The sequence below is a fragment of the Cupressus sempervirens genome, chromosome 10 (assembly GCF_028749045.1).
Source record: "Cupressus sempervirens isolate cs-2001-9-10 chromosome 10, ASM2874904v1, whole genome shotgun sequence".
NCBI lineage: Eukaryota > Viridiplantae > Streptophyta > Pinopsida > Cupressales > Cupressaceae > Cupressus > Cupressus sempervirens.
This window is the reverse complement of record NC_143127.1, coordinates 857,533,907-858,110,622: the sequence shown is the minus strand read 5'-3', so window position 1 is coordinate 858,110,622 and position 576,716 is coordinate 857,533,907. Positions and strand designations below refer to the sequence as shown.

The 576,716-nt window shown below is 34.7% G+C and overlaps 3 protein-coding genes across 3 annotated transcripts; all 3 read left to right on the top strand.

Moving 5' to 3' along the window:
* Positions 1–344,270: 344,270 nt before the first annotated feature.
* Positions 344,271–346,368, top strand: LOC149536714 (uncharacterized). Its single transcript, XM_089805805.1, has 3 exons — positions 344,271–345,172; positions 345,385–345,485; positions 345,619–346,368. The coding sequence occupies exons 1-3, from the start codon at positions 345,049–345,051 to the stop codon at positions 346,351–346,353; spliced, it is 960 nt and encodes a 319-aa protein (XP_089661931.1). The 5' UTR covers positions 344,271–345,048; the 3' UTR covers positions 346,354–346,368.
* LOC149536713 (uncharacterized) lies at positions 346,355–347,380 on the top strand. Its single transcript, XM_089806331.1, has 3 exons — positions 346,355–346,362; positions 346,398–346,617; positions 346,756–347,380. Exons 1-3 carry the CDS (start codon positions 346,355–346,357, stop codon positions 347,035–347,037), a joined length of 510 nt encoding a protein of 169 aa, XP_089662457.1. The 3' UTR covers positions 347,038–347,380.
* Positions 347,381–455,092: 107,712 nt separating this feature from the next.
* Positions 455,093–458,582, top strand: LOC149536712 (uncharacterized). The gene is made up of 4 exons (XM_089806176.1): positions 455,093–456,374; positions 456,587–457,510; positions 457,598–457,819; positions 457,958–458,582. The coding sequence occupies exons 2-4, from the start codon at positions 456,989–456,991 to the stop codon at positions 458,237–458,239; spliced, it is 1,026 nt and encodes a 341-aa protein (XP_089662302.1). The 5' UTR covers positions 455,093–456,374; positions 456,587–456,988; the 3' UTR covers positions 458,240–458,582.
* Positions 458,583–576,716: the final 118,134 nt, after the last annotated feature.

Here is a 576,716-nt window from a genome sequence, read left to right as displayed (position 1 = left end):
CATTATAAGATATTTAACCTGTGAAGGTAGGTTTTCAAACTTTGTTGCTTATCATTTTAAATTTCTTAGTTGCATAAGGCATAACATGCAAGTTAATGTCCCCAACTTTATCTATAATATGTTGTATATAAGTGTTGAGGAAACTCAAAAAGGAAAGTCAAATTTTGTTTCCCATCATGCCCTCATTAAGCTTCTAGTTGAAAGATCTCTTATGGATTCCTCCCCTATTTCATGTGTAGAATTTGTTGAACCCAAGACCTTATAGCCACAAGCCAACCCCATTCCTCAAAACTTAGGAAATGAAGAAGAAACCACAGAGCCAATTCAAAATCTAGCTGAGATGGGAAAAGAACCCTCTCCTAATAAGTCTACTAAGCCTAATTTAGAGGATTATATGTTGAGATCTTCTAGGGGTAAAGGTAAGCATAAGGTTAGCCCAAACCTTGAAAAGAAATTTCAAAATCCCTCTGTTAAGGTAATAAAAAGAAAGAGGTTTATTTCTACAACAACTAATCCTACAACATCTACTCCAATCATGCTTAAACCAAAATAGACCTACAAAGTGGTTGAAGTTGAAGAGGTTCCTATGCATAGAAGCCCTTGTATGTAAGGTCGAGTATCTCTATCTTCTATTGAAAAACCAAATGCCCCAATTTCAAAGTTTCATACAGAGTTAGTAGTTGAAAATGTCTCAGATGATTCTCTTATGCAAATTGAGCCCCAAAACGTAGAAACGCATGAAAATGAGCCTATCAAGGAGACATCACAAGAGAATCAAGAAATGTACAAATCAAATCCTACTTCTGTTCCAAAAAAAACACCTAGGAATGATCAACTTTCCATGCCATCAGTCCCTAAATATTCCAATGTTTCTCTTATACCTTATAAATCTTCTTGGTACACCCAGCATTTCCAAAAAATTTCCAGAGAGAAAAAGGTGAAATTTGAAACTCAATAATTTTTGTCATCAACAATTCAATCAATATTTTTTGGTCTATATAATCATTTAATTTTTTAGAAAGTCTTGTGAAAGCAAGAGAGAGACCAGATGCAAAAGGAAATATTTGATAGAGATGAGGAAATTGAATCATTAAAGGTGCAACTAGAAAAATACAAGCAATAAATGAATAAAGCTTTGAAGCTAGTTGATTAGGATATGGCTTGTAGACCACCCCAAAGGGTGTATGCTAAGTGTTTGAAAGAACAATTTCTCTTATTCTAGTTGATGATGACAATGAGAAATATTGATTATGAATTAAAGAATGCTCAAGATTTTTATAATGTGTATCAAACCTTGCTTTCATGGAAAAATAACTTGTTCTATGAGCTCTATTTGCATAATTTCATAACTCCACAAGAAACAGAGTGGAATCCCTTGCTTAACATAGGGGATGTTCACTTAAGAGCTCTAATGTCATGGATGCATAATGAAACAAATTATCATAGATAGTTGAATACCTATAGAGACATTTAAAAGCTTGAACCACTATCACTCCAGGCTAAATCCCATAAGCCTTATGATCTCTTGAGATATTGGTTTAGATTAACTTGTGGAAGACCAAAACCAAAAATCAGAGAGAAAGTGTTTGAAGAAAGGGAAAAAATTTATAGAGAGTATCAAACACTTCCTAATTTCACACAACAAAGAGCAATTACAGGGCTTAGAAATAGATGGAGTCGACTGCATGAATCTATCAAGAAGGTTGAACCACACAACCCTATTAATTTTGAGGTAGTAGTGAATAGAGTGGCTAAATATATGCAATTGGGAAGGCAAATTAGGAAAGAGTTATGGATGCCACTAACTTTCTAACCTCCTACCCTTATTTGGCCCCTATATGAAAGAAATTCTACTAGGTTAGACCTATTAGTTGAAGAACACTTGGGTGAGCATTGGAGATGAACCAGAGGATATTTCTATACCTTCAGAAGTGGGAAATAGGGAAGACAACAATGGGATATTTTAGAGCAATGGCAAATATGTACAATGCTTAAGGAAAAGAATTTGCATAGGCAGTTGATGAGGCATATTAATGTCACAAATTTGATATAGTTTTTATATAGTCTAAACTTACTCTTTGAGCCTTGTGGAAAACATTTCCAATAAATATATTTTAAATGTCTTGTGAACTTATGTTGAATGCAGCTAAAACATATTAAACATAAGGATAGTAGATATGACATACCTTGCTTAATATTACATATCAAGTGTAGTATTTCATATAAATATTTTGAGCTATCTTCTAATATTTGAATGAGAGTAGAAATGTTGTTGTGCATATGTGTTCAAATGTTTCTAATTTTTAGGAAATGGGGAAGTGGCACAAAGAATGGTGAGCACCATATTAAAGGAGTAATAAGATCGGTCACAGCATGAGAACCGTAGGTCAGTTTTGGGTGATAAGCCATGCCTGTGAGAGGAGCTATCCCAAGAGACTTGACTTGTTACATTATCTGCAGACCATTATTTTGTTGCTCAATCAATGTTCTAAAGTCATGGTTGACATCCTGACTTTTTCTTCTAACAATGTTTGCTCACAGTTTTTATGTTATGTTTGTAATAAGTTCCAATCCTCTATATATATGGAAGGAAAGGGAAAATTTAGAGTTAGTTGGAAGGATTCTGAAGTTGTTTTTCTATTCTCTATGAATTATTTAGTCATGTAACAAAAGAAGAATTCTAATGAGAGAGTGATTTCAGACTACCTATTGTGTTCTTAGTTATTTGAAGCCATCCAAGTGGGACAACTTCGGCAATGGAATAGATTTAGGTAGAGTAGATTCATTTCTTGTAGTTCCTTGCTTAAGATATATTTATTTTATTATTCATGTAGCATAGTTATTATGAAAGTTCCTGCAGGACTTGTGGAAAATGATCATAGTGGATGTTTCAATTGTTAACTAGTTTAGAATTCCTTTTTTCTGTAGTTTTTGCAATTCTCTATTGATAGTCCAAGTGTGTTTACTATCCTATGTCAGTAGCATAGATTCCTTTCATGCATTTTAATTTCTTGTATAATAGGTGTTAAGACTTTTAAAGGAACTTAGTGCACATACTGTGCTGACCCATTTCAAGTCCTACGTCCTTGGGTTGACAATTCAAATATATTTTCATAATGGAATAGATAGTTCTTAAAAAGGATATAGTATCCTTTATAGAGGAATAGTGGTGTGATTATCTTGACCTATTATGGAACCCTACAACTAGAGTTGGGATGATACCCAAAAACTTTATCACTGCAACATAAAGTTGCCCTGTTAAGGCTTACATTGTTCATTTCTGATGATCTGCCCTATTAGGATAAATAAGGACTACTAGGTCCACCTTGTTAAAGGATTTTCAAACATACAATGAAGTATGCACTTGATACAGATATTTGCATAAGACTGTTAGGTCTACCTTGTTAAAGGATTTGACTAATCCACCTATTAGGATGAAGTAGTAGCTGATCTCTAATTTGCAACTCGGTTTGCTGAATGAGATTCCTTTGAGTGTATAAATCACCTTGTTGTGATAGATATATCTTTGTTGCTCCTTATATTTCTATAGCCTTTTTTAACTCACTCTAATACTTTGCATCCACTATCAATGCTCGGCATCATCATGCACTTGATAGACATAGAAGCTTGGTCCATGCTGATCACTTCCATGTAGTCTTGAACTTGGTTTGCATTGGTGACTCAATGAATACTATTAAACTCAACATATAAACTGAATCACTTGATTCACAATATGTAACTCAATCAATGCTTCCACTATGAGCTTAGTATAAATTGAATCACTTGGTTAACACTGAGTAGCTTGGTTAATACTAGACTTGCATCACATCAACTATGAACTCGGTAAGCACTGCATAGCTCAATTTGTACTAGTAAACTTAGCATACATTGAGATGCTCCATTTATACTGTTGATCTTCACAATAGCTATAACTACTTGGAACACACTAAAATTTATCCAAAGGACTTGATAACAACTATAGAACTCGGTAACAACTGAAATGCTTGGTTAACATTGTTAACTATACAATAATCTTAGTAGATACTTCCAATCTAAATAAGTGTATGTCACCAATAACAAACTTGAATGATATGTCAACAATCTACCCCTTTGGCATTAGTGACAAAAACACTTATTAGCCAAAATTGAATTCAAAAAGTTTCCTGAATATCTTTATTCATCATTTTGTGATTCTAGCTTTGTAGAGTATATTGTTTTGAGATTTTTTAAAATTGGTTTTGTAAGATATATATATGTACAATATAGTATACATCTCCTTACTATGTACAATATACACTTACTATACATGTTGTACATTCTTCTTTCACATCTTTCTCCCCCATTTTTTTTACAACTTTTTTACATTTTTCAACAATACATTTTCTCCCCCATAAATTTTTACATCTTTCTTCATCTATCTCCCCTTTACACAACTATACATCTTTCTCCCCCTTTTTGACATTAATGCCAAAGATGTATTCTATATATTTACATAGCAATTCCAAAACGAGTTAGGAAGTCTGAATGTACCTTTGATATGAGTGCCAAAATTTTGTCCTAATTGTCCTACAAGACCTTACATTTGTGTAGTTCAATTTTCACTTCTAGTAACAACTCAATAATGTGGTCTACAATGGAGAAATTATTTTCATGGACTAGGGTTTTTGCATGTGCAATATGCTTTTGTAGTGCATCCATGTTAGAAAGAATCATATTCTGGATATCTACCAATGTAGATCTGAATCTTGCTTCTTCTCTAAGTAATTTTTCTTACATATTTGTCAAAAATATAATTTGAATGGAATGAGAAAAACTTGAACTTGGGTCAAACTGTGATTGCTGAGCGCTTGCTTTGAGATTTTCATCAATCTTGGACAATTTGTCCTCTATTTCCTTGGTAAAATTTGAAACATCACATAACTTACCAAAAAGTGATGATACATTAGTACGAAGTTTCTAGAGAGCCCAAAATGGTAGAGAGTTCTACTTGGTAGATGGCAATCTATTGAGAAATGTGCTCTAACACTTTATTTTCAAACTTCTCTATTTTCTGCAATAACTTATATTTTCCATCCAAGTCTTCACTGAATTTTTTGACTATCTCTACTAATTGATACAAAACTAGTTGAGAAGAATCAACCTCTATACCTATAGCCTCTACCAAAATATTCTTGGCATCCTCAATGATTTTACATTCTTTGTCTCTTTCCTCTCTTAACCTCTGCTGCTTGGCTTTCTTTTGGAGAAGTTCACCAAATTTCTACATTTGATCTAGATTAAGTTTGGATATATCCCAATTTGGGATCACTATTTCCTCATCAAGATCTATTTCCTCCTCATATTTTTCTTTCCCAAAAATTTTATGCTTCATATAGGCTTGGTCTCAAGTATCCTTACACTTATTTCTTTCTTACTAGGAATGGAAACAATAGTAGACATCATAGGACTTGCTGCAAAAATGGATACTACACTTACTATAGAAATAAAGTAGAAATACCTATAGTAGCAAAAATTGATGTATCCAAAATTGATGTGTCCAAAAATGATTTCTCAATCATAGTTGAAGAGGGAAGAGTTTGCAGCTCAGTAGATGAAGTACTTGTTACTTTAGTCAATGATGTGCTAAGCTGAATTTGTGCAAAGATTGATTGGATGTTTATGTTGTCAGTGGTAGTCACAATCAATCTTGTTGAGGTTATCTTCATGCTTGATTTTGTCACTATTTTTCTTGGAGAGTGAGGAAGTGAGGCAATAACTATTGTAGCAATCTTAACTAGGCTAGTTTCCTCATAATCCTATGTTCCTTTCTTGGTGGCCTCTTTCTCTTGTTCCTCTTCATAATCAATAGTATCAAAAAAATTTGTCTCTTCATCATTTCCTTCATCATCCTTTTATTGATCATCTTCATCATCCCTGTCACTTATGCTAACTGGGAAATCACTCAATTTATGAAGAATATATACATTCTTCCATGTATTTGTTGCATTCTTTACAACATGCTCAATGTCTTTCATCAGTACTAGACAAGTGTTAAATTTTAGGGTTAATTTCTCCTCATTTTTCTTTAGATATTCCTTAACCTCCTTCTCTATTAGACTCAGTATAAGATGCCTCGGGGTTTGCACATAGATGTCTTTTACAATTTGCATGGAAAATTCCCATCCTAGCTTAATCTTATCCATCAAAATATTAGGAATCTGAGAAGTAAGCTAGTTAGGTGAGTATTTCCACTTATCCATTTTGTCCATCAACAAATCTTCAAACTGCTTTTGTTATTCATCATTTCTAATTTGATACTTTAATGCTTTAAAAAATTATATTGGCCCTTGCCTCCAGTTCTTTCAATCGATCTTGGAAGGTGGGTGGAGGTTTTTTGAATATTATATCTCCTCCTTCCTTTTTAGCTTTCTTCCTTGAGGAACACCTAGTAAATACTATAGTGGATGGCTTAGTTAGCTTGGAGATGATTACCTTGCCCTTTTTCTATAGTGGTTCCTCTTCCTCTAATTCTTCTTCATCCTCTTCTTCTTCATCTTCACCTTTTCCCTCGGTGAACAAAAGAGTAGAACTTGATTTCAACTTGGCAATCCTTTTCTTGCCTTTGTTTACCGCCTGAGGGAGTTTGATTTCCAATTCTATCCCTATTTTATCTTCATCATAAGTACCAAAATATGCAGCCTTGGTTTCAACTAGCTCATTCATCTGTGCCTCAATTATATCCTTAGTTTCATCAATATTGACCTCATATCCTAGATGTTTCGCCCATGCAATTCTAGGCCTGACTACCTGAATGTATACCTTATCACTATCTACCATGAAACACACATTATACTTGTAATCTTCAACTAATTTCCTTGGAATCCTAAACCTATTATTCATTTTCTCCTTAAATGCATCAAACTAATTGTCCATGATACTATTATAATTTTCTCCCATCTCAGCAATGTACTCATTAATTTGGTAGAGTACTGGCACATCTTTTCTCTATACAACTAAACCTTTTGAAGGAAAGAATTTCTAAACATAAAAAAATAAACATGTCAATAGCGAGCTAAACTTACATGGGTTATTCTTTTATGTTCTAATTCTTTCCATGTTCTTGTTGAAATTATTCAATAGTAGCTCGACAAGGTCAAGAGAAAGGTTGTTCTTGAGTACCTTGTATTCTAGGTCTACAGCTTCACAAGACATACTATTGAACCTGCTTGAACTGTAGATCTTGTGGGAAATGATATGAATGCCAAATTTCAATTCCATGTTAGTGACACTTCTTATCTTCATGCCTCTACCATCCCATTCTGCTAGGGTTTTCTTCTCTAGTTCAACCTGACCTAGGGTTTTGGTTGTTTTGGCTTTGGCCAACATTGGGAGATCTGTTATTCTATGACTTATCTTTTTCATGATCAAAATTAGTTGTTCCAACCATAATTATCCATTTATTTCTTGATTGAGAATAAACCTAATCCATTTCACTTGGAATTCATGGGGCATGTGAGGAATATGGGTTAATCCTTTAGTCTCAAGGTGTTGATGCTCGATTTTCAAGATGTCATTCACACACAAATTTTTTAGGGCTTTGTCCATTTCCAAAGAACCAATATCTTGAATCATGCATTTAAAATGAGAATGAATGTCATTAATCAATAGTACCTTTTTGAGGGATTTGCAACTATGCTCCACTCAGATCTAGGGTTTCAACAATTGCAGGAGTGAGCTTGAAGTCTGGTGCTTTCCATTCTACACCATGAACCAACATGTCTGATCCTTGTTTTTCCTTTCTACTACTAGATGCATTCTTAGGTTGGTAGGGTTTGAGAGAATTCTAAAAATTTGATAACGATTCACTCAAACCACTTGGATGCTCTTGAAGATCGCAATAGCTCTTGAAATTTCACAATGAAAATGACTTCAAATTCATTCCTTTTATGAAATTTTTCCATTAATGCCTAGTATGAATAGTAGATAAAATTGACTGACTATCATCCACTTTTCTTTCATTGATTACTCAGTAGAGTCTTCCATCACTCAGTAACAACATAAAGTTTTATTTATTCTTGACCTCACTCGGTAAGGAAAGTAACTTGGTAGAGTTTGTGACCTGACCTCACTCGGTAAGGAAAGTAACTTGGTAGTAACTGATACCCTTTTACTCAGTGATCCCTTTGTATCTTGAATATAGATATGGATCTCTTATCCTTTCAATTGGAATTTATTTGGATGTCTTCTTTGGTAGCATATTTCTAGTTCTCCTTTGAGAAATTAAGTAGAAATGGTGGAACCACCTAATTCTTGAGTGACTTGTTCATCATTGTTTGGAGTTTCATTCTTGGTAGACTTTGGAATCCATTGTTGTCTCTTTTGTTTTCTAATTTTATCAGCCTTTTCCTTCTTTTTATCTTCAATTCTTCTAGTATTCATATAGTTCTTGTAAAGATGACCAAGTTCTATACAAATGAAACATCTCTTAGTAGTATCTCTTTTTCTTATATGATGTTTTACACAATTCATTCCAATGTGTCCAAATTCTCCATAGTAATGACATCTACACCAAGTGTTATAGTCCCAACCAAATATAGCTTTCACAATTTGTTTTGTTGGATCCAATATCTTAGTTTTTCATTCTAATGACTTGTGTCCATGTTTCTTGCATTTGTGACATTCTCCTTCAAATCTTGGTTTCTCTTTACATTCATTAGCCTTATGACCATGTTGGTTTCAATTGTAGCACTTTATATTTTATTTTCCTTTTCCATTGCTCAATATTTATTTGATATATGACCTATCTTACCATACTGATTGCAAGTAGGTCATTGATTCTTTCAAGCTCCTCGTTTGGAAGATTCACCTTATTTTTTGTATCCAATTCTTGCTTTTCCCTTTTTTTCTATAGAGATTTTTCTCATTCAAATGATTCAAGCCTACTTGAGATTTCATCATTATTTCATTGATTTTCCTTTCAGAGTTTAGGTCATTCTACAATCTTTCATTCTTACACCTCAGGTTCATGATTTCTTCATTTGCATCGGTGAGTTGATTAATGAGGTTAGTCTTCTAAAGGGATAGATGTTGAATCTCATTATCTTTTCCTTCCATTTCTTTTTTTATCTTGTTTTTCTCTTCCATGACTTCACATAGCCTTACTGATTGAATATCTTGTTCTCTTCTTAGTATTCTCACTTCTTGTAGTGAACCATTTTTTTCCAAGAGTTCTTTGATTGCTTCATTTGCTTCATTTGAGTGGATTAATGGATGAAGGTATTCAATTCTTTCTTCAATGCAGAGATGATCATTCATTTAAATTGCAAGATCTTTTCTTCTTTTCAAGGATTGAGAGAGTTTCTCTTTTTTTTTCTTGAGTTGTGCAATAGCCATTTCCAAATCCATCTTTTCATTGTCAATAGCCTTGTCAAGTTTGAATATCTTCATGGTCTTTGATCTTTGCTCAAGCTATTAAACTTTCTCTAAGAGCCACAAAGATCTGATACCAATTTTTGGAGATATTATGAAAGGCTAAGTTACTAAGAGGGGAGGGGTGAATTAGTAACTTTAAAACTTTTATCTTTAATTACCCAATTAAACCTTGCATATATTCTAATCTAATTGCATGCATAATAAATTGAAAACCTAAAAGCGTACATAACACTTTGACACATAGATTTGGTGACCTAGAAACCTTCTAAATAGAAAGTAAAACTAGGGTGGGGATGATACCCACAAACTATAGTACTACAGCATAAAGTTGGCCTATTAAGGCTTACATTGATCACTTCTAATGATCTACCCTATTAGGAGCAATAAGGACTACTAGGTCCACCTTGTTAAAGAATTTTTAAACATACAATGAAGTATGCACTTAGTAAAGAGATTTTCATAAGACTATTAAGTCTACCTTGTTCAAGGATTTGACTGATCCACCTATTAGGATGAAGCATTAGTTGATCTCTAATCTGCAACTTGGTTTGTTGAATGAGATTCCTTTGAGTGTATAAATCACCCTGCTATGATAGATATATCTTTGCTGCTCCTTATACTCCTATATCCTTTTGTAATTCACTCTTTCTTCTCTTCTTTGATTACATTCAATTACATTGCATTGATTTCACACATTTGGATATGATACAATTCATTACATATATACCAATCCAATTATACAATTACAAAGTTAGACACAATACAAGTTTACACAAATATTATAAAATCAGCTCAAATGTAGACACTCGAGTTCTGAAGAGTGACTCAATGAGGTTTTGATATTGGACATCCACTATCAATGATCAACATCATCATGCACTTGGTAGATGTAGAAGCTTGGTCCATATTGATCACTTCCAAGTAGTCTTGAACTCGGTCTACACTTGTGACTCACTGAATACTGTGAAACTCAACGTATAAACTGAATCACTTGATTATTCACACTATGTAACTCGGTCAATGCTTCCACTATGAGCTCAATATAAATAGAATCAATTGGTTAACACTGAGTAGCTCAGTTAACACTAGATTTGTATCACATCAACTACAAACATGGTAAGCACTACACAACTTAGTTTGCACTAGTAAACTCAACATACACTGAGATGCTCAGTTTACATTGCCAATCTTCAAAATAGCTGTAACTTCTTAGTACATGCTAAAATTTGTCTGAAGGACTCGATAGCAATTTTAGAACTTGATAAAAACTGAAATGCTTGGTTAACACTGTTAACTTTACAATAAGCTTGGTAGATACTTATAATCTAAATAAGTGCATGTCAATAATAAAAAACTGAACTGATAAGTCAACAATTGTAAATCCTTTTATAGGGTTCTTACTTCATTGTAAGTTAAATTCCTTTTACTAGGCACACTTTTAGTAGGGTGTTTAAATCATTTAACAAGGTAAAGGCTAACAATCTTGTAAGCCTTTAATAGGGAATACCTTGCACATGGTAGATCATGTTTCATGGTCAAACATTATAACCTTCATTGGGTAAACTTTACTACTGCAATAGTGAATATTTGCAGGTATCATCCCCACCCCAATTTTACCTTCTCCTTGGAGAGTTTCTGGGTAACCAAATATCTTGTGTCATACATGTGTTGAATATTTTACTTTCATGCTATGGATGTATATGCTTAATTTGGTATTTTAGTCTATATGCATAGGTTGTGAGATCGATGTGTGATGAATACTTTTAGAGGTTGAAAGTTTTAAGTGTTGATTCACCGCCCACCCCTCTTAGAGTTTACTTCCCTATTGTATTTCCAACAACAACTTTTTTAGTGTTAGAGTTTAAACACTTATAATATTTTCTCTTAGTGGAATAACCTAGGAATATGCCTTCATCACTTTTAGCATCAAGTTTTCCCTTTCTATTATCCTTAAGTATATAGAATTTTCTTCCAAAATATTTAAAATACTTCACATTAGGTGCATAACCATACCATAATTCAAAATATGTAACATTTCTACCTTTCTTGACTTGCACTCTATTCAAAGTATAAAAAATTGTACTTATAGCTTCTCTCCAATATTTTTGAAACACATTCTTCTCCATGATTAGTGTTCTAGCACAATCTATGATTGATATATTTATTCAATCAACTATTCCATTTTGAGAAGGTGTCCTAGGTGTTGACATCTATCTTTTGATCCCTCTATCATTACAGAATATATTAAAGTCATTGAAGATGAATTCTCCACCTCTATTAGATCTCAAGTATTTTAGACTCTTTATAATCTCTTTTTCAACTTTGTCCAAATACCACTTGAATAATTGGAAAACATCAATTTTTTTCTTTAAGAAACATCACATCCATCATTCTAGAGTAGTCATAAACAAATAGAATGAAATATTTGTCTCCATAATAGCTTTGAACACCAATAGGTTTAAAAAGGTTAGTATGAACATATTCAAAAATATCATTAGATGAATATGTCTTGCTTTTGAAACTAGAGTTTTTCATTTTTTCTAATTGACATTGTTTACACATAGCATTGTTAGTTTTCTTCACTTTTGGAAAACCTCTTACTCTTTCCATTTTACTAATGCTAACCAACTTGTCAAAATTTATATAACATAACCTCTTGTGTCATAACCAAATATCTTCATATTGTGCAAACAAACTTGTTTCATCAAAGATATCTAGATAGAACAAGTTACCTCTTCTTTGATCACCACTTCCAATAAGTTCACCATCAACATCAAATATCTTGGCCTTTCTATTATGGAATTCAACTTTGTAACCTAATTTGTTCAACTATGAAACACTCAAAAAATTATAGTTAAGATCTTCAGCCCAATAAAATATTTCACATTTGATCTTTTTAGTTAATTTTATTTATCCTTTATCTTTCACTAGACATGGTAGATCATTACCAAATTTAAAATAGCTACCCTTGTATGGTCCAATGTTCTCAAATTTACTTCTATCACCAGTCATGTGATTTGAGGAACTAATATCAATTATCCATCTATCACTTTTTTTCACATAAAAGATTAATGTAGTTTTTTCATATTTATTAGAATCGTCTTTCATAGCAACATAGAAAACTTCTTCATTATTACTTTCATATTCATTATTAGTTTCTTCTTTAGCAATGTAACAAGATTTCTTACCTTTTTCTTTGTAGTCCTTGTTTCTCCCGTTGTCTCAATCATCTCTTCTTCCTTTCATCTTTGTCTTCTCTATTAGTACATCTTGCAGCAATATGACTAACTTTTTAAAATTAAGAATAGATTATAGGAAGTTTACCTTTGTATTTTATTTCCTCTTGGAAGTATTTTAGTCATTAGTGCTTCAAACTCATCAAGTTCTTTATCAAAAGTATCAGTGTCACTTTTCACATATTTTCCATTTTCTCTCTTGCTAAGTTCTAGCTGTGATCTAAGAGAATATTCAACAATGGTAGAAGTGAAATTATCAAAGTTTTACATGTCAAAAGTAGTAAGTCTACTAATCAAACTTTCTAGAGTTAGGTCATTACATGGAGTACATCCCATTTCTTGTATTGCAGAAACCTTAATAGGATAAATAGGAAGTAGAGTTCTCAATACCTTGTTGATCACAATTTCCTCATCAATTTTTCTATCTACTTCTCATATATTCTTAAGCTCTTTGAATCTTATACAATACTAGACTATATTTTCACCTTCTACCATTCTCATTTCATCAAACTTACCTCTCAAGCTTTTTTATTTTTCTCTTAGCACATTCTTGTCTCCTTCATAGGTGTTCTTTGGTGTGTCCCACATTTCTTTAGCAGTCTTATGATTTTTAATTTCATTAAACTCAACATAGCTTAGGGTTGATGAAATATCCAACATAGCTTGGTTGTGTTCTTGTTTCTATTTTAGTTTTTGGGCTATCAGAGGGACTATTGTTATCTCCACATATGCACTATCCACAAAATGTATTGCACCATTGTTAATTCTTGCTATATGTAGCATCATAAAAAAATTCCATGCAAGGAAGTTCTCTTTGCTCAACCTTGGCACCTCCATTTTTTACATCATGATCTTTAACTTCAAGTAGCTTCAAACTTTTCTCTATAAGAACCAATGCTCTAATACCAATTTTTAGAATATTTAGAATAATTGAGAGGGGGGTGAATCAGTTAACCAAGCTCTAGACGTACTAATTGTAAAAATAAACACTTAAAGTACTTCAAATCTTCACATTCATTAGCTCAATCTCTAAGTATACTTTTAGTAACATCAACTAGCAATCCACTATCCTAAATATAAGAGACTTGTAGAATGTAAACATTAACAATAAATCATCACATATAACATCTATACATGTTTGACATGAGGATTTAATGTGGAAACCCAATTTGGAAAAACCATAGGTAAGATGTTACAAATCATTTCACTCTACTGAAGTGAGCTTTGTTAGGAACCAACCCTATTATAGGTTATAAAACACATTGTTAGATGTGACATTGTTAAAATATTTAATCACCATGTTAGGAGTGACCTTTTTAGAAGACCTTAAAACATTCCATTAGAATCCACCTTGGTTAAAGGATTTATATATGACTATTAGGTCAACTTTGATTAAAGGATTTTAATACTGATACAATGGTACAAAAGTAAAAACAATTTTTGATTTAGAAAATACAACTCACTTTTTAATTATAGATCTTAGTTCAGCCCATGATTCACTGATTGGCTTTCATTTTCATCTCAGTCTCTGATTCACTTGGAAACCCTTTAAGAAATCACTCTTCACCTCTTCTCAACTTTTCTTATCTTTCTACTTAAGTTTGCCAATCAATGGCATCAATAATTGCTCCAACCTTCAACAACTTTGAAAGTTAGACCTTGTACCTCATTAAGTAGGTAATTTTAATATTTTTCCACTCAAACATCACTATAGATCTTAGATTTAGGTTAGATCCATCAAATCTTTCCAACATTTCATCTCCTCCTTTCTATTCTAGAAACTTATCCAAACTTCTCCTTGAATCATTGCATAGAAACATGAAAACATAGTTTCCCTTGATTTAAATGTTCTAGGTCATCCATCCTTATATTCAACATGCTTTGCATATCTTAATAAATCAAATCTGTCAACTAGAATTTATGATTTCTCATAAACTATTAAAATGTTGTCCCTCAATCAACACTGTGTTTTTACATTCGGTCATTGCTGGGTTACTTGGTTGCTACTAAATTTCTTGGTTAGCACATATACTATCACTTGGTCAATATTGATGCTCAGTCAACACTATTTGTGCTCAAGACACTTTGTGGCTTGGTTGACACTAGCATCACTCAACATGTTGCAAGTTCCTTAATTTTCTACTGTTTTGTTCTGTCAAGCTTGTGCAATTGGTTTATCTTTGATCACTTTCTCAGGACTTCATTACAAATTTCTTCTCCTCTTCTAGTATGATTAAACAATAACTTTATTGTGTCAAAGTTTGACTACTCAACTGTCCATTTTTACTATCTACTTTATAACTCAATCTTTTCTCTAGGTTCTTTTGTTATGATCAACATTTGAAATCCTCTTCATCAATCAAATAAATATGACACTCAAATCAGATAACAAACTAGCTCACCAATAAGGTTTGACATCAATGAAAAAATAACAATTGTTTCAACTATAGTTTCCAACACATATATGTGTATATTTATATGTGCATATATGTGCGTGTATGCATATATGTGTATATACATGTGTACATACATACATGCATGCATACACACACACACACACACATGCGCACACGTGCACGCATGTATGTATATTGTGGATATACATACTCTCTAATTTTTATTATTTGCATGTACATTTATTTTTATGTATACATGTGCTACATGCATATTTAATTTATATGTATGTATACATGTGCGTTTGTAATAATATTAATTTTGTAAAAAAAAATTAAATGCTTGACCTAAAATACACATTGGGTAATTTAAAAATTGAATGTATATGTACACAATTTTAAAAAAATTTACTTGACCTAAATTACACAACTTAAACTAAAAACATTGAATGATAACTCTAAATTAACAAGGTGAACACAAAATTATAACCCTAAAAATATAAATAACTTGCACATAGTTTAATTCACCCCTAAAAAACATTGTATTGAACCATAATGAATTACATGACCCTAGGTCCCTAGGACCCCTTTAAATGCATGCATATATATAAAATAGAGATCATGACACTTGTAGTTTATAAATTCATGTGATGGATTCATGATAGATTTAATATTATCCCCTTAAGCCATCATTTTAAGATCACTCGAATCAATATTTTCATATAGAAGTTTCAATGTTTGACATAATAGATTCTTGTCTAGGTTAATGAACATCCTAAACTAGGACCCCTTTACACACATGTATGAAGTATCTAGACATTACCTCTAAGTTTAGAAAATTAAGATGGATTAAGTTTTAATTTTAGGTTATCTCATTTTAAGACATCTATTAGGACCCTTGAAATTATTATGATCAAGCTCAACACATGTTCAATTTTAGATTATCTCTTTTTAAGTCATCCTATTAAGACCCCTTCAAATATCCTATTATGACCTCTTCAAATATATATTCTATTATATTCTTTCTATTTAAGTCATCTTATTAAGATCTAATTGCTTATGACCTATTGATGTATCCTAATCCACCCTTGTGATACTACTTAATCAATAATTATGACCCCATAGACCTCCCTAGGTCCCTAGCACCCCTCAAATGTACTCATGCATGTGTATATGAACTACAAACCATGACATTTTTTGTTTAGAAATTCATGTGATTCAGATTGATGTTCAATTTTGCAATTTTGCACACGTGTCATCCTAATTAGGACCAAAAATTATTGCAAGTGGATCCTTATTTGTAAACATATAAATGAAGTTACCACATGATATAAATTGACTTAAAGATAATCCTCTTAAGATATCCTACATTTCATATGTTTACTTTTATATTCTACTTGAGTAAGTGATCATTTTATATTATCCCTTTAAGAAATCCTAATATGTATATATATGTATGTATATATATATATATATATATATATATATATATATATATATATATATGTATGTATGTATGTATGTATGTATGTATGTATGTATGTATGTATGCATATACATACATATATATATATATATATATACATATACACACATACATACATATATATACATATATACATATATATATGTATCTATATATATATATACATATATATATGTATCTATATATATATATACATATATATACATATATATATATACATATATATATATACATATATATATATGTATATATCTATATGTATATATATGTATATATGTATATATATGTATGTATGTATATGTATCTATAGATATATATGTATCTATATATATATACATACATACATACATACATACACTTATCTGTGCGCGCTCATTTCACATGTGTACTACATATGACTTACATGCACAGATATGCATCATTTCATGTTTACAATTTCTAGTTTCTTAAAATGTCATCTTAATAAACTTTAGGTTTACACATACATGTATACTACAGAGCTTGAAACATGGTGGATCAATAGCCTCATATCTCCCCGAGTACCATGCTATCCCCCTGAGTAGCAGCCTATCCCCAACCCCCTAGTAGTATCTTATTGCCCCTAGTAGTGACCTACAACCCTCCAACACCCACCCCCCCCCCCCCCCCCCCTAGTAGTAGCCTATTCCATCTAATGAGCTATATGATCACACTAATAAGGCAATTCAAAGATTTCAAGAATCCTTGACTAGTGTTGCATGCTCTAACATGTATAGTAGTACATGCTAGAGTATTTTATGCAATCTTGCCTATATTCGAGATGATATTCAGGGTGCTACTTCATATGATGATGGTATTCCTTTGGGAGAGTATCCTAAGAAATGGAAAACATGTGGAAGTCTTGACATGTTGTATTCATGACTATGTTTATCATTGATGTCGATATAGTAATAATTATGTGAATACTAGAAGAGTAGTTGAAAAAGATCATTGTTGTACATATAGAAGGTTGAAAATTAGGTAGCATGAAGTTAAGGAAATATTTCACATGGTGTCCTGATGATGAGGTTAAGTGTGCATAACATAAGTCAAAGAGATACAGAAGATATATGTGATTTATAGAGAGAAGTACATAAACAAAGTGTCTGAGAAGTAGTTCCTAATGATTGTATTTTATCTCTTAACAAATATACAATCAGGATACATGAAGTTATATAGTGGTAGGGGACAATTCAATGATGATGTCAGTGAGTGCATAAGTTCTGAAGTCATATGTGTGAGAATTTGTATAGACTGTGAGTCGAGAGTACTATTGTGATTGCAAAATAATTAATTATCTTATTGTGGTCCTATTATAATTAATTGGGAAATCCTCAAGGCTGACTCAAAGAATTTTTTTGAGGACTTCGTATAAAGGAAAGTATCATCCTTGTTTCTAAAGAGTATGTGGTATGTGAACTGTTCAAGGAAGTGCAAACAAGAGTAGAGTGTTCGGTAAGTGTGAGTAAGTGATCCAAGGGGTTATTGGATGTGAAGTTTTTGATCTAGTATAGAGATCAGAAGGAGTAGAAGTTTGGTTGACAAGATAGAGGAAGAGGAAGGAGAAGTATGGTTCAATTCTATTATTCTACAAGGAATAAAATAAAGATCATTTGGATAGTGGGTTCATTTTGAAGTTGTTTTGATAGTTGGTCCATCTTCCTTCTACAACTCCTAACAAGATTGGCACAACTCCTAACAGGGTTGGAATCTCCTAATAGGGATTGATATGTATTGAATGATTTCATAGACTCCTAATAGGGTCCATCCTCTAACAAGGAATATTTATATTAGTACATCATCTTGTGGGTACCATCTCCACTAGGGTTTTCTGTTTGATCAAGGGTTTCCCTAGTTAACATATCTAGTGTTATTGTGTATGAGTATCTTATTGTGGTTTCTTATTATATTGCTCACATGGTTAAGATTTAATAAGGTTTATAATTTTGATAATAGTTGGATATGATTCACCCCCCTCTTAGTTATATTGGTGGACTATATGTTCTAACAATTGGTATCAGAGCTTCAATTCCTTGAAGGGAAAGTTGAATAACTTTGGGAGATCAATGCCAAGTCATTTAAAAAAGGATAGTCCTAAGTTTGATGGAGTCAATTATGATAGCTAGAAAGGGAAGATGAAGACTCATCTACTATTTTTGGGTCAAATATATTGGATTTTGATGAAAGACAATAAAATTATTGTGGAGGAAGAAAAGCTTGAGGAATGTAGTGAAGCAGAAAGAGATCTGTTCATTTGCAATATGAGATCTAAAGAAGCCTTACTGATAGCCCTTCCTAAGAATGAATACATTTAGGTATATTCACTTAAAAAATCTCATGAGATTTTTAAAATGTTAGAATCTACTTTTTAAGGAGATACACATACAAAAAGGATAAGATTGCAAAGTTGGATATGCTTATTTGAATATGCTAAAATGATGGAAGGTGAATCTAGAAGAAGCTATGTTGGTAGGATATTTGAGATTGATGTAGGAATCAAATCATATGATGGAACCAAGGAAGAAGATGAGGTTGTATGGAATACCTTGAAAACTTTGACACCATCATTCAAGGAAGTAGCATAAATGATTGAGCTTTTGATACCCTATCCTAATAAGTTCACCAAGGAAAATTTTCTTTAAATATTGGAAGCATCAAAAGCTAGTTTGAGATAGACTAGAGAATTGACAAGAGTGGAGATAACTTTTAGTGCCTTAAGTTTTTGTCCATGTCTGGCTTGAAGTATAAGCACTCATGGAGATTTTGCTAGTAGTAGTAGGACCAGATCTGATGAAGATAGGAAGATTAAAGAAGGTATAGACCTTCTTAAAAGAAGAGAACCAGATGGTAATAATATCTTTAAATGTTGGACTTGTAATAAATTTGATCATTATGCATCTAAATATCCTAAAAGAGAGAAAATGTTTAAGGGAAAGTTTAAGCCTAGAAGATCTAGAATTGTTTTGTATGCAAATGAAGATGAGGAATCTAATGAAAGGTTTTAGAGTGAAAGTGATGATGATCTAGGATTTACATCCATTAAAGAAGATGACCTTGACATAGAAATTAGAGAGGAGAAAGTTCTAGTTTCTCAAGTTAAAAATAAATTTGATTGGATAATAGATAGTGTATGTTCGCATCACATGACTGGTAATATGAACAAGTTTTTTAAATTTAAGAATCATGACAGAGGTATTATTAGAGTTGGTAAAAATGTATCTTGTTACATTACATGGATATGATCTATTACTCTTGATAGAAATACTAACATTGATGATGTTTACTTTGTTGATGGTTTAAAGTATAACTTGTTGAGTGATGGATAGTTGGTGGATAAAGGTTATTAATTGAAATTCATAGAAAATACCCACATTATCAAAGATAAAGAGGTTAATTTGATTTGAATAGGTACAAGGCCTAGAGGTAATGTAATTTAGTTGAATTCCACTAAGATGACATGTTTGGTTACAAAAGTGGATAATAGTTGGTTATGGCATATGAGATTTTGTCATATAAATTTTGATAACATTGTGAAGGTTAGCATCATATTTGTAGTTAGAGATTTTCCTAAGATAATGAAGCCTACTAATATTGTTTGCAAATAGTATATCATGGCTAAACAAAAGAAGGTATCATTTCCTAGTAAGAAATTCACTACTACATATAAGTTGGAGATTGTTTATATAGATTTGAGTGGCCCTACTAGGACAAGAGGATTCTATGTAGAAAGGTATTTGATGATTTTGGTTGATGATTTGACTAGAATGATGTGGGTAGCATTTCTTAAAGATAAATATGAAGCATTTGAGAAGTTTAATATATTTAAGAATAGAGTTGATAATGAATCTAGTATTAAGATAACATGTTTAAGATTAGATAGAGGAGGAGAATTTACCTCTAGAGAATTTAGCAATTTTTTCTAAAGAGAATGACATTAAGAGACAATTATATTCACCTAAGGCTCCTAAATAGAATGAAATAGAAAAAAGGAGAAACATATCAATATTAGAGGCCATGAGAGAAATGATACTTGAGAATGATATATCCAAGAAATTTTGGAGAGAAGCAGTCAATATAGCAATGTACACCATGAACAAAGTATAGATCAGAAAAGATATGAATAAGACCCCTTATGAATTATGGTCTAGTCATACACCATAGGTAAAGTATTTTACAATCTTTGGAAGCAAGTGTTACATAAAGAGAGATGATGATGTTGGTAAGTTTGATCCAAGAAGTGATGAAGGTATGTTTCTTGGTTATTCATTGAAAAGAAAAGCTTACAAATGTACTAATCATAGAACTGATACAATAGTTGAATTTGCAAATGTAAAATTTGATGAAAAGTAATGAATTAAGGAAAAGATGATGGACTACAATTCTGATGAAGAAGAAAAAAAATATTGGAATTGTTAGACAAAATGTAGAATTTTTCTTTGAGAATAATAATGATCTATAAAATGATGTGCAAATTGTTGAGAAAAGAGGAGAGCAACTAGAGATCTAAACCAAGATAACAAGTAAGAGTTGAGCTAGAAAATCCAACCTCTAACAAGAACTTGACAAAGAATCACCCACCAGAGAAGATAATTGGAAGTAAGGGAAAATGAGTGATGACACAAAACAAAGTTAATGAGGAATTATGTTTGATTTCTCAAGTTAAACCTAAGAGTGCATATGAGGCATGCAAAGATGATCATTTGACACAAGAAATGAAGGAAGAATTAGATTGGATTGTGAAGAATGACACATGGTAATTATATCTTAGGCCTAAAGACAAGAATGTTATAGGAACTACATTGGTATTTAGAAACAAGATGAATGAACAAGGTGAAGTTGTAAGTAACAAAGCTAGAATGGTATGTAAAGTCTACTCACATCAAGAAGGAATAGATTATGAGGAGAGATATTGTTGGAATTCTTTAGAATAGTAGAGGGGGTGTGAATCAATTATCCAAGGTCCACATGTACAAATAAAAATTTCAATGCTAATTAGATCCATACCCATAAAACCTCAACATGCATGCATCCATTAGATCATACAATACTTTAACTTTGTAGGTCATATCCTAGGTCAAACCAACTTTGTAGAAATGTAAACATGACATACTATAAGAATATTCACACAATTTGACACAATAATTTTATATAGAAACTCAATTTAGGAAAAACCACTAGTAACATGCTACTAATTTTCACTTTTCTGAAGTTATGCCTTGTGAAAGGCCAACTAGTTAAAGGTTACAATACACACTGTTAAATATGACCTGGTTAAAGGATTTCAATCACCCTATTAGGAGTAAGCCTTGTTAAAGGATTTTAGACCATTCCATTATAATTTCACCCATTTAAAATGATTTACAAATGACTCTTAGGTCAACCTTAATCTAAAGGATTTTATCCACACTAGTACAGTTATTTGAAAGTAATAATAGGACTTGATCTGATAAAAACTTACAACTCACTTGAAAATTACATATCTTTGTTTTAGGCCTCCATTATGCTTGGCACTCATATGCTTCATCTCTTATAGTGTGTTCACCCTTCAAGCATTCATCCTCTTAATCCTTCTTGCTTTGTATGCCAATCACAATCTCCTCTATTTAGCCACTAGATAAAGCAATACCCTAGACTCCTTGTCTTCCTTAGGTTCTCACACATGACAACCTTTTCTTCTACCCAGTTATCTATATAAATAGAGAGTTTAGATCTTTTTCCACTTAACCACAATCATCCATTTTAGGGCTAGGTAGGATTCAATTAATCTACCCACTTTTCCATTTGGTTCCTCTAGAAATTTCCTCTATAATTTTCCTTGAATTCACCTCAAAATGATTTACCTTGAATTTTGTACCACCATTTCATCATAGTTATCTTCCACACACTTCACATAAATGAAGAAATCAAATTAGCTGGCTAAGATTTGTCAAATCTTTGATTTAACATTGTTTGTTGTCACTCAACATCTATATTGTTTTGTCACTCAGCCAACACTAGTTGACTCAAAAAACACTAAATTTTACAGATGCTTGGCACCAAATAAAATTTTCTTGGCATATACTAATAGTCACTCAACTTGCATTTTTTGTCTTCTTTTCTCAGCACCTATTGATTTTTGTTGGTGTAAATAAATTTTTACTATTTACACTTTACTTAAGTTTACTTAGGTTAATGCATTATTTAATTATTTATTAGTTAGTCACCTAGGAGTACGCATATTCTTGTGAGTTGTCATGTTGACAACACAAGAGTTAGCACTCTAATTATGCACATGGTGTCTACAACATAGGAGTTGGCACTTTATTTGAGCACATAGTGTCTACAACATATCTACACATGAGACACCTTGTCATACTTATCCTCACATTGATGCATGTATATTCATGCACAATGGAGGATGTGTACTTAGTTGTCATGCTTATCTCCTAGTTCTTTCTAGAACCATTCTAGATGCATCTTAGAGGCCCTTATATACAGGCACTCCTATTGTGTATGTACATGTTTTGAGATATTGATTCTCATATTGATCATACTCTTTTGGTCTGTTGTTGTGATTATGCTTGAGTTCCTTGATCTTGGGTGATTTTTTTGTAAGGAAAATTCTTACATGGTATCAGAGCTATACCAAATTCTTACAATTTTCATTCGGCTTCCACTGATTTTTGTTCAGCTTCCACTAACTACTCAGCAAGGCTTGGTAGACACTTTTCTTACTTGATCTTCTTTCAGTCTTAACCTGAGTAATCTTTCAATTCAAAATTTAAGTAGATAAATAATACACTATAGTATCAATATCTTACCTGGTCTTAGTGCTCCTTTTGTACACCAAATAACTCAACCTTTCTCTAGGTTCTCTTGTTATCTCCTCTTTTCAAATCCTCTTCATCAATCAAGGATATGATAAAATTTGAACCAAAAAGAAATTCTCTCACCAACTTAGGTAGGAGGTTTGACAACATTGAAAACATAATGATTGTTCCATTATGGATTATTTACTTCAAAACAATCTCTTTTCAACAATTTTCCTTTTTGGCATTGATGGCAAACCAATACCAACAATAATACCTAAAAGAAAATAATGTCTTTGAATCTTCTCCACCTATCAGTATATGTCCTTCCTCTTTATGGGTTAATGTGAGCTTTGTCAATCTCATTCAATGTATCTCACTTATATCTCCCTCTATAGGTTATTTTTCTCTTTCTCTATCTCCCTTACTTTCTTATCTTTCTCGATCTCTATCTCCCTCATTTTCTGATATCTCCCTCTTTGATGACAGTGCCAAAGATTTGTCATTTATATATGTAGATATGATCAATTTAGGTTCTCCATTCATCACCTTTCATGTAACTAAAAATCTTCTAATTCAACTCCTTCATCACTTCAAGTAACTCCTAAAGTAAGATCCACTACATCAAGTTGTAAGATACAACATTCGGCTTAGTTGATGCAGGGTACTACTTATGATTCTTAAGTAGCTTGGGATAGGGTTATCACCCCTAGTTTACCTCTAAGATATTCATGTGCATCCTTAGGTAAAAATTTTGTGAATATATCAGCTATCTATTCTTTTTCTTCGCATATTCCATCCTTACTTCTTTGTCTTGAACCAACTCTCTCTAGTAATGATACTTGATTGCAATGGTCTTTTTCTTGGTGTTTATCATAGGGTTCTTTGATATGTTTATAGCACTTTTATTATCACAATAAAGTACCACAAGTTCAATAATTTTCTCCTTCATACCTTTGAGTAGCTATTTGATCCATACCACATTTATACAATTTATTGCAAAAACCACATATTTAGCTTTAGCAATACATTGAGATATACAATTTTGTTTCTTACTGGTTTAGGCGATCAATATTTTTCCTAAGAAAAATTCTCCACTATTTATGCTCTTTTTGTCATGAATTTTTCCATCCGGATCAACATCTATATAGGATCTTAACTCAAAATTTTCATTTTTCTTGTAGTATAGACCATAGTCTTTTGTTCATTTTAGATATCTCATAATTCTCTTAACAACCATCAAATGATTCTCCTTAGGATTTGCAAAAAATCTTGCAACAATCCCAATAGCTAATGCAATGTCAAGTCTTCTTTGTACTACATATTGTAACTTGCCAATCATAGACCTATACAATATTTGATTCACATTAGCATAATCATAATTCTTTGAAAGTTTGTGTCCTATTACCATAGGAGTGCTAACTAATTTTCAATCCTCTAAACGAAAAAAATTCAATAGTTCCTTTACATATTTAGAATGAGTGATGTATATACCATACTTCATCTGGTATACTTGTAAACCAACAAAGAACTTGATCTCTCCAAACATAGAAATCTCAAATTATTTCTTCATTTCATTTGCAAATGACTTACATAATGCATTTTGACCTCCAAATATGATATCATCAATAAAAAATTCAGCTAGTAAAATACCTTTACCTCCTTTTGTCTTCAAGTACAGATTGTTGTTATCATCATTCTTCTCAAAACAAATCTTCAAAGATAATTGTGAAGCCTTTCATACCATATTGTTGGGGCTTGCTTTAAACCATATAAAGCTTTGTGTAGTCTACATACCATGTTCTTTTTTATGAATCAACAAAACCTTTAGGTTGTTGTATGTAAACCTCTTCTTCTAATATACCATTCAGAAATGTAGACTTCACATCCATCTGATAAACTTTGAAACCTTTGTATGCAGAGTTCTTACTATTGAAATCTGATTGAAAAGATCATTGTTGAGAAAGGGAGATTATTGAAGAAGAATGTTTTCAATCATTGTTTTGTCAATGATGTCAAACCTACTATTTGCTGGAAAAAACAATTCTTATAAGATTCATGTACTATCACTTAGTTAACTGATGAAGAGGATTTAAATCAATAAGATGTAACAATAGCACCTAAGGGAAAGGTTGAGTTATGATTATGTAATGAAGTACAAGGATCAGTTAAGATAATGGTGAAATAATGTATTAATAATATACTCCAAGATACAAAGGTTGGCTACACCTATAAGCTTTAGAAGAACAAGTTAAACTAAGACTATCTACAAAGCTTGACAAAGATTAATAATGGGTGCCGAGTAAAGTTAGTTCAAGTTGAGCAAAATATCAGTTGGTGCCAAGAAAACATAAATTCTAGTGTGTGCTGAGTGAATTAATAGGTGTCGAGAAAAATTTAATAGGTGCTGAGAAAAATTCAATAGGTGTCAAGCATTAGTAAAACTTAGTTAATGTTGAGTGAATTCACAGTTGGTGAAAAGCAACACAATATGTGTTGAGCATCAGAAGGTTAATAGTGTCGAGCTGCTGCATTATTTGAAAAGTCAAAGATTTGCCAAATCTAAACTGATAAGTTTATTATCATGAATTTTGTAAACCAGGTGGAAGATAAGGATGGTGAGCTAGTGGTATAGAATTTGAGGTTAACCATTTTTAGGAAATTTCAAGTGGATTCTACATGAAGTTTATAGAAGAAACAAGATAAGGGGTAGATACATTATATCTTACCTAATCCATCCAAACCCTAATTTGGATGATGGAAAATAGAGTAGGAAAAGTATTCTAAATTCCTATTTAAGGAATGTCTAGTCAAGAAGCAAAGAGTTGGAGTGTGGTGTCAAGGAGAAGACATTGAGAAGGAAGAATAGAGTACATAGACTCTACTTTGTCAAGTGAACATACGAATGACCACATTGGCACAATAAGCAAGAAGGTTTAAGGAGATAGAAGCTTGAAGAGTGAATAAGCTATTAGAATTATAGAGACTAAAAGCCAAGAAAAATTATGAATCGAATTAAGATTTGAAATTTGCAAGATATGTTGTAAGTTGTATAAGATCAAAAGCCCTTATTGTTACTCTCTAGCAATTGTATCAGTTAGGAAAAAATCCTTTGGACTAAGGTTGACTTAATAGTCATTATAAAATCCTTTAACAAGGTGGCATTCCAAGTGAATGACCTAAAGTCCTATAACTAGGCTCGCTTCTAATAGGGTGATTGAAATCCCTTATCCAGGTCACACTTAACAATGTGTGTTGTAACCTTTAATAGGGTTGGCCTTTCCTAGGGCATCACTTCAGAAGAGTGATAAAGGAGTAACATGTTACTAGTGGTTTTTCTTGAATTGGGTTTCCACTTTAAATCAATGTGTTATGTGTGTTGATATTTCATGTTGATTTATTAGTAACTTGCAAATTTGAGTGATTAGCTTGGATGCATGAATGTTTAACGAGTTCAATAAGCTAAAGTAAAAGTTTTATTGGGACATCTGGACCTTGAATAATTGATTCACCCCCCCCTAGTTATTCTAAAGGATTTCCAACAATTGGTATCAGAGCCATCTGCTGATTGAACTAGTTTGAAGGTACCAAAAGCATAAAGATCAAAGATATCCAAGAGAGAAGTCCCCAAGCTCAACAGAGACAACTTCCCTACATGTAAAAGTCTAATGAAGCTACACCTTGGAGGAATAGGTGACCATGCACAATCTTCAATTACAGTGGAACATGTTGATCTAGTTGGAGTGCCTACTACTAAAGATATGAAGAAAAATAAGGAGCACAATCAAGCAATGTTGGAGATTGCCTCTGCCCTCAACTACATAGAATTTGATGACATCAAGGGATGTGACACTGCATTCAAGATGTGGGATGCCCTGTCAACTATTTATGGAGGAGATAAAAATGTCCAAAGAGCCAAGGCGGAAAGCCTCAAAGGTAAATTTGATGACATGAGAATGGAAGAAGGTGAGAATGTTACTCAATATGTTTCTAGAATAAAAGATGTTGTTAGTGCAATAAGGAGTGTTGTTAGTCATTTAGACGATGATACTATCTTAAGCAAGGTTGTAAGAACTTTACTACCTATCTATGCTATCAGAGTCTCAGCTATCCAAGAGTTGAGGTGTATTCCAAGAAACAAACTAATTCTTGAAGGTCTAGTAGGAAGACTCAATACATTTGAGTTATCCAACTTTAACAACTACAATCTAGAAGGACTTGAATTTGCTTTTAAGGCCAACTTGCTAGTGAAAGATTCTGATGAGAAGAAGCAAAGAAAGAAGAGAAGGATAAAACATGTGTCTAGTAATAGTGACACTAATGAAGAAGATGTCAATCAACTAGAAGCACTGCTAGTGAGAAGATTCCATAGAGGAAAAGGAAAATTTTAAGTTAAGTTGCCTATCATTTGTTTCAATTGCAATGAAGTTGGACATATTGCTGCTAGGTGTCCAAAAAAGAGAAATTACAAAGGAAATGACAAGTACAAAGGCAAAAGAAATGAAGACAACAGAGAGTACAAAGACAAAGGAAAAAAGTGCTAAATTCTAGAAGAAGATGATTTAGATGAGAATGATGAAGATGAGGCAACTACACTTGTAACCTATGTGAACAAGAATGAAAAATGGATCATTGAAAATGGATGCTCACATCACATGATAGGACACAAAAGTAAGTTTGTCAATTTAACTTAGTATGATGGAAATAGTGTTAGATTTGGAAATGATGCTCCATGTCTAATAAAAGGCAAAGGTCCCATTAAGCTTACAGAAAATATTTCATGTGATAATGCATATTATGTTGAAGGATTGAACTACAACCTGTTGAGTGTGTCACAACTAAGCAATGTAGGTTGCAAAGTAGAGTTTGGAAACAAAACTACTAAGATATATGACACAAATGGAAATTTGGTAGGAAAAGGAGACCAAACTAGAAGCAATCTATTTTGATGATGTGTGGTTATGGCATAAAATGCCATGTCATGTCAACTTTGATAACTTTATTATTATCAGCAATGTGAATAAAGTTAGAGGTTTTCCTAAACTAGAAAAGCTTGACAAATTAATGCACAAACAATGTCAACTAGGCAAAATGACTAAGTCAAGTTTCAAAAGTAAAACCTATACCTCTAAATAAGTGCTAGAGATTGTTCATACTAATTTGTGTAGAATCATAGAAGTAAAAAGTTACAAAGGTGAAATATATATAATGTTGTTTATAGATGACTACTCTAGGATGATGACAATCATGTTTTTAAAGAAAAATTATGATGCCTTTCAAATGTTTATGTAGTTTTTGGCAAGGGTTGAGAATGAAACAAGAAAGAGTTTGAAATGTTTAAGATCAGACAGAGGAGGAGAGTTCACATCAAGAGAATTTGAGATGTTTTGCAATGATAGAGGAATTAAAAGACAAACTTCTGCACCAAGAACCCCTCCATAGAATGGAATTGTTAAAAGAAGAAATAGATCAATAATATATTGCACCAAAACACTCATGATGGAGAAGAATGTTGCTCCAAAGTACTAGAGAAAAGCTGTAAGTATAGTTGTCTATACCCTGAATTGAGTGGAAATCAAGAATGGTACAAATGCAACACCTTTTGAATTGTGGTATGGTCATGCACCCAATCTCAAACATTTCAAAGTATTTGGTAGCAAGTGCTATATTCTTAGGGATACTAGAAATGGAAAATTTGATGCAAGAAGTGATGAAGGTATATTCCTTAGTTACTCCAAAAGAAGTAAAGCATATAAGTGTTTAAATACTAACACTAACCAAATTGTGGAAAGTGAAAATGTAAACTTCAATGAATATACAAAAGTTCATGATGATGGACCCATCAAAGTACCAAAAGAATATAAATCATTTGTATACTTCTATGAGGGAATGCCTACTGAAGAAGAACCTACCAATCAAGTGGAGATCCAACACCAAGTTTTAGTTGCTTTCGAGTCATAACCAGTGAATACCAAGTTGCATTCAGATGCCAAGTTACTAACTGAAAAAAATATATGATCTGATTCTAAAGATAGTACACATGACAGAGATGCTGAGTTACCTAAAGGAAATACACATAGTGACCTTAAAGTTGAAAGACCAAATATAGAAACAAGGACTAAACCGAGACTATCCAAGTATGTCAAAAGACACCACCCTTCTGAACAAATCATTAGAAATAAGAATGCTAGACCAATGACAAGGAATAGACTAAGGAATGAATCATGCTTGCTAAGTCAAATAGAACCCAAAATAGTGAAAGATGCAATAGAAGATGATGATTGATGCAAAGCTATGGAAGAAGAAATTGAGCAAATAGAAAAGAACAAAATTTGGAGCTTAGTCTCAAGACCAGCAGATAAAAATGTGATTGATACCAAATGGGTGTTTAGAAACTAGCTAGATGAAAATGGTGAAATCACAAGAAACAAAGCCAGATTATTTTATAAAGGATATGTCCAAGAAGAAGGAATAGATTATGGGAAAACATTTGCCCCTGTTGCAAAGATGGAAGGAGTGAGAACACTACTTGCATATGCTGCTTACAAAGGATACAAAGTCTACTAGATGGATGTCAAGTCTGTATTTCTAAATGGTATATTGGAAGAAGAAGTCTACATAGAGAAACCAAAAGGATTTATGGATGACATCAACAAGGATATGGTATGTAAATTGCACAAAGCTCTGTATGGTCTAAAAAAAGCACCAAGAGCATGGTATGAAAGGCTTCACAAGTATCTTGTGAAGATTGGATTTGAGAGAGCTGATGATAACAACAATTTTTACATCAAAATAAAAAAAGGTAAAGACATAATATTATCTAAAATCTTTGTTGATGACATAAAATTTGGAGGAAAAGATGCTCTATGCAAGGATTTTGCTAATAAGAGGAAACATGAGTTTGAGATGACAATGTTTAGTGAAATCAAATTCTTTTTTGGCCTACAAGTTTATCAACTGAGGTATGACATTTTTGTTACCCAGTCAAAATACATCAAAGAGATACTAAAAACATTTGGGCTGGAAGATTCAAAACCAGTAAGTATACCCATGTTAACTAGATATAAGTTATCAAAGAATGATGAATTAGCTAAAGTGAATCATAAATTATGCAAGTCAATGATTAGTAAGTTATAGTATGTTGTACATAGGAGACCTGATATTGCATTGTTTATTGGAATAGTTGCAAGATATTCTACAAACCCAGGAGAAAATCATCTTATGGCAGTAAAAGGAATATTGAGGTAGTTAAAAGGAACACGAGACTTTGGCTTATACTATAAGAGGAATGAAAATTTTGAATTAAGATCCTACATTGATGTTGATTGGGGAGGAAATATAGATGACAGAAAAAGCACCAATGGAGAAGCACTCTTTCTAGGCAGAAGACTAGTTACTTTGACTAGCAAAAAGAAAAGTTATAGCCCACAATCCACAGCTGAAGTTGAATATGTTGTTGTTGCCATAAACTACACTAATATTGTATGTATTAAGCATATAATAAAAGGTATGAAGGAAGAGATAAATGAAACTATGATACTTTATTGTGACAATACCAGTGCCATCAACATATCAAAGAATCTAGTGATGCATGCCAAGACAAAGCACATAGCAATCAAGTATCATTACATAAGGGAGCTAGTTGAAGACAAGGAGGTGAAGATGGAATATGTCAATTCAAAGTAACTAATTGCTGAAATCTTCACAAAACCATTACCTAAAGATGCATATGAATATCTTAGAGGTAAGTTAGGGGTAATACCCCTATCCAAGGCTATTTAAGTAACAACAGGACTACCTTGCATTAAATAGGTTGATTACTAAATGATATAAATTGATGCAGAGGTTCTTTCTTTATATTTTGCTTAAAGTAATAAAAAACTTGAAACTCCAAATTAGTCACAAGTAAGGTGACAGAGGGAGAATTTGGGGCTACTGCAAATTCTATATCTGCATGTTAAGGTACTAAAAATGTTATGTCATTGGCATTGTTGTCAAAGAGGGAGAAATCATAGAAACTATTCAAACCTCTAATCATAGTCAAGAAGGATCAAAAGAAAAAGAGGAAATATAGTAGCAAAGAGGGAGAAATAGTAGAAAAGAGAAAGAGGGAAGAAGATACAAAGGGAGAAACACCACAAGATCAAAGAGGGAGAAAAGTGATAATGTATCAACAAAGGAGATGATTACCCTAATACTTTGAAAGAGGGAGCTATATTCAAAGGGAGTCATAAGAAGTTGAAAGATGCTAATGAAATACAAGATTTCTTTTTGGCATTTATTTTTTTAACCTAGTCAGCTTTGATTACATAAAATGCTTTAGGTGACTAAGTTGATTAGTTTGGTTTCCCATTAATGCCAAAGAGGGAGATTGTTGAAATCTAATTGAAAAGATCATTGTTTAGAAAGGGAGATTGTTGAAGAAGAATGTTTTCAATCATTTTTTTGTCACTGATGTCAAACCTTCTATTTGCTAGAAAGTTAATAAGGTTCAAGTACTATCACTTAGCTGATTGATGAAGAGGATTTAAATCAATAAGATGTAACAACAATGCTTAAGGGAAAAGTTGAGTTATGATTATGTAATGAAGTACAAGGATTAGTTAAGACAATGGTGAAATAATGTATTGATAATACACTTCAAGAGACAATGATTGACTAAACCTAGAAACTTTAGAAGAATAGGTTAAACTAAGAGTGTTGGCAAAGCTTGACCAAGATTAATAATGGGTGTTGAGTAAAGTTAGTTCAAGCCAAGCAGAATATCAGTTGGTGTCAAGAAAACATAAATTCTAGTGCATGTTGAGTGAAGTAATAGGTGCCAAGCAAAATTCAATAGGTGTCGAGCAAAATTCAATAGGTGTCGAGCATTAGTAAAACTTAGTTGATGCTAAGTGAATTCATAGTTGGTGGCAAGAAACATAGTATGTGTCGAGCATCAGAAGGTTAATAGTGTCAAGCTACTACATTATTTGAAAATTCAAAGATTCACCAAATCTGAACTGATAAGTTTGTTATCTTGAATTTTGTGAACTAGCTGGAAGCTAAGGATGGTGAACTAGTGGTATAGAATTTGAGGTTAACCATTTTTAGGCAATTTCAAATGGATTCTACATGAAGTTTCTAGAAGAGACAAGATAAGGGGTAGATACATTGTATCTTACCTAATCCATCCAAACCCTAATTTGGATGATAGAAAATAGAGCAAGAAATGTATTCTAAATTCCTATTTAAGGAATGTCTAGTCAAAAAGAAAAGATTTCAAGTATGGAGTCAAGGAGAAGACATTGATCTAAGTAAGAACAAAGTACAGAGACTTTGCTTCATCAAGTGACCATAGGAATGATTGCATTGGCACAACAAGCAAGAAGGATTAAGGAGATAGAAGCTTGAAGAGTGAACAAGCTGTCAGAACTACAAAGACTGAAAGCCAAGTAGAATTGTGAACTAAATTGAGATCTGAAATCTACAAGATATGTTGTAAGTTGTATTAGATCAAAATCCCTTATTATTACTCTCTATTAATTTTATTAGTTAGGAAAAAATCCTTTGGACTAAGGTTGAATTAATAGTAATTATAAAATCCTTTAATAGAGTGGCATTCCAAGTGAATGACCTAAAGTCCTCTAACCAAGCTCACTTCTAACAAGGTGATTGAAATCCATTAATCAGGTCACACTTAACAGTGTGTGTTGTAACATTTTGCATGGTTGGCCTTTCATAGGACATCACTTCAGAAGAGTGAAAAAGGAGTAGCATGTTATTGGTGTTTTTTCCCAAATTGGGTTTCCACATTAAATCATTGTGTGATGTGTGGTGATATTTCATATTTTATTGTTGTATGTTGATTTATTAGTAACTTTCAAGTTTGAGTGATTAGCTTGGATGTATGAATGTTTAATGAGTTTTATAAGCTGAAGTAAAAGTTTTATTGGGACATCTGGACCTTGAATAATTGATTCCCCCCCTCCCCCCCCAGTTATTCTAAGGGATTTTTAACACATACTCCTTCCAAAATTACCCCTGGGGAAAATATTTCTCCATAGTTAATTCCTTCTTATTATGCATACTCCTTGCAAACTAATCTTGCCTTATTCCTTGTGACTTCACCATTCTCATCTAACTTGTTTCTGTACACCCATTTGGTTTCAATCACATTCTTTTTCTTTGGTTTAGACACTAGAGTCCATTTCTTGTTATTTTTAATTTGATCAATCTCTTCTTTCATGGCTTTACTCTAGTCTTTATTCTTTAAGGCATCTTTCTCTATTTTAGGCTCATGCATGCTCAACAAACATGTATCACTTCTCAATCTATTCCTTGTCATTTTTCTAGCTTCTTTATCTCTAATAATTTGTTAATAGGGTGATGTCTTCTAACATACTTTGACAATATTGGTTCTACTCTTTTTCCTTCAATGGGTCTATCGACTTCGTAATCATTGTGTACTTCTCTATTAGGTAGGTTGTCATTCTTTTCATGTACACTTATCTTAGAATCAGAATGTAACTTAGCTTTTGTCTACAACTTAGCTCTTGAGGGCAACTCATTTTTTTAATGCAACTTGGCATTCATTGTATGTGACTAGATAGTCATAGATACTTGCTATTTATTTACAACTTCATTAGCAGGCATTCCTTCATAGAATTATATAAAGGATTTATAGTCTTTAGTTTCCTTCATAGGTTTGGTTTCATGTACCATTGTATATTCATCAAACTTTACATTTTCACTTTCCACAACTTGGTTAGTGTTAGTATTCAAACACTTATAAGCTTTACTTCTTGTTCAATAGCCAAGGAATATACCTTCTTCACTTTTAGCATCTAATTTACCATTCCTGAAATCCTTAAGAATATAACACTTGCTTCCAAATACATTAAGATATTTTACATTGGGTAAGTATCCATACCATAGTTCAAAAGGTGTTGAATGAGTACCTTTCTTGACTTGTACTAAGTTTAGGGTATAGAATGTTGTACTTACAACTTCTCTCAAGTATTTTAATGTAACATTCTTCTCCATCATGAGTGTTCTAGTATAGTCCATTATAGATCTGTTCCTCCTTTTAGCAATTTCATTTTGTGGAGTTGACCTAGGTGAAGAAGTATGTCTCTTGATTCCTTTATCATTACAAAATATCTCAAATTCATTTGATGTAAATTCTCCACCTCTATAAGATCTTAGACATTTCAAGCTTTTTCTAGTCTCCTTTTCAACTTTGGCCAAGTACCAATTAAAATTTTAGAAAGCATCAAATTTTTGTTTTAGAAATCGAACTATCATCATTCAAGAATAATCATCAACAAGTAAGATAATTTAATTTTCACCTATCTATCTTTTCACATCAATTTTTCTACACAAATTAGTATGAAATAATTCTAGAATTTCTTTAGAAGAGTGAGTCTTACTTTTAAAGATCGTTTTTGTCATCTTTCTTAACTGACATTGTTTGCAAACCATATTGTCAGGTTTCTTCAATCTAGGAAAATCTCTGACTCTTTTCATGTTACTGATACTAACTAAGTTATCAAAGTTAACATGACATAATCTCTTGTGCCATAGATAGACATCATCAAATTCTACAACACAAGTAGCATCATTCATGTCAAGATAAAACAAATTACATCTAGTTTGATCACCTTTTCCAATTAGTTTCTCATTAGTGTTATAGATATTTTCTCTCTTGTTCTCAAACTGAACTTTGCAACCTAACCTATTCAATTGTGACACACTCAACAAGTTATAGTTAAGTCCTTCTACATAATAAGCATTGTCACACATGATCTTTTCTTTCAGTTTGATTGATGCTTTACCTTTTATCAGACAAGGTGCCTGTTTACCAAACCTTACACTATTTCCAATGTAATAATCAATTGGTAATGGACTTAATTTTATCTCTATTCATGTGATGTGAACACTCACTATAAATTATCCATTTGTCACTCTTGTTGACATATGATACTAGTGTAGTTTCCTCATTAGAATTAGAATCATCCTTCATTGCAAAATACACCACTTCATCATCATGGTCATTAGATTCATTTTTGGTTTCCTCCTTAGCAATGTAGCAATCCTTATTTCCTTTATCTTTGTAATCTTTTTTGTCCTCATTTCTTTTACTTTTGTATTTGTCTCCACTTCAATTATTCTTCTTCTCTAGACATCTAGCAAGACTATGACCAACCTCATTACAATTAAAGCATATGATAGGTAGCTTACCTTTAAAGTTCCCTTTGCCTCTATGAAATCTCCTTGCTTGCAATGCTTCAAGAGTTTTTACATCCTCCTCATCTGTATCACTATCACTAGAAACATATTTAACCTTTTCCTTTTTCTCTATAGGTTCCTTTAATGATAGTTTAGCTTGGAAAGTAGATTCAACATTTTTAGTTTTGAAATTATCAAAATTAGAGAGTTGAAAGGTAGTGAGTCTACCCATCAAACCTTCAAGGGACATATTGCTACAAGGTATACACCTTAGTTCTTATATGGAAAAAAATCTAATAACATAGATAGGTGGCAGTGTTCTTAGTACTTTTCTAATAATAGTCTCATCATCAATAATGCCATGAGCTCCTCTAATAGCATTCACAACATCTTTAATTCTTATGCAATATTGGACAATGTTCTCACTTTCTTGCATTCTCATGTCATCAAGCTTCCCTCTTAGACTTTCAAATTTGGCTTTCAAAACATTTGTATCTCCTCCATAAATTGTTTGTATTGCATCCCACATCTTCTTTGTAGTGTCACAATCTTTGATGTCATCAAACTCTAAGTAACTTAGGGTAGAGGCAATCTCCAAAATTGCATGATTATGTTATTTATTCTTTTTTAGATCATTAGTAGTTAGGGCTCCAAAAATATCAACATGCTCAGTGGTGATGGTAGATTATGCATAGTCTCCAAGACCTCCTAGTTGTAGCATCATCAAACTTTTCCATGTAGGAAATTTTTCCTTGTTCAGTTTGGGCACGTCCTTTTTATACATCTTGATCTTTAGTTCTTAGTATCTTCAAACTATTTCCTCTCAAGCATTGTGGCTCTGATATCAATTGTTAAAATTCTTTAGAATAACTGAGAGGGGGTGAATCATTTATCTAAGGTCTAGATGTAAAATTAAAACTTTTCAATGATAATTAGATCCATACCCATAAAACCTCAACATGTATGCATCCATTATATCATACAATACTTTAACTTTGTAGGTTACTATCCTAGGTCAAAACAACTTTGTAGAAATATAAACATGAAATACCATAAGAACATTCATACAATTTGACACAAGGATTTTATGTGAAAACCCAATTTGGGAAAAACCACCAGTAACATGCTACTAATTCTCACTCTTCTGAAGTGATGCCCTGTAAAAGGCCAACCCTGTTAAAGGTTACAATACACACTATTGAATTTGACGTAGTTAAAGGATTTCAATCACACTATTAGGCATGAGCCTTCTTAGAGAGCTTTAGATTAATCCATTATAATGTCACTTGGTTAAAGGATTTACAAATGGTTCTTAGATCAACCTTAATCCAAAGGATTTTATACACACTAGAATAGTTATTTGAAATTAACATTAGGACTTGATCTAATAAAAAGTTACAACTCAATTTCAAATTATAGATCTCAATTTTAGTCCTCCATTCTACTTGTAATTCATACACTTCAACTTTGATAGCTTGTTCACCCTTCAAGCATTCATCACCTTAAGCCTTCTTGCTTTGTATACTAATTGCAGTCTCTTCTATTTAGCTACTAGATGAAGAAATACCCTAGACTCCTTGTCTTCCTTAGGTTCTCACACATGAAAAATTTTGCTTCTGACTAGCTATCTCTATAAATAGATAATTTAGATCTTTTTTTTTCTTAACCACAATTGTCCATTTTATGGTTAGGTAGGATTCAATGAATCTACACAATTTTTCCATTTGGTTCCTCTAGAAAATTCCTCCATAATCTTCCTTGAATTCACCTCAAAATGGTTTACCTTGAATTATGTGCCACCAACTCATCATATATATCTTTCACATGCTTCACATAATTCAAGAAATCAAATTAGTTGGATCAAATTCATCAAATCTTCAATTTGACATTGTTTGTTATCAGTTGACCAAGACTAGTTCACTCAGAAAATACTAAAGTTTATTGATGCTCAGGACCAACTAAAATTTACTCGGCATATACTAAAATTCACTCAAATTGCACTATTTTTTTTCTTTTCTCAACACCTATTGATTTTCACTTGGCTTCCACTAATTTCTACTTAGCTTGCACTAACTACTCGGCAAGGCTTGGTAGACACTTTTCTTACTTGATATTCTTTCATTCTTAAGTTGAGTAATCTTTCAGTTTATAATTGAAGTAGATAAACAATACACTATAGTATCAATGTATTACTTGGTCTTAGTTCTCCTTTTATACACTAAAAACTCAACCTTTCTCTAGGTTCTCTTGTTATCTCCTCTTTTTAAAATCCTCTTCATGAATCAACCATATAATAGCATTTAGACCAAAAAGAAATTGTCTCACTAGCAGGTAGCAGGTTTGACATCATTGAAAAAATACTAATTGTTCCATCATAGGATCTTTACTTCAAAACAATCTCTTTTCAACACATATGCCCCTTTAGCCAGAATGGAAGTACTGAGAATGTTCTTGACTTATGTAGAAAACAAGAAGTTCAAAGTGTATTAGATGGATGTTAAATCAGCCTTCTTGAATGGAGAACTTGAAGAAGAGGTATACATTGAGTAGCCTAAAGGATTCCCTCTTATCAAAGAAAAAGATGTGGTATGCAGATTGAGGAAAGCTCTATATGGTCTAAAGAAAGCACCTAGAACCTAGTATGCAAGGTTGGACAAGTATTTGGCAAATATTGGATTTGCTAAAGGTATGAAAAATAGAAACTTGCTCTTGAAAGAAATTGAGAATGGTTTTTTGATAATAGTAATATTTTTTGATGATATAATTTTTGGAGACAATGATGAAGCAAGTGATAAGTTTGCTAAAGAAAAGAAGAATAAGTTTGAAATGAGTATGATAGGAGAAATGAAGTTCTTTCAAGGTTTGCAGATTGTGTAAAATAGTGATGGCATTTCCATTTCACAATCAAATTATTTGAAAGACTTGTTGAAAAAAAATTTCTTGAAAAGTTGTAAGCATGTTGGTACACCAATGGTAATTGGTCACAAGTTATCTGGGAAGGATGAGGCACCTACATTTGAGAAGAAGTACATATCCATGATTAGAAGTTTTTAATATCTAACTCACACTTGACTAGGTATAGAAAATGTAGTTGGGATTGTAGCTAGATTTCAAGTTGATCCTAAGGAGTATCATTATGAAATAGTAAAGAGGATATTCATATATTTTAAGGGAACATCTGATAAATAGATATGGTATGAAAGATTAAGTGATTTCTCTCTATGTGCTTATACTGATGTGAATTGGGAAGGTAATATGGATGAAAAAAAAAACAATACCGGTGGAGCATTCTTTCTTGGAGGAAGATTGGTTTCTTGGCTAAGAAAGAAACAAGATTATATTTTGTAGAGTATAATTGAGGTAGAATATTTAGCAGAAACAAATAATTGTAACCAAGTCATGTTGATGAAATAGATGCTGAAGGATATTGTGATAGAATTTTTAGAACTTGTTATCATATATGATCATGTATTACATTCTAAGACTAAGCATATATCTATTAAGTATCAAGTTTTGAGAGAGAAGGTTGTGAAGAAAGGGATCATATTGGAGTATGTTAGTACTAAAGATTAGATTGCAGATATCTTTACAAAGGCCTTACCTAAAGATACTTTTGAGTACTTGAGGTGTGTTTGGGGTTATGCCCCTACGTACTTTAGAGTAGATGATGCAGAAGCTATATTAGTCCAATTTTATAGAGCACTATTATTTAACTCGACTGAATCTTCATTCTTCCTATATGGGGGAGTATCTATGATGAGCAGAGTCATTAACGACTCTTGGTAATTGGTCTTGAATAATGTCTTTGGACACTTAAGCTAGTTGAAGACTTGAAGCAATTGATTGACATAATGAGGTCTTTTTCATTGATGTTAATGAGGGAGATATGTACATGAAAAACATCCTCTAGGTGAATGGGATAGAGATATTTGAATGGGGAGAGATGAGCACATCCTCATTCCTTATTAGGGATATTTAGAAATATTCATGTAATTAAGAAGAAGGAATATCTCTATGGGGGAGATATACAACATGAAGAGCTACGATGATGGGGGAGAAGCTAAGAGTTATTTAGCATGTGAACAACTAATGCCAATCCTAAGAAGATGGAGAACAAAGCAATGCTCCTGAGGATTTTAGATTTGATTGATGATGAGGATCTGAAACAATGACACCAATAGAGTATTGTTTGGTATTCTTTGAACCTAAATGTTTCATCTATGTTGCCATCAATGCCAAAGGGGGAGATTATTAGCATGAATGTTGATGGTATTCCTTTGGGGGAGTATCCTATGAATTGGAAAGCATGTGGCAATATTGACATGTTGCATTCATGACAATGTTTTTCATTGATGTCAACATAATAGTAATTCTATGAAGTTTGGTAGAGTAGTAGAAAAAGGTCATCATTGTAGAGATATAAGTTTGAAAATCAGCTAATGCAAAGTTAAGGACATGTTTCACACTCTATCTTAATGATGAGGTTAAGTGCAGCTAATATAAGTCTAAGAGATATAGAAGATATAAATGATTTATAGAGAGAAGTACAAAAATAAAGTTCCTAAGAAGTAGTTTTTGATGATTGTATTTTATCTCTTAACAGAGATATAATCAAGATACATGAAGTTATATAATGGTAAAGGATAGTTTGATGATGACATCAACAATTGTGCAAGTCTTGAAGTCATACGTGTGAGAAGTTATATAGACTATGAGTCCACAGTGCTATTGTGATTGTGAAAAGATTAATTATCTTAATATGTTGCTATTATAATTAATTGGTAAATCCTCAAGGAAGACTCAAGGAATTTTTTTGAGGACTTGGTATAAAGGAAAGTATTTTCCTTGTTTGTAAAGAGTATGTGTTATGCAAAGTGTTCAAGGAAGTATGAACAAGAGCAAAGTGTTTGGTAAATGTGTATCGAGATTAGAAGGAGAAGAAGTTTGGTTGACAGGAAAAAGGAAGAGGAAGGAGAAGTATAGTTCAATTCTATTATTCTACAAGGAATAATACAAAGATCATTTGAATAGTAGGTTCATTGGTATTTCCCGTAGAGCTATTTGGATAGTGGGTCCATTTACCTTCTACAACTCCTAATAGGGTTGGGATCTCCTAATAGGGGATGATATGTACTAAATGATTTCATAGAATCCTAATAGGGTCCATCCTCTAACAAGGAATATTTATATTAGTACATCATCTTGTGGGTACCATCCCTACTTGGGTTTTCCCTCTGATCAAGGGTTTCCCTAGTTAACATATTTGGTGTTATTGTGCATGAAAATCTTGTTGTGGTTTATAATTATATTGCTCATGTGGTTAAGATTTTATAAGGTCAATGATTATGATAATAGTTGGATAACTGATTTACCCCTGACTCTTAGTTATATTGGTAGACTATATATTAAAATAACTACACATTCCATATAGGTAGTCCTTGAGAGTAAGAGATGAGAGGTCTCTTTGGGTCTTTCTTTATAGAAAGGACAAAGCTTAGTTCCTAAAGAGACCCTAAAGAGAGAGTGTTTCCCTCATTATCCTCCACAAAAGTTTGTATGGTGTATTCTCCATTTAAGTGTATAGATCCATAGATGGTTTCATTGATATAATCATGCTTCCATGTTGCACATGGTTATTATCCAAATAACTTCTAGATTATACACTATTTTGCACAATAAATTTATGTTGAGTTTTTCTTGTGTAGGTAGGTTAATTACATTGATTTACTAGGGAATTTAGGAGATGGGCATGGTACACTAGCTAATAGTTAGTTGGGTCATTAGCCACAAGCATACAGGGAGATTATTAGAGAGAGGGCACATTATTTCCCCTATATTAGGTCCCTCAATTGATGAGGCTATGTGTAGCACCCAATTGTATGGGGTGATTTAAGGAGTTGGAGACATTTTGTGACTTCCCAATCCACATCAAGTGACAAGGTTGTCTAGTATTTGATGTTGCATCAACATTCTAGATCATTGTTTGATGCTTCATCTTCAGTAGACTTGTACAATGCAAAAAGAATTTCTTTACTAGCAATCTTGGAGGGTCTCATTGGAGTGGTGGAACAAGATATTATGACCGGTCTAGCTAAGGATCTATTAGATTCATAGAAACACATTGTGGCATATCCATATTAGATGTCTAAGCTCATGTGGGTAGTTTTAGGAAACATCCCCGGCCACATTCCTCTCATTTCTCAGGTGGTGGTCATGGTGGTAGTGTGCATCATGATCCACCTATTGACCACTCTTTTTCTACAGAGGGACATACACATACTTCAAACCCTTTAGCTAGCATAGGGCATGCTTAGAATTTAGATGTGGGCCTTGATAATGTTAACTTCATCTTGTTGACATGCAATGATTCTACTTATATGTCATCTCATGTCACTCCACTTTTCTCATCATTATTAGGAAATCTATCGATCATCAGTCCTGCCAGCATAGATGCAAAGGTGGGCCTAAATGAGGTCCAACAAAATATCGATATATTAGAGGACACGATTGATGCTAGGTAGTCTGAGTATTATTAGATGCCAACATCTACAAAGGTAGAACTTATTTTTTTAGTTCCTTAAAATTTCAATGGTATTTAATAATTTATGTCTATACATACCACATGTGTGTAATTTGAATTGATAAAACATATAGATGTATACATTAAACTATACTAACCTGTGAGAAACATAATTTCATCACTTATTTTAGTCTTTCTTAGCTTCTCTTTCCATGGCGCAACACAATAAATAATAGCTAACACATTCTATGTTTCCAAGTTTTGCCATGACTGCAAACATATAGCATCCTCAAAGTATATTTATAGATTCTATGTACATGAGTATAAATTATAAACTAACTAAAATTATGAAAAAAAAAATTGAATATAGATACATAACAACTCTAATCAATCATGAAATATTGTTATAATCACTAGGAATTAATAGAATATCATCATAGTTTTTATCCTTAGATACATTTGTATTAATAACATCTAGTGACACCAACGTCCATTCACCCACATATCCACGTTCTTGATTAATGGAACTGCCATTTTTTTTTATCAATGCAATAAAAAAAAAAACATGAGCATTCTCTAGTGTACAATGACCAAACATTACTCTGTATACTCATAACTAAATGCAAAGATTGTATCCTCTTTACCTTCTTGCATGCATGCATTGATCTTCTACTGCCACCTAAATGTAAGGTCCACACATAAATATCAAAAATGAGTTAAACATGTACTAGTTATCACTTAACATGCTAAATAAAAATTTAATTTAATTTAAATATTCAAATTAAATTTTAACTTATGTGTTACATAAAATCTATGGTATGACTCAATCTGCTTGTGATGATGTTTTATCTGTATTTAGTGGAACCATAAAATGTGTTTTGCACCAATCAACCACATCATGAGAATTATTAATGTGATATCCTTTATAGTCCATTTGATACTTTCTTAAAGCACATTTGATACAATCTCATGCACCATCATGCTCACCCTTTCCATGTCTCCTCTAAAAAAAACTCCAAATGTATGGTATATTTTGGTATCAATGATATCTACATAATGCATAAAATGGTCCAAATGATTTAAATTACAATGCAAATATGTTTGACCATATAGAATATTTTTCTACTTTTATGTCTTGTTTTAAAAATATTCAAAAAATATCTTAAAACAATATTCCACAAAATATATGTTGTGTTAATTGTCATCACTAGTATGAAAGCGATATTGTTTTTTAATGACTTGTGCTTGTTCTATACTATCCAAACCATCCAGATCAATGTTTGTGTGTACCATGACCATAATAGTGACCTACTCAATAAAGTAGTGCTCTTCTTGAAGCTGTTTTTGAGAAATGAAAGAGTAATTCTCTGCAAAGTCAACAATAGATAAAATTGTTCCAAGTGGAAAATTTTTTGTTAGTGTTTGAGACTGTTCTACTTGCCACTTAGAAAAAAATACATGATTTATATATGGTTGAATCAAATTTTTAAAAAATTGACATAAATTCTCCAAAAGGTCTCTCATCCTCTACATATTCCAACCTTGTTGATTATTTTCCAACTTTCGATTCCGAATTTATGTAGACTTTTATCTCTTACATTTTTCCATCCTTACCATATTAGTATCTTCATCTCTCAAAAGAAATCTATTCAAGTTACCACATATTTTATAGGTTCCCCTTATGCAATCTATTTTACCTATCGCACGATCATCTTATTTATCACATAAGATTGATGTTATGAATTGGCTTGATTGTTTAGGAAAATAATTTTGAGAACCACCACTTTCTTCTATTATCTTTTAGAACCCTTGATAGTACATATCAGATTCAACATGATATCAAAAACCACAAATTTCAAAATATTTATTTATCTTCACAAAATAGGGCTTCAATCTGTCAAACATTGTTTATCTAATCTTTGTGTTAGGATTTAAATTACAAAATGAGATAAACAACTCATGTTGTGTGACATCCAACCAATGTTTTGTGTGTTGTAAATATTCCTTAGGAACAATCCTCTACTTGGTGATATCTCTTGTACTTGGTGAAGGAAGAGTATTATCAATCCAAAATTGAATAACCAAGTTCTTTACAAATATTCTAACCCTATTAGATCAAGGAGCTATACACATTAGTAGCTAATTGTCTTCTAACATAGTATCACCCAAATTGTTTCAACTTTAAAAATAATGTGATACTATCTTTTGATTGTACCTAAAATGAGATGAAAGTGAAGAGATTTGTCTATTTTGGGATATTTTCTTATTTAAAATAGATGTTAGTATCACTCTTTGTGCAACAAATTTATCTACAAATCTAGTTTTTTCCTAATGGAATGTAATCCTACCATAACATTTTCAATGGTATATTTTTTTAGTTTAGAAGTCCTCTTTTTCATACTTGTATCTATACCCAATAGTTTCAATGGCTCTTTTAATTCATCTTTAAGAAGTGAAATTGATAATAATTGAGTTTTCTCCATTGTATTTTGATTCCCAAATTGTGCAATTATTTTCTTAGACTTTTTATTCAATTTTCTCTTCTTCGAATGTGTAGGTTGACTAGCATATTCTCTCAATTTTTGTGCATCCATTTCAATTAAATGATCTATGTTTCTATGATTAATTTTTCTCTTTAATCTTCTAGCTAGATTGACATTCTCATTTGTTGTTTGATCATGTTCTACAAGCAAAATAAATAAATAAAGTCTTAAGATACAGTCTTCTTAGGGGACATATACATGTATACATACATAGCTTAAAATATTATATAATTTTATATGAATCCCAACATTTACAGGTTTCAAATAATTTTAACTAAAGAGCTCGATGAACATAGTTTCTTTGACCTTGTGATGATCCTTCTTCAATATCCATTTCTTCAACTTTAATTTCCTCTCATGCAACATTTCCATCATCAACTACTACACACATGATAAAAAATAAAATTAACCATTTGTAAGGGGAGAGGTATCTAAAATCAAAAATTAATGTTGTAAAGCTTGCATGTCCTATAAATCTAGAGAGAGATTGTACTTGCAAGAGATGTACATGTATCTATTTGAGATAGGGATGAACCTTCTCCAACTTCTGAAAGTTGCCTTTGTTGATTACGTTCTACATATGTACATGTTTGAATTTGTAAGTATTTAAGGACCACTAAACCATTTTGAATCTTAACTTCAGTCATATACTAAATTGAACCTAGAAACCTAACACTTTTAACCAAATTATGTATACCATAACATAAATTAAATGGTCCCCCATCCATAAATATAGAAAAAAGTTCATTTAAATCACATGAAATTAAACATATATATTTAAAATAATAAACCCTTTCTCCAAACATGGTGACACCTAAGTTACTAGTACCCTAATTTAATACTTACCATATTTCTAAGTTAATAAACCCTAATCCTAACTATATATAATTTACTCTAGAATAAGATTACATATGTGCTATAAATTAAAAGTGTACAAGATAAAAGATTGTACATGTGTACTTTGCCTCCTATTATAGTATCCCGCTAAACATTTTTTGATGATTTTCATCTTCTTGTTCCTTTGTTCTTTTTTGTGCAAACTTACTTGCTATTTGAATTGTATCCCCCATCACAAATTTGAAGAAAAGACCAGCTAAATATATTTCCTTCCAATTGAAGTCGAAATTATCAAGGATTATTTTGATTACAAATTGAAATAAATTAATGTTTATTTATATGACAAGAAAAAAAATTAAAAAATAAATCAAATAGGCCAATTAAAATTTGAATCGAAACTACCTAGGTTTCATTTAACTCAGGCTTAACCAAACTGGACAGTTTCAGTTGGAACTATCTAAAACTTGTTTTGCTCAAAACAGTGGAATCACTTTTGATAGAAAGTGTGTTTCTATTGTAAATAGAAAAATAGAAGTCCTTCACAAATGCTATAAGATTTCCAATTGTTTTCATGGCTTCCAAACTTAATTACTATGTTCAAATGGAAAACTAAAGACATGTTGTTTTGTATGACACGAGTACTCAAAATGAGCTTTCTATTGACTATGGATTTGATATATTTTGAATTTAAACTATACAATTTTTGACGTGAATTGAATAGAGGTTTGTTATAAAAACTAAGCCTCTATATTGGACACTCATGGAAAAAAATACTATCTAAGAGATTTTTTTTTTTGAAAAATAACTATAATCTCCATATTTGAGTCCTCTTTCAATCAAAAAAAGAAATTTTTAAATTAGGAAAATATATAATAATTTATATGCATCAAAATCCATGTATGTCCAAATTAGAGTTAGTTCAACTTTGAACACCAATAAAAATAATGTCACTCTTTTAAAATCAGTTTTTTCTAACATACCAATTTTTGTGAGAGAAAAAATAATTCAATCAAATCAATTCATATATATATATATATATATACACACACACACACACACACACACATACATATATGTATATAGATATATACATATATACATATACACACACACACACACACACACACATATATGTATATACATATCTATATATATATATATATATGTACATATATATGTATATACATATGTATGTACATATGTATATACATATGTATGTACATATATATATATAGATATGTATATATATATATCTATATATATGTACATACATATGTATATACATATGTACATACATATATGTATATGTATATATATGTATATGCATATGTATATATGTACATATATATGTATACATATGCATATACATATATATACATATACATATATGTATGTACATATGTATATACATATGTATGTACATATATGTATATATATGTATACATAATACATATATATATATACATATATATATATATATACATATATATATATGTATATATATGTATATGTATACATATATAGGTATATATATGTATATATATATATATATACATATATATATATACATGTATACATATATACATATATATATGTATACATATACATATATATACCTATATATGTATACATATACATATATATACATATATATGTATACATGTATATATATATATCTATATATATATGTATATATATATATATATACATGTATACATATATATGTATATATATGTATATGTATACATATATATGTATATATATGTATATGTATACATATATATGTATATATATGTATATGTATACATATATATATGTATATATATGTATATGTATACATATATATATGTATATATGTATACATGTATATATATATATATATATATGTATACATATATCTATATATATATATATGTATACATATATATATGTATATATGAGTGAGTGAGTGTGTGTGTGTGTGTGTGTGTGTGAGAGAGACAGAGAGAGAGAGAAAGAGAGAATCCTAAAAGACTCTAATTTACTTCACCTTGAAATTCCTAATCATTAAATGATAACATAAAATATAATCATCTCTATTTAATCTATTTTGTCCACTCTCTTAAAATATGATGCTACACCATCAAAAATAACTCTTGAACTGTCATTTTGCATATGCTAAATGATAGAGATCCTTTTGAATATCTCTCTTGAAAATTTGATCAATGACCAACTGCAAGGTTCTGGATGTCTATTTTTCAACCTGTTGGGTAACTCAATTGAAGATAAATGTGTATGTTTAGACAAATGTGTATGTTCGCAAGGAGGCCTTTCCTAGTACCAAGCAATTTGCATGCCTATAGTTGAAATGTAACCATGGAAGAGACATATTTTTGTATTTTTGGTCTTATGATGAAGGAAATTTATCAATGCAACTATATGAATTTTTATTTTAACAAAGTTTTTGAAAAGAAAAAAACAAAGATAGAATAACAAGAGATTTTAAGCGAATAACTAAAAGGGAAATTCTTGAGGAACATAAGCCAAAGTAATAACTCATCTGGGTATTAAATTATCAAAAGGATCTGGTAGGAAACTAATGAAATTAAGAGCAACACTTCTTCAACTCCACTGATGCAATTGTCAATGGGGAACTTCAATAATAACCCAAATATGTTTCATGTTTAACCAAATTGTGAGGTCAGAGAAAGTGTGCTCACACAAGATAAACTGCTATGCAAGAGAAAAGATGATCCTTTCTCCAATTCATCACAATAACAAAATTTGTTAACACAAGGCAAACACCAAAACTAAAAGATCACACAATCATAACAACATAATAAAACCATTGACTCCATTATTATTCATGAACATACATTCACAAAAATAACACACTCTGACAAGAATAACTACACTCAAAATGAGAGCACCAATAGCATATATTATTGCATCAAAATAATGGCCTGGAATACATATTATATCTATGTATTTAAAAGAAATCCTCTCCTCTTTTTGTGTTAGAAGTGAGAGATATTCTAATGCAAACATTATGCTAAAAACTAATAAAATAAAGCTAATTACATACAAACTGACTCTATAAATGGTGCTAAGTAGGTCTCTACCCTTGTTTATATCAATTAATGGGTGCATGAGCTTTTTGATCATGAGTTTAAACAATAAAAAAAGAGAAGATATGAAGATAGAAGCCATGAGATGATTTGGGAGTCTCTAGGAGCTCTAAAAATGGAAGCTTGACCTTCTTTAGGTGTCTCTAGGAGTTGACCTACAATCAAAATGCATTTTTATGCATGGTATGCTTTAAAATAGAAACTAGAAGTTAATTGTTGGTGTAATACTTCTTCTTCAAAACCATTGGTGCACCTCTAAGAAAAGTGCACCTTAAAAAAGTGCACATTCAAAAAGAGCACCTATGGGCATGTACACCTGTGCACCTTGGTGATAGGATCAAAAAATCCCAAAATTCTTCTAAGTGTCAAAACTTGACTTCTTGCATCTAGGTTTTCATCTCCTTTATACCAAAATGATGTGTGGATGTTTCCCTTTGAAATTTGGATTACATAGGTGATTTATTGAGGAAATAATAAGTCTAAAGCTTCATATTTTACCCTCACTTCCTTGTGGAAATCATGACGTGTGACTTCTTGGGCATTCCCTAGAACTTGAAACTCATGGGTTTGAGTGTGATCTTAGTTGTTGTAGAAGACAAGGAGGCCATGGTAATGTTTGGGGTCTCAAGGGGCTCTAGATGTTTTCAATATGCACACATGTGTACCTTTAGAGAAAACTCATTCACCAAATCTTTAAATTGTGCACCTTTACACCTATACACCTTTAGGGAAGTGCGTAAGGTGCTCAATTCACCAAAAAAAATCAAAGTTCTTTGTTTTGAATATGGTCTCAGATTTTTTCTCAAATGGGGTTTTAGATCACTCTTGTGTACTTATTTTAATCTTTTTAATGATTTAGGCCCATTTGTGCACCTAGTACACCTATACACTTTTCTTTTCAAAACTTTGTAAAACTGTGCACTTTCGTACCTTACCATCTTTGGGGCTTTGAGCATCTTCAAGACTTTTTAGAATAACACACCTCTACACATTCATACATTCACACATGTGCACCTACGAACCTTCTAGAGACAATTCCTTCACCTAATCATTGAATTGCACTCTTGCGGACCTTCTAGAGTCCTCCAACTTATGCATATTCAAAATTGTAATGATCACCTTGTGCGCCATCAAAAAGCGCACCTTGAGAAAAGTGCACCTTCAAAAAGAACACCTTTACAAAAGTGCACCTGATACCTTTACACCTGCGTACCTTTAGGAAAGTGCACAAGGTGATCAATTCACCAAAAAATCAAAGTTCTCAATTTTGAAAATGGTTTCTAGGTTTTTCTCAAATGGGGTCTAAGAAAACTCTAGTGTACTTATTCTTGATATTTGTAATGATTTATGCCCTCTTTATAGCCCAACATTGTCATATACTTTAACTCCTACTTCTTCTATTTGAAACCCCAAGGCCCCTATTTTGAAAATGCACATGCAATACCATGGTAATTGTTTTTTCTATAGACAATGAGGATGCCATGATGACCTACACAAAGATAAATATCAGTATACTTGTGTTAGGGGTTTAAAAAATGATGCTAATTGAGCATGCTCCTAAACCCAAACTATAAAATTTCCACTCCCTAAGGCGACTTGGAAGATACCCTATTCTAAGGACCGAGCTTTTGTGAGCAAAAAAAAGGGGGCTTCCTATTTCCAAAGTAAAAAATAGGGTGTGTGTTGTGGAACCACAACAATAACCAAAATTTTATTTATTTATATATATATATATATATATATATATATATATATATAATCATTTTAAAAAACAAGTCACTATAAAGTAGAAGATAATTGTATACTCATTCAACTTAACTTATAATTTAATAAAATATGTTCATTGACTCTATCTATATTATTTCTAGGTTTATTAATGTCCCTCTTTTATGGGCATTATCTTACAAGACACACATAAATATGTGTGTGAAAATTCATTTCAATTTAGTATTGTTATGATTATGGACATAACTAGAGATCTATTACAAAATGGAACATAAAATTTATATAATTATGTATGTAGATGCTAGAGGAAGTCATTACACTCATGAATGTATTTGAGTTGATGAAATAATTAATTAAGCCGATAGGTTTATTGTGGGAGCTTTGCTCCCAAAATTTAATATTTCGATGGTCCAAAAGTTGTAAGACATTCTCAGTTTTTTATTTTCTGACTAATTTTCTGATGAGATTTTAAAAAAATCCTATTTAAGAGAATTTCTAATTATTTATGAATGTTAATATGAAATAGATTATAAATATTATTATAAGATGGGAAATGGTCATTTGATTATTAGAATATTCTATTCCTTTCCACAGTATAGTAGACAAATGTGTTATCATTAATTAAGTAGAAATAATTATTAATAAAATATTTCTATATTTTTAAATTATTTTATGTTTCTAAAATTCATCTAATTATGTGAAAGATTTTTTTATTTATAAAATTAATAAATTATTAATTTTAAATATATATGTTTTTCTTTTCATTCAATTCTCAATTCATGATACTAAAAATAAATTAAGATTAATTTCAAGATTATTTATATTTATTTATATGAGTATTGCAAGAAAATAATCATTTCAAAATATTTTTAAAATTATTATATAATCCGATTTTTTAATCAATACCCTTAGAACATGATGTGCATAAAAGAAGAATAAATAATAAATGTGATGAAGGATTTTAAAATCTTTAAATTAAAATAAAAAATAGACATTTAATCTTAAATGGTATATCAAATTTTAGATTTATATAAATTCACATTTCTATTATGAGTAGTTAAACTTTCATTGTTGGATTGAATTTTTATTTGTTGATGTTATTTTGTATTAGAGCAATTAAGTATTTTAAGAAATTACAAAAAAAAAAAAAAATCAAATTTAGATCTTATCTTTCTTTAAGTTTATATCATATTTTGCTAATATTGTAATAAATGCATAGATTTTAAATTAATTATTTTTAAAGATTTGACTTGATATATATTGTTTTCACATTATTCTATTAGCTTATAAAAAATATATAAGCTAAATCATACTAAAGATTTGTTTAACACCAATTCAAACATATGAGTCAAAAGTGTAATTCAACAATAACAATAATAATAAATAATAATAACAAGAATCATTATCATAATGCTAAGTTTCTGGATTAGATTGTGTAGAGATTTTTCATCAATGTTTCGAATCACACTACGTGATCCATCATCAGGATGAGAGAGCAAGAGGTGTCAAACAATGTCTCACACCTCTTGCTCTCTCATCCTGATGATGGATCATGTAGTGTGATTCGAAACATTGATGAAAAATCTCTACACAATCTAATCTAGAAAATTAGCATTATAAATCATGGATTGTGGAAATCTAATTACATTAATTATTGTTATTGCAATAAATTAAAGTGTGTATGAAACAAAAACAATGTCTATAGATCAACAATTATTGCTAAAGGCATATGAATTAGTTTCCATAAAAAAATAAAAAATAAAAGATGGTTGAAAATGATAGGACAATATGTTACTCAATATTTTAATGTCAAGATGACAAATTTTAAATTTAGTTAAATTATTATATATATACACACACATATGCATAAATATCTAAATATACGTGTGTATGTGTACACACACAGTAAAAAATATAAAATTCTTATTTAGAGTTTTTTAACATAAAATTTAACTTTAAATTTATTTTTATTAGATGTACTTGTCTTCTTTATAAATTAATAGTCTTAATTTCTAGATATTGTCTAGGTCACTTTTTTATCTAGATTTAAATTTAGGACATTAATTAAAATATAAAATAATAAATAAAAAATAATAAAAATAATGATAAATTCAAAATTTTAAGTTCTAAAAAATTAAAACTATTAGCATTAAAGTTTGATATTAATAATTATTAAAAAAAAATTAAAAATTATATTGAATTATATTGAATTCTTATTATATTAAGATAAATTTTTAAAATATATATTTATTAAAAAATTAAAAAGATATGAAATTAATAATAATCTTAAAATGGTACCTAATATAATATTAAATTATAAAGTTGGATATTAAGACTTTAAATATTATATAATTATTAATCAAATACTTATAACTTGTATAAAAATATCATACAAATTAATATCCTATATTAGTGAAATATAATGTTATAAAATTTGATGCTTTAATTATAATGGTCTAAAATTTTAATTAAAACCAAATTAAATATTATATTATTTAAATACATAATACATATACAATATACTTATTAAATATAAAAATATTATTTTAATTTTTTTTTTAAAACATATATTCAAAATCATATTATCATAATCAATTAATAGGAAGTTTAGAGATAGATTGCTAAACTTAGGCATACTTTTCTTTGTCAAAATATATTAATAACTAAATTTACTTTTAGTGAAACTCTCAATTATAACTTATATGACAAATCATAATATATATATTTTATATTAATTGAATTATATATTATATTAGCACATATGATATTTCTATATAATTTTTTTAAAAAAATGTCATACAATATGGCAATGTATTTAATTTTAAATATATGTCAATTAAATAATCTTAAAATGGCGATAATAGTGTATTAAATGGAACATAATTAGTGAGTCAAAAAATTGAACTATAAAGTTAAAAAATGAATAAAATATTATTTTCTTCAATTAATAATCTAATAAAATATTAAATTATATATAAATCTATTCATTTTAGATTATAGATAAATGTAAGTTTATGTTTATTATGATATATTATAGTTATAATTTCTATTTTCTATATATATATATATATATATCATTACATTATTAATTGAAGAAAATAATATTTTATTCATTTTTTCACTTTATGATTAATTTTTTTGACTCACTAATTATATTCAATACGCTATATGTATATATATATATATATTTGTATGTATATATATATATATATATATATATATATATATATATATATATATATATATATATATATATATATATATATATACACATATACATACATATATACAACAGATATACATATAGATACATATAGATACATATATACATCTATATACATGTATATATATATATATGTATCTATATGTATATATGTATATACATGTATGTATATATATATATATATATATATATATATATATATATATACATACATATATATGTATGTATGTATATGTATACATATTATACATACATATATATACATATACATACATACATATATACATATATATACATACATATATATATACATACATACATACATACATACATATACATACATACATGCATACATATATATATACATACATATATATATACATATATATATACATACATATATATATATATATATATATATATATATATATATATATATATACATACATACATACATACATACATATATATATATATATATACAGATATATATATATATATATATATATATATATATATGTATGTGTGTGTGTGTGTGTGTGTGTGTGTGTTACTATTGACTAATCATTACACTTCTCCTTGGTACTAATTATTAATTATTTAAGTTAAGATTAATTTTGAACCAGGAAGATGCTCTCACTTGTGAGAGGCGTTGAACATACCCAAACAAAAATGAGGAGAGCATTACTTTACAAAAAGAAGTTGGGGCACCCACCTTTTGGGTAAATGGTAGATTGCTTTCATGTGATAAAGATCACTTATCAACCAAGGGAAGAAGGAAGTTGAGTTATGCTTTGCCTTTGAATAAATGTGGACACCCCTTTTCTTCTTCCTTAAGGGTTCATTTGGTAGTGGGCATAGGAATTGGGAATAGGCATCTATTATTCCAGATTCACTATTCATGCATTTGTTATTCTAGATTCACTATTCTTGATCCATTTGGTTCACCCAAAATTCTATAAGGAATATATCTATCCTATATTTGGTTGTGCAAAATTGGAATTGGAATAGGATTATTTATTAAGTTATTATTTATTTATTTTGGTTCAATTGATCAATCGTATACACTTCAATGGAGCTCATTAATGGGTAATAATATGGCAATTTAAGAGATCTTTGGTTGTACTTTAGCAGAGGGCAAACAATGGACAACATTGTCAATGTGTATATTTTTTCCCCAACGACTTTGCAAGTGAGTGTTTTGATAGTGATCGAGAGATAGTGGGTGGACGAAGAGTAAAGATAGGAGTGAGATGGATTGTGATTAGGAGTGTGAGTTTGGCCTACCTCCCAACTGAAAAATCCAACTTGGTTGTTGGCCCCTTGACATTACTCAAGAAAATAGATATGGTCCTTACCAAATGAAAGCTTCGCTTGATGACAATGGCAAAAACACAAAGAAATTCCTTCACTCGATGAAAATACCCAAATAAAATGAGCACCAATATTTTGTTGAATGAAAATTTGAGCGCCATACTTTTTCACGAAACCAAAATAATATGTTTACTAGAAAAGTAAAAAATGGAATAATGGAATAGGAATGGACATTTCCTATTCCACCTATTTGGGTGGAATAGAAAATGCCCATTTTTAGGACAAAAGTAGCATACATATTCCAATTCTGAAGTCCCATTGGATGCACCCAAATAAGGAATTGAAAATTTTAAGAATTTACCAATGCCTATTCCACTCTAATTCTGACTACCAAACATGCCCTTATAGAGTATAAACGAGACAACATCCATTGTTCAAGATGAATTTGAAAGTTGTATAATGAAAGTACCACTATAAATGGATATTGTTAAAAGGGGGAATGCTGGAGAAAATTTAAACAAGGAGCCACATTACAATGTCCACCAAAGTGCTTTAATACGAGCCTAAGAAAATAATCATATTCCAACTTTTAGAGGACAACAATTTGTTCGGACACATAAACTAATTATTTTAAACAATTATAGTGAACCATTCAAATGCACACATTTACCTCATCTGATGGAAGCACATTCCTCCTTTTTCTTCATTAGTAGTGTTTTTTCTCTATTAGTGTTCATAAATCACAAATATGGCCTACTATGTGGATGATTGGAAGATGATTCTTGCCACATTTGCGCTACTCATATCCATCATTTAGGACATTGTAGTGGGAATTCTTAGAGATAATACTAGAAAGGTCCCTTCATGGATCTGAATTAATATTTTTACTCTGAATGCCCTTTTAGTTGTCATTCTTGGAAACGTGGATATTGAGAAACAAGGCACCCTTCGCCCATTTGATGAAAACTACCTACAAACTTGTTGGTTAATACCCAACTAAGAACGGATGTTGCCAAACTCACAATTTATGTTTTCATGTGATGTATTCTATCTATGTTAGCCATGGCCAGTACTGAAGGGGGGTGGAGTAGTCTAGTCACCTTATTTCTGAGTTTTTCTTTCCATGTAGCTATGAAAATCTATGCATTGCAGAATAACTCCAATGTGAGAAGAGAGGTTGGGGCCCTAGTTTATTTCATCTGGCTTGCTTATCTCTCTTTTTTCCTTTTCTCTCCTCCTTTTGTCATGGAGATTCATGTTGGCCTCTAAGGTATTGTGTTGTTTTGACTATTATGGTTTACCTCAAGTACTCAAGAGAGAGAGAGGAGGAAAATAAAGGCAATAGGTGGGAGACATTAATAATAAAGATGATGAAGATGTGGGTTGGAGTGCATCAAAAATATATCCTTTTGGTTTGAACTCATACAATCAATTTTATTATGTCCCTAGAGGTCCTAGGACCCCTAAGGATATATATTTTTATGAAATGGGTCGAAAGAGGTCTCTTATTGCCCCCTTTGAACCATACAATCAATTATTAAGTAAAAAAAATGTTGTCCTAAAATGACTCAAAAGGGGTCATAGGTACCCCCTTCGACCCATATGATGAATTATAATATGTCCCTAGGGATTCTACAACCCCTAGGGACCTATGCTATCATGAAATATGTTGAAATCAATCATAGTCAACCTATGACCCCCTTCAACCCATACAATCAATTATAATATGTCCCTAAGGTCCTAGGACTCCTAGGGACATGTCTTGAAATAGGTTGGAAGGGGTCATAGATCAACCTATAACCCCATTCAACCCATACGATCAATTATAATATCTCTAAGACGCCTAGAGACATGTGTTGTCATGAAAAGGGTTGAAAGGGGTCATAGGTCAACCTATGACCCCCTTCAACCCATACGATCAATTCTACTATGTTCCAAGGGGTCCTAAGACCCCTAGGGACATATGTTATCATGAAATGGGTCAAAAGGGATCTATGACCCCCTTCAACCCATACAATCAATTATAATATGTCCCTAGGGGTCTTAGGAACCCTAGGGACATATGTTGTCATAAAATGGGTTGAAAACCTTTGATCAATTGTAATATGTCCCTAGGGATATATTATAATTGATCTTATGGGTCAAAGGGGGTTAAAGTTTAACCTATAACCTACTTTGACCTATGACACCCTTCAACCCACATGATCAATTATAATATATCCCTAGGCATCCTACGACCCCTAGGGACATATGTTGTCATGAAATATGTTGAAAGGGGTCACAGGTTTGACCCATGCGATCAATTAGATGCCTAGGGACATATGTTGTCATGAAGTGGGTCAAAAGGGATCATAGGTTAACTTATGATCCCCATAAACACATTTCATGACAACATATGTCCTTAAGGATAACCTATGACCCCCTTTGACTTATTTCATGGCAATATATGTCTTTAAGGGTAGATAAAAGCACAAACCTGTGTCACTCTTTTATAAAGGAAAATGCTGATAAAAGTATAATAATTTAACTTTAATGACATAAAAGTGGTATTATTATTTAGAATTTAAAAATGAAGTAAACTAATGAAATGCACATATAAATAGATGCAGATTAGGATTATTATTTATAATGATTATTTGGAATAAGAATTGATATATTTTCCTATTTTTTAAAGATAATTTTTTAGTTTCTAAGAAATGCTAAAAATTAGGGGGTCTAGTTCCCACAACAAAACAATATAGAAATGACCCTTTTTCCCTTTGATCTCATATTATGTTATAGACAACATATATAGCTAGGTCAAGAAAAAATAAAAATTAGTTTTCGACCTATTTTTCTCTTTTATAATAGTTCAAAAGGTCAACTCAATAGAAATTGATAGTTTTCATTTCCCACCACATGCATCATAACAAATATGTCCTTAATGAAAGAAAAATTATGCATCCAAGAAGAGGACTCTCTCCTCTAGAACATCATATTCTTGTCAATTTTTTATATATGAATGAACATGTTTTTTTAAAATCAAAATCAACATTTCCTCAAGTGTTTAAATATGTCATTGTAGCATTTTTTAATTACAATATACTATGTCTAAGTAAAGCACCATAAACTCTACATGAGAATATGATTGACTTTGAGCTCTACAAAATGGTGTTTATATGTTATTAAAAAATATCAATAAAAAAAGTAAGAGTTATTGAAATGTATCTTTTCTAAAATAATTTATTTCTTTAGTAATTAGACACAAATTGGTATAAAACATGGATTTAATAGGCATTTCCAATTGGAAGAGTGTGAGAACTTATATAATTTTGTTAGAATGAATTTATATATAGATCATATGTTAGAAAAAAAATATTTTTCAGATAGAAATACTAAAATTCAGTCATTCTAATAGTAGCGTAAAAGGTGACACAACTTTGCAATTTTACCTAGGTTCTAGGACTCCTAAGGATGTATGTTATCAATAATTGTGCCAAAGGGAGTCATAGGTTGACCTATGACACCCTTTGACCCATACAATCAATTATAGGGGCCATAGGTTAACCTATGAACCCCTTCGACCCATACAATCAATTATAATGTCCCTAGGGGTTCTACAACTCCTAATGATATATGTTATCTTGAAATGGGTTGAAAGGGGTCATAGATTAACCTGTGATACCCTTAAACCCATAGGATCAATTCTAATATGTCCTAAGGGGTCTTGTGACCCATGTGGACATATGTTGTCATGAAATGTGTCAAAAGGGGTCATAAATTAACCTATGAGCTCCTTCAGCCCATATGATTAATTTTAATATGTCCATAGGGGTTTGACTTTTTGTTGCCATGAAATGGGTTGAAAGGGGTCATAGGTTGACATATGACTCCCTTTTACCCATTTCATGACAATATGTGTCCCTAGAATACCCTTAGGGACATATGTTATCATGAAATGAGTCAAAGGGGTTCATAGGTCAACATATGCCCCTAGGGGTTGGTCACCTATGACCCCATTCGACCCATTTCATGACAAAATATGTTTGTAGGGGACTCCTAGGGACATACATTGCCATGAAATGGGTTGAAGGGGGTCATAAGTTAAACATATAACCCCCTTCAACCCATACAATCAATAAAAAAATGTCCCTAGGGTACCTAGGATCCTTAGAGAAATATGTCATTATGAAATGTGTCAAAGGGGTCATATGTTGTCCTATGACCCCCTTTGACCCATGCAATCAATTAGAATATGCCCCTTATTTTGTCATGAAATGAGTTGAAATGGGTCATAGGTGCGATCAATTAGAATATGTCCTAGGACCCCTAGGGACATATGATGTCATGAAATGTGTTGACAGTGGTCATAGGTTAACCTATGACCCCCTTCGACTCATAAAATTAATTATAATATGTCCTTAATGGGCCCCTAGGGACATATGTTGTTGTGAAATGTGTCTAAAGGGGTCATAGGCTTTGACTCATACAATCAATTATAATATGTCCTTCCTAGGGGTCCTAAGACCCCTAGGGACATATGTTGTCATGAAATGGGTCAAAGGGGTCATAAGTCAACCTATTACCCCCTTCACCCCATACGATCAATTATAATGTCCCTAGAATTATTTTTACTATTTAAATTATAGAATTATGAGAACATGTTTTAACATTCTTATTACAAAAGCATGATTTAGAAAATGAACAAGTGCCATGCAGTGGCACATACTTGCCTTATAGCTTAATTGTATTTGTAATAAGTTTATAAAATATAATTGTTTTTTTTATATTTTAAAAAAAATTAATTTAGTCTAATTCAAATCATGACATATTATAGTTGGACAAATTATGTGAAAAGTGAAAATAATTCATAATTAATAAATTTTTGTGTATAGTTATATAATAGAATTGTTGAAAAAATGACAACAAATTACATTAATTTTAATGTAGGCAACTCTTTTTAGCATGAATCTACAATGTAATCAATATTAAAATTAATATATGTTCTTAATGTGGTATCTGTTTCTTATATTTTATTTACAGTTAATCTTTTTAAAATATATTATATACTCTTCAATTAATTTCATGTTTTTATATTAAATTAAATTTTATTTTTTTAATGAACTTCCACTTACTTCTTTCTGAAAAAGTCTAAGATAACACAATTTTCCTAATTAGTAAAAATATTCTGATATTTTTTCTATCACAATAATCCACATATACCTAGAAACCTAAGTAAATTCATTTTATTGCATTTTACTATATAAATATAAGGGTTGTTTAATTTTATCACTTTTGTTATATATATTTTTTTCAATTAAGGTTTTCTTTTATATTTTATTTATATGTCTTTTTATATACATAGTAATGTATTTATTTTTCTCTTACAAAATTTCATTATTAATGATATATCATATAAGTGCTTTGTAACTATGGGAATTTTGCCCAAAAGATTGCAATATGGAGAACCTTTGAAAAAAGGATTCCTATAACACAAAATCAATTTAGCCAATCATATAATTTGTATAAAATATAAAAATTATAAATGAATAAAAAAACTTTATAAGTATTTGAATTATTCAAAATAAATACTTGTGATTGGATGATAGATGATAAACTAATATAATACTTGCACAAACTAAATGCAATAGTACTAGCCTACGACAAGTACAACAAGACTAGTTAGTAAGCATATATGAATTTGATGTTTATTTATTTTGATTAAAATAATTAAAATAATCAGCACAACGATGAAAAATAGAATCCAATTGAAAATACATGTATAATACCTGGTCAAGTTAGAATGCACACTCAAATCGATATGAATGTTAAATGACAAAATCGATGCTTAAAATTACTTTTCTGCTAAAAATAAATAAATTCTCAATGGGAAGGTGTGACTCAAGCATGTCACCTCCAATGCACAAGATCTTGGTAGCAATACTTCTATGATTATTAAATGTATTATCCTTTGTTAAAGAGATCATTGGAAATTGTCAATTCAATTTTATTCCTAAATCATCCTCCAAAATAGTTGTGATAAACAATAATCTTCTTGTCTTTATCATTTTAAAATATATGGAGCAAATGGACTTTGGAACAATTAAAAAATATTATATTTTATACACATATTAAATAGAATAAAACTATAATTAAATTAACATATTGATGCAGTTAAAATTCCTCAAATAACTAACATAAACATAATATAGAAAGAGTATAAAATAAATTTGTGAATTCCAAATTCTTCTTTATTATTCTTTCAAATCCTCCTCCTCCACAATGAGAGAAATTACAATTTTAAATAAAAATTTGAAATTATTATTTTTGACAAATATTTTCATAAAACTATTTTTTGCCATTTTTGGTAATTTTAAAAACAACTTGAAAAAAGTTAATTTTTTTTGTGAAGCTTGCTAAAACTGAGATAAGATGAACTACCAACTAACATTTGAAATTGGAAGTAATATTTTGAGGTTATCAATAAAAACCAACATTCTAAAAACTAAGGAAAAAGCTTTAAAAAAACTACTAAAAGCTCCTACATCATTCTCCTCTGATTGAAGGAATGCAACTCCTACAAGTTGTTTTTTGAATGCGTATAGTTTCTTTTTTAGAACTTTTCCTTCCATTGTATCAAGCACTGATATAATTGACTCAAAGGAATGCAAGTTTATTCCTTCTTCTTGGTCTGACAATTTTTCAACATTTTATTATTCATCTTTGCAACTGTCAATAGATCCCTCTTCCTCTTATTTTTCTTAACCCATAATCTACTCAACATCTTCTCATCCTTTAAAATAAAAAATACCACTGCTTTTGTATAAACTTTTGTACCATAATCATGTATGTCTTCAACATATAATATATCAACATATTGATCATTTCCACAATTCACATAATAACCTTCCAACCTTGCATCTACTGCATTAAAAAATAAATTTGAAAAATATTCATTAGAAACCTTTTTGTCATCATGCATTTCCACTTGCTTAGGAAAAACATCATATTCGGGTAATTGAAAATGACAACATGACTCTTTTGGAATTGTGTATACCTTGTCTTCTTCAATTATTGATGTCAAAATAGTTGTATGTATACTCACCATTTCATTTTCTACCTCTTCCTTTATTTTGTGTGTCTCTTCTTTCATTTTCTTCTTCTGAATAATTTTCTGAACAAGCCATGTGATCTTTTTCTTGACTGGTAGGTACCATGTTTGCATTTCTAATTCCATTAGCTTTCTTAATTGTTGCCAACTTTCTTGTAATTTTCTTATCATTTCTTTCAACTCTAATTTGCCCATCTCTTCATCCCTCCTCTTCCTCTCTTTCTCTTTTATTTTCTTTTCTTCTTTCCTCTTATGCAAATACTTCATAAACAAATCTAGCTCTTCAAACGAGTTCATCATTTGTCACAAATGGATCTTTTCTTTCCTACCTTGATTTTTGGAAACTAGTTCCTCTTCTCAACCTGCATAAACATAAACTCACAACTACACAAATACAAAAATCTCATTTTCCCAAACCTTCTATGCTATGATACCAGATGATGCAACCATAATTCCTCAAATAATTAACATAAACATAATATATAAAGAGTATAAAATAAATTTGTGAATTCCAAATTCTTCTTTATTATTCTTCCAAATTCTCCTCCTCCATAATGAGAGAAATTACAATTTTAAATAAAAATCCAAAATTACCATTTTTGATAGTTTTTTCATAAAACTATTTTTTTTCCATTTTTGGTAATTTTTAAAACAACTCAAAAGAAGCTAGTTTTTTTTGTGAAGCTTGCTAAAACTGAGATAAGATGAATTGCCAACTAACATTCAAAATTGTAAGTAATATTTCAAGGTTATTAATAAAACCAACATTCTAAAAACTAAGGAAAAAGCTTTTAAAAAACTCCTAAAAGCTCTTGCATCATTCTCCTCTAGTTGAAGTAATGCCACTCATGCAAGTTGTTTTTTGAATGGGTATAGTTTCTTTTTTAGAACTTTTCCTTCCATTGTATCAAACATTGATATAATTGACTCAAAGGAATGTAAGTTTATTCCTTCTTCTTGGTCTTCCAATTTTTCAACATTTTGTCATTCATCTTTGCAACTGTCACTAAATCCCTCTTCCTCTTATTTTTCTTAACCCATAATCTACTCAACATCTTCTCATCCTTTAAAATAAAAAATTCCACTAGTTCTAGATAAACCTTTGTACCATAATCATGTATGTCTTCAACATATAATATATCAACATATTGATCATTTTCACAATTCACATAATAAGCTTCCAACCTTGCATCTACTGCATTAAAAAATAAATTTGAAAAATATTCATTAGAAACTTTTTTTCCATCATGCATTTCCACTTGCTTAGTAAAAACATCATATTCAAGTAATTGAAAATGACAACATGACTCTTCTGGAATTATGTATACCTTTTCTTCTTCAATTATTGATGTCAAAATAGTTGTATGTATAGTCACCATTTCATTTTCTACCTCTTCCTTTATTTTATGTGTCTCTTCTTTCATTTTCTTCTTCTGAATAATCTTTTGAACAAGCCATGTGATCTTGTTCTTGACTGGTAGGTAGCATTTTTGCATTTCTAATTCCATTAGCTTTCTTAATTGTTGCCAACTTTTTTGTAATTTTCTTACCATTTCTTTAAACTCTAATTTCCTCATCTCTTTCTCCCCCCTCTTCCTCTCTTTCTCTTTTATTTTATTTTCTTCTTTCCTCTTATGCAAATACTTCCTCAACAAATATAGCTCTTCAAATGAGTTCATCCTTTGTCACAACTGGATCTTTTCTTTTCTACCTTGATTTTTGGAAACTAGTTCCTCTTCTCAACCTACATAAACATAAACTCAAAACTACACAAATACAAAAATCTCCTTTTCCCAGACCTTCTGTGCTCTGATACCAAATGATGCAGCTAAAATTCCTTAAATAATTAACATAAACATAATATAGAAAGAGTATAAAAATAAATTTGTGAATTCCAAATTCTTCTTTATTATTCTTCAAAACCCTCCTCCTCCACAATGAGAGAAATTAACATTTTAAATACAAATCCAAAATTATCATTTTTGATAGTTTTTTTCATAAAACTAATTTTTGCCATTTTTAGTAATTTTCAAAACAACTCAAAAGAAGCTAATTCTTTTCGTGAAGCTTGCTAAAATTGAGAAAAGATGAACTACCAACTAACATTTGAAATTGGAAGTAATATTTTGAGGTTATTAATAAAAACCAACATTCTTGTTGGTGTAAATAAGTATTTACTTATTACACTTACTTAAGTTTACTTAGGTTTATGCATTAGTTTATTATTTTGCATTATTTTATTATTTTTATTTGTGAGACACTTAGGATTTTGTGCACCTTTATGAGTTTTAATGTTGACAACACAGGAGTACGCAACTCTATTTAAGCACATGGTGTCTACAACACTGTTTTGCGTGTCACACCCTTGTAGGCTTATCCTCACATCACCGCACTTACTTCCATGCTTAATGGAGGATAACCCATATCTAGTGGAGATGTGCTTGGTTGTATGACACATTATGGTGCTGATTACAAGGCATTCTAGATGTATCTCAAAGGCTTTTATATTCAGACACTCCTAGTGTACTTTCATGAACCAGTTATTGAATACATTGTTATTTTGATCATACTCTATCTACTTTTGTCTATTGTGTGCTTGTGTTTGAGTTCTTAGTTCCTGGGTGAATTTTTCCCTTAGGAAAATTCTTACATGGTATCAGAGCAACTTGGAGATTTTCTCATCACAAGCCATTCGAGACCTCTTGCTTGCTTCATCACCTCAGCCCAAATCCAGAGTGTTACAGAAATTGGGAGCGTCTAGAGCTAGATCTAACCTTGCCATTGTGTTCGAAATGTTGAACTAGTGAAAATTGACTATAAACTCAGCTACCTTGGCTCAAAATCGACTATGAGGCAAAAAAAATTTGCAAATCAAAACCCAAAGGACCCAATTTGCGGTATGGGTATGATCTTTTTTATATCTGTAATTTAATTTTTTTTGGATCTGTATTTTTAAATTCTCTGTTCTTTGCATTTTTTTGACTATTGCAGAGAAAATTTTAGTAGGTACCGAGGTGTCAGCTCCTGGCCCTGCATGTGGAATATTCCCTTGTTGCAAGGTATATTTTATTTATTTGGTGGGCATCTTAATCAAATCTCAGGCTAAACTGCTAAATTGCAATGAATCCAGTCGACCACAGTCACCGATGGGAGGACAACATCTGGCAATCGAACACGTGAGAGGCAGCTCGCATTTTGTTTTACATTGCGTAACATTTTATTTTTAAAGAGCGCATTGCTCACTGCCCACTGCATGTGGGATTAAATTTCAACATTTCGACCGCTATTTTTTAAAAACATGGCATCGATTTTCAATATACTAGCCCGCAGTGTTGCAGACTTCCAGCATGCAAAGGTTTTTGGCATCGAGCTTCTCATCTTGGCCCACGTAGTGTCCTATCCTGGCCCCCATTTTCACCTAGTGGTCGTAGATTTATTTCTCCAACTTGCGTTTGGCATTATCTAGCATCGAACAGTCAGTTTCGACCATAGTAAAGATTTTTTTTGGCCCGCAGAGAAGGTTCTCGGCCTACAAATCTAACGATTTCTCAGCGAGGTACTCAGACTTTTGATGTTGACTAACGTCAAAGCATTTCTCGGTAGCATCGAGCCTATTTCTCTATGTTTCTGGCAATGTGAACTCCAATCCTAGTGTGATCTTTATTTCAGAAAGGGTTTCATCTTTCCAATGACAACAGTATTAGATTCCGATGGCAAAAGGATTCTCCCAGTCTATGGCACAAATATTTAGCACCTAACAAAAACCCATTACGAACTTCCAACAAGTTTTGGCGCCTGTTTTCCACCCACAATCTGCCATGGTGGACAGCCCCGTCACTACCCAGCTGTAATTGACACGCAACTCTAATCGGACTGCCATGTCACCCATGGAATTGGAGAGCAGTGCCACATCAGCAGCATATGAAAATCTATCACATGTACTTTCTATACAGTACAAAAGGTACAGTCAGCTTGCTACGTCAGCTAGGGCACAAAAATTTTGCTGATGTCATCATTTTGCTGTCTTAAAATTGACATTCGTTTGAACGTCATTTTTGGGAATTTTATTACTATGTTGATGGTTGTTTGACCGTCAAATTTAGACTCCCAATTTCTCCTCTAGACCCCTCTCCAGATTGCTTTTCAGTTTGGTAACCTGACTTTGCGAGCCCATATCTCAGACATTTGGACTCTAATTCAGGTGCAATTTTTTTTGAAATCAGGTAGAATTTCCTAAATTTTCTAGTCGCGGTGTTGTTTTCTAGCTTTGGTGCACAGATTTTGTAGAAATTGCATTTTTTGGTGACTATACCTACATAATCCTACGTTTTGCAACTTCAGAAGCTTTGTACGAGCACATCTGGTCACTTTTTCAGGTTCCATTTTTTTTTGAAAGTGCATTTTTTTGTCTACTTTCTAGATCTAAAGTCAGATTCTAGCATTGTGTGGAAAATTTCTCACTTTCAGAATTAAGCCTTCTTTGGTATTGTAATGCTTTGATTCTTTTTAGAGTAGTTGTAAAACTAAGCTACAGTGCTTAATTGACAGATTTCAGCCTTATAAGGTAGTTGTAAAAGCAAAATTAGAAAGTCCACTTTGTTCATTTTGACAAGTGGCCCATTGCAAACGCACTACTTATAAAGTGCCAAAGCATCTTTTTTGGGGGGGTCTTTTGATTGAGTGAAAAGGGTGGGTGTGTACAGTGTTTTTTGTGTCTCTATCTTGTGCTTTTTCATTTTTGCATCATGGGTTTTAATTGTCCTCCTCTAACTTCACGCAACTATTCTACATGTAAAGACATTGCATGGAGTAGATTAATGGAAAATGATATAGTTTATATGTTGATGGTACAATTACCAAACCTACTGATTCTAAAGAACTTATTGATTGGCAAAGACAAGATCGACAAGCTTTAGGTGTAATTAGGAGTTGTGTACATGGGGATCTTCTCCTTCACATTAAAAATTGTTCAGAATCTAAAAAAGCTTGGGATAAACTTGAACAGTTGTTTGGTAAAGTGGATGAAGAAAAGGGATTTCAGATTCAGGATGATCTACTTCTCTTGGATCCTAAGAATTATGACACAATTCAGGATTATATCATCAAAGTCAATGAGTATAGGGCACTTCTGAAAGATTGTGAAAATCCCATGAAGGATGACAGGTTGATTCATCACATCCTGAAGAGACTACCTTCTGAGTACACGAACTTTTTTTTGAGTTTTAATACTCATAGGTTGACCATGGGATCTGCTTACTAGAAGCCTTTCTTTGATGGATTTGAAGACATGTTGATTTTTGAACAATCTCACTTGGTGGATTTTGGACTTCTCAAGTTATCTAAGACCAAAGCCTTGGTGGCTAGTGATGGTCAGAAATCTGGTCAAGGGAGAAAAAGAAACAACAAGAAGAAGCAGTGGAAGCAGAAAACACAATCTGAGACACAAAATGACTTCTCTCAACAAGGCGATGCTTCTTCAAACAAGAAGGGAAGTAATGAAAAGAAGGACAAACTCTTTTGTGCATACTGCAAAAAGCCAAATCATGACGAGCATCATTGCAAAACAAAAAGAATTGATGAGTTAGAAAATCTACTCAAGAAGAACAAGATTCAAGTGCTAGGTACTTCCAAGTATTCAAATCCAACCTCTTCAAAAGATAAAGGTCAAGCACTTATGAAAAACATAAATTCTTCTTCAAAATGGATGCTTGACTCAGGTGCCTCTTACCACATGGATTCTTCAAGGGAAGACTTTTCTCCATTGAAGCAGTCAAAGGTACCACACATCTTCGTGGGAGATGATACTAAGATGGAAGTTGAAGGGAAAGGACATGTAGAAATGGAAGATGGGGAATTCAAAGATTTTCTCTATGTTCCAAATCTAAGCTCCAATCTCCTATCAGTTTACCAAATCACTCACCTTGGAGATGGTCATAAGTTTGAGTTCCTTCCCGATTTAGTGATGGTGCAAAGTCTTAAAGATGATTCATTGGTAGCAGTTGGGAAAGTCAATGATGACAAGAGGCTTTACTCCTTCTCCCACTTTGTGCCTAAGAGTTCTTCCCAAGCCTTTTTAACTCACTCTACTTCACAAATCAACTTATGGCATGAGCAGTTTGGTCACCTTGACTTCCGCTCTCTTCAGCAACTTTTCTCTAAACATATGGTCAAAGGTCTACCTAATATCAACTTTTCTAAGGGGGAGTGTTCATCTTGTTCAATGGATATGAATCTCAAGGAGAAGTATGATAAAGGGAAGGGTAAAAGCATAGATCTTTGCCACCATTTGTGATACAAAAACCTATTTTGGTCAAATCTCATTTCTCTATCAAAACTCATTTTTTTTCAAAAATTGAAAATACCCTTTTATAGTTCTCAGATTCAATATCATCATTATATAAATTTTTGAGTGTTTTGATTAGTTATAATATGTTATAATCTCAAAATATTATAAGTCAATATTTCAACATTTCAGAAGATGCTCTCTCAAAAAATGAAAAAAAATAGTAAATCATATCAACAAAAAAAAAATTATATTTATCACTAGAGGAGAGAATCCTCTTGACGAATATGTTATTTTTTTTCAAGAAGGTATAGATTTGATGGAGAAGTTTTGAAGGGAGGAAAAAATTGTTGGATTCTGACAAGGTCGAACTTGAGTACTTATAACTAAGAAAATATACATTAAAAATAATTATTTCTTTTTTTGTTCACTAGCTATACATGTCATCTATAAAATATATTCAAATCAGAACAAAAAAAGATGATTGCACATACTTGTTTGACGGGAACTACATCCTATATTTTTTAGAGTTAAAAAAGGGACTTCAAAATAAAATAAAATGAATAAATTCTTAGTCAAAAAAATTATAAAAATTATAGGCATAAAATTCATACAATTCTACACATTTCATCAATTTACATCATCTTCATTTTTTAACACAAATACCATTTTTTTTGTCATTAATGTTGAACTATCACATTTTGATATCACATTTCTTTATAAAAGGTGACACATGTTTGTTATCCGAAAGTCTTCTCAAGCTCCAATTGTTCTACAACTAGTTCACATGGTATTAGCAGGACCCTTTGTAGTGACTTTAGTCAGCCAAGGCTGCTGCATACTCACATTTGTTGATAACTTTTCTAGATTCACTTGGGTCTTCTTCCTTCATCATAAGAATGAATTGGTTCATAAGCTTCAAGATTTCAAGGCTAATGTTGAACGCAAGTCAAGGAAAGCCATCAAAGTACTAAGGGTGGACAATGAGAATAGATATGTTGATAGAAGACTTAAGAAATTTTGTAGAATTGAGGGGATTGATGTTCAGAACTCACAAACATTTAGTCCACACAAGACTAATGTTGCAACTATGAGGATTAGGACTCTCAAGTCCATGGCAAGTTGCATGATAAAGGCCAAGTCTCTCGATCCTACACTTGAAGTTGAAGCCATTAGCAGTGCTACTCACATACTTAACAAGTCTCCTCATCCAGCCTTAGATGACAAGACTCCTTTTGAGGCATGGTGCGATAGAAAACCAGTTGTGAGTCACCTCAAAGTCTTCAGTTGTCTAGCATGGGCAAACCTTTCTTCTAGGAGTTGCAAGGCACTGACACCTAGGCCTTGTACTTTCATCGGTTATGAAGACAATGTGAAAGCTTATAGAGTTATGGATCCAGAGACTCATGAGATTTTTGTGGAGAAGGATGTTCACTTTGAGGAAAGTTCTCCTAGCTTGTCCTCTACTCCTCTCCGCACATCATACATAGTGGAAACTGATAGTGACACCAGTGATAGTGCTTCAACAGGTTCAGACACATGGGGTTCTATCGATAGTTGCAGTGAGAGGTCACATCAGTCCAGTCCACATGCTTATATTGCCACAGTGAAAGGTCCATCACAACATGGTATATCTCATCTTCCACTTACAACTTCAGTTGACTTGGGAGACACACTTGAGGACTTACATCTTCTCTTTGATGATGATTCTTCTATAGTTGTTGCAAGGGCTCACTTTGACCCTCATGTCCATTCTCTACATGATCAATCTTCTCAGGTTGACATGATTGTGGATCCTTCTGAATAGCAATTAGTGGAGGTCTCTTTGTTAGTTGAGGAGACAGATGGTTCAGTGGAATAGGTTCAACAGGCATCCTTGCCAGATCTGCATTCATTCTTTTCAGCATAGTTGGAAGGGGTGAACTTCAGCATCAATATAGGGATACTTGAGCAAATTTTAGGACCAGCAAACATCTTCAAGAGTGTACCTTTGGCATTGTTTCTTCCTAAGGGGAGGAACACCATTCTACATTCTTGGACCAACTTCTTTATCGGAGCGGGTTTCACTTGTCGGCATTCTTCTTTTTGGGGGGGAGCCTATTCTGTCTCTCTTCCTTCTCTCATTCTCTTATGTATATACTAGATGTATGTCGTAATGGGGGGGTCTTGATTACTCCATCCATCGATGCATCCTTACTTATCTCTCTTTTTGGGGGAGGGTTTTTCCCATGAGTTTTTCCCTCTTTCCCCACTTATGGGAGATTGCATTTTCATTATGTACATGGCTACCTTATATGGCCTCGTAACTGGGACCCATTATGCATCTTCATCGTAGTTCGTAAGCTTAAGGGCATTCCCCTAAGTTGCACTTAAGGGGGGGTGTTGGTGTAAATAAGTATTTATTTATTACACTTACTTAAGTTTACTTAGGTTTATGCATTAGTTTATTATTTTGCATTATTTTATTATTTTTATTTGTGAGACACTTAGGAGTTTGCACACCTTTATGAGTTGTCATGTAGACAAAATAGAAGTATGCAACTCTATTTAAGCACATGGTGTCTACAACACTATTTTGTGTGTCACACCCTTGTAGGCTTATCCTCACATCACCAGACTTACTTCCATGCTTAATGGAGGATAACCCATATCTGGTGGAGATGTGCTTGTTGTAAAACACATCATGGTGCTGATTACGAGTCATTCTAGATGTATCTCAGAGGCCTTTATATTCAGACACTCCTAATGTACTTTTATGAACTAGTTATTGAATACATTGTTATTCTGGTCATACTCTGTCTACTTTTGTCTATTGTGTGCTTGTGTTTGAGTTCTTAGTTTCTGGGTGAATTTTTCCCTTAGGAAAATTCTTACAATTCTAAAAACTAAGGAAAAAACTTTTAAAAAACCACTAAAAGCTCCTGCATCATTCTCCTTTGGTTGAAGGAACGCAACTCCTGCAAGTTGTTTTTTAAATGTGTATAGTTTCTTTTTTAAAAATTTTCTTTCCATTGTATCAAACATTGATATAATTGACTCAAAGGAATGCAAGTTTATTCCTTCTTCCTGGAATTCCAATTTTTTGACATTTTATTATTCATCTGTGCAACTGTCACTGGATCCCTCTTCCTCTTATTTTTCTTAACCCATAATCTACTCAACATCTTCTCGTCCTTTAAAATAAAAAATTCCACTGCTTCTGTATAAACCTTTGTACCATAATCATGTATGTGTTGAACATATAATATATCAACACATCGATCATTTCCACAATTTACATAATAACCTTCCAACCTTGCATCTACTACATTAAAAAATAAATTTGAAAAATATTCATTAGAAACCTTTTTGTCATCATGCATTTCCACTTGCTTAGTAAAAACCTCATATTTAGGTAATTGAAAATGACAACATAAATCTTCTGGAATTGTGTATACCTTGTCTTATTCAATTATTGATGTCAAAATAGTTGTATGTATACTCACCATTTCATTTTCTATTGCTTCCTTTATTTTATGTGTCTCTTCTTTCATTTTCTTCTTCTAAATAATCTTTTGAACAAGCCATGTGATCTTGTTCTTGACTGGTAGGTACCATTTTTTCATTTCTAATTCCATTAGCTTTCTTAATTGTTGCTAACTTTCTTGTAATTTTCTTACCATTTCTTTCAACTCTAATTTCCTCATCTCTTCCTCCCTCCTCTTCCTTGTTTTCTCTTTTATTTTATTTTCTTCTTTCCTCTTATGCAAATACTTCATCAACAAATATAGCTCTTCAAACGAGTTCATCCTTTGTCACAAATGGATCTTTTCTTTTCTACATTTATTTTTGGAAACTAGTTCCTCTTCTCAACCTGCATAAACATAAACTCACAACTATACAAATACAAAAATCTCCTTTTCCCAGACCTTCTGTGCTCTGATACCAAATGATGTAGCCAAAATTCCTCAAATAATTAGCTTACATATAATATAGAAAGAGTATAAAATAAATTTTTGAATTCCAAATTCTTCTTTATTAATCTTCCAAATCCTCCTCCTCCACAATGAGAGAAATTACAATTTTAAATACAAATCCAAAATTACCATTTTTGACAGTTTTTTCCATAAAACTATTTTTGCCATTTTTTGTAATTTTTAAAACAACTCAAAAGAAGCTAAATTATTTTGTGCAGCTTTCTAAAACTAAGAGAAGATGAATTTCCAACTAACATTTGAAATTGGAAGTAATATTTTGAGGTTATTAATAAAAACCAACATTCTAAAAACTAAGGAAAAAGCTTTAAAAAAACTACTAAAAGCTCTAGCTTAGAAAGCCACTAAAAGCTCCTACATCACATATAAAATTAGAATTAGAATTTATGAAAAGGTAAGTACTAAGCCACACACAATGATCTTGGTCCTCTAGTTTACTTTTCATGTTATATTGCTGAATTATTTTAGGTCAATTTTTATGGTTATGTATTATGATTTAGTGGTATGTGGTTGCCTAATTTGATTGATGTTATTTCATACTTAGTTTATATATATTTGACAAGCTACTTGATACTCGATTATTTCATGTGTTCATGTTTATTCATTCAATGATGATGTTTTGTATGTTTATATAGTGATTTCAGTTGTTTCATGATGATAGTTAGATGGGTGATTTATATGTGGTTTTATGGTTACTTACCCCATACTTACATGTGTATGGTGTACATGCATATTTGACATTTCTGATTTGGTTGAGGGAGGGATTCATAGTCACCTACTCGTAGGGATCTGCATGATGTACCAATCCCTACCATTTCCTATTTAGTTTAAATATATATGCATATGTACATGTTAGGATTTTATGCAGATTGTAGGTATTGGGCATCAATTTCCTTGAATTGCTAGGATGAGCATGCCCTATCACAATATCTCAATGGTAAAGAGGGGAGATAGTTCTCGAGTACAAATGCTAAACCTATGCCAATTTTCCTTAAATATAGGACAAGTATTTTTTGTTATTTTCCTGTCTAAATTTGTCAAGTGACATGAATTTGAAATTTTGACCGTTAAGTTTGAATTCGTACTTTTTCTTTTAGATGAGCTTTCTTATTAATTTTGTGGGTCTACTATGATTTTTGGTTTTAATTAAATCAAACAAAGACATATTCAATTATTTAATTAAATAAAAAATTATAAGGAAAATTTTAGTTTTAATTTTATTTTTAAATGGTTTTTCTTTTTAAACTTTGAGATTTAGTATCATTATTAATTTATTTTTATATATTCAAAAAATTGTAATGACTATTATCCGAATTAACTAAAAAATAGTTTTACTAAAGATGGGTTCTTTAAAACTATGGAAATAGGCAATTATATTATGATCATCTAAATCTTGAAGAGACATTACTAGGAAGACTTTTACAAATGAAGCTTGAATTTGATGTAAAATGATTTTTGTGAAATTTATATCAAAAATTTTAATGGTTGATTAATTATACTTGTTCTATATGTGTAGTGAGGTTTTGTGTTTGATCTTGCTATGGTATTGGGAAAAACTAGTATTTTATCAAATAAGGTATGTCACCAGAGGCTTGGCAGGTTTTTAATTTATAATGGAGAATGATGAATGTAGATGCCACGACTACTTGACCTTGCCTCCCCTATGGTCTACCCATTCTGACCCTAGCTCATCATCTCCCTTTGCCTCTCCCTAGATGACTCTCATCATCATCATCATCATCCTCTCCCATACTTGAAAGCTCATCAATCCCCAGAATCGGCTCGGTCAGGTCTAGATATCTAGGTAATGGATGATCCCAAAACCACCATGCATAATCCCCCTCCATCCCTGCATCTGCCATCCCATCCCTCAAGGCCCATAGTTGGGTGTGTCTATCATATATAAAAAGGCCTCCAAACAAGCCTCATACTCTAAAGTTAGCCCCCACACTACTCTCTTTGATTGTACCTAGGCATAATGTGCAGTCCCCTGTGATATGCCCTTCCACCGACTAAACTGCCTTGCTAGCCTCCTAAAACAAAATTGCTCTATCATAGCAACAATGTGACCAAGAAAATACCTTTGATCAAAAAATTACACCATCTCATCATCATCCTTTGCCCATGGCTTTGTGAACCTATATGGTATCCACACCACCTCATCAATATCATCCAAAACCCATTGTCCATACTCTATCTTGCCCAAATGGGGCTGCATGATCAAACTAGAATAAGTATACATATATGGCATACCCTATGGCTATTGTCATACACACACTAGATGAGTAATGAGAAGATGCTCCCATGTCCATAATTGTAACAAAATGACCCCTATTGATAGTGATGAGGCTCCAAAATACACGGCCTGATGTAAATCATGATATAGGTGAGCCAAAATACAATTGCCCATGCAAATCTATGTGCCTCATCAATCATATCCTATATCAGTCAGCCCCATCCAACTAGACACCCTCGCCCATGATAGTTTGTTGTCCTTGATGTCACACAAATGTCATATTAGTCATTAGTCTCAAGTTCACCGAGCTCAGACAGTCTACAATGCAATTTACAGTGCCAACTGAGCTCCACTCGATCATCAAAGGAAATGTGGAAGACAGTGTTAACCAAGCTAACTCGGTCAACGAAGGAAATGTGAAGAGCCAGTGTTAACCAAGATTCACTCTGTCTCCAAAGGTTAGTTTCCAATGAGCTCACTTGGTCATCAAATGAATCATGGAAAAGTTAGTATTAACCGAGCTCCACTCAGTCTCCAAAGAATAGTTTCCACCAGGCTCACTCGGTTATCTCAGGAAACTTAGTACTTACCGAGTTCTCCCAGTGACTGAAGGATTGTCACGAAGTTTGCTGTATACACCGAGCTCAGTCGGTTAACAAAAGAATTATTTTTTGAACAAAGTTCACCGTGTAGGGTCAACCAGTATAGGATTTTGCTAATTAATTACTTTTAGCCGACTGTTGTAATTATTTGTTTTAGTTAGTGATTTGAGCCAACTAAGATAATCTAAAAGGTATATATGATCATTCAAGTTATGAATTAAAGTGTGATTATGAAAAAGAAGTTATGAATGAAAATTATAGTATGAAGAGGCGAATGTTGAGAAAAGTCTGACGAAGGATCAAATGTCTTGAAGGAGCTGCAAAGTTGTATTTGATCAGTAAGGATTCAGTCAAGCATAACAGAGATCTACAATCAGCAAAGATAAGTTGCACATTATATCAGGTCATTTCATTGTTGCTTTCTAACCATTGTAACAGTGTCTTCAAAATCTCTTAACAGAGTTGGTTTAATAGCCATTCAATAAATCCTCTAACAAGGTGACAGTTCAGTTGAATTGTTCTAAAGACCTCTAGCAAGGCCACTCCTAACAGGGTGATTAAATCCTTTAACAGGGTCACACCTAACAGTGTGTTTGTGTAACCTTTAACAGGGTTGGCTCCTAACAGGGCTCACTTCAGAAGAGTGAAAAAGTTATATTGGTGGTTTTTCCCATATTGGGTTTCCACGTTAAAACTAGTGTCTCATGTTTTCTTAATTACTGAATTACTTTGTGCATGATAACATATCAGTTCTTAATATTTATCATTTTCTGCATTATCAAGTTTCAGCATTTTATTAATCAGATCAAGGATATATTCAGACATCTTAGGGACTGTGAAAAGTTTTTGTAGTAACTGATTCACCCCCTCCCCCTCTCAGTTACTTGATTCTCATTTCCAACAATTGGTATCAGAGCTTTTGGTGCTTGCAAGAAAAGATTTCAAGGATCTAAGCCAAAGATCAAGATGTCTTACAAAAGAGAAATTCCAAAACTCAACAGAGATAACTTCTCCGCATGGAAAGGATTGATGAGACTTCATCTGGCTACTGTTGGTGATACTGGACTAAAATACCTTGAAGAAAAATATGAAGAACCTCCTGGCACATTGTCTGTCAATGTCATTGTTGAAAAGAAGACTCACAACAATATGATGATAGACATAGCATCCACTCTCAGTTATGAAGAATTTGATGACATTAAGGACTGCACAACTGCCTTTGAGATGTGGAACAAGTTAAAAGAGATCTATGGAGGAGATGATAATGTAAGAAGAGCAAAAGAAGAAATTCTAAGAGGACAATTTGATCAAATGAGGATGAAAGAGGATGAAAACATTGCAAAGTATGTTGAAAGAGTTAAAGTATGTGTGAGTGCAATCAAAGCATCTGGAGGTGATATCAAAGGAGAAATAGTTATAAGAAAAGTTCTCAGAACCTTGCTTCCCATTTATGCAATCAGAGTTTTTGCAATTCAGGAAAGAAGGTGTGAAGAAAATCATCAGATAAATCTTGAGGCCATAGTTGGAAGACTAACTGCATTTGAACTAGATAACTTTGATAACTATGTTCCAGCCTCCAAAAACATTGAATCAACATTTCAAGCCAAGCTCTCACTCAAAGGGAAAAACAAAAAGGAGAAGGAATCTCAGTTAGAAAGTGAAGATGAATCAAGCCAAAGTTCAAACAATGACTTTGAAGTGATTGAAGCTCTACTAGCAAGGAAATACTCTAGAGGCAGAGGAAAATACAAAGGTAAAGTTCCTCTAATCTATTTTTCTTGTGAAGAAATTGGTCATATTGCAGCAAGGTGTCCAAACAAGCAAAACCATGATGAAAAGAAATGGAATGGCAAGAAAGACTTCAAAACATCCAAGAATAAAGGTAAGAAATCATGCTTCATGGCTGAAAATTCTAAAGATTCTGATAATAGTGAGGATGAAATTGTTTATATTGCTATTAAAGATGATTCTGATAGTGATGAAGAAGATAAAATGGCACTTGTTTCTCATATAAGTAAGAATGATACATGGATTATAGACAGTGGTTTCTCACATCATATGACTGGTGATAAAACTAAGTTTGATTAGTTTGAGGACTATGATGGTGGCAGTGTAAGGTTTGGTAATAATGAACCTTGTTTCATAAAAGGAAGAGGAAGAATCTGTCTAACCAAAGAACTTGTATGTAATAATGCCAAATGGGTTGAAGGTCTTAAACATAATTTGCTAAGCGTGGCACAGTTACTCAATACTGGATTCAAGGTGAAATTCATGCATGGAAAGGCAAGATTGTTGAATGAGCAAGGAAAGCTGATAGGATCTGGCACCCAAACTAAAGGTAACTTTTTCTATCTAGAACTTGGTGAATGCTCATGTTTTATTGCTCAAATTGAGGAAATTTGGTTATGGCATAAAAGGTTGTGTCATGTCAATTTTGATAACCTGGTAAAAATAAGCAAATTCAAGAAAGTAAGAGGCATTCCTAACATTAAGAAACCTGAGGTTGGACTATGCAAGAATTGTCAGATTGGTAAAATGGGAAAGACTAGTTTTAAAAGTAAGAACTATCAGTCTGAAGATATATTAGAAATTGTGCATACTGATTTATGTGGACCCATTGGAATAGAAAGCTATACTGGAGAAAAAATTTTCATTCTTTTTGTTGATGACTACTCAAGAATGATGACTGTCATGTATCTAAGGAATAAATCAGAAGCATTTGAGAAATTCAAATGGTATTTGGCAAGAGTAGAAAAAGAAACAGGAAAAAGACTAAAATGCTTAAGGTCAGATAGAGGTGGTGAATTCATCTCACATGAATTCAACAATTTTTGCATTGAAAAAGGTATTAAAAGACAAGTCTCAACACTAGGAACTCCTAAACAAAATGGAATAGCTGAAAGAAGAAATAGATCCATCATGGATTGTGCAAGAACCTTGATGATAGAAAAGAACATTGCTATCAAATACTGGAAGGAAGCCATTAGCACAACAGTTCATACCTTAAACTGAGTATAGTTGAAGAAAGACTCATTCAAAACTCCCTATGAATTATGGTATGGCTACAAACCCAATGTGAGTTATCTAAAAGTATTTGGAAGCAAATGTTATATATTGAAAGAATCTAGAAAAGGAAAATTTGATGTAAAAGGTGATGAAGGAATATTTTTAGGATATTCTTGCAAAAGCAAAGCATATAGATGTTTAAATCTATCCACTCACAAAGTTATAGAAAGTGTACATGTGAAAGTTGATGAGTTTGTAGACAAATCTGAAAAAGAAAACAAAAAGGTACCTGAAGATTACAAAAGATTTTTTTACATTGAACCAGATACTATACCAACCATACCGTTTACTCAAGAATCCTCAACTCCTGAGTCATTAGTAACCGAGTTGCAAAAAGTTCAAACCAAGCCACAACAACATTCAGACACTACCGAGCAAGTATCTACTAAGTCTGAAGCACTTAAGCCAATTCTTACTGAACCAGAACAACCTGAACATGAAATTGAAGCACAAGGAGATAGCAATGAAACTCATTCAAGAGGAAAAGAACCTGTATTAGCTAAATATGTCAGAAGACATCATGCACCAGATCAGATCATTGGAGAAAAGTCTAAAGGAACTTTGACAAGAAGCAAACTGAAAAATACTTGTTTACTTGCTAATTTTAAACCTAGAAGCATTAAAGATGCATTGACAAATGATAGCTGGATTGAGGTAATGAACGAAGAAATAGAACAGATAGAGAAGAACAAGACATGGACTCTAGTACCCAGGCCTAAAGATAAGAATGTGATTGGAACCAAGTGGGTATTTAGAAACAAGTTGACTGAAGATTGTAAAGTATCCGAAAATAAAGCCAGATTGGTATGCAAAGGATACTCTCAAGAAGAAGGCATAGATTATGGAGAAACCTTTGCTCCTATTGCAAGATTGGAAGGAGTAAGAACCTTACTTGCATATGCTACTCACAAAGGATTTAGAGTTTATTAGATGGATGTCAAGTCAGCATTCCTCAATGGAATATTGGATGAAGAGGTTTACATTGAACAACCTGAAGGTTTTGTTGATCCAGATAAAAAGGACATGGTCTGCAAATTACACAAGGCACTGTATGGACTGAAACAAGCCCCTAGAGCATGGTATGAAAGATTGCATAACTATCTTATTTAGATTGGTTTTCAAAGAACTAATGATAATAGTAGCTTGTATATAAAGGAAGGACCAGACAATAAGATTGTCTTGGCAGAAATATTTGTAGATGATACTGTTTTTACAAGGCATGATGATCTTTACAAAGAAGTTTTAGAACAAATGAACAAGGAATTTGAAATGTCTATGTTTGGTGAAATAAAATTCTTTGTTGGTCTTCAAATTCAACAAAATAAGAATGACATCTACATCACTCAAGCAAAATACATCAAGGAGATATTGAAAAAGTTTGGTATGGAGGACTGTAAACCTGTTGGAACTCCTATGTGTACTGGATTGAAACTTACCAAAGATGATGAATCCAAAGAGGTAGATCAAACATTGTATAGATCTATGATTGGAAAATTGCAATACATAGTTCATACCAGGCCAGATATTGCCCTTGCAGTTGGTATTGTTGCAAGATTTTCAGCAAAGCCAAGAGAAACTCACCTGATGGCAATCAAAAGAATAATGAGATATTTGAAAGGAACTGAAGATTATGGCTTATGGTAAAAATTTGGAGGTAATTTGGATTTGAAAGTGTTTACTGATGCTAATTGGGCAAGAAACCTTGATGATAGAAAAATCACAAGTGGAGGAGCATTCTTTCTTGGAAAAAGATTGGTTTCCTGGACAAGCAAAAAGCTGAATTGTACATCCCAATCTACAGCAGAGGTAGAGTATGTTGCTGCAGCAGTAAACTGTTCAAATATTTTTTGGTTTAAGCAGTTATTGCAAGGAATGAAGATGGAAATCAAAGAACCAATTGCCATGTTCTGTGACAATACTAGTGCAATCAACATATCTAAGAATCCAGTGATGCATTCCAAGACCAAGCATATTGCAATAAAATATCATTTTGTTAGAGAATTGGTGCAAGACAAGGAGATCAAATTAGAATATGTCCATACAAAAGAACAAATTGCTAACATATTCACAAAGCCTTTACCTAAGGATGCATTTTTGTATCTCAGAGGTAAGTTAGGGGTCATTCCCCTATCTGAAGTCCACTAAAATAAGTTCTAGTGATGCATCAACGCATACAAGATTGAAGATCTATCTGTTGATGTAGTTTAATCAGAAATCATTGCATATGAATCAGTACTAAAGGTACATTATAATTCACTTAACTTCTGTTGTCTTTGTCATGTGTTGTCAAAGAGGGAGAGATTTTACTATCATATTCTTCTGAAATTTGTGAAGATTTGAAAAGTTTGCCATGAAGTCCCTTAACAGAGGGAGACTATTGAAAGAGGGAGAAGTTTGTTATCTTGTTGAACTTGTTTTCAAAATTTCATTTTTGTTATGACATGTCGTGTTGCCATCAATTCCCAAGAGGGAGATTTTTGGATAATGTTGTCCTTGATGTCACACAAATGTCATATCATTCATTAGTCTCGAGTTCACCGAGCTTAGATAGTCTACAATGCAATTTACAGTGCCAACCGAGCTCCACTCGGTCATCAAAGGAAATGTGAAAGATAGTGTTAACCGGGCTAACTCGATCAACGAAGGAAATGTGAAGAGCCAATGTTAACCGAGATTCACTTGGTCTCCAAAGGTTAGTTTCCACCGAGCTCACTCGGTCATCAAATGAATCATGGAAAAGTTAGTGTTAACCGAGCTCCACTCGGTCTCCAAAGAATAGTTTCCACCAAGCTCACTCGGTTATCTCAGGAAACTCAGTACTTACCGAGTTCTCCCGGTGACTGAAGGATTGTCACGAAGTTTGCTGTATACACCGAGCTCAGTCGGTTAACATAGGAATTATTTTTTGAACAAAGTTCACCATGCAGGGCCGGCCAGTATAGGATTTTGCTAATTAATTACTTTTAGCCGACTATTGTAATTGTTTGTTTTAGTCAGTGAATTGAGCCAACTAAGATAATCTGAAAGGTATATATGGTCATTCAAGTTATGAATTAAAGTGTGATTATGAAAAAGAAGTTATGAATGCAAATTATAGTATGAAGAGGCGAATGTTGAGAAAATTCTGATGAAGGATCAGATGTGTTGAAGGAGCTACAAAGTTGTATTTGATCAGTAAGGATTCAGTCAAGCATAACAGAGATCTGCAATTAGTAGAGATAAGTTGCACAATATACCAGGTCATTTCATTGTTGCTTTCTAACCATTGTAACAGTGTATTCAAAATCTCTTAACAGAGTTGGTTTAACAACCATTCAATAAATCCTCTAACAAGGTGACAGTTCAGTTGAATTATTCTAAAGACCTCTAGCAAGGCCACTCCTAACAGGTTGATTAAATCCTTTAACAGGGTCACACCTAACAGTGTGTTTGTGTAACCTTTAACGGGGTTGGCTCCTAACAGGGCTCACTTCAGAAGAGTGAAAAATTTATATTGGTGGTTTTTCCCATATTGGGTTTCCACGTTAAAACTGGTGTCTCATGTGTTCTTAATTACTGAATTACTTTGTGCATGATAACATATCAGTTCTTAATATTTATTATTTGCTGCATTATCAAGTTTCAACATTTTATTAATCAGATCAAGGATATATTCAGACATCTTAGGGACTGTGAAAAGTTTTTGTAGTAACTGATTCACCCCCTCCCCCTCTCAGTTACTCTATTCTCATTTCCAACACCCATCCCTCAAGGCCCATAGTTGGGTGTGTCTATCACATATAAAAAGGCCTCCAAACAAGCCTCATACTCCAAAGTTATCCCCCACACTGCTCTCTTTGATTGTAACCAGGCATAATGTGCAGTCCCTTGTGATATGCCCTTCCACCGACTAAACTGCCTTGCTAGCCTCCTAAAACAAAATTTCTCTATCACAACAACAATGTGATCAAGCAAATACCTTTGATCAAAAAATTAAACCATATCATCATCATCCTTTGCCCATGGCTTTGTGAACCTATATGGTATCCACACCACCTCGTCAATATCATCCAAAACCCACTGTCCATACTCTGTCTTGCCCAAATGGGGTTGCATGATCAAACTAGAATAAGTATACAAATATGGCATAACCTATGGCTATTGTCATACACACACTAGATGAGTAATGAGAAATGTTCCCATGTCCATAATTGTAACAAAATGACCCCTATTGATAGTGATGAGGCTCCAAAATACACGGCCTGATGTAAATCATGATATAGGTGAGCCAAAATACAATTGCCCACGCAAATCTACATGCCTCATCAATCATATCTTGTATTAGTCAGCCCCATCCACATAGACACCCTCGCCCTCAATAGTCTAGCAATAGAAATCCCCCTACCAACCCAACCAACATTGTTGGTAATGCATCATATTGTAACATCTAAAACCAGGACACACTATCATCACCAATACTATCATCCCCAAAGAAGTCTCAAAATGCAACACCATCTATATTCTGTTCATAATATACCAAATCCCCTATCATCAAGATCCAAAAAATCTTGTATACATCCTCAGGAGTCACTGTCATATCCCCCGTCGATAAATGAAATATGTTATGGTCTGAGTGCCACTACTCGATCATAGCTGTTAGTAATCCCATGTTTACTTGGAATTGGGGCATCTTTAATAAATAGGTGAAACCACATCTATCTAACACCTACCTATTTACATCAAAAAATTGGCCCACTACCTCTAACGGCCACGAATAGAGTCCTCGTACCATGAGCTTTCGCCCACACACCTATTATCCATTAAACAAACATAATGCATCAGTTTTTGTCACAAAGTGATCATCAAAAATCAATCTCCTATTTCTATCTTGCTACCTAGCTATTGGTTCTATTTTAGAGCTATTGCTCATCTTTCTCTATCCAGAGTTGGACTTTCTTGTCTTCCCTACTTTATATCCTAAGTTGGGGCATGACCTATCTATTATCACATCAATCCTACAACATCACTTCACTCAACAAAACAAATTGGGTATTATATCAAACCAATCTAGTTATGGAGAAGGTGCAAGAGGATGGGGCACAAATGGAGGCAAGACAACTATAGGTGGTGGTGGATGTAGAGCAGGCATGAGTGTAATCGTTAGAGATAAAGCTGCATGTAGAATATGTAGGTGCAGAGAGAAGTGCTGTAGGAATGCGAGCTGAATGGTCATGGGCTCAACAGTTGCAAGAATCACTGAAGATGGCATAGATGGGTTCAGAGAGTGCTCAAAATGAGCTGGTGTTATTACAGTCATAGTCTAAGTCATTTAGGGAAGCAATTTCAAAGGTGAAATCCTTAGCTTTGAAGCTATAGGAGTGGTTTGCATTAAGTGAGGGGAAGGTGAGGCAATTGCAGTAGCATTTAGGTGAGGCAAAAGTGGACGTGGAGCATTGGCAAATGATGACTAATCACATGCAATAGGAGCGAGATGTGGCCCAATGAGAAATCATTGCATAGGGGGTAAGAAAGTTGGTAGAGAATGTGTTCGTGGAAATACATCAGATGAAAAAGGTACACCAGGAAGCTGTTTATTGGATGCAAAGTTATTATTAGGCATTCCTGAATGAGGACCAGCGAGAGACAAAGTTTATAGATAGAGAATTTACACATCTGCTAAATATGCAATTATGCGGTGGGTGGTTTCCAATTCCCATGGCTATGGTGTGGACACATAGGGTGTTGACACTAGGGGATTCTTCGTCTGGAGCTAGGCCATAAAGGACACCATTGAGTGGACACCCTATTGTGCCACCTCCCTCAGGGAGGCCAGAATAAATAATCTCTTAGACACTGTTTGAATGCAATGTTGTCATTACCATTGTATTAGAATAAAAAATTTATGCTTGTTTTTGTGGCAATCAAAGGGACAACTAATGTTGATTATAATGCATTTTCATGTGTATTCATATTCTTGGTTCCATTACGAGAGCATAGATTTTAGAGGGGTCATCAGTATGAGCATCCAGCAGATTACAATCGAGATCCTCAATGTTTGAGATTTAGCATTTTTACTTGTGTTTTTGCAATTTTGCATGGATTTTTAAGGTAAATGTGGTGATTTTAATAGTTTAGTGCATTTGGAGGGTCTTTTAGTTCATATGAATTGTTTTAGCATAGTCCAATAGTGTTATAACACATGCGTGAGGCATTTCAATACATACAAAACCCTAGTATTAGCGGATTAGCGCATATAGTAGTTTTGTAGTGCATATATGAGATTTGATAGCACATTTCAATAAAATAGCACATAGATGGGGGCAATAGTGCATATAACCACTATTGTAGCGCTTTTGAATGAAATAGCTCATATGATAGCTATTATAGCACATATAGAAAATGTTGTACCACATTTAATGAAATGATGCATACGATAGGAATGATAGCACATATAGAAAATGTTTAAGTGCATTTGTATAAAATAGCACTTACAATTGATGAAACAATGCATACAACTATGGTAGTAGTGGATATAGATTGTAAAGCACGTATGAAACATAGAATAGTGCATTTGAATGGTATAGTAGCGCATTTGCATGCTATAACACATTCAACTGATTTGTTGGCTGACAGTGTTGGCCATTAGAGGCAGTGGGTTGATTTTCCAACACAGATAGATAAGTGATAGATAGATGTGGTTTTACCTATTTATTACAGATGCCCTAGTTATGAGTGAATAGGGGATTACTGATAGCTATGGCCGAGCAGTAGCACTTGGACGGCAACACATTTCATTTGCCAATGAGGGAGATGATAGTGACTCATCGCCCTTTTTCATTCTTTAAAAAAAATCATAAATTACCTAAAATTAAAAAAAAAAAAAAAAAATCTTCCAAAATTATCAAAAAAAATTCAAAAATCATCCAAAATTATCAAAAAAATTCAAAAATGCCTCAAATTATCAGAAAAAAAATAAAATTGTGTAAATATTTCAAAAAAATTCCAAAATTGCCAAAAATTATCAAACAAATTCAAAAATATCAAAAAATATTCACAAATTGTCCAAAGCATTCAAAAGGGGTCATAATTGCCAAACATGGCTGTAAAATCTCGAAACATTAACAACACCCCAAAATTCCTATCAATTCCTGCCTCACCTTAGCTCCATTAAGCTTTACAACGTGACATAAAATATTTGAGCCCTACATGCCTCACTGATATTAAAAGGCAGCGTAGTAATGTCTTGAAACATTTCTTAGGACTTTGAAAAATTTGGCACAACATGGATAGCGCAAGAGGTACCCTTGTTTCCTTCCTCTTGTCAAGAGCAACAATTCCCCATGGATCATTTACCTATCTAAATTTGTCAAGTGACATGAATTTGACATTTTGACCTTTAAGTTTGAATTTGTACTTTGTCTTTTAGATGAGTTTTCTTATTAAGTTTGTGGGTCTACTATGATTTTTGGTTTTAATTAAATCAAACAAAGAAATATTCAATTATTTAATTAAATAAAAAATTATAAGGAAATTTTTTTTTTAAATTTTATTTTAAAATGGGTTTTCTTTTTAAACTTTGAGATTCAGTATCATTATTACTTTATTTTTATATATTCAAAAAAATTTAATGACTATTATCAGAATTAACCAAAAAAATAGTTTTACTAAAGATGGGTTCTTTAAAATTATGGAAATAGGGAATTATATTATGATCATCTAAATCTTGAAGAGACATTACTAGGAAGACTTTTACAAATGAAGCTTGAATTTGATGTAAAATGATTTTTGTGAAATTTATATCAAAAATTTTAATGGTTGATTAATTATACTTATTCTATATGTCTAGTGAGGTTTTGTGTTCGATCTTGCTATGGTATTGGGAAAAACTAGTATTTTATCCAATAAGGTATGTTACTAGAGGCTTGGGAGGAGTTTAATTTATAATGGAGAATGATGAATGTAGATATCACAACTACCCGACTTTGCCTCCCCCATGCTCTGCCCACTCTGACCTTGGCTCATCATGTCCCTTTCCCTCTCCCTAGATGACTCTCATCATCATCATCATCATCATCCTCTCCCCTACTTGATAGCTCATCAATCCATAGAATTAGCTTGGTCGGGTCTATATATCTAGGGAATGGATGATCCCAAAACCACCATGCATAATCTCCCTCCATCCCTGCATCTGCCACCCCATCCCTCAAGGCCCATAGTTGGGTGTGTCTATCATCTATAACAAGGCCTCCAAACAAGTCTCATACTCCAAAGTTAGCCCCCACATTGCTCTCTCTAACTGTACTGAGGCATAATGTGTAGTCCCCTATGACATGTCCTTTTGCCAACTGAACTGCCCCGCTAGCCTCCTCAAACAAAATTTCTCTATCATAGCAGCAACGTGACCAAGCAGATACCTCTGATAAAAAAATTACACCATCTCATCATCATCCTTTTCCCATGGCTTTGTGAACCTATATGGTCTCCACACCACCTCGTCAATATCATCCAAGATCCACTACCAATACTTCGCCTTGCCCAAATGGGGTTGCATGATCAAACTAGAACAAGTATACATATATGGCATACCCTGTGGCTATTTTCATAGACACATTAGATGAGTAATGGGAAGATGCTCCCATGTCCATAGCTATAACAAAATGACCCCTATTGATAGCGATGAGGCTCCAGAATACATGACCTGATGTAGATCATGATATAGGTGAGCCAAAATACAATTGCCCCATGCAAATATATGTGCCTCATCAATCATATCCTATATCAGTCGGCCCCATCCAACTAGACACCCTTGCCCTCGATAGGCTAGCAATAGAAATCCCCCTACCAACCCAACCAACACTATCAATAGTGCATCATATTGTAACATCTAAAACTAGGACACACTATCATCACCAATACTATTATCCTCGAACAAGTCTCAGAATGCAACACCATTGGTAGTCTGATCATAATATACCAAATCCCTTATGGTCAATATCTAGAAAATCATGTATACATCCTTGCGAGTCACTGTCATATCCCACATCGACAAATAAAATGTGTTATGGTCTAAGTGCCACCACTCGGTCACAACTATTAGTAATCTCATGTTTACTTGGAACTAGGGCATCTATAATAAATAGGTGAAACCACATCTATCTAACACCTACCTTTTTGCATCAAAAAATTGGCCCACTACCTCTAATGACCACAGATAGAGTCCTCATACCATGAGCTTTTGCCCACACACCTATTATCCATCAAACAAACACAATGCATTAGTTTTTGTCACAAAGTGATCATCAAAAATCAATCTCCTATTTCTATCTTGCTACCTAGCTACTGGTTCTATCTTAGAGCTATTCCTTTTCTTTCTCTATCCTAAGTTGGGGCATCACCTATCTATTATTACATCAATCCTACAACATCACTTCTCTCAACAAAACAAATTGGGTATTATATCAAACCAATCTAGTTATGGAGAAGGTGCAAGAGGATGGGGCACAAATGGAGGCAAGACAACTATAGGTGGTGGTGGATGTAGAGCAGGCGCGAGTGTAATCATTAGAGATAAAGCTGCATGTAAAATAAGTACGAGCAGAGAGAAGTGATGTAGGAATGCGGGCTAAATGGTCATAGGCTCAGCAGTTGCAAGAATCACTGAAGATGGCATAGATGGGTTTAGAGAGTGCTCAGAATGAGCTGGTGTTATTATAGTCATAGTCTAAGTCATTTAGGGAAGCGATTTCAAAGGTGAAATCCTTAGCTTTGAAGCTATAGGAGTGGTTTGCATTAAGTGAGGGGAAGGTGAGGCAATTGCAGTAGCATTTAGGTGAGGCAAAAGTGGACATGGAGCATTGGCGAATGATAACTAATCAGATGCAATAGGAGTGGGATGTGGCCCAATGAGAAATCGTTGCATAGGGGGTAAGAAAGTTGGTAGAGAATGTGTTCATGGAAATAAATTAGATGACTAAGGTACACCAAGAAGCCACTTATTGGATGCAAATTTATTATTAGGCATTCTTGAATGAGGACTAGCAAGAGACAAATTTTATAGATAGGGAATTTACACATCTACCGAATATGCAATTACACGATGGGTGGTTTCCAATTCCCATGGCTATGGTGTGGACACATAGGGTGTTGACACTAGGGGTGTCTTCATCTGGAACTAGGCTAGAAGGGACACCATTGAGTGGACACCCTATTGTGCCACCTCCCTCAAGGAGGCCAGAATAAATAATTTGTTAGACATTGTTTGAATGCAATGTTGTCATTGTTGTTGTAGGAGAATAAAAAGTTTGTGCTTGTTGTTGTGGCAATCAAAGGGACAAATAATGTTGATTGTAATGCATTTTCATGTGTATTCATAGTCTTGGCTCCATTACAAGAGCATATATTTCAAAGGGGTCATCATTATGAGCATCCAGCAGACTACAGTCGAGATCCTCAATGTTTAAGATTTAGCATTTTTACTTGTGTTTTTGGAGTTTTGCATGTATTTGTAAGGTGAATGTGGTGATTTTAATAGTTCAGTGCATTTGGAGGGTCTTTTAGTGCATATGAATTATTTTAGTGTAGTCCAGTCATGTTATAGCACATGCGTGAGGTGTTTCAATGCATACAAAACCCTAGTATTGTGGTGGATTAGCACATATAGTAGTTTTGTAGTGCATATATGAGATTTGATAGTGCATTTGAATAAAATAGAACATAGATAGGGGCAATAGTGCATATAACCACTGTTGTAGCACTTTTGAATGAAATAGTGCATATGATAGCTATTACAACACATATAGAAAATATTGTACTGCATTTAATGAAATGATACATACAATAGGTATGATAGCACATATAGCAAATGTTTAAGCACATTTGTATAAAATAGCACTTACAATTGATGAAACAACACATACAACTATGGCAGTAGTGGATATAGATTGTAAAGCATGTATGAAAAATAAAATAGTGCATTTGAATGATATAGTAGCACATTTGCATGCTGTAACACATTCAATTAATTTGTTGGCTAGCAGTGTTGGCCATTAGAGGTAGTGGGTCCATTTTCCAACATAGATAGACAGGTGATAGATAGATGTGGTTTCACCTATTTATTACAGATACCCCAGTTCTGAGTGAACAGGGGATTACTGACAGTTGTGGCCAAGTAGTGGCACTCGAACGACAACACATTTCATTTGCTGATGGGGGAGATGATAGTGACTCATCCCCCTTTTTCATTCTTTAAAAAAAAAATCATAAATTACCTAAAATTATCAAAAAAATTCAAAAATCATCCAAAATTATCAAAAAAAAAATATTCAAAAATCATCCAATATTATCAAAAAAATTCAAAAATGCCTCAAATTATCAAAAAGAAATCAAAATTTGCCTAAATATTTAAAAAAGATTCCAAAATAGCCAAAAATTATCAAACAAATTCAAAAATATCTCAAAATATCAAAAAAAATCATAGATTGTCCAAAACATTCAAAAGGGGTCATAATTGCCAGACATGGCTGTAAAAGCTCGTAACATTAACAACACCCCAAAATTCCTGCCTCACCTTAGTTCCATTAGGCTATACAACATGACATCAAATATTTGAGCACTACATGCCTTGCTAATATTAAGAAGTAGCATAGTAATGTCCTGAAACATTTCTCAGGACTTTGGAAAATTTGGCATAATGTGGATAGTGCATGAGGTACCCCTGTTTCATTCCTCTTGTCAAGAGAAACAATTCCCCATGGATCATTAGTCATATTTGAGTTGTAGTGGCCACAATTCATCTAGCCCCCTTCAACAAATATATCAATGTTATCTTGAAAGCCCAAATATCCATTGGACTCTTTCATGCTCACTCAACCAAGGGCACAGAATAAGTAAGCATAAGTGTGAGAGCTTGGCTCCTCCCTCTAGCACCTTTTTAGGCCCAAGCACCTCTTTCATGCCCCTCTAGTTCCTTTTTAGGCCCAAAGCATCTTTTTAGGCCCCTCAAGTGCCTTTATCAAGGCCCAAGCACCTTTTTAGGCCCCTCAAGCACTGTTTTCAAGGCCCAAGAATCCTTTTTGGACCCCTTCAACACATTTTTAGGCCCAAAGTACCTTTTTAGGCCCCTTAAATGACTTTTTAGGTCTCAAATGCCTTTTTCAGCCCCAATGCCTTTTCTCAAGCTCCTTATTCAACTTTTTCAAGGCATTGATGTCCTTTGAGCCCCCAACATGCCTTTTTCAAGTTAAAGCACCTTTTCAAGGCCCTATTTCACCTTCTTGAGACCCAAGTGTCCTCTTTAGGGCCCCAAGCACCTTTTCATAGGCCTCGAGAATGTCTGTCTCATCACACACCTAGAGAAATGTCCCTACAACGACTTTATTATTGTTTGTAAGAATTCTTAATATACACATAGACATTCTTGCCTACCAGTCATGGTTATCCTCACTCTATGGATTGTATTGTTCCCACTTTTACAAGAGTCAAACATTTCTAATATTTATCCCAAAAATACAAAAACATTCAACGATCTACCAAACATCCCAAAAACATTTAAATATTTGACAAAACCACAGAAACATCCAAATATATTCTGAAAATACCAAAAAGACACATGACAATGTATTACAATCAACATCAATTATCCCTTTGATTTCCACAACAACAAGCACAAAAATTTTATTCTCCTATGACAACAATGACAACATTACATTCAAAAAGTGTCTAACAAATTATTTATTCTAGCTTCCTCGAGGGAGGTGGTGCAACAAGGTGTCCACTTAATGGCGTCCCTTTTGGCCTAGCTCTAGACAAAGAAGCCCATGGTGTTAACACCCTACATGTCCACACCGCATCCATGGGAATTGGAAACCTCTCAAGGTGTAATTGCATGTTTAGTAGATGTGTAAATTCCCTATCTATAAATTGTGTCTCTCACCGGTACCATCCAATAAGTGGCTTCTTGATGTACCTTTTTCATCTGATGCATTTCCATGAACACATTCTTGAACAACTTGCTTACCCCCTATGTAGTGATTTCTCATTGGGCCACATCCCACTCCTGTTGCATTTGATCAATCATCATTTTTTGACACTCCACGTCTGCTTTTGCCTCACCCAAACACTCTTGCAATTGCCTAACCTTCCCCTCACTTAACACTAACCGCTCCTGCAACTTCAACACCAAGGAGTTCACCTTCATAATCACCTCCCTAAATGACTCAGATTGTGACTACAATAACACCAGCTCATTTTGAGCACTCTCTAAACTTGCCTGTGCCTTCATCAACAATTCTTGCAACCGTTGAGCCTATGACCATTCATCTTACATTCCTGCATCACTTCCTTCTACTCGTGCATGTTCCACACATATCTCTATCTCTAGAAATTGCACCCATGCCTGCTCTACATCCAACACTTCCTGTAATCATCTTGCCTCCATTTGTGTCCCATCCTCCCATGCCTTCTCCATCAATGCTAGAAAAAATGTGACCTCCTATTCTGTGTTCACTTCTCGGTCTCTCTCTATAGCTAACAATCTCCATAATCCTCCCATGTCCTGTGATGATTAATTTCCATCTCCCACCTCTAGTTGTGGGTCCTCCATAGTTACACCACTCATTCCCCCTTATGTTGACCTTTATCCTAGCATCCTAAGGTTAATCCACTAATGGATCCTACTCATTACTTCACTTCCACTAACATGTCCCATATCCTTCAAAGTTTCTTCCATAAATTTTTTAGAAGATTTTATTTCCCCCACCTCCTCCTCTGCTCCCAACATACTCTTCATCTTCTTAGGTAGACTATTCTCCACCTGTGTCATTGGTCCATCATCTAATACTACCTGCAATGCCTATTGCTTTACATTCCTTGATAACATCATTAAAGATGACAAGGGTGCTTCTTTCACCTCCATCCTCACCTCTTTAGGTTGTGTTGGCCCTTGTCCTAGTTGACTTGCCTCACTCAAACTTGAAATTAACACTTGGAGCTTTGACTAATTCACCCACTCTTTGAAGGTTTGTCAAACATGCTTCGCTCTTCGCCCTTGCCTCATCAACCTTCCCTGACTAGCATCACCCTCCTATTGCGACTAATTTGGTGAACCTGACATACTTTCACTTGCATGATTCCTCCAATTTCTCAATACATCCAATAATCACATTTTATTCCTCACTTCACCTTGATTCATTTCCATATTATTTTCCTCCTTATAGTTGTCAATCACCTGAGACTTGTTCTATACTAGTCTTCCATGTATCCACTATCTGCATCTCACTGCATTGGTACCTTGTACACTTGACCCTTGGCTCTGACATTCAGCTACCCAAATTTTTGCCAATGCACACCGACCATCAGATTCTTTTGTGTCATGCCCAAATCTTGGGGGCATAAATACACACAAATTTTTTTTTTTAAAGTTAATAATTGAAGATACTCTAAGTTTGATATAAACATTTGTTTCACTTTCATTTCTAATCAATAAAAATAATTTGCAACAAACATTCAATCAATGTTCATAAAACATTTAATATACCAAAAACCTAAACATAGTGATTAAGTTGCCAATAAATTAAAACTAATTCATAATTAAAATTACAACTAAACTTAACACATAAATTAACAATTTAAACAAGATAACAAATAAGCATAAACACTAATATCTAACGATCTCACAAACTTCTAATCTAAAACTTTTGACATTTAATCAATAAAAGAACATACTAAATAAATTGACATTTATCAACTAATCACTCGACTGACTAAAAAATACATCTATCAACTATCTTATCATTCTCTAATTTATACTAAGATTAAATGAATGAATTTTACACTAGAACATACTAAGACACTAATATTATAACGTTCATGCTAACCCAACTTATACTTACAAGATTTTTCAACCTAAACTAACATTTCAACACCTATGTTAAATCTAAAATTAACAATAAATTTTAATCTGACTAATCTTTAATATAAACCAATTAACTAAAACTTAAATTTTTTTTTAAACTAATCTAATCTATAATTAATAAATCTAACTGACAACTAAATGAACTAAAACAATACTAACAACTTAATTACATTTAAAAAAATTAGCTAATTAGAATAATTAATTAATTACAAAGAGTAACTACCAACATAATATAATATATACTAAACTAACTAAATCAATTTTTATAAATTAACTAATAGTAATTAACATGCTATCTCAACTATCTTACAATCTAAAATAAAATAAAATAAAAACATGATACTAAAACTAAATTAAATAACAACTAACACCCATAACTTAAACTAATCTACATTTTCTTAAACTTAACTAAGTTAATTAACAACTAACTAAATAAAACATGAACTAATCAATAAAATAAACTAATATTATTAAACAAAACAAAACTAAAATCAATAAAACACTTAATACTAAACTAACCTACCTACTAACTACTCTAACAACTAACCATGAAACCTACTAACCCTACTAACTCCTACACTAACCCTACTCCCCTCCTTGCGCTTCCCAAGGTCCAGTGCGCTGTCCAAGTGAGGGGACAAGGTATGCTGACCTCGTGGACTAAGGCAACCCATGGCACAATAGGGAAAAAGTTTTACTTATTATTTTTTTTGTGGGGCATCCAATGCATAAACCCAAACTTTAATACTTCTCCCCCTCAAGATTGAGCGCCCATTTTTTAGGATGGTGGGGGGACAGGTGACGTCATCAGCAACATGATGACACTTTACAAGTCAGCACCTAGGGAGAAGCATGGGTAGATAAAGACTAAGGGTGGGGAACATTAAGTTAAAAAGTTTATTAGGTAAGACTAGGATATTTAGTTATATTTTTATTTACTTGATGTTTATTTTATAATTGATTTTAATTTTAAATCTACTTTTTCAATAAGCAAAAAGGATCTTTTTAGAGAATCTTTTGATTCTCTGTTACCAAAAGAATTAATTTGAATCTCTCATACAAAAGGCAGAGAGTTTTACTCTCTTAAAACATTTTTTTTTGAAAATTTATCTAAGTATAGAATTACAAGCAATGCATGTATATTTTTTTTGTCGATATTTTTGAATAGAATTAAAACATGGATACAATAATTTGAAGCATATTAACACCATATTTAATATGATCTCCTATACAACTTGAATTGCAATATATCAACCATAGATGTTATTTTCTTCCCTTAACATAATTATCATTTTGAACATTTAAGGAACATATAAGGAACTTGAAAATTTGCTCAATTAAACCATCATCAAATCCTCTTATTCCTAATGTGCATCCATCTAATTTGAAATTATGATTAAATCACAAGATAAACAATTTTATTCAAACACCAATTTTATTGGCAAACCTGATTCAAGGGCTCAGCTGGGAAAGAATCAGGAAGAAAACTCGGCTTCGTTGCCAATCTAACAAAGTTTGAAATACCAATTTACATTGGATATCAATCCCAAATTTCAACAATATAATTGAATTTTCTTCATGACCCTCATCAAGGGATTTATAACATTTTCTACAACACATTTCTAGAACCATGGATGGAACGAAATCTGATCAAGTGACAACAAGCACGTCCAAGAAACAATTCAAACATGCATATTCATACAAGGTTTTCACAAAGGGATTCACAATGAATCAAAACTAGGGAAAGGTGGATTCTTCCAACCAGGAGAAGTCAAGCACAACACCAAATAGATGCCCAATCAGGGCTATATACCAAGAACTTTTGTTCTTCCATTTTGACATACCATAATCATACAAGGTTTGTGCTGACAGGTAGGGGCCCATAACACCCTACCCTTTCTCCCTCTTCTCATCCTGAGAAGAGACTCTACACTGGTTGGAGTCCGACTAAATAGACCTTTCCCAAAATTGGTCACTTCTGCCCTCTCCAAGGGTGAGTAATACCAAAACACCCATGCAAGAAAATTTTCAAAATTGCAAACATAAACATGAAAGGAAATCATCCAAAAATAACATGGTTTTCAAAGCTTCCAAACATACCCACAAACATACAAACATTGAAACAACAACAAGGTAGCATAAGCATGAAACAAACATGGAAACTGAACAAGGGAGATGAGAATTTCCTAACTTCACAAGGGGTGATGGAAATGAACAAGTTTGAGTAGAGTTTCCCTTTTCTTGCTTCTATCTTCAAAACTCCTCTCTAAATGTAGAGATTGGGTAACAACCTCAACTAGACCAAGGAGGACCTCTAAATAAGCTTCAAACTCAACCACCAAAAGGATCCATAACTTCTCCCACCCACTTACAATTCTAGAAACTCCTAACTCAACCCACACTATGGTTAAACACTAATGGAGGTGGGGTGATGAAACTCATGGTAGCCATAGTCAATTTTTGCACAAAAGCAAAAAGAGACTTTTTGAGTGGCCTCAAAAGTCAATAAAGGGGCTTAGGGGTTGGAAAAAACCCCTAACCCATACCCATACCCCTTGGGTATAAATATTTCATGTTTTAAAGCCTTAGGAATAGGTTTAGGGCCAAAAAAAAGCTAGGAAATAATTAGGACCAACTAATAACTCTAAAATGCAGATTAAGCACTAATCTAGATTAAGGATGACTAAACTTGATTAAAAACACAATTAGCAAACTGACACTGACTTAAACCAACTTGGGTCCAAAGGTTACACAACTAACCCTAATTAGCATACTAAAGAACATAACCAATTTACGAGTGTCAAGCGACACTAACAGAACATAATTACGAGACATTCACATTTACTGAACACGGAAAGATACATTCATACATCTCACAATTAATTTAGTTACGAACAACAAGGTTTCCACAAATGGCACATAGGGATCATTTTTGTTCCTCCGTCGATTTCCTCAGCTAAAAAAATATTTGCGCACTCATTGCACACATCAGTAGTCCTGAAAATCACATGTCCATATATACATATCAGAAATTCACATAAATTGAAACATACATCAATCAGGGTTTCTTGCATCCTACTTATATCCTTCATCATAAAGATTCCAAAATAAATGTGTTAATCCTACATTTTACTTAATTCATCAACATACATATACCTAAAACCTTAAATGGCGAACATTAAATATCTAAGAATAACATCACACAACATGAAATAATACGATATGTTCAAGTATCTGATAATGTCTTGACATCTCGAGTCGTGAGTAACAAAAAGATAAAGTAACAACTAAGGCTACGAAGGGTCGGGGTGAGGCCTTACATTTTGCTAAATAATCATTGACACATCCAATGCCTTCTTATTTGCTTGGTACAATAGTCACTCCCTGGCAGAACTGAAAAAACTCAACACTATTACACACAACTAGAAGTATGTCTCGTCAGCAAATAATGGTTTTCTATGCTATCATGTGCTTTTAGTACCTTGATGATGTGTTTGACTAGAGGTACCAGGATGAAGTCATGATATTTTTATTGGTTTTTCACTATTTAACTCCAGTGATCCTTTGGTTTTGCACAACATTGGTGTCCAGTTATAAGTGCCTCCTCTTGTATGGAATGCCATGTGTACCTTGACCACTTTTGTATGCTACCTTAGGTGAGGTCTTTTGTTTGACAAGTGACCATTTGCATGCCTATTTTTATTATTCTGCAACTATATCACCCCTTACAGACATTCATAGTGGTGATGACACTAGGGCTGCCACTGCCAGCACCACCACCGAGGATAGATGAAAAATCATTGAGTCAAACTATTGTGATTGAATCGATTGCACCATGGATAGATGTGATAGAGTAGGCATGGTGAGAGGATATGGGTGCCCCCAATGAGAAAGGACTGTTAGATCAACCACCCCCACATGGATGAGTGTATATTATGTACTATGGCAGAAGCATTGAAATAGAGCACAAAAGCATCAGAAGATTCAAATCTAGCCCCTCTATGCTCGGGGAAGACTTTGGAATGTTGTTCTTGCTGATGTGATGTCTCCCAAACACTATAGAACCTATATTTGGTCAAATTTGCACAAGATAATAGAAAGAAACAAAGATCTATACTAGAAATGAAAGATTAGACTGAAAAACCTTGTTCTTTATTATGCAAATTCTTCATACTTCAGTTTGTACATGGTGTGAACATGTATTCATGAAGCCTTAGTGTAGAATGCAAATAGACTGATGAAGAACTATACTAGACCCAAGATATCATCATCAGAATGTAATCTCTATTAGTGTCTCATGTTTCCCTAACTACAAATGCTAAAATAGCTCTTAGACTAGCATCTTAGTGACAATTTTAGAATGGAAGTATGCTTAGAATGTAGATCTACAATGAAAACATTCAAGATCTATTACTAAAATGCAGATTATATGTAAAGTACAACTCCTAGAAATGCTCTTGAAATGATCATGCCATGAACTAACATGCAATAAATAATGCTAAATGATACAAAATGATGCTAAAATGTTATGAAATTACTACAATGAAAATGGTAAAATGAGGTGTCTAAATATGCTTATAGTGCAGATGCATAAAAACTTGGGTCCATTGCCTCTTAGATGTCGCTCCTATTTATAGGATTTCAAAAGAGGTTGGGGTAAGAATTATCATATTCACCTTTGACTAGGAGTGAAAGTGAAACCAAAAATATCTCATAAGAGACCAGGAGGAAGAGTCCAACATACTTGATTTTGAGGATAATTGAGGATATTTCTCATTCTTTTAAAATGGAAAAGGGGGATTTTCAATCTTGTGAGGATAAATGATTTTATTGATTTAATAACTATCTAATTTATTTTCAACACTTTTGTCTTTTTACTCCTCCCTTTTTGAATTTCATTTTATGAATTTGAATTATTTTTCTCCTCTTTTAGAGTTGGTTTAGGTCTTGTCAATTTGATAGGCGATTAATGACCTGATATGATTTTTGATTTGAAAGTCTTGTGTTTCTTCTGATTTTATCTTTAATTTGGATTGATTGATCAGAATTGCATGAATTAGGTCTTTGCCAATTTTTGGGTGTCTACAAATGCCCCTCTTTGAGCTAATATGCAAAGCATATTATTTCAAAGACTATCTTGAATTTTTGATTTTAGGTTAGCTTTTGATGATTAGATGTTTGTTCGAAGATATTTTGACATTTCATTGTCATCTTGGTGTTTGTTTGTTGATAGTTTGATGTTTGATTGTTGATGATTTGATGTTTTGATTTTCATTGATTTGATGATTTGATTGGTGTTTGATTTGATGATTTGATTGCGATGTTGATTTGGTGTTGCAATATTTTTGCTTGGATATCCCAGTTTTGGTAGACTTGATGTTTGAATTTTTTTGGATGGGGTAGAACATTTTTGATGTTTCAAAAAATTTTAATGCCCCAACTTGGATGCCCCAGTTTAATACAAATATACTACCCCCTCAGAAATGAAATTGGAAGAAAGCATGGAAGTGCAAAAGTTGAGTAGGTTCCAATTTTATTTGAGACATGTTGGTAGTTTGGTGGAAAAAGTGAATTACGTTGGTTTGAGACAATACTCAATTCATTTTAGCGAGCAACAAGGTGTCAATAGGGGGTAAATAGGGTCAAAAGGTGATATAAATGTCCCTTAAGGGGGTTAAATAGGTCAAAAGACCTTTTACCCTTGTCATTTTCACACTCCCCTTTTACATTTGGTGATTTGGAGCTCCGATTTAGCAAGGATGATGGTTCCATTATGAGAGCATAGATTTGAGAGGGGGCATTGGTATGAGCATCCAGTAGACTACGGTGCCTTGGTAAGTTGACCAGATCCTCAATGTTTGAGATTTAGCATTTTTACCTATGTTTTTGGAGTTATGCCCAGATTTGTAGCATAAGTATGGTGATTTTAATAGTTTGGCACATTTGAAGGGTCTTTTAGTGCATATGAATTATTTTAGCTCAGTCGAGTAGTGTTATAGTGCATGTGTGAGGCATTTTAGCACCTAATATTGTGGTGGATTAGTGCATATAGTAGTTTTGTAGCATATATTCAAGATTTGATAGCATATTTCAATAAAATAGTGCATATGATAGGGGCAATAGCACATATAACCACTGTTGTAGCACTTTTGAATGAAATAGCACATACAATAGCTATTATAGCACATATAGAAAATGTTGTAGTGTGTTTAATGAAACAACACATACAATAGGTATAATAGCGCATATAGCAAATGTTTAGGCACATTTGTATAAAATAGTGCTTATAATTGATGAAACAGTGCATATGACTACGGTAGTAGCACATATAGATTGTATAATGCATATGAGACATAAAATAGTGCTTTCGAATGGTATAGTAGTGCATTTGCATGTTTTAACGCATTCAACTAATTTGTTAGCACATATGGCTTAGGAAATGGTGCAAAAGATTATTAGAGGGTGAAAACTAGGTGTAGGTCCTCTATTGAGCATAAGATAATGCCAAAGACTAGTTCTCAACTTGTCAGCTGGGGATGGGCATAACGAGTAAACAATAGTAGTCAGGTATTCATGTAGTGATGTTGTAGGATCAATCTAATAATATATAGGTGATGCCTCAACTTAGGATATAGAGTAGTAGAGACAAGCAAGTCTGACTCAGGATAGAGAAAGATGAGCAATAGGTCCAAGAAAGAACCAATAGCTAGGTAGAAAGATACATATATGAGATTGATTTTTGATGATCACTTTGTGCCAAAAATTGATGCATTATGTTTGTTTGATGGAGAACAGGTGCGTGGGCAAAAGCTCATGGTACAAGGATTCTATCCATGGTCGTTAGAGGTAGTGGGCCAATTGTGTGATGTAGATAGGTAAGTGACCTATCTATTACAAATGGCCCAATTTTGAGTGAATAAGGGATTCCTGATAGTTTTGGCTAAGCAGTGGCACTCAGACCACAACACATTTCATTTTTTGATGGGGGAGATGACAGTGACTCCCGAGCATGTAAATAGGATTTTTTCAAATCCTGACTGCAAGGGATTTGGTATATTATGATCATACTATTGATGGTGCTAAATTCTGAGACTTGTTTGGGGATGACAGCAATAGTGATGACAGTGTTTCCTAGTTTCAGATATTATAGTATGATGCATTACCAGTAGTGTTGGTTGGGTTGATAGGGGGATTTCTATTGCTAGACTACCGAGGGTGAGGGTGTCTAGTTGGATAGGGCCAACTGATACAAGATATGATTGATGGGCCACATAGATTTGCATGGGGTAGTTGTATTTTAGATCACCTATATCATGATTTACATCAGGTTGTGTATTCTGGAGCCTCATAGCTATCAGCAGGGGCCATTTTGTTATAGCTATGGACATGGGAGCTTCTGCCCATTACTCATCTACTGTGTGCAATAGTAGCTATAAGGTATGCCATATATGTATACTTATTTTGGTTTGATCATGCAGCCCCATTTGGGTAAGATAGAGTATTAGTGGTAGGTTTTAGATGATATTAATGAGGTGATGTGGAGACCATATAGGTTCACAGAGCCATGGGTGGAGGATGATGATGAGATGGTGTACATTTTTGGTTTGAGGTATCTCCTTGGTCACATTCCTACTATGATAGAGTGGTTTTTTTTTAGGAGGGTGGTGAGGCAATTCAATCGGTGGTAGGGTATGCCACAGGGGACTTCACATTATGCCTGGGTACAGTCAAAAAGAGAAGTGTGGGGGTCAAACCTAGAGTATGAGGCTTTCCTCGAAGCCTTTTTATAGATGATAGACACACGATGGCTATGGGCCTTATGGGATGGGGTAGCGGATGCAGGGATGGATGGGGATTATGCATAGTGGTTTCAGGATCATCCATTCCCTAGATACATAGACCCAACCAAGCCTATTCTAGGGATTGATGATCCCTTGAGTGGGGGAGAAGATGATGATGAGGGTGGTTTGGGGAGAGGTAGAGGGAGATGAAAAGCTAGGTTTAGAGTGGGTAGAGCATGAGGGAGGTGAGGTCAGGTAGCCATGGTATTACCACAGAGGGGAGTGGGATGAAGCCCAATGCAAGGACTAGTGGGTGTAGGGAGGGTTAGAGGTATCTATGGCTAGGGTGGTGCATGGGTGAGAGGAGGGATGGTTGGTTAGTGAGATGGAGTAGAGCAGGTGATGGCTAGATTATCAGAGGATGTGTAGTTTTTTTGGCAACAAAGGCCATGAGTTCAAGGTCCTATTAGAGATCCACCATGTTCATAGCCACAGGCACAGTAATAGGTGATATCAGACATATAGCCATAGGTACAATAGACAGTACTACAAGAGGCATAGCTTCCACTAGGGAGGTCAAGGGGATCAACTGATTTGGAGGCGCAGGTGAGTGCCACAGAGGCTCAGATGGATGAGGTGTTGAGTACCTTGTAGACATTCATAGTGGTGATGACACCAGGGCCGTCACCACCACTGAGGATAGATGGAGCATCATCAAGCCAAACTGTTGTGATTGGACTAGTTGTACTATTGATAGATGCAACAAAGTAGGCATGATGAGAGGATATCAATGCCCCCAATGAGCAGGGATCGTCAGATCAGGCACATTTCATTTCATTACATCACATTTTATTTTACCACATTTCATTTCATATCATTGCATTCATAGTACCACATCACATTCTCATTACATCATCAATGACATACCATTTATTCTAACTCATGCTCTATTTACATTCATCATTCATACATATATACACATTTGCATCCACTACCACTATAATCATCAAATCAAGATCATCACATGCATACATAAGTCCATGATATAAAAGTACACACCTCTAAAACATCAATAAGCTTGAATATCTCATATAGCAACATCACAATTAGATGATCCATCAAAAGGCTAAAATCACATGAATATTAGATAAAATGCATCAACACAAACATCACATAATCATCCAACATGAAAGTACATAAATCAAGGATCAACTAAGTACATCATCATAAATGTCCAGTGAACATCAAGTGAATAATCATACATAATGAAAAATGACACCACAGTACATAATATACACTCATCCATGTGAGGATTCTTGATTTGATAGTCCCTGCTCATTGGGGGCACCCATATCCTCTCGTCATGCTTGCTCTATCACATCTGTCGATGATGTAACCTATCCAACCACAATAGTCTGACTCAATGATGCTATATCTATCCTTGGTGTTAGTGGTGGTAGTGGCGACCTTGGTGTCATCACTACTATGAATGTCTGCAAGGTACTCAACACCTCACCCATCTAAGCCTTTATGGAACTCATTTGCACCTCCAAATTAGTCAATCCCCTTGACCTCCTTAGTGGAAGTTGTGCCTTTGGTTGTACTAGCTACTATACCTGGTAGTATTGGCCGCATTGGCAAAAATTTGGGTTGTTAAATGTTAGAGCCAAGGGTCAAGTGTAACAAGTACTAGTGCATCAGGATGTAGAGAGTGGATAAGTAGAAGACTAGTATAGAATAAGTCTTGAGTGAGTGACAGTTATAAGGAGGCAAATAATATGGGAATGAATCAAGGTGAAGTGAGGAGTAGAATGCGATTATCAGATGTATTAAAAAGCTAGATGCTAGTGAAAGTATGTTAGGCTCACCAGATCAGTCATAGCAAGAGGGTGATGCTAGCCAGGGAAGTGGATGAGGCAAGGGTAAAGATCGAAGCACATTCAATAAACCTCTGAAGAGTAGGTGGATCAGTCAGAGCTCCAAGTGTTAATTTTGGGTCTAGGTGAGGCAAGTCAGCTAGGACAAGAGCTAGCACAACCTAAAGAGGTGGAGATGGAGGTGAAAGAAACACCCTTGTGAGCTTTAACAATGTTATCAAGGACTAAAGTGAAATAGGAATTATAGGTGGTATTAGATGATAGGCCAATGACATAGGTGGAGAATAGTTCGCCTGAGAAGACAAAGAGTATGCCAAGAGTAGAGGAGGAGGTGGGGGAAATAAAATCTCCTAAAAAATCAGTGGGAGAAACTTTGAAGGATGTGGGAGGTGTTAGTGGAGGTGAAGTAATGAGTGGGATGCGTCAGTGGATTAACTCTAGGATGCCAGGATGGGGGTCAAGAGAAGGGGGAACAAGTGGTGTAAATGTGGAAGAGCCACAACTAGAGGTGGGAGATAGAGATCAATCATCACAAGATGTGGGAGGATTACAAAGATTGTTAGCTATAGAGAGATTCTGAGAAAAGAACACAAAATAGGAGGTCACATTTTTGTTGGGATTAATGGAGAAGGTATAGGAGGATGGCACACAAACAGAGGCAAGATGACTGCTGGCAGTGGTGGATGCAGAGCGGGTTTGGGTGCAATGGCTAGAGATAGAGCTACAGATGCAACATGTATGAGTGGAGGGAAGTGATGTGGGAATATGAGCTGAATGGTCATGGGCTTAGTGATTGCAAGAATCATCGAAGATGGTACAGGTGGGTTTAGAGAGTACTTAGAATGAGCTAGTGTTATTGCAGTCACAGTCTGAGTCATTTAGGGAGGCAATTGTGAAGGTGAACTCCTTGGTGTTGAAGTTATAGGAACGGTTAGCATTAAGTGAGGGAAAGGTGAGGCAATTGTAGCAGCATTTAAGTGAGGCAAAAGTAAACGTGGGGCATTGGTGAATGATGACTGATTAGATGCAATAGGAGTGGGATGTGGCCCAATGAGAAATCACTCTATAGGGGGTGAGAAAGTTGGTGGATAATATGTTTGTGAAAATGTACCAGACAAAAAAGGTACATCAGGAAGCTGCCTATTGGATTGTACATTATTATCAAGCATTCTTGAATGAGGATTAACAAGAGACATCGTTTATAGATAGGGAATTTACACATCTACTAAACACACAATTGCGTGGTGGGACATTTCCAATTCCCATGGATGCAGTGTGGACACATAGGGTGTTGAAACAAGGGGCTTCTTTGTCTAGAGCTAGGCAAGAAGGGATGCCATTGAGTGGACACCTTGTTGTGCCACCTCCCTTAGGGAGGCCAGAATAAATACTCTGTTAGACACTATTTGAATGTAATGTTGTCATTTTTGTCATAGGAGAATAAAAAGTTTGTGCTCGTTGTTCTTGCAATCAAAGGGACAACTGTTGTTGATTGTAATGCATTGTCATGTGTATTTTTGGTATTTTTAGAATATATTTGGATGTTTTTGTGGTTTTGTCAAATATTGAAATGTTTTTGGGATGTTTGGTAGATATTTGAATGTTTTTTTGTTGTTTTGATATATATTAGAATGGTTTAACTCTTGTAAAAGTGGGAACAATACAATCCATTGAGTGAGGATAATCATGACTAGTAGGCGAGAATGTCTGTGTGTATATTAAGAACCATTATAGACAATAATAAAGCCAATGTGGGGACATTTCTCTAGGTGTGTGACAAGATGAACATTCTCGAGGCCTATGAAAAGGCATTTGGGGCCCAAGAGAGGACACTTGGGTCTCCAAAAGGTGAAATAGGGCCTTGAAGAGGTGCTTTAACTTCAAAAAGGCATGTTGGGGGCTCAAAGGACATCGGGGTATTGAAAAAGGTGAACCAGGGCCTTGAGGAAAGGCATTGGGCCGAAAAAAGTTGTTTGAGGCCTAAAAAGTCATTTAAGGGGCCTAAAAAGGTGCTAGAGGGGTCCAAAAGGAATGATTGGGCCTTGAAAAAGGCACTTGAGGTGCCTAAAAAGGTGCTAGAGGGGCTTGAAAGAGGCGTGGACCTAAGAAAGTGCTAGAGGGGGCCAAAAAGAGGCACTTGGGCCTAAAAAGGTGCTAGAGGGGGAGCCATGCTCTCACGCTTATGCTTACTTATTCTATGCCTCTGATTGAGTGACGATGAAAGAGTCTGATGGATATTTGGGCTTTCAAGAAAGCAATAATATATTTGTTGAAGGGAGCTAGGCAAATCATAGCCATTACAACTTAAATAAGACTAATGATCCATGGCGAATTGTTGCTCTTGACAAGAGGAAGGAAATAGGGGGACCTCTTGCACTATCCGCATTGTGCCAGATTTTCCAAAGTCTTGAGAAATTATTTAGGACATTACTATGCTACTTCTTAATATCAGCAAGGCATGTTTGGTTCAAATATTTTATGTCCTATTGTATAGCCTAATGGACCTAAGGTGAGGCAGGAATTGATAGGAATTTTTGGGTGATGTTAATGTTTCAAGCTTTTATTGCCATGTTTGGAAATTATGACCCCCTTTTGAATGCTTTGGGTAGTTTGTGATTTTTTTTGATATTTTTAGATGATTTTTTTAATAATTTTTGGCAATTTTGGAATTTTAAAAAAAAATTTAGGCAATTTTTGAATTTTTTTTGATAATTTTAGGATATTTTTGATATTTTTGATAATTTTGGATGATTTTTGAATTTTTTAAAATAATTTTGGATGATTTTTTAATTTTTTTGATTATTTTAGGCAATTTTTTTTTTTTTTTTTTGATGAATTTTTTTTTTTTTTGGGTTTGTGGGGGTGAAACGGAGGATGTGAGTGAGATTTTTTTGAAAATGAAGGAGGCAATGAAGGGAGTTTATGACATCAAATGGGTCGACTGAGAGCTAAACTAAATATTGGAGATCATTGGCCAAGGTGGATAGCAAATATGTGCATTGATTTTCTTACAATTCATGTCTATGGTATTGAAATACATAATCAGACTCCCTATTTTGCTAAATTTGTCATGCTCCTCTTTGTTGTTGTCATACTATCTATTTTTGATGTAGTGAACTACATTTGCATGCCAAAGAACCACATAATTGTGACCCACAAATGTTTCTCAATTCCTACTACTCCCACTTCTAGTTCTAGTTTAGTCTTTGCTTCGTGCTAAGGATAGGGGCTATTGCATGAACATAACAAGTTGTGGGTGCACATTCAATCAAGGAAAAGGGCTTTGATTTTCTCTTGTTATTGTTATTGTTATTGTTATTGCTATTACGGGCTCTGTGTGCCTTGCTCTATTGCTACTATCATATTGGCTATTTTTGCTATTTTGAACCACATTTGATGCCAAAAGACCTTGGAATTGTAACCCACAAGTGTTCCTCAATTGGGTATGTGTGAAATTAACTTGACGGTGCTTGAAACAAGAAAAATTTGTCCAAAGGAGGTTGCTTGAAGGCTGTCTTGATTACTTTTCAGAATTGAAGGACTTCTGTTGTTTAGGGGAGTCCAAAAGTGTTGTCTCTCACCCCTTTTCAAACCAAAGGTGGTATGCTCACTTCTTTTGTACCAATTCTTTTTTTTTTTTGGTATTTTGGATGTTCTTTCCAAAGCTTTTAGACATAAAATTATTTGAGATGGATGCAATTGATGGGTTCTACTAGTTTTGCACCATCACAATCTGAAAATTTGTAAGTACTAGTCCCAAATGATTATGTGATAAGGTAAGGACCAATCCAATTGACCTCCCATTTTCCTTTATTTTCCCTCATTTCTTTGTTCTTAGGGTTTTCTCGGAGCACTAGGTCACCAATCTAAAAAACGCGAGGTTTGACCTTTTTGTTGTAATGTCTTGATAATCTATTATGATACACTTTGAGATGTTCATGTGCTATAAGTTGATGTTCTTCTAACAACTCTAGCTATTCTAGATGGGCCACTCTATAATACTTATTTGATAGGACATCTCAAAGAGTAACTCTCAAGTATGGGATCTCAACCTGTAAAGGGAAAATAGCTTCATAGCCGTAAACCAAGGAGAAGGGTGTCACACCTATAGGCATCCAAACACTTTTCTTGTAGGCTAAAAGGGTAGAGTTCAACTGTAAATGCCAATCTCTACCAATATTGTTGATGGCTCTTTTTGAGGATGTGAGAATGGCGTGAGGTATGCCAAACTGACAAATGATATGGTTGAGAATAAAAGAGGAGATCTATTTTCTTGTAGAGTTAGCAAGTGGCACCGCTTCAACCCACTTGGTGAAGTATTTGGTGGTGGTGATAACCCATTTATGCCCACTAAAGGAGGGTGGATGGATGGCCCCAATCAAATCAAAGCCCCACTGATAAAAAGGCCATGGTGTGGCCAAAGGGTTGAGCTCTTAGGCTGGTGCATGAACAAGGTTACCATGGATTTGGCATTTCTTGCATGTTTTGACATAGTCGATAGAATCTTTTTCCATGGTTGGCTAGAAATAACCCATCCTAAGAATCTTCTTTGCTAGTATGAACCCGCTGGAGTGTGACCCACAAATCCCTACATGGACTTCCTATAGAGTGACTCTAGACTTGCCCTTTTTGAGACATCTAAATAAAGTACCGTCAAGACCTTTCCTATACAATGTATCAGCCACCAAGGTGTAATGGGAGGTTTGTCGAATGGAATTTTATTTTTAGTTATGTGAGAGGTTAGACAGAATGGTGTTATCATGTAGGTAAGTGATGATGGGGCTATACCAAAGGAATTTGAGAGTGCCTAAGTGGCAAATGATAAGGGAATCAAGTTGAACAAATGTGGGTTGAACCTCCTCTTCTACTAAGAACTCATACTACTCGTGCTACTCCAGGAGCTGGAGTAAGGAGGCTAGGGTGGCAATAGCATTTGCTGCTCTATTTATCTCTTTTGGAATTTCTTCAAAAGTAATGTGAACAAAACATGCCTTTAGTGTGTTAACCATATGTTTATAAGGCAATAATTTTTCATCTTTGGTCTGATAAGTGTCAGTAACTTGAATTATGATCAATTGGGAGTCTCCTTAAACCTCTAGTGCTACCAGTTTGCATTCTAAAGCTAGATTGAGACCTAAGACCAAAACTTCATATTCAACCATGTTGTTTGTGTAGGGGAAAATCAGTTTGTAAGACTTAAGGATGGTGACACCTAGTGGCATGATGAACAAGATATTGGTGCCTGATCCATGGTGTGTGTAGGAACCATCAAAATAGAATTTCCACATTACTAGCTCTTTTTGAAGAATGTGCATGTCTAGGAAATTTGCTAGGATATGATTTGAACTCTGTATAGGCATATCTACCAATTGATTGGAAATGGCCTGCCCTTTGATTGCCTTCCTATAAACATACTTAATGTCAAACTCACTTAGAATCATCACCCATTTAGCTGTTAATGTTGTTTTGCTAAGAAGATATTTGAGGGGGTTGATTTTGGATACGAGCTTGACTTTGTGTGTTAGAAGGTAGTGACTTAGCTTTTGGGAAGTAAAAACTATGGCTAGGCAAGCCTTTTCAATAAAAGAGCAATTGAGCTCATAATTGACCAAGGTATGATTGATGTAATAGATGGCTTGTTCTAATCTTGTGATTTTGTTCTATGGTCATATTTTGATTGATTGTACTTCAATTAATTGAGATCCTATGAGATGTGGTATCTTATCTTGATGTATATTCTTTTAGCATTTGATACCCTGTGACTTGTACAGAGGATGATTATGCATTTTGGTTATGTCATGTGGCATCTTATGTACTTTTATATTATTTTAAATTTGATTTTGTACTTATGGTTATTGTATGATGTAGTCTTTTTTATGTATCAAGTTTAATCTTAATAAAACTTATGTATGTGATTCAATGTCATGGAACCCTTTGTTGGTATAATTAAGTATTCACTATTTACACTTTACTTAAGTTTACTCAGGTCAATGCATTATTTTATTATTTATTAGGTTAGACACCTAGGAGTTTTCATACTCTTATGAGTTTTCATATTGACAACACAAAAGTAAGCAACTCTAATTTAGTACATGGTACCTACAACACTAGAGTTTGCATAATTAACTGATTTTTCATATAGAAAACATAGTTATTCACACTCTTATTTTAGCACATGGTGTGTACAACATAATTTTACATACTATACCTTTGTAGGTTTATCCTCTCATCATTGCACAAACTCTTGTGCTTAATGGAGGATAATCTACTCCTAGTGGACATGTGCCTTGTTGTAAGACTTATCAATGTGCTAACTCCTAGACATTCTAGAAGCCTTTATATACAGGCACTCCTAGTGTGTATGTACATGAAATTACATCAATTAACTATCATATTGTTATTTTGGTCATACTTTGTTGGTCCATTTTGTGCTTGTTCTTGAGTTCCTTGATCTTGGGTGATTTTTTCCTAAGGAAAATTCTTACATAGTACTAGAGCTGAGGGAATCTCTCTCCACATATCCATTGGAGACCATTTTCTTGCTTCACCTCTCAGAAGACCTCGACTCAAATCTAGAGTATCGCAATCATTAGGAGCATCTAGAGCCAAAACAAACCTCACCATTGCATTTGAAACATCAATTCGATGAAATTTGACTATAAATTCACCTACCCTAGGTCATAGTCGAATTTGAGGCAAAAAAACATTTTGCAAACTGGCACTTGAAGGCTCGATTTGCAAATCCAGTATGAGCATTTATTAGATCTATTTAATTCATTTTCATATAAATGTTATTTTCTATACAATTTTCATCAAATTTTTTCTTCATTTTTTGGAGCAATTTTTTGAAATTTTTTTTAAGGCCTACTAGGCCAGCAGAGAATTTTTTTTGTAAGAACCGAGTGGTGAAACCCTGGCCCCATAGGGAAAATATTCCTTTTTCTAAAAAATCATGGTTCAAATTCTGGATAGGCTTCACATTCTAGCTTTCACACTATTGGCCAAGCCTAACTGACAACAAGCACCACACATACATCCAGCTCCTTACAATGGTTGACTTTTTCAACTTTGTTTGATGTGCATAAGCCTTTCATTTTAAACATTGCAAAAGTTTTTACCCACCGCATGTGGGATAAACTCCTTACCAACCACTGACAACACCTTTAATACTCTTGGCACAACTATTTAATTTTGGCTGCGACCTGTTCAAACTTTCCTGGTGTGGCCATTTCCCACCAATTTTTGTCAACTCGATCCACAACAACACATGGCACCTTAAAGGCCACCCATGCATCCTCTGCTCTAGAAATCTATCAAACCATGCAATACACACATAGATTAGTTGCATCACTACCATGTCCATGCATTGCTGGTCCGCATCAACACCCTCCATGGTGGCTATCCACCTCAACACCACATTGACGCCAATTCACAAGACATGCGACGACCAATAGATAGACATGTGGATTGTACCCTCCTAGTCAGAAGCCACCTTACAATGTCATACTAGTCATGTTGATAGGCTATCTCAGCACACCCTAACATTATTTGTAAAACCATACAACTGACATTAGATGATGTCACTACCACGTCACCAAGGGGGATTTTCTTTTGATGTAAGCATTTTACTATGTTAAAATTGACAATCATTTGACCATCATTAGAAGGCCATTTTGCATTGTTGTGATGGCTATTTTATCATCAAATTTAACCTTGTAGTTTGCTTCCTATACCCCTCTCTAGATTTAGTTTTGATTTGATAGTCTGACTTTGGGAGGCCATAACTAAGTCACGCAAACTCCAAATTAGGTGCAATTTTTTTTTATTTTGGGTATAATTTCCTCAACTTTTTAGTGGTGCAATTATTTTCTAGTTTTGGTGCACAAATTTGTTAGAAATTGCATTTTTTGGTGACTATACATGTCCAATCCTACATTTTGCAACTTTAAATGCTTCGTATGGGCTCATCTAGACACATTCTTAGGTTCCATTTTTTTTAAAGTCTTTAATTTTTTGTCTACTTTATAGATCTATTCTCAGATTATAGAGTTGTGTGGACAAAAATATCACTTTCAGAATTAGGTCCTTTTTTGCATTGTATTGCTTTGATTACTTTTCAAAATTGTTGTACTTTAAAACTACAATACTTAGTACCAAATTTAAACCTCAAAGCTAGTTGTAAAAAACAAAATTAGAAGTCCACTTTGTCCATTTTGACAAGTAGCCTATTATAAATGCACTACATATAAAGTGCCAAAAGCATCAATTTTTTTTTTTTGGGGGGGGGGGGGGGGGGGTGTCTTGTGTTCTTGTGTCTCTCTTTCTCTCCTTTGTGCTCTTTTAATTTTCTACATCATGGGTTCACCTAAAACTCTACTTCTAACTTCACACAATTATGCCACATGGAAAGATATTTTATGGAGTAGATTGATGGAAAAAGGTTTAAATATATATGTTGATGATACAATTACCAAACCCACTAATGCTACAACACTAGTTGATTGGAAAATTAAAGACTATCAGACTTTAGGAATTATCAAGAGTTGTGTTCATAGAGATCCCTTCTTCCACATTTCCAGCTTCAAGGAAGCCAAGGGTGCTTGGGACAAACTTGCAGGGTTGTATGGTAAGGTGGATGAGGAAAAGAGATTATAAATTGAGGATGATTTACTTCTATTGGATTCTAAGAATTTTGACACAATTCATGATTATATCAACAAAGCCAATGAATTGAGAGCACTACTTAAGGATTGTGATAATCCCATGAAGGATGATCGATTGATTCATCACATCTTGAAGAGGCTACCTTTAGAGTATGCATCTTTTGTTTTGAGTTACAACACTAGCAGGTTGACCATGGGAAGTGCCTTCACTAAGCCTACATTTGATGCATTTGTAGAAATGTTGATGTTGGAACAATCCAAGTTGATAGAAGTGGAAATTCTCAAGTCATCAAAGACCAAAGCATTGGTGGTTGGCAATGAGAACCAATCAAATCAACGAGGAAAAAAGTCTACCAATAGAAAGAAAAAGTAGTGGAAGAAAAAATAACAATTAGAGACACAACAATCTTCCTCCTCACAACAAGAAAGTTCTTCTACCAACAAGAAGGAAAATAATGATAAGAAGGATAAACTATTTTGTGCATATTGCAAGAAACTGAGTCATGATGAGCATCATTGCAAGACTAAGAGAATTGATGAGTTAGAAAACTTACTTAGGAAGAACAAAATCCAAATTCTTCCAAGGATTCAACTCCACCCACTTCAAAGGGAAAAGGGAAAGCACGTACGGCTGATTCAAGTTCTTTAGGGGAATGGATTCTTGACTCAGGTGCTTCATATCATATGGGTTTTCAAAAGGAGACTCTTCTTTATTGAAGCAATCTCAGTTACCTCACATCTTTGTAGGAGATTATACAAAAATGGAAGTTGAAGGGAAAGGACAAGTTGAGATGGAAAATGGGGAATTCAAAGAAGTTCTCTATGTTCCCAACCTTAGCTCTAATCTCCTTTCAATCTACCAAATCACTCACTACGGAGATGGCAATAAAGTTGAGCTCCTTCCTAATTTAGTAATAGTGCACAATCTTAAATATGATTCATTGGTTGCAATGGGGAAAGTCAATCATGGAAAAAGGCTTTATTCCTTCTCCCACCTTGTGCCTAAGTCTCCTTCACATGCCTTGTTGAATCAATCTCATTCACAAAGAAAATTATGGCACGAGTGGTATGGACATCTTGCCTTCTGCTATCTTCATCAACTTTTCTCAAACAATATGGTCAAAGGTCTACCTACAATCAACTTTTCTAAGGGTGAATGTTCAACTTGTTTAGTGGATATGCATCTAGAGGAGAAGTTTGATAAAGGGAAGTCTTCAAAAGCATCATTTGTCCTTTTGCAATAACATCAGTTAGTAAGGGTTACTTCATCCTCACTTCCATTGATGACTTTTTTGCCCTACACATGGGTCTACTTTCTTGATCAGAAGAATGAAGTGTTTGATTAGTTTCTAGCCTTCAAGAGTCATGTTGAAAAGTAGTCAAGGAAAGCCATCAAGGTTCTTCGTATGGACAATGAAAGTAGATATGTGAACTCAAGACTTAGAGACTTTTGTGAACTTGAGGGTATTCATCTTTAGAATCTAGTAGCATTTGGTCTGCACAAGATAAATGTTGCAGTAATGAGGATTAGAACTCTTAACTCTATGGAAAGTTGCATGATTCAAGCCAAGTCTCTTGATCCAACACTTGAAGTTGAAGCTATCAGTAGTGCCAATCACATACTTAATAGGTCTCCTCATTATGTGTTAGATTGAAAGACTCCTTTTGAGGCATGGTGCAATAGAAAACTAGTTGTGAAACACTTTAGATTCTTTGGTTGTCCAACATGGGCAAACATATCTTCCAGGGAATGCAAGGCACGACCACCAAGGCCTTGTACTTTCATCAGATATGAAGATAGTGTTAAGACAACTAGACTAATGGATCTTGAGACTCATGAGATTTTGTAGACAGAAATGTACACTTTGAGGAAAGTTCACCTAGCTTATCCTCTAATCCTCTTCATACTTCATATATTGTAGAAACTGATAGTGACAATAGTGATAGTGATTCAATAGATTCATATCTATGGGATCCTATTGATAGATACAGGACAAGGTCACATCATCAACACATTCCACATGAAAACATTGCTATAGTGATAGGCCCATGAAATCTAGAATAGTTGGGTACACCTTTTCTTCTAGTTCTAGCATTAGGGGATGAATACATAATAGATATTTCAGGTTTTTTTGTGGAGTCATAAATAGTAGATTTGGGAGAAATAATTGATGATATAAATCTTCTCTTTCATGAAGAATATCCTTCTTCAATTGTTGTGAGAGCTCACTCTAACCCTCTTGTCCATTCTCTACATGATCAATCTTTCTAGGTTGATATGATTGTGGATCCTTATGTACAACAGTTGCAAGAGGTCTCTTTATTATTTGAGGAGATAGTTGGTTCTTTGGGATATGTTCTACAACCATCCTTTCTAGATCTAACATTGTTCTTTTCAGCAACATTGGAAGGGGTGATAGTCAGTATCGACACAGAGATAGTTGAGTAGGTTTCAGAGACACCATTCATGTTCAAGATTCTTTCTACACATTGGTAAAGCATCTCATATGTATATATGACATTGTTTCTTCCAAACGGGAGGAACATTATTCAGCAGTCATGGATCAGCTTCTACATTGGAGTAGCTATCACTGTTATGCATTCTACATTTGGGGGGGGAGGAGACTACCATGTCTCCTTTCTTCTTCTCTTTTATGGGAGGGACCTTTTCCTCTATTGGGATTGTGTTCTTCTCATACTTCTCTATTGTAAATACTTGATGTATGTTGTAATAGGGAGGTCTTGATTACTCCATCCATCCATGCATCTCGATTTTTCATCTCTCTTTTTGGGGGATGGTTTTTCCCATGAGGTTTTCACTCTTTCTCCACTTTATGAGAGCTTACATTGCATTATGTACATGGGTACCTAACATGGCCTAGTAGTTGGGACCCATCATGCATTTTCATCCTAGCTTTTATAAGATTAAGTGCATTCCCCTAAGTTGCACTTAAGGGGGGGTGTTGGTGTAAATAAATATTCACTATTTACACTTTACTTAAGTTTACTTAGGTCAATGCATTATTTTATTATTTATTAGGTTAGACACCTAGGACTTTTTGTACTCTTATGAGTTGTCATGTTGACAACATAGAAGTAAGCAACTCTAATTTAGTACATGGTGTCTACAACACTAGAGTTTGTATAATTAACTAAGTTGTCATGTAGAAAACATAGTTATTTTCACTCTTATTTTAGCACATGGTGTGTATAACATAATTTTATGTGCTATACCTTTGTAGGCTTATCCTCTCATCATTGTACAAACTCCTATGCTCAATAGGGGATAATCCACTCCTAGTGGACATGTGCCCTGTTGTAAGACTTATTAGTGTGCTAACTCGTAGACATTCTAGAAGCATTTTAGAGGCCTTTATATACAAGCACTTCGAGTGTGTATCTACATGGCATTACATCAATTGAATATCATATTATTATTTTGATCATACTTTGTTGGTCCATTTTGTGCTTGTGCTTGAGTTCCTTGATCTTGGGTGATTTTTTCCTTAAAAAAATTCTTACACCCTTGAGAGATGTAACCATTAATGTATTGCTTATGTATGTATATTATTATTGCTTCCATTATGCTAACTCTTTTTGTTTAATTGTTGAAAAAGAAATGTTTAGAAAACTTAGGGACATAATAGGTTAATTTCATTTGGGCCAATCAAAATGTTGCCATGAAGCCTATTGAAAAGATTTTGTCTTCTTTGTGCCTGTTATATCAATTTTTTGATTGAAAACATGTTTTTAATTGAAACCCTTGTTTTGAATTTATTTCTCTTCATTGTTGAAACATGTGTGAAAGAAAAAGAAAAAGAAAATTGAAACCCTCATTGAAAATATTTGAATAGATGAAAATTTAGTTCATGGGTAGGGTTTAAAACTAGGAAAAGTTCAATGTTTGATTAATTTAATTGGTTATAATTATTCCCTCTATCAAATTAGTAAATAGAAATATAAAAAAACATGTGTGTGTGTGTGTGTGTGTGTGTGTGTGTAATACTTATACAGTAAACTATTTACTCTGATAAGTATCATTTTTGGGATTCATGTCAAGGGGAGGGGGGCTATTATAAATAAAAATTAAAAATGATATATGTATGTATGTATGTATGTATGAAGTGGGGATGGGAGCCACCACATCCCCATCCCCATCTATACCTCACAGCTCGCAAGTCGAGGTTGCGTAAGGGAAACAGTTGTTGCCTTGGGCATGTCATTGATTATTGTCCCCTCTCTAAGGGTTAAGTTTTTTTTCTTAAAAAAAATAACATATTTTATTATATGTTATTAAATTTTTATTTATTTATTTATTTATTTATATTAATTAATACTATTTTAATAATAATAGTTTGATTTTTTAAGTAGTTAAATTTAGTTGTTTTATTAAACTAAGTTTAATGTATTTTTTAAAAATATCAATTAAATAATCATATTAGGAACTAAATATAAACATAGATTTTAGTAGAGATGGGTTCTTTTAAACTATGAAAATAGGGAATTATATTATGGTGAACTAATCATGGAAAATACATATAGTAGGAAAAAAAATTCAAATGAAACTTGAACTTTTACTCAAATCAGGATTTATGAAAATATATCGAAAACTAAATTGACAAAATAACTACACTTATTTTAAATGCATGTTGAGATGTTATGTTTTATCTTGTGATGGGGTTTGGAAAAACCTAGTAGTTTGGACAATTAGGAATGTTTCCTAGAGGCTTGGGAAGTTGATGTTTTTACGATGTTGTTATATGATGTTGTTTTGTCATGATTATTTCATTCCCAACCAAAGTCCTATATTTGTGTGTTTCTATGATGAGATCAAGTTCGTCTTTTTAAGCTCATGTGTTGTGATTTTCTTGGTGTAACCTATGAAGTTTCAATCATCTTTCTATTAGTCTTTCCAGTTGCTTATATAGAACCGATGTGATTATTGTGATTTATGATATACTTTTATGATCTTAGGGTAGGTTATCTATATGTATTCTATAACTTGTGTCTTGTAATGGAGGTCAAAGCCCTAAAAAAGCTTCTTGGGTAACCCATTGCAAGTTGTAGTAATAAGTTAAAATAAATTAACAAGAGTCATTATATCACCTTTCCCATGCCTCAAGTGCTAGCATAGGCTAGGATTGGAGTAGAGAGGATGCTTGGTTGTCAGCTTGCCTTATCAGTATGCCTTATCTGCAAGAAAGGAAACCGATGCCACGTAGGGTCACTAGGGGTTTGGAGTCCTGAGAAAATACCAAGGTAACCTTAGAGTTGGATCATGTGATAACACTTGCCCACATGCATACCATGTTTTCTATGTGTCATTTTTGCCTTTGGGATTCGATGTTGCCTTTGTACTAGGTACCTTGAGATAGATTACTAGAAGGATTCCTTGACCTAGATTCCTATAATGACTTTTGGATTGTTATCTATGTAGGACTTGAGATTATCTCCTCAACATAGTGGCAGTGGGTCATTTAGATTCCATGAGGTTAGTGGTATTTTTTCTTATACCACTAAGATTCGATAGCTAGATGTTGATGTTGGATGTACCTTATGTACTTACTCTATTCTTCTTATCTTGTCATATTTTCTATGGTCATATACTAGTATATGGTACTTTGATTATTTGAGATCCTACAAGATGTTGTATCTTTTCATGATATATATTATTTTATCATTTCATATACTATGACTTGTGTGGAGGATGAGAAATAATTTTGGTTATGCCATGTGGCATCTTCTATATTTTTTCATGTGATTGTCATGCCCAAAATTTGGGGCAAACATACAACAAAATTTTTTTTATAGGTAATAAAAACTATGCTAACACATACTAGGATAGAATACATTCTAGAGAGATGTCAACATGATAAAGATAGCTTTTTGAGTCATAAGGTTTAGGTGAGGTTTGATTCACAAGTTTTTATTTCTAATAAGGAGAGGAGAGAACACCACAACATTGGTACATCTGGGTTTTAATCACAATTATAGGTGAACCAACCCTACCTAGTTAAATTGCATTTTATAATATTGCATATGATCAATAAATTAGCTCCATTAGGTTGATATGATACCTTATGTTAAATTTAGATTGGTTTTGACAATTGAGTGTCAACACACTTAAGTCATTTACTTAGTTCATGTTGAACTAGTAATGCATGTCAAGTACAACATGTAAACATTAGACCATGCCGAGTTGTAATGAGTGTTGAGTCACTCATATGCCAAGTCACTCAGGCACCAAGTATGTAGACCATGTCATGTAAAAAATTTATGCCAAGTAGTTTAGGTGCCAAGTCAGAAGTAGAAATACAATGCATGCCAAGCATTAGTAACCTCATATGCCAAGTGACACAGTTTTGACATATTTGTTTGTAATGGAAAAAATAACTATGTAAATCATTTTCAAGCTGGCTTAAGGATCAATCTTGATCTTTTGGAGATAAGGATGAATCTATATGTGGATTCCCTATGCAATTACATGTAGCCAATCAGAAAATAGAAAGGTTTAAGATGAATCTTAGCCCTAGATTCATACCTAACTCTAAGCCACCAAAGTCTTTTTAAGGAGAACAAAGCCCTAAACTTTTTGTAAGGAAAATAATGTAACAAGGGGTGAATGATTGAATTGAAGGATCAAACAAGATAGTTTGTAGAGCATTCAAGGTGAATTAGTAGCAAGAGTATATTGCGAAATTAGTTTGAGGAGAACAAAGGATAGTGAAGGATACAACAATGTTATATCTGATCACAAAGGATCAAGAAGGACATTGTATAGAGTTGATCCGTTATCAAGCAAGTGCCAATCACAAGATCTATGCTAAGACATTTTAATAGTGATTTCAATTAAATATCCTAGGTGGAGTAGTCCTAGTAGGCTTCAACAAATCCTTTAACATGGTGGAAATCCAAGTGAATGACCCAAAATCCTTTAACCAGGCATAGTTCTAATAGGGTGTTGAAATCCTCTAACAAAGTGAGATGTAATAGTCTTTGTTAGTCTTTAATAGGGAAGGCCTTTCACAGGGTAGACCATGATTAATGCTTAAACCATTGTAACCTTAATTGGCTACACTTTTATTGCTACAGGAGTAAAGATTTTTGAGTATCATCCCCACCCTAGTTTTACCTTCTCACTTGGAGGGTTTCTAGGTAATCATATCTATTTTTATGTGTGTTTGATTACATGGTTTAATATATTTTCTTTACATGTTATTTTCAATTTTATATTGAATGCATCTAATGAATGGTGAAAGTTTAATGGGTCAAAGTTTAAACTCTTGATTCACCCCCCAACCCCCCCACCCCCCCTCAAAAGTTTACCTTTCCTACTTGTAATTCCAACAATTGGTATCGAATCATAGTTCTCAAAAGGAGAAGCTTTGCATCTTAGAGGAAAGATCATGAAATGGAAGTCTACAAACTGGGAAATATCATTAAGAATCAAGGAATTGAAATATAGCTCATTATATATCAACTTGATGAGGCCATAGAAGAGCTAAGGAAATAATTAAAGAGAAGGAAAGAGATTGCTATTTTAGAGAATGACACACAATACAAGGAGATCAACACCACCAAGCTATTTTCCAATGGTGACTCCAACAAATTTGATGCAACAATTGTGGATCTAATGGAAAAGAATAGAGTACTTGTGAGGAGATTAGAAATCTCAAGTTAGAAAAAGAATCTCAAGCCATGATGTTATGTGAGGTAACTGAACAAAAGAAGAAAGCCATAGAAGACAAAGCCATGATTGAAGAAGACAAAAGAATTCTAAAAAATAGGTTAGAAGAGAACTCAATAGAGCTAACTAGAATCTCCAACATGCAATTGGATACCCTTAGCCAAATGATGAATGCTCATCATGATTTGAATGTCAAAGACATTGAGATAACCACATTGAAGATGCAAAATGAACAACTACAGAATGATTTGAAAAGAGAAAAAGAAATTGCTGAAAGTTTCAACAAGCCAAATGAAGCCATCAAGTACTTTGAGATATTAAGTTGAAATCCCCTAGATCCAACAATGATGTAGTAGGATTAGGCTACACAAGCATTGAAGAAGGAGAATCATCCAAAGTTACTGAAGAAAGAAACATCAAAGGTAAGAACTACAAACCTACTTGTCATTTTTGTGGTAAGAGAGAACAAACTGTCCATGTGCGTAGGAGCAAGAATGCAGATCAAAATGTGAAGCCTAAGAATATGACTTATAATCATAAGTGCAACAAACAAGTTCATCATGCACATGAATACAAAACAAGGGCCATGCATGCATCAAGTTTTGAAGGCTATTGCTAAAATTGTCAGAAATATGGACATAGAGCCTTTGAATGCAGATCCAAGTCCATGTGGTCATCAACCATGTTAGCAAAGGTAAGAAGCCATGGAAACTTTTATAATTGGGATTACAACATGAGACAAAGCTATCATTATTGTCAATAATATGGACATATCCCTAATAATTGAATTAGGACACACTTTAGTGGTAATTATAATAGATGGTTAAGTCAAACTACATGTTTTACCTATTTGAAGATTGGTCACATCAGTAAACATTGTCCAACTAGGTCAAAGGCACCCAATTGTGAATTTGGCAAAGGAAAAGGCAAGGTAGATGTTGAACACATTAGAGATGAGATGAACAAGACATGAAAAAAGAGAAATGGATGTAGTATATGAAATGGAGTAGGGATCACTTCACCTAATAGGCCAAGTGGTCACACCTCATCAAACTAAGAAAATAAGAGGTATGAGGGATTCATGCTCAAATGTTATATCATACATCAGTTTCAAAATAAAATAGCACTAAAAGGACTACACTAGCATGAATAAGGATGCATGACGCTGTGGAAAAATCAAGTTAAATCCTTAAGTCTTTCATGTTGTTGCCAAGAATGAAATGTTTCCTATGTATACCAAGTGGAATGCTAGCTAATGCTGAGTTGCTAGACTAAGTCAGTTAATGTTGAGTCTATAGTATCTACTGAGTGATGGTAATATCAATAGATGTTGATTGGATCTAAAATCATGTTGATGCTGAGTATACAATTGTACAAGTGTATATGCTACTTTAGTATGTTAGAAACACTAAATTAAAACAATCAAAAAACATTTGAATACTAATTTAACATAACTTCATGAGAGACAAAGTGAAGTCCTCAAATGAGAATATGAGCCATGGATAGGCTCTCTCAATGAGGATGATCACTTGATGTAGAGGTGTGTCTAATAGCTAAGATGGCTTGATTATGTATGTATGCTCAAATGCTCAAATGGGCTTCAATAGAAGATTTTTTATAGATTTTGGTGAATGGATTTGATGTAAAAAATGGCTTCTCAAAATGGCATTATGGCTTTACTTTCTAGATTGTGTTAAAATGGCTTGGGAGAGGATTCCTTAAATAGGCAAAGGGCTTGAGGGATCAAGGGCTAGGATGCAAGGATGGGAGAAAGCTTATGGAAGGTTTAGATTGAATGAGAGGAGAGCACATGGATTGTGCTTCCTTATAGCCAATCAAGGAGTGACACATGTCACAAGGTCATTGGTTAGAGCAAGAGGGGTTGAGGGGTCAACAAAGGAGGCTCAAAGCTCATAAAGACCCTCATAATGGCTTGTAAGAGAAATGAATGGGCTTGTAAGAGTCATTTATGGCTTTGTGGGCTTCATAAAGTTTTATGGTTGGGATATTTTGAGGGGATAGACTTTGGCTTGGCTTAGGAAAGTCTTAAGCTTGTTTAGGATTGTGCAAATGATTAAGGGTAGGATTAGAGATGGCATAGGATTAGATTAGGGATGTTAGAGATGGGCAAGTGGATGGCATTTAATTAGGGTGGGTGAAGGAGGAGATATTTGTTGGCTTTGGCTTGGGTTAGCAAGTCTTAACCCATGTTTAGGGAATGTGACAAAGTTTGGGGGGGGGGGGGGGGGGGATTAGGATTAGGATTAAAGATAAGGATTGACATCTTCTAGAAGAGTCTAGGCTTTGGATGAGGATGAAGACTTTCTAGAAGAGTCTAGAACTTCCTAGGATGAGGATAAATAAGGTTTTTAAGAAATAAATAAAATTTTATTTATTTCAAGGGTTTGGGTTGAGGAGATATTTATTAAAATATTTTTAATAAACATGAGGATTAATATTTAATCTTAATTAAATATTTTGAGTTGGGATTAGGGGTAGGGAATGATGGGATTAGCCTTTAATCAAAATTAAAGAAGGATTAGAAGATTTTGGAAGAGGTTAGTGGTCTTAAAGAAATTGGCCAAGTTTTAGGCAAAAAATAAATAAATAATTTATTTTGGGATTTTTGGTCAATTTATTAATTAAATAATTAATAAATAAGAAAATAATGTTTAAATAAGATTTAAACATTTTTCGGAGGGATTCCTTAGTTAAATATTTTTAATTAAGATAAAGGGATTTAATGGCATAAAAATTAATTAATTAATAAATGATGATGTCATCAGGGACTTTTTCAGAAAATAAAAATACTTTATTTTATAAAGGATTTAGGTGTCTAAATTTTGCCTCTCTTTGACATAGTGTTGAGATAACACTATTTCAAATAAGTTTGAATATAAATGACACGAGGAAGATGTTTTAGCAACAAAGTTGCCCTAGTCTTGGATAAGAAGGAGAGACTAGACTATGAGATGCCACCTCAAGAAGGTGGTGGGGAGAGAAAATGAGGCTCGACGACTTCTTGAAAAATAAAAGAATTCAAGATAAGCAAGGAGACTTAGATTGGCAAAGAGAAGGGGTTGAATTAGCTCAAACTCTCACTATGGGAGAATGATAAAGGAGAATCAGATGCACAAGAGGAAGCAAGCTTAAGACTTTAGGGAAGGTGGAGGATGAAGGAGTGAAGCGCTATAAAAAGGAATCTAGGATAGGGAGATGGATGAGGGGATTATAAAGCTGATGCAATAGGATTTCAAAGAGCTAGATTGGTGAGAGATGGGTTTCAGAGATCCCTAGGACTAGGATTGTGGATCTCAAAAGATGAGGCTTGGTGGATTGATTTGATTGGTGGACCCCTAAGACTAGGATTATGGATCCCTAAAGCTAAAAGTGAAGATTGATTCAAAGAGATACTAATGCATAAGCTGGGGTAGGAGAGACAGATGCTAGATATGGATGGGGGATAATGGAGATGAAGGGATTCCATTGAAGCTTTTTGGGTAGGGGGATACTTCAAAGAGAAGTACCACCATGTAGTTGAGCACTAGATTTGCTCTAGGAATATTAGTTAATTGCCAAGGTTACCAAGAACATCAAGGCCATGTCACCAACCGTTCAGAGGACTGACAGACTAACTCGAAACAAACACACAAGGATTGCCCCAGCATCACACATGAAACCCAGAGGAAATAGCATGGAACTAACACTGGGTAACCCACAAGCAAAAAAGAGACAAATGAAAGACTTGATCAATACCTTATGCTCAGATTGCCTAATTCACAGCATAGCATGATATAGAAGATCATGGAAACTGTGAGGAGGGAACAAGGAGATTGCTTGGAAAAGATACTTCAAGACCCAAAAGGGAAGATTCCAAATCAAAAGAAAGAAAAAATCCAAAAGAGAACTGTTTGCCAATGAGATGGGTAGGACGAGGTACTAACGGACCAAGATCAGACATGAGGAAAGCTATATCCTACAAGGATCTATCGGAGAGCACCTAAGATGGTGGATTTGGATGAGTGATGCACTTGGCAAGCTGAACTGAGAAGGATAAAACTTTGATGACAAGAGATCTAGCTAAAGGATGCAGTGGAATAGCTAACCAAGATTTGTGCGATGTGTGCAAGATACTGATCAAGGATGAACTAACATGAAAGCTACATAGATACAATGGTACTAAGCTAAAGAGGATGTACAAGTTGACAGACCAAGATATGGTACAAATGTACAACTTGTTTCGGACAAGATTGGATATACAAGCTATGATACAAGGTATGATACAAGCGTTGGATACAAGATTATTTACAAGCTGTACAGGAGCTCTAGATGATAAGATAGCGGGATGGCTCAAGTTGGTGCAAGATGCAGAAGCTAAGGATGAGGTGATAGAAGAAGAGATGGATTTGGCAGGATGCATCCAATGGTGATGATAGATTGGCGACCAAGGATGGGGACAATGCTAAGGTTAGTGGTAGCTGAGCTAATAGATGTTGCTAGAGTGAATGGCTAATGAGAGGATGACATTGGATTTGCATGAGGATAGCCTAGAGCGAGATACCAATGACAAGGGAGGATGGACAAGACAAGATCTCCAAGGAATATAGTGCCCCCAGTTAGAAGATGACATGCAAAAGGAGGTCTTATGATGGATGTGATAGGATTGAAGCTAAGATGGAAAAGTTGAAGGCGCTAGGGAGATGGATGATAGCTGGGATGATGGGGTGAGGTTGTAGAAGATAAGTGGATAGTGATAGATAAAAGATGGAGGATGAAATATAAGTGGATAAATTGGAAGATGGAGCTGGATGGCAAGATGTGACCAAAAGCATGAGGATGATAGGCTAAGCTAGGGATGGCTAGATTATGCATGATGCTTGTTTGCCAAGTTTTCATCATGGTACTTGTCCAAGACGCTTGAATTGCCAAGTTTTCACCAGTGGATGCTTTATTTTTCTTTTTTTTTTGACTTTTTGGTGCAGAGGCACCTAAATTTCAAGAAGACAAAGATATAAAAGCTAGAGAAGCCATTTGTAATAAGTTGTCAAAGGAGGTCTTAATATGATAAATAATGTAAAAATATTTATTTAATTGGTGAATGGATCTATTGACATCCATCTAAATTAATTTGAGTCATAATGTTGGTCTAGGTTGGGTTTGTATGAAAGTTGTAATGTAAAAATGCATAAAGTGCATAAAATGTTGTCAAAAATGCAAAAGGGTTAAAGTAATGTAATGGGTTGGTTTAAAGGGTGGTTTGGAAGTTATAACCAAACAAAAAATCTATAAAAATGTATGTAAGGTCGAACCAAAGCATGAATGAAAGGAAGAGATACATTTTGAAAGAAATTTGGTAATATTCTGAGTTGTTATTTTGATTGATTTTCAGTTTTAGTGTTGGTTACAGGTCTTGTACGACCATGTACAGCCTGGAAACCATGTAAATTTTATATATGTGGATAGAGAAGTGAATAATATTTCTTTTGGCTTTGGTTTGGATTTTTTTCATTTAGAAATGAAGAAGTTATACAGGTTTTGGCAAAGCTTGTAAATTGCAGAATTGAGAATGACCAACTACAGTCAGATTGAAACGTTTGGTACAGGAATATTTTGGAAAATAAAGACCTCTAAAAGTATTCATTGGAAATATACATGAATTAAATTTCATTTTCTTTTGGTTTGGATTGTTTTTATATAGATTTGTGAAAGTTATGAAGATTTGAGTGAAAACTGGTTTTTAAATGCCTTCAATGGTGTTGCAGGAAAAGATTTGTGCTTATACATTGATTTATGTATTGGATAAATTAATGGCTTATATATTTGGAAACTAGACTCACAAATGGATGATTTGAAATTGGTTTGGAGTTATTTGAATTTGTTTTGTGAACATTATGTGATGCCCTAGGCAGGGTTACCAGTTTTGTTTCTGGTTTATGACAGAAAATATGGGTCTTGGTTCAGAGTACATAATTCAAAATATGCTTATTGGATTGGTCTCAGATTTGGATATGTTTTAGAAGTACTAATTTGGAACAATTAATCAAAATATTTTTTCAAGAAGATATTTAGAATTGAAGTTATGAACAATTCAATCAGACATTGCAATCTGATTGTGTGAGTGAAGATGTTGTCTTTATCGATGTATAATGTCAGGGTTCTTTGTTGTAATCTTTGAGATGTTCTTGGTTCCTTGAGGGTGTACCAGCCTATTGTGAATCCATTGAGTTGAACTAAGATTCTTTGAAGATAAATACAGAGGGCTCTGCATCAGATTGGTATCAGAGCTCAGAAGATTCTGAGCGTGTAGATGGAAGATGATCTACACCAGGCAGTGTTGGGTTATTTTGGATTCTTGTTTTGAGGTTTGTGGTTGCAGAATGGTGTCGGTTTGCTCAGCTGCAATGGGTGGACAGGAGAGGTCTACCAAAGGATCATAGGAGATGATCCAGGGCTAGAGAGGATGGTCCTTTGTGTGTTGCCAATAGACTGGGGAGAGAGGCATGTTGGGACTCCCAGGTGAGGGACAAGAGGTTGTGATGCAGCATGGAGGAGTGGAATAAGGAATGAGAAGCACCATAGAGGCAACCAGCATAACTCCATTGATGGGAGTCATTAGTGAAAGAGATAGGAAAGTGGAGGAGGCACCAATCCAGTGATGATGGTGAAGAGGCAAAGGAAAAGATAAGGATTTTGATCTAATATTTTTTCTTGCAGGTTATTGATTCCATGTTTCCAAGGGACTTGGAAACTTTTCAAGGTTGGGAGTATGGTGCAGAGGCACCTAAATTTCAAGAAGACAAAGATATAAAAGCTAGAGAAGCCATTTGTAATAAGTTGTCAAAGGAGGTCTTAATATGATAAATAATGTAAAAATGTTTATTTAATTGGTGAATGGATCTATTGACATCCATCTAAATTAATTTGAGTCATAATGTTGGTCTAGGTTGGGTTTGTATGAAAGTTGTAATGTAAAAATGCATAAAGTGCATAAAATGTTGTCAAAAATGCAAAAGGGTTAAAGTAATGTAATGGGTTGGTTTAAAGGGTGGTTTGGAAGTTATAACCAACCAAAAAATCTATAAAAATGTATGTAAGGTCGAACCAAAGCATGAATGAAAGGAAGAGATACATTTTGAAAGAAATTTGGTAATATTCTGAGTTGTTATTTTGATTGATTTTCAGTTTTAGTGTTGGTTACAGGTCTTGTATGACCATGTACAGCCTGGAAACCATGTAAATTTTATATATGTGGATAGAGAAGTGAATAATATTTCTTTTGGCTTTTGTTTGGATTTTTTTCATTTAGAAATGAAGAAGTTATACAGGTTTTGGCAAAGCTTGTAAATTGCAGATTTGAGAATGACCAACTACAGTCAGATTGAAATGTTTGGTACAGGAATATTTTGGAAAATAAAGACCTCTAAAAGTATTCATTGGAAATATACATGAATTAACTTTCATTTTCTTTTGGTTTGGATTGTTTTTATATAGATTTGTGAAAGTTATGAAGATTTGAGTGAAAATTGGTTTTTAAATGCCTTCAATGGTGTTGCAGGAAAAGATTTGTGCTTATACATTGATTTATGTATTGGATAAATTAATGGCTTATATATTTGGAAACTAGACTCACAAATGGATGATGTGAAATTGGTTTGGGGTTATTTGAAATTTTTTTGTGAACGTTATGTGATGCCCTAGGCAGGGTTACCAGTTTTGTTTCTGGTTTATGACAGAAAATATGGGTCTTGGTTCAGAGTACATAATTCAAAATCTGCTTATTGGATTGGTCTCAGATTTGGATATGTTTTAGAAGTACTAATTTGGAACAATTAATCAAAATATTTTTTCAAGAAGATATTTAGAATTGAAGTTATGAACAATTCAATCAGACATTGCAATCTGATTGTGTGAGTGAAGATGTTGTCTTTATCGATGTATAATGTCAGGGTTCTTTGTTGTAATCTTTGAGATGTTCTTGGTTCCTTGAGGGTGTACCAGCCTATTGTGAATCCCTTGAGTTGAACTAAGATTCTTTGAAGATAAATATAGAGGGCTCTGCATCACTTTTTGACTTTGGACTTAGTTGGAATGATTTTGGCTTTCTTTAGCTATTTTTGGCTTTTTTTGGGATTTTTCATTGGCTGTTGGAATGTTCAATTTTGTTGCTAGCTGTTGGTACACTGGATGTGTGATTTATGCAATAGATCAGATTACATGGGATTGATGGTAGGAGATGGAGGGATGAAAAGGTTGGAAAGGAGCATGAGATGGGGATGCTTGCAGGATCAACATTGGCACATGTTGGGACAGGTGTGAAAAGAGCATATGGGGGATAGATGGTAGTTGCGGGCTTGATGGAGGATTTGTGGAAGAGCGATTGGGGATATAGGCACCCAAGATGGAGTTAGAAGATGGGGGATACAAGTCACTAGATGAGGGATTAGCAATGGTGGATGCTATTATGCATTGGGTTTCAACTTTTTTCTTTGGGATCCACATGGTTTTAGATTTTCTTTTCATAGGCTTTTGCATTGTTTTGCATTCTTTGATTGGATTTTGCCTTTTTGGAGTATGTCTTTTAGAATAGACATATGATTGCCTAGGATGTGGATTTTTAGCTTTATGCATTTTGAAGTTGGCATTCACATTGCTGTGGTGAGCTTTGGGAAGATGGTTAGGAGAAGTTTTGTGAGATGGAGAGGATATGGAAGAGTGTGTAGGGGGATGATGATGGATGATGTGCCCTAATATGTTCCTTTGTTGATCTTGCATAGGAATGGATGGAATAGGATTTTTATGATGGCTGATAGGAGGATGGAGGATGGTAGATTTTGAGACATAGGGACCCAAAATGGATTTAGTGGATGAAGGGGGGATATGGTAGGTTATTTTGGGTTGCAAAGATGGTGGAGGGGGGATGACATAAGATTTCTTGAAGGAGTGATGGGAGGCTGGCATGGTGGGCCTGGAGATAGGCTTGGTTTGGGGATGGCGTGCACCAACACTTTTAGATGGTGAGCCTTTGGATACATATCCAAGACCATGAAATCTTGGATTCTTTTGTGCAATAATAGGCTTTCTAATTCCTTGCTCTTGTGTTCCTAAACCTTGACCTTGATAATGCCATTGATTGAGCATTTGAATGAGCTGAGGAAACTTTTTGCTTGTAGAAAATGGTAGAAGTGCTTTATTAGATGTATTGCAACAGGGAGATACTATTCTTAATTCTTCTACTCAGAGGGGGTCACCATGGATGAATGTAAGTGAACCAAGAGGGTAGATTATAGATGGTGGAATAGATTGAATAGGTCGTAAGATGGAAGCATGGAGCAGAGGAGATGGTAGGATAGGATCTTGATTTAGCTGATGGGATGAAAAGATATCCTGCAGTAGAGGAGGTATGGCTTGAGGTTTTGGAGATGGAGGGGATGGTGACTGCACTATGGATGGAAGACATGGTACGATGATATCTTTGTTTATGCTTTGGGGGATGCCAACATGCTTTTGGGTAGGATCTTGATAGGATTGGATTGGAGTGGATGGTGCGATAGGAGGTGAAGGGATAGATTCTTCAAAGGCAGCGGATGGATAGATGGGAGATCCGGTAGTGGAGATGGGTGAGTAGAAGATGGATGCATAAGGGTCATTACGGGAGATTTGGGAAATGATTGGAGGTGATGTGGATAGGATTTTGAGGGATTTGATAGGTGGTGGGATTTTGATGCTTGCGAGAAGTGGAAGGATTTTAAGAAATTTGATGGATGGTATGGGGATGATAGCTATGGGAGATGGAGGTGATATTATATATGGGGAAGCTTCATCACTGACTACTTCACATGGTTGGATTAGATGATATGGCATATTGACTGTTGGAGGCATCTTTTCTTGTATTTCCTCTAGGATATTCTTGGGAAACTCGTGTGTCAGAGGTGGAGGTGGTGGATTGATAGGAATAGCTAGTGTGATGGGGGTGGAAGATTGGAAGCTTGGTTGATTGGGTGATGGAGGAGAAGCTAGGATACAAGATGACATGACTAGATAGTTTGGAGGAATGCTTAGATTTTGGGGGATGGTTGGTAGAAGGCATCTAAGGCTCTCAAGATACCCGTCATAGTCAACAAGATTTTCACCAATAGGATGTAGCGGGAGAAAGGACAATGCGACCAAACTCATCATGATAGGGTTGGGATTTCATGTTTTGATGATGAGTTGGATAGGGATGGGGTCTTGCATATGGATGAACATGGAAGCTCATGGTTGGATTTGGATTAAGCACAAATTTTGGATTGGCTGATGAAAGATTTCCTAGGGAGAGTCAAAGCTGCATGAAAGACCTAAGGAGGATTGGTTGGAGATTTTTGGTTTTCCTGTGGATGGAAGACTTCAGGGGTATGCTATCAAAAAGTGATAATTTTTGTTTCCTATGTGTAGGATTTGTGGCTTTTGGTGTCAACTTGAGGATAGAAAAATGATCCTATGGGCATGACACGAGATTTACCACTTGTGGATCCCAACCTTTAGCTTAAGGTGATGAGGAATGACAAGTGACAAGGCTAGATTACCCTAGACAAAGCTCTGTCAAAGGGATAACCTTGGGGAGATTGAGGGATTTGGATAGGTTGATTGGATAGCAAAATCTGGCAGAGTATTAACAATTCCTTAAAGTCTTGGGTGATTTTGGATTGGGTTGCTAGCTAGCTAGGGGGATGATTTGGATGGACTTTGGATTTGGGATTTTTCTAAAGCAAAGAACTAGATAGATTTGGTTGCGACGGGGGAGCTTGGATGATTTTCTGATGAGGCAGTGACTACGCTAAGTATGCCTTGAGCTGGGAGATTTCTACTTTTCTGGGATTTTGACCAAAGTTGGCAAACATGCATTCAAAAGCTATGAAAAAACAAGTAGACAAAAGTTTGGAGCAAGCATGTCAAACACAGCAACATCCTAGGAAGCTTTCTACAAGGATGAAATTTGGTTTAGCTTGGGAGTCCTTGATATACATAAGATATGTGAGGCCCAAATCCGTAGATGAAACCAAAAAGATGTCACATAGCCGAGAGGAGTGGTAACCCACTTCTCTTTCACTTCTCAAGGGTATAAAGTTTCTTGAGGCTTAGCCCGAGTGACAAAATTTTGATCCCAAGAGAGGTGTCTTTGGATTCACCTCTCGATCTTTATACTCCATCAGAACGCTGGAGTTGAGGTCATCCCAAGGGGTGATGAAATCCCTGAGCAGGCCTCCTAAAATTTAAACAAGATTTTGGATCTTAATCTTATGCACCCAAGATGGCCTCGAAAGATGACAAGGGGAGAGAAGACTTGGATGATCTTGGGCTAAAAGACAGAGTTCTTTTCCAACTAACACTTTAAGTTTTCTGATCTAGACCTTTTGAAAACACACGTGATTTAAGATTCAAAGGTTCAATTCTAATTTGAGATGCACCAACAAAAGAGAAGTGATCGAAGAATGAATACACCAAGAAGATTTAGGGTCAACAAAAAGTAAACTCACGTGCATGGAGGCCCTCCACGTCAAGTATCGATTGATTTTCTTTAAGGCATTCAAGATTGAGTGTGAGTTTTTTTAAGCCCAAAACAAAGATGTGTGTAAAGCTTGATTTCAAGCACATGCTCGGAGGCCCTCCACGTCAAGATTTGTTCAATTTTTATGCCCAAATGAAGTGTTAGCAAGACTAATGTGCATTCAAGAAATTTTCTATCTTAGAAAAACCAATAAAAACTCAAGTGAGTGGAATTTGATTTTTGTGAAGCACTTAACACCTTCTTAGGTAGACCCATCCCCATATATGGCATTGATATTGCAACCAATGGTTAGAATGATGGGTGATTAAAGAGGGTGAGTCCAACAACAAATTCACTCAAAGTGTCTTTATTTCTTTTTATAACTTAGAAACTTTCTAAAATGTGGATTCTTTTTATGCCCCAAAAGATGATTATTTGATCTATGGCATTCAAGATTGGATTTTTTGTTTTAATCATGCATTCATAAAAAAAAAAAACCTGATTTTAATCCATGACACTCAAGAGTAATTTTAGCAACATGCATTCAAAGACAAGTGATTAAACATTCAAGTTTTTTTCCTTTGAGCATTCAAGATTGAGATATTGCGTGTTGTTTTAAGAACTGTGAAGTGCTTTGTTTTAACCTTAGATCATTCAAGATTATTTTGGACTCAAAAGTGAAAATGAATCTTTGGACTTTGGTTTTCATTCAAGATTTTGTGTTCTAGTTTGCATGTTTTAAGCCTAAAAAAATGATATTCCTAGATTGTTTTGATGCATGAAAAACCTAGGAAACATTCAAGATTTTGCAACAAGACATTTGTTTGGAACAAATAACAAAGCTTTTAGGAAAATTTTGGCAACCATTTAGGACTCTTAGTTTTCATGAGATTTTTTAAAGAACTTTAAAATATTTGCAAATGAGGTTCATTTTATCCTTGATTGATGCTTTGAGTTTAATTTAGATTTTAGTTTGCACTTAGTGTTGATTTTGAACCTTTTGAAATGGAAACTTGAAGTTCTTTTTAAATTTCCAAAAATGAAGTGTTCCTAACTTTGTATGAATGCATTTAAAACCTTAATGTTGCAAGGATGCAAATGATTGGATTGGTTTAGTTTCACTTGTTAAAAGATTTTTTTTTTTTTTTTGCAAATTTTTAGTTTTTAATAGATTTAAGTATGATTTGGGGGTTCATTTTAAGCACTTAAAAAAAAGTGTGTATGATTTTGCTTCCTTAAAAAAAAAGGTCAAGATCCCTCAAGAAGAAGAAAAAGGAGTAGACAGAATAGAAGAATAATATAGACAAGAAGAGGAAGAATAATTTCAAGTGCTCTATCCACCTATAAGCTTGAAAAATTTGCAAACACTATGAGATGGACTATGAATTCCTTTGTCTTCTTCATGCTCATGTGGGCTTGCAAAACCAATTCATACAATCCTACCAATCACAAAAACAAGAAAAATTAGCTAAAATTAGCAAATGACATACAAAACTTGACTAAAAAAGCTAATGAAGATGACCCATGCGGGGTCCCACCGGGCGTGCCAAAATGTATATGCTACTTTAGTATGTTAGAAACACTAAATTAAAACAATCAAAAAGCATTTGAATACTAATTTAACATAACTTCATGAGAGACAAGGTGAAGTCCTCAAATGAGAATATGAGCCATGGATAGGCTCTCTCAATAAGGATGATCACTTGATGTAGAGGTGTGTCTAATAGCTAAGATGGCTTGATTATGTATGTATGCTCAAATGCTCAAATGGACTTCAATGGAGGATTTTTGATAGATTTTGGTGAATGGATTTGATGTAAAAAATGGCTTCTCAAAATGGCATTATGGCTTTACTTTCTAGATTGTGTTAAAATGACTTGGGAGAGGATTCCTTAAATAGGCAAAGGGCTTGAGGGATCAAGGGCTAGGATGCAAGGATGGGAGAAAGCTTATGGAAGGTTTAGATTGAATGAGAGGAGAGCACATGGATTGTGCTTCCTTACAGCCAATCAGGGAGTGACACATCTCACAAGGTCATTGGTTAGAGCAAGAGGGGTTGAGGGGTCAACAAAGGAGGCTCAAAGCTCATAAAGACCCTCATAATGGCTTGTAAGAGAAATGAATGTGCTTGTAAGAGTCATTTATGGCTTTGTGGGCTTCATAAAGTTTTATGGTTGGGATATTTTGAAGGGATAGACTTTGGCTTGGCTTGGAAAATTCTTAAGCTTGTTTAGGATTGTGCAAATGATTAAGGGTAGGATTAGAGATGGCTTAGGATTAGATTAGGGATGTTAGAGATGGGCAAGTGGATGGAATTTAATGAAGGTGGGTAAAGGAGGAGATATTTGTTGGCTTTGGCTTGGGTTAGCAAGTCTTAACCCATGTTTAGGGAATGTGACAAGGTTGGGGGGGGGGAGGGATTAGGATTAGGATTAAAGATAAGGATTGACATCTTTTAGAAGAGTCTAGGCTTTGGATGAGGATGAAGACTCTCTAGAAGAGTCTAGAACTTCCTAGGATGAGGATAAATAAGGTTTTTAGGAAATAAATAAAGTTTTATTTATTTCAAGGGTTTGGGTTGAGGAGATATTTATTAAAATATTTTTGATAAACATGAGGATTAATATTTAATCTTAATTAAATATTTTGAGTTGGGATTAGGGGTAGGAAATGATGGGATTAGCCTTTAATCAAAATTAAAGAAGGATTAGAAGATTTTGGAAGAGGTTAGTGGTCTTAAGGAAATTGGCCAAGTTTTGGGCAAAAAATAATTTAATTATTTTTTTTGAGATTTTTGGTCAATTTATTAATTAAATAATTAATAAATAAGGAAATAATGTTTAAATAAGATTTAAACATTTTTTAGAGGGATTTCTTAATTAAATATTTTTAATTAAGATAAAGGGATTTAATGGCATAAAAATTAATTAATTAATTAATTAATGATGATGTCATTATGGACGTTTTCAGAAAATAAAAATACTTTATTTTCTAAAGGATTTAGGTGTCTACACAAGCACCAAGCATTAAATGCAAGGTTTTGAAGGGTATATGGTCATTTTTTCACTTATTTTTTGTCATTTCAAATTTGAGTAAGAGCAAGCAGAGCAAAAGGTGACTCAAAAACTTTTTCATGATATTCACAAAGATCTTAGCAATGATCTAACACTAGCTCTCCAAGATTTTTAAGGTATTTATCACAACCCAAGCTACATAGTTATATTTGCATAAACCCTAGTTTGTCAAATAACATCTAGTTCAAGGAACGTAGAAGGAAAAGAGGTTTTAAATGTTTAGCTTGTCAGTAATGAGGTTAAACAACCCATATTCAAGGAAATCCCTAACATAGCATACAAACAAGATCCCTCTGGCACACTTTCAATGATCCTACCCAAAGTTATTATGATTCAAGATTTTAGGAAATGTTACAAAAATAAGATAAGAGGAATAGGAGATATGGAAATCAGAGAATACTATGACAGATTGTGGGAAAATGGTGTTTTAAAGGAAGAGTTCAAAATCATTGAAAGGAAGGGTTTAACGTGTGCCCTAGATTTTTCCACTCTATTCAAACTGAATGGATTAAGATTGTGATAAGTTGAATACATGACGGATCCTTGTGGCTGGAAGGAGGACCAATAAAGACTACCAAATAAATAATTTATAGGGTTACTGGTTTCCCAACCCTAGATCGGCCCAAAACTCTGTGAAGTGACTCCAAAGAGGTAATAGAGAAGAATACAAGAGCAAAATGGAATAAAAAAAGGATGACAATAGACACTATAACTAATCCAGTAATAAACTTTGAAGTAAGGGTTATTTCTCACAACTTTTATTAATCTAGCAGATTGAATAGTGTACCCTATATTGCAATAGATTTTGGCTACAAGATTATGAAGAAAGATCATACTTATGATCTAGCTAAGCTTCAACTGTAACGACTAATGGAAAACCTCGGATCAGTTAGGAAGACCAAGTTTGCACAGTGCAAATTTGGGTCAATTCTAGTTTGCATATTCTTCTATGTATAGAACACATTCCCATCCTTTGGTATAATTCAATGGAAAAAAAATAGGTCAGTTCCTGTTCAGATAAACGAGTATATTGAATAGATGGGAGAAAACTTTGAGACATTGATGACTAGCACTTTGAAGATTTTAAGAAATCCATGAACGAAAGAATGAAGATACCAGTTTCTTTGGTTAAGCAACATTACAATGATATATGCTTTCTTGTTGATGCTAACTATACATATGTGCAAGTTTTCATTCCAAGGGTTAGATGGTTAGGGCAACTTGGATTTGAGATCAATGTTGATGAAGCATTAGCAACAATCATTGCACTCCTAGTAGAGGAGATTGACAAAAGTGAAAAAATATTTGGAAAATATGAAATTGTAAAATCAAAAATTACCATGGTGTTGAAAACTACCTCCACTCTTAAGAAGAAGGATATACTAGTTAAGAAGCTGAAGGATAAATTTGGTCAAGGTGTAACTAAGGAAGAAGAGGAAGAAAATGAAGATGATGAAGAAGAAGAGCAAGAAAAAACACAAGGACCTCTTATATTGACTCAAGGCATGGGAGAGGATGAGGAAGAAGAGAGAACATAATATGTTGAGGAAGAAGAAGCCAAGGAAACACCAACACATGCCAAGCCAAAGAAGAGAAAGGCTTAGGCATAGCTTGTGACTAAGGCAAAGAAAATTACAAATCTAAGCCTATCCAATCCTACTACTCCTATCACTAGAGAAAGCACACATGCAAACACATAGAAGGCCAAGGAGAAGACTAAGGCTACAAAAAAAAAGAGGCTGAGTGTTGAAGAAATAGAGAAGAAAATATGTTGCATAGCGTGACTTAGATGAAGAAACAAATGAATTATAAGATACAAGCCAATTCAGAGTGGTAAGTCACAAACCACAATCTAATCTTGAAAATATATGTGAGAATGTCAGAAATAATGTAGATTTATCTAGTTTAAAGACTATTGATTTTGAGAAAATTGAACGAGAAAATAAAAATCAAGTGGAAGAAGTAGTGTATGCAATGATGTCTAAATTTAAGAACACTCCACTTGAATTTGATAACACTATACCAAAGGGCATATATGACATTGTTAAACAAAGTGGCATTATTGTTTAAATTTGGAAAAATAGATTAGAGAATCAACATTAGCCCAAGTAATGCCATAGTTAACAAAAGGGTAGATTTCCAAGGAAAACAAGAAATATGGAGGAAGGATTGCACCAAAATATAGAGCCTTTAATATTCTTCAAAACAATTGTTAGGATAAACTACGGACAGAAATAAAAAAAAGTACATGCAAATATAACCAATAACAAAAAATAATAGAACACACAAAAATGAACACAAGGCACCAAGATTTAACATGGTTCACCCAATCCCTGGGCTATGTCCACCAAACAGCAAGTTTGATCTTATTACAATCCAGTGATTACAACCTGATTACAATCCGTAATCCCTTACAGCTCAATACCGCTGCAAGAACCAATTTCACATCACAACATTATGAAAAATACCCAACCCTAAGCCCTTTTATACAAGTATTAAACTGCTTTAGGGTTATAACATGGCAGCCATATGTCGGCCATAATATGAAGTATGTACAGTACTTTCCTGATCAATCACCACAATCTAACAATCTCCCACTTGGAGACTGATCCTGTAGCAATACCACTACCACATGGGGCTCCCACTGGACCAAACCATCCTGGACTCTACTATTCTTTTATTCATGTTCAGTCTAAAAGACCAATCGAAGCTGAAGAGGAGTTTAGCTTCTCCCTTGTTACAACCTTTGTCAAAATATCTGCTAGATTTTCATTGGTATGTATCTTCTCTAGCTTTAATTGTCCATCCTCCAAAACTGACCAAATGAAATGGTACCGCAACGGTATGTGTTTGGTCTTAGAATGCAGAGCTGAATTCTTAGCAAGATGAATGGCACTTTGACTATATGTGAACAAATAATTATCCTTCTAAGGATGTCCCAATTCTTCCAAGAAGAACTGAAGCCATATCATCTCCTTGGTTGCCTCTGTAGCAACCATACTCTGCCTCTGTAGTGGATAAAGCATTAATCTTCTGTAACCTAGAAATCCAACTCACGGCTGCCCCACCAACAGTAAAGACATAACCTGTAGTACTCCACCTGGTATCAATATCCTCTGCCAAATCTGAGTCAACATAGCCCTGTAAATCAGTAGTAGATCCCCCAAAGTGTAAACACTTATTGGATGTCCCTCTCAAATATCTGAGAATCCACTTGACAGCATTCCAATGCTCAAATCCGAGATGACTCATATACCTACTAATGACTCCCACTGCATGTGCAATATCTGGCCTAGTGCATACCATATCATACATCAAACTTCCTATAGTTGAAGCATAGGGTACCTTGGACATCTTATCCTCCTCTTCCTGTGTCTTGGGACACATCTCCTTAGTCAATTTCAAATGACCAGGTAAAGGTGTGCTGACAGATTTAGCATTCTCCATATAGAAACGTTGCAACACCTTCTCAACATAATTAGCCTGAGATAGCATCAAGGTTATGTTCTTCCTATCTCTACAAATCTTCATACCAAGGATTTGTTTTGCTGCCACCAAATTCTTCATAGCAAATGCATGTGCTAACTGGCATTTTAGCCCCTTAATATGATGCATGTTAGACCCAGCTATAAGCATATCATCAACATATAAACATAAAATAATGTAGCTATCATCATCCAACCTCTTAAAATAAACACAGCAATCTAAATGACACCTATTATATCTATGCTCATGCATAAAACTGTCAAATTTCAGATACCATTGCCGAGGTGCTTGCTTCAAGCCATATAAACTTTTCTTCAATTTGCACACTAAGTTCTCCTTACCTTTGACCTCAAAACCCTGTGGCTGAGCCATATATATTTCTTCATCCAAATCACCATGAAGAAAGGTTGTTTTAACATTCATCTGCTCTAAATGCAAATCTTCAGTAGCCACAAGACTTAAAATAGTACGAATAGAAGTCATTTTAACAACAGGAGAAAATATCTCATCAAAATCAATTCCCTTTTTCTGTGCAAATCCTTTTACAACTAACCTGGCCTTAAATATTTTCTTACCTCCTTCCTCTTCTTTCAACCTATAAACCCATTTATTCTGTAAAGCCTTTTTACCTACAGGCAACTTGCACAAATCCCATGTCTTATTTTCAGCAAAGAGTCCATTTCATCTTTCATTGCACACTCCCACTGAATCTTAGTATCCACCTGCATAGCTTCATCATAACTTTCAAGTTCACCAGCATCAGTAAGTAAAATAGAATACAAAGAGGGAGAAAACCTTTGTGGAGGTCTAATTTTCCTTGTTGATCATCTAACATTCACTGGTGTGTGTGGTATTTGTTGTTGCAGTTGTTGCACATCATGAGGAATGGCTGGAACATCAGCTTTTGGAGTATCATCCAGCACTCCATAATCATCTTCTTTCTTCTCATGTTGCTGCAACAGATCTTTGTACAACACTTTCTCATTGAATATGACATCTCGACTTCTAATCATTTTAAGATTTTCAAAATCCCAAAGCCTATAACCAAATTCATTAATGCCATATCCAACAAAGACACATTTCTTTGATTTAGCTTCTAGCTTGGTTCTATTTTCAGAGTCTATATGAGAAAAAGCTTCACAACCGAAGGTCTTGAGAAAAGAATAACTCACCTTCTTACCAGTCCATGCTTCCTCTGGAATACCATAGCCCAAAGGAGTAGAGGGACCTCTATTAATCAAATATACTACAGTATTAACAGCCTCTGCCCACATGTGTAAGGGCAACCCAACATGCAACCTCATGCTCCTTGCATGCTCCATTATAGTCCTGTTCATGTGTTCAACCACTCCATTTTCCTGTGGAGCCCTTGGAATAGTTTTTTGTCTACGAATACCATTAGTGGAGCAATAATCTTCAAATTCATGACTACAATACTCACCACCATTATCAGATCTGAGACATTTTAATTTCTTACCAGTCTCATTTTCAACCAAGCATTTTCATTTCTTAAAAGTTTGAAATACATCAGATTTTTGTCTAAGGAAATAAACCCATACTTTTCTAGTTGCATCATCAATAAATGTAACATAATAATGAGAGCCACCAAGGGAAGATACCTGAGCCGATCCCCATACATCTGTATGCACAAGCTCTAATTTCTCCTTTTTGTTTTCCTTCCCTATCTTTACAAAACTCACTCTCTTTTGTTTTCCATACACACAACTTTTAGAGAAATCCATATTCACACATTTTAGACCTGGTAAAACTTTCCTTGAATGAAGTACTTTCATACATTTCTCACTCATGTGCCCAAGTTTATTGTGCCACAGCATTGTATCAGAATCTATAGCAGCTATTTGTTCTCCCTGCTCAACTGTAGTAATTGTTCCTGAATATTCATTTTCTCTCTGAAACAATCAAAGTAGAAAGAACAATATGACCTGTACAAAGATATAAGGTGCCTACTTTCACACCTTTTTCTACTACAAGGGAACCTTTTGAAACCTTCCAATTTTTATCATTAAAAGTAACTACACAACCCTCATCACCGAGTTGCCCTGCTGAAATTAAATTTCTACTTAGTTTTGGAACATGTCTTACCTCATGTAGTAGCCAATGATTCCCATTCTGCAACTTAATCTTAATTTTTCCCTTTCCAACAATCTGACAGGGTTCATTATCCCCCAAATAAACAAGCCCAAAATCCCCTTGGACATAATCAATGAAATAACCTCTATGATGTGTAGCATGAAATGAAGCACCAGAATCTAAAACCCATGAATCATCAACACTCTCTAAAGACAGAAGCAAAGCATCCTCTTCGGATTTGTTACTTACCACATTTGCCTCCTTGTCTCCATCTAATTTATCTCCTTCATTTTTCTTTCGATTCTAGCAATCTTTCTTTTTGTGCTCTGGTTTCCCATAGTACCAGCAATCATTTGGTCCTCTCGATTGAGATCTCCTCCCCTTTGACTTTCCTCTTGATTTCCCACGATTTCTAGAGTTACTTCCTCTTTCAGTCGTTCTGCCCCTGCTTTGTGCATTTAAAGCACTTCCTGATGTAGATCCACCTGAGGATTTTCTACGAGTTTCCTCACTTAAAATAACACCGATCACATCATCATATTTTAGGGTACTAGATCCAAGAACAGAATTACTCACCGCCATTACCAAGCCATTCCAGCTTTCAGGCAAAGAACACAAAATCAAGAGAGCCCTAATTTCTTCATCAAAATTGATACCCATAGAAGATAATTGACTAGTAATAGTATTAAAATCATTTAAATGATCTACAACAGATCCACCTTCTGCCATTTTCATATTAAATAAATGCTTCATGAGAAATACCTTATTTGAAGTGGAGGGCTTTTCACACAGTGTCACTAGGGTTTTCATCAAATCTTTTTTCTTCTTTGCTTTTGTAATATTAAATGCCACCGATGGTGCCAAGCATAACCGAATTCTTCCAAGTGTCTTTCTATCCAAGAGATCCGATTCAGCCTCTGACATAGTTCCTTGATTCTTGGCTTTGCCTTCCAACGGCTTCCATAAATCTTTCTGATATAAATAGTCTTCCATTTGCATCTTCCATAACTTGAAGTTCTGCCCATTAAACTTGTCAACCCTCAACTTACCCTCATCTTCCATCACTCCCACTCAACTGTGAGACTCCCACTTAACTGTGAGACTTTCCTGCAGGGGATAACTAAAAGACAACCTTGCTCTGATACCACTAGTTAGGATAAACTACAGACAGAAATAAAAAAGTACGTGCAAATATAACCAATAACAAAAAATAATAGAACACACAGAAATGAACACAAGGCACCAAGATTTAACGTGGTTCACCCAATCCCTGGGCTACATCCACCAAACAGCAAGTCTGATCTTATTACAATCTAGTGATTACAACCTGATTACAATCCGTAATCCGTTATAGCTCAATACCACCACAAGAACCAATTTTGCATGACAAAATTATGAAAAATACCCAACCCTAAGCCCTTTTATACAAGTATTAAACCGCTTTAGGGTTATAACATGTCATCCATATGTCGGCCATAATATGTCGGCTACCATGTCGGCCACTGTCCGAAAAAAAAAAAAAATTTGGGGCGATGCCCCGAACCCCACTATTTATGAAGTATGTACAGTACTTTCCTGATCAGTCACCACAATCTAACAATCTCCCACTTGGGGACTGATCAGGCTCCACACTAAACAACAACAATATTGAAGATGTTGTGAAAAAGTCAACCTGAATGTGGAAATTGATCTATGGATTGACAACTGTGAAACAAGGAGAAGAGGACCCCTTTGAGGGTAGGAATTATGATGATGACAAGGAAGATGAAAAAGAAAAAGAAAATATAGTTGAGAAGGAAATGCAAAGGAAAGATGATGACACGGTAATACATGAACAACAGCAAGAGGAATAGAGTGTGCAAGATACACAAATGTTGAGTGCTAGTCCCCCTCATGACATTAGTGCAACTGCAAAAATTATAATTGTCAAGGATTTTTTGATGTTTTAGCTCAAAACATCAATTCTTTAACTACAAATTATTTGAAAAAGATATTAGACTGATCTATACTAAAAGCAAAGTTGTGTGAAAATCTAGTATTGGTTAGTGTAGATGAGCTCCAAAAGGTAGTAGTAGATATCACAAGGGACAAGGTGAATCAACAAGAACCACCTTCTATTATCCCTTTAGTTACTCAATTAAAACCTTCAATTCAAACAAAAATAAATAAATCTACTAAGGTTGATACTAATATCAAAGTTGACACAAGTGACAAAGTTGTTACTATTGAAAAGAAGCAGGAAGACAAAAGAGAATAGATAGATGCATCTGTACCTAAGGCACAAGAACAAGGTGCTATCCAAATCATTGTGATAGATAAGAGAAGATCTAAGGAGAGTGAGGATACACAAAGGTAAAGGAACAAGAGGCCATCCAAGCATTGGTAACTCTACCAATATCTGGTGGCTCTCCTACAAAAGTCCTTTAGAAGCTGAGCATGAAAGCTATACCCCTGCAAATCTCAGTGCCAGGTTCAAGATCTTTAGAAGTTGATAAGGTAATTGACTATGGTGATATCACTTTAAATGAATAAATAGTTATTCCTAAGTTTGATTATGATACAATGATAATAGATCAAAAAAGAATTTTGCAACAAACATTAGAGAAGAAGCATCAAGAAATGCTTAGGAAAGAATATAGGAAAAATCAAGCACTACAAGAAATTAAAGACATCTTTTTACATCCATTTAGCTTGCCTACTTTTGAAGAGACAAAGCCACTATTAGAACAATTGTCAAATATTATGGAAAAGATCAAAAATGAAGAGATTGATACGAGCGCTAAAATTTTAGAGTGGTCAGAAAAGAGATTCCAGAGCAAAGTGAATAAGAAGATATCTAGTGAGATAGCATTGACTCAAGTTGCATTGGCAAAAAAGGTTGAGGATGTGAAGAAGGTACTTGAGAATATCTTCTCACTATACACCAACTTGTGTGACCTCACACTCTTCACCCAAGAGACTAGACATCATATTCTGAGTCTAGATAGGAATCTAAACATTTCAGATACATAGCTACCCAGAACCCAACTTAGAGTAAGAAGCATTTTCATACATTGCTTCAATCATAGAGTTAAATATTTTTGTTAATAGAAGAAGAGGCTAACATAAGAACCAAATTGAAAAATATTTAGGCCTCCCTCACACCACACATGGAAATCTTTCACAAGGAACTAGGTTATGCAAAAACTCTATTGAAGAAAGATCCCAATCTTTCTACTCTAGATGGCATAGTTCACCTTGTAGCAGAGCTAGCTATCTAACTCAATTCATTGGATGTTGCATGTGACACTTAGGATGTAGCTCTTAAAATCATCATGGAAGTCCATAAATCCTTTTTGGAAAAATACTCTATAAGTATATAGCCCATTTGACATAAGTGTCAAAAAGGGGGAGTAAGTAAGCAAAGGGGAGATAATGAAAATGGAGAGAATTAAGAAAGGGGGAGCAATAAAAGAGATAGAAAAATAGCAGCATAAAGAGTATAAGTGCATTGAAGTCAAAGAGTATCAGTAGAAACAAATCTACTTAGAATGGAGAACAGATTCTAGATATAGAATAGAAATATTAACTCAGGGGGAGTTATTAATTTTGAGGTATATAGGTTATTGCAAAATTTTAAAATTTTGAAGTTTTGTATATAAGCTGATTCATGGATATGTTATATTCAAGAAGATTAAATTAATTATATATATAAGTGTTTTTGATACTCATGTCAAATGGGGAGATTGGTTATCTCAAATTGGTTTTGACAATTTAGTGTCAATACACTTAAGTCATTTACTTAGTTAATGTTGAACTAGTAATGCATGTCAAGTACAACATCTAAACATTAGACCATGCCAAGTTGCAATGAGTGCCAAGTCACTCATATGTCGAGTCACTCAGGTGTTGAATAGATACACCATGTCAATTAATTCAAGTGTCAAGTAAACACAACACAAGGAAGTATAGGGAAAACTAGGGCCAAGGGCACACCTAGCTCTCCAAACCACCCTACAAGAGTTAACAAAACGAAAGAAAACACAAAGAATAAAAACCAAAGGAGGAAGAAGAGTAAAATGCTTTTATTGATTCATGAAAATATCTTCATACATGCCTAGCTATAAGGCCTTCTAGGTTATGGCCAAATACAAATACATTCACATTCAAAGATCCAATAAAAAATTTGCACTTTCCAATTCTAATTTGCAATCCTCTTCCCAAATTGCCTAAAAAAAACTTCACTGTCTAAAAACTACTTAGCTCTAAGCCTAAAAACTCTATTGATACTAGCAAAAATGGCTTATAGATCATTCTACAATATGGAGAAACCACAAATTGGCTATCAGAAAATATTAAGTGAAAATAAACCAAAATTAAATACACAAGTCAACTTGCATCAACAATTGACTATCCTGAAATTGATGTCTGAGTAAAATCACAATTTCTCCTAGCTTTTATTGAGTTAGAACTTGAACATTAAAATATATGTAGATATCTAGGTCCTCTACAACCCCTTAAGTGTGAAAGGTATGATTCATTAAGGAAAACTACACATCCATTCCAAAAGTTGACCATAGAAAACTATAGTGCAGAACTGCCAAAAATCAATGTTATAAGAGAATTGCCATATCTCTCAAACTATAAGGAGTTACGACTTGCACTCTAGAACATAGATAGTACCCTAGGCCCTCTTCAATACCTAAATTGAAAAACCATTCATTCATTATGAAAAATTAGTTATATGGTCTGTAACAGTCACCCAGAAACTAGAAAACACAATTTCAGCAGAACCTAGTTTCAGCAGCAAGATAAAAACTCAAAACATGCAGGATAGCAGTGCAACCTAGGATGCTCTTGCATCAGACAACTAGGGTTAGAAGAAATGATTCTACTGAATCATTTAGATGTCACAACCTAAGCTGAATCCAACTTAGATTGAGAAATCTATGAAGCATCTTCCATAGGTTTGTTCTTCCACTTCACCAAATATTCATAATAATCTTTTCCTCTTGTGCTCTTACAATTCCTTTGATCCAATACCTATTCAACTTATTCAATATTCTTCTTAGGATATTCCTTTGATATAGTAACTTCATCACCTAACTCATGATACTTGTATAAATCAATAACATTGAATATAGGAGATATATCCATGTCATCAAGTAACTCAACTTCATAAGCATTTCCATTGTCAAATTTCTTCAAGATCTTACAAGGTCCAAACTTATTCATCTTTAGCTTACTGTATGTTCCAACTAGAAATATTCCTTTCTTCAAATGAACCATCACCTCATTACCAACTTGAAAATCATGATGTTTCCTAGACTAATCAACTTTCTCCTTATACTTTCGATTACTTTGTTCGATCCTCAACTTCACTTCCTTATGCAAAGACTCCATATAATCAACAAATTCTTCTCCTACAACACTTCTCTTTTCTTCACCAACAATATCTCTCAAATTTGATACTCCTCTAGGCTTCATTCTAGTAACAATCTCAAAATGTGCCTTCCATGTACTCCTATTCACATAATTATTATATGCAAATTTAGCTTGTCCCAATACCATCTCCCAATTACTTGGCTTATTCCCAACTAAACATATCAACAAATTACATAAGCTTATATTCACCACCTCTATTTATCCATCAGTCTACAGATGAGATGTAGAACTAAACTCTAATTCAGTACCCATCTTCTTCCACAAAGTCTTCCAAAAATAACCAACAAACTTATTGTCTCTATCAGAAATAATACTTCTTCGTAATCCATGCAATCTCACAATCTCTTTAAAGAAAAGTTCAGAAACATACTCAACATCTGATGTCTTCTTACATGGTATGAAATGAGCCATCTTAGAAAATTTGTCCACTAAAACAAATATGGAATCATACCCCTTCACTTTTGTAGGCAATCCAAAAGCAAAATCCAAACTGATATCACTCCAAGGTTTCTCAAGAATAGTAATATGTGTATGCAAACCATTATTTTGACTCACTCCTTTTGCAAATTGAAAAACTCTACAACTCTTTACAAATTTCTAAACATCCTTATACATTTATGGCCAATAATACTTCTCTTTGATTTCATTAAAACCAAGAACTTCAACCTTCATTTTAGTCACTAGAGAATGTCTCTTGCTTAATGCATCAGCAACTCTATTAGTAACTCCACTCATATGTTTAATAAAAAATGTGAAACTCTACAAGTACTCAACCCACTTCATATGTTTTTAATTCAATTTATGTTGACTTCTCAATTATTGTAAAGCTTTATGATCAGTATACAACACAAACACCTTAGAAATCAAATAGTGTCTCCACTTCTTTAATGCGTGAACAATAGCATAAAATTCTTGATCATACTTAGAATACTTCCTTTCAGCATCATTCAATTTTTCACTAAATAAATCAATAGGCTCACCTTCTTGACTTAATATAGCTCCTATTGCATTACCACTTACATCACATTCAACTTGAAATAATTTATTGGAATCAGTCAAAGCCAATATAGGTAATTTAGCAACCTTTTGTTTCAAAGTCTCAAAAATCTTATCAGCTCCATGTGTCCACTTGAATTCCTTTTTATCTCCTCTCATTATCTTAGTCATAGCATTACAAACAACACTGAAATTATTTATAAACTTTCTATAAAAACTAGCCAAACCATGAAATGATCTTACCTCACCCACATTCTCAGGTGTAGCCCACTCCAAAATTGCTTTAACCTTCTCAGCATCCATCTTAAATCCATTAGTTGAAATCAAAAATCCCAAATACACAATCTCCTCTTGCATAAAAGAACACTTTTTCAGATTAATCAACAACTTTTCCTCTTTCATCCTCTACAATACTTGTCTAATATGCTCAAGATGTTCTTTCTTAGTCTTACTCAATATCAGAATATCATCCAAATAAACAATCACAAACTTACCCAAAAATCTTTTCAAAACTTCATTCTTCAACCTCATGAAAGTACTACGTGCATTAGTCAAACCAAAAGGCATAACCAACCATTCATACAAACCATATTTTGTCTTGAAAGCATTCTTCCACTCATCACCTTCTCTGATTGTGATCTAATGATATCCACTCTTCAAATCAATCTTGGTAAAATACTTTGCTCCACTCAAACAACCTATTATGTTATCCATTATTGGCATATGAAACCTATATTTCACTATGATTTTGTTAATAGTCTGGAATCAGTACACATTCTCCATTCTCCATTCTTCTTAGGTGCTAATACAACATGTACAACACATGGGCTCAAACTTTCTCTGATCAAACCCTTTTACAATAGTTCATGCACTTGTCTATTAAGTTCCTCATTCTCTATAGGTTTCAATCTATACAGTGCTTTGTTCAGAAAACTAGCTCTAGGGATTAGATCCATACAATGACTTATGCTTCTAACTAGAGGTAAACCATCAAGAATATTATAAGCAATAATATATTTGTATTCATTTAGCAATTCTGAAATTTTTTTAGTCATACCAACTTTTACTGCTTAGTCATTACTACCAACACTCGGTCCTCTAGGAACTATAGCAAAACAAACTCGGTTCTTCTTTACTTCCTTTTCAAATTTCTTTCTGTATCCATGCAAACTTTTATTGTAGTACAACTGACCTCTTTTGGACTTTCAATCAAAGGCAACAATTTTTATTTCTTCCCATTTACCCAAAGAGTATATTGATTCAATCTTCCATCATGCACAACATATCTATCATATTGCTAAAGTCTACCCAAAATATGACAACAATCCATGGGCATAATATCACACAAAACTTCATCAAAGTATTGTCCAATCTTGAACTTCACAAGGCATTTCTCACTTACCAATATCTTATGCTCATCTTTGATCCATGAAACATGATAAGGTTTGGGATGTTTCAGCCTCTGCAACTACAACTTTGTAGCCAACTCTTTTGATGCCAAATTTGTAGAACTTCCACTATCAATGATCACCTTGCAGCATTTTCCATTCATCTTACATCTGGTCTTAAAAAGACTTCTTCTAAGGATAGGTTCCTCATCACTTCCCTTATTACATAAGGTTCTTCTCACCATCATATTTTCTCAAGCCTTAGGTCCACTTGGTGAACTCTCAATATCTTTTTGAATCATAACATTTCTATTATTATGCTCACTTTCAGAAGATATACATTGAAAGGATCTATGCCCTTCTTTACCACATCTGAAACAATTACCATGGAAACCACCTCTAGGATAAGAATTAACTCTTCCTCAGTAAGATCTAGTACCTCCTTGGTATGAGCTACCACCTTTCCACTCAGTCTTGTCTTTCAAATCTGCCACCTTCACCATAAGATCTGCCTCTGCCTCTCTGGAATCTACCACCTCTACCTCTTTGCCTTTGTTCATACTTCTTTGCTAAGATCTCCTCAGCTTTCAAGGCATATTGATATGCTTCTTCCACACTTTCCAACTTCAAAAAACTTATTTCATCTTGAATTCTAAATCTCAATCCATTTATGTACCTTGCAATTTTCTCAACATTATCATCCACATATCTAGATCTGATGTCTAATCTATAGAATTCCTCAATATTTTCTTTCATAGTCATGTCATTTTGTTTCAAATTTTACTTCTTTCTCAACAAGCTAACTTGGTAATCAGCAGGAAGAAATTTGTTCTTTACCTTGTTCACCATCTTTGGCCAAGTTTTGATATTATCCTTTCCTCTCCTTTGTCTATTAGTTTACAAGTGCTCCCACCATAGTGATGCATGACCTTTCAACCTAGTGACTACAATCTTTACCTTTCTATTATCAAGAGTGTTTTCATACTCAAAGAAATTCTCCATATCTGAGATCCAATCTAACTCAACATTAGTATCCAATTTTCCATCATAAGCAACAAATTCTATAGTAGGCTTTGAATTTTTCATAGACAACACTCTTAACAATCTTTCCTCATCTTGATCTTCTTCAAATTTTGGATTATGGTTTGGTGTTGTTACCTCATCATCACTTACATCATCAATATGTGCTCCTCTTCTCTGTGTTGTCTCCATAGCATCTAATTTGGCTGCAGTTTGCCTCAACTAATCCAATATGGAATTATTAGCATTTCCTCTACCATGAACCTTCTTTACAAATTAGGTTCCTACAAGATCGTAACCCTCTACAAGTTATAGGTCAAATCCACATATTTTCCACCCTGCAACCAAATCTGAATCAAGGTTCTACATGATCCAATCTCCACAAGGATGAACTTCACTCTCTAATACCACCTAATGCAAGAAAGTATAGGGAAAACTAGGGCCAAGGGCACACCTAGCTCTCTGAACCACCTTGCAAGAGTTAACACAATGAAATCAAACACAAAGAACAACAACCAAAGGAAGAAGAACAATAAAATGCTTTTATTGATTCATGAAAATATCTTCATACATGCCCAGTTGTAAGGCCTTCTCGGTTATGAAAAAATACAAATAAATTCACATTCAAAGATCCAACAATAAATTTGTACTTTCTAGTTCTGCTCTACAATCCCCTTCCAAAACTGTCTAAAAAAAACTTCACTATCTAAAAACTACTTAGCTCTAAGTCTAAACACTCTATTTATACTATCCAAAATGATTTATAGATCATTCTAGAACATGGAGAAGCCACAAGTCAGCTCTTAGCAAATATAAAATGAAAATAAACTAAAATTAAATACACAAGTCGGCCTACATTAGCAATTAACTATTTTGAAATTGATGTTCGGGTAAAATCGTGATATCTCCAAGTTCTGATTGAGTTAGAACTTTCATTTTGAACTATGGGTAGGTATCTAGTTCCTTTACAACCCCTTAAGTGTGCAAGGTTTGATTCATTAAAGAAAAATGCACATCTATTCGAAAATTTGACCATAGAAAACTATCGCACAGAATTGCCAAAAATTGATGTTCTGGGAGAATTGCCATATCTCTCAAACTATAAGGAGTTAGGACTTGTTCTCTAGAAAATAGATATTACTATAGGCCCTCTTCAATCCCTAAATTGAATAGCCCTTCATTCATTATGAAAAATTACTTATACAATCTGCAATAGGCACCCAGAAACTAGAAAACATAGTTTTAGCATAACCCAATTTCAATAGCAAGATAAAAACTCAAAATATGTAGGATAGCAGTGCAACCTAGGATGCTCCTACATCAAAATAGTTGATTCTAAGAAATTTAGATGTCAAGTTAGAAGTAGAAATACAATGCATGTTGAGCGTCGGTAACTTCATATCCCGAGTGACACAGTTTTGACAGATTTCTTTGTAATGGCACAAAAACATATGTAAACCATTTTCAAGATGACTTAAGGATAGATCTTTATCTTTTAGAGATAAGGAGAAATCTATATATGGATTCCATATGCAATTACATGCAGAAAATTAGAAAATAGGAAGGTTTAAGTGGAAAAATTGATGAATCTTAGCTGTAGATTCATATGTAACCTTAAGCCACCAAAGTCTTTTTAAGGAGAATGAAGCCCTAAAATTTTTGTAAGAAAAATAGTGTAACAAGAGGTGAATGATAAAATTGAAGGAGCAAACAAGATAGTTTGTAGAGCATTCAAGGTGACTTAGTAGCAAGAGTATATTCTAGAATCAATTTGAGAAGAATAAAGGATAATGAAGGACACAACATTGTTATATATGATCACAAAGTATCAAGAAGGACATTGTGCAGAGTTGATCTATTATAAGGCAAGTAAATGCCAATCACAAGATCTATGCTGAGACATTTTAATAGGTGATTTTTGTGGAGTAGTCCTAATAGGCTTCACCAAATCCTTTAATAGGGTGGCATTCGAAGTGAATGACCCAAAGTCCTTTAATCAGGCACACTTCTAATAGGGTGTTGAAATCCTCTAACAAGGTGAGGCTTAATAGTCTTTGTAATCCTTTAATAGAGTAGACTTTTCATAGGGTAGACCATGATTAATGGTCAAACCATTGTAAAATTAATTGGCTACACTTTATTGTTGCAGGAGTAAAGATTTGTGGGTGTCATCCCCACCCTAGTTTTACCTTCTCACTTGGAGGATTTATGAGTAATCATATTTGGTGTTATGTGTGTGTTTTATTACATGTTTTAGATGCATTTAATTTACATGTTATATTTAGTTTATATATTGAATGCATCTAATGAATGATGAAAGTTTTATGGGTTGAAGTTTAGAATCCTGATTCACCCACCCCCCGCCCCCTAGAAGTTAAGAAGTTGACCTATCACCTTAATACTTGATCTCTATAATCATAACCTATTTAAAACAAATTTAAAAATTAATTATTCACCATTTAATCATTTACAACATTCATTTCATCTTTTAAACACATTCCTATACCATTATCAAGTTATCTATGTAAGACCCCTTCAATAACCCTTCAAACCTATAACCTAAGTAATTTGAATTAATTGGACCCATAATTAAAAACATAGAAACATTATAAAATATTATTTAATTACTTTCCTAATGAAATAATATAGTTTCACATAATATTCCAACATTTTAAATTAAACTAAAACATAACCATTACTTTCTAACATAACATCTAACCCTTAACCCTATTTACTTCTATTACTTCACTTGAAGGCTATTTCCAATAAATTTTTCTTATGATTTATTAAATTTACAAAATTCAAAATACAATATAAAAGAAATACAATTTCCAAAATCTCATCAACTCATAGGTTACATCAATAGAAACAAATGGTAAAACTAATACTAATGTATCCCCTAAGTACTACTAAATCCATCTACTAACCCTTCTATCAACTAACCCTTTATTACTTGACCTCTAACTAGACCAAAACAATTCATAATGTGTGGTCAATCAAGAATTAAAATGAACCAAATTATAATAATATTTTTGAAAAAATAGATGCATTACTAACTCTATTAATAATTATCAACATAATTTACTAATTCTTTCAAAACTAAAATACTCCTATTAAACCCCTTAAACACCTATTCTTGGGCATCTATTAACAATACCCTTTAACCTACTAATTTAAAATCATTTAAATTCTACTTTTAAAACACAATAATAAGCATGAAATAAATACCCAAAATCCCATTTCATTACATCACTACAACAAAAATACATTGATCACATATGCAAGAGAATGAAATAACATACTAATCTATTTACAACAAGAAAAAAAAATCCATGGCAATAGCAGAGACCAACCTTCACAAGTATTATGGTATAATAATGTTTGAAAAGATCTCAATCCTTCTTTTGTTTCATTCAATCCAAAACCCTAATGTCTCTAAAAATAGAGAGTGGGTGAACACTCTCTAACTCCAACATGGACCTCTAAAAAGGCCTCCAAAATCTATCCACCAATCAACATTAAATTCAAAATTGACCCTTAGTTGTTTTTCTTTCATCTATCCCCTATTCTAAATGTAAGATTGGAAAGGAGTGTGGTTTGATTAAAGTCCAACACTTACTCAATTTTCACAACATGTGGGAAATGAGATATTTAGAGGGTCATGAAAGCCACTAGGGGGGTTCTAATAGTATTTGGAATGTTCCTAACCCATACCCCTAACACTTAGGTACTTGGATTTTGCTAAAATCAGCCCCTAGGACCACTTTTTGGCCTCTATAAGTGACTAGAAAAATTAAATTCAAATAACCTCATTGATAGGGGCTTTATATGTATCTCCCAATCAAAGGGGGTTTAATTGGGTTCCTAATAGGTGAGTTAGGATTAGTGTTACATTTCCAACCTTAGTAGACATGTCATTACATATACACATGACAAGTGTCAAGTGACACTATAAAATAACATTACACAACATTGACATGTCAATTATTAAAAAATGATATCACCTAATACATACATACAATTTATGATTATGAAATAAGTCACTTAACAATGAGGTTCAAATTTCTTCATTAGATTCAACCTTGGTTTCACAGTTTGCAGATATGATTGGTTACAAATTCTCCAATAATTTCCATGGTAACTTTCCTACACACTTAATTTTAACATTAGTAGCTCAATAAAATCTCTCTCTCTCTCTCTCTCTCTCTCTCTCACACACACACACACACACACACACACACACACACACACACACACAGAGAGAGAGAGAGAGAGAGAGAGAGAGAGAGAGAGAGAGAGAGAGAGAGAGAGAGAGAGAGAGAGAGAGAGAGAGAGAGAGAGACCATCTTAAAATGGAAGCACTTATATATTAAGAGTGTTTATCCCTCCAAGTAAGTGGTTTGGGGTCATGTAAAGCACCTTGAATGGGTCTTTGCATGGATATAGCTGTTGCACCCTTGTTTTGTTTCTTTCATTCTATTTTCAACCTATTTCTGACAAATTTCTCTGTGAAACTAAGGACTTTGACTTTCTATGTCAAGGGAAACCTTTTAGGTCAAGGTCTACCTCGACCCTAACCGAGATCAAGGATGACCTTGACCCTGACCTAGGTAGAGTTGACCTAATCCTTGACCCCAGGTCCATTTTTCAATTTCTAGGAGTTTTGGGACATTAGGCTTTAGAAAGTTTCATTTTTCCACTTCTAGGTCAGCTATTTTAGGTTCAAAATGGTAGACTCTTAAATTACATTTAATCTAAATCCATTTCTATGGGTTAGGGTTAATTGGGATTTAAAGCTCCCATGTCACTTTCTCTAGGAATTTGAGCCTTAGATCTCTATATAAGGAAGCCTCCTCCTCTCATTTTTCTCTAAGATGCATGGTGATATTGGATGAACTATTACCTTTCTACATCCATAATTTATAAGTACATCCACCTACTATGAATTTTACATATGATTATTTAATGAAGTGCAGATCTACTAGCATTCAAGGATTCAAGTGTTCAAGCATCCAATTCATCAAGGAGGTCCATTATTAGCTATTGAAGGATCCAATCTCTATGGAGCCCTCTTGCTGAAGATTCCTCTGTCCATATTCATTCAAGTATTTTTCTATGAAAAGATACATTCAAGATTGGTGTTGAAGATCTAATACCATTAATTTGAGACATCCTACATACATTTTTACATTCATTTGGAGCATCTGTAATTGTGGATTCAAGGTTTCGAATCCTCCACAAGGATTTCAATATAAGCAAGGTGAATAGTTCCATTTACTTTGTTTATACATATTGAAATTTTAATTAGATTTCAAGTTTGATTCCAAACTAGGGTTTGACCAAGGAAAACCCCCCATCCAAACAAACAAACCATTTTTCCTGCAGATACATTTGTGGAACAATGAATTGAAGAGTAGACTTGGATACCCTTTTCATCAAACTTGCTAAATCTATGAAAAGAAATTTTGTCAAAGCAATGTAGGTCAAGGTTAGATTTTTGGGGTACAATTGTGCCATGGGGTAAGATTGTGCCCACTATCAAGGTCAAGGTCGACCTCCCTTCAAAAGGACAAAAGTTTGTTGGGTTTTCTTTGTTAGGAAATTTCCAGTCCATAATAGATTACAGAGATCCCTGAAACTATACATAGACACCAGAAATTAGTATTTTCCAGATTTATCCTACTTCAAGGTTAGTATTTGTCTTTCATCTAGTTTGAGATTTAAGTATATAATTTTCAAAATAGGAAGACCATATGACCTCATTTCTCCCTATTCTCCATTGCATGATCCATTTATGCATTGATCACTTTCTTGTGCTTAATCCATTTGGATCATTCCACTTGGGAGTTTGGGTTAAATATAGGCCATATTTTCTTTCTATTGATTTTTGTGAACCTGATATGCATACCCTCTTTTCTTTTGTGGAATTAGATGCCCTATTAAGTTTTGCGGTGTTATATTTCATTTCTTTTTTTTTTCTTGCATTAAGATTAGATTTCATTTATGTTCTTTCCTTTTAATTGAAAAACACAAAGAGTTTGCAAAATTTCTTTCAAAATACACAAAATATTTATGTTTTATGTTTTCTTAGTTTAATACATTTACATTGCATTGGTTTATAAGCTTTATTACATCTAGTCCTACTTCTAATCTTAGGGTTAGAAATAGTTGTAGACTTATGGATACCTTTGAGCTTGAGTCTTCTTCTCCTTTCCTTAGGATTGTAGATGAGATTTTGATTCTTCCTAATTCTAATTCTCTTATGGAGAAAAAATCTTCTCACTCATCTCATGATGAGGAATATGCTTTAAGAGTTCCTCCTGAACAAATCCAAAAAATTTCAAATGAACTTGATAAAATGAGTAATTGGCTTCTTCAAGAAAACCTTTATCAATATTATATTCAAGCTATAGAGGCTCTTAAAAATTTTCTTCATGATAGTGACCAAGGTGTTGATCTCTTTCATGGTATTACTCACCTTGTGCATTCCAATGTTAAACCTTTAGCTCAAGAAGCTCAAGATGTAGGGTTGTTTCCTCTTATCACTAGTGTAGAACTTTCTTTTGTTCCTTTCCTTAGTGTTCCTATTTATACTCCTTCTTTGGTGAATTCAATGGTTCCCTCTATCCCTATGAGTGTTCCTCTTGTGTCCCTTCCTACATCAAAACCTTCTTAACATAATTTTCCTTTTACTTATTCTATTGCTCTGCCAACTGTAGTTCCTAGTGTTTCTCTAGTTGTGTCTTCCATTCCTCTAGCTTCTAACACTTTACCTAGTTTATATAATGTTTTTATTTCTCCTATTTCTTCTCATGATTCAACAATTATTAGTTTGGATCAAATTTTCTCATCTTTACAACAACAACTTGCATCCTTAACTCAAAACAAGTTTAGTATTCCTACTTGTGACATGGGAAGTCCTTTGTCTGAAGATATCATTTGTACTCTCCTTCCTCAGCAAGTCAATATGCCTCATCTTGAGAATTACAATGGTAAGGGAGACCTTGTTCATCATGTTAAAATATTTCAAATCCTTTGTAGTAATTATGCTCATGATCATAGGATTTGAGCTAATATTTTTGCTCAAACTTTTCGTGACAAGGCATTACAATGGTTTTGTTCCTTGATTCCTTATTCTATTACTTCATTTCCTTAATGTGCTAATGCTTTTATTCAAAAATTTCAAAACAACATTGGCCCACAAGTGTCTTTCACTAATTTTATGCATTATAAACAAAATTCTAAAGAAAATTTGACTAAATTTAATGGTAGATTTAAGCATTTCCATGCTTGGATTTCCTATCATGTTCCTAATATTGATATTTAATTTACGTTTATTTCAAATTTGCAAAAGGATATTAGAGCTAAAATTCTTCTTACTGAATTTACTTCTTTATAAAAAGTTTGTGCAGTGCTTCATCATTATCAATTATAAGTGAGTCAATTTGATAGTACCACTCCAATTGCTTATGTTCCTATTGATAAAAGTGATGTTGCTCCTAATCCAAATAAAGTTCAAAAATTCAACAGCTACGTTAAGATAAATAAAAAAGAAAATGCAATTGCTAATCAAGTTATTGTTGCATCTTATAATGCCACTTCTACATCCACTACTTTTTGATTAAATCATACATTTACTCCTCTTTTTGAATCTTTACATTCTATTGTGAATAGGTTGTTAATTGCTAATATGATTACTTTACCTCCTATTCAATCTCTTTTACCTAATAAAAAGGTGACTAAATATTTTGATTCAAAATATTTTTGTCAATATCATCATCAAAATGGTCATGACATTGAGAAATGGTATTCTTTAAAATGTATGGTTTAGGACTTACTTGATTCTAATGCTTTATCTGTTGATAATTTTAATGGTAGTGGGAACAAATCTATTTCTCCTCCTAATCAAAATCAAAAAATCTATATGAATCTTTTACCTACACATGAGACTAATTATATTACTTAAACATCTTCTATGGATATTGTGTATGCTTCAAAGATGGATTATCTTAATCATGTTGTTAATCAAGTGGAGCATGTGGTTCAATTTGTATCTCCACCTTAGTCTCAAGCTCCACTTCAATCTCAAGTTTTAGCTCTACCTCTACTGAAACCTAAGCCTAAATTGAAACCTCAACCTAAACCTCAACAACAACCTAAGAAAAAATGACCTCATGAACTTTTGATTACCTTTGATGATTATGAGACTATTAAAGTTCCTGATGGTTGCCTTTATATTTATGCAAAGATTACTAAGATACCCACTCATGGTTGTCTTGTTGATTCTACCTCCTTAGTCAATGTGATTACAAAAGAAAATATTTTTATGAAAGGTTCACAACATGATTTTTATGATACATTAGGTGTGTGGATTCAAAATTGTAATGGGTTTTTTTATTTGTCATTTGGTTCTATTAATTTATTGGTTGAACTTTGTGGAAAACTTGTGAACACTACCTTTTTGTTGTTCCTACTTCTGATAAATTTCAAGATAAGCTTGGTTTATCATTGCTAAATGTCATGCATGTTGTTGCTTCACCTATTCATAAATGTCTTAAGTTTATTTCTGATGATGAACTAAAAATGGTTAATCATAGTTTATGTCATACTTCTAGGCCTTGGGATTCTGCTATCATTGACTTTTTTGGCCTTCATTATCTAATTCATGTCCTTTTCGACCTGATCATCTTTTCCACTCATATCAAGCCTATACACAACGTAAGATTCTTGAGTTAAGTTTACCTCATATGGATCTTAACCATGGTCTTTCTCCTACACCTTCCATACCTCCATTATCTACAACTTCTACATCTTTTAATCAAGGTCCTCCTGTTGCTTGTTAGTCTCCTGATAATTCTATTAATACTCCTATAGAACCTACAAAGAATCCTGTGGTTGTTCCTCCTAGTTCTAAACATATTTCAAGTAAGGAAAAATGTAATTGATCTACTAACAAACACCATGAGAAGTGTCATGCTCAAGCCAAAGCTCGTAATTCTGGTGTTTAAAAATCTTTACCTTCTTTGCATACAACTATGAATGATGTATTAGAAGAAGTGTTTGCTAATAATAATGTTAAGATGCATGATTCTGATGATTCTATTTGTATCTTAGATCCCATTTTGATTAATCTAGATGAAGAAGAGACTCTTAATGATGTTAATTATGTTAATGATGAATATGAATCTATTAACAATGACATTAATTTACCTAATATGCTTTCCTCACAATTGACACTTGCACCTAGTATTGAACATTGTGATTCTCAAGAGGATCCTTGTTTGGAACTAGCTATCATTCCTACTATGTTGGATATAGTTCCTCTTGTGAGTTTTCCACCTTCCCCAAATGATATGCAATGAGATGGGGAGAGTTGGCCACAAGCTTTATTGGCTAGTCCTTCATGTTAGCATTTTGTGTGTTTCTATGTTGTATTGTGCTTCTCCTGTGATGTGTTTTCTAAATGTTATTAGATTCTTTTATACAATCTTTATTGCTTTTTTGGTGCAAGGTGATAAAAGAATCAAACTTGTTGTACTATTCCTCTATATGTATCTTTATTCTTACATATATTGTTTCATGTTATGTTGTACCTGTGCTATTGTTTGAATATGTTTCCTTGTGTAATCTACCTAGATTCATGACTTGGTAGCACTGATTCTTTTGGTTTCCAAGTCATGTTCCAAAAATATTCTTCTTCATTTTCAAGTCATGGTCTAAGATATATTGCTTTTAGGTTTTCCTTGACCTAGATGTTGGTTATGACTTTTGAGATTGTTATCCATTTTGAACTTGAGACTATCTCCTTAGTGCGGTGGGAGTGGGCTATTTAGGTTCCACAAGGTTGGGTGGTAGTGCCTAATTGACATTGTTTGTACATTACATTATTAGGCATTTTTAGTTCAGGAAATCCTCTAAACATTCTCATGTTACTGATAATGACCAAGTTATCAAAATTGACATGACATAACCTTTTGTGCCACAACCATACATCATCAAATTTTAAAACTAAAGAAGTAGCATCATCTATATCAAGATAGAATAGATTTTTTTTTTTGTTTAGTCACCTTTTCCAATCAGTTTTCCATCTGTGTCATATATCTTAGCAAACTTCTTTTCAAATTCAACATTACATCCCAAATTATTTAATTGTGACATGCTAAACAAATTATAGTTAAGTCCTTCAACATAGAAACCTTTGTCACATAAAATCTTATCTGTGATCTTGGTAGAACCTTTTCCTTTTATCAAACATGGTGCATCACTACCAAATCTTACACTATTTCCATCATAACAATTCAAGGTAATGAACTTACTTTTGTCTCCAATCATGTGATGTGAACACCCATTGTCAATGATCCACCTGTCATTTTTGTTTAGACAAGTCACAAGTGTAGTTGCCTCATCTTCATCAGATTCATCCTTCATTGCAACATATACTACTTCATCATCATGTTCATCAGATGTTTTCTCTTCAGCAATGTAGCATGACTTTTTGCCTTTATCTTTATAGTCCTTGTTGTTTTCATCTCTTCTATTTTTGTATTTGTCACCACCTTTATAATTTTTCTTTTCTAGACATCTAGCAACCATATGACCAATTTCATTGCAATTGAAACAAATGGTAGGAAACTTACCTTTACCTTTGTGGAATATTCTTGCTAGTAGTGCTTCAAGTTGTTCAACATTTTCCTCATCTGTATCACTATCACTGGATACATATTTTATCTTTTTCTTTTTCTTCTTCTCATTAGGTTCCTTTAATGACACTTTAGGTTTGAAAGAAGATTCAATACTCTCAGGTTTGTAATTATCAAAGTTAAATAGTTGAACAACAGTAAATCTATCTACCAATCCTTCAAGTGAAAGATCATTCCCTGGTATACATCTTAGTTTTTGAATTGCAGAAACTCTAATAGTATTTACAAGTAGTAGTGTCCTTAAAACTTAACATGGTATTATCATCAAATTTTCCATTAGCTCCTCTTATATCATTAACTACTTCTTTTATCCTTGTAACATATTGAGCAATATTTTCACCTTCTTCTATTCTCATTTCATCAAACTTACCACTGAGGCTTTCAGCTTTGGCTCTAAGAACATTGGTATCTCCTCCATAGATGGCAGCTAGGGCATCCCACATTTTCTTTACACTGTCAAGATCTTTAATATCATCAAATTCATCATAACTTGGGGTAGAGACAATCTCTAGCATTGCCTAGTTGTGTTCTTTCTTCTTTCTCATATCCTCAGCAGTTGGAGTACCAATGGGATCAACATGCTCAATGATAATGGTAAATTGTGCATGATCTCCAAGTCCTCCAAGATGTAGCTTCATCAAACTTTTCCATGCAAGAAATTTATCTCTGTTGAGCTTTGGTACTTCTCTTTTTGATATCTTGATCTTTGTGCTTCTAGTTCCTTCAAACTAGTCTTGTTTAAGTAGATGGCTCTAATACCAATTGTCAGAATACTTAAAACTTGTAGGTTATTGTCAAATCACATTGCAAAAATGTAAACATGAAACATAACAGATTCATCAGAAACCTTGACACAATGATTTACATGGAAACCCCATTTGGGAAAACCACCATTAACATGCTACTCCTCTTTCACTCTTTTGAAGTGATGCCCTGTGAAAGGCCAACCCTGTTAAAGGTTACAATACACCCTCTTAAATGTGACCCTATTAAAGGATTTGAATCACCCGATTAGAAGTGAGCCTTGTTAGAGGACTTTAGACCATTCATTTTGAATGTCACCTAGTTAAAGGATTTACAAATGATTCTTAGGTCAACCTTAATTTAAAGGATTTAACCTAGACTGATACAATGGTTAGAGAGTAATAGTAAGGCTTGATCTGATACAATTTACAACTTTATTTGCAAATTATATATCACTATTTTAGTCCTCCATTCTGCTTGGCCTTCACACTTTGTAGTTTTAACAACTTGTTCACCCTTCAAGCATTCATCTCCTTAAGCCTTCTTTCTTAGCATGCCAATGGAGTCTCCTCTTAGGTCACTTGATGGAGCAGAGCTCTTAACTCCTTGTCTTCCATAGGTTCTCACATCCAACTCTCTTTTATTCATGACCAACCATTCCTATAAATAGGAAATTAAGATCTTTTCCTACTCATTTTTCATTGCCCAATTTAGGGTTAGGACGGATTAGCTAGGATACAATGAATCTATGGATTAGCTAGAATACAATGAATCTATCCCACATTCCATCTCTCTTCAAGAAACTTCTATTTGAATTCACTTAAAAATTCTGTGCCACTAGCTCATCATCCTTATCTTTCACTTCGTTCTCAAATTTCAAGAAAACAAACTTGTCAGCTTAGATTCATCGAATTCACAATCTTTTAAACAATGCAGTAGCTCGACATTATCTTGCTTTTGATGATCGACACATACTATGTTGCTTGGCATCTACTGTGAAATTACTCGACATGAACTAAAGTTTGTTGGTGCTCGGCATCAACTAAACTTTACTCGGCATCTGACATATACTAGAATGAACTTTTACTCAGCTTCAACTAATTTGTTGCTCAGCTTGTACTGACTTTTCTTGGCACTACTATCCACTCGATCAAGCTTGGCAGACAAACTTTGTGTAACTTGTTCTTCTAAACTTTCTTAGTGTAACTAGCCTTTGTAACCATAAGTAGATTATCAATACATCATGTCATCATTTCCTTAACTAATTCTTATACTTCATTACATAATCATAACTCAACCTTTCCTCTAGGTGCTATTGTTACTCCTTTTAATCAAATCCTCTTCATTAATCAACTAAGTGATAGTACTTAAATCATATAAGCAATTGATTTACTAGCAAATAGCAGGTTTGACATTAGTGACAAAACAATGATTGAAGCATACTTGTATGTTCTCAACAATCTTCCTCTTTGATTGGCTTCTTCAATCCATTCTCAACATGGCCCCCTTCAATACATTTCATGACAACATATGTCCCTAAGGATAACCTATGGCCCTTGGACTTATTTCATGACAACATATGTCCCTAAGGGTAGATAAAAGCACAAACCTGTGTCACTCTTTTATAAAGGAAAAGGCTAACAAAAGTATAATCATTTAACTTCAATGACATAAAAGTGGTATTATTATTTAGAATTTAAAAATGAAGTAAACTCATGAAATGTGTATAAATGGATGAAGATTAGGATTATTATTTATAATGATTATTTGGAATAAGAATTGATATATTATCCTAATTTTTAAAGATAATTTTTTAGTTGCTAAGAAACACTAAAAATTAGGGGCTTATTTCCCACAACAAAACTAAATGGGTATAACCCTTTTTCCCTTTGATCTCAGATAATGTTATAGATGACACATATAGCTAGGTCAAGAAATAATAAAAAATAGCTTTTGACCTATATTTTCTCTTTTATAATAGTTCAAATTTCAACTCAATAGAAATTGATAGTTTTCATCTTACACCACATGTATCATAATAGATATGTCCTTAATGAAAGAGAAATTATGCATCCAAGAAGAGGACTCTCCTCTAGAACATCATATTCTTGTCAATTTTTTATATATGATTGAACATGTCTTTCTTTCTCAAAATCAACATTTCCTTGAGTGTTAAGATACATCCTTGTAGTATTTTTTAATTACAATATACTATGTCTAAGTAAAACACTATAAACTCTACATGAGAATATTATTGACTTTGAGCTCTACAAAATGTGTTTATATGTTATTACAAAAATATCATTAAAAAGAGTAAGAGTTATTGAAACATCACTTTTCTAAAATAATTTATTTCTTTAGTAATTAGACAAAAATTGGTACGAAACATGCGTTTAATAGATATTTCCAATTGGAAAAGTGTGAGAACATATATAATTTAGCTAGAATGAATTTATAAATAGATCATATGTTAGGAAAACAAAATATTTTTAGATAGAAATACTCAAATTTGGTCATTATGATAGTAGCCTAAAAGGTGAGACAACTTTATAATTTTACCCAGGTTCTAGGACCCCTAAGGTTGTATGTTGTCAATAATTGTGTCAAAGGGAGTCATAGCTTAACCTATGACACCCTTTGACCCATACGATAAATTATAGTGGGCATAGGTTAACCTATGAACCCCTTCGACCCATACGGTCAATTATAATGTCCTTAGGGGTCCTACAAACCCTAATGACATATGTTGTCATGAAATGGGTTGAAGGGATAATAGATTAACCTATGACACCCTTAAACCCATAGGATCAATTCTAATATGTTCCAAAGGGTCCAGTGACCCCAGGGGACATATGTTGTCATGAAATGTGTCAAAAGGGGTCATAAGTTAACCTATGACCTCCTTCGTTACATACAATCAATTCTAATATGTCCCTACTTTTGTTGTCATGAAATGGGTTGAAAGGGGCCATAGGTAGGTTGACCTATGACTCCCTTTTACCTATTTTATGACAACATATGTCCCTAGGGGTCGATCACCTATGACCCTCTTCGACCCATTTCATGAGAACATATGTCCCACATATGTTCTCATAAAATGGGTCAAAGGGGGTCATAAGTCAACATATGTCCCTAGGAGTTGGTCACCTATGACCCCAGTTGACCCATTTCATGACAACATATGTCGCTAGGGGAATCCTAACGATATACATGATCATGAAATGTGTCAAATGGGATCATAAGTTAAACCTATGACCCCCTTTGACCCATATGATCAATTAAAAAAATGTCTCTAAGCTACCTAAGATCCCTAGAGACATATATTGTCATGAAATGTGTCGAAACGATTCATAAGTTGACCTATGACTCCCTTTGACCCATACAATCAATTAGAATATGCCCCTTATATTGTCATGAAATGAGTCAAAAAGGGTCATAGCTATTATCAATTAGAATATGTCCTAGGACCCCCCCCAGACATATGTTGTCATGAAATGTGTCGAAAGGGGTCATAGGTTAGGTTAACCTATGACCCCCTTTGACTCATATGATCAATTATAATGTCCCTAAGGGACCCCTAGGGGCATATTTTGTCATGAAATATGTCAAAAGGGTCATAGTTACCCTTCGATTCATACGATCAATTATAATATGTCCCTAAGGGACATATGTTGTCATGAAATATGTCCAAAGGGGTCATAGGCTTTGACTCATACAATCAATTATAATATGTCCTCCTTAGGGGTCCTAGGTCCTCTAGGGACATATGTTGTCAATAAATGGGTCAAAGGCGTCATAGGTCAACCTATTACCCCCTTCAACCCATACAATCAATTATAATGTCCCTAAAATTTTTTACTATCTAAATTATAGAATTATGAGAACATGTTTTAATGTTCTTATTACAAAAGCATGATTTAGAAAATGAATAAGACTAGTTGGTAAGAATATATGAATTTGATGCTTATTTATTTTAATTAAATAATTAAAATAATCAACACAACGATGAAATATAGAATGAAATTGAAAATACGTTTATAATACCTGATCAAGTTAGAATGTACACTCAAATCGATATGAATGTTAAACGACAAAATTGATGCTCAAATTTACTTTTCTGCTAAAAAAAAATCTCAGTGGGAAGGTGTGACTCAAGCATGTCACCTCCAATCCATAAGATCTTGGTAGCAATACTTATATGATTATTAGATGTATTATGCTTTGTTAGAGAGATCGTTGGAAATCATCAATTCAATTTTTTTCTAATATTGTCCATCAAAATAGTTATGGTAAACAATGATCTTTTTATCATTATCATTTTAAAATATATGGAGCAAATGGAGTTTGGAACAATTGTTTGTCATTCTACCAATGTGCCTACTATTTGTGATTTCACTTTCATGCGATAAGTTTCATTTGTAATTTAGCTTTCTCCGAGTGTTAACTTTATATTTTCTTTACAAATTTATATTATTTATTTTTTAATATGCTTAGCAATCTTACACACAAAAATTTAATATTTGCAATATTTAAATATTTTAGAATTTTATTATTATATTATAAATATATTAAATAACTTTGAATTTTTTGATAAAATATTTATTTTATTTATTTATTTAAATTATTTTTGTACATATTCCAATTACATTTGTAGTCGAGCTGTAATTCTTGATAAATCTATTCAATACAATATCACAATTTGAAAGAGAAGGATGTGACATTTTTAACTGCTTAAGAGCTCCAAGAGAGACCAAAACCTAGCTGTTTATTCTTATTGGGCCACGATATGACCACCAGCTTAATTTCATTGGAAGACCAATAAAAACAGTACAACAACTGAATAGGTAAAGGAAGAATATAATTGAACTGGCATAGCTTTTACAGCAATCGTTTTTAAGGCGTCCATTGAGATTTGGAAAATTGTATGTAGGCTTTTTCTTTTAACGAGTCAGATGCTCTAATTAAATCAAAATAATGAAAAAAATATCGCAAAGCTTGTGAGAGGCATTAGACAAACCGAAAAATAAATGAGGAGAGCATTACTTTAGAAAAAGAAGTTGTAGGGCAGGCAAATGGTAGATTGCTTTCCTCTGATAAAGTAAGGGAAGAATAAAGTTGAGTTAACGCTTTGCCTTTGAATAAATATGTGAAAATCCTATTTCTCAATGTTTATGCTTTTCTTTGTTCCTTAAAAAGTAGATTGCTTTGCTGAGATAATGATCGCTTGTGAAGTAAGCGAAGAATAGAGTTGAGTTACGCTTTGCCTCTGAATAAATGTGAAAACCCCATTTCTCAATGTTTATTCTTTTCTTGTTCTTAACAAAGTGTACTAAACGAGACAACAGGCATATTGTTCCCGACAAATTTGAAAGCTTTATAATGCGGCTCCCACTATAAATACATACATTCTGTTAAAAGAGGGAATGCTGGAGAAAATTTAATCGAGGTGCTACATTACGATGTCCAATTGAACTGCTTTAACGTGACAGCAAGTTGGTCGGGCACAAAACGATGCCCAAGAAAAATAATAATTGGATTCCCAAGAAAAGAATAATTGGATTCCAAGGAGCTGCATTACGATGCCCAAGAAAATAATAATTGGATTCCAACTTAAAAAGGACACCTAAATAGCTGTTGGATTAAATCAGTTGGATTAAATAGCTATAGTGAATCATTCAAATGCACGCATCGGCCTTATCATCTGCTGGAAGTGCATTCCTCCTTTGACGTCATTAGTAGTGTTCTTTATCTGTTAGTGTTGAGAAATAACAACAATGGCCTACTCTCTGGATGACTGGAAGATGATTCTTGCCACATCTGCGCTACTGATTTGCATGATTTGGGACACTGCAGTAGGCATTCTCAAACATTACACTAGAAAAGTCCCTTCGTGGATCCCAAGTAAGCTTTTTAGTCTGAATGCCCTTTCAGTTATCATTCTTGCAAACGTGGATATCGAGAAAGGAGGCGCCCTTCACCCATCCGACAAAAGCTCCCCACAAGAGATGGTTAATACCCAACTGAGAACAGATGTTGCGAGACTCACAATTTGTGTTTTCGTGGGCTGTATTCTGCCCGGGTTAGCCATGGCCGGCACTGAAGGGGGGTGGAGCAGTCTAGCCGCCTTGTTTATCAGCTTGTCTTTCCACATAGCTACGGAAATGTATGCACAGCAGAATAGCAATAAAAACTCGAATGTGGGAAGGGAGGCGAATAGCAATAATAATGCCTGGTTCGTTTCATCCGGCGTGCTTCTCTCTCTCGCTGCCTCCTCTCTCCTCCTCCTGTCAGGGACACTCATGCTGGGCACTAAGGAAGAACGCTGTTTTCACCGCTATAATTTATCTGAATTACTCTCTCAAGAGGAGGAAAATGAAGGCGACAGGTGGGAGACATTAAGAATAAAGCTGACGAAGGCGTGGGTTGCAGTCCTCGCATGGAAAACACAACTCTTTGGTTTGAACTCATTGTTCAATCCAGGTAGTGGAATGATTGTCACGGTTTGCGTTGCAGTCATCGCTGTTAATGTTGCATATCGCTCATCTCTTCTTCATCACAATAATGGAGGGGGTAATTTGATATTTTATCTTCAGTGTATTTTTATTTTACTAGGGTGGCTGGTCATGCTCTGGAGATGGGCTGAGGCGGCTATTTACTGTAAAAATCTATTTCACAAAGATCAGTATTTCCTAGTGTCATATTTCTTTCTTGCGCCTCTTATTGTTGTAGGAGACTTGTTATGCCCCACCCTGCTTGTTAGCCTGCTATACTCTCTCGGTAATGAGAGTTTTACATTGAAGAGGGTTCTAATTTCGGTTTTTGGCTTCATAGCACTTCTTCCTCTGTTTGTCTTGACTTTAGCAGCGAGTCTGATCCTGCTGGTCTGCTTCATATGCTGGTATTTCTCGTGTTTGGTATTCAGCAGCCAATTTGTTCAGCGTCTCTTCAGATCTGATGAGAGTGTTTCAAGAAAAGATGAGTATTCAAAATACCAGTCGATACTTGCAAGCTTGGGTTTCGACAACGAAGAGAAACAAAACATTTTTTGGAGAGTCAATAAAAAATCATTCGATAGAATAAAAGGTAGTATGAATGTCAATGAACAGAAGTGCTCAAGATTGCTTTCAATGATGGAAAGAATTAGAGTGGCTGGAAATCAGCGTCTGCGACTAAGTGATCCCAAGAAGCAGCATTCGTGGGTGGAAGTAGTATCAAGAATATTTAGACATATTGCTGATGCTAAGATTGGGGTCGATATGAAGGATGCATTTGCAGTTTACTGGGAGGCACGGGATGTGCTTAAGTTTGTGGACAGTCCAGATAACCTCATTGTCGACCCCTTCAACATATTCGCCAATTTGAATTTGAAAAACTTATTTGATAGATTGCGTTGTGAAGTAAAGATATATAAAGCAGAGAAAAAGTTGAAGCAGGGCTTGGGCGAACATCTGGAAGTAAACCAGGAGAGCGTAAATAAGTTATTTGAAAGGCTTAATAGCTTGGGTGAAGAAATGTTCACAAGTCCCTTGATTGGGATGTGTGAAGAAATTGTCATAATTGATGAATGGTGTTATGACAACATGGAGGGGTTAAGTGGAAAGCTATGCATGATGGTGGGTCATGTCATTGTTGCTGGTCTGTCAGAAGCTCCTGATGTGCTGGTAAAATACGCAAGGGAGTGGGCAGGCAAGTTCGATGAAGGGAAGATTGAAAGAGCAATGGAACTTGCAGGAAAGGTGATGGAACTTGCAGGAAAGGTGAGTGCAGTTATGGAAAGTGTGGACGTCCATTCAGAAGAAAGTTAAAGCAATGTGTAATGATTATATTGATTGTAATATGTTAAAAATATTTTATGATTGATTAGATCTGGATGTCTAATTAGTTATTAGATTTGTAAGTATACCTCCTTGACTAATTTTTGATATTTTTAAAACATTTTTTTAGTTATATACATAAAGGTGTGTTATGCCTTTCTTCTATATATTTTCCACTCACTACATTATGAATACTTGTCATTAGACATAGTAATTATCTAGTGATTAATGCTAATATATTAAAGACAATTTTTAAAGGCACAAATATTTATAGTAAAATAGTTAAAATTTTATTTTTCATTATAATTAACTTATCAATATGTTTTTACATTATAATTTTTAATTATATAATAAAGTACTAGTTATATTATAACTATAAAAAATATAATTATAAAAGTTTTATTTGTCATTATAATTAACTCACCAATATACTTTTATATTATATAATAAAATATTATTTATTTTATAATTATGTAACAATTAAAAAAAAAATTATACTCATATTAAATAGAATAAAACTATAATTAAATTAACATATAAAATTAGAATCAAAGTTTTCTAAAAGGCAAGTACTAAGCCACTTACAATGATCTTGACCAACATCATTGTGTAGTGCCTACCTCTAGTTTACTTTTCATGTTATATTGTTGAACCATTTTAAGTTAGTTTTTATGGTTATGTATTATGATTTAGTGGTACGTGGTCACCTAATTTGATTGATGTTATTTCATACTTAGTTTATATATATTTGACAAGCTACTTGATACTCTATCATTTCATGTGTTCATGTTTATTCATTCAATGATGATGCTTTGTATCTTCATATAGTGATTTCAGTTGTTTCATGATGATAGTTAGATGGGTGATTTATATGTGGTTTTATGGTTACTTACCCCATACTTACATTTGTATGATGTACATGTATGTTTGACATTTTTTATGTGGTTGAGGGAAGGAGTCGTAGTCATTTGCTAGTAGGGATCTGCACAATGTACCACTCCCTGCCATTGCCTATTTAGTTTAAATATATATGCATATGTACATGGTCGGCTTTTATGCAGATTGTAGGTATTGGGCATCAACTTCCTTGAATTGGTAGAATGAGAGTGCCCTATTGCAGTGTCTTAATGGTAAAGAGGGGAGATAGTTCTCAAGTACAAATCCTAAACCTAAGCCAATTTTTCTTAAGTATAGGACAAGTATCTGAGTTATTTACCTGTCTAAATTCATCAAGTGACATGAATTTGAGATTTTGACCTTTAAGTTTGAATTCGTACTTTTTCGTTTAGATGAGTTTTCTTATTAAGTTTCTAGGTCTGATATGATTTTTGGTTTTAATTAAATCAAACAAAGATATATTCAATTATTTAATTAAATAAAAAATTATAAAGAAAATTTAATTTTTAATTATATTTAAAAATGGGTTTTCTTTTTAAACATTGAGATTTAGTATCATTATTACTTTATTTTTATATATTAAAAAAATTGTAATAACTATTATTGGAATTAACCAAAAAAAATAGTTTTACTAAAGATGGGTTCTTTAAAACTATGGAAATAGGGAATTATATTATGATCATCTAAATCTAGAAGAGATATATACTAGGAAGACTTTTACAAATGAAACTTGAACTTGATGTAAAATGATTTTTATGAAATTTATATCAAAAATTTTAATGGTTGATTAATTACACTTGTTTTATATGTCTAGTGAGCTTTCGTGTTTGATCTTGCAATGGTATTGGGAAAACCTAGTATTTTATCCAATAAGGTATGTTACCATAGGCTTGGGAGGTGTTTAATTTATGATGTTGAATTATAATGTTGTGATTTTTGTAATTTCAACATTGAGGAATTGATCAATATTTATTGTGATTTTCAGTCGCTTCTATAGGACTGATGTGGACATTGTGATTTTATGATATTCTTTGTTATGAACTTAGGGTAGGTTATCTTTATGTATTCTTGGAAGTGGCTTGCAATGGAGGCCAAAGCCCTAAAGAGGCTATCTAGGTAACCCATTGTAAGTTGTATTAATAAGTGATAACATTCCATTAATATGGTTAAGATAAATGAACAAGAGTTAGTGTATTACCTTTCCCATGCCTAGAGTGCTAGTACCAGCTAGAATGGGAGTAGAGAGGATGCTTGGTTACAACCTTGCCTTTTTAGTATGCCTTGTCCATAAGGAAGGATATTGATGTTGCATAGAGTCACTAGGGGGCCAGAGTCCAAAGAGTTTGCCAGGGTAACCTTTGAGTTGGCTCATGTGATGACACTTTCCCACTAACTTATTAGGCTTCCTACGTATCTTTGTTGCCTTTGGGATTAGGAGTTACTTGTATACTTGGTACCTTTGAGATAGATTGCTATCAAGATTCGTTGACCTAGATTTTTGTTATGACTTTGGATTATTACCCATTTGGGACTTGAGTTTATCTCCTTAGCACAGTGGGAGTGGGCCATTTAGGTTTCATGAGGTTAGGTGGTAGTGTTTCTTATAACATTGAGATCCAACAACTGGATGTCAATGCTAAATGTATTTGTGCAGTTGTTCTATCCTTCTAATCTTGTGATTTTGTTCTATGGTCATCTTCTGATTGATTGTACTTCAATTAATTGAGATCCTATGAGATGTGGTATCTTATCTTGATGTATATTATTTTAGCATTTCATACCCTATGACTTGTACAGAGGATGATTATGCATTTTGGTTATGTCATGTGGCATCTTATGTACTTGTATATTATTTTAAATTTTATTTCGTACTTATGGTTATCTTATGATGTGGACTTTTTTATGTATTAGGTTTACTCTTAATAAAACTTATGTATGTGATTCAATGTCATGGAACCCTTGAGAGATGTAACTGTTAATGTATTGCTTATGTATGTATATGATTATTGCTTCCACTATGCTAACTCTTGTTGTTTAATCTTTGAAAAAACAATGTTTAGAAAACTTAGTGACATAATAGGTTAATTTATTTTGGGTCAATCAAAATGTTGTCATGAAAGCTATTGAAAAGCTTTTGTCTTCTTTGTGCTTGTTATATCAAATTTGTTGATCAAAAACATGTTTTTAATGTAAACCCTTGTTTTGAAGTTATTTCTCTTCATTTTTGAAATGTGTGTGAAAGAAAAAGAAAAGAAAATTGAAATCCTCATTAAAAATATTTGAATTGATAAATTTTAGTTCATGGGTAGGGTTTGAAACTAGGAAAAGTTTGGTGTTTTATTAATTTAATCGGTTACAATTATTCCCTGTATTAGATTAGTAAATAGAAATAAAAAAATGTGTGTGTGTGTGTGTGTGTGTGTGTGTGTGTCTAATACTTGTACAATAAATAAATTTACTATGATAAGTATCATTTTTGGGATTTGTGTTTTGGGGGGTATTATAAATTTTTTTAAAATGATATATATATATATATATATATATATATATATATATATATATATATATATATATATATATATATATATATATATATATATATATATATATATATATATGTGAAGTGGGGATGGGGGCCACCACATCCCCACCCCCATCTATACCTCATGGCTCATAGGTTGAGGTTGCACAAGGGCAGTAGTTGTTGCCTTGGGCATGTCGTCGATTGTTGTCCTATCTCTAGGGGTTAAGTTTTTTTTCTTAAAAAAAATATATATAATATTATATGTTATTTAAATTATTATTATTTATTTATTTATATTAATTAATGTTATTTTAATAATAATAGTTTGATTTTTTAAGTAGTTAAATTTAGTTTATTTTTATTAAACTAAATTTAATGTTCTTTTTGCTTTTAAAAAAAAAACAATATCAATTAAATGATCATATTAGGAATTAAATAAAAGCTTAGATTTTAGTAGAGATGGGTTCTTTTAAACTACGAAAATAGTGAATTATATTATGGTGAACTAATCATGGAAAACATATATACTAGGAATACTTTTTCAAATGAAACTTGAACTTTTACTCAAATCAGGATTTATGAAAGTATATCGAAAACTAAATTGATAGAATAACTACACTTACTTTAAATGCATGTTGAGATGCTATGTTTTATCTCGTGATGGGGTTTGGGAAAACCTAGTAGTTTGGCCAATTAGAAATGTTTGCTAGATATTTGGGAAGTTGATGTTTTTACGATTTTGTTATGTGATGTTGTTTTGTCATGATTATTTCATTCCCAACCAAAGTCCTATATTTGTAAGTTTCTGTGATGAGATTGAGTTCTTCTTTGTAAGCTCATGTGTTGTGATTTTCTTAGTTTAACCTAAGAAGTTTCAATCATTTTTCTATTGGTCTTTCTAGTTGCTTATATAGGATTGATGTGATTATAATGATTTATGATATACTTTTATGATCTTAGGGTAGGTTATCTATATGTATTCTATGATTTGTGTCATGCAATGGAGGTCGAAGTACTAAAGAGGCTTCTTAGGTAACTGATTGTAAGTTGTAGTAATAAGGGATAATATTTTCATAAATGGGATTAAAATCAATTAACAAGAGTCATTATATCACCTCGCCCATGCCTCAAGTGCTAGTATAGGCTAGGATTGGAGTAGAGAGGATGCTTGGTTGTGACCTTGCCTTGTCAGCATGCCTTGTGTGCAAGAAAGGAAATCGATGCCACATAGGGTCACTAGGGGTCTGGAGTCCAAAGAAACTACCAAGGTAACCTTAGAGTTGGATCATGTGATAACACTTTTCCACATGCATAATAGATTTTCTATGTGTCATTGTTGCCTCTGGGATTAGATGTTAACTTTGTACTAGGTACCATGAGATAGATTGCAAGTAGGTTTCCTAGACCTAGATTCCTATTATGACTTTTGGATTGTTATCCATTTGGGACTTGAGATTAACTCCTCAACACGGTGGCAATGGGTCATTTAGATTCCATGAGGTCAGTGGTATTTTTTCTTATACCTTTAAGATTCGATAGCTGGATGTTGATGTTGGATGTACCTTGTGTAGTTACTCTATTCTTCTTATCTTGTCATTATGTTCTACGATCATATACTAGTATATGGTACTTTGATTATTTGAGATCCTACAAGATGTTGTATCTTATCATGATATATATTATTTTATCATTTCATATCCTATGACCTATGTGGAGGATGAGAAAGCATTTTGGTTATGCCATGTGGGATCTTATGTGTAACGCCCCGCCAAGGGATCTAAAGAATTAACCTAGAGTTTTACTAAGTTTCGTAACATTTTTTTTTTTACATGAAAGTAAATACCATACATAACTTATTCACAATAACAGAAACAATAGCAATGTCCATCTGAAAGTAAACATAACATACATAACAGATTACATTCTTTAAAGATCCCTTACCATTGAATTACATACAAGAATCCATCTAGTACAACATTCACATGAAATAATAATGATAAGTCCAATGTTTAAACATTAGATTTCCAAATGCTCAATCATCCTCTATACATGTCATAGGGTATGACAAGCTCAAAGAATATACATATGTGAAATAAGGTACATCATCCTATTCCAATCCATGATACATCAAAGTAGAGATAATCACATGATACATCATCATAGAAGACATATACATACATCATAAGATCAAACATAATAAACTAAGTGCAGGGTTCCTCCCAACCTTCAATAGCATCATTAGACCATCGTGGGCCCTAGCCATCCCTCCGTGCATAACATCCCAAATCACCGAAGAGATCATCGGTACTAACATAGTAGGAATGTCACTCCTAATATATACAACATCATATGCAAATAAAAGCATAATATAACATCATCTAACATATGCTAATCATCAATGAAAAAGGATACATATGGACACCACCATGAAGGACGCATCAACCACGATGTCTTAATGAATCTCAAAATGATAAGAGTGGAAAATACACTACCACCTGACCGCGTGGTACCTAAGTGGTCCACTCCCACCGTGCTGAGGAGATAATCTCAAGTCCCAAACAGGCTATCCAAAATCACATAGCACAAATCTCTATAAGTCCAGGAATCCTAAAAGTATACTAACTCAAAGGTTCCAAACACAAAATCTGACATCTACTTCCCAGAGGCACACAATGACATGTAGGAACCTACTATGCAAGTGGGAAAGTGTCATCGCATTTATCACGTACAAGTTACCCTGGCAGTTAGCTAAACTCCACGGGTCCATACTGATCTCATGCAGCCACTAGTATCCTCTCATACTGACAAGGCATACTATGGAATGCAAAGTCGCAACCATGCATCTCACTACTCCCATCCTAGCCTGTACAAGCACTCAAGGCATGGGTGAGAACAAAACACTTATCTTTTTAGGTTCATTCAGTTAGTATTAGGTGTGAATGTTATCACTTATTAATCCAACTTACAATGAGTTACCCTGGCAGCCTCTTAGGACCCCGGCCCCCATTGCAAGCCACTTCCCGTCACTACATGCAGATATCCTACCCCAATGCTCATGGACTCATAAATCTCAAAATTGCAAAAGATAATCCATAATTAAAATCATCAAATATGCATAGAAGCATCAAATCTCCATGAGCAAACATCCATAGAAAATCATGAGCACAACAGCTCTCTATTGGCAACTGAAGTATCACTAATAATCAAATATCCAATGGTTCTCAATAACCAAAATATATCTCAATCATACTGATCGAAGACTCCAAAAATGGTTGAGTCAAACATGTCACAACATGACATCATCAAGAATAAATCCACATCTCAATCCCATCATGGCGACTAGAAAATAACCAAGGATAACTGATCGATGACCAAAATAATGGTTAGCTCAAGAGTCTCATAAATAAAAAATCTCAACTATAACAATCAGTATTCACATCCAATACATAGAGCATTCCATCACATAACCATGGTTGGGTTTATAAAGATCAAGATTAAAACATCATCATGACATCACAAACAAAAAACTCCCAAGCCTCTGGTAGACGTCCTATAACTGGTCAACACTAGTCAACCCAAAACCCAAAACAATAGCATAAAGAATACACAATGTAAACACATGTTTTGGTTTTGCTAAGTTTTCAATTTTGAATTCAAATACAAAAGTCTCAGTTTACGTTTCCAAGTTTAGAGAAAGAATTAGACGAACATTTTGTACGTTTTTCCATGTACTGTTTTTGGATGGATAAAAGTTTTCCTTTATAAAACTAAAATCCGATTTCCAATTATAATATTTTATTGAAATCGTTCCCCACCAACCTTTTTATTTAAATTTCATATACTTTATATATTTTATAATTTAAAACTATTAATTAAATCTTAAATTATAAAATGATTCTTTATTATAAAAGATGAGCCCTTGAATCTTTTATCAAACAATAATAATTCAAATTTATTAATTACATATTTACATATTACATATATATATATATATATATATATATATATATATATATATATATATATAATTATTATCACATTTTATAAAATTGATTAATATTAATTTCGATTTATATCATATAACGTATGAAAATCTAATACAATAAAAGTCGAATTCCATAACATTCTTTCTTTTTAACAAAACAAAGCCGAATTATAATATACAAACACTGGCCGAAATTGTATAACATTAAACATATAACATTCAGCAATTTTTTTTATAAAAAAAAATGAAGTCGGCTGCTTGATATGACGTGGTACCAAGTGTTTGGTACTCTACTGTCGCAAAGTACTATGGCGACAGCGGGTACAGAGTACCCCTGTCGTCGCAATACCTACGACGACAGGTACTCTGCCGGCCTGCATAGCTCGAAACACAATATTATATATATATATATATATATATATATATATATATATATATTTATAACATTTTTAATAAAACGTTTCCCCATTGATGCGGTTCGAAATTGAAATAAAATTTCATCGCTGCGAATAATAAAATGCTTGTTCAGTATATATATACATATATATATGTATATATATATATATATATATATATATATATATATATATATATATATATATATATATATATATATATATATGTATGTATATACATACATATATGTATATACATACATATATATATATACATATATCTATATATATATATGTATGTATATATATATATGTATTTGTATGTATGCATTCGCAGACTTTAATCAAGTTTTACAGCATATATATATAAATGTTTTCTGTGTGCAGATTTGACCAATATAAACATGTATATACACAGTTTATTAAAAACCTCTAATTTTCAAAATTCCCCCATAGACCTTTGATCTCCAAAATTTCCAATAATTAATTCTAATGGGTTTGAATATGAATTTCAACCCTAGCCCCATTTTCCTTTTTGATCTATGCATATAAAATTCTCAAATAAATTTATATGCCCAAATTGAAAATGCATACAATAAAAATATGAAATTCCTCAGAAGACATATGGAAGACACGAAGAAGACAGGAAAAGCAAGATGCGGAAATAGCATAAATAAAATCACAAGAATCTACTCGAATTCTGATGCTAAATCGCTCTTCCTCAGAAAACCCGCAGAGCAAGCTCCCTTCTTCAGAACTCTCAAATCCTCCAATGCTCCAATTGCACTCCAAACGCTATGTCTAAGCTTCTAGGGATGCCTGAATATAAAGAGCTCTCAGGAAACCTCTAGAATGCTTCTAGAAACCGCTAGAAGGTGTCACCAACTAAGCATGGGTCTTTTCCAACCTTTTTGATGAGTCATAGGGTTGTAGACACCATGTGCTTAATTGATGCACTAACCCCTGTGTTGTTGACACAAGAGAAATAGAAAATGTGTTAATTCCCATGCAAGCTTATAACTCCAATTTACTTTTTAAATAATTTCTATTTAAATTTTACAACTTTCATTTTAATTTTTATAAATTTTATTATTATTTTATTTATTACTTTATTATTATTTTATAATTATTATTAACTTTAATTTTCTAATTTTCTTTTATTTAATTCTTTTTCCTCAATTAATTCTCATTTAATTACTTATAATCACAATATCAAAAATCATGATATTTTATTAATTTTCTCAAATAATTAATTTATTAATTAAATCTATTTATTAAGACTTAATTAATAGAAAATTCACCATAGACCTCCAAGATAAAATATGAAAACCCATCATAGAACAAATCATACAAAATCAGTCTAAAGGGTTAAAAATCATGAATTATGTCATCTGACACATTCCGTTCGTACTCAATTCTGATACTTGTCCTAACTCACTAGGACAAATGATTTTAGGGTTTGGGATTTGGACTTGAGAATTTATCTCCCTTCTCTTATCATTGAGATAGTATAATAGGGTACGCTCATCCTGGCAATTCAGGAAAGTCGATACCCGGTACCTGCAACCTACAGAAAAACCATGCATGTACATCCAATATATATATAGTGCTAAGCTAAACAGGCAATGGCAGGAAGTGGTGCATCGTGTAGATCCTGACTAAGCAGGTGACTATGACTCCCTTCCTTAACCACATCAGAAATGCCATACAATAAGAAAACACACACACCATACACATGCAACTATGGGGTAAGTATCCATAATAAAACACAAGAGATAATAAACCATCTAACTAATCATCATTAATAACTGAAAACAATATAATGATCATCATGTATGCATGAAATGTAAAGTCTAAATGATCACATCATATAACCTCTAAATCCATAACATAATGTTTGATAGTCTCAAAACAATACCACTAATCCATCAACATAATACTAGTCCATCAAAGTCTGATAATAAGTCTAGAAAAGATGTGAACGAGGGTAGGCACTACATTATGTACTTCTATATTCTTTCATATGATTGTCATGCCAAAAATTTGGGCCAAAAATACAACAATTTTTTTTTAAAGGTAATAAAAACTATGCTAACACATACTAGGATAGAATATGTTCCAAAGAGATGTCAACATGATAAAGATAGCTCTTTGAGTCATGAAATTTAGGTGAGTTTTGATTCACAAGTTTTCATTTCTAATAAGGAGACGAGAGAACACCACAACATTGGTACATCAGGGTTTTAATCACAATTACAGGTAAATCAACCCTAATTAGTTAAATTTAATTTCACAACATTTCATATGATCAATAAGTTAGCTCCATTAGGTTGATATGATACCTTATACTCATTTCAAAATGCCAATTCAATCTCCTAGGTGAACTAGTTTTGCATCTTTAAGAAGTTGACCTATCACCTTAATACTTGATCTCTATAATCATAACTTATTAAAAACAAATTAAAACATTAAATATTCACCATTTAATCATTTACAAAATTCATTTTATCTTTAAAACACATTCCTATACCATTATCAGGTTATCTACATAAGACCCCTTTAATAACCCTTTAAACCTATAACCTAAGCAATTCAAATTAATTGAACCCATAATTAAAAACATAAAAACATTATAAAATATTATTTAAATAATTTCCTAATAAAATAATATATTTTCACATAATATTCAAACATTCTAAATTAAACTAAAACATAACCATTACTTTCTAACATAATCTCTAACCCTTAACCCTATTTACTTCTATTACTTCATGTAAAGGCTATTTCCAATAAATTTTTCTTATAATTTATTAAATTTACAAAATTCAAAATACAATTTCCAAAATCCCATCAACCCATAGGTTACATCAACTAAAACAAATGGTAAAACTAATACTAACCTATCCCCTAAGTACTACTAAATCCACCTACTAACCCTTCTATCAACTAACCCTTTATTACTTGACCTCTAACTAGACTAAAACAACTTATAATGTGTGGTCAATTAAGAATTCAAATGAACCAAATTATAATAATATTTTAAAAAAAGACGTGTTTCTAGCTCTATTAATAATTATCAACATAATTTTCTAATTCTCTCAAAACTAAAATACTTCTATTAAATCCCTTAAACTCCTATTCCTACACATCTATTAACAACACCCTTTAACCTACTAATTTAAAATCATTTAAACTTGTTAGTCTCATAATGGTTTTGACATTTGAGTGCTAACACACTTAACCACTTTCTACAACATGAGCCGAGTCAAAAAATCACAACATGAGCCGACTCAAAAAATCCAACAGGTGTCGAGTGATCTTCAGGTGTCGAGTGACTTCAGGTGCCGAGCATGATACAAGTGCCGAGTAATATTTAGGTGTCGAGTCATAGATGATGCCGAGGAGGATAGAATCAATACCGCAGCCGAGTGAGCTAGTCTCTTATATGTGTCGAGCATCAGGAAAGAGTAAGTGTCGAGTAACACGAAATGCACATATGAGTTTGTAACTTCACTAATTCAAATGTAAACTATTTTTATGGATGACATTGAAGGATCTAGAATGATCAAACAGATAAGATCAAATATTTTGTATTTTCTATACAATCTACATGCAACCAATAAGAAAAATGGAGAAGGCATGCAACCAATAATAAAAGTGCAAGGAATGAGTGGGAAATAGAGATTCAATATGGATCGTAGATCCACATCTAACCCTAAGTCTTCAAATGTCTTTATAAGGAAAACAAAATCTCATTGTATCTGAGATGGATGGTGGAGTGTATGGAAAAACTATAGTGGAGTTTAGAGTGAAGAGTAAAAAGACTTAGAGGAAAAGAGCAGTAATTAAATATTCAATTGATCAAAGCTAAGCAAGGAATACGAACAGATATCAGATTTCATAGAATCAAGATCAAATAAAGAAGATCAAGTACCTGAATTCAGTAAGGATTGTAAGCTATCAGGTTTATTATACCTAATACTCTCTAGCAATTGTATTAGAAAGGAAATCCTATGTTGATAGGTTAGCTTAACAGCTAGGTTGTAGATCCTTTGAAGAGGTGATTAAATCCTTTAACAGGGTAACACTTTTGTTTGTAAATCTTTAACCAGGTCACTATTGACACAGTGTAAAGCCTTTAACAAGGTAGACCATCAGAAGTGGTCAAACATTATTGCTGCAGTGATTTTGTGGGTATCATCCCCACCCCAGTTTTACCTTCTTATTCCTAGAGGGTTTTTGGGTTACCCAAATCTCAAGTGTTATGTGGTGATGCATATTTGTTTCTCATGATTGCTTAATGTTTATATGCATGCATGTTCATTTCAATTATATGTTATTAAGGGTTTAAAAATAGGCTAAAAGCTAGTACTTTTGATTCACCCCCCCCCACCCCGAACTCTTAGAAGCATTCTTACCATTGAGACATTCCAACAAAACTATACTTTTAAAACACAATAATAAGCATTAAATCAAAACCCAAAATCCCATTCCATTGTATCACTACAATACAAATACATTGATCACATATGCAAGAGAATGAAATAAAATGGGTGAACCCACAATAATGGGTTCCACTTTAGTGGGACGAACAAAAATGAAAAAAAATTGCAAAATGGGAAATTGAGTTTACCATATGTTCGCTTGAACATACTTATTATGTTCATGCAAACTTTTTTTTAAATCATGTTTGCGTGAACATACGTGATAACTATGTTCGTGCGAACATATGAAACATCGACTTCCAACGTTTTAAAACATCTTTTCACCCAATTTTTTTGGGTCATATGTTCATGTGAACATATTCACATGTTCGCGCGAACATACAAAATTACATTTTTTTGGGCCCTTTTTTCTTAATTTGTTTTTTTTGTTCTTTTGACACCCATAATTGCAGATAAATGATCTCCTACTGTAAAATAAAAAAATGCCAAAATGTGCTGCTCAGAGCAAGCTTTCTAACGACTATAATTGTAATACATATTTTAATCATTAAGGCTTTCAAATATGAGTTTAACTCATCATAGGTTTATTACCAATTAAACATCAACTGACTTCGACACCTCGGGAAAATTAGTCAATTAGGTTAAAAAAAAATTTAAATATATGTAGGAACTAGCTTATTGAGATACCTTTCTATTCAAAAAAAAAAAAAAAAAAAAAAGGGTTTCTAATAAATTGACTTCAAATTATCTGTGTCAAATGGAACGTATGTCTAAATTACGATTCGTGTCACTTCAAAACTTCATAAACTATACAATATTCAACCAAAATAAATCAAACCAAATGCATCCTCTGGATATTGATGTTACGAATCTAACACCAAAAGAATTACTTCATTATCATTTTTAGAAAAAAAATTTATGTGTGTCAAACGGACTGTCACTCTTTTAAAATATTGAATTTTATTATGTACCATTTTTCAAAGGAGATGAAAAAATTGACATAAATAATTTTTTTTTTAAGATTAAAAAATATGGTTACAAAGTAGGAACAAAGTACTCAAAATCATTAGTTTATGTCATCTTGAAATTGTTTATATTTTTTGAGATATAGTTACTTGAACATGACATTTGTTGCAAAAATATTGATTTCAGTGTCAAAATTGGTCAAAAAGTGGAACCCATTATTGTGGGATCACCCAAATAAAAATCTATTTACAAAAAGAAAAAAAACCTCCATTGGAATGGAAAAGACCAACCTTCACAAGTGTTATGGTATAATGATGTTTGAGAAGATATCAATCCTTCTTTTTGCTTCCTTCAATCCAAAACCCTAATGTCTCTAAAAATAGAGAGTGGGTGAACACTCTATAACTCCAACATGGGCCTCTAAAAAGGCCTCCAAAATCTACCCATCCACCAAGATTAAATTCAAAATTGACCCTTAGTCATTTGGCTTTTATTTGTCCCCTATTCTAAATGTAAGATTAGAAAGGAGTGTGGTTTGAGTAAAGGTCAACACTTACTCAATTTTCACAATATGTGGGAAATGAGATATTTAGAGGGTCACGAAATCCACTAGGGGGTTCTAATAGTATTTGGAATATTCCTAACCCATACCCCTAACACTTAGGTACTTGGATTTTGCTAAAATTGGCCTCTATGACCACTTTTTGGCCTCTAGAAGTGACTAGAAAAATTAAATTCAAATAAACTCATTAGTAGGGGCTTAAGGGGGTTTAATTAGGTTCCTAATAGGTGAGTTAGGCTTAGTGTTACATTTCCAACCTTAGTAGACATGTCATTACATATACACATGACAAGTGTCAAGTGACATTGTAAAATAACATTACACAACATTGGCATGTCAATAATTAAACAATGAAATCGCCTAATACATACATATAATTTATTATTACGAAATAAGTCACTTAATAATGAGGTTCAAATCTCTTCATCAAATTCAACCTTGGTTTCACAATTTGCACATATGGTTGGTTAGAGATTCTCCAATAATTTCTATGTTAACTTTCCTACACACTCAATTTGAACATTAGTAGCTCAATAAAATCACACACACACACACACACACACACACACACACACACACATGCATCATCTTAAAATGGAAGCAATTCTATATAAAGAGTGTTTATCCCTCCGATTAAGTGGTCTGGGGTCATGTCAAGTGCCTTGAATGGGTCTTTGCATGGATCTAGTTGTTGCCCCTTGTTTTCTTTCTTTCATTCTATTTTCAACCTATTTCTAAAAATTTTCTCTATGAAATTGAGGACTTTGACTTTCTAGGTCAAGGGAAACCTTTTAGGTCAAGGATGACCTTGACCCTAACCTAGGGTAGGGTCAACCTCATCCCTGACCCCAGGTCCATTTTGTTGGTGTAAATAAGTATTCACTATTTACACTTTACTTAAGTTTACTTAGGTTAATGCATTATTTAATTATTTATAAATTTGACACCTAGGAGTATGCGTGCTCTTATGAGTTGTCTTGTTGACAACATAGGAGTTAGCAACTCTTTTATGCACATGGTGTCTACAACACAAGAGTTAGCACTCTAATTAAGCACATGGTGTCTACAAAATTTTCACACAAGATACACCCTGTCATACTTATCCTCTCATCTACAATGGAGGATAATCCACTTTTAGTGGATGTGTACTTAGTTGTCATGCTTATCTCCTAGCTCCTTCTAGAGACATTCTAGATGCATCTTAGAGGCCTTTATATATAGGCACTCCTAGTGTGTATGTACATGTTTTGAGATATTCATTCTCATATTGATAATACTCTATTGGTCTATCCTTGTGCTTGTGCTTGAGTTCCTTGATCTTTGATGATTTTACCCTAAGGAAAATTCATACATGGTATTAGAGCTAAGGGAATTTCTCTTCACATGGCCATTTGAGACCATTTTCTTGCTTCATCTCTTGGAGGACCTTGACCCAAATCCAGAGTATCATAGTCATTGGGAGTGTCAAGAGCCAAAGTGGACCTCGCCATTGCGTTCAGAATGTCAATTCGATGAAATTTGACTGTAAATTTTCCTACCCTAGGCCATAGTTGAATTTGAGGCAAACAATTTTGCAAACTAACACCTGAAGGCCCAATTTGTAAATTTGGTATGATCTATTAGATCTGTAATTTAATTTGTTTCAAATCAATATTTTATTTTTTCTTTGCAAATTCATCAACTTTTTTGGAACAATTTTTTTGAATTTTTTTAGGCCTACTAGGCCTACAGAGAAATTTTTACCCTAGCCCCTATAGGGAATATTCATTGCAAATTTGGAATATTCCTTATATTTTCAGCACTGCATATTCTGGCCACACATCAAAAATCAACTGATCACATTCAACAACTGGCGGGAAAATTCCTAGCAACTACCGATTACCACTCTCCACATAACTGGTGGCTTGGTTTGCTTAAACATTGTAGGCATTTGAATTTAAAACACCCACACGGTGTTTGCACATTGCATGTGGGATAAACCCACTATCCCATTGGTGACCATGTCATTCCCAGCAGCCTGACCTTTTGGCTCCCTACTGATAAAATTCCCTCATAGTGGAATCTTTGATGATCACGACAGTCACACCAATTCCTAACAATGTTTACTTTTTGACATTTTATTCTATGACAATGGTTGACTTTTCTACCGTCCATGACTTTCCTGACACCAGAGATCAAAAACTTGGCCCACCCTTAACCACTAGTCTTCACACATGACATTTCTAATAGGTGACATGCAACGGTCTCACCTTACTCTGCACTACATTTGAGTTTGTAGTCTGCAGGCACCACATGACCTTCTTAGATTCTAGACAGCTCAGCAATCAGCGGACCCCTCCACATCAGCTGCCAACTTAACCATCTAGTTTTATACCACCACCTCAGTCGAATACATAGGCCTTGCCATGTTATAGTGTCATATGCCACATCAGTAGGATTCGTATGATCTATATAGTATGGCCCTGCCATGTCACCTTAGGGCCCCTTATTTTTTGATATAAGCATTCTACTATGCTAAATTTTATAGTCATTTGACCGTCATTTCTAGGAAAAATTGAACTATTGTGCTGGCTAATTGAGGCCAAATTTAACCTTATACCCCTTTTTAGATGTAGTTTTGATTTCACAATCTAACTTTGAGAGGACATAACTCAGTCATTTGGACTCCAAATCAAGTGCAATTTTTTTGATTTTGCATAGAATTTCCTAAATTTTTTAGTAGTGCTATTATTTTCTAGTTTTGGTGCATGGATTTGTCAAAAAATTTATCTTTTGGTGACTATACCTATCTAATCCCGCATTTTGCAACTTGAAATGCTCCATACATGCTCATCTGGACACATTTTTAGGTTCTATTTTTTTTCAAAATGCTTAACTTTTCATCTACTTTCCATATCTACTTTCATATTATAGGGTCATGTGGACAAAAATATCACTTTTAGAATTAGGACCTTTTCTACATTGTATTGCTTTGATTACTTTTCAAAATTGTTGTACATCTAAGCTACAATGCTTATTGATAGATTTGAGCCTCAAAAGGTAGTTGTAAATAGAAAAATCAAAAGTCCACTTTGTACATTTTGACAAGTGGCCTATTGTACATATGCTACCTATAAAGTGCCAAATCATACATTGGGGGGGTTGATTGATTTTTTTTGCATTTTGGGGGGTTCATTGATTGATCTCATGGAGTCTTGTCACACATGTCAGTTTGGGGTTAGACCAAAGTTCACAACAGGGAACTATCACAAATGGAGTGCTTTGATACTTAATCATCTAAGAGAACATCAGGAAGTCCTTCCTTATCTCTATTCAAAGATATTGCCACATAATCCTAATTGGACATATCTTTCTAAACTTCTTCACTTTATGTATAACATTATGAGTAAGGAATGTTTTGTTCCTCTTAGTATGGAAAGTTTTCCTCATGATGTTTGGATGGCTCTTTGGGAAGCATATGGAGATCCAACCATTCCTCCATTTCCAAAAGACATTCTATCACCAGGCACTCCAGTTATGGTACCTGCAACTCTAGATGAAATCACACCTCCTGATGCTCCTATTGCTACTACTGATCTAGTTCTAGCCACAGATGCTTCTGATTTAGTGTAGCAAGAAACACCATGTCTTCCTACTTTAGCTTCATGGGAAAACTTCCTTCTAGACATTGCAAGGTTGTTTATGGAGTCTCACATTAAAGATGTGGACATCATTGATGACATTCATCTTATCTTTATTGAGGAGAATACTTCATACATTGTGGAAACTGATAGTGACACCAACAATAGTGATTCAATAGATTTAGATATGTGGGATCCTATTGATAGATATAGGAAGGGTCAGAACATCAGCACATTCCACATGCATGCATTGCTACAGTGATAGGTCCATGTATTTCAACACAATAGGGTACACTTTGTCTTCCAGTTCTAGCATCAAGGGATGGCTTCTTGACACACATTTCAAGCTTGTTTGTGAAGTCCCACATAGAAAATTTGGGAGACATCATTGATGATATACATCTTCTCTTTGATGACAAAGATCCTTCTTCAGTTGTCATGAGGGATCACTCTGACCCTTTTGTCCATTCTCTACATGATCAGTCTTTATAGGTTGATGTGATTGTGGATCCTTATGAATAGTAGTTGCAGGAGGTCTCTTTATCATTTGAGAAGATAGTTGGTTCTTTGGGACATGTTCTACATCCATCCTTGCTAGATCTACACTCATTCTTTTCATCAGTGTTGGAAGGGACGACCATTAGTATCAACACAAGGACAATTGAGCAAGTTTCAAAGACACCATTCATCTTTGGGATTCTTTCTCCACATTGGGGAAGCATCTCACATGTACCTTTAGCATTGTTTCTTCTAAAGAGGAGGAATATTATTCAGCATGCATGGATCAACTTCTACATTGGAGCAACTCTCACTGATCGACAATCTACATTTAGGGGGGGGAGGGGACATCCTTGTCTCCTTTCTTCCTCTTCTCTTTTATGGGGGAGATTTTTTCCTTCTCTAACTTCTCTATTGTATATAATTGATGTATGTCATAATGGGTGATCTTGATTACTCTATCCATTCATGCATCTTTTTTTTTAATCTCTTTTTTTGGGGAAGGGCATTTTGGGGTCGGGGGGGGGACTACCATGTCTCCTTTCTTCCTCTTCTCTTTTATGGGGGAGATGTTTTCCTCTTATGGGGTTTTTTCCTTCTTCGACTTCTCTATTGTATATACTTGATATATGTCGTAATGGGGGATCTTGATTACTCCATCCATTCATGCATCTTTTTTTTTTATCTCTATTTTTGGGGAAGGGCTTTTCTCATGAGTTTTTCCCTCTTTCTCTAATTTATGAGAGATTTCATTGTCTTTTGTACATGGGTACCTAACATGGCCTAGCAGCTGGGACCCATCATTCATTTTCATCTTAATTTTTGTGAGCTTAAGTGCATTCCCCTAAGTTACACTTAAGGGGGGGTTGTTGGTGTAAATAAGTATTCACTATTTACACTTTACTTAAGTTTACTTAGGTTAATGCATTATTTTATTATTTATTAGTTTGACACCTAGGAGTATGTGTACTCTTGTGAGTTGTCTTGTTGACAACATAGGAGTTAGCAACTCTTTTATGCACATGGTGTCTACAAAACTGGAGTTAGCACTCTAATTAAGCACATGGTGTCTACAACATCTCCACATGAGATACACCTTGTCATACTTATCCTCTCATCTACAATGGAGGATAATCCACTTTTAGTGGATGTGTTCTTAGTTGTCATGCTTATCTCCTAGCTCCTTCTAGAGACATTCTAGATGCATCTTAGAGGCCTTTATATATAGGCACTCCTAGTGTGTATGTACATGTTTTGAGATATCCATTCTCATATTGATCATACTCTATTAATCTATTCTTGTGCTTGTGCTTGAGTTCCTTGATCTTGGGTGATTTTTCCCTAAGGAAAATTTTATATATTTTTTTATTTCTTGGAGTTCCGGGACATCAGGCTTTAGAAAGTTTCATTTTCTTGCTTCTAGGTCAGCTATTTTGGGTTCAAAATGATAGACTCTTAAATTATATTTAATCTAGGTCCATTTTTAGGGGTTAAGGTTAATTGGGATTTAATGTTCCCATGTTGGCCTTCTCTAGGAATTTGTGCCCCAGATCTCTATATAAGGAAGCCTCCTCCTCTCATTTTTCTCTAAGATGCATGGTGATATCAGATGAACTATTACCTTTCTAATCCATAATTTATAAGTAGATCCACCTACTATGAATTTTACATATGATTATTTTATGAAGTGAAGATCTACTAGCATTCAAGCATTCAAGTGTTCAAGCATCCAATTCATCAAGGAGGTCCATTGTTAGTTATTGAAGGATTCAATCTTTATGGAGCCCTCTTGTTGAAGATTTATCCATCCATATTTATTCAAGTCTTTTTCTATGATAAGATACATTCAAGATTGGTGTTGAAGATTTAATACCATTAATTTGAGACATCCTACATACATTTTTACATTCATTTGGATCATCCATAATTATGGATTCAAGGATTCAAATCCTCCACAAGGATTTCAATATATAAGAAAGGTGAATAGTTCCATTTACTTTGTTTATACATATTGAAATTTCAATTAAATTTCATGGTTGGTTCCAAACTAGGGTTTGACCAAGGCAAACCCCCCCATCCAAACAAACAAACCATTTTCTTGTAGATATAGGTGTGGAATAGTGAATGGATACCCTTTTCATCAAACCTATGAGATCCGTGATAAAGAAATTTTGTCAAAGCAGTGTAGATCAAGGTCAACTTTTTTGGGCTACAATTGTGCCTCAAGGTAAGATTGTGCCTTGCTATCAGGGTCAAGGTCGACCTCCCTTCAAAAGTATAAAAGTTTTTTGGGTTTTCTTCATCTCGACATTTTCAGTCTGAAACAAGTTGCAGAGATTCCCAAAATTGTACACAGATACTAGAAATCAACATTTTACAAATTTATCCTACTTCAAGGTTAGTATTTGTCTTTTATCTATTTCAAGATTTAAGTATATACTTTTCAAAATAGTAAGACCATAGGACCTCATTTCTCCCTATTTTCCATTGCATGATCCATTTGTGTATTGATCACTTTCTTGTGCTCAATCCATTTGGATCATTCCTCTTGGGAATTCGGGTTAAAGATAGGTCATATTTTCTTTCTATTGATTTTGATGAACTCGATATGCTTACCCTCTTTTCTTTTGTGAAATTAGATGCCCTATTATGTTTTGCAGTCTTATATTTCATTTCATATTTTTTTCTTGCATTAAGATTAGATTTCATTTATGTTCTCGCATTTTAATTCAAAAACACAAAGAATTTGCAAAATTTCTTTCAAAATACACAAAACATTTATGCCTTATGTTTTCATAGTTTAGTTCATTTACATTGCAATTGTTTATGAGCTTTATTACTTCTAGTCCTACTTCTAATCTTAGGGTTAGATGCAGTTGTAGACTTATGGATACCTTTGAGCTTGAGTCTTCTTCTCCTTTCCTTAGGATTCTGGATGTGACTTTGATTCTTCCTAATTCTAATTCTCTTAGGGCCCATTTGGCGAGCAGAATACAAGCGATATAGGCATATGTAAATTCCAAAAAAATTGAATTCCTCGTTTGGATGCACCAAAATGGAATTGGAATACAAATTAAAATAGGAATACATATTCTAATTTTGGCACAAAAATGGGGTTTTGCAATTCCACCCAAATATGTGTTATTCCTATTGCACTTTTTTTTAATTTTAGAAAACATAAATTTTGCGGTCCGCAAATTCCCATCAAATATTGGCTGAACCAAATAGAGAATAGGAATACATAGCCCCATTTTCTATTCCAAAATATGTATTCCTGTTCCACTTTCCAAACAGGCCCTTATGGAGAAAAACTCTTCTCACTCATCTCATGATGAGGATGATGCTTTAACAGTTCCTCCTGAACAAGTCCAAAAACTTTCAAATGAACTTGATAAAATGGGTAATTGGCTTCTTCAAGAAAACCTTAATCAATATTATATTCAGGCTATAGAGTGTCATGTCTCCTAATTAGGCTAATATAAGTAAATTATTATGAATAAATAAATATATTATTTCTTAATGTTATAATATATTAAAAGAAATATTGATATATTATTAATGATACAATAGATTATTAAAGAATAAATAATAATATATTATTGATATAATAATAATACATTACTAAGGTAATAAGGTAATATTAAAGGTCAAATCATTATTAATAAATAAATAATAATATAATAATGTTACTATCATACAGTATGATATTACATTATAACTATAATGTGATATTAGTATTAAAATATAATAAATAAAAGATAGATAATATTAGTAAGGTAATCAAGATTCATGGACATCAATTGCACACATAATAATAACAATAGTGTTATTAATAAATTATGTACACTATTACTAATACAGTACAACCATTAATGTAAAATAGTACAATATAAATATACAAATATAAAAGTAAATAGTCTAATATTATGTAATTTTAATAATTATATTGATGAAGTTAAATAAATAATAGTAATACCTTATAGAGTATTATTATCCAAATTAAATTATTTATCATGAAAGATATAAATGTTAATAAGTTATACCCATATCACCATTTATTTATTATAACACGAATTATAATATAATTATGATATATATTATAATATATACCATCAAAGTGTGTTTTCCAAAGTACAACAAATAATAAATACAAACATTTACAATATTAAGTGAAGAATATATTGTATAGAAGGATTAAATATATATTAAATGTAGTAATCATTACATGTCTAAAGTCGCGTCCATTCTATCATCCAAGTATATATGGGATAGATAGCCAAACATTTATGCATAGCATAAAATTTGTCTTGCCGGGGTACTCCTTGTATGGAATTGAAAATAAATAGGTCAACCATAGCTAATAGAAAGCAACAATGAAAACAAATATTGTGGACAAGCGTAGAGATGAAGTCATGATGAACATACTTAAGCAGTGGCAATAATACGGTGATTGTGTGAAATTTTACATGAAGCAACAAAAATCAATTATGATATAGTAAAGGGTGAATTGGAAGTAAAGTGATTCATAAAATATCAATTAAGTCAATGAGATGATAATTTCTAAGGAAGCGATAAAGAAGAAACAAAGACATTCATCTTGTATGGTATCAACTATATACATAGATGAGGAAAGAATACATTTGCTAGCGGTCAGAGGAGCCCATGATAATGTCCTTTAACAATAAGGAAATCAGGTAATGAGTTGGAAAGGGTAAAATGATGAAAGTAGCCAAGAATCCACGTCTTTATGAACTATCTCAGATTGAAGAGAAAGTCGTGTCGTCAATTACATTTACAATTTGGATAGATGGGGATAGATAGATTGTATGTCATCTTGAACCCTAAGATAGTGATAATAAAATGTTGTGATATATTATATATGTGCAGCGATAATCTAGCACTGGACAATTTATCTAGATAGAGATTAATAAACACTACTTTGAAAATAACAAATGATATAGATTATTATGCAGTGAATAGATGATTACAACAATGAGAAAGAAAGTGAGTAGCTAAGTCAAGACCACAATTCCATCAGCAAGGATACTAGCCACATTAGCTTGAAGAAGAGTAATCAGCAATTAAAGAGAATGACTATAGTGAAAGTATCATTCTACAGTGGTTATTGTGTATTTTGTTTATACAAATAATTACGGAAAGAGACTTGACCATTACTAAATATTAATTAACACATGAAGTAATGCCTCTTTCCTAAAAGATGTCTCTTTCTATTTGATATAAGAGTATACAAGTAGTATGAGTAGTAGGGGGAATGTGTGTTGTCAAAGAGTGGATAAAAGGAAAGTCGTAAAAAAGTGAATGACCCCAAAATGGGTTCATTACATAGAGGCTCTTAGAAAAGCTCTTCATGATAGTGACCAACGTGTTAATCTCTTGCATGGTATTACTCACCTTGTGCATTCCAATGTTAAACCTTTAGCTCAAGAAGCTCAAGATTTAGCGTTGTTTCCTCCTACCACTGGTGTAGAAATTTCTTTTGTTCCTTTCCCTAGTGTTCCTACTTATACTCCTTCTTTGGTGACTGCAACGGTTCCCTCTATCCCTATGAGTGTTCCTCCTGTGTCCCTTCCTACATCACAACCTTCTTATCATAATTTTTCTTTTACTTATTCTATTGCTCTTGCAACCATAGTTCCTAGTGTTTCTCTAGTTGTGTCTTCCATTCCTATAGCTTCTGACACTTTACCTAGTGTACCTAATGCTACTATTCCTCCTATTTCTTCTCATGATTCAATAATTATTAGTTTGGCTCAAATTGTGTCATCTTTACAACAACAACTTGCATCCTTGACTCAAAACAAGTTTAGTATTCTTACTTGTGACATGGGAAGTCATTTGTACTCTCCTTCCTTAGCAATTCGATATGCCTCATCTTGAGAATTACAATGGTAAGGGAGACATTGTTCATCATGTTAAAACATTTCAAATCCTTTATAGTGATTATGCTCATGATCATAGGATTTAGCTAATTTGTTTGCTCAAACTTTTCGTGACAAGACATTACAATGGTTTTTTCCCTTGAATCCTTATTCTATTACTTCATTTCCTCAACGTGCTAATGCTTTTATTCAAAATTTCAAAACAACATTGGCCCACAAGTGTCTTTGACTAATTTGATGCATTGTAAACAAAATTCTAAAGAAAATTTGACTAAATTTATTGGTAGATTTCAGGATTTGCATGCTCGGATTTCCTATCATGTTCCTAATATTGATATTCAATGTATGTTTATTTCAAATTTGCAAAAAGATATTAGAGATAAATTTATTCTTATTGAATTTACTTCTTTTAAACAACTTTGTATAGTGCTTCATCATTATCAATTACAAGTGAGTCAATTTGAGAGCACTACTCCAATTGCTCATGTTCCTATTGATAAAAGTGATGTTGCTCCTAATCCAAATAAAGTTCAAAAATTCAATAGATATGTCAAGATAAATAAACAAGAAAATGCAATTTTTGATCAAGTTGTTGTTGCATCTCATAATACCACTTCTACATCCACTACTTTTTGACTAAATCGTACATTTACTCCTCCTTCTAAATCTTTACATTCTATTGTGAATAGGTTGTTAATTGCTAATATGATTACTTTACCTCCTATTCGACCTCTTTTACCTACTACAAAGGCATCTAAATCTTTTGATTTGAAAGATTTTTGTCAATATCATCGTCAAAATGGTCATGACATTGAGAAACGGTATTCTTTAAAATGTAAGGTTCATGACTTAATTGATTCTAATGCTTTATCTATTGATAATTTTGATGGTAGTGGAAATAAATTTGTTTCTCCTCCTAATCAAAATCTAAAAATCTATATGAATCTTTTACCTACACATGAGACTAATACTATTACTCAACCATCTTCTATGGATATTGTGTATGATTCAAAGATGGACTATCTTAATCATGGTGTTAATCAATTAGAGCATGTGGTTCAATTTGTATCTCCACCTCAATCTCAAGTTTCAGCTCTACCTCAACTGAAAGCGAAGCCTAAATTGAAACCTCAACCTAAACCTCAACAACAACCTAAGAAAAAATGACCTCGACAACTTTTGATTACCTTTGATGATTATGAGACTATTAAAGCTCCTGATGGTTCCCCTTATATTTATGCTAAGATTCCTAAGATACTCATGCTTGTGGTTGTCTTGTTGATTCTATCTTCTTAGTTAATGTGATTACACAAGAAAAACTTTCTATGAAAGGTTTGCAACATGATTTTTATGATACATTAGATGTGTAGATTCAAACTTGTAATTTTTTTCTTTATCCTTCATTTGGTTCTATTGATTTATTAGTTGAACTTTGTGGAAAATTTATGGACACTACCTTTGTTGTTGTTCCTAGTTTTGATCAGTTTCAAGTTAAGCTTGGTTTACCATTGTTAAATACCATGCATGTTGTTGCTTCACCTATTCATAAATGTCTTAAGTTTTTTTTATGATGATGAAGTGAAAATGGTGAATCATAGTTTATATCATACTTCTAGGCTTAGGGATTCTACTACCATTGACTTCTTTTGGCCTTCATTACCTTATTCATGTCCTTTTCAACCTAATCATCTTTTCCACTCATATCAAGCCTATAAGCATAATAAGATTCTTGAGTTAAGTTTACCTCCTATGGATCTTAACTATGGTCTTTTTCCTACACCTTACATACCTCCTTTATCTATGGCTTCTACATCTTTTAATCAAGCTCCTCCTATTGCTTGTTAGTCTCCTGATAATTCTATTAATCCTCCTATAGAACCTGCAAAGGATCTTGGTTCTAAACATATTTCAAGTAAGGAAAAATGTGATTGATCTAGTAACAAATGTCGTAAGAAGTGTCATGCTCAAGCTAAAGCTCATAATTTTATTGTTCAAAAATATTTACCTTCTCTGCATACAACTATGAATGATGTGTTAGAAGAAGTTGTTGCTAATAATGATGTTAAGATGCATGATTCTAATGATTTTATTCGTATCTTAGATCCTATCTTGATTAATTTATATGAAGAAGATACTATTAATGATGTTAATTATGTTAATGATGAATATGAAACTATTGACATTGACATTGATTTACCTTATATGCTTTCCTCACAATTGACACTTACACCTAGTATTGAACATTATGATTCTCAAGAGGATCTTTGTTTAAAACTAGCTATCATTCCTACTATGTTGGATATGGTCCCTCTTGTGAGTTACCTACATTCCCTAAATGATATACAATGAGATGGGAAGAGTAGGCAGAGCACTTGATTGGCTAGTCCTTCATGATAGCCTTTTGTGTGTTGTATTGTGCTTCTCTTGTGATGTGTTTTCTAAATGTTGTTAGATTCTATTATATGATCTTTATTTCTTTGTTGGTGCAAGGTGATAAAAGAATCAAACCTTTTGTACTATTCCTCTATATGTATCTCTATTCTTACATATGTTGTTTCATCTTATGTTATACATGTGCTATTGCTTGAATATGTTTCCTTGTGTAATCTATTTGGATTCGTGACTTGGTAGCACTGATTCTTTTTGGTCTCTAGGTCATGGTCTGAGATAGATTGCTTATAGGTTTTCCTTGACCTAGATGTTGGTTATGACTCTTGATATTGTTATCTATTTGGGACTTGATACTATCTTCTTAGCATGGTGGGAGTGAGTCATTTAGGTTATACAAGGTTAGGTGGTAGTGCCTAATTGACATTGTTTGTACATTACATTATTAGGCTTTTTTAGCTTAGGCAATCCTCTAACCTTTCTCATGTTACTAATACTGACCAGGTTATCAAAATTGATATGACATTACCTTTTGTACCACAACCATACATCATCAAATTTTACAACTAAACAAGTAGCATCACCTATATCAAGATAGAATGGATTACTTCTGGTTTAGTCACCTTTTCCAACCATTCTTCCATTTGTGTCATATATCTTAGCAACCTTCTTTCCAAATTCAACTTTACATCCCAAATTATTCAATTGTGACACACTCAACAAATTATAGTTAAGTCCCTCAACATAGTAAGCATTGTCACATAAAATGTTATCTGTGAACTTGGTAGAACTTTTTTCTTTTATTAAACATGGTGTATCATTACCAAATCTTACACTATCTCTATCATAACAATTCAAGGTAATGAACTTACTTTTGTCTCCAGTCACGTGATTTGAACACCCACTATCAATGATCCACTTGTCATTTTTGTTCACACAAGTCACAAGTGCAATTGGCTCATCTTCATTAGATTCATCCTTCATTGCAACATATACTACTTCATCATCATGTTCATCATAAGTTTTCTCTTCAGTAATGTAGCATGACTTTTTTCCTTTATCTTTATAGTCCTTGTTGCTTTCATCTCTTCTATTTTTGTAATTGTCACCACCTCTATAATTTTTCTTTTCTAGACATCTAGTAGAAATATGACCAATTTGATTGCAATTAAAACAAATAATAGGTAACTTACCTTTGAACTTTCCTTTACCTTTGTGGAATCTTCTTGCTAGTAGTGCTTCAAGTTGTTTGACATCTTCCTCATTTGTATCATTGTCACTAGATACATATTTCATCTTTTTCTTTTTCTTCTTCTCATCAAGTTTCTTCAATGAAACTTTAGCTTTGAAAGTAGATTCAATACTCTCAGATTTGTAATTATCAAAGTTAGATAGCTCAAAAGTAGTAAGTCTACCTACCAATCCTTCAAGTGATAGATCATTCCCTGGTATGCATCCTAGTTCATGAATTATAGAAATTCTAATAGCATATACAGGTAGTAGTGTCCTTGAAATATTACCTAACATAGTATCACCATCTAATTTTCCATTAGCTCCTCTTATTGCATTAACTACTTCTTTTATCCTTGCAACATATTTAGCAATATTTTCACCTTCTTCCATTCTCATTTCATCAAACTTACCTCTGAGGCTTTCAGCTTTGGCTCTAAGAACATTGGTATCTCCTCCATAGATAGTAGCTAAGGCATTCCACATTTTCTTTGCATTTTCAGTACCTTTAATATTATGAAATTCATCATAACTTAGGGAAAATTCAATCTCTAGCATTGCTTGGTTGTGTTCTTTCTTCTTTCTTATATTCTAAGTAGATGGAGCACGAACAGGATCAACATGCTCAATGGTAATGGTAAATTGTGCATGATCTCCAAGTCCTCCAAGGTATAGCTTCATCAAACTTTTCCATGCAGGAAAGTTATCTCTATTGAGCTTTGGTACTTCTCTTTTCGATATCTTGATCTTTGCACTTCTAGTACCTTTAAACTAGTCTTCTTTAAGTAGATGGCTTTGATACCAATTGTTGGAATACTTTTAGAATAATTGAGGAGGTTGGGGGGTGAATTAGTTATCCAAGGTCCAAATGTATAAATAAAAATTTTCACAACTTAGTGAACCCATAAAACATTATTCATCATGCATCCATGCATAAGATTATGTAATCACTTAAAACTTGTAGGTTATTATCAAATCAAATTGCAGAAATGTAAACATGAAACATAAAAAATTCATCAAAAAACCTGACCTAATGATTTATGTGGAAACCCAATTTGGGAAAACCAACAGTAACATACTATTTCTTTTTCACTCTTCTGAAGGGATGCCCTACAAAAGGCCAACCCTATTAAAGGTTATAATACACATTGTTAAATGTGATCCTGTTAAAGGATTTGAATCACCCTGTTAGAAGTGAGTCTTGTTAGAGGACTTTAGACCATTCACTTGGAATGTCACCTGGTTAAAAGATTTACAAATGACTCTTAGGTCAACATTAATCTAAAGGATTTACCCTAGACTAATACAATTGTTAGAGAGTAAAAGTAAGGCTTGATTTGATACAACTTACAACTTAATTTGCAGATTACATATCACTATTTTAGTCCTTCATTCTGCTTGACCTTCATATTTTGTAGTTCTGACAGCTTGTTCACCTTTCAAGCATTCATCTCCTTAAGCCTTCTTGCTTAGCATGCCAATGCAGTCTCCCCTTAGGTCACTTAATGAAGCAGAGCCCTTGACTCCTTGTCTTCCTTAGGTTCTCGCATACAACTGTCTTTGCTACATGACCAACCATTCCTATAAATAGGAAATTAAGATATTTTCCCACTCATTTTCCATTGTCCAATTTAGGATTAGGATAGATTAGGTAGGATACAATGAATCTATTCCACATTCCATCTCTCTTCTAGAAACTTCTATTTGAATTTGCCTAAAAATGGTTTACCTTGAAGTCTGTGCCACTAGTGCATCATCCTTATCTTCCACCTAGTTCACAAATTCCAAGAAAATAAAGTTTTTAGCTTAGATTCATCGAATTCACAATCTTTTAAATAATGTAGTAGCTCAACATTATCTTGCTTTTGATGCTCAGCACATACTGTGTCACTCGGCATCCACTGTGCAATCGCTTAGCACAAACTAAAGTTTACTGGTGCTCTACATCAACTAAACTTTACTCAACATCCACTGTTCTACTCGACATACACTAGAATGAAGTTTTTCTCAACTTTAACTAATTTTTTGCTTATCTTGTACTAACTTTTATTGACACCTACTATCCACTCTGTCAAGTTTGGCAAACAAATTTTGTGTAACTTGTTCTTCTAAACTTTCTTAGTGTAACTAGCTTTTGTAACCTTAAATAGATTATCAATACATCATGTCATCACTATCTTAACTAATTCTTATACTTCATTACATAATCATAACTCAAGCTTTCCTCTAGGTGCTATTGTTACATCTTTTAATCAAATCATCTTCATCAATCAACTAAGTGATAGTACTTAAATCATATAAACAGATGTCTTACCATAAAATAGTAGGTTTGACATCAATGACAAAAAAATGATTGAAACATACTTCTATGTTCTCAACAATCTCCCTTTACAATCTCCCTCTTTGATTGGCTTCTTCAATCCATTCTCAACATGACCCCCTTCAATACATTTCATGATAACATATGTCCCTAAGGATAACCTATAACCCCCTTCGATTTATTTCATGACAACATATGTCCCTAAGGGTCAATAAAAGCACAAACCTATATCACTCTTTTATAAAGGAAAAGGCTAACAAAAGTATAATCATTTAACTTCAATGACATCAAACTGATATTATTATTTAGAATTTAAAAATAAAGCAAACTAATAAAATATGTATAAATGGATGAAGATTATGATTATTATTTATAATGATTATTTGGAATAAGAATTGATATATTATCCTAATTTTTAAAGATAATTTTTTAGTTGCTAAGAAATGCTAAAAATTAGGGGTCTAGTTCCCACAACAAAACAAAATGGATATAACCCTTTTTCCCTTTGATCTCAGATTATGTTATAGACAACACGTATAGATAGGTCAAGGAAAAATAAAAAATAGTTTTTGACCTATATTTTCTCTTTTATAATAGTTGAAATTTCAACTCAACAAAAATTGATAGTTTTCATCTTCCACCACATGTATCCTAACAAATATGTCCTTAATGAAAGACAAATTATGCATCCAAGAAGAGGACTCTTTCTTGTAGAACATCGTATTCTTGTCAATTTTTTTATATATGATTGAACATGTCTTTCTTTCTCAAAATCAACATTTCCTCAAGTGTTAAAATATGTCCTTGTAGTATTTTTAATTACAATATACTATGTCTAAGTAAAACACTATAAACTCTACATGAGAATATTATTGACTTTGAGCTCTACAAAATGTGTTTATATGTTATTATAAAATTATCATTAAAAAGAGTAAGAGTTATTGAAATGTCACTTTTCTAAAATAATTTATTTCTTTAGTAATTAGACACAAATTGGTATAAAACATGCATGTAATAGATACTTCCAAGTGGAAAAATGTGAGAACATATATAACTTAGCTAGAATGAATTTATATATTGATCATATGTTAGAAAAAAAATTAAAAAATAAGATAGAAATACTCAAATTTGGTCATTATGATAGTAGCCTAAAAGGTGACACAACTTTATAATTTTACCCAAATTCTAGGACCCCTAAGGTCGTATGTTGTCAATTATTGTGTCAAAGGAAGTCATAGGTTAACCTATGACACCCTTTGACCCATATGATAAATTATAGGGGGCATAGGTTAACCTATGAACCCCTTCGACCCATACGATCAATTATAATGTCCCTACGGGTCCTATGACCCCTAATGACATATGTTGTCATGAAATGAGTTGAAGGGGTTATAGATTAACCTGTGACACCCTTAAACCTATAGGATCAATTCTAATATGTCCCAAAGGGTCCTATGAACCCTAAGGACATATGTTGTCATGAAATGTGTCAAAAGGGGTCATAAGTTAACCTATGACCTCCTTTAGCCCATACAATCAATTTTAATATATCCCTATGGGTCTAGACTTTTGTTGTCATGAAATGGGTTGAAAGGGGTCATAGGTAGGTTGACTTATGACTCCCTTTTACCCATTTCATGACAATATATGTTGCTAGGGGTCGATCAACTATGACCCCCTTCGACTCATTTCATGACAAGATATGTCCCTAAGGGACATATCTTGTCAAGAAATGGGTCGAAGGGGGTCATAAGTTAAACCTATTAACTCCTTCGACCCATACGATCAATTAAAAAATGTCCCTAGGGCACCTAGGATCCCTAGAGACATATATTATGATGAAATGTGTCGAAAAGGGGCCATAATTGACCTATGACTCCCTTTGACCCATACAATCAATTAGAATGTGCTCATGAAATGAGTCAATATGGGTCATAGGTATGTCCCTAAGGGACCCCTAGGGGCATATGCTGTCATGAAATATGTCGAAAGGGGTCATAGTTACCCTTCGACTCATACGATCAGTTATAATATGTCCTTAAGGGACATATATTGTCATGAAATGTGTCCAAAGGGGTCATAGGCTTTGACTCATACAATCAATTACAATATGTCCTCCCTAGGGGTCCTAGGACCCCTAGGGACATATGTTGTCATGAAAGGGGTCATAAGTCAACCTATTACCCTTTGACTCATACGATCAATTATAATGTCCTTGGAAGTTTTTACTATCTAAATTATAGAATTATGAGAACATGTTTTATGTTCTTATTACAAAAGCATGATTTAGAAAATGAATAAGACTAGTTGGTAAGCATATATGAATTTAATGCTTATTTATTTTAATTAAAATAATTAAAATAATCAACACAACTATGAAATATAGAATCAAATTGAAAATACATTTATAATACCTGATCAAGTTAGAATGCACACTCAAATCAATATGAATGTTAAACAACAAAATCGATGCTCAAAATTACTTTTCTGCTAAAACAAACAAATTCTCAATGGGAAGGTGTGACTCAAGCATGTCACCTCCAATCCATAAGATCCTCGTAGCAATACTTATATGAACATTAGATGTATTATTCTTTGTTAGAGAGATCGTTGGAAATCGTCAATTCAATTTTTTTTCCTAAATCGTCAATTCAATTTTAAAATATATGGAGCAAATGGAGTTTGGAACAATTGTTTGTCATTCTACCAATTTGCCTGCTATTTGGGATTTCACTTTCTTGTGATAAGTTTCTTTTGTAATTTAACTTTCTTCGAGTGTTAACTATATATTTTCTTTACAAATTTATATTATTTATTTTTGAATATGCTTAACAATCTTACACAAAAAAATTTAATATTTGCAATATTTAAATATTTTAGAGTTTTATTATTATAATATTGATAAAATATTTATTTTATTTATTTATTTTTGTACATAGTTCAATTACATTTGTAGTCTACCTGTAATTCTTTATAAATCTATTCAATACAATATCACAATTTGAAAGAGAAGGATGTGAGTTTTTTAACTGCTTAAGAGCTCCAAGAGAGAGCAAAGCCTAGCCATTTATTCTTATTGGGCCACGATATGACCACCAGCTTAATTTCATTGGAACACCAATAAAAACAGTACAACAACTGAATAAATAAAAGAAGAATATAATTGAACTGGCATAGCTTTTACAGCAATAGTTTTTAAGGCGTCCATTGAGATGGGGAAAATTGTATGTAGACTTTTTCTTTTAACAAGTGAGATGCTCTAATTAAATCAAAATAATGAAAAAAATATCACATCACTTGTGAGAGGCATTGGACAAACCGAAAAATAAATGGTAGATTGCTTTCCTCTGAAAAAGAATAAAGTGAGCAATGGAAAATGTGGACATCCGTTCAGAAGAAACGTGAGAGGTTGCAATTCAAAGCCGAGAAAGAACAATATGATTTCTTTTTCGTAAGTGTTAAAATATTTTAATGAAATTCATGAGTGTGGTCCTCTAAATGTAAAATAAAATATAATTTTTCAGAAAACTAGCATTTTTTTTTCCCCTTAAATATGACTTCTCAGAAGGATTATTGTATAGATTTGCCTACTTAATAGCATATTTAAGCATATTTCTATTTTTACTTTTATGAATGAATGAAACACTATACTGTTTGGAAGTCTTATTAATTTATCCATTTTTATGAATTAACTTGGAGCTCTTATCTTGCATTTCTCTTGGATGATATTCTCATCCAATATATAAAAAGCAATAATATGAACAATTTCAATTTAATGATTTTTAATAGGGATTCAAACTTGCATTTGTGTACCATTACAAAATGTTTAAATGTTTGACTATATTTAGAAAAAATCACAATCAATATGAACACTCTCTTTAATTGCATTGTCCTTGTATCAAAATTTAATTATTTTTGTATATAGACATTTAACCTTTCATAATCTATTGATGAATATGTATTTTATCTTTATCATAGTAACTCTTGACATAAAAAGTATAAATAATCTCTAACTTATCAGATGTCTTCTTCTATTAAATATCATATGAACTCATATTGTTCATTTGTACAATAAACACTTATATATATATACATATCTATATCATCCTATAAGGTTATTCAATCACTGTTTACATAAATTAGTTTGGCACATCAACTTCATGATTATGAAACGCATGAAGGGTTCTTGGTTTAGCCTTCTTGGGCCTATTATTATAAAAAAAAAAATCACATTTTAATAAAAATTAATTGCAACTTTACCAAAAACCATTAGCACCCATATAATCCCAATGAAACTCAGAGAAAAACCATGCTCCTCTACTTTGGTTTTACCTAAATTTGTTACAATGTCACAAAAATCACCACTGACAACTAACACCAAAACCCAAGAGCATACAACTATTTGTTATAAAAGCAGCAAGAAGAGGGTCTTGGCCCTTGGTACAAGTAGCATTAGGGAAGCACATTAACAAAGGATTAACCACTTACAGAGAGTAGAAACAAAAGGAGCCCCACATAACTTTTCTCTATCAAAAACAAACTTAAGAAAGGATTTAAGTACCAGAGTAGCAGCTGTATATGAGCAATGTCAGTATGCTAATACAAACCAAATTTAAATAAAGCTTCTACAAACTAAACAAAATTCATAAACTTCAAGATAGACTAAGATGAGCTCTCAATTGAGAATATAAGCCGTTAATGGGCTCTCTCAATGAGAAGCTCTCTTGTTGAGTAGCTTTGTCTAAATAGATAGCATGTATGCTCAAGCTTTTATGCTTCAAAAAGGGCTTCAAATGGAGTTGGAATTTGGGTGTGAGTGTATGGTTTTGATGTAAAATGGCTTCTCAAAATGGCATTATGACTTTACTTCATGGATTGTGTTGTTTTGCAAAGGGGAAGGATCCAATTTATAGGCAAGAGGCTTGAGGGATCAAGGGCTAGGATGCAAGGATGGGAAAAAGCTCATGGAGGGCTAAGATTGCATGAGAGGAGAGCACATGGATTGTGCTTCCTTACAGCCAATCAGGGAGTGACACATGTCATAGGGTGAGAGGATGGAGGAAAGGGGAAGGATGAGTCAACAAAGGAGGCTCAAGGGATAAAATCTTCATAAAGACCCTCATAATGGCTTGTAAGAGCAATAAAAGGGCTTGGAAGAGTCATTTATGGCCTAGTGGGCTTCATAAAGTTTTATGGTTGGGATATTTTGAAGGAGATGAGAGGAATTTCTACTTGGGCTTAATTAGAAAGGTTTTAAGCTTGCTTAGGCTTGTGCAAATGATTAGAGGATGGATTAGGATGGTTTAGGATTAGCTTAGGGATAGGCAAGTGGATGACATTTAATGAGGGTGGTTGAAGGAGGAGATATTTGTTAACTTTGGCTTGGGTTAGTAAGTCTTAACCCATTTTTAGATAATGTGACAAGGTTAGGAGGGGATTAGGATTAGGTTTAAAGACATCTTCTAGAAGAGTCTAGACTTTGGATGAGGATAAAGACTTTCTAGAATAGTCTAGAATTTCCTAGGATGAGGATGAAGACTTTCTAGAATAGTCTAGAACTTCTTAGGATGAGGATATTTTTAGGAAATAAATAAAATTTTATTTATTTCAAGGGTTTGGGTTGAGGAGATATTTATTAAAACTTTTTTAATAAATATGAGGATTAATATTTAATCTTAATTAAATATTTTGATTTGGGATTAGGGGTAGGAAATGATGGGATTAGCCTTTAATCAAAATTAAAGAAGGATTAGAAGATTTTGGAAGAGGTTAGTAGTCTTAAGGAAATTGGCCAAGTTTTGGGCAAAAAATAAATTTTTTATTTATTTTGGATTTTTTGGTCAATTTATTAATTAAATAATTAATAAATAAGGAAATAATTTGTTTAAATAAGATTTAAACATTTTTGGGAGGGATTCCTTAATTAAATATTTTTAATTAAGATAAAGAGATTTAATGGCATAAAAATTAATTAATTAATTAATTAATTAATGATGATGTCATCAGAAATTTTTCAGAAAATAAAAAAAATTTATTTTCTAAAAGTTTTTGGGTGTCTACATTTTGCCCCTCTTTGATGTGATGCTGCAAGTGGCATGGCATCAAAGATAAGTAAATAAGATGCCCAAGGCTAGAGTAGAAGAGGAGAGAATGGACTGTGAGATGCCCCCTCAAGAAGGCGGCGGGGAGAGAAAGTGAGGCTCAATGGCTTCTTGAAAAGTACAAGAATCTCGGATGAGCAAGGAAACTCAGATTGGCTTAAGAGAAGAGGTTTAGTTAGCTCAAACTCTCACTATGGGAGAATGATAAAGGAGAATCAGATGCACAAGAGGAAGCAAGCTTAAGACTTTAGGGAAGGTGGAGGATGAAGGAGCAGAGCGCTATAAAAGGAATCTAGGATGGGGAGATGGATGAGGGGACTAAAAAGCTGATGCAACAGGATTTCAAAGAGTCAGATTGGCAGAAGATGGGTTTCGAAGATCCCTAGGACTAGGATTGTGGATCTCGAAAGATGAGGCTTGGTGGATTGATTTGGATTGGTGGATCCCTAAGACTAGGATTGTGGATCCCTAAAGCTAAAGGTGAGGATTGATTCAAAGAGATACTGATGTATAAGCTGGGGTAGGAGAGACGGATGCTAGATATGGATGGGGGATAATGGAGATGAAGGAAAACCATTGAAACTTTTTGAGCGGGGGGGATACTTCAAATAGAAGTACCACCATGTAGTTGAGCACTAGATTTGCTATAGAACTATTGGTTAATTGCCAAGGTTACCAAGAACATCAAGGCCTTTTCACCAACTGTCCAGATGACTGACGAACTGACTCAAAACAAACACGCAAGGATTGCCCCAGCATCACACATGAATCTCGAAAGAATCAGAATGGAACCGACACTGGGTAACTCACAAGCAGAAAAGAAAAACAAACAAAAGACTTGATCAAGACCTTACGCCCAGATTGCCCCATTCGTAGTATACCATGATATGGAAGATCGCAGCAACTTTGAGGAGGGAACAAAAAGATTGTTTGGAAAAGATACTTCAAGACCCAAAAGGGAAGATTCCAAATCAAAAGAAAGTGAAAATTCAAAAGAGAAACATTTTCCAACGAGATGGGTAGGACGAGGTACTAACGGACTAAGATCAGACATGAGGAAAGCTATATCCTACAAGGATCTATCGGAGAGCACCTAAGCTAGTGGATCTAGATGAGTGATGTGTTTGGCAAGCTGAACTAAGAAGGATAACACTTTGGTGACATGAGATCTAGCTAAAGGATGCATTGGGATAGCTAACCAAGGGTTGTGCGATGTGTGCAAGATGTTGAGCAAGGACGAACTGACACAAAAGCTAGATAGATACAATGGTACTAAGCTAAAGAGGATGTACAAGCTAACGGACCAAGATATTTACAAGCTGAAGCTAACCAAGATAGTTACAAGCAGGAAAAAGCTCAAGATGATAGGATAGCAGGATGGTTTGATGTTGTGCAAGATGCGAAAGCTAAGGGTGGGGTGATAGCGAAAGATATGGATTTGGCAGGATGCATCCAATGATGATGAGAGATTTTGTGACCAAGGATAGCTAGAGGAGCAGGATGAGATGGCTGGATAGGATGGTAGATAGCTAAGATTATGATGGATATAAAGAGATGACATTGGGTTTGCATGAGGATAGCCTAGAGCTAGATACCAATGACAAGGGAGGATGGACAAGACAAGATCTCCAAGGAATATAGTGCCCCCAATCAGAAGATAACATGCAGAAGGAGGTCTTATGATGGATGTGATAAGATTGAAGCTAGGATGGAAAAAGCTGAAGGGGCTAGGGAGATGGATGATAGTTGGGATGGTTGGCTGAAGCTGCAGGAGATAAGTGGATGGTGTGAGATGGAAGATGGAGGGTGGAGGATAGGTGGATAGATTCGAAGATGGAGTCGGATGTCAAGAGATGACCAAAAGCATGAGGGTGATAGGCTAAGCTGGGGATGGCGAGATTATGCATGACGCTTGTTTGCCAAGTTTTCATCATGGTACTTGTCCAAGGCACTTGAATTGCCAAGTTTTCACCAGTGGACGCTTTATTTTTCTTTATTATTTTTTGACTTTTTGACTTTTGACTTAGCTGGAATGATTTTGGCTTTCTTTAGCTATTTTTGGCTCATAGATATGAGCAATGTTAGTATGCTAATAGAAACCAAATTTAAATAAAGCTTCTACAAACTAAACAAAATTCATAAACTTCAAGATAGACTAAGATAAGCTCTCAATTGAGAATATGAGCCATTAATGGGCTCTCTCAATGAGAAGCTCTCTTGTTGAGTAGCTTTGTCTAAATAGATAGGATGTATGCTTAAGCTTTATGCTTCAAAAAGGGATTAAAATGGAATTGGAATTTGGGTGTGAGTGTATGGTTTTGATGTAAAATGGCTTCTTAAAATGGCATTATGACTTTCGACTTAGCTGGAATGATTTTGGCTTTCTTCAGCTATTTTTGGCTAATAGATGTTGGTAGGATGGATGAAAAAGGATTGAATTGAACAAGTGGAATGGTGGGTGGGATTTTGACAGATAATGGATGCGAAGACATAAGGCTTGTGGGTAAATGGATGAGGAAAATGGAAAGATCATCATTGGCACACACCTTGAGAGGTGATAAAGTAGTGGGAAAGATGGTTTTGAGCGAGGTTGAGGAGAAAATGGAGGAAGAGAAAGATAAGGACTAAAAGTAGAGTTGGAAGATGGAGGATGGGAAATTTAGGATAAGAAGCATATGGACTAAAAGTGGATTGGGGGGATGAAGGATGCTTATATGGGGATTTGGATGAAGGATGGATGGATGAGGCTTTTTGAGTAGCATGAATGGATGCCAATTGAGATTTTTCTTTGAGCTGCATTTCTTTTATGAGCATCTTGGGTATCCACATGATTTTTGACTTTTTTAGCTTGGGCTTTTGTGGCCTCTTGACTTTTTCTTTGATTGGGATTAAATGTTTCTTGTTTTGAACATGTATTTTAGAAGGGACATGTTGAGACTTGGATTTTTGTGGATTTTTGGATTTATGCTTTTGTATTTTGGCATCCAATATGCTTCTATTAGCCATGGGATGGGAACAATAGCATGGAGGAGATGGAGAGATAATTGATGGAGTGATAGGGTTTAAAGGTTGGAAGGGATTCAAGGGTGAGTGCCTTTGATGATCTAGCTGGTGGATTTGAGGGGATGGAAGGATAGATTGGAACATAGGATATGGATGGATATAATTGCCCAAAATGGATGGAGGGAAGGAAGGATATGGGCCCAAAATAGATGGAAACGGCGAAGGTGTAGGTCCCAAAATAGATGGAGGGGATAAAGGATTCATATTAGGTATGTAAGGACCCAAAATGGATGGAAAGGGTGTAGGATTTAGATAAGGGATATATGGACCCAAAATGGAGGGTTGGAGATAAGGAGTAGGATAAGGGCCCAAAATAGATGTGGAATAAGATGGATGGTAAATTTGGGGTGGAGATGGAAGGACTTGGGACCATGCAGGAATAGCAGGGATACCAACATCTAGAAATACATTTTCATTTCTTTTTTCAATATGATGTTCATTATTTGGAACACAAGATGTGAGTCCATTACTAGCTGAAGGAGTTGGAGCTTCGGATATGATAATTAGTTCTTCTTTGATGGATCTATCATCATGGATTATGGGAGATGTATGATCATGAAGCAGAGGATATGGGAGGATAGGATCTTGAGTTGGGTGGGATGAGGGAAAGGGATCTTGAGATGGAGTAAGTAAGATGGTAGGATCTAGATATGGAGGGGATGGTAAAAGTGGATCATGTAGAGGAATAAGTGGGATGGCAGGATCTGTTGTTCTGTCAGAGGATATATCAACATGCTTTTGGACGAGATCTTGATAGGAATGGATGGGAGTGGATGCATGAGGTTCATTATATGAGATTTGGATAATGCTTGGAGGAGGAGATGTGGATGGGATTTGGAGCGATTTGATGAGTGGTGGGAATTTGATGCTTTCAGGAAGTGGAAGGATTTTAAGAAATTTGATGGATGGTATGGGGATGATAGCTATGGGATATGGGGGTGGTATTATAGATGGAGAAGCTTCATCACTGAATACTTCACATGGTTGGATTAGATGACATGGCTTATCGACTGTTGGAGGCGGCTTTTCTTGTATTTCCTCTAGGAGATCCCTTGGGGACTCATGTGTTAGAGGTGGAGGTGGATTGACAGGAATAGCTAGTGTGATGGGGGTAGAAGATTGGAAGCTTGGTTGATTGGGTGATGGAGGAGAAGCTGGGATATCAGATGGCATGACTAGATAGTTTGGAAGAATATGGATTTTGTGGGATGCTTGGGGGAATGTTTCTAAGGCTTTCAATATACCCATCATAGTCAACAAGATTTTCATCATCATTGGAAGAGGAGGTGGCAGGAGCAAGGACAATACAATCGAACACATCATGATAGGTTTGGGATTTCATGTTTTGATGATGAGTCGAATGGGGATGGGGTCTTGCATATGGATGAACACGGAAGCTCATGGTTGGATTTTGGATTAAGCGCAGATTTGGGATTGGCTGATGAAGGATTTCCTAGGGAGAGTCAAAGTTGTATGACAAACCTAAGGAGGATTGGCTGGAGATTTTTGGCTTTCCTCTAGATGGAAGACTTCAAGGGCATGCTGTCAAAAAGTGAGAGTTTTGCTTTCCTATGCACTGGATTGGAGGAGATTGTGTCAACTTAAGGATAGACTAATGATCCTATGGGCATGACACGAGATTGACCACTTGTGGATCCCAACCTTTAGCTCAAGGTGATGAGGGATAACAAGTGACAAAGCTAGATTACCCTAGACAAAGCTCTGTCAAAGGGATAACCTTGGTGAGGTTGGTGGATTGGTCAGATTGATTGGATAGCAAATTCTAGCAGAATGACAACAACTCTCTAAAGGCTTGGGTGTGATTTTGGATTGGGTTGCTAGCTAGTTGGGGGGGATGAGTTGGAGAGACTTTGGATTTGGGATTGTTCTAAAGAAATGAACTAGATAGATTCGGTTGCAGCGGAGGAGCTTGGATGATTTTCTGATGAGGCAGTGACTACGCTAAGTATGCCTTGAGCTGGGAGATTTTTTCTTTTTTGGGATTTTGACCAAAGTTGGCAAACATTCATTCAAAAGCTATGAACAAACAAGTAGACAAAATTTTGGAGCAAGCACGGCAAACACACCAACATCCTAGGAAGCTTTCTACAAGGATGAAAGTTGGTTTAGCTAGGGAGTCCTCGATATACGCAAGGTACGTGAGGCCCAAATCCATAGATGAAACCAAAAAGGTGTCACACAGCCGAGAGGAGCAGTAACCCACTTCTCCTCTTTCACTTCTCAAGGGTATAAATTTCCTTGAGGCTTAGCCCGAGTGACAAAATCTTGATTCCAAGAGAGGTGTCTTTGGATTCACCTCTCGATTTTTATACTCTGCCGAAACGCTGGAGTTGAGGTCGTCCCAAGGGGTGATGAAATCCCCAAGAAGGCCTCCTAAAAAGTGTAAAACAAGACCACATACATGATCTTGGGCTTTAAAAGACACGCGTTTATTCCAATTGATGATTTAGATTTTGTAAGCTATGATTGAAGACACTTGTGATTATGGCATACGATGTTCATTCCAATTTGACAGCATCGTCAGCATAATGAAAGTCGAGAGATCGTCAACATAAGAAATGTGAGCGTTATTGAAAATGTGTCCAAACCATGCAATGTTCATTGATTGTTAGGCATTCAAGATTGAGTGTGAGTTTGTTTTAAGCCCAAAACAAAGATGTGTGAAACTCGATTGCCAAGCGTGCGCTCGGAGGCCCTCCACGTCAAGATTTGTCCAATTTTTATGCCCAAATGAAGTGTGAGCGAGATTAATGCGCATTCAAGAAATTTTCTAGCTTAGAAAAACCACTAAAGACCCAAGGGAGTGGAGTTTGATCTTTGTGGAGCACTTAACACCCTCTTAGGTAGACCCATCCCCATAGATGGCACTGAGATTGCAACCAATGGTTAAATTGATGGGTGATTAAAGAGGGTGAGTCCAACTACAAACTTACTCAAAGCATCTTTATTAGTTTTTATAACTTAGAAGATTTCAAAAATGTGGATTCTTTTTATGCCCCAAAAGATGATTATTTGATCTATGGCATTCAAGATTGGATTTGTTGTTTTAATCATGCATTCATAAAAAAAAAAAAATTGATTTTAATCCATGTCACTCAAGAGTGATTTTAGCAACATGCATTCAAAGACAAGTGATTAAACATTCAAGTTTTTTTCTTTGAGCATTCAAGATTGAGATTTTGTGTGTTGTTTTAAGAACTTTGAAGTGTTTTGTTTTAACCTTAGATCATTCAAGATTGTTTTGGACTCAAAAGTGAAAATGACTCTTTGGACTTTGGTTTTCATTCAAGATTTTTTGTTCTAGTTTGCATATTTTAAGCCCAAAAATGATATTCCTAGATTGTTTTGATGCATGAAAAACCTAAGAAACATTCAAGATTTTGCAACAAGACATTTGTTTGGAACAAATAACAAAGCTTGTAGGACAATTTTTGGCAACCATTTAGGAATCTTTTTTTTCATGAGATTTTTAAAAGAACTTTAAAATATTTGCAAATGAGGTTCATTTTATCCTTGATTGATGCTTTGAGTTTGATTTATATTTTAGTGTGCACTTAGTCTTAATTTTGAACCTTTTGAAATGGAAACTTGAAGTTCTTTTTAAATTTCCAAAAATGAAGTGTTCCTAACTTTTCATGAATGCATCTAAAACCTTGATGTTGCAAGGATTCAAATGATTGAGTTGGTTTAGTTTCACTTGTTAAAAGGCTTTTTTTTTTTTTTGCAAATTTTTAGTTTTTAATGGATTTAAGTATGATTTAGAGGTTCATTTAAAGCACTAAAAAGAAGTGTGTATGATTTTGCTTCCTTCAAAAAAAATGGCCAAGATCTCCCACAAGAAGAAGAAGAAGATGGAATAAGAAGAATATAGACAAGAAGAGGAAGAAGAATTCCAAGTGCTTCATCCACCTATAAGCTTGAAAAATCTGCAAACACTATGAGATAGATTATGAGTTCCTTTGTCTTTTTCATGCTCATGTGGACCTACAAAACCAATTTATACAATCATACCAATCACAAAAACAAACAAAATTAGCCAAAATTAGCAAATGACATAAAAAACTTGACTAAAAAAGCTAATGAGGATGACCCATGCGGGGTCCCACCGAGCGTGCCAAAATGTATATGAGCAATGTTAGTATGCTAATAGAAACCAAATTTAAATAAAGCTTCTACAAACTAAACAAAATTCATAAAATTCAAGATAGACTAAGATGAGCTCTCAATTGAGAATATGAGCCATTAATGGGCTCTCTCAATGAGAAGCTCTCTTGTTGAGTAGCTTTGTCTAAATAGATAGGATGTATGCTCAAGCTTTTATGCTTCAAAAAGGGCTTCAAATGGAGTTGGAATTTGGGTGTGAGTGAATGGTTTTGATGTAAAATGGCTTCTCAAAATGGAATTATGACTTTACTTCATGGATTGTGTTGTTTTGCAAAGGGGAAGGATCCAATTTATAGGCAAGAGGCTTGAGCGATCAAGGGCTAGGATGCAAGGATGGGAAAAAGCTCATGGAGGGCTAAGATTGCATGAGAGGAGAGCACATGGATTGTGCTTCCTTACAGCCAATCAGGGAGTGACACATGTCATAGGGTGAGAGGATGGAGGAAAGAGGAAGGATGAGTCAACAAAGGAGGCTCAAGGGATAAAATCTTCATAAAGACCCTCATAATGGCTTGTAAGAGCAATAAAAGGGCTTGGAAGAGTCATTTATGGCCTAGTGGGCTTCATAAAGTTTTATGGTTGGGATATTTTGAAGGAGATGAGAGGAATTTCGACTTGGGCTTGATTAGAAAGGTTTTAAGCTTGCTTAGGCTTGTGCAAATGATTAGAGGATGGATTAGGATGGTTTAGGATTACCTTAGGGATAGGCAAGTGGATGGCATTTAATGAGGGTGGGTAAAGGAGGAGATATTTGTTAACTTTGGCTTGGGTTAGTAAGTCTTAACCCATTTTTAGGGAATGTGACAAGGTTAGGAGGGGATTAGGATTAGGTTTAAAGACATCTTCTAGAAGAGTCTAGACTTTGGATGAGGATAAAGACTTTCTAGAATAGTCTAGAATTTCCTAGGATGAGGATGAAGACTTTCTAGAATAAAAGGATTTAATGGCATAAAAATTAAGATAAAAGGATTTAATGGCATAAAAATTAATTAATTAATTAATTAATAAATGATGATGTCATCAGGAATTTTTCAGAAAATAAAAATACTTTATTTTCTAAAGGTTTTTGGGTGTCTACAGCAGCATTAATGTCTAAACAACAAAAAACACTATGAGGGTTCATCATAGTAAAGTAAACTAAACTGTTAAGCCACACAAGGCTAGAGTTTATAAACATCATCATATAAATAAAATTAACGAAGCCCCAAAGACTATAATAGCAAAAAATGACCAACATCCAACAGTTACAAGAAACCAACGCGTCTACTATGATAGACCATTTTTTCCCTTATGTTTGCTCACTATTATTTATAGAGTTTTTGTGGTATTTGTACTCATATAGGTACATTTAGTAATTTTACTTCTTTTCACATCTTATCACCACCACTTCCTTCCACTTTACCCCAAATCTGAGACCTCTGTAGACCTATTATTCCTTTTTCTCCTACTGCCTCTTATTTGATTTGATTTTCACATAAACCTGCAACTTTATTGAGTAACATTTTTTATAGGTAACTTTGATAACTAATAAAACCCTAGACCAAGGAACCATTTTGGCAAGATGTCACCAATATTAGAAAGGTATGGACACCCCCATTAAACTTTTCTATAATTCTAGGCTTATGGCTTTTGATGAGCCAATCAAGGTTGAGAGGTTAAGGTTGATGTTGAACAAAAAATAATAAGGTGATCATCCAAGAGGTCATGAGGGTTCTGGGTAATCAATTCATCAACTACCCAAACCACTAGAGATCGAACTATGACATAGTGGGAATATTTGTAGCCATAACCCGCTATGTTTACAGTGACAATGATTTGATTATGGAGCTCTGTGCCAAGATTTTCATCCCTAGCATTCAACTTGGTCTTGACAAGGCTATTTGGAATATAAGGAATGATTTTACTATTCCAAACTATGGGATGCTTTACATTAGAGAGGAAGAGGTGCTCGCATATCCAATCATCTTCACATAGCATGAAAAAGGTTTTTGGGGCACCCATCACATTTTTGAGAGAAATCTGAGCTTCTTAGCTCATTATCATGGAGTCCTTGTCCCCACCAATCTGAATTGGGTAGAGGATTATCTCAATGAGGATGAGGTATTAGAGGACAAAGAAATGGAAGATGTTATCAAAGAGCTGAGGGAGGAACTTAATAAAGATTTATATTAGATAGTTCTGTAAAGAAGTTCATTGTTTTTTATTTATAGATAGACCTCTGGCTAGGATCTAAGGCTTTTAGGTTTACAATTTAAGTGATAATCTCTCTTAGACTTAATATCCTCCCCCTTTTGTTTCAGGGAGATGGTAACTCTTACTATTTCTAGCATCCACTCCCAACTTAAACTAATAGTGCTTGATCTTTGTAAACATTATCTGTTTAGTTACATAAATATATATTATGGTAAAATGTGTTAGAGAAAAAGGTTAATTTAATTTCATTAAATTAAATTACCTTTTCTCCCTTATTAATATTTTTCTTTATGCACTTTTACATTTCACATTTAATACTTATTTAGTAATTATTAAATGGCTTTTACCTTTTAGGTTACCCTTTGTTGGTTGATAAATACTTAAGTTGGTTGAGAAATACCATGATGGTATATGTTGGTTGACATTGATACCACACTTGTCCAAGTTTTTGAACCAAGGGTTGTTTGGATAGAACCTATGGAGTATGAAATAAAAATTTATGAATCTATTGAAGCCATAAAGGCATTAATGAATAAATCAGTGAAAAAGTTGGCCAAACCTTTTGGCACCTATGAGAAATAAAAACAAAGAATAAAGCTTGACATTAGTGTCCCTGTGATAGAAAGAAAAACAAGGAAGAGGATAGACACGCTAGAGGACACATTCAATGAAAGAAATGAAAAGTAAGTACTAATGTTTATTGAGGGAAAAGGTGAAGATATTGAAGAAGAAGAGGATAAAAGAAACCAAATTGTATTTTTTGTGACTTAAGATAAGAAAGGAAAAAGGAAGTTTCCTACTGCACCAAAAATTACTAAAGCTACACATTCTAGGAGCAAAGCTACAATATAAGTCACTCCACCTTTGAAGAAAGGAGTTGTTAGAGTTATCAAACCTATACACAATTATAGGTCAAGACTTATCAGAAGAGGAAGGATGTTCCTACATCCTCAAATCAACAAAATAAGAGAAGAAAAAGAAGACAGCTAATAGTTGAAGAAGAGGGCAGTGAGAAGATAGAGTTTGATGACATTAGCCAATTTAGAGTCATAGTAAGCATGAAAAACAAAAATATTGATGAGATTGCTAATTTACTTAGAGAACCAAGTGTATTAGGAGCTTTTCAATTTATTAATTTTTCTAACTTAGAAGATGGTGACAAGAAGAAGAAGATTGAAGATGCTTTAATTGGCATTATGCATAAATGTGGGTATGCACCTATTGAGATTAGGAACATGATCCCAAATGAACTCTTTAATAATATTGACAATAGATGGAAGCGTGCTTTGAAAATAGAGTACCAAATAAGGAAAAGAGCCCTAGCTATTATTATGCTAGAATTTGATTCTATAGAAATCAGTGATGTAATGAAAAGACATAAGCAAAGATTTGTGCAAAAGAAGAGGGTACTACAAGTTTTGACTGGAAGATTACAAATAATAAATACAAATGGTCAAAAATTATTGAAGCATGTCTTCAAAATTAAGGACTCTAAGGAATTTATACAAGTAGTAGCTATTGAGCCAAAATTTCATATTGAATTTGACAATCAAGAAGATGATCTTATTCAAAATTTTGTGGATGAAGTACACTATATGGCCAAAGACATTAGTAAAAGAGATGATGTTACTACCATTGAAGATGTTACTGAAGAGGACCCAGATGATAAAATGATAAAGGATAAAGATGTAATGGTTGACACTAACCATAACATTGAAGAAAAACCATTTACTAAGTTAGCTCATGCACATACTAGGCTATGCAAATTTTAATGTAAAAATTAAGGAGTATGAGAAGCTTGAGACACAAAATGAATCACAAAATGTAAATACTAATCCTATTGATTCTTTCAATTCTTTTGTTACTATTGTACCAATGGATGTAGATACTAAACAACCCATTCAATAGGGTCAAACCACTTGAGAAGGAGATAAGAGTACCAAGAAAAAATATGAAGATGCAAATGATGGTACTCTATAGACTAGAGGAGATAGAAAGGATAATACGGCAAGTGACTCTGCTACTAGCAACAAGCCACAAGCCCGAGGACCTCCAAACAAGGGTATGATAGGGAAAGGACAAGGAGCTCAACCCGAGAAAAAAACACAAGATGATCCAACAAAAGAAAAAATTAGGGTTAAGCCTTATGTGCCACCTATTCATAGTTACGCATCCAGTGCCAGATCAAGAGAAGATAGAAGGAGAGAACAAGTAGACTAGTGAACTTAAAAGGATAGTCAAGAGAAAAAGGCTCTAGTTGCCACTGGTTGGTCCATCCCTAGTGGTCACTCTATGTGGCTTGAGGCCACTTCTTCTAAATGGTCTTTCCCTCACTTGGCCCTAGCAAGTTTGCCTCCCAAGAGTAAGGGAAAAAAGGAAATGATGCTACTGATGATGGGTGGTCTCTACTTGACCTAGTTGTTAATCCTGCTAATGTTTGAGGTTTAGGTGATCACCAAGATCCTCCTCCCTTGGTTGACACTACTCTTGCAGCCTCAGGATGTTTATACTTTTTTTATGAATAGTTTGTAAGTTGCTTGACCTTCGTGCCATGTGAACTTTTGTGGGGTAATCTTGTATCCCCCAACCCATTTTTTTAATATGTTACTTCAATATATCAATTAATAGAGAAGGTATTATTCATCAAAAATTAATTGAAAAATGAGACACAAATAAATGCAATAATACTACTTACAACAACTATGTTACTGATAAAACAACATCATATAATTTCATTCAACCATTATTGAAACTACATTAATTAGTTTAGCACAATGATTCCATGGCTATGGTTTGAAAAATATAGAGGTCCCTTCAACCCTAAAATTTGACAGCCATCCTTACCTGTTATATGATTTTTTATACATGTTGTGAAGAATATTGATAGTCAATTTTGTATTTCTGATTTATAAATAATTTAAATATCTTTAAAATAAATCTAAATATTTACCAATATATAATAAATATTTTAAAGAGATTAAACTATATAAATTTAAAATAATATTTTTTAAATATTTGTAAAAGTCATTAGGATAAATTTCTCAATCATATGTTTTAGAAAAGTTTCTAAATTCATAACTTTATGTTCTTTGTTCTATCTTTAAAAATATTCTAAATTGTTGTAAATAATATTAAAAATATATAAAAATAAAGAATTTTATGTATTACATAATAAATATATATTATTATATAATAGATTGTATTGTTAATAATAAAATTTTGATACTTTATTAGTAAGTTTGAGTGTCACCCTAAAAATTAGTCTATTATGGTTCACCAAATTTTCACCATGTTGTATACAAATGGCTAATACAACGATCAAATTTCAAACCTGGTCAAGCCTTATCTTAGCTTCCCCTTGCCCACTGTTTAGTAAAGTGAAAATCCACACTATTTCCAAAACTAATTGCAACTTTTTCCCCCAAAAAAATAATGAACACTCATATAATCCCATGGGAACTCAGAGGAAAAACATGCTCCTTAGTTCTAGTTTCACATAAATTTTCTACAAATGTCACAAAATTCACCCCTCACAACTAACACCAAAACCCAAGAGCATCTAAACGTTACAAGGAACCAATGCCTCTACTATGATGACAAACCATTTGTTTCCCTTGTGATTTTAATTAATTTGCCTTGGGATTTTTACTCATTTAAGTGCATTTAGAATTTCTCATCTTTGATTTCCTTTCCTACTATTGTAAATTCTAAAGTTTTTAAAGAGGAGATTCTGGTGAGAGAATGGTCTAGAGATCGAATCTTATGAAATGTAGATGTTCTGGTTCTATCCTATGAAATTGTTCCTATGGAGGGGAATGAATTTTGTACATAGAAAAATATATAGACAAATAGGGAACCAAACTTACATGATGTATTCTTGGCTTTCTTTATTGCTCCAAGATTCTCTAACAATTGTTGCACTTGCATCTCAACAAGATCATAACTAGGATCTTTCTTCACAATTTTGTATCCCAAGTCTGCTATAGTGCAATGCATGCTATTTAATCAGGTTGACTAATAAAACTTGTATGCAATCACACGTACTATGAACTCAATGACTAGGTCTTCAATCCCATCAATAGATATTCCACAACCATTCCACTTTTCCTTTTTTTGTTGCTCGATGCACTTCTTATCATCTGAGTGTTAGAAATAAATAATACTGAAGGGGGGGGGGGGATGGGGGTGAATTACTTTTCTACAAACTTTTGCCTAAAACTAAATATTTTTAATTACTTTATAACTTGCATATGAAAGTAAACCAATAATGTTGAGCAATAAATATAACCATACATATAGAAAACTCATAACACCATTATTTGTTAACTGGGGAAACCCTAGCCAAGGGAAAACCCCAATGGGGATGATACCCACTAGATGATACACTAAACAATAGGATCTAGTTAAGGATATTGTGTTGACAATTGGCTATATGTAGTAATGTAATTGTTGTCATTAATGACAACACATGATGTACATGTTGTAGAAAACCTTGGAAATAAATATACTTAGCAAATTGGTACTCAGAGAATTGTCTAAGTATGAAATTGGTTTGCAATAGTGTATTGTTTTGATGTATAACTTGTTTATATGATGTTACCTAAGAGAGAGAAGTCAAATGGAAGTAGTATACATATTGATGATGATGATGTCTATAACCTAGAACATCAGTACGGACAGTAAGGAAAAAAGATATCCACACTTTACTAGTGAGCATAACTGTGGAATTAAAGGTAAAAGAATTATTTTGTTTAAAAAATAATTACATAACCAATTAGGTCCAACATCCTAATGTTTACTCAAAGTTGGAAAAGTATATTGCATTGTCTTAGCTGACTGAGAAACAATTTTAGAAAAGGCATGATATTTATTCATAAGGACTTTTTGTGAAGCAATATATGCAAAGTTTTTGAGAACCTATTTTTGTGATCCAAGATTGAGATGAGGTCAGATATCAACCAAGAACAAGTTATAGAATCTATACATCTATATCTAAAAGTTCAATTACTTGTTTGGGCAGTGAGCTCTTCCTATAATTGAAAGGTCATGTTTGTGCAGTGAGCTCTTCTTGCATCCATTGTACAACAACTCCTAATAGGTTTGGAATCTCCTAATAGGGATTCAAAATCTCCTAACAAGGACTCCTATGTACTTAATGTTTTTATAGACTCCTAACAAGGTGCATCCTCTAACAAGGAACATTTATATTAGTACATCATCTAGTGGGTATCATCCCCACCGCAGTTTTCCCCTGGCCAAGGTTTCCCTAGTTAACAAAATATGGTATTATGAGTTCTCTTTCTACATGGTTATTATTACTATTAAACATTACTTGTTTACTTTCTTATGCATGGTTCAAAGTAACAAATAATATCTAGTCGGTGACAAAATTTTGTAGAATATTGATTCACCCCCCCGCCACACACACACCCCCCCCCCCCCCCTCCTCCATAATTCCCTATTTCTAATAATTGGTATCAGAGCACGATTACTTAGAATAGGATTAACAACTTGAGTAAGATCCCTATGGATATGGAACAATTGATGAAGAACCTTGAAGAGGCACTTGAACAAATTGATCTCTTTATTGGAGAAAGAGATAAGCTAAAAGATAGATATGAAGACTCCAAAGTATACATTGGACAATTGAAGGACAAGATTGAACATCTCAAATCCAAGACTGAATCTACTAAATCTAAAATTGGTAATGATGAATATTCAAAACTAAAAATAGAGTACAAGATCTTGAAGCATGAATTGAAGATTGGCAATCTAAAGTTGAGTTTGAGGAATAATCCTAGCAAAGTTGAATATGAATTGAAGACTAAAAATTTAGATCTTAGATCGAATCTAGAAAAGTTGACATCTGAGTTTGAAGCATTAAAAGAAGATCATGAAGAACTTCAAAAGTAAAACACTATTATGAAATGTGAACTGACTCAAAGTAAGGTATAGCTTGAAAAGCTTTATTCTAGCAAAGAAAGGCTTGATGAATCAATGTCAATACAAAGACCTACCTATGATCAGATAGGTCTTGGTTATCTATTTAACATGTTTGCAAAGAAACCTGAAAATAGATCAATTATGAAAGTGAAAGAAAAATCTGATGATAAGATTGAATCCAATCAATCTTTTGATAAATCCAAAGAAGTTGAACAAGAGAAGGAAATTGGGAAATTGGATGAACCTAAGCAAGTGGAATCTCCTAAGGAAACCAGGCATGAATTTTAAGGTAAGTGTTTTTCATGTAATAAAATTGGTCATATAAAAAGAGATTGTACAAATAAGTCATTGGGTTGGTGCAAGAAGTTGGGTCTCACTTTTGGCCAAAAAGTGGAAGTGTTTTTTCTATTTTTGAAATATATTATCAATTGATGACAAAATTTGAGCCATTTAGAGATTAAATATATTTAAAACCTTCAAAAATAAAAATTGTAGTGCCTAGGATCTTCTTTTTGAATATGTAATTTATTTGTATACCCATATGATAGATTTTTTTTTGGTATGGATCTTTAAAAACCACTTTTTCAAAATGTTTGTTTCAGGACCATACCACACTCGTGTATGGGCACAATAATTTGACACAACTGAATGAATTTTAGTGAATCCTTTTAAACGAGGTTACCTTACATACCAAAGATTGATGAGAATATTTTTCTTGAATTTTTTAATGAATATTTTTTTATTAATTTTTAATTGATGATTAAGCTAATTTATAAAACCTCTCTTGTATGGACGCCATAATTTAATCAAAATTTGATTTTTTTTAAAAAAAATTATTAACTTTAAAATAATTGTGTGAGGATTGATGACATGTAAATTAATTTAGAAAATATGGAAAATTTAAAAAGTTATTAAAGTTTTAGTGAATGTCACTATTTAATGCTTAAGAGATACTTTTGATTAATAAATAATGGAAAAATAGAAAATGAACTCATAATGCTATAAAATTTACATGTTTGAAATTAGAATAGTAAGACCTATAATGGGTTTTTGTTTCATCAAAAAATTCAATGGGGATGACCATATCAAAATTACGATAATCCCTGAAATTGTTGAGTAAATGCCTTTAAAAAATGGTTAATAAAGGCATAGGCTTGGTGTGAACAAGCCTATGCCATGCCTTTTCCCAAGGAAAAACCCCATGCAAATTTGTGGCCATTCCAAATTCCCACCCATGTCACTAGAATTGGGCACCTAATTTGTAATTCAAAAATCATGTGCCTGATTTGGTTTTAGGTATTAACCAAAATGAGCACCCGATTATTTAAAAATTAGGTACCCAATTGTTTAAAAATTGCATGCTCGATTTATAATCGGGTACCCAATTGTTTAAAAATTGGGTGTACCTAATTTTTAAATAATCAGGAACCCAATTCTAATCTACCCATTGGGCCCCAAAAGGTGCTCCACAGACCAATTTTCAATGATTTCAATGATTGAATGATAGTTTCAATCTACAACAGCAAATTTCTATCATAGTTATTCTATTTTCTTGTCTTCTTCTACAATTTGCAAGCTATTAATTCAAATTCAAAATTGGTGCAAACATGGGATCAAAAAAATGAAGAAAGAAGAAAATAAAAGTTCTGACAAATGAGGAGATTGCAAAAAATAAAGAGAATGAAGCACAACATCAATGAGAGAGAAGAAAAAGAATTAGAGAATTGAGAAATGTTTCAAAGGAGAAAGACATTGAGAATACCATGATGGATGAAGAGATTGAAGAAGAGAACCCAATACAAGGAGATTCAAGTGCACATTCTAATCAAACATTTAATACAAGCATATCTCCAAACCCTCAAATTTTCTCTCATGATGAAATTGGTGATTTTTTAGAAGCGGGTTATGATTTAAATGATTTAGATTTTCTTCTTGAGAATAGATTGTCAAAGAATTGTGCACAACAAACTCCAATGGAAATGCATGCTCTGAAAGAAATACCAAGAAAAATTGAAAATGAGATTCAAATTCCAAATAACAATGAAAATGAAATGCCAGTTGAAAAGAACAATTATATTAATGTAGATGTAGAAATTCCAATTACTAAACAAACATGTCAGAATGATACTAAAGTGCCTAAACATAATTTTCATTTTCCTAATTATCTGCTAGATAATCTTGAGGGATTGGTTCCATGGAGACAAATTAGGACACATGCTAATAGATTATATAGATATATTCTTTATACTAATAAGTTTGGGTTTCAATGTTAGTTGATGTTGCAACTAATTAAAATGTCTAAAGTACGAAAAGTAATGAAAAGGTTAGGAATGTATGCAAAACTCAAGAATAAAAATGAGTCTTTAAAACAAGTTGTATCCACTATTTCTAGTGCCTTTGATATTATCAAAAAGAGAAGTTGTTCTAAAGATAAGAATGCAAAACAAAAAGCAATAACAACATCTTTAGTTAACAAATCAACAACTAACAAAAGATTGATTAGCAACATAAGTGGATATCTTAATGTGAATCATAAGACTTTAGAAAGAGTTGTAAAGAGAAGGGTTAACTTTGAATGTGATCTAGCAAATATTTTGTGGACTTCTAGTGGTAGACTCCTAAGATGTGATATGAAACTTAGTAGTGAAGTCAAGAGTTTGGTTGAAAAAATTTAGCATGATAATAGAAGATTATCACTTAATTCAAGAGATGTTCTTAAATTGAGAGTTGGTTCAAAAATACACGATCCACATCCTAAACACCTTTTCGACATGTCTCAAACTAAATTATTTAGAAAATTTGTAGATGCTAAGGTGTTAACTATTACCATTAGTTAAAGATCTTTTGAAAAGTGTAAACCATGGTATGTAAGGATTAACAAGGAAAGAATCACATGTTGTTGTAAAACTCATGTTCAATTTCGTTACCATTATGATGTATTTTGATCTATACATGATACCATGCATAGTAAAGAAATGTTTAAGGAATGTGGTATAAAAATACCACCTCAAACTATAAAGGATTTCATATCAAGTTTGTTTTGTAAGCCACCTATCAATACTTTCTTTTCAATGCATTTCTTTCTAGTACATGTGATATGTGTGGCAATCTTTCTTTGTTAGATGAATGTTTGCATGAAAATGCTTTGACTACTTTTGGACAACAATTAGTTGATGCAAAAATATTCAAAACTATTGAATATCTATTGAAGGATGAGAAGATTGGAAGAAGGTGTGATCTAGTTATAGATAAAGTTAGTTGTCATACATTTATGGATGAGTTTAAGAGTGTGATCATACCAAAATATGTTAAACATTCTCAATATGCTAGATGGCTTGATGGACAATTTTTTATATATAAGAATACATTTCCAATTGGTATTATACTTTCAGTTCTTGACTTTGCAAATAACTACACACTTGCACCGCAAGATGAGGTACAACCACAATATTACAATTTAGTGCAACTAACAATTTATGTTCATATAGTTTATAGGCATGCACCTGATAGTATAGAGGAGGATCAAAAAATATTGAGAGAGTGCCATTTCTATATGATTGATAATAAATTTCATTCATATGAGTTTGTCCAATATTGTTTCAAGGTCTTTTATGATAATTTAAAAGAGAGACAAATTCAAATGACACAACATTGGATATGGTTAGATAATTGTATAAGACAATTCAAGAATACTAGAATGTTCTATTGGTTGAGTAGGGTGCATAAGAAAACTAATATCCAACATGTGTGGAGTTTTTTTTGAGGCCGAACATGGTAAAGGAGAACATGATGGTGTTGGTGCATGCGTGAAGAGATCCCTTAGTAGAAAACAATTAAGATTTGAGGAAAAAGCCAAATTCAAAAATGCACATGAGATTGTCGAATGGTGTAACAAATATTTATACATAGGATCAAGTCAGAACTCTACAATCAGACGTTTCTTCTACCTAGTTGAAAGACAAGAATATCCGTTCAAGATATGACTGTGATACAATTAGCAGGTTAGCTAAATGGCATTCATTTAGGAGTTCAAATTCTAACACTTGGACTATATGGACTAGGGAGCATGCTTGTTTTTGTCAATTTTGTCTTGCAAGTGAATAGGAAGAATGCAAGAATATAGAATGGGCTGAAGATTGGCAACAAAAATCATTAGCACCTAGTGACACACATTTTCAAGATGATATAGTAAATGAAGGTTAGAATATTACTTTTGCATCAAAAGACTATGGTCGTATTTCAAACCTCATACAACCTAGTATGCACAATTAGATTAGATTTTGTTGTGATTATGCTTTAATTTATATTATTTATTTATCTACATATCTTTAATATAATTCAAGTACATGTCTTTAATATATTATTTATATGTGTACACATGTGATTAAAGTGTTTATTTAGTTTACCTTATCTTGTAGGACATGTTTATGATGTTATTGCACCTAATGATAATGATGAATAGACTAAGTATTGGCTAGCTAGATGTGTGGAACCTAAGAAAAAATTGGTATGTCATCAAGCAGATGATGATGGTTTTGAGTATCCAATTTGGTCTATCGTTGTAGTTGGCACCTAGCTATGTATATACCTAATAAGAAGAAATGGTTTACCAGCATTTGAAGACTACCAACCTGAAAAGAATATTTTACACTATTCTCATTTGGTTGTGGCAATGAATATTAAATTAGAAAGATACAAAGGGAGACCCACCAATAAGGTATTATGGACAATTTCAATGGATGAGCATGAGATAATCATAGATGCATTGCAAAAGAGAGAGGATGCAAATGGTACGGTGGGATGACTACATTTAAATCAAACACATGTAAGTTTTTTTCTTTATTGTGTCATTTTTATATATGTACTTATATAATTTAATTACATGTATGTATGAGTTGTCAATAGAAAATTAGAGAACTTATATATACCTCTTATTCAGGTCTTAACTACAATTTATGCAAATTTAAATGTTAAGGTGGATTGAACATCAACATATTGCACAATTACACATAGTGAGTACATACAAATTACACATATTTACATAGTTCAGATAGCTCATATTAATTTATATTTTTATTAACATGTGTTTTTGTTTTACAATTTTATTTTATAGGACCTCATTCGAAGAAATGTGTTGAACCAATTTTATATTTTGAGTTCACATCTATGAATATGTCATTGACATTTTCTTACATATATTGTGAAACATGTTGTAAACATTTAAAATAAGAGTTTAATTCTATTTGAAAGTTAAAGATGTGCACTTGATAGCATAAATTAATTGTCAATTCAAATAATGACCTATTTTTTTCCATTACTTTTACATTTAAACATGTTTAAATTAATGTTTGTATATAAATAGTTAAAAATATTAAAATTATTGTTCATGTACCATATACTTACAAGATGTTTCATAACATGAATAAAATATGTTGCAATAAAGAAAATGGTTCATACTTGTTGAGTAGCATGGATCGTGTCTACAAATGTAATTATATTGCCATTTTTATAGATATGTTTCAAATGCAGATTTCGATCTCATATAAGTATGAGAGAAGGAGACATGTCTTTTGAAGAGACATGTCTCCAAGGTTTAAACATCATTAGTTAGTATAAAATAATATAACTAAACATATATATATATATATATATATATATATATATATATATATATATATATATATATATATATATATATATATATATATATATATATATATATATATATATATATATATATATATATATATATATATATATATATATATATAATCCTTGCCATCAAGGTTCAAATCTAATGGGGATGAGGTCCCTTGTTTTTGGCCTCACTAGTTCATAGCTCCAAGTCAAAGCATTTACCCCTCTTATATATATATATATATATATATATATATATATATATATATATATATATATATATGTAATATAAGAATATTTATTTTATCATCAATAATGAAACTCGTGGTCATATCAATCTGACTATAACTACAAACTTAACACTCCCTCTTAGTTAGGAAGGATTGATACAGAACATATTATGTTCTTGAGTATACAAAGAGATACCATCTTAGTATGATATTCCTAGAATGGTATATTTAAATATATCAACATGAATCCATCAACACACACATATATTATATATGGAATTTGCTGCAATTCATAATGACACTAAATTTCTCAACTCTTTTCCTTTTAGCAAGGAGGGAAATTAAGAAAATACTATAACTTTAATATAAGTTTGAATACCACTTTAAGTGTGGTCTATAATAGATTTAAGTTTTGGTGTCCCACAATATTCAGCTTAAAGAACCATAACAATTTTCATGGGGTTTGACAAAATTTGACCTAATAACCATGATGGATATCAATGTGTCCAACAAGAATCTAGCCTATAACAATGACACCAATAATTTTCATGATGTTCGGCAAGATCCGACCTACAATCATGGTGGATATCAATGTGTCTAGCAGAATCTAGCCTATAACAATGACACCAATAATTTTCATGATGTTCAGCAAGATCTGGCCTATAATCATGATGGATATCAATGTGTTCGGCAAAATTTGGCCTATAACAATGACACCAGTAACCTTCAACACTTTTGGTATTAGAAGATTGGTCATCTATTGATAAGATTTTCACCTTATAATAGTTACCTTTTGTTCATTATCATAACTTTCGGCACACCGGGACAACAACTTAATGTAGTTTGTTATGATAACATGTCAAGTTATTGATAAGATCATCACCTTTTAATAACTCCCCTCTAAATATATACATCAATAAAATTGTCATCTTTCATGACATAACTACAACAACATCATGTAGTAACTCACATGATATCCACCATGAACCAAGTCAGAGGGTGGACCCACCATAGCTGCTACTAGAGGGTGGAACAAAGGGTTTTCACCTCATACTTCTCTCTCATAGAGAAGAGCACATTACAAAGGCTTTCTCTTAAAACTTTAGCTCATAGAAAAATATCATCTATGAAGGATTACATCTCAAACTTTCTCCCTCTTAACATCAATCATGGCAAATCAAGTCCTCTAGTTACTTCCTTAGAAATCTCTATTCACCCAAGGATGCTAGTCAAACTCATCTTGAATCTTTTGATTTTCTAGTGATAAGTCAGTACTTCCTCATGATGCACTCAAAAGTAGGCCCATAAAAATCATGTAGTTACACACATGCATTTCTAGACTCCCTCTAAGTATCAATCTTCTAAGCTCATGTGTTGCCTTCAAAGAAGTGTCATACTCCCTCTTAATGTAGAAGAATCAAATAATCTCAACTATCAAAGATGTTTGCTTCACGAGCCTCATTTTATTCATTTTGATCATCTAGGTCTTTGGAGTTGCTATCACTAGATTGAGTCTGCACAATATTTGGTAGCATGTGTAAAGTACCAACTTTCTTTTCCTATAAGGACAGTCTTAAACACAAAGGAAAAGATCAAGAAAAATAACCTTTATAGTATGTATAGAAATACAAATAAGAGAGATAAATGTAAAAAATAGGAATACTTATCTACACATGAAGCTCCCCTCTAAAAAGAGATTCAAGTGGGAATGGAACATTGACTATTATTCCCCCAACACTGTAAAATTTCCACTCTTTCTTATATTATAGAGTTTTCAGTCACAATCAAGTCCAATAAGAAATAATTAATCAATTTACACTCATCTTTGTGGCTGCATTAATAACAATTCTCTATGGTTGTGTTAAGAGCATTAGTTCTTGTATAATCATCACTACCACCATTACCATATTTACCATCAACTTGACACACTTGGCTATAGTCTGTTTGTTTGATTTTGGCATATTCTTTATTCTAAGTTTGCAACTCTTGTTGATCCATATTAGTAGATCTTTTAACAAATGCCAAATTTTAATATGTACTCACAAGTCCACAATGTTCTAGATTAACATCCAATTATAATGCCCATCTGTTGTTTATGGTGGCAAGAATAACTAGTTGAAGGATTGTACTGCCTAGATAGAATTCTTCAATATTTGACACTTATTTCATATAACATATTTCAAGTGACAAAAATACCACTTTTTCCATCCTTAATGAATTAAGTCCATTCATTTCAGTTTGAGCCCTGTCAAATAGATCATGCCTCTAATTTGAAAGTTTCAAACATTTTTCTATGTTTCCATACTCACATGCAGTTATTGATTAAGTAGTGACCATATTTTTGAGTCTCCAAGTATTAAAGGATGTCAACCATTTTAAAGCAAATCGGATAATCTATCTCCCTCTTTCCATTTATGATCATAACTAGAAGCTTTGTTTCATGGATTTTACAATCAATCTCTAGAAGCTACTAAAGTCAGTGATGCAGACACTAGTTCATCAAGATTTTTATCAACAATATTTAGAACAAGCACATTAAATCTAGAGACAACCAAGATTTCTTTGTTGAATCTCAAATATGGTAGTGCAAATGTGAAATCAAGTTTTTTATACTCACTCAACATATCTCTAGGATCATCTTCAAGGTTTTTTCAAATTGATATCTGATCACACACTTGAACATAGTCTCACATATTAATATAAGACTCTCAACCTTTGTAGTTTCCAAATAATAGCATAGAATGTCTAACTATAGTTTCTAAATTTGAGCTATTTGAATATATGTACAATTAATCTTTAGATAAAATCATAGCTTCTCTTTGAGGAATACTACTAAGAAAGAATTAGAATGATTATCAGTCACATTATAAATTTAATCCTCCCTTCATCTTTTGGCATTTTACTATTGTGCACTAATAATGGTCATCTTTACTATTTACTCCTTATGATTCTCCTTATTCGTGGATGTTATTCTGCACAGAGTATGGTGGTTTAGATCCACAATATTCATTGTCAAATATGTCTTAAATTATCTATCTGCTAGGATGTCTATTTGATAGTATATTTCACTGTCTTGTAATGGACTTTATCAATATTGCTAGGGCAATTATTCTGCTCTATATTTTTTATTTCCCCCTACACTTCTAAGATGGAAATTATAATGAAAGGTAAGATACTATACTCTATTTTATTATTTCTTCATCCTCCTTACTTCCTCTTTCTATGTAATCCCTTAACGTGGGTTGTTGATCTAATATTAATGTTCACTGATTCAGTCAATTTCTTCTAATTAAATTAATGTCTAGTATATCCTCTTGCTATAATTTCTTTATCTTTTTTCCAAAATATGTACCTGATGTATTGCTTTGAGTTTATGTGACAATCCTTTCTTCCAAGTGTGATACCCACTTGATGCAAATCAGTGGGCTAGTGATTGCGATAAACAAATATGAATATCTATTTATTGTAAGTATTTATAGGGGAATTGATGACTTCTAATGCTCTATGTAGTGTTCACCATGATAATAATTTTCTCAAAATGATTATTAAGCTACCGATGGGAATTGTTGAGTCCTCACTTGAATGACATAGGTATTTTGAATTCTCATTGGTCAGTCTTCCTCAATGATCACTATTGGACTTGATGAAACAATACACGTTAATCTCCCAATTTCAAATTTCTCATACAAAATCTCTAATTCATAATAAGAAGATTCTCCTAAACTTAGACCCATGTTTGATATCATTTGCAGACATATGAAAATGTTGAAGATCAATGGTATACCCATTTTTGGAGCACACCATTTTATCCCTAAGTCCATGATAACTCTAGAGTTTTTTTTTTTTTTTTCTAGTATCTTAAAGACGTCTTTCCTAGTGGCATATCTTGATCAACATAGGTGTCTTCTTATTCCTTATCGACAATATCCAACAATTCTCCCGTATCCTTATTATTGTCAACTCTTTCATCTGTTTCAAATTTATATCTACAATCCTTTGTTTGGGGTGCTTGTTCTATGCTAGCAGTAATTTGTTAGTTTCCACATTGCGAGGTTTATCGATATCAATATTTGTCCCTTTTTTACTATCGATCTCCTATGCTTTGTTGGGTTGTGTCCACTGTATTTGTTTATTTCACCCTCTTTTAGCTTGTCTATCGACAAGAATTCTTCTTGTGTTGATTTTCCAATCTTGGAAGCACATGATATTGTCTCTACTGTGGAGTGGGTAAATGCCTCTTCATTGTAAAGCTTTGATAAATACACTTGTGATGCAGATTTGATGAATATCAATGTTTTCTTTCTGATCCATTCTTACATTTGTAGCTTGGCTCTGATACCATGTTGAGTAACATGGATCATGTTTGCAAATGTAATTATATTTCCATTTTTATAGATATGTTTCAAATGCAGATTTGGATCTCATATAAGTGTGAGAGAAGGAGACATGTCTTTTGAAGAGACATGTCTCCAAGGTTTAGACATATATATATATATATATATATATATATATATATATATATATATATATATATGTGTATGTATATATATATATATATATATATATTTATATATATATATATATATATATATATATATATAAAGGAATATTTATATTATCATCAATAATGAAACTCATGGTCATATCAATCTGACTGTAACTACAAACTTAACAATACTTACAACATGATAACATAATAATATATACTACATACACTAGCATGATAAGAAGTCATAAAAAAATAGTAGATGGTCTAACATGTCATAACATGATCTATGAAGTCAAAAAATACATATAATACAGTTAAGTGTCATAATACAAAGTGTATCAAAATAAACAATATGTGTCATTAAAACATAATCTAAATGTCATGCCCAAAATACAAAGGGCAAAAAAACACGTAATTTTTTTTTTTAAACAGTAATAATTAAATTCACTAAGTTCAATAAGATTTTTTTTAATAAATTAAAGTGTAGGTACATTGTAGATAGAAACAGGTTCTTAAATCAGTACCTTGACATTCCATTTAGTTTTAAAATCAATGTGTACGACTAGATCATTAAATCAAAATTTTGTTATCAAATCGATTTCGACATTTGTTTCATTTCATTTTAAAATATTAATGAACAATATATTTTAATTATTTGAATAACAATTTAAATGAATATAGCTCTAATTATTTTGAAATATTATAATCACAGAACTAACTAACTTAAAATAACACCTAGTATAAAATTAACTATACTTTATTAAATCTAGCATAAAAAAAACATCTAACCTTGAAAACAACTTCAATATCCTACACCCAAATAATACTATCTATTATTTAATAATACTAATAATTAATTATGATTCACTAACATTTATATATCATCACTACCCTATCACGTTCTACTTCCAATCCTCCCAAATTTTCATTAAAATAACTAAACAATACTTTGGACATACTATTATAATTAAAAATTAATAATAATCTAATCGTTAAAATACTAATAAACTAAAACACTAACATCTAACATTAATTAAACATTTCTATTAATTAATATAATTGTTGACTAACTCAATCTTAAACAAAAAAAACATAAAATTATAAAACTAACTAAACTTTAAACAAAACTAACTACAATTTAAAACACTATAATTACTTAACATTAAAATATACTAAAACTTTAAACATATTAATTAAATTACTAATAAATTAAAACTAATTAATAAAACAACTAATAACTATCTCTACTAACCTAACTACTAACACCCACCTAACCTAACCACTCTACTAACTCCCTACATTCTAACCCTCCCCACTCATGCCTAAACTTTCTACCCCCCCCCCCCATGTGGGCACAAGGCCCAAGAATTCCTTCCCATACACTGACCCAGACTACTGAGAAATGTAGTAAGAGATATCCATGCATGCCAAGGAAAAAGGTAAAAAGGCAAGGAATAAAGAGAAAGTTTAAACCAACCTATATATCATAATTTATTCCATCACTCCTATATGTCATGTCAGTCCAAGGGTCACATAGGGCTACGAGTTTTATGGGGGTGCAAGGGTGATGTCATCCCCCTTAAATACACATTTGGTCAAATTAGTCTAGCCCCTCTCTAGAAGATAGGAGTTATGATAAAGTTTTGTTGTTGGGGCTTAGGATATTTAGAAATATGTTTTAGTAATTTTCTTTTTGTTTTGTTTTTCTTTTTATTTAAATAATTAATATTTAAATAAGTTCAAAAAAGGATAATTTGAGAATCTTTTAAGATGCTCTGTTGCAAGAAGGCAATTAACTTTTTTCCCCATACAAAATCTAAAGCATATTTGCTCTTGAGGCACATATTTTTCCTCAAGCTTATTTTTGTCTAAGTATGGATTTTCTAGGTTGTATAAATTTGCTAAAGGGAAATATTTTTTTGGATCCTACATTTTTTTCTCCAAAGTGTTAATTTTGAAAACAAATCATTTTATCATGGCAAGGGTCTGTTTAATTATTTTTTAAATTAAATTTATAACATAGGGTTTAATGTAAGTCCATAGAATTCAAATAGCTCTTTTTTTAACTTCCTCATAATCATGAGTAAATATGAAATGTGAGATGTGATTTCCATACATGTAACTTCAAATTTACTTGACATAATTCAAATGTAAATTGCTTAATTATATGCCATCATTTTATCCCATTATCATTAATCAAGTGAATGCAATTTCAAAGTATAAGATGTCACAGTAAGGTAAAAAACATCATCACATCTAATTTCAAATAAACATATGCTTAACTAAAATACAAAAAATCTCATATGCAAGAATATTACTCAATTTTTTTCCTATTGAACCACCTGATTCAAAGGCTCCACTAGAAAGAACTAGGAAGAAAACTCAACATCGTTGTCATTTCAACAACAAGTTAAAAAAACATTTTTACATAGGATTATTATCTCGAGGGAATAACTCCCAACATAGTTGAAATCCATTAACAATTTTGAATTTCCTTCTTGGCCCTTAACAAGGGATCCATTATGAATTCTACAATACATCACGGCGATCATGGAAAGAATGAAAACTGACTAGGAGACAACTAATCATAACATGAAGATAGAATCAAACATTCACTCCCATCTTGGTTTGCACAATAGGTTTGACATTTAACCAGACTAGGGAGAAGGCAGGTTTTTCCAATAGAAGATGTCAAACACAACACCATAACAGGTGCCCTTTTAGGGCTATAAACTCAAGAACTTCCATTCTTCCATTCTTACATTCCAAAACTCTAAACATGGTTTGTGTTGATGAGTAGGGGGCCATAACACCCTACCCTCTCTCCGTCTTCTCATCCTGACAAGAGACTCTACACTTTCGAAGTCCAACTAAAGACCTCCCATACATGGCCACTTCTACCCTATCTAAGGGTGAGTAATGCTAATACAACCCATACAATCCCTTCAAAAATTCAAAGCAAAATACAAAGGAAAAACATTTAAGAAAACCTATTTCAATCCCTCCCAAACATACTCAACACACACACATGAACATACATATGCAACAAATTAACTTAAGCATGAAACAAAATATGAACAACATGAGTTGAGGGATTCCTACCTTCACAATAAGGTTATGAAAAATGAACAAATTTGAGATGAGCTTCCTTTCCTCTCCTTCTCCTTCAATCTTGAAATGCTCTCTACAACTAGAGGTTGGGTGAACACTCAAACCCTTTCAAATTTGCCTCTAAATAAGATCCTAAACTCAACCACCTTCAAAATGTAATAACTCCCCCACTTTCCTAAAAGTTCTAGAGTCTTCTAACTCAACTAGACATAGGGCTAACCTCAAGGTGGAGTTAAAAGTTATCCAACTCATGATGAAAAAATTCAATTTTCATAATAAAGTAAAAATGGGATATTTGAGTGACCATAAAAGTCAACGAAAGGGGCTAGGGGGTGGAAAATGCCCCCAACCCATACCCATACCCCTTAGGTACTTAAATTCCATGGTTCTTGGCATTTAGGATTAATTATGGACCTATCAAAAGCTTGGAAATTTTAGGGCTTTCTAATAACCTTCAAAAATGCAGATTACTCAATAATCTCGATTAGGGTAATTAATCTCAATTACTAACTGATTAGAAAAATGGTCACTAACCTAGTCCAACTTAGATCTTTAGGTTACTTGGTTGACCCTAACTATCATGCTAGAATACATATACAATTCACAAGTGTCAAGTGACACTAAAAAATCAATGTTACAAAATATTAACACTTATTGATTACAGAATGATACATTCATACATCTCACGATACAAATAAAATATGAACAATAAATTTTGTGTCTTTTATTAGACTCAACCCTGGTTTTCACAATTGGTACATAAGGTTCAATTTCATTGCTTTGTTAGATTTTCTGGCTAAAATATCCTATACACTCATTGCACACATTAGTAGCTCAAGAAAATCACATGCATATATATAATGTATCAAGGAAATCATATAAATTAAAACATACATCTTTCAAATAACTAGTTATTTATCTCATTCTACTCATATTCTTAATCATTTAAATTGCATAATCAAAGTGTTAATTTTGCATTCACTTTCTACACTACTTCATCAGTATACATGTTCATAAAATATTAAATAACAAAATCAAATATCTGAAAGTAAAACATCACACAACATAAGATAACATAATAATGTTCAGTGTATCTAGTAGTGTCTCGACATATCGAGTCATGAGTATCAAAATAATAATGTATCAACTATGCTACGATTGGTCAGAGCAAGGCCTCACATCCTCCCCACTAGGCATGAACTTCCTCTTAGAGTTCATCAAAAAGATAAGAGTACTGAGATTGCATCTATGTTGCATCCTCACATGGAGCCATGACCTCATCATAACAATCCCATTGGACCCTAACCTAGTCTAGTTCTCATCCTCGAAGAGCTAAGGTCTATCAGGCAATAATATGGATAGGCTCCAACACTAGCTGCCCATCTAACTTCACTTGTAAAGCATCCCAATCTATAATATGAGGCTCATCATAAATGTATCTTTTAAGTACTAAAATGTGAAACACATCATGGATGCATGACAGATTAGGTGGCAAAGCTAGACAGTATGCAACTAGTTCTATCCTCTCTAGGATCTTGAATGGTCCAATGAACCAAGGTGCCAACTTAGAGCCCTTTCTAAATCAAATTAAACTCTTGTGTAGTTGCACCCTCAAGAAAACTGTATCACCAACCTAATACTCTCGATCTATCCCCTTCACATCAGCATACTTCTTCTACCTATCATGTGCCTCTCTCAAGCGATGTCTAATCAAGGTCACTTACTGCTCCATCTCCTTTAATAACTGAGGACCAATAGATACTCAATCCTTGATCTTATCCCAACTCAAGGGTGTTCTACAAGGTCTTCCATACAAGGCTTCATAAGGTAGCATACCTGTGGAGGAATGGTGCCCATTGTTATAGGCAAACTTGAAAAGATGTAAGTATTCATCCCATTTGACCTGATGGTCCATCACGTACATATGTAACATGTCCTCCAAAACCTAATTCACTCGCTCAGTTTGACTGTCGGTCTAAGGATAGTACGATGTACTAAAATTGAGCCTAGTGTCGAATGTTGCCTACAACTCTCTCCAAAAAGATGAATTGAACAGTTAGTCTCTATTTGAGATAATCTTATGGGGAATTGCATGAAGTCTGACAATGTCCTACAAAAAAATCTGAGCTATGTCTTGTGTTGTGTATGTAGTATGCATGGGTGAAAAAATGGGCAACCTTGGTCAATGTGTCAACTATCACCAAAATGGCATCATGGCAGCGAGATGAAATCGGGAGACCAACAATAAAATCCATAGATATAGCATTCCACTTCCACTATGCAATATCATGAGGTTGAAGAAGCCCACCAGGATGATGGTGCTCTGCCTTCACCCTCTAACACTTGAGGCATCTCGCAACTATGTTAGCAATTTGCATTGTCATGCCCGGCCAGTGATATAACTATCTCAGATTTGCATTTAACTTCTTAACACTGGGGTGTTACTTTTGAAAACAAATCATTTTATCATGGAAAGGGGAATATTTAACTTTTTTTAAATTAAATTTATAACATACGGTTCAATGTAAATCCATAGAATTTGAATAACTCTTTTTTTCAACTTCTTCATAATCATGAGTAAATATGAAATGTGAGATGTGATTTCCATACTTATAACTTCAAATTTACTTGACATAATTCAAATGTAAACTACTTAATTATATGCTGTCATTTTATCCCATTATCATTAATCAAGTGAATGCAATTTTGAAGTTTAAGATGTCACAGTAAGGTAAAAACATCATTACATCTATTTCAAATAAACATATGCTAAACTAAAATATGAAAAATCTCATATGCAAGAATATTACTCAAATTTTTTTTCTATTGAACCACCTAATTCAAAGGCTTCATCGGGAAAGAACTAGGAAGAAAATCCAACATCGTTGCCATTTCAACAATAAGTTTTAAAAAAAACATTTTTACAAAGGATTATTATCCTGAGGGAATAACTCCCAACATAATTGAAATCCATTAACAATTTTGAATTTCCTTCTTGGCCCTTAACAAGGGATCCATTATGAAGTCTTCAATACATCATGGAAATCATGGAGAAAATGAAAATTGACTAAGAGACAACCAATCATAACATGAAAAAAAAATCAAACATTCACTCCCATCCCAATTTGCACAACAGGTTTGACATTGAACCGGACTAGGGAGAAGGTGAACTTTTCCAATAGGAGATGTCAAACACAACACCATAATAGGTGCCCTTTCGGGGCTATAAACATAAGAACTTTTGTTCTTCCATTCTTACATTCCAATACTCTAAACATGGTTTATGCTGACGAGTAGGGGCCCATAACACCCTACCCTCTCTCCATCTTCTCATCCTCAGAAGAGACTCTACATTGTCAAAGTCCAACTAAAGACCTCCTCCCATACATGGCCATTTCTACCCTATCTGAGGGTGAGTAATGTCAATATAACCCATACAATCCCTTCAAAAATTCAAATAAAAATACAAAGGAAAAACATTTAAGAAAACCTATTTCAATCCCTCCCAAAAATACTCAACACACAAATGAACATACATATGCAACAAAATAACTTAAGCATGAAACAAAACATGAACAAAATGAGCTGAGGGATTCCTACCTTCATAATAAGGTTATGAAAAATGAACAAATTTGAGATGAGCTTACTTTCCTCTCCTTCTCCTTCAATTCTAAAATGCTCTCTAAAACTAAAGGTTGGGTGAACACTCAAACCCTCTCAAATTATCCTCTAAATAAGATCCTAAACTCAACCACCTTCAAAATGTAATAATTTCTCCACTTGCCTAAAAGTTCTAGAGTCTTCTAACTCAACTAGACATAAGGCTAACCTCAAGGTGGAGTTAAAGCTATCCAACTCATGATGAAAATATTTAATTTTCGCAATAAAGCAAAAATGGGATATTTGAGTGACCATAAAAGTCAACAAAAGGGGCTAGGAGGGTGGAAAATGCCCCCAACCCATACCCATACCCCTTAGGTACTTAGATTTCATGATTATTGGCCTTTAGGATTAATTAGGGACCTATCAAAAGCTTAAAATTTTTAGGACTTTCTAACAACTTTCAAAATGCAAATGACTCACTAATCTTGATTAGGGTAATTAATATCGATTACTAACTGATTAGAAAAAAGATTACTAACCTAGTCTAACTTAGATATTTAGGTTACTCAGTTAACCCTAACTATCATGCTGGAATGCATATACAATTCACAAGTGTCAAGCAACACTAAAAAATTATTGTTACAAAATATTAACACTTATTGATTATAGAATGATACATTCATACATCTCACGATACAAATAAAATACGAAAAATAGGGTTTGCATCTTTTGTTAGACTCAACCTTGATTTCCACAATTGGTACATAGGGTTCAGTTTCATTTCTCCATTAGATTTTTCTGCTAAAATATCCTACACACTCATTGCACACATTAGTAGCTCAATAAAAACATATCAGAGAAATCACAAAAATTAAAACATCCATCTTTCAAATAACCAATTGTCTATCTCATTCTACTCATATTCTTAATCATTACAATTGCATAATCAAAGTGTTAATTCTACATTCACTTTCTACACTACTTCATCAGTATACATGTTCATAAAAAATTGAATAATGAAATCAAATATCTAAAAGTAAAACATCACACAACATAAGATAACATAATAATTTTCAATGTATCTGGTAGTGTCTCAACATATCGAGTCATGAGTATAAAAATAATAATATATCAACTATGCTACGATGGGTTGAGGCAAGGCCTCACAATAAAGATGCCAAAAAGACCAAATCTATCTGATCTGCAGTCCTTTTTAGTCCATATGAAGAGGACTCAGATGGATCGTCCTATGTAACATGAGTTCTCTCATCATGTGGGACACCCCGTGAGGTAGATGGATCATCCTATCTAACATGAGGTGTCTCATCAGGTACATGTTTAACTGAAATGGGTTTCAAAATATAGGTTACAAATAAATTAAATATTCACTACATAATAAAAATAATACCACAAGAGATGAGTGTCCCTCTGTAATGAGAGGAGGTGCACTACTAAAGCTACAAAATGCGGCAGTTGTGAGGTCCTATAATTTACAATACATACTTTTTTAAAAGTTGATAAAGAGCATAATGAACTATGTATGTAAATAAATCACAATATTGACCTCAAAGGATGATGTAGGTACTTCCATCTAGCTTAGTCCCATACTCTTAGCAACAATCATGGTGATATAGTCCTAAAATTATGGATACATAAACATTGAGTCAAAATTATATATACATGAATTACAAAGTTTGTAAACTAAATGGTACATAATTTGTCCACTACATTTTTTATAAACTATAAAAACATGTATATATATCAAACCTGAGTAGTAGCCAATGTCACAAATGTGTCCAAATATATGCTACCATGATGATCATCTACATGTCTCACATGGTCAAAAGATGGAGTCAAAAATAAACTATACTGAGGCCTATATGGATAAGTATGATCCATCTCCTATTTGTAAAACCAAAACACATGAATCAAAGTTGAAGATTTTAAGTTAATAATAATGTACATACATAAAAATAGTACAAATTATTTGTCTTGAGTCAAAAGATCATATCTTAGGTATTTGAGGTTGTACTTTAGTGGTCAATGGATTAGGACCTATAGTGACATCAAATTGTGTAGCAGTCGACAATCCCTACAAAATTAGATAAAAAGAAAATATGAGCACATGTTATTAAATTTGAGTTCAAATGTACATTATTTATAGCGTAATTCAAAGTGTATACTGTATGAGGGATGACAATGTCTGTAGGTCTCAAAAAAATACTATACGACCTCCTAGGAGGAACAGTATCATCTATCCTCTGTTATATCAAAATCAACATACATTAATATGGTTAATACAATTACACATGTATGTAGAAAGTAGATAATTATGTACTTTATTTAAATTTTAATTAAAATTTTACCTCCTGCTCCTAACTGTGTCTGGGCTTTCCCTGCATGAGGTCAACAAATGATGACACATCAATATCATCACTACCATCACCATGGGCAATGTTTGTGTCATCATCAAAATCATAATGGTCATCATGTGGTGTATCAACATCATCATAAGAGCAGATGACACTTCTTGATAATGGTGTGGCACTAGTAAAATTGGTGTGAGAAGAGGTACAAGAGTTTGAGGCCATATGAAATTTCTCATTCTATTTCTCAACTTTGCCCCAAGCCTATCCTAAGGCATCCCTCCACCAACCCCCTGAAATGATCTAATATCAAAATAATTGGGTTTCAAACCCAATTCAAATTCAGCCCATAGCTTCCTAAGGAAGTACATGGGCACCTCTTGATTTGTGTGTGGTGGATGGTCAAATACCATCTACCACTGCTCCCAAAAGTGTGCTAATATATGTGGATGTGTGCACCATCTAATAGAAATACAAGGCTTCTTCTTGCCAGTCTCCTCACTTATCTTAGGGTTTACAAAATATCTTGTAAAATATCATTTAAATATTTTGAGCTTATGGACCTCTTTATAGGATAGGCTATTAGAATAAAAGGCATGCATGTTTTACCTCCATAATCTAAAGCTATCAATATTAGAATCCAAATGTTGTATAGAGTGAATGGTGCCTTGCATGCTATCTGCAAGGCATAGTAGGTGAGGAGGGAGGTGGGCCTCATGACTGATAGTCTCAATATCTTGCATGAGGTCACTAAGATTACACCTCATGCTCTCCCATAGATCCTCCACATGCTAAACATGTAAGATTAATTACATGTTTAAACAATCTAATTTGCATCTATCTAATCATTCAACATTGTAATTTTTATTAAATACATTGAAACATCTAAAATAATAATTTTAAAATGAACATCTACAAATTTAAAAAATTAAAATATATGAAACTATTTAAATGAACAAATACAATAATCTAAAGATAATACTATTAACAATGGAAATTTACAATTTTACATATTAAAAGTGAAAAAAATAATAAATTGATGGAATTATAAAGCATAAAATTGAAAACAATGAAATAAAATAGTAGAAAACAAAATAGCATACCTAGTACACCAAAAAAGAGCAACAGGGGGTTAGTAGAAATCCAAAAATAGGCTCCTGTATCTATGCTAAAATCAGACTCACATTTTGTAAACAGTAAAAATGAACAAAAGAAACCCAAAAAATTATCTTTTGTAGTTTTCTGCAATCAGGTACTCAATTTTAAACAAATTGGGTATCCAATTTTTAAAACATTGTTTGAGCACCCGATCTATATTCAAAAAAATGGGTACTTTAAAACAAAGTTTGGGCACCCGATCCATATTCAAAAAAATGGGTACCTGATTTTTTGAATATGGATCGAGTGCCCGAACCATGTTTTAAAAATTAGGTACCCAATTCTAAAGAAATTGGGTACCTATTTCCGAAAAGGTCTCATTCCACGGAGTTGACTTCCATGGAATTGTGACCCAACTTTGCACTCTTACCCCATTTAATCATGTTACAAATTTTTATTGCCATAATTGTCATGGTATGGGTCATAAAGAAATTGATTGTAAGAAACCTAAGTATGATAATGATAGAAGAAATGGTAGAATGTTCAAAAATACTAACCCTAGAGATAGAAGAAGATCTAATGAAAGGACATCGAGAGAAAGAAGACCTTTTGATGAAAGAAAATAGATCATACATTATAAGTGTAACAACTTTGGACACATAACCCAGAATTGTCAAGCATCTATTGATCAATAGAATCCTAAAAGCAAAACCCCAGTGTGTCAGTTATGTAGCAACTTTGGACATACAAAAAATTACAATAGAATGGACAAAAGGAACAATGGAAGAAACTTTAGGAATGGTAGAAGAAATCATGATAGAAACTTTGGAAATAGAAGCAACAATGGAAGAAACTTTCAAAATGACAGAAGAAATCATGAAAGCAACTACAAAACTAAGAAAGTCAATGAAGATCAAACAAATGTAGTTAGTGAACTTTGAGAAGAACTTAATAAAGAAGTTATTAAAGGATTAGACATCTCAGAGGAAAAGTTAGATGATGAAACAAGAAAATTGAAGTCAGTAATCGAGTTTGATTCAACCAAGTTGAATTAAGCTTGTTCACAAGACCAGAATCTAAAACTTCATTTAGAGATCAAGCTATGAGTAGCAAGGTTGAGAGAAGATGTATCTTGATGAGTTTAGATGGTACCTAATCTCACTTTCAATTTGAAGCTTATTGTAACAAGTTACGAAGGAAATAAAAGTTACTATTAGAATAGAGAAAGTTTATTTTGTGACAGGAGATGAAATCTATGTTTCTATATAAAATTTCATGGAGAAAAGTTTTGTGGAGCATTTTCATGATGAAAGGAAGCTATGGTGAACTTCAGATAGCATTTGAAGATCAGGCAGAAGATCTCGGGCAGATATTTGATTTCAAAGTGAAATTAATAGCTTTTTTAAGTTAGTGAAGTATGCAATTAATGCAATTTCTAGCTAAATAAATGGAGTAAAAACTTGATTATTTCCACATTGCAATTATCTCTAAATCTTAGAGCACCCAAAAGTGAATTTACAAAGCAATTTCGAGAAAAGACCTACTTCAAGAAAAAGGTATTTTATCATTTTTCGCATAGAAATTCTTCAATAAAATTATATTTGGTATAATTATGGATATGTCTATAGTTAAGAATGTTGAGAATGTTGAGAGACTTAAATTAAAGGTTGTTCTTGTGAAAACCTTAGAGGAAAACCCTAATTCAGCTTTATCAATTACTCTAGACAAGGTAGTTTTCTTGGAAGATGTAGGAAGCTACTTGTGTAGTAAGTTTGAATCTATTGGAAGTGAGTTTATGAAAAAAGATATGGAAATTATTTTCAATCATGATATGACTATTAAGCCTAGATATGAACATCTAAAGGATTTAGACTTAGTCAGATATCACTTTTACCATGAAATTGATACTAAAGAGTGGACTCAGATTATATTATGCAGAATTCATAACGGAAAGATTTGGATGGGAGAGGGTGTAGTTAACATCTCTACTGACCTTATTCATGAGGTCATTGGTCTTATCCAACAAGGTAATGTACCTATTGGTGAGAAACTAGTTAAGAAAAAAATTGAGAGTTATACTAAGGTAATTTATAATGGTAAGGCAATGGTGATCAGCACCATCAGACAACACGATGTAAGATTCTTGAGGAGAATCATTGCATATTCTATTTGTGCAAGTTCTAAGAATGATGAGTTTTCAGCAAATTTTATCTATGCTACCTATAAGATTTGTGTTGAGAAGGAGCAAGTAAATTTAAGTGAGATTCTAAGAGTACAACTCCTTGAGAATTTGGAGAAGATTAAGAGAACTAAGAATGGTGTATTCAAATTCCAATCTTTGATTAATTATATTTTCTTTCATATACTTAAGAGATCTCCATTTTTATCACTTACTAATATTATGAGCAGTGAAAGATGCACTATGGACAAGATAACAGATGTGTACAAAAGGCATCCCGTAGAGAAAATTTTAAACAGTGGCAATCTGATTATGAGGACATTTCAGAATGAGATGAAATAGAGATTCAGAATTGCCCCTACAATTGTTGATAGATTTAAAAATGATATATGTTTTATGGTGGACATAGACCTAACTTATATTGAAGTAGTTGAACCTTGAGAAACATTTCTTGAGCCCTTAAGTTATGAGTTAGGTAATGTTATAGCTATTGGTTATATTGATTTATTATTAATCTGATATAGATCAAGCATCATACAGATTTGGAACGTATGAATAGATAACTTAGTCAACTTACCAGGCATCATTAGAGAAGGCATCTCATAAGAAGAATGCAACTATAATGAAGAAAGCACTATTTAAGGCTGGTATATCAGAAGAAGAATCACAGGCAATTAGACAAATAATCTCCAGATTAAAACAAACTAGTGAACAAGGTGCAATGTATGTGACTCCTCTATTAGTTGGCCAAATGTGCAATGTATCTATTGCAGAAAATCCTATAGAATAGAGCATCCCATATGTTGTTGTATCAGCCAAGCAACCAAATGGATCTAAAAGGTAGTAAAAAAGAGTTAACCAGCAAGCTACTAGACTAGAGAAAAGAAAGAAGACATTTTTGACAATTAAAGACTTCAGTGATGATAAAGAAGAAGATGAAAAAGAAGACAAACAACTAGAAAAGGTTATTGTTTCCAAGCAACCAATAGGTAAAACAAGGCAACCCTAGAAACCTAGGATAGAGAAGATTAACACGACCATTGTTAATGAAGGAAACTTTGTATAGATAAATAAGTTTTATGATTTGTATAATGATATTGACAAAGATTAGATTGGAATCACTACCATGAGATACATGATTTTAATAACTTGAAACTTAAAGACATTAAAGGTTTTTTCAATCATGAAGTCTATAATAGAGTTATAGCAAAGAAAGCACTAGTTTGGAAAGAAGATATGGAACTTCAGAAATCAATGATAAGAACTATGTACAAGACTGAAGATGAAGAAAAAGTAAAGAAACTGATGGGTAAACTAGCACCCTATCTATGGAACAAAATGAGGCCAATTCTATTTATGGGCGGTGATAAGGATGTAATTAGAAGTGAAACTATTGCAACTATCAATAAGATGATGATTGAGGTAGAGACAACTCCTACAACTATTGAGAAAACTTTAGAAGTATCAATAAGTGGTGATACTATGAAAATTGATCAAACAAATGTTATAGCCAATATTGATGATAACCCTTTTGTAAGCTATGATCATCCTGAGCCCTTTTCGAAGATATTCAGGATCAGTTAAGACTGATTGAAGAAGAGAAAAGATAGCTACTAGAAGAGAAAAAGAATATTGAAGAAGCCAAGCTAAAATTGATTGAAGAGGAAAAGAAGCAGAAAGAAGAAGAAAAGAGGAGAGGAGAAGAAAAAGAAAAGAAAGATAAAAAAAATTTTAAAAAAGAGAGGAGAAGGAAGAAGAAGAGAGAAAATCTAAGAAGGTAGTAGAGAAGAAACAAGAGGAAGATGAGGTGAAAGACTCTAGCTCATCCACTCCTATATCTCTTGCTAACCTTATAGGTGATGATGACGATCAATCCAAATTGATCTCATCCTTGAAAAATTTGATTGAGAAGAACAGAAAAGTCAAAAGTCTACAGAGAGGATTAAAGGAGGTGACTGATAGATTGCACAACACTCTCACAGCCAAGCATACAAAAGTAGACCTTGAATAGAGAGCTCAAGCAGTTGTAAAATTATTTGATGATGAGTTTACAAATTTTTTGAATGTTACTAAGATTAAGGCTCAAATTTCACATGATGCTAATATTTTTAGGACCATTTGTCAAAACATTAGGAATGATTAGTTGAGTCTTGATAATTGTATCAAGGAACTCCAAAGATGACCAAAATTTTGGATAGCAAGATTCAAGGGAAGACGAATGAGCTGGAAGCTCTAACTAGTTAGATACAACAACCCTCTTGCAAAGTTGATGAGTTTGAAGGACAAGTTACCAATATTCACACAAACATCATGAAATTGGAACTTGAAAAAGAGAAAATTTTGAGAAGACTATTAGAATTCAAAGTGTCTATTACTCTGAAGATATCAACTATTGAAAGATAGTTGGAAGAATGTGAAAAATCAAAAGGACACTTATGCCAATTTCACCTACTCCAACCTTAATTTAGTTGAGATTGCATCATATACCTTATGTGCAATGCTCACTATTGAAAAAGTAGAAAATAACTCATGGGAGAAAGGTATAAATAGTTTGAAGGAAAATTTTGATGATTGTATGAATATAATAGTAGCTTGAGGCAGTAAGATAGAAATTTTGACAATGTTTGAGAGTTTTTGACAGTTAGTTTTTTTGGACTTTTTGACCTTTGTCATTGATGTTAAAGGGGGAGAAGTGTAGAAGAAAATTATGTAGTAAGTTATATATGTAGTAATCATATCAAAAGAAGAAGCATTTGTAATATGAAGTATATGTAATGTAATAGATGTTATGTATTGTAAGTTTTGGTAAAGTTTTGTCCCTTAGCCAATTTTCCTTACTTTGTTGCCATCAATGCCAAAGGGGGAGATTGTTGAAAATTAGCTATATGTGTGATATAATTGTTGTAATTAATGGCAACACATGATGTAAATGTTGTAGAAAACCTCAAAAATAAAGATACTTAACTTTTGGTACTCAAAAAATTGTCTAAGTATGAAACTGGTTTACAATAGTGTATTGTTTTGATGTATAACTTGTTTATATGATGTTATCTAAGAAAGAGAGTTCAGATGGAACTAGTACACATATTGATGATGATGTGTATAACCTCTAACATCAGTATAAATAGTACAAAAAAGAGATATTCACGATTTACTAGTGAACAGAACAACAAAATTAAGGTAAAAGAATTATTTTGTTTACAAAATAATTACTTGACCAATTAGGGCCAACATCCTAGATGTTTAATCTAAGTTGGAAAAGCATATTGTGGTCTTAGCTGACTGAGCAACAATTTAAGAAAAGTCATGGCATTTATGCAAAGGATATCTTGCGAGATTAGGTGTGCAAGTGATGTGTGTTTTTGATAATCCAAACTTTTTGTAAAGCAATATATGCAAATTTTTTGAGAACCTATTTTTATGATCCAAGATTGAGCTAAGGTCAGAGATCAACTGAGAAGAAGTTAAAGCATCTATGCATCTTTATTTGAGGACTTAAAGTTCAGTTACTTGTTTGGGTAGTGAGCTCTTCCTATAATTGAAAGTGCATGTTTGGGCAGTGAGCTCTTCTTGCATCCACTGTACTGCAACTCCTAATAGGGTTGGAATCTCCTAATAGAGATTCCAAGTCTCCTAATAGGGACTCCTAGTAATAAATTTTTTTATAGACTCCTAATAGGGTCCATCCTCTAACAAGGAACATTTTATATTAGTACATCATCTAGTGGGTATCATCCCCACCAAGGTTTTCCCTTGGCCAAGGTTTCTATAGTTAACAAAATATGGTGTTATGAGTTCTCTTTATGCATGGTTATTATTACTATTTAGCATTACTTGTTTACTTTCTTATGCATGGTTCAAAGTAACAAATAATATTAAGTTGGCAAAAAAAAATGTAGAATACTAATTCACCCCTCCCCCCCACTCTCAGTATTCCAAATTTCTAACATATTTACCTTGTTAGGAGTCTATGAAGTACATACAGTGTCTTGAGTCCTTGTTAGAGGAGTAGGCCTTGTTAGAAGCGTCAAACCTATTAGGAGTTTCTACAACCTTGTTAGGAGTTAATAGATCAATTACAATCTATGCAAGAAGATTCCACTACCCTAACATGCCATTATACAATTCAGTTCTTTCACAAAATAGATATACATACAATACTTGCTTATGGCTATAACTCACACTTGCACTGATATTTACATCAAATTTCGCATCACATAAGCCTTGCAAATGGTTCTCACAATAGTTCACATGTCACATCTAATCATGCAACTTCCACAGTATCTAAGTATCACATCTATTCATTGCACAACACTCTTACACTCTATTTGTGCAACATAATATCTTTACTTATACCTTGTGCATTCACAAATTTTTGCTCAGTTAGCTTCCATGTCTTCACATGCTTGACATAATACAAAATAATATCCACATAGTCAGCTTAACATGACTTAGTAATTATTTTGAAATCAAAATAAATCCTAAAGTCGTACAAATCTATTTTTTGCTATGCTTTGTTTTGCACTGTTAAATACCAGCATAGTTAAACTCGTTGTTACTTGCAACATACTGTACACACTAGTACACATCATCATGAAAATTTTACAACCTTTTCTCAACTGTGCATTAAGCTAATTGTTTGTGCATCATCTGTACTATTAAGATATGTACATTGTACTCTTGTAAATTGTTTTATACTTGGATAGTTTTCTATCTCTAAATGCATAAATGAAATGTTGAGTATATGTTGCCACAAATGACAACCATCAATACATCTAACTGACTATATTTCCAACACTTAGATCTATCCAAAGTAGGATAACTAGTAACTCAGTGTATGATAGCCTTGTTAATCTTAATCGATCAACCCTCTAACCATATCTTCATGGCATGTACCCTAATCAACACAATCTTTATTCATTCAACTTTGAAAACCTTTATATAGGATAGGGAATGGGTTAGCCCTTTCTTGGCAACAATTTTGTGCTTGTCCTTCAACACTCCATTATCACACAATTTATCATATGCTAGATGAAGTTCATAGTCTCAAATTTCTCACACTTTGCACATATAACACGATTGTGCATTATGTACCATCAATACCCTTGGTGGAATTGACAATATTCCTTGAAATTTGGTGGAGAACACTAGTTATTTGTCATGATTTGTGTATTGCTCTCCTTCAAAATTACCTTCACAGACGTAGATCTAGATGATGCTATTTCTGAACTAGGGTTTTGAACAAATTTACTTCAATAACTCTGTAAAGGACTTAACTAGGCATTGAAAACTTAACTTACTGTGATCTTTCAATTCATCAATGGCACACTGTGATTCACTTTCTAGATCACTGAAATTAACTTTGAATCACTTGTGTGCTGAAAATTGGTTGGTAAAATGAAAATGAGTACCAAAATTTGATATATATACCTTCAATCTATCCATTTAGGTCTACAATAAATGTGTTTGTACTATGGTAGGTGCACAACAACTATCTTGGCCTTCATAAGTTGTGTTCATGCTTCTTTCCATTCAAATAATTAGTCACTATCACCTTGCTCGATCAATACCAATTTGTTCGGCCGATAAATCAACTTGGTCAATGTAAGTTCTCAGTCTATATTGCAATGCTCGATCAATACAAACTGTATTAGTAATTCTTGGCACTTAATAATGTAAATGATTCCATTTCCCAATACTTCTTTTAGATTTTTCCTAATGCATCTTGACTCATGTTGATATGGAATTTTAATCACTTTTCTTATTAGCAATTGAAGTGTGATCACATTTAAATAAATAGTCTCACACACACCTCTTTTCTTAGTTGGATGTGGTGTGATTACCTAATCCATTGGATTGGGTGATCTTAGCTTTTCTTTCTCTACTGCTTCTAGCTTCTACTATATATTTTGATGTTTTTTTCATCTCCACTTTCCCTTTTCCTTTATTTCTTTCATTGTTTGGTACTGATGCTTTGGTCCTACAATTTTTGCTAACATGTCAAACCTTAAGACAACTAAAATAAACTAGGTTTCCATTCAACCATTTCTTGTAAATTCCTCTAAAATGTATCTTAATGCAATTCTCTTGAATGTGCCCATAATCTCCACAATAATGATAATTATACCATATGTTGTAATCCCAATTGTAAGAGTTACCTTGCTTAGGTGCATGTGTTTTCTTTTCATATGTCTGGTTAGATTTTTTCGTGGATCTACATTCATGAGCTCTATATCCCTATTTCTAATAGTTATAACAATGTGCCTCAAATCTAGGTGTATTAGGTACATTAATTTTCTTTGATTTGCATTCATGTGCTTGGTTTCCTTGTTTCTTACAATTAAAATAGTTGTTAGTAAAATTAGGATTAGGGTTTTGCATACTATTCTTGCTTCTACAAATGTTAGTTGTATGTCCAAGTTTATGATAATGATGATGGGTAGGTTTTCCTTTGGATTTTGCATTTCTTTTCTCTCCACTCTTTGATGGCTCTCCTTTCTTAAAAGATGAAGAGTGTTTGAAATGTCCTAGACCAGAAGTATCACTAGATGACCTTAGTGATCTCATCAGTTCTTCAAAGTATCTAGTAGCTTCACTTGGTTTATTCATTCTTTTCAATAGCTTTTTCTCAAATCTCAACTCATTCCTTAGTTAGTCACTCTGTGATCTCAAATTTTTGATTTCCATGTTCTTTCTGTTCAATTCTTGATTTGCAAGTAACAATTGGTTCATTATGTCCAACTAATTGTTTGTCAGATTCTACACATCAATTGATCTTTCCTCAAGTCTAGTAGCAATTTCTCTTTTTTCTTCTTCAACCATGATTTTTTTTTCTTCAGCTTTCTTCTTTTCCTTCAGTCATCTCTGATTGAATTTCATGTTCTCTTTTGAGTTATTTGACTTCTTTTTTAAGAAATTTTTTCTTCTCTAGTAGATCTGCTATTGTTGCATCACTATCATTAGTATTTCCACTATTAAGCAATCCTTTGACATCAACTTCCTTGTATAGTGTGTCATTCTACTAAATGGCCATATCTTTTCTTTTATTTAAGTATTTCCTTAACTCTTCTTTTTCTTCTTCAAGTTGTTGCAGTATGATTTGGATTTCAATTATCTAGTTCTCAATGATTTTTCCCATTTTGTATTCCTTCATTTCAAGAACTTGTTCTCTCAATTTGTTAGACTTCATTCAAGAGAACTGTTCTCTAATACCAATTGTTGGAAATCTTAATGGTAAACAAGATACAGGGGGGTGGGGGTAAATTGGGATCTATAAAACTTTTCTCTGATAAAACAATTACCTATATTCACCTCTAATCCATCTCATATCTTAGATCTCACAATATAATCATAAACATGTAATGGTGTAATGAAATACATCTAAGCATAACATCCATGAAAACATAAACTCAAAACATAATGATTTTGGTAACCCAAAAACACTTCAAGTTGAAGGTAAAACTAGGGTGGGGATGAAATTCACAAATCTTTACTGCTATAATAATAAAGTTTTCTTGTCAGAACTAGAATTTGATCAGTTCTAGTGATCTACCCTATGAGGGGTCTTCTCTATTAAAAGCTTATAAGACTATTGGATCTTACCTTGATTATAGGATTTTACACTTACAATAAAGTAAGGACTTTGTTAGGAGATTTAAATAAGGTATGTTAGAACCACTCTATTAAGAGATTTTCCCTAACTCAATTTGTCAAAACTGATTTAGAACCTAATCCTTCAGTTTTCTTTGAAATTTGTATACAAATATCCTCTCTTCAAAATTTAAATATGATCTCCTTATGTGATATGCTATGTTATATCCTTCATTGTTAGGTTGCTTTGTTTGATTTCCTTTTAGACTTAGCCTTCCTTTGCTCTATTCTTGACTTGTTCACTCCTTCATGCTTGCTTCTCTCATACCATTGAACTTAGGGTTATAAACCTTTTTAAATAGATAATCATAGAAAGATCTAGATTAGGATCAACAATCCATATTTCATCTTTTTGTCATTTTACCCTTCTAATTTTTTGATTGGTTAATCTATTTTTCTTGGGATTAATGTCGTCAAACAAAATTTATAATCTTCTCCATAACTGTCTCTACAATCTTTAAATATCATGTAGAAGTTGGAGAAAATAATTTACATAAGTGTTTGTGCAATTGCAAACTCATATGTCAAAACAAGTTTACTCGGCACTTGAATGTTCTAAGGCTCAATAATAACTAACATTCATGCTATAACTTGACTTCTATATACTTAGCATATACTAACTAACTTGGCATTAACTAACTTTCCAAATGCTCAATCTCTTTTGTGTTACTTCGGCCTGTATGCTGACTCGGTCTCAACTGGGGTGCTTGGCAACCTTTAACTTTCTTGATATGATAAAATATAAACAATTCCTCTATAGTTCAGCCTTCTTTGGATGGCTCAATAGCAGTGATGACCATCCAACACTGGCTTGGAAATGACTAAGTGTTAGACACTAATAGGAAACTTGGACTTAGAAATCAACACAAATGACTCTACTACTAGCAATAGGCCACAAGCTCGAGGACCTCCGAATAAGGGTATGATAGGGAAAGGACAAGGAGCTCAACCCAAGTATAAAATACAAGATGAGCCAACAAAAGACAAAATTGAGGTTAATCCTTATGTACCTCCTAGTCAAACAGTTACCCAACCAACACCAAATCAAGAGAGGAAGGAAGGAGAGAAAGTCAGGAGCAAAAGGCTCCACTTGATGTGGTTGGTCCACCCCTGGTGGTGGCTCTGCATGGCCTGAGGCCACTTCTTCTAAATGGTCTTTCCCTCGCTTAGCCTTGGCAATATCATCTCCTAGAACTATGAGAGGAAAAGGAAAAGATAAAATTGCTACTAATGATGGGTGGTCTCTTCCTAGTCCACTTATTAACCCTGTTGATATTTGGGGTTTAGATGATCACTAAGATACCCCTCCCTCAGTTGGCAATACTCTTGTTTCCTGGGGATGTTTATAATTTATTTTAATGAATAGTTTGTAAGTTGTCTGATCTTGTTACCATTTCAACATTTGTAGGGCAATCTTGTATCCCCTGGCACTTTTTTGTGAATATGTAACTTTAATATTTCAATTAATAGAGAAGGGATTGACTATTCATCAAAAGTTAATTGAGAAATTAGATACAAATAAATGCAAAAATATTACTTACAAAAAATACATCAATAAAATAACATTATATAATTTCATTCAACCATTATTAAAACTACATAAATTAGTTTAGCACAATGATTCCATGGCTATAGTTTGAAAAAAATAGAGGGCCCTTCAACACTAAAATTGGATAGTCATCCTTATCTATTATATTTATTTTTATACGTGTTGTGAAGATTTTTTATTTTATTTTTAAATCGATAAACGGCCAAGGCCTTGATGTATTTTATTAATTAAAATGAAATAAAGTACAAATCTTATCTCCGTTCAAATGGGCACTGGTAGGAAAGAATGGAGAAGAAAACCTCCAGTCTTGCTCGAGACAAAGGTCTTATATTTTTACATGTTAAAAGGGGCATACCCTAGTGATTTCTTTATATAATTTATATACAAAAAAGAGGGGCATACCCCAGACAATTACATCTATTTTAATATCAAGTGAACTCTTTGCCAGCATTGGAGTGTCTACTAGTTGACAATTTATCCATGCAGAATATAACCATCTAGCAAGCTAATCACTCAAAGGTTAGTAGTCATAAGCAATAAACATTCAACCCCATAGATTTAAGAGGTTAGGATACCAATCTTGATAACAATAGGTTAGTATAAACAAGCTGGTAATAATGCAATAGAATAAGGACATTTACAATCATCCTAGAAAACAATGAGAAATGGCTACTAAAGGAGTACTATATCTAAATGAATGATACCACTAGAACCAAAATGCAATTAAACAATTATGGTATAAAATATTACTAGATATTGGATGAAAAAAATAAACTCGAGGGATAGGCTCATAAAAGGGGCTGAGATATGAGGCCCACTCCATGTGACCAAACCAAGCCCACGAATCTTAAGAAAAAAATAGAGCCATGCCAATTATAAACAATCCTGATTAGTATGATACATCGAATAACAAGATCTTGCAAACACAAAACTAAATCTTGTATATTTATAAAGGAAAATCGGCCTACCATAATATCAGGCACCATAAATTTAATTTGAATGAAATCATAATGGAATGAAATTTGTACAATCTTTATCAAAGCAATTGAAATCAGCAAGTATCACCAACCAGCAGGTAAATTGTAACTAACAACCTACAAACTTAAGAAATTATCGATCCGGCTTGGCAGAACCATTCCATTTATCCCAATATATTAAATCAACTTAAAATTTTAGTTCATAATGGTATCCTCTGTATCCTTATCGAAAAGATCAAAAATATTTCCTCAAGAAGGCATGCCATATACAATTTTGATATAGTAATACGCTGCCTACCAGGATACTGAAAATCCTCCTCAATGGTGATGTCAATCCATAACCATCTCCAGAAAAAATTCCAAATACTCAAAAAAGAGCTATATAACCAAGGTATAAATAAATGGTGTAATAACGAAATTTAAATTACATATTTTTTGGGTCTAAGTGTTTCAGCGTAAGGATGAAATTCACATGCATTTATCATATTTAGAAGCCATAACAGTGCTACATTAGTAGATCAAAAAAAAAGGCATCCCAAAATATGACATGAATTGAACCCTAAAATACTTCTTAAACACTAAATCCTGATCGTAGCTGGAAAGGATCTATCTCAACAAGTAGCCCTTAATAGGAACATGAGGGTAAGAACCAAACCCTCGAGATAAACATAATACAAAAAATTGAATAGATCATAGTCAATACCATATATTATATATAGCTTCCAAATTGTCTACATTATCAAAAAAGATAAGTCTTGGAGATTAAAATAGTAAAAGGAAATTATACATGTATAATAAACTGAGAGTCTCAAATAGAGTGTCTTTAAGCATACTAACAAAACCTCTATTCATGCATAACCATGGAACCCTAAGTTATTGATTCTGACCCGCAAAAGTTGACAATTTCAAGTTGGACCTCTACCTTCCTTCCAGAGAACCATGATCAAATCTATGATATCACTAAGCTGCTCCACATGGTAATTGGGAGGGAACTCAAAGTCAGATTTCCCTCTGCTTGTCTTTTTTGCATTTGGGGTGCAGAAATCCAAAACATCCAAATTTTTGAATGTCACTCCCGACTCGATGTAGGCATTAAATAGGCGAAGGTAATTGGTGAGCCATTCCACATTTTCTTTCGCTATGATTCCCCTCCAACGAAGGAGAAATTGTAGACTAGCCTCCATTTTAGGCCATTCATGATAGAATGCTAAGTTCTCTTAGATGGCTAGGGATTGGTGACGAGGAGTGGTGTCTAAATCCAAGCGGCCCAAAGGAAGATTCATGTACTTTTTAGGGAAGGGAATCTTAAATTTTCTATCTATACTATATACCGCTTGTTCTAATCCCTCTCTCCAGGAAGGGACAAACAGGTCATGACAAAGCCTTACAATGTCATCTGCTCCAACTTTGGCTCTTACCAGGCAGCCAATAAATGACCCGATAATGTCATTGTTTGTTCTCCAAGTATATTGGTAGTCAAACACTCCCTCACCTAGAGCTTTGTTAATTGAAAATCAAGTCGAGTCATCCACTGGGTATGAAATCCTATTCCATCTCTCTGGTTTCGTCATCCCACAGAAGGCCATAGTGTGATTCTTAGAGGCATGGAAGAGAACAACATTGGACTCCATACTAAGTGGTGGCAATGAAAACAAAAGAACTAGAAGAAACACCCCTAAATAATACAAGGAAACTTCTAGACTTGATCATGTAAACTATAGCCTCCAAATTGCCAAAGCAGGACAACAATTTTCAATTAAATGTAAAGTACCAAAGCTCATGAGATACCATGATGGAAGGCATGATTACAAGAGGCTCTGGGCAAGCTTAAATATATGACTGACGCAAGAATGATGAGAAAGGTACTGATGCCATTCCTCTTATATAAATAATGTACATATGTTAAGTTGAAGGTGATCCTATTCAAAGATCATAAGATTTGGGAGCGATATGTGATAGATTGAGCAAGACGCGTGTGAAGTGACACAAAGGAAAAAACAAACTTGGAAACTACTATTCAAGTAAAGAAAAAATTAAATTAAATAAAGGATAATTATAAAATTAAAGTGAGAGAGAAACTATTGTTTAATAATAGAGAGTTAACCCCATCTACGCCCTCATTTGCTAATTGATCTGCAAGTTGATTGCCTTCCCTATAAGTATGACAGATCTTATAATCATCTAGTTTATCGATAAGGAAGAGGACCACTTATAGATGAGAGTTAAGGATCCAATTAGCAGTTGACCTTTTTCTAATAGCATTTATAATAATTTGAGAATCGCCTTCAATGACTACTTTAGGAAGGTTAAGCTTATGACATAACTTGATCCCTTGACAAAGAGCCTCAAGTTCTGCTAGATTGTTGGATGTAGGATGAATTGGCATACTTTCTTGGCAATCCAAAGCCCTTCCTCATTATATATTATGCATCAAATACTAGCTATACCCGGATTACCTCGAGTTGCTCCATCAAAATTCAGTTTGACCCAACCAATAGGTGGTGGCTCCCATTTGCAATTATTCCTAGCTTCTTTATTGGCCTTTGAATAATATAAGGGTGGATTACTCAAAGTGTTGTGAAGAATATTGATAGTCAAATTTATATTTTTAATTTACAAATAATTTAGATATGTTTAAAAAAATCAAAATATCTATTAATATATAATAAATATTTTAAAAAGATTAAACTACTATAAATTTAAAATAATAATAATTTTTTAATATTTGTAAAAATCATTACAATAAATTTCTAAATCATATGTTTTAGAAAAGTTTCTAAATTCATAACTTTATATGTTTTATTCCATCTTTAAAAAAATATTCTTATATGTTATAAATAATATAAAAAATGTATAAAAATAAAGAACTTATATATATATATTGTAGTGTTAATAATAAACTTTGATAGTTTATTAGTAAATTTGATATTTTACTTTTCCCTCACCCAGTGTTTAGGAAAGTGAAATTCCACACTAATTCCAAAATTAATTGCAACTTTTATCCCAAAAACAAAACCATGAGCACCCATATAATCCCATGGCAACTCAGAGAAAAACCATGCTATTCAGTTCTGGTTTCACCTAAATTTGCTACCAATGTCACAAAATTCACCCCTTGCAACTAACACCAAAATCCAAGAGCATCCAAATATTACAAGGAACCAACTCCTGTATTATGATGACAAGCCATTTTTCCATTGTATCTACTTATAAAGTTGCCTTGGGATCTTTACTCATTTAAGTGCATTTAGTATTTCCCATCTCTAATTTCCTTTCCTAATGTTGGAAATTCTAAAGGTCTTTAAGAGGAGATTGTGGCAATAGAATGGTCTAGAGATCGAATCTTATAAAGTGTAGTTTCATAAAAGATGGGTCACAAAAGGCAAAAACAGAAGAAGAAAATGCATATGAAGCAATGAGATTGAAGGGGTTTCTATTTGGAAACTTGTTTCTTAGTACCAATTCAACCCACTTGCAATTTATGGTTTTCTCTATTTTGAAGGGGCTCGTCCTTGTACAGTAGAGCATAAAAACTAAAAGAAGGTTTACTAAAATCTTGAAATAACATTATAGGAAAAATTGGATGTTATTTGTTATTATGAGTTTTCATGGACCCTTCTTTGAGATTTTACTATTAATGTACTTTTGCAAAAATACTACACTAGAATCTCTATGTAAAACAAATACAATAGGGAGATCAAAATATCAAAGAATATGTTGTGCAAAGTCTTATAATAATAAGAGGAATGTATAGTTAGATTCCACCAACAAGAAGTAGACATTCTATCTTATTAGTACTTGTCGATAGGCTAAGTACTATTGTGATACATTTTAAATTTTATGCATTAACTAGTGATTAATTTTTTTGGTTTCTATGAGTTATAATTAATCATTTCTAAATTTTCTTATCAAACTAATATGTTACATAGTATAGATGCAAGATTTTTAACTTCACAATTTTTAAGATTTGATTGGGTGAATTCATTTAGGGCTCATTTGGCTACGGGAATAGGAATAGCTATTTTGGAATATGTATTCTGGAATAGAAAATGGGGCTACGTATTCCTGTTCTCTATTTGGTTCAGCCAATATTTGATGGGGAATTTGCGGACCCCAAAATTTATGTTTTCTAAAATAAATAAAAGTGGAATAAGAATATGTATTTCAATAACACCTATTTGGGTGGAATTGCAAAACCTCAATTTTTGGGCCAAAATTGGAATACGCATCCCTATTTTACTTCGTATTCCAATTCCAATTTGGTGCATCCAAATGAAGAATTTAAAATTTTAAGAATTTACATATGCCTATTCCACTTGTATTCTCATTGCCAAATGGGCCCTTAGCTCTTATATTGGCCAGATTTGATGGATTCTAAAACTAATATTTTTAAGAGTTATTTTTTATTAAGCTTGGTTGATTAATGTTTAATATTTTTTTGAATGTAAGTGTATTGGGTAAGATTTATATATTTTAATATTGTCTTTTTTATTAAATAATTTTTTCATTCAATTAAAAATAATATTACTTGTATTACATAATACTACTATATTATATATGTAATAGAACATATACATTAATAATTATTAATGAATACAATTTAATTTAATATCATTATAGAAAACTATAATTATCTAACATTTTTATTAATTGAAATGTTTTATATATTTAAATTAAAATTAGGTTTATATAAAAACTAAATGCAAGTACTAAGCCACTATGTGCAACTTTTTGTATTTGGCGTAGACAATATACTATTGTTTTGAGTTGAGCACAATTAATCACTTATTTTGAACCAATGAGAACTAAATATTTTTAGATAATTTCACTCTTTCTAAAGATTAGATGTTTTTCTATTAAAATAGTACATTAAATAAATTATTTATTTGACATGTGATTGGTTGAACTCTTTAGGTGTTATCAGACCCCTTTTTAAGTAGCTAACTCTTTATGGTTTCTAATTTTGAAAAGGTTAAGTTGAGTTGATGTCGGCCATAGCCAATCCAAATTCTTCATTCTTTTATCTATTTAATTTAATTATAAGTGGTGTTTGGTTCAAGTATATATTATGGTTAATGTTGTTGAATTCAAATTTTATGATTTTATTTATTTTTTAGTCTAGCAACCATATTCTATATGCTATTCTTTTATCTAGTTTAATCAACGTACAAATTTTTAAATTAAGAATTTAAACTAAATTTATTTCATTTAACAAAATTGTTTAAGATGTACAAATTAAAAAATATTTATTAAATTAGCTATTATTTAAATTAAAGAAGGTAATCTATACTTTTATTTAAATTTAGGTTATTAAAATTCAAAATAGAATTAAGAAATAAAATATCATGTAAATTATAAAATTTGAACTTTTTTTTTGCAAAAAGAGGGGCAAAAATTTATTAAGACAGAAAGGAATACAACAAGGAGAGCTCAACAAGGAGCTCGATCCTGAGCAACAAGATCATCAAATTCTTGCACCATCTCAAAGGACAGTTGCCCCCTATCCCTAATATTCCAACCCGGATCATGACTAGAAGCCCATTTGGCTAAACAATTAGCAGGTCTATTCCATTCTCGCGGAATATACTTGAACCTAATGAACTGAAAAGAGGAAGAGAAGAAAAGAATCTGCTTAACAACAGTGGCCAGCTGCCAACTAACATCCTCAAGTTCTTGCGAAGAAAGCATGTTCACCACCACCTGGGAATCAGACTCACAAATAATCTTACTCCATCCCCACAAGAAACACTGTTCCACAGCATATAAAATAGCCTGATCTTCCATGAGATTGTTAGTATAATCACCCTTATGAATTGAGAAGAAAAATTTAACATTCCCAGAACTACAACGAGCCACTCCGCCAATACCAGCCGGACCAGGATTCCCACGAGAAGAACCATCAGTGTTAATTTTCAGAACTCCACAGGGAGGAGGAGTCCAATGCCCATCCTGGTTAACCCGACCCTTCCTCTGATGGTGAAGTTGCCTGGACATAGAAGGAAACCTATGAGCCGCAACCCCATCCTGCAGATGAAAATTAAGACGATTATAGATAGCAAGATCAACCGGATCCATACCCCCATCAAGCTCACACTTCACAAGAATAGTTTCCTGGAGAGAATGTGATATTTTCCACCAAAGATGCAAAACACCAAGCCAAACATCTTGGAATATGTGACGATTCCTCTCCAACTAGATATGCCAAAGCATGAAAGATGGGCCAGCAATCCAAGCAGCATGGAGAGAAGAAGACTTGGAGGGAGCACTACCCAAGCGAGCCCAGAACTCAGGCAAAGAGGAAGCATGCCGACAAGAGCAACCCCAAGCGCTCCACCAAAGGTGCCATATCTGAGTAGAATAGGAGCAATGGAAGAATAGATGGGAGACAGACTCCTCTCCATTACCACACAAAACACAATAAGAGGGGCCCTAAAATCCACATTTACAAAGATTATCCCAGGTAAGACAACGGTTGTGAGCCACTAGCCACATGAAAAAATTGCACTTGGACCAAAAAACTTTATTCCAGACTTGCTTCCACCAAGGGACCTCAGCATCCCCAAATAATTGTTTAGTTATCTCCTGATACCCAGTAGAGACATGATATTTACCAAACAAGGTACCACCCCAAGCCAATACATCTGGACCAAGCAAAGAGGAACACTCTCTAGAGGCTAGAATTTGAGAAAGCTCCTGACGATCCATGTCTGTACCTCCAGGAGGCCAATCAGAGGAATGCTTCCATCTATAACCAACAACAGGTCCCAATTGATAAGGAGTCTTGTAATGAGCCACTTTATCCCATCCAGCGGCAAGAAAAGAGTCACAAAGAGGTTGAAGATGAGGGTATATGGATAAAATGGAAGGGAATCCATCCCAAGCATCAGACCAAAAAAAAGCCTGAGAACCTCCTTTACATATCTAGAACAAACCCCTCTTCACCAACATCGCACCTGTCTTCAAAGTATGCCAAACCATTGAGCCACGACCTTCAAGAGGAAGTGCAGAAATAGAGCAAGGATCGGCACCATGAAAATATTTATGAGTGATAATACGAGCCCAAAGTTGATGTTGTCCAGAGCACCATCGCCAATAAAGTTTAGCAGCCAAAGTTTATCTACTCAATAGAGAAAAATGAAGACCAAGACCACCCTCCTTTTTAGGCCTACAAACAGTTGCCCAATTAACCAAGCTCCATTTAGTACTACGCAAATTACCACTCCAAAGGAATTGTCGAGAAAGAGCATCAAACTCCTTGAGAAAGTAAATAGGTGCAGCATGAACCATGCTTCTATTAGTAGGAAGAGCTTGGATAATAGCTTGAAGAAGAGTAACCCGGGCAGCAGTAGAAAGCCATCTATGAGTCCAATGATTTACCTTATCCTGAAGCTTGGTAATCAAATTTTGCCAGAAGAGACGTGGCTGCTTGGAAATAGCAATAGGAATGCCAAGATAAGTCAAAGGAAGTGAACCTATCTGAAACCATAGGATACCAACAATCCTATGCTGAATAGAATCAGGAGTGTTAAAAAAGTAAATGAAAGATTTGTGCTCATTAACTTTCTGGCCTGAAGCTGCCAAATAAACATCCAAAGCATGTTGAAAGGCTTCAGCTTCCTTGATCCTAGCAAGACCAGCAAGAGCAAAATCATCAACAAATTGAAGATGGGAAAGAGAAGGTAAGTCATTACCCCACCGCCAGCCTTGAATAGAATTCTGGGACACCTGATGCTTAATGAATCTGCCCAAGCCTTCAGCCATGATGATGAATAGATATGGGAGAGAGGGTCACCCTGGCGGAGGCCTCTAGAAGCACCAAATAGTTGTGAAGGTTGACCATTAATAAGAATAGAAAAAGAGGCAGAAGTAACGCAACTCATAATCCAACTCACCCAGTCAGAGCTAAATCCAAAAGAAAGAAGAATACTCCTTAGGAAGCTCCATTTAACTCTATCGTAGGCCTTAGCCATATCCAGCTTAACAAACATGGCTCTCTCCCTTGAAGTAGCCATAGAGTGAATAGCCTCAGTAGCAATAACCACCCCATCCAAAAAATTTCTTCCAGCAACAAAACCACCTTGTTCTTCTGAGATAATAATGGGAAGCCACCGTTTCAGTCTCTCAGCAATCAGCTTAGTAATAACTTTGTAGACCACATTACATAAGGCAATTGGTCTAAAAAACTCCAATTGATTAGCACCCTCTTTCTTAGGAATAAGAGTCAAGAATGTAGAGTTCAAAGCTTGAAGCATCTGCTTGCTAGCATAGGATTCTTTAACCACCTCCAATAAATCATGATTAATGATGTCCCAAAATTCTTGAAAGAATTCAACTGGAAAACCATCAGGACCAGGAGCCTTCCCCTTAGGCACGCCAAAGACCACCGCCTCCAGCTCTTCCAAAGAGATAGGATGCATGAGATAATCATTCATTTCCTGAGTGATAAGGGAAGGAATACAGGACAAAATAATATTTTCTTCATTATCAGCAGGAGGAGAGTCCTCAAAGAAGAGGGTAGAGAAGTACGAAATAGCCTCCTGGAACAAAGCTGGCAAGGAATTCAGTTGGATACCTTGAGAATTAACTAAAGAAGAGATAGTACTCTGATTCCGGCAAGATTGCACTATTTTATGGAAAAAGGCAGTATTTCGATCACCTTCCTGGAGCCAATCAACTCGAGCCTTTTGCTTCCAAAAAATTTCCTCTCGAAGTTCCCATTCTTCTAGAGCTCTACAAGCAAGGGATTCAGCCTGGCCAAGATCCTCCGAGAAACCTCGATCTCTAATCTCCCTTGTGATGACATCAAGATTTTCTTGAGCAAGCCTCTTCATAAAGTGAAGATTCCCAAAGCATTCCCTATTCCATATCTTGAGCTGCCTTTTAACATATTGAAGCCTTTTAGAAAATGAGAACATTGCAGTACCATATGCAGGGGCACCATCTTTCCACCAACAAAAAACAAAATCATGAAGAGAGGAGTCACAAAGCCACATCAACTGGAACTTAAAAGGAGGATGCTTCGGAACATAAGCCCCTATAGCAGAAAATTTGATTGGCCAATGATCTAAACCCCTCCAATCAAGGATTTCTGAAGAGATAGTAAGGGTGCCACTAAGCCAGAAGCAAGAAACAAGAAATCTATCCAGGCATTCTGAGATAGCAGCAACACCAGTCCTGCGATTATTCCAGGTATAGAGGCCATTAGAAGGCTTAACATCAGAGAGATGCAAAAGAGATATGTGTTGCCGTAGAAGAGAAAAAGAAGGCCCCAATCTAGCCAAACCACCATGCTTCTCTTCCAGACTTAAAACTGAATTGAAGTCCCCTGCTAACACCCAAGGATGATAAGGATGACAATTTCTAACATATTGAATATGTTCCCAAAGTTCCTCCTTTCCCACAAGATCAACAGGTGCATACACATTAGTAACCATGATTACCTCTCCTGAGTCTAGAGCAGAAGCTACTATAGAGAGAGATGAGCGAGAAGACATCCAGCCAAGAGGAGAAATTTTTTGAGGATCCCAAAATATAGCTAAACCACCAGCACTGCCTATTGCCCCAACACACTGGCATTGGCCACGAGACCAAATACTAGAGGCATGTTGGACCATAGACTCCACAGAGAGATTAGTCTCTTGGATACAAAAAACATCAGGACTATGATCAACCACCAAGTTATGAATAGCCTTTTGTCTAGGGATGTTAGTCAACCCCCTTACATTCCATGAGAGAATAATCATCATTGGGTAGATTTGGGAAAATGAGAATCCAAAGGTTTCACTGAACCAGACTCAATCAATATATCTCCTGTGAGTTTAATCTTCTCTTGGTCTGTTTTGCGCCCACTCCTTAGAGGGGGAGAAGAAGAAGCCCACTTAAAGGGTCAAGGCAACAACCCCAAGGGGAGAGGAGATCCCTTTCCCTTACCTGATGGTAGCACATCCTTAACCAAGTCAGCCAAAACAACATCATCATCTTCCAACACTGCAGGAGTCACCAGAGCCGCTGTCACAGGAGCTACAGGAACCTCACAATTCTAATATACTACAACTTGAGATGCCCCACAAGCATCATTAGGAACAGATCTCTCATCTGGGCAAGCTGGATCAGAAGAGATAGGAGGAGGAATACCCTCCTCTAGAACCATACTATCCAGCACCTCAAAATGGTTAAAACCTGAATCAGATAAATTTTCTTTCAAAGGCCTCTTTTGACTACATCCCTTAGCTCGAGGACGAACAGGGGTAAATCCATCCTTATCCTGCATTGGAGCCTTACCCTTACCTGTAGAATCTTGTGGATTCATCCCCTTGGTAGTATTAACCATTTGAGATTGTCCTTTCCCTGTAGTATCTGCCAAACCACCAGCATTTCTAGCTGTAGACCGATCCACTCCTTTGAAACTTGAGTTACGGGGGCACTGCCGCAGTAAATGACCATACTCATGAAAAATCTGGCAACAGAAAGGGAGGGATTCATAATCTAACTGCTACACGCAAGAAGAATCCCCCAGACAAATTTCCAAAGAATCTGGTAATGGGTTATTCAAATTAATTTCAACACAAATACTAGCAAAAGAAATAACCTTTTTATCGAGGGTTTGATGTGCGATCGTAGCTGGCTTCCCCAACAAAGCAACAATTTGTCGAAGGATGTCTTCACGCCAAAATTCCAAGGGAAGACGAGGCAAGCAAACCCAAACTGGCACTGTTGAAGGGAGATCCTCAGCAGAATTAAAACCTGAATGCCAAGGTTTGACAAATAACCCCACATTGTTGTAGAAATAAGGGCCTCCTTCAAAAACACGATCACGATCAGACATGCAAGAGAATACAACAAAAAAATAACTATTCCCTACCAACATAATCTCCATATCACCTTCCACCTGCCAAGAGTGGCGGATCCATGCCTCAAGAGCGGATAGGGAAATCCGGATTCCAAGAAATTTGCATATCAAAGCATGCTTGGTGCAATAATCAATGTCCTCCATTACAGTCATTGGAGGAATAACCAGAACAGGGCGATCATGGCTATGCGGAAGACAACCATTAACTTTTTTCAGCTTGGAGCTCTCCCCTGAATAAAATGATTCAGATCGCATTGCATGCATAGTTGGAGAAGAACCATCTATTCTCACCAACGGAGAAGAAATCCCAAGCCCTGCCATGCAAACAATAAAACCCCCAATCCAAAATTGACTGCAGAAGATCTCCAAAAACACCGACGCAAATTATGTCTAGTAGCTAACAATCCAAACAGAACAGAAAAATAGTAAAGATCAAACACCAAAAACAGGCTAGGGGAAAAACCCTAGCCCAGCCGGCAGCCAACCAAATTTGAACTTTTATTTGGTTATTACAAAGCTATTTTTAACAAATACTTACATTCTTTAGTATCTTACATAATTATTTTAAATATTTAAAATTAGATAAGGATATTATTATAATTTCTTTTAATCTTAATAAAAAAATCTACTTTAAAATAGAAGATTTTAGTAAATTATAATTATAATTAATATATAAATAAATATTTTAATTAATATTATTAATTTATAAATATATTTTAATAATTTTATTAAATATGAGAATTATAATTAACTATTAGGTAAATACTAACTACTACATGGCACTTATGGCATATTAAATTTTCAACAATTTGGTACTATTTGTGCTATTATGAACTGTTTGTTATATTTTTTTATGATTTTGGCATTATTTATTGAGTACTTATTGATTTCTTCTCTTTCAACAGTGAAGCAAAATTCTAAGCTTGTTTAATTAAGGTTTTCTCCAATAAATAATGAACTAATTTTATTTGTACTTCTCATGTGTTCAATTCAATATTTCGTCTTCCTTACTATCACATTCTTTAATAACAATAATCTTGAATGAATTTACTTAGAAATCATGCAAATAAAATGTACTAAAATTATTATTTTCTTAATGAAGAATTTAATTTTAAAAAGTTAAGGATTAATCAAATGATGTGAATATAGATCATTATTTTTTTTTTTTTTTCTTATTTAGATTATACTTAAGCATACAACAAATACATTAATTTATAATTTGGATGTGTTACATTCTTTGTAATAAGTGATCTATTGACCTTGAAAACATGATGGAAATATTAAATTTTGTATTTCGCGCAAGAAAAAAGATTATTAAAAATATTATCAATATCACACTAAATATGTATTTAATATGAGTGGCCCTTTTGGTTGATGCATGTGCAAAGATATTATGTTTATATTCATCTTATATATTGTCTTATTACATGCACACAATGAACTAATTTTTTTTTCTAAGTTAGATATCTCTTGTCATTATGCTTAGAAACCTTTACTTATTAGACAGCTATAAAAGAAAAATAAATATCTTTAAAATTCTTAAATAAATAACATAATTAATTTCTCTTTTCCCTTTTACCACAAAACAAATAAATTTAGATTTTCAATTATATTTATCCAACTACTTATTCCTTTTCATCAATCCTCAATACATTTCATATTCTTACCTCAAAGATGATATCAAATTATAGTTTTCTGCTTATATTTATCCAACTTCTCTTTCTCAAATAATATCTTCTCTAAGGCTTTAAGGAGTTTTAGAAATGTTTCATTTAATTTAATTGCATGATATTTTATTACTCTAGTTTTATTAATGGATTTTGGTTAGATTTGGTAGCTCTAGAGCTTGATCGAGATTTTGTGTCCATCTCAAAATTTCTCCTACTCTTTTCAAATAAGAGATAATTTGCTTTGAAGTTGTCTATTCTTCTTCCTCATTGAAGTCATTTCTTTATTCTTTTTTGATAACCTCCACATTAGTGTGCTTACCAATACCCACATAGACACACTTTTCTTACAAATTCTTTTTCTTTTTGTGATGTAATTTCTCCCTTTCAACACTTACATTTATATGTTTTCTTCTACATTTTTACTTGTTATGTAATTTTCTTTGTTATCTTAATTTCTTCTTTAACTTTTCTTTATTTTCTTATCTTATTTTTTCATTGGTATTTATGATTTAGTATTATAATACTCTCTAATTCACCCCATCATAATTACTTTGTATCAATCATGATAAAGTCACGATTTTTTAAGGATGGGTTTGGAAGATCTCCCCTCCTTTCATTTTAGATGCTTAACCCCCTCTCACATGAGGTTTATAGATAGGAGATAGTGGTGCAAGTTATAAAAGTTTTCTTCATCTTCCTTTTAAGTAGTCATTTTAAATCTAAAATTAATAAGTAGTCTTCCTAATCTCCTATCCATTACCTAACCAGGGTCCTAGACTAGAGTTTAATGTCTCAATATTCTCTGTAAGTTGTATTTATAACTCCAACTTAGTAATTAGAGAGGGATTAAAAGTTAATGTATACTTCAAATCAAACAAGATGACACAAATTCTCACAAATAGAATTCAAAAGACATTCATGGTCTAGACTACACAAGCATTGCTTAACTTCAATATATTGATAGAATATACATTATATTTTCAATCTTCTAATATACATTTTATCTTTCATACATTTATATGAGATTATATCAATTATTCTTCTTCTATTTCTATCGATATTTCTCTCCATTTCTAATGTATAACTAGCATTCTTCATTACATTTTATTATATTACATTTATATCATTTCAAAATGGAACATGTCACTTATAGTCTTTGGCTCTTCTTAAGGTTGTTTTGTCGAGGATACAAAATAATAATTCAATTATGTTAAAGATTTTAAGGTGATCTTGCATCTATATAATTATCTAGGATAATTCAATTATAACTTTCCAAAACATTAAAAAAAATTCAACTAGGTCATTTTTTTGGTGAAATTCTTAGGTCCACATGAACAACTCTAGACTATGAAGACAACAATTGAAAACTATTTAAAGACCTTCAAGAGCATGAGAGATCAAAGTATATATCAGCTAAATTTACCACATGTCATCCTTGACCTCAATAGATTTTGAAACCTCTTTACCATTTGTAGAGTTAGAGTCTAACAAGAGAGAAAAGTTGTATGGATAGACTTCTACTTCAAGCAAGGTATTTCTTGTGAAGCATTTATTTAATATGAAGATAGTAGAAGGTGGGTCTATTGTTGATCATTTAAATGATTTTAATATAGTTACCGATTAATTATCTTCTATAAATATAAATTTTAATAAACAAACTAAAGGTTTAATTTTGTGTTCTTTGCTTGAAGGAAGAAGTTTAAAGGAACTTAAGCAAAGATCAAGACGTATAAAAGAGAGCCACCATAGTTGAATAAGGAGAACATTGTTAGAGTAATAAAGTTTTTTCTTAATAATTAAATCATATTGATTTAATTATTAAGTCACTTATTATCTCTAGTTTACTTAAGCTAAATTTTAGGCATATAATAATTAATTCTTTTATTAATTATTATCATGCAACATAGTTTAGTTACCTATTATGGTTTTGAACTCCTTTTATAAGGATTGATCTCTTTGTAATTATTAATTCACTTTTGATGATAAAAATTTCTCTTTTTGCTCATCAAGGATGTCTTATCTATGGATTTGGGAATTCAAGCCTCCATAGCTTTTGCTTCTCTCTTTCAATGATAGGTATTTTCATGTAGGTGATTCTTGGGAGCTATAGGGTTAATCTTTCATCAACTTCAACATGGTATCATAGCGTCAGATCTTCATGCACTTGTTCTATTTATGAGAGGTTTAGCTAGGCTTTTAGATATGTGGTTTTTCTTTCAGAGGGTTTCATTTTTTAGAGTTTTTTGTATTGGATCTGGGGGTTACTTCTCTCGGTGCACTTTGAGCCCAAATGGACCTCACCGTTGAGCTTAGAGCGCCCAAAAATCTCTATTTTCATATAAAAATTTTCCAATTTGCACACAATTGGAATCTAAGACAAAAAAAGCATTGCTTCTAGATTAGGCATGTTTCTCGAGGTGGTGATTTTTTTGGGCTCAAAAATCAATATTTTGGGCAAAGAAATTGAGATATTTGGGCACAAAAATTGAGTGGGCACAAAATTTGAGATTTTTGGTAGGAAAATTGATAATGTTTGGCACACAAATCAAGATTTTTAGGTATGATAATTAGGATTTTCGGTACGCAAATTGATAATTTTTGGTATGCAAATTGAGATTTTTTGACATATAAATTGAGGTGATTTTTGGTATAGCCTTACAAGCTTCATGAGATAATTTTGGTGTGAAAATGACATGTTTCTTGATGTGATTTTTGTATTGATTAGCACTCTCTAAGGCATTTTGGCACATTTCCCAAGGCAATAATTTTTTACGTTGCCCTTCCAAGTCTTTTCTAACCTACATGTGGTTTTTTATTTGTAACTTGCTCATCTGGACTCCATTTTTTGCAAACAAAATATCGCCAAAAAGTTGGTTTCAAGTTCGTCATGATAATGTAGTTTATTTGGACTTTTGATGTTTTTTGGTTGTCATTTTATGCAATCAATCTATTTGCACTCCAGGAGACATATTTTGAGACATTCTATTTTCCAAATTTTGCTCCAGGCACATTCCATTCATTTTTTTGTTGTTTCAGGTCTAGAGATCAATTTTTTTGATTTAGATAATTTTTAATGGGTTGTAATATCTCTTGTATTAAGCTTGTGTCTCTTTTGATCTTTGTTGACATCCTTATGTAGTATTTTTTCAAACGCACTCAGATAAAGTGTCACTTTATTGCATTTTAGGATCTTGCACATCTTTGTGTTATGTTGTACTCGCACTACATTATAAAGTGCCTTGGGGGGTTTCATGTTGGCCATATTCCCAATCTTTCTTTGTCAAGTGAGTGTTCCACAACATTAGCCTCATGATGTGTCGATGACATGTGTCATTATAGGTGTTTGTACTTCTTTTGTACTCTCGATGTTCCCAATTCTTTCTGTAGGAGATATTGCATTCAGTTTCAATTTTTATGTCTTAACTCTTAGCATTATAGGGGGTTTATGTTAGTTCTATTACTTTCTTGGTTCAATGGAGTGAGCTATGTATTCAATATTTGATCCTATGTACTAGGCAATTACAGTGGTTGGATACCTATGCATTTCAGTGAGATGGATCATTTATCATATAGACATTTTTTTAGTTCTTTTTTTTAGAGGCCATGAAGTTACCTTCTATCTTTGATTGATCATCTCTTCAGACTTAGTCTTCTCTACCTGGTCATGTTTTATACAATGAAGGTTCTTTAGATCAGTAGTTTGGCAATGTTTATATCTTCATGCTTCAATGGTGTTCTTCATAATCATCATTTTGTTCCTATTAGCTTTTTCCCATGTGGTTTTCTCTATTTTTTCTCGTTTCAAAGATTTGGTTGTGCTTGGGTACCTCACCAGGCCTTGTTGTTGAGACCTAAATTGCCTTTCAAGAGTAATTCCAGGTTTTTAGCTACGCCCTAAGTTTATCTTAAGGGGGGGTGTTAGAGTAATAAAGTTTTTCTTATTAATTAAACCATATTGATAAAAAAATTAAGTCACTTATTATCTCTAGTTTGCTTAAGCTAAACTTTGAGCATATAATAATTAATTCTTTTATTAATTAATATCATGCAACCTAGGTTAATTACCTATTAAGGTTTTGATCTCCTTTTATAAAAATTGATCTCTTTGTAATTATTAATTCACTTTTGATAATAATAATTTCTTTTTTTGCTCATCAAGAATATCTCATCTATGAATCTGGAAATTCCAACCTCCATAGTTTTTGTTTCTCTCTTTTTGTGACAAGTTTTTGCATGCAGATGATTCTTGAGAGCTATGGGGTTAATCTTCCATCAACTTCAACAAAACTTTCCTCATGGAAAGACCGAATGAGATTGCATCTTTCAAGTATTGGAGATAATGTTGCACATTTGTTGGATAATGGATGTGTCACACCTATTGGTCCTTTGTCTATGGATCAAATGAATGAGAAGAGGAATCAATTCAATATGATGATTGATATTGCATCTTCTCTCATTGATGTTTAACTTGATGATGTTAAGAATTGTGCCAATGCAAAGAAAATGTGGGATAAACATAAGCTTGTTCATGAAGGAGATCACAATGTAAGAAGAGATAAAGTTGAAAGCTTGAGAGGTAAGTATGATAACATGAGAATGGAAGAAGGTGAAAATGTTGCACAATATGTGAACCAAATCAAGGATGTCATGAGTGAAATAAGAATTGTTAGAGGTGCCATTCAGGATGCTAAAATTGTAAGTAAAGTCTTGAGAACTCTTTTGCATGTTTATTCTATCAAAATCTCTAATATTCAAGAAGGAAGATCTATGCCTAGAAATGATATCACACTTGATGCTCTAGTTGGTCGGTTGACTGCATTTGAGTTGAACAATTATGATAACAATATGGTTATGATTGGAAATGCTTTTAAGTCTTCACTAACCATCAACAATCCAAAAAAAGGAGAAAAAAATCAAAGAAGAAAGTGAATATGAAACTGAAGATGATTTGGATGAGATTGAAGCATTCCTTGCAAGGAGGTCATCAAGAGGTAAAGGTAAATACAAAGGTAAACTTCCCTTGATCTGTTTTGAATGTAATGAAGTTGGTCACTTTACTGCTAAGTATCCTAATTGAGGCAAATTTGATAAAAATGATAGAAATGACAAGAAAGATTATGTCATGCCCAAACTACGAGGGCCAAAACGCAATATATATATATATATATATATATATATATATATATATATATATATATATATATATTATAATTAAAATGCTCTAAGAAAATATAAGGTTATGATCACAGTTTTAAGCATAGGTTCTCTACATTATGTCTTAAGTTTAAAAACTCTAGTGGATGAGTACATTGTTAAGATTTTGAAGCTCTCGTTATTAACTGATATCAACATTTGTTTCGTTAATTTATTTCTTATAACATGTTGTATTTAAAAATTATAAAAACAACACTTAAAATATGGCTAAATGAATAAAGCAAAACTACTTAACATTATTCAATAGTTTATCATTAACATAAAAATCGAGACACTTGCTAGCTTACTATCACTCTAAAAATATTCATAAAATGTGTACTAATTTCCAAATGAACTTACAATCTGTACACTTTCAATTAACACTAAAAAAAAAAAATTAACTTTCTTAAATTTTAAAGGAAACTTTACATTAATAAAACATGTCAAACTTAATAGTTACAAACATCTAAATTAACTACATATTAATGCTAAAAGATTTCCAAACTATTCGTAAATTCTACTAACTAAATTTAAATTTTATCTAAAACAATTTTTATCTAAAATTTAAATACTAATAAAAATAGACTGATTTAAATTAAGGTTACACTAACATAATTATAACATTATACTAAAAAAATATCAACCTAAACATATTAATTAAGTAAATTCCTAAGCAACTAACGACTAACCACTATCTCCTAGATCCAATGAGTGCTAAGTGATCCATTTATTCTCATGAGAGATGGATTCCTGTTGAGTCACTACTCATGAAACATGGGTTTGATGATGTTTGTCTCGAATCACATAGTTAAATCTTGATAGCAATACCACAACTAACCACTAACTTAACTATCAAAAACAATTAAATACCTAAGCTAATTTTAACACTCTATTTTACAAATTGAACAAGTATAAGCATTCTAACTACTAACTTAAATCTAAAACTAACTTCAATATAAATTAACTAAAACTTAAGATAAACTAACTACACTAATAATTTTTACAATATACAAATTTCTATAAAGAATTTCATTGAATCACAATTAAAATTCAAAACTAATAAATTAACATTTAACTATATTTACCATAGACTAATTAGCACATAACTAAAAATAAGCTAATCTAAACATAATATATTAACATTGATAATAACTAACCCTTAAACAACTAAACAGAAAATAACTAACTCAAATACTAACTAAACTAATACTATTTCAAAATAACTAAACTGATATAATCTTGATATTAAACTAACCCAGAATGACAAGACAAAACTTAACTAATCCACTTGACAAGTGGATTCCCTCACACACCTACCCTACTCACCCACCCCTAAACCCCCATCCCAACTAGCCTGGGTGGATTCCCAGCTTCTCCACGCAGACCGAAGTCTACAAAGTGTTGTCCAAGAAGACTCTGCCCAGGGTACATGGGCAGTACAAGGGCAGCTCGCCAATCAGCGTACCCTTCCAAGGTAAATGGCAAGAGGTTTTAACTTAAAACCACTAAACAAACATTCTCTCCAACACATGCAACGACCTTAAAGCTAAGACAAGGGGAAAATGACATCAGCCATGTTATGATGGCACTTTCATAATTGACCAAGCTAAAAAAAAAACAAAGGAAAGAGGGTAGATGGGTTCTAGGATAAGGGGTAGTTATGAAAAAAGATTTATAGGTGAGATCTAGGGTAAGATAGGATAAGATTTTAGCATGAAGTTCCTATAGTTATTAATATTTACATTATTGATTATTTATTTTTTTGAATTTAAATTTGAAACAAAGGATCAACAGAGAATATTCTCTGTTCCACATTGATTTAATTTCCTTCTTCCATGCAAAATCCAGAGAGCATTTTGCTCTTGGGGGAGATTTTTTTTTTAAAGCTTTTATTTTTCTAAGTATAGATTACAAAGTGATGTATATTTTTTTTTGTTTTGTTTTACAAAGAGTATATTAATTGAATGGATATATAGCATGGAGTTAATAATCATGTCACAATGATGCATGATAAATTTGATCTCCTAAATAACTTGAATTGCAATAAATCAACCATAGCCATTATTTTCTTTCCTTAACATAATTTTCATTTTGAACATATAAGGAACTCAAAAATTTTGCTTAATTAAACCATCATCATTCATCCTATTTTTAATGAGCATCCATATAATTGAAAAATTACGATTAAATCTCATGGTAAGCAATATTACTCAATCACTATTTTTATTGGCAAACCTAATTCAAAGCCTCAACTGGGAAAGAACTAGGAAGAAAATCCGGTGTTGTTGCCATTACAACAAGGTTTTGAGATACAAATCACATAGGATTTCAATCCTGAATTATAACACTTAATTTAAATTTCCTTCATGACCCTCATCAAGAGATTCATAACGATTTTTGCAACACATTCAAGAACCATGGAGGGAACAAATATCTGATCGAGTGACAACCAAGCATAACCAAGAGACAATCAAACAAGCATAATCATACATGGTTTACACAATAGGATTCACAATGAATCAAAACTAGGGAAAGGTGGATTCTTCCAACCAGGAGAAGTCAAGCACAACACCAAACAGATGCCCAATCGGGGCTATAAACCAAGAACTTTCGTTCTTCCATTTCAACATACCATAATCATACAAGGTTTGTGCTGACAGGTAGGGGCCCATAACACCCTACCCTTTCTCCCTCTTCTCATCTTGAGAAGAGACTCTACACTGGTTGGAGTTCGACTAAACAGAGCTTTCCCAAAATTGGTCACTTCTGCCCTCTCCAAGGGTGAGTAATACCAAAACACCCATGCAAGAAAAATCTCAAAATTGCAAACATAAACATGAAAGGAAATCATCCAAAATAACATGGTTTTCAAATCTTCCCAACATACCCACAAACATACAAACATTCAAACAACAACAAGGTAGCATAAGCATGAAACAAACATGAAATCTGAACAAGGGAGATGAGAATTCCTACCTGCACAAGGAGGTAATGGCAAAAGAACAAGTTTGAGTAGAGTTTCCTTCTCCTTGCTTCAATCTTCAAGAACTCCTCTCTAAAATGAAGAGATTGGGTAACAACCCCCAACTCCTCCAAGAAGGGTCTCTAAATAAGCCTTAAACTCAACCACCCAAAAGGATCAATAACTTCTCCCACCCACTTGCAATTTTAGAAACTCTTAACTCAACCCACACTATGGTTAAACACTAAGTGGAGGTGGGGTAATGAAACTCATGGTAGCCATAGTCAATTTTCGCACAAAAGCAAAAAGAGACTTTTTGAGTGGTCTCAAAAGTCAATAAAAGGGGCTTAGGGGTTGGAAAAGACCCCTAACCCATACCCATACCCTTTGGGTATAATAATTTCATGTTTTAAAGCCTTAGGAATAGGTTTAGAGCCAAACAAAAGCTAAGAATTAATTAGGACCAACTAACAACTCTAAAATGTAAATTAAGCACTAATTCAGATTAGGGATGACTAACCTCGATTAAGAATTCAATTAGCAAACTGACACTAACTTAAACCGACTTAGGTCCAAGGGTTACACAACTAACCCTAAACAACATACAGAAGATCATAACCAATTTACGAGTGTCAAGCGACACTAACAGAACATAATTACAAACACTAACATTCACTGAACATAGAAAGATACATACATACATCTCATAATACAATACTTGAATTACAAGCAACAAGATTTCCAAAATTAACACATAGGGATCAGTTCTGTTCCTTTGTCGGTTTCCTCGGCTAAAATATCTGCACACTCATTGCACACATCAGTAGTCTCAAACATCACATGTACATATATACGTATCAAAAATTTACATAAATTGAAACATACATCAATCAGGGTTTCTTACATCCTACTTATATCCTTCATCATAAAGATTCCAAAATTAATGTGTTAATCCTACATTTTACTTAATTCATCAACATACATATACCTAAAACCTTAAATGACGAACATTAAATATTTGAAAATAACATCACACAACATGAAATAATATAATATGTTCAAGTATCTGATAATGTCTCGACATCTCAAGTCGTGAGTATCAAAATGATAAAGTAACAACTAAGGCTACGAAGGGTCGGGGCGAGGCCTCACAAATTATAAGTACAGGAAGAATAGGGATTACAAAGATAGGCAGGAAGTCATGCTACATTGCTAAAGAAGAGCATAACAAGATAGGTTTTGATGATGACAAGGAAGTAGTTGAAATGGCCTATGTTGTAACCAAGAAAGAGTCAAAAAGTGAAATGTGTGAGAATGAAATTGCCCTTATTTTACATAGTACAAAGAATGATTGGTGGATTATTAATAGTGGTTGTTCACATCATATGACTGATTATCTAAGTTTGAAAACTTTAAAGAAATTGGTGATGGTGGAACTATGAAGTTTGGTAGTGATGTTCCATACTTGGTAAAAGGTAAAGGATCATTGATGTGAATGATAAGATCATATGCAATGATGCATATTGGGTTCAAGGATTCAAATATAATCTTTTGAGTCTTGACCAGTTAAATAACATAGGTCACAAACTTGAATTTGAGAAAAGGAAGGTCAAAATATTTGATTCAAAGAAGGTAGTCTAATTGAAATAGGAATGCAAACCAAAGGTATCTTATTCTACCTTGATCCTACAGTTGAGAGATGTCTATTTGCTAGAATTGAGGATGTGTGGTTATAGCATAAAAGGTTGTGCCATGTTAACTTTGAAAATATGGTGAAAATAAGTAGAAAGAAAAGAGTAAGGGGCTTACCGAATCTACAAAAACTTGATAACGCTATGTGCAAAGAATGTCAAGTTGATAAGATGACAAACTCTAGTTTCACTATCAAGTAACACAATTTCAATGATATTTTGGAATTAGTGCATATTGATTTATATGGTCCAACTCCATGAAATTAAAATTAGTTGAGAACTAAAGATATATTTCACATTTTTTTATGTTTTCAATCTTCTCCAATTTTGAAGAGGGCCTCTTGAAGTTTTATTGAGCCAAAATAAAATTTAAAAAATGTTAAGTTTCTTTTCAAATTCAATAATCATGATACGAAATTAAGGTTAAGCTAGTCAATGTTGACATTGATTTAGTCATCATAGCTTTAAAGCAATAGTTTTTAAATGTTAAAAAATAATTAGAAGGATTTTTTGGTTCAAATGTTAGTCCTTAATAATTTATATCTTCTCACTAATAGGTATGGGCTCCAAATTTCTAGGCACAACAAGTTCACTCTCCTCTCTTGACATTAGCTATATCTTTATGGTAGATATTCTTAACCATGCTATTAAAGATTGGAAATAAATTGAAGAAAATAATAGTATTAATACTTGACGAAAATTGGTCCTTTTAAAATTTATAATATTGATTTTAATAGAAATATTCACTAGTATTTTTACAACATATGATACTTTATTTAATTTAAAGATTTAATTTAAAGAGTTATTGAATAGCCTATAAAGACTCAAAATAGAACTTGATCATACAATCAATTATCCCTTCCTTACTGACAGTAAGTTTCCACAATCCATATGAAATTCATCCCTTGGTTTCAAATGCTCACACATTAACCACAAAAACTCTTTAAACAAGAAACTCAAGATCACAATGAAGATCAAATATTTGGACTCTGTGAAAGAATCAGAACAAAATTTACCAGGAAAATACCCAAAATTAGGGGCAATGAACCACAAAGAAGCGCATCAGTGTTCGCCAGAAAGATCCAGGATTCGGCACTACTACAGCAGCATTTTTTGTAGAGTCTTTTGACATTTGCTTTACAAAATGAACTCGGTTACAATGGAGAATGCAAGAAACTTGAGCGAATGTTATGACAGAAGCGTTGCGACAGACACCTTGAACGCCATTGTCGAAGAAAAGTTGTCTTCTTCCTCTGACTCTGTGTTGCATTTGCAGGGGCCATTGCTTCTTTCCAGCTTGAACTTCACGGGAGTCGATCGCTTGACCAATCGAATTGTATTTGTATTTGTAGTACCAAGAGCTTCGTCGTGATCATTTCTGAGAAATTCTGATACCAGCAACAACAGACTCGCCATTATAAAAATCTCGATTTGATGCAAAATTTCTTGATTGTAGATGCACGGATTTGATATGAAAATTGAGGGCAAGTCGAGGTTGTAAATATAAGAGCGACGAAATTTTTTTCTACGGCGCGCCTCTGTCTGTTTGTGTTTAGTGGTAAAATCCACTTGGTATCTCCCTTTGTTCTGTGGGCGGCGGTTTTTAGTAGGCCGGTAATGGCTCCTGGTTTTGTGGGTGGAAATAACGCAAATGGTTTTGGCGTTTGCTAGTTTGGGGAAATCCATTTTCTAAAACATATTGCAATTGAGAGTATATTTATATATTTATAGTGGATAAGTGAGGTTGAAGTCATTAACACAAATACAACTAGCATACCTCAAAAATTCGTTAGTTTTTTTTTTGTCAAATAAGCTGAGAGATATCTAAATTCATAAATACAATTAACTCAAAAAAATTTGTATTAAGTAAGAAGATTGTAAAAAATAAGATTAATAGAATCAAATTTACAAGTTTATAGCTACAATATATATCTAAAACTATTAATAAAATCTACTACCAAAAATATTATCAAGATTTTAAAAAACAATAAAAAAAAACCTAATCAAATCTTCTACATTCGCAAATCCTTAATCAAATAAGGCAAAAGGAGTTTTAATGACAACTTATTAAGATACAATTGTATAAATAACAGAAATTGATAGTTCATTAAAATACAGTTGTAGAATATTAATCGAATGCATGTATTTCACACTTATACCCATTATTCCAGTTCTATTCTTTAAAACCTATGACAGATTCAATCTAGTGTTGCAATAAATATGGCATTTTAAGACGTTTTTAGTAGCAGTCGTTTTACATTCCAATGCCAAAAAAATTATGTAAAGATGTCAAAACGAACTTAATGGTAATGAGGATTGGACCCATGTTTTGCTAGGCATTCTCTGTCAATTACACTTGATGCTATCGTGTCAGAGTTGAATATTTCCCTACTTGGATGCTAACATGTCTTTGTCATACAATCAACCTCCTATTAAACTTTGCACACTATTATGAGTTGAATGAATGTTAAAAAAAATAAAATTAAACTTCTAAAAGTTTACGTTGATGAATGATATCACCAAAGACAACCTCTTGGCTTAATAAATGAAGAAGAAATCTAAATAGGAAAAAGAAAAATAGGGCAAAGCATGTTTTCCAACACGTCTTCCTTTTCTAGAACATTTGACATTGTCAAATTAGACAAATCCAACCATAACTCGTGGAAGAATAAGCCATTCACTTAATTAACTTGTTATTTTTAAATTTAACAATATAAATATTTTTAATCATCAATATTTAAAATGATATGGAATGAATCACAAAAATTTATATAATATTTCATAATTCATAAAAATAAAGTAAATTCATTGCACAAGTCTTTGCTATATCAAAACCCTTATTTGATTAAATCTAGGTCTAAATTCATCAAGTCAAACCTTGTTCTCCATAAATTATGGAAAAAACCTAAAAAATATAATGGACACCATATTTTCCTTACAACCTTGGCCTTCTAGAATATCCATTGAAGAGAGAAATTTAAACAATTTCTATTTATTTTTCATTGTTCAATAGAAATCCATAATTTCCATGGTTGATTCGACCGAGTTTTGAGAATTGAGGCAATAGCAGGAGCACTTGAATGAAGTGTCTCTCGAAACATGCAACCTCAAACTCTATCTCATCTTTTGCACACATCATTTCTCCTTCCTTTTTGAACATGATGTGCACCCTCTTGTCACTCAGCAACCTATAAATCTTTCGAACGTGGGCAGTGATATCATTGAAGGAAAGGTGTGGAATACATAGCTCCAAGGCTTTTGAATGACTATGTGAGAGAAGATTTTTCTTTAACATGGTGAAAGCATGCACAACCTTCAACTCATTAGCGTGGAGCAATTTTAGAAGAACACCATCTCTGCACTCATCACTTTTTTTTTGGGCAACAAAGGGACGCCCCAAAGGTAAATCATCAAGCATGGAGGTTATTATTGTAGTAGGTGACTCTTCAATATTTGCAATTACAAAATTAAATGCAAGCGGACATCCTTCCTTTTTTATAGCTGCATGGACAGATTATAAATTATTATTAGTTATTAAAATGTAAGTGTGATTTGCAACTCACCATTCTTCCCACTCAACACTTCATAAAACATTCAAAGAAATGTCAAATTTTATCAAAATAGTCAAATGTTTACATTGAAGAATGCTTCCACTCTAGAAAGCCTCTTTGCTTAATTACAAATTATTATGTAATGTGTAAGAGCTCTAGGAGGAAGGGGGTTCCAATCATCTAGTTTGTTTTATTTTTCCATCTTTACCATTATTATATTGTTTATCTTCAACAACACAAGCAGAAGAATAATAAGAGACAGATGAGGGAACTTGCCAAAATGTAGCCAATCAATAGTTCTAGTACCAAAAGGTGGTGGAGAAGTTGAGTGATAATTAGTAGGTTGTGCCAATCCTTACTGAGGAAGAACAATGCATTCTAAAAGAAGATTAAGAGACCTAGAATTACCATCACAATAACCACAAGCTAGCTAGTTATGCCCCCAGTAACACCTCATAAGGTGGTGAATGGTCTCCATAGAATCTGAGGGTCAAAAGGACTTTAGCACCAACAAGTGAGGTATTCTTTAGTGACCTGGAACAAAACTTTGATGTAACATAAGTATAATTTATTAGTTTTACACTTAAATCTACATAAGCACGTTAAATCAAATCATGTTTTAAGAATTAACAAGAAATTATTGTCAACAAAACCTCTTTTAAAATAGAAAAATGTTTATATGCTTCCAAATGTCAAAGAGAACTTTGTTTGTCAAAGCATGGAAAATCTAAGTGTATCTAAAGGGATTCATAGGTCAATCCCCTAATAACATCGTATGCCAAGAAAAATGTTCCTAACTAAATGGTTTGAGAAAATCACAAATCTAAGTCTACAAAACTTGAGCTCTTATGACAAAACTGAGAAAGATGCTCGAGAGACTCCTAAATTAGGAACCCCAAAATGAATTAGCTAATTGGAGCCAATATGAAGGCCTTGAAAAGAGTACACCCAACAAAACGTGTAAGCTTGGGTTACTCAAGAATGGTTATCTAAATGGTGCAAAGTTCTTGCTACCAAATAGAAATTTGAGATTGTAAAAGCCATCTCTAGTTTAAATTGGGGCACCTTTAGCAGATGAGGTGACAACTTAGAGTAGCCTTCAAGGGTTGTACATTTTAATTTGGCATCTTGAGGTACCATTTTCAATATTTTCACCAAGGGTTGCAAGATATAACTCTAATTATGTGTATCATATCTATAAGAATTACAATTTCAAAATTCTCACGATCCTAAGTGGATAAGTGAAATTTTGATTTGGTCTCTAATAGTGTCATATTAATAAATTTTGGGTAGATTTGGAGAATATATTAAAGATAATTGTGATCCCCTTTTTGAAAATTCTTACCAAATGAACCATTCTAACCTTGAAATATAGGAGATCATCAAATAGAATGTTAAATCATATAGATAAAAGTATGAAAACTATTATTGTTCGAAAGAAACTGTGAATTGATAACATTGCAAAACCTCCAAATACTTTCCACAATAAAAGTATCTTCAATTTGAATAGGATCTTTCATAACAAGAAGGGTATGAAAGAGAAAAAAGGCATTGTTTGTTAAACCAAAATTCTTCATGCTTCATTTCCCTCTAGAGATCTAATGATCTACTTGACAAATAATATGCCAATGCCTAGCACTAGATAGAGATAAGGCCCAAATTTATGGATTTGTCAAAAATACAACAATATATTCCTAATCAAACTGATGAAAACCTCAAATAAAATTGGACAAGTTTTAGAGAAAATCTCAAAGAAACTTTTTGACCTTCAAGTAAAGGGCATTTGAAGATATCTAACATGAAGAAGAATAAACATGTGTAGAAACAATAATCTTAAAACAACTTAGAAATTTCATTGTCATAAATAAAATTTTAGTAATCAAATAAACCAACTTCTTTGCAATTTTAGATAAAATAACTTGCCAGAGAGTGGATGGAAATGCTAGAAAAAAAAATGGATACCCAGAATTCTAAATATTTTTGCATACACTATCTATTCCCACCAATACAAAATAAGTCTAGGGACTACGGTAAAAATGATTACCTATTAAGTTTTACTTTTTACCATTAAATGCTAGAACCTAAGGCTCTATAGAAGATTTCTAAATAGTAGAGATCTTAAATGATATTGTTTTCCTCTTCCAAAATAGTAACGAAAAACAATCAACAAAATGTCTATTAACAAGTGTAACCATAGAGTCATGTAAAGATATACCTTTGATTGGCTATCGAGAAATTAAATGAGTCAAAAGGTATCCAAATCCTTTAGTATTAACCACATGCAAAGTTAGATTTAAGGGATACTCCTATAAGATTGTCAAAAATAGGCCACAAACACAATGTTGGCATAAGTGATGCAATGATGGTACATAATTTATGGAGTTTTCATGATACATATTTGTTTGCATAAGGATCAATTATTGTGTTATCATTAATGTTGAGTATTGACCTAGTGTTCCTAGAAAGTTGTTGAGTATAAAAGAAAATAATAAGGTGTTGTGGAGAGTTTCAATGGTTGTTTTCCTTATGGGGGATTAGGAGTGTGTATGTAAATCAATTTTATGACCTCTAATCTTGATGTAAAGGTTTGAGTAAGCTATGATCAGATGAAGGGTTGACAGTGGAATTGATAAAATGGTTAGTGAGAAACAATAGGTGATTTGATTGTTTTGTCAAATCTATAAAGAATTAAGTGGTTCAGTCATAGGAAAAGGTAGAACATGATCTTTAGGTTCTATGATTACAATCATAACTCATTCCAAGGATGATTTATGAGAACACATTGCAGTAATAAATGATGTTTCTAGATAAAGTATTTGTGGTCTTCAGTTACCAATGGTAGATTGGGGATTGATGATTGATATGGATGATGTGGTGAATCCTCTCAACAGGGACATGATGTTGTCACATATCTTAATGATTGGAGGTGATGATTAGGCACTCGAATGATTGATGTAAGTGTATCATAAAGATTCTAAAAGAAGGGTTTTTTGGTCAAAATGTGTTTGATTATTCTTCATGAATTTGAATGTAAAGTTAATTATAGGAAATTTATTGTGTGCATCGAGAAGTGTATTTGGGCACATGGTATGTGATCAATAGGTTTGAAATATAAAGTGAAATGTGTTAGGCTTCTACTTTAAGGAAGTGGAATATGTAGGATTTATAAAATAATATATACTTGATGAAGGTAAAAGAATTATGTGTTGATTGTATGGTGGTTGTGAATGCGAAGGTGTGATCAAGCTAGAAGATAGTTGAGTTTGAAGTGAAGTGTTTATGTGGGCTACATTAAACCTAATCGGACAAAGGAGGTGTTATTCAACAGATCATTCTACATATTGTTCCCTAACAATTGTGGCAGACAAATCCATTAACAAAGTGGATCCTAAATAGTCCTTTATTGTAAATCCTTTAATATGTTGACACTTTATTAAGCATTATAAGTACTATAACAAGGATACTCTTGACAAGATAAAGCTCTTATAGGGATACAGGTAGATCCCTTGAATGAGTGGCACCTAATAGTCTTTGTAAATACCTAATAGGGTTAAGCTTTTTTAGGATTAGAGAGACAAAGATAACAATTGCATTTAAATATAACCACTATAAAAAAGGAATAAAGATCACATAAATGAATAGAAGACACAAATATTTAACGTGGTTCGCCCAATTCCTAGGCTATGTCCACCAAACAACAAGTCCAATATTATTATTATCTAGTGATTTCAACCTGACCACAATATGTAATCCTTTGCAACTCAATACCACTACAAAAAATAACTAAATCATAATACTCATAAAATACCTAACCCTAAGTCATTTTATACAAGACATATAGTGGTTGCAAAATTAGGGCTAGAATATGTCATCCAATAGAAAAAAATAACTCATAATTCCTTTTATAATAATATAGTCATTTTTGGCATTGGGGGAACCACCCCTCAGCCCCACCCTATATTTTGATAGGGATCTAATTTAGGGATCTTCCCTAGGACCCCACCTTGGGCACTACCCCTGGACCCTACAAGGGGCATTTTCCCTTGACCCCTATCATAGTGGCACTGCCCCCAAACCCCTGAGATCAAATCTAGGGGGAAACTGCACTAAAGGAAGTGACAAAAACTAACCTTTGAGTTTGATCAAGATCCACATATAACAACAACCTCCTAACAAGTTTACTTCAAAAGATTGCATAATTTGTGGGTACTAATTCCCACTGTGGTCTTCACCCAAGATGAGTTTTCATGAGACCAAAATATTTGTGTGAAGTGTTCCATTATCTTGTGGATGTGGTTATCTTTTTAATAATTTTATTTGATGTTATTAGGTTGATATTGTGATAAGGGTTTAAGAGGTTGAAAAGTTTTTTAATCGATTGATTAATTATTCATCCCTCCTCTTAGTAATTTGATTCCCTAGGACTAAAATTTGGTATCAAAGCCAAGGTCCTCTATGGTGAAGAAGCTTAACATATTGAGGTAAATATCCAAAGATGGTGCAAAAGGAAGGTTCTAAGTTTACAAGGGAGAACTTTCCAATATGGTCTGATAAAATGATGCTTTATCTCAAAGGTATGGGAGAGTAATATCTCAATCATGTTGTTATAAGGTAAGTTTCCCTTGTAGGAACCCTAAGTGAATATCAATTGAGGATATTAAAAAAGAAAACTACAATTATGAAATCCATTGCAAGTACTCTTTCTGATGTAGAATTCATCAATATTCAATACTTGGGCACTTCTCATGATATGAAGAGAAGATAAAGACAATTTGCTATGGTGATTCACATGTATAGAAGGCCTAGGTGGATAACTTGAGGGGAAAGTTTTCTGACATGAGAATGATGGTGTATCATCTTTGTTGAAGTTGATGAAAGGTCAACCCCACAGCTCCCAAGAACCACCTGCATGAAAACACCTGTCAAGAAGAGAGAAGCAAAAGGTTATGGAGGCTAGAATTCCCAAATCCACAAATGAGACATTCTTAATGAGGAAAAAAGAGAGATTGCTATTATCAAAAATGAATTAATTATTACAAAGAGATCAATCCTTATAAAGGAGATCAAACTCCTAAAAGGTAAAACCTAGGTTGCATGATAATAATTAATAAAAGAATTAATTATTATATGCATCAATTTTAGCTTAAGCAAACTAGAGATAATAAGTGACTTAATAATTAAATCAATATGATTTAATTAATAAGAAAATACTTTATTACTCTAACACCTCCCTTAAGATAAACTTAGGAAGTAGCTAAAAACCTAGAAACTACTATTGAAAGTAAATTTGCATCCCAACAACAAAGACTTCATGAGGTACCCGAGCATAACCAAATCTCTTCAAAGAGGAGAAATAGAGAAAATCTCATGGGAAGAACCCTATTCCAAAAAGAGATGGAAATCCTGCTAAAAAGAACTAGTGAAGGACTAAAGAAGCCTCCAAACTAGGGAATGTACTAGAAGATAGGAACAAATGGATGATCATGAAGAACACCACTGAAGCATGAAGTTGCAAACACTACCAAACTATTGATTTGAAGAACCTTCACTGTATAGAACATGACAAGTAGAGAAGACTAAGTTTGAAGAGATAATCAATCAAAGATGGAAGGTATCTTCATGGCCTCCAAAAACAAGAATGAAAGAATGTCTATATGGTAAATGATCCATCTCACCAAAATGCATAAGTATCCAACCACTACAATCGCCTAGTACATTGGATCAAATATTGAATACATAGTTCACTCCATCGAACCAAGAGAGCAATAGAACCAACATAACCCCCTATGATTCTGAGAGGTAAGACATGAACACTGAAACTGAATGCAATATCTCCTATAGAAAGAAGAACCAAGAACATCAAGAGTGCAAAAGAAGTACAAACACCTATAATGGCACTTGTCATCAACACATCATAAGGCTAATGCCTTGGAAGGAAAATTCAGTTGATAAAGGAAGATGGTGAATATGGCCAACATGAAATCCCTCAAGGCACTTTATAATATAGTGCAAGTACAAAAAAACACAAAGATGTGCAAGATCCTGAAATAAAATGGAGTGGCACTTTATCTCAGTGTGTTTGCAAAAATACTACAAAAGGATGTCAAAAAAGATCAAAAGAGACATAAGGCTGATACAAGAGATAGTACAACCCATGACAAATCATCTAAAGCAACAAAATTGATCCCTAGACTTAAAATAGCTAAGATATCCACCACAACGAAAAAAAAAAAAACTTTAATGGGATATGCTTGGAGCATAATCTGGAAAATAGAATGTCTCAAGATATGTCTCCTAGAGTGAAAAATAGAATCTCTAACTTTGACTACATAAAATGGCAATCAAACAACATCAAGAGTTTAAATAAACTACACCATCACGGTGGGCTCAAAATTAGCCTTTTGACGATGTCATGTTTGCAAAAAATAGAGTTTGGATGACCAAGTTATGGCCAAAAAACCACAAGTAGGTCAAAAAATAGCCAAAAGCATGAAATAAAATAGCATTGTCTTAGGACCCATGCCAAAATGCATTGGGAAGGATGTCAGTTCATACCAGAAATTGCATTGAGAAGTGTGTTAGTGCATACCAGAAACTATCTCGGGAAGCATGCAAGTTTTGTATTGAAATTTCCCTAGGAAGCATGATGGTTCTATACCAAAATTGCCTTGGGAAACATATTAGTTCTGTACCAGAAACTATCTTGATTTCCTTACCAAAAAATCTAAAAGTTCATACCAGAAAACCTTGATTTCTATGCCAAAAAAATTCAATTTTTGCGCCAACAAAATCTCAATTTTTGTGTGAGAAAACCTCAATTTCTACGCCAAAAATCTCAATTTCCATGCCAAAAAATCAAAAAAATTGCACCTCGAGAAACATGCCTAGTTTGGGAGCAATTTTTTTGCCTCATATTCCAACTGTGTCCAAATTAGACATGCCTTAAATGAAAATAGGGGTTTTGGGTGCTATGAGTTCAAGAGTGAGGTCATTTTTTTCTCAAAGTGCACTAAAAATCAATGACCCCCCATATCCAATACAAAAATACTCTAAAAAATGAAACCCTTTGAAATAAAAAGCACAAATCTGAAAGCCAAGTGAAACCTCTCATAAACATAATAGGGGCATGAAGATCTAAAGCTCTGATACCATGAAGGATTTGAGCAATACAAATCCACAAAACCTAAAGAGCACCTGCATGCAAGAATCTATCATAGAGAAGAAAAGACAAAGAGAAAGAAAGGGTTTAGCTCTAAAAATATGGAAGAATATATTATCAGACTGAAAGAATGAATGAAATTTACAATGGATCAATCCTTATAGAAGGAGATCATAAAATCTAAAAGGGAAACCCTAAGAGGTAAATGGTATTTAATAATTAATATTTAATTATTAAATGGGAATGCATGTTCATAAAGGGAAATCTTAAGAAGGGAGTAAAGGAATTTAATAAATTAAATTAAATTAAGCCTTTACTCTAACAGTCTTAAAATGGAAGCACCCATTATTTGATACCTTATATCTCGTGTACTTTAGTGACCTTATGGACCATGGATAGATTCATTCTCAATGGGCTCTTCTATCCTATCATGTTTCTTGCATTTTCATCTATGTAGTTTCTAAGGCCTCAGGGTTAGCTCCTTTTGGGACAACCCTAGAATAGATTGACCCAAGTCAAACTATTCCAGAATAAAGTGACCTAGGCTGACCTTTTCCATGGGGAATTTAGGTCTTGGGGCCAATTTTATCTTGAGGTTGCAAATTTGGAAGTCAGGTAACTTGGATGACTTTCTTTGGTTTTGTGCTCAAAAACTAGTATAAAGGAAACCTACGCACATAATTTTTATATCACTACACATCAAGAGACATCCAAGAAATCTCAAGTCACAATTTGAAGTACTCAAGAACTCAAGAAAGCATATTTGTATCAAGCATTCAAGAAATTCAAAGTTAGGATTAATGAGATAGAAATAATAATTACATGAAAATATATCCAATATCAAAAAATAATAAAACACACAAAAGAGAATAGAAGACACAAAGATTTAACATTGTTCACTCGATCCTTGGGGTACGCCCACCAAAAAATGAGTCCAATATTCTTATTATCCAGTGATTACAATCTGCAATCCCTTGTGACTCAATACCGCCACAAGAAGCTACAATCTCATCATACATCATAAAATCCCCAACCCTTAGACATTTTATACCATCTTTTTGTTGCTTACAAAATTAGAACTAGAATATGTCTTCCAATAGTAAAATAGCTTCTGATGCCTTTCATAATAATAAATTCATTTGAGCTTTCAAGTGCACTTCCCCCCCCCCCCTCCAAAACCATCACAGAGGCACTTCCCCTCGACCTCACCCTATATCGCAACAAGGAGCATGCATGAGGCTTTGACCCAGAACCCCACAAGGGGTGCTACCTATTGACCCCATCTTGGAGGGAAACTACACTAAATGAAGTAGGGAGAAATTAACCTCCAAATCTAATTAGGCTCCACATAACAACATTCAAGATTCAAGGATCCTTTGTGGGAAATTCCTCTTCAAGATCTAGAATTTTGTTGGCCATCAACTTGCTATCTACCAACACAATATAAAATTTAAGATAATATAGTGAATACCAACATGTAGCCATCCTAAGACATTTTTCATCACCATGTCCCATCATTCCAAGTAAAATGGTCCTTAATACCACCTCACATGCACAATTTGTGGTTGAATTGACATTTAATCTCCTGTAAAGAGAAATAAAATGTGTGTAAGGCCTTTGAATTATGAAAAAAAGACCTTCAAATATGAGTTAAATACAACAAGTTATATCTAATATCCATGTATTCAAGCACATAAATAGTTTCTTACAAGAAAAAGTCATATTAATGACAATTTCTTTGCATATAATATCCATGTGACGATACCTATCAAAAAAAAAAATCCCTATGATGATCTTCTCTTCTAAGCTTACCTTTTTCAATTATATATTTATCAATATTACTTACAAAATTAATGATACTACTAAATAATACTTAGAAAATTTTTTGTCCATTTTTATCAAAAAAAAAAAAAAAAAACTTAGAAAATGGTGGTCTATATCCCAAACAACTATTACAAACTATTTCTCCATAGTAGACCTTTAAAAAATTGGTGACCAACCATATCCTATCTTGGGTTTTATAATAGACCTTATGTTGTGTACATTAAAAAAATGATTTGGAAAGAACCAAAACTACAAATTGTTATGGTTTCACAATGCACACCCCATTTTGACTATAAATGAGGACCCCCTACTTTATTTTTCATCTTTTCAAAACCATAGTTTGGGGTCCAAGTCTTTTTTAGGGTTTTATCTATTATTTTTTGTTAGATCTAGGTCCCATCTTGGAATCCCATATTTCAAGAATCATCATTTTGGAGGATAAGTCATTATTGCAAAGAAAAAAAAGGCACACCAGCGCACCTCCCCAGGGGCACTAGTGTGCCAAATCACTTAGAAAAAGCATTTTCTATAAGAAAGTGCACAACAACACGCTAGCGTAGTTGTGCACCTCCCATAGTTGCACTGGGTCCCAAGTCTATATAACCTAGGGACCCCCCTTTACTTCCTAACTCTTCATTTTACTCCTCTAGCTTTAGTCGAGCACAACACTGACCAATAGAGGTGCGCATCACCCCTCCTCTACTCTTCCCCTCCACTCACAAAAGATAAAAACACTATGACACTTATTTAGGTGCACAACTGTGCACCTTTTTTTTCAAAAAACTTAGAAAGAAATTTAAAAGAATTTAAAAACAAAGTGCCTTTAAGGTGTGCAACAATGCACCTGCTTGGGTGTGTTGTTGTGCAACTTAAAAAACAATTTACCCTGTGCCAAGTAGTATATAGGGTGCACATCAATGTACCCCATGAGGTGCACTACTGTGCATCCCATATATCAAAGAATAACAAGGGATAATGCACACCAAGCACACCTCTCAGGTGTGCCAGGTGTGCATTGGTTTGCATTCTAGGGTCATAAAACTAAGTTTCTAGGTTTTTTTCGTCAATAGGGTTTTTGGGTTTTGTTTGTGTCTATGTTAGCATTTGAGTTTATTTATTTTTCTTCAAATCTAAACTAATAGACATCATTTTTTTTCAAATTCAATGGTTTCTTCATCATCCTCCATTGTAGCAAAGATGTTCCCAAAGCCCATAGTATTCAAGTTTCAAGGTGTTCTGACCAAGTCACACTTTCAAGATGACTATTCAGAGATTTGGGACACTGGACTAGGTCACATAGATTTGGGCGCATTCCTAGCATTGTTCAATAAACCTACAGAAAGGTCCCCAATGATATCTACTTTGGTACAATCAAGACTTGTCAGTGCAACATCACCCAGTATTAGTGCAGTCCTCAAATCTTATTATGATACTCACAAAAAAATATGTTCCTGAAGAAAGGGTAGTGAAGAGTATAATGGGAGAGTGGGAGAGATCATCATAAATCTTTGACCCAAGAATATAGAGAAGGTGTTCCATCTCTAGAGGTCAGATCAATTCATCAGATTAACCTATCACCAAGCAAAGAGATGGTACAGGGAACATGTAGATGAAGCTTTCAAGATCATCTAGTCTTCATACCTCATTGAGAAGACTCCTTTATTGTTTAGTGTCGAGCTTGATCAGTCCCCAAGTGGGAGATTGTTAGATTCTGGTGACTCATCGGGAGATTGTTAGATTGTGGTGACTGATCAGGGAAGTACTGTACATACTTCATAATTTTGTTACTATTCACCAATCGTTTTGGTACTATTCGCCATTTGTAGATTCGCCACTAAAGTTATGGCTAATTATGGTCGACATGTTATAACTCTAAAGCGGTTTAATACCTATATAAAAGGATTTAGGGTTGGGTATTTTTCATTACGTTGTGATGCGAAATTGGTTCTTGCAGTGGTATTGAGCTATAAGGGATTATGGATTGTAATCAAGTTGTAATCACTGGATTGTAATAAGACCGGACTTGCTATTTGGTGGACGTAGCCTAGGGATTGGGTGAACCACGTTAAATCTTGGTGCCTTGTGTTCATTTCTATGTGATCTATTATTTTCTATTATTGGTTATATTTGCATGTAGTTTTTATTTCTGTCTGTGGTTTATCCTAACAAGTGGTATCAGAGTGAGGTTGTCTTTCAGTTATGCTCTGCAGGAAAGTCTCATGGTTAAGTGGGAGCCTCATGGTTGAGTGGGAGCGATGGCAGATGAGGGTAAGCTAAGGGTTGACAGGTTTAATGGGCAGAACTTCTAGTTATGGAAGATGCAAATGGAAGACTATCTATATCAGAAGGATTTATGGAAGCCATTGGAAGGCAAAGTGAAGAATTAGGGAACTATGTTAGAGGCTGAATGGGATTTTCTGGATAGAAAGGCACTCGAAAGCATTTGGTCATGCTTGGCACCATCAGTGGCATTTAATATTACAAAAGCAAAGACGACAGAAGATTTGATGAAAACCCTAGCGACACTGTATGAAAAGCCCTCCGCTTCAAACAAGGTATTTCTCATGAAGTGTTTATTTAATATGAAAATGGCAGAAGGTGGATCTATTGTAGATCATTTAAATGAGTTTAATACTATTACTAGTCAGTTATCTTCTATGGGTATAAATTTTGATGAAGAAATTAGGGCTCTCTTGATTTTGTGTTCTTTGCCTAAAAGCTTGAATGGCTTGGTAATGGCGGTGAGTAATTCTGTTCCTGGATCTAGTACCCTAAAATATGATGATGTGATTGGTGTTGTTATGAGTGATGAAACTCGTAGGAAATCCTCAGGTGGATCTACATTAGGAAGTGCTTTGAATGCACAAAGTAGGGGCAGAACAACTGAAAGAGGAAGTAACTCTGGAAATTGTGGGAAATCAAGAGGAAAGTCAAAGGGGAGGAGGTCTCAATCAAGAGGACCAAATGATTGCTGGTACTGTGGGAAACCAGGGCATAAAAAGAAAGATTGTTGGAATCGAAAGAAAAATGAAGGAGATAAATCAGATGGAGACAAGGAGGCAAATTTGGTAAGTAACAAATCTGAAGAGGATACTTTGCTTCTATCTTTAGAGAGTGTTGATGATTCATGGGTTTTAGATTCTGGTGCTTCATTTCATGCTACACCTCATAGAGGTTATTTCATTGATTATGTCCAAGGGGATTTTGGGCTTGTTTATTTGGGGGATAATGAATCCTATCAGATTGTTGGAAAGGAAAAAATTAAGATTAAGTTGCAGAATGGGAATCATTAACTACTACATGAGGTAAGACATGTTCCAAGGCTAAGTAGAAATTTAATTTTAGCCAAAAAACTCAGTGATGAGGGTTGTGTAATTACTTTTAACGATAAAAATTTGAAGGTTTCAAAAGGTTCCATTGTAGTAGCAAAAGGTGTGAAAGTAGGCACCTTATATCTTTGTATAGGTCATATTGTTCCTACTACTTTGATTGTTTCAAAGAAAAATGAATGTTCAGGAACAATTGCTGTAGTTGAGCAGGGAGAACAAATATCGGTTGTAGATTTTGATACAGCATTGTGGCACAACAGACTTGGGCACATGAGTGAGAAAGGTATGAAAGTACCTCATTTAAAGAAAGTTTTACCAGGTCTGAAATGTGTTAATATGGATTTCTATGAAAGTTGTGTGTATGGAAAACAAAAGAGAGTGAGTTTTGTAAAGACTGGGAAGGAAAACAAAAAGGAGAAATTAGAGCTTGTGCATACAGATGTATTGGGACTAGCTCAGGTATCTTCCCTTGGTGGCTCTCATTATTATGTTACATTTATTGATGATGCAACTAGAAAAGTATGGGTTTATTTCCTTAGACAAAAATTTGATGTATTTCAAACTTTTAAGAAATGGAAATGCTTGGTTGAAAATGAGAATGGTAAGAAATTAAAATGTCTCAGATCTGATAATGGTGGTGAGTATTGCAGTCATGAATTTGAAGATTATTGCTCCACTAATGGTATTCGTAGACAGAAAACTATTCCAAGGACTCCACAGGAAAATGGAGTGGCTAAACACATGAATAGGATTATAAAGGAGCGTGCAAGGAGCATGAGGTTGCATGATGGGTTGCCCTTACACATGTGGGTGGAGGCTATCAATACTGTAGTATATTTGATTAATAGAGGACCCTCTACTACTTTGGGCTATGATATTCCAGAGGAAGAATGGATTGGTAAGAAGGTGAGTTATTCTTTTCTCAAGACCTTCAGTTGTGAAGCTTTTTCTCATATAGACTCTAAAAATAGAACCAAGCTAGAAGCTAAATCAAAGAAATGTGTCTTTTTTGGATATGGCATTAATGAATTTGGTTATAGGCTTTGGGATTTTAAAAATCTTAAAATTGTTAGAAGTTGGGATGTCATATTCAATGAGAAAGTGTTATACAAAGATCTGTTGCAGCAACATGAGAAGAAAGAAGATGATTATGTAGTGATGGATGATACTCCAAAAGCTAATGTTCTAGCCATTCCTCATGATGTGCAAAAATTGCAACAACAAATACCACACACACCAGTGAATGTTAGATGGTCAACGAGGCAAATTAAACCTCCACAAAGATTTTCTCCCTCTTTGTATGCTATTTTACTTACTGATGTTGGTGAACCTAGAAGTTATGATGAAGCTGTGCAGGTGGATACTAAGATTCAGTGGGAGTTTGCAATGAAAGATGAAACAGACTCTTTGCTACAGAATAAGACATGGGATCTATGCAAGTTGCCTATAGGTAAAAAGGCTTTACAGAATAAGTGGGTTTACAGGTTGAAAGAAGAGGAAGGAGGTAAGAAAAGATTTAAGGCTAGGTTAGTTGTAAAAGGATTTGCACAAAAAAAAAGGGAATTGATTTTGATGAGATATTTTCTCCTGTTGTTAAAATGACTTCTATCCATACTGTTTTAAGTCATTTAGAGCAGTTGGATGTTAAAACAGCCTTTTTTCATGGTGATTTGGATGAAGAAATATATATGGCCCAGCCACAGGGATTTGAGGTCAAAGGTAAGGAGAACTTAGTGTGCAAATTGAAGAAAAGTTTATATGGCTTGAAGCAAGCACCTCGGCAATGGTATCTAAAATTTGACAGGTTTATGCATGAGCATGGCTATAATAGGTGTCATTCAGATTATTGTGTTTATTTTAAGAGGTTGGATGATGATAGCTACATTATTTTATGTCTATATGTTGATGATATGCTTGTAGCTGGGTCTAACATGGATCATATTAAGTCGCTAAAATTCCATTTAGCACATGCATTTTCTATGAAGGATTTGGGGGCAGCAAAACAAATCCTTGGTATGAAGATTTGCAGAGATAGGAAGAACATAATATTGATGCTATCTCAAGCTGATTATGTTGAGCCCATTTTTCGTTGCACCAAAAGCCATGACTGTTAGTGAACATGGAACACCACATAATTAACCACATGTGGGTAGGGGAGCGCGTCGCATCACCCAACAATCTCCCCCTCGACGCGCATACCAGGTGCTTACGTAGGTAAGGAAGGTATCGGAGAGATTTGAACCCATGACCAGGCCAAAACTAGGCTCTGATACCAATTGTAGGGCCCATTTGTCATTGCACCAAAAGCCATGACTGTTAGTGAACATGGAACACCACATAATTAACCACCTATGGGTAGGGGAGTGCATCGCATCACCCAACATCCTCTAGGGTGGAATATAGGAAAAGTTGTGAGGGGATATAAGAAAGAAGATATTGGATATTCTATCATATTCATGAGCAGAGTCATGGGTTTTCTTGCTTCTAGACACTTGAACATTTGGGTGGTGCATTTATTAAGACGATCAAAACAACGAAGATGCCACTTGATTGGTCTTCCATTCTTAGCAAGAACTTGGGTGACCAATTGGTGGTAGTTAAGAATAACCAAAATTTTTGCATGACATCATATTTAGTGTACTTATTATCTACAAGGGCTACAAACTATCTAGGGCTCTACAAAAGGGGTAGCACGCAGGAAACAAAAGCATGGCCATATATAGTATATCCTTAGCTAATTAAGAAAAGGCTTCAAGAGCATAGCAAACAATAAAAGATCATAAATGATACTTTTATATTGGCAATAATCTGGTTCATAGAGGGGGATTATGCAAAGAGGATGTCAGAGGAGGTAGTGGCTAAGATTTCATAGGTTGGAGCCTATTACATCCAGTACCAAACATTGACATATTTGAGGGTAGCGGGTACAATGATCAATCCAAAGAAACTCCCTAGATACCCAAATGACAGACTAATACTATTGGAGATTGGTCGACAACTCTTGTCTACATATGACAGAGTACGAAGGTAGGACAAAGTAACTTGGGTATGGCCTATTGCTATAGGACTATTCAATGTGGATCAAAGATAGGATATTCCATCTTTTGAGTCTAAGTGGGATCAATATCCTTTGGATGAATATAATTCACTACGGCCCTATTTTGATAATATTGGAAGGGTGCAGTATCTACCTGGTAAGATATTTCAGCATGAAGATGCAGTTGAAGATCACTGGATGAACACAGTAGATGACTATGATATTCGTATACAAGATTATTGTAGGATGACTCTTTATCTGGTAGAGAAAGCTTTGAAGAGAAAGGTTCCTTTGAAGATCATGCAACAAGATATTGAAGATGTCCTTGATCCATTTTTCAATAGGGACAAAATTGGTGATAGACCTATCATTAATGCTGAGGTTGATAAGGAAGAAAATGTAGACCTTAATCATAGGGCTAGGCATGTCATCAAATTGACAAAGGATTGGATTAAAAGACCTTTCAAGTTAGATCCAATTCTTTAGGAAGTGGTCTTTTACACTCAAGCCTGCCTAGCAAGAGGTTGAGGAGCTAAGGTCACAGTACCTACATTCATAGCTCAGTCTCCCATGAGGCTAGAAATAGTACACCAACTTCATAGACAAGTTGGGTATTATAGGGCTCAGAAAGGTAAAGGTAAAGGTAAAGGTAAGAGGAAGATAACTTCTCAATGAGCTGATCCAGACGAGGAAGCCACTCAAGCACCACCACAACTTGAGGTAAAAAATATACAAGGATTGGAGAATGTGGAAGCCATACAAGCTCGAGATAATCCCCAAGTGCCACCAACTAAACAAGGCCAAGGAGAAGAAGAAATAGAAGTACAAGAGGTTTCTTTGCCTCAACAAGAAGTACAAGCTTCCCCATCTCCTCTTAAGAGATGAAAGATTAAGAGTTCGATCAAGAGGAGACAAAAGGTCATTAAGAGAGTTATTCCCTTCCCATCAATTCTAGAAGTTATCCTAGAAGAAGGAGAGGAAGGAAAGGATGATGAGGATGAAGAGGATAACCTTCCTTTGAATCAAAGGACTCACCTCATGAGAGCCACGAAATCAGAATGAAGAAGAAGCTCCACAATCACATTGCCATCCATTCCTGAGCAATCTATTCAGCCAACAACCTCCGAGGATGAAATGCAAAAATGGATAGATGAGTAGGATGTTGAGGGGACTGATGTCTTTAAGATGTCAAATTTTGGTTTTATGTTGGTTGGCAATGAATTGGTGGGAGACAAAATTACAGATACTCTAACTAACTAATCTCAATAGTAGAATTGGAGTTAGTTGCCATCAAAGCCACAAGGACTCAAGGTAGCTCTGTCATCCCCCATGCAAGTTACATTTTGCATAGATAAAGGATTGGTCACTCCTCTCCCTCTAAATAAAAAAGGAAAAATCCAAGTAGAATAGGAGGAAGAGCCACAACATGTATACACCAATGAAGTGTTGGAAGAAGGAAAAATAAGTGAGTATCCTCAGTAAATTTCCCAAGACACAGAGATGAGAACTATGGACTCCATGGATACAGAGAATGTTGATATGGATCTCTCACACAAGGAGAAGAATCTAAAGAGAAGTGATAAGGAGAAGAGTATAGATGAGAAAACTCCTTCATCTTCAAAAGGAAAATCCCCAATAAAGCATGTTCCAAGATGGCTAAGAAAAGAGGTGATAAGAAATAAGAGGCAACACATCACTACAAAAGAAGAGGATAGGATGGAATTGATTGAAGTTCTAAGGAAACTTAAGTCACCACCAAAGGATGCATGGGCATTAGCCTTCATCATGAGTGATCAGAACTAGGACTTATTTACTCACGTAACTATCCCTCCTCTAAATGTAGGTGTTGAAGAATTGATTCCAAGAGATTATCAGATTAGGGAGGTCATGCTCAAGAAACCTACATTGGATATAGCTAATTTGATGGTGGAAAAGGGAATGAAAGATGTGTTTAAAAAATTAGAACAGGATGGGGCAAAATTTATAACACTTCGAAGATAGAGTGAGATCCTAAAGGGATATTTAAGTGAAGTTGTTGGTCCCTTAATTCTTGCAAATCTTGAGGAAACCTTGAATGCAACATTGGAGAGAAGGGATAAGGGTGCAATACAGTTAGACCCATGTTTTGAGAGCTTGTCAGCAATGGAGAGGAATTTTTGAAGAGAAAGGTGTACAAATTATACAAGGAAACCTAAAGTTGTTATACATTATGCAGGATAATGCAGATAGGTTAGTGGCCATTTTGAATCAAGATTTTAGTTTGATAGATGAAATAAATACCGAGGGAAAAGATTTGCAAGAATTGCAATCAATCAAAGGAAAAAAGGTATTGTATGTCAATGGAAGTGTATACAGCTAAGGAGTTAGATAAAATTGATGAATGGATAAAGAAAATTGCAGATGGCAATAAACTAATGGAAACATTACATGTAGAGATTCACAAGCTCAAAGATCAAACCCAAGAGAAAATTTTGGAGGTAGAGAAACATTATAGTGATGCATGTTTAGACATTTTTGAGGATGATACAAGGGGTAAATTAATAAAGGTAGAGGTAGTAGTTGAGAAATTCTGAAAAACTTTTGAGGAAACTTCTAATGATGATGATATTAGGCAAGCATTTAGAATGGAAAAAGCCTTATTAGAGCTAGATGTGAAACTCAAAGATTTTACAGAGACTCGTATCGACGTGGGAAACTATAGGTAGAAACTAAAAGACAAATATGGAGCCTTAGATTTTCCATATGTGGCTCAAGTCATTGAGATCATTGAGATTTTAAAGGGAAAATACCTAGACATAGCTCTAGTATAAAGGGGAACGAAAACTAGAAGCTAGAATTTCAATTTTGACACTTAGTGAAAATTTGCATTTTCTGGAACCTACTTTGGAGGTGCATAGGTGCACTTTTTTAGAGGTGCACCAATAGCTAACTACCAGTTCTAAAAGTACAGCTTTCCATGCATTAGAAGCACATTCTGATAGTAGTCTAATTCCCATAGACGCCTAGGTAGTGAACATGGAGCTTCTATTTTTGGCACTTCCAAGCACTCCCACATCAATTAATTGCTTTCTCTTTCTTATTTTCTCATGCTTTCTTTGTTTTAAGACATGTAAAGGCTCATGCATCCAATTAATGATATAAATATGGATGGAGTCCTACTAAGCACCAGTTAGAGAGTCAATTTGCATATAAATAGATTTTTTTTATTAGTTTAGAAGCATATGATTGCATAAAGATATCTCTCTCTCTCAACACAAATTAAGGAGAAGATTTATTATATATTTGGGAATGTAATATGCATTCCAAGCTGCCATTATTTTGATGAAATAATATATTCTTTTGGTGCTCACATTTGGAGTGTAGTGATTCTTGCCTAAGTGTGTCATATTTTGTGTATGTTTATGGAATGTAATTGATCCAATAGTTTTATTTTATTGTTCTAGTTGTGTGATCTTTTAATTCTGGTGTTTGCTACAGGTCTACAAATTCTACTGATGTACTTAGTTCAAGAAGAGATCATCATATTGTTCCTGCATAGCTTTTCATTTCACATGAGTGTACTATTTGTGGCCTTGTGATGTGATGAAAAGTGAAACATCTTATAGTTACTGAATTCTCATCGATGATTGCATTAATTGAATTAAGCAAGTGCTTCTCCTATTTTCATTGGTTACCTACCGATCTTTTCAAAAGCTTAACTTGCAGACATGTTATTTTTGTGGCTTGTGTTCATTAGGATTTTACTTTTCAGGTTATTTGGTCAAATTTCTTGTTACCCTACCTTTTCTATTTGCTTTACTAACCCCTTGGTTAAATTAGTTGTATTTTTAGATTGCATCCATCATAAAATAGAAAAATACAAAAATATATTTCTTTTTTTATGGTTATTTTTTTGAGACAGCAAGCAGATTCAAAATCTTATCTGAATTGTTTAGAACTAGCAAAGGCCTCCTCATGAACATTCACATTTATCTTCAACTGAGTAGATTTCAGTAGGTCACAAGATCACCCAAAACCTTGGAGTTGATCTTCGGATTAGCTTTTCAAGAGAGGAGTTCGAAAGGATTCCTATTATTAAGCATCGTGCAAATGATAGCTCAACACAAGCACAAGTAGTTGATAATCAAAGTCATATTAAACTAAAGCATAGTAAATAATGCAAAAACAAAAAATAACATGACTCCAGTATCGTAGATGGTATTGATCAATAATCATCAATACATTTTGTAAAGCATTTCATATTTGCACAATTTGGATTATACTACATTTATCAATTAAAATATTGACATGCAAAAATAGCACATGTCACCACTTTCCATGTTTAAGAAAAGTTCTAAATAGAATAGTCAAGTATGTAACTTTGTCAACATATCTTCAAATGAAGCATCATTTCTTTGTACAAATGAATCTACAAAAGTGAAAGAATGGTTTTCTTATGTGAAGGAATGAATAGAAAATGTGAAAGAATTGATGTTAACTTCAAATTAAACTAACAAATGTGAAAGGAATGCATTCGTATATCCTTGCATGCAACCAAAAAATAAGATGCATCTCAAAAATGTGAATTGATTGACAATACAAGAATATAAGAATATAAATATATGTTTTCTTTCACATATGCTTTATTGTTGCTCTTAATGCAACCAAAAAACTAGTTGAAACTTAGAAATGAGAAAAGAAAGGAAATGGATTCACAATACAAGAATGTAAGAATTAAATATCTATTTTCTCAAACTTATTCTTTGCTATTGTTCTTAATGCAAGAATGTAATATAAAAGGCAAGAGAAAAAAGGATAGATAGCTGAAAAGGAACTGAAAACTATAAATAATGATAGATGCATGAAAAAGATATGTAAAGTAGTAAAGAAAATAAGAAATCGTGAAAAATGCCTTTAATTAAACCTTAATTTCTTTATTATTTTTTCTCTGTGACTTATGCTTTCTTCTTGGTCTACTATGGATGTTGAATGGCTTGAATGGGAAGAATGTGTTATTTTAGGCTATTTGTAACTCGTGTGTTTGTAAATTATAATTTTGAATTTTAAAATTTGAAATTTTCAACACTACTTGCAAGACATCAATACATTATTACATTTGTCTCATATTTGATGGGTTTTTATTGTTAATTGGTGACCTTACACAATTGTTACTCTATGTGAGAGGTTTTAATGTTGATTCAACTACAAGCTATGCACTTGATATGGTGAGAAGGACCTATTGAAAATGATCGATGGGAGACACTAATGATAGATGTCTTTGTGTGTTCATACACTCTTAGGATTTTCATGGTCTTTAATTTTCCATCATCTCAGTAGATGGGAAGCTGACTTGGCTTAGTAGTTGTGTGGATGGAATTATAAGTGTAGTGTTTTCATTTGTGCCTTACATGAAAATGAATGTAAACCTAAGAAGTGGAAACATGTGATATTTTTTAAATGGGTTTGGTATGAATTAGATTTGGTTGTGATTTTGTACTAGATGGCCCATTTTTATTTGCGTCAGTATGTGTTAGTAGAATGTGCAACTTGAATACACAAAAACATAAGGACCTTATTTTTATATTACATACATATGTAAAAAACACAAATTAACCATCATGTGTATAATTTATGGGTTGTTACTTTTATGAGTATAATTTTATATGTTTTGAATTTTCACCTAACACCTTCTAGCATTTGAGTTGACAAGTGTGGGGCCAAAAAAGAACCACTAACATATTATGTATTGGACTCCACTTGCCTTTCGACTCCTTTCCCCCATCATCAAATAATATATGAAGTTAACTTAATATCTTTTGGCATCAAATTGTCATGAAGGTTCAAAAATATTTATTGTTTGGATTTACCGACAAATTAATGGTCATGATCTCTTTGTTTTCTCATGTCTATGTGTTTAGTGTTTCTCCTAAGTATGAGAAGTGGCATCATGTGTGTATGCATGGATTTATCTTCCAATAAGACCTCTCATGTTCTTGTTGGTCCAAGTTGTATGCCACTAGGTAGTGCTTTGCCAAGGGCACATATAGGACATCATTCAGGGGTGAGTTTGTGTGTCTCTCTAAGTTAGAATCTCTTAAATCTTTAGATTGTTTTCCTTCCATTGGGGATCTCTACACATGGATTTTAGAGATGTAGGGGCCCATTTTGCTAGGAAATATTCAAATTTTTCTTGGAGCCTAATTTTTTTTGTAGTGTCCTTTGACAATGAGAAAGATAGGACAAAAATCTTATGCGAGTCTCTTTAGAGCTAGGAGGATGAACATACATTATTTTTAAAACCATAATATCCATCTTTCAACCCAAATTTCTAATCCTTCAACAAGATTACCTTATGGGTAAGACTTCCAAATATTCTTCTTTAGTTTTGGTTTTAGTCTTATTTTGAAGCTATTAGAAAGTCTTTGGGTAGATTTCTTAGTATGAACAGAGGTTTCCAAAGTTTTTTTTCCATTATACTTTTGCACATATTCTTGTTAAGATGGATGTTACAAAAGCCCCTCTAACAAATTTGTCTCTGAATTTTGCTAGTGGTGAGTGGGTTTAGATGACAAATTATAAAGGTATTCCTTTTAAGTGTATATGATCCTTCAAATAAAACATGTGGTCACATATTATCAAAAGAAGAGAGTGCATAGATAGGCTTCTTAGTAAAAGGACACATCTTACAAATTCTTCTTGGTGGAGAAAGTGGAGGATGTTGTGATGGATGATATTTTAGAAGAAGTTGATGTTGCTTCCAAATATGCCCCATTTCAATTCATCACTAGAGGTTGGTAGATGTTCTAGAGAATAGAGGGATCAACAATTAGTGTCTATTGAGGACTTGAAAATCATAGATAGTTCCTCTAGAATGTGGAAAGTGGTGACTAAGAAAGTGCCTAAACCTTACACTAATGGCATGAGAGATGGAAAATGTCCAGCCTTAGGAGATGTGTAGGCTATGGGGAAGGAGAGCTGTATCACTAGTTGTACATGTAGCTTGGAAAAAGTAGGTATGACTTTGAGGGTAGATCTCTTTATTAGGAAGGGGAAGCTATGTTCTCTAATGATGTCATAATGGTAAGTTAGAAGGATGTAAGAAGGATGAAAAGTAGTTAAAAGGTCGTGAGACAAGAAAGAAAAGGATGGATACTTTGTTATGACTTTATGCTCACATTCAAAATTGGGGTCAATCACAATGATTAGCTCTAGACCTTTTTTTATGTCCTATGTTTGTCTTGTTTTTGTGTTCTATAAGTAGGAGGTTTCCTATTGTATCCACCACTAGTTTGGACAAAAATCAAAATGCAATTATCTTTCAATCACTATAAAATTTGGGATCAAATTGCAACAACAATTTGCAACAGTGGTGTAGTTTGTGGTGATTTCCATATTTTTATTTTTTGCAATTGTCCCAGACATCACCACAATACTAACAATGGCATTAGAATTGTGATGCCTACATGATTATAAACAAAAAATAAAACATGACATAAATCATTCCCCATTTGTTTTTTTTGTGGAGAGCTACATGCGAAAGAGGGCGGAGAGCTCTGAATAAGGCTGGATATCTCTGAATGTTATTGTGACCTTGTGATCAATGCATTTCGTAGTTGTGATCTCTGCATTTAATTTCCATGCCCTTGCTCTACAATTTCCTTGTGATCTCTACAATTCATTATCATGCCCTTGATCTATGATTTCATTGTTGTGCCCTTGTGATCTCTTCATTTCATTATCGTGCCCTTGTGATCTTTGCATTTCATTATCATGCCCTTTCTCTATGAATTTGTTGATGTGACCTTTCTTTGTGATTTTTTTTCCATGTCATGCCCTTGTAATCTATGTGTCCTTGCTTTGCAATTTTGTTGTAATGCCCTAGCTCTATGATTTTCTGCAAGGGCTATGTAAATGTCCATTTCTTTTTCTTCTAAATAGGTATCTCTTTATATTTCCTTCTAAACACGTATATTTAGAGATATTTTTGTTGATATGAGATTGTTTTGAAGTGAAGAGCATGTAATTTTTCATTCATTGTTTTGTCACTGATGTCAAACCTGCTACTTGTTGGTAAGACAACTAATTAGTTTATTTGAGTACTATCATTTGTTTGATTGATGGAGAGGATTTGATAAAATGTGATAACAAGAGTACCTGTAGGAAAGATGAGTTATGGTATGTAAAAGAAGTACAAAGATCAATTAAGATAGTGATGATATAGTGTATTGATTATCTACTTAAGGCTACAAAGGATGGATACACTACTTAAGCCTAGAAGAACAAGTAGGAAGAATTGAGTCTGCCAATCTTAACTGAGTGGACAGTAGGTGTTGAGAAAAGTTAATGCAATCAGAGCAAGAAATCAGTTGGAGCCGAGAAAATTCATGATTCAATGTATGCTGAGTGAACATAGTGTAAGCTGAGTAAATTTTAGTGTTTGTCGAGTTAACTAGTTGAAGCTAAGTGGAAGAATAGTATGGAAGTTGAGTGACAACATATTGATGTCGAGTACTAGTATTCATGTTAAATTGTAGATTTGATGAATCTAAGTTGACTATTTTGTTTGCATGAATTATGTGAAGTATGTAGAAGATAACTATAATGAGATGGTGGCACAGGATTCAAGGTAAACTATTTTGAGGTGAATTCAAAGGAAAAGTTCCTAGAGGAACCAAAAGGAAAAGTGGGTAGATTCATTGTATCCTACCTAATCCTACCTAACTCTAAAATGGGTGATTGAGGTTGAATAAAAAAAGATCTAAAATATCTATTTATAGAGAGAGTTGGTTAGAAGAAAAGGTTGTCATGTATGAGAACCTAAGGAAGACAAGGAGTCTAGGGTATTTGCTTCATTCAATGGCCGAACAGAAGAGACTTCTATTGACATGTAAAGAAAGATGGCTTAAGAGTATGAATGCTTGAAGGGTGAACAAGCTATTAGAGCTGAAGTGTGTGAAAGCCAAGCAGAATGGAGGACTAAAACATAAATCTCTAATCTTCAAGTGAGTTGTAATTTGTTATCAGATCAAGCCTTACTATTACTTTCTAATGATTGTATTAGTCTAGGGTAAATACTTTGGATTAAGGTTGACCTAACAATCATTTGTAAACCCTTTAACTGGGTGACATTCCAAGTGAATGGTCTAAATTCCTCTAACAAGGCTCACCCCTAACAACATGATTTAAATCCTCTAACCAAGTCACATTTAACAGTGTGTATTGTAACATTTAACAGAGTTGGCATTTCAGAGGGCATCACTTTAGAAGAGTGAGAATTAGTAGCATGTTACTATTGGTTTTTCCCAATTTGGGCTTCCACGTAAAATCATTGTGTCAAATGTGTTATTGACTTTGTTATGTTTCATGGTTACATTTATGCAAAGTTGTTTTGACAACAACCTACAATGTTTAAGTATTGTATGATCTAATGGATGCATGCATGAAAATGTTTTATGGATATGGGTTCGCTAAGTTATGAAATTTTTATTTGTACATTTAGACCTTGGATAGCTAATTCAACCCCCCTCTCAGTTATTCTAAATAATTCCAACAATTGATATAAGAGCCATCTGCTTAAGAGGACTAGTTTGAAGGTACTAGAAACAAAAGATCAAGATGTCAAAAAGAGAGGTACCGAAGCTTAACAAGGATAACTTCCCTGCATGGCAAAGCCTAATCAAGCTACACCAAGGAGGTCTTGGAGATCATGCACAATCTACCATCATCACTAAGCATGTTAATACTATTGGATCCCTAACTATTGAAGATCTGAAAAGGAAGAAAGAACACAACCAGACAGTGTTGGAGATTGTCTCTACCCTAAGTTATTTTGAGTTTGATGATATCAAGGGTTGTGATTCTATAAAGAAGATTTGGGATGCTCTTCACACCATTTATGGAGGAGACAAAACCATTTTGAGAGCCAAATTTGAAAGTCTTAGAGATAAGTTTGATGATATGAGAATGCATGAAGGTGAGAATTTTGCACAATATTGCTCTAGAATAAAAGATGTTGTTAATGCCATAAGAGGAGCTACTAGTAAGATAGATGATTATATTGTATTGAGTAAAGTGCTAACATTATTTCCCATCTATGCTATTAGATTTTCTACCATATAAGAATTGAGATGTATAACAAGTTCTAATATGACTTTGGAAGGTTTGGTAGGTAAGCTTACTACCTTTGAGCTATCTAATTTTGATAAATTCAAATCTAAAAATGTTGAATCTACTTTCAAAGCTAAGATGTCATTAAAGGAACCTAAAGAGAAGAAGAAAATGGGTAAATATGTTTCTAGTGATAGTGACATGGATGAGGAGGATGTAGAACAAGTTGAAGCACTGCTAGCAAGGATATTTCACAAAGGTAAAGAAAAATTTAAAAATAAGCTACCTATCATGTATTTTAATTACAATGAGGTTGATCATATTGTTGCTAGATGTCTAGAGAAGAAGAACTATAGAACTAGAGACAAATAAAAAATTAAGAGAGATGAGGACTACAAAGATTATAAAGACAAAGGAAAGAAGTCTTGCTACATTATGGAAGAGGAAAAAAATAGATGGATCTAATGATCATGAAGATGAAGTGGTGTATGTTGCAATGAAAGATGAATCTGATGAGGATGAGGCAACTGCACTAGTTTCTTATGTGAACAAGAATGATATATAGATAATTGACAATGGATGTTCACATCACATGACTAGAGATAAAAGTAAGTTTATTACCCTGAATTATTATGATAGAAATAGTGTAAGGTTTGGTAATGATGCACCATGTCCAATAAAAGGAAAAGCATCTGTTGAACTCACAAAAAAGATATTGTATGACAATGCTTATTATGTTGAAGGACTTAACTATAATTTGTTGAGTGTGTCACAACTGAATAGTTTAGGTTGCAAGGTTGAGTTTGAGAATAAGATAGCTAAGATCTATGATATTGATAGGAAACTAATTGGAAAAGGTGACCAAACTAGAGGTAATATATTTTATCTTGATATGAATGATGTTACTTGTCTTGTTGTAGAATTTGATGATGTGTGATTATGGCACAAGAGGTTATGTCATGTTAATTTTGATAAGTTGGTTAGTATCAGTAACATGAGAAGATTTAGAGGTTTGCCTAAATTGAAGAAGCCTTACAATATAATTTGCAAACAATGTCAGTTGAGTAAGACTCACACCTCTAAAGGAATTTTGGATATTGTTCATACTGACTCGTGTGGACCAATTGATGTGCAAAGCTACAAGGGTGACAAGTAAATTATGCTATTTGTTGATGATTATTCTAGGATGATGACAGTTATGTTTCTGAAATAGAAATCCGATGCTTTCCAAATGTTTAAGTGGTACTTAGCAAGAGTTAAGAAGGAAATAGGTAAAAGCATAAAATATCTAAGATCTAATAGAGGAGGAGAATTTACATCAAATGAGTTTGAGATGTTCTGTAATGACAGAGGAATCAAAAGACAAAAATCTGCACCTAGGACCCCTCCACACAATGGAATTGCTGAAAAGAGAAATTTATTTGTAATGGCCTATGCTAGGACACTCATGATGGAGAAGAATGTTACTTTAAAATACTAGAGATAGTTTGTAAGTATAGTTTTCTATACCTTGAACCATGTGCAAGACAAAAAAGGTGCTCATTCAACACCTTTTGAACTATGGTGTGGATATTCACCCAATGTAAAATATTTTAAGATACTTGGAAGAAAGTTCTATATTAATAAATATTTCCATAATGATAAATTAGATGCTAAAAGTGAAAAATGTGTATTCCTTGGTTATTCCATAAGAAATAAAGCTTATAAGTGTTTAAATACTAACACTAACAAAGTTGTGTAAAGTTCAAATGTGAAATTTGATTAATATACAGAGGTACACAAGGTTGAACCTAAGAAGGAACTAGAGGAATAAAAATATTTTGTATCCTTTTATGAAGGTATGCCTACTGATGAAGATGTTGTAAATCAAGTTGCAAATGAACAACAAGTTTCAATTACTATCAAGTCACGTACAATGAATGTTGAGTTGCATTTAGGAATAGAGCTAAAGTTAGGTGTCGAGTTGTAGACTGAAGTTGAGACACATTCTGATTCTAAGATTAGTGTACATGAAAGAGATGTTCAATTACCTAATATAGAAGTACATAGTGATTCAGAAGTTGACAGACCTAATGAGGAAAGTAGAGCATAACCAAAATTGTCAAAGTGCATCAAAAGACATCACCCTAGTGAAAAAATTATTGGAGACAAAGATGCTAGACCAATGAAAAGAAATATGTTAAGAAGTGATACATGTTTTTTGAGCATGTATGAGCCTAAGACAATGAAAGATGCCTTAGACAATGAGGACTAGAGTAAAGCCATGAAAAAAGAGATTGAACAAATTGAGAAGAATAAGACATGGAGTCTAGTTCCCAGACCAAAGGATAAGAATGTGATTGGAACCAAGTGGGTGTTTAGAAACAAGTTAGATGAGAATGGTGAAGTCACAAGGAATAAGAAAATATTAGTTTGCAAGGGGTATGCATAAGAAGAAGGAATAGACTATGGAGAAACATTTGCCCTTGTTATAAGATTGGAAAGAGTAAGAACTTTGCTTGCTTAATCTACATACAAAGGTTTCAAAGTTTATTAAATAGATGTGAAATCTACATTTCTAAATGACATATTAGAAGAAAAGATTCACATGAAATAGACAAAAGGATATTGATGCTAACAACAAGAACATGGTATCTAGAATACACAAAGCTTGATATGGTTTAAAGAAAGCCCCAAGAGCATGGTATGAAAGACTTCATACTTATCTTGTGAAGATTGGTTTTGAGAGGACTAATGATAACAAAAATTTGCATTAGAAGGAAAAAAAGGAAAAGGTATTTTACTAGCTGAAATTTGTGTTGATGATATCATATTTGGAGGTCAAGATGGATTATGTAAAGCATTTGCAGATCAAATGAAGAAGGAATTTGAGTTGTCTATGTTTGGAGAGATCAAGTGAATTGTTGGTTTGCAAGTATATCAGATGTAATATGGTACATACATCACTTAGTCTAATTATGTGAAGGAAATATTGAAAAAATTTGGATTGGAATATTCAAAACTAGTTAGCACACCTATGGTGATAGGACACAAGTTATCAAAGAATGATAGTTTAGCTGAATCAAACATTATACAGGTCTATGATTGGAAAATTGTAATATGTTTTACATAGTAGACCTGACATTGAATTATCTATTGGGATAGTGCAAGATTATCTACTACTCCTAAAGAGAATCATTTGATAAATGTAAACAGAATTATGAGATATTTGAAAGGAATAGAAGACTATGGTCTATAATATAAGAAAAATAAGAAAGTTGAGTTGAGAGCCTACATTGATGCTTATTGGGCTAATTGATGACAAAAAGAGCACCAATGGAGGAGTATTTTTCTTAGGAAAGAGGTTGGTTACTTGGACCAGTAAGAAAAAAAATTTCATATCTCAATCTATTGTTGAAGTTGAATATGTTATTGCTATAGTAAATTGTACAAATATTGTATGGGTTAAACAACTACTCAAAGGTATGAAGGAAAAAAATCTACTGAACTAGTGGTACTTTATTGTGATAATAAAAGTGTTATCAATATATCAAAGAACCTTGTGATGCATACAAAGACTAAGCACATTGCAATCAAATATCATTACTTGAGAGAGTTAGTTCAAGACAAAGAGGTGAAGATGGAATATATGAATATAAAAGAGAAGATAGCATCTATCTTCACAAAAGCATTACCTAAGGATTCTCATGAGTATCTAAAAGGTAAACTAGGGATGATACCCCTATCCAAAGCTACTTAAGAAGCATGAGTAGTGCCCTACATTAACTAGACTTGAATGTTGTATCTTTTAACTTGATGCAGTGGATCTTACTTTAAGAGCTGCCTAAAGTAATCAAAGAGCTAAATAGAAGATTGACACTCACTAGTAAGGTGATAGAGGGAGAACTTGAATTTGTTAACATCTACATTTTAAGATGAAAATTGTTTGGCATTGTTGTCAAAGAGGGAGAAAGTAAAGCAATAGAAAGGGATATAGAACAAAGAAATATGAAATATCTACTCAAAGGGAGATAATGTACTTGATGTTTACTAAAGAGGGAGAAATGAATTAGATAAATACATCAACCTAGTAAGAGGGAGAAAGTATTGAGGGAGATAAATATAAGTCATAAAGAAAAGTTGATGTCGATTAATCAAAACTGAATTTTGTAGCCTATACAGAAGATGAAGGTTGTTAATAGAGGGAGAAATTTCAATACAAGGAATTATTTTCTTTTTGGTATTGTTGTTGTTATTGGTTTACCATCAATGTCAAAGAGGGAGATTGTTGATATGAGATTGTTTTGAAGTGAAGAGCATGTAATGTTTCAATCATTATTTTGTCACTGATGTCAAACCAACTACTTGATGATAAGACAACTGCTTAGTTGATTTGAGTACTATCATTTATTCGATAGATGGAGAGGATTTGATCAAATGTGATAACAGTAGCACCTAGAGGAAATGTTAAGTTATGGTATATAGAAGAAGTAAAAAGATCAGCTAAGATAGTGATGATATAGTGTATTAATTATCTACTTAAAGTTTTATGGGATGGATACACTAATTAATTTTAGAAGAATAAGTAAGAAGAATTAAGTCTACCAAGCTTGACTGAGTGGATAGAAGATGTCCAAAAAGTTAGTGCAAGCCAAGAAAAAAGTCAATTGGAGCCAAGAAAAGTCAAGATTTAGTGTATGCCAAGTGAGCTTAGTGTTGTAGAACCAGAATCAGTATGCAAAGAACATTAACAAATGAAGTAAACATTCACAAACCAAAAACTAAATTCACATATATGCTTAGACTAAGAAAGAAAATAAGAAGTGCAAACCTCACAAGAGAAAACACTCCATGCTTTCTTGATTCTGTAGATGTGTCCTTTTGTTGTGGATGTATGCTCAAGATGCTCAAAAGCTGCTTCAATGGAGATGGGTAATGGCAAATTGGTAGCTTTGTGAGCTCTCAATTTGGCATTATAAGGGTATGGTTGATGGCTTTGGTTCTCAAAATAGCATGGTAACTTTAGCTCAAATATTGTTGATGAAATGGCTTGGGATGGGATTCAATTTATAGGCTAAGGGGTAGAGGGATGGAGGGCTTAGATGCAAGGATGGATGAAGGCTTAAGGAGGGCTAAGATGCACTCAAAGGGGAGCACATGAATTGTGCTTGTTTAGCACCAATGGGAAGGTGACACTTGTCACAAGGAGGATGAGTGTGAGAGGGTAGGGTTAAGGGTTGGTTAAAGTCATGATGAGTGGGTTGAGTATGTAAGAGGGATGTAAGAGGAATGAGTGTGGAAGAGGGAAGAGTGTGGAAGATGGGTGTAAGAGTCATGAGTGGGCTTGTAAGAGTCTTTTATGTTTTGTAAGAGCACTCATGACTTAGTGGTTGGGTTTTTTTGAGGGGAGACTTTGGTTTGGATTAGGAAAGTCTTAAACTTGTTTAAGGAATGTGACAACATTAGGGGGTGGATTAGGCTTGGGTTTAGGATTAGATTAGGGATGTTAGAGATGTGCAAGTGGATGGCATTAATGAGGGTGGGTGAGTTAGTGGCTAAGCTTGGTTAGTATGGGTGGATGGGGTGGATTAGGCTAAATGGAGGATTAGAAATAGGTTAGGGGTTTTTGAATTTGAGGATTTCATTTATCAAATAGATTTATTTAATAAATGGGGATTTTTGGAATTAGATAGAAGAATAGGATTTAATTGATAAATAATAGATTATTTGATTTATCAATTAGGACTATAGATGATTAATTAAATTAATCAACTAGGGGATGACAAAGGATTAATTAAATAGAAATTTAATTAATAATGCCTTTTTAGATAACTAAATAGGATTACTAAAATAGTGTAATCAAATTTAGGTGTCTACATTTTGCCCCTCTTTGACATAGTGTTGAGACAACACTATTTCAAAGAAGTTCGAATGAAGATGACACGAAGAAGATGTTTTAGCAACAAGGTTGCCCCAGTCTCGGATAAGAAGAGGAGAGACTAGACTTAGATGATGCCCCCTCAAGAAGGCAGCGGGGAGAGAAATGAGGCTCGATGACTTCTTGAAAAGCACAAAAAATTGAGACGAGCTGAGATGCAGGTTGGCGAAGAGAAGGGGCTGAATTAGCTCAAACTCTCACTATGGGAGAATGATAAAGGGAAATCAAAGGCACAATAGTAAAGCAAGCTTAAGACTTTCCAGGATTGGGGGGGTAGATGGAGGAGCGGAGCGCTATAAAAGGAATCCATTGAAGCTTTTTGAGCGGGGGGATACTTCAAAGAGAAGTACCACCATGTAGTTGAGCACTAGATTTGCTATAGGACTGTTGGTTAATTGCCAAGGTTACCAAGAACATCAAGGCCTTTTCACCAACCGTCCAGAGGACTAACGAACTGACTCAAAAAAAACACACAAGGATTGCCCCAGTATCACACATGAATCCCAGAGGAAGCAGCGTGGAAACGACACTAGGTAACCCACAAGCAGAAAAAGAAAACAAGCAAAAGACCTGATCAAGACCTTACGCTCTAATTGCCCCATTCGCAGCATACCATGATATGGAAGATCATGGCAACCTTGAGGAGGGAACAAGGAGATTGCTTGGAAAAGATATTTCAAGACCCAAAAGGGAAGATCCCAAATCAAAAGAAAGTGAAAATCCAAAAGAGAACTGTTTGCCAACGAGATGGGTAGGACGAGGTACTAACAGACCAAGATCAGACATGAGGAAAGCTATATCCTGCAAAAATCTATCAGAGAGCACCTAAGCTGATGGATCTGGATGAGTGATGCATCTGGCAAGCTGAACTAAGAAGGATAACACTTTGGTGATAGGAGATCTAGCTAAAGGATGCATTGGAATATCTAACCAAGGTGTGCGATGTGTGCAAGATGTTGACCAAGGATGAACTAACATGAAAGCCGGATAGATACAATGATACTAAGCTAAAGAGGATGTATAAGCTGACAGACCAAGATATGTTACAAATGTACAAGTTTGTTCATGTTTTGGTTTTTTGTGAGATGGAAATTTTTGTGAAGGATGGGATGTCTATAATAGTTGATAGGTGGACAGGTAGATGGTTTGTGAAAAGCTTAAGGAAAATGGGATTCTGTGTGTGCATGTGATAGGATACGGGCTAGGGTACAAGATTATTTACAAGCTGGAATATGGTACAAGCTTTGGACAAGATTTGGATATATACAAGGTATGGTACAAGATTTACAAGGTATAATACAAGCTTTGGTACAAGATTTACAAGCTGTACAGGAGGTATTGACAAGCTCCATCAAATTTTGGATATTTGATTGGAACACCAAGGGAACAAGTAGGTGTTTTATGGGATGGTGGGTGGATGGATGAGGGATAGGATAGTGATAGATAATAGATTAGTCTTTAGCACACAAGGCACCTGAATTACCAGGTTTTTACCAAGGTACCTATCCAAGGCGCTTGAATTGCCAAGTTTTCACCATTGGACGCTTATTTCTCTTTACTATTTTTTTTTGTATTTTTTCAAAAGCTGGGTATACCAAGGATCTTCAAGCATAGAACTTCTTGAGGTGAATGATGTTAGTGGGATCATTCAAGAGTTCTCTTTCTGGTGTAGATAATTGATAGGCTCCGGAGCCAAAGGAGGCAGTAACCACATAGGGACCAAGCCATGTAGGTTCAAACTTGCCTTTCTTTTCTTGATCTGCTTGGACTTTCATATTTTCTTTGAGGACCATGTCACCTAGCTGAAAGTGTCGTGGGAGCACCTTCTTGTTGAAATTCCTTTTGAGACGAGTTTGATAGACTGTGAGATGGTCATAGGCTTGTTGTCTCTTCTTGTCTAAGAGATCTAGCTGGGTGAGTCGAGCTACTCTGTATTATTCATCTGAGATTTGCCCTCGCAAAGATATGCGTAGTGAGGGAAGTTCAACTTCTATAGGTAATACCGCTTCGGCACCATAGACTAGGGAGTATGGAGTTGTGCCTGTGGATGTACGGAAGGAAGTTCGATAGGCCCATAGAGCCAAATTTATTTGAAGGTGCCAATCACGGCCGGAATCATTGACAACTTTCTTTAGGATTTTGAGGAGGGTTTTATTAGTTGCCTCTGCCTGGCCGTTACCTTGTGGGAAATATGGGCTAGAAAAGCGGTGATGGATGTGGAGGGAAGTGCATAATTCTTCCATGTTGAGATTTTCAAAATTACCTCCATGGTCAGTGAAGATGGTGGATGGGATGCCAAAGCGGCAAACAATGTGGTAAAAGATGAACTTGGAGACTTGAACTCCTGTAGCTGAGACTAGGGGGACTGCTTCCACCCACTTAGTGAAATAGTCTGTAGCTGTTATTATCCATTTATGTCCATCAGATGAGAGAGGGGTGATAGTTCCAACTAGATCAAGGCCCCAACAAGCGAAAGGCCAAGGTGGTGCAATAGGCTGTAGATCCTGTGCTGGAGCGTGCACAAGATTTTCGGATGAGGTTCTGGCATTGGGTACGTGTGAGGTGAGGGGATATGATACCATCGTTAAGGTAAGCATGAATTTCATGGTACCAAGGGGATTGGGGACCAACCAAGATACAAACACGGTTTGAATCCTCATTCGCATAGGCAGGTGTGAGGAGCTGCTCAACTAAAAACTCATACTGTGTAGCTTCTTGGGGAATTTCCAAGAGCGAGCCGATAGTGGCCATGGCATCTGCTGCCTTGTTCTGCATTCGAGGCACTTGTGTAAACTGAAGCTTTGTAAAATGCTGGGTCAGCTGATCAACTAGCTCTTTGTAGGGTAATAGCTTTTCATCTTTGGTTTGATATTCATTTAAGAATTGTTTGATGATGAGTTGGGAATCACCAAAGACTTGTAACTCGGTGATATTCCATTCTGCAGCTATCTTTAATCCTGCTACAAGAGCTTCATATTCTGCTATATTGTTGGTTCTAGGGAATTGTAGCTTGAAGGCTTTTGGAATGTAATCTCCTTGAGGTGTAACTAATAATATTCCTGCCCCTGATCCATGAGAGGTGTATGAGCCATCAAAATAAAGCTTCCATGGGGGCTGTTCTTCAATTAGGCAAATATGCTCATCTGGAAATTCTGTGAGCAAAGGATATGCATCTACTAGAGGTGCATCAGCTAGGTGATCTGCTATAGCTTGCCCTTTGATTGCCTTTCTGTCCACATACTGGATGTCAAACTCACTTAGTAGCATAACCCATTTGGCCAAACGGCCTGTAAGTGCTGTTCTGGAGAGCATATACTTGAGAGGGTCAATCTTGGAGACTAGTTGGATGGTATGGCTTAGCATGTAGTGGCGAAGCTTTTGAGTTGAGAAAACAACTACCAAACAAGCTTTTTCCATAGGAGTGTAATTGATTTCATAACCAACTAGGGTCTTACTGATATAGTAGATGGCTCTCTCTCTGCTATAATCATCATGTTGTGCTAGAAGTGCCCCTAGAGCAGTAGGTGTTGCTGATATATACAAGATCAAGGGATGACCAGGAACTGGTGGAACCAAGATAGGGGGATTGGTGAGATACTGCTTGAGTTGATCGAAGCTGTGCTGACATAAAAGATCCCACTTGAAGTTCTCATTCTTCTTTAGCAAGTGTGAAAATGGTGTACACTTATCTGCAAGTTGGGAGATGAAGCGCCGGACAGATTGAAGTTTTCCCTGAAGAGAGCGAAGCTGTCACAGTGTCTGGGGAGGAGGCATGTTTAAGATAGCCTTGACCTTTTTGGGGTCGATCTCTATACCTCGTTTAGAAACTATGAAGCCTAGAAGCTTGCCAGATGTGACCCCAAAGACACACTTCTTGGGATTTAGCATGAGATGATATTGGGCCAACCTATCAAAGACTTTCTCCAGGTTAGTAAGGTGATCCATGAAGGTGTGAGATTTGACTAGGATATCGTCCACATAATCCTCCAAAATGCTATGGATAAGATCATGAAAAATGGCTGTCATAGCTCTTTGATAGGTAGCCCCAGCATTCTTTAGGCCAAAAGGCATCATGGTGTAGCAAAAGGTTCCCCAAGGGGTAGTGAATGATGTCTTATGCTGGTCCTCTTCTGCAATCTTGATCTGATTATACCCAGAAAATCCATCCATAAGGGACAGGATTTCATGTCCAGTTGTAAGATCTACAATCATATCTATGTTGGGCAAGGGAAAATCATCCTTTGGACAAGCTTTGTTAAGATCTCTAAAATCAGTACAGATTCTGATGTCACCAGAAGGCTTAGTGACAGGGACCATGTTGGAGATCCATTCTGAGTAGTCGATAGGTCGGATAACCTTAGTAGCTAACATTCTTTCTAGTTCAGCTTTGACTAGTAATGCCACCTTGGGGTGCATTTTCCTAAGCTTTTGTCTGACGGGCTTGATCTTTGGATCGACTGCAAGATGATGAACTACAAGCTTTGGATCGAGTCCTGGCATGTCCTGATATGACCATGCAAATCGGCCAATGTTCTCTCATAAAACCTCAAAGAGGAGGTCAGCTTGGTCTTGTGATAGGGATGCAGCAATGTGAACAATTCTAGGGATCTCTGAAGAACCAATGTTGACTTCTCTAGTATCCTCTATTAGAATAGAAGACACCTCTGGTCGATTATCTTGAGGAGGCAATACTAAATCCTCATGTTCTGCTTGTGGCTCTAGATTTTCTTGCTGAGGGGTTCTCTTCGCTGCCTTAGCTAGTCCCAGATTTACCTTAGTTCCAGTTTTGGGTGTATCAAAACTAGGTTGGGGATTTTCTCCAAAATACCCCTTGGGATCTAGCTTGTAGATGTAGGTAGAATCTGGCTTTGTCTTCTTATGAGGAGTTTCAGCTCCCATGAATCTTAGAAGCACTTCCTCTGATGTGAACTCATCAATATGTATGACACTTGGTTGGTCCCAATCTATGAGTTGTGGATGAGCAAGTGGTAGGTCAATGAGATGGATGGATAGTTCTCGGAGAACAGAGTCTCCTAGGAAGATTTGGTCTGGGATATCGTCGTAGGCTCTCTTTTCAACTTCCTCAGGAATGTCTTCGATTTCAACAAGGTCGCGGTGGATGTTCGAAAAAGCATGACCATTCTCGTTGGTGCCCCCAGTTGTGGGTATGCCAAAGCCAAGACCTGACTTTATTTCCCAATCATGTGCTTCGATGGGACATTGCATGCCCCTTTCTTCTAGTCCTAGTCCACCTCCTTGATAGTTCCATTTTTCAGTGACGAGCTTATGTTGTTGGGGATACTTTTGGCTGAAGTGATCAAGGCGTGCTTGATTTCTTGGAGGTGCATCCTTATGTAGCCAATTGTTGATATCTGGAGTGAGCTCCTCATGAAGAGGGGTTTTTGAGGACACAAAGGTGGTTGGGCCAAACTGTTTGTATCGAGGAGGTGGAATCTCCTTAGCTTTGTGATATGTTGGCCGTCCATGGGTATGTGGATCAAGTGGGATTGCTTCGACAGCAAATGCATCTGATAGACTATATTCTCCACATCCTTTTTTTTTTATCTTTACAGTAGATAGGGTAGAGGAAAGGATGGTTTCTGCGTCATTACAAGTGTGGGATGAGCTGGCGATGGCTGTGCCGATGTCTATTCCAAGGCAATGGTTTGTATATGAAGCTTCAGCTGCATTGCAGTAAGCAAAGGGTTCTGGATCGGCATGGATGGTTACCTCAGTGCCTTGATGCAAAAATTTGATGCACTGATGGTAGGTGGATGGAACGGCCTTCATAGCATGAATCCATGGGCGACCGAGGAGGATGTTAAATGGTAGGTTTAGATCAACAACATGGCAAACTATCTCTTGAATGACTGGCCCAACCTTGATTGGTAGCAAAATAGTCCCTTCTGTGGTCCTTTCCAAGTTGTCATAAGCTTTGATGGTGATAACCTCACTGATCATATCTGCCTCAGTATACCCAGCTTGTTTTACGAATTTTAGGGTGCAAATGTTCAAGGCTGATCCATTATCTATCATTACTCTTTTCACGGCAAAATTGGATACCATGATGGCTATGCGAAGCGGAAGGGTGTGATCTGGCTCAACCGCGGGTATGTCGGTGGGTTTGAAAGATAGGGCACATGAGGATGAAAGGTGTCCAACAAGATTACGAAAATCAGTAGCATTGATATCAGAAGGGACACAGGATTCTATGAGAGCACTGTCAAGGATGTCTTTGTACACAGGACTAGTGCGGAGAAGGTCTAAAATGGATATTTGGGCTGGCATGTTCCCAAGGTGTTCCAAGATATTGTACCGGCTTTTTGATGGAGCTGATGGTGTTGATGAAACTGGTGGGCCTACGATGTTAAATCGCGCTCTTCGAGTGGTGACCGCACACTCATTGTCTGGTCCTCGGATATTGATAACATTAACTGAAGGCTCTTTCTCAGATATACAACCTATAAGGCTACCATAGTCTATATAGGATGAAGTGTGGTTATTATTCTTCCCATACTGTTGGTTTGGCTAGCGGTTGTTGGTGTTGTTTTGGATAGGTGCTTTTCCAAGATTTTGGTTGTTGTGTGGAGGAAAAACATTTTGATAAATTTGTAAGCCTGCATTGGGAGAGTTTTGGGCACCAACAGTGATTTCCTTCTGATCAATGAGGTCTTGCACATAGTCTTTCAGTTTCATGCATCTGAGGGTGGTGTGACCATTTACCCTATGGAACTTGCAATACTCATTGTCCTTGTACCATGCAGCTTTGGATTGGCTTGGATCAATTTTCTGGGTAGGAGGAAATTTGATAAGGTTTTCCTTAGCCAATTTCTCAAAAATAACATCCAATGGCTCACCAAGGGGTGTATAGTTTCTAGGTGCAGGTTGGAATCTGGGCTTTTGCCCTGCAGCTGCATTGATGGCATTAGCTTGATTGTTAGACCCTTGAAAGTTGGGTCTTGTATTGTGGTTTTGATAGCTTTGGTTATTTCGTTGTTGGTAATTGGTAGCTTGTTGGTTGTTTGTTTGATATGGTAGGTTAGACTGGTTTCGAGAAGGACCAATGATATTCACATGTCTGGTGTCAGTAACCCCATCTATTGCAACATGCTTGTTTTTGTTCCAATACCTAGACTTGTCATTGGAATGTGATTGATTTTGGTTGGCCTCTTTGTAAATCTTTACCACACCATCTTTGATGAGTCCTTGCTCAAGGATCATTCCTTTCTCTTTGATATCCTTATAGGTCTGCAAACAGTTCATGGTCATGTGGTGAGCCAAGCTGGGATGTGCATTATCAATAAACATTTTCACCACATGGCGTTCTGGCAAGGTGCAGGATATGCGGGTGGTAAGGGTTTGCCATCTTTGCAGGTATTCGGCAAGGCTTTCTCCACCTTTTTGCTTGGTGTGGACAAGATCAACTATTGATAGCTCTGTTTCAACAAGATGGGCATATTGGGCTACAAATGCCTCAGATAATTCAGCAAAGTTCTTAATTGTGCCATAGGGGATTCTATAAAACCATTCAAGAGCTGGTCCAGCTAAGCTTTTGGGAAAAAGGTGCAAGAGGAAGACATCATTGTATGCCACGTCCTGGCAATGCATGTAAAACTTTTTGATATGTGTGACAGGGTCTCCTTTTCCTCTAAATTTGTCAAATTTAGGTACCTCAAAGTGTTTGGGAAATGGTGTTGTGGTAATGGCTCTGTCAAATGGGTAAGGACACACATTCTCAAACTTGAATGTCTTTGGATCATTCCCTTCTTGGATGGCTTTCAGGGCTGTCTTCATTTGCTCCCACTCTGAATTGATAGGTGATGGTTGGGGTGCCCCCAATGTAGGAGTGCCTTGAGGTAGGTATGTGCTGGATGGGGCCATTGAATATGGATGGTTATGAGGGATTTGCTGATAGGGATTGTACATTGTTTGGGCAGCTGCATGGTGGATGACGGGTTGTTGAGGGGGAGGTGGCGCATATTGCTACATGTGCTGCGAGGCTTGCTTTTGATATGGGATTTGAGGTTGGGATTGAGGAACATAAGCTGGCTGTGGGTTAAATGGATTGCTTTGTGGAGGTAAGGTATAAGATGGTTGTGAGGCTTGGGGAAAGGATCGGAGGGCTTGTGGGGTTTGACCAATATATGTGGGTTGTGCCCCCATTTGGGATGGCATCTGCAAATAATTGGTGGTTGGCTAGGGTGGTGGATTACCTCCTAGAAGTGGCATTGAAAAGTAGTTGGTAATTGGAGGTAATGGATTAGTTGGTGGTGGAGGTGGTGGGAATTGAAATATTGGGAATGGAATTGATGGGGTTTGATAGCTTGGTGGTTGGATTTGGAAGCTTGGTATAGTGGTGGCGGGAGCTGGGGTCACTTGGGAGCTTGGTAGAAGATTGGCAGTAGCTTGTGGGATTTGATAGCTTTGTGGAGTGAAGGTAGTAGCTTGTGGATTTGTGGCTGGTGGTATTGAGCTCCCAAGACCTAATGGAAATGATGGAATTGTGCTTTGGGCTGTGGTGAACAAGCTGGGGGCGATGAAAGGTTGATTACTTGGCCCCATGGGTGGCATCCCTGTTGTATATTGCTGAGGTTGGCCAAAGATGCTAGCACTGATTTGGGAGATGGGTGGATTGGGAAGGTTGGGTTGGGGAGCAGCAGCAATAGTGAAGGGGGTGAACGGTGAGATGTTTTGGGTAAAGGGGGTTTGGAGTGGAGAGGTATGAACCAAGGATGGAGTGGTGGTGGCTGGGTTGGCTTGCGGCATGGAGATTTCAACTTGGGTGGATGATGGTATGTTTGGGTCTGTTGGGTCATATGGATTGGCTGGAGGCTCTTCTTTTAGAATATATTGAGGATAATTTGGATCATAAGAGCCTATGGGTGGTGGTAGCTGCCCAAACAATGGGTGAGATGGATCTGATAATGGAGGGGGTCTTCCAAAGTCAAAGGTTCCTACATTGTCCCTTCGAAAATTAGCCATGATTGTCTCTTTGTTTTTGTCTATAATGGCGTTTACCAATACTGCATTTCCTAGTTGGTTCATGAAAGCTTCAATGTCAGTAGGTGATGGCATAGCTGGCTCTGGGCTGAAGGATGGCTGAGTGCTCAAGGGGGGTGAGGCTGTTCGATCTAAATGATAGGGCTCCATTGTTTCTTTCTTCTTGGCTAAGCAAGTGACGGGTGGCATGAAAAAATGCTCCTAGGGATGAGATGCAATAATGCTGATGGATGCAAAAGGGGGAAGGCTTTTCTATGCAAATGATTTCCTAGGTTGAGGCAAAGCTATATGACAAAACCTAAGGAGGATTGGGTTGGGGATTCTAACTTCAAAGATATGTTGTCAAAGCACAAAAGGTCTGCTTTCCTATGTGCAAGCTTGGTGGTGATTGTGTCAACTTAAGGATAGACTGATGATCCTTTAGGAAGAACACGAGATTGACCACTTGCGAATCCCAACCTTTAGCTCAAGGTGATGAGGGATAACAAGTGACAAAGCTAGATTACCCTAGACAAAGCTCTGTCAAAGGGATAACCTTGGTGAGATTGGTGGATTTGGAAGATTTTAGGAATGGCAAACTTTTAGCAAGGTGACAACAATTTTGAAAGCGTAGATGTGCAAATTTTTGATTACTAGCTAGATGGTATGATTCTAAATGAGATGGATGAGCTAATAATGCTTAAGGGGATAAGCTAAGATGGCTGGCTCTTCTACAAAGATGACTCTAGAGTGAAGCTTATCCAAGAAGATGTGGAGAAACAAGGGTGGATATACTTTTGTGCTTCTCTTGCTCTTCATCCTGATGATGGATCACGTAGTGTGATTCGAAATGTTGATGGTAAAAATCTTAACACAATCGAATCTAGAAACATACTAGTACAATATAATGGATTGTGGAAATTTGTTCTCTTTAAAAGAAACAAGGGTGTCTAATCATAGAAATCATGCCTAGTTGGTAAGGCATAAGCAGGATTAACTCTTGGATGTTGGCTAAATTTGATGGTGCGCTCTAACCAGGCCTCTTGAAGTGCTTCGTCGATAGCTTTTTCCTCTGCTTTGTGGAGTTTGGAAATTCGTGGGCTTGGTGTTATTGCTTTTCTCTTGGCTGAAAGTTCTTGGTATGCTAGAGATGGCTTGAGTTTGACCTTGTGAAACTTCTGTTTGGGTTTGGGTTGTTCCGACATAAATTCCTGAATTTGCTTGGCTTTGGGAAAAATCTCAGTTGTTTTGCTTCAACTTGTTCAACTTTCAAAATAGGCAGTGACTACGCTAAGTGTGCCCTAAGCTAGGATTGACCAAGTTTGGCAAACATTCATTCAACAAGTAAAATAAAAACAAGCAATAGATAGGAACACCCAGATAGAAGTTTGTGATTCTCAGAATGTGGTACTTGCGCCAAGGAGTGTGTATGTTCTACAAATGTTTTGATCAGTCACTCCAAACACATTAACATCCTAGATGGTTTTCTGCAAGGCAGACAATTGGTTTAGCTAGGGAGTCCTCGATATATGCAAGGTACGTGAGGCCCAAATCCGTAGATGAGACCAAAAGGATGTCACACAGCCGAGAGGAGCGGTAACCCACTTCTCCTCTTTCACTTCTCAAGGGTATAAAGTTCCTTAAGGCTTAGCCCGAATGACAAAATCTTGATCCCAAGAGAGGTGTCTTTCGATTCACCTCCCGATTCTTATACTCCGCCGGAACGCTGGAGTTGACATCGTCCAAGGGGTGATGAAATCTCCAAGCAGGCCTCCTAAAAAAGAAACAAGGTTTTGGATCCTAATCTTATGCACCCAAGATGGCCTCGAAAGACAACAAGGGGAGAGAAGACTCGGATGACCTTGGGCTAAAAAACACGCTTGTTCTTTTACCAACTGACTCTTATGTGTGCTAATCTAGACTTTGCAAGCACTCATGTTTAAGAGACAATGTTCAATTCCAACTTGAAGCACCAACAAAAGTAAATCGATCGAAGAATGCACACAATAAGAAGAGTTAGGGTCAACAAAAGCAAACTCGCGCGCCCGGAGGCCCTCCACGTCAAGTATCGATTAATTTTCTTTAAGGCATTCAAGATTGAGTGTGAGTTTGTTTTAAGCCCAAAACAAAAGTGTGTGAGATTCGATTTCAAGCGCGCGCCCGGAGGCTCTCCACGTCAGTTGTTGTTCAATTTTAGTGCCCAAACTTGAAGTGTGATCGATTTAATCTAGAGTTTTGACCATTTAAGAATTTTGATAAAGTTAAAGCAAACGTTCAAATACCAAGTGAGTGAGTTAGATTGTGGAACATTTAACACCTTTTTCAAGTAGACCCATCCCCATAAATGGCGCTGAGATTGCAACCAATGGTTAATATTTGATGGGTGATTAGAAAAGAGGTGAGTCCAAGGAACTACTCAAATTGATTTTTGTAAATTTGTATTTTAACTTAACAAAGTTTCTTAAATGTCCAAAAATCCAACTTTACCTAGATTGCATGTGAAAAAGAGATTTGTAATGGTTAATTGATCCTTGGCATTCAAGATTGGATTTTTTTATTTTAAGCATGCATTCCAAAGAAAGTTGATTTTAATCCATGACATTCAAAATTGTGTTTTTGAGCAACATTCATTCAATAAAAAATGTGTTTAACCATTCAAGTTCATTTTTTTTTTAGCAACATGCATTCAAAGACAAATGGTTAAACATTCAAGTTCATTTTTTTAGCAACATGAAAACTTGCAAGAAGCATGGTTAGTGGTTCCATATGTGCTCCAACCTGCAATGAGACAAAAAAAAAGCAATTTAGTTAGCCAAAATATTCAAAAATGAGAGCTTAACTATGGGAAAAAAAATTTTAACTTTTTTTGTTATTTTTTCTACGCGTAAAAATGCTTAAAACGGTCTAAATCCTACGGAACCACTAAAAGTCAAATTTTGTTTTTTTTTTTAGCTACAAAGTGCAGAAATAGTAAAGCAGAAATGGAACATAAGCAAGCAGAGAACATAGTCTGCCAAAATATGAAGAGGAAAAAATAGATTTGCAGCACAGAACCCAGGTGACAAGCAGAGATGTCGATTTTCGCAGACGCAGATTTTCGCAGACGCGGATTTTTGCAGATGTTGATTTGCGCAGACACGAATTTTCGCAGAAGTCGATTTTCGCAGACAGAACAGGTTGCAGAAGCCAAAACCGCGCCAAAAAAAGCTGAAAAATGCGATTTTTTTTTTTTTTTAGCTACAAAGTGTAGAAATAGTAAAGCAGAAATGGAACATAAGCAAGCAGAGAACACAGTCTGCCAAAATACGAAGATGCTGAACTACAGAGGCGCCAAAATATGAAGAGGACAAAATAGATTTGCAGCACAGAACCCAGGTGACTAGCAGAGATGTCGATTTTCGCAGACGCAAATTTTCGCAGACGTCGATTTTCGCAGACGCGGATTTTCGCAGATGTTGATTTGCGCAGACGCGAATTTTCGCAGAAGTCGATTTTCACAGACAGAATAGGTTGCAGACGCCAAAACCGCGCCAAAAAAAGCTAAAAAATGCGATTTTTTTTTTTTTTAGCTACAAAGTGCAGAAATAGTAAAGCAGAAATGGAACATAAGCAAGCAGAGAACACAGTCTGCCAAAATACGAAGATGCTGAACTACAGAGGCGCCAAAATATGAAGAGGACAAAATAGATTTGCAGCACAGCACCCAGGTGACAAGCAGAGATGTCAATTTTCGCAGACGCAGATTTTCGCAAACGTCGATTTTCGCAGACGCAGATTTTCGCAAACGTCGATTTTCGCAGACGCAGATTTTCGCAGATGTTGATTTGCGCAGATGCGGATTTTTGCAGAAGTTGATTTTCGCAGACAGAACAGGTTGCAGACGCCAAAACCACGCCAAAAAAAGCTAAAAAATGCGAATTTTTTTTTTTTTTAGCTACAAAGTGCAGAAATAGTAAAGCAGAAATGGAACATAAGCAAGCAGAGAACACAGTCTGCCAAAATACGAAGATGCTGAACTACAGAGGCGCCAAAATATGAAGAGGACAAAATAGATTTGCAGCACAGAACCCAGGTGACAAGCAGAGATATCGATTTTCACAGATGCAGATTTTTGCAGACGTCGATTTTCGCAGACGCGGATTTTCGCAGATGTTGATTTGCGCAGACGCAAATTTTCGCAGAAGTCAATTTTCGCAGACAGAACAGGTTGCAGAAGCCAAAACCGCGCCAAAAAAAGATGAAAAATGCGAATTTTTTTTTTTTTAGCTACAAAGTGCAGAAATAGTAAAGCAGAAATGGAACATAAGCAAGCAGAGAACACAGTCTGCCAAAATACGAAGATGTTGAACTACAGAGGCGCCAAAATATGAAGAGGACAAAATAGATTTGCAGCATAGAACCCAGGTGACAAGCAGAGATGTCGATTTTCGCAGACGCAGATTTTCGCAGACGTCGATTTTCGCAGACGCGGATTTTCGCAGATGTTGATTTGCGCAGACGCGGATTTTTGCAGAAGTCGATTTTCGCAGACAGAACAGGTTGCAGACGCCAAGATCGCGCCAAAAAAAGCTGAAAAATGCGAATTTTTTTTTTTTTAGCTACAAAGTGCAGATATAGTAAAGCAGAAATGGAACATAAGCAAGCAGAGAACACAGTCTGCCAAAATACGAAGATGCTGAACTACAGAGGCGCCAAAATATGAAGAGGACAAAATATATTTGCAGCACAGAACCCAGGTGACAAGCAGAGATGTCGATTTTCGTGGACGCAGATTTTTGCAGACGTCGATTTTCGCAAACGCGGATTTTTGCAGATGTTGATTTGCGCAGACGCGGATTTTTGCAGAAGTCAATTTTCGCAGACAGAACAGGTTGCAGACGCCAAAACCGCGCCAAAAAAAGTTGAAAAATGCGAAATTTTTTTTTTTTTAGCTACAAAGTGCAGAAATAGTAAAGCAGAAATGGAACATAAGCAAGCAGAGAACACAGTCTGCCAAAATACGAAGATGCTGAACTACAGAGGCGCCAAAATATGAAGAGGACAAAATAGATTTGCAACACAGAACCCAGGTTACAAGCAGAGATGTCGATTTTTGCAGACGCAGATTTTCGCAGACGTCAATTTTCGCAGACGCGGATTTTCGCAGATGTTGATTTGCGCAGACGCGGATTTTTGCAGAAGTCGATTTTCGCAGACAGAACAGGTTGCAGACGCCAAAACTGCGCAAAAAAAAGCTGAAAAATGCGAATTTTTTTTTTTTTAGCTACAAAGTGCAGAAATAGTAAAGCAGAAATGGAACATAAGCAAGCAGAGAACACAGTCTGCCAAAATACGAAGATGCTGAACTACAGAGGCGCAAAAATATGAAGAGGACAAAATAGATTTGCAGCACAGAACCCAGGTGACAAGCAGAGATGTCGATTTTCACAGATGCAGATTTTCGCAGACGTCGATTTTTGCAGACGCGGATTTTCGCAGATGTTGATTTGCGCAGACGCGGATTTTCGCAGAAGTCGATTTTCGCAGACAGAACAGGTTGCAGACGCCAAAACCGTGCCAAAAAAAGCTGAAAAATGCAATTTTTTTTTTTTTTAGCTACAAAGTGCAGAAATAGTAAAGCAGAAATGGAACATAAGCAAGCAGAGAACACAGTCTGCCAAAATACGAAGATGCTGAACTACAGAGGCGCCAAAATATGAAGAGGACAAAATAGATTTGCAGCACAGAACCCAGGTGAAAAGCAGAGATGTCAATTTTCGCAGACGCAGATTTTCGCAGACGTCGATTTTCACAGACGCGGATTTTCGCAGATGTTGATTTGCGCAGACGCAGATTTTCGCAGAAGTCGATTTTCGCAGACAGAACAGGTTGCAGAAGCCAAAACCGCGCCAAAAAAAGCTGAAAAATGCGAATTTTTTTTTTTTTAGCTACAAAGTGCAGAAATAGTAAAGCAGAAATGGAACATAAGCAAGCAGAGAACACAGTCTGCCAAAATACGAAGATGCTGAACTACAGAGGCGCCAAAATATGAAGAGGACAAAATAGATTTGCAGCACAGAACCCAGGTGACAAGCAGAGATGTCGATTTTCGCAGACGCAGATTTTCGCAGACGTCGATTTTCGCAGACGTGGATTTTCGCAGATGTTGATTTGCGCAGACGCGAATTTTTGCAGAAGTCGATTTTCGCAGACAGAACAGGTTGCAGACGCCAAAACCGCGCCAAAAAAAGCTGAAAAATGCGAATTTTTTTTTTTTTTAGCTACAAAGTGCAGAAATAGTAAAGCAAAAATTGAAACTAAGCAAGCAGAGAACACAGTCTGCCAAAATACGAAGATGCTGAACTACAGAGGTGCCAAAATATGAATAGGACAAAATAGATTTGCAGCACAGAACCCAGGTGACAAGCAGAGATGTCGATTTTCGCAGACGCAAATTTTCGCAGACGTCGATTTGCGCAGACGCGGATTTTCGCAGACAGAACAGGTTGCAGACGCCAAAACCGCGCCAAAAGAAGCTGAAAAATGCGAACTTTTTTTTTTTTAAGCTACAAAGTGCAAAAATAGTAAAGCAGAAATGGAACATAAGCAAGCAGAGAACACAGTCTGCAAAAATACGAAGATGCTGAACTACAGAGGCGCCAAAATATGAAGAGGACAAAATAGATTTGCAGCACAGAACCGAGGTGACAAGCAGAGATGTCGATTTTCGCAGACGCAGATTTTCGCAGACGTTGATTTTCGCAGACGCGGATTTTGGCAGATGATGATTTGCGCAGACGCGAATTTTCGCAGAAGTCAATTTTCGCAGACAGAACAGGTTGCAGATGCCAAAACCGCGCCAAAAAAAGCTGAAAAATGCGAATTTTTTTTTTTTTTAGCTACAAAGTGCAGAAATAGTAAAGTAGAAATGGAACATAAGCAAGCAGAGAACACAGTCTACCAAAATACGAAGATGCTGAACTACAGAGGCGTCAAAATATGAAGAGGACAAAATAGATTTGCAACACAGAACCCAGGTGACAAGCAGAGATGTCGATTTTCGTAGACGTAGATTTTCGCAGACGTCGATTTTCGCAGACGCGACAGATGTTGATTTGCGCAGACGCGGATTTTCGCAGAAGTCGATTTTCGCATACAGAAAAGGTTGCAGACGACAAAACCGCGCCAAAAAAAGCTGAAAAATGCAATTTTTTTATTTTTTTTACTACAAAGTGCAGAAATAATAAAGCAGAAATGGAACGTAAGCAAGCAGAGAACACAGTCTGCCAAAATACGAAGATGCTGAACTACAGAGGCGCCAAAATATGAAGAGGACAAAATAGATTTGCAGCACAGAACCCAGGTGACAAGCAGAGATGCCAATTTTCACAGACGCAGATTTTTGTAAACGTCAATTTTCGCAGACGCGAATTTTCGCAGATGTTGATTTGCGTAGACGCGGATTTTCGCAGAAGTCGATTTTCGCAGACAGAACAGGTTGCAGACGCCAAAACCGTGCCAAAAAAAGCTGAAAAATGCGAATTTTTTTTTTTTTTAGCTACAAAGTGCAGAAATAGTAAAGCAGAAATGGAACGTAAGCAAGCAGAGAACACAGTCTGCCAAAATACGAACATGCTGAACTACAGAGGCGCCAAAATATGAAGAGGACAAAATAGATTTGCAGCACAGAACCCAGGTGACAAGCAGAGATGTCAATTTTTGCAGACGCAGATTTTCGCAGATGTCGATTTTCGCAGACGCGAATTTTCGCAGATGTTGATTTGCGCAGACGCGGATTTTCGCAGAAGTCGATTTTCGCAGACAGAACAGGTTGCAGACGCCGAAACCGCGCAAAAAAAATCTGAAAAATGCGAATTTTTTTCTTTTTAGCTACAAAGTGCAGAAATAGTAAAGCAGAAATGGAACATAAGCAAGCAGAGAACACAGTCTGCCAAAATACGAAGATGCTGAACTACAGAGGCGCCAAAATATGAAGAGGACAAAATAGATTTGCAGCACAGAACCCAGGTGACAAGCAGAGATGTCGATTTTCGCAGACGCAAATTTTCGCAGACGTCGATTTTCGCAGACGCGGATTTTCGCAGATGTTGATTTGCGCAGACGCGAATTTTCGCAGAAGTTGATTTTCGCAGACAGAACAGGTTGCAGATGCGAAAACCGCGCCAAAAAAAGCTGAAAAATGCGAATTTTTTTTTTTTATAGCTACAAAGTGCAGAAATAGTAAAGCAGAAATGGAACGTAAGCAAGCAGAGAACACAGTCTGCCAAAATACGAAGATGTTGAACTACAGAGGCGCCAAAATATGAAGAGGACAAAATAGATTTGCAGCACAAAACCCAGGTGACAAGCAGAGATGTCGATTTTCGCAGACGCAAATTTTCGCAGACGTCGATTTTCGTAGACGCGGATTTTCGCAGATGTTGATTTGCGCAGACGCGGATTTTTGCAGAAGTCGATTTTCGCAGACAGAACAGGTTGCAGACGCCAAAACCGCGCCAAAAAAAGCTGAAAAATGCGAATTTTTTTTTTTTTAGCTACAAAGTGTAGAAATAGTAAATCAGAAATGGAACGTAAGCAAGCAGAGAACACAGTCTGCCAAAATACGAATATGCTGAACTACAGAGGTGCCAAAATATGAAGAAGACAAAATAGATTTGCAGCACAGAACTCAGGTGACAAGCAGAGATGTCGATTTTCGTAGACGCAGATTTTCGCAGACGTCGATTTTCGCAGACGCGGATTTTCACAGATGTTGATTTGCGCAGACGCGGATTTTCGCAGAAGTCGATTTTCGCAGACAGAACAGGTTGCAGACGCCAAAACCGCGCCAAAAAAAGCTGAAAAATGCGAATTTTTTTTTTTTAGCTACAAAGTGCAGAAATAGTAAAGCAAAAATGGAACGTAAGCAAGCAGAGAACACAGTCTGCCAAAATACGAAGATGCTAAACTACAGAGGCGCCAAAATATGAAGAGGACAAAATAGATTTGCAGCACAGAACCCAGGTGACAAGCACAGATGTCGATTTTCGCAGACGCAGATTTTCGCAGATGTCGATTTTCACAGACGCGGATTTTCGCAGATGTTGATTTGCGCAGACGCGAATTTTCGCAGAAGTCGATTTTCACAGACAGTACATGTTGCAGACGCCAAAACCGTGCCAAAAAAAGCTGAAAAATGCAAAAATTTTTTTTTTTTAGCTACAAAGTGCAGAAATAGTAAAGCAGAAATGGAACGTAAGCAAGCAGAGAACACAGTCTGCCAAAATACGAAGATGCTGAACTACAGAGGCACCAAAATATGAAGAGGACAAAATAGATTTGCAGCACAGAACCCAGGTGACAAGCAGAGATGTCGATTTTTGCAGACGCAGATTTTTGCAGACGTCGATTTTCGCAGACGCGGATTTTCGCACATGTTCATTTGCGCAAACGTAGATTTTCACAAACAGAATAGGTTGCAGACGCCAAAACCGCGCCAAAAAAAGCTGAAAAATGCAAATTTTTTTTTTTAAGCTACAAAGTGCAGAAATAGTAAAGCAGAAATGGAACATAAGCAAGCAGAGAACACAGTCTGCCAAAATACGAAGATGCTGAACTACAGAGGTGCCAAAATATGAAGAGGACAAAATAGATTTGCAGCACAGAACCCAGGTGACAAGCAGAGATGTCGATTTTTTCAGATGCAGATTTTTGCAGACGTCAATTTTTGCAAATGCGGATTTTCGCAGATGTTGATTTGCGCAGATGCAAATTTTCGCAGAAGTTGATTTTCGCAGACAGAACAGGTTGCAGACGCCAAAATCGCGCCAAAAAAAGCTGAAAAATGCGAATTTTTTCTTTTTTAGCTACAAAGTGCAGAAATAGTAAAGCAGAAATGGAACATAAGCAAGCAGAGAACACATTCTGCCAAAATACGAAGATGCTGAACTACAGAGGCGCCAAAATATGAAGAGGACAAAATAGATTTGCAGCATAGAATCCAGGTGACAAGCAGAGATGTCTGTTTTCGCAGACGCAGATTTTTGCAGACATCGATTTTCGCAGATGTTGATTTGCGCAGACGCGAATTTTTGCAGAAGTCGATTTTCGCAGACAGAACAGGTTGCAGACGCCAAAAAAAGCTTAAAAATGCGAATTTTTTTTTTTTTAGCTACAAAGTGCAGAAATAGTAGAGCAGAAATGGAACATAAGCAAGCAGAGAACACAGTCTGCCAAAATACAAAGATGATGAACTACAAAGGCGCCAAAATATGAAGAGGACAAAATAGATTTGCAGCACAGAACCCAGGTGACAAGCAGAGATGTCGATTTTCGCAGACGCAGATTTTCGCAGACGTCGATTTTCGCAGACGCGGATTTTCACAGATGTTGATTTGCGCAGACGCGGATTTTCGTAGAAGTCGATTTTCGCAGACAGAATAGGTTGCAGACGCCAAAACCACGCTAAAAAAAGCTGAAAAATACGATTTTTTTTTTTTTAGCTACAAAGTGCAGAAATAGTAAAGCAGAAATGGAACATAAGCAAGCAGAGAACACAGTTTGCCAAAATACGAAGATGCTGAACTACAGAGGCGCCAAAATATGAAGAGGACAAAATAGATTTGCAGCACAGAACCCAGGTGACAAGCAGAGATGTCGATTTTCGCAGACGCAGATTTTCGCAGACGTCGATTTTCGCAGACGCGGATTTTCGCAGATGTTGATTTGCGCAGACGCAGATTTTCGCAGAATTCGATTTTCGCAGACAGAACAGGTTGCAGACGCCAAAACCGCGCCAAAAAAAGCTGAAAAATGCGAATTTTTTTTTTTTTAGCTACAAAGTGCAGAAATAGTAAAGCAGAAATGGAACGTAAGCAAGCAGAGAACACAGTCTGCCAAAATACGAAGATGCTGAACTACAGAGGCGCCAAAATATGAAGAGGACAAAATAGATTTGCAGCACAGAACCCAGGTGACAAGCAGAGATGTCGATTTTCGCAGACGCAGATTTTTGCAGACGTCGATTTTCGCAGATGCGGATTTTCGCAGATGTTGATTTGCGCAGACGCGGATTTTCACAGAAGTCGATTTTCGCAGACAGAACAGGTTGCAAACGCCAAAACCGCGCCAAAAAAAGCTGAAAAATGCAAATTTTTTTTTTTTTTAGCTACAAAGTGCAGAAATAGTAAAGCAGAAATGGAACATAAGCAAGCAGAGAACACAGTCTGCCAAAATACGAAGATGCTGAACTACAGAGGCGCCAAAATATGAAGAGGACAAAATAGATTTGCAGTACAGGACCCAGGTGACAGGCAGAGATGTCGATTTTCGCAGACGCAGATTTTCGCAGACGTCGATTTTCGCAGACGCGGATTTTCGCAGATGTTGATTTGCGCAGATGCGGATTTTCGCAGAAGTCGATTTTCGCAGACAGAACAGGTTGCAGACGCCAAAACCGTGCCAAAAAAAGCTGAAAAATGTGAATTTTTTTTTTTTAAAGCTACAAAGTGCAGAAATAGTAAAGAAGAAATGGAACGTAACAAGCAGAGAACACAGTCTGCCAAAACACGAAGATGCTGAACTACAGAGGCGCCAAAATATGAAGAGGACAAAATAGATTTGTAGCACAGAACCCAAGTGACAAGCAGAGATGTCGATTTTCGCAGACGCAGATTTTCGCAGACGTCGATTTTCACAGACGCGGATTTTTGCAGATGTTGATTTGTGCAGACGTGGATTTTTGCAGAAGTCGATTTTCGCAGACAGAACAGGTTGCAGACGCCAAAACCGCGCCAAAAAAAGCTGAAAAATGCGAATTTTTTTTTTTTTTAGCTACAAAGTGCAGAAATAGTAAAGCAGAAATGGAACATAAGCAATCAGAGAACACAGTCTGCCAAAATACGAAGATGCTGAACTACAGAGGCACCAAAATATGAAGAGGACAAAATAGATTTGCAGCACAGAACCCAGGTGACAAGCAGAGATGTCGATTTTCGCAGACGCAGATTTTCGCAAATGTCGATTTTCGCAGACGCGGATTTTCGCAGATGTTGATTTGCGCAGACGCAGATTTTCGCAGAAGTCGATTTTCGCAGACAGAACAGGTTGCAGACGCCAAAACCGCGCCAAAAAAAGATGAAAAATGCGAATTTTTTTTTGTTTAGCTACAAACTGCAGAAATAGTAAAGCAGAAATGGAACATAAGCAAGCAGAGAACACAGTCTGCCAAAATACGAAGATGCTGAACTACAGAGGCGCCAAAATATGAAGAGGACAAAATAGATTTGCAGCACAGAACCCAGGTGACAAGCAGAGATGTCGATTTTCGCAGACGCAGATTTTCGCAGACGTCGATTTTCGCAGACGCGGATTTTCGCAGATGTTGATTTGCGCAGACGTGGATTTTCGCAGAAGTTGATTTTCGCAGACAGAACAGGTTGCAGATGCCAAAACCGCGCCAAAAAAAGCTGAAAAATGCGAATTTTTTCATTTTTTAGCTACAAAGTGCAGAAATAGTAAAGCAGAAATGGAACATAAGCAAGCAAAGAACACAGTCTGCCAAAATACGAAGATGCTGAACTACAGAGGCGCCAAAATATGAAGAGGACAAAATAGATTTGTAGCACAGAACCCAAGTGACAAGCAGAGATGTCGATTTTCGCAGACACAGATTTTCGCAGACGTCGATTTTCGCAGACGCGGATTTTCGCAGATGTTGATTTGCGCAGACGCGGATTTTCGCAGAAGTCGATTTTCGCAGACAGAACAGGTTGCAGACGCCAAAACCGCGCCAAAAAAAGCTAGAAAATGCGAATTTTTTTTTTTTTTAGCTACAAAGTGCAGAAATAGTAAAGCAGAAATGGAACGTAAGCAAGCAGAGAACACAGTCTGCCAAAATACGAAGATGCTGAACTACAGAGGCGCCAAAATATGAAGAGGACAAAATAGATTTGCAGCACAGAACTCAGGTGACAAGCAGAGATGTCGATTTTCGTAGACGCAGATTTTCACAGACGTCGATTTTCGCAGACGCGGATTTTCACAGATGTTGATTTGCGCAGACGCGAATTTTCGCAGAAGTCGATTTTCGCAGACAGAACAGGTTGCAGACGCCGAAACCGCGCCAAAAAAAGCTGAAAAATGCGAATTTTTTTTTTTTAGCTACAAAGTGCATAAATAGTAAAGCAAAAATGGAACGTAAGCAAGCAGAGAACACAGTCTGCCAAAATACGAAGATGCTAAACTACAGAGGCGCCAAAATATGAAGAGGACAAAATAGATTTGCAGCACAGAACCCAGGTGACAAGCACAGATGTCGATTTTCGCAGACGCAGATTTTCGCAGACGTCGATTTTCACGGACGCGGATTTTCGCAGATGTTGATTTGCGCAGACGCGGATTTTCGCAGAAGTCGATTTTCGCAGACAGAACAGGTTGCAGACACCAAAACCGCGCCAAAAAAAGCTGAAAAATGTGAAATTTTTTTTTTTTTAGCTACAAAGTGCAGAAATAGTAAAGCAGAAATGGAACATAAGCAAGCAGAGAACACAGTCTGCCAAAATATGAAGATGTTGAACTACAGAGGCGCCAAAATATGAAGAGGACAAAATAGATTTGCAGCACAGAACCCAGGTGACAAGCAAAGATGTCGATTTTCGCAGACGCAGATTTTCGCAGACGTCGATTTTCGCAGACGCGGATTTTTGCAAATGTTTATTTGCGCAGACGCGGATTTTCGTAGAAGTCGATTTTCGCAGACAGAACAGGTTGCAGACGCCAAAACCGTGCCAAAAAAAGCTGAAAAATGCGATTTTTTTTTTTTTTAGATGGTATTTCTTCTTCCTAAGTGCGTTCTTTGACCTGCAAAAACAAGCAAAACACCCTCACAACACACTCAAACAACAGCAAACATTAGATGGTTAGAAAAATGACATATAGATGAAAATAGATGATTAAATGACCCATAGTGGGGTCCCACCGGGCGTGCCAAAATGTAGAACCAGAATCAGTATGCAAAGAACATTAACAAATGAAGTAAACATTCACAAACCAAAAACTAAATTCACATATATGCTTAGACTAAGAAAGAAAATAAGAAGTGCAAACCTCACAAGAGAAAATACTCCATGCTTTCTTGATTCTGTAGATGTGTCCTTTTGTTGTGGATGTATGCTCAAGATGCTCAAAAGCTGCTTCAATGGAGATGGGTAATGGCAAATTGGTAGCTTTGTGAGCTCTCAATTTGGCATTATAAGGGTATGGTTGATGGCTTTGGTTCTCAAAATAGCATGGTAACTTTAGCTCAAATATTGTTGATGAAATGGCTTAGGATGGGATTCAATTTATAGGCTAAGGGGTAGAGGGATGGAGGGCTTAGATGCAAGGATGGATGAAGGCTTAAGGAGGGCTAGGATGCACTCAAAGGAGAGCACATGGATTGTGCTTGTTTAGCACCAATGGGAAGGTGACACTTGTCACAAGGAGGATGAGTGTGAGAGGGTAGGGTAAAGGGTTGGTTAAAGGCATGATGAGTGGGGTTGAGTATGTAAGAGGGATGTAAGAGGAATGAGTGTGGAAGAGGGAAGAGTGTGGAAGATGGGTGTAAGAGTCATGAGTGGGCTTGTAAGAGTCTTTTATGTTTTGTAAGAGCACTCATGACTTAGTGGTTGGGTTTTTTTGAGGGGAGACTTTGGTTTGGATTAGGAAAGTCTTAAACTTGTTTAAGGAATGTGACAACATTAGGGGGTGGATTAGGCTTGGGTTTAGGATTAGATTAGGGATGTTAGAGATGTGCAAGTGGATGGCATTAATGAGGGTGGGTGAGTTAGTGGCTAAGCTTGGTTAGTATGGGTGGATGGGGTGGATTAGGCTAAATGGAGGATTAGAAATAGGTTAGGGGTTTTTGAATTTGAGGATTTCATTTATCAAATAGATTTATTTAATAAATGGGGATTTTTGGAATTAGATAGAAGAATAGGATTTAATTGATAAATAATAGATTATTTGATTTATCAATTAGGACTATAGATGATTAATTAAATTAATCAACTAGGGGATGAAAAAGGATTAATTAAATAGAAATTTAATTAATAATGCCTTTTTAGATAACTAAATAGGATTACTAAAATAGTGTAATCAAATTTAGGTGTCTACAATAACAACTCAACTTCGAGACTCCTTTGTACTCTTGGAATCTACCAAGGAATCTAACTCTACTAGGGTTCAAGAGGAGGTCTTTGACTTGGTAATACCTTTCCACAACCATATCTAAGAGGTTATAACTTAGTTCTTCAGTTTGTCTTCAAAACACCCACGTTGCTACCTATGCACCTAGTGTACCCTGGTGCCTCCAACATACCAAAACCCATCCTAGGCATCACACCATGACCCCAAAACCTTGGGTCATCTCAACACATCCCATCTAACATGTTCCAACTCATGTCTTACACTTTTCCAATTATTCCTATTCTAGGCTTGTCTCAACTAGCCCTTGCCAAACAATAATTCTCAGTTTTATCCAAACTTTTCCATTGACCTTCCCAAACCCTTTGGTATTCTAGATAACCTTTATTCCATTATAAAACATACCAAAATTTCAACTATAGTTTCTTTGGAAAGTATCTCTCAAATCTTGCTATCTCAATTACACAACTAGGCTTAATTAGTGGATATTTACAAAGCAACTCATATCCCCTTATTTGTTGGAACCTTAACAACATCAAATAGTCTTGCAATATGACTCAAAGGAATGGATTTCAAAGTTTTTTTGGTCACTCTAGCATTTCTACATCCCCTTTCACCAAACCCTCACTTCTATGCCCTTTACCATAGGGCTTTCCCAAAAACTCATCTCCCAATCTTTCTAGATGTTGTAAATTGACCAAAAAATACTTAAAATCATTCAAATCGATGATATCAAACATAAAACTTATCCTCGTTTGAAGAAAACTCTTACTTCTGTACTTGGGTCAGTCACCCATGCCCATGCTCTTCACTGCCCAACTAGACTTTGGTTCTTTCTCTCTCTCAAAACTCTTACCCTACACACAAAATCATCATATATACATTCATTACAATTGTAACACCCTCTCCCACAAGTTACATCTACATCATAGATAGTGGGAGGGGTAAATCCATTAATCTAGCCTCAAAATAGTGAAGGATTGTCACGTGACAGAGATAGACAATGATGTAGAGCCAGAATAGGATTCTCAAGGTTCAGTTATGATGTAGACCCTAATAGGATTATCAAGGTTTAATTATGATGTAGAGCCTAATAGGATTCTCAAGGTTTCATTAATTCCATATGTTAGATCTACCATCATAGAGTACCAATTATAATGGGCACTCACATGTATATGTGCATCTCATAAATCAATCTATCTATCACCATGGAGACTAGTTATCTATGTATATTCCAGGATAGGTCAAATGGTCTAGAAAATTTTGTTATTGATAAGTAGGCTTAGATCTTTTTTCACAAGTCAAATTGTGATAGTACTAATGGAATTCAAGTGTGTAATTTTTTAGTCAATCTTAGTATCCCATGTTTCACGAGTAGTGGGACATAAGAACCCATCTCTCATGAGAGTAAATAGAACACTTAGCACTCATTGGATCTAGGTGATTCTCATAGAGTTGAGGTACATGGACTTCCTAAGATGTCAGCCACCCCAGTACTACTCTTTCTTGAGCACACTTAACTATAAAGTTTCCTTTATGGTGAAACCCACTCTTCCTATAACACAATTTGCAAAACCTTCACCAAGTTTTGTGCCTTATGAACCGTTCATTGGAATTCTCCTTAAGCTCATTGATTGACAAGTAGAAGACATTTCTACAAGAAGTTAAATTGTGATATTGCTCTCAAAATTCAACTATGTAGTATTTGAGACAAATTCATCGACCCATGTTTCATGAGTAGTGATTTACACAAACTAATCTCTCATGATAATGAATAGAACACTTAGCACTCATTGAATCTAATTGATTCTTAAAGAGGTGAAGTACGAATACTTCTTAGGAGGTCACCCATCCTAGTACTACTCCAACTCAAGTGTGCTTAACTAAAAAGTTTCCCCCATGGTTAAAGTCACTCTTCTTGTAACTCCATTTGTAAAAGCTTCATCAAGTGTTGTGCCTTATGAACCATTCATTATTAATCCCCTTAAGCTTGTTAATTGATAATTAACATATATATTCCACAACATGTCAAATTGTGATATTTCTATCAAGATTCAACTATGTTATTTTTGAGTCAAATTCATTGATCCATGTTGCACGAGTAGTGGTTTGCATGAATCCATATCTTATGAGAATGAATAGAACATTTAGGACTCATTGGATTCTTACTTATCAATTAACACTCGCCAATCCAAACAATACACTACACTATCCCCTGAGCTCCTAGAAGTAGTAATCTGTATGCCACATGCTAGCAACTGTCGCAACACAAACTAAATGAATTGCAAATCCCAAATCATGCACTATTCCAAGTCTTCTACCATGCTTTATGCTCCCAAACCTTAATTCTAGGTCACCAACAAGTTATAACCAAAATATAGTAACAATACCTGACATATTTCTCTATCACTAGCCTGCAACTAGTCTTTACTAAAACATCTATAACTTACTCAAATCATTACATAAAGTATTGAAATTGTATACATAAGGTCTATACTCATCTTGCAACACATATCCAAGCTCAAATATCCATGAACATTGTACACTATTTGTATTGTTCTAATCACTGACCTTAAAACTATTCATTTTGATAGGGTTTACCTAGCCACCTGGAGGTAATGGAGTAGATAGTTTGATCCTACAATCAAAGGTGAGAGATATTTGGTGGTTGGAAACTTTTTACTGGCCAACACTACAAGTTTTAGCATCACCCGATATGGCATCACAAAATCAAAACTGAGTATGATCTCCAAAAAGTGAGAGAGGTTAGTAGAGGTCTCTACAACATGGTCCTCTAGGAACTAGAATTGTATCCATACCTCGCACGAGCTCTGAGATATGCCCTTTCAAATATTTTAGCTCTATGGAATTTATTTACCCTTAGGGACATTCTAGTTCGACATGCCTAAGAATGTTCGAGTGTTGAATAGGATGGGACAAGGTTGGGGATAGGGTTTGCCTAGCCACTCGGAGCTAACAGAGTAGATAGTTTGATCCCATAATGAAATGTAAGAGAGATTTGGTAGTTGGCAACTTTTTACTAGCCAACACTAAAAGTTTCGGCATCACTCGAGATGGCATCACAAAATCAAAATAGAGTATGATCTCTAAAAGGTGAGAGAGATTATTGTAGGTCTCCACAACACAGTTCTATAGGAACTATAATTGCAACCATACCTCGCACAAGCTCCAAGATATGCCCTATCAAAGATTGCAACCCTATGGCATTTAGTGACCCTTAGCGACATTGTAATTCAGCATGCCCAAGAACATTTGAGCACTCAACAGGATGGGACAAGGTTGGGGATAGGGTTTACCTAGCCACTGGAAGCTAACACTATAGATAGTTTTATCCCACAACGAAAGGTGAGAGAGATTTGGTAGTTGGCAACTTTGAACTGACCAACATTACAAGTTTCAACATCACTCGAGATGTCATCACACAATCAAAATAGAGTATGATCTCCAAAAAGTGAGAGAGGCTAGTGTAGGTCTATGCAACATGGTCCTATATGAAATAGAATTGTATCCATACCTCACACGAGCTTTGAGATATGCCCCATCAAAGATCGCAGCTCTATGGCATTTAGTGACCCTTAGGGACATTTTGGTTCAGCATGCCCAAGAAGTTTGAGTGTTGGACGGGATGAGACAAGGTTGGGGATAGGGTTTATTCGGCCACCTGGAGCTAAAAGGGTAGACAGTTTGATCCCATGACGAAAGGTGAAAGAGATTTGGCAGTTAACAACTTTGTATTGGCCAACACTACAAGTTTCAGCATCACCCGAGATGGCATCACAAAATCAAAATAGCATATGATCTCTAGAAAGAGAGGGAGGTTATTGTAGGTCTCCACAACATGGTCCTATAGCAACTAGAATTGCATCCATATCTTGTAGGAGCTTTGAGATATGCCCCATCAAAGATCACAGCCCTATGGCATTTAGTGACCCTTAGAGACATTCTAGTTTGGCATGCCCAAGAATGTTTGAGAACTCAGCAGGATGGAATGAGGTTGGGGATAGGGTTTACCTATCCACCTAAAGCTAATAGAGTAGATAGTTCGATCCCACGATGAAAGGTGAGAGAGATTTGGTAGTTGGCATCTTTGTACTGGCCAACACTACAAGTTTCAGCATCACCTGAGATGGCATTGTAAAATCAAAACAGAGTATGATCTCTAAAATGAGAGAAAATTTAATATAGGTCTCCACAACATGTTCCTATAGGAACTAGAGTCACATTCATACCTCACATAAGCTCCAAGATATGCCCCATCAAAGATCGCAGCCCTATGGCATTTAGTGACCCTTAGGGATGTTCTAGTTATGTGTGCCCAAGAATATTTGATCACTCAACAAGATGGGAAAAGGTTGGGGATAGGGTTTACCTAACCACTTGAAGCTAACAGAGCAGACAGTTTGATCCCACAATGAAAGGTGAGAGAGATTTGGCAGTTGGCAACTTTGTACTGGCCAACCCTACAAGTTTCAACATCACCCGAGATGGCATTACAAAATCAAAATAGAGTATGATCTCTAAAAAGAAAGAGAGGTTAGTGTAGGTATCTGCAACATGGTCCTATAGGAATTGGAATCACATCCATACCTCACATGAGCTCTAAGATATGTTGTGTCAAAGATCGCAGCTCTATGGCATTTAGTGACCCTTAGGAACATTCCAGTTTGGCATGCTCAAGAATGTTCAAGCACTGAACATGATGAGAGAAGGTTGGGAATAGGGTTTACCCAACCACTTGGAGCTAACAGAGCAGAATGTTCGATCCCACGACCCTTTTTCCAATAAGTTGCAAATTTGAGCATCTTTTACAACTTTCAATAATGCAACTTTGCACAAAAAATGCAATTTTTACATTTTTCACTTGATTCCAATTCTACAACTTGGAAAAGGTTCAGCAATAGTAAAATGACTAATTTCCAAATGCTCAATCCTTCACCAATTTCCAAACTCTTGCAAAGTTGTCAACATTTTTTCAATTTTGCTTTAATAACTTTTGTAATTTTAGAAATCTTAACTCCTAGATGCCTAAAACTTAACCTAATGACCCCAAGGACCTTTCTAACCTTCTAAAAAATTCAAACACTCTTAAGAATCCCCAATCACAAGGAAAACCTATCACAAAGACAACTAATCACTAGTTGCTCTTAAGGGCATCATAAGGCTTATTTGACACAAAACCTCTCAAATACAAATAATGACTAGGGGTGACTTCCAAGCATGAAAAGGCTCTATTTAGGCCCAAACTAACAAGAATTCAACATTAGATTAAAACTATGCAACTTTCATTGGCTAGTTGCTTCACAAACTCAAGACTAGGCTTGTAGCCTTGAACATGGAAAGTCACAAACATATCCTCACAACCCAAATAAAGGAATCACTGATGTGGATACCCTTTTTAGTTTTATACAACATACTAAAGCCTTGGGATCTCAAGAGAAGTATGCAGTAACTGAGTTTTTTAAGGCTCACTTAGGAATGCAGGCAATTAGGCATCTATTAACATAGGAAGTACCCTACCCCTTGAGAGAAACTTCAATTCAGAAATTGGAACATGAGGGGAATCATGTCAAATGATCATATACCAATTTTCAAGCCTCAAAACCTTCTCTTTAGCAAGTTATGGAAGATGTTGCTACAAATTTCTAGCATGCACATAGATCTTGCATTCCTAGGGCATCAAGTTTTTCTCTCCAACCTCATTCTTTTGAACTAAAACCAAAAGTAACATAAAAGAGATTTTCCTAACTCAAATTCCACCAAGGGTTGTTAATTTCCCATGGTGGAATCTCAAGATATTATGAAAAATAGATGAAACCCTAGGTAATGGCACAAAATGGGGACAACAATTAGTAAAATAGGAATATCTTGAGTTGTAGAGTGAATTAGAACCTCATTCCAAGTGCAATAGAAATAAGATTCACCATACTAGATATCTCTTTCTTAGAAATAATAATAATAGTTGGCATGAGTAGATTTGCACTGTGCATTCTCTTTAGTGTTGAGATTGAGATTGTTGTTAGAGGAATGAAGATAACTCAGAGAAAAAGAGGCGTCATTTCTAGGTTCTCTTACTTGTTTTAGAATATACTAACTATATTTCATATTGACCAACTCTAAAAAGAAACTGATTTGAAAAGAATTATTTTTTGGAACACTGCATCAATAATTTAAGAAAGGACACGTGAGAGTGGCTTGTTTTCAAATTTGAACCCAAAACACATAAGGCAATAAAAATTGTAAGAAGGAACATAACCAAATAAATGTAATATCCTTGTTTGTTCTTTTCAAGGAATCTAAAGGACTAATGTCCTACTTGGTTACAAGTAAAGTACTTACCAGTGAACACACTAGGCCCTCTTCCACTAGACCTTCTACTACCATTAGATCTTCTACCCCTAAATGTCCCTCTATTAGTAGACTCACTTTCAGCATTTGAACCACTAGATTCCTCCTAATTTTTATTAAAAGATAAAAGCATGTTAGTCATAATATCATTATTAGTAGCAATGTTCCAAATGCAAAGAATTATTTTTTTGAGCTTCTAGCAATGATCAAGCAGCTTACTGAACATGCCTTGATGAGTCTTGGAAACCTCTCCCACTATAGATGGACTATGTATGTATGTATCCCAGTACTATGAGTGATATCATATGTTCCCAATAACAATACAAACATGACTTTAATATGAATGAAGAAACCCCACATAGGGGCATGACACTATGTGGTAAGGCCATGACCCTATGTGTTCTTAATTAATTACAATCATAATATATGTTAGTATAGAAGCCCATGGATGTGAGTCTGACTCCTAAGTGGTTGTGAAGTTGCTTACTTTGTAAGCACTTAAGGATGTATGTTGGCCTCTAGCTTTAGTTGTTAATCAATCTCTTCTCTTTTGTAGAATTTTGGAATCTGCTTGATTTACTTACATCCCTCAAGAGTGGAATAGAGTTGTGGACTTCTTGGCTAAATGGGCTTCTAGTCATGTGCAAGATTGGAATATTATGCATAGGGAGAAATTACCCCCAAATTATCTCATGAAATTGATGCCCTTGTTGATTGGGATAGAGCTCTTTGCTATCTCCCTTTTGTATCTCTTCTTGTCTTGATAAATTTTTTACCCGTCTTTTAACTAAAAAGTATAGCAGCCCATGGATATTCGAGGCTTATCATATTTACTTGAAATGAGACATTAATGATGTTTCTCAATTAGATGTAAATAATATTATTATAATAAGTAATTTATCAATGCACACACACACACACTCGTGTGTGTGTGTATACACATATATAGACATGTATATATACATGTAAATATATGTATGTATGTATATGTGTGTGTGTGTGTGTGTGTGTGTGTGTGTGTGTGTGTGTTTATATATATACATCTAATTGAGTAACATCATTAGTGTCTCATTTCAAGTAAATATGATAAGCTTCAATTATTCATGGGCTGGTATACTTTTTTACTAAAAGAGGGATAAATTTTTTACTAAGACAAGAAGAGATGCAAAAGGGAGAGCTCAACAAAGAGCTCTATCTCAATTAACAAAGTCATCACTATCGCAATCATTATACACACACACACACACACACACACACACACACACACACACACACACACACACACACACACGATTGAAGCTACATCGTTAACATATTGAATCAATGATTACAACTCTTACAATTCGCTCAATAACACCTACTCTAAACTATGACTGTAACAATTTCAAAAATACTAATGACCCCTTGATCACTTTTACAAGTGGCAATTATAAGATCGATAGCAATCTCACCATCATAAGATATTCAAGATATCTAATAGAGATAGAATCTCATGTATAGATGCATAAGTATACACTCCTTAAAATTTGTACATGCCTATATTCCTATAGAAGATAAATTTTTTACTAAGTTTCATCTAAGAAATCTAAATGCTACTGTTCTCATGGTGACCTAAAGAACAATTTTTTCAAAACTTGTTAGAGAAAGAATTGCATGGTAAACCAGTTCGAACCAGGATTCGAAAATCGAACCCTGGGCGAACCGTGGTCGAACCTGACCCGAATCTCGAACCGTTTCGAACTTGTTCGAGGTCCGGAGGGGGGGGAGGGGTACCCGTGTAACTTAGTGTTAGACAAAAGGGAATTGAGGCTGGAAATGGGTGAGAACCTCAAAGGCAAGGAAATGATGCAGGTAATAATATTATGGCTTTTCATAGGTTCTAAAGTAATCTCCTCTGTTCTTACTTCCAATAGAAAATGATTGACCTCTTCAATACTAGATGCCTGCTCAAAATATTTACACCAATATTCCCTTTGCATTTCTTTCTTCCATGGACCATCAAGAGACTATATAATTGACCCTCCATATGTAGAATATAAGCAAAAATGTCTGGAAATTGACAATGTCTACAAGTTTTCTACAGAAATTGAAAATGTTGGAATTCTCTGTCTCAACAAAATAATATCATATTTTTCACTAAATCATCATGCACCACAAACCACATCCACTATCTAGTCCACCCAACCGTCCAACCATCAATCCCACTCATTTGCCTACTTTAGTTTAATATTATTGTTTGTGCAAGTTGTTTTAAACTACAACAATTCATAGATTTTGGCCAAGGGGAGTTTCTTCATGGAGGATCTAGATATCAATGATACCAAACTGGTGCAGAGCAACTGGATTTTGGGATCAAACTAAATTTTATCTTCGAGGGAATTTTTCTATCAATTGAATGTTGTTGTTTACGTATTATGTTATATCTAGGGTTTCAGATTGAGAGAAAGAATTAGGATGTTCTTTGAGATAAAGCGACATATGATAGTTCATTAAGATGTAGTGTCATCTATAGGAAAATGGATGTTCTTTTCTTATTGTTGGGAAGAAGTACGGGCACCAGATTTCAGCGACATAAGATTCAAATACATGAGGAGAGGTAAGTGGATTCATTTGCTGCAAACCATAAATATGTGTTTTTTAAAATTTTCATGATTCCGATTTGCCAATAAATTTGTATGGTTTTGGTAAATGTGTGTAGGGCATAGTAAATGATAACATTAAGCCAGTGGGCTTGGATTATAGAGAGAGCTTGTCTTATAAACATTGGGATGCATTGACATCTACCATTGCAGGTTGCTCTACTATTCCCTTCTTCTACAAATGCACCAAATACTCCTCAACGCTTAGAGTCTATTGTATGGAAAAAGTACACTTCTTGCAGTAGGATGGCTTCTATGGAACACTTCATACTTAGGGGGTCCTTAATACTTGTTTATAGTGCAAGTTGAACACTCAAACTGAATAATATCTAGTATTAGGTTGTTTTCTTATATGGTTTGTATTTGTACATTTTGCAGGTTGCTAAAGATGGCGGTGAGAAATGGAAATCTCTCTCATAAGAGGTTTGCACCTAGGCTAAAATATGTTTAGTAGAATGTGTAATTCTGTTATCAATTATGCAAGATTTTGATGGTTTGTGTTTTTATCTTTTTGATTGGTTTTAGGAGAAGAAGAAATATATCGAGAAAGTTATTGAGTTGAAGGCAGAGTATGAGAAAGCCATGGAAAAGTATGGAAAGGTATTTAATCTCAAAAGTTGGATTGACATGATCTATATTTTAGATGTGATACCTTACTCAAACTTTTAGTATACAATTTACAGGAGGATAGTGCAGTGTTAGGGGAAGCCAATGATCAAGAGATGGTTAGTTTGACTATTTATTTGGTTAAAGTTTATAAAAGGGCTGAAATGATTGTGTTGTAGGATGGTGAGGCAAATGGATTTGAAGCATAGGAAAGTGAACGTGATGACTCAAATTTCACATTATATGAGTTTTTGCATAATAAAGTGATGACCAATTACCCACACATGTACTTTCTTAAGCTTGGTAATTCTCAAATCTGTATTTTAGCACGACTCTTTGTCTTTCTGTTGAGTTTTTTTTGTTTCCTACTATTAATATTTTTCTTTATTTGATTTTGATATCTTATCATGTTGTTTTAATCTTAGATTGTTTTCAGTTTACAGTTATAATTTACTTTTGTTCTGTACCAATTGGTAGGGTACTAAATTGGTCTTTTGAACAGGTTCCTTGGCACACACCTTGTGGTGGTGTATGTAATGGGGATTGTAACTTGGTATGGTATCTTTCTATTTCTAATTTGTTAAGTATAAGGATTTCTTTTAAAAGACAAATTTTGTCTTTTTGTACATCTCCATGAAGTGATTTGGGACAAATTATTATGTCGAATAGCTGACTTCAAGTGTATGCAATGCAGGTGTTTTAATTGCTTAGTAAAGGAAAGCTTTTGGGTCTAGTGGATCCAAAATTGGGAGATAATTATTGTGTAGAAGATGTTTTGAGAATTATTCAAGTGGCCCTTTTTGTGCACTCAAGGAATGCGTGCATTTTTTCCAACCATAAATGAGCTTGACGCTTTCAGTGCTATTAGGGGAGGCTTCCATTGAGGATATATGTAGAACAAGCTTTGAAAATTCTATAGAGAGATTCACTACTCTTATCAAGTACAAAAGCATTTCAGACCACTAGCACTTACTTCAACTCTTATGGTTCTTCAATCACTTGTCAACCTTTTTTTCTCATTGCAGAAAAAATATAATCCTATTGGCTCTCTGTTGCACGCACATAAACATGGAACTGATAGTGCTTAATGTTGTGTTCATGTTATGCTCCTTTTCCTTGTGGATTAACTCCCACATTATTTTGTAAGACAACATTGATAATAAATGCAATAAAAATGATTTTTTGATTCAAGTTAGTTTTATAATATTTTGTTGAGTGCTTTGCAAGAATAAAATATTGGGAATAGTTATGGTGAATATTCGATTATTCATATTTGAAAACATTAAATGTTTAAAATAATATTAAATAATTTTAAATTTTTATTATTATGATATTTAAAAAGATATTATCTCTCTACAAACAATTGCTAGTCTACAATGAAATAACTTTTACCTTTAGATAAAAACACAAGTGCCATATCCCATTTACCAAAAAGGGCTAAATGGGGAAATCACTGCTTATCAAACTCATATCACTGCTTTTCTCACTCAATTCGATATTTATTGTTCATGTTTCTGCTCGAGATAAGATTCTAATGGCAGATATCAACAGCAAAGAAGCAATGGAAGATCACCCAACATCGTCAGAGTTATGTTCGAACTGTGCAGAGAATGCTCCAGAAATAGCTTGCTGCAAAAATCTCAGAATATTTGACTCCCAAGCAGAAAAATCTGCGTATAATCAGCGACCCAATTCGCATATTCAATTGCAGAGAAATTTGAATGAAACCATTAATGTGGTTTTATCAACTGTTATCCGATTTCTTGTCTATTGTAACCAATAGTTGTTCAAATTTGTTGGGATTTCATTCGTTTTATGGAATGATTGACTGCCAAAAATATGTAGTAATTATAGTGGTAAGAAATGAGAGAATTGCAAAGCAAAACAGATTGGCTTGTTTCTGAAAATTGTGGTTTTGTTTGCAATGTGAATTGATTTTTGTTTATATATACTGTTCCCACTTGTTTTGTCACCTGTTTTGAGCACGCCCTGTGTCATAAGTGGGTATATAATTGTGATGATGGTGGCACTTTATATGATCTACATCCAGGCGGGGAAAGAAGAAAATATAGTGCCTGACGTGTCTCTTCCTCTACGTAGTGTTTTGATGACGGTGATGAATTACAGGCGCGGGCAGATGGAAGAAATAGCAGTGTGTGTGATATGCCTCAGCGAATTTGAGGAAGAGGAGAAAATTGCGCGAATTGACTGTTGTGGAAGCAGATATCACGAGGAGTGTCTGGGCAGGTGGGGTGAAAGCAAAGACAGGAGAAGTGTATGAACGCGTATGGAAACGAGTTCTTCAATCTTAAAAGATATGCAGTTTCAGTTTGGGAATCTATGTAAGATTTTCCAACTAGATACTGCATAATTTTTGACAGTAAAAAGATTGAGGGATAAACAGGGTATAAATGCTCCTCCAACATATCCATCCTTCGGTATCTACGCAAAATTAAGTCCCTACATTAATATTTCTCAGCCCCTCCGAGAATTTAAATCCGCGGAATTGAATGAAATTAAAGAGGACAGGTGTCCTAATTCGCATTCAAGACAGCTGCAACGGCTTCATAAAATTACAGGATATATAGATCAGTATGCAATGAGATTTCTGTATACATACGAACAATTTAGCTATCCTTCTCCTGAAACTAAGCGTTCATCCTCTCACAGGTTCAAGGCAAGGGTCGCAATTACATAAACAAAATGAATGCGATTACCCTGAGGCACGTGGTTTCCATAGTTTTTCTTTTATGCATGGGAGTCTTGCACCCGGGGGACTTGCAGGAGAAGCAGAATATCAGCGCTTCCGTTTTATCCGAATGTTCTGGTGCATATCTCCTCACTCTAGTTTTTACTTTGTGCCTTTTATTTCTCATTATTCAAATTCTTGCTTCATTGTCGCGCTTCTCAACCTGGTACCCTCTTTAACTGTCGCCAAGATGTTTGAAACCCCCAATGTTTCTTCACCTGCATCGCCATACTCTTTCAGCTTTGTATTCTTATATTTCCTGATGTTTATATGTTTACTGGTTTGAGCAGGATCCAAGCCGCCCCCGTCGTCCATGTGGAGCAGCGATGCGAGCAAGAGTGTGAAGCTCCGCCCGGAATTCACCGTCATTAGGGTCCTCATGTGCTGTCTGGTACTATAATGCCATCTTTCAAATCTAACGGCCGAGGCTGTAACCATTCGCTTTTGGTGTGAATGTGTTCGACTATGCTTTTTATAATTCAGTTTACTTCCGGCTTGAAAATGACACGGATTATTTTTTACAGGTGATTGCTAGTGTTGCAGCGATGCGGAGGTTATTTCCATTGAAACGGGTCTCTGCATACAACAATATCAGTAATAATTTACCCTGCCAGAGGGTTGATAAGGATGGGCCGCCTTGTTTGGAGAAGGGAAGCGATAGCCCAAAGGAGAATTCGCTTGAAAAGCAGTTGATGGCAGATAATTCTTCTGCTATTCCAAAGGAAACTATCTCTGGGGGAGGGGATTTGAAGCGTTCATCTCCACATTCGAAGCGGTCATCTCCCCATTCAGTACGCCATCACAGAGAAAGTCATTCATCAACCACTTCCATCTTTTCCAGCGACAAGAGAGAAACATCTTCAGCAACTAAATCGCTAAGGTTGATCGAAGAAGAGATGGAATGTCGAACAAAGATACTAGAGAGTGAGAAGAATGATCTGCAGCAGACATTAGAAAAGGAGGTAGATAGGCGGTCAAATGAATGGGCTTCTATGCTGGGAAAAATTAGGTCGGAGGAGAGGAAGATGAGAAAGAGGATCCAAGATCTGGCTGAGCAAAATGTACAATTGCAAAAAGAAGTTTCATCTTGGAAGAATAGTGTGTGGATGCAAGAAGAAATCTTGAAAGAAAATTCTTGTATATCCTATGATGAATCTCTCAAGCAACATGCAGAAAATCCAGAGGCATATCAACAGGAACAACAACATAGAGAGGTAATTAATGTTATTTATTTTGCTATTTTAGGGAGTTTTCATTAACATGTTTTTGTGATCAACCATTATTCTTCATTGCTATTTTAGAGTGAGGAGGTTTTCAAACAACTAAAACAAGAACTTAAAGCCAAAACTTTACTGGTCAAGCTTCTACGGGAGAAATTATGTTCCAATGTGGCTGATGTAGAACAAACTGAGAAGAAAGTTGCAACTTTTGAAAGGAGTCAAGAGGTTTTGAGGAGTAACATTGAAAGACTACAGGCTAGGCTCACTTTCTCAAACCAGAAAGAGAAATATTTGGAGCTTCTAGTATGTGTTGTCATGCTTTCAATTGTTTATATTTAGGATGTCAAACAGTTCCTTAAATGGAAGATTAACTTACTTTTGAAGAGCATTATATTTAGTTCAGATTATGAGCACTAATGCTATGATATATTTTATCTACAGCTTGGAGGGAAGGAAAATACCATAAAATGTTTACAGACTGACTTAGAAGAATGTCAGAAAGAACTGACGTTGTTAAGAGCAGAGATACCCAAAGTTTCAGAAGAAAGGAATGGATTTCAGCAAGATGCAGAACAACTTACCTTGCAAAACATTAAACTCATCGCTGAAGTTGGAACACTTAAGCTCAGAGTAAACAAACTAGATGAAGATGTATTAGTTAGGGAGGGACAGTTGTCGATTTTGCAAGACTGCCTAAGGGAAAAGTTCTTTAAAGAACTGTAGTATTGTCTGGGTTCATTCCTTTTCCACTGACATGTAATTTTCAACATTCTTGGTGGTTGTATTCTAGTTCTCACATTTGTAATATAGCGGGCATCGCTTCTACAACATTTACTTGTTGCGACACTATCTTTTGAGGGACAACATTCATATTGTGGGAAACCTTTTTATTATCTTATGTCTTCATAAGAGCTTCTTTTTGTTGTGGACAATTCTGTAACATGTTCCCTTTATTTAGATCATTGCGAGCTTCGTTGCAACTGGGCTCATGACTCTGTAATAACTTTGAAAGCGTCATTTCTATCATTTATTGCTTGATATATTGGATGGTTGTTTATTGGAATAAGGCTTTATCATGACTGTTAATGAGGATTTCTCCTCGTTGCGATCTGTTTCTTGAAGGCTTCTACTACATCTAATGATTGTCATATGATTTTACTTTTCTTATTATATGGCCTGCACAATGAGACAATTACGTGGGTTGACATTAAACAACTTGTAAAGACAGCGCCCAGAAATTGAAACAAGAATACTATATGTTTGACTTCTTGTTGGTCTAATCATGCAGTAATTGAATTTTTCTTGTGAACCCTAGAATCATGTTCAGTAAGATTTTATTAAAAATGCCCATAAAAGATACATGCCACAGTAATGTTCCCTGTTGGGAATCTGCTCAAATTTCAGAGATAAACATGTTATACTATGTCTTGAAATTAAGTTCAGCATAAAAATAATCAGGGTACATATGCTATTTAGCATACTCAGTCCCGAAATTTCCTATTCCTTTCCCAATCAATAACCTTAAGTAGGATGGGGAATTACTTCTATGTTGTCAAGTCCTTTCGAGAAGACAGACAGTGCAGCTTTCACATCCTATTGAGGGTTTAATTATTTTCTGGTTCTTGAACTTTTAGGTTATTTCTTCACAAGATTGGTCTAAACTCAAAAAGGATGCAAATTTGGTAATATGTTGAAGCACATTGGTGATAATTGGCTCAAGAACTGGAAAGACCATGTGAGAGGCAGAGTGTTTGGTCTTATAGAACGTCAACATGAACTCTAAGGGCTTTGGAAGTGAAATGTGGATTAGGGAGACACATAATCAACTTCAGATGTTGGTACTAGACAAAAGTCATCAAGATCAAGACAAAAAACTAATTCATCCCCTCAAATATTTCAGCACCTATTCATTAATAATCTTTGAGAAGCTCTTATGGATTAGGACCTGGTCAATCTTAGTGGACTGGATTGGAGATACTGGATGAGAGTGCTGGCAAGATATCAGGTCAAATCTCACCCTCCCGAGACAAGTATCTACAAGACCATGGTCAAAATAGAGGTCTTCTCTTACAAACAAAGATATATCCATAGAAGAAAAGCTTCAAGAGTTTTTGGCTAATGTAGAGGAAAAAATGACAGACTCTACATCAAAGATGACAACAGCTGCAAACTAGTCTCTTGTAACACCACCACCGACCCTTCGTGGAGTTGGTGGTAGCTCTCTAGGTTCTATCACCTCAGGATCTATCTTGGGCACTCCAAGAACAACTCCCTTGCGGTCTGTCAGAATGTTGCCAAATTCACAAAAATTTAAGACATCTCCAAATAAGGGAGATGTGACCTCCCACCTCCTATGTCGATAGAACAATCAATAGAAGCCTTTCAAAATCTGGGATTGTATCCTCATATAGAACAATGGAGAGACCAGCTTTGGTAGTGGTTCTCTAAAGTTCTGCTAAATCATTTGTTCAAAAAATTGCTGCCAGTCATATCCAGGTTATGTAAGCAAGCTTGGTACCTTTATCACCATAACACAATTAGGGAATAACGTACCAGATTTTGGAGCATCCCCTGTAGCTTTATCTAATAATTCTTCTAATCAATGGCACACAGCATATACTCTTGATGAGAATACTATCCTCCATCAATTATGAGCTACTCTCAGACAAGCATGGGATGCACCTCCTACTCCACAGCCATCATTACTAGACCTTCAACCTCCACAAGAGAAACCTTTCGATCCTGTTATATAGGAATTCTTGGATGCTGTAACAGAGCATCAGAGGCTTTGTGGACTAATGAAAGGGGAGCAAGTTAAGGGATTTCTACCGCAAAGTAGTGTTCATGCTGATTACATTGTACGGCGGATCAGAGACCTTTCTGAAGGAATGATGCAGAGCTACACCTTAGGAACACTTCCCAAGGAATAATCAACTCGATGAGACATCAAGACATCAAACGACTCTATCACATCATTTCAGTATCACAATCCTCAAAAGCATTGTGAGATACAGCTTCCCACATCAAATATCCTTATTCAAAGCACTAATCAACTTCCCATAACAGGGGACAACATTAAGGTTCTCCTTTTACCTCCAAATCCTATCATTCAGTAGGCCTTTAAATGGCCACTCAACACCTAATACTCACCTGGTTCCACATATTAAATAATTCTCTCACTGTTTCAGCATCTATACTCTACAATTCACCAACATCCTATGCAATCATTTGTATATCAGCATTCATATAGCAACATCCTATAATCTTTGTTGGTTCTCGTTCCAGCACTCCTCTACATGCCTCATACTAGGGATCTAAGACCCGATTGTTCAGTGTTCTGTGTCTACCAACATGAGACAACACCAAACTTGTTGACTGAACCCAAACTCTTAACCCTACTCTAAACCTTGTGACAACTGGTAATTCCTTAATAGTTACCAGCACACTCTGTTCTTACACATTAACCACTCTTAACCCAACAATCCGATTGGCGTACCACCTACCTAGCATCAAGCACAATGTACTCAAGGAAGTGTTTCATTATTCTTCTACCAAAGACTTACCAACAACCTTCTATGCAATCAAACAAACACAACTTACCAGTTGCTATACTTTATCATAAAAATGCACTCCAGTTTGCAATTCCTTTGCATCAGCTCATCTACTTGGCGGATCTGATCTCTTCCAATTTTCCAAGTCTTTACAATCATCTCTCCACATTTCTCTTATGGATTCAAGCCACCTTTATACTCCAACTAAGTGGACAAAGCCCAGATGCAGTGTTGCTTTATCAAAACAAGAACTTCATGGCTTATCCCATAGATCTGTACTGAATTGTTTGTATCTTTGGAACCCAATAATATTTCTTCGATCGCTCTGGTGAGCGTCTTCTTAATTTGGTTCCTACAAACATATCAAAAACTTAGCACTATCCAATGGTTGGTTGGAAAGATGTGACCTCCGCACTGGGACTATTTTCTCAGACAGTCATCCTTTCTTCTTCAGCAAGCTTCCATTTTCCACTCAAAACACATTTCCTGCACCTTCAATATAGTTCCCTGCCACACTTCTTTCATGAAACTATAATACATTTGTATGGCCAGCTATTGGGCCTTATTCCACATTAAGTAGATTACTAAACTACATTGTAATGATACCTAATGCCCTACCCCATGGTTAGTGGATCGATTTCAATTCAAGATTTTGACTTTTTATAACAATGAAGTGGAATTCTTTAAATTTCAAAAGATGCTGCACTCAATGGAAAGAACATGTGCAATCCAAGTAACTTCAAAATATTACCATATTAAAGATCATGATCATGCTTTCAAGGCACAATAACAAGAAATCAGAATAACATAATTTGCAGAATACTTCAATTTATTGTTTTTAAAATATCCTTATACATCAATTCATGTATATGTATTGGGTTTCACTATTTTTATAGACTCACTCCCTTTTTGGGGGCAACCAACAACTATTTATAATTGTCATTGAACTGACTGTAACTGTTCCTCAACAGTGTTAACCTTACTGTTTTTTTGGGTTGTCTAGTTGACAACAGCTCGACAAGCTTTACTGTTATCCTTGCATCTGTCATTACATATTTGTCATAGTACATTTAAATGACCATGTTAAGACTCCTCTAACATCAGACCTTAAACTATCAACCCTTCCATTTAGCCCATGTAGGCCTTTTGACAAGTAAAATAACTATAGTTCTCAACTATTGAATGCATTGCAAGAATAAAATAAGCTCAACCATGCATAACTGGTTTTCTGGAAAATTAGTATAGCATAAATTTGGGTTTGGGAGCTGTCATCATTGACTGCGGTTTGAAGCCCCAGTCATGTCTAATTTAGTTAGAGGAAAAACAAAGAAATAGATGCAACATTATCATTTAATATAAATGCAGAAAAAATAGATTTACGTTTCAGTATAGCTCAGGGATTTGTATATGATCTCATCCTTGTTTGGAAGATGCTATTTGGGTAGGACTTGTATTTGACTTGGTATATGCATACCACTTTTGGCTTGCTGGATATCATAGATGTAGAACACGTTTTGAGGGAATCGATCAACTCACAAAAAAGTTCACTAAAACCTTCTATTATCTTTTCTTGGAAGGAATAAGCATAGGGTCAAAGCTATTGGATATCCCTTCTGATACCTTTTCTTTTCAGGCTAATGGGTCTGGTGGAATTATCATAGACTTTGGAACAACCATCACTTATTTGGAGCAGAGTGGTTATGATGTCCTGAAGAAAGGATTGGAGTCCATAGTTAAGCTTCCATAGGCTGATGGATCTTCTATTGGATTGGACCTATGTTATACTTCTGCAGCTGCCACTACAGAATTTCCAATTGTTACTTTCCATTTCAAAGGAACTGATTATTTTTTGCCAAAGGAGAATTACTTGATTCAGGATACCAGTGGTGTTCTCTGCCTTACAATGTTGCCCAACTTCTGGCCTCTCTATATTTGGGAATGTTTAACAGCTGAACTTCCATATCCTTTACAACCTTGGTGAAAACACCTTGCCCTTTGCTCCCACTGTTTGTGAAGGCCAGTAAATAATTAAGCATGGATCTGTGTAATGTATTGTTCTAGAGATCCCTTAAATTTGGAGTGAATTTCTTCGTTATGTATCTAAAATTGAAAGCAACTTCTCTCACTTTATAACTGGCACATAAATCTCTAATAGATTGTAAATGTTTGCATTGAATATGATAAATATACATCTTGTTACTGTCCTTTTAATGAATTAGATCCTGGAAGAGTTGATTGATGCATATGTCTTATAGTACAGAAGAATGATCATATATACATATATTGGAAGAAGAATAACCATAGGTATGTCCAATGTATATTGGTGTATGAATACAAATGTACTTGTTCTCTCAGAACAATTCTCTATATCTTACTTATGTTTATAGCTGAGCTGCGATTGCAATTAAGTGCTCTCATTCATATCTTCTAGTCACCACAGATGATGTTTACACTGCTCTAGGATTAGCCTGTACATATCTCTAATTGCTGGCTGTACTTCTTCCTTGCCACTGATTGGATACTTCCCTCAAACACAATGTGTATTGCTAGCTTCTTAATTGCTGCTTATGATCAACCAGTCCATGAAGATAATAATTGATGACTTTAATATTGACCCCAAATTTTGCGTGCTAATTTGTATTGTGGTTGTTGATGTGTGCGTCCCTTTATGACTTACTTTGAGGTAGTGCTAACTGAGTTTCTCGCCTTGCATATGTCCTCGATATGATATTTTGTGACTCATACTATAGTCTGCAAACTTGTCTTTTCCAATCGAATGCAAATGTCTATATGGACCAACTAGAACATCAGAAATATACAAGGAATATGCCAATGCTTGAATGTGCGGATCTGACAAGTGGAGAAAGTTTTTAGTTGAGTTCCCATGAAAGGCTCAATTTATTGTTTGAGATACCAATGATCTTGTTACCCATGAGTTTATGGGTGGTTTGAAGACTGTCTATGTCATTGGTGCTGGGAAGTTTCTCATTTTTTATTATTTCTCTTGAAGTGCATTGGGTTGTGTTTGGTAATACAATTGCAAACATAATGACCATTTTTTTATGCACAAATTCTTGGAGATCATATTGGCATGTGAATGCATCTTCTGTAGCAAATATTTGTGTTTTTTAGGATTACCAATGTTGAATTTACCATTCAAACTTTACTAAATTATTGTGAAGGCATCATAATTTTAGTTGTCCTTTTTTTCTATTGTCTCTCAATATGCATATGTTCCACACAAACATAAACATGTGTTACTCCGTCAAAAGTCAAGGGAAGTAGGCACAGGGAGAATTTAGTGTCTATGATTAATGGACTGCCTGTGGTTATGTATCAATCGACAAATGAGATCGAATTAGTGTGTGAAGAATAAAATCCATGGTGGATACTAGAAAAGTTCTGAATCTCAAATTTCGACATTGTAAATTGGTAAATACTCACATGTATCTTCTAGTTTATATATATATATATATATATATGTATGTATGTCATGTTTTACAAAATGAAAACAGACACATACTTTTCTAAGAGAGGCATCAGTGGAATGTATGTAAGGAAGGTGGACACCATCTCATCAACGTCCAGTGTAAATTAGAACAATTTTCTTTTTTAAGGAAAACATAATAATTTTGAATTTTCTAATCCTAAGAACCTAGGTCATCACTGCAGAGTTAAAACCTCTAAATCATTGAAAGGCCATAGAGAAGAATATATGTACTGCCTATTTTAAAGCTATTTTTTCATCAGAAACTAGCTAAAACCTAACCCGCTTTGCCAAAAAGTATAAAGCTTGCTTTTTCCTCTATTTTTCTAGATGGAACATTATATGTTATATTATGTTCACTTTTTAATCTTCATAATAAATTACAATAAATTAATGATTTCTAAATAAATTATTATTCTTTTTATTGGAAAATCCACTTTTGAGTAGCAGGTACATAATTACATTTTTGCGGATTACATAAGATGGCAGCATGTCTGCGGGGTTTTTTGAATAAAGGTTCTTTGCAATGCTACACTTCAACCTTAAGGATGATTTCCAAATAATGTTTCACACATTGTTTCTATTCTTAATATGTTCATTTCCTTAATACTTTCCTCTATTCCTAATCTGATGGATAGCTTCTTGTTTTGCTTTTTTTTTTTTCATCATTTGACCTGCATATTAAAGAATTAGCAACAAATGTTAGGGGTATTTAAATCTTACATATTCTTCAAGAGAATTTCATATTTGACTTCTTAATCTTTACTTAGTTGTGGAGTAAGTATCACTTTTTCTCAATGTATAAATAATTTTAAAGGGTGCCTGCACACTTCCTATAGTTTCATCATAATTTAGAAGTAGGTGACTTATATGCTGCATCTGAGGTCTCGTTGCTGGCAGATTATTTTATTTTGTATTTTTTATGTAAGGCATGGTTGCAGCTTTGACAAATGAAAGTGCAACTAGTAAACCGGTCTATTTTGCCCATTGCACCTGAGAAATGATATTTTTAACGAATATGCTTCCTAAACAACCTAAAAATTGGCTATTTGTTTGTTGGCTGATACATATGTTACATTATTGAAGGGATGTATTGCATGGTATGGGAAGAGTCTAAACTAAGTTGCCGGTTCGTGGTTCGGTTCCGGGTTTGGGTTCGAGAACCGGTTCGCTGGTTCGACGAAATTTTGGAAAGGGGTTTGGGTTCATTTGGGTTCGTTAGTACTAAAACATGTAAAAATAATAAATATATATATATATATATATACATATATATATATATATATATATATATATATATATATATATGTATGTATATATATGTATGTATATATATATATATATATATATGTATATATATATATATATATATACATACATATATATACATACATATATATATATATATATACATACATATATATACATACATATATATATATATATATATATATATATATGTATATATATATATATATATATATATGTATGTATGTATATATATGTATATATATGTATGTATATATATGTATGTATATATATATATATATATATATATATATACATTTTTATGAAGCATGAGTTAAAATTAGAATGTAGCATAGTACCATAAACACATTTAAAACTTTAAAACAACATAAACAATAACATATCAATGTATCATGGTGAGCATACCATCATATAGTAACATAATTCAATCAACTTCAACATCAAAGATGAAAGATTCAAAACATTTAAAATATCAAGTTCAAGTGTCATTGTTTCACGTTCAATGTTTAACAGTAACTAATAGAATGAAAATCTATTAAAATTCTGAATTTCTAGTTCTAAGTTCTTCATTCTTCATCTTCATCTTCTTCCTATTCATCTTCTTCTTCTTCATCTTCTTCTTCATCTCCTCCTTCTTCACCTACGCTATTACTTGCACCAAGGCCAATGGGATCAGCAGTAGAATCAACAATGGTATTGGCATCAAAGTTATCAAAATCATCAATTGTAAGTGCAGCAGTGGAAGCATCCAAGTCCGCAATTTGTCCAAAAGATATGTGGATATTGTGACTCAACCAACAAACCTGTTGCTCTACAATTCTTTGCGTTGTCCGTTATGACTTGGACAACGTTTCTTGCACCCACTTGTTCAATGGACTCAATTAAGATATCAGCAATAAATGGCCCATCTTTTACTTTGCCCTCACAATCCACCGCTTTCAGAAACATTGCCCCTTTAGGGGACACCGCAAGGACATTGATCAAGGGACGGTTCCTAGAATCCTTCCAGCCATCTGAAACAATTGTCACCCCTGTCTCAACCCATGAGTCCCTTATGGGCTTCAATTGATTTTCAACCCGTTGGACCTCATCATCCAACGAGGTGGTGCGCACTTTTTCATAACCGGGGCCACAATACCCTTTTGGAGCTTCATTGGCACCCCTCAACATGTCCTTCCAAAACGGAGAGCGGACAACATTAAAAGACAACCCATTTGCATAGAGGCATCTTCCCACCTTAATGTCAGCAATATCCCGAGTCTTGTTTTGAAAAGAAGTTTCTATTGGCCCCTTTCTTTTGTGTACAATGGGGACAGATTTAGTGTCAGTGTCCATTGTAGTATTGAAGAAGGGATGGTCTTGTACAATAACATCTGAGGGGGGCTGCATTCCCTTAGCTTTTTTACTTTTATTGCTACTACTACCGAGTTCTATTTCCCTGTGTCCTTCTCTCTCTTCTGTTGCCTCATGCTCTTCAATATATTTTAACACGGTGTGATTTGGTATAGGGACACCATTTTTGCCAGGGCATTTCTTGACTCCTCTTCCAGTATAACCACATAGATGGCCTACCACACGATAATAAGAACTATTTCTTTCTACATCACATCCTTGACATCTCCAACGGAATGCACCACCTCCTAGAATGGGTTTTATAATGTCTACATACTTCCATAGAGGAGAATCAGAGTTGGTTTCCATTCTTTGTTCGGTGTTGCCTATTGATGAAGAGGTAGATGACATTACTTTCGAACCTTTCCCTATGGCAATAAATTACTAATTAGATATATGTTCATAATCTATATGCAAGAAAATGATGAATTTTGAAATAATGGAAAAGATTCAAGAACTTAGAACATATGAAGATTGAAAGAGAAATGAAAAAAAATTTGAAAAACTAGAACAAAACATAGTAAATGGAATAAGATCTTACCTCTTGGTCCTTTTCCAGCCATTGCAAGTTTGCAAATGTGTATAAATGATGCACAAACACTTCAAGAACACTAACAAGTCAATCTTCAAACTCCTCCTTGCACAATCGAATGCTTGCTCAAAAACTTATGTGCTCTCCTTCAAGGCAGAACAACCTATTTAGAAACAACAAATGACTATGAGAGAGCAAAAAACCAATTCATAACACCTTTTTAGGGTACGTGGACCCCAAAAATTATTAAAAAATGCAAATAAATAACTTTAATTTCGCGTCCGTGGGCGGGTTCTTGGCTGGGTTCGAACCTAGTTTGATTTTCCCACCCTGGTCCGCCCGGGTTCCAACCATGGTTCGAACCAGGATTCGAAAATCGAACCCTGGGCGAACCGTGGTCGAACCGGACCCGAATCTCGAACCGGTTCAAACCAGTTCGAGGTTCGGAGGGGGGGGAGGGGTACTCGTGTAACTTAGTGTTAGACAAAAGGGAATTGAGGTTGGAAATGGGTGAGAACCTCAAAGGCAAGGAAATGATGTAGGTAATAATATTATGACTTTTCATAGGTTCTAAAGTAATCTCCTCTGCTCTTACTTCCAATAGAAAATGATTGACCTCTTCAATACTAGATGCCTGCTCAAAATATTTACACCAATATTCCCTGTGCATTTCTTTCTTCCATGGACCATCAAGAGACTATATAATTGACCCTCCATATGTAGAATATAAGCAAAAATGTCTGGAAATTGACAATGTCTACAAGTTTTCTACAGAAATTGAAAATGTTGGAATTCTCTGTCTCAACAAAATAATATCATATTTTTCACTAAATCATCATGCACCACAAACCACATCCACTATCTAGTCCACCCAACCGTCCAACCATCCATCCCACTCATCTGCCTACTTTAGTTTAATATTATTGTTTGTGCAGGTTGTTTTAAACTACAATGATTCACAGATTTTGGCCAAGGGGAGTTTCTTCATGGAGGATCTAGATATCAATGATACCAAACTGGTGCAGAGCAACTGGATTTTGGGATCAAACTAAATTTTATCTTCGAGGGAATTTTTCTATCAATTGAATGTTGTTGTTTACGTATTATGTTATATCTAGGGTTTCAGATTGAGAGAAAGAATGAGGATGTTCTTTGAGATAAAGCATCATATGATAGTTCATTAAGATGTAGTGTCATCTATAGGAAAATGGATATTATTTTCTTATTGTTGGGAAGAAGTACGACACCAGATTTCAGCGACATAAGATTCAAATACATGAGGAGAGGTAAGTGGATTCATTTGCTGCAGACCATAAATATGTGTTTTTTTAAATTTTCATGATTCCGATTTGCCAATAAATTTGTATGGTTTTGGTAAATGTGTGTAGGGCATAGTAAATGATAACATTAAGCCAATGGGCTTGGATTATAGAGAGAGCTTGTCTTATAAACATTGGGATGCATTGACATCTACCATTGCAAGTTTCTCTACTATTCCCTTCTTCTACAAATGCACCAAATACTCCTCAACGCTAAGAGTCTATTGTATGGAAAAAGTACACTTCTTGCAGTAGGATGGCTTCTATGGAACACTTCATACTTAGGGGGTCCTTAATACTTGTTTATAGTGCAAGTTGAACACTCAAACTGAATAATATCTAGTATTAGGTTGTTTCCTTATATGGTTTGTATTTGTACATTTTGCAGGTTGCTAAAGATGGCGGTGAGAAATGGAAATCTCTCTCATAAGAGGTTTTCAGCTAGGCTAAAATATGTTTAGTAGAATGTGTAATTCTGTTATCAATTATGCAAGATTTTGATGGTTTGTGTTTTTATCTTTTTGATTGGTTTTAGGAGAAGAAGAAATATATCGAGAAAGTTATTGAGTTGAAGGCAGAGTATGAGAAGGCCATGGCAAAGTATGGAAAGGTATTTAATCTCAAAAGTTGGATTGACATGATCTATATTTTAGATGTGATACCTTACTCAAACTTTTAGTATACAATTTACAGGAGGATAGTGCAGTGTCAGGGGAAGCCAATGATCAAGAGATGGTTAGTTTGACTATTTATTTGGTTAAAGTTTATAAAAGGGCTGAAATGATTGTGTTGTAGGATGGTGAGGCAAATGGATTTGAAGCATAGGAAAGTGAACGTGATGACTCAAATTTCACATTATATGAGTTTTTGCATAATAAAGTGATGACCAATTACCCACACATGTACTTTCTTAAGCTTGGTAATTCTCAAATATGTATTTTAGCACGACTCTTTGTCTTTCTGTTGAGTTTTTTTTGTTTCCTACTATTAATATTTTTCTTTATTTGATTTTGATATCTTATCATGTTGTTTTAATCTTAGATTGTTTTCAGTTTACAGTTATAATTTACTTTTGTTCTGTACCAATTGGTAGGGTACTAAATTGGTCTTTTGAACAGGTTCCTTGGCACACACCTTGTGGTGGTGTATGTAATGGGGATTGTAACTTGGTATGGTATCTTTCTATTTCTAATTTGTTAAGTATAAGGATTTCTTTTAAAAGACAAATTTTGTCTTTTTGTACATCTCCATGAAGTGATTTGGGACAAATTATTATGTCGAATAGCTGACTTCAAGTGTATGCAATGCAGGTGTTTTAATTGCTTAGTAAAGGAAAGCTTTTGGGTCTAGTGGATCCAAAATTGGGAGATAATTATTGTGTAGAAGATGTTTTGAGATTTATTCAAGTGGCCCTTTTTGTGCACTCAAGGAATGCGTGCATTTTTTCCAACCATAAATGAGCTTGACGCTTTCAGTGCTATTAGGGGAGGCTTCCATTGAGGATATATGTAGAACAAGCTTTGAAAATTCTATAGAGAGATTCACTACTCTTATCAAGTACAAAAGCATTTCAGACCACTAGCACTTACTTCAACTCTTATGGTTCTTCAATCACTTTTAAAAAATGTGGAGGGCTATTTGGTGAGCTCTATGGTTCTTCAATCACTTGTCAACCTTTTTTTCTCATTGCAGAAAAAATATAATCCTATTGGCTCTCTGTTGCACGCACATAAACATGGAACTGATAGTGCTTAATGTTGTGTTCATGTTATGCTCCTTTTCCTTGTGGATTAACTCCCACATTATTTTGTAAGACAACATTGATAATAAATGCAATAAAAATGATTTTTTGATTCAAGTTAGTTTTATAATATTTTGTTGAGTGCTTTGCAAGAATAAAATATTGGGAATAGTTATGGTGAATATTCGATTATTCATATTTGAAAACATTAAATGTTTAAAATAATATTAAATAATTTTAAATTTTTATTATTATGATATTTAAAAAGATATTATCTCTCTACAAACAATTGCTAGTCTACAATGAAATAACTTTTACCTTTAGATAAAAACACAAGTGCCATATCCCATTTACCAAAAAGGGCTAAATGGGGAAATCACTGCTTATCAAACTCATATCACTGCTTTTCTCACTCAATTCGATATTTATTGTTCATGTTTCTGCTCGAGATAAGATTCTAATGGCAGATATCAACAGCAAAGAAGCAATGGAAGATCACCCAACATCGTCTGAGTTATGTTCGAACTGTGCAGAGATATTTAAAAAGATATTATCTCTCTACAAACAATTGCTAGTCTACAATGAAATAACTTTTACCTTTAGATAAAAACACAAGTGAAGTTGTCTCTACAAGACAATAAACACCTTAGTTTTATATTGTCTTTAAGAGACAATAATTAAAGATGACAATTAAAGGTTTCATATCGTCTTTAAGAGACAATAATTAAAGATGATAATTAAAGACATTGAATTAAAGACAATATTTACGACAATAAACAACTTTTATTTCATCTCAAATTAAGACTAATTTCAAAACCAAAACTGAATGTGGACATAGTGATACAAATGGCAGAGTCAAAGTCGCAATGACAGGAATCCTGCAGCATATATTTTCTATATCCAATTTCAGATTTTTTTGAAACAATATTTCCAGTTTTTTAATCCGTAAGATCTTTTACAGTATGAGGCGAAACTGTCTCATCATATTGCTCCCATTTTTGTGGACATTGGTGGGATTTTTCTACTGTTCCCACTTGTTTTGTCACCTGTTTTGAGCACGCCCTGTGTCATAAGTGGGTATATAATTGTGATGATGGTGGCACTTTATATGATCTACATCAAGGTGGGGAAAGAAGAAATATAGTGCCTGACGTGTCTCTTCCTCTACGTAGTGTTTTGATGACGGTGATGAATTACAGGCGCGGGCAGATGGAAGAAATAGCAGTGTGTGTCCTTCTCCTGAAACTAACCGTTCATCCTCTCACAGGTTCAAGGCAAGGGTCACAATTACATAAAGAAAATGAATGCGATTACCCTGAGGCACGTGGTTTGCATAGTTTTTCTTTTATGCATGGGAGTCTTGCACCCGGGGGACTTGCAGGAGAAGTAGAATATTAGCGCTTCCGTTTTATCCGAATGTTCTGGTGCATATCTCCTCACTCTAGTTTTTACATTGTGCCTTTTATTTCTCATTATTCAAATTCTTGCTTCATTATCGCGCTTCTCAACCTGGTACCCTCTTTAACTGTCACCAAGATGTTTGAAACCCCCAATGTTTCTTCACTTGCATCGCCATACTCTTTCAACTTTGTATTCTTATATTTCCTGATGTTTATACGTTTACTGGTTTGAGCAGGATCCAAGTCGCCCCCGTTGTCCATGTGGAGCAGCGATGCGAGCAAGAGTGTGAAGCTCTGCCCGGAATTCACCGTCATCAGGGTCCTCCTGTGCTGTTTGGTACTATAATGCCATCTTTCAAATCTAACGGCTGAGGCTGTAACCATTCGCTTTTGGTGTGAATGTGTTCGACTATGCTTTTTATAATTCAGTTTACTTCCAGCTTGAAAATGACATGGATTATTTTTTACAGGTGATTGCTAGTGTTGCAGCGATGCGGAGGTTATTTCCATTGAAACGGGTCTCTGCATACAACAATATCAGTAATAATTTACCCTGCCAGAGGGTTGATAAGGATGGGCCGCCTTGTTTGGAGAAGGGAAGCGATAGCCCAAAGGAGAATTCGCTTGAAAAGCAGTTGATGGCAGATAATTCTTCTGCTATTCCAAAGGAAACTATCTCTGGGGGAGGGGATTTGAAGCGTTCATCTCCACATTCGAAGCGGTCATCTCCCCATTCAGTACGCCATCACAGAGAAAGTCATTCATCAACCACTTCCATCTTTTCCAGCGACAAGAGAGAAACATCTTCAGCAACTAAATCGCTAAGGTTGATCGAAGAAGAGATGGAATGTCGAACAAAGATACTATAGAGTGAGAAGAAAGATCTGCAGCAGACATTAGAAAAGGAGGTAGATAGGCAGTCAAATGAATGGGCTTCTATGCTGGGAAAAATTAGGTCGGAGGAGAGGAAGATGAGAAAGAGGATCCAAGATCTGGCTGAGCAAAATGTACAATTGCAAAAAGAAGTTTCATCTTGGAAGAATAGTGTGTGGATGCAAGAAGAAATCTTGAAAGAAAATTCTTGTATATCCTATGATGAATCTCTCAAGCAACATGCAGAAAATCCAAAGGCATATCAACAGGAACAACAACATAGAGAGGTAATTAATGTTATTTATTTTGCTATTTTAGGGAGTTTTCATTAACATGTTTTTGTGATCAACCATTATTCTTCATTGCTATTTTAGAGTGAGGAGGTTTTCAAACAACTAAAACAAGAACTTAAAGCCAAAACTTTACTGGTCAAGCTTCTATGGGAGAAATTATGTTCCAATGTGGCTAATGTAGAACAAACTGAGGAGAAAGTTGCAACTTTTGAAAGGAGTCAAGAGGTTTTGAGGAGTAACATTGAAAGACTACAGGCTAGGCTCACTTTCTCAAACCAGAAAGAGAAATATTTGGAGCTTCTAGTATGTGTTGTCATGCTTTCAATTGTTTATATTTAGGATGTCAAACAGTTCCTTAAATGGAAGATTAACTTACTTTTGAAGAGCATTATATTTAGTTCAGATTATGAGCACTAATGCTATGATATATTTTATCTACAGCTTGGAGGGAAGGAAAATACCATAAAATGTTTACATACTGACTTAGAAGAATGTCAGAAAGAACTGACGTTGTTAAGAGCAGAGATACCCAAAGTTTCAGAAGAAAGGAATGGATTTCAGCAAGATGTAGAACAACTTACCTTGCAAAACATTAAACTCATCGCTGAAGTTGGAACACTTAAGCTCAGAGTAAACAAACTAGATGAAGATGTATTAGTTAGGGAGGGACAGTTGTTGATTTTGCAAGAATGCCTAAGGGAAAAGTTCTTTAAAGAACTGTAGTATTGTCTGGGTTCATTCCTTTTCCACTGACATGTAATTTTCAACATTCTTGGTGGTTGTATTCTAGTTCTCACATTTGTAATATAGCTGATTTTAGTTTCTGAGAGAATTTAGCAAGAACTCCTTCGATGTATAGTTAATCTCTATTTTAAATGTATTAATTTGAAGAAAATATTAGGGGCATTCTGAGACATTAATATTAATACTAATTATAGGAAGACTTCAAGTTTTTGTAATATGTTAAAGGAAAGGTCTCTATAGCTGTATCTCTCTCTATCTATAGCTAATATTTTATTGTGCTGAGAGGCATTCTACAGTGGTATATGTGTTGAACAACCCATCTCTAGAAAAGCTCACAAATGGTAAATTAAAACTAGTGCTACCCCAATTTTCTGGGATGGGTACAGCAGGGGATGAGTTTTTGGGATGACAACTTTTTTGTGCAATTTTGGGGACAGCTATATAACAATAAGGAAATCAAATTAGAATATGTAGAAAAATTTAGAGATTCATAAAGAATAGACAAAGCATGCTCTTATACATAATAGAAACTTAAAATATAAGAATTAGCAAAATTCATTTTTTCAAATTTCTCTTACTTTGTTACTTCAAGAGTCAAAGACAAATATCTTCTAGAAATCAAAGTTAGTGTCCCCTAGGCATATGTGTCTATGGATATATGGCTTATTGTCATATAACCCATTCTTCAGATACCGAATAAGTCATTGCCACTTGGATTAGTTGAAGCCATTTTCTTTTTAAATATATATATATATATTAAAAAATGGAATCAAAATAATATTAATAACAGGTTTATGTTGCATACTGATGACCTAGATTTTGAATAGCAGTTACAAATTTATTGGGGGAATCTAATTTAGTACTAATTTTTTTTAGAACCATCATCTAACAGTAACTAAAACGTACTCCCTAGCTGCTAATTGGGACAACATGCATATTTTTAAGTTAAATGGGAGAGTTGAGGGAAGAGGTGGGGGAAGCGCTGAAAACTGGGAAGGGAACTCATTGTCTTCAATGGTTTTCTTCTGTTGTTTTCTTTTGCTTGATACTTAGAGGTATGGGCATATATTCTATTCAAGGTTAACCGTATATAACTTTCAAGAAATTCTTCGTTCTCCTCTCAATTAGCATTATTTGTGAAATTTATTGCTATAATCTTGTTGATTGCACTTGTATAACACCTTAGTTTCAATATTTTCTTGCATCATCTTGTTTTTGTTCTGCATATTAGCGAGATCCCTAGGAAATTGCCATCTATATTATCCTCACCTACTTTATTGAATATGGTCGTGCATGTGTACCTTATAATTTTTCTCTTCTTAACCAACAAATTAATGTCAAACTGAAATATTGGATGCATGTTTTGTATAACGCCATTAGCCTTTAGATTCCTCCAAGATTAGGTAGTCGGAGTAATAGGAAGCTTGATTAAGCACTACATTTTTCTTTATTTCTCTTTTGACCTTAGCTTCCATGTTACCTGGCCTTGGATTAAGGATTGGTTGATTAGTTTGCATCTTACTAGCTCCTAAATCACCATGACCAACCTAAAAGACTTTGGATTGTAAATGATTCCTTTGATGTTTCTATTTGTTTTTTCTTTCTTCTCTCAAGGTCATAATGTAGGTGGTTTGAGATAATGGACATTGATATATGGTTGGTAGCCTGGAATTTACAAGTTAAATAGAATGGCCTTTGACCATGCTCCAAGGGACATCTAAGAGGTCGTTTTGATTGTGGGGGAAAAGTTGGGAGTTAGTGGCAAGTTTGGGGACTATTGGCGAAGACTGTATCATTGTGGACTTGGTTTTCGGTTGATTAGAGAATGGTCTACTTGTTTGTATTGGTTTCATTCAAAACTTTTGTTAGAAATATAATTGACAATTTCAAAGTTTTCCTTGCTATGTGAGATTTTCTAAGGTTGTGTCTTCTCCTTGGTCATCGCTCCTCAAGTTTTTACTATCGAACCTTACTACTTTTATATCTACACTTATTGACTCTGTTATTCCTTTTAGCATAGGTGTCTCTTCCTATTTTGAAGTGATCATGTAACTTCATGATTTGACGCTTCATTTTCTATCAGAATGTTTATGCTAAAAGCCAATATTTTCACCCATTTGGCTTCTGACATTTACTTCAACCTATTTTTCTATTTTCTTCAGATTTCACATCAGTTTTGTTTGATTTCAGTATCATTATGATTTCAACGTCCATTCCTACACAAATTCTTACTTTTAAGGAAGATATTTGTATATTTATATTGAATAGGAAGTTTCAATTTCATTGGGTTGTTTCAATCTAACTTTTAAGTCTGTTTGGCAACGGGAATACAAGTGGAATAGGCATATGTAAATTCTTAAAATTTTGAATTTTGTGTCTAGGTGCACCAAATCAGAATTGCAAATTGGAATAAAATAGGAATATTTATTCCAATTTCGTCCCAAAAATAAATATTTTCAATTCCACCTCAATAGGTGGAATTGGAATATGTATTCCTATTCCAGTTTTATTTATTTTAGAAAACTTTGGGTCTGTGAATTCCCCATCAAATACTGGCTGAACCAAACAAAGAATATGAATATATATTCCTATTTTCTATTCCAGAATAACAATTCCTATTCCCATATTTGTATTCCCACAACCAAACGAGCCCTTAAAAGGATTTGCATTATTTCAACATATTGTGGACTTACAATTTTCGCTGCAGTTTTCGTTTATTATCATTACACTTTGATTACTCCAGTTGTCTATTACATGGTCAAATATTTGGTGGTTTATAAATATGCTTTGTAGTTTAATTCATTTTCTTTGAGTTAACTCTTAAGGAAAGATCAATAATTCCCTTGTGTTGTCATGGTTCCTATTTGGATATCAAAAATGTATTCTCTTGATGGGCCTCATTCCTTGTTGCAACACCATCTCAATCCATCACCTCTTTTCTAATCTTAATCATATGACACTAACTATCCCGACTTTGACTTATTACCATATCTAATTCTTGCATGCCAAGGTGTGATGTTGTTTTACCATTTTGTTCTTATCGATTATCTATTTTTCATATTTAGACTAATCACTCATCTACTTGATTCTTCTTTCTTATCTCTTAGATATTTAGCTCCATTGGAAAATCTAGTAAATATGAACAATACCCAGCCTAACATGAGAAAGACTAAACAAGTAAAACTACAGGGAGTAATGGAATTGCATCACATGACATCTCATTTTATACCTAGTATATCGTGAATCATAGATGTATTTAACTTAGAGGAGCATAAAACCAACATTAACAAATAAAACTCTTGAAATTAGTTGGATTAGAGAATAAGGTAACATATCAATCTATTATATCATTATATTGATTGTAATTAATAAATAAATTACAAGTATGTATGTGTGTGTGTGTGTGTGTGTGTATTATGAACAAATTACTATATAAATAAATTGCTTCATGCTTTTTCATAATATGAATTAAAAGAATCATTACTATTAATCAACTAATTCAAATTCACAAACTATCCCTTATAATTCAAACTTTACAAATACCAACTACTTAATTAAATGTAAAAGAAGCTAGTTACTCGATTTTCCACTAGATCTAAATAGCTAAGGGATGAGAAAGAAGATATCAATTAGAGGAGTGATTAATTTGAATATGAAGAATAGATAATCAATAAGATCAAAATGGGAAAACAACATCATATCTTAACATACAAGAATTAGATATGGTAATAAGAGAAAGTAGGTATAACTAGTGTTAGATGATTAAGACTAGAAAATAGGCGATGGATTGAGATGGTGCCACAACAAGGAACGTGGCCCATCAAGAGAAAACATTTTGGATGGCCAAATAAGAACCATGACAACACAAGGATACAAGGGAATTATTGATTTCCTTAAGAGTTAACTTGGAGAAAATGAGTAAGACTAGAGAGCATATTTCTCAATGAACAAATATTTGACCATGTAACAAATAATTGCAATAATCAAAGCATAATGATGTCAAACAAAAATCTGCAGTGAAAATTGCAAGCCCACAATCCACAATCTACTTGAATAATTGAACTTATAAAAGTACAAGTCAGGCTAAACCATAAAATCTTTTTGAAGCATCTCCAAGTTTGAGCTAGATTGAACAATCTAATGGAATAGAAACTCCCTATGCGATATAAATACACAAATCTTCCTTAAAAAGTAAGAAGTTGCATAGGAATTGACGATAAAATCATAATGATACTAAAATCAAACAAACTACTGCAAAATATCGAGAAAATAGAAAAAGAGGCTAAAGTAAATCTCAGCAACCAAATGGGTGAAAATATTAGCTTTCGGCATGAACATTTTGATAACCCTTGAGGAACGATGACCAAGGAGAAGACACATCCTTAGAAGGGCAAGGCCTCAATGTTGTGCTGTTGGCATTCCTCGTGCAATGTGATGCAAGGGTTGTGCGATATGATGCAAAGACTGCATGACATTGCGAAGCTGTGTGTGAAGCAATACAAATCCTCTCACGCAGTTAGGCAAGGTCTCGTGTGGAGAAGAAAAGTCTCATGCCAGACTATAGATCAATGTCTCCTCGTATGAAAAATAATGGCATTTTGGCTTGGCCGAGGAAAGTTTGGAAGTTGGTTTTGGACACCCTACTAGGTTCCACACCTTCCTAGTTCAAAACATATTTTCTATGGAGTTTAAAATATGTCATTTAAGTATAAGTTGACATATTTTGATATATTCTTAAGAAATATTTTAATATATGTGATGATTCGTTTGAGATAGGTCCAGAGCTCTCTGAGTTAAGATAAATATTCTGGGAAATTTTAGGACTTCAAAAGTTTAGACTTCGCCAAATTTCAAGGCTTTAGGATTTTAGACTTAGCCAAATTTCAAGAGTGAGGTTGTAACTTTGAGCCCTTGTGCTATGTATGACCATTGTTGGTCCCTACTTGTAATTCTTGATTATGTTGTAACTAGTGGAAATGGACTTGTTTGTCTAACCATGCTAGGAGCTTTTACTTTGGGTTTGAAAGAGATAATCCCCTTGTATAATCTCAAAATTCGTGTGATCTTTGGTTTGTGAGTTATGGTTTAGTGTTTGGAGATCCTTGGAAGTGTTGTAAGAATCCTGTTGGTGTAGGTCAATATGTGAGTTTAGCCATGTTCCCTATTCTTATCACCTTGTTTTGATGTTTCATTATTGTATGTGGTTACTTTATGTTGTTGATTTAATAACTTATCTTAAGAAAAAAAAATTATTCAGTGCACATTTTATCCTTGTGTTCCAAGGATCTTTGGGCAGGGCATTACAATATGCATCTATTATTAATATTATTTTGATTCCAAATGACTTCAACTAATCCAAGGTGGCAATGAAAATATCACTTTATTAGGTATCTGAAAAATGGGTAGTGACATTCTTCCCCCTTTAATTAATGTGTTTTCTTCAATGCATTAATCAAATTTTTCAATCATATCCCAAGAAAATAAAAAAGGTTACTCTTGACATTGTGAATGAACCAAAATGATTGTGAATATATATGTATGAGTATAATATGAAGTAGATATGAATTATCCACTAATACGGTCAATTCTATGTAATACCAAGGTATGGTAAGCAAGCAAAGGTATGTGTGTGCATTGTTGTGATTTTAAGGTATTGTGCAACTTATTTGAAAGCATTGAGATAAGGGAATAATTGATTTATGATGTAATGTGGACTGACATTTTGGTGTTGTTTCAATGGATGAAATAGATGGAACAACACATCATAAGAAGGGGGGAACTTGGTTAGTCTTCCTCGATGTTGGGTTGGGTGTCTTTCATGTTAGGAAAGATTTCAGAGAAGCTTAAGAACTTTGTGGTAGGATGGAAAAGCTCTCCTAAAATGTTCTCACCCTTTGTGTTTGTTTGAACAAGTGTCTAGAGTTCTTGTTAGGAAGGTCATATGTTCATAACCTTATGGTATTCTTTGTAACCCACTTATGGTCTCTTTGGTTTATATTTAGGTTGCTCAGTTGCAAAATCTTTTTAAAACCTCTCTTTGTAAATTAAGATCTTGCTGGTTTATCTTCCTTTTCATGCTTGAATTTCTTTCATTTAATTTTAATATTTTGTTGACTAGTGAATGTGCACATCAACCTTGACTCTTATAGACTTTTCCTCATTTTATGCTAATTTTTGATATGACACTCATTTTAGGTTGCAATCCTTACACTTATTAGCATATTTTTGAACTTAGCATTGGGTATGTACACCAAGTTGTGGTGCCAAAAAGGTGACAACCCTTTTTTTTTCAATTTTCAATAGCGTGTACACAGTTTTAAAAAAGAAAAATCTTATAAATGGGCTACATACCTGTAGCCCATTCATTTTAACTCTTTTTTTTGCCCTCTCCTCATAGCAGCACGCACACGAATTGTAGAAAATCAAAGTTTTCACCACCTGCCTTGCCAATGTGCCTCCTCACCAATGAAATACAAGATCACAAACATGTCGTACGTGATCTAAATTTTATTTTGCATTGTTTGATATGTTTTTTATATTGTTTTGTAGGGTTTTTACAATTTTTCTTTAGATTTATTTATTTATTTAGATTTCAATTAATTTTTTATTAGAAAATGTCAATAATCAACCGACAAATCCCCAAGAAACTCAAAACCCTCAAGAAAATCAATACCAACACCCTCCCCAAGAAGAACAAAAAATTTTGCAACCTAAACCAATTGAAAGACTTCCACCTGGCACACAAGAAAATATAATAAATGAAATAGAAAGAGGCAAAACAGAATTAGAAGGACTCATTGGTTGGTTGAAAGAATCTGGACTAACCAATCCAATGAGGGCTCAATTGGCATTGTCTCTCGAATCCATTAAGACCTAGATAGCTTCAATTAGTGATTAGTTAGATGTTTGGTGGGTTAAGAGGGATGAACAAAAAGGATTTTATGCAAATAAATTGTCATATCAAGATGTTAAAAAAAAAAAAAAAAACCAAAAGGTAGAATATGTGCATTTTTTAGAAAATCTGGTGAACAAAATACTATTAGAGAAGGTACTAAATGGTTCCCCATCCATTGGTGCATACACGATGCTATTATAAATAATTTTTGGGATAGATGGTGGATGGTTTTTGATGCCCCTCCTTGCAACACTCACGAGATCCCCATGTATTTTTTAAAGAAATTGTATTGTGAGTTTGTCCTTGGGGAGATCCCCAATTATTTTGATATATTAGACTCCCAGCGTAGAGGTGGGGGTTCATCATTTAAAAGGCTAGGGGCAGGTCATGACCCTAATGTAGTTAGGGCACCTGTGGTCATGCCACAAGGTGAGCATGTGACTATTCCTTTAGTTGTGAAGGAACATGTAGAGGCCAACGCTCTAGGGACCATTAGTGCTTTGACACAAACCCTCATCCATTGCATGAGTCCATTAGTTAAGGGGGAGCCTTCAATGCACCACGATCACATGTGCACATCATGTGGATCCTTATGCACATTTAGCACTCATGCTAGAGATGGTGCAGATGATGAGCTTGTCACTGATCAGTTCTTGAATGACACATTTGGCATTGAAACACAAGTAAATTACAATTATAATTTACTAATTTGATCACATTTCATATGTATAATGAGGGTATGTGCAGGATCATGGTGTGCCAAAAAGTGGCGATGTGAAAAAAAAAGAGTTTGAAGACGCCTAAAAGCGCTTCAAAATCCGCTCTGACTTTTTTTTACCTATCCAGGAACCAAACCTGGAAGGTTAAGCCGAGCCTTATCAGATATCTGATATGATATTGGATATTTGATTTGATATCGGATATCCGATAATATTGGATATCTGATTTTAAATCAAATATTCGACTAATAATTATAATCATATAATAGTATGATATATTATTTAATAATATTATTATTATTTAATATTAATATTTACTTAATGATATTATTATTATTTAATATAATAATATTATTAAATAATAATAAGATATAATAATAATAATAATATTAAATAATATATCATACTATTATATTATAATAATAATAATATTATTATTTAATATAATATTATTATTATTTAATATTATTATTATAATAATTATTATACTATAATATAATAATAATAATATTATTATATTATAATCATATAATATTATACTATAATAATAACATTACAATGTATTATATTATAATAATATAATATAATATTTCATATATTATAATATATAGTAATGTAATAATATATATATATATATATAAGATATAATATAATAATAAAAAGTAATATCTTATAATATAATATATGATAAAAAAGTATAATATATTATAAATTATAATAATATAATATAATAATATTATTATTATATAATATAATATTTTATATTATAATATATATTAAATTAATATAATAAATATAAAATATAATATAATAATGTATAAAATGTAATATATATTATATATTATATGTTATATTATATATATTGTACTCATTTTATGTTATTGTGCCATATCGGATATCCGATATAGTATCGGATATCCGATACCTATACATTGGATTAAATAAAATCACAGACCCACGGGCCCTCATTTTACACAAGTTTGGAGCCAGTATTGCATTGCGGATTGAATATCAGATACGAGATCGGATATTAGATATCAGGTATGTTCCCCCTCCCCCCCCCTTGACTCATTTTTAAGCTAAATTTAATAGATTTTAACATGATTTTGTTTGTTTTAGTTGAATCTAGGGTTTTTTTTGACAAAAATGGTTCAAATTTAGATTTTTTTAAATATATATTATGTTTTGCAATTCAATAGAAATGGCTGATCAAAATGATGACACTGAGGCAGGAAATAATATTCCTTGTAACCCACCACCAAACGATCTAGTATCCCCACAAAACCCTCCACCAAATGATCCTCTACCTCCTCAAAACCCTCCTCAAATCAAGGAATTGATAAATGAAAATCTCACTGAGTTGAGATGTTGTTTGCATAGAACATACAATAATGTACCTACACTGGCTCCTATGTTATCCACGTTAAACACCATAGTGGATAACATTGAAACCCTTACAAACCAACAAAATGCCGCTCTTCGTTGGCGTGATGAAATGCACCAGATGTTTGATGATGGTTTGGATTATGATAAGGTCATGGCCCTCAACATAACCAAAGACGATTTGGCTAGCCTTTTTGCTAACCCAAAAATGGGTATACCAGTTGACCCAAAAAAAGTCAAACTATCGATTAAATGGTGCACAAATGATGCCCTACTTGCAAATTTTTGGGACTTTTGGTGGATGGTCTTTGATATCCCTCCACATGGCAATTTAGACATACCATTTTATTTCCTTAGAAAATTATATGCAAAATTTGTGTTGAAACTTAAAGTGAACTATTGGAGCATGAAGCCCAACATGGGCTTAGGACTAGGAGCTCCTCAGGATAGACCCTCTTCCTAGTGGAAGAAACTTGGCACTTTTGTCCCCCCCCATGATATCTCCCCCCCTCCTCGAGTCTAGCATCCAAATATCATGGCAGAGGCTAGCTCTCAGACCATCAGAGCCATTCATAGGCTAAGTAGCCTAATGATATCTTTGGCTAGGTTAGTCCTGCCTCCTCATGTTGATGATGTTGGTGCCAGTTCATCATTGGCTAGCTCATCACATGTTTGTGTGCCTCACACTTGCATTAGATGCAAGAATATTTTCCTGGGTCACATAGGTGATCTTCCTAAATATCATTTTGCATTAGACGAGGATACACTAGATGCACGCGAAGAGGCTATAGACCCTAATGTGAGAGAGGAGGGGAATGCAGAGGCATGGACTCCTTCGGTGTCGGTACGTGTATACATATTTTTCTTATGACATATGTGATTTAAAGTTAATTTTTATAATATACTAATTTTAATTTTTAAGCCATACTGACTTTTACATGTATGTGATCTTCATTCATGTTTAGTTGATGACCGAGGAGGAGCTCAGACAGATGGATGATGCTACACTCTCGGCCATTTCATTTGGGCTTGAGACATCTACAGTACATTATGTTGTGTTCACATTTTTTTTTCTATTTGATATTGTAGCATATATGGTTGCTAATCTTTCTTTTATCTTACAGATACCACCTACCCCGGGGGGACAAAGTGCGAGGGGTGAGCTAGCATGCATTGACAAAGGAAAGGTAATTAGATTTTTTCTAATTGATTAAATATTGATGCATTCTTGTAAAATATTTGTGGTAATCTCATTTAATTACATTCTTTATTGTATATAGGGTGTGGCTACTGGCGAAGAGCCTGTATAGATTTAGCGTCCTAGATCATCAGGGACTATCCTAAGACTACCCCATATGGCTCTTTTGGCCATTTTACATCATGTTGCCCTTAGGTCCTTACTAGGACTTTTTATGACTTTTGTCTTTCAAAGTACATTATTTATTACATAATTCTATTATTGGTTTTAATATATCCCAATTAACAATCAATGATGTCTTTGATCCTCTATCTTCATCTAGTACCAAGGCTCTCTTAAATGATTTAATAGGTGCCCATACACCAAACACCCCACCTTCAAAGCAACTCTTGTCCCAAGAGTTAAGGGGTACTATATTCTTTCCTCCCATCCTTCTAGAGGGATGTTTGATACTTTGCACCTGCAATGTATTACCCTGCACACCTGCATACAAATCATTAGAAACAAAAAGCATTGGATCCTTGTTACCAGTCATGGTAACCTTACTGCCTGCTGATTGTGAATAGTCATGTTTTATCCTTGAAAAAGACTGAGTAACTTGTTGTCTGAGGTCATGCTGACCTTGTCTCTTATCCTCCATGGATATGTTCACTTCTTTGTTGACTCTCATCACCAAAGGACACCATACTATTCCTATCATCACTCCTTTTTCTGTCACTATCTGCTTGTAAGCAAAATTTTGAGTTTTGTCTTGAACAATCTCATCCTTCATAACCAAAAGAGATGGCTTTAGTGGTAGATCTGTCATATCATGTTTACTCTCCCTCTGCTCCTGCAAGTCCACAAAATCTTTCTTGCCAAAACAAATACCTCTTTCCTCATCATGACCAATCAAAGGATTTAGCTTAAACTTCACACCATCTTTGTGTACTATATAAACATTTGATGAGCCAGAATGAATAGTGTTCCTTGAGGCTTGCCAAGGCCTTCCAAGGATTACATGGCAGCATGTCATTAGAATGTGATCACATATAGCTTGATCTTTTATATTCTCCTATAGAGAAATCCACTATTGCTTGCTCCCTTACAACAATATTTTGTGCATCACTGACCCAAAATGCCCTATATGGTCTATCAATAGGATACTTCTTCAATACTAGTTTATTTACCATTTCATAAGACACTAAATCATCAAAGGAACTAGAGTCTATTATCATCTTACAAATCCTACCATGGCTCATGCAATTTGTCCTGAAAATGGATGGTCTGGTCTCCTTTTGCTGCTGCATTTGTGGTCCTCTTCTCACCATCAAAGATTCTCCTTCAAGTTCAGGGTCTGCATTATCGTACTTCTTTTCTTCCTCTTCTCCTTGGGTCAAGGTGACTCTCCTCTCCTCCTTCTTGAAATCCACACCTTTCTCAAGGCACTTGTAGGATTGATTGCCCACTCCTCCACATGTGAAGCATTTACCTGTGAAAACACTATTACCTCTTCCACTTCCAAATCTTCCTCCCCTGAAACTTCCTCTTGTCTCAGATGTAATCTCTTTTCCTTTATCTTTGTCTTGATTGTTTGAAGTGTCAAACTAACTTCTTACACCTCTTTCTCTCATTGTTCCACATCCTCTCTGATTTGCTTACCTCTCATTCTTTCTTTTCAACTTCTTCTCTGCCCAGATTGCCAACTGAAAACATTCTCCAAGTGTCCTTGGTACATTCAATCCTATTTCATCTTGAATATTGTACTTGAGGCCATTAATGTATCTATCCACCTTCTCATCTTCATCTTCTAGTCCTCCCCTAATACTCAGGGTATGGAATTTCTCAGTATAGGACATGACATCCATATCCCTCTGTTTCAAAATTTTCCTTCTTATCTTTAAATTTGGATTGTTAAATTAGATGGAAAGAATTGATTTCTCACCATGGTCTTTATTCTCTCCTAATTTGAAATCTTATTCAATCCCCTTTTGATGCAGAGTTTGCAGCAACTACCTTCCACAAGCCAATAAATGGCTGTCACAATCCAACTTAGGATTCTAGGACTTCTCACAAGTCCTCTTACCCACTCTGGGTATACTCATCTGCCAAGCCAAACAAGGCAATCCCACTTCAAAAGCCTCACCAACTATCACTAGAAATGGAGACAATCATGGACATACAATTCCAACCCAAACTCATCAATTTGTTTGGTTCCACTAAACTCCCAACACACCTTTGTACTTCTAGGCCTACAAACCTTGTAGCCTTCCAATTAGCTTCTTTGCACTTTTCTCCTAGTATCCCTTAATAGCATAGGGACTTCTCCATAGGCCCTAACACCCTTCTTGGCACCTACTAAGAATCCAAAAGCTTTTGGGCTGATCTTGCTCCAGCACCCTCCAAACTGCTTCTTGGTACCTAGGCCTAGTTGATCAAGTTAGGCTAGGGCTTCAAGGAAGAATGGGAAAGGTGGGTTCTCAAGACCCAAAATACTTAAGGAAATCTCGAACATAGTCAATGCATCTAACTCCAGCACTCAAACTGATCAGAAGTGCTTGCAACCATGACTGTCACCAATTACCTTGCAAAAACCAGTCAAGCACATGGGCTTGCTTGATCTAGGGCCGACTTGGAAAAATAGTTTCCCTTCTCTCTAGGCCTCCAACCTCTAGAATTATGTTGCCTAGTCTCCTAACTTGCATATCTCTCAGTTTTAGAGGGTGTCACTGGTGGGAATGCAAGTTAGGGATGCATTTGTGGAAGGGTCTAGGAAACAAGGCTTTTCAGACCAACTTCTACTAAAATGCAGATAACTTTTAAACCCCAACTCCTTTTTGAGTCAAACAAAAACCAAAACTTTCCTAACTCACCCCTACAACTATTTCATACACTTAGCAATCATTAAGGTTCTGTACAAATCTGTACCAGCGTAATAGCCGAGCGATTACCAGTAAATTTCAAGAAAATTGATGTTTTTATTGTTTTTTCTCCAAACCACCGTAACACTGATCTCCCCCTTTCAACTGAGATCACATATGACATATATAAAGGTCTACATGACCGTTGGAACAACCATATAGGTGTTCCCAATGATAAAACAAACAAACAACCACTTTTTGCTAATACTGTTTAGACTCTAAATACCCTATTCTAAGGCCTTTTGGTCCCATGGAGTCACTTAGTTTATAACCACACCAAAATGCTTGTGGGCCTTACATGTGCCTTTATTACAAAACATAGACCAACTTGTAAAATATGGACCAAACCTTCATTCCAACTTCCTAATCTACTTGAATCCTCGCTTTCATGAAGTGGCAAGGTGTCCGACAACATAGATACTTGTTCCCCCCTGCCACATAAGTTAGGTGCCCTACACCACCTTTCCTCTCTCTCGTTCTGAACACTAGTCCACTAAGTGAGTGATGTTCCTCTCAGTCTTGCTGTTGCTACTTTTACCTTCTTATCTGCCTCTATGTCTTCAAGATCAAAGTAGTTCTCTAGGGCCTCTATCCACCCTAGCACTTCTTCACTATCCATTTGACCCTGGTATATTTGAAAATCAATATGGTTCTTCCCACCATTACCTTGTACTGCCTTAATGATTATTATAAATCTCCTTTCTTCAGGATCATCTGTTGTCTCATGCTCTTGCCTTGCATTACCAACCTCTTCTTCTTCATGGTTCTCTCCATTTCTTCCTCTAACCTCTTCTCCTCTAGGTTCTTGCCTTTCCTTTTCTAAGGATTCTATCCTTGCAATAAGTTTCAGCCTCTCTCTTCTCATCTGTCTTTCTTCCCTCACTCTAGATGCTTCAAGTTCTCTCCTCTCTCTTTTCTCTTTTGCCAACTCTTCTCTCAATTCTTCAAGTTCTCTAGCCATTTGATTTTTAGGAGGCATTTTCACAAAAAATTTTCTTCCTTCCCAAGGGCCAACTCACTGATTCTCTTTCTTTCCTCACCAAGAAATCTCTGGACACCACTTATGTACCTTTCAACTCTGGGACACACAAGGAGGAATTAGAGACACCAAGGCTTCAACAAAGGGACCAACACACTAAGGATTTTCAAGATTATAGGTCTTGGTCACACTCCTAAACACCCAAACTTCAAAATCCTCCTTAAAATGGCTTAAAAACCAGGGCCCACTTGTTCAAACCCCAAAACTCAATTCTAGAACATTTTGACTTGTCTAATGACAAGATATGATCATGACAACCTACATGAACCTATCAAATGACTCATCTACCATATGAAATCCTAAAATCCTATCTCATGCCCAATTACAACTTTTTTCCACATATGGGTCCAACATTATAAATTTGTATGCTTCCATGAGCCATAATTGGTGCAAGGATTGCCTAATTAACTTCAAGAGATGTTCCATGACCTTTGTAATGCCTTGGATCTTCAATGCTCCCTTGATGAGCATGGGATGCTCCTGCATCACTTATCTTCATAAATAAATTCAAAACTAATTTCTGTGATATTAACAACTACTATTTTGTATCTCATAGGAGACTCCTAGTACACATGAGGTTCGACGGGACAACTATGTAGATTTGATGACGTGACCACTCACTCCTGAGGAGGAGCCTACAATAGTAAGTTGTAGTTTGAATTCATGATTAAATATGTTATAAATTTAGCATGCTATGTTTTATAATATTATAGTTTAAATTGTAGATTCATCTGACAAAGGTATTTGAACATATACAGCCCACAATCAGAGAGGTACCAGCATTGTCGAGGGCATACGAGAGGACTCCTGACCGACGCAGGAGGTTGACGAGATAGGTATTTATTATAAAATTTTGATAGTATTAATCTCCATTACTGAAAAGATCATTATGCATTTGAGTAATTCAATGTTAGATACGTAGAATCATATAAATTTAGTAGTCTAACTTTGGGTTTTCCTTTTTTGTTTATGTAGGAGGCATCTGATCCACCTAGTACAGCGAAGAGGCTACATTTTGATCATCCACTAGCACCTTAGGATAGTATAGTTTTTGTAGGATGCATCATGAGACATTTTGAGATGGCATATACCACATTGTATATAGAAACATTGATATTATACACATTCTGATGGTAGGATCAGCTACATTTTTTATATGGATCTATGTATTTTGATATATATATATATATATATATATATATATATATATATATATATATATATATATATATATATATATATATATATATTTGAGTACTTTGTCTATGGATACATGATCTTTGATATATATTTGTGTAAAATTTTGTCTATGGATACATTTATTTTGATATATATTTTTGTCATTTACGTGCACAATGATATACATATTAATTTAGTATCTAGTATTGTTCAATTTATCGTGGATCATGTGTCATGCCCTAAATTTTACTAGTAAAAACACAACAATTTTTTATTTTTTTTGTAGCTTATGAAGTCGCATAAGAAATTACATATTGTAAAACAAGGTTATCATTTAATAGGAGTTCAAGACTCATGTGGATAGTGTGAAGGTGTTAACATTTTAGTCACAGGTGGTTTTCAAATAGATTGGATGACAGTCTAGTTCAAGTTAGCGTCATGAGTCAAACGAGCAAGTTCAAGATACAACACTCATAAATTAGTGAGGTAATTCATATCCTAACAAGCCTCTAATACTAATATTCTATTAGGGTCTATTAATTGTATCATATGGACTAGGTCGTGATTCTAGCATGTAAGGGAAGGGGATCAGAATTACTTATTATCCTCATTACCAATGTACACACATTCATTAATCATTACAATATATATTAATGTGACAATTACTAAATGGTGTGGAAGTGTAGTATATCTTAATCGATTAAACACATGTATCTAGAGAATTTAGATTTAGTACTCATCACATGAGCACCCTTAGTCAAATAAGAAAATGTGCTCTTATCTACCACACTATATCGGATCTAACCATTGGAAATTAGAAAAGATATGACCCAAAGGTAGCTTTGAAGTCTACATGATGGAGAAGGGGCCACTTGCATTGATAGGATCCATCATTCAACACATTAGTTACACAACTTATGGAATAAACAATTTTTTTAATGTGCCAAACGTGTATCATGTGCTTGCATCCATATCTTACTAGTTATAGGTCCTCTCGAAGATTGGACCAATACTGAGTCATTTTCTCCCTCTTTAATCTATTTAGTCATCCTTATGCATTCTATCAACATTGCTTCCTCACCAAACTAGCACTCACTACAGTTTTCTAAACACAAAAATTACTATTTCAATACATAAATTAAACTCACTCTAACAAAAGACAATTACTAACTATCTAGCTCATCAACTACTAACTAATCTAGCTATATTGCCATGCTTTTACATTTACTATTTTAATTACTATAATTACTATACTATTACATTTACTTTTTACATTATTACATCTAACTATTCACCATAAGCTCACTTTCTCACTATCAATATTATTATTATCAATGCATGTTAAGATTCAAAGTAGTTTCATAGTACAAATTAGTAAGGACATAAAATGAGGAACTCTTAGTAAGTCTAAGGGCCAATTCAAAGTACTTAACTCAATAATAATTCGCGATCTGTATTTAAACACATCCTACTACACCATCATATTGAGTGTGTCAATTTAAATTCGTTAGATGAATTGTTTATGCAAGGATTAGGTGCAAGCGTATAAATAAGGTTTGTATATAACATACCTTGTCGTTTTGACATATATGTATCAATGTGCTTTATTGACTAGATAAAACTAGATTTGAGTTATTATTTTAATCCACCATCCATCCTTATCCTTGATTCTCCAATCCCATCATCCCAACAACTTACTTCATATTAACCCTATTATATGTACATTCAATCAATCTTGGCTTTTATTTTATTTTTGAGTTAAATATTTAAATTTGTCATATTCTCTAACATGCACACTAATATGTCTTTATTTATTTAATTACTAATTTATTATTTGAGTGTTGGATGTGACTTAGAGGTCACAAGATTGTAATGTGTACCATTCTGTCACTTAGAAAATATCTTAGTCTAGGACACTCATTAGTCTCTATATGCTATTATTATTTTTATTTTTATTGGATAACAGTCTAGAATCTAGGAATATTCTTTAATATTTTATTGCTCTGTATTAAGGAAGGGATTTATTTGCCTTTACCATAAATTTTCTAGAGAGGAAAATGCATGCCTATAGCAATGTATCTCATAGATTTTATTATGTCTTCTCTTACAACAAACTTCATTTTGTTATATCATAAAATTAATTTGATGATTTCCTTGCTTAGAATTGCATTAAGCTTGGTAATTAAAATCAATGTTATCCATGCATGTGATATGAACATAAAATTTTCCTTCCAAATTATTGAGTGCGCAACAAGATTGTAAGCAATCTACTAAGTTTTAAATTTATACAATCAATGGTATCACATAACATCTATGGATTGTTATTATCAACTAGTCATTTACAATACCACAAGGAGAAAAATTTCTTTCACATTTTCAAATGATAACAATGATGTCAAAGAAAATCTGTGACTTGTACCAATGCTTTCATAACAATATAAACTCCAAATGAAACATGCATATACAACCTTATCAATTATTTCTTCTACACGTACATTAGGTAACAATGATACAATCTCCTTCCATCACAATGGGGCAACATAAGGGACTTTTCAAAATCATAAGGAACATGGACATTGAAAGATATGGACAATAAGTAGCATGAACATCGTCCAACATGATCGTTGAGAACATGAACAAGCTGGTGAATCCTCCTTCACAAATGAGGGCACAATGTCAAGTTTTCTCATCCAACATCAATCTGCAAGATGATCATTCCAAGCCATTTCCATTGCTCCCTTGGACACAAATCTGCATATGCAACACAACAAAATAACAAGGACCATGGGTGCTTTCCACCCAACTATAGGCCTCAAAGAGACCACCCCCGCGCTAGGGAACAAGGCTCAAACTGGGATACACATACAATATTTCAATGCATAAACATTACATTTCAAACTTGAACAATTTCCCCCCAAGACTATTTCACAATGGCTTCATAGATGGAACCATAAACATAGGGTGAAGGTGTGTTCTAAAATGGAGACTTGCCATACCAAACCATATTTGCAATAAACAATTTTCATGCCCTCTCGGGGCTATCATAAATGAACCATTTAATGCCCTCTTAGGGCCTCCACATTTCCTCCTCCAAACCCACTACCATCAGTTGTAACTCCTCAAACTTCCTTTCTACACCATACTTTCCTTATCACCCCCAACAAGATATGAAATGTTATGGCATACAATGGAGCCCATACTCCAAGGTTCTCAATACATTTTTCGAACCCAACTTAAGCCCTTCACCCTGGACTTCTCTTCCCTTCCCACAAGGGTGAGTGTAAGTCCCACGCCCATAACAATACTCAAGCACAAAACAAGAAAAAAAAACCAAGTAGAAATAAAACGAAAAATTTTCAAGAGCACATCACATTTTCACAACACAATATCAACACCCATAATACAACAAGGAAATGATGAAATCCAAACCTTATACTCACAATAATCCACACAATACAACAAGATGCACAATGGTGTCACACTAATCTACATGGAATGAACACCATTCAAGCACTCACATGAATGCTACTCCACAATGCAATGCAATGCATACTCCATTGATAAACTCCACACTTGCATATTCACTTAACCATGCTAAAAGAAAGAAATGGGAAAGAAGCAAGTTTGAGATACCAACCTTGGTCCAAGCTAGGGTAAGGATAGTTGTAGTAGAGCTCCCCTAATCTCCCTCCAAAACCTACCTGTCTCTAAAATTAGAGAGTGGGAAAACACTCCACTAGTTTGGCCAAGACCCTCTAATAAAGCCTTCCGACTAACTTATTTTAGCAAAAACACTAAGCCACTCCATCCTTACAAACTTGTTTCCTCTAACGGTTCATTGATAGCCCTCACGAGCTCTGAGTTATGACCCTCGAAGGATCGACCTCAAAGTGCACTTAGAGCACCTTGAAGACTCCTCGGTACGGGGTGGCCGCAAATGATGGATGGTCTTCGTGGCTAGAAAAAGGGTGTGACTAAGGTTCACCCGCCCATCCAAAACTAATGGCACTGACGATTCGATGCCAAGATCAGTGGTTTCAAAGTTACGCTGTGGTGCACCTATGAACTGAGGCACACTACGAGTTTTGGCATCGAGCGAGATCGCTGTGCTGAATCCAAACGGAATGTGATCTCTCAAAAATGAGATAGGTTATTTTAGGCCTTAGTATCATCATCCTATAGCATTTGACAGTTCATCAATAGCCCTCATGAGCTCTAAATTATGATCCTCGAAAGATCGACCTCAAAATGCACTTAGAGCACCTTGGAGACTCCACGGTTCAAGGTGGCCACAAATGATGGATGGTCTTCATGGCCAGAAAAAGGGTGTGACTAGGGTTCACCCGCCCATTTGGAGCTAATGGCACTAACGATTCGATGCCAAGATCAGCGGTTTTAAAGTTACGTTGTGGTGCACCTATGAACTGAGGCACACTGTGAGTTTTGGCATCAAGCGAGATCAATGTGCTGAATCCAAATGGAATGTGATCTCTTAAAAATGAGATAGGTTATTTTAGACCTCAGTATCACTGTCTTGTAGCATTTGATAGTTCATTGATAGCCCTCATGAGCTCTGAGTTATGACCCTCGAAAGATTGACCTCAAAATGAACTTAGAGCACCTTGGAGACTCCTCGGTACGAGGTGGCCGCAAATGATGGATGGTCTTTGTGGCTAGAACAAGGGTGTGACTAGGGTTCACCCACCCATCCGGAGCTAATGGCACTGACGATTCGATGCCAAGATCAGCAGTTTCAAAGTTACAATGTGGTGCACCTATGAACTGAGGCACACTGCGAGTTTTGGCATCGAGCAAGATCGCTGTGCTGAATCCAAACAAAATGTGATCTCTTGAAAATGAGATAGGTTATTTTAAGCCTCAGTATGACTGTCCTGTAGCATTTGACAGTTCATTGATAGCCCTCACGAGCTCTGAGTTATGACCCTTGAAAGATCGACCTCAAAATGCACTTAGAGCACCTTGGAGACTCCTCGGTATGGGGTGCCCGCAAATGATGGATGGTCTTCATGGCAAGAACAAGGGTGTGACTAGGGTTCACCCACCCATTCGGAGCTAATGGCACTGACGATTCAATGCCAAGATCAGCGGTTTCAAAGTTACGCTGTGGTGCACCTATGAACTGAGGCACACTGCGAGTTTTGGCACTGACTTGTAGCTGTTAGGAGTTAGATTTTGAAAATTTGTCAAGAAAGGTTGACCCCTTTGACTTGTATCATGAAAGGTTGCTTTGTGCCTTGCTTGATTGTCTGAAGACTACTCCATGTGTCACTATCTTTCTTGGAAAAAAAAATTGCTTTTGAACATCAAGCTTGAAATATTATCACTTATTGTCAAACTTTTTCAACCAAGTCAAAATGTCAAATGCAAATATTTGTTTTCATTTTTTTCTAAGGGGAGTTTCATAAATTAACTTTGGTTTTCTATGTCTCTAGTGCTTGAACATGCTTAAAATGGCTCTTTGGTCTTAGAGCTATTGGTATTTTCTAACTTCATGGTCTATGATATGCATACTAAGAATTTCTTTCACTATATGGTTTCCTTGATCTATTGACTACACTTAAATTTGTTCACTTGTCATTTCTCTTTCTTTATGTTCAATACAAAGAGCTAGAAGAGACAAATAATCTTTCTTACCTTCATCTCTCTAAGCACGTGATAGAAATCAATTATAAACTTGAGAAAAGGTTAGAGGAGAATATTGCATTCTTAAATTAATCTCCCTTAAGACCTTTACATACACACGGGGCATTCTTAAATTAATCTCCATGGAAAAAAATTTCATAAAACTAAAGATTCCATAGTGTTGAAACATAAAATCCAAGATCTCATTTATGATGGGATTGTTGATACCTCTAATGACTCATGTGTCACAAGATCATGCTGATGAACCTATGTCAAGTGATGATTTCCTTGACACCTTCACTTCTTATAACACTAATGAACCTCCTAAAGTGTCAAAGCTTTCAAAAATGCCTCCACCAAACAAAGAACCTAATTCTTTCCATATAGACCATGCGTACCCTCAAGGGCTACAACTAAAAGAAAATCAAGCTAACCATGTGTACCCTATTTTACTTTCTCATCCACTCATAGCCTTCATATCCAACTTCATATCATGTCATTATGCATGTGCTATCTTGATTATTGGCTTTAATTTCTTATCCTACATGCTATCTTCTTTCATGGATTTCATGGCTTATCCCAAATGTGCTTCATACAACTTTTCAATATGAAAGTCTTTTAAAACATTATACAATATTATGACTCTTTATGCTTTCAAATGCTATGATTGGTTGCAAAATGGAAGAAATCAAGTATTCTAATTGTTCATCCGTACTTTCTAAATTTTTCTTATTTGATTAGTTTGATAAAAATAGTTTTAATAATCATAATGTCAGCTTTATGTCAAATAAGGAAAAAACCAAATTTGTAATAAGATATCCGCATGCAATTATCTTTCATATAGTTATAAATGCTCTAAAAATTGTCATTATAGCCTTGTATCACATGAAAATATGATTTGGAAGAACTTGTTCAATATCTTCCTCTTATAATTCCTTACAAAGAACCTACCAAAATACAAAAACCATATAGAAAAAATTACACATTTTACATCATAATACATCATAAATTTTAGAGATTCTCCCCAATACCACCCCCCTCCAACTCTTCATGATGTACCTACATTCCAATATCATAAAAAAATTACTAACTTATTGTATTAAACAAGATAATCATCAATTCATTAAATCATTATGAAGAAAATAACATAAGAAGTATATATACCTAGTCGAGTATTCCAATAGGGCCCTCTCTCTATTTTAGGGTCTCCAATAGGGCTTCATGATCAACATTAGCAATAGTAAAAAGTTCTTTTACTTTTGGTCTTCCTTGATGCTTCAATAACTTTACATTTGTTTCTATAATAAGATGCAAATATATGAGAATTACTTTGTACTTCTGATAGTCTTCGAATGCAGGAATTCCATTCCTTCTAAGCAAGTATGTCCGTAGCCATGTTCCAGCAATAACCACTGAACCAGTAGGATACATGAATCCATCATCATCTGTGATCAGTTGTGCAAGTTTTTGTTTGCCTCTTACACAATGTGCTAACCAATAATCAGATTTCTCATCATTCCCCTGTGGTGGAACCAATGCAAAGACATGTCCTGGTTGAAGTAGATCTGATAGATGGTTATGCTCAAGTGAACTTTCCATGTCATCATTTTTGATAGAGGGTATGATAGACAATGGAGTAAGATAATGTGGAGCCCATGTGTCCACCCACTCACTTGACTCACAATGATCCCAATCACACTGAAAAAAAGTACGACAAAAACAAGCTAGTTGTCATGTCCAAATGGTCCTTGTACTAGAATTAGAGCTCCGAAATGAATGCATTTTTTATGAGTCTCTCACTATAGCACAATCTGATCTATCACCTATGGAACCTTCCTCAACCAACCAAAATAACCTACGTACCACTAAATCAAGAGTCATCCCCTGTGATAATGCTAAACTACACCAATCAAGAATGCTATGAGTATCAAGAAGCTCTGTTGTTGAAATCTTCAGTTGCTCCTTAACTAGAGCTCTCTTCACACATGCCCTTGCTCCATCATGTTCCCCTTTTCCATGGCCGAACTCAAAAAAACTTCAAATATGAGGCACCCCTCTCTCTACGTGCATCCTACACAACCAATAAAACATGCGAGCATTCTTGAATTGACCTGTACAGTTATCTGACCAAATGATATGTCTATTCATAGCAATTGCGTGCTCATGTAAGAAATCAAAAAAATTCTCAAAACAATGTTGCACAAACTCGTGAGAGTGAGATCTATCATCAATCATATAAAAATGATACTCTCTAATAATCTTTCGATTATCTTCCACACTATCAGGGGTGTGTCTATATGTTATGTGAACAAAAATTGCAATCTGAATGAAGTTGTAATACTGAGATTGTATCTCATTTTGAGGTTGCAATGTGTAGTTCTCAGCAAAAATCAACTACTAATATAATAGTGCCAATGGGAAAAGTCTCCTTACACATTCTAAATTGTTGATCCAACCACTCAAACCTATGACTATGTCTTGCATACTTGTAAAAAAGATTTTCCTTAAAATCTGAAATAAAATTAGCCACACTGATATCTTTTCAAACCAATTCACATCTAGAGCTCTCACTCCCACTCTTCAATGTGTATTTCACCGTTTCATATACCTTTTTTTTTAGTATTGTCTTTCCAAGATCTTGTTCACACCCCTCATCGAAACATGTGTCAAACTTGGATAAGCCACCACATTCTGAACACTTCTCATTTAAGCAAGCATTTCTATAAAAGGAACAACCATCAACTCTATGACATAAGAGTTGATTTAGCAAGTCTCTTGATGATTTTGGAAGCCCACTAGCCCCACAATCCTCGAACATTTCTTTACTATGCAAAGTAGAATAGATGGAGCGTAATAGTTCATGGTGCATAGAAAACTCAACATGATATTTGCAACATGTATTTTGAATTTTGAGTGGCACACAATAAAATGGCTTCAAAGATTCAAAAGCCCTTTGTGATATATGAAGACTTGGATGACTCTCTCTAAATTGTTTGAACAACATAGTTTGACTTACTTCTAAATGTTGTTTAGGATGTGGCATGCAATCTATGATGCCAATTCTCAACTTTAAGACGTCTTTAGCATTGGGTGATACTCATGAGTTAGAGTGCCAAAATTTTGTAATTTCTTCCTTCACATCGTCGGAGAGCTTCTTATCAAAACATGGAAGTCTCCTACCAAATGCCCATGTTTCATTTTGAAGAGGATCATCAATTTTCTTTCGTCGACTAAGTGCTCTTCTCAAAGTAGTATGATTTAGATTCAAATCAACACAAGTTTGTCTCATATATCTACCCTTTCTCAAATGATGACTTACCAAAGAGGTTGTAATGACCCTTCGAGAAGCTCTATTATCCTTCTCTCTGCTATTTTTCCCAATGCTATTGAGAGCACTAAAAAGATTCTTCACGATAATGGCATTTCTTTCCAACTTTTTATTGACACGAATCTTCAATTTGGAAAGCATAGATCTCATCTTTTGCATCTTTAATAAGTGCATGAAAAGCTGACATTTCTCTACCACTGTCTTGTTGTAGAAAAACATCTGATATAGTCTTGAAGCCCATAACCAAATGGTTCTTTATGATTTTTTTCCTTCCAAACTAGCAATAATCATTTCATCAATTTCAATTATCCATTTTGGTGTTTTAGAACCTTCATGCCGATTATAATTAGGAGATATGTAACGTTCTTGTCCATTAGGTTCCTGTGCATTGTCATCTTCGACATGGTCAATTATGCAATTTGAATTATGACTTGGTGGCATTTCTTCTTCAAAATTTTCATTCTCCAAATTTTCAATTTTGACGTTATCATTTTCAATAGGTACATTTTCATTCCCCAACTGTACATATTCATTATCTGATTCTATGATTTCACCTTCGATTAATTCATCGTCAACTTGACTGATATTGAGCATACCTTGTCTTTTTCTTCGGTGTTCGATTTTGTCCCTTTCTCTATATGTCGCAATGTCTTCATTGGATATCTTCCTTTTGCGTTTATTCTTTCGATGACTGCTACTCCCCATTCAGATGACAAATTCGAACACCTAAGGTTATATTTTTGAATTTTTTTTGATTAGTTGGGCCCCAAAATGCGACTTTTTTCAAAACCTGTGAAAAAAAAAGAGGAAAAGTGATGTTGTCAGGTCTGCAGGGACAAGAAATTATTGGAAATTGGTGCCAGTAAAATCGGATATCCGATTTGAAATCGAATTTTCAATTTGAAATCGGATATCCATATTGCAAAGTGAATTTTTGGAGCGAAAACTTGCTATAATTTCCCTCATTTGCCATAATTATATTAATATTATCAAAATCAAAACTTGCTATAATTTTTCGACTATGGTTTATTACTAAGCTAATAGTATAGTAGTATTAATATATAATAGTATTAATAGTATAATAGTATTAATATAAAGTATCAATAGTATTAATATATAATAGTATTAATATATAGTAATATTAATATATAGCATTAATATAGCTATAGTATCAATACTATTATATCGATAATAGTATTAATATTATTACTATAGATATAATAGTGTAAATATTTAGTGTTTATTTATATTATTATTATTATGCTACAATATAGTATTAACATTTATTATTATTATAGCTATAATAGTATTATTATTATTACTATAGATATGATAATATTAATATTTAATGTTTATTTATATTATTATTACTATTATCAAAAAATAGTATAAATACTATATATATTTTCTTTCATTTTTTAACCCATATACATACGAACGATTTGAATATGTCCGTAGGGGTCCTAAGACCCCTAGGGACATATGTCGTCGTTTAATTGGTCAAAGAGGGTCGTAGGTCACCCTATGACCCCCTTTGACCCATATGGCCCATTCGAATATGTCCCTAGGACCCTTAGGGACATATGTCGTCGTTTAATGGGTCAAAGGGAGTCATAGGGCAGCCTATGACCTCCTTTGACCCATATGAATGATTCGAATATGTTCTTAGGGGTCTTAGGACCCCTAAGGACATATGTCGTCGTTTAATGGGTCAAAGGGTGTCATAGGTCACCCTATGACCCCCTTTGACCCATATGAATGATTCAAATATTTCCCTAGGGGTTATAGAACCACTAAAGACATATGTCATCGTTTAATGGGTCTAAGAGGGTCATAGGTCACCCTATGAACCCCCTTTGAACCATATGAATGATTCAAATATGTCACTAGGGGTCCTAGGACCCTTAGGGACATATGTCATCATTTAATGGGTCAAAGGGTGTCATAGGTCACCCTATGACCCCCTTTGACCCATATGAACGATTCAAATATGTCTTTAGGGGTTATAGGACCCCTAGAGACATATGTCATCATTTAATGGGTCAAAGGAGGTCATAGGTCACCCTATGACCCCCTTTGACCCATACGAACAATTCAAATATGTCCCTAAGGGTTCTAGGACCCCTAGAGACATATGTCATCGTTTAATGAGTCAAAAGGGGTCATAGGTCACCCTATGACCCCCTTTGACCCATATGAACAATTCGAATATGTCCCTAGGGGTTCTAAGACCCTTAGAGACATATGTCATTGTTTAGTGGGTCAAAGGGGGTCATAGGTCACCCTATGACCCCCTTTGACCCATATGACCCATTCAAATATGTTCCTAGGGGTCCAAGGACCTCTAGTGACATATGTCATCGTTTAATGAGTCAAAGGGGGCCATAGGTCACCCTATGACCCACTTTGATTGATATGAATGATTCGAATATATCTTTAGGGGTCCTAAGACCCCTAGGGACATATGTTGTCGTTTAATGGGTCAAAAGGGGTCATAGGGTGACCTATGACCCCCTTTGACCCATATGAACAATTCGAATATGTCCCTAAGGGTTATAGGACCCCTAGAGACATATGTCATTGTTTAATAGGTCAAAGGGGGTCGTAGGTCACCCTATGACCCCCTTTGACCCATATGACGTATTTTAATATGTTCCTAGGGGTTCGAGCACTCCTAGCGACATATGTCATCATTTAATGGCTCAAAGGGTGTCATAAAGCACCCTATGAATCCCTTTGACCCATATGAATGATTCAAATATGTCCCTAGGGGTTATAGGACCCCTAGAGACATATGTCATTGTTTGATGGGTCAAAGGGGGTCATAGGTCACTCTATGACCCCCTTTGACCCATATGAATTATTCAGATATGTTCGAATGGGTCTTAGGACCCCTAGGGATATATGTCATCATTTAATGGGTCAAAGGATGTCATAAGGCACCCTATGACCCCCTATGACCCATATGAATGATTCAAATATGACCATACAAGTCTTAGGACCCCTAGGGACATATGTCATCGTTTAATGGGTCAAAGGACCTATGACTCCCTCTGACCCATATGGCCCATTCAAATATGTCCCTAGGACCCTTATGGACATACGTCATCGTTTAATGGGTCAAAGGGGGTCATAGGGCACCCTATGACCCCCTTTGACCCATATGAACAATTCAAATATGTCTTTAGGGGTACCACGACCCCTAAGGACATATGTCATCGTTTAATGGGTCAAAGGGTGTCATAGGTCACCCTATGGCCCCCTTTGACTTATATGAATGATTCAAATATGTCCCTAGGGGTTATAGGACCCCTAGAGACATATGTCATCGTTTAATGGGTCAAAGGGGGTCATAGGTCACCCTATGACCCCCTTTGACCCATACGAATGATTCGAATATGTTCCTAGGGGTCTTAGGACCCCTGGAGACATATGTCGTCATTTAATGGGTCAAAGGGTGTCATAGGTCACCCTATAACCTCCTTTGACCCATATGAACGATTTGAATATGTCTCTAGGGGTTATAGGACCCCTAGGGACATATGTCATCACTTAATGGGTGAAACGACATCATAGGTCACCCTGTGACCCCCTTTGACCCATATGAACGATTCAAATATGTCCCTATGGATCATAGGACCCCTATGGACATATGTCATCATTTAATGCATCAAAGGGTGTCATAAGGCACCCTATGACTCCCTTTGACCCATATGAACGATTCAAATATGTCCCTAGGGGTTATAGGACCCCTAGAGACATATATGGTCATTTAATGGGTCAAAGGGTGACCTATGACCCCCTTTGACCCATATGAAAAATTGGAATATATCCCTAGGGGTTTTAGGACCCCTAGAGACATATGTCATTGTTTAATGGGTCAAAGCGGTCATAGGTCACCCTATGACCCCCTTTGACCCATATGACCCATTCAAATATGTTCCTAGGGGTCCGAGGACCCCTAGCGACATATGTTGTCATTTAATAGAAAAAAGAGGGTCATAGGTCACCCTAGGACCCCCTTTGACCCATATTACCCATTCAAATATGTCCCTAGGAGTTCTAGGACCCCTAGAGACATATGTTATCATTTAATAAGTCAAAGAGAGTCGTAGGTCACCCTATGACCCCCTTTGACCCATATTACCCATTCGAATATGTCCTTAGGGGTCATAAAACCCCTAAGGACATATGTCGTCGTTTAATGGGTCAAAGGGGGTCATAGGTCACCCTATGACCCCCTTTGACCCTTATGAACGATTCAAATATGGCCCTATGGGTCCTAGGACCCCTAGGGACATATGTCATCGTTTAATGGGTTAAAGGGTGTCATAAGGCACCATATGACCCCCTTTGACCCATATGAACAATTCGAATATATCCCTAGGGGTCCTAGGACCCCTAGGGACATATGTCATCATTTAATGGGTCAAAAAGTGTCATAGGTCACCCTATGACCCCCTTTGACCCATATGAACGATTCAAATAGGTCCCTAGGGGTTATAGGACCCCTAGAGACATATGTCATTGTTTAATGGGTCAAAGGGGGTCATAAGTCATCCTATGACCCCCTTTGACCCATATGAACAATTCGAATATGTCCCTAGAGGTTCTAGGACCCTTAGAGACATATGTCATCATTTAATGCGTCAAAGGGTGTCATAGGTCACCCTATGACCCCCTTTGACCCATATGACCCATTCGAATATGTTCCTAAGGGTTCGAGGACCTCTAGTGACATATGTGATCATTTAATGGGTCAAAGGGGGTCATAGGTCACCCTATGACCCCCTTTGACCCATATGAATGATTCGACTGTATCCCTAGGGGACATATGTCATCGTTTAATCAGTCAAAGGGGGTCATAGGTCACCCTATTATCCCCTTTGACCCATATGAACAATTCAAATATTTCCCTAGGGGTTATAGGACCCCTAGAGACATATGTCATCATTTAATGGGTCAAAGGGACCTATGACCCCCTTTGACCCATATGACCCATTCGAATATGTTCTTAGGGGTCCGAGGACCTCTGGCGACATATATCATCATTTAATGGGTCAAAGGGGGTCATAGGTCACCCTATGACTCTTTTTGACCCATATGAACAATTCAAATATATCCCTAAGTGTCCTAGGACCCCTAGGGATATATGTCATCATTTAATGGGTCAAAGGGTGTCATAGGTCACCCTATGACCCTCTTTGACCCATATGAACGATTTGAATATGTTCCTAGGGGTTATAAGATGCCTAAAGACATATGTCACTGTTTAATGGGTCAAAGGGGGTCATAAGTCACCCTATGACCCCCTTTGACCCATATGAACAATTCGAATATGTCCCTAGAGGTTCTAAGACCCCTAGAGACATATGTCATCGTTTAATGGGTCAAAAGAGGTCATAGGTCACCCTATGACCCCCGTTGACCCATATGACCCATTTGAATATGTTCCTAGGGATCTGAGGACCCCTAGCAACATATGTCATCGTTTAATAGGTCAAAGAGGGTCATAGGTCACCCTATGACCCCCTTTGACCCATATTACCCATTGAATATGTCCCTAGTTGTTCTAGGACCCCTAGAGACATATGTTGTCATTTAATGGGTCAAATAGAGTCATAGGTCACCCTATGACCCTCTTTGACCCGTATGACCCATTCAAATATGTTCCTAGGGGTCCGAGGACCCCTAGCGACATATGTTGCCATTTAATGGGTCAAAGAGAGTCATAGGTCACCCTATGACCCCCTTTGACCCATATTACCCATTTGAATATGTCCCTAGGGTTCTAGGACCCCTAGAGACTTTTTTTGTCGTTTAATGGGTCAAAGAGAGTCATAGGTCACCCTATGAGCCCCTTTGACCCATATTACCCATTCAAATATGTCCCTTGTAATGCCACACAAGGCATAACCGAAAGAATCTAAAAACAAAATACAATTCCATAAATGCAATATTTTTTATTTATTAAATCAACTTATTACTACCATAGTACAATGATTGAGCCACGCTCAATCTAAAATCCTCAAAATGAAAGATGATATCATCCAAGTACATTTCTACTATAATGTGAATACACATAGAGTTTAGTACAATAATGAAGTACAACATCTTTTCTTTAACACTAATGTCCATCATATGGACTCTACAAGATACAATTTCTGCTATAAGAAGTAACTTTAGTATTCATCCTTAAGCTAAATGTTAATCAACTTGAAGCACCTGTAAATACACATAGAAGTACAACACAACACAAAGAAGGGGGCTCAGTACATACTGAATAGAAAAGCGTAATCCACCTGCATACACATTAAACTTGAACATATACATAATCATAATGCAGATGTCTGATTCACTTAACATTGTGTAGTTCCATGATAAATATGCAAGAAGTAACATTTACTTAACAATGCAAAATTAAACTCACACTAAGAATAACCCATAAATGAATCATATATATACTGAGGTGTCATCGTTATGGCTCTAAGATTCTGCATCCATGTATGGTATGCCCAAAGTCAACACATAATGGGAATCTCTATTATACTTGTCAATGACAGAATACTGATATTCCTTTTCTCTGTACTTAACCATATAGGTTAAATCATAGGTAAGGCCAATTATCTTTTTTTATGTAATTCACCCACCGAGTTTATTTTAAAGTTATCACTGAATTAATTAACTGAACAAAGTAAAACAAATTCAGCCACCTCGATATACGTTCATCACAGCTATCCTTAAAATACACATCAAACAAAATTACAAGAGAATGTACATGCAACAGATCTAACATCAGTTTACAACATGATAATACATCCTTTAATCCATTTGTAATTCATCTTATTCTGCCAAGTTTCAAGGAAAATATAGATAATCATAATAATAGAAACGTAACCTACAACATTAAGATCATGCAAATACAATTAAACTGTTATCTCAGTTTAACGGTACTTACCTAATCTTAAAACCATACAATTAACTTCCTGCTGTCATAATAACCTACATCTAACTTCGAAATGACCAAAGTAACCAATCAAAATTCCTATGATATTCTTGCTTAAAATGAGATATCATTAAACATACATATAAAATCTATCCCATTACTTGAAACAACTTTCATTTCTATCTATAATCTAAAATACATCCTCAGTCCAACTTTTCATTAAGAAAAATCTTTAATTTAATATTGAAAAGAAAGAAAAACATCATTATAAAAATAGTTTCATTTCATATTCAAATGATTTTTACACGACTAATATTTCATATCCATTTAGCACAGTATAAAATGGTATTAATATATCCCCTTCCAATCTAACTTCATTAATAGAATATCACATACTACACCTTATATTAATTTCCCCACAGCATTCATATAACAACTGTTTAATTTAATAGAAATGTTTTCAAACATATATAACTAGATTAATAGTGCTAAACAATCATTTATCTTAAATCCAAACTCAAAAAAATTAAGTTCAACTTTATTCAAACACATAAGATATCTACAGTCTCTATGACAAACAGAACTCGAAATGTCTACTCAAAACAAAGTATATGTTCAAACGATAGACGGCTATTTCTCTAGTTCAATACAGTTTAACACTAACTGTGATAGATTTAAGTTATCAAAAAAAAACTTAGCTATGTATTAAGACTGTACACAAACCATTTACTAGATTATCCATCTCACGAAAAAAAAAAATCATTAACTACTTTATTCGCAGTCATCATACAATTTGAAACTAATCACGTTTAATAATTAAACATCAGGTAATGAATCTTGAAGTCCTAATAACCTATATCCTACCGATAATAAGTAACTTTGCTGTTGCAAAAATGTTTACTACTTACTACAAGTTTCCACCTAACTGTTTGTCAAAATGTCTCGACTGACATCAAAATAGAAAATTACTAAATTCCTAAACTTCAAATGATCACTCAATACAGATGACACGTAATTCAAACTCCAAAATAATTCCACGGCATCGAATAATGTCAGTCAAATGAATTCACATTAACACTATGATAGCAACCACCGAAAATAGCTAAATTCGAGTTTCATGCCATATATTTTGACGACTATTTGATCAAATGACTATCACAAATTTATGTTGTGGTTCGACCATTAAACTACGTTTTAGGGTTCAACTATTCAAATGCCATTAAAACCACAAAGTAACAAACTCACTAGATTCAAACTTAACAGAAACCGACACCCACAACCCAAGAACATTAACACAATACAATACAATACAATACACCTCCCAGGCGCAACATAGAATCTGAAAATATCAACACCCTCACACCCAAATCTAAATAGAAACATAACTTAACAACAAATTTTTGAGTTTAGCATATACTTTATAGTTTGATGTCGAAGTCAACCATATATCATCTATTACATCTACTAAAAACTTAAACACCTTGAACTCAGCTCTATGAAAGCCGCAACCTTAACATTACACATTTCCACAGCATAAACCAACATTCTACTGCAAATAACATTTTCAAATACCGACATCCAAGTATGCAAATAAACACAACTCGACAACTTCACTGTCGAACTCTGCTTACACCCACACCTGGGTGTTGATATAAAACCTCATACAATAGATTTTAACATACAAAAACTAAAAATCCAAACATAACAGGAATAAGATAGGGTTTAAGAGAGAGGCCCCCTACCTCAAAACTCAGTTGATGGAGAAAAACGTTCAACTCAAGCTCCAAAATACAGCTCGACTCCAAAGCCCCAAACTGAACAAAATCTCCACAATGCAAATAACAATAGAATCCAAATTTCCAACCGCAATAAAACTCCCACTGAGTTTCCTTTTTGCTCGATTACATATTCAAGAATATCCTTCCAACTGAAACCCCTCATTTTGCCAGAAACCCAACAACAACACACAAGTGTAACTCGAAACAGAGGAAAAAGGCCCAAATTCAGGTCGTTAGCATCGAAATCCATTTTTTAAGCCATAGTGGTCGACATTCCTTCAAGGATAATAAAGTCTCAATAAAAGAGCAATTAATAAATCTGCAACTCCCAAAGAGTTGTGCATATAGCTTTCCTTATAGCCTAAAAACAATAAACATATTTTACCGATTCAAAGCATGCGAAATCCTCTAGGGTTTTAGGGTAAATGACATATATATAATAAATGCATAACATAATCACCTCTAATGTTTATTGCCATAGTATTTAAACATTGCAAGCTCCCAAAACCATTACTCCACACTAGAATTTATGTAAATATATGTGTGAATATCTCATACCTATATTTATATGAATTTTACGTGTGACTTATCAAATTATCCCTTTATATAAATATATTCACAAGTCAAGAACTTAACGGCATGAAATGAATTTCTCAAAAATAATAAAGATAGCAATATACCTGAGAAATTCCTAATAATACTAGAACGCATTTGTCATACATGTACCAGATATGTTTACTTTCCATCAATAAGATAAAGATCAACATCTACGTAAACATATACATAGTTACATAAAAACACAAAAGAGTTTTACAAACATCCTTTTAACATTATACTCACAATCTAATATATCTGTAGAAGAATATGAAAATCAAATGTACCAATACATAAGTTATACCAAATCAACATGAAAGATACCAATTCTGATTTTCACAAGCATAGCCATAACTAGAAATCCTACAATTACAATCCTGTAACAAGAATTTCATGAAAACAATACTAATGAAAACATAACTTAGTTCAAAGATCAAGTGATCTATTTCAAAATCAACACTACAACTAAAACTGATTAGCTGTAAACCCAAGAATAGTCCAATTGCAATACAAAAGCAGTATCCAAAATAAAGGTCTCTCATAAAACCAAAACTAACCTATCTGATCATAAACAAAGCAGTGTTCAGAATATAAAATCTCCCAGCCATAGAACTTGTGTCCAAAACAACATCTATAGTAAATAAAGAAAAACAGGAAGAAGTAGGGTCAGGCATGACATCCTTCCCCACTAGGGTTCGACTTTCTCCTGGAAGTCAACAAAAAAATGCGAATGAGTTGTTCTCATCTTCTCCATGTCCTCCCAGGTAGCAGATGTTTCATCATTGGGGTCCCATAGGACTTTTACCTACCTTATTTCTCTTCCTCTTAAACTCATAGTTCTACTTTGCATGATCTGCACTGGTTCCAGCATGATTTGACCATCCAAAATTTGCAAATTTTTTCAGTCAAGCATGTGAGCAATATCAGGGATATACTTATACAAAATTGAAACATGAAATACATTATGAATGCGAGAAAGACTCGGTGGCAAGGCAAGTTTGTAGGCAACAGGTCCAATCTATTCCAAAATTTCAAACGGGCCTACAAATCGTGGTGCTAACTTGGATCCTTTTCCAAAGCAAAAAGGAATTTTACGCGGTCTAACCTGGAGAAACACTTTATCACCTACTACGAATTGACGGTCAATCCTATGCTTATCAGCATACTTCTTTTGTCTATCTTGAGCAGTAATAAGGTTTTCTCTGATCCTCTTAACCTGCTGCTCCAACTCTAGCAACATATCAGGTCCTAGAAGAGTCCTGTCCTCCAAACTGTCCCAGCTAAGAGGTGTCCTACAAGGTCTACCATGATGCAGAGCCACACCTTGGAAAACTCAGGAGGAATCAATCACTCAATTGAGTTGCTTCAAGGGGCATCTACAACCTTCAGGATCACACACAATATATTATAACCACCCATTGTGATTTGAACCAACTGTTCTTATCATTATTATTATTATGAAAACACAACCAGAGATACCTTAGACTCAACTCATAAGACTCCTATAACCATCCACTAGATTCAAAACTTTGAAAATAAATCCCCCCAAAAATTTCTTCTTGCTGCCTCCAGAAAGACCTACACTCAGACATGAATAAATTTTGAACCAGAAATGATTTACTCAATCCAACCATTGAGATTTGGTGTAACTAGGTTTCAAACAACATATAAAATTTTTAGAGAGATCCAACAGTTCAAACCCAAGATATTGACCATGCATTAGAGTACATTTTTTTGCAAAACATTGCTTCTTGTTGTCTCTAGATAAGCCTGCACTCAGACATGAATAACTCTTGAACCAAATCAAAACTCTTCAATCGCTCTAGTGACAATGGGCATAATTAGGCCTATAATAACATATCCAAAGCTCATGAAAATCCAACGGTGCATTTGGGAGATATTACCCATGCACTGAGACTAATTTTTTGCAAACATACCAAATTCGACCCAAAACTAAATTTTTTTTTAATCTTCTGCAAACTATCAACTTGTTTCCAGTGAAAAGATAAGAAAAATCCGTTCAAAACTCAGACCATCGAAAACTTGCACCAAGACAAAATAAAAAACATTCCATATCTCTCCAAATTCGATTCATGTCTTACATAGCCGACTAGCTCTTTTTTTAAAACTAACTCTCTTTTTCTAACTAAAGGATGTGAAATGTTTTCTTCTTATTTAGAAAAGAAGAACGTCTTCTATCCAAAAAAAGGATAAGAATCTAAAACATTTTTTCTACCAATATTAGACAGTCATTTTCTAAATCAAAAATATTCCAAAAACTGCCTACTACCTATTATTGGATTCTAAAAATCATTAAACACTCCACCTATGAACTAAAAAAAACTATTCTAATTTAAGATCCACACACTTGGTCCTAGGTGGCTATATCTTGAGAGCTTATCGAACTGCTACTCTAGGTATGCCACCACATGTAGGATGTTATTACAAACTTCAAAAACTAAAAGCATTTAAAACATAACATTAAATTTCCTATTACATTTTCAACAATGTTGCCTCCTGTAGCGTTTCTCTTCTTTGCCACTGCAGCATACCATACAATGCTTGAAATGGTGCCATAGCTATGGAACTATGATATCCATTATTATACGTGAACTACCAAGTGCAGATATTCCTCCCATTTATTCTATCTATCCATTGTGTACATCCTAAGCATGTCTTCCAGAATCTGGTTGACATGTTCAGTTTGTCCGTCCATCTCAGGGTGATAGGCTAAACTGAAATTCAGCTGAGTACCTAACTCTCACTGCAAGGATTTCCAAAGAGATGAAGTAAACACTAGATCCCTGTCAGAAATAATCTTTTTAGGAATTCCGTGTAACTTAACTATCTATTCCATATAAACTTTGGCAACTATTGCTACATTATAGGATGACCTAATAGGAATAAAATGAGTAGCCTTCAAAAAATAGTCCACTACCACCATAATAGCATCATGCCTTCGAGCTATCATAGGTAATCCAGTAATAAAATCTATCGAAATGGTGTCCCATTTCCATTTTGGAATGCTATGTGGCTGCAATAAACCTGCAGTAAGCTGATGTTCAACCTTAACTTGCTAACGTTCCAAGCATCGAGCCACAAAATCTGCTATGTCTCTCTTCATTCCAGGCCAATAGTAATGTTGCTTAAGGTCAACATGCATTTTCTTGACTCCTGGATGAGCCAAATATGGTGCTTTGTGGGCCTCAATCATAACCAAATTTCTCAGTTCACCCATCTTTGGAACGTACACACTCCCTCTATACAATAGTAAGCCTTCAGGATTCACCAAATACCCCTCAAAATGTCCTTCCAATACACTACCACTATCAATAACCGCCTTAACATCCTGAAACCAACGATCTGCAGAAAGATTTTGTAAGATCCTATCCTTAAGATCCACAGTTAAGATCAAAGAAGATAGTTCATGTCACCTTCTACTAAGAGCATCAGTAACCACATTCTCCTTCCCTTGCTCATATTTAATCTCGAAGTCATATTCACATAGGAATTCCATCCATCTTTGTTGTCTAGCATTGAGGTTTGGTTGCGTGAAAGGATACTAAAGACTTCGATGATCAGAATGTAACTCAAAACGTTGACCCAGAAGAAAATGTCACCACTTGGTCAAAGCATGCATAATCGCAGCAAGTTCAAGATCATGAGTAGGGTAATTCACCTCACGACTCTTTAGTTTTCTAGACTCATAAGCTATGACACGTCCCTCTTGCATCAAAACTGCCCCTATGCCATCTAATGATGCATCAGTGCAAACCACAAACTCCTTAGTTGAATTAGGGACTACTAGAACTGGTGCACTGGTCAAACATTCCTTAAGTTTCTGAAATGCTGCCTCACACTCATTTGTCCACACAAATTTCTTCCCTTTTCTCTGAAGAGATCTGATAGGATGCGCTATACTGGAGAAATTTAATACAAATCTATGGTAATAGCTTGCTAAGACCATGAAACTTTGAACCTTGGATACATTCATAGGTGCTGGCCAATCAACAATAGCCCAAATTTTGGATGGATCTACTAAAATTCCATCTCTTGAAATGATATGTCCTAAGTAGGAAATCTCTGATTTGAAGAATTCACACTTCTCAATATTGGCATACAATCTGTTCCTACGAAGGCATTCCAAAACCTGCTCTATATGCTGCTCATGCTCCTCAACAGAGTTAGAATACACCAAAATATCATCCACAAATACCACTACAAACTTATCTAGGTAAGTCCTAAATACACCATTCATTAAGCTCATGAATACAGAAGGTGCATTAGTTAACCCAAAAGGTACCACTGTGAACTCGTAGTGTCCATACCTGGTGTGAAAAGTTGTCTTATGGATATCAGCTTCCTGGATTCTAAGTTGATGATACCCAAATTTCAAATCAATCTTCAAAAAGATTCAAGCAGCCTTGACTTGGTCAAACAAGTCATCAATTCTAGGCAAAGGATACCTGTTCTTAATTGTGACCTTGTTTAACTGCCTATAATTGATACAAAGTCTTAAGAAACCATCTTTCTTCTTGACAAAGATCACTGGAGCACCCCAAGGAAAAATACTAGGACGAATCAAACCTTTTTCCAAAAGCTCTTCCAACTGAAATTTAAGTTTGACTAGCTCTTGAGCTATCATTCTATATGGAATCTTGGAAATTGGTTCCATTCCTAGCACTAAATCGATTCGAAAATCAATTTCTCTCTTCGGAGGTATGCCAAGAATCTCCTCAACAAAAACATCTAGAAATTTTTGCAAAACTGGATGATCGAGAGAAGAACTCTTAACTACGAAATCTTCTAAGTTGTTTACCGAAATGGGAAAAAAACTATAGCCTTCCAAGTGATATCCAAACTTCATTTCAATGAGCTTTGCTTGCTCCAAAGATTCCTGCATAGTCAATAGTTTGAAAGTTCTCACTTCCTCCCAGATCTTGGGCATAAGACCTCTGATGAAGTGTTGTATCATGGCCTTATCATTTTCAGCCCACCAAAAAAAATTCTTAAGCTCGTAGAACCTACGTTCATAAGCTTCCACTGTAGAGCCAGACTGCATACTCTGAAAGAACTCCTCAGCACGAGCCTGATGCCAATACTCTGACATGAATCTCTCCTTGAAATGCTCAACAAAGAGCTCCCATGTGACCAAAGAGATATAAATGCCAAGCTTTTCCAACACCTGTTCCCACCACTAGGAACCAAATCTTCTCAAATGTATAACTGTCCATCTGACCTTCACGTTACTCAGGTAACGGTGTAAGACAAAACATCGCTCAATATTCAGCAGCCAAGCTTCTATCATTGTACCCTATTTCATACCATAGAACAAAGGTCCTTTCATCTTGGAAAGGTCTTTGAGCTAAGCTCTTGCCATTAGATCTTCCTCTACAAGAAGGTTAATGCCCTGCACAAGAGGTCTCCTATCATTTGCTCCCCCACCAGGAATCTAGTTATTAGCCTCAATAGTATCAAGATGTTCCATTATCCTCTAAAGTACCATAGCTTGGACAACTAGGTTATCATGGTTGTTTCCAAACCCAGCATTCTGATCAAACTGATCATTCCCAACATCATTATGGTAACTAGGACCTCTAACACGGCCCCTGCCCCTGCCTCTGCCTCTACCTTTGCCAGCAAATTTATCCTCAGGAATGCCGCATCCACGAGTTCCTCGAGTGATGGGAGGCATGATAGCAACCTAAAAACAAAAATCTATTAATAACACATCGATGACGAGTTAAACCCTATAACCCAAGAGTCTTGGTTATTCTAAACTGGCTCTGATACCAAATGTAATGCCACACAAGACATAACCGAAAGAATCTAAAAACAAAATACAATTCCATAAATGCAATATTTTTTATTTATTAAATCAACTTATTACTACCATAGTACAAAGATTGAGCCACACTCAATCTGAAATCCTCAAAATGAAAGATGACATCATCCAAGTACATTTCTACTATAATGTGAATACACATAGAGTTTAGTACAATAATGAAGTACAACATCTTTTCTTTAACACTAATGTCCATCATATGGACTCTACAAGATACAATTTTTGCTATAAGAATTAACTTTAGTATTCATCCTTAAGCTAAATGTTAATCAACTGGAAGCACTTGTAAATTCACACAGAAGTACAACACAACACAAAGAAGGGGGCTCAGTACATACTAAATAGAAAAGCGTAATCCACCTGCATACACATTAAACTTAAACATATACATAATCATAATGCAGATGTCTGATTCACTTAACATTGTGTAGTTCCATGATTAATATGCAAGAAGTAACATTTACTTAACAATGAAAAATTAAACTCGCACTAAGAATAATCCGTAAATCAATCATATATATACTGAGGTGTCATCGTTATGGCTCTAAGATTCTGCATCCATGTATGGTATGCCCAAAGTCAACACATAATGGAAATCTCTATTATACTTGTCAATGACAGAATAGAGATATGCGTTTTCTCTGTACTTAACCATATAGGTTAAATCATAGGTAAGGCCAATTATCTTTTTTTATGTAATTCACCCACCCAATTTATTTTAAAGTTATCACTAAATTAATTAACTGAACAAAGTAAAACAAATTCAGCCACCTCGATATACATTCATCACAACTATCCTTAAAATACACATCAAACCAAAATTACAAGAGAATGTACATGCAACAGATCTAACATCAGTTTACAACATGATAATACATCCTTTAATCCATTTGTAATTCATCTTATTCTGCCAAGTTTCAAGGAAAATATAGATAATCATAACAACATAAACGTAACCTACAACATTAAGATCATGCAAATACAATTAAACTGTTATCTCAGTTTAATGGTACTTACCTAATCTTAAAACCATACAATTAACTTCCTGCTGTCATAATCACGTACAGCTAACTTCGAAATGACCAAAGTAACCAATCAAAATTCCTATGATATTCTTGCTTAAAATGAGATATCATTAAACATACATATAAAATCTATCCCATTACTTGAAACAACTTTCATTTCTATCTATAATCTAAAATACATCCTCAGTCCAACTTTTCATTAAGAAAAATCTTTAATTTAATATTGAAAAGAAAGAAAAACATCATTATAAAAATAATTTCATTTCATATTCAAATGATTTTTACACGACTCATATTTCATATCCATTCAGCACAGTATAAAATGGAATTAATATATCCCCTGCCAATCTAACTTCATTAACAGAATATCACATACTGCACCTTATATTAATTTCTCCACAGCATTCATATAACAACTGTTTAGTTTAATAAAAATGTTTTCAAATATATATAACTGGATTAATAGTACTAAACAATCATTTATCTTAAATCCAAACTCAAAAAAATTAAGTTCAACTTTATTCAAACACATAAGATATCTGCAGTCTCTATGACAAACAGAACTTGAAATGTCTACTCAAAACAAAGTATACATTCACACGATATACGACTATTCCTCTGGTTCAATACAGTTTAACACTAACTGTGATAGATTTAAGTTATCAAAACAAAACTTAGCTATGTATTAAGACTGTACACAAACCGTTTACTGGATTATCCATCTCACCAAAAACAAATAATCATTAACTACTTTATTCACAGTCATCATACAGTTTGAAACTAATCACCTTTAATAATTAAACATCAGCTAATGAATCTTGAAGTCCTAATAACCTATTTCCTACCGATAATAAGTAACTTTGCTATTGCAAAAACGTTTACTACTTACTACAAGTTTCCACCTAACTATTTGTCAAAATGTCTCGACTAACATCAAAACAGAAAATTACTAAATTCCCAAACTTCAAATGATCACTCAATATAGATGACATGTAATTCAAACTCCAAAATAATTCCACGGCGTCGACTGATGTCAGTCAAATGAACTCATATTAACACTATGATAACAACCACCGAAATCAGCTAAATTCAAGTTTCATGTCATATATTTTGACGACTATTTGATCAAATGACTGTCACAAATTTATGTTGTGGTTCAACCATTAAACTATGTTTTAGGGTTCAACTATTCAAACACCATGAAAATGACAAAGTAACGAACTCACTGGATTCGAACTTAACAGAAACTGACACCCACAACCCAATCACATTACCGCAATACAATACAATACAATACACCTCCCAGGCGCAACACAGAATCTGAAAATATCAACACCCTCACACCTAACTCTAAATAGAAAGATAACTTAACAACAAATTTTTGAGTCGAGCATATACTTTATAGTTTGATGTCGAAGTCAACCATATATCATCTAATACATCTACTGAAAACTTAAACACCCTGAACTCGGTTCTATGAAAGCTGCAACCTTAACATTACGCATTTCCACAGCATAAACCAACATTCTACTGCAAATAATGTTTTCAAATACCCACATCCAAGTATGCAAATAAACACAACTCGACAGCTTCACTGTTGAACTCTGCTTACGCCCACACTTGGGTGTTGATATAAAACCTCATACAACAGATTTTAACATACAAAAACTACAAATCCAAACATAACAGGAATAAGATAGGGTTTAAGAGAGAGGCCCCCTACCTACAAACTCAGTAGATAGAGAAAAATGTTCAACTCAAGCTCCACAATATAGCTCGACTCCAAAGCCCCAAACTGAACAAAATCTCCACAATGCAAATAAAAATACAATCCAAATTTCCAACCGCAATAAAACTCCCACTAAGTTTCCTTTTTGCTCGATTACATATTCAAGAATATCCTTCCAACTGAAACCCCTCATTTTGCCGGAAACCCAGCAACAACACACAAGTGTAACTCAAAACAGAGGAAAAAGGCCCAAATTCAGGTCATTAGCATCGAAATCCATTTTTCAAACAACAATGGCCGACATTCCTTCAAGGATAATAAAGCCTCAATAAAAGAGCAATTAATAAATCTGTAACTCCCAAAGAGTTGTGCATATTAATTTCCTTATAGCCTCTGCCATTTTGGCCACATAAAACAATAAACATATTCTACCTATTCAAAGCATGCGAAACCCTCTAGGGTTTTAGGGTAAATGGTTTTTATTCAAATATATATATAATAAATGCATAACACAATCACCTCCAATGTTTATTGACATAGTATTTAAACATTGCAAGCTCCCAAAACCATTACTCCACACTAGAATTTATGTAAATATATGTGCAAATATCTCATACCTATATTTATATGAATTTTGTGTGACTTATCAAATTATGTGACTTATCAAATTATCCCTTTATATAAATCTATTCACAAGTCAAGAACTTAAAGGCATGAAATGAATTTCTCAAAAATAATAAAGATAGCAATATACCTGAGAAATTCCTAATAATACCAGAATGCATTTGTCATACATGTACCAGATATGTTTACTTTCCATCAATAAGATAAAGATTAACATCTACGTAAGCATATACATAGTTACATAAAAACAAAAAAGAGTTTTACAAACATCCTTTTAACATTATGCTCACAATCTAATATATCTGTAGAAGAATATAAAAATCAAATGTACCAACACATAAGTTATACCAGATCAACATGAAAGATACCAATTCTGATTTTCACAATCATAGCCATAACTAGAAATCCTATAGTTACAATCCTGTAACAAGAATTTCTTGAAAACATCAATACTAATCAAAACCTAATTCAGTTTAGAGATCAAGTGATGTATTTCAAAATCAACACTACAACTAAAACTGATCAGCTATAAACCCAAGAATAGTCCAATTGCAATACAAAAGTAGTATCCAAAATAAATGTATCTCATAAAATCAAAACTAACCTATTTGATCATAAACAAAACAATGTTCAGAATATAAAATCTCCTAGCCACAAAACTTGTGTCCAAAACAACTTCTATAGTAAATAAATGAAAATAGGAAGAAGTAGGGTCAGGCATGACATCCCTAGGGGACCTAGAACCCCTAGGGACATATTTCATCATTTAATGGGTCAAAGGGGGCCTTTGCCCCATATGAACGATTCAAATATGTACTTATGGGTCCTAGGACCCCTAGGGACATATGTCATCGTATAATGGGTATATCAAGATGATTGTCCTTGGTATGCTTATGTGATTTTTATGCTATCTAATTGTAATAATGGATTCAACTATTTATAATGAAACCTTGTTCATATATTTATGATGGTTTTTACTTATGGGAACTTATGTATGTGTTTCTAGTAGTGATGTTTGGGAACCTATAAGAACTTGGTTGTTGAGTTAATATAGAATATTCATATATTTAATCAATGAGATATATCAAAATATTTAATGTTAGAAGAATTGAAAATGAAATGTCTGTGCTTCAATGTTTTGTTAAAAATAGAATAAAATTTATTCCACTTTTACTTTTATTAGTTATGTGATCTCTTAGGTTCCCTGTCAAGGGGATACAAGGAAGAATTACTCTCTAGATTTCCTAGATTACTGGATGGATTTCTTGTAATATTATGGATATTGAAATTGAGACTTATGATGCCTTTGATTCTTTAGGTGTAGATAGGCCACAAAACTTACAAGCAAGTTAAATTTACTAGTCTATGTCTACATAGGTGTAGTGCACGCATGCCAAAAAAGGGTGTAGCGTGCAAGTGCCACCACCTAGATGCACTCAAAGGGCACTGTGCGGGTGCTATCTATGGACCGTCGCATGGGCATTTTAAAGCAAAAGTGCTGCATAGAAGTAGTGCGCATATGCCTAATAGGGGCGCTGCATGCAGGAAGGAAGGGTTGGTTCACCATGCTCCCCTCAATGAGTCAATTGAAAGAATGAAGGAAAGAGATAGGGGGGAAGGGTTTTATAACCTCTCCTCCTTGCATGCACCAAACAAAACTGTGATCTGTGCCTCAATGTGCGTGCGTAGGGATGAGGGGAGGATTTTTTATTTTTTATTTTTTTGAAATTTGCATTTCAAATTTTTCTATTTTCTAATTTTTTTTGTTTTTTGACTTTTCTTTTCTATTTTTTTTGGTTTTTTTCAATTTTTGTGTTTTTTTCTTGTTTTTTTGTTTTTGACTCTACAATTCAAACATTTAACTACATTTTCTTCTCCTGACTCTCGAACTATGAGTCCGAGAGTCAAAAAAAGTAGGGGGTCCCCATTCTTGGCAAGGAATGGGGTATGTGTTGTGGACACCACAACAAAAAGCCCTGAAAAAGGGAAGAAATGACCAAGGCATTTCTTTATTAGCAAACATTCCTCCAACGTGTCTCAAACACCAACTAGACTTTGGATATCTCTAGCATCTTTTGGATGACTAATATCAAAACTTGAAACCTTCAAACTCAGTGTGTGTGTTTGTCTATTCATTCCCTTTGATGTGTCAGGATGCGATCAATCAAAGTTTTCTGACAACTCGAAACAATCTTCCACTCCTCATAGCTCTTTCATTCAGAATCTCTAGGAAGGCTTTTATCAATCAATTACTTGACCAGATGAAAGAATCAGTTTGAAGATTCTTGGAGGGATGCCATGTTCTTTTAAATTTTTGGCTTTTGAATAATCGCTCCATGTTGTTCAAAATGTTACTTTTGATGGAACAATACTTTGAATACAAGATACTGTAGACACCTAAATTTGATTACACTATTTTAGTAATCCTATTTAGTTATCTAAAAAGGGATTATTAATTAAATTTCTATTTAATTAATCCTTTGTCATCCCCTAGTTGATTAATTTAATTAATCATCTATAGTCCTAATTGATAAGTCAAATAATCTATTATTTATCAATTAAATTCTTTTCTCCTATATAATTCCAAAAATCCCCATTTATTAAATAAATCTATTTGATAAATGAAATCCTCAAATTCAAAAACCCCTAACCTATCTCTAATCCTCCATTTAGCCTAATCCACCCCATCCACCCATACTAACCAAGCTTAGCCACTAACTCATCCACCCTCATTAATGCCATCCACTTGTACATCTCTAACATCCCTAATCTAATCCTAAACCCAAGCCTAATCCAGCCACTAATGTTGTCACATTCCCTAAACAAGTTTAAGACTTTCCTAAACCAAATCAAAGTCTCTCCTCAAAAATCCCAACCACCAAGTCATGAGTGCTCTTACAAACCATAAAAGACTCTTACAAGCCCACTCATGACTCTTACATCCATCTTCCACACTCTTCCCTCTTCCACACTCATTCCTCTTACACCTCTCTTACATACTCAACCCCACTCATCATGCCCTTAACCAACCCTTTACCCTACCCTCTCACACTCATCCTCCTTGTGACAAGTGTCACCTTCCCATTGGTGCTAAACAAGCACAATCCATGTGCTCTCCTTTGAGTGCATCCTAGCCCTCCTTAAGCCTTCATCCATCCTTGCATCTAAGCCCTCCATCCCTCTACCCCTTGGCCTATAAATTGAATCCCATCCCAAGCCATTTCATCAACAGTCTTGAAGCTAAAGTTACCATGCTATTTTGAGAACCAAAGCCATACCCATACCCTTATAATGCCAAATTGAGAGCTCACAAAGCTACCAATTTGCTATTATCCATCTCCACCATTGAAGCAACTTTGAGCATTTGAGCATATATCCACATCAAAGGACACATCTACAAAATCAAGGAAGCATGGAGTGTTTCCTTTTTTGGGTTTGCATTCCTTAATTTTTTCTTTTTTCTAATCTCATATGTGAATATAGTTTTAGTTTGTGAATGTTTTCTTTAATGTTAATGTTCTTTGCACACTAAGATTCTTGTTCTACAGATACCTTGTTTTAAGAATGTATCTTTTTCCATTTCTAGATCTTTAGAATCCTTCAAACTTAACACCATATTTTGGCTCTTTTTTTTTTCCTTTTTCTTTTTCCTATATCCTAACTACGCTTAGACTGTATAGTTAGAACATTAGTGTCATTTCTTAGATTTGATCTCTTGTGAACATCCCTTGCATTCCACTTTTAAAACTTTTGAGAAAACTCTCACGCCAAATCAATGATCTTAGTAACCTTTGAACTAGTTGAAATTTGGATCATCTCTCACCATCTTTGACTTTAAATCAACAACACCTAAAATCAAATATTTAAATTTGCAAAGTGTTGAGAACTTGGTGGTCTAGGCCTCTAATTTCCAAATTGAGAGTCCCCTATTTCCACAAGAAATATATGTTTCTTGGTTGGTATAAGACACACAATCATCCAAATTTTTTGACAAAGAAATACCTCTTCCTGAAATGAGAACCAAGAAGTGGTTAGTGAAATCTTAAGAGAAAACCTCAAGTGCACCTTACCCTCAGGACTGAAACAACTTTGAAAGTAAACACACAACTGAAAGGAAACATGCAACATGAAAGAAAACACACTCATAGAAATAAAATCTAAACTAAATGTGAAAATAAAATCTAACTATTTTATTTTTGTTTTTTGTCTTTTAGGCATCAAAATAATGCTTCAAAAACTATCCATTTATGGAAAAGGGAAGAAATTCCCCTTGTAAGGAATTGAGCCTAAAAGTATTTTCTCCCAGAATTTCTGTGATTTGATAAGGGCCTATCCACAAGCGTTGAAATGGGGTATGCCTACTCAGCTTTTCTTTCACCTTATCCCAGAGTAGAATAAGGTTGAAAATCCAGAATGATTTGATCATGTCCCTCTTGTTGAACCATCTTTTCACAACAGCTTGATGTTTAGCTATGTGCTTGAATGCAACTATTCATTTTTCATCCATATCTAAAAGATTCATCAATCTAATTTGTACTTTTTCAGCATCTTTAGCATACCCACTCATGGATTTCAAAATGGGAATTCTAAGGTTAAGTGGGAATACTAGTTCTTGCCCGTAAACAAGAAAATATAGAGAAGTCCCCAAGGCATTCTTTTACTCTTAGTCGATATGTCCATAGGGCATATTTTAGTTGTGTATGCCAATCCCTAGGATTCTCCTTTAGCAATCATTTTATTACTTAGACCAAGTTCTTGTTTGTAGATTCTGCTACCCCATTTCCTTGCAGGTAGTAGATAAAATGTCCATTCGTTCAAGAATGAAGACATAAATGCAGACCCATTATCACAAACAAGGGCTAAAGGCATTCCAAATTTGGTAACAATGTGTTCTTCTAGAAAGTTAGTCACCACCTTAGTAGTGCAATTCTTGAATGTCTCTGCCTCCATCCATTGTGTACAATAATTTGTAGTTGTAAGGATGAATGCATGGGCAGTTGATGAGGGTGGATTGAATGGACCTATGAAATCCAGTCCCCACTTTGTGAAGGGGCATACCTTGTACACCAGTTGTAGTGGCATTGCTGGGTGCCTCTCTTTGTTAGCATCGGTTTGACATATATGGAAAGAACACACATGCTCAAAAGTATCCTTGAATATTGAGGGCCAAAAATAACCCAATCTTAAAATCATGTGAGCTATTGCTTCTACTGAACCATGTCCTATACCATACTTGTCATGATAATGTTCCAAGACATCTTTAGCTTCTTCTCGTATAAGCATTTCAGATAAATCCCTTCATAGTTCCTTTTATACAACTTGTTATCAAGTAACATGTAAGACTCACATTTCATCTTAAGTCCCCTACGTTGTGAACTATTCATCCATGTAGGGGCATTGGTCTTGTAAGAGATAATAAATAATGTCTTGGTACCACAAATCTATCACCACTCCTTGGTTAATATCAACTTGTGATACAACCATCTTCTTTTGATCATCTTCATCTATCTCATCATCAAACTTGAATTCCTTTTCATTTCCCTCTTGGTTATTAACTATCATTTTTGACAACCTGGACCTCTGACTAATCTCATAGATTGAATTTTGAGATCCAATTCTTGAAGTATGGTCATTCGCTTTCCTCTCCCTTCACCAAGTTCATTTTGCATCAAAAGTGTCTTTACTGATGGATTAGGTACAATTGCATACACCTTAATTCTAAGTATGTAGTGACGAAACTTCTTTACTGCCTTGATTAACACAAAGGACTATTTATCAAGGTTTGAATATTTCAACTCTACATTCTTCAAAGGAAAACTCATAAAAGTAATTGGTCTCTCATCTTCCTTCTCTCTTTTTTGTGTTAGGCTCCCTACGCAAGAGTGTTTGGAAGCAAAGGAATAGATATTGAAAGGTAACTCATAATCTGGACTCACCAAAATTGGGGCTGTTGAAATGGCAACATTGATATATTCAAATGACTTCTTTATCTTAGGCACCCATTTCTTCTTAGCCCCTTTCTTGAGTAATTCATTAAGGGGATGAACTATCTCTTCAAATCCACTTATGAATATTCATACAAAGTTTATCTTTTCGAAGAAAGACTTTAATTCCTTCTGACTGTGTGGAGGTGCTAACTTCAAAATAAACTCAACTCTATCCAGACCAATGGAGATTCTAGCCTCAGAAATAACATGTGCCAGGAGCTTTCCTTTAGTAACACCAAATGAACATTTCTTTGGATTGAGAGATATGTCATATTTACGACATCTATTGAATACCTACGTTAGATCAGCAATATGGGTACTTCGATCTTTTGAAAAGATATTCAAGTCATCCATGTAGATAACTATACACCTGTTAATTAACCCTTTGAAAGCTTCATCCATTGCACATTGAAATGTAGCTCTTGCATTAATTAGTCCAAAAGGCATCCTTCTGTAGGAAAAAGTTCCCCACTTCATTGTGAAAGCCGTCTTTAGCCTATCTTCTTTGTCAACCATCACTTGATTATATCCTGAGTAACCATCCAAGAATGATATCATTTTTGAATTATTGACAATTTTCAAAACCTCATCTAGTGAGGGTAAAGGATAATTGTCTTTTTGGGATGCTAATTTCAAGTTGCTAAAGTAAACACAAAGATGAATCTCTCCTATCTTCTTCTGCACAAAAACCAAATTGGCCACCCATGTGGAAGGGCAAACAGGAAATATGATCTTAGCATCTAATAACTTCTTTACTTCTTTCATGATCAGTGGTTCAATGAGAGGATTTACTAGTCTTTGTCTTTGTTGGAATAGCTTTGCATCAAGCTTTAGTGGGATGTCATATGTGATAATCTTGGGATCATAAGTCTTTAGCTCTTCATAGCTCTAGGCAATGGCATCCTTATACTCAGTGAGTAATTTGAGCATGTCATCCCTTTCTTGTGAGTTGCAAGCTTTTCCTATCTGTATCATTCTTGGTTCTTCATTAGTACCCAAATTGTATGAGTCACATTCTTCGATTCCCTTTTCTTGGGTTTCCTTTCTATTAAGTGTTGATTCATCATGGTCAAAGATACATTCAAGTTCAACCATTCCCTTTGGAATAGTGTTAGTTTTTAAATTCAAAATATCATCATCATCTTCAAGTTTTTCATCTTTAGGTCTATCATCTAGTGTATCATCAATTTCTTGGTCCTCAAAATGGTGAGTACACATGATAAAATCAAGTATATGTTGATCATCTTGAAAGACTTGAAAGTTTGTGATATTATCACGGATGGATGGAACAATGACCAATTCTATTGAAAATCTTTTCAACTTGGTTCTCTCAACTGGTTTCAATGCACTAGCTAAGATAGAAAGAGCATCTGCTACCATGTTCTTTCTTCTTGGAATGGACTTGAAGTTTAAGGCCTCAAAGTCATCCAATATGTCCCATACTATTTCTCTGTAAGAAAGTAATCTTTTGTCATTGCAAGAATTTACAGATTTTACTTGTCATATGACCAATTGGGAATCCCCTTCAATTTTAAGAGCTATGATTCCTTTCTCCAGTGCAAAGAGGAGTCCTCAAATTATCACCTCATATTTTGAACCATTGTTAGTACATCTAAATTGCAATTGATATGCAACATAGAAAGACCTACCTTTTAGGTTGATTAATTTGACACCTACACCAGTTCCCATCTTGCACCTAGAACCATTTATAACTGGCACATAAATCTCTCACTTTATAACTGGCACATAAATCTCTAATAGATTGTAAATTTTTGCATTGAATATGATAAATATACATCTTGTTACTGTCCTTTTAATGAATTAGATCCTGGAAGAGTTGATTGATGCATATGTCTTATAGTACAGAAGAATGATCATATATCCATATATTGGAAGAAGAATAACCATAGGTATGTCCAATGTATATTGGTGTATGAATACAAATGTACTTCTTCTCTCAGAACAATTCTCTATATCTTACTTATGTTTATAGCTGAGCTGTGATTGCAATTAAGTGCTCTCATTCATATCTTCTAGTCACCACAGATGATGTTTACACTGCTCTAGGATTAGCCTGTACATATCTCTAATTGCTGGTTGTACTTCTTCCTTTCCACTGATTGGATACTTCCCTCAAACACAATGTGTATTGCTAGCTTCTTAATTGTTGCTTATGATCAACCAGTCCATGAAGATAATAATTGATGACTTTAATATTGACCCCAAATTTTGCGTGCTAATTTGTATTGTGGTTGTTGATGTGTGCGTCCCTTTATGACTTACTTTGAGGTAGTGCTAACTGAGTTTCTTGCCTTGCATATGTCCTCGATATGATATTTTGTGACTCATACTATAGTCTGCAAACTTGTCTTTTCCAATCAAATGCAAATGTCTATATGGACCAACTAGAACATCAGAAATATACAAGGAATATGCCAATGCTTGAATGTGCGGATCTGACAAGTGGAGAAATTTTTTAGTTGAGTTCCCATGAAAGCCTCAATTTATTGTTTGAGATAACAATGATCTTGTTACCCATGAGTTTATGGGTGGTTTGAAGATTGTCTATGTCATTGGTGCTGGGAAGTTTCTCATTTTTTATTATTTCTCTTGAAGTGCATTCAATTGTGTTTGGTAATACAATTGCAAACATAATGACCATTTTTTTATGCACAAATTCTTGGAGATCATATTGGCATGTGAATGCATCTTCTGTAGCAAATATTTGTGTTTTTTAGGATTACCAATGTTGAATTTACCATTCAAACTTTACTAAATTATTGTGAAGGCATCATAATTTTAGTTGTCCTTTTTTTCTATTGTCTCTCAATATGCATATGTTCCACACAAACATAAACATGTGTTACTCCGTCAAAAGTCAAGGGAAGTAGGCATAGGGAGAATTTAGTGTCTATGATTAATGGACTGCCTGTGGTTATGTATCAATCGACAAATGAGATCGAATTAGTGTGTGAAGAATAAAATCCATGGTGGATACTAGAAAAGTTCTGAATCTCAAATTTCGACATTGTAAATTGGTAAATACTCACATGTATCTTCTAAGATACATTGGTAAAATTGGTAAATACTCACATGTAAATTGGTAAATACTCACAAAATGAAAACAGACACATACTTTTCTAAGAGAGGCATCAGTGGAATGTATGTAAGGAAGGTGGACACCATCTCATCAACGTCCAGTGTAAATTAGAACAATTTTCTTTTTTAAGGAAAACATAATAATTTTGAATTTTCTAATCCTAAGAGCCTAGGTCATCACTGCAGAGTTAAAACCTCTAAATCATTGAAAGGCCATAGAGAAGAATATATGTACTGACTATTTTAAAGCTATTTTGTCATCAGAAACTAGCTGAAACCTAACCCGCTTTGCCAAAAAGTATAAATCTTGCTTTTTCCTCTATTTTTCTAGATGGAACATTATATGTTATATTATGTTCACTTTTTAATCTTCATAATAAATTACAATAAATTAATGATTTCTAAAAAAATTGTTATTCTTTTTATTGGAAAATCCACTTTTGAGCAGCAGGTGCATAATTACATTTTTGCAGATTACATAAGATGGCAGCACGTCTGCAGGGTTTTTTGAATAAAGGTTCTTTGCAATGCTACACTTCAACCTTAAGGGTGATTTCCAAATAATGTTTCACACATTGTTTCTATTCTTAATATGTTCATTTCCTTAATACTTTCCTTTATTCCTAATCTGATGGATAGCTTCTTGTTTTGCTTTTTTTTTTTCATCATTTGACCTGCATATTAAAGAATTAGCAACAAATGTTAGGGGTATTTAAATCTTACATATTCTTCAAGAGAATTTCATATTTGACTTCTTAATCTTTACTTAGTTGTGGAGTAAGTATCACTTTTTCTCAATGTATAAATAATTTTAAAGGGTGCCTGCACACTTCCTATAGTTTCATCATAATTTAGAAGTAGGTGACTTATATGCTGCATCTGAGGTCTCGCTGCTGGCAGATTATTTTATTTTGTATTTTTTATGTAAGGCATGGTTGCAACTTTGACAAATGAAAGTGCAACTAGTAAACCGGTCTATTTTGCCCATTGCACCTGAGAAATGATATTTTTAACGAATATGCTTCCGAAACAACCTAAAAATTGGCTATTTTTTTGTTGGCTGATACATATGTTACATTATTCAAGGGATGTATTGCATGGTATGAGAAGAGTCTAAACTAAGTTGCCGGTTCGTGGTTTGGTTCTGAGTTCGGGTTTGAGAACCAGTTCACTGGTTCGACAAAATTTTGTAAAGGGGTTTGGGTTCGTTTGGGTTCGTTAGTACAAAAATATGTAAAAATTATATATATATATATATATATATATATATATATATATATATATATATATATATATATACATTTTTATGAAGCATGAGTTAAAATTAGAATGTAGCATAGTACCATAAACACATTTAAAACTTTAAAATAGCACAAAAAATAACATATCAATGTATCATGGTGAGCATACCATCATATAGTAACATAATTCAATCAACTTCAACATTTAAGATGAAAGATTCAAAACATTTAAAATATCAAGTTCAAGTGTCATTGTTTCACGTTCAATGTTTAACAGTAACTAATAGAATGAAAATCTATTAAAATTCTGAATTTCTAGTTCTAAGTTCTTCATTCTTCATCTTCATCTTCTTCATATTCATCTTCTTCTTCTTCTTCATCTTCTTCTTCATCTCCTCCTTCTTCGCCTACGCTATTAATTGCACCAAGGCCAATGGGATCAGCAGCAGAATCAACAATGGTATTGGCATCAAAGTTATCAAAATCATCAATTGTAAGTGCAGCAGTGGAAGCATCCAAGTCCGCAATCTCTGCATCTACATCCCACTTCTTTGTCTCCCCTTCTTTGTATTCTTGACTCTTGTGTGAAAGAAGGCGCAAGTTGTTATGCACAAATACCAGGTTCTCAGCTTTTTTTTATTGCAACCTATTGTGCTTCACCGAGTGGATGAAAGAATAGGTGCTCCAATTTCTTTCTAATGCAGAAGAACTAGCAATCTATAAAGACAACATAGGGTAGGCAATTAAAAAGGAATTAATTCAATCTTATTAAAAAATTATTTTGAAGATAAAGTGAGCTAATTTAAAAATAAATAAAACTTACTTGTGATATAACTTTGATTGCAAGGGGCTTCAATGTTCGAAATTTTTGGCCATGGAGGTACCACCAACCATGAGCATGCTTCTTGAACCGATGACGAAGAGAATCATTACTTAGACCTATAGCATTGACAAATGCTATGAACTCATCCATGATTACATCTCTTATATCATCATCAGGAAATATTCTTCTAAATGTTGCCTGGTACCCGTCAGACACTTCCATATCTCTGTATGGTGGCAACCTTCCTGGTAGATCACAATATTGTGAGCTATAGTATTTGGGGGTCAAGGCATAGGCAAGAAAATGTAATGGAGTGGTCATTTTGTTCCATCTTTCATCAATAATTTTTTGCACTTGTTTGAAAAAGGTCTCTTGCGGATCTTGCTCCTTCTCATTTATAACTTGCCTGATCTTCTCAATCATTGAGTCTATGCCATCATAGATCTCTCCAAGGCAAGGCCTATCCATGTTAGTGTACCTAAGCATGCTCATAATGGGCTCAGTGATCTTAAGCAGATATTCCACACGTTCCCACCATGAGTCAGCTAATAGCCTATCCTTTATTTTGTTTGCCCTTTCAGTGTTCTTTTGCTTCCATACACCCCAATTATTGCTGATTACCATACCTTAAAGTGCATCTTTCACTTGCACAAGTCGTCTTAAGATGATTATATGTGATGCAAAACAGGTCTCAGCAACCTGTGACATAAATTAGAGCACAAAACAACTATTAGATACATATTTTAGAAAACTAAGAAAAGTATACACATTGGCAATTGCACAAGTAAAATATGAAAAATCAGAAATTGTCAAATATTAAAAATTAAATTACTAATTTGAGTTCAAGTTCATTTACCTTCAATAGCTCCAATTTTGAGTAGTTCTTGAAAAGAGATTGAGTCATGTGGTGGTTTGTGACAAACATTTGTATGTCCTCAGCCTCTTCATACACTGTTTTGATCCACTCAATTTGGTTCCCAATCTTTTGTAGCATAAGATTGAGTGAATGGACTGCACAAGGTGTCCAAAAGATATGTGGATATCGTGATTCAACCAACAAACCTGTTGCTCTACAATTCTTTGCGTTGTCCGTTATGACTTGGACAACGTTTCTTGCACCCACTTGTTCAATGGCCTCAATTAAGATATCAGCAATAAATGGCCCATCTTTTACTTTGCCCTCACAATCCACCGCTTTCAGAAACATTGCCCCTTTAGGGGACACCGCAAGGACATTGATCAAGGGATGGTTCCTAGAATCCTTCCAGCCATCTGAAATAATTGTCACCCCTGTCTCAACCCATGAGTCCCTTATGGGCTTCAATTGATTTTCAACCCGTTGGACCTCATCATCCAACGAGGTGGTGTGCACTTTTTCATAACTGGGGCCACAATACACTTTTGGAGCTTCATTGGCACCCCTCAACATGTCCTTCCAAAACAGAGAGCGGACAACATTAAAAGACAACCCATTTGCATAGAGGCATCTTCCCACCTTAGTGTCAGCAATATCCCGAGCCTTGTTTTGAAAAGAAGTTTCTATTGGCCCCTTTCTTTTGTGTACAATGGGGACAGATTTAGTGTCGGTGTCCATTGTAGTATTGAAGAAGGGATGGTCTTGTACAATAACATCTGAGGGGGGCTGCATTCCCTTACCTTTTTTACTTTTATTGCTACTACTACCGAGTTCTATTGCCCTGTGTCCTTCTCTCTCTTCTACTGCCTCATGCTCTTCAATATATTTTAACATGGTGTGATTTGGTATAGGGACACCATTTTGGCCAGGGCATTTCTTGACTCCTCTTCCAGTATAACCACATAGATGGCCTACCACACGATAATAAGAACTATTTCTTTCTACATCACATCCTCGACATCTCCAACGAAATGCACCACCTCTTGGAATGGGTTTTATAATGTCTACATACTTCCATAGAGGAGAATCAGAGTTGGTTTCCATTCTTTGTTCGGTGTTGCCTATTGATGAAGAGGTAGATTACATTACTTTCGAACCTTTCCCTATGGCAATAAATTACTAATTAGATATATGTTCATAATCTATATGCAAGAAAATGACAAATTTTGAAATAATGGAAAAGATTCAAGAACTTAGAACATATGAAGATTGAAAGAGAAATGAAAAAAAAAAATGGAAAAACTAGAACAAAACATAGTAAATGGAATAAGATCTTACCTCTTGGTCCTTTTCCAGCCATTGCAAGTTTGCAAATGTGTATAAACGATGCACAAACACTTCAAGAACACCAACAAGTCAATCTTCAAACTCCTCCTTACACAACCGGATGCTTGCTCAAAAAATTATGTGCTCTCCTTCAAGGCAAAACAACCTATTTAGAAACAACAAATGACTATGAGAGAGCAAAAAACCAATTCATAACACCTTTTTAGGGTACATAGACCCAAAAAATTATTTAAAAATGCAAATAAATAAGTTAAATTTTGCGTCCGTGGGCGGGTTCTTGGCTGGGTTCGAACCTGGTTCGATTTTCCCAGCTTGGTCCGCCTCGATTTGGACCAGGATTCAAAAATTGAACCCTGGGCGAACCGTGGTCACACCGGACCCGAATCTTGAACCGGTTCGAACCAGTTTGAGGTCCGGAGGGGGGGGAGGGGTACCTGTGTAACTTAGTGTTAGACAAAAGGGAATTGAGGCTGGAAATGGGTGAGAACCTCAAAGGCAAGGAAATGATGCAGGTAATAATATTATGGCTTTTCATAGGTTCTAAAGTAATCTCCTCTGTTCTTACTTCCAATAGAAAATGATTGACCTCTTCAATACTAGATGCCTGCTCAAAATATTTACACCAATATTCCCTGTGCATTTATTTCTTCCATGGACCATCAAGAGACTATATAATTGACCCTCCATATGTAGAATATAAGCAAAAATGTCTGGAAATTGACAATGTCTACAAGTTTTTTACAGAAATTGAAAATGTTGGAATTCTCTGTCTCAACAAAATAATAATATATTTTTCACTAAATCATCATGCACCACAAACCACATCCACTATCTAGTCCACCCAACCGTCCAACCATCCATCCCACTCATCTGCCTACTTTAGTTTAATATTATTGTTTGTGCAGGTTGTTTTAAACTACAATGATTCACAGATTTTGGCCAAGGGGAGTTTCTTCATGGAGGATCTAGATATCAATGATACCAAACTGGTGCAGAGCAACTGGATTTTGGGATCAAACTAAATTTTATCTTCGAGGGAATTTTTCTATCAATTGAATGTTGTTGTTTACGTATTATGTTATATCTAGGGTTTCAGATTCAGAGAAAGAATGAGGATGTTCTTTGAGATAAAGCGTCATATGATAGTTCATTAAGATGTAGTGTCATCTATAGGAAAATGGATGTTCTTTTCTTATTGTGGGGAAGAAGTACGGGCACCAGATTTCAGCGACATAAGATTCAAATACATGAGGATAGGTAAGTGGATTCATTTGCTGCAGACCATAAATATGTGTTTTTTTTAAATTTTCATGATTCTGATTTGCCAATAAATTTGTATGGTTTTGGTAAATGTGTGTAGGGCATAGTAAATGATAACATTAAGCCAGTGGGCTTGGATTATAGAGAGAGCTTGTCTTATAAACATTGTGATGCATTGACATCTACCATTGCAGGTTGCTCTACTATTCCCTTCTTCTACAAATGCACCAAATACTCCTTAACGCTTAGAGTCTATTGTATGGAAAAAGTACACTTCTTGCAGTAGGATGGCTTCTATGGAACACTTCATACTTAGGGGGTCCTTAATACTTGTTTATAGTGAAAGTTGAACACTCAAACTGAATAATATCTAGTATTAGGTTGTTTTCTTATATGGTTTGTATTTGTACATTTTGCAGGTTGCTAAAGATGGCGATGAGAAATGGAAATCTCTCTCATAAGAGGTTTTCACCTAGGCTAAAATATGTTTAGTAGAATGTGTAATTCTGTTATCAATTATGCAAGATTTTGATGGTTTGTGTTTTTATCTTTTTGATTGGTTTTAGGAGAAGAAGAAATATATCGAGAAAGTTATTGAGTTGAAGGCAGAGTATGAGAAAGCCATGGAAAAGTATGGAAAGGTATTTAATCTCAAAAGTTGGATTGACATGATCTATATTTTAGATGTGATACCTTACTAAAACTTTTAGTATACAATTTACAGGAGGATAGTGCAGTGTCAGGGGAAGCCAATGATCAAGAGATGGTTAGTTTGACTATTTATTTGGTTAAAGTTTATAAAAGGGCTGAAATGATTGTGTTGTAGGATGGTGAGGCAAATGGATTTGAAGCATAGGAAAGTGAACGTGATGACTCAAATTTCACATTATATGAGTTTTTGCATAATAAAGTGATGACAAATTACCCACACATGTACTTTCTTAAGCTTGGTAATTCTCAAATCTGTATTTTAGCACGACTCTTTGTCTTTCTGTTGAGTTTTTTTTGTTTCCTACTATTAATATTTTTCTTTATTTGATTTTGATATCGTATCATGTTGTTTTAATCTTCGATTGTTTTCAGTTTACAGTTATAATTTACTTTTGTTTTGTACCAATTGGTAGGGTGCTAAATTGGTCTTTTGAATAGGTTCCTTGGCACACACCTTGTGGTGGTGTATGTAATGGGGATTGTAACTTGGTATGGTATCTTTCTATTTCTAATTTGTTAAGTATAAGGATTTCTTTTAAAAGAAAAATTTTGTCTTTTTGTACATCTCCATGAAGTGATTTGGGACAAATTATTATGTCGAATAGCTGACTTCAAGTTTATGCAATGCAGGTGTTTTAATTGCTTAGTGAAGGAAATCTTTTGGGTCTAGTGGATCCAAAATTGGGAGATAATTATTGTGTAGAAGATGTTTTGAGATTTATTCAAGTGGCCCTTTTGTGCACTCAAGGAATGCGTGCATTTTTTCCAACCATAAATGAGCTTGACGCTTTCAGTGCTATTAGGGGAGGCTTCCATTGAGGATATATGTAGAACAAGCTTTGAAAATTCTAAAGAGAGATTCACTACACTTATCAAGTACAAAAGCATTTCAGACCACTAGCACTTACTTCAACTCTTATGGTTCTTCAATCACTTTTTAAAAATGTGGAGGGCTATTTGGTGGGCTCTATGGTTCTTCAATCACTTGTCAACCTTTTTTTCTCATTGCAGAAAAAATATAATCCTATTGGCTCTCTGTTGCATGCACATAAACATGGAACTGCTAGTGCTTAATTTTGTGTTCATGTTATGCTCCTTTTCCTTGTGGATTAACTCCCACATTATTTTGTAAGACAACATTGATAATAAATGCAATAAAAATGATTTTTTGATTCAAGTTAGTTTTATAATATTTTGTTGAGTGCTTTGCAAGAATAAAATATTGGGAATAATTATGGTGAATATTCGATTATTCATATTTGGAAACATTAAATTTTTAAAATAATATTAAATAATTTTAAATTTTTATTATTATGATATTTAAAAAGATATTATCTCTCTACAAACAATTGCTAGTCTACAATGAAATAACTTTTACCTTTAGATAAAAACACAAGTGAAATTGTCTCTACAAGACAATAAACACCTTAGTTTTATATTGTCTTTAAGAGACAAGAATTAAAGATGACAATTAAAGGTTTTATATCGTCTTAAAGACATTGAATTAAACACAATATTTACGACAATAAACAACTTTTATTTCATCTCAAATTAAGACCAATTTTCAAAGCAAAACTGAATGTGGACATAGTGATACAAATGGCATAGGGAAAAATTAGGTCAGCGGAGAGGAAGATGAGAAAGAGGATCCAAGATCTGGCTGAGCAAAATGTACAATTGCAAAAAGAAGTTTCATCTTGGAAGAATAGTGTGTGGATGCAAGAATAAATCTTGAAAGAAAATTCTTGTATATCCTATGATGAATCTCTCAAGCAACATGCAGAAAATCCAGAGGCATATCAATAGGAACAACAGCATAGAGAGGTAATTAATGTTATTTATTTTGCTATTTTAGGGAGTTTTCATTAACATGTTTTTGTGATCAACCATTATTCTTCATTGCTATTTTATAGTGAGGAGGTTTTCAAACAACTAAAACAAGAACTTAAGGCCAAAACTTTACTGGTCAAGCTTCTACGGGAGAAATTATGTTCCAATGTGGCTGATGTAGAACAAACTGAGGAGAAAGTTGCAACTTTTGAAAGGAGTCAAGAGGTTTTGAGGAGTAACATTGAAAGACTACAAGCTAGGCTCACTTTCTCAAACCAAAAAGAGAAAGATTTGGAGCTTCTGGTATGTGTTGTCATGCTTTCAATTGTTTATATTTAGGATGTCAAATAGTTCCTTAAATGGAAGATTAACTTACTTTTGAAGAGCATTATATTTAGTTCAGATTATGAGCACTAATGCTATGATATATTTTATCTACAGCTTGGAGGGAAGGAAAATAACATAAAATGTTTACAGACTGACTTAGAAGAATGTCAGAAAGAACTGACGTTATTAAGAGCAGAGATACCCAAAGTTTCAGAAGAAAGGAATGGATTTCAGCAAGATGCAGAACAACTTACCTTGCAAAACATTAAACTCATCGCTGAAGTTGGAACATTTAAGCTCAGAGTAAACAAACTAGATGAAGATGTATTAGTTAGGGAGGGACAGTTGTCGATTTTGCAAGAATGCCTAAGGGAAAAGTTCTTTAAAGAACTGTAGTATTGTCTGGGTTCATTCCTTTTCCACTGACATGTAATTTTCAACATTCTTGGTGGTTGTATTCTAGTTCTCACATTTGTAATATAGTTGATTTAATTTCTAAGCGAATTTAGCAAGAACTCCTTCGATATATAGTTAATCTCTATTTTAAATGTATTAATTTGAAGAAAATATTAGAGGCATTCTGAGACATTAATATTCATACTGATTATAGGAAGACTTCAAGTTTCTATAATATGTTAAAGGAAAGGTCTCTATAGCTGTATCTCTCTCTATCTATAGCTAATATTTTATTGTGCTGAGAGGCATTCTACAGTGGTATATGTGTTGAACAACCCATCTACAGAAAAGCTCACAAATGGTAAATTAAAACTAGTGCTACCCCAATTTTCTGGGATGAGTACAGCAGGGGACGAGTTTTTGGGATGACAACTTTTTTGTGCAATTTTGGGGACAGCTATATAACAATAAGGAAATCAAATTAGAATATGTAGAAAAATTTAGAGATTCATAAAGAATAGACAAATCATGCTCTTATACATAATAGAAACTTAATATATAAGAATTAGCAAAATGCATTTTTTCAAAAATCTCTTACTTTGTTACTTCAAGAGTCAAAGACAAATATCTTCTAGAAATCAAAGTCAGTGTCCCCTAGGCATACACTATCCTTGAAACTAGGCATAGGTGATCTTCCTGAATATCATTTTGCATTAGACGAGGATACACTAGACGCATGTGCAGAGGCTATAGACCCTAATGTGAGAGAGGAGGGGAATGCAGAGGCATGGACTCCTTTGGTGTCGGTACATGTATACATTTTTTCCTTATGACATATGTGATTTAAAGTTAATTTTTATAATAGAGAAATTTTAATTTTTAAGCCATACTGACTTTTACATGTATGTGATCTTCATTCATGTTTAGTTGATGACCGAGGAGGAGCTCAGACAGATGGATGATGCTACACTCTCGACCATTTCATTTGGCCTTGAGACATCTACGGTACATTATGTTGTGTTCACATTTTTTTTTTCTATTTGATATTGTAGCATATATGGTTGCTAATCTTTCTTTTATCTTGCAGATACCACCTACCCCAAGGGGACAAAGTGCGGGGGGTGAGCCAGCATGCATTGACAAAGGAAAGGTAATTAGATTTTTTCTAGTTGATTAAATATTGATGCATTCTTGTAAAATATTTGTGGTAATCTTATTTAATTACATTCTTTATTGTATATAGGCTGTGGCTACTGGCGAAGAGCCTGTATAGATTCAGCGTCCTAGATCATTAAGCATTTTCATTCGCACAGAGAGCCCCATTGTATGTATAAGTATCATTTATTTTTTATTTTTTTATTGATGCAGAGGAAAGTATGATTTTTGTTCTATACAATTTCTGTGATTTTTTCCGTACCAATAATGATTCATGTCTTGCATATGTTCATTACAACTTAAATAGGCTTATATGCACCTGTCCAACCGACCAAGTTGGTTACAAAGGTTTATTTAATCAAACAAATACCAAATTACTACTTTCCCTCCAAAACTAATATGACCATTTGAATTTGAAATTCAAATTTAAAACTATAGTTTTTATGCATTCCCCAACTTTCTAAACTATTCCATTGACTCAAAATTGGTCATATGGAATTATTAAATGCAACTGAGTATGAAACTATCCTAAGACTACCCCATATGGCTCTTTTGGCCATTTTACATCATGTTGCCCTTAGGTCCTTACTAGGACTTTTTATGACTTTTGTCTTTCAAAGTACATTATGTATTACATAATTCTATTATTGGTTTTAATATATCCCAATTAACAATCAATGATGTCTTTGATCCTCTATCTTCATCTAGTACCAAGGCTCTCTTAAATGATTTAATAGGTGCCCCTGCACCAAACACCCCACCTTCAAAGCAACTCTTGTCCCAAGAGTTAAGGGGTACTATCTTCTTTCCTCCCATCCTTCTAGAGGGATGTTTGATACTTTGCACCTACAATGTATTACCCTGCACACCTGCATACAAATCATTAGAAACAAAAAGCATTGGATCCTTGTTACCAGTCATGGTAACCTTACTGCCTGCTGATTGTAAATAGTCATGTTTTATCCTTGACAAAGACTGAGTAACTTGTTGTCTGAGGTCATGCTGACCTTGTCTCTTATCCTCCATGGATATGTTCACTTCTTTGTTGACTCTCATCACCAAAGGACACCATACTATTCCTATCATCACTCCTTTTGCTGTCACTATCTGCTTGTAAGCAAAATTATGAGTTTTGTCTTGAACAATCTCATCCTTCATAACCAAAAGAGATGGCTTTAGTGGTAGATCTGTCATATCATGTTTACTCTCCCTCTACTCCTGCAAGTCCACAAACTCTTTCTTGCCAAAACAAATACCTCTTTCCTCATCATGACCAATCAAAGGATTTAGCTTAAACTTCACACCATCTTTGTGTACTATATAAACATTTGATGAGCAAAAATGAATAGTGTTCCTTGAGGCTTGCCAAGGCCTTTCAAGGATTACATGGCAATATTGTCATTAGAATGTGATCACATATAGCTTGATCTTTTATATTCTCCTATAGAGAAATCCACTATTGCTTGCTCCCTTACAACAATATTTTGTGCATCACTGACCCAAAATGCCCTATATGGTCTATCAATAGGATACTTCTTCAATACTAGTTTATTTACCATTTCATAAGACACTAAATCATCAAAGGAACTAGAGTCTATTATCATCTTACAAATCCTACCATGGCTCATGCAATTTGTCCTGAAAATGGATGGTCTGGTCTCCTTTTGCTGCTGCATTTGTGGTCCTCTTCTCACCATCAAAGATTCTCCTTCAAGTTCAGGGTCTGCATTATCATACTTCTTTTCTTCCTCTTCTCCTTGGGTCAAGGTGACTCTCCTCTCCTCCTTCTTGAAATCCACACCTTTCTCAGGGCACTTGTAGGATTGATTGCCTACTCCTCCACATGTGAAGCATTTACTTATGAAAACACTATTACCTCTTCCACTTCCAAATCTTCCTCCCCTGAAACTTCCTCTTGTCTCAGATGTAATCTCTTTTCCTTTATCTTTGTCTTGATTGTTTGAAGTGTCAAACTAACTTCTTACACCTCTTCCTCTCATTGTTCCACCTCCTCTCTGATTTGCTTACCTCTCATTCTTTCTTTTCAACTTCTTCTCTGCCCAGATTGCCAACTGAAAACATTCTCCAAGTGTCCTTGGTACATTCAATCCTATTTCATCTTGAATATTGTACTTGAGGCCATTAATGTATCTATCCACCTTCTCATCTTCATCTTCTAGTCCTCCCCTAATACTTAGGGTATGGAATTTCTCAGTATAGGACATGACATCCATATCCCTCTGTTTCAAATTGTTCCTTCTTATCTTTAAATTTGGATTGTTAAATTAGATGGCAAGAATTGATTTCTCACCATGGTCTTCATTCTCTCCTAATTTGAAATATTATTCAATCCCCTTTTGATGCAGAGTTTGCAGCAACTACCTTCCACAAGTTAATAAATGGATGTCACAATCCAACTTAGGATTCTAGGACTTCTCACAAGTCCTCTTACCCACTCTGGGTATACTCAACCACCAAGCCAAACAAGGAAATCCCACTTCAAAAGCCTCACCAACTATCACTAGAAATGGAGACAATCATGGACATACAATTCCAACCCAAACTCATCAATTTGTTTGGTTCCACCAAACTCCCAACACACCTTTGCACTTCTAGGACTACAAACCTTGTAGCCTTCCAATTAGCTTCTTTGAACTTTTCTCTTAGTATCCCTTAATAGCATAGGGACTTCTACATAGGCCCTAACACCCTTTTTGGCACCTACTAAGAATACAAAATCTTTTGGGCTGATCTTGCTCCAGCACCCTCGAAACTGCTTCTTGGTACCTAGGCCTAGTTGATCAAGTTAGGCTAGGGCTTCAAGGAAGAATGGGAAAGGTGGGTTCCCAAGACCCAAAACACTTAAGGAAATATCCAACATAGTCAATGCATCTAACTCCAGCACTCAAACTTATCAGAAGTGCTTGCAACCATGACTGTCACCAATTACCTTGCAAAAACCAGTCAAGCACATGGGCTTGCTTGATCTAGGGCCGACTTGGAAAAATAGTTGCCCTTCTCTCTAGGCCTCCAACCTCTGGCATTATGTTTCCTAGTCTCCTAACTTTCATATCCCTCAGTTTTAGAGGGTGTCACTGGTGGGAATGCAAGTTAGGGATGCATTTGTGGAAGGGTCTAGGAAACAAGGCTTTTCAGACCAACTTCTACTAAAATGCAGATAACTTTTAAACCCCAACTCATTTTTGAGTCAAACACTAACCAAAACTTTCCTAACTCACCCCTACAACTATTTCATACACTTAGCAATCATTAAAGTTCTGTATGGATCTGTACCATCGTAATAGCCGAGCGATTACCAGTAAATTTCAAGAAAATTGATGTTTTTATTGTTTTTTCTACAAACCACCGTACACACTGATCTCCCCCTTTCAACTGAGATCACATATGACATATATAAAGGTCTACATGACTATTGGAACAACCATATAGGTGTTCCCAATGATAAAACAAACAAACAAACACTTTTTGCTAATACTATTTAGACTCTAAATACCCTATTCTAAGGCCTTTTGGTCCCATGGAGTCACTTGGTTTATAACCACACCAAAATTCTTGTGGGCCTTACATGTGCCTTTATTACAAAACATAGACCAACCTTTAAAATATGGACCAAACCTTTATTCCAACTTCCTAATCTACTTGAATCCTCGCTTTCATGGAGTGGCAAGGTGTCCGACAACATAGATACTTGTTCCCCCCTGCCACATAAGTTAGGTGCCCTGCACCACCTTTCCTCTCTCTCATTTTGAACACTAGTCCACCAAGTGAGTGATGTTCCTCTCAGTCTTGCTGTTGCTACTTTTACCTTCTTATCTTTTTCTATGTCTTCAAGATCAAAGTAGTTCTCAAGGGCCTCTATCCACCCTAGCACTTCTTCACTATCCATTTTACCCTGGTATATTTGAAAATCAATATGGTTCTTCCCACCATTACCTTGTACTACCTTAATGATTCTTATAAATCTCCTTTCTTCAGGATCATCTGTTGTCTCATGCTCTTGCCTTGCATTACCAACCTCTTCTTCTTCATGGTTCTCTCCATTTCTTCCTCTAACCTCTTCTCCTCTAGGTTCTTGCCTTTCCTTTTCTAAGGATTCTATCCTTGCAATAAGTTTCAGCCTCTCTCTTCTCATCTGTCTTTCTTCCCTCACTCTAGATGCTTCAAGTTCTATCCTCTCTCTTTTCTCTTTTGCCAACTCTTCTCTCAATTCTTCAAGTTCTCTAGCCATTTGATTTTTAGGAGGCATTTTCACAACAATTTTTCTTCCTTCCCAAGGGCCAACTCACTGATTCTCTTTCTTTCCTCACCAAGAAATCTATGGACACCACTTATGTACCTTTCAACTCTGGGACACAAAAGGAGGAATTAGACACACCAAGGCTTCAACAAAGGGACCAACACACTAAGGATTTTAAAGATTATAGAACTTGGTCACACTCCTAGACACCCAAACTTCAAAATCCTCCTTAAAATGGCTTAAAAACCAGGGCCCACTTGTTCAAACCCCAAAACTCAATTCTAGAACATTTTGATTTGTCTAATGACAAGATATGATCATGACAACCTACATGAACCTATCAAATGACTCATCTACCATATGAAATCTTAAAATCCTATCTCATGCCCAATTACAACTTTTTTCCACATATGAGTCCAACAATCAGAGAGCTACCAGCATTGTCGAGGGCGTACGAGAGGACTCCTAACCGACGCAGGAGGTTGACGAGAGAGGTAGTTATTATAAAATTTTGATAGTATTAATCTCCATTACAGAAAAGATCATTATGCATTTGAGTAATTCAATGTTAGATACGTAGAATCATATAAATTTAGTAGTCTAACTTTGGGTTTTCCTTTTTTGTTTATGTAGGAGGCATCTGATCCACCTAGTGCAGTGAAGAGGCTGCATTTTGATCATCCACTAGCACCTTAGGATAGTATAGTTTTCGTAGGATGCATCATGAGACATTTTGAGATGGCATATGCCACATTGTATATAGAAACATTGATATTATACAGATTGTGATGGTAGGATCAGCCACATTTTGTATATGGATCTATGTATTTTGATATATATATATATTTGAGTACTTTGTCTATGGATACATGATCTTTGATATATATTTGTGTAAAATTTTTTCTATGGATACATTTATTTTGATATATATTTTTGTCATTTACGTGCACAATGATATACATATTAATTTAGTATCTAGTATTGTTCAATTTATCATGGATCATGTGTCATGCCCTAAATTTTACTAGTAAAAACACACAAAAAAATTATTTTTTTTGTAGCTTATGAAGTCGCATAAGAAATTACATATTGTAAAACAAGGTTATCATTGAATAGGAGTTCAAGACTCATATGGATAGTGTGAAGGTGTTAACATTTTAGTCACAGGTGGTTTTCAAATAGATTGGATGACAGTCTAGTTCAAGTTAGTGTCACGAGTCAAACGAGCAAGTTCAAGATACAACACTCATAAATTAGTGAGGTAATTCATATCCTAACAAGCCTCTGATACTAATATTCTATTAGGGTCTATTGATTGTATCATATGGACTAGGTCGTGATTCTAGCATGTAAGGGAAGGGGATCAGAATTACTTATTATCCTCATTACCAGTGTACACACATTCATTAATCATTACAATATATATTAATGTGACAATTACTATATGGTGTGGAAGTGTAGTATATCTTAATCGATTAAACACATGTATCTAGAAAATTTAGATTTAGTAATCATCACATGAGCACCCTTAGTCAAATAAGAAAATGTGCACTTATCTACCACACTATATCGGATCTAACCATTGGAAATTAGAAAAGATATGACCCAAAGGTAGCTTTGAAGTCTACATGATGGAGAAGGGGCCACTTGCATTGATAGGATCCATCATTACACACATTAGTTACACAACTTATGGAATAAACAATTTTTTTTATGTGCCAAACGTGTATCATGTGCTTGCATCCATATCTTACTAGTTATAGGTCCTCTCGAAGATTGGACCAATACTGAGTCATTTTCTCCCTCTTTACTCTATTTAGTCATCCTTATGCATTCTATCAACATTGCTTCCTCACCAAACTAGCACTCACTACAGTTTTCTAAATACAAAAATTACTATTTCAATACATAAATTAAACTCACTCTAACAAAAGACAATTACTAACTATCTAGCTCATCAACTACTAACTAATCTAGCTACATTGCCATGCTTTTACATTTACTATTTTAATTACTATAATTACTATACTATTACATTTACTTTTTACATTATTACATCTAACTATTCACCATAAGCTCACTTTCTCACTATCAATATTATTATTATCAAAGCATGTTAAGATTCAAAGTAGTTTCATAGTACAAATTAGTAAGCACATAAAATGAGGAACTCTTAGTAAGTCTAAGGGCCAATTCAAAGTACTTAACTCAATAATAATTCACGATCTGTATTTAAACACATCCTACTACACCATCATATTGAGTGTGTCAATTTAAATTTGTTAGATGAATTGTTTATGCAAGGATTAGGTGCAAGCGTATAAATAAGGTTTGTATATAATATTAATATTTAATGTTTATTTATATTATTATTATTATTATCAAAAAATAGTATAAATACTATATATATTTTCTTTCATTTTTTAACCCATATACATACGAACAATTTGAATATGTCCGTAGGGCTCCTAGGAGCCCTAGGGACATATGTCATCGTTTAATTGGTCAAAGAGGGTCGTAGGTCACCCTATGACCCCCTTTGACCCATATGGCCCATTCGAATATGTCCCTAGGACCCTTAGGGACATATGTCATCGTTTAATGGGTCAAAGGGGGTCATAGGGCAGCCTATGACCTCCTTTGACCCATATGAATGATTCGAATATGTTCTTAGGGGTCTTAGGACCCCTAAGGACATATGTCGTCGTTTAGTGGGTCAAAGGGTGTCATAGATCACCCTATGACCCCCTTTGACCCATATGAACGATTCAAATATTTCCCTAGGGGTTATAGAACCACTAAAGACATATGTCATCGTTTAATGGGTCTAAGGGGGTCATAGGTCACCCTATGAACCCCCTTTGAACCATATGAATGATTCAAATATGTCCCTAGGGGTCCTAGGACCCTTAGGGACATATGTCATCATTTAATGGGTCAAAGGGTGTCATAGGTCACCCTATGACCCCCTTTGACCCATATGAACGATTCAAATATGTCTTTAGGGTTTATAGGACCCCTAGAGACATATGTCATCATTTAATGGGTCAAAGGAGGTCATAGGTCACCCTATGACCCCTTTTGACCCATACGAACAATTCAAATATGTCCCTAGGGGTTCTAGGACCCCTAGAGACATATGTCGTCGTTTAATGAGTCAAAGGGGGTCATAGGTCACCCTATGACCCCCTTTGACCCATATGAACAATTCGAATATGTCCCTAGTGGTTCTAAAACCTCTAGAGACATATGTCATCGTTTAATGGGTCAAAGGGTGTCATAAGTCACCCTATGACCCCCTTTGACCCATATGACCCATTCAAATATGTTCCTAGGGGTCCGAGGACCTCTAGTGACATATGTCATCATTTAATGAGTCAAAGGGGGCCATAGGTCACCTTATGACCCACTTTGATCGATATGAATGATTCGAATATATCTTCAGGGGTCCTAGGACCCCTAGGGACATATGTTGTCATTTAATGGGCCAAAAGGGGTCATAGGGTTACCTATGACCCCCTTTGACCCATATGAACAATTCGAATATGTCCCTAAGGGTTATAGGACCCCTAGAGACATATGTCATCGTTTAAAGGGTCAAAGGGGGTCATAGGTCACCCTATGACCACCTTTGACCCATATGACGTATTTTAATATGTTCCTAGGGGTTCAAGGACTCCTAGCGACATATGTCATCATTTAATGGCTCAAAGGGTGTCATAAAGCACCCTATGACTCCCTTTGACCCATATGAATGATTCGAATATGTCCCTAGGGGTTATAGGACCCCTAGAGACATATGTTGTTGTTTAATGGGTCAAAGGGGGTCATAGGTCACTCTATGACCCCCTTTGACCCATATATATGATTCAGATATGTTCGAATGGGTCTTAGGACCCCTAGGGATATATGTCAACATTTAATGGGTCAAAGGATGTCATAAGGCACCCTATGACCCCCTATGACCCATATGAATGATTCAAATATGACCATACAAGTCTTAGGACCCCTAGGGACATATGTCATCATTTAATGGGTCAAAGGACCTATGACTCCCTCTGACCCATATGGCCCATTCAAATATGTCCCTAGGACCCTTATGGACATACGTCATCATTTAATGGGTCAAAGGGGGTCATAGGGCACCCTATGACCCCCTTTGACCCATATGAACAATTCAAATATGTCTTTAGGGGTACCACGACCCCTAAGGACATATGTCATCATTTAATGGGTCAAAGGGTGTCATAGGTCACCCTATGGCCCCCTTTGACTTATATGAACGATTCAAATATGTCCCTAGGGGTTATAGGACCCCTAGAGACATATGTCATCGTTTAATGGGTCAAAGGGCGTCATAGGTCACCCTATGACCCCTTTTGACCCATATGAATGATTCGAATATGTTCCTAGGGGTCCTAAGACCCCTAGGGACATATGTCGTCATTTAATGGGTCAAAATGTGTCATAGGTCACCCTATAACCCCCTTTGACCCATATGAATGATTTGAATATGTCTCTAGGGGTTATAGGACCCCTAGGGACATATGTCATCATTTAATGGGTCAAAGGGCATCATAGGTCACCCTATGACCCCCTTTGACCCATATGAATGATTCAAATATGTCCCTATGGATCTTAGGACCCCTATGGACATATGTCATCATTTAATGCATCAAAGGGTGTCATAAGGCACCCTATGACTCCCTTTGACCCATATGAACGATTCAAATATATCCCTAGGTGTTATAGGACCACTAGAGACATATATCGTCTTTTAATGGGTCAAAGGGTGACCTATGACCCCCTTTGACCCATATGAAAAATTTGAATATGTCCCTAGGGGTTTTAGGACCCCTAAAGACATATGTCATTGTTTAATGGGTCAAAGCGGTCATAGGTCACCCTATGACCCCCTTTGACCCATATGACCCATTCAAATATGTTCCTAGGGGTACGAGGACCCCTAGCGAGATATGTTATCATTTAATGGAAAAAAGAGGGTCATAGGTCACCCTATGACCCCCTTTGACCCATATTACCCATTCGAATATGTCCCTAGGAGTTTTAGGACCCCTAGAGACATATGTTGTCATCTAATGGGTCAAAGAGAGTCGTAGGTCATCCTATGACCCCCTTTGACCCATATAAACAATTCGAATATGTCCCTAGAGGTTCTAGGACCCCTAGAGACATATGTCATCATTTAATTTGTCAAAGGGTGTCATAGGTCACCCTATGACCCCCTTTGACCCATATGACCCATTCGAATATGTTCCTAGGGGTTCGAGGACCTCTAGTGAAATATGTCATCGTTTAATGGGTCAAAGGGGGTCATAGGTCACCCTATGACCCCCTTTGACCCATATGAATGATTCAAATGTATCCCTAGGGGTCTTAAGACCCCTAGGGACATATGTCATCGTTTAATCGGTCAAAGGGGGTCATTGGTCACCCTATGATCCCCTTTGACCCATATGAACAATTCGAATATGTCCCTAGGGGTTATAGGACCCCTAGAGACATATGTCATCATTTAATGGGTCAAAGGGACCTATGACCTCATTTGACCCATATGACCCATTCGAATATGTTCTTAGGGGTCCGAGGACCTCTAGTGACATATATCATCGTTTAATGGGTCAAAAGGGGTCATAGGTCACCCTATGACTCTCTTTGGCCCATATGAACAATTCAAATATACCCCTAAGGGTCCTAGGACCCCTAGGGACATATGTCATCATTTAATGGGTCAAAGGGTGTCATAGGTCACCCTATGACCCTCTTTGAACCATATGAACGATTTGAATATGTTCCTAGGGGTTATAGGACCCCTAGAGACATATGTCATTGTTTAATAGGTCAAAGGGGGTCATAAGTCACCCTATGACCCCCTTTGACCCATATGAACAATTCAAATATGTCCCTACAGGTTCTAAGACCCCTAGAGACATATGTCATCGTTTAATGGGCCAAAGGAGGTCATAGGTCACCTTATGACCCCCGTTGACCCATATGACCCATTCGAATATGTTCCTAAGGGTTTGAGGACCCCTAGCAACATATGTCATCGTTTAATAGGTCAAAGAGTGTCATAGGTCACCCTATGACCCCCTTTGACCCATATTACCCATTGAATATGTCCCTAGTTGTTTTAGGACCCCTAGAGACATATGTTGTCATTTAATGGGTCAAAGAGAGTCATAGGTTACCCTATGACCCCATTTGACCCATATTACCCATTCGAATATGTCCCTAGGGGTCCTAAAACCCCTAGGGACATATGTCACCATTTAATGGGTCAAAGGGAGTCATAGTTCACCCTATGACCCCCTTTAACCCATATGAATCATTCAAATATGTCCCTAGGGGTCCCAGGACCCCTAGGGACATATGTCGCCATTTAATGGGTCAAAGGGGGTCATAGGTCACCCTATGACCCCCTTTGACCCATATGAACAATTCAAATATGTCCCTAGGGGTTCTAGGACCCCTAGAGACATATGTCATCATTTAATGGGTCAAAGGGGGTCATAGGGTGACCTATGACCCTCTTTGACCCATATGACCCATTCGAATATGTTCCTAGGGGTCCGAGGACCCCTAGCGACATATGTTGTCGTTTAATGGGTCAAAGAGAGTCATAGGTCACCCTATGACCCCCTTTGACCCATATTACCCATTTGAATATGTCCCTAGGGGTTCTACGACCCCTAGAGACATTGTGCAGTTCCATGATTAATATGCAAGAAGTAACATTTACTTAACAATGCAAAATTAAACTTGCACTAAGAATAACTCATAAATGAATCATATATATATATAATGAGGTGTCATCGTTATGGCTCTAAGATTCTGCATCCATGTATGGTATGCCCAAAGTCAAAACATAATGGAAATCTCTATTATGCTTGTCAATGACAGAATAGAGATATGCCTTTTCTCTGTAATTAACCATATAGGTTAAATCATAGGTAAGGCCAATTATCTTTTTTTATGTAATTCACCCACCCAGTTTATTTTAAAGTTATCACTGAATTAATTAACTGAACAAAGTAAAACAAATTCAGCCACCTCGATATACGTTCATCACAGCTATTCTTAAAATACACATCAAACAAAATTACAAGAGAATGTACATGCAACAGATCTAACATTAGTTTACAACATGATAATACATCCTTTAATCCATTTGTAATTCATCTTATTCTGCCAAGTTTCAAGGAAAATATAGATAATCATAACAACAGAAATGTAACCTACAACATTAAGATCATGCAAATACAATTAAACTGCTATCTCAGTTTAACGGTACTTACCTAATCTTAAAACCATACAATTAACTTCCTGCTGTCATAATCACCTACATCTAACTTCGAAATGACCAAAGTAACCAATCAAAATTCCTATGATATTCTTGCTTAAAATGAGATATCATTAAACATACATATAAAATCTATCCCATTACTTGAAACAACTTTCATTTCTATCTATAATCTAAAATACATCCTCAGTCCAACTTTTCATTAAGAAAAATCCTTAATTTAATATTGAAAAGAAAGAAAAACATCATTATAAAAATAATTTCATTTCATATTCAAATGATTTCATTTCATATAATAAATGCATAACATAATCACCTCCAATGTTTATTGCCATAGTATTTAAACATTACAAGCTCCCAAAACCATTACTCCACACTAGAATTTATGTAAATATATGTGCGAATATCTCATACCTATATTTATACGAATTTTATGTGTGACTTATCAAATTATCCCTTTATATAAATATATTCACAAGTCAAGAACTTAAAGGCATGAAATGAATTTCTCGAAAATAATAAAGATAGCAATATACCTGAGAAATTCCTAATAATACTAGAACGCCTTTGTCATACATGTACCAGATATGTTTACTTTCCATCAATAAGATAAAGATTAACATCTACGTAAGCATATACATAGTTACATAAAAAAACAAAAGAGTTTTACAAACATCCTTTTAACATTATACTCACAATCTAATATATCTGTAGAAGAATATGAAAATCAAATGTACCAATACATAAGTTATACCAAATCAACATGAAAGATACCAATTCTGATTTTCACAAGCATAGCCATAACTAGAAATCCTACAATTACAATCTTGTAACAAGAATTTCATGAAAACATCAATACTAATCAAAATCTAACTTAGTTCAGAGATCAAGTGATCTATTTCAAAATCAACACTAAAACTAAAACTGATTAGCTGTAAACCCAAGAACAGTCCAATTGCAATACAAAAGCAGTATCCAAAATAAAGGTCTCTCATAAAACCAAAACTAACCTATCTGATCATAAACAAAGCAGTGTTCAGAATATAAAATCTCCCAGCCACAAAACTTATGTCCAAAACAACATCTATAGTAAATAAAGAAAAACAAGAAGAAGTAGGGTTAGGCATGACATCCTTCCCCACTAGGGTTCGACTTTCTCCTGGAAGTCAACAAAAAAATGCGAATGAGTTGTTCTCATCTTCTCCATGTCCTCCCAGGTAGCAAATGTTTCATCATTGGGGTCCCATAGGACTTTTACCTAACTTATTTCTCTTCCTCTTAAACTCATAGCTCTACTTTGCATGATCTGCACTGGTTCCAGCATGATTTGACCATCCAAAATTTGCAAATTTTTCCAGTCAAGCATGTGAGCAATATCAGGGATATACTTACGCAAAATTGAAACATGGAATACATTATGAATGCGAGAAAGACTCGGTGGCAAGGCAAGTTTTTCTATCTTCTTTTGTCTATCTTGAGCAGTAATAAGGTGTTCTCTGATCCTCTTAACCTGCTGCTCCAAATCTAGCAACATATCAGGTCCTACAAGAGTCCTGTCCTCCAAACTGTCCCAGCTAAGAGGTGTCCTACAAGGTCTACCATGATGCAGAGCCACACCTTGGAAAACTCAGGAGGAATCAATCACTCAACTGAGTTGCTTCAAGGGGCATCTACAACCTTCAGGATCACACACAATATATTATAACCACCCATTGTGATTTGAACCAACTGTTCTTATCATTATTATTATTATGAAAACACAACCAGAGATACCTTAGACTCAACTCATAAGACTCCTATAACCATCCACTAGATTCAAAACTTTGAAAATAAATCCCCCCAAAAATTTCTTCTTGCTGCCTCCAGAAAGACCTGCACTCAGACATGAATAAATTTCGAACCAAAAAATATTTACTCAATCCAACCATTGAGATTTCGTGTAACTAGGTTTCAAACAACATATAAAAATTTTAGAGAGATCCAACGGTTCAAACCCAAGTTATTGACCACGCATCAGAGTACATTTTTCTACAAAACATTGCTTCTTGTTGTCTCTAGATAAGCCTGTAGTCAGACATGAATAACTCTTGAACCAAATCAAAACTCTTCAATCGCTCTAGTGACGATGGGCGTAATTAGGCCTATAATAACATATCGAAAGCTCATGAAAATCCAACGGTGCATTTGGGAGATATTACCCATGCACTGAAACTAATTTTCTGCAAACATACCAAATTCGACCCAAAACTAAATTTTTTTTTTTATCTTCTGCAAACTATCAACTTGTTTCCAGTGAAAAGATAAGAAAAATCCGTTCAAAACTCAGACCATCGAAAACTTGCACCAAGACAAAATAAAAAACATTCCATATCTCTCCAAATTCGATTCATGTCTTACATAGCCGACTGGCTCTTTTTTTAAAACTAACTCTCTTTTTCTAACTAAAGGATGTGAAATGTTTTCTTCTTATTTAGAAAAGAAGAACGTCTTCTATCCAAAAAAAGGATAAGAATCTGAAACATTTTTTCTACCAATATTAGACAGTCGTTTTCTAAGTAAGGAATATTCCAAAAACTGCCTACTACCTATTATTGGATTCTAAAAATCATTAAACACTCCACCTACGAACTAAAAAAAAACAATTCTAATTTAAGATCCACACACCTGGTCCTAGGTGGCTATATCTGGAGAGCTTATCGAACTGCTACTCTAGGTATGCCACCACATGTAGGACGTTATTACAAACTTCAAAAACTAAAAGCATTTAAAACATAACATTAAATTTCCTATTACATTTTCAACAATGTTGCCTCCTGTAGCGTTTCTCTTCTCTGCCACTGCAGCATACCATACAATGCTTGAAATGGTGCCATAGCTATGGAACTATGATATCCATTATTATACGTGAACTCAACCAAGTGCAGATATTCCTCCCATTTATTCTGTCTATCCATTGTGTACATCCTAAGCATGTCTTCCAGAATCTGGTTGACATGTTCAGTTTGTCCGTCCGTCTCAGGGTGATAGGCTGAACTAAAATTCAGCTGAGTACCTAACTCTCGCTGCAAGGATTTCCAAAGAGATGAAGTAAACACTGGATCCTTGTCAGAAATAATCTTTTTAGGAATTTCGTGTAACTTAACTATCTGTTCCATATAAACTTTGGCAACCGTTGTTGCATTATAGGATGACCTAATCGGAATAAAATGAGTAGCCTTCAAAAAACAATCCACTACCACCATAATAGCATCATGCCTTCGAGCTATCATAGGTAATTCAGTAATAAAATCTATTGAAATGGTGTCCCATTTCCATTTTGGAATGCTATGTGGCTGCAATAAACCTGCAGGAAGCTGATGTTCAACCTTAACTTGCTAACATTCCAAGCATTGAGCCACAAAATCTGCTATGTCTCTCTTCATTCCAGGCCAATAGTAATGTTGCTTAAGGTCAGCATGCATTTTCTTGACACCTGGATGAGCCAAATATGGTGCTTTGTGGACCTCAATCATAACCAAATTTGTCAATTCACCCATCTCCGGAACGTACACACTCCCTCTATACAATAGTAAGCCTTCAGGATTCACCAAATACCCCTCAAAATGTTCTTCCAATACACTACCACTATCAATAACCGCCTTAACATCCTGAAACCAACGATCTGCAGAGAGATTTTGTAAGATCCTATCCTTAACATCCACAGTTAAGATCAAAGAAGATAGTTCATGTCACCTTCTGCTAAGAGCATCAGTAACCACATTCTCCTTCCCTTGCTCATATTTAATCTCGAAGTCATATTCACATAGGAATTCCATCCATCTTTGTTGTCTAGCATTGAGGTCTGGTTGCGTGAAAGGATACTAAAGACTTCGATGATCAGAATGTAACTCAAAACGTTGACCCAGAAGAAAATGCCACCACTTGGTCAAAGCATGCATAATCGCAGCAAGTTCAAGATCATGAGTAGGGTAATTCACCTCACGACTCTTTAGTTTTATGGACTCATAAGCTATGACATGTCCCTCTTGCATCAAAACTACCCCTATGCCATCTAATGATGCATCAGTGCAAACCACAAACTCCTTAGTTGAATCAGGGACTACTAGAACTGGTGCACTGGTCAAACATTCCTTAAGTTTCTACTCTGCACACTCTAAGGTGGTTGAGATGGTTTAGGCTGTTCTAAAACCTTGGAATTCTTATCAAACTTCCTCTTCTTGAATTTCCCACCTAAAAATCCTAATTTCACACTACTCTATGGAGGCTTTTGATTCTTACTAACATCTGGAGTAGGTGGATTCATGCTGATTTCCCATGATATCCAGACTTCATTTCAATGAGCTTTGCTTGCTCCAAAGATTCCTGCATAGTCAACAGTTTGAAAGTTCTCATTTCCTCCCAGATCTTGGGCATAAGACCTCTGATGAAGTGTTGTATCATGACCTTATCATTTTCAGCCCACGCAAAAAAATTCTTAAGCTCGTAGAACCTACGTTCATAAGCTTCCACTGCAGAGCCAGACTGCATACTCTGAAAGAACTCCTCAGCACGGGCCTGATGCCAATACTCTGACATGAATCTGTCCTTGAAATGCTCAACAAAGAGCTCCCATGTGACCAAAGAGATATAAATGCCAAGCTTTTCCAACACCTGTTCCCACCACTAGGAACCAAATCCTCTCAAATGTATAACTATCCATTTGACCTTCACGTTACTCAGGTAACGGTGTAAGACAAAACATCGCTTAATATTCAGCAGCCAAGCTTCTATCATTGTACCCTATTTCGTACCATAGAACAATGGTCCTTTCATCTTGGAAAGGTCTTTGAGCTAAGCTCTTGCCATTAGATCTTCCTCTACAAGAAGGTTAATGCCCTGCACAAGAGGTCTCCTATCATTTGCTCCCCCACCAGGAATCTGGTTATTAGCCTCAATAGTATCAAGATGTTCCATTATCCTCTGAAGTACCATAGCTTGGACAACTCGGTTATCCTGGTTGTTTCCAAACCCAACATTCTGATCAAACTAATCATTCCCAACATCATTATGGTACCTAGGACCTCTACCACGGCCCCTGCCCCTGCCTCTGCCTCTACCTCTGCCAGCAAAGTTATCCTCAGGAATGCCGCATCCACGAGTTCCTCTAGTGATGGGAGGCATGATAGCAACCTAAAAACCAAAATCTATTAATAACGCATCGATGATGGGTTAAACCCTATAACCCAAGAGTCCTGGTTATTCTAAACTGGCTCTGATACCAAATGTAATGCCACACAAGACATAACCGAAAGAATCTAAAAACAAAATACAATTCCATAAATGCAATATTTTTTATTTATTAAATCAACTTATTACTACCATAGTACAAAGATTGAGCCACACTCAATTTGAAATCCTCAAAATGAAAGATGATATCATCCAAGTACATTTCTACTATAATGTGAATACACATAGAGTTTAGTACTATAATGAAGTACAACATCTTTTCTTTAACACTAATGTCCATCATATGGACTCTACAAGATACAATTTCTGCTATAAGAAGTAACTTTAGTATTCATCCTTAAGGTAAATGTTAATCAACTCGAAGCACCTGTAAATACACACAGAAGTACAACACAACACAAAGAAGGGGGCTCAGTACATACTGAATAGAAAAGCGTAATCCACCTGCATACACATTAAACTTAAACATATACATAATCATAATGCAGATGTCTGATTCACTTAACATTGTGCAGTTCCATGATTAATATGCAAGAAGTAACATTTACTTAACAATGAAAAATTAAACTCGCACTAAGAATAACCCGTAAATGAATCATATATATATACTAAGGTGTCATCGTTATGGCTCTAAGATTCTGCATCCATGTATGGTATGCCCAAAGTCAACACATAATGGAAATCTCTATTATACTTGTCAATGACAGAATAGAGATATGCCTTTTCTCTGTACTTAACCATATGGGTTAAATCATAGGTAAGGCCAATTATCTTTTTTTATGTAATTCACCCACCCAATTTATTTTAAAGTTATCAATGAATTAATTAACTTAATAAAGTAAAACAAATTCAGCCACCTCGATATATGTTCATCACAGCTATCCTTAAAATACACATCAAACAAAATTACAAGAGAATGTACATGCAACAGATCTAACATCAGTTTACAACATGATAATACATCCTTTAATCCATTTGTAATTCATCTTATTCTGCCAAGTTTCAAGGAAAATATAGATAATCATAACAATAGAAACGTAACCTACAACATTAAGATCATGCAAATACAATTAAACTGTTATCTTAGTTTAATGGTACTTACCTAATCTTAAAACCATACAATTAACTTCCTGCTATCATAATCACCTACATCTAACTTCGAAACGACCAAAGTAACCAATCAAAATTCCTATGATATTCTTGCTTAGAATGAGATATCATTAAACATACATATAAAATCTGTCCCATTACTTGAAACAACTTTCATTTCTATCTATAATCTAAAATACATCCTTAGTCCAACTTTTCATTAAGAAAAATCTTTAATTTAATAATGAAAAGAAAGAAAAACATCATTATAAAAATAATTTCATTTCATATTCAAACGATTTTTACACGACTGATATTTCATATCCATTTAGCATAGTATAAAATGGCATTAATATATCCCCTACCAATCTAACTTCATTAATAGAATATCACATACTGCACCTTATATTAATTTCCCCACAGCATTCATATAACAACTGTTTAGTTTAATAAAAATGTTTTCAAACATATATAACTGGATTAATAGTACTAAACAATCATTTATCTTAAATCCAAACTCAAAAAAATTAAGTTCAACTTTATTCAAACACATAAGATATCTGCAGTCTCTATGACAAACAGAACTCGAAATGTCTACCCAAAACAAAGTATACATTCACACGATATATGACTATTCCTCTGGTTCAATACAGTTTAACACTAACTGTGATAGATTTAAGTTATCAAAACAAAAATTAGCTATGTATTAAGGCTGTATACAAACCGTTTACTAGATTATCCATCTCACCAAAAACAAATAATCATTAACTACTTTATTCACAGTCATCATACAGTTTGAAACTAATAACCTTTAATAATTAAACATCAGCTAATGAATCTTGAAGTCCTAATAACCTATTTCCTACCGATAATAAGTAACTTTGTTGTTGCAAAAACGTTTACTACTTACTACAAGTTTCCACCTAACTATTTGTCAAAATGTCTCGACTAACATCAAAATAGAAAATTACTAAATTCCCAAACTTCAAATGATCACTCAATACAGATGACATGTAATTCAAACTCCAAAATAATTCCACGGCTTCGACTGATGTCAGTCAAACGAATTCATATTAACACTATGATAACAACCACCGAAAATAGCTAAATTCAAGTTTCATGTCATATATTTTGACGACTATTTGATCAAATGACTGTCACAAATTTATGTTGTGGTTCAACCATTAAACTACATTTTAGGGTTCAACTATTCAAACACCATGAAAATGACAAAGTAATGAACTCATTGGATTCGAAATTAACAGAAACTGACACCCACAACCCAATCACATTACCACAATACAATACAATACAATACACCTCCTAGGCGCAACACAGAATCTGAAAAATATCAACACCCTCACACCTAACTCTAAATAGAAACATAACTTAACAAAAAATTTCCGAGTCGAGCATATACTTTATAGTTTGATGTCGAAGTCAACCATATATCATCTAATACATCTACTGAAAACTTAAACACCCTGAACTCGGCTCTATGAAAGATGCAACCTTAACATTACACATTTCCACAGCATAAACCAACATTCTACTGCAAATAATGTTTTCAAATACCCACATCCAAGTATGCAAATAAACACAACTCGACAACTTCACTGTCGAACTCTGCTTACGCCCACACCTAGGTGTTGATATAAAACCTCATACAACAGATTTTAACATACAAAAACTACAAATCCAAACATAACAGGAATAAGATAGGGTTTAAGAGAGAGGCCCCCTACCTAGAAACTCAGTAGATAGAGAAAAATGTTCAACTCAAGCTCCACAATACAGCTCGACTCCAAAGCCCCAAACTGAACAAAATCTCCACAATGCAAATAACAATAGAATCCAAATTTCCAACCGCAATAAAACTCCCACTGAGTTTCATTTTTGCTCGATTACATATTCAAGAATATCCTTCCAACTGAAACCCCTTATTTTGCCAGAAACCCAACAACAACACACAAGTGTAACTCGAAACAAAGGAAAAAGGCCCAAATTCAGGTCATTAGCATTGAAATCCATTTTTCAAACAACAATGGTTGACATTCCTTCAAGGATAATAAAGCCTCAATAAAAGAGCAATTAATAAATCTGCAACTCCCAAAGAGTTGTGCATATGACTTTCCTTATAGCCTCTGCCATTTTGGCCACATAAAACAATAAACATATTCTACCTATTCAAAGCATGCGAAACCCTCTAGGGTTTTAGGGTAAATGGTTTTTATTCAAATATATATATAATAAATGCATAACACAATCACCTCCAATGTTTATTGCCATAGTATTTAAACATTGCAAGCTCCCAAAACCATTACTCCACACTAGAATTTATGTAAATATATGTGCAAATATCTCATACCTATATTTATATGAATTTTGTGTGTGACTTATCAAATTATCCCTTTATATAAATATATTCACAAGTCAAGAACTTAAAGGCATGAAATGAATTTCTCAAAAATAATAAAGATAGCAATATACCTGAGAAATTCCTAATAATACCAGAATGCATTTGTCATACATGTACCAGATATGTTTACTTTCCATCAATAAGATAAAGATTAACATCTACGTAAGCATATACATAGTTACATAAAAACACAAAAGAGTTTTACAAACATCCTTTTAACATTATGCTCACAATCTAATATATCTGTAGAAGAATATAAAAATCAAATGTACCAACACATAAGTTATACCAGATCAACATGAAAGATACCAATTCTGATTTTCACAATCATAGCCATAACTAGAAATCCTACAGTTACAATCCTGTAACAAGAATTTCATTAAAACATCAATACTAATCAAAACCTGATTCAGTTCAAAGATCAAGTGATGTATTTCAAAATCAACACTACAACTAAAATTGATTAGCTATAAACCCGAGAACAGTCCAATTGCAATACAAAAGCAGTATCCAAAATAAATGTATCTCATAAAACCAAAACTAACCTATCTGATCATAAACAAAACAATGTTCAGAATATAAAATCTCCTAGCCACAAAACTTGTGTCCAAAACAACATCTATAGTAAATAAAGGAAAATAGGAAGAAGTAGGGTCAGGGATGACATCCCTAGGGGTCCTAGAACCCCTAGGGACATATTTCATCATTTAATGGGTCAAAGGGACCTTTGACCCATATGAACGATTCAAATATGTCCTTATGGGTCCTAGGACCCCTAGGGACATATGTCATCGTATAATGGGTATATCAAGATGATTGTCCTTGGTATGCTTATGTGATTTTTATGCTATCTAATTGTAATAATAGATTCAACTATTTATAATGAAACCTTGTTCATATATTTATGATGGTTTTTACTTATGGGAACTTATGTATGTGTTTCTAGTAGTGATGTTTGGGAACCTATAAGAACTTGGTTGTTGAGTTAATATAGAATATTCATATATTTAATCAATTAGATATATCAAAATATTTAATGTTAGAAGAATTGAAAATGAAATGTCTGTGCTTCAATGTTTTGTTAAAAATAGAATTAAATTTATTCCACTTTTACTTTTATTAGTTATGTGATCTCTTAGGTTCCCTGTCAAGGGGATACAAGGAAGAATTACTCTCTAGATTTCCTAGATTACTGGATGGATTTCTTGTAATATTATGGATATTGAAATTGAGACTTGTGATGCCTTTGATTCATTAGGTGTAGATAGGCCACAAAACTTACAAGCAAGTTAAATTTACTAGTCTATTTTAATTTTTAAATAACTTTTATATATATATATATATATATATATATATATATATATATATATATATATATATATATATATATATATATATATATATATATATATATATATATATATATATATATATATGTTATTTAAATATATATGGTGCAAGGTACTCAAGGCACTCAAGGTCTTAATGAAGCATTTTTAGGGACTTTGCATCATTCCACCTTTCTAGGTAAAGGTGGATTTGGTGTTTAAATAGTTCCTAGAAGATATCCTAAGCCCTGCACCTAATGTAGAGCCTCCCACTATTCCCCTAGGAATAACAACTCAACTTCGAGACTCCTTTGTACTCTTTGAATCTAACAAGGAATCTAACTCTACTAGGGTTCAAGAGGAGGTCTTTGACTTGGTAATACCTTTCCACAACCATATCTAAGAGGTTATAACTTAGTTCTTCAGTTTGCCTTCAAAACGCCCACGTTGCTACCTATGCACCTAGTGTACCCTGGTGCCTCCAACATACGAGAACCCATCCTAGGCATCACACCATGACCCCAAAACCTTGGGTCATCTCAACACATCCCATCTAACATGTTCCAACTCATGTCTTACACTTTTCCAATTATTCCTATTCTAGGCTTGTCTCAACTAGCCCTTGCCAAAAAATTATTCTCAGTTTTATCCAAACTTTTCCATTGACCTTCCCAAACCCTTTGGTATTCTAGATAACCTTTATTCCATTCTAAAACATACCAAAATTTCAACTATAGTTTCTTTGGAAAGTATCTCTCAAATCTTGCTATCTCAATTACACAACTAGGCTTAATTAGTGGATATTTACAAAGCAACTCATATCCCCTTATTTGTTAGAACCTTACCAACATCAAATAGTCTTGCAATATGACTCAAAGGAATGGATTTCAAAGCTTTTTTGGTCACTCTAGCATTTCTACATCCCCTTTCACCAAACCCTCACTTCTATGCCCTTTACCATAGGGCTTTCCCAAAAACTAATCTCCCAATCTTTCTAGATGTTGTAAATTGACCAAAAAATACTTAAAATCATTCAAATAGATGATATCAAACATAAAACTTATCCTTGTTTGAAGAAAACTCTTACTTCTGTACTTGGGTCAGTCACCCATGCCCATGCTCTTCACTGCCCAACTAGTCTTTGGTTCTTTCTCTCTGTCAAAACTCTTACCCTACACACAAAATCATCATATATACATTCATTACAATTGTAACAACCTCTCCCACAAGTTACATCTACATCATAGATAGTGGGAGGGGTAAATCCATTAATCTAGCCTCAAAACAGTGAAGGATTGTCACGTGACAGAGATAGACAATGATGTAGAGCCAGAATAGGATTCTCAAGGTTCAGTTATGATGTAGACCCTAATAGGATTATCAAGGTTTAATTATGATGTAGAGCCTAATAGGATTCTCAAGGTTTCATTAATTCCATATGTTAGATCTACCATCATAGAGTACCAATTATAATGGGCACTCACATGTATATGTGCATCTCATAAATAGAGTAGATAGTTCGATCCCACGATGAAAGGTGAGAGAGATTTGGTAGTTGGAAACTTTGTGCTGGCCAACACTACAAGTTTCAGCATCACCTAAGATGGCATTGTAAAATCAAAACGGAGTATGATCTCTAAAATGAGAGAAAATTTAATATAGGTCTCCACAACATGGTCCTATAGGAACTAGAGTCGCATCCATACCTCACATAAGCTCCAAGATATGCCCCATCAAAGATCGCAGCCCTATGGCATTTAGTGACCCTTAGGGATGTTCTAGTTATGTGTGCCCAAGAATATTTGAGCACTCAACAAGATGGGAAAAGGTTGGGGATAGGGTTTACCTAACCACCTGAAGCTAACAGAGCAGACAGTTTGATCCCACAATGAAAGGTGAGAGAGATTTGGCAGTTGGCAACTTTGTACTGGCCAACCCTACAAGTTTCAACATCACCCGAGATGGCATTACAAAATCAAAATAGAGTATGATCTCTGAAAAGAAAGAGAGGTTAGTGTAGGTATCTGCAACATGGTCCTATAGGAATTGGAATCGCATCCATACCTCACATGAGCTCTAAGATATGCCGTGTCAAAGATCGCAGCTCTATGGCATTTAGTGACCCTTAGGAACATTCCAGTTTGGCATGCTTGAGAATGTTCAAGCACTGAACATGATGAGACAAGGTTGGGAATAGGGTTTACCCAACCACTTGGAGCTAACGGAGCAGAATGTTCGATCCCACGACCCTTTTTCCAATAAGTTGCAAATTTGAGCATCTTTTACAACTTTCAATAATGCAACTTTGCACAAAAAATGCAATTTTTACATTTTTCACTTGACTCCAATTCTACAATTTGGAAAAGGTTCAGCAATAGTAGAATGACTAATTTCCAAATGCTCAGTCCTTCACCAATTTCCAAACTCTTGCAAAGTTGTCAACATTTTTTCAATTTTGCTTTAATAACTTTTGCAATTTTAGAAATCTTAACTCCTAGATGCCTAAAACTTAACTTAATGACCCCAAGGACCTTTATAACCTTCTAAAAAATCCAAACACTCTTAAGAATCCCCAATCACAAGGAAAACCTATAACAAAGACAACTAATCACTAGTTGCTCTTAAGGGCATCATAAGGCTTATTTGACACAAAACCTCTCAAATAAAAATAATGACTAGGGGTGACTTCCAAGCATGAAAAGGCTCTATTTAGGCCCAAACTAACAAGAATTCAACATTAGATTAAAACTATGGAACTTTCATTGGCTAGTTGCTTCACAAACTCAAGACTAGGCTTGTAGCCTTGAACATGGAAAGTCACAAATATATCCTCACAACCCAAATAAAGGAATCAATGATGTGGATACCCTTTTTAGTTTTATACAATATACTAAAGCCTTGGGATCTCAAGAGAAGTATGCAGTAACTGAGTTTTTTAAGGCTCACTTAGGAATGCAGGCAATTAGGCATCTATTAACATAGGAAGTACCCTACTCCTTGAGAGAAACTTCAATTCAGAAATTGGAACATGAGGGGAATCATGTCAAATGATCATATACCAATTTTCAAGCCTCAAAACCTTCTCTTTAGCAAGTTATGGAAGATGTTGCTACGAATTTCTAGCATGCACATAGATCTTGCATGCCTAGGGCATCAAGTTTTTCTCTCCAACCTCATTCTTTTGAACTAAAACCAAAAGGAACATAAAAGAGATTTTCCTAACTCAAATTCCACCGAGGGTTGTTAATTTCCCATGGTGGAATCTCAAGATATTATGAAAACTAGATGAAACCCTAGGTAATGGCACAAAATGGGGACAACAATTAGTAAAATAGGAATATCTTGAGTTGTAGAGTGAATTAGAACCTCATTCCAAGTGCAATAGAAATAAGATTCACCATACTAGATATCTCTTTCTTAGAAATAATAATAATAGTTGGCATGAGTAGATTTGCACTGTGCATTATCTTTAGTGTTGAGATTGAGATTGTTGTTAGAGGAATGAAGATAACTCAGAGAAAAAGAGGCGTCATTTCTAGGTTCTCTTACTTGTTTTAGAATATACTAACTATATTTCATATTGACCAACTCTAAAAAGAAACTGATTTGAAAAGAATTATTTTTTGGAACACTGCATCAATAATTTAAGAAAGGACACGTGAGAGTGGCTTGTTTTCAAATTTGAACCCAAAACACATAAGGCAATAAAAATTGTAAGAAGGAACATAACCAAATAAATGTAATATCCTTGTTTGTTCTTTTCAAGGAATCTAAAGGACTAATGTCCTACTTGGTTACAAGTAAAGTACTTACCAGTGAACACACTAGGCCCTCTTCCACTAGACCTTCTTCTACCATTAGATCTTCTACCCATAAATGTCCCTCTATTAGTAGACTCACTTTCAGCATTTGAACCACTAGATTCCTCCTAATTTTTACTAAAAGATAAAAGCATGTTAGTCATAATATCATTATTAGTAACAATGTTCCAAATGCAAAGAATTATTTTTTTGAGCTTCTAGCAATGATCAAGCAGCTTACTGAACATGCCTTGATGAGTCTTGGAAACCTCTCCCACTATAGATGGACTATGTATGTATGTATCCCAGTACTATGAGTGATATCATATGTTCCCAATAACAATACAAACATGACTTTAATATGAATGAAGAAACCCCACATAGGGGCATGACACTATGTGGTAAGGCCATGACCCTATGTGTTCTTAATTAATTACAATCATAATATATGTTAGTATAGAAGCCCATGGATGTGAGTCTGACTCCTAAGTGGTTGTGAAGTTGCTTACTTTGTAAGCACTTAAGGATGTATGTTGGCCTCTAGCTTTAGTTGTTAATCAATCTCTTCTCTTTTGTAGAATTTTGGAATCTGCTTGATTTACTTACATCCCTCAAGAGTGGAATAGAGTTGTGGACTTCTTGGCTAAATGGGCTTCTGGTCATGTGCAAGATTGGAATATTATGCATAGGGAGAAATTACCCCCAAATTATCTCATGAAATTGATGCCCTTGTTGATTGGGATAGAGCTCTTTGCTATCTCCCTTTTGTATCTCTTCTTGTCTTGATAAATTTTTTACCCGTCTTTTAACTAAAAAGTATAGCAGCCCATGGATATTCGAGGCTTATCATATTTACTTGAAATGAGACATTAATGATGTTTCTCAATTAGATGTAAATAATATTATTATAATAAGTAATTTATCAATGCACACACACACACACTCGTGTGTGTGTGTATACACATATATAGACATGTATATATACATGTAAATATATGTATGTATGTATATGTGTGTGTGTGTGTGTACATACATAGATACATACATATATGTGTGTGTGTGTGTACATACATATATACATACATATATGTGTGTGTGTGTGTGTGTGTGTGTGTGTGTTTATATATATACATCTAATTGAGTAACATCATTAGTGTCTCATTTCAAGTAAATATGATAAGCTTCAATTATTCATGGGCTGGTATACTTTTTTACTAAAAGAGGGGTAAATTTTTTACAAAGACAAGAAGAGATGCAAAAGGGAGAGCTCAACAAAGAGCTCTATCTCAATTAACAAAGTCATCACTATCGCAATCATTATACACACACACACACGATTGAAGCTACATCGTTAACATATTGAATCAATGATTACAACTCTTACAATTCGTTCAATAACACCTACTCTAAACTATGACTGTAACAATTTAAAAAATACTAATGACCCCTTGATCACTTTTACAATTGGCAATTATAAGATCGATAGCAATCTCACCATCATAAGATATTCAAGATATCTAATAGAGATAGCATCTCATGTATAGATGCGTAAGTATACACTCCTTAAAATTTGTACATGCCTATATTCCTATAGAAGATAAATTTTTTACTAAGTTTCATCTAAGAAATCTAAATGCTACTATTCTCATGGTGACCTAAAGAACAATTTTTTCAAAACTTGTTAGAGAAAGAATTGCATGGTAAACCAGGATTCGAAAATTGAACCCTGGGCGAACCGTGGTCGAACCTGACCCGAATCTCGAACCGTTTCAAACCTGTTCGAGGTTCGGAGGGGGGGGAGGGGTACCCGTGTAACTTAGTGTTAGACAAAAGGGAATTGAGGCTGGAAATGGGTGAGAATCTCAAAGGCAAGGAAATGATGCAGGTAATAATATTATGGCTTTTCATAGGTTCTAAAGTAATCTCCTCTGTTCTTACTTCCAATAGAAAATGATTGACCTCTTCAATACTAGATGCCTGCTCAAAATATTTACACCAATATTCCCTTTGCATTTCTTTCTTCCATGGACCATCAAGAGACTATATAATTGACCCTCCATATGTAGAATATAAGCAAAAATGTCTGGAAATTGACAATGTCTACAAGTTTTCTACAGAAATTGAAAATGTTGGAATTCTCTGTCTCAACAAAATAATATCATATTTTTCACTAAATCATCATGCACCACAAACCACATCCACTATCTAGTCCACCCAACCGTCCAACCATCAATCCCACTCATCTGCCTACTTTAGTTTAATATTATTGTTTGTGCAAGTTGTTTTAAACTACAACGATTCATAGATTTTGGCCAAGTGGAGTTTCTTCATGGAGGATCTAGATATCAATGATACCAAACTGGTGCAGAGCAACTGGATTTTGGGATCAAACTAAATTTTATCTTCGAGGGAATTTTTCTATCAATTGAATGTTGTTGTTTACGTATTATGTTATATCTAGGGTTTCAGATTGAGAGAAAGAATTAGGATGTTCTTTGAGATAAAGCGACATATGATAGTTCATTAAGATGTAGTGTCATCTATAGGAAAATGGATGTTCTTTTCTTATTGTTGGGAAGAAGTATGGGCACCAGATTTCAGTGACATAAGATTCAAATACATGAGGAGAGGTAAGTGGATTCATTTGCTGCAGACCATAAATATGTGTTTTTTTAAATTTTCATGATTCCGATTTGCCAATAAATTTGTATGGTTTTGGTAAATGTGTGTAGGGCATAGTAAATGATAACATTAAGCCAGTGGGCTTGGATTATAGAGAGAGCTTGTCTTATAAACATTGGGATGCATTGACATCTACCATTGCAGGTTGCTCTACTATTCCCTTCTTCTACAAATGCACCAAATACTCCTCAACGCTTAGAGTCTATTGTATGGAAAAAGTACACTTCTTGCAGTAGGATGGCTTCTATGGAACACTTCATACTTAGGGGGTCCTTAATACTTGTTTATAGTGCAAGTTGAACACTCAAACTGAATAATATCTAGTATTAGGTTGTTTTCTTATATGGTTTGTATTTGTACATTTTGCAGGTTGCTAAAGATGGCGGTGAGAAATGGAAATCTCTCTCATAAGAGGTTTGCACCTAGGCTAAAATATGTTTAGTAGAATGTGTAATTCTGTTATCAATTATGCAAGATTTTGATGGTTTGTGTTTTTATCTTTTTGATTGGTTTTAGGAGAAGAAGAAATATATCGAGAAAGTTATTAAGTTGAAGGCAGAGTATGAGAAAGCCATGGAAAAGTATGGAAAGTTATTTAATCTCAAAAGTTGGATTGACATGATCTATATTTTAGATGTGATACCTTACTAAAACTTTTAGTATACAATTTACAGGAGGATAGTGCAGTGTCAGGGGAAGCCAATGATCAAGAGATGGTTAGTTTGACTATTTATTTGGTTAAAGTTTATAAAAGGGCTGAAATGATTGTGTTGTAGGATGGTGAGGCAAATGGATTTGAAGTATAGGAAAGTGAACATGATGACTCAAATTTCACATTATATGAGTTTTTGCATAATAAAGTGATGACCAATTACCCACACATGTACTTTCTTAAGCTTGGTAATTCTCAAATCTGTATTTTAGCACGACTCTTTGTCTTTCTGTTGAGTTTTTTTTTGTTTCCTACTATTAATATTTTTCTTTATTTGATTTTGATATCTTATCATGTTGTTTTAATCTTAGATTGTTTTCAGTTTACAGTTATAATTTACTTTTGTTCTGTACCAATTGGTAGGGTACTAAATTGGTCTTTTGAACAGGTTCCTTGGCACACACCTTGTGGTGGTGTATGTAATGGGGATTGTAACTTGGTATGGTATCTTTCTATTTCTAATTTGTTAAGTATAAGGATTTCTTTTAAAAGACAAATTTTGTCTTTTTGTACATCTCCATGAAGTGATTTGGGACAAATTATTATGTCGAATAGCTGACTTCAAGTGTATGCAATGCAGGGGTTTTAATTGCTTAGTGAAGGAAAGCTTTTGGGTCTAGTGGATCCAAAATTGGGAGATAATTATTGTGTAGAAGATGTTTTGAGATTTATTCAAGTGGCCCTTTTTGTGCACTCAAGGAATGCGTGCGTTTTTTCCAACCATAAATGAGCTTGACGCTTTCAGTGCTATTAGGGGAGGCTTCCATTGAGGATATATGTAGAACAAGCTTTGAAAATTCTATAGAGAGATTCACTACTCTTATCAAGTACAAAAGCATTTCAGACCACTAGCACTTACTTCAACTCTTATGGTTCTTCAATCACTTTTAAAAAATGTGGAGGGCTATTTGGTGGGCTCTATGGTTCTTCAATCACTTGTCAACCTTTTTTTCTCATTGCAGAAAAAATATAATCCTATTGGCTCTCTGTTGCACGCACATAAACATGGAACTGATAGTGCTTAATGTTGTGTTCATGTTATGCTCCTTTTCCTTGTGGATTAACTCCCACATTATTTTGTAAGACAACATTGATAATAAATGCAATAAAAATGATTTTTTGATTCAAGTTAGTTTTATAATATTTTGTTGAGTGCTTTGCAAGAATAAAATATTGGGAATAGTTATGGTGAATATTCGATTATTCATATTTGGAAACATTAAATGTTTAAAATAATATTAAATAATTTTAAATTTTTATTATTATGATATTTAAAAAGATATTATCTCTCTACAAATAATTGCTAGTCTACAATGAAATAACTTTTACCTTTAGATAAAAACACAAGTGCCATATCCCATTTACCAAAAAGGGCTAAATGGGGAAATCACTGCTTATCAAACTCATATCACTGCTTTTCTCACTCAATTCGATATTTATTGTTCATGTTTCTGCTCGAGATAAGATTCTAATGGTAGATATCAACAGCAAAGAAGCAATGGAAGATCACCCAACATCGTCAGAGTTATGTTCGAACTGTGCAGAGAATGCTCCAGAAATAGCTTGCTGCAAAAATCTCAGAATATTTGACTCCCAAGCAGAAAAATCTGCGTATAATCAGCGACCCAATTCGCATATTCAATTGCAGAGAAATTTGAATGAAACCATTAATGTGGTTTTATCAACTGTTATCCGATTTCTTGTCTATTGTAACCAATAGTTGTTCAAATTTGTTGGGATTTCATTCGTTTTATGGAATGATTGACTGCCAAAAATATGTAGTAATTATAGTGGTAAGAAATGAGAGAATTGCAAAGCAAAACAGATTGGCTTGTTTCTGAAAATTGTGGTTTTGTTTGCAATGTGAATTGATTTTTGTTTATATATACTGTTCCCACTTGTTTTGTCACCTGTTTTGAGCACGCCCTGTGTCATAAGTGGGTATATAATTGTGATGATGGTGGCACTTTATATGATCTACATCCAGGCGGGGAAAGAAGAAAATATAGTGCCTGACGTGTCTCTTCCTCTACGTAGTGTTTTGATGACGGTGATGAATTACAGGCGCGGGCAGATGGAAGAAATAGCAGTGTGTGTGATATGCCTCAGCGAATTTGAGGAAGAGGAGAAAATTGCGCGAATTGACTGTTGTGGAAGCAGATATCACGAGGAGTGTCTGGGCAGGTGGGGTGAAAGCAAAGACAGGAGAAGTGTATGAACGCGTATGGAAACGAGTTCTTCAATCTTAAAAGATATGCAGTTTCAGTTTGGGAATCTATGTAAGATTTTCCAACTAGATACTGCATAATTTTTGACAGTAAAAAGATTGAGGGATAAACAGGGTATAAATGCTACTCCAACATATCCATCCTTCCGTATCTACGCAAAATTAAGTCCCTACATTAATATTTCTCAGCCCCTCCGAGAATTTAAATCCGCGGAATTGAATGAAATTAAAGAGGACAGGTGTCCTAATTCGCATTCAAGACAGCTGCAACGGCTTCATAAAATTACAGGATATATAGATCAGTATGCAATGAGATTTCTGTATACATACGAACAATTTAGCTATCCTTCTCCTGAAACTAACCGTTCATCCTCTCACAGGTTCAAGGCAAGGGTCGCAATTACATAAACAAAATGAATGCGATTACCCTGAGACACGTGGTTTCAATAGTTTTTCTTTTATGCATGGGAGTCTTGCACCCGGGGGACTTGCAGGAGAAGCAGAATATCAGCGCTTCCGTTTTATCCGAATGTTCTGGTGCATATCTCCTCACTCTAGTTTTTACTTTGTGCCTTTTATTTCTCATTATTCAAATTCTTGCTTCATTGTCGCGCTTCTCAACCTGGTACCCTCTTTAACTGTCGCCAAGATGTTTGAAACCCCCAATGTTTCTTCACCTGCATCGCCATACTCTTTCAGCTTTGTATTCTTATATTTCCTGATGTTTATATGTTTACTGGTTTGAGTAGGATCCAAGCCGCCCCCGTCGTCCATGTGGAGCAGCGATGCGAGCAAGAGTGTGAAGCTCCGCCCGGAATTCACCGTCATTAGGGTCCTCATGTGCTGTCTGGTACTATAATGCCATCTTTCAAATCTAACGGCCGAGGCTGTAACCATTCGCTTTTGGTGTGAATGTGTTCGACTATGCTTTTTATAATTCAGTTTACTTCCGGCTTGAAAATGACACGGATTATTTTTTACAGGTGATTGCTAGTGTTGCAGCGATGCGGAGGTTATTTCCATTGAAACGGGTCTCTGCATACAACAATATCAGTAATAATTTACCCTGCCAGAGGGTTGATAAGGATGGGCCGCCTTGTTTGGATAAGGGAAGCGATAGCCCAAAGGAGAATTCGCTTGAAAAGTAGTTGATGGCAGATAATTCTTCTGCTATTCCAAAGGAAACTATCTCTGGGGGAGGGGATTTGAAGCGTTCATCTCCACATTCGAAGCGGTCATCTCCCTATTCAGTACGCCATCACAGAGAAAGTCATTCATCAACCACTTCCATCTTTTCCAGCGACAAGAGAGAAACATCTTCAGCAACTAAATCGCTAAGGTTGATCGAAGAAGAGATGGAATGTCGAACAAAGATACTAGAGAGTGAGAAGAATGATCTGCAGCAGACATTAGAAAAGGAGGTAGATAGGCGGTCAAATGAATGGGCTTCTATGCTGGGAAAAATTAGGTCGGAGGAGAGGAAGATGAGAAAGAGGATCCAAGATCTGGCTGAGCAAAATGTACAATTGCAAAAAGAAGTTTCATCTTGGAAGAATAGTGTGTGGATGCAAGAAGAAATCTTGAAAGAAAATTCTTGTATATCCTATGATGAATCTCTCAAGCAACATGCAGAAAATCCAGAGGCATATCAACAGGAACAACAACATAGAGAGGTAATTAATGTTATTTATTTTGCTATTTTAGGGAGTTTTCATTAACATGTTTTTGTGATCAACCATTATTCTTCATTGCTATTTTAGAGTGAGGAGGTTTTCAAACAACTAAAACAAGAACTTAAAGCCAAAACTTTACTGGTCAAGCTTCTACGGGAGAAATTATGTTCCAATGTGGCTGATGTAGAACAAACTGAGGAGAAAGTTGCAACTTTTGAAAGGAGTCAAGAGGTTTTGAGGAGTAACATTGAAAGACTACAGGCTAGGCTCACTTTCTCAAACCAGAAAGAGAAATATTTGGAGCTTCTGGTATGTGTTGTCATGCTTTCAATTGTTTATATTTAGGATGTCAAACAGTTCCTTAAATGGAAGATTAACTTACTTTTGAAGAGCATTATATTTAGTTCAGATTATGAGCACTAATGCTATGATATATTTTATCTACAGCTTGGAGGGAAGGAAAATACCATAAAATGTTTACAGACTGACTTAGAAGAATGTCAGAAAGAACTGACGTTGTTAAGAGCAGAGATACCCAAAGTTTCAGAAGAAAGGAATGGATTTCAGCAAGATGCAGAACAACTTACCTTGCAAAACATTAAACTCATCGCTGAAGTTGGAACACTTAAGCTCAGAGTAAACAAACTAGATGAAGATGTATTAGTTAGGGAGGGACAGTTGTCGATTTTGCAAGACTGCCTAAGGGAAAAGTTCTTTAAAGAACTGTAGTATTGTCTGGGTTCATTCCTTTTCCACTGACATGTAATTTTCAACATTCTTGGTGGTTGTATTCTAGTTCTCACATTTGTAATATAGCGGGCATCGCTTCTACAACATTTACTTGTTGCGACACTATCTTTTGAGGGACAACATTCATATTGTGGGAAACCTTTTTATTATCTTATGTCTTCATAAGAGCTTCTTTTTGTTGTGGACAATTCTGTAACATGTTCCCTTTATTTAGATCATTGCGAGCTTCGTTGCAACTGGGCTCATGACTCTGTAATAACTTTGAAAGCGTCATTTCTATCATTTATTGCTTGATATATTGGATGGTTGTTTATTGGAATAAGGCTTTATCATGACTGTTAATGAGGATTTCTCCTCGTTGCGATCTGTTTCTTGAAGGCTTCTACTACATCTAATGATTGTCATATGATTTTACTTTTCTTATTATATGGCCTGCACAATGAGACAATTACGTGGGTTGACATTAAACAACTTGTAAAGACAGCGCCCAGAAATTGAAACAAGAATACTATATGTTTGACTTCTTGTTGGTCTAATCATGCAGTAATTGAATTTTTCTTGTGAACCCTAGAATCATGTTCAGTAAGATTTTATTAAAAATGCCCATAAAAGATACATGCCACAGTAATGTTCCCTGTTGGGAATCTGCTCAAATTTCAGAGATAAACATGTTATACTATGTCTTGAAATTAAGTTCAGCATAAAAATAATCAGGGTACATATGCTATTTAGCATACTCAGTCCCGAAATTTCCTATTCCTTTCCCAATCAATAACCTTAAGTAGGATGGGGAATTACTTCTATGTTGTCAAGTCCTTTCGAGAAGACAGACAGTGCAGCTTTCACATCCTATTGAGGGTTTAATTATTTTCTGGTTCTTGAACTTTTAGGTTATTTCTTCACAAGATTGGTCTAAACTCAAAAAGGATGCAAATTTGGTAATATGTTGAAGCACATTGGTGATAATTGGCTCAAGAACTGGAAAGACCATGTGAGAGGCAGAGTGTTTGGTCTTATAGAACGTCAACATGAACTCTAAGGGCTTTGGAAGTGAAATGTGGATTAGGGAGACACATAATCAACTTCAGATGTTGGTACTAGACAAAAGTCATCAAGATCAAGACAAAAAACTAATTCATCCCCTCAAATATTTCAGCACCTATTCATTAATAATCTTTGAGAAGCTCTTATGGATTAGGACCTGGTCAATCTTAGTGGACTGGATTGGAGATACTGGATGAGAGTGCTGGCAAGATATCAGGTCAAATCTCACCCTCCCGAGACAAGTATCTACAAGACCATGGTCAAAATAGAGGTCTTCTCTTACAAACAAAGATATATCCATAGAAGAAAAGCTTCAAGAGTTTTTGGCTAATGTAGAGGAAAAAATGACAGACTCTACATCAAAGATGACAACAGCTGCAAACTAGTCTCTTGTAACACCACCACCGACCCTTCGTGGAGTTGGTGGTAGCTCTCTAGGTTCTATCACCTCAGGATCTATCTTGGGCACTCCAAGAACAACTCCCTTGCGGTCTGTCAGAATGTTGCCAAATTCACAAAAATTTAAGACATCTCCAAATAAGGGAGATGTGACCTCCCACCTCCTATGTCGATAGAACAATCAATAGAAGCCTTTCAAAATCTGGGATTGTATCCTCATATAGAACAATGGAGAGACCAGCTTTGGTAGTGGTTCTCTAAAGTTCTGCTAAATCATTTGTTCAAAAAATTGCTGCCAGTCATATCCAGGTTATGTAAGCAAGCTTGGTACCTTTATCACCATAACACAATTAGGGAATAACGTACCAGATTTTGGAGCATCCCCTGTAGCTTTATCTAATAATTCTTCTAATCAATGGCACACAGCATATACTCTTGATGAGAATACTATCCTCCATCAATTATGAGCTACTCTCAGACAAGCATGGGATGCACCTCCTACTCCACAGCCATCATTACTAGACCTTCAACCTCCACAAGAGAAACCTTTCGATCCTGTTATATAGGAATTCTTGGATGCTGTAACAGAGCATCAGAGGCTTTGTGGACTAATGAAAGGGGAGCAAGTTAAGGGATTTCTACCGCAAAGTAGTGTTCATGCTGATTACATTGTACGGCGGATCAGAGACCTTTCTGAAGGAATGATGCAGAGCTACACCTTAGGAACACTTCCCAAGGAATAATCAACTCGATGAGACATCAAGACATCAAACGACTCTATCACATCATTTCAGTATCACAATCCTCAAAAGCATTGTGAGATACAGCTTCCCACATCAAATATCCTTATTCAAAGCACTAATCAACTTCCCATAACAGGGGACAACATTAAGGTTCTCCTTTTACCTCCAAATCCTATCATTCAGTAGGCCTTTAAATGGCCACTCAACACCTAATACTCACCTGGTTCCACATATTAAATAATTCTCTCACTGTTTCAGCATCTATACTCTACAATTCACCAACATCCTATGCAATCATTTGTATATCAGCATTCATATAGCAACATCCTATAATCTTTGTTGGTTCTCGTTCCAGCACTCCTCTACATGCCTCATACTAGGGATCTAAGACCCGATTGTTCAGTGTTCTGTGTCTACCAACATGAGACAACACCAAACTTGTTGACTGAACCCAAACTCTTAACCCTACTCTAAACCTTGTGACAACTGGTAATTCCTTAATAGTTACCAGCACACTCTGTTCTTACACATTAACCACTCTTAACCCAACAATCCGATTGGCGTACCACCTACCTAGCATCAAGCACAATGTACTCAAGGAAGTGTTTCATTATTCTTCTACCAAAGACTTACCAACAACCTTCTATGCAATCAAACAAACACAACTTACCAGTTGCTATACTTTATCATAAAAATGCACTCCAGTTTGCAATTCCTTTGCATCAGCTCATCTACTTGGCGGATCTGATCTCTTCCAATTTTCCAAGTCTTTACAATCATCTCTCCACATTTCTCTTATGGATTCAAGCCACCTTTATACTCCAACTAAGTGGACAAAGCCCAGATGCAGTGTTGCTTTATCAAAACAAGAACTTCATGGCTTATCCCATAGATCTGTACTGAATTGTTTGTATCTTTGGAACCCAATAATATTTCTTCGATCGCTCTGGTGAGCGTCTTCTTAATTTGGTTCCTACAAACATATCAAAAACTTAGCACTATCCAATGGTTGGTTGGAAAGATGTGACCTCCGCACTGGGACTATTTTCTCAGACAGTCATCCTTTCTTCTTCAGCAAGCTTCCATTTTCCACTCAAAACACATTTCCTGCACCTTCAATATAGTTCCCTGCCACACTTCTTTCATGAAACTATAATACATTTGTATGGCCAGCTATTGGGCCTTATTCCACATTAAGTAGATTACTAAACTACATTGTAATGATACCTAATGCCCTACCCTATGGTTAGTGGATCGATTTCAATTCAAGATTTTGACTTTTTATAACAATGAAGTGGAATTCTTTAAATTTCAAAAGATGCTGCACTCAATGGAAAGAACATGTGCAATCCAAGTAACTTCAAAATATTACCATATTAAAGATCATGATCATGCTTTCAAGGCACAATAACAAGAAATCAGAATAACATAATTTGCAGAATACTTCAATTTATTGTTTTTAAAATATCCTTATACATCAATTCATGTATATGTATTGGGTTTCACTATTTTTATAGACTCACTCCCTTTTTGGGGGCAACCAACAACTATTTATAATTGTCATTGAACTGACTGTAACTGTTCCTCAACAGTGTTAACCTTACTGTTTTTTTGGGTTGTCTAGTTGACAACAGCTCGACAAGCTTTACTGTTATCCTTGCATCTGTCATTACATATTTGTCATAGTACATTTAAATGACCATGTTAAGACTCCTCTAACATCAGACCTTAAACTATCAACCCTTCCATTTAGCCCATGTAGGGCTTTTGACAAGTAAAATAACTATAGTTCTCAACTATTGAATGCATTGCAAGAATAAAATAAGCTCAACCATGCATAACTGGTTTTCTGGAAAATTAGTATAGCATAAATTTGGGTTTGGGAGCTGTCATCATTGACTGCGGTTTGAAGCCCCAGTCATGTCTAATTTAGTTAGAGGAAAAACAAAGAAATAGATGCAACATTATCATTTAATATAAATGCAGAAAAAATAGATTTACGTTTCAGTATAGCTCAGGGATTTGTATATGATCTCATCCTTGTTTGGAAGATGCTATTTGGGTAGGACTTGTATTTGACTTGGTATATGCATACCACTTTTGGCTTGCTGGATATCATAGATGTAGAACACGTTTTGAGGGAATCGATCAACTCACAAAAAAGTTCACTAAAACCTTCTATTATCTTTTCTTGGAAGGAATAAGCATAGGGTCAAAGCTATTGGATATCCCTTCTGATACCTTTTCTTTTCAGGCTAATGGGTCTGGTGGAATTATCATAGACTTTGGAACAACCATCACTTATTTGGAGCAGAGTGGTTATGATGTCCTGAAGAAAGGATTGGAGTCCATAGTTAAGCTTCCATAGGCTGATGGATCTTCTATTGGATTGGACCTATGTTATACTTCTGCAGCTGCCACTACAGAATTTCCAATTGTTACTTTCCATTTCAAAGGAACTGATTATTTTTTGCCAAAGGAGAATTACTTGATTCAGGATACCAGTGGTGTTCTCTGCCTTACAATGTTGCCCAACTTCTGGCCTCTCTATATTTGGGAATGTTTAACAGCTGAACTTCCATATCCTTTACAACCTTGGTGAAAACACCTTGCCCTTTGCTCCCACTGTTTGTGAAGGCCAGTAAATAATTAAGCATGGATCTGTGTAATGTATTGTTCTAGAGATCCCTTAAATTTGGAGTGAATTTCTTCGTTATGTATCTAAAATTGAAAGCAACTTCTCTCACTTTATAACTGGCACATAAATCTCTAATAGATTGTAAATGTTTGCATTGAATATGATAAATATACATCTTGTTACTGTCCTTTTAATGAATTAGATCCTGGAAGAGTTGATTGATGCATATGTCTTATAGTACAGAAGAATGATCATATATACATATATTGGAAGAAGAATAACCATAGGTATGTCCAATGTATATTGGTGTATGAATACAAATGTACTTGTTCTCTCAGAACAATTCTCTATATCTTACTTATGTTTATAGCTGAGCTGCGATTGCAATTAAGTGCTCTCATTCATATCTTCTAGTCACCACAGATGATGTTTACACTGCTCTAGGATTAGCCTGTACATATCTCTAATTGCTGGCTGTACTTCTTCCTTGCCACTGATTGGATACTTCCCTCAAACACAATGTGTATTGCTAGCTTCTTAATTGCTGCTTATGATCAACCAGTCCATGAAGATAATAATTGATGACTTTAATATTGACCCCAAATTTTGCGTGCTAATTTGTATTGTGGTTGTTGATGTGTGCGTCCCTTTATGACTTACTTTGAGGTAGTGCTAACTGAGTTTCTCGCCTTGCATATGTCCTCGATATGATATTTTGTGACTCATACTATAGTCTGCAAACTTGTCTTTTCCAATCGAATGCAAATGTCTATATGGACCAACTAGAACATCAGAAATATACAAGGAATATGCCAATGCTTGAATGTGCGGATCTGACAAGTGGAGAAAGTTTTTAGTTGAGTTCCCATGAAAGGCTCAATTTATTGTTTGAGATACCAATGATCTTGTTACCCATGAGTTTATGGGTGGTTTGAAGACTGTCTATGTCATTGGTGCTGGGAAGTTTCTCATTTTTTATTATTTCTCTTGAAGTGCATTGGGTTGTGTTTGGTAATACAATTGCAAACATAATGACCATTTTTTTATGCACAAATTCTTGGAGATCATATTGGCATGTGAATGCATCTTCTGTAGCAAATATTTGTGTTTTTTAGGATTACCAATGTTGAATTTACCATTCAAACTTTACTAAATTATTGTGAAGGCATCATAATTTTAGTTGTCCTTTTTTTCTATTGTCTCTCAATATGCATATGTTCCACACAAACATAAACATGTGTTACTCCGTCAAAAGTCAAGGGAAGTAGGCACAGGGAGAATTTAGTGTCTATGATTAATGGACTGCCTGTGGTTATGTATCAATCGACAAATGAGATCGAATTAGTGTGTGAAGAATAAAATCCATGGTGGATACTAGAAAAGTTCTGAATCTCAAATTTCGACATTGTAAATTGGTAAATACTCACATGTATCTTCTAGTTTATATATATATATATATATATATGTATGTATGTCATGTTTTACAAAATGAAAACAGACACATACTTTTCTAAGAGAGGCATCAGTGGAATGTATGTAAGGAAGGTGGACACCATCTCATCAACGTCCAGTGTAAATTAGAACAATTTTCTTTTTTAAGGAAAACATAATAATTTTGAATTTTCTAATCCTAAGAACCTAGGTCATCACTGCAGAGTTAAAACCTCTAAATCATTGAAAGGCCATAGAGAAGAATATATGTACTGCCTATTTTAAAGCTATTTTTTCATCAGAAACTAGCTAAAACCTAACCCGCTTTGCCAAAAAGTATAAAGCTTGCTTTTTCCTCTATTTTTCTAGATGGAACATTATATGTTATATTATGTTCACTTTTTAATCTTCATAATAAATTACAATAAATTAATGATTTCTAAATAAATTATTATTCTTTTTATTGGAAAATCCACTTTTGAGTAGCAGGTACATAATTACATTTTTGCGGATTACATAAGATGGCAGCATGTCTGCGGGGTTTTTTGAATAAAGGTTCTTTGCAATGCTACACTTCAACCTTAAGGATGATTTCCAAATAATGTTTCACACATTGTTTCTATTCTTAATATGTTCATTTCCTTAATACTTTCCTCTATTCCTAATCTGATGGATAGCTTCTTGTTTTGCTTTTTTTTTTTTCATCATTTGACCTGCATATTAAAGAATTAGCAACAAATGTTAGGGGTATTTAAATCTTACATATTCTTCAAGAGAATTTCATATTTGACTTCTTAATCTTTACTTAGTTGTGGAGTAAGTATCACTTTTTCTCAATGTATAAATAATTTTAAAGGGTGCCTGCACACTTCCTATAGTTTCATCATAATTTAGAAGTAGGTGACTTATATGCTGCATCTGAGGTCTCGTTGCTGGCAGATTATTTTATTTTGTATTTTTTATGTAAGGCATGGTTGCAGCTTTGACAAATGAAAGTGCAACTAGTAAACCGGTCTATTTTGCCCATTGCACCTGAGAAATGATATTTTTAACGAATATGCTTCCTAAACAACCTAAAAATTGGCTATTTGTTTGTTGGCTGATACATATGTTACATTATTGAAGGGATGTATTGCATGGTATGGGAAGAGTCTAAACTAAGTTGCCGGTTCGTGGTTCGGTTCCGGGTTCGGGTTCGAGAACCGGTTCGCTGGTTCGACGAAATTTTGGAAAGGGGTTTGGGTTCATTTGGGTTCGTTAGTACTAAAACATGTAAAAATAATACATATATATATATATATATATATACATATATATATACATATATATATATATATATACACACACATATATATATATATATATATATATATATATATATATATATATATATATATATATATACATTTTTATGAAGCATGAGTTAAAATTAGAATGTAGCATAGTACCATAAACACATTTAAAACTTTAAAACAACATAAACAATAACATATCAATGTATCATGGTGAGCATACCATCATATAGTAACATAATTCAATCAACTTCAACATCAAAGATGAAAGATTCAAAACATTTAAAATATCAAGTTCAAGTGTCATTGTTTCACGTTCAATGTTTAACAGTAACTAATAGAATGAAAATCTATTAAAATTCTGAATTTCTAGTTCTAAGTTCTTCATTCTTCATCTTCATCTTCTTCCTATTCATCTTCTTCTTCTTCATCTTCTTCTTCATCTCCTCCTTCTTCACCTACGCTATTACTTGCACCAAGGCCAATGGGATCAGCAGTAGAATCAACAATGGTATTGGCATCAAAGTTATCAAAATCATCAATTGTAAGTGCAGCAGTGGAAGCATCCAAGTCCGCAATTTGTCCAAAAGATATGTGGATATTGTGAATCAACCAACAAACCTGTTGCTCTACAATTCTTTGCGTTGTCTGTTATGACTTGGACAACGTTTCTTGCACCCACTTGTTCAATGGACTCAATTAAGATATCAGCAATAAATGTCCCATCTTTTACTTTGCCCTCACAATCCACCGCTTTCAGAAACATTGCCCCTTTAGGGGACACCGCAAGGACATTGATCAAGGGACGGTTCCTAGAATCCTTCCAGCCATCTGAAACAATTGTCACCCCTGTCTCAACCCATGAGTCCCTTATGGGCTTCAATTGATTTTCAACCCGTTGGACCTCATCATCCAACGAGGTGGTGCGCACTTTTTCATAACCGGGGCCACAATACCCTTTTGGAGCTTCATTGGCACCCCTCAACATGTCCTTCCAAAACGGAGAGCGGACAACATTAAAAGACAACCCATTTGCATAGAGGCATCTTCCCGCCTTAATGTCAGCAATATCTCGAGTCTTGTTTTGAAAAGAAGTTTCTATTGGCCCCTTTCTTTTGTGTACAATGGGGACAGATTTAGTGTCAGTGTCCATTGTAGTATTGAAGAAGGGATGGTCTTGTACAATAACATCTGAGGGGGGCTGCATTCCCTTAGCTTTTTTACTTTTATTGCTACTACTACCGAGTTCTATTTCCCTGTGTCCTTCTCTCTCTTCTGTTGCCTCATGCTCTTCAATATATTTTAACACGGTGTGATTTGGTATAGGGACACCATTTTTGCCAGGGCATTTCTTGACTCCTCTTCCAGTATAACCACATAGATGGCCTACCACACGATAATAAGAACTATTTCTTTCTACATCACATCCTTGACATCTCCAACGGAATGCACCACCTCCTAGAATGGGTTTTATAATGTCTACATACTTCCATAGAGGAGAATCAGAGTTGGTTTCCATTCTTTGTTCAGTGTTGCCTATTGATGAAGAGGTAGATGACATTACTTTCGAACCTTTCCCTATGGCAATAAATTACTAATTAGATATATGTTCATAATCTATATGCAAGAAAATGATGAATTTTGAAATAATGGAAAAGATTCAAGAACTTAGAACATATGAAGATTGAAAGAGAAATGAAATTTTTTTTGAAAAACTAGAACAAAACATAGTAAATGGAATAAGATCTTACCTCTTGGTCCTTTTCCAGCCATTGCAAGTTTGCAAATGTGTATAAATGATGCACAAACACTTCAAGAACACTAACAAGTCAATCTTCAAACTCCTCCTTGCACAACCGAATGCTTGCTCAAAAACTTATGTGCTCTCCTTCAAGGCAGAACAACCTATTTAGAAACAACAAATGACTATGAGAGAGCAAAAAACCAATTCATAACACCTTTTTAGGGTACGTGGACCCCAAAAATTATTTAAAAATGCAAATAAATAACTTTAATTTCGCATCCGTGGGCGGGTTCTTGGCTGGGTTCGAACCTAGTTTGATTTTCCCAGCCTGGTCCGCCCGGGTTCCAACCATGGTTCGAACCAGGATTCGAAAATCGAACCCTGGGCGAACCGTGGTCGAACCAGACCCGAATCTCGAACCGGTTCAAACCAGTTCGAGGTTCGGAGGGGGGGGAGGGGTACTCGTGTAACTTAGTGTTAGACAAAAGGGAATTGAGGTTGGAAATGGGTGAGAACCTCAAAGGCAAGGAAATGATGTAGGTAATAATATTATGACTTTTCATAGGTTCTAAAGTAATCTCCTCTGTTCTTACTTCCAATAGAAAATGATTGACCTCTTCAATACTAGATGCCTGCTCAAAATATTTACACCAATATTCCCTGTGCATTTCTTTCTTCCATGGACCATCAAGAGACTATATAATTGACCCTCCATATGTAGAATATAAGCAAAAATGTCTGGAAATTGACAATGTCTACAAGTTTTCTACAGAAATTGAAAATGTTGGAATTCTCTGTCTCAACAAAATAATATCATATTTTTCACTAAATCATCATGCACCACAAACCACATCCACTATCTAGTCCACCCAACCGTCCAACCATCCATCCCACTCATCTGCCTACTTTAGTTTAATATTATTGTTTGTGCAGGTTGTTTTAAACTACAATGATTCACAGATTTTGGCCAAGGGGAGTTTCTTCATGGAGGATCTAGATATCAATGATACCAAACTGGTGCAGAGCAACTGGATTTTGGGATCAAACTAAATTTTATCTTCGAGGGAATTTTTCTATCAATTGAATGTTGTTGTTTACGTATTATGTTATATCTAGGGTTTCAGATTCAGAGAAAGAATGAGGATGTTCTTTGAGATAAAGCATCATATGATAGTTCATTAAGATGTAGTGTCATCTATAGGAAAATGGATATTATTTTCTTATTGTTAGGAAGAAGTACGACACCAGATTTCAGCGACATAAGATTCAAATACATGAGGAGAGGTAAGTGGATTCATTTGCTGCAGACCATAAATATGTGTTTTTTTAAATTTTCATGATTCCGATTTGCCAATAAATTTGTATGGTTTTGGTAAATGTGTGTAGGGCATAGTAAATGATAACATTAAGCCAATGGGCTTGGATTATAGAGAGAGCTTGTCTTATAAACATTGGGATGCATTGACATCTACCATTGCAAGTTGCTCTACTATTCCCTTCTTCTACAAATGCACCAAATACTCCTCAACGCTAAGAGTCTATTGTATGGAAAAAGTACACTTCTTGCAGTAGGATGGCTTCTATGGAACACTTCATACTTAGGGGGTCCTTAATACTTGTTTATAGTGCAAGTTGAACACTCAAACTGAATAATATCTAGTATTAGGTTGTTTCCTTATATGGTTTGTATTTGTACATTTTGCAGGTTGCTAAAGGTGGCGGTGAGAAATGGAAATCTCTCTCATAAGAGGTTTTCAGCTAGGCTAAAATATGTTTAGTAGAATGTGTAATTCTGTTATCAATTATGCAAGATTTTGATGGTTTGTGTTTTTATCTTTTTGATTGGTTTTAGGAGAAGAAGAAATATATTGAGAAAGTTATTGAGTTGAAGGCAGAGTATGAGAAGGCCATGGCAAAGTATGGAAAGGTATTTAATCTCAAAAGTTGGATTGACATGATCTATATTTTAGATGTGGTACCTTACTCAAACTTTTAGTATACAATTTACAGGAGGATAGTGCAGTGTCAGGGGAAGCCAATGATCAAGAGATGGTTAGTTTGACTATTTATTTGGTTAAAGTTTATAAAAGGGCTGAAATGATTGTGTTGTAGGATGGTGAGGCAAATGGATTTGAAGCATAGGAAAGTGAACGTGATGACTCAAATTTCACATTATATGAGTTTTTGCATAATAAAGTGATGACCAATTACCCACACATGTACTTTCTTAAGCTTGGTAATTCTCAAATATGTATTTTAGCATGACTCTTTGTCTTTCTGTTGAGTTTTTTTTGTTTCCTACTATTAATATTTTTCTTTATTTGATTTTGATATCTTATCATGTTGTTTTAATCTTAGATTGTTTTCAGTTTACAGTTATAATTTACTTTTGTTCTGTACCAATTGGTAGGGTACTAAATTGGTCTTTTGAATAGGTTCCTTGGCACACACCTTGTGGTGGTGTATGTAATGGGGATTGTAACTTGGTATGGTATCTTTCTATTTCTAATTTGTTAAGTATAAGGATTTCTTTTAAAAGACAAATTTTGTCTTTTTGTACATCTCCATGAAGTGATTTGGGACAAATTATTACGTTGAATAGCTGACTTCAAGTTTGTGCAATGTAGGTGTTTTAATTGCTTAGTGAAGGAAAGATTTTGGGTCTAGTGGATCCAAAATTGGGAGATAATTATTGTGTAGAAGATTTTTTGAGATTTATTCAAGTGGCCCTTTTGTGCACTCAAGGAATGCATGCGTTTTTTCCAACCATAAATGAGCTTGACGCTTTCAGTGCTATTAGGGGAGGCTTCCATTGAGGATATATGTAGAACAAGCTTTGAAAATTCTATAGAGAGATTCACTACACTTATCAAGTACAAAAGCATTTCAGACCACTAGCACTTACTTCAAGTCTTATGGTTCTTCAATCACTTTTAAAAAATGTGGAGGGCTATTTGGTGGGCTCTATGGTTCTTCAATCACTTGTCAACCTTTTTTTCTCATTGCAGAAAAAATATAATCCTATTGGCTCTCTGTTACATGCACATAAACATGGAACTACTAGTGCTTAATGTTGTGTTCATGTTATGCTCCTTTTCCTTGTGGATTAACTCCCACATTATTTTGTAAGACAACATTGATAATAAATGAAATAAAAATGATTTTTTGATTCAAGTTAGTTTTATAATATTTTGTTGAGTGCTTTGCAAGAATAAAATATTGGGAATAATTATGGTGAATATTCGATTATTCATATTTGGAAACATTAAATGTTTAAAATAATATTAAATAATTTTAAATTTTTATTATTATGATATTTAAAAAGATATTATCTCTCTACAAACAATTGCTAGTCTACAATGAAATAACTTTTACCTTTAGATAAAAACACAAGTGAAATTGTCTCTACAAGACAATAAACACCTTAGTTTTATATTGTCTTTAAGAGACAATAATTAAAGATGACAATTAAAGGTTTCATATCGTCTTTAAGAGACAATAATTAAAGATGATAATTAAAGACATTGAATTAAAGACAATATTTACGACAATAAACAACTTTTATTTCATCTCAAATTAAGACTAATTTCAAAACCAAAACTGAATGTGGACATAGTGATACAAATGGCAGAGTCAAAGGCGCAATGACAGGAATCCTGCAGCATATATTTTCTATATCCAATTTCAGATTTTTTTGAAACAATATTTCCAGTTTTTTAATCCGTAAGATCTTTTACAGTATGAGGTGAAACTGTCTCATCATATTGCTCCCATTTTTGTGGACATTGGTGGGATTTTTCTATTGTTCCCACTTGTTTTGTCACCTGTTTTGAGCACGCCCTGTGTCATAAGTGGGTATATAATTGTGATGATGGGGGCACTTTATATGATCTACATCAAGGTGGGGAAAGAAGAAATATAGTGCCTGACGTGTCTCTTCCTCTACGTAGTGTTTTGATGACGGTGATGAATTACAGGCGCGGGCAGATGGAAGAAATAACAGTGTGTGTCCTTCTCCTGAAACTAACCGTTCATCCTCTCACAGGTTCAAGGAAAGGGTCGCAATTACATAAACAAAATGAATGCGATTACCCTGAGGCACGTGGTTTGCATAGTTTTTCTTTTATGCATGGGAGTCTTGCACCCGGGGGACTTGCAGGAGAAGCAGAATATCAGCGCTTCCGTTTTATCCGAATGTTCTGGTGCATATCTCCTCACTCTAGTTTTTACATTGTGCCTTTTATTTCTCATTATTCAAATTCTTGCTTCATTATCGCGCTTCTCAACCTGGTACCCTCTTTAACTGTCGCCAAGATGTTTGAAACCCCCAATGTTTCTTCACTTGCATCGCCATACTCTTTCAGCTTTGTATTCTTATATTTCCTGATGTTTATACGTTTACTGGTTTGAGCAGGATCCAAGCCGCCCTCGTTGTCCATGTGGAGCAGCGATGCGAGCAAGAGTGTGAAGCTCTGCCCGGAATTCACCGTCATCAGGGTCCTCCTGTGCTGTTTGGTACTATAATGCCATCTTTCAAATCTAACGGCTGAGGCTGTAACCATTCGCTTTTGGTGTGAATGTGTTCGACTATGCTTTTTATAATTCAGTTTACTTCCGGCTTGAAAATGACACGGATTATTTTTTACAGGTGATTGCTAGTGTTGCAGTGATGCGGAGGTTATTTCCATTGAAACGGGTCTCTGCATACAACAATATCAGTAATAATTTACCCTGCCAGAGGGTTGATAAGGATGGGCCGCCTTGTTTGGAGAAGGGAAGCGATAGCCCAAAGGAGAATTTGCTTGAAAAGCAGTTGATGGCAGATAATTCTTCTGCTATTCCAAAGGAAACTATCTCTGGGGGAGGGGATTTGAAGCGTTCATCTCCACATTCGAAGCGGTCATCTCCCCATTCAGTACGCCATCACAGAGAAAGTCATTCATCAACCACTTCCATCTTTTCCAGCGACAAGAGAGAAACATCTTCAGCAACTAAATCGCTAAGGTTGATCGAAGAAGAGATGGAATGTCGAACAAAGATACTATAGAGTGAGAAGAAAGATCTGCAGCAGACATTAGAAAAGGAGGTAGATAGGCGGTCAAATGAATGGGCTTCTATGCTGGGAAAAATTAGGTCGAAGGAGAGGAAGATGAGAAAGAGGATCCAAGATCTGGCTGAGCAAAATGTACAATTGCAAAAAGAAGTTTCATCTTGGAAGAATAGTGTGTGGATGCAAGAAGAAATCTTGAAAGAAAATTCTTGTATATCCTATGATGAATCTCTCAAGCAACATGCAGAAAATCCAGAGGCATATCAACAGGAACAACAACATAGAGAGGTAATTAATGTTATTTATTTTTCTATTTTAGGGAGTTTTCATTAACATGTTTTTGTGATCAACCATTATTCTTCATTGCTATTTTAGAGTGAGGAGGTTTTCAAACAACTAAAACAAGAACTTAAAGCCAAAACTTTACTGGTCAAGCTTCTATGGGAGAAATTATGTTCCAATGTGGCTGATGTAGAACAAACTGAGGAGAAAGTTGCAACTTTTGAAAGGAGTCAAGAGGTTTTGAGGAGTAACATTGAAAGACTACAGGCTAGGCTCACTTTCTCAAACCAGAAAGAGAAATATTTGGAGCTTCTAGTATGTGTTGTCATGCTTTCAATTGTTTATATTTAGGATGTCAAACAGTTCCTTAAATGGAAGATTAACTTACTTTTGAAGAGCATTATATTTAGTTCAGATTATGAGCACTAATGCTATGATATATTTTATCTACAGCTTGGAGGGAAGGAAAATACCATAAAATGTTTACATACTGACTTAGAAGAATGTCAGAAAGAACTGACGTTGTTAAGAGCAGAGATACCCAAAGTTTCAGAAGAAAGGAATGGATTTCAGCAAGATGTAGAACAACTTACCTTGCAAAACATTAAACTCATCGCTGAAGTTGGAACACTTAAGCTCAGAGTAAACAAACTAGATGAAGATGTATTAGTTAGGGAGGGACAGTTGTTGATTTTGCAAGAATGCCTAAGGGAAAAGTTCTTTAAAGAACTGTAGTATTGTCTGGGTTCATTCCTTTTCCACTGACATGTAATTTTCAACATTCTTGGTGGTTGTATTCTAGTTCTCACATTTGTAATATAGCTGATTTTAGTTTCTAAGAGAATTTAGCAAGAACTCCTTCGATGTATAGTTAATCTCTATTTTAAATGTATTAATTTGAAGAAAATATTAGAGGCATTCTGAGACATTAATATTAATACTAATTATAGGAAGACTTCAAGTTTTTGTAATATGTTAAAGGAAAGGTCTCTATAGGTGTATCTCTCTCTATCTATAGCTAATATTTTATTGTGCTGAGAGGCATTCTACAGTGGTATATGTGTTGAACAACCCATCTCCAGAAAAGCTCACAAATGGTAAATTAAAACTAGTGCTACCCCAATTTTCTGGGATGGGTACAACAGGGGACGAGTTTTTGGGATGACAACTTTTTTGTGCAATTTTGGGGACAGCTATATAACAATAAGGAAATCAAATTAGAATATGTAGAAAAATTTAGAGATTCATAAAGAATAGACAAAGCATGCTCTTATACATAATAGAAACTTAAAATATAAGAATTAGCAAAATTCATTTTTTCAAATTTCTCTTACTTTGTTACTTCAAGAGTCAAAGACAAATATCTTCTAGAAATCAAAGTCAGTGTCCCCTAGGCATATGTGTCTATGGATATATGGCTTATTGTCATATAACCCATTCTTCAGAAACCGAATAAGTCATTGCCACTTGGATTAGTTGAAGCCATTTTCTTTTTAAATATATATATATATATATTAAAAAATGGAATCAAAATAATATTAATAACAGGTTTATGTTGCATACTGATGACCTAGATTTTGAATAGCAGTTACAAATTTATTGGGGGAATCTAATTTAGTACTAATTTTTTTTAGAACCATCATCTAACAGTAACTAAAACGTACTCCCTAGCTACTAATTGGGACAACATGCATATTTTTAAGTTAAATGGGAGAGTTGAGGGAAGAGGTGGGGGAAGCGCTGAAAATTGGGAAGGGAACTCATTGTCTTCAATGGTTTTCTTCTGTTGTTTTCTTTTGCTTGATACTTAGAGGTATGGGCATATATTCTATTCAAGGTTAACCGTATATAACTTTCAAGAAATTCTTCGTTCTCCTCTCAATTAGCATTATTTGTGAAATTTATTGCTATAATCTTGTTGATTGCACTTGTATAACACCTTAGTTTCAATATTTTCTTGCATCATCTTGTTTTTGTTCTGCATATTAGCGAGATCCCTAGGAAATTGCCATCTATATTATCCTCACCTACTTTATTGAATATGGTCGTGCATGTGTACCTTATAATTTTTCTCTTCTTAACCAACAAATTAATGTCAAACTGAAATATTGGATGCATGTTTTGTATAACGCCATTAGCGTTTAGATTCCTCCAAGATTAGGTAGTCGGAGTAATAGGAAGCTTGATTAAGCACTACATTTTTTTTTATTTCTCTTTTGACCTTAGCTTCCATGTTACCTGGCCTTGGATTAAGGATTGGTTGATTAGTTTGCATCTTACTAGCTCCTAAATCACCATGACCAACCTAAAAGACTTTGGATTGTAAATGATTCCTTTGATGTTTCTATTTGTTTTTTCTTTCTTCTCTCAAGGTCATAATGTAGGTGGTTTGAGATAATGGACATTGATATATGGTTGGTAGCCTGGAATTTACAAGTTAAATAGAATGGCCTTTGACCATGCTCCAAGGGACATCTAAGAGGTCGTTTTGATTGTGGGGGAAAAGTTGGGAGTTAGTGGCAAGTTTGGGGACTATTGGCGAAGACTGTATCATTGTGGACTTGGTTTTCGGTTGATTAGAGAATGGTCTACTTGTTTGTATTGGTTTCATTCAAAACTTTTGTTAGAAATATAATTGAAAATTTCAAAGTTTTCCTTGCTATGTGAGATTTTCTAAGGTTGTGTCTTCTCCTTGGTCATCGCTCCTCAAGTTTTTACTATCGAACCTTACTACTTTTATATCTACACTTATTGACTCTGTTATTCCTTTTAGCATAGGTGTCTCTTCCTATTTTGAAGTGATCATGTAACTTCATGATTTGACGCTTCATTTTCTATCAGAATGTTTATGCTAAAAGCCAATATTTTCACCCATTTGGCTTCTGACATTTACTTCAACCTATTTTTCTATTTTCTTCAGATTTCACATCAGTTTTGTTTGATTTCAGTATCATTATGATTTCAACGTCCATTCCTACACAACTTCTTACTTTTAAGGAAGATATTTGTATATTTATATTGAATAGGAAGTTTCAATTTCATTGGGTTGTTTCAATCTAACTTTTAAGTCTGTTTGGCAACGGGAATACAAGTGGAATAGGCATATGTAAATTCTTAAAATTTTGAATTTTGTGTCTAGGTGCACCAAATCAGAATTGCAAATTGGAATAAAATAGGAATATTTATTCCAATTTCGTCCCAAAAATAAATATTTTCAATTCCACCTCAATAGGTGGAATTGGAATATGTATTCCTATTCCAGTTTTATTTATTTTAGAAAACTTTGGGTCTGTGAATTCCCCATCAAATACTGGCTGAACCAAACAAAGAATATGAATATATATTCCTATTTTCTATTCCAGAATAACAATTCCTATTCCCATATTTGTATTCCCACAACCAAACAAGCCCTTAAAAGGATTTGCATTATTTCAACATATTGTGGACTTACAATTTTCGCTGCAGTTTTCGTTTATTATCATTACACTTTGATTACTCCAGTTGTCTATTACATGGTCAAATATTTGTTGGTTTATAAATATGCTTTGTAGTTTAATTCATTTTCTTTGAGTTAACTCTTAAGGAAAGATCAATAATTCCCTTGTGTTGTCATGGTTCCTATTTGGATATCAAAAATGTATTCTCTTGATGGGCCTCATTCCTTGTTGCAACACCATCTCAATCCATCACCTCTTTTCTAATCTTAATCATATGACACTAACTATCCCGACTTTGACTTATTACCATATCTAATTCTTGCATGCCAAGGTGTGATGTTGTTTTACCATTTTGTTCTTATCGATTATCTATTTTTCATATTTAGACTAATCACTCATCTACTTGATTCTTCTTTCTTATCTCTTAGCTATTTAGCTCCATTGGAAAATCTAGTAAATATGAACAATACCCAGCCTAACATGAGAAAGACTAAACAAGTAAAACTACAGGGAGTAATGGAATTGCATCACATGACATCTCATTTTATACCTAGTATATCGTGAATCATAGATGTATTTAACTTAGAGGAGCATAAAACCAACATTAACAAATAAAACTCTTGAAATTAGTTGGATTAGAGAATAAGGTAACATATCAATCTATTATATCATTATATTGATTGTAATTAATAAATAAATTACAAGTATGTATGTGTGTGTGTGTGTGTGTGTGTGTATTATGAACAAATTACTATATAAATAAATTGCTTCATGCTTTTTCATAATATGAATTAAAAGAATCATTACTATTAATCAACTAATTCAAATTCACAAACTATCCCTTATAATTAAAACTTTACAAATACCAACTACTTAATTAAATGTAAAAGAAGCTAGTTACTCGATTTTCCACTAGATCTAAATAGCTAAGGGATGAGAAAGAAGATATCAATTAGAGGAGTGATTAATTTGAATATGAAGAATAGATAATCAATAAGATCAAAATGGGAAAACAACATCATATCTTAACATACAAGAATTAGATATGGTAATAAGAGAAAGTAGGTATAACTAGTGTTAGATGATTAAGACTAGAAAATAGGCGATGGATTGAGATGGTGCCACAACAAGGAACGTGGCCCATCAAGAGAAAACATTTTGGATGGCCAAATAAGAACCATGACAACACAAGGATACAAGGGAATTATTGATTTCCTTAAGAGTTAACTTGGAGAAAATGAGTAAGACTAGAGAGCATATTTCTCAACGAACAAATATTTGACCATGTAACAAATAATTGCAATAATCAAAGCATAATGATGTCAAACAAAAATCTGCAGTGAAAATTGCAAGCCCACAATCCACAATCTACTTGAATAATTGAACTTATAAAAGTACAAGTCAGGCTAAACCATAAAATCTTTTTGAAGCATCTCCAAGTTTGAGCTAGATTGAACAATCTAATGGAATAGAAACTCCCTATGCGATATAAATACACAAATCTTCCTTAAAAAGTAAGAAGTTGCATAGGAATTGACGATAAAATCATAATGATACTAAAATCAAACAAACTACTGCAAAATATCGAGAAAATAGAAAAAGAGGCTAAAGTAAATCTCAGCAACCAAATGGGTGAAAATATTAGCTTTCGGCATGAACATTTTGATAACCCTTGAGGAACGATGACCAAGGAGAAGACACATCCTTAGAAGGGCAAGGCCTCAATGTTGTGCTATTGGCATTCCTCGTGCAATGTGATGCAAGGGTTGTGCGATATGATGCAAAGACTGCATGACATTGCGAAGCTGTGTGTGAAGCAATACAAATCCTCTCACGCAGTTAGGCAAGGTCTCGTGTGGAGAAGCAAAGTCTCATGCCAGACTATAGATCAATGTCTCCTCGTATGAAAAATAATGGCATTTTGGCTTGGTCGAGGAAAGTTTGGAAGTTGGTTTTGGACACCCTACTAGGTTCCACACCTTCCTAGTTCAAAACATATTTTCTATGGAGTTTAAAATATGTCATTTAAGTATAAGTTGACATATTTTGATATATTCTTAAGAAATATTTTAATATATGTGATGATTCGTTTGAGATAGGTCTAGAGCTCTCTGAGTTAAGATAAATATTCTGGGAAATTTTAGGACTTCAAAAGTTTAGACTTCGCCAAATTTCAAGGCTTTAGGATTTTAGACTTAGCCAAATTTCAAGAGTGAGGTTGTAACTTTGAGCCCTTGTGCTATGTATGACCATTGTTGGTCCCTACTTGTAATTCTTGATTATGTTGTAACTAGTGGAAATGGACTTGTTTGTCTAACCATGCTAGGAGCTTTTACTTTGGGTTTGAAAGAGATAATCCCCTTGTATAATCTCAAAATTCGTGTGATCTTTGGTTTGTGAGTTATGGTTTAGTGCTTGGAGATCCTTGGAAGTGTTGTAAGACTTATGTTGGTGTAGGTCAATATGTGAGTTTAGCCATGTTCCCTATTCTTATCACCTTGTTTTGATGTTTCATTATTGTATGTGGTTACTTTATGTTGTTGATTTAATAACTTATCTTAAGAAAAAAAAATTATTCAGTGCACATTTTATCCTTGTGTTCCAAGGATCTTTGGGCGGGGCATTACAATATGCATCTGTTATTAATATTATTTTGATTCCAAATGACTTCAACTAATCCAAGGTGGCAATGAAAATATCACTTTATTAGGTATCTGAAAAATGGGTAGTGACATTCTTCCCCCTTTAATTAATGTGTTTTCTTCAATGCATTAATCAATTTTTTCAATCATATCCCAAGAAAATAAAAAAGGTTACTCTTGACATTGTGAATGAACCGAAATGATTGTGAATATATACGTATGAGTATAATATGAAGTAGATATGAATTATCCACTAATACGGTCAATTCTATGTAATACCAAGGTATGGTAAGCAAGCAAAGGTATGTGTGTGCATTGTTGTGATTTTAAGGTATTGTGCAACTTATTTGAAAGCATTGAGATAAGGGAATAATTGATTTATGATGTAATGTGGACTGACATTTTGGTGTTGTTTCAATGGATGAAATAGATGGAACAACACATCATAAGAAGGGGGGAACTTGGTTAGTCTTCCTCGATGTTGGGTTGGGTGTCTTTCATGTTAGGAAAGATTTCAGAGAAGCTTAAGAACTTTGTGGTAGGATGGAAAAGCTCTCCTAAAATGTTCTCACCCTTTGTGTTTGTTTGAAAAAGTGTCTAGAGTTCTTGTTAGGAAGGTCATATGTTCATAACCTTATGGTATTCTTTGTAACCCACTTATGGTCTCTTTGGTTTATATTTAGGTTGCTCAGTTGCAAAATCTTTTTAAAAACTCTCTTTGTAAATTAAGATCTTGCTGGTTTATCTTCCTTTTCATGCTTGAATTTCTTTCATTTAATTTTAATATTTTGTTGACTAGTGAATGTGCACATCAACCTTGACTCTTATAGACTTTTCCTCATTTTATGCTAATTTTTGATATGACACTCATTTTAGGTTGCAATCCTTACACTTATTAGCATATTTTTGAACTTAGCATTGGGTATGTACACCAAGTTGTGGTGCCAAAAAGGTGACAACCCTTTTTTTTCAATTTTCAATAGCGTGTACACAGTTTTAAAAAAGAAAAATCTTATAAATGGGCTACATACCTGTAGCCCATTCATTTTAACTCTTTTTTTTGCCCTCTCCTCATAGCAGCACGCACACGAATTGTAGAAAATCAAAGTTTTCACCACCTGCCTTGCCAATGTGCCTCCTCACCAATGAAATACAAGATCACAAACATGTCGTACGTGATCTAAATTTTATTTTGCATTGTTTGATATGTTTTTTATATTGTTTTGTAGGGTTTTTACAATTTTTCTTTAGATTTGTTTATTTATTTAGATTTCAATTAATTTTTTATTAGAAAATGTCAATAATCAACCGACAAATCCCCAAGAAACTCAAAACCCTCAAGAAAATCAATACCAACACCCTCCCCAAGAAGAACAACAAATTTTGCAACCTAAACCAATTGAAAGACTTCCACCTGGCACACAAGAAAATATAATAAATGAAATAGAAAGAGGCAAAACAGAATTAGAAGGACTCATTGGTTGGTTGAAAGAATCTGGACTAACCAATCCAATGAGGGCTCAATTGGCATTGTCTCTCAAATCCATTAAGACCTAGATAGCTTCAATTAGTGATTAGTTAGATGTTTGGTGGGTTAAGAGGGATGAACAAAAAGGATTTTATGCAAATAAATTGTCATATCAAGATGTTAAAAAAAAAAAAAAAAACCAAAAGGTAGAATATGTGCATTTTTTAGAAAATCTGGTGAACAAAATACTATTAGAGAAGGTACTAAATGGTTCCCCATCCATTGGTGCATACACGATGCTATTATAAATAATTTTTGGGATAGATGGTGGATGGTTTTTGATGCCCCTCCTTGCAACACTCACGAGATCCCCATGTATTTTTTAAAGAAATTGTATTGTGAGTTTGTCCTTGGGGAGATCCCCAATTATTTTGATATATTAGACTCCCAGCGTAGAGGTGGGGGTTCATCATTTAAAAGGCTAGGGGCAGGTCATGACCCTAATGTAGTTGGGGCACCTGTGGTCATGCCACAAGGTGAGCATGTGACTATTCCTTTAGTTGTGAAGGAACATGTAGAGGCCAACGCTCTAGGGACCATTAGTGCTTTGACACAAACCCTCATCCATTGCATGAGTCCATTAGTTAAGGGGGAGCCTTCAATGCACCACGATCACATGTGCACATCATGTGGATCCTTATGCACATTTAGCACTCATGCTAGAGATGGTGCAGATGATGAGCTTGTCACTGATCAGTTCTTGAATGACACATTTGGCATTGAAACACAAGTAAATTACAATTATAATTTACTAATTTGATCACATTTCATATGTATAATGAGGGTATGTGCAGGATCATGGTGTGCCAAAAAGTGGCGATGTGAAAAAAAAAGAGTTTGAAGACGCCTAAAAGCGCTTCAAAATCCGCTCTGACTTTTTTTTACCTATCCAGGAACCAAACCTGGAAGGTTAAGCCGAGCCTTATCAGATATCTGATATGATATTGGATATTTGATTTGATATCGGATATCCGATAATATTGGATATCTGATTTTAAATCAAATATTCGACTAATAATTATAATCATATAATAGTATGATATTAAATAATATATCATACTATTATATTATAATAATAATAATATTATTATTTAATATAATAATATTATTATTTAATATTATTATTATAATAATTATTATACTATAATATAATAATAATAATATTATTATATTATAATCATATAATAATAATAATATTATTATATTATAATCATATAATATTATACTATAATAATAACATTACAATGTATTATATTATAATAATATAATATAATATTTAATATATTATAATATATAGTAATGTAATAATATATATATATATATATATATATATAAGATATGATATAATAATAAAAAGTAATATCTTATAATATAATATATGATAAAAAAGTATAATATATTATAAATTATAATAATATAATATAATAATATTATTATTATATAATATAATATTTTATATTATAATATATAGTAAATTAATATAATAAATATAAAATATAATATAATAATGTATAAAATGTAATATATATTATATATTATATGTTATATTATATATATTGTACTCATTTTATGTTATTGTGCCATATCGGATATCCGATATAGTATCGGATATCCGATACCTATACATTGGATTAAATAAAATCACAGACCCACGGGCCCTCATTTTACACAAGTTTGGAGCCAGTATTGCATTGCGGATTGAATATCAGATACGAGATCGGATATTAGATATCAGGTATGTTCCCCCTCCCCCCCCTCGACTCATTTTTAAGCTAAATTTAATAGATTTTAACATGATTTTGTTTGTTTTAGTTGAATCTAGGGTTTTTTTTGACAAAAATGGTTCAAATTTAGATTTTTTTAAATATATATTATGTTTTGCAATTCAATAGAAATGGCTGATCAAAATGATGACACTGAGGCAGGAAATAATATTCCTTGTAACCCACCACCAAACGATCTAGTATCCCCACAAAACCCTCCACCAAATGATCCTCTACCTCCTCAAAACCCTCCTCGAATCAAGGAATTGATAAATGAAAATCTCACTGAGTTGAGATGTTGTTTGCATAGAACATACAATAATGTACCTACACTGGCTCCTATGTTATCCACGTTAAACACCATAGTGGATAACATTGAAACCCTTACAAACCAACAAAATGCCGCTCTTCGTTGGCGTGATGAAATGCACCAGATGTTTGATGATGGTTTGGATTATGATGAGGTCACGGCCCTCAACATAACCAAAGACGATTTGGCTAGCCTTTTTGCTAACCCAAAAATGGGTATACCAGTTGACCCAAAAAAAGTCAAACTATCGATTAAATGGTGCACAAATGATGCCCTACTTGCAAATTTTTGGGACTTTTGGTGGATGGTCTTTGATATCCCTCCACATGGCAATTTAGACATACCATTTTATTTCCTTAGAAAATTATATGCAAAATTTGTGTTGAAACTTAAAGTGAACTATTGGAGCATGAAGCCCAACATGGGCTTAGGACTAGGAGCTCCTCAGGATAGACCCTCTTCCTAGTGGAAGAAACTTGGCACTTTTGTCCCCCCCCATGATATCTCCCCCCCTCCTCGAGTCCAGCATCCAAATATCATGGCAGAGGCTAGCTCTCAGACCATCAGAGCCATTCATAGGCTAAGTAGCCTAATGATATCTTTGGCTAGGTTAGTCCTGCCTCCTCATGTTGATGATGTTGGTGCCAGTTCATCATTGGCTAGCTCATCACATGTTTGTGTGCCTCACACTTGCATTAGATGCAAGAATATTTTCCTGGGTCACATAGGTGATCTTCCTAAATATCATTTTGCATTAGACGAGGATACACTAGATGCACGCGAAGAGGCTATAGACCCTAATGTGAGAGAGGAGGGGAATGCAGAGGCATGGACTCCTTCGGTGTCGGTACGTGTATACATATTTTTCTTATGACATATGTGATTTAAAGTTAATTTTTATAATATACTAATTTTTATTTTTAAGCCATACTGACTTTTACATGTATGTGATCTTCATTCATGTTTAGTTGATGACCGAGGAGGAGCTCAGACAGATGGATGATGCTACACTCTCGGCCATTTCATTTGGGCTTGAGACATCTACAGTACATTATGTTGTGTTCACATTTTTTTTTCTATTTGATATTGTAGCATATATGGTTGCTAATCTTTCTTTTATCTTACAGATACCACCTACCCCGGGGGGACAAAGTGCGGGGGGTGAGCTAGCATGCATTGACAAAGGAAAGGTAATTAGATTTTTTCTAATTGATTAAATATTGATGCATTCTTGTAAAATATTTGTGGTAATCTCATTTAATTAAATTCTTTATTGTATATAGGGTGTGGCTACTGGCAAAGAGCCTGTATAGATTTAGCGTCCTAGATCATCAGGGACTATCCTAAGACTACCCCATATGGCTCTTTTGGCCATTTTACATCATGTTGCCCTTAGGTCCTTACTAGGACTTTTTATGACTTTTGTCTTTCAAAGTACATTATTTATTACATAATTCTATTATTGGTTTTAATATATCCCAATTAACAATCAATGATGTCTTTGATCCTCTATCTTCATCTAGTACCAAGGCTCTCTTAAATGATTTAATAGGTGCCCATGCACCAAACACCCCACCTTCAAAGCAACTCTTGTCCCAAGAGTTAAGGGGTACTATCTTCTTTCCTCCCATCCTTCTAGAGGGATGTTTGATACTTTGCACCTGCAATGTATTACCCTGCACACCTGCATACAAATCATTAGAAACAAAAAGCATTGGATCCTTGTTACCAGTCATGGTAACCTTACTGCCTGCTGATTGTGAATAGTCATGTTTTATCCTTGAAAAAGACTGAGTAACTTGTTGTCTGAGGTCATGCTGACCTTGTCTCTTATCCTCCATGGATATGTTCACTTCTTTGTTCACTCTCATCACCAAAGGACACCATACTATTCCTATCATCACTCCTTTTTCTGTCACTATCTGCTTGTAAGCAAAATTTTGAGTTTTGTCTTGAACAATCTCATCCTTCATAACCAAAAGAGATGGCTTTAGTGGTAGATCTGTCATATCATGTTTACTCTCCCTCTGCTCCTGCAAGTCCACAAAATCTTTCTTGCCAAAACAAATACCTCTTTCCTCATCATGACCAGTCAAAGGATTTAGCTTAAACTTCACACCATCTTTGTGTACTATATAAACATTTGATGAGCCAAAATGAATAGTGTTCCTTGAGGCTTGCCAAGGCCTTCCAAGGATTACATGGCAGCATGTCATTAGAATGTGATCACATATAGCTTGATCTTTTATATTCTCCTATAGAGAAATCCACTATTGCTTGCTCCCTTACAACAATATTTTGTGCATCACTGACCCAAAATGCCCTATATGGTCTATCAATAGGATACTTCTTCAATACTAGTTTATTTACCATTTCATAAGACACTAAATCATCAAAGGAACTAGAGTCTATTATCATCTTACAAATCCTACCATGGCTCATGCAATTTGTCCTGAAAATGGATGGTCTGGTCTCCTTTTGCTGCTGCATTTGTGGTCCTCTTCTCACCATCAAAGATTCTCCTTCAAGTTCAGGGTCTGCATTATCGTACTTCTTTTCTTCCTCTTCTCCTTGCGTCAAGGTGACTCTCCTCTCCTCCTTCTTGAAATCCACACCTTTCTCAGGGCACTTGTAGGATTGATTGCCTACTCCTCCACATGTGAAGCATTTACCTGTGAAAACACTATTACCTCTTCCACTTCCAAATCTTCCTCCCCTGAAACTTCCTCTTGTCTCAGATGTAATCTCTTTTCCTTTATCTTTGTCTTGATTGTTTGAAGTGTCAAACTAACTTCTTACACCTCTTTCTCTCATTGTTCCACATCCTCTCTGATTTGCTTACCTCTCATTCTTTCTTTTCAACTTCTTCTCTGCCCAGATTGCCAACTGAAAACATTCTCCAAGTGTCCTTGGTACATTCAATCCTATTTCATCTTGAATATTTTACTTGAGGCCATTAATGTATCTATCCACCTTCTCATCTTCATCTTCTAGTCCTCCCCTAATACTCAGGGTATGGAATTTCTCAGTATAGGACATGACATCCATATCCCTCTGTTTCAAATTGTTCCTTCTTATCTTTAAATTTGGATTGTTAAATTAGATGGCAAGAATTGATTTCTCACCATGGTCTTCATTCTCTCCTAATTTGAAATCTTATTCAATCCCCTTTTGATGCAGAGTTTGCAACAACTACCTTCCACAAGCCAATAAATGGCTGTCACAATCCAACTTAGGATTCTAGGACTTCTCACAAGTCCTCTTACCCACTCTGGGTATACTCAACTGCCAAGCCAAAAAAGGCAATCCCACTTCAAAAGCCTCACCAACTATCACTAGAAATGGAGACAATCATGGACATACAATTCCAACCCAAACTCATCAATTTGTTTGGTTCCACTAAACTCCCAACACACCTTTGTACTTCTAGGCCTACAAACCTTGTAGCCTTCCAATTAGCTTCTTTGCACTTTTCTCCTAGTATTCCTTAATAGCATAGGGACTTCTCCATACGCCCTAACACCCTTCTTGGCACCTACTAAGAATCCAAAAGCTTTTGGGCTGATCTTGCTCCAGCACCCTCCAAACTGCTTCTTGGTACCTAGGCCTAGTTGATCAAGTTAGGCTAGGGCTTCAAGGAAGAATGGGAAAGGTGGGTTCTCAAGACCCAAAATACTTAAGGAAATCTCAAACATAGTCAATGCATCTAACTCCAGCACTCAAACTGATCAGAAGTGCTTGCAACCATGACTGTCACCAATTACCTTGCAAAAACCAGTCAAGCACATGGGCTTGCTTGATCTAGGGCCGACTTGGAAAAATAGTTTCCCTTCTCTCTAGGCCTCCAACCTCTAGAATTATGTTTCCTAGTCTCCTAACTTGCATATCTCTCAGTTTTAGAGGGTGTCACTGGTGGGAAAGCAAGTTAGGGATGCATTTGTGGAAGGGTCTAGGAAACAAGGCTTTTCAGACCAACTTCTACTAAAATGCAGATAACTTTTAAACCCCAACTCCTTTTTGAGTCAAACAAAAACCAAAAATTTCCTAACTCACCCCTACAACTATTTCATACACTTAGCAATCATTAAGGTTCTGTACAAATCTGTACCAGCGTAATAGCCGAGCGATTACTAGTAAATTTCAAGAAAATTGATGTTTTTATTGTTTTTTCTCCAAACCACCGTACACACTGATCTCCCCCTTTCAACTGAGATCACATATGACATATATAAAGGTCTACATGACCGTTGGAACAACCATATAGGTGTTCCCAATGATAAAACAAACAAACAACCACTTTTTGCTAATACTATTTAGACTCTAAATACCCTATTCTAAGGCCTTTTGGTCCCATGGAGTCACTTAGTTTATAACCACACCAAAATGCTTGTGGGCCTTACATGTGCCTTTATTACAAAACATAGACCAACTTGTAAAATATGGACCAAACCTTCATTCCAACTTCCTAATCTACTTGAATCCTCGCTTTCATGGAGTGGCAAGGTGTCCGACAACATAGATACTTGTTCCCCCCTGCCACATAAGTTAGGTGCCCTGCACCACCTTTCCTCTCTCTCGTTCTGAACACTAGTCCACCAAGTGAGTGATGTTCCTCTCAGTCTTGCTGTTGCTACTTTTACCTTCTTATCTGCCTCTATGTCTTCAAGATCAAAGTAGTTCTCTAGGGCCTCTATCCACCCTAGCACTTCTTCACTATCCATTTGACCTTGGTATATTTGAAAATCAATATGGTTCTTCCCACCATTACCTTGTACTGCCTTAATGATTCTTATAAATCTCCTTTCTTCAGGATCATCTGTTGTCTCATGCTCTTGCCTTGCATTACCAACCTCTTCTTCTTCATGGTTCTCTCCATTTCTTCCTCTAACCTCTTCTCCTCTAGGTTCTTGCCTTTCCTTTTCTAAGGATTCTATCCTTGCAATAAGTTTCAGCCTCTCTCTTCTCATCTGTCTTTCTTCCCTCACTCTAGATGCTTCAAGTTCTCTCCTCTCTCTTTTCTCTTTTGCCAACTCTTCTCTCAATTCTTCAAGTTCTCTAGCCATTTGATTTTTAGGAGGCATTTTCACAAAAAGTTTTCTTCCTTCCCAAGGGCCAACTCACTGATTCTCTTTCTTTCCTCACCAAGAAATCTCTAGACACCACTTATGTACCTTTCAACTCTGGGACACACAAGGAGGAATTAGAGACACCAAGGCTTCAACAAAGGGACCAACACACTAAGGATTTTCAAGATTATAGGTCTTGGTCACACTCCTAAACACCCAAACTTCAAAATCCTCCTTAAAATGGCTTAAAAACCAGGGCCCACTTGTTCAAACCCCAAAACTCAATTCTAGAACATTTTGACTTGACTTGTCTAATGACAAGATATGATCATGACAACCTACATGAACCTATCAAATGACTCATCTACCATATGAAATCCTAAAATCCTATCTCATGCCCAATTACAACTTTTTTCCACATATGGGTCCAACATTATAAATTTGTATGCTTCCATGAGCCATAATTGGTGCAAGGATTGCCTAATTAACTTCAAGAGATGTTCCATGACCTTTGTAATGCCTTGGATCTTCAATGCTCCCTTGATGAGCATGGGATGCTCCTGCATCACTTATCTTCATAAATAAATTCAAAACTAATTTCTGTGATATTAACAACTACTATTTTGTATCTCATAGGAGACTCCTAGTACACATGAGGTTCGACGGGACAACTATGTAGATTTGATGACGTGACCACTCACTCCTGAGGAGGAGCCTACAATAGTAAGTTGTAGTTTGAATTCATGATTAAATATGTTATAAATTTAGCATGCTATGTTTTATAATATTATAGTTTAAATTGTAGATTCATCTGACAAAGGTATTTGAACATATACAGCCCACAATCAGAGAGGTACTAGCATTGTCGAGGGCATACGAGAGGACTCCTGACCGACGCAGGAGGTTGACGAGATAGGTATTTATTATAAAATTTTGATAGTATTAATCTCCATTACAGAAAAGATCATTATGCATTTGAGTAATTCAATGTTAGATACGTAGAATCATATAAATTTAGTAGTCTAACTTTGGGTTTTCCTTTTTTGTTTATGTAGGAGGCATCTGATCCACCTAGTACAGCGAAGAGGCTACATTTTGATCATCCACTAGCACCTTAGGATAGTATAGTTTTTGTAGGATGCATCATGAGACATTTTGAGATGGCATATACCACATTGTATATAGAAACATTGATATTATACACATTCTGATGGTAGGATCAGCTACATTTTTTATATGGATCTATGTATTTTGATATATATATATATATATATATATATATATATATATATATATATTTGAGTACTTTGTCTATGGATACATGATCTTTGATATATATTTGTGTAAAATTTTGTCTATGGATACATTTATTTTGATATATATTTTTGTCATTTACGTGCACAATGATATACATATTAATTTAGTATCTAGTATTGTTCAATTTATCGTGGATCATGTGTCATGCCCTAAATTTTACTAGTAAAAACACAACAATTTTTTATTTTTTTTGTAGCTTATGAAGTCGCATAAGAAATTACATATTGTAAAACAAGGTTATCATTTAATAGGAGTTCAAGACTCATGTGGATAGTGTGAAGGTGTTAACATTTTAGTCACAGGTGGTTTTCAAATAGATTGGATGATAGTCTAGTTCAAGTTAGCGTCACGAGTCAAACGAGCAAGTTCAAGATACAACACTCATAAATTAGTGAGGTAATTCATATCCTAACAAGCCTCTAATACTAATATTCTATTAGGGTCTATTAATTGTATCATATGGACTAGGTCGTGATTCTAGCATGTAAGGGAAGGGGATCAGAATTACTTATTATCCTCATTACCAATGTACACACATTCATTAATCATTACAATATATATTAATGTGACAATTACTAAATGGTGTGGAAGTGTAGTATATCTTAATCGATTAAACACATGTATCTAGAGAATTTAGATTTAGTACTCATCACATGAGCACCCTTAGTCAAATAAGAAAATGTGCTCTTATCTACCACACTATATCGGATCTAACCATTGGAAATTAGAAAAGATATGACCCAAAGGTAGCTTTGAAGTCTACATGATGGAGAAGGGGCCACTTGCATTGATAGGATCCATCATTCAACACATTAGTTACACAACTTATGGAATAAACAATTTTTTTAATGTGCCAAACGTGTATCATGTGCTTGCATCCATATCTTACTAGTTATAGGTCCTCTCGAAGATTGGACCAATACTGAGTCATTTTCTCCCTCTTTAATCTATTTAGTCATCCTTATGCATTCTATCAACATTGCTTCCTCACCAAACTAGCACTCACTACAGTTTTCTAAACACAAAAATTACTATTTCAATACATAAATTAAACTCACTCTAACAAAAGACAATTACTAACTATCTAGCTCATCAACTACTAACTAATCTAGCTATATTGCCATGCTTTTACATTTACTATTTTAATTACTATAATTACTATACTATTACATTTACTTTTTACATTATTACATCTAACTATTCACCATAAGCTCACTTTCTCACTATCAATATTATTATTATCAATGCATGTTAAGATTCAAAGTAGTTTCATAGTACAAATTAGTAAGGACATAAAATGAGGAACTCTTAGTAAGTCTAAGGGCCAATTCAAAGTACTTACTCAATAATAATTCGCGATCTGTATTTAAACACATCCTACTACACCATCATATTGAGTGTGTCAATTTAAATTCGTTAGATGAATTGTTTATGCAAGGATTAGGTGCAAGCGTATAAATAAGGTTTGTATATAACATACCTTGTCGTTTTGACATATATGTATCAATGTGCTTTATTGACTAGATAAAACTAGATTTGAGTTATTATTTTAATCCACCATCCATCCTTATCCTTGATTCTCCAATCCCATCATCCCAACAACTTACTTCATATTAACCCTATTATATGTACATCCAATCAATCTTGGCTTTTATTTTATTTTTGAGTTAAATATTTAAATTTGTCATATTCTCTAACATGCACACTAATATGTCTTTATTTATTTAATTACTAATTTATTATTTGAGTGTTGGATGTGACTTAGAGGTCACAAGATTGTAATGTGTACCATTCTGTCACTTAGAAAATATCTTAGTCTAGGACACTCATTAGTCTCTATATGCTATTATTATTTTTATTTTTATTGGATAACAGTCTAGAATCTAGGAATATTCTTTAATATTTTATTGCTCTGTATTAAGGAAGGGATTTATTTGCCTTTACCATAAATTTTCTAGAGAGGAAAATGCATGCCTATAGCAATGTATCTCATAGATTTTATTATGTCTTCTCTTACAACAAACTTCATTTTGTTATATCATAAAATTAATTTGATGATTTCCTTGCTTAGAATTGCATTAAGCTTTGTAATTAAAATCAATGTTATCCATGCATGTGATATGAACATAAAATTTTCCTTCCAAATTATTGAGTGCACAACAAGATTGTAAGCAATCTACTAAGTTTTAAATTTATACAATCAATGGTATCACATAACATCTATGGATTGTTATTATCAACTAGTCATTTACAATACCACAAGGAGAAAAATTTCTTTCACATTTTCAAATGATAACAATGATGTCAAAGAAAATCTGTGACTTGTACCAATGCTTTCATAACAATATAAACTCCAAATGAAACATGCATATACAACCTTATCAATTATTTCTTCTACACGTACATTAGGTAACAATGATACAATCTCCTTCCATCACAATGGGGCAACATAAGGGACTTTTCAAAATCATAAGGAACATGGACATTGAAAGATATGGACAATAAGTAGCATGAACATCGTCCAACATGATCGTTGAGAACATGAACAAGCTGGTGAATCCTCCTTCACAAATGAGGGCACAATGTCAAGTTTTCTCATCCAACATCAATCTGCAAGATGATCATTCCAAGCCATTTCCATTGCTCCCTTGGACACAAATCTGCATATGCAACACAACAAAATAACAAGGACCATGGGTGCTTTCCACCCAACTATAGGCCTCAAAGAGACCACCCCCGCGCTAGGGAACAAGGCTCAAACTGGGATACACATACAATATTTCAATGCATAAACATTACATTTCAAACTTGAACAATTTCCCCCCAAGACTATTTCACAATGGCTTCATAGATGGAACCATAAACATAGGGTGAAGGTGTGTTCTAAAATGGAGACTTGCCATACCAAACCATATTTGCAATAAACAATTTTCATGCCCTCTCGGGGCTATCATAAATGAACCATTTAATGCCCTCTCAGGGCCTCCACATTTCCTCCTCCAAACCCACTACCATCAGTTGTAACTCCTCAAACTTCCTTTCTACACCATACTTTCCTTATCACCCCCAACAAGATATGAAATGTTATGGCATACAATGGAGCCCATACTCCAAGGTTCTCAATACATTTTTCGAACCCAACTTAAGCCCTTCACCCTGGACTTCTCTTCCCTTCCCACAAGGGTGAGTGTAAGTCCCATGCCCATAACAATACTCAAGCACAAAACAAGAAAAAAAAACCAAGTAGAAATAAAATGAAAAATTTTCAAGAGCACATCACATTTTCACAACACAATATCAACACCCATAATACAACAAGGAAATAGACGAAATCCAAACCTTATACTCACAATACTCCAGACAATACAACAAGATGCACAATGGTGTCACACTAATCTACATGGAATGAACACCATTCAAGCACTCACATGAATGCTACTCCACAATGCAATGCAATGCATACTCCATTGATAAACTCCACACTTGCATATTCGCTTAACCATGCTAAAAGAAAGAAATGGGAAAGAAGCAAGTTTGAGATACCAACCTTGGTCCAAGCTAGGGTAAGGATAGTTGTAGTAGAGCTCCCCTAATCTCCCTCCAAAACCTACCTGTCTCTAAAATTAGAGAGTGGGAAAACACTCCACTAGTTTGGCCAAGACCCTCTAATAAAGCCTTCCGACTAACTTATTTTAGCAAAAACACTAAGCCACTCCATCCTTACAAACTTGTTTCCTCTAACGGTTCATTGATAGCCCTCACGAGCTCTGAGTTATGACCCTCGAAGGATCGACCTCAAAGTGCACTTAGAGCACCTTGAAGACTCCTCGGTACGGGGTGGCCGCAAATGATGGATGGTCTTCGTGGCTAGAAAAAGGGTGTGACTAAGGTTCACCCGCCCATCCGAAGCTAATGGCACTGACGATTCGATGCCAAGATCAGTGGTTTCAAAGTTACGCTGTGGTGCACCTATGAACTGAGGCACACTACGAGTTTTGGCATCGAGCGAGATCGCTGTGCTGAATCCAAACGGAATGTGATCTCTCAAAAATGAGATAGGTTATTTTAGGCCTTAGTATCATCATCCTATAGCATTTGACAGTTCATCAATAGCCCTCATGAGCTCTAAATTATGATCCTCGAAAGATCGACCTCAAAATGCACTTAGAGCACCTTGGAGACTCCACGGTTCAAGGTGGCCACAAATGATGGATGGTCTTCATGGCCAGAACAAGGGTGTGACTAGGGTTCACCCGCCCATTTGGAGCTAATGGCACTAACGATTCGATGCCAAGATCAGCGGTTTCAAAGTTACGTTGTGGTGCACCTATGAACTGAGGCACACTGTGAGTTTTGGCATCAAGCGAGATCGATGTGCTGAATCCAAATGGAATGTGATCTCTTAAAAATGAGATAGGTTATTTTAGACCTCAGTATCACTGTCTTGTAGCATTTGATAGTTCATTGATAGCCCTCATGAGCTCTGAGTTATGACCCTCGAAAGATTGACCTCAAAATGCACTTAGAGCACCTTGGAGACTCCTCGGTACGAGGTGGCCGCAAATGATGGATGGTCTTTGTGGCTAGAACAAGGGTGTGACTAGGGTTCACCCACCCATCCGGAGCTAATGGCACTGACGATTCGATGCCAAGATCAGCGGTTTCAAAGTTACAATGTGGTGCACCTATGAACTGAGGCACACTGCGAGTTTTTGCATCGAGCAAGATCGCTGTGCTGAATCCAAACGAAATGTGATCTCTTGAAAATGAGATAGGTTATTTTAAGCCTCAGTATGACTGTCCTGTAGCATTTGACAGTTCATTGATAGCCCTCACGAGCTCTGAGTTATGACCCTTGAAAGATCGACCTCAAAATGCACTTAGAGCACCTTGGAGACTCCTCGGTATGGGGTGCCCGCAAATGATGGATGGTCTTCATGGAAAGAACAAGGGTGTGACTAGGGTTCACCCACCCATTCGGAGCTAATGGCACTGACGATTCAATGCCAAGATCAGTGGTTTCAAAGTTACGCTGTGGTGCACCTATGAACTGAGGCACACTGCGAGTTTTGGTACTGACTTGTAGCTGTTAGGAGTTAGATTTTGAAAATTTGTCAAGAAAGGTTGACCCCTTTGACTTGTATCATGAAAGGTTGCTTTGTGCCTTGCTTGATTGTCTGAAGACTACTCCATGTGTCACTATCTTTCTTGGAAAAAAAAATTGCTTTTGAACATCAAGCTTGAAATATTATCACTTATTGTCAAACTTTTTCAACCAAGTCAAAATGTCAAATGCAAATATTTGTTTGCATTTTTTTCTAAGGGGAGTTTCATAAATTAACTTTGGTTTTCTATGTCTCTAGTGCTTGAACATGCTTAAAATGGCTCTTTGGTCTTAGAGCTATTGGTATTTTCTAACTTCATGGTCTATGATATGCATACTAAGAATTTCTTTCACTATATGGTTTCCTTGATCTATTGACTACACTTAAATTTGTTCACTTGTCATTTCTCTTTCTTTATGTTCAATACAAAGAGCTAGAAGAGACAAATAATCTTTCTTACCTTCATCTCTCTAAGCACGTGATAGAAATCAATTATAAACTTGAGAAAAGGTTAGAGGAGAATATTGCATTCTTAAATTAGTCTCCCTTAAGACCTTTACATACACACGGGGCATTCTTAAATTAATCTCCATGGAAGAAAATTTCATAAAACTAAAGATTCCATAGTGTTGAAACATAAAATCCAAGATCTCATTTATGATGGGATTGTTGATACCTCTAATGACTCATGTGTCACAAGATCATGCTGATGAACCTATGTCAAGTGATGATTTCCTTGACACCTTCACTTCTTATAACACTAATGAACCTCCTAAAGTGTCAAAGCTTTCAAAAATGCCTCCACCAAACAAAGAACCTAATTCTTTCCATATAGACCATGCGTACCCTCAAGGGCTACAACTAAAAGAAAATCAAGCTAACCATGTGTACCCTATTTTACTTTCTCATCCACTCATAGCCTTCATATCCAACTTCATATCATGTCATTATGCATGTGCTATCTTGATTATTGGCTTTAATTTCTTATCCTACATGCTATCTTCTTTCATGGATTTCATGGCTTATCCCAAATGTGCTTCATACAACTTTTCAATATGAAAGTCTTTCAAAACATTATACAATATTATGACTCTTTATGCTTTCAAATGCTACGATTGGTTGCAAAATGGAAGAAATCAAGTATTCTAATTGTTCATCCGTACTTTCTAAATTTTTCTTATTTGATTAGTTTGATAAAAATAGTTTTAATAATCATAATGTCAGCTTTATGTCAAATAAGGAAAAAACCAAATTTGTAATAAGATATCCGCATGCAATTATCTTTCATATAGTTATAAATGCTCTAAAAATTGTCATTATAGCCTTGTATCACATGAAAATATGATTTGGAAGAACTTGTTCAATATCTTCCTCTTATAATTCCTTACAAAGAACCTACCAAAATACAAAAACCATATAGAAAAAATTACACATTTTACATCATAATACATCATAAATTTTAGAGATTCTCCCCAATACCACCCCCCTCCAACTCTTCATGATGTACCTACATTCCAATATCATAAAAAAATTACTAACTTATTGTATTAAACAAGATAATCATCAATTCATTAAATCATTATGAAGAAAATAACATAAGAAGTATATATACCTAGTCGAGTATTCCAATAGGGCCCTCTCTCTGTTTTAGGGTCTCCAATAGGGCTTCATGATCAACATTAGCAATAGTAAAAAGTTCTTTTACTTTTGGTCTTCCTTGATGCTTCAATAACTTTACATTTGTTTCTATAATAAGATGCAAATATATGAGAATTACTTTGTACTTCTGATAGTCTTCGAATGCAGGAATTCCATTCCTTCTAAGCAAGTATGTCCGTAGCCATGTTCCAGCAAGAACCACTGAACCAGTAGGATACATGAATCCATCATCATCTGTGATCGATTGTGGAAGTTTTTGTTTGCCTCTTACACAATGTGCTAACCAATAATCAGATTTCTCATCATTCCCCTGTGGTGGAACTAATGCAAAGACATGTCCTGGTTGAAGTAGATCTGATAGATGGTTATGCTCAAGTGAACTTTCCATGTCATCATTTTTGATAGAGGGTATGATAGACAATGGAGTAAGATAATGTGGAGCCCATGTGTCCACCCACTCACTTGACTCACAATGATCCCAATCACACTGAAAAAAAGTACAACAAAAACAAGCTAGTTGTCATGTCCAAATGGTCCTTGTACTAGAATTAGAGCTCCGAAATGAATGCATTTTTTATGAGTCTCTCACTATAGCACAATCTGATCTATCACCTATGGAACCTTCCTCAACCAACCAAAATAACCTACGTACCACTGAATCAAGAGTCATCCCCTGTGATAATGCTAAACTACACCAATCAAGAATGCTATGAGTATCAAGAAGCTCTGTTGTTGAAATCTTCAGTTGCTCCTTAACTAGAGCTCTCTTCACACATGCCCTTGCTCCATCATGTTCCCCTTTTCCATGGCCGAACTCAAAAAAACTTCAAATATGAGGCACCCCTCTCTCTACGTGCATCCTACACAACCAATAAAACATGCGAGCATTCTTGAATTGACCTGTACAGTTATCTGACCAAATGATATGTCTATTCATAGCAATTGCGTGCTCATGTAAGAAATCAAAAATATTCTCAAAACAATGTTGCACAAACTCGTGAGAGTGAGATCTATCATCAATCATATAAAAATGATACTCTCTAATAATCTTTCGATTATCTTCCGCACTATCAGGGGTGTGTCTATATGTTATGTGAACAAAAATTGCAATCTGAATGAAGTTGTAATACTGAGATTGTATCTCATTTTGAGGTTGCAATGTGTAGTTCTCAGCAAAAATCAACTACTAATATAATAGTGCCAATGGGAAAAGTCTCCTTACACATTCTAAATTGTTGATCCAACCACTCAGACCTATGACTATGTCTTGCATACTTGTAAAAAAGATTTTCCTTAAAATCTGAAATAAAATTAGCCACACTGATATCTTTTCAAACCAATTCACATCTAGAGCTCTCACTCCCACTCTTCAATGTGTATTTCACCGTTTCATGTACCTTTTTTTTTAGTATTGTCTTTCCAAGATCTTGTTCACACCCCTCATCGAAACATGTGTCAAACTTGGATAAGCCACCACATTCTGAACACTTCTCATTTAAGCAAGCATTTCTATAAAAGGAACAACCATCAACTCTATGACATAAGAGTTGATTTAGCAAGTCTCTTGATGATTTTGGAAGCCCACTAGCCCCACAATCCTCGAACATTTCTTTACTATGCAAAGTAGAACAGATGGAGCGTAATAGTTCATGGTGCATAGAAAACTCAACATGATATTTGCAACATGTATTTTGAATTTTGAGTGGCACACAATAAAATGGCTTCAAAGATTCAAAAGCCCTTTGTGATATATGAAGACTTGGATGACTCTCTCTAAATTTTTTGAACAACATAGTTTGACTTACTTCTAAATGTTGTTTAGGATGTGGCATGCAATCTATGATGCCAATTCTCAACTTTAAGACGTCTTTAGCATTGGGTGATACTCATGAGTTAGAGTGCCAAAATTTTGTAATTTCTTCCTTCACATCGTCGGATAGCTTCTTATCAAAACATGGAAGTCTCCTACCAAATGCCCATGTTTCATTTTGAAGAGGATCATCAATTTTCTTTCGTCGACTAAGTGCTCTTCTCAAAGTAGTGTGATTTAGATTCAAATCAACACAAGTTTGTCTCATATATCTACCCTTTCTCAAATGATGACTTACCAAAGAGGTTGTAATGACCCTTCGAGAAGCTCTATTATCCTTCTCTCTGCTATTTTTCCCAATGCTATTGAGAGCACTGAAAAGATTCTTCACGATAATGGCATTTCTTTCCAACTTTTTATTGACACGAATCTTCAATTTGGAAAGCATAGATCTCATCTTTTGCATCTTTAATAAGTGCATGAAAAGCTGACATTTCTCTACCACTGTCTTGTTGTAGAAAACCATCTGATATAGTCTTGAAGCCCATAACCAAATGGTTCTTTATGATTTTTTTCCTTCCAAACTAGCAATAATCATTTCATCAATTTCAATTATCCATTTTGGTGTTTTAGAACCTTCATGCCGATTATAATTAGGAGATATGTAACGTTCTTGTCCATTAGGTTCCTGTGCATTGTCATCTTCGACATGGTCAATTATGCAATTTGAATTATGACTTGGTGGCATTTCTTCAAAATTTTCATTCTCCAAATTTTCAATTTCGACGTTATCATTTTCAATAGGTACATTTTCATTCCCCAACTGTACATATTCATTATCTGATTCTATGATTTCACCTTCGATTAATTCATCGTCAACTTGACTGATATTGAGCATACCTTGTCTTTTTCTTCGGTGTTCAATTTTGTCCCTTTCTCTATATGTCGCAATGTCTTCATTGGATATCTTCCTTTTGCGTTTATTCTTTCGATGACTGCTACTCCCCATTCAGATGACAAATTCGAACACCTAAGGTTATATTTTTGAATTTTTTTTGATTAGTTGGGCCTCAAAATGCGACTTTTTTCAAAACCTGTGAAAAAAAAAGAGGAAAAGTGATGTTGTCAGGTCTGCAGGGACAAGAAATTATTGGAAATTGGTGCCAGTAAAATCGGATATCCGATTTGAAATCAAATTTTCAATTTGAAATCGGATATCCATATTGCAAAGTGAATTTTTGGAGCGAAAACTTGCTATAATTTCCCTCATTTGCCATAATTATATTAATATTATCAAAATCAAAACTTGCTATAATTTTTCGACTATGGTTTATTACTAAGCTAATAGTATAGTAGTATTAATATATAATAGTATTAATAGTATAATAGTATTAATATAAAGTATCAATAGTATTAATATATAATAGTATTAATATATAGTAATATTAATATATAGTATTAATATTATTACTATAGATATAATAGTGTAAATATTTAGTGTTTATTTATATTATTATTATTATGCTACAATATAGTATTAACATTTATTATTATTATAGCTATAATAGTATTATTATTATTACTATAGATATGATAATATTAATATTTAATGTTTATTTATATTATTATTACTATTATCAAAAAATAGTATAAATACTATATATATTTTCTTTCATTTTTTAACCCATATACATACGAACGATTTGAATATGTCCGTAGGGGTCCTAAGACCCCTAGGGACATATGTCGTCGTTTAATTGGTCAAAGAGGGTCGTAGGTCACCCTATGACCCCCTTTGACCCATATGGCCCATTCGAATATGTCCCTAGGACCCTTAGGGACATATGTCGTCGTTTAATGGGTCAAAGGGAGTCATAGGGCAGCCTATGACCTCCTTTGACCCATATGAATGATTCGAATATGTTCTTAGGGGTCTTAGGACCCCTAAGGACATATGTCGTCGTTTAATGGGTCAAAGGGTGTCATAGGTCACCCTATGACCCCCTTTGACCCATATGAATGATTCAAATATTTCCCTAGGGGTTATAGAACCACTAAAGACATATGTCATCGTTTAATGGGTCTAAGAGGGTCATAGGTCACCCTATGAACCCCCTTTGAACCATATGAATGATTCAAATATGTCACTAGGGGTCCTAGGACCCTTAGGGACATATGTCATCATTTAATGGGTCAAAGGGTGTCATAGGTCACCCTATGACCCCCTTTGACCCATATGAACGATTCAAATATGTCTTTAGGGGTTATAGGACCCCTAGAGACATATGTCATCATTTAATGGGTCAAAGGAGGTCATAGGTCACCCTATGACCCCCTTTGACCCATACGAACAATTCAAATATGTCCCTAAGGGTTCTAGGACCCCTAGAGACATATGTCATCGTTTAATGAGTCAAAAGGGGTCATAGGTCACCCTATGACCCCCTTTGACCCATATGAACGATTCGAATATGTCCCTAGGGGTTCTAAGACCCCTAGAGACATATGTCATCGTTTAATGGGTCAAAGGGGGTCATAGGTCACCCTATGACCCCCTTTGACCCATATGACCCATTCAAATATGTTCCTAGGGGTCCAAGGACCTCTAGTGACATATGTCATCGTTTAATGAGTCAAAGGGGGCCATAGGTCACCCTATGACCCACTTTGATTGATATGAATGATTCGAATATATCTTTAGGGGTCCTAAGACCCCTAGGGACATATGTTGTCGTTTAATGGGTCAAAAGGGGTCATAGGGTGACCTATGACCCCCTTTGACCCATATGAACAATTCGAATATGTCCCTAAGGGTTATAGGACCCCTAGAGACATATGTCATTGTTTAATGGGTCAAAGGGGGTCGTAGGTCACCCTATGACCCCCTTTGACCCATATGACGTATTTTAATATGTTCCTAGGGGTTCGAGCACTCCTAGCGACATATGTCATCATTTAATGGCTCAAAGGGTGTCATAAAGCACCCTATGAATCCCTTTGACCCATATGAATGATTCAAATATGTCCCTAGGGGTTATAGGACCCCTAGAGACATATGTCATTGTTTAATGGGTCAAAGGGGGTCATAGGTCACTCTATGACCCCCTTTGACCCATATGAATTATTCAGATATGTTCGAATGGGTCTTAGGACCCTTAGGGATATATGTCATCATTTAATGGGTCAAAGGATGTCATAAGGCACCCTATGACCCCCTATGACCCATATGAATGATTCAAATATGACCATACAAGTCTTAGGACCCCTAGGGACATATGTCATCATTTAATGGGTCAAAGGACCTATGACTCCCTCTAACCCATATGGCCCATTCAAATATGTCCCTAGGACCCTTATGGACATACGTCATCGTTAAATGGGTCAAAGGGGGTCATAGGGCACCCTATGACCCCCTTTGACCCATATGAACAATTCAAATATGTCTTTAGGGGTACCATGACCCCTAAGGACATATGTCATCATTTAATGGGTCAAAGGGTGTCATAGGTCACCCTATGGCCCCCTTTGACTTATATGAATGATTCAAATATGTCCCTAAGGGGTTATAGGACCCCTAGAGACATATGTCATCGTTTAATGGGTCAAAGGGGGTCATAGGTCACCCTATGACCCCCTTTGACCCATACGAATGATTCGAATATGTTCCTAGGGGTCTTAGGACCCCTGGAGACATATGTCGTCATTTAATGGGTGAAAGGGTGTCATAGGTCACCCTATAACCTCCTTTGACCCATATGAACGATTTGAATATGTCTCTAGGGGTTATAGGACCCCTAGGGACATATGTCATCACTTAATGGGTGAAACGGCGTCATAGGTCACCCTGTGACCCCCTTTGACCCATATGAACGATTCAAATATGTCCCTATGGATCCTAGGACCCCTATGGACATATGTCATCATTTAATGCATCAAAGGGTGTCATAAGGCACCCTATGACTCCCTTTGACCCATATGAACGATTCAAATATGTCCCTAGGGGTTATAGGACCCCTAGAGACATATATGGTCATTTAATGGGTCAAAGGGTGACCTATGACCCCCTTTGACCCATATGAAAAATTGGAATATATCCCTAGGGGTTTTAGGACCCCTAGAGACATATGTCATTGTTTAATGGGTCAAAGCGGTCATAGGTCACCCTATGACCCCCTTTGACCCATATGACCCATTCAAATATGTTCCTAGGGGTCCGAGGACCCCTAGCGACATATGTTGTCATTTAATAGAAAAAAGAGGGTCATAGGTCACCCTAGGACCCCCTTTGACCCATATTACCCATTCGAATATGTCCCTAGGAGTTCTAAGACCCCTAAAGACATATGTTATCATTTAATAAGTCAAAGAGAGTCGTAGGTCACCCTATGACCCCCTTTGACCCATATTACCCATTCGAATATGTCCTTAGGGGTCATAAAACCCCTAAGGACATATGTCATCGTTTAATGGGTCAAAGGGGGTCATAGGTCACCCTATGACCCCCTTTGACCCTTATGAACGATTCAAATATGGCCCTATGGGTCCTAGGACCCCTAGGGACATATGTCATCGTTTAATGGGTTAAAGGGTGTCATAAGGCACCATATGACCCCCTTTGACCCATATGAACAATTCGAATATATCCCTAGGGGTCCTAGGACCCCTAGGGACATATGTCATCGTTTAATGGGTCAAAAAGTGTCATAGGTCACCCTATGACCCCCTTTGACCCATATGAACGATTCAAATACGTCACTAGGGGTTATAGGACCCCTAGAGACATATGTCATTGTTTAATGGGTCAAAGGGGGTCATAAGTCATCCTATGACCCCCTTTGACCCATATGAACAATTCGAATATGTCCCTAGAGGTTCTAGGACCCCTAGAGACATATGTCATCATTTAATGCGTCAAAGGGTGTCATAGGTCACCCTATGACCCCCTTTGACCCATATGACCCATTCGAATATGTTCCTAAGGGTTCGAGGACCTCTAGTGACATATGTGATCATTTAATGGGTCAAAGGGGGTCATAGGTCACCCTATGACCCCCTTTGACCCATATGAATGATTCGACTGTATCCCTAGGGGACATATGTCATCGTTTAATCAGTCAAAGGGGGTCATAGGTCACCCTATTATCCCCTTTGACCCATATGAACAATTCAAATATTTCCCTAAGGGTTATAGGACCCCTAGAGACATATGTCATCATTTAATGGGTCAAAGGGACCTATGACCCCCTTTGACCCATATGACCCATTCTAATATGTTCTTAGGGGTCTGAGGACCTCTGGCGACATATATCATCATTTAATGGGTCAAAGGGGGTCATAGGTCACCCTATGACTCTTTTTGACCCATATGAACAATTCAAATATATCCCTAAGTGTCCTAGGACCCCTAGGGATATATGTCATCATTTAATGGGTCAAAGGGTGTCATAGGTCACCCTATGACCCTCTTTGACCCATATGAACGATTTGAATATGTTCCTAGGGGTTATAAGACGCCTAAAGACATATGTCACTGTTTAATGGGTCAAAGGGGGTCATAAGTCACCCTATGACCCCCTTTGACCCATATGAACAATTCGAATATGTCCCTAGAGGTTCTAAGACCCCTAGAGACATATGTCATCGTTTAATGGGTCAAAAGAGGTCATAGGTCACCCTATGACCCCCGTTGACCCATATGACCCATTTGAATATGTTCCTAGGGATCTGAGGACCCCTAGCAACATATGTCATCGTTTAATAGGTCAAAGAGGGTCATAGGTCACCCTATGACCCCCTTTGACCCATATTACCCATTGAATATGTCCCTAGCTGTTCTAGGACCCCTAGAGACATATGTTGTCATTTAATGGGTCAAATAGAGTCATAGGTCACCCTATGACCCTCTTTGACCCGTATGACCCATTCGAATATGTTCCTAGGGGTCCGAGGACCCCTAGCGACATATGTTGCCATTTAATGGGTCAAAGAGAGTCATAGGTCACCCTATGACCCCCTTTGACCCATATTACCCATTTGAATATGTCCCTAGGGTTCTAGGACCCCTAGAGACTTTTTTTGTTGTTTAATGGGTCAAAGAGAGTCATAGGTCACCCTATGAGCCCCTTTGACCCATATTACCCATTCAAATATGTCCCTTGTAATGCCACACAAGGCATAACCGAAAGAATCTAAAAACAAAGTACAATTCCATAAATGCAATATTTTTTATTTATTAAATCAACTTATTACTACCATAGTACAATGATTGAGCCACGCTCAATCTGAAATCCTCAAAATGAAAGATGATATCATCCAAGTACATTTCTACTATAATGTGAATACACATAGAGTTTAGTACAATAATGAAGTACAACATCTTTTCTTTAACACTAATGTCCATCATATGGACTCTACAAGATACAATTTCTGCTATAAGAAGTAACTTTAGTATTCATCCTTAAGCTAAATGTTAATCAACTTGAAGCACCTGTAAATACACATAGAAGTACAACACAACACAAAGAAGGGGGCTCCGTACATACTGAATAGAAAAGCGTAATCCACCTGCATACACATTAAACTTGAACATATACATAATCATAATGCAGATGTCTGATTCACTTAACATTGTGTAGTTCCATGATAAATATGCAAGAAGTAACATTTACTTAACAATGCAAAATTAAACTCGCACTAAGAATAACCCATAAATGAATCATATATATACTGAGGTGTCATCGTTATGGCTCTAAGATTTTGCATCCATGTATGGTATGCCCAAAGTCAACACATAATGGGAATCTCTATTATACTTGTCAATGACAGAATAGAGATATTCCTTTTCTCTGTACTTAACCATATAGGTTAAATCATAGGTAAGGCCAATTATCTTTTTCTATGTAATTCACCCACCGAGTTTATTTTAAAGTTATCACTGAATTAATTAACTGAACAAAGTAAAACAAATTCAGCCACCTCGATATACGTTCATCACAGCTATCCTTAAAATACACATCAAACAAAATTACAAGAGAATGTACATGCAACAGATCTAACATCAGTTTACAACATGATAATACATCCTTTAATCCATTTGTAATTCATCTTATTCTGCCAAGTTTCAAGGAAAATATAGATAATCATAATAATAGAAACGTAACCTACAACATTAAGATCATGCAAATACAATTAAACTGTTATCTCAGTTTAACGGTACTTACCTAATCTTAAAACCATACAATTAACTTCCTGTTGTCATAATAACCTAGATCTAACTTCGAAATGACCAAAGTAACCAATCAAAATTCCTATGATATTCTTGCTTAAAATGAGATATCATTAAACATACATATAAAATCTATCCCATTACTTGAAACAACTTTCATTTCTATCTATAATCTAAAATACATCCTCAGTCCAACTTTTCATTAAGAAAAATCTTTAATTTAATATTGAAAAGAAAGAAAAACATTATTATAAAAATAATTTCATTTCATATTCAAATGATTTTTACACGACTAATATTTCATATCCATTTAGCACAGTATAAAATGGAATTAATATATCCCCTTCCAATCTAACTTCATTAATAGAATATCACATACTACACCTTATATTAATTTTCCCACAGCATTCATATAACAACTGTTTAATTTAATAGAAATGTTTTCAAACATATATAACTAGATTAATAGTGCTAAACAATCATTTATCTTAAATCCAAACTCAAAAAAATTAAGTTCAACTTTATTCAAACACATAAGATATCTACAGTCTCTATGACAAACAGAACTCGAAATGTCTACTCAAAACAAAGTATATGTTCAAACGATAGACGGCTATTTCTCTGGTTCAATACAGTTTAACACTAACTGTGATAGATTTAAGTTATCAAAAAAAAACTTAGCTATGTATTAAGACTGTACACAAACCATTTACTAGATTATCCATCTCACGAAAAAAAAAAATCATTAACTACTTTATTCGCAGTCATCATACAATTTGAAACTAATCACGTTTAATAATTAAACATCAGGTAATGAATCTTGAAGTCCTAATAACCTATATCCTACCGATAATAAGTAACTTTGCTGTTGCAAAAATGTTTACTACTTACTACAAGTTTCCACCTAACTGTTTGTCAAAATGTCTCGACTGACATCAAAATAGAAAATTACTAAATTCCTAAACTTCAAATGATCACTCAATACAGATGACACGTAATTCAAACTCCAAAATAATTCCACGGCATCGAATAATGTCAGTCAAATGAATTCACATTAACACTATGATAGCAACCATCGAAAATAGCTAAATTCGAGTTTCATGCCATATATTTTGACGACTATTTGATCAAATGACTATCACAAATTTATGTTGTGGTTCGACCATTAAACTACGTTTTAGGGTTCAACTATTCAAATGCCATTAAAACCACAAAGTAACAAACTCACTAGATTCAAACTTAACAGAAACCGACACCCACAACCCAAGAACATTAACACAATACAATACAATACAATACACCTCCCAGGCGCAACATAGAATCTGAAAATATCAACACCCTCACACCCAACTCTAAATAGAAACATAACTTAACAACAAATTTTTGAGTTTAGCATATACTTTATAGTTTGATGTCGAAGTCAACCATATATCATCTATTACATCTACTGAAAACTTAAACACCTTGAACTCAGCTCTATGAAAGCCGCAACCTTAACATTACACATTTCCACAGCATAAACCAACATTCTACTGCAAATAACATTTTCAAATACCGACATCCAAGTATGCAAATAAACACAACTCGACAACTTCACTGTCGAACTCTGCTTACACCCACACCTGGGTGTTGATATAAAACCTCATACAATAGATTTTAACATACAAAAACTAAAAATCCAAACATAACAGGAATAAGATAGGGTTTAAGAGAGAGGCCCCCTACCTCAAAACTCAGTTGATGGAGAAAAACGTTCAACTCAAGCTCCAAAATACAGCTCGACTCCAAAGCCCCAAACTGAACAAAATCTCCACAATGCAAATAACAATAGAATCCAAATTTCCAACCGCAATAAAACTCCCACTGAGTTTCCTTTTTGCTCGATTACATATTCAAGAATATCCTTCCAACTGAAACCCCTCATTTTGCCAGAAACCCAGCAACAACACACAAGTGTAACTCGAAACAGAGGAAAAAGGCCCAAATTCAGGTCGTTAGCATCGAAATCCATTTTTCAAGCCATAGTGGTCGACATTCCTTCAAGGATAATAAAGTCTCAATAAAAGAGCAATTAATAAATCTGCAACTCCCAAAGAGTTGTGCATATAGCTTTCCTTATAGCCTAAAAACAATAAACATATTTTACCTATTCAAAGCATGCGAAATCCTCTAGGGTTTTAGGGTAAATGACATATATATAATAAATGCATAACATAATCACCTCTAATGTTTATTGCCATAGTATTTAAACATTGCAAGCTCCCAAAACCATTACTCCACACTAGAATTTATGTAAATATATGTGCGAATATCTCATACCTATATTTATATGAATTTTACGTGTGACTTATCAAATTATCCCTTTATATAAATATATTCACAAGTCAAGAACTTAACGGCATGAAATGAATTTCTCAAAAATAATAAAGATAGCAATATACCTGAGAAATTCCTAATAATACTAGAACGCATTTGTCATACATGTACCAGATATGTTTACTTTCCATCAATAAGATAAAGATTAACATCTACGTAAACATATACATAATTACATAAAAACACAAAAGAGTTTTACAAACATCCTTTTAACATTATACTCACAATCTAATATATCTGTAGAAGAATATAAAAATCAAATGTACCAATACATAAGTTATACCAAATCAACATGAAAGATACCAATTCTTATTTTCACAAGCATAGCCATAACTAGAAATCCTACAATTACAATCCTGTAACAAGAATTTCATGAAAACATCAATACTAATGAAAACATAACTTAGTTCAAAGATCAAGTGATCTATTTCAAAATCAACACTACAACTAAAACTGATTAGCTGTAAACCCAAGAACAGTCCAATTGCAATACAAAAGCAGTATCCAAAATAAAGGTCTCTCATAAAACCAAAACTAACCTATCTGATCATAAACAAAGCAGTGTTCAGAATATAAAATCTCCCAGCCACAGAACTTGTGTCCAAAACAACATCTATAGTAAATAAAGAAAAACAGGAAGAAGTAGGGTCAGGCATGACATCCTTCCCCACTAGGGTTCGACTTTCTCCTGGAAGTCAACAAAAAAATGCGAATGAGTTGTTCTCATCTTCTCCATGTCCTCCCAGGTAGCAGATGTTTCATCATTGGGGTCCCATAGGACTTTTACCTACCTTATTTCTCTTCCTCTTAAACTCATAGTTCTACTTTGCATGATCTGCACTGGTTCCAGCATGATTTGACCATCCAAAATTTGCAAATTTTTTTAGTCAAGCATGTGAGCAATATCAGGGATATACTTATACAAAATTGAAACATGAAATACATTATGAATGCGAGAAAGACTCGGTGGCAAGGCAAGTTTGTAGGCAACAGGTCCAATCTATTCCAAAATTTCAAACGGGCCTACAAATCATGGTGCTAACTTGGATCCTTTTCCAAAGCAAAAAGGAATTTTATGCGGTCTAACCTGGAGAAACACTTTATCACCTACTATGAATTGACGGTCAATCCTATGCTTATCAGCATACTTCTTTTGTCTATCTTGAGCAGTAATAAGGTTTTCTCTGATCCTCTTAACCTGCTGCTCCAACTCTAGCAACATATCAGGTCCTAGAAGAGTCCTGTCCTCCAAACTGTCCCAGCTAAGAGGTGTCCTACAAGGTCTACCATGATGCAGAGCCACACCTTGGAAAACTCAGGAGGAATCAATCACTCAATTGAGTTGCTTCAAGGGGCATCTACAACCTTCAGGATCACACACAATATATTATAACCACCCATTGTGATTTGAACCAACTGTTCTTATCATTATTATTATTATGAAAACACAACCAGAGATACCTTAGACTCAACTCATAAGACTCCTATAACCATCCACTAGATTCAAAACTTTGAAAATAAATCCCCCCAAAAATTTCTTCTTGCTGCCTCCAGAAAGACCTACACTCAGACATGAATAAATTTTGAACCAGAAATGATTTACTCAATCCAACCATTGAGATTTGGTGTAACTAGGTTTCAAACAACATATAAAATTTTTAGAGAGATCCAACAGTTCAAACCCAAGATATTGACCATGCATTAGAGTACATTTTTTTGCAAAACATTGCTTCTTGTTGTCTCTAGATAAGCCTGCACTCAGACATGAATAACTCTTGAACCAAATCAAAACTCTTCAATCGCTCTAGTGACAATGGGCATAATTAGGCCTATAATAACATATCCAAAGCTCATGAAAATCCAACGGTGCATTTGGGAGATATTACCCATGCACTGAGACTAATTTTTTGCAAACATACCAAATTCGACCCAAAACTAAATTTTTTTTTAATCTTCTGCAAACTATCAACTTGTTTCCAGTGAAAAGATAAGAAAAATCCGTTCAAAACTCAGACCATCGAAAACTTGCACCAAGACAAAATAAAAAACATTCCATATCTCTCCAAATTCGATTCATGTCTTACATAGCCGACTAGCTCTTTTTTTAAAACTAACTCTCTTTTTCTAACTAAAGGATGTGAAATGTTTTCTTCTTATTTAGAAAAGAAGAACGTCTTCTATCCAAAAAAAGGATAAGAATCTGAAACATTTTTTCTACCAATATTAGACAGTCATTTTCTAAATCAAAAATATTCCAAAAACTGCCTACTACCTATTATTGGATTCTAAAAATCATTAAACACTCCACCTACGAACTAAAAAAAACTATTCTAATTTAAGATCCACACACTTGGTCCTAGGTGGCTATATCTTGAGAGCTTATCGAACTGCTACTCTAGGTATGCCACCACATGTAGGATGTTATTACAAACTTCAAAAACTAAAAGCATTTAAAACATAACATTAAATTTCCTATTACATTTTCAACAATGTTGCCTCCTGTAGCGTTTCTCTTCTTTGCCACTGCAGCATACCATACAATGCTTGAAATGGTGCCATAGCTATGGAACTATGATATCCATTATTATACGTGAACTCAACCAAGTGCAGATATTCCTCCCATTTATTCTGTCTATCCATTGTGTACATCCTAAGCATGTCTTCCAGAATCTGGTTGACATGTTCAGTTTGTCCGTCCATCTCAGGGTGATAGGCTAAACTGAAATTCAGCTGAGTACCTAACTCTCGCTGCAAGGATTTCCAAAGAGATGAAGTAAACACTGGATCCCTGTCAGAAATAATCTTTTTAGGAATTCCGTGTAACTTAACTATCTATTCCATATAAACTTCGGCAACTATTGCTACATTATAGGATGACCTAATAGGAATAAAATGAGTAGCCTTCAAAAAATAGTCCACTACCACCATAATAGCATCATGCCTTCGAGCTATCATAGGTAATCCAGTAATAAAATCTATCGAAATGGTGTCCCATTTCCATTTTGGAATGCTATGTGGCTGCAATAAACCTGCAGGAAGCTGATGTTCAACCTTAACTCGCTAACGTTCCAAGCATCGAGCCACAAAATCTGCTATGTCTCTCTTCATTCCAGGCCAATAGTAATGTTGCTTAAGGTCAGCATGCATTTTCTTGACTCCTGGATGAGCCAAATATGGTGCTTTGTGGGCCTCAATCATAACCAAATTTCTCAGTTCACCCATCTTTGGAATGTACACACTCCCTCTATACAATAGTAAGCCTTCAGGATTCACCAAATACCCCTCAAAATGTCCTTCCAATACACTACCACTATCAATAACCGCCTTAACATCCTGAAACCAACGATCTACAGAAAGATTTTGTAAGATCCTATCCTTAAGATCCACAGTTAAGATCAAAGAAGATAGTTCATGTCACCTTCTACTAAGAGCATCAGTAACCACATTCTCCTTCCTTTGCTCATATTTAATCTCGAAGTCATATTCACATAGGAATTCCATCCATCTTTGTTGTCTAGCATTGAGGTCTGGTTGCGTGAAAGGATACTAAAGACTTCGATGATCAGAATGTAACTCAAAACGTTGACCCAGAAGAAAATGTCACCACTTGGTCAAAGCATGCATAATCGCAGCAAGTTCAAGATCATGAGTAGGGTAATTCACCTCACGACTCTTTAGTTTTTTGGACTCATAAGCTATGACACGTCCCTCTTGCATCAAAACTGCCCCTATGCCATCTAATGATGCATCAGTGCAAACCACAAACTCCTTAGTTCAATCAGGGACTACTAGAACTGGTGCACTGGTCAAACATTCCTTAAGTTTCTGAAATGCTGCCTCACACTCATTTGTCCACACAAATTTCTTCCCTTTTCTCTGAAGAGATCTGATAGGATGCGCTATACTGGAGAAATTTAATACAAATCTATGGTAATAGCTTGCTAAGACCATGAAACTTTGAACCTCGGATACATTCATAGGTGCTGGCCAATCAACAATAGCCCAAATTTTGGATGGATCTACTAAAATTCCATCTCTTGAAATGATATGTCCTAAGTAGGAAATCTCTGATTTGAAGAATTCACACTTCTCAATATTGGCATACAATCTGTTCCTACGAAGGCATTCCAAAACCTGCTCTATATGCTGCTCATGCTCCTCAACAGAGTTAGAATACACCAAAATATCATCCACAAATACCACTACAAACTTATCTAGGTAAGTCCTAAATACACCATTCATTAAGCTCATGAATACAGAAGGTGCATTAGTTAACCCAAAAGGTACCACTGTGAACTCGTAGTGTCCATACCTGGTGTGAAAAGTTATCTTATGGATATCAGCTTCCTGGATTCTAAGTTGATGATACCCAAATTTCAAATCAATCTTCAAAAAGATTCAGGCACCCTTGACTTGGTCAAACAAGTCATCAATTCTAGGCAAAGGATACCTGTTCTTAATTGTGACCTTGTTTAACTGCCTATAATTGATACAAAGTCTAAGAAACCATCTTTCTTCTTGACAAAGATCACTGGAGCACCCCAAGGAAAAATACTAGGACGAATCAAACCTTTTTCCAAAAGCTCTTCCAACTGAAATTTAAGTTTGACTAGCTCTTGAGCTATCATTCTATATGGAATCTTGGAAATTGGTTCCATTCCTAGCACTAAATCGATTCAAAAATCAATTTCTCTCTTCGGAGGTATGCCAAGAATCTCCTCAACAAAAACATCTAGAAATTTTTGCAAAATTGGATGATCGAGAGAAGAACTCTTAACTATGAAATCTTCTAAGTTGTTTACCGAAATGGCAAAAAAACTGTAGCCTTTCCAAGTGATATCCAAACTTCATTTCAATGAGCTTTGCTTGCTCCAAAGATTCCTGCATAGTCAACAGTTTGAAATTTCTCACTTCCTCCCAGATCTTGGGCATAAGACCTCTGATGAAGTGTTGTATCATGGCCTTATCATTTTCAGCCCACCAAAAAAAATTCTTAAGCTCATAGAACCTACGTTCATAAGCTTCCACTGTAGAGCCAGACTGCATACTCTGAAAGAACTCCTTAGCACGAGCCTGATGCCAATACTCTGACATGAATCTCTCCTTGAAATGCTCAACAAAGAGCTCCCATGTGACCAAAGAGATATAAATGCCAAGATTTTCCAACACCTGTTCCCACCACTAGGAACCAAATCTTCTCAAATATATAACTGTCCATCTGACCTTCACGTTACTCAGGTAACGGTGTAAGACAAAACATCGCTCAATATTCAGCAGCCAAGCTTCTATCATTGTACCCTATTTCGTACCATAGAACAAAGGTCCTTTCATCTTGGAAAGGTCTTTGAGCTAAGCTCTTGCCATTAGATCTTCCTCTACAAGAAGGTTAATGCCCTGCACAAGAGGTCTCCTATCATTCGCTCCCCCACCAGGAATCTAGTTATTAGCCTCAATAGTATCAAGATGTTCCATTATCCTCTAAAGTACCATAGCTTGGACAACTAGGTTATCCTGGTTGTTTCCAAACCCAGCATTCTGATCAAACTGATCATTCCCAACATCATTATGGTAACTAGGACCTCTAACACGGCCCCTGCCCCTGCCTCTGCCTCTACCTTTGCCAGCAAATTTATCCTCAAGAATGCCGCATCCACGAGTTCCTCTAGTGATGGGAGGCATGATAGCAACCTAAAAACAAAAATCTATTAATAACACATCGATGACGAGTTAAACCCTATAACCCAAGAGTCTTGGTTATTCTAAACTGGCTCTGATACCAAATGTAATGCCACACAAGACATAACCGAAAGAATCTAAAAACAAAATACAATTCCATAAATGCAATATTTTTTATTTATTAAATCAACTTATTACTACCATAGTACAAAGATTGAGCCACACTCAATCTGAAATCCTCAAAATGAAAGATGACATCATCCAAGTACATTTCTACTATAATGTGAATACACATAGAGTTTAGTACAATAATGAAGTACAACATCTTTTCTTTAACACTAATGTCCATCATATGGACTCTACAAGATACAATTTTTGCTATAAGAAGTAACTTTAGTATTCATCCTTAAGCTAAATGTTAATCAACTGGAAGCACTTGTAAATTCACATAGAAGTACAACACAACACAAAGAAGGGGGCTCAGTACATACTAAATAGAAAAGCGTAATCCACCTGCATACACATTAAACTTAAACATATACATAATCATAATGCAGATGTCTGATTCACTTAACATTGTGTAGTTCCATGATTAATATGCAAGAAGTAACATTTACTTAACAATGAAAAATTAAACTCGCACTAAGAATAATCCGTAAATCAATCATATATATACTGAGGTGTCATCGTTATGGCTCTAAGATTTTGCATCCATGTATGGTATGCCCAAAGTCAACACATAATGGAAATCTCTATTATACTTGTCAATGACAGAATAGAGATATGCCTTTTCTCTGTACTTAACCATATAGGTTAAATCATAGGTAAGGCCAATTATCTTTTTTTATGTAATTCACCCACCCAATTTATTTTAAAGTTATCACTAAATTAATTAACTGAACAAAGTAAAACAAATTCAGCCACCTCGATATACATTCATCACAGCTATCCTTAAAATACACATCAAACCAAAATTACAAGAGAATGTACATGCAACAGATCTAACATCAGTTTACAACATGATAATACATCCTTTAATCCATTTGTAATTCATCTTATTCTGCCAAGTTTCAAGGAAAATATAGATAATCATAACAACATAAACGTAACCTACAACATTAAGATCATGCAAATACAATTAAACTGTTATCTCAGTTTAATGGTACTTACCTAATCTTAAAACCATACAATTAACTTCCTGCTGTCATAATCACGTACAGCTAACTTCGAAATGACCAAAGTAACCAATCAAAATTCCTATGATATTCTTGCTTAAAATGAGATATCATTAAACATACATATAAAATCTATCCCATTACTTGAAACAACTTTCATTTCTATCTATAATCTAAAATACATCCTTAGTCCAACTTTTCATTAAGAAAAATCTTTAATTTAATATTGAAAAGAAAGAAAAACATCATTATAAAAATAATTTCATTTCATATTCAAATGATTTTTACACGACTCATATTTCATATCCATTCAGCACAGTATAAAATGGAATTAATATATCCCCTGCCAATCTAACTTCATTAACAGAATATCACATACTGCACCTTATATTAATTTCTCCACAACATTCATATAACAATTGTTTAGTTTAATAAAAATGTTTTCAAATATATATAACTGGATTAATAGTACTAAACAATCATTTATCTTAAATCCAAACTCAAAAAAATTAAGTTCAACTTTATTCAAACACATAAGATATCTGCAGTCTCTATGACAAACAGAACTTGAAATGTCTACTCAAAACAAAGTATACATTCACACGATATACGACTATTCCTCTGGTTCAATACAGTTTAACACTAACTGTGATAGATTTAAGTTATCAAAACAAAACTTAGCTATGTATTAAGACTGTACACAAACCGTTTACTGGATTATCCATCTCGCCAAAAACAAATAATCATTAACTACTTTATTCACACTCATCATACAGTTTGAAACTAATCACCTTTAATAATTAAACATCAGCTAATGAATCTTGAAGTCCTAATAACCTATTTCCTACCGATAATAAGTAACTTTGCTATTGCAAAAACGTTTACTACTTACTACAAGTTTCCACCTAACTATTTGTCAAAATGTCTCGACTAACATCAAAACAGAAAATTACTAAATTCCCAAACTTCAAATGATCACTCAATATAGATGACATGTAATTCAAACTCCAAAATAATTCCACGGCGTCGACTGCTGTCAGTCAAACAAACTCATATTAACACTATGATAACAACCACCGAAATCAGCTAAATTCAAGTTTCATGTCATATATTTTGACGACTATTTGATCAAATGACTGTCACAAATTTATGTTGTGGTTCAACCATTAAACTATGTTTTAGGGTTCAACTATTCAAACACCATGAAAATGACAAAGTAACGAACTCACTGGATTCGAACTTAACAGAAACTGACACCCACAACCCAATCACATTACCGCAATACAATACAATACAATACACCTCCCAGGCGCAACACAGAATCTGAAAATATCAACACCCTCACACCTAACTCTAAATAGAAACATAACTTAACAAAAAATTTCTGAGTCGAGCATATACTTTATAGTTTGATGCCGAAGTCAACCATATATCATCTAATACATCTACTGAAAACTTAAACACCCTGAACTCGGTTCTATGAAAGCTGGAACCTTAACATTACGCATTTCCACAGCATAAACCAACATTCTACTACAAATAATGTTTTCAAATACCCACATCCAAGTATGCAAATAAACACAACTCGACAGCTTCACTGTTGAACTCTGCTTACGCCCACACCTGGGTGTTGATATAAAACCTCATACAACAGATTTTAACATACAAAAACTACAAATCCAAACATAACAGGAATAAGATAGGGTTTAAGAGAGAGGCCCCCTACCTACAAACTCAGTAGATAGAGAAAAATGTTCAACTCAAGCTCCACAATATAGCTCGACTCCAAAGCCCCAAACTGAACAAAATCTCCACAATGCAAATAAAAATACAATCCAAATTTCCAACCGCAATAAAACTCCCACTAAGTTTCCTTTTTGCTCGATTACATATTCAAGAATATCCTTCCAACTGAAACCCCTCATTTTGCCAGAAACCCAGCAACAACACACAAGTGTAACTCGAAACAGAGGAAAAAGGCCCAAATTCAAGTCATTAGCATCGAAATCCATTTTTCAAACAACAATGGCCGACATTCCTTCAAGGATAATAAAGCCTCAATAAAAGAGCAATTAATAAATCTGTAACTCCCAAAGAGTTGTGCATATTAATTTCCTTATAGCCTCTGCCATTTTGGCCACATAAAACAATAAACATATTCTACCTATTCAAAGCATGCGAAACCCTCTAGGGTTTTAGGGTAAATGGTTTTTATTCAAATATATATATAATAAATGCATAACACAATCACCTCCAATGTTTATTGACATAGTATTTAAACATTGCAAGCTCCCAAAACCATTACTCCACACTAGAATTTATGTAAATATATGTGCAAATATCTCATACCTATATTTATATGAATTTTGTGTGTGACTTATCAAATTATGTGACTTATCAAATTATCCCTTTATATAAATCTATTCACAAGTCAAGAACTTAAAGGCATGAAATGAATTTCTCAAAAATAATAAAGATAGCAATATACCTGAGAAATTCCTAATAATACTAGAATGCATTTGTCATACATGTACCAGATATGCTTACTTTCCATTAATAAGATAAAGATTAACATCTACGTAAGCATATACATAGTTACATAAAAACACAAAAGAGTTTTACAAACATCCTTTTAACATTATGCTCACAATCTAATATATCTGTAGAAGAATATAAAAATCAAATGTACCAACACATAAGTTATACCAGATCAACATGAAAGATACCAATTCTGATTTTCACAATCATAGCCATAACTAGAAATCCTACAGTTACAATCCTGTAACAAGAATTTCTTGAAAACATCAATACTAATCAAAACCTGATTCAGTTCAGAGATCAAGTGATGTATTTCAAAATCAACACTACAACTAAAACTGATCAGCTATAAACCCAAGAATAGTCCAATTGCAATACAAAAGCAGTATCCAAAATAAATGTATCTCATAAAACCAAAACTAACCTATTTGATCATAAACAAAACAATGTTCAGAATATAAAATCTCCTAGCCACAAAACTTGTGTCCAAAACAACTTCTATAGTAAATAAATGAAAATAGGAAGAAGTAGGGTCAGGCATGACATCCCTAGCGGACCTAGAACCCCTAGGGACATATTTCATCATTTAATGGGTCAAAGGGGGCCTTTGCCCCATATGAACGATTCAAATATGTCCTTATGGGTCCTAGGACCCCTAGGGACATATGTCATCGTATAATGGATATATCAAGATGATTGTCCTTGGTATGCTTATGTGATTTTTATGCTATCTAATTGTAATAATGGATTCAACTATTTATAATGAAACCTTGTTCATATATTTATGATGGTTTTTACTTATGGGAACTTATGTATGTGTTTCTAGTAGTGATGTTTGGGAACCTATAAGAACTTGGTTGTTGAGTTAATATAGAATATTCATATATTTAATCAATGAGATATATCAAAATATTTAATGTTAGAAGAATTGAAAATGAAATGTCTGTGCTTCAATGTTTTGTTAAAAATAGAATAAAATTTATTCCACTTTTACTTTTATTAGTTATGTGATCTCTTAGGTTCCCTGTCAAGGGGATACAAGGAAGAATTACTCTCTAGATTTCCTAGATTACTGGATGGATTTCTTGTAATATTATGGATATTGAAATTGAGACTTATGATGCCTTTGATTCTTTAGGTGTAGATAGGCCACAAAACTTACAAGCAAGTTAAATTTACTAGTCTATTTTAATTTTTAAATAACTTATATATATGTGTGTGTGTGTGTGTGTGTGTGTGTGTGTGTGTGTGTGTGTGTGTGTGTGTGTGTGTGTGTGTGTGTGTGTGTGTGTGTGTGTTATTTAAATATATATGGTGCAAGGTACTCAAGGCACTCAAGGTCTTAATGAAGCATTTTTAGGGACTCTGCATCATTCCACCTTTCTAGGTAAAGGTGGATTTGGTGTTTAAATAGTCCCTAGAAGATATCCTAAGCCCTGGACCTAATGTAGAGCCTCCAACTATTCCCCTAGGAATAACAACTCAACTCCGAGACTCCCTTGTACTCTTGGAATCTACCAAGGAATCTAACTCTACTAGGGTTCAAGAGGAGGTCTTTGACTTGGTAATACCTTTCCACAACCATATCTAAGAGGTTATAACTTAGTTCTTCAGTTTGTCTTCAAAACACCCACGTTGCTACCTATGCACCTAGTGTACCCTGGTGCCTCCAACATACCAAAACCCATCCTAGGCATCACACCATGACCCCAAAACCTTGGGTCATCTCAACACATCCCATATAACATGTTCCAACTCATCTCTTACACTTTTCCAATTATTCCTATTCTAGGCTTGACTCAACTAGCCCTTGCCAAACAATAATTCTCAGTTTTATCCAAACTTTTCCATTGACCTTCCCAAACCCTTTGGTATTATAGATAAACTTTATTCCATTCTAAAACATACCAAAATTTCAACTATAGTTTCTTTGGAAAGTATCTCTCAAATCTTGCTATCTCAATTACACAACTAGGCTTAATTAGTGGATATTTACAAAGCAACTCATATCCCCTTATTTTTTGGAACCTTAACAACATCAAATAGTCTTGCAATATGACTCAAAGGAAAGGATTTCAAAGTTTTTTTGGTCACTCTAGCATTTCTACATCCCCTTTCACCAAACCCTCACTTCTATGCCCTTTACCATAGGGCTTTCCCAAAATCTCATCTCCCAATCTTTCTAGATGTTGTAAATTGACCAAAACATACTTAAAATCATTCAAATAGATGATATCAAACATAAAACTTATACTTGTTTGAAGAAAACTCTTACTTCTGTACTTGGGGCAGTCACCCATGCCCATGCTCTTCACTGCCCAACTAGTCTTTGGTTCTTTCTCTCTGTCAAAACTCTTACCCTACACACAAAATCATCATATATACATTCATTACAATTGTAACACCCTCTCCCACAAGTTACATCTACATCATAGATAGTGGGAGGGGTAAATCCATTAATCTAGCCTCAAAATAGTGAAGGATTGTCACGTGACAGAGATAGACAATGATGTAGAGCCAGAATAGGATTCTCAAGGTTCAGTTATGATGTAGAACCTAATAGGATTATCAAGGTTTAATTATGATGTAGAGCCTAATAGGATTCTCAAGGTTTCATTAATTCCATATGTTAGATCTACCATCATAGAGTACCAATTATAATGGGCACTCACATGTATATGTGCATCTCATAAATCAATCTATCTATCACCATGGAGACTAGTTATCTATGTATATTCCAGGATAGGTCAAATGTTCTAGCAAATTTTGTTATTGATAAGTAGGCTTAGATCTTTTTTCACAAGTCAAATTGTGATAGTACTAATGGAATTCAAGTATGTAATTTTTTAGTCAATCTTAGTATCCCATGTTTCACGAGTAGCGGGACACAAGAACCCATCTCTCGTGAAAGTAAATAGAACACTTAACACTCATTCGATCTAGGTGATTCTCATAGAGTTGAGGTACATGGACTTCCTAAGATGTCAGCCAACCCAGTACTACTCTTGCTTGAGCACAGTTAACTATAAAGTTTCCTTTATGGTGAAACCCACTCTTCCTATAACACAATTTGCAAAACCTTCACCAAGTGTTGTGCCTTATGAACCGTTCATTAGAATTCTCCTTAAGCTCATTGATTGACAAGTAGAAGACATTTCTACAAGAAGTTAAATTGTGATATTGCTGTCAAAATTCAACTATGTAGTATTTGAGACAAATTCATCGACCCATGTTTCATGAGTAGTGATTTACACAAACTAATCTCTCATGGTAATGAATAGAACACTTAGCACTCATTGAATCTAATTGATTCTTAAAGAGGTGAAGTACGAATACTTCTTAGGAGGTCACCCATCCTAGTACTACTCCAACTCAAGTGTGCTTAACTAAAAAGTTTCCCCCATGGTTAAAGCCACTCTTCTTGTAACTCCATTTGTAAAAGCTTCATCAAGTGTTGTGCCTTATGAACCATTCATTAGTAATCCCCTTAAGCTTGTTAATTGATAATTAACATATATATTCCACAACATGTCAAATTGTGATATTTCTATCAAGATTCAACTATGTTGTTTTTGAGTCAAATTCATTGATCCATGTTGCACGAGTAGTGGTTTGCATGAACCCATCTCTTATGAGAATGAATACAACATTTAGGACTAATTGGATTCTTACTTATCAATTAACACTCGCCAATCCAAACAATACACTACACTATCCCCTGAACTCCTAGAAGTAGTAATCTATATACCACATGCTAGCAATTGTCGCAACACAAACTAAATGAATTGCAAATCCCAAATCATGCACTATTCCAAGTCTTCTACCATGCTTTATGCTCCCAAACCTTAATTCTAGGTCACCAACAAGTTATAACCAAAATATAGTAACAATACCTGACATATTTCTCTATCACTAGCCTGCAACTAGTCTTTACTAAAACATCTATAACTTACTCAAATCATTACATAAAGTATTGAAATTGTAGAAATAAGGTCTATACTCATCTTGCAACATATATCCAAGCTCAAATATCCATGAACATTGTACACTATTTTTATTTTTCTAATCACTGACTTTAAACTATTCATTTTGATAGGGTTTACCTAGCCACCTGGAGGTAATGGAGTAGATAGTTTGATCCTACAATGAAAGGTGAGAGAGATTTGGTGGTTCGAAACTTTGTACTGGCCAACACTACAAGTTTTAGCATCACCCGAGATGGCATCACAAAATCAAAATTGAGTATGATCTCCAAAAAGTGAGAGTGGTTAGTAGAGGTCTCTACAACATGGTCCTCTAGGAACTAGAATCGTATCCATACCTCGCACGAGCTTTGAGATATGCCCTTTCAAATATTTTAGCTCTACAAAATTTATTTACCCTTAGGGACATTCCAGTTCGACATGCCTGAGAATGTTCGAGTGTTGAATAGGATGGGACAAGGTTGGGGATAGGGTTTGCCTAGCCACTAAGAGCTAACAGAGTAGATAGTTTGATCCCACAATGAAATGTAAGAGAGATTTGGTAGTTGGCAAATTTTTACTAGCCAACACTAAAAGTGTCAGCATCACTCGAGATGGCATCACAAAATCAAAATAGAGTATGATCTCTAAAAGGTGAGAGAGACTATTGTAGGTCTCCACAACACAGTTCTATAGGAACTATAATTGCATCCATACCTCGCACAAGCTCCAAGATATGCCCTATCAAAGATTGCAACCCTATGGCATTTAGTGACCCTTAGGGACATTGTAATTCGGTGTGCCCAAGAACATTTGAGCACTCAACAGGATGGGACAAGGTTGGGGATAGGGTTTACCTAGCCACTTGAAGCTAACAAAATAGATAGTTTTATCCCACAACGAAAGGTGAGAGAGATTTGGTAGTTGGCAACTTTGAATTGATCAACATTACAAGTTTCAACATCACTCGAGATGTCATCACACAATCAAAATAGAGTATGATCTCCAAAAGGTGAGAGAGGCTAGTGTAGGTCTATGCAACATGGTCCTATATGAACTAGAATTGTATCCATACCTCATATGAGCTTTGAGATATGCCCCATCAAAGATCGCAGCTCTATGGCATTTAGTGACCCTTAGGGACATTTTGGTTCAGCATGCCCAAGAAGTTTGAGTGTTGGATGGGATGAGACAAGGTTTGGGATAGGGTTTATTTGGCCACTTGGAGCTAAAAGGGTAGACAGTTTGATCCCATGACAAAAGGTGAAAGAGATTTGGCAGTTAGCAACTTTGTATTGGCCAACACTACAAGTTTCAGCATCACCCGAGATGGCATCACAAAATCAAAATAGCATATGATCTCTAGAAAGAGAGGGAGGTTATTGTAGGTCTCCACAACATGGTCCTATAGGAACTAGAATTGCATCCATATCTTGTAGGATCTTTGAGATATGCCCCATCAAAGATCACAGCCCTGTGGCATTTAGTGACCCTTAGAGACATTCTAGTTTGGCATGCCCAAGAATTTTTGAGAACTCAATGGGATGGAATGAGGTTGGGGATAGGGTTTACCTATCCACCTAGAGCTAATAGAGTAGATAGTTCGATCCCACGATGAAAGGTGAGAGAGATTTGGTAGTTGGCAACTTTGTACTGGCCAACACTACAAGTTTCAGCATCACCTAAGATGGCATTATAAAATCAAAACGGAGTATGATCTCTAAAATGAGAGAAAATTTAATATAGGTCTCCACACCATGGTCCTATAGGAACTAGAGTCGCATTCATACCTCACATAAGCTCCAAGATATTCCCCATCAAAGATCGCAGCCCTATGGCATTTAGTGACCCTTAGGGATGTTCTAGTTATGTGCACCCAAGAATATTTGAGCACTCAACAAGATGGGAAAAGGTTGCGGATAGGATTTACCTCACCACCTGAAGCTAACAGAGCAGACAGTTTGATCCCACAATAAAAGGTGAGAGAGATTTGGCAGTTGGCAACTTTGTACTGGCCAACCCTACAAGTTTCAACATCACCCGAGATGGCATTACAAAATCAAAATAGAGTATGATATCTAAAAAGAAAGAGAGGTTAGTGTAGGTATCTGCAACATGGTCCTATAGGAATTGGAATCACATCCATACCTCACATGAGCTCTAAGATATGTTGTGTCAAAGATCGCAGCTCTATGGCATTTAGTGACCCTTAGGAACATTCTAGTTTGGCATGCTCGAGAATGTTCAAGCACTGAACATGATGAGACAAGGTTGGGAATAGGGTTTACCCAACCACTTGGAGCTAACGGAGCAGAATGTTCGATCCCACAACCCTTTTTCCAATAAGTTGCAAATTTGAGCATCTTTTACAACTTTCAATAATGCAACTTTGCACAAAAAATGCAATTTTTACATTTTTCACTTGATTCCATTTCTACAACTTGGAAAAGGTTCAACAATAGTAAAATGACTAATTTCCAAATGCTCAATCCTTCACCAATTTCCAAACTCTTGCAAATTTGTCAACATTTTTTCAATTTTGCTTTAATAACTTTTGCAATTTTAGAAATCTTAACTCCTAGACGCCTATAACTTAACCTAATGACCCCAAGGACCTTTATAACCTTCTAAAAAATCCAAGCACTCTTAAGAATCCCCAATCACAAGGAAAACCTATCACAAAGACAACTAATCACTAGTTGCTCTTAAGGGCATCATAAGGCTTAGTTGACACAAAACCTCTCAAATACAAATAATGACTAGGGGTGACTTCCAAGCATGAAAAGGCTCTATTTAGGCCCAAACTAACAAGAATTCAACATTAGATTAAAACTATGCAACTTTCATTGGCTAGTTGCTTCACAAACTCAAGACTAGGCTTGTAGCCTTGAACATGGAAAATCACAAACATATCCTCACAACCCAAATAAAGGAATCACTAATGTGGATACCCTTTTTAGTTTTATACAACATACTAAAGCCTTGGGATCTCAAGAGAAGTATGCATAACTGAGTTTTTTAAGGCTCACTTAGGAATGCTGGCAATTAGGCATCTATTAACATAGGAAGTACCCTACCCCTTGAGAGAAACTTCAATTCAAAAATTGGAACATGAGGGGAATCATGTCAAATGATCATATACCAATTTTCAAGCCTCAAAACCTTCTCTTTAGCAAGTTACAGAAGATGTTGCTACGAATTTCTAGCATGCACATAGATCTTGCATGCCTAGGGCATCAAGTTTTTCTCTCCAACCTCATTCTTTTGAACTAAAACCAAAAGGAAAATAAAAGATATTTTCCTAACTCAAATTCCACCAAGGGTTGTTAATTTCCCATGGTGGAATCTCAAGATATGATGAAAAATAGATGAAACCCTAGGTAATGGCACAAAATGGGGACAACAATTAGTAAAATAGGAATATCTTGAGTTGTAGAGTGAATTAGAACCTCATTCCAAGTGCAATAGAAATAAGATTCACCATACTAGATATATCTTTCTTAGAAATAATAATAATAGTTGGCATGAGTAGATTTGCACTGTGCATTATCTTTAGTGTTGAGATTGAGATTGTTGTTAGAGGAATGAAGATAACTCAGAGAAAAAGAGGTGTCATTTCTAGGTTCTCTTACTTGTTTTAGAATATACTAACTATATTTCATATTTACCAACTCTAAAAAGAAACATATTTGAAAAGAATTATTTTTTGGAGCACTGCATCAATAATTTAAGAAAGGACACGTGAGAGTGGCTTGTTTTCAAATTTGAACCCAAAACACATAAGGCAATAAAAATTGTAAGAAGGAACATAACCAAATAAATGTAATATCCTTGTTTGTTCTTTTCAAGGAATCTAAAGGACTAATGTCCTACTTGGTTACAAGTAAAGTACTTACCAGTGAACACACTAGGCCCTCTTCCACTAGACCTTCTTCTACCATTGGATCTTCTACCCCTAAATGTCCCTCTATTAGTAGACTCACTTTCAGAATTTGAACCACTAGATTCCTCCTAATTTTTATTAAAAGATAAAAGCATGTTAGTCATAATATCATTATTGGTAACAATGTTCCAAATGCAAAGAATTATTTTTTTGAGCTTCTAGCAATGATCAAGCAGCTGACTGAACATGCCTTGATGAGTCTTGGAAACCTCTCCCATTATAGATGGACTATGTATGTATGTATCCGAGTACTATGAGTGATATCATATGTTCCCAATAACAATACAAACATGACTTTAATATGAATGAAGACACCCCACATAGGGGAATGACACTACGTGGTAAGGCCATGACCCTATGTGTTCTTAATTAATTACAATCATAATATATGTTAGTATAGAAGCCCATGGATGTGAGTTTGAATCCTAAGTGGTTGTGAAGTTGCTTACTTTGTAAGCACTTAAGGATGTATGTTGGCCTCTAGCTTTAGTTGTTAATCAATCTCTTCTATTTTGTAGAATTTTGGAATTTGCTTGATTTACTTACATCCCTCAAGAGTGGAATAGAGTTGTGGACTTCTTGGCTAAATGGGCTTCTGGTAATGTCCAAGATTGGAATATTATGCATAGGGAGAAATTACCCCCAAATTATCTCATGAAATTGATGCCCTTGTTGATTGGGATAGAGCTCTTTGCTATCTCCCTTTTGTATCTCTTCTTGTCTTGATAAATTTTTTACCCGTCTTTTAACTAAAAAGTATAGCAGCCCATGGATATTCGAGGCTTATCATATTTACTTGAAATGAGACATTAATGATTTTTCTCAATTAGATGTAAATAATATTATTATAATAATTAATTTATCAATGCACACACAAACACACTCATGTGTGTGTGTGTATACACATATATAGACATGTATATATACATGTAAATATATGTATGTATGTATATATGTGTGTGTGTGTGTGTACATACATAGATACATACATATGTGTGTGTGTGTGTGTGTGTGTGTGTGTGTGTTTATATATATACATCTAATTGAGTAACATCATTAGTGTCTCATTTCAAGTAAATATGATAAGCTTCAATTCTTCATGGGCTGGTATACTTTTTTACTAACAGAGGGGTAAAATTTTTACTAAGACAAGAAGAGATGCAAAAGGGAGAGCTCAACAAAGAGCTCTATCTCAATCAACAAAGTCATCACTATCGCAATCATTATACACACACACACACACACACACACACACACACACACACACACACACACACACACACACACACACACACACACACACGATTGAAGCTACATCGTTAACATATTGAATCAATGATTACAACTCTTACAATTCGTTCAATAACACCTACTCTAAACTATGACTGTAACAATTTCAAAAATACTAATGACCCCTTGATCACTTTTACAATTGGCAATTATAAGATCGATAGCAATCTCACTATCATAAGATATTCAAGATATCTAATAGAGATAGCATCTCATGTATAGATGCATAAGTATAAACTCCTTAAAATTTGTACATGCCTATATTCCTATAGAAGATAATTTTTTTACTAAGTTTCATCTGAGGAAACCTCTATGCTACTGTTCTCATGGTGACCTAAAGAACAATTTTTTCAAAACTTTTCAGAGAAAGAATTGCATGGTAAACTCTCATAGGGTTTGGATTTGTTAAGAAATCTTTAAACAAAAAATATTAAACACTTGTGCTAGAGTGTACATTAAACTATTTTATTTCCACAACCAGCCAATATATCATTTACCAAGCTATAGTACACATTATATATAAATTTTACATCTACATACATTTCATACATCAACCAATATTCTAGCAATCTTTTAAATGTAGTTGCTAAGAACTCCATATTTCAACCATGATCTATCCTACACTTTAATTATGGGCCACCCTTAAACATTACACACTAACAAGAAATTAACTTCAAAACAAAAAGTCAACTTTGACTATTTAACACTTCTAACATAGAAATCAAGCCTTAGTGTGATGTTTAAGCCATCTAATAATTATGTACATTTTTTTCTAACATAAATAATTATCTTATTTTTTGTTAGAGTCACATATTTTTCTCTCTTTCTAGGTATTTGTATATAAAATGTAAAGGTTTTGGGGTAGATTCTATGTCTACTTTCCATTTCTTGGTTGTTTTGTATTTGTGCAAACTTTTGATCTATTTTTAAAATCAAAATTTTTGTTAATAAATCATTTTTCTATCAAATGTTCTCTACAAAATACTAAGTATTAGTCAAGAGAACATGGGATGAATGGTAAAATCAAACCTTTGACATCAAACATTGAATTTTAGATTTCAATTCATTATTTAAACAATCAATGATTTCAAAGCTTTAAAAATTATTTTGTTTTGTAAAATTACATCCAAATTTAATTTGTATTTCCTAATTTTTAGATATTGAGATATTCTTTGTTAATGTTTGAAGTCCAATTCCTAGAAACTTTCATGAAAAACTATTTGGACAAGTACAAATGAATGTTATCATAATTTTCAATTATTTGATCTCAAATATTGTAAAAATTATATGGACCAAATCATTTCAAATAGTCGAGAGTCCAACCATCTCTACTTACAATTGAAAATAATCACTAGCAATTGTACTTAAACAAAGTGTATTGATTATATTGATAGAAATATATACTTACATTATAATATATTGAAGAAAAAGGAATTTCCAATTTTTTCCTTTAAGATTTTCTTTTAAGTAAAATAAATATAAATTATTATTTGACTTTTACATATATAATTCTAGTCTCTTCTTACTTTTTTTTCTTTAGAATCTATTCAATTACAATATGCTTTTGTCAAAAGTTCAATGTATTATGCACATTGGGTAACCTTCTTCCACTAAAATTGCATGATTGAATGCAAAAGGTACTTCACTAATTGAAAAAGTGATAAGAGCATCCCCACAAACACCATTTGGTGCATACCATGCAATCAATGAAATAAAATATTAGATATAAACAAAATATAATTAAATCACAACATTGCAAATGTATATGAAAACAAAGGAGAACCATAATCCCAAATCTAGGTAGCATGGCAAATGTAGAATGCAAACAAAGGAGAAAGATAATCTCAAATTTGGGTAGCATTGCAAATGTAGAATGGAAACAAAGGAGAGATAATGTCAAATTTGGTTGAATTAAAATTGACAAGTTTGACAATCTTGATTAATCCTCACTCATAAATGTCCCACACAAATGTTTAATACTCCAACACAAACACTAAAAAACCAATTTGAAAAAGGATAAACATGGTAATCTACTTATAATTGAAAACAACCATTACTTTCTCATTCACATTTAGTTTGACCAAATGTGTACAAACCCGTTTTTATTTCCTATATAAATTTCATTTTCATCCTCATCATATAATAAGATGGTAATTTCTTGAAGAACCGCTTAAATTTTGGTCTTAGTAAATGACAGATTCATGCAAGTTTTATCATTCGCATCAATCTTACAACAACAATGATCACTGAAGGTGTTGGTAATGCATATTGAATAATCTATTTTATCATCATCTTCTTCAACTTTGTTGTAAGAAACGAGCATCTCATCACCACTAGTGTCATAAAGGTACCTAGCTTTTAAACCATAAATATTTGGTAGTTGATTTTATAAGATCTAACTAGCTCTCCTTACCAATTCCATGGTCACTTTAAATGTTTATTATTAAATTTATTTCAGGTTCAGAGAATATATGTATGTCTTCAATTTCAAAATCTTATTTTTTTGATAATTGATATATTAAGGATGAGATACGCTCTAATACTTAAGTTACTTCCAATGCTCCAAATTATGCTAAGCATTTATAGATTTCAATGCCCGACAAGAATGGATTGTTTAGATATAAATTTCATAGGGAGGAATGGGAGTGAATGTGCATGTCTCCATTTTTTAAATTCAACTCTCAATGATTAAAGTTTTCTTTAAATATTTTTTCATTTATAAAGTTTATTAAAAGTTTGGTAATAGCCAATAAGCTATTATGGATTGAACTCCCACCATAGAGTCACATTTCCTGCAATTCATCTCAACTGTGACATTTTAATATACTGTTCATATTCTTTTTTATATGCATCCAAATTTTACATACATGTCTATCATAGTTGCAACCTATGTCAAAATTGCTCTTATCAAATTGCTATCGAGTCTATGAATATTCATACAAAAAATTCATTTTTAAAAAAAAATGCATAAAATTAGGATAAAACAAGTGGCCAGTATTTTTTTCGGTAAACTATAATATTAAATAAATTTAATAATTATAAAATAGTAAATTTAATTTGAGAATTTTGAAATTTTGAAGAAAATAAAATTGGATGGAATGACACCAAATCTCACAACCTTTACCAACATCGTCCTAACATCCTACCAACATGTGATAAAATAGAAGTTTTAACATTGAGAATGAACATCCATCAAAGTATAGCAGTTTTAATATTGAGTATGAACATCCATGAAAGTATAATTGACAATTTTTTTTGTGGTCATCTATGATCATTTGAAATGCCTTGTTAGACATGTATGCAAAATATGCAGATGTCATGTATACTCTTTGACAAAATTCCATCTAAATTTAACCCTCTCCAGATCATCTCTAACCAAACAACCCACACCACCTAAGCCTCAAACACCACTAGAGTCTTGCACCTCCTCCCTACAAGTATATAGCCACTAATACCCAACAAAACCTAGAAGAGGATGAAGGAGACTCTCATGCATCTTGGTGATGATCGAGATATCTACAAAGCCAACAACATCATGGAGGAGACCCTATAGGGGCCACAAAGAGACATTACCATTCTAATAGTTGACAATAAGAGAGTCAAAGTAGGGTCCACCATTATCCAACTAATGGTGAGAATTTCATGTAGCCTTGGGGCCCTGTCTCGATATCCAACTGCTAAGAGGAGATGTTAGAATATATAGTCCACCACTATAACTAAGAGTGGGGGGTAAATCAATTATCCAACTAATATCACAATTAAAAACCTTAAATAAACTTAACCATGTAAGCAATATAATCAACAACACAATAAGATACTAATGTATAATAACATCACATATGTTAACTAGGGCAACCCTTGATTAGAGGGAAAACCTTGGTAGAGATGGTACCCACAAGATGATGTACTAATATAAATATTCCTTATTAGAGGATGCACCCTATTAGGAGTCTATAATAACATTCAATACAAATATGTCCTTATTAGGGGACTTTAAATCCCTGTTAGGAGTTGTAGAAGATAGATGGACCCATTGTCCAAATAGCTTCAGGGGTAAGACCAATGAACCCATTGTCCAAATGATCTCTATATTATTTGTTGCAGAATAATAGAAATGAATATTATTTCTCCTTCCTCTTTCTATGTCCTATCAATCAAACTTTTGCTCCTTCTGATCTTGTAACCAGATTGCAAATGGCACATGCAATAATCCCTTGGATCGCTTACTCACATTCACCAAACACTTTGCTCCTTTTCACACTTTACATAGAACATATAGAAAATACTTTACAAACAAGGAAAACATCTTTCCTTTATATGATATCTTCAAAATAATTCCTTGAGTTGGCCTTGAAGCTTTCCTAATTAATTATAATAAGATAATTAATCAATTCATTATTACAATAGAACTACTAGCTCATAGTCTATACAACTTCTCACATGTGCAATACTAGGACTTGCACATTCATTGACATCATCATCAGACTATCTTATTTCAGTGGGTAACTGCACATCTCCAAATTATAGGTTTGTTAGAAGATACAATACAAACATTAGAAATTGCTTCTCAAGTACTTTGTCTCTATAATTCTCTTGTAAATCAAGCATAGCTTTCATACATCTTTGACTTAGATACTATGTATAGAACATGTCCATGAATACGCACCACCAAATGCTCAAAACATTAATCTATACAAATAAGATCTATATATGCTACTCTATTAGTCTTCACAGACTTACTATTGTTCTGACATCAATGAAAAACACAGTTATGAATGTAACATGTCAATACTCTCTAATGCTTAGGATACTACCCCAAAGGAATATAATTCCCTGAGGTTATGGATAACTACCCACTTACCATTGTGCCTAGCCTCAGCCATGAGGCTCTTAGAATGCTTCAAATCTTCCATTTGGGATTTTGTGAGGTCCTCGTCTAAGTTAATCTTAGTGGGAAGAGGGAATAAATTCCTCTAAGCCCTAAAAGCCTGTAACATATAAAAGAGGGAGAGAAATTGAATAAAGAGAGTGTTTTTTGGGGCTAACCAATACTTGTCAAGTGTGATGTCCAAGATACAAAGCTAGTTCATGAGAAAGGAGTAACCAGCTAATTATAGGTCTACCAAAGACCCATAGGATCAATTCATGAGTTTTCCGCACACACTCATCATCCATCATCCCTTGAACCAACTTCTCAACACCAAAAAGGGGTACAACAGTAGCAGAGTTGCACAAGGAGGCATGAGTATTCACCTTGTCTTCAATTTCCATCAACAAAAGAAGAATGCATGCCTTTCTAAAATCTTCATTTGATCCTCTTTGATAGAAATTTATACAAAAATAGATCATCCAATGTGTCTATTTTTGTTATGGAAAGTTTTAAATAATTATTTTAGCACAAGAACATACATTGTAATACAACTCTAAGGTGTGGTCCTCTGATTTCATCTAAGGGAAAAAATAGTGTAATAAGAATTTCAATCTTTCCTTTTGGTAAAGTTTATTAACATTTTAAATAGATATGGAATATTTACATTCATTAATAGATGTATTTAAACACAAAAATTTGTTCTATTTTTAAAATATTAGAAGTCAAATTTTAACCAGTTCCACAAAGTGGCTAAGTACTTCCTCTAGTTATATAAAAATTAGTATAATTATTTGAATTATATTTTTGTAATTATCATTATAAACAATCAGTATATAGTATTATAATAATACACTATATAAACAATATTAAGCACACTATATAAATAAGATTAAGTAGAAGTATGATCAACGGAGTTATAAATATGCAAAAGGAAGAAAAGGTGGGGAGAATACTGATAGACAAGTAAAAATTCTATTTGGAAGATGTAAGGAAAGTTGTCATGATTAAAATGCAAACCTCAAGGAAGAAATCCACTATTTTTGGTAATATGAATATAAAGCAATAAAAGGACTAATCAAGCTCGCAAAGAAATTACTACATCTTCCATTTATAAAGGAGAATAGTAGTAAGCTCAATATTGATATAGAATTGCAGTATTAAAGTAAATAAAATTTAAAATGAGGTAGGACAAGACTTTAATTTAGAATTAATTAAGATACAGGTTCCTTGAGAGACCTCCACAAAAGAAAAGAAAACTCCTCATATCCAATGTTGATTATGTGTACTTTCAGCCCTCTAAGTAGTATATTCATCAATTATTTATGAGAATTGATGTGCACTTGTCATTGTCAAAATCACTTTTTATAGGAAAAATATATTAAAAAATAAATAAATTTCCTTCATAAATTTGAAAAAACATCACCAAATCTGAAACTAACATTGATTTATCTTTTGATCGAGCTATTCATTGCTTAGATCGGATAATAGAGGCTTAAATTCATCTTGTTTGCATAGGCAAGTATGCCAATAACATTCACGAGTTTGAATTGTATAAATAATTAACACATGTTGCTCAAGCCTTTTTTAAAAATAGAATTTTTGGCCATAGAAAAAATTGAGAAGAAATGGAGGAAAAAATGGAGACTTTAGAAAACCAATAAAGCTTATTTGCGAATAAATAAATGGTGATGTTTCAATCAACCAATTAAAACATAAAATTTTAGTAAAGTTCTAATATATTTTATATCAAATGTAATCAATTTAAATCATAAGGACTAAAATGCTTTATTTAGTATTTTTTGAACAAAACTAAATTAGTGTTGGGCGGTCATTTTACAAGAGGTCCATGGCAGGAATCTATTGCATAATTCCTCTCTTGGAAAGCTAATCTTTTGGTATCAACACCAAGGTTTAGTATTTGTCCTGCAATGTACCAAAATCTACTCAGTTGAAGATAAATGTGATTGTTCATGAGGAGGCATTTGTTGGTTCTATTATGATCTCAAAATGACGTAAATCTATTTTCTGTCTGAAAATCTCACACAAATGAAAATGGGAGTAGCGCTTCTTAGAATCCACTGATGCAAACATCGATGAGAAATTTCAGTAACCGAATGATGTTTCACTCTTCATCAAATTGCAAGGCCATGAAAAGTGCGCTCATGTGAGACAAAGAGTTATGCAAGCACAATTTGTGATCTCTACTCAAGCTAGATACGTTAGTGAAATTTGTAAATCTGTAGCAAAGACAAAAACTAAAAGATCACACAACTAGAAACAATGCAATACCTTTGGCTCAATCACAATCTCATGAATAAAATCTACAAAACAATGACACATCTAGGCAAGAATGACTACACTCCAAATGTGAGCACCAAAAGCATAATTTTATTGCATAATAATGGCAGCCTTTATTACATCTTACAAAGGGGTATTTGTAAGAAATAATCTCCTCAATTTGTGTTGAGAGTGAGAGATATCTTCATGCAATAAAATGATTTTAAAACATTAAAACAAACTAAATATATATAGACTAACAATTAATCTAGTGCTTAGAGGGACTCCATCCATATTTTATTCAGTAATTGGATGCATGAGCACTTTACATGTCAAAAAAACTAAAAGCATTAGAGATAAAGTAGGAGGAAGCCTTCAGTCGAAGTGGAAGTGCATGGAGGGACCAAAAATAGAAGTTGGCATGTCACTAGGCATGTGTCAAAGTTAAACTTGCCATGAAAATGTACTCCTAATGCATGGAAAGTGCCATTTTTGGAACTGGCAGTCAACTATTGGTGAACCTCTGAATTGTAGAGCTATGGTCCTCAAACCTATGGAGCTATAGACCTATGGCGTTATGGACCTATAGATCTGTAGACCTCGACAGGGTCAAAATCTCAAAATTTTACTAAGTGTCAAAATTGAAATTCTGACATTTGGGTTTTGTTCTTATTCATCCCAAAGCTATGTTTAGATGTTTTTCGTTGAATTTCTCTATCATCTTAGTAATTTTTAGCTATTTCTAGAAGATCTAAAGTCTCATACTTGTCCTTGACCTTCTATCTATAGTTTTCTACCTCAATTTGAGTCTTTGCAAAGTCTTCGAGTTTGGTGTCCAATTCCAACAGTGCTTCTTCTATCCTGAAGGCTTCTCTGATATCCTCATCACTAGATGCTTCCTCTAAAGTCTTCTTGAAATTCTCCACTACTACCTCAACTAGCAATGGCTTCTCTCATTCTTCATCTTCAAATATGTCCAAGCACGCATCACTGTACAACTTTTCTACTTCCAAAATTTGCCCCCGAGCTTGGTCCTTGAGCCGATGGATCTTCTTCTACAATCTTTCCATTACTTTATTGCCATCTGCTATCATCTCTATCCAATCATCTATCATGTATAGCTCTTCTTTGGTATATATATCAATTAAAATGTGGTACCTTTGCCCTTTTATGGCTTGTAGAGTTTTCAAATCTTTTCTCCATGCCCATACCTCATCTATGATACTAAAGTCTTGCCTCAAAATTGCCACAATCTTATCAACATTCTCTTGCATAGCATGCAATAACTTCAAATTCCCTATCATTGTGGTGACACCTCTATCCTCAACACTTTCTCGCCATTCCTAACAAGCTTTCAAAAATGGGTTAAGACATACACCTTCCCCTTCTTTAAGAATTGTATTTAGAGTCTCCTCGAGGTGCTTAGGATCATGAGTACCAACAAATTTGGCTAGATATCCCTTTAGGATCTCAACTTTCCTTCAAAGAGTTTAGAGTTCAACTTCATCTTTCTCCATGTGCTTGAGAACTTCTTTGACTCCCATAGTCATCATCTATCGAGTTGAATCTCATGTAGGCTTTCCCAACATAACATCCTTCACTTCATAATCCTCTAGACTAATAGTTTCTTCATCTATACCTTCAGGAGGGAGAGCCACTTGTGCAAATAAATCCTGGTTCTGTATCGTAGTTACAAATATGAATGGTGTTGCATCATGTAATAGAGATTGAAGTTTTTCAAGATCTATACAATATCATAAATATCATCCTCTGAAGCATGGAACTAAGGCTTAGCACTCCTCATTATCTCCTTTCAGAACCATCTTGGAATGTGTTTCTCTACAACCTTGGCTCTTGATGAAAAAGGGGTGTGTTCAACTACATCCTTCCCCTTATCACTTTTTCTTGGAGTCGCCTCCTATTTTAAGGACTCTCCTTTTGTAAATTCAATCTTCGTAGATCCTATGAATTTCTCCTCAACATCTTGGGAAGGTTGTTGTGCATATTCTACCATCTATCCCTCTTTTGACACTTATTTAGTAGCCCTTGGCTCTGGTTGCTCTTGTGGTGATGGTTCCTTTTGAACTTCTTCCTCTTTTGAACTTGGAGGTGGGGGAGTTACTAAACCCTTATCTACCATTGTAATCTGTGGTGGAGATGGAGGAGTAAGATCTGGTAGCATCTATGTCTAGTCTTCCTGTTGGAGTTCACCTATAGGGGTGTCTCTAATCTTATCCCCAACCAACTTTGTACCCATGGGCATGAAATAAAAATCCATCATGGAGAAAACATCCTCACCTCCTTCCCTTTGCTCATTCACCCAGTGCTACACTTCATCTTCCAAAGAAGAGAGTTCTAATGGTTCTACTTGGGTGGATGGTGGGTTACTGGTGGCACTCTTTCTTCTTTCTAACTCTATATCTTTAGCCAACTAAGTTCTTCTTTGTAAGGGTATTTGTTCCTCCTCATCTAATTCTATTTCTTTCTCATCTTCTTCTTCCTCTAGAATAGTTTTAAGAATAGATGGATTAGGTACTAACCTTCTGCTGATCCTTTGCCTTTTCTTCATCTTAATCTTGATCCTCTTATGTTTCTTGGAGATGGAAGGAGAAGTGGGCTCTTCTTGTATAGGAGAAATGGAGGCTTCTAGAATCTCTCCCTCTTCTGGTTGGCTTGGCACAATAGGAGGCAACTAATGTTCATCCTAGATTTGAGAGGGTCCAATACCTTGGGACTCTTGTGAGCTTTGTTCATACTACTAGGAAGACACATGTTCTGTAACCTATTCTATCTGAATCCTCTGAGGAAAGGTTCTCTTCTTCTTTCCCTTCCTTTCAGGAGGGTGATAATATCCCATTGGGTGATCAAGCTCGTAAACTATCTTTGGCCTAATAGGAGACTGGAATGCAAAGATAGGAATTGTGACTTTCTTTCCCTTACCCCTTTTTGGGTGAGCATTTGCATGGAAAATTATAGTATCAGGAATTGGATCAAGTGGAAAAGGTTTCTTGATCCAATCCTTTATCATTCTAATGACATGTCTCACTCGATGATTGATGTAATATCTTTCCTCTTTGTCAACCTCAACATTCAAAATGGTTCTTTCACCAACCTTATTTGTATTGAACAAGGGGACCTATAATTTTTTAGAGCCTTGTAGCCTTATCTCATCAGGGATAGTCAAATGGAGAGACTTTTTTGCTAGATATAAAGTCTTCCTACAATAGTCTCTTATGTGGACATCATAGTCATTTGTGGCATTCATCCAATGATCTTCAATTGCATCTTCATGATGGAAGTCCTTTCCTGCTAGGCTTTCTACTTTACCCACATTGTGAAAGTATGGCCAAGGAGAGTTGTATTCTTCAAGAGGATAGTTCTCCCATTCCCACTCAAAGGTCAGAATGTCCTATTTCCACTTCACCTCATATGTCCCAATAACCAATGGCCATTCCAAGTAGGGTCTCTATTGTCTTTTGATCCTCTCATAAGCTAACTCAATCTACCAGGAGATTTCTAATAGGACCAAATTGTCACTTGGATATCTTAGAAGCTTCTTAGGATTGATAGATGAACCACCTACTTGAATATATGTGAATGTCTTGAATTGAATAAAGTAAGCTCTGAGAGCCATAATCTGTGCTTTGGCTTCATCAAATAATCTCTTCCCATACTCCCCCTCAATGAATCAAATGATTGCAAAGATGAAAGCATCATTTACAATTCTATACTCTTTATTTTGTGCTAAGAGCTTCTTCTTCACTGAGGGTAGACTATGTATGGCTAGGCATTGAGATCCTACATACTGCCCTTCCTGTACAATCTGAGATAGTTCATTACCCTTGCTGCATGTAGGTACACCAAATAAGAAGTCATGTTGAACTTTTTCTTATCATTTATCATTTTCAGCTACTCACACAGGTTTTCACTTAGTGTGGTGGCAAAATCTAGTAGTATCTTTGCATGCCTAATGGTCTCAATGAAGTTGACCATGAATGAAGTGAGATGACCCACTGTAGGTAAGCCCATGACTCTACTCAGGAGAATGATAGAGTATCCAAATGAAGTGCCGAGATATGGTCATGACTACTCTTTTATTAGGAACAAAGTGCCAAGATAGGGTGATGACCAATTCAGTTGATTGCACCAACACAGGATCTGACGCTACACTCACTAATTCAGATCAGATCAATGTAGACTCTAAGGTTGACCTTTGTGTCAGATTGTTGCAAACTTTCAAGAACTTTCCCAAGTCCTTGTCTTCGAGGTCATTATCTTTTGATCTTAGCATAATCATCATGTAACCTTAACTTTGGGGGTACATTGTGGAATTTGAAAACTACGGGCTTGGTTGTTGCTTCCAATGTGGATGCCATTTGATCACGTTATGTGCACATCACGAGAAAAGAAAATGGCATTAGTCACCAGATAGCATAATTAAAAAAATGTAAAAGAAAAAAAAAGTCCCCCTTGGGGACTTTTTTTTTTGTTTTTTTTTTCAAATTTATTTATATATATTTTTTAAAATTATTTTATATTTTTTAAAAAATTATTTAATATTTTATAAAAATAATTTTACAAAAAAATAAATAAATAAAAAATGTGACATAGGGCATGGGCACACAATGCAAGCATGGGCATGCCCCACATGCCACACGAGTGCAATGCATTGGTATGCCGCACAGGCACGCAAAGTGCTCCGCACAAGCACACTGCGGCAAACGCCTTGCGCCGTCACCTCTGAATGTCTACATAGGTGCAGTGCACGCATGCCAAAAAAGGGTGTAGCGTGCAAGTGCCACCACCTAGATGCACTCAAAGGGCACTATGCGGGTGCTATCTATGGACCGTCGCATGAGCATTTTAAAGCAGAAGTGCTGCATAGAAGTAGTGCGCATATGCCTAATAGGGGCGCTGCATGCAGGAAGGAAGGGTTGGTTCACCATGCTCCCCTCAATGAGTCAATTGAAAGAATGAAGGAAAGAGATAGGGGGGAAGGGTTTTATAACCTCTCCTCCTTGCATGCACCAAACAAAACTGTGATCTGTGCCTCAATGTGCGTGCGTAGGGATGAGGGGAGGATTTTTTATTTTTTATTTTTTTGAAATTTGCATTTCAAATTTTTCTATTTTCTAATTTTTTTTGTTTTTTGACTTTTCTTTTCTATTTTTTTTGGTTTTTTTCAATTTTTGTGTTTTTTTCTTGTTTTTTTGTTTTTGACTCTACAATTCAAACATTTAACTACATTTTCTTCTCCTGACTCTCGAACTATGAGTCCGAGAGTCAAAAAAAGTAGGGGGTCCCCATTCTTGGCAAGGAATGGGGTATGTGTTGTGGACACCACAACAAAAAGCCCTGAAAAAGGGAAGAAATGACCAAGGCATTTCTTTATTAGCAAACATTCCTCCAACGTGTGTCAAACACCAACTAGACTTTGGATATCTCTAGCATCTTTTGGATGACTAATATCAAAACTTGAAACCTTCAAACTCAGTGTGTGTGTTTGTCTATTCATTCCCTTTGATGTGTCAGGATGCGATCAATCAAAGTTTTCTGACAACTCGAAACAATCTTCCACTCCTCATAGCTCTTTCATTCAGAATCTCTAGGAAGGCTTTTATCAATCAATTACTTGACCAGATGAAAGAATCAGTTTGAAGATTCTTGGCGGGATGCCATGTTCTTTTAAATTTTTGGCTTTTGAATAATCGCTCCATGTTGTTCAAAATGTTACTTTTGATGGAACAATACTTTGAATACAAGATACTGTAGACACCTAAATTTGATTACACTATTTTAGTAATCCTATTTAGTTATCTAAAAAGGGATTATTAATTAAATTTCTATTTAATTAATCCTTTGTCATCCCCTAGTTGATTAATTTAATTAATCATCTATAGTCCTAATTGATAAGTCAAATAATCTATTATTTATCAATTAAATCCTTTTCTCCTATCTAATTCCAAAAATCCCCATTTATTAAATAAATCTATTTGATAAATGAAATCCTCAAATTCAAAAACCCCTAACCTATCTCTAATCCTCCATTTAGCCTAATCCACCCCATCCACCCATACTAACCAAGCTTAGCCACTAACTCATCCACCCTCATTAATGTCATCCACTTGTACATCTCTAACATCCCTAATCTAATCCTAAACCCAAGCCTAATCCATCCACTAATGTTGTCACATTCCCTAAACAAGTTTAAGACTTTCCTAAACCAAATCAAAGTCTCTCCTCAAAAATCCCAACCACCAAGTCATGAGTGCTCTTACAAACCATAAAAGACTCTTACAAGCCCACTCATGACTCTTACATCCATCTTCCACACTCTTCCCTCTTCCACACTCATTCCTCTTACACCTCTCTTACATACTCAACCCCACTCATCATGCCCTTAACCAACCCTTTACCCTACCCTCTCACACTCATCCTCCTTGTGACAAGTGTCACCTTCCCATTGGTGCTAAACAAGCACAATCTATGTGCTCTCCTTTGAGTGCATCCTAGCCCTCCTTAAGCCTTCATCCATCCTTGCATCTAAGCCCTCCATCCCTCTACCCCTTGGCCTATAAATTGAATCCCATCCCAAGCCATTTCATCAACAGTCTTGAAGCTAAAGTTACCATGCTATTTTGAGAACCAAAGCCATACCCATACCCTTATAATGCCAAATTGAGAGCTCACAAAGCTACCAATTTGCTATTATCCATCTCCACCATTGAAGCAACTTTGAGCATTTGAGCATACATCCACATCAAAGGACACATCTAAAAAATCAAGGAAGCATGGAGTGTTTCCTTTTTTGGGTTTGCATTCCTTAATTTTTTCTTTTTTCTAATCTCATATGTGAATATAGTTTTAGTTTGTGAATGTTTTCTTTAATGTTAATGTTCTTTGCACACTAAGATTCTTGTTCTACAGATACCTTGTTTTAAGAATGTATCTTTTTCCATTTCTAGATCTTTAGAATCCTTCAAACTTAACACCATATTTTGGCTCTCTTTTTTTTCCTTTTTCTTTTTCCTATATCCTAACTACGCTTAGACTGTATAGTTAGAACATTAGTGTCATTTCTTAGATTTGATCTCTTGTGAACATCCCTTGCATTCCACTTTTAAAACTTTTGAGAAAACTCTCACGCAAAATCAATGATCTTAGTAACCTTTGAACTAGTTGAAATTTGGATCATCTCTCACCATCTTTGACTTTAAATCAACAACACCTAAAATCAAATATTTAAATTTGCAAAGTGTTGAGAACTTGGTGGTCTAGGCCTCTGATTTCCAAATTGAGAGTCCCCTATTTCCACAAGAAATATATGTTTCTTGGTTGGTATAAGACACACAATCATCCAAATTTTTTGATAAAGAAATACCTCTTCCTGAAATGAGAACCAAGAAGTGGTTAGTGAAATCTTAAGAGAAAACCTCAAGTGCACCTTACCCTCAGGACTGAAACAACTTTGAAAGTAAACACACAACTGAAAGGAAACATGCAACATGAAAGAAAACACACTCATAGAAATAAAATCTAAACTAAATGTGAAAATAAAATCTAACTATTTTATTTTTGTTTTTTGTCTTTTAGGCATCAAAATAATGCTTCAAAAACTATCCATTTATGGAAAAGGGAAGAAATTCCCCTTGTAAGGAATTGAGCCTAAAAGTATTTTCTCCCAGAATTTCTGTGATTTGATAAGGGCCTATCCACAAGTGTTGAAATGGGGTATGCCTACTCAGCTTTTCTTTCACCTTATCCCAGAGTAGAATAAGGTTGAAAATCTAGAATGATTTGATCATGTCCCTCTTGTTGAACCATCTTTTCACAATAGCTTGATGTTTAGCTATGTGCTTGAATGCAACTATTCATTTTTCATCCATATCTAAAAGATTCATCAATCTAATTTGTACTTTTTCAGCATCTTTAGCATACCCACTCATGGATTTCAAAATGGGAATTCTAAGGTTAAGTAGGAATACTAGTTCTTGCCCGTAAACAAGAAAATATAGAGAAGTCCCCAAGGCATTCTTTTACTCTTAGTCGATATGTCCATAGGGCATATTTTAGTTGTGTATGCCAATCCCTAGGATTCTCCTTTAGCAATCATTTTATTACTTAGACCAAGTTCTTGTTTGTAGATTCTGCTACCCCATTTCCTTGCAGGTAGTAGATAAAATGTCCATTCGTTCAAGAATGAAGACATAAATGCAGACCCATTATCACAAACAAGGGCTAAAGGCATTCCAAATTTGGTAACAATGTGTTCTTCTAGAAAGTTAGTCACCACCTTAGTAGTGCAATTCTTGAATGTCTCTGCCTCCATCCATTGTGTACAATAATTTGTAGTTGTAAGGATGAATGCATGGGCAGTTGATGAGGGTGGATTGAATGGACCTATGAAATCCAGTCCCCACTTTGTGAAGGGGCATACCTTGTACACCAGTTGTAGTGGCATTGCAGGGTGCCTCTCTTTGTTAGCATCGGTTTGACATATATGGAAACAACACACATGCTCAAAAGTATCCTTGAATATTGAGGGCCAAAAATAACCCAATCTTAAAATCATGTGAGCTATTGCTTCTACTGAACCATGTCCTATACCATACTTGTCATGATAATGTTCCAAGACATCCTTAGCTTCTTCTCCTATAAGCATTTCAGATAAATCCCTTCGTAGTTCCTTTTATACAACTTGTTATCAAGTAACATGTAAGACTCACATTTCATCTTAAGTCCCCTACGTTGTGAACTATTCATCCATGTAGGGGCATTGGTCTTGTAAGAGATAATAAATAATGTCTTGGTACCACAAATCTATCACCACTCCTTGGTTAATATCAACTTGTGATACAACCATCTTCTTTTGATCATCTTCATCTATCTCATCATCAAACTTGAATTCCTTTTCATTTCCCTCTTGGTTATCAACTATCATTTTTGACAACCTGGACCTCTGACTAATCTCATAGATTGAATTTTGAGATCCAATTCTTGAAGTATGGTCATTCGCTTTCCTCTCCCTTCACCAAGTTCATTTTGCATCAAAAGTGTCTTTACTGATGGATTAGGTACAATTGCATACACCTTAATTCTAAGTATGTAGTGATGAAACTTCTTTACTGCCTTGATTAACACAAAGGACTATTTATCAAGGTTTGAATATTTCAACTCTACATTCTTCAAAGGAAAACTCATAAAAGTAATTGGTCTCTCATCTTCCTTCTCTCTTTTTTGTGTTAGGCTCCCTACGCAAGAGTGTTTGGAAGCAAAGGAATAGATATTGAAAGGTAACTCATAATCTGGACTCACCAAAATTGGGGCTGTTGAAATGGCAACATTGATATATTCAAATGACTTCTTTATCTTAGGCATCCATTTCTTCTTAGCCCCTTTCTTGAGTAATTCATTAAGGGGATGAACTATCTCTTCAAATCCACTTACGAATTTTCATACAAAGTTTATCTTTTCGAAGAAAGACTTTAATTCCTTCTGACTGTGTGGAGGTGCTAACTTCAAAATAAACTCAACTCTATCCAGACCAATGGAGATTCTAGCCTCAGAAATAACATGTGCCAGGAGCTTTCCTTTAGTAACACCAAATGAACATTTCTTTGGATTGAGAGATATGTCATATTTACGACATCTATTGAATACCTACGTTAGATCAGCAATATGGGTACTTCGATCTTTTGAAAAGATATTCAAGTCATCCATGTAGATAACTATACACCTGTTAATTAACCCTTTGAAAGCTTCATCCATTGCACATTGAAATGTAGCTCTTGCATTAATTAGTCCAAAAGGCATCCTTCTGTAGGAAAAAGTTCCCCACTTCATTGTGAAAGCCGTCTTTAGCCTATCTTCTTTGTCAACCATCACTTGATTATATCCTGAGTAACCATCCAAGAATGATATCATTTTTGAATTATTGACAATTTTCAAAACCTCATCTAGTGAGGGTAAAGGATAATTGTCTTTTTGGATGCTAATTTCAAGTTGCTAAAGTAAACACAAAGATGAATCTCTCCTATCTTCTTCTGCACAAAAACCAAATTGGCCACCCATGTGGAAGGGCAAACAGGAAATATGATCTTAGCATCTAATAACTTCTTTACTTCTTTCATGATCAGTGGTTCAATGAGAGGATTTACTAGTCTTTGTCTTTGTTGGAATAGCTTTGCATCAAGCTTTAGTGGGATGTCATATGTGATAATCTTGGGATCATAAGTCTTTAGCTCTTCATAGCTCTAGGCAATGGCATCCTTATACTCAGTGAGTAATTTGAGCATGTCATCCCTTTCTTGTGAGTTGCAAGCTTTTCCTATCTGTATCATTCTTGGTTCTTCATTAGTACCCAAATTGTATGAGTCACATTCTTCGATTCCCTTTTCTTGGGTTTCCTTTCTATTAAGTGTTGATTCATCATAGTCAAAGATACATTCAAGTTCAACCATTCCCTTTGGAATAGTGTTAGTTTTTAAATTCAAAATCTCATCATCATCTTCAAGTTTTTCATCTTTAGGTCTATCATCTAGTGTATCATCAATTTCTTGGTCCTCAAAATGGTGAGTACACATGATAAACTCAAGTATATGTTGATCATCTTGAAAGACATGAAAGTTTGTGATATTATCACGGATGGATGGAACAATGACCAATTCTATTGAAAATCTTTTCAACTTGGTTCTCTCAACTGGTTTCAATGCACTAGCTAAGATAGAAAGAGCATCTGCTACCATGTTCTTTCTTCTTGGAATGGACTTGAAGTTTAAGGCCTCAAAGTCATCCAATATGTCCCATACTATTTCTCTGTAAGAAAGTAATCTTTTGTCATTGCAAGAATTTACAGATTTTACTTGTCATATGACCAATTGGGAATCCCCTTCAATTTTAAGAGCTATGATTCCTTTCTCCAGTGCAAAGAGGAGTCCTCAAATTATCACCTCATATTTTGAACCATTGTTAGTACATCTAAATTGCAATTGATATGCAACATAGAAAGACCTACCTTTTAGGTTGATTAATTTGACACCTACACCAGCTCCCATCTTGCACCTAGAACCATTTATAACTGGCACATAAATAGCTCACTTTATAACTGGCACATAAATCTCTAATAGATTGTAAATGTTTGCATTGAATATGATAAATATACATCTTGTTACTGTCCTTTTAATGAATTAGATCCTGGAAGAGTTGATTGATGCATATGTCTTATAGTACAGAAGAATGATCATATATCCATATATTAGAAGAAGAATAACCATAGGTATGTCCAATGTATATTGGTGTATGAATACAAATGTACTTCTTCTCTCAGAACAATTCTCTATATCTTACTTATGTTTATAGTTGAGCTGCGATTGCAATTAAGTGCTCTCATTCATATCTTCTAGTCACCACAGATGATGTTTACACTGCTCTAGGATTAGCCTGTACATATCTCTAATTGCTGGCTGTACTTCTTCCTTGCCACTGATTGGATACTTCCCTCAAACACAATGTGTATTGCTAGCTTCTTAATTGTTGCTTATGATCAACCAGTCCATGAAGATAATAATTGATGACTTTAATATTGACCCCAAATTTTGCGTGCTAATTTGTATTGTGGTTGTTGATGTGTGCGTCCCTTTATGACTTACTTTGAGGTAGTGCTAACTGAGTTTCTTGCCTTGCATATGTCCTCGATATGATATTTTCTGACTCATACTATAGTCTGCAAACTTGTCTTTTCCAATCAAATGCAAATGTCTATATGGACCAACTAGAACATCAGAAATATACAAGGAATATGCCAATGCTTGAATGTGCGGATCTGACAAGTGGAGAAATTTTTTAGTTGAGTTCCCATGAAAGCCTCAATTTATTGTTTGAGATAACAATGATCTTGTTACCCATGAGTTTATGGGTGGTTTGAAGACTGTCTATGTCATTGGTGCTGGGAAGTTTCTCATTTTTTATTATTTCTCTTGAAGTGCATTCAGTTGTGTTTGGTAATACAATTGCAAACATAATGACCATTTTTTTATGCACAAATTCTTGGAGATCATATTGGCATGTGAATGCATCTTCTGTAGCAAATATTTGTGTTTTTTAGGATTACCAATGTTGAATTTACCATTCAAACTTTACTAAATTATTGTGAAGGCATCATAATTTTAGTTGTCCTTTTTTTCTATTGTCTCTCAATATGCATATGTTCCACACAAACATAAACATGTGTTACTCCGTCAAAAGTCAAGGGAAGTAGGCATAGGGAGAATTTAGTGTCTATGATTAATGGACTGCCTGTGGTTATGTATCAATCGACAAATGAGATCGAATTAGTGTGTGAAGAATAAAATCCATGGTGGATACTAGAAAAGTTTTGAATCTCAAATTTCGACATTGTAAATTGGTAAATACTCACATGTATCTTCTAGTTTATATATATATATGTATGTATGTCATGTTTTACAAAATGAAAATAGACACATACTTTTCTAAGAGAAGCATCAGTGGAATGTATGTAAGGAAGGTGGACACCATCTCATCAACGTCCAGTGTAAATTAGAACAATTTTCTTTTTTAAGGAAAACATAATAATTTTGAATTTTCTAATCCTAAGAGCCTAGGTCATCACTGCAGAGTTAAAACCTCTAAATCATTGAAAGGCCATAGAGAAGAATATATGTACTGACTATTTTAAAGCTATTTTGTCATCAGAAACTAGCTGAAACCTAACCCGCTTTGCCAAAAAGTATAAATCTTGCTTTTTCCTTTATTTTTCTAGATGGAACATTATATGTTATATTATGTTCACTTTTTAATCTTCATAATAAATTACAATAAATTAATGATTTCTAAAAAAATTGTTATTCTTTTTATTGGAAAATCCACTTTTGAGCAGCAGGTGCATAATTACATTTTTGCAGATTACATAAGATGGCAGCACGTCTGCAGGGTTTTTTGAATAAAGGTTCTTTGCAATGCTACACTTCAACCTTAAGGGTGATTTCCAAATAATGTTTCACACATTGTTTCTATTCTTAATATGTTCATTTCCTTAATACTTTCCTTTATTCCTAATCTGATGGATAGCTTCTTGTTTTGCTTTTTTTTTTTCATCATTTGACCTGCATATTAAAGAATTAGCAACAAATGTTAGGGGTATTTAAATCTTACATATTCTTCAAGAGAATTTCATATTTTACTTCTTAATCTTTACTTAGTTGTGGAGTAAGTATCACTTTTTCTCAATGTATAAATAATTTTAAAGGGTGCCTGTACACTTCCTATAGTTTCATCATAATTTAGAAGTAGGTGACTTATATGCTGCATCTGAGGTCTCGCTGCTGGCAGATTATTTTATTTTGTATTTTTTATGTAAGGCATGGTTGCAACTTTGACAAATGAAAGTGCAACTAGTAAACCGGTCTATTTTGCACATTGCACTTCAGAAATGATATTTTTAACGAATATGCTTCCTAAACAACCTAAAAATTGGCTATTTTTTTGTTGCTGATACATATGTTACATTATTGAAGGGATGTATTGCATGGTATGGGAAGAGTCTAAACTAAGTTGCCGGTTCGTGGTTCGGTTCTGAGTTCGGGTTCGAGAACCAGTTCACTGGTTCGACAAAATTTTGGAAAGGGGTTTGGGTTCGTTTGGGTTCGTTAGTACAAAAATATGTAAAAATTTTATATATATATATATATATATATATATATATATATATATATACATTTTTATGAAGCATGAGTTAAAATTAGAATGTAGCATAGTACCATAAACACATTTAAAACTTTAAAACAGCACAAACAATAACATATCAATGTATCATGGTGAGCATACCATCATATAGTAACATAATTCAATCAACTTCAACATTTAAGATGAAAGATTCAAAACATTTAAAATATCAAGTTCAAGTGTCATTGTTTCACGTTCAATGTTTAACAGTAACTAATAGAATGAAAATCTATTAAAATTCTGAATTTCTAGTTCTAAGTTCTTCATTCTTCATCTTCATCTTCTTCATATTCATCTTCTTCTTCTTCATCATCTTCTTCTTCATCTCCTCCTTCTTCGCCTACACTATTAATTGCACCAAGGCCAATGGGATCAGCAGCAGAATCAACAATGGTATTGGCATCAAAGTTATCAAAATCATCAATTGTAAGTGCAGCAGTGGAAGCATCCAAGTCCGCAATCTCTGCATCTACATCCCACTTCTTTGTCTCCCCTTCTTTGTATTCTTGACTCTTGTGTGAAAGAAGGCGCAAGTTGTTATGCACAAATACCAGGTTCTCGGCTTTTTTTTATTGCAACCTATTGCGCTTCACCGAGTGGATGAAAGAATAGGTGCTCCAATTTCTTTCTAATGCAGAAGAACTAGCAATCTATAAAGACAACATAGGGTAGGCAATTAAAAAGGAATTAATTCAATCTTATTAAAAAATTCTTTTGAAGATAAAGTGAGCTAATTTAAAAATAAATAAAACTTACTTGTGATATAACTTTGATTGCAAGGGGCTGCAATGTTCGAAATTTTTGGCCATGGAGGTACCACCAACCATGAGCATGCTTCTTGAACCGATGATGAAGAGCATCATTACTTAGACCTATAGCATTGACAAATGCTATGAACTCATCCATGATTACATCTCTTATATCATCATCAGGAAATATTCTTCTAAATGTTGCCTGGTACCCGTCAGACACTTCCATATCTCTGTATGGTGGCAACCTTCCTGGTAGATCACAATATTGTGAGCTATAGTATTTGGGGGTCAAGGCATAGGCAAGCAAATGTAATGGAGTGGTCATTTTGTTCCATCTTTCATCAATAATTTTTTGCACTTGTTTGAAAAAGGTCTCTTGCGGATCTTGCTCCTTCTCATTTATAACTTGCCTGATCTTCTCAATCATTGAGTCTATGCCATCATAGATCTCTCCAAGGCAAGGCCTATCCATGTTAGTGTACCTAAGCATGCTCATAATGGGCTCAGTGATCTTAAGGAGATATTCCACACGTTCCCACCATGAGTCAGCTAATAGCCTATCCTTTATTTTGTTTGCCCTTTCAGTGTTCTTTTGCTTCCATACACCCCAATTATTGTTGATTACCATACCTTGAAGTGCATCTTTCACTTGCACAAGTCGTCTTAAGACGATTATATGTGATGCAAAACGGGTCTCAGCAACCTGTGACATAAGTTAGAGCACAAAACAACTATTAGATACATATTTTAGAAAACTAAGAAAAGTATACACATTGGCAATTGCACAAGTAAAATATGAAAAATCAAAAATTGTCAAATATTAAAAATTAAATTACTAATTTGAGTTCAAGTTCATTTACCTTCAATAGCTCCAATTTTGAGTAGTTCTTGAAAAGAGATTGAGTCATGTGGTGGTTTGTGACAAACATTTGTATGTCCTCAGCCTCTTCATACACTGTTTTGATCCACTCAATTTGGTTCCCAATCTTTTGTAGCATAAGATTGAGTGAATGGACTGCACAAGGTGTCCAAAAGATATGTGGATATCGTGATTCAACCAACAAACCTATTGCTCTACAATTCTTTGCGTTGTCCGTTATGACTTGGACAACGTTTCTTGCACCCACTTGTTCAATGGCCTCAATTAAGATATCAGCAATAAATGGCCCATCTTTTACTTTGCCCTCACAATCCACCGCTTTCAGAAACATTGCCCCTTTAGGGGACACCGCAAGGACATTGATCAAGGGACGGTTCCTAGAATCCTTCCAGCCATCTGAAACAATTGTCACCCCTGTCTCAACCCATGAGTCCCTTATGGGCTTCAATTGATTTTCAACCCGTTGGACCTCATCATCCAACGAGGTGGTGTGCACTTTTTCATAACTGGGGCCACAATACACTTTTGGAGCTTCATTGGCACCCCTCAACATGTCCTTCCAAAACAGAGAGCGGACAACATTAAAAGACAACCCATTTGCATAGAGGCATCTTCCCACCTTAATGTCAACAATATCCCGAGCCTTGTTTTGAAAAGAAGTTTCTATTGGCTCCTTTCTTTTGTGTACAATGGGGACAAATTTAGTGTCGGTGTCCATTGTAGTATTGAAGAAGGGATGGTCTTGTACAATAACATCTGAGGGGGGCTGCATTCCCTTAGCTTTTTTACTTTTATTGCTACTACTACCGAGTTCTATTGCCCTGTGTCCTTCTCTCTCTTCTGTTGCCTCATGCTCTTCAATATATTTTAACATGGTGTGATTTGGTATAGGGACACCATTTTTGCCAGGGCATTTCTTGACTCCTCTTCCAGTATAACCACATAGATGGCCTACCACACGATAATAAGAACTATTTCTTTCTACATCACATCCTCGACATCTCCAATGGAATGCACCACCTCTTGGAATGGGTTTTATAATGTCTACATACTTCCATAGAGGATAATCAGAGTTGGTTTCCATTCTTTGTTCGGTGTTGCCTATTGATGAAGAGGTAGATGACATTACTTTCGAACCTTTCCCTATGGCAATAAATTACTAATTAGATATATGTTCATAATCTATATGCAAGAAAATGACGAATTTTGAAATAATGGAAAAGATTCAAGAACTTAGAACATATGAAGATTGAAAGAGAAATGAAAAAAAAATGGAAAAACTAGAACAAAACATAGTAAATGGAATAAGATCTTACCTCTTGGTCCTTTTCCAGCCATTGCAAGTTTGCAAATGTGTATAAACGATGCCCAAACACTTCAAGAACACCAACAAGTCAATCTTCAAACTCCTCCTTACACAACCGGATACTTGCTCAAAAAATTATGTGCTCTCCTTCAAAACAAAACAACCTATTTAGAAACAACAAATGACTATGAGAGAGCAAAAAACCAATTCATAACACCTTTTTAGGGTACGTAGACCCAAAAAATTATTTTAAAATGCAAATAAATAACTTTAATTTTGCGTCCGTGGGCGGGTTCTTGGCTGGGTTCGAACCTGGTTCGATTTTTCCAGCTTGGTCCACCTCGATTTGGACCAGGATTCGAAAATCGAACCCTGGGCAAACCGTGGTCACACCGGACCCGAATCTCGAACCGGTTCGAACCAGTTTGAGGTCCGGAGGGGGGGGAGGGGTACCTGTGTAACTTAGTGTTAGACAAAAGGGAATTGAGGCTGGAAATGGGTGAGAACCTCAAAGGCAAGGAAATGATGCAGGTAATAATATTATGGATTTTCATAGGTTCTAAAGTAATCTCCTCTGTTCTTACTTCCAATAGAAAATGATTGACCTCTTCAATACTAGATGCCTGCTCAAAATATTTACACCAATATTCCCTGTGCATTTCTTTCTTCCATGGACCATCAAGAGACTATATAATTGACCCTCCATATGTAGAATATAAGCAAAAATGTCTGGAAATTGACAATGTCTACAAGTTTTGTACAGAAATTGAAAATGTTGGAATTCTCTGTCTCAACAAAATAATATCATATTTTTCACTAAATCATCATGCACCACAAACCACATCCACTATCTAGTCCACCCAACCGTCCAACCATCCATCCCACTCATCTGCCTACTTTAGTTTAATATTATTGTTTGTGCAGGTTGTTTTAAACTACAATGATTCACAGATTTTGGCCAAGGGGAGTTTCTTCATGGAGGATCTAGATATCAATGATACCAAACTGGTGCAGAGCAACTAGATTTTGGGATCAAACTAAATTTTATCTTCGAGGGAATTTTTCTATCAATTGAATGTTGTTGTTTACGTATTATGTTATATCTAGGGTTTCAGATTCAGAGAAAGAATGAGGATGTTCTTTGAGATAAAGCGTCATATGATAGTTCATTAAGATATAGTGTCATCTATAGGAAAATGGATGTTCTTTTCTTATTGTGGGGAAGAAGTACGGGCACCAGATTTCAGCGACATAAGATTCAAATACATGAGGATAGGTAAGTGGATTCATTTGCTGCAGACCATAAATATGTGTTTTTTTAAATTTTCATGATTCCGATTTGCCAATAAATTTGTATGGTTTTGGTAAATGTGTGTAGGGCATAGTAAATGATAACATTAAGCCAGTGGGCTTGGATTATAGAGAGAGCTTGTCTTATAAACATTGGGATGCATTGACATCTACCATTGCAGGTTGCTCTACTATTCCCTTCTTCTACAAATGCACCAAATACTCCTTAACGCTTAGAGTCTATTGTATGGAAAAAGTACACTTCTTGCAGTAGGATGGCTTCTATGGAACACTTCATACTTAGGGGGTCCTTAATACTTGTTTATAGTGCAAGTTGAACACTCAAACTGAATAATATCTAGTATTAGGTTGTTTTCTTATATGGTTTGTATTTGTACATTTTGCAGGTTGCTAAAGATGGCGATGAGAAATGGAAATCTCTCTCATAAGAGGTTTTCACCTAGGCTAAAATATGTTTAGTAGAATGTATAATTCTGTTATCAATTATGCAAGATTTTGATGGTTTGTGTTTTTATCTTTTTGATTGGTTTTAGGAGAAGAAGAAATATATCGAGAAAGTTATTGAGTTGAAGGCAGAGTATGAGAAAGCCATGGAAAAGTATGGAAAGGTATTTAATCTCAAAAGTTGGATTGACATGATCTATATTTTAGATGTGATACCTTACTAAAACTTTTAGTATACAATTTACAGGAGGATAGTGCAGTGTCAGGGGAAGCCAATGATCAAGAGATGGTTAGTTTGACTATTTATTTGGTTAAAGTTTATAAAAGGGCTGAAATGATTGTGTTGTAGGATGGTCAGGCAAATGGATTTGAAGCATAGGAAAGTGAACGTGATGACTCAAATTTCACATTATATGAGTTTTTGCATAATAAAGTGATGACAAATTACCCACACATGTACTTTCTTAAGCTTGGTAATTCTCAAATCTGTATTTTAGCACGACTCTTTGTCTTTCTGTTGAGTTTTTTTTGTTTCCTACTATTAATATTTTTCTTTATTTGATATTGATATCGTATCATGTTGTTTTAATCTTCGATTGTTTTCAGTTTATAGTTATAATTTACTTTTGTTTTGTACCAATTGGTAGGGTGCTAAATTGGTCTTTTGAATAGGTTCCTTGGCACACACCTTGTGGTGGTGTATGTAATGGGGATTGTAACTAGGTATGGTATCTTTCTATTTCTAATTTGTTAAGTATAAGGATTTCTTTTAAAAGACAAATTTTGTCTTTTTGTACATCTCCATGAAGTGATTTGGGACAAATTATTATGTCGAATAGCTGACTTCAAGTTTATGCAATGCAGGTGTTTTAATTGCTTAGTGAAGGAAATCTTTTGGGTCTAGTGGATCCAAAATTGGGAGATAATTATTGTGTAGAAGATGTTTTGAGATTTATTCAAGTGGCCCTTTTGTGCACTCAAGGAATGCGTGCATTTTTTCCAACCATAAATGAGCTTGACGCTTTCAGTGCTATTAGGGGAGGCTTCCATTGAGGATATATGTAGAACAAGCTTTGAAAATTCTAAAGAGAGATTCACTACACTTATCAAGTACAAAAGCATTTCAGACCACTAGCACTTACTTCAACTCTTATGGTTCTTCAATCACTTTTTAAAAATGTGGAGGGCTATTTGGTGGGCTCTATGGTTCTTCAATCACTTGTCAACCTTTTTTTCTCATTGCAGAAAAAATATAATCCTATTGGCTCTCTGTTGCATGCACATAAATATGGAACTGCTAGTGCTTAATTTTGTGTTCATGTTATGCTCCTTTTCCTTGTGGATTAACTCCCACATTATTTTGTAAGACAACATTGATAATAAATGCAATAAAAATGATTTTTTGATTCAAGTTAGTTTTATAATATTTTGTTGAGTGCTTTGCAAGAATAAAATATTGGGAATAATTATGGTGAATATTCGATTATTCATATTTGGAAACATTAAATTTTTAAAATAATATTAAATAATTTTAAATTTTTATTATTATGATATTTAAAAAGATATTATCTCTCTACAAACAATTGCTAGTCTACAATGAAATAACTTTTACCTTTAGATAAAAACACAAGTGAAATTGTCTCTACAAAACAATAAACACCTTAGTTTTATATTGTCTTTAAGAGACAAGAATTAAAGATGACAATTAAAGGTTTTATATCATCTTAAAGACATTGAATTAAACACAATATTTACGACAATAAACAACTTTTATTTCATCTCAAATTAAGACCAATTTCCAAAGCAAAACTGAATGTGGACATAGTGATACAAATGGCATAGGGAAAAATTAGGTCAGAGGAGAGGAAGATGAGAAAGAGGATCCAAGATCTGGCTGAGCAAAATGTACAATTACAAAAAGAAGTTTCATCTTGGAAGAATAGTGTGTGGATGCAAGAATAAATCTTGAAAGAAAATTCTTGTATATCCTATGATGAATCTCTCAAGCAACATGCAGAAAATCCAGAGGCGTATCAATAGGAACAACAGCATAGAGAGGTAATTAATGTTATTTATTTTGCTATTTTAGGGAGTTTTCATTAACATGTTTTTGTGATCAACCATTATTCTTCATTGCTATTTTAGAGTGAGGAGGTTTTCAAACAACTAAAACAAGAACTTAAGGCCAAAACTTTACTGGTCAAGCTTCTACGGGAGAAATTATGTTCCAATGTGGCTGATGTAGAACAAACTGAGGAGAAAGTTGCAACTTTTGAAAGGAGTCAAGAGGTTTTGAGGACTAACATTGAAAGACTACAGGCTAGGCTCACTTTCTCAAACCAAAAAGAGAAAGATTTGGAGCTTCTGGTATGTGTTGTCATGCTTTCAATTGTTTATATTTAGGATGTCAAATAGTTCCTTAAATGGAAGATTAACTTACTTTTGAAGAGCATTATATTTAGTTCAGATTATGAGCACTAATGCTATGATATATTTTATCTACAGCTTGGAGGGAAGGAAAATAACATAAAATGTTTACAGACTGACTTAGAAGAATGTCAGAAAGAACTGACGTTGTTAAGAGCAGAGATACCCAAAGTTTTAGAAGAAAGGAATGGATTTTAGCAAGATGCAGAACAACTTACCTTGCAAAACATTAAACTCATCGCTGAAGTTGGAACACTTAAGCTCAGAGTAAACAAACTAGATGAAGATGTATTAGTTAGGGAGGGACAGTTGTCGATTTTGCAAGAATGCCTAAGGGAAAAGTTCTTTAAAGAACTGTAGTATTGTCTGGGTTCATTCCTTTTCCACTGACATGTAATTTTCAACATTCTTGGTGGTTGTATTCTAGTTCTCACATTTGTAATATAGTTGATTTTAGTTTCTAAGCGAATTTAGCAAGAACTCCTTCGATATATAGTTAATCTCTATTTTAAATGTATTAATTTGAAGAAAATATTAGAGGCATTCTGAGACATTAATATTCATACTGATTATAGGAAGACTTCAAGTTTCTATAATATGTTAAAGGAAAGGTCTCTATAGCTATATCTCTCTCTATCTATAGCTAATATTTTATTGTGCTGAGAGGCATTCTACAGTGGTATATGTGTTGAACAACCCATCTACAGAAAAGCTCACAAATGGTAAATTAAAACTAGTGCTACCCCAATTTTCTGGGATGAGTACAGCAGGGGACGAGTTTTTGGGATGACAACTTTTTTGTGCAATTTTGGGGACAGCTATATAACAATAAGGAAATCAAATTAGAATATGTAGAAAAATTTAGAGATTCATAAAGAATAGACAAAGCATGCTCTTATACATAATAGAAACTTAAAATATAAGAATTAGCAAAATTCATTTTTTCAAAATTCTCTTACTTTGTTAATTCAAGAGTCAAAGACAAATATCTTCTAGAAATCAAAGTCAGTGTCCCCTAGGCATACACTATCCTTGAAACTAGGCATAGGTGATCTTCCTGAATATCATTTTGCATTAGACGAGGATACACTAGACGCATGTGCAGAGGCTATAGACCCTAATGTGAGAGAGGAGGGGAATGCAGAGGCATGGACTCCTTTGGTGTCGGTACATGTATACATTTTTTCCTTATGACATATGTGATTTAAAGTTAATTTTTATAATAGAGAAATTTTAATTTTTAAGCCATACTGACTTTTACATGTATGTGATCTTCATTCATGTTTAGTTGATGACCGAGGAGGAGCTCAGACAGATGGATGATGCTACACTCTCAGCCATTTCATTTGGCCTTGAGACATCTACGGTACATTATGTTGTGTTCACATTTTTTTTTTCTATTTGATATTGTAGCATATATGGTTGCTAATCTTTCTTTTATCTTGCAGATACCACCTACCCCGGGGGGACAAAGTGCGGGGGGTGAGCCAGCATGCATTGACAAAGGAAAGGTAATTAGATTTTTTCTAGTTGATTAAATATTGATGCATTCTTGTAAAATATTTGTGGTAATCTTATTTAATTACATTCTTTATTGTATATAGGCTGTGGCTACTGGCGAAGAGCCTGTATAGATTCAGCGTCCTAGATCATTAAGCATTTTCATTCGCACAGAGAGCCCCATTGTATGTATAAGTATCATTTATTTTTTATTTTTTTATTGATGCAGAGGAAAGTATGATTGTTGTTCTATACAATTTCTGTGATTTTTTCCGTACCAATAATGATTCATGTCTTGCATATGTTCATTACAACTTAAATAGGCTTATATGCACCTGTCCAACCGACCAAGTTGGTTACAAAGGTTTATTTAATCAAACAAATACCAAATTACTACTTTCCCTCCAAAACTAATATGACCATTTGAATTTGAAATTCAAATTTAAAACTATAGTTTTTATGCATTCCCCAACTTTCTAAACTATTCCATTGACTCAAAATTGGTCATATGGAATTATTAAATGCAACTGAGTATGAAACTATCCTAAGACTACCCCATATGGCTCTTTTGGCCATTTTACATCATGTTGCCCTTAGGTCCTTACTAGGACTTTTTATGACTTTTGTCTTTCAAAGTACATTATGTATTACATAATTCTATTATTGGTTTTAATATATCCCAATTAACAATCAATGATGTCTTTGATCCTCTATCTTCATCTAGTACCAAGGCTCTCTTAAATGATTTAATAGGTGCCCCTGCACCAAACACCCCACCTTCAAAGCAACTCTTGTCCCAAGAGTTAAGGGGTACTATCTTCTTTCCTCCCATCCTTCTAGAGGGATGTTTGATACTTTGCACCTACAATGTATTACCCTGCACACCTGCATACAAATCATTAGAAACAAAAAGCATTGGATCCTTGTTACCAGTCATGGTAACCTTACTGCCTGCTGATTGTGAATAGTCATGTTTTATCCTTGACAAAGACTGAGTAACTTGTTGTCTGAGGTCATGCTGACCTTGTCTCTTATCCTCCATGGATATGTTCACTTCTTTGTTCACTCTCATCACCAAAGGACACCATACTATTCCTATCATCACTCCTTTTGCTGTCACTATCTGCTTGTAAGCAAAATTATGAGTTTTGTCTTGAACAATCTCATCCTTCACAACCAAAAGAGATGGCTTTAGTGGTAGATCTTTCATATCATGTTTACTCTCCCTCTACTCCTGCAAGTCCACAAACTCTTTCTTCCCAAAAAAAATACCTCTTTCCTCATCATGACCAATCAAAGGATTTAGCTTAAACTTCACACCATCTTTGTGTACTATATAAACATTTGATGAGCAAAAATGAATAGTGTTCCTTGAGGCTTGCCAAGGCCTTTCAAGGATTACATGGTAGCATGTCATTAGAATGTGATCACATATAGCTTGATCTTTTATATTCTCCTATAGAGAAATCCACTATTGCTTGCTCCCTTACAACAATATTTTGTGCATCACTGACCCAAAATGCCCTATATGGTCTATCAATAGGATACTTCTTCAATACTAGTTTATTTACCATTTCATAAGACACTAAATCATCAAAGGAACTAGAGTCTATTATCATCTTACAAATCCTACCATGGCTCATGCAATTTGTCCTGAAAATGGATGGTCTGGTCTCCTTTTGCTGCTGCATTTGTGGTCCTCTTCTCACCATCAAAGATTCTCCTTCAAGTTCAGGGTCTGCATTATCATACTTCTTTTCTTCCTCTTCTCCTTGGGTCAAGGTGACTCTCCTCTCCTCCTTCTTGAAATCCACACCTTTCTCAGGGCACTTGTAGGATTGATTTCCTACTCCTCCACATGTGAAGCATTTACCTATGAAAACACTATTACCTCTTCCACTTCCAAATCTTCCTCCCCTGAAACTTCCTCTTGTCTCAGATGTAATCTCTTTTCCTTTATCTTTGTCTTGATTGTTTGAAGTGTCAAACTAACTTCTTACACCTCTTCCTCTCATTGTTCCACCTCCTCTCTGATTTGCTTACCTCTCATTCTTTCTTTTCAACTTCTTCTCTGCCCAGATTGCCAACTGAAAACATTCTCCAAGTGTCCTTGGTACATTCAATCCTATTTCATCTTGAATATTGTACTTGAGGCCATTAATGTATCTATCCACCTTCTCATCTTCATCTTCTAGTCCTCCCCTAATACTTAGGGTATGGAATTTCTCAGTATAGGACATGACATCCATATCCCTCTGTTTCAAATTGTTCCTTCTTATCTTTAAATTTGGATTGTTAAATTAGATGGCAAGAATTGATTTCTCACCATGGTCTTCATTCTCTCCTAATTTGAAATATTATTCAATCCCCTTTTGATGCAGAGTTTGCAGCAACTACCTTCCACAAGCCAATAAATGGATGTCACAATCCAACTTAGGATTCTAGGACTTCTCACAAGTCCTCTTACCCACTTTGGGTATACTCAACCACCAAGCCAAACAAGGAAATCCCACTTCAAAAGCCTCACCAACTATCACTAGAAATGGAGACAATCATGGACATACAATTCCAACCCAAACTCATCAATTTGTTTGGTTCCACCAAACTCCCAACACACCTTTGCACTTCTAGGACTACAAACCTTGTAGCCTTCCAATTAGCTTCTTTGAACTTTTCTCTTAGTATCCCTTAATAGAATAGGGACTTCTACATAGGCCCTAACACCCTTCTTGGCACCTACTAAGAATACAAAATCTTTTGGGCTGATCTTGCTCCAGCACCCTCGAAACTGCTTCTTGGTACCTAGGCCTAGTTGATCAAGTTAGGCTAGGGCTTCAAGGAAGAATGGGAAAGGTGGGTTCCCAATACCCAAAACACTTAAGGAAATCTCCAACATAGTCAATGCATCTAACTCCAGCACTCAAACTTATCAGAAGTGCTTGCAACCATGACTGTCACCAATTACCTTGCAAAAACCAGTCAAGCACATGGGCTTGCTTGATCTAGGGCCGACTTGGAAAAATAGTTGCCCTTCTCTCTAGGCCTCCAACCTCTGGCATTATGTTGCCTAGTCTCCTAACTTTCATATCCCTCAGTTTTAGAGGGTGTCACTGGTGGGAATGCAAGTTAGGGATGCATTTGTGGAAGGGTCTAGGAAACAAGGCTTTTCAGACCAACTTCTACTAAAATGCAGATAACTTTTAAACCCCAACTCATTTTTGAGTCAAACACTAACCAAAACTTTCCTAACTCACCCCTACAACTATTTCATACACTTAGCAATCATTAAAGTTCTGTATGGATCTGTACCATCGTAATAGCCGAGCGATTACAAGTAAATTTCAAGAAAATTGATGTTTTTATTGTTTTTTCTACAAACCACCGTACACACTGATCTCCCCCTTTCAACTGAGATCACATATGACATATATAAAGGTCTACATGACTATTGGAACAACCATATAGGTGTTCCCAATGATAAAACAAACAAACAAACACTTTTTGCTAATACTGTTTAGACTCTAAATACCCTATTCTAAGGCCTTTTGGTCCCATGGAGTCACTTGGTTTATAACCACACCAAAATTCTTGTGGGCCTTACATGTGCCTTTATTACAAAACATAGACCAACCTTTAAAATATGGACCAAACCTTTATTCCAACTTCCTAATCTACTTGAATCCTCGCTTTCATGGAGTGGCAAGGTGTCCGACAACATAGATACTTGTTCCCCCCTGCCACATAAGTTAGGTGCCCTGCACCACCTTTCCTCTCTCTCATTCTGAACACTAGTCCACCAAGTGAGTGATGTTCCTCTCAGTCTTGCTGTTGGTACTTTTACCTTCTTATCTTCCTCTATGTCTTCAAGATCAAAGTAGTTCTCAAGGGCCTCTATCCACCCTAGCACTTCTTCACTATCCATTTTACCCTGGTATATTTGAAAATCAATATGGTTCTTCCCACCATTACCTTGTACTACCTTAATGATTCTTATAAATCTCCTTTCTTCAGGATCATCTGTTGTCTCATACTCTTGCCTTGCATTACCAACCTCTTCTTCTTCATGGTTCTCTCCATTTCTTCCTCTAACCTCTTCTCTTCTAGGTTCTTGCCTTTCCTTTTCTAAGGATTCTATCCTTGCAATAAGTTTCAGCCTCTCTCTTCTCATCTGTCTTTCTTCCCTCACTCTAGATGCTTCAAGTTCTATCCTCTCTCTTTTCTCTTTTGCCAACTCTTCTCTCAATTCTTCAAGTTCTCTAGCCATTTGATTTTTAGGAGGCATTTTCACAACAATTTTTCTTCCTTCCCAAGGGCCAACTCACTGATTCTCTTTCTTTCCTCACCAAGAAATCTCTGGACACCACTTATGTACCTTTCAACTCTGGGACACACAAGGAGGAATTAGACACACCAAGGCTTCAACAAAGGGACCAACACACTAAGGATTTTAAAGATTATAGAACTTGGTCACACTCCTAGACACCCAAACTTCAAAATCCTCCTTAAAATGGCTTAAAAACCAGGGCCCACTTGTTCAAACCCCAAAACTCAATTCTAGAACATTTTGACTTGTCTAATGACAAGATATGATCATGACAACCTACATGAACCTATCAAATGACTCATCTACCATATGAAATCTTAAAATCCTATCTCATGCCCAATTACAACTTTTTTCCACATATGAGTCCAACAATCAGAGAGCTACCAGCATTGTCGAGGGTGTACGAGAGGACTCCTAACCGACGCAAGAGGTTGACGAGAGAGGTATTTATTATAAAATTTTGATAGTATTAATCTCCATTACAGAAAAGATCATTATGCATTTGAGTAATTCAATGTTAGATATGTAGAATCATATAAATTTAGTAGTCTAACTTTGGGTTTTCCTTTTTTGTTTATGTAGGAGGCATCTGATCCACCTAGTGCAGTGAAGAGGCTGCATTTTGATCATCCACTAGCACCTTAGGATAGTATAGTTTTCGTAGGATGCATCATGATTCATTTTGAGATGGCATATGGCACATTGTATATAGAAACATTGATATTATACACATTGTGATGGTAGGATCAGCCACATTTTGTATATGGATCTATGTATTTTGATATATATATATATTTGAGTACTTTGTCTATGGATACATGATCTTTGATATATATTTGTGTAAAATTTTTTCTATGGATACATTTATTTTGATATATATTTTTGTCATTTACGTGCACAATGATATACATATTAATTTAGTATCTAGTATTGTTCAATTTATCATGGATCATGTGTCATGCCCTAAATTTTACTAGTAAAAACACACAAAATTTTTTTTTTTTTTGTAGCTTATGAAGTCGCATAAGAAATTACATATTGTAAAACAAGGTTATCATTGAATAGGAGTTCAAGACTCATATGGATAGTGTGAAGGTGTTAACATTTTAGTCACAGGTGGTTTTCAAATAGATTGGATGACAGTCTAGTTCAAGTTAGTGTCACGAGTCAAACGAGCAAGTTCAAGATACAACACTCATAAATTAGTGAGGTAATTCATATCCTAACAAGCCTCTGATACTAATATTCTATTAGGGTCTATTGATTGTATCATATGGACTAGGTCGTGATTCTAGCATGTAAGGGAAGGGGATCAGAATTACTTATTATCCTCATTACCAATGTACACACATTCATTGATCATTACAATATATATTAATGTGACAATTACTATATGGTGTGGAAGTGTAGTATATCTTAATCGATTAAACACATGTATCTAGAAAATTTAGATTTAGTACTCATCACATGAGCACCCTTAGTCAAATAAGAAAATGTGCACTTATCTACCACACTATATCGGATCTAACCATTGGAAATTAGAAAAGATATGACCCAAAGGTAGCTTTGAAGTCTACATGATGGAGAAGGGGCCACTTGCATTGATATGATCCATCATTACACACATTAGTTACACAACTTATGGAATAAACAATTTTTTTTATGTGCCAAACGTGTATCATGTGCTTGCATCCATATCTTACTAGTTATAGGTCCTCTCGAAGATTGGACCAATACTGAGTCATTTTCTCCCTCTTTACTCTATTTAGTCATCCTTATGCATTCTATCAACATTGCTTCCTCACCAAACTAGCACTCACTACAGTTTTCTAAATACAAAAATTACTATTTCAATACATAAATTAAACTCACTCTAACAAAAGACAATTACTAACTATCTAGCTCATCAACTACTAACTAATCTAGCTACATTGCCATGCTTTTACATTTACTATTTTAATTACTATAACTACTATACTATTACATTTACTTTTTACATTATTACATCTAACTATTCACCATAAGCTCACTTTCTCACTATCAATATTATTATTATCAAAGCATGTTAAGATTCAAAGTAGTCTCATAGTACAAATTAGTAAGCACATAAAATGAGGAACTCTTAGTAAGTCTAAGGGCCAATTCAAAGTACTTAACTCAATAATAATTCACGATCTGTATTTAAACACATCCTACTACACCATCATATTGAGTGTGTCAATTTAAATTTGTTAGATGAATTGTTTATGCAAGGATTAGGTGCAAGCGTATAAATAAGGTTTGTATATAATATTAATATTTAATGTTTATTTATATTATTATTATTATTATCAAAAAATAGTATAAATACTATATATATTTTCTTTCATTTTTTAACCCATATACATACGAACAATTTGAATATGTCCGTAGGGCTCCTAGGACCCCTAGGGACATATGTCATCGTTTAATTGGTCAAAGAGGGTCGTAGGTCACCCTATGACCCCCTTTGACCCATATGGCCCATTCGAATATGTCCCTAGGACCCTTAGGGACATATGTCATCGTTTAATGGGTCAAAGGGGGTCATAGGGCAGCCTATGACCTCCTTTGACCCATATGAATAATTCGAATATGTTCTTAGGGGTCTTAGGACCACTAAGGACATATGTCATCTTTTAGTGGGTCAAAGGGTGTCATAGATCACCCTATGACCCCCTTTGACCCATATGAACGATTCAAATATTTCCCTAGGGGTTATAGAACCACTAAAGACATATGTCATCGTTTAATGGGTCTAAGGGGGTCATAGGTCACCCTATGAACCCCCTTTGAACCATATGAATGATTCAAATATGTCCCTAGGGGTCCTAGGACCCTTAGGGACATATGTCATCATTTAATGGGTCAAAGGGTGTCATAGGTCACCCTATGACCCCCTTTGACCCATATGAACGATTCAAATATGTCTTTACGGTTTATAGGACCCCTAGAGACATATGTCATCATTTAATGGGTCAAACGAACAATTCAAATATGTCCCTAGGGGTTCTAGGACCCCTAGAGACATATGTCGTCGTTTAATGAGTCAAAGGGGGTCATAGGTCACCCTATGACCCCCTTTGACCCATATGAACAATTCGAATATGTCCCTAGTGGTTCTAAGACCCCTAGAGACATATGTCATCGTTTAATGGGTCAAAGGGGGTCATAAGTCACCCTATGACCCCCTTTGACCCATATGACCCATTCAAATATGTTCCTAGGGGTCCGAGGACCTCTAGTGACATATGTCATCATTTAATGAGTCAAAGGGGGCCATAGGTCACCTTATGACCCACTTTGATCGATATGAATGATTCGAATATATCTTCAGGGGTCCTAGGACCCCTAGGGACATATGTTGTCATTTAATGGGCCAAAAGGGGTCATAGGGTGACCTATGACCCCCTTTGACCCATATGAACAATTCGAATATGTCCCTAAGGGTTATAGGACCCCTAGAGACATATGTCATCGTTTAAAGGGTCAAAGGGGGTCATAGGTCACCCTATGACCACCTTTGACCCATATGACGTATTTTAATATGTTCCTAGGGGTTCAAGGACTCCTAGCGACATATGTCATCATTTAATGGCTCAAAGGGTGTCATAAAGCACCCTATGACTCCCTTTGACCCATATGAATGATTCAAATATGTCCCTAGGGGTTATAGGACCCCTAGAGACATATGTTGTTGTTTAATGGGTCAAAGGGGGTCATAGGTCACTCTACGACCCCCTTTGACCCATATATATGATTCAGATATGTTTGAATGGGTCTTAGGACCCCTAGGGATATATGTCAACATTTAATGGGTCAAAGGATGTCATAAGGCACCCTATGACCCCCTATGACTCATATGAATGATTCAAATATGACCATACAAGTCTTAGGACCCCTAGGGACATATGTCATCGTTTAATGGGTCAAAAGACCTATGACTCCCTCTGACCCATATGGCCCATTCAAATATGTCCCTAGGACCCTTATGGACATACGTCATCATTTAATGGGTCAAAGGGGGTCATAGGGCACCCTATGACCCCCTTTGACCCATATGAACAATTCAAATATGTCTTTAGGGGTACCACGACCCCTAAGGACATATGTCATCGTTTAATGGGTCAAAGGGTGTCATAGGTCACCCTATGGCCCCCTTTGACTTATATGAACGATTCAAATATGTCCCTAGGGGTTATAGGACCCCTAGAGACATATGTCATCGTTTAATGGGTCAAAGGGGGTCATAGGTCACCCTATGACCCCCTTTGACCCATATGAATGATTCGAATATGTTCCTAGGGGTCCTAGGACCCCTAGGGACATATGTCATCATTTAATGGGTCAAAATGTGTCATAGGTCACCCTATAACCCCCTTTGACCCATATGAATGATTTTAATATGTCTCTAGGGGTTATAGGACCCCTAGGGACATATGTCATCATTTAATGGGTCAAAGGGCGTCATAGGTCACCCTATGACCCCCTTTGACCCATATGAATGATTCAAATATGTCGCTATGGATCTTAGGACCCCTATGGACATATGTCATCATTTAATGCATCAAAGGGTGTCATAAGGCACCCTATGACTCCCTTTGACCCATATGAATGATTCAAATATATCCCTAGGGGTTATAGGACTACTAGAGACATATATCGTCGTTTAATGGGTCAAAGGGTGACCTATGACCCCCTTTGACCCATATGAAAAATTTGAATATGTCCCTAGGGGTTTTAGGACCCCTAAAGACATATGTCATCGTTTAATGGGTCAAAGCGGTCATAGGTCACCCTATGACCCCCTTTGACCCATATGACCCATTCAAATATGTTCCTAGGGGTATGAGGACCCCTAGCGAGATATGTTGTCATTTAATGGAAAAAAGAGGGTCATAGGTCACCCTATGACCCCCTTTGACCCATATTACCCATTCGAATATGTCCCTAGGAGTTTTAGGACCCCTAGAGACATATGTTGTCATCTAATGGGTCAAAGAGAGTCGTAGGTCATCCTATGACCCCCTTTGACCCATATAAACAATTCGAATATGTCCCTAGAGGTTCTAGGACCCCTAGAGACATATGTCATCATTTAATTTGTCAAAGGGTGGCATAGGTCACCCTATGACCCCCTTTGACCCATATGACCCATTCGAATATGTTCCTAGGGGTTCGAGGACCTCTAGTGAAATATGTCATCGTTTAATGGGTCAAAGGGGGTCATAGGTCACCCTATGACCCCCTTTGACCCATATGAATGATTCAAATGTATCCCTAGGGGTCTTATGACCCCTAGGGACATATGTCATCGTTTAATCGATCAAAGGGGGTCATAGGTCACCCTATGATCCCCTTTGACCCATATGAACAATTCGAATATGTCCCTAGGGGTTATAGGACCCCTAGAGACATATGTCATCATTTAATGGGTCAAAGGGACCTATGACCCCATTTGACCCATATGACCCATTCGAATATGTTCTTAGGGGTCCGAGGACCTCTAGCGACATATATCATCGTTTAATGGGTCAAAAGGGGTCATAGGCCACCCTATGACTCTCTTTGACCCATATGAACAATTCAAATATATCCCTAAGGGTCCTAGGACCCCTAGGGACATATGTCATCATTTAATGGGTCAAAGGGTGTCATAGGTCACCCTATGACCCTCTTTGAACCATATGAACGATTTGAATATGTTCCTAGGGGTTATAGGACCCCTAGAGACATATGTCATTGTTTAATAGGTCAAAGGGGGTCATAAGTCACCCTATGACCCCCTTTGACCCATATGAACAATTCAAATATGTCCCTACAGGTTCTAAGACCCCTAGAGACATATGTCATCGTTTAATGGGCCAAAGGAGGTCATAGGTCACCTTATGACCCCCGTTGACCCATATGACCCATTCGAATATGTTCCTAAGGGTCTGAGGACCCCTAGCAACATATGTCATCGTTTAATAGGTCAAAGAGTGTCATAAGTCACCCTATGACCCCCTTTGACCCATATTACCCATTGAATATGTCCCTAGTTGTTTTAGGACCCCTAGAGACATATGTTGTCATTTAATGGGTCAAAGAGAGTCATAGGTTACCCTATGACCCCATTTGACCCATATTACCCATTTGAATATGTCCCTAGGGGTCCTAAAACCCCTAGGGACATATGTCACCATTTAATGGGTCAAAGGGAGTCATAGTTCACCCTATGACCCCCTTTAACCCATATGAATCATTCAAATATGTCCCTAGGGGTCCCAGGACCCCTAGGGACATATGTCGTCATTTAATGGGTCAAAGGGGGTCATAGGTCACCCTATGACCCCCTTTGACCCATATGAACAATTCAAATATGTCCCTAGGGGTTCTAGGACCCCTAGAGACATATGTCATCATTTAATGGGTCAAAGGGGGTCATAGGGTGACCTATGACCCTCTTTGACCCATATGACCCATTCGAATATGTTCCTAGGGGTCTGAGGACCCCTAGCGACATATGTTGTCGTTTAATGGGTCAAAGAGAGTCATAGGTCACCCTATGACCCCCTTTGACCCATATTACCCATTTGAATATGTCCCTAGGGGTTCTACGACCCCTAGAGACATTGTGCAGTTCCATGATTAATATGCAAGAAGTAACATTTACTTAACAATGCAAAATTAAACTCGCACTAAGAATAACTCATAAATGAATCATATATATATATATAATGAGGTGTCATCGTTATGGCTCTAAGATTCTGCATCCATGTATGGTATGCCCAAAGTCAACACATAATGTAAATCTCTATTATGCTTGTCAATGACAGAATAGAGATATGCCTTTTCTCTGTAATTAACCATATAGGTTAAATCATAGGTAAGGCCAATTATCTTTTTTTATGTAATTCACCCACCCAGTTTATTTTAAAGTTATCACTGAATTAATTAACTGAACAAAGTAAAACAAATTCAGCCACCTCGATATACGTTCATCACAGCTATTCTTAAAATACACATCAAACAAAATTACAAGAGAATGTACATGCAACAGATCTAACATTAGTTTACAACATGATAATACATCCTTTAATCCATTTGTAATTCATCTTATTCTGCCAAGTTTCAAGGAAAATATAGATAATCATAACAACAGAAATGTAACCTACAACATTAAGATCATGCAAATACAATTAAACTGCTATCTTAGTTTAACGGTACTTACCTAATCTTAAAACCATACAATTAACTTCCTGCTGTCATAATCACCTACATCTAACTTCGAAATGACCAAAGTAACCAATCAAAATTCCTATGATATTCTTGCTTAAAATGAGATATCATTAAACATACATATAAAATCTATCCCATTACTTGAAACAACTTTCATTTCTATCTATAATCTAAAATACATCCTCAGTCCAACTTTTCATTAAGAAAAATCCTTAATTTAATATTGAAAAGAAAGAAAAACATCATTATAAAAATAATTTCATTTCATATTCAAATGATTTTTAGACGACTAATATTTCATATCCATTCAGCACAGTATAAAATGGCATTAATATATCCCCTTCCAATCTAACTTCATTAATAGAATATAACATACTACACCTTATATTAATTTCCCCACAGCATTCATATAACAACTGTTTAATTTAATAGAAATGTTTTCAAACATATATAACTAGATTAATAGTGCTAAACAATCATTTATCTTAAATCCAAACTCAAAAAAATTAAGTTCAACTTTATTCAAACACATAAGATATCTACAATCTCTATGACAAACAGGAATCTAATTGTCTACTCAAAACAAAGTATATGTTCAAACGATATACGGCTATTTCTCTGGTTCAATACAGTTTAACACTAACTGTGATAGATTTAAGTTATCAAAACAAAACTTAGCTATGTATTAAGACTGTACACAAACCATTTACTAGATTATCCATCTCGCGAAAAAAAAAAATCATTAACTACTTTATTCACAGTCATCATACAATTTGAAACTAATCATGTTTAATAATTAAACATCAGGTAATGAATCTTGAAGTCCTAATAACCTATTTCCTACCGATAATAAGTAACTTTGCTGTTGCAAAAATGTTTACTACTTACTACAAGTTTCCACCTAACTATTTGTCAAAATGTCTCGACTGACATCAAAATAGAAAATTACTAAATTCCAAAACTTCAAATGATCACTCAATACAGATGACACATAATTCAAACTCCAAAATAATTCCACGGCATTGAATAATGTCAGTCAAATGAATTCACATTAACACTATGATAGCAACCACCGAAAATAGCTAAATTCGAGTTTCATGCCATATATTTTGACAACTATTTGATCAAATGACTATCACAAACTTATGTTGTGGTTCGACCATTAAACTACGTTTTAGAGTTCAACTATTCAAATGCCATTAAAACCACAAAGTAACAAACTCACTGGATTCAAACTTAACAGAAACTGACACCCACAACCCAAGCACATTAACACAATACAATACAATACAATACACCTCCCAGGCGCAACATAGAATCTGAAAATATCAACACCCTCACACCCAACTCTAAATAGAAACATAACTTAAAAACAAATTTCCAAGTTCAGCATATACTTTATAGTTTGATGTTGAAGTCAACCATATATCATCTATTACATCTACTGAAAACTTAAACACCTTGAACTCGGCTCTATGAAAGCTGCAACCTTAACATTACACATTTCCACAGCATAAACCAACATTCTACTGCAAATAACATTTTCAAATACCGACATCCAAGTATGCAAATAAACACAACTCGACAACTTCACTGTCGAACTCTGCTTACACCCACACCTGGGTGTTGATATAAAACCTCATACAATAGATTTTAACATACAAAAACTAAAAATCCAAACATAACAGGAATAAGATAGGGTTTAAGAGAGAGGCTCCCTACCTCAAAACTTAGTTGATGGAGAAAAACGTTCAACTCAAGCTCCAAAATACAGCTCGACTCCAAAGCCCCAAACTGAACAAAATCTCCACAATGCAAATAACAACAGAATCCAAATTTCCAACCGCAATAAAACTCCCACTGAGTTTCCTTTTTGCTCGATTACATATTCAAGAATATCCCTCCAACTGAAACCCCTCATTTTGCCAAAAACCCAGCAACAACACACAAGTGTAACTCGAAACAGAGGAAAAAGGCCCAAATTTAGGTTGTTAGCATCGAAATCCATTTTTCAAACAGCAGTGGTCGACATTCCTTCAAGGATAATAAAGCCTCAATAAAAGAGCAATTAATAAATCTGCAACTCCCAAAGAGTTGTGCATACGGCTTTCCTTATAGCCTAAAAACAATAAACATATTTTACCTATTCAAAGCATGCGAAACCCTCTAGGGTTTTAGGGTAAACGAGTTTTATTCATATATATATATATATATAAATATAATTATATATATATATATATATATATATAATAAATGCATAACATAATCACCTCCAATGTTTATTGCCATAGTATTTAAACATTACAAGCTCCCAAAACCATTACTCCACACTAGAATTTATGTAAATATATGTGCGAATATCTCATACCTATATTTATACGAATTTTATGTGTGACTTATCAAATTATCCCTTTATATAAATATATTCACAAGTCAAGAACTTAAAGGCATGAAATGAATTTCTCGAAAATAATAAAGATAGCAATATACCTGAGAAATTCCTAATAATACTAGAACGCCTTTGTCATACATGTACCAGATATGTTTACTTTCCATCAATAAGATAAAGATTAACATCTACGTAAGCATATACATAGTTACATAAAAACACAAAAGAGTTTTACAAACATCCTTTTAACATTATACTCACAATCTAATATATCTGTAGAAGAATATGAAAATCAAATGTACCAATACATAAGTTATACCAAATCAACATGAAAGATACCAATTCTGATTTTCACAAGCATAGCCATAACTAGAAATCCTACAATTACAATCTTGTAACAAGAATTTCATGAAAACATCAATACTAATCAAAACCTAACTTAGTTCAGAGATCAAGTGATCTATTTCAAAATCAACACTAAAACTAAAACTGATTAGCTGTAAACCCAAGAACAGTCTAATTGCAATACAAAAGCAGTATCCAAAATAAAGGTCTCTCATAAAACCAAAACTAACCTATCTGATCATAAAAAAAGCAGTGTTCAGAATATAAAATCTCCCAGCCACAGAACTTGTGTCCAAAACAACATCTATAGTAAATAAAGAAAAACAAGAAGAAGTAGGGTTAGGCATGACATCCTTCCCCACTAGGGTTCGACTTTCTCCTGGAAGTCAACAAAAAAATGCGAATGAGTTGTTCTCATCTTCTCCATGTCCTCCCAGGTAGCAAATGTTTCATCATTGGGGTCCCATAGGACTTTTACCTAACTTATTTCTCTTCCTCTTAAACTCATAGCTCTACTTTGCATGATCTGCACTAGTTCCAACATGATTTGACCATCCAAAATTTGCAAATTTTTCCAGTCAAGCATGTGAGCAATATCAGGGATATACTTACGCAAAATTGAAACATGAAATACATTATGAATGCGAGAAAGACTCGGTGGCAAGGCAAGTTTTTCTATCTTCTTTTGTCTATCTTGAGCAGTAATAAGGTGTTCTCTGATCCTCTTAACCTGCTGCTCCAACTCTAGCAACATATCAGGTCCTAGAAGAGTCCTGTCCTCCAAACTGTCCCAGCTAAGAGGTGCCCTACAAGGTCTACCATGATGCAGAGCCACACCTTGGAAAACTCAGGAGGAATCAATCACTCAACTGAGTTGCTTCAAGGGGCATCTACAACCTTCAGGATCACACACAATATATTATAACCACCCATTGTGATTTGAACCAACTGTTCTTATCATTATTATTATTATGAAAACACAACCAGAGATACCTTAGACTCAACTCATAAGACTCCTATAACCATCCACTAGATTCAAAACTTTGAAAATAAATCCCCCCAAAAATTTCTTCTTGCTGCCTCCAGAAAGACCTGCACTCAGACATGAATAAATTTCGAACCAGAAAATATTTACTCAATCCAACCATTGAGATTTGGTGTAACTAGGTTTCAAAAAACATATAAAAATTTTAGAGAGATCCAACGGTTCAAACCCAAGTTATTGACCACGCATCAGAGTACATTTTTCTACAAAACATTGCTTCTTGTTGTCTTTAGATAAGCCTGCAGTCAGACATGAATAACTTTCGAACCAAATCAAAACTCTTCAATCGCTCTAGTGACGATGGGCGTAATTAGGCCTATAATAACATATCCAAAGCTCATGAAAATCCAACGGTGCATTTGGGAGATATTACCCATGCACTGAAACTAATTTTCTGCAAACATACCAAATTCGACCCAAAACTAAATTTTTTTTTTTATCTTCTGCAAACTATCAACTTGTTTCCAGTGAAAAGATAAGAAAAATCCGTTCAAAACTCAGACCATCGAAAACTTGCACCAAGACAAAATAAAAAACATTCCATATCTCTCCAAATTCGATTCATGTCTTACATAGCCGACTGGCTCTTTTTTTAAAACTAACTCTCTTTTTCTAACTAAAGGATGTGAAATGTTTTCTTCTTATTTAGAAAAGAAGAACGTCTTCTATCCAAAAAAAGGATAAGAATCTGAAACATTTTTTCTACCAATATTAGACAGTCGTTTTCTAAGTCAGGAATATTCCAAAAACTGCCTACTACCTATTATTGGATTCTAAAAATCATTAAACACTCCACCTACGAACTAAAAAAAAACAATTATAATTTAAGATCCACACACCTGGTCCTAGGTGGCTATATCTGGAGAGCTTATCGAACTGCTACTCTAGGTATGCCACCACATGTAGGACGTTATTACAAACTTCAAAAACTAAAAGCATTTAAAACATAACATTAAATTTTCTATTACATTTTCAACAATGTTGCCTCATGTAGCGTTTCTCTTCTCTGCCACTGCAGCATACCATACAATGCTAAAAATGGTGCCATAGCTATGGAACTGTGATATCCATTATTATACGTGAACTCAACCAAGTGCAGATATTCCTCCCATTTATTCTGTCTATCCATTGTGTACATCCTAAGCATGTCTTCCAGAATCTGGTTGACATGTTCAGTTTGTCCGTCCGTCTCAGGGTGATAGGCTGAACTAAAATTCAGCTGAGTACCTAACTCTCGCTGCAAGGATTTCCAAAGAGATGAAGTAAACACTGGATCCTTGTCAGAAATAATCTTTTTAGGAATTCCGTGTAACTTAACTATCTGTTCCATATAAACTTTGGCAACCGTTGTTGCATTATAGGATGACCTAATCGGAATAAAATGAGTAGCCTTCAAAAAACAATCCACTACCACCATAATAGCATCATGCCTTCGAGCTATCATAGGTAATCCAGTAATAAAATCTATCGAAATGGTGTCCCATTTCCATTTTGGAATGCTATGTGGCTGCAATAAACCTGCAGGAAGCTGATGTTCAACCTTAACTTGCTAACATTCCAAGCATCGAGCCACAAAATCTGCTATGTCTCTCTTCATTCCAGGCCAATAGTAATGTTGCTTAAGGTCAGCATGCATTTTCTTGACACCTGGATGAGCCAAATATGGTGCTTTGTGGGCCTCAATCATAACCAAATTTCTCAATTCACCCATCTCCGGAACGTACACACTCCCTCTATACAATAGTAAGCCTTCAGGATTCACCAAATACCCCTCAAAATGTTCTTCCAATACACTACCACTATCAATAACCACCTTAACATCCTGAAACCAACGATCTGCAGAGAGATTTTGTAAGATCCTATCCTTAAGATCCACAGTTAAGATCAAAGAAGATAGTTCATGTCACCTTCTGCTAAGAGCATCAGTAACCACATTCTCCTTCCCTTGCTCATATTTAATCTCGAAGTCATATTCACATAGGAATTCCATCCATCTTTGTTGTCTAGCATTGAGGTCTGGTTGCGTGAAAGGATACTAAAGACTTCGATGATCAGAATGTAACTCAAAACGTTGACCCAGAAGAAAATGCCACCACTTCGTAAAAGCATGCATAATCGCAGCAAGTTCAAGATCATGAGTAGGGTAATTCACCTCACGACTCTTTAGTTTTTTGGACTCATAAGCTATGACATGTCCCTCTTGCATCAAAACTACCCCTATGCCATCTAATGATGCATCAGTGCAAACCACAAACTCCTTAGTTGAATCAGGGACTACTAGAACTAGTGCACTGGTTAAACATTCCTTAAGTTTCTACTCTGCACACTCTGAGGTGGTTGAGATGGTTTAGGCTGTTCTAAAACCTTGGAATTCTTATCAAACTTCCTCTTCTTGAATTTCCCACCTAAAAATCCTAATTTCACACTACTCTATGGAGGCTTTTGATTCTTACTAACATCTGGAGTAGGTGGATTCATGCTGATTTTGTATGAAGCCCCATGATATCCAGACTTCATTTCAATGAGCTTTGCTTGCTCCAAAGATTCCTGCATAGTCAACAGTTTGAAAGTTCTCATTTCCTCCCAGATCTTGGGCATAAGACCTCTGATGAAGTGTTGTATCATGACCTTATCATTTTCAGCCCACGCAAAAAAATTCTTAAGCTCGTAGAACCTACGTTCATAAGCTTCCACTGCAGAGCCAGACTGCATACTCTGAAAGAACTCCTCAGCACGGGCCTGATGCCAATACTCTGACATGAATCTGTCCTTGAAATGCTCAACAAAGAGCTCCCATGTGACCAAAGAGATATAAATGCCAAGCTTTTCCAACACCTGTTCCCACCACTAGGAACCAAATCCTCTCAAATGTATAACTGTCCATTTGACCTTCACGTTACTCAGGTAACGGTGTAAGGCAAAACATCGCTTAATATTCAGCAGCCAAGATTCTATCGTTGTACCCTATTTCGTACCATAGAACAATGGTCCTTTCATCTTGGAAAGGTCTTTGAGCTAAGCTCTTGCCATTAGATCTTCCTCTACAAGAAGGTTAATGCCCTGCACAAGAGGTCTCCTATCATTTGCTCCCCCACCAGGAATCTGGTTATTAGCCTCAATAGTATCAAGATGTTCCATTATCCTCTGAAGTACCATAGCTTGGACAACTCGGTTATCATGGTTGTTTCCAAACCCAACATTCTGATCAAACTAATCATTCCCAACATCATTATGGTACCTAGGACCTCTACCACGGCCCCTGCCCCTGCCTCTGCCTCTACCTCTGCCAGCAAAGTTATCCTCAGGAATGCCGCATCCACGAGTTCCTCTAGTGATGGGAGGCATGATAGCAACCTAAAAACCAAAATCTATTAATAACGCATCGATGACGAGTTAAACCCTATAACCCAAGAGTCCTGGTTATTCTAAACTGGCTCTGATACCAAATGTAATGCCACACAAGACATAACCGAAAGAATCTAAAAACAAAATACAATTCCATAAATGCAATATTTTTTATTTATTAAATCAACTTATTACTACCATAGTACAAAGATTGAGCCACACTCAATTTGAAATCCTCAAAATGAAAGATGATATCATCCAAGTACATTTCTACTATAATGTGAATACACATAGAGTTTAGTACTATAATGAAGTACAACATCTTTTCTTTAACACTAATGTCCATCATATGGACTCTACAAGATACAATTTCTGCTATAAGAAGTAACTTTAGTATTCATCCTTAAGGTAAATGTTAATCAACTCGAAGCACCTGTAAATACACACAGAAGTACAACACAACATAAAGAAGGGGGCTCAGTAGATACTGAATAGAAAAGCGTAATCCACCTGCATACACATTAAACTTAAACATATACATAATCATAATGCAGATGTCTGATTCACTTAACATTGTGCAGTTCCATGATTAATATGCAAGAAGTAACATTTACTTAACAATGAAAAATTAAACTCGCACTAAGAATAACCCGTAAATGAATCATATATATATACTAAGGTGTCATCGTTATGGCTCTAAGATTCTGCATCCATGTATGGTATGCCCAAAGTCAACACATAATGGAAATCTCTATTATACTTGTCAATGATAGAATAGAGATATGCCTTTTCTCTGTACTTAACCATATGGGTTAAATCATAGGTAAGGCCAATTATCTTTTTTTATGTAATTCACCCACCCAATTTATTTTAAAGTTATCAATGAATTAATTAACTTAATAAAGTAAAACAAATTCAGCCACCTCGATATATGTTCATCACAGCTATCCTTAAAATACACATCAAACAAAATTACAAGAGAATGTACATGCAACAGATCTAACATCAGTTTACAACATGATAATACATCCTTTAATCCATTTGTAATTCATCTTATTCTGCCAAGTTTCAAGGAAAATATAGATAATCATAACAATAGAAACGTAACCTACAACATTAAGATCATGCAAATACAATTAAACTGTTATCTTAGTTTAATGGTACTTACCTAATCTTAAAACCATACAATTAACTTCCTGCTATCATAATCACCTACATCTAACTTCGAAACGACCAAAGTAACCAATCAAAATTCCTATGATATTCTTGCTTAGAATGAGATATCATTAAACATACATATAAAATCTGTCCCATTACTTGAAACAACTTTCATTTCTATCTATAATCTAAAATACATCCTTAGTCCAACTTTCATTAAGAAAAATCTTTAATTTAATAATGAAAAGAAAGAAAAACATCATTATAAAAATAATTTCATTTCATATTCAAACGATTTTTACACGACTGATATTTCATATCCATTTAGCATAGTATAAAATGGCATTAATATATCCCCTACCAATCTAACTTCATTAATAGAATATCACATACTGCACCTTATATTAATTTCCCCACAGCATTCATATAACAACTGTTTAGTTTAATAAAAATGTTTTCAAACATATATAACTGGATTAATAGTACTAAACAATCATTTATCTTAAATCCAAACTCAAAAAAATTAAGTTCAACTTTATTCAAACACATAAGATATCTGCAGTCTCTATGACAAACAGAACTCGAAATGTCTACCCAAAACAAAGTATACATTCACACGATATATGACTATTCCTCTGGTTCAATACAGTTTAACACTAACTGTGATAGATTTAAGTTATCAAAACAAAAATTAGCTATGTATTAAGGCTGTATACAAACCGTTTACTAGATTATCCATCTCACCAAAAACAAATAATCATTAACTACTTTATTCACAGTCATCATACAGTTTGAAACTAATAACCTTTAATAATTAAACATCAGCTAATGAATCTTGAAGTCCTAATAACCTATTTCCTACCGATAATAAGTAACTTTGTTGTTGCAAAAACGTTTACTACTTACTACAAGTTTCCACCTAACTATTTGTCAAAATGTCTCGACTAACATCAAAATAGAAAATTACTAAATTCCCAAACTTCAAATGATCACTCAATACAGATGACATGTAATTCAAACTCCAAAATAATTCCACGGCTTCGACTGATGTCAGTCAAACGAATTCATATTAACACTATGATAACAACCACCGAAAATAGCTAAATTCAAGTTTCATGTCATATATTTTGACGACTATTTGATCAAATGACTGTCACAAATTTATGTTGTGGTTCAACCATTAAACTACATTTTAGGGTTCAACTATTCAAACACCATAAAAATGACAAAGTAATGAACTCATTGGATTCGAAATTAACAGAAACTGACACCCACAACCCAATCACATTACCACAATACAATACAATACAATACACCTCCCAGGCGCAACACAGAATCTGAAAAATATCAACACCCTCACACCTAACTCTAAATAGAAACATAACTTAACAACAAATTTCCGAGTCGAGCATATACTTTATAGTTTGATGTCGAAGTCAACCATATATCATCTAATACATCTACTGAAAACTTAAACACCCTGAACTCGGCTCTATGAAAGATGCAACCTTAACATTACACATTTCCACAGCATAAACCAACATTCTACTACAAATAATGTTTTCAAATACCCACATCCAAGTATGCAAATAAACACAACTCGACAACTTCACTGTCGAACTCTACTTACGCCCACACCTAGGTGTTGATATAAAACCT

Excerpts from the sequence above, each read along its gene's own strand:
- LOC149536714 (XM_089805805.1), top strand. The coding sequence starts at position 345,049 with ATGAATGCGATTACCCTGAGGCACGTGGTTTCCATAGTTTTTCTTTTA. Across the intron at positions 345,173-345,384 it reads CGTTTTATCCGAATGTTCTG|GATCCAAGCCGCCCCCGTCG; the intron begins GTGCATATCTCC and ends TGGTTTGAGCAG. Across the intron at positions 345,486-345,618 it reads GGGTCCTCATGTGCTGTCTG|GTGATTGCTAGTGTTGCAGC; the intron begins GTACTATAATGC and ends TATTTTTTACAG.
- LOC149536713 (XM_089806331.1), top strand. Across the intron at positions 346,618-346,755 it reads AGAAATATTTGGAGCTTCTA|CTTGGAGGGAAGGAAAATAC; the intron begins GTATGTGTTGTC and ends TTTTATCTACAG.
- LOC149536712 (XM_089806176.1), top strand. The coding sequence starts at position 456,989 with ATGGCAGATAATTCTTCTGCTATTCCAAAGGAAACTATCTCTGGGGGA. Across the intron at positions 457,511-457,597 it reads AGGAACAACAACATAGAGAG|AGTGAGGAGGTTTTCAAACA; the intron begins GTAATTAATGTT and ends TTGCTATTTTAG. Across the intron at positions 457,820-457,957 it reads AGAAATATTTGGAGCTTCTG|CTTGGAGGGAAGGAAAATAC; the intron begins GTATGTGTTGTC and ends TTTTATCTACAG.